Genomic DNA, 417,364 nt, shown 5'->3' with positions numbered 1-417,364 from the left:
TGTGGCCACAAAAGGTATTTAAGGAGGGTCTGTGTGGGAAGAAAAGATGGAGAACCACTGGCTTAGAGACTGTTTACCCCCCAAATGGATATTTTTGTCACCTTAATTTTTGAAATTTTTTGGACATATTTCTGATTATTATTTTTTTTATTTAAAAAGTTTTACAATACATTTTGACTTTAATCCCCCCTCCCCCACCCCTATCCCTCTCCCCCACTCCCTCCTCCCCCCCCGACTTCCCAGAGCTAAATACAGGGCATAAAATCAAAAAACAAACATAAACACCCCTATATTATCAACAATAAAGTATAAATTCTATCTCTCTCTAGCTCATATAAAATGAATACAAACAATATTAATATTACAAATAAAGTAGAGAAGAAAAAGAGGAAAACAAAAAAAAATCTTTACTCAAAATAAATTTTCTTAATCCCAGTCCTTATTCATATTAATTTCAAAAAAAAAGGGAAAAGAAAAAAAAACTTTCACCTGCTATTTGCATTCTCCCACCTTTCTCTAATTTCCAAACAAATTCTCAGTTACGCACCAAAAGCGCTTATCTCTGTTAATCTTAATAATCTCCAACCAAACTAAACTATAATCTAAAATAGTTTTTGCGTGTATCACGCCAAATGTCTCACAGTTCCAAATCATCCTTAAGTTCAAATAAAAGTTCAAATAAAAAGAGTATATATAAAAAAAAATTTTTAAGCAATCTCTAAGACAACTTGTTATTAATTAGGTGCTTACATACCCACTCTTAGTTCAACACACACTTTAAGTCCGTAACCCTAATATACTTTTCTAGCAAGCAAATAACATCAATCTTAAATTATATAAAATATTAAAAAAGAGAAAAAAAACTTTCTTTCTCCTCTATAATAATTTTACTCCATTGACATTCTAATCTAAAAATTTAACCAGCAATCTTAACGCCCCAAAACTTTTGGAGCACCTCTGTCATGACCCCCAAAACTTCTTTAGACCGCTCTCCTCCTACATCTTCATTGTAAGCACACTTTGAAGATTCCATAACTTTCCGCTGGTCTTGCTCTTGCTCTCGTCTCGCTCTTCTTAGGGCGGCACGCGTCATCTTCTGGCCTCCTGCAACAACCGATGAGACTGTAGCTTGATCCCCTCCACCACCATTGTCCTCTGTCTGTCTGTCTGCAACTTCTTGAAACTTTCCCACACCGTGTCCTTTTGCAGCTTCCAAAAATGATAGGGGGGTTGCTTTTAACACATTACTATAAAAATCACGTGCCTGAGCCACAGTAACCAAACGATGTCTTTTACCTTCGTGCGTTGTCACCAACCCAACTGGAATCTCCCATCTGAACTTAATATCACGTTTCTTAAGTTCCTGTACTAGAAATGCGAAATCTTTCCTTCTCCTTAGGATCTTCGGAGGAATCTCTTTTAAAACCAAAACTTCTTGCTCAGCCACTACCAAATTAGTATCATAAGCAGCTTGAATGACTTCATCTCTAATTACTCTCTTTGTAAAATAGACCACCACATCTCTGGGTAACTTCCTCTGTCTTGCAATCCATGAATTTACATGAAAAACTTTGTCCATATTTCCCTCAATTTCAGATGCTGACTGGCCCAGTACCCCTTCCAGAGCCTCAGAAATCAGCTGCTTTAAATCTTCTTTACCATTCTCCTTTAAACCCCTAATTCTAATAGCATTCTGCATCTGATTATACTGAACACGGCTCAATTCTTCATCCATTTTATCCCTTATATTTTCATTTTCTAATACCTTTGCTTCTAATATAGAGTTCTTTTGACTGAGATCCTCCACTTTTACATCCAGCTGTTGCACACATTCAGGTACGGATACAACCTTAGACAAGATGTCCACCCTCATTGCTCTCAGCTTCTCTTCCATCTTCTTCTCCAATTTCTCCATTTTCTCCTCCATTTTCTCCTCCAATTTCTCCTCCAGCTTTTTCAACTTTTCATCCATCATATCAGACATCAGTTGTGCGTGCTTTCCAAGAGCGTCTTGTAAATCCTTAAGCGTCAATACCGGAGGAGATGCAGGAGGAAGCAAAGCTTGCAGTGAGGTCTCTTGCACCAGGGAAGACCCCGCATTCCGAAGAGCTTTAGAAGTTTTAGCCGCCATCTTCCCCCACTTTCACTTATTACGCACTTTCACTTTAAAGCTATAAAATCCATTGAGCTAGAGAGTAAAAATAAAGAGTCCACTTCACCTTGACCTCCTGTACCGCTCTGCCTGCATCTTGATAATCAAAAGTATTTCCTTTTGGCAGGGGTGGTTGCTAACGCCTGGCTCTGCTCCAAGAATCCCAGAGCAGAGGCGCTGCGCAGCTCAGAGCACCCAGGCTTCGGGGGGGCTCATCCTTCAGCCGCCCAAGCTCTCAGCTCAGGCGGCCCCAGAGAGCTCAACCCCTACCTGGGGCCTCACCCCCTCCTCTTCTCCCGAGGAGGGGGCTTCAAATCCATCCAAACAGCTGATAGACGCTGTTTACGATGGAAAAACACAGCTGCGGAGCGGGCAGCCCGAAAACGGCTGTCTTTCGACGTCGCGTCGCCACCGGCCTGATTATTATTGAGAACTTTTGCTGCAGATGATTGGCAGAACTCCATAAATTGCCCACAAATCATTTAACGGAATATCCCTCTCTAATTATGAACAAAGGAAAACTCCAATTTGTTTTTGGGTTTTTTTTAGTCCAAAGCAATTAAATAATCATTAAACCTGCTTTTCCATGTTGAGAAAAAAAGAATATCACAACTTCATTATATTGCTTTGTATGTGAATCCCCAGGAGAATCTGCCAGTTCAAAAGCGTTAAGCTTTTCACCACGGCATTATTTCAAATCTATCATCTGTCAGCCAAACAATTGTCAATCAACAGCCGTACAACAAATTGAGCACAACCTTATCAGAGCTGGAAAGATTCCAATTCTCCAATTCTTTCAATGCTTAAAAACACACGTCAGTTCAGGTTTCAGGGGCAAAGAAAATCAATTGTAACCAAGACTCAAAGGCCCATTACATACCGCACTTGAAAAATTATTTTTTAAAGGAGAAGAATATTTGCAGGGGAATTCTCGTGGATGGGCTACAAGGTTGTGTGTATGCCATGATTACAAAGAGACGATATCCTGAGTGCAATATCCTAGCTATGAAATCGACTGTCCAGGAATCTGCAATGCTTCAGGCTTCCCTTGGAAAATAAAAACCTTGCTCTCAGACAAGCAATGTACATATTTAAAAATAAATAAATGTTTAAAAATAAATGTTTAATGTTTTTAGAGAAACGTTTTCTTTCTTTGAATGTTATTTAAAGAAAATACCAGCATCCATCATTGCTTTGCAAATAAAATAAGAATAAAAGAATAACAGAGCTGGAAGGGACCTTGGAGGTCTTCTAATCCAAGCAGGAGACCTTATACCGTTTTAAACAAATGGTTGTCTAATTTCTTTTTAAAAGCTTCTAGAGTTGGAGCATCCACAACTTCTGAAGGCAAGTCATCCCACTGATTCATTATGCTAACTGTCAGGAAATTTCTCCTAGATTGTTGTAAATTGTCAGGACCACATGGACAGGAACAGACAGGATTCACAGCAACAGTCTTTATTGTGTGCAGGCAGGAACAAAGGACAATGGAGCCCATCTGTAGCCCCCTTAAATACCTAACCAGGTCCATTCCCAAAACCAATCCCCACATCTGGAATTCCCGCCGAATGCTGACCAGCCAATCCGAGCCTTGACTGGCGCCACCTGTTGATTCTAGTGCCTTGCTGTGATTGTGTTCTGAACCAGCCCTTCTGGCCTTGTAGTAAGGCAAACCCCTTATCAGAAAGAAGAGACTGGAGAGCGTCCAAGGCTAAAAGGCATCTGCCAAGATTTAATTACGCAGTTAACAAAAACACTAGAGCTTGTCTTCTCAAGCGGAAAAGTTGCTTTCAGCAACCAGCCCCTCCCCAAACACTCCTTTTATAGAGAGCTCAGGGTGTGGTCTCCCTGTGCCTCCTCCCGAGGAGTCCCATAGCCTTTCTTTGTTTGTTCCTGCTCGACTGCCTCCTGCGTCGGGCGTCCTTGAACAGGGCCAGCTGTGGGTCATCATTCTCCGCACTCTCGGGCTCACGCAGCTGAGAAGAGGTCCCCGGCTGAGGACTCTGCAAAGCCTCCAAACCATCATCAGCCGGTTCGTCTCCCTCCTCCCCCTCATCTGAGTCCTCCGATACGTCGGAGCCGGCTGTCGGACCCACAGGCTGGCCCTGAGTCACAACACTATCCCGCACCGCAGGGCCCTTCCCCCGGGTCTGCCGATCCGGATGCGGTCGGGATGGGAACTGTTCGTGAAAAGCAGTCACCAACGCAGGGGCATGAACGGCGGTCGCGTCTTCCCATGTGAAGTCCTCCGGCCCGTACCCTTTCCACTCGATCAGGTACTGGAAGCGACCTTTCAGCCAGCGGGAATCCCTGATGCTGGCGACCTCGTACTCGGGGGTGCTGCCTCCATCACGAGTTCCTGATGGGGGAGGTTCCGCTTGGCAAAGTGGACAGGCCGGTTGTTCGGGGACCAACAAGGACCGATGGAAGACGGGGTGCACGTGCAGGGAACGTGGCAGAGTTAAACGATAGGCGACCGGATTGATGACGGCCTCGACTGGGAACGGTCCAAGGTAACGGTGGTCCAGCTTCCTCGCCGGCCGAGTGGATGGTAGGTTCCTGGTGGACAGCCAGACCCGATCCCCCACCGATAGTGGAGGCGTATCCCTTCTCGACCGATCGGCGAACCTCTTGTAGTCGGCCTTGGCCTTCTCCAGCTGCCGTCGCACCAACCGATGGATCGCCTGTAACTCCGCCATAAATTCGTTCGCTGCCGGCTCCGATGAGTCCACGGGAGAAAGGGGGAAAAACCGGGGGTGATAACCCACGTTGGCCAAGAACGGTGTCATCTGTGTGGAGGTGTGCTGCGAGTTGTTAAAGGCAAACTCGGCTATGGCCAAATAGTCCACCCAATTGTCCTGCTGCAGGTTAACGTAGCAGCGCAGATACTGCTCTAAGATGCCGATGACCTTCTCGGTACCCCCGTCGGTTTGTGGATGATGCGCGGACGAGAGGCAAACCTTAATGTCCAACGCCCGCATCAACTCCTGCCAGAAGCGGGCTGTAAACTGGGCCCCCCTATCGGAGACGACTCTATCGGGAAGGCCGTGCAGCCGGAACACCTGTTGGATGAACATGCGACTAGTGGCGCGAGCTGACGGTAAGCCGCGACAAGGGATGAAGTGCGCCATCTTGGTCAGCATGTCCACCACCACAAACACTGTCGTGAAGCCGGAGGATGGGGGTAGATCCGTCAGAAAGTCCATGGACACAGCCCCCCAGGGTCTCTTGGGTGTTGGCAAGGGCTGCAGTAAACCAGGCGGGGCCCCTGTCGCTGACTTGGCCTGCCTGCAAGGAATGCAGGAGGTGACATAAGACTGGACATCGTGTCGGACTCGGGGCCACCAGAAAGTACGGGAGACCAAGTTCAGAGTCTTGAACAGGCCAAAATGCCCCGCAGCCGGGTTATCATGACACTGGCTGAGGACGAGTCCCCTGAGTGGCCCTCCTGGAACATAGAGCCGGTCACGATAATACAGGAGTCCATCCGCGACCGACCAAGGCGAATCTGGCCCCACCTCTTCCTTCCGCTGAGCCACCCACGCCTCCTGCTGCTGCGCCTCCCGGATCCGAGCCCGTATATCCACCGGCTCCCGCACCGCAGCAAAAGACTCGACGGGGATCACTGTCCTGGGCGGAAGCTTGTCTTCCGCTCGGGTGTATTCGGGCTTTCTGGACAGAGCATCCGCTCTCTGGTTGTGCCCGCTTGGTATGTACCGCACCCGGAAGTCAAACCTCGCAAAGAAGAGGGACCACCGGATCTGGCGTTGATTCAAATTCCGAGCGGTCTGCAGGCTTTCCAGATTCTTGTGGTCCGTCCGGACCTCGATCTGATGCCGCGCCCCCTCCAGATGATGCCTCCAAGCCTCGAACGCCACCTTGATGGCCAGCAGCTCCTTCTCCCAGATGGTATAGTTGCGCTCCGAGGGGTTCAATTTCCGAGAGTGATACGCGCAAGGGAAAAGGGTACCGCTGGGCGTCGTCGCCTGGAGTAACACGGCCCCAATGGCAATGTCGGAGGCGTCCGCCTCCACGACAAACGGCCGTTGCGGGTCGGGATGTTTCAAGATGGGCTCCTTCATGAAGGCGTCCTTCAAAGCCTGGAACGCCTGTTGTTCGGGGGCGTTCCACTGGAACCGAGTCTTCTTCTGCAGGAGCCGGGTGAGGGGGGCTGTCAAGGCAGCAAAGCCAGGGATGAATGTCCGATAGTAGTTGGCAAATCCAAGGAGTCGCTGAACGTCCTTCACGCGACGTGGGGGTTGCCAACTCTGCAACGACTCGACTTTACTCGGCTCCATGGCGATGCCCTCAGGAGAAATGCGGTGACCCAGGAAATCGATGGTCACCTGGTAGAACTGGCACTTCTCCAACTTGGCAAACAGCCGATGTTCCCGGAGGCGCTGCAGGACCTGACGGAGATGCTGATGATGCGCTTCACGCGACGGGGAGTAAATCAGGATGTCGTCCAGGTAAATCACGACAAACTGGTCCAACAGATCCCGAAAGATATCGTTCATAAAATGCTGAAACACAGCGGGGGCGTTGGTCAAGCCAAACGGCATCACCGTGTACTCGAAATGTCCATAGCGAGTACCAAACGCCGTCTTCCACTCATCACCCGGCCGAACCCTGACGAGGTTGTAAGCTCCACGCAGGTCCAGTTTCGTGAAGATCTTAGCCTCCCGGAGTCGGTCCAAGAGCTCGGGGATGAGGGGCAGCGGGTAGCGGTTACGCACCGTGATGGCGTTGAGTTTCCGGTAGTCACAGCAAAGCCGTAACTCGCCCGACTTCTTTTTGACGAAGAGCACGGGCGCAGACACTGGCGAGGACGAGGGCCGGATGAAACCACGAGCCAAATTCTTTGTCAGGAAATCCCGCAATGCAGCCAACTCGGGCTCCGACATGGAGTACAAACGCCCCACTGGGAGAGGCGCATCAGGGACTAGGTCAATGGAGCAGTCGTAGGGCCTGTGCGGGGGTAATTGGTCCGCCTCTGACTCGCTGAACACGTCAGCAAAGTCGGACAGTTCGGGAGGCAAGGAAACCCCTGGGGAACCCTCCACCTGGCCGGCACAGATATGGCGGGTGTGGTCCATGCACTGCAAACTTGGGAAGGTGACCAAGTTCTGAGACCAATAGATCTGTGGATCATGCGCCCGGAGCCACGCCAGTCCCAAGACCACGGGGAAGTGCAGATCCGAAGTGACGTAGAACTGAATGGCCTCCACATGGGTAATGATGGCCATACACATGGGTTGCGTGGCGGCCGTAATAGGCCCGGACAGGAGCACTCGACCATCGATGGTCTCCACAAGCATGGGCGGATCCACTGGACACTGGGGAACAGCCCATTTGGCCACAAAGGCCGAATCCATAAAGTTAGTGGTAGCCCCAGAGTCAATTAAGGCATGGACCGGAATCCCCTCTGGCTTGCCAGGAAGGATCAGACGTGCCTCCAGAATCAAATGCCGTGGAGGTTCACAGGCACCGTCGGAACGGCGTCGCTCGGCGTGGTCGTTGTGGGTCGCCCGATCTTTCACACCGTCTAGATCGGGCTCGGGCCGTTTCCCGACAGCAAAGCAGGGGACTTTCTCGGGGCAGGCTTGGTCACTGACGCCCGCTGACGCTTCTTCGGGCAAGAAGCAGCCAAATGTCCAGGGTCCCCACAGTAAAAACACAACCCCCCCGATCGTCGTCTGTCCATTTCCGTCTCCGATAGACGGGACCTGGCGGCACCCAGCTCCATTGGCTCCTCCCTCTGGACTGGGGGCTCACGCACAACAGGAGCGGCAGGGGTCTGTGGGGTGGCACGGCGACTCTTTCGCTGCTGCAGCCGGGCATCAATCCGCAGACAAAGATGGATCAGCCCATTCAGGTCTGAGGGAATGTCCACGCGGGCCAGCTCATCCAACATCTCCTCCGACAAGCCATCCTGGAAGGCATCCACGAGCGCAGCCTCATTCCAGGCGGAATCCTGGCTAAGCAGCCGGAAATCGCTGATGTAGGCCTGTAGGGGGCGCTGACCCTGCCTCAAAGCTTTCAGGCATCGGGTGGCCGTCTGCGCCTTAATTGGGTCCTCATACATGAGGCGCATATAGTCACAAAACCCCCCAAAGTTATCCAACAAAGGGCTAGGCTGTGCCAACAGAGGCGTGCCCCAACGAGCTGCATCTCCCGACAGAAGGCTCAACACGAAACCCACCTTATCTCGGTCAGTGGGGAAATCAGCTGCTCTCACGCTGATAAAAAGCTGGCATTGTCCCAGGAAGGCAGGAAACAGTTCTGGATTGCCAGCAAATTTATCCGGCATAGCTATCTGACATTTCCTCCTGGGTGGGGGTGCAGCATGTACCTGGGCTTGTAGTTGCCCCACTTGAGCTGCCAGCAAAGTGAGTTGCTGGGTGAGCTGAGCATTCTCGGCAAGAAGCTGCTCCATCGTAGTTGTAAGGGGTGGGAGGCTGAAAGCAAACTGTTCTGAACCAGCCCTTCTGGCCTTGTAGTAAGGCAAACCCCTTATCAGAAAGAAGAGACTGGAGAGCGTCCAAGGCTAAAAGGCATCTGCCAAGATTTAATTACGCAGTTAACAAAAACACTAGAGCTTGTCTTCTCAAGCGGAAAAGTTGCTTTCAGCAACCAGCCCCTCCCCAAACACTCCTTTTATAGAGAGCTCAGGGCGTGGTCTCCCTGTGCCTCCTCCCGAGGAGTCCCATAGCCTTTCTTTGTTTGTTCCTGCTCGACTGCCTCCTGCGTCGGGCGTCCTTGAACAGGGCCAGCTGTGGGTCATCATCCTCCGCACTCTCGGGCTCACGCAGCTGAGAAGAGGTCCCCGGCTGAGGACTCTGCAAAGCCTCCAAACCATCATCAGCCAGTTCGTCTCCCTCCTCCCCCTCATCTGAGTCCTCCGATACGTCGGAGCCGGCTGTCGGACCCACAGGCTGGCCCTGAGTCACAACAGATTGACAGTCCCCAGCATACACAACATAGATTGCTTCTCCTCTTGATTAGTTTCCATCCGATATTTCTTGTGCTGCCTTCCGCTACTTTGGAGAATAGGCTGGCTACCTCAGTCTGCTTCTTTGTGGCAGCCCCCTTAGGTATCGGAACACTGCTAGGATGCTGCCCTTAGGATAAAAACTTTTGCTTATTCCAAAATGAGATATACCCAACTTTTCTTTTTCAAGGGAAGTAAACTTTCAGGAACGTGCAAGTCAGATTTTAATACAGCTTTAATTCTAATCCGATCAATTGTGTAAGACTCCAGCAATCAGTAGCAATAATCTTTTCTTTCTAGGAGTTGAAGGTAGGCTATCAGCATCTTCCCTCACCTCCTATTTAAGGTGAAGTCAGATGCAAAATTGAGAGCTTCTACTACTTAATGCTGTGATTTTGCTACTGAATACTCTTGACTTAATAGAAACCAAGAGAGTCAACAGCCATTTTAGCAGCTACTCTACTCACGAAGCCTGAGTTTCAATGTTCTGTTATCTGCAGGAGGGGAAAAAATGCTATCAAAAGTTTATAGAATCTTAGAAATCAAGAATGCAAAGGAAGAATTCTTGAAAGGATTCTTGAAGGTCATCTCACTGCAACAACCCACTATGGCAACAGCAGAACCAAGCTTCAAATAGGCGAAGTGTCTTTGTTGGTTCCATAGTGTACAAAGTAAAGAAGGCACTTTAAATTCCAGTTTCCATGGTAATGGGATTCAGTGTGGGAATGGACTGATGGAGGGTATACACCAAAGTATTTGGAAGGCATTAACTTGACTAAAATGACACAAATAAGGAAGGGGAGGTTATCTCAGAAAATATGTACCGTACATCAAACTAGTTCTAGAGATTCATTAGTCCAATGAACCCAGTAAGAAAAATGAAGAGGGGCCTTTACAGTAGGTGAGATTAAAGACTACAGAGATAACAGCAGTAAGAATGCAAAGCAATAAAACTCTCCTTTCTCTCCCTTCACTTTTTCCTAAATTAATTAATAGAAAAGAGGAAAGAAAGGGCTCAACTTAGGGAAAATTTGTTGTTCTGTCTACTATACTTCTGAATCACGATGTGATTGGCTTACCAGATCAAAGCCAGAAGCCATGTATGGTAAACAGGAAATCAAGGAGAGTTAAGCCAGCAAACTAACAAGCACTTGGTGAGCTTATATCTAGTATTCTGTGGCCTAGAGAAGGGTTCTCTAAACCAGAGGTCCCCAACCTTTTGGGAACCAGGGACCGGTTCCATGAAGAAAGGTTTTTCCATGAACCGGATGGGGTGTGGTTTTGTGTGCTGCCTGCATCCCACAGATGGGGCTTTGCTTGTTTGTGCAGATCAGTTGCTGGCATGCCACAGCCCGGTCCCAGTCACCAGACCGGGGGTTGGGGACCCCTGCTCTAAACCCTAGCAACTTTAAGACTTGTGGACTTCAACTCCCAGAATTCCCCATCCAGCATCCACAAGTCTTAAAGTTGCCACGTTTGGAGACCCCTGGGCTGTAGCAAGGCCCTGTTCATGAGGTGGTCTTTTCTTACAAGTAGCCTATTGTTCATGAGAGAGTTTGGCCGAGTTCAGAAACAGTTCTTCCAACCATGCTGGAAACATTATGAGAGCACTTCAGGCATTCTGGAACTCTCTTGAGCGAACAAGAACAAATTGTCTGAGCTTGAAACAACTCTTTGAGATTAAAACTAGAGCATATGAACCTCAGATGCTTCTGGAATGGCTAGAACACCACTAGTGTAATTCTGGTGAGGCTGGCAGTCCTCTTCTGAATTTAGACCAGGTCATTTTAGAATAGAAGAGAGATGGAAGGGACTTTGGAGGTCTTCTAGTCCAGCCCCCTGCTCAAGGAAGAGAACCTATACCATCTCAGACAAGTGACTGCCCGGTCTCTTCTTAAAAACCTCCAGTGATGCAATGCCCACAATTTCTGGAGGCAAGCTGTTCCACTGGTTAATTGTCCTCAGTGTTAGGAAGTTTCTCCTTAATTCCAGGTTGCTTCTCTCTTTGGTCAGTTTCCAACCATTGTTTCCTGTCCTTCCCTCTGGTGCTTTGGAGAATAATTTGACCCCCTCTTCCTTGTGGCAGCCCCTTAAATATTAGAATACTGCTATCATGTCTCCCCTATTTCTTCTTTTCTTTAGACTAGCCAAACCCAAGTCCTGCAGCCGTTCTTCGTATGTTTTAGTCTCCAGGCCTTGGATCATCTTAGTTGATGATTCAACTGATGATTCAAGTTGATGATTCAACATTCAAACTTCAAAAATGGTTTGCACACTGCTGAAATGTTGCCTAAAGCAGACATTCCTGTCTATCTTCGAGCTAGTATTCTGTATCATTTAAGTTCACAACATCTGGCGACTGATTGTGTCAGTGCTTCTGAAGTACAGAGCAGCTTTTTATGGCCCGAGGTAATTATTCTCTGGGAAATCCCTTAGGAACAGGAGAATCTGTTTCTGTTTTTTTAACATTCTGTTTACAATCTGCAACCTCCGGAGGTTCTAAGCATTTCCATAGCTGAGAGTGATCTAAAGAACTAGTAGGAGCTGAATCCCACCACTGGGCATAACTGTATGAGAAGAAAGGAAATAATGGGCTTAATTGCAAGGAAATAGTTTTTGGTTGGACATCAGGATGCCTGAGGAATGTTGGACTCTCCTTCGTTAGAGACAGTTAAACAGTGGACGGTCATCTCTTGGGAATGTTCTAGCAACAGGCTCTTGCACTGGGCACTGGGGAGGATGAAAAGATGTCCAAGGTCCCTTCCAACCCTTATATCCTATTATCTTCCGGTTAGTTGTGTTTTTTTAAACAAAACTGCAAAGGATAAAAGTATTACTGAACATATCCAGTTCCAGTCTTTCCATTCCCCCTGCCCTCTTGGCATGTAAGAACTCACATTTTGAACCCAGGATTCTTGCTTTTCAGCAAAATATAAAAGCTCAGTTCTTAAACAGGGATGGGGAAAAATCTCTGGAATACCTAAAAGGAGTTTCCAGATATACGCAAATATAAATTATGACAAAGCTGTATGTATAGAATAAAATACAGATAATCAGATACAGATTCCAACGTACAGATATGCAGCCAGGCTGCCAAGCCTTCGGGCCATTATCTGTTGGATGAACTACCTTCCATGCAGGACTGTACAGAAGCCTCTCACATTTCACTGCTTAATAGGAACAAATGTATATTCACACAGTTCACTGCTTTAAGAGCTCTTCACATTTTTGATTAATAGCCCATTATATTTTCAATTCCTAGACTTTTTATGAGGGAGAAAAATAAAAAGGTAGAAAGTCACTGCCTTATACTGTAGAAATATAGTGGATGAATTGTCGTCTGCAAAGAATCCAAGCTAGAAAAGAGCCCTTAATATTTAAGAAAGAGAGAATAATTTTACAGTGGAATAGGATTTACGAGTTTTTAACAGACCGGTCGTACTTTCCCTGCATATAAAGAGATAGCAAATAGCTACAAAAGCTTTTTCTCTATGGTCTAAATCTTTATATAATCTGCCCCCTATTTTTTTTTCTCTTCTCTACCACGTACAAGCCTTCTGAAGATCAGAATTTCCATCAAACTGGGCAGATTATTCAAATTCTCCCTTCAAGGTTGCAGACATATATCTCCATCCAGCCTTGGAAAAATTCAAAGTTACAGCTCCACTGAAAAAGTGACTTATGACCATTTTTTGCACTTAGGACCATTGCAGCATCCCTGTGGTCACATGATCAAAATTCAGATGCTTGGCAACTGTTTCATATTTATGACAGTTGCAATGTCCTGGAGTCATGTGATCAGTTTTTGTGACCTTCTGACAAGCAAAGTCGATGGGGAATCCTGATTCACTTAACAACTCTGGCAAGAAAAATCGTAAAATGGGGCTAAAACTCAGTTAACCAATGTTTCCCTTCGCAACATACATTTTTGGCTCAATTATGGACTTAACTTGACGACTACCTGTATATCAGGCATTCTGTGATGGGTATCATGTTGTCTCGGACAGCTATCATTACACAATCAATTCATTATGTAGGATTTAAACAAGCCAGACAAAAATCTAATATAAAACTGTAGCAAACAGATTACCACGTGTCATCTAGTGGAAAATGTAGGACCTATCAATACATAATCAATGTGTGCCTTCTTCAGTAGGCTTAAGCTTTTAGCTTAATTTATTTATTAATTTATTTATTTTATTTATTAATTTATTTATTTTAGATAAATGGCCTTCTTCCTGCTTTTACTTTTTTAAAATTTATCTACTGCACTGCTCCTCCATTAAAAACCAACATCCCTTTCAGCTACGCCCAAATTCCCATTGCTACCAAACCTAAAGCAACCACTTTCTGCACCAAGAAATTTGATATTTTGAGGGGAAGGTATATCAAGAGCCCTCTGATAAGATATCTGCCATTGCACAGTGGTAGCACACTTGAAAAACATTTTATTTATTTACTTTGGAAACTCACACAAGCTTCGGGCAGGGCTGGCCTTCAATGCATCTAAGGTAAGAGTAGAGGTTTTCCCTGCCCAGTCATGTCCGACTCTAGGGGTTGGTGCTCACCTCCATTTCCTAGCCGAGGGATCCAGCATTGTCTGAAGACATGTGGTCGTGTGGTCAGCATGACTATATGCCAAAGGTGCACCGAACTCTTGTTTCTTTCCCACCGAAGTGGTACCTATTTATCTACTTGTGTTTGCATGCTTTCAAACTGCTAGGTTGGCAGGAGCTGGGGCAAGGAACAAGAGCTTGTCCATCACACAGTACATGGTTCTCAAACTGCCAACCTTCCAGTTAACAAGCCCATCGACTCAACTGCTAGGCCACCATGCACCCTTGGCTCTGCATCTACCATCACAAAAAAGTAACAGCTACATCCAATTAGCCAGTGAGAGATGCTAAGGTTTCTCTCATGGGGTAGATCTTTTGTTAAGGCTCCATGGTGGGTGAGTAATTCACTGCAACCTTCTGACCAACCAACTCCCTTCTCATTTTTCATCCATTTTCAGTTCAAATCAGAAAATATCAAGGAGGAACACTCTGCCATCAACTCCAAGGTAAGAGCAGGCAACATTTTTGAGCCTATACTTTTTTAATAACCATTTGCCAGCCTCCAAGTGCTGCAAGGACTAGGGGGTTACTTCATGACACCACCAGCAGGCAGAGATGGCCTTTCTGTTCTCACCCAACTCTCACCCCCATTTCTTCTGATTTTTTTTTAAAAAGTCAACTGGACAAAAGCTTATTGGATTGACTTGGGCTTGTTTTCAATATGTACACGCTACAGAAATTGCCCTACCAAAATTTGACAGTTTGCCATTGAATTTCAACAGAGGGGGAAAGGTTTTGGAGCTTCAAGAAATGGGTCCGGGCAAATGATCCACAGGTTGATCACTGATGGCTTCTCCACAGCAACTGTAGTTCAGGGCTGATGGAAGAAAATCTAATTTTGCACAACACAGGTGTTTTTTTTCTCTCTCTCTGCTATATTCATCCTAGCCAAGGTACTTTGGAGAAATATAAAAGGCCACTTGAGTTGCTACTCCCATGTGTTCATGTTCAAGGATAAGAATTCAGCAGGTAGGAAATTATGTGCTGGTCAAGGAAAAGAGACAGCAGACAGTCCAAACTCACTTCAGATGTGCTTTTCCATCTAAGGCTGCAAGCAATTGAGTCTCCTGGTATCTGACAATTGGGCTGGAGGGCAGCTCACCTGGCTTTGAGTCACCTTCCAGAGGCTTGAGTAGGATTAAAACACTTCAAAACCAATCCCACAGAATGGAAATGGACCAAACTGTGACACTTCTACAAAAATCACAAAACTGCAGTCTCACTTGCTTTGGCCATGTCATGTGGGAGAAATTCACCGGAGAAAGCAATTATGCTAGGAAGAGTTTGCGGTGAAAGGAAACCAGGCTGCCAGAGGATGCGATGGCTGGAGACCATCAAAGCTGACACCAGGCAGAGTATAAATAAACTTTCAAGAAGCAGTGCAAGATCAGAAGACGTGAAGAAACCTGGCCCATAGAATCACCAAGAGTCAGACATAACTGAATGAATATCATGATCATGATCATGATCATCATCATCATCAGACTTCTGATGCTTCAGCTATGGAAGTCATCGACCATGGCCCACCTACTAAACAGATAAGGCTACCACATACAGATAGTCCTCGACTTACGATCAAGCCCCAAATTTCTGTTGCTAAGTCAGACAATGATTAAGTGAGTTTTGTTCCATTTTGCAACCTCTCTTGCCACAGTTGCTAAGGGAATCACTGCAGTTGTTAAGTTAGTGACACGGTTGTTAAGTGAATCCGACTTCCCCATTGACTTTGCTTGTCAGAAGGTCGCAAAAGGGGATCACGGGACCCAGGGACACTGCATAACAGTCATAAATACGAGTCAGTTGCCAGATGCCTGAATTTTGATCACATGACCATGGGGATGCTGCAACGGTCATAAGTGTGAAAAACAGCCGTAAGTCACCTTTTTGCAATGCTGTTGCGACTTTGAACAGTCACTAAATGAATTGTCACTATATCAAGGACTACCTGTATACAGGATTGCCCTGAGAAGTTTACACTTCAGAATGGGACTATCTAACAAAATGAAATTCAATAGTGAAAAAGTAAGGTTCTACACTTAGGCAGGAAAAATCAAATGCACAGGTATAGTATAGGTGGTACCTTGCTCAATAGTAGTAACTGTGAGAGGGATCTCGGAGTCCTAGTAGAGAATCACTTCAATACGAGCCAGCAGTGTGCTGCAGCTGCCAAAAAAGCCAACACAGTGCTAGGCTGCATTAACAGAGGGATAGAATCAAGATCAAGTGAAGTACTAATACCACTTTACAATGCCTTGGTAAGGCCACACCTGGAATGCTGCATCCAGTTTTGGTCACCACGATGTAAAAAAGATGTCGAGACTCTAGAAAGGGTACAGAGAAGAGCAACCAAGATGATTGGGGGACTGGAGGCTAAAACATATAGGGAACGGTTGCTGGAATTGGGTATGTCTAGTTTAATGAAGAGAAGGATGAGGGGGGACATGATAGCAGTGTTCCAACATCTCAGGGGCCGCCCCAAAGAAGAGGGACTCAAGCTATTCTCCAAAGCACCCAAAGGCAGGACAAGAAGCAACGGATGGAAACTAGTCAAGGAGAGAAGCAACCTAGAACTAAGAAGAAACTACCTGACAGTTAGAACAATTAACCAATGGAACAACCTGCCTCCAGAAGTGGTGAATGCTCCAACACTGAAAGTTTTTAAGAAGAGACTGGCCAGCCAGTTGTCTGAAATGGTATAGGGTTTCCTGCCTGAGCAGGGGGTTAGACTCAATGACCTCCAATATCCCTTCCAACTCATTATTATTATTATTATTATTATTATTATTATTATTATTATTATTATTATTATTATTATTATTATTAATATCCTACCCAGCTGAGAATTTTAAAAGAGTTACAAGATTAGGATGTTCATCGTTTCTTAAAAAGTATCTTGCCAATCTTCTGCCTTATGCTGAATCTATATGCCATCCTATCACATTTTTCTTTCCTTCTTTTCTAGATATTCATGCTCCCTTTTTCCCATCTTTTCCCATCTGCTTTGTCCTCTCATCCCCTTCAGTCCTTTACTTGAGTCTAGCTGCTCATCTAGTTCTAATTTCGTGCGTATTTGTTAAATTGTTGTAGCTGCAGGCTGTTATATCCATTAAGATTAAAAATTAAAAAGATAAACTTAAAAAAAATTAAAATATAATTAGAAACGGAGATTCTACCCCAGTCCCACACCTCCTATCATTTCCTCCTAATTTAGATGATTCTTTTGTGCAGCAAGTGCAACTGGAATTATATCTTGACATGGTTTCATTAAAATCAAATAAAAGGAAGTATGTATTTTTCTTTATCCGAACTTAAGTAGGGAAAAATGGTTTGCCAGATGTTTTTGGACACTGTTTCTAAGAGTTAACTGAATGGGTTTCAACTATTTACTTTGTAAAGAGCTCAAGAGAGCTAGAAAAGAGCTGTTTTCTTAGGAAAGGTAGGAAGAAGGTTGAGATAAGCTGTGGTGTCGAAAGGCAGACAGATTGATAACCATCAAGACAGATAGAGCTCTGAAAAATTGATTATGTGCCATCAGGATGGTGTGGATTCTAGAGAGGAAGTAGATATTCTTTTTCCATGACTATTTATCCCTAATGTGGTCCTTCAGACCTTCCAATCCTGAAGGGAGTGGGAGCATCAATTGAAGCACTCATGCTATATGTCCCTCCATATTTGTAATTAATCCCCACATTACATTGTGTCGTGCAGATCCCATTTTGGAGACCTGTGGTATGAACAGGTTACAGTAGGGGTCTTCAAACTTGGCCCTTTTATGACTCGTGGACTTCGACTCCCAGAATTCCTCAGCCAGCCTCAGCCAGCCTGCCTGGCTGAGGAATTCTGGGAGTCGAAGTCCACAAGTCATAAAAGGGCCAAGTTTGAAGACTCCTGGGTTACAGTATAAAGCCTGACTGCTAGACTACTAAGAGGGCAGCTGTTTCAGGTCCACACATCGTGACAAACCACAGATCTCAGGTACAAGTCACAAGAAGACTCTGACACGGAGGGACATGTGCTCATTAACTGACCTTCACAATTCGCATGTAAGGTAAACAGAGTCTAAGCGGGTGGCCCCTCAGTTCTTACTTCAAAACAGCATACGCTGAGTGTGAAACTGTCCAACCCACAACCCAGGGTCTGAATACATGGCTCACAGATTCACAAGGCAACACTCATACAAGGTCCAAAGTGCTCTTTCCCCTTTCATCGTATAATCCTGCAGCTCCTTTGTGGCTGCAGGCAGAACTGCAAAGTATACATTCCCTGAAAGTTCTAGCCACCTATTAATCTGCTTACAATTCAGAATTTGTCCTCACAAATATCTCCTTTGCCTTCAATCTCCTTCTCATTAAATGACAGGCTTTAATCTTGGCTCTGTCCTCCACCCCTGTCCCCGACCAGTCCAAATTTTTCCAGTGAGGATCAGAGTAACTATTTTATTTATTCTCATTCTTTTGCAACCCTTGGGCTCATTTGCATACTAAAGTGGTTATTAAGGTAGTGGTGGGGGGAAGATAAAAGTTGCACATGCAAATTTGACATTCAGATGCCAATACCCTTCCATAAATAAGGTCAACTATGATGAGGACACACGTTACATCTCCAATTATAAGGCTCTTAATGTCTAAATAATGCTAATATGAAACATCTGCCATCGGTGCAGAGCTGGGAAAGAAGAAGAGGGGGACCGCTCAAAAGTTCAACAGTTTGGTTCTGCCTTTGCCAAAACTTCCATATATACTGCTCAAAAAAAAAAAGGGAACACTTAAACAACACAATGTACTGTATTTAATAGTAGGATGTCTTATCTTGTGTTCCCTTTATTTTTTTGAGTAGTATAGTAGCAATATACATGCGCTTATAATTACATCAAACACTGTTTAGCTAGCTACTATTTGTCCACTGCATGACACAGAGTGCTGCCACGTGTTTCCTCCTGCTCTGAAAAAATAACAGAAATCAACATTAACAATGCGACATCTTTACTTCCATGAAGTTATGCATTAACGCATCTAGAGAGCTACATTAAAAAGTAAAGTAGGGGGGAAAGATGGGTGCTAACTGTGCTCTTAAGTCAGAAACAGGTGTGGATGAATTTGTTCCCCAAATCTCTGTTTTGCTAATATCAAATTAGTTTATAGCAATAGAATTTAAAATTGGATTGTCTCAACAGCATTTCTTCTTCTGAACTAAGCTTTGGGAATTGTGGCCCTTCCTTCCTTCCTTCCTTCCTTCCTTCCTTCCTTCCTTCCTTCCTTCCTTCCTTCCTTCCTTCCTTCCTTCCTTCCTTCCTTCCCATCCCCACCAATTATACCACAGCAAGAATGCACAATCTGTTTGCAGTAACCCCCCCAAAGTATAAAGAGGGAGGGAGCTCTTTCTCTAATTCCCATCTAAATGTCAGATGCTCATCCAAGAGACTCTTGCCTCTCCAAGCACAGCCAAATAAACAAATGACATGATACCACTTAAGCTTTAGTATTCCTTACATAGCTAGAAGTGTCATCTGCAAGGCAACCCAATGCTACCACAAAAAAAAACCCTGAGTATTATGCATCATCTTTTGGTGGGAGGAAAGCCTTTTTTTTTTCCTTCCTGACATTCCAGGGTCGACTATTTTCAGATCAACCAAATGTTGATCTACTGGTTGTAACAGGAACTGAATGACCGGTTTGTTGTCCAAGCCTGACATTGTGGGCTGAGAGTGTGTGACTGATCCCAAGTCGCTAAGCTGTATTTCATGGGTAAAGGTGGGACTAGAACTCAGTCTCCTGATTTCTAGCCTGGTGCTTTAACCTCTGGATCAAACTAGCTCTCAAACTGGCTCTATTACCCTTTAGCCACCAGCCACCAAAAGATTGCCCAATGTAAATTGCCTGAGGGGGGACACGATAGCAACGTTTCAATATCTCAGGGGTTGCCACAAAGAAGAGGGAGTCAAGCTATTCTCCAAAGCACCTGAAGGTAGGACAAAACAAGCCAAGGATGGAAATTAATCAAGGAGAGAAGCAACTTATGATTAAAGAGAAATTAATCCATGGAACAATTAATCAGTGGAACAACCTGCCTCCAGAAGTTGTGAATGCTCCAACACTGGAAGTTTTTAAGAAGAGACTGGACAGCCATTTGTCTGAAATGGTATAGGGTTTCCTGCCTGAGTAGGGGGTTGGACTAGAAGACCTCCAAGATCCCTTCCAACATTATTATTATTACTATTACTATTATTATTATTAACCACAGTACCTTGGCTCAAGCAGTACAAACCAAGTGAATTAAGTCATGGTTCAGCATAATAACTACGTTCATAATGTGTGTTAAAATGCAAGCATAAATTAGAACACTGGGGGGTCCTTGGTGCTCTCTGAGCTTGCTTTTTCTTGCAGATGTTGCATTACCTTAACTAGGTAACATGATCAGTGCTAGTAAGGAGTGCTGTTTCATTTTTATATTCTGCTGTCTTGCCTATCTGGGTCGGGGGTGGGGGTGGGGGTGGGGGGTGTATTATAGATTCTTTGGTTGGGCTGTTTATCAATGGCTCTGTGGCAGTTTCTTGATTGGGGTATTGCTTACTTGATTGTTGGTCTGAAGGTGATCTGGGAGTTAATCTATTAGAACACTGCCCTGGTAGTCAGTTTACAGAATAGAATAGAATAGAATAGAATAGAATAGAATAGAATAGAATAGAATAGAATAGAATAGAATAGAATAGAATAGAATAGAATAGAATAGAATAGAATAGAATAGAATAGAATAGAATAGAATAGAATATATGGAATGGAATATAAAATATGGAACGGAATAGAATAGAATAGAATAGAATAGAATAGAATAGAATAGAATAGAATAGAATAGAATAGAATAGAATAGAATAGAATAGAATAGAATAGAATAGAATAGAATAGAATAGAATAGAATAGAATCTGGAAGGGACTCTGGAGGTCTTCTAGTCCAGCCCCCTGCTCAAGCAGGATATAATATGTATATTATGTAAAATAGGAAAATGGGGTTCCACTAAGTGAACTCACAATTAGGGATGTTATTAACATACAGCCAATGCCTGAACTCAGCCATGATATCTTCTCTGGGAACGAACGTATGTTGGTACGTAGGAAACCTCTACTTGGAATTTCTGCTTCCATCACTTATGAATAAAATGAAAAGCAAAGAACAAACCTTGCAGCAGAAGAAGGCCAAGAGGCATTGTGGGAGTTGCAGATGCTTTTCTAGAGGTTGTCTGCTTATCTTTCCATCTGTACATTATCTGGCTTTGTAAACTATTGCAGAAATTCAGTTGATGAAGGTCATGCCAGGGTAATTAAGTCAAGAATTCCAATTCTGCTCTACAAAATCCACCAGGAGATTGTACATAGTAAGTATTGGGATTTGCAGAGATTTAACCTCTCATGCCTCCAAAGTTCTGACAACTGTGGCTGACCTCTACAAGAGATGGCCAAGCCATTCAGGATGCCAGTCCCATGAGCGTATTATAATTGGGGGCCTCTGTGGAGGATGTTGACCATTCACTAACAGAGTCTTTCTAGCTGTAGAGCTGACTTTAAACTGTACAATTTCTTTCATGTGAGCCTTCTTTCCTAGAAAGAGTCTTGACCAGGGGTCTTCAAACCTGGCCCTTTTATGACTTGTGGACTTCAACTTCCAGAATTCCTCAGCCAGTGTGCCTGGCTGAGGAATTCTGGGAGTTGAAGTCCACAAGTCATAAAAGAGCCAAGTTTGAGGACCCCTGGTCTTGACCAAATGGAACTTAAATCTAGGAGCAAAACCAAAATCTCTCATCTGCTTCTTAGTTTTACTGCAGCCAACTGTCCTTTTCTCAACAAGTTTCCAATATACAAAAAGCATCATTAATAGTATCTTTCATCTCTGCTTCTTTCACTCTTATTACATTTACCACAAGTAATAAAGGAGGTCAACTTTCATACAAACTGCATCAATTTAACCATATTTCCCTACCTACAATTAATACAGATTTTGTTTTGACAAATGCCTTACTTTTCCCTGCTAAGAACCATGGACCACCCACTTCCTTGACAATTGCTTTAACACAATTATTGTATTGACTTGATACGACATTAGTCCCACACCTAAGATGTTCTATTTTTTTAAATTTGTAATTAAATAACACGTCTCTTCTCGAGGACAGCTAATGATGGCTTGAATGCCATGAGCAGCTGATGAAGTGAACTTTCCTAAAATCTATTTCCTCATCTAACTCTGAACAAAATTTTTATTTCTTCCTCTTCAAGAGATTTATTTATTTATTTATTTTTGGGACTTATATGCCGCCCTATCTCCCGAAGGACTCAGGGCAGCTAACAACAATAAAAACAACAATACAAAAGTTAAAAGAAATTAAATAAACAGCCCCAATAAATAAGTTAAACTAAACAATTAAAAATTAAAAAAACATTTTAAAAAACCCTGTCGTCAGTCCAGGTCAGCCTGATGAAAAAGGAAAGTTTTAAGGCCGCGGCCATCCGGAGCTCAAGGGGGAGTTGGTTCCATAGGGCTGGCGCTCTCACAGAGAAGGCCTTCCCCCTTGGGGTCGCCAGCCAACATTGTCTAGCCGACGGCACCCTGAGCAGGCCCTCTCGGTGTGAGCGCACTGGGCGATGGGAAGTCGTTCCCAGCAGCAGACGGTCCTGCAAATATCCCGGGCCTAGGCCATGTAGATGTCTAACTTCTAATAAAAATAAAGCTACCATTCCAGTGAATTCAAAAATGGCTCATGTAAGAAGAGCTACACAACGGAAGGACTATAAGGGGATGAATGGAGGAACTGGGGTTCTTTTTCTTTTCTTTTTTTTTTTGCTATTGATAAACGTAATTGCAATATTTCTTTTCTTCGGCCCCTGTTTGTCTTTCAGGATTCAAAGAAAGTGCTTCCTTAACTTAAGAAACGTGCCCATTTTCTCCCTTTCTCTTCTCCAGCAAGTCCAAGGAGGAATTGCAGAATTATAAAATACAAAAGAGGAGTTTTCTTGGCTCGCCCTCAAAACTTTGATAGTAAGTTCTATCAAAATAGCCTTCCTGTAGTTCTGCCTTGTTGAGAGAGATGTTACCGTTCAGTGTGATGTAAAGAAATCACTTTGATGATTTAAGCAACATGAGAAGAACACCGGGGAAGCAAGAATCGCATTGTGTTCTGAGAAGTACATTATTCTCATAAAATTCCTAAGGGAATGGTGCTAGGTGATTTACAGTCTGCTCCAGCAGATTTACAGTCTGCTCCCTTTGATTCTTAAGTCAAATTGGGAAATGGGGACAATTGTTTTCTGAAATGCAATCCTCTTTAGAACTAGTGTGGGTTTCTTTTGATCCAGCACCACTGCACTCTGTACCAGCTACCGTTACTATTTTGGGGAAACTAGGAAGGAGCAAGTATGTATTGAATGAGATAATATCACATTACACAATGAACAGGAGATGGCTAGGTAAGAGCTACTGAGAGGGTCCAGGAGTGAAAATAATGATTGCAGGAGCTCAGTGGCTAAGAATCTCAGGAGAGTAAGATCACCCTCCAACTATGTCAATAATATATGTGCTAATATATCCTTAGGGGGCTTCAAGGAAATCTTGGGGTAGCTGGAAGCAAACATTTAGGTCTTAGAGCTTTCAAATTTCATAACAAACCCAGCAATAAATCTCCCGCCTCCAAAATCTCAGCCATGAATGCAGCCACTTGAACTGCAAAGGTTTCAAGGTCACAGCATAAGTAGCTTTTATTATAGTTGTGAAAGAGGTTGTGTATGTACAGACAATTGGTCTCCGGAACAGCATAGGAATCAAGGGATATACGAACATATATATTCATGTGTCTATGAAAACGACAGAGAGAGAATAGTTAAATCCAAGGGTTATTTCTCCCACATCTGAATCAATGAATCATTATTTTTTTCAACCTTGAAGGTTGATGTCAGTTCCATATTTACCTAAGAGTTCTGCCTGGCTTTAGATTCCACAGAAGTATTTTGAGGGTTTAAGAGACTAACTTTGAGGGTTTATGAGACTAAACATGTAATAGGCTCATAACAGATTCCAGATGCTTATTCTCTCTCTTAAACTCTCCTATAAAAAGCAGGTCAACATTTTGGCCCTCCACCTTCTTCAGTAAGGGCATAAAGGACCAACCACCTTCTCTGCAACGCTTTAATGCCAATTTAATTTTTTTAAAAAAAATCACATAAAAGCTATAGCCCACTGACCATAGTTAGGTGGTTTTGTTCATTTTTTTTGCTTAGCATGGCATATGACTTGCTCATTATTGCTTGCTCAAACAAGATAGGGAAAGCATGCAGAACATGTCGTCCAAAATTCTTTTCCAATATAGGAAATGTTTTGCTCTGCGTTGCAACAAGAACAGCGCTCACAAGCCTGTTGAGACAGCCAAGGCTTGATAGCTTTACAGAAAGTTAATAGAGTCAGAACCTTCCACCATCATCAGCCCTTCAAGGTAAGCAAGGTCAAGAAACAGGAGCAGAAAGGATTTCAGGAATGCTTTTCATTGTTATAGGAATGAATCTTGAAAGCCTTTTCTTTCTCTTTCTTTCTTTCTTTCTTTCTTTCTTTCTTTCTTTCTTTCTTTCTTTCTTTCTTTCTTTCTTTCTTTTTTCTTTCTCTTTCTTTCTCTTTTTCACTTTCTTTCTTTTTTTCTTTCTCTTTCTTTCCTCATTCTTTCCTCTCTCTTTTTCTTTCTCTTTCTTTCTTTCTTTCTTTCCTCTCTTTTTCTTTCTTTTTCTTTCTTTCTTTCTTTCTTTCTTTCTCTTTCTTTCTTTCTTTCTTTCTTTCTTTCTCTTTCTTTTTTCCTTTCTTTTTTCTTTCTTTCTCTTTTTCTTTTTTCTTTCTCTTTCTTTCCTCTCTTTCTTCTTTCTCTTTCTTTCTTTCTTTTTCCTTTCTCTTTCTTTCCTCTCTTTCTTTCTATCTTTCTATCCTCTCTCTTTTTCTTTCTCTTTCTTTCTTTCCTCTCTCTCTCTCTTTTTCTTTTTTTTCCTTCCTTCCTTCCTTCCTTCCTTCCTTCCTTCCTTCCTCCCTCCCTCCCTCTTTCTTTCTTTCTTTCTTTCTTTCTTTCTTTCTTTCTTTCTTTCTTTCTTTCTTTCTTTCTTTCTCTCCTTCCTTCTTTATATCCCGACTTTATTATTTTACAAAAAAAAAACAAAGCTTCAAACATGTCCAACCCACCTCCCTCCACCTATTTTCCCCACAACAACCACAGTGTGAGATGGGTTGGCCTGTGTGAGAGTGACTGGCCCAAAGTCAACCTAGCAGGCTTTTGTGGCTAAGGTGGGAACAGAATTCATCGTCTTCTGCTCTCTGGCCTTGTGCCTGAACCACCGGAGCAAACTGGCTCTCTCTCTTCTTATATGAAAAAAAAATCAAGGCAGAGTTATTTTGTGTTTCTTCCTCAAGCTTTTTAACTTTTTACTAGTCCTTTCTCATCTCTTTACAATTGGTTGCTCTCTTCCTAGATGGTTTCACAGATATGCTGTTCTACAAAAGGAGGATAACCGAGAAGGCTTTTTGGTGGAATGCCTCTGAATATAGTGCTCAGTTATGAGTTTCAGATTTGATTTTTTCATGAATTAATACACACATCTATTTTTACTAATGTATACTTTACTTTGAAGTTCTCACTGGCTTTTTCTGATTTAAAAAAAAGACTTTTGTTTGCAATTCAGAGGGAAGGCTACGTGTTGAAGAAGATCAGACCTATCAGAACCGTGAAGCCTTTAATTCTGTACCTTCCCAGGTCAATTCCTTCAATTTCCATAATCTTTAGGGATTAGTGTCCTCTATTTATCCCAGGTGACATTTCAGTCCCAAATCTCTCCATTTCATACTACTTAACTACTTCAAACATGATTTTAAAGGGACATTTAACAAGAGGCTTAACAAGGCTTGAAAAAAGGAAATTATGTTTCATATCAGGATAATCCAAGAAGAATTTCCTTCCCTTCTTTTACAGCAAAAATTCAAATCTGTTTTAAGTGAGAATGTGGAAGACTAAAAACTAAATTTAATGACTCGTTATGAGAAAAGAGAGTGTCGTTTGGGTTGGGCTTTTCTGGCGAAATTTACCTTCATGTTTTCCACTGTCACAGAAAATAAGCTTCTGTGCTTTTTAAACTGTATTTCTCCTAGACAACCCTTCAAACAGAGATTGCTTTCAAAGAGGTGAGGCATGCCAAGACCAAACCAACGTTATCTATCTATTTGTAAGATGTCCAATTCAGAAATAACTCCATTCAGTCAGTCAGATGTTTAGACTGGATTTGGTATTTTTAACTACCTATTGAGTCCTTCCTAAAGAACCGGGACAATCAGATATTGTTGTTTGGTGGTGTGAAAGGTACCATTGCAGGATGTAAGCTGGTCCAAATAAAGCTGCCTTTTGCAATTGATTGATGGTGATTTTTTTCAATGATAGCGGTGTTCAAGTGGTGCTCCAGACGTTTTGCAATTGCACCCAAGGCAGCTATGACTATTGGATACTATCTTTACTTTCTTCTGTCACAGTCATTCCAATTCTATTTTCAGACCTTTGTATTTTTTTTTATTTTTCTCCAGTCCTTTTTTCGTCTGTGTTGCTGTCTCCAGTTGTTATTGTTGTTGTTATCAAGTAGTGCAAGATTGGAAGATGTGGAGAGGCCCATAGAGTCACCAAGAGTCAGACATGACTGAATGGATAATATCATCGCCATCATCTGCATATTAGGGAGTATTGTGCTTCTCCCTTTCCCCAACAGCCAAGGATAACTTTGAATGGATTTTCAGACACTGTTTTTCAGCAGGGCTGGCTCAGGAATTCTGGGAGTTGAAGTCCACAAGTCATAAAAGAGCCAAGGTTGCCGACCCCTGACCTAAGCTACCACGCGCCCCTGTATATTTGCACAAGGATGAGAAAAATGCTTCTAACAATCCCAGTTAATGCAATCACTTACTCAGCTAGGACCCTAAAGCCTAGTGGGCTGTGAAGCCCACAATCGCCTCTAGCAACATTACTACCCCTTGATTTTGAAGAAGCTACACATCCCTCTTCCCAATCTAGGTTAATAAACCTTGCATCCCAACTGTTTGGACTGTTTACTTATTCACTACAGGAACCAGGCAGAAGGCATCAATAATAATAATAATAATAATAATAATAATAATAATAATAATAATAATAATAATAATAATAATAATAATAATGAGGAGGAGGAGGAGGAGGAGGAGGAGGAGGAGGAGGGGACCTTGGAGGTCATCTAGTCCAACCCCCTGCTCAGGCAGGAAACCCTATACCATTTCAGACAAGTGGCTGGCCAATCTCTTCTTAAAAACTTACAGTGTTGGGGCATTCACAGCTTCTGGAGGCAGGTTGTTCCACTGGTTAGTTGTTCTAATTGTCAAGAAGTTTCTCCTTAGTTCTAGGTTGCTTCTCTCCTTGGTTAGTTTCCATCCATTGCTTCTTGTCCTGCCTTCAGGCGCTTTGGAGAATAGCTTGACTCCCTCTTCTTTGTGGCAGCTCCTGAGGTACTGGAAGACTGCTATCATGTCACCCCTCACCCTTCTCTTCGTTAAACTAGACATACCCAATTCCAGCAACCGTTCCCTATATGTTTTAGCCTCCAGTCCCCCAATCATCTTTGTTGCTCTTCTCTGTACTCTTTCTAGAGTCTCGACATCTTTTTTACATCGTGGTGACCAAAACTTCACTTCATCAAACTCCTCCAGCACCGATGTCTCCATCTGGAGAGTGGAAGTCAAAAGGAATGGTCAAGAATTCACCTGCTACAGCAGCGATTCTTAACCCTTTAGATTTGGGGGGGGGGGTCTATGAACTTGAGCATCAGTTTAGTATACTGGTTAAAGCATCAGGCTATGAGGCCTGGGAGGCCATGAGTTCCAGTCTTGCCTTAGGCACGAAAGCTGTCTGGATGACTTTGGGCCAGTCCCTTTCTCTTCCCCCTTTTTTCTCTTCCAGTCGGAAAGAGGTAATGGCAAATCTTTACGAAACCCTGCCAAGAAAATTTGCAGGAGCAGCCTAGACAGGGACCATACATCAAAAGCTGAGTCGAAGGCACAAATAATGAAATTGGGTTGTTGTTGTTGTTGTTTTTTTTTTAAAAAAAGCACATGGTTTTGAGAAAGGACCCATACGTTTACCCCATCTGTGAAAAGGTCTCGTTGCACAGAAAAAGTAAAGAACCTCCGCTCTAGAGAAACTTAGCCAATTTGATAGGGTAGAACAGGGGTAGGCAACCTTGGCTCTTTTATGACTTGTGGACTTCAACTCCCAGCATAGCATAGCATAGCACAGCATAGCTGGCTGAGGAATTCTGGGAGTTGAAGTCCATGAGTCATAAAAGAGCCAAGGTTGCCTACCCCTGGGCTAGAAGATCAACCTTTGCGGCACCAAGGACCGGTTCCGTGGAGAGAAGTTTTTCCATGGACCAGAGGGTGAGTGGTTTCACATCCTGCCTGCATCCCACCAATGGGCCCTTGCTTGTTTGTGCAGCCCGGTTTCTGACATGCCACAGCCCGGTGCCGGTTGACGGACCGGGGTTTGGGGACCCCTGGGCTAAATGACTATTGCCTAGGCAGCACACCTAGGAAGAATATTGATCAGTTAGAAGGGATGGGGTGGTCTTCAGGCATTCGTGTCCTACAGAAAACCTTTTCCTTCTTCTGATCATCTCTACCAACAGCCTGTTGGAACAAATCTGGAATTTTGCAGGGATGTCATGGATGCTTTTCACCAAAGCATCCATTTCATAAAAAAGCAAACTGGCCAGTCTGATTTCCATTACGCCTCTTAAGGTTCCTATCTTTTCTTCTCTTCAGGATGTTACTGCCTTCCCTTTCTAGGCCAGAAATACTTTCCAGAGCAGCACTGAATTTAGTAATTCCTGCTTCCAAAGATACAGTAGTTTTGTACTTCAGCTTAGCCAGGGCTCACTCTACATGTGCTATAATTCCTTCTGGAGTACAGGACAAACAAGAAGACATACAGAGAGTCCTTGACTTACAACCATTCGTTTAGCAGCCATTCTAAGTTACCACAGCATTGGGGGAAAAATGGCTTCCAATGGGTCCTCACACAACTGTCACAGGGTCCCTGTGGTCACATCACGAAAATTTGGGCACTCGGCAATGAGCATGTATTTATGACAGGCGCAGTATCCTGGAGTCAGGCGATCTCAGTTTGTGACATTCCTAGCTGGCTTCCAACAAGGTAACTCAGTGGGGAAGGCCGGATTCACAGAATTGTGTGGTTCACTCAATAAGCAATGCAATTATCAGTCATGACAAAAACAGATCATAAAATCAAGTGGGACTCATTTAACAGCCACCTCGCTTAGCAACAGAAGTTCCAGTCTCCATGGTGGCTGCAAGTCAGGGTCTACCAATAGAAAACACCAAATGTAAAATATAGTAGCTTCCAAACCATGCCAGTTTTCAGCTCCCCTAATTCAACATTTCAGGAAATTCTGGAATGAGCAGTTAGGTTAAGCACTGTACAGAAGCTCTGGATAAATCAGAAAAATTAATAAAACTGGTTCTCAGATGTAAAATGTTCCACCACTCTTACAATGAGCTTTTTGTACTCTAAGTTTCTTAAATCAATGATTAGGCATAGACATACTTTTTCTCCGTCGTAATCATTATATAAAAACTAAGTCATCAAGGCCAGGGGTTACATTTCTTTGTTCCTTGCTTTTTAACAGCTTCTTTTTATTATTATTCCGCTCATCAAAAACAGAGTGCAATGCATTTAGCTAATGTAAAATACCCAGAAGGAAATATGCAGAAAATTCATTGTAAGATTTCCACAGATATGTAAAACATCACAGATATGTAAGCTGGCCATCTCCCAGCCACTTAGCTGTTTCTGCTGAGAATATATCAGATCGCTGCAGGTTTCTCACCAAGCATAACAGAAGCTATCGCAATCATCAAAACCGGTCCAAAACATACCCACTTCTCCTGCTTTCCTTCCCATAATGCAGAGTAAGAACAGTTGAGCTCTTTCTCAAACCCAATCTGTTTACCTGCAGTACACTAGAGCTGTATTAGTCTAAAATCTCTAGAGTTTGCTTGCAATCGTATCCACTGCCTTCAGAGGGTTTAAATACGGACATAGATGATCACCTCAAGTCACAGGAAAGTGCCTCCAGTTTGGGCTCCAATGCTGAATTGGGGAAAAAAAATCAGACAACCATTACATCGTAGGAGATTTTTTTTGTCTTCCCCTTTTTGGTTCCTTTGAGTCAGTCTTGATCAGGGGTCTTCAAACGTGGCCCTTTTATGACTTGTGGACTTCCAGAATTCCTCAGCCAGCATGCCTGATTGAAGTCCACAAGTCATAAAAGGGCCACGTTTGAAGACCCCCGGTCTTGATCCTGGTGACTGCCTGGATGAGTCCCTGACGTTTTCTTGCCAAGACTTCAAAAATGTTCAGCTGTTGCCTTCTTCCTAAGTTTGAGTGTGTGAGTGGCCCAAGGTCACCCAGCTGGCTTTGTGCCTACGGTGGAACTAGAACTCATTGGTCTCCTAGTTTCTTGTCTGATGCCTTCGCCACCAGTTCTAGCCAGCTTTTAGAAGATCACAAAATCACAAATCAATCCTGCTATTTGGATTGATTTAATGCCCTGATATGGTGGCCATATTTACAGTGGTCAACAGGTGGGAAATTACAAGAGGACAGCAAGTGCTAAGCTTGCTAAGCTTGTAAGCCACCCTGAGTCTTCGGAGAAGGGCGGGATATAAATGGAATTTAATTTTTTTTTAAAAGTGCCTTTCTGATCCCACTTGCAAGCTTCATGAAGAAACCTGCTTGCTTATCAAAGACTTAGAATTCTGGCCTAGGTAAACTGTTACTCTAACTCAATAGGGCTTTTCTTATTCAAGAAATAAGAACACATATTTCAACACACATTTCTTGCCAATTCCAGTAAACACAATGAGCTTTATTTCTGCATGATCATACAGAATCGGCACTGTTACCTCAATGATTTATTATTTGCTTTATAGCTTATACATGCCACGTGCTCCCATTTAATGGCTCAGTTTTTATCAAAGCGTTAGCCTAATTGAAAAATTAGGGATAATCAGTGGACAAGCTTGCATAAACACAATTATGCAATTTAGATGAAGAAATAGGACAGTTTAAATCTGGGGACTCAAAACAAAACTCTTCTCTTGCTTCTGATATATTACTGCCACAGGGACTGGACAAAAAGCGATTGTTAAAGATTACATTATCTATCATAACAACAAACACCAGCTGTTATTTAATGAATGTTAACATTACATAAAACCTCCTCCACTCTTTCTAACAAGTAACCATAGGAACCCTTCCTTTAAATAAATAAATCACTTAATTAAAAAGTAGATGACAAACTATTTCCAGTGAGCTGGCCACAACTAATTTGATCTATATACTCTTCGAAAATGTTAGCAACGATATTACTGCACTAGGTCATGAATATCCATGTTTTATTCAAACAAAGATGTGCAAAACAAATCAACAGTTATCCCTTTGCTGGTAGAGGCTATCATGTTCTATCTAATCAACTTCTCAAGGTGTTTACTTTTCAAGTATATAAACATATGTCAACAGGAGCAAGCTGTGTCTCCTTAGGAACACTGGCATCACTGAAATAGTCCTTCCATGTTCAGTACTTGATATCAGCTGTATCCCAAGAACTAAAGTAAGTGTAGTTTAATATTCATGGCCCACAAGTTACACTGATTATTGAAAGGCATCAAATAGGTTTCATCCTGTTGGGAGTCATCAGATATATGTAGCCACTACTAGACATTGAATATTCTATTCTATTCTATTCTATTCTATTCTATTCTATTCTATTCTATTCTATTCTATTCTATTCTATTCTATTCTATTCTATTCTATTCCATTCCATTCCATTCCATTCCATTCCATTCCATTCTATTCTCTATGTTATGCTACACTACACTATGTTACTCTTCCAATATTTCAGCTGATTTATAGGGTGCAACAGGAGATGCACTTTAATTTCCTGACAGTGAGGACAATTAACCACTGGAACAGTTTGCCTCCAGAAATCGTGGGCGCTCCATCCCTGGAGGTTTTTAAGAAGAGACTAGACAGTCACTTGTCTGAAATGGTATAGGGTCTCCTGCTTAAGCAGGGGGCTGGACTAGAAGACCTCCAAGGTCCCTTCCAGCTCTATTCTATTCTAAACTCCCTCTTTCTGAGACAGCTGTAGCCAAAAGAGCTGAAAGGGACCATTGCCAGGACCATTATAAATCATTGCCAGCATCACCCCCATTTTTACCATCACCCCTGCTCATTTCTCAGCTCCAATTTAAAAATAATGACAGACGGATGTTGTTCCCTTTTTGAAGCCAGTAAGCAGTCCCTTTTCCACATCAAGAAGTGAAAAGGAAAGTTATTTTCCTATACACTCTCAAAACTTTTCAGAGTTTTCCAGGCATACTTTGCAAAATTCCGTGCCAGAGAAGCACTATGCAAAATTCTGAGACAATGTGCTTTAAAAAAAATGAATCTGTTCAATCTCATCTCCCTCATCATTGATATTCTTACCACAATGGCAATTCTTGCATTATGTGCTAACTAAAAAGCTTGTTTAAAGGACACACACTGACCTTATACCTGTCCCCCTTATGTGTGGCATTTTAAGCAAGTACTCCAGCTCACTGTGCTATTCAAATTTGAAATGGATGGCATTTAAGCTCGCCAGAAACCAGGATCTGTAGCCTTCAAAACTCCTTGGTTATAAGTCTTAGAAAACCAGAAGGACACTTATTAGAAGTTGGACAAGAAACTAAGTCATAATGCTTGATTCAAGTTCAGCACACAAAGGGGAAATAATGCCGCATGCTCATTAACCAACCTTTTTAGCATAGCAAATTCTGCAAAGACAACTCGTTTCCTAAAAAGGGGGTTGTTTCCTAATGTAGATGGGCTAAATTTCACCACTGGTGCACCAATATGGACTACTAATATGCACTCTTTCCTTAATAGAATTCTTTATTGGCCAAATGTGGTTGGACGCACAAGGAATTTGTCTCCGGTCTATAAGCTCTCAGTGTACGTACAAATAAGTGATAATCATGATCATATACATGAAAATACATTCATCATAAATCATGAAATACAGCACTTCATCATAGATCACAAGATGCAACACTTAGTGATAGTCATAGAGTACTAGCTAAGCAAACAGCATATATCATACTAGGATATTTTAAAAGACCCATTATAAATTGTAAGATACAAGTAGCAAAGTTACAGTCATAAAAAGTTAAGGATAGGTAATAGGAAAGATGAGGAGTATCATAGTAATACAACTTTACTAGTATTTTGACAGTGTTGTAGGAATTAGTTGTTAAGCAGAATGACGGGGGAAAAAACTGTCCTCATGTCTAGTTGTTCTTAACATAAGACTGTTTAAGCTTAGACTGTAAATTTAAAGCACCATTGGCAGCACGTGTGCAGCAGTAGCTAAAAGGGACATCAAAATCCAAGCAACGAAGGGCTCTAGCCTGCAATTGTAGCCAGAATAGGTAAAGGTAAAAGGTAAAGGTTCCCCCGCACATGTGTGCTAGTCGTTTCCGACTCTAGGGGCTGGTGCTCATCTCCGTTTCAAAGCCGAAGAGCCAGCGCTTGTCCGAGGACGTCTCCGTGGTCATGTGGCCGGCATGACTAGATGCCAAAGGCGCACGGAACGCTGTTACCTTCCCACCGGAGTGGTCCCTATGTTTCTACTTGCATTTTTATGTGCTTTCGAACTGCTAGGTTGGCAGAAGCTGGGACGAGTAAGAGGCGCTCACTCTGTTACGCGGCACTCGGGATTCGACCAGAATAGCCAGAATATTACCTTGCAAAATGTTCAAAGAAGGGAGGAAAGGAAAACACTAATAGAACACCTTCTTATGAAGGGGCTACCTGCAGAGGATTAAGACCTTCTAAAAATACATGAGCTGCAGGACTTGGATTTAGCTGGTCTAAAGAAAAGAAGAAACGGGGGGGACATGCTAGCAGTATTCTAGTATTTGAGGGGCTGCCACAAAGAAGAGGGCATCCAACTATTCTCTGAAGCACCAGAGGGGACGACAAGAAACAAGGGTTGGAAACTGATCAAAGAGAGAAGCAACCTGGAATTAAGGAGAAACTTCCTGACAGTGAGGACAATTAACCAGTGGAATGGCTCCATCACTGGAGGTTTTTAAGAAGAGACTGGACAGTCACTAGTCTGAGATGGTATAGGATCTCCTGCTTGAGCAGGCGGCTGGACTAGAAGACCTCCAAGGTCCCTTCCAGCTCTATTCTATTTTATTCTAATGCAGTTCAGTGTCTATATTCTAATTCTATGCATATACATCTGGCTGAACCTCTGTTATATGCAGTGGAAACTACATCCACATAAACACACATAAAAGTGCTCTAAACAGATTGACGTGGGCCATAGAAATAATACTGTAGAGCTCACACTAAGTCGGATGGTTTCTTTAAAAAATAAAAATAAATCCTAGCTCTGAGGGTATTTTGCATCCTGCAGGGTCAGTGTGTTTCCTTGACAAGCAAAGCATTCCTTGGCCTTTGGGAAAGGACTCATACCCTGAATTCTTAAAGAAGTTCATCCTTTGAAGCTTTCGAGGATGGAGGTGGGCAGGTGAAAGAAATGAAGTGTTTTTAATGAACAAAAAATGAAGTCGAGCTAATCTAGGACTGAAAGCAGAGTGGTGTCCACGGAGGCCAATGCTTTAACCACTACTGCCATCTTCTGATAAATTTTAAAATAAAGCTAGATACAGCTGCCCAATTGCACAGGAAAGGGAAGGAAAGATGGATCTTTTTCCAACAGAGATCTGTCAACATGCCGGGAGAGCAGAGGCACCGAAGTCAGTGTATTTAGGTAATCCAACAAGAAGGGAATCAGAGGTGAAAACAATATAAGGATTTGCTGAATCACATCATGGCTCCAGATGTCCTAGCATTTTGTTTCTCTCAGCTAGATGTTTATTATTATTATTACTACTACTACTACTACTACTACTACTATTATTATTATTATTATTATTATTATTATTATTATTATTATTATTATTATTATTATTATTCAGTATGTTTCTCCAAACTGTCCTGTTATTGGTGGCCAGCATCTGGTCATTGCAGGTAAAACGGCCTCTGCAGAATGAACCACAATGACCAAGTTCAAATATCTTGATAAGCCATATGTCTGAACCTGATTGCTATAGCGCCTGCATGTGAAGTGAATGGTGGTTTCACGTGACAGGCTCAGCCATAACAAACAGAGAAGCATATCATGCCTCAGTGCAACATGGACTCTAAATTTCTATGCTATTCTTACTGTTCTGAAGGGGTTTTCCCCCTAACATTTCACCAAAATATGCTTTCTAAATCCTTCCTTCTGGGATGATAGAAAACAGGTATTGGTATTTTTTTTATGCCAGTCTATCCAGCTGTAATGGGGGGGGGGGATGATGCTGGGTGACACTTTTGAAAATGCATTGCATGTTGTAAGAATTTCTTGGCAAAATCTAGTTTTCATCTTCCTCCACTGTCAAACTGAATAGGTCAACATAGCAGGCTCATTTCTGAATACTGATATAAAATGACACAAGCATATAACCTAAATGCCAATTTACATTGAAAACTGACCTACCACAAGATTCATGATCTATAGTAAATATTGTACAATTGTTCTTATTAATCAGAATTAAAGATTTTAAATCAGGTAGTTCATAATTTCCATTATCTATACCAGGGGTGTCCAGCCATGACCTACAGACTTCAATTCCCAGAATTCTCCAGACAGGTCATAAAAGTTGCCAAAGTTGGACACCCCTGCTCTATACAGCAATAATACAATGTAATGGGTTCAGACTGGTAGCTGGCTATAAACGTAGCCCTGGTTTCATCAGTTGTCTATATTCACATGATATATTGAATATATTGTATTGTAGCTACAATCGAATCAAAAGGAAAACTAACTTATAAATCACCCAAAAATCTAAAATTTCTATGACGGGCTTCTCCCAGCCAGCTGAGTTGGAAACAGATATTCAGGGATGTAAGAGCTCTTGGCTAATAAATTTACTGTACAAAAGGTAAGAAAGCCATACATAAAACGTATCCCAAATGTAAAGCACATTTATAGTGAAATCAAGATTCAGTTCTTGCTTCTCTTTCTCCCATCTGCTTCTAGAAGCGAATCACTTTGGGGCAGGACAGATGGCTTCTACATGCCTTTTATTGTGTAGTGGGTTCTGGAGAGCAGGAAGGACGCCGAGACGATGAGTACAGCATGGCAGATCTTTATTAGGTGGAAGTGACTGTACTGGGGACTAGGGGTTACCTGCCCTCCTTTTATACCTGGCCAGGTGGGCAGCCGGCCAATCAGTTTGAACCTCTGTTTCCCGCCGAAACTGGGTTCCCGCCAAAACAGTTACAGTTCAACGCCCCCTGGTGGTGACTGCTATGTAAGTGTGTATGTGTTCTCTTCACCTGGATACATAACACCTTTTATTTGGGCAATGAACTTAGCTCATGCCAAGCTTTTTGTTTATGCCCTTCTAAGAAGTGGCTGTCAGAAAACAAGTCAAATGCCGTCCATTATGTGCAGCCCATCCTGAGCAATGACACTTTACAGGATTGAATGTTAGATCAGTACTTCAAACCTTAAAGAAGTATTAGTCAGGAACAATGAATCACACAACACTAATACAGATGCAAAACCCAAAACCTTTTGCTTTTTTGGGCTGTCAACTCTGATCGTATTATTCCCAGCCATGGGTAATTCACTATGCTTATTTTGATGAAACCTCAGTTGTTAAAGTATATTTCCAAGCACTATTAGCCATCCTGGTCAATACTAAGAGCTACTGAGAATTCTTCGTTCAACCATATTTGGAAATAACCATAGGGTTTAAGGGATATTGGAGTTCTTCTAGTCCAACCATCTGCTCAGGATAGACATCTTATACCATCCCAGTCAAAAGGTGTCCAGTCTGTTTTTGAAAACCTCCAGTGATGGAGCACCACAATCCCAGGAGGCAAGCTATCCCATTGATTAATTGCTCTGTCAGAAAATTTCTCCTTACTTCAAGGTTTTATCTCTCTTTGACAAGCTTCCACCCATTACTTCTTGTCCTGCTCTCTGTTGTCCTAGAGAATAAGTCAATCCCCTCTTCTTTGTGACAGGCCCTCAAGAGTGCCATAGATTTGTTGCTAAAACTATAGTTTAAAACCCACAATATCTCATTCTCTTCATACGGTACTTGAAATTTGAAGCAGTGCTTCCATTCTTCAAATTTAACTTTGTCTGCTAAATGAACCCAGGTCTTGTGTCTTATCTTCGCTGGCAACACTATTATAACATCCCATACAAGACTACATGCAATGGAATCTGGGTTATTGTTCAGCAGCAGCAACAGACCAAAGCATTCTACAGGGACAGCCAGTCTCTGCACAAAAGAACAAATAGCAGAACCCAAAAATCAGCAAAGGGAAACAGTTTGATTCTCAAGGGCAAGTCAAGAGACTTATAATTTCATTGCGCAACAGCTGAGCTAGAATTTATTCAAAGGTTTAACAATGTCATTGATTAATCCATGAAGGATGAAAGATAAGGCAGAAGTTTATGGAACAAGTCACAATCCCCTACATTAAAAACATTATATACATATTATATAAACCGCAACATCTGGATTCATACAATATGGTAAATAAAACCAAATAACCCACACTATAGCAAAATATGCTGCGTGACCCCAGCCGACATCAAATTATTCTTCTCTCATTGTGTGCATTAATCAGATCATACCAAAAGGCCATCTATCATACCAAAATGTGTTGTGCGTGTTTGATTGTTTCACAAATGGCAACTGTCTGCAGGCAATAATAATTGTCCGTGCCTTCTATATTTTACCAGTTACTAATCTCACTTTTTATTACTTTCTTCCCAAAAGCTGTAAAAAATGAGCACATATCCACCCTCTTAGAAAAGGGAGCCAATGTCTTCTCAAAATTGTAACCTCTGAAATTAGGAGTTTGTTGCTGCAATACAGGGAGCTCGACTTACAACAGTTTGTTTAATGACTATTCAAAGATGCAACGGTGCTCAAAAAAGTGACTTAAGACCATTTTTCACACGACTGGAGCAGCATCCTCCTGGTCACATGATCAAAATTCAGACACTTGGCAACAGGTATGTATTTAGGTTGCAGAGTCCCAGGGTCATGTGATCCCTTTTTGCAACCTTCTGACAAGCAAAGTCAATGGGGAAGCCAGATTCACTTAACAACCATGTTACTAATTTAACAACTGCAGTGATTCACTTAACAACTGTGGGGGGAAAAGGTTATAAAATGGGGCAAAACTCACTTAACATCTCCCTTGCTTGGCAATGGAGATTTTGGACTCATTACACTATTCAGATGACCCTGAGGGCACAGATAAACCTCTAAGTGGCATCAATGACTCTCAGAAAGAGTGCAAATGACTAGCTGACTGCAAGGAATATCATTCCTTCCATACCTCCACCATTCAGTCAGAACTGAAGAAGCTTCTTGAATGAGAAGCAAAACGTCTTCAAGAAAAAACAAAGCCCAGTTGCCTTTTGAAAAAGCACCTTTGGGACATCTTAAACTGGATATTGCACTTTGTCAACCCAATCCATTTGGAAGTGTAGAGTGAAGATCTTAAATGACAGGTCCAGCCATTTTTAAAATCTGCCACATTAGAACCGACTCTTACCCTGTATTCACACACCTAATAGCTCACAGTTAATTGAACTAAGCCAACTGTTTGAATTTGCAAAGCCAACAAGGTAGCCAAACACATTTCAGCCTAGATCATGTGTAAATAGCAATAGCACTTAGACTTATATACCACTTCACAGTGCTTTACAGCTCTCTCTGAGTGGTTTACAGAGTCAGCCTATTGTTCCCAAAGAATCTGGCTCCTCATTTTACTGACCTTGGAAGGATGGAAGGGTGAGTCAACCTCAAGCACGGTGAGACTCGAACTGCCAACCTCCAAGCAGCTGGCAGTCAGCAAAAGTAGCCAGCAGTACTGCACTCTAACCACTGTGCCACCAGGGCTCTTAACTTCACATGCGCATTTACGAGGCCAATAGACAATAAAGGGGTAACAATCCATCCGTTTTGATTCAAGCCACACACCGTGTACATTCTGCTCAACTGAAGGTTCCTGCTAGAGAGAACAAAGACAAACAAGAAAAAACACCGTGGCGAAGAGACCCGTCCAAAATCCAGAGAAAAAAGAAGAATCGCTTCGAGAGACATCCATGAGATCTGAGAAAACAAAACCAAGGAGACAAACTATTTAATGACTAGGAGCGTAAGATGGTTATGTAGCAGCTTTGCTTATTAAGTTCTTGTGCTCCCTGCAACCTCTCTAGCCCAGGGCTCAGCTTTTGTTAATCTACAGTATTCCTGAAGAAATGTTGTTGAGGGGAACTTTTACCATCCAGTAGTTCTCTCCTCCTGAGGAAATTCTACTTTTTAATCTCTTAAACAGGCATTCTTGAACTGTGGCCTTGTTCTGGACTGGGGTTTCTGACATTGGCTCTGCAGCAAGAGGCTTCAATCTTCCCTTTGCAACTGATAAGAGACTCCCCAAGCCTGGCATTTCCTTCTGGGGCATTTTCTCAAGCTTGTTTATGCAGCTTCCAGACTTTAATAATTGGGTTTAAACATAATCCAAAGCCAAAAGCAACAAAAACACACTGGCTACATTTGCCTGAATCTTGATATATATATTTTTTTCTCCAATTAACTTCATTTTCTGACTTCTAGCAACGCACCAAGCCATAAACCAATCTTGCATGCAGAGATCTCACAAGCCACTGAGCAAAAATGTGTTTGGCTAATTTGTGGTTCATTGTCTAGGCAGAAAACACTCTTTGGATTGTTGTAAGGTTCAAAGAAAAAAGTATCTGTGCATTGTTTTTTGATTTCTCTAGAGGATGAGCAAGATAAGGATTTAATTTCAAAGTAAACTTGACAGGGTTCCTGGGAATTCGGATGCAGAAATGTTTAGCCTACTTAAGTGAGCTAAACAAGACGTTACCAGTAAACTTCAGATGGGCTTTCATGACACCTCAAACAATGCAGCTTCTTCCTATTAGTTTGGATATTAGTTTGGCAAGCCTTCCAAAAAAAACCATCTTGTATATGGTCTGTTTCTCTTACTTCATGCATAGATCTTCTTATTCTTTACTTCCTCTTTTACCACTTCAGGTGTCGAGGGAGATACAAAGTCCTGGTTCTTGCTTTTCTGGTGGCCTCAACCATTGTTAATCGATGTTGCTGTAGCGTGTCTTTGATGTTGTCTCTCCATCTTCCTCTGGGTCTGCCTCATGTTCTTTGGCCTTCTCCTCTTTTGGTATAAGCCTTTTGTATATGCCACTTTATTTGCTTCTTTTTTGTATGTACCTTTGAGATTCTTTATCTCATGGTCCCATTTCTGATTTTATCTCTTCTGGTCATGCCAGCAGCTTTTCTCAAATATCTCATTTCATGCATAGAGAATACAGTAGAATAGGATAGGATAGGATAGGATAGGATAGGATAGGATAGGATAGGATAGGATAGGATAGGATAGGATAGGATAGGATAGGATAGGATAGGATAGGATAGGATAGGACAGGACCTTGGAGGTCTTCTAGTCCAGCCCCCTGCTCAAGCAAGAGAACCTATACCATCTCAGACAAGTGAATGTCTAGTCTCTTCTTAAAAATCTCCAATGATGGAGTGCCCATGATGTCTGGAGGGAAGCTGGTCCACTGGTTGATTGTCCTCACTGTCTGGAAATTTCTCCTTAATTCCAGGTTGCTTCTCTCTTTGATCACTTTCCAACCATTGTTTTTCATCCTTCCCTCTGGTGCTCTGGTGAACAACCTGGCCCCCTCTGCCTTGTTGGTTACCAGAGGCTTAGTCTTCCAAGCTTTCAGACGTGTGCTGGAGCCCATCCTCCGGGAACTTCTCTTTCACCAGAATGTGACGCACCAAAATGTGACACCAACACATTATGGTGAGAGAGAAATTCTCCAAAGATGGACTCCAAGCATGAGTCTGAATGCTCAGAAGACTAAACTGCTGGTCCCGGTGACTGACCCAGATTGGATCCTGCAACGTTATCCTGGAAAATATATATTTGCCTTCATTGGCGAGAGATACTTATGCTAATTGTAGTGAAGGAGATGTGGGAAGTAAAGACGCTTTCCACTGCATGACTGAAATACAGATAGATGACATGTAGGGAAATAAAGAGTGGAAAGAAAGAGAAGTATTTCATTGCGATAATGCAAAAGGCAGGCAGAAGCCCTCTTATCTCCAGGAAGGAAGAGGATGCTGAGAAGAATATAGGAGAACATCTGCCTGCCAGTGAGTATTGTCCCCAACTACAGCATGCCTTCTCCTACAAAATGGAATTAATAAAATTACCCTCCTGTTGTAACACCTCAGTGTGAATTCTGCATTAGCTCTAATTCAGGAAAGTTCACAAACCACCGTCATCCCCTGCAGACATCCGTTCCTCACAACAATCCCAGCCATTGTCCTTTTCAAGAAAGAAACCATTTAAAATACATGGGGAACGAATGTATCTTTGGATCCTCATAAAGATATTTGAGCCTCTCTGGAGCACAGAGCTGTGTTTAATATCAAGAACAAGCTCTTCTGGAATTCACTAGTGTCTGGAGTAAGTGGAGCTGAACGAAGTCTGGAAAATGAATTTCTCTCCCATTCATTTTCTTGTCTGTTCCATTTATACTATTAACAAGGCAGACATGATTTCAAACAGCAACAAGGAGTAACCAACAGGCTCTCTCTATTCCAGTCTTGTCACAGGGAGAGAGATTTCAGTGGAAGGAAGATTAATGAAGAGATGTGACGTGATAACATCAGCTGAACTCCTCTGAAGTTATGAATGCATGGGAAGTGGATCAACTCAACCAATTAGGTATGGCACTGCTTATCCGATTGAGGATCTCCTGTCCCTTTACTGCGGGTCAGATGGCCTGGATATCCTAGAACCAGCACAGATAACTCCGGAGGACATATCTGAAAATAGCTGAGTCCTGTGATTTCTGAATATTACAGAAGAAAGAGAGCTCAGGATGGCTAGTCCATGGACCAAGATGGCTGAGAGGCAAAGTAATTCTTTTATCATACATTGTGTTAGAAAGGATTTCAAAGAAAGAAAGAAAGAAAGAAAGAAAGAAAGAAAGAAAGAAAGAAAGAAAGAAGGAAGGAAGGAAGGAAGGAAGGAAGGAAGGAAGGAAGGAAGGAAGGAAAGAAAGAAAGAAAGAAAGAAAGAAAGAAAGAAAGAAAGAAAGAAAGAAAGAAAGAAAGAAAGAAAATCTTCCTTGCATTGGGACCGATCCCATGTGACCTCTTTTGACCTCTCCCATGTGGAGATCTTGGTTAATAAACAGAAACATAAATAAACAGATTATGCAGAGAGAAGCAAGTATTAGAAGAAATCTGCTGAAGTAAATTCTAGGAAACATCTGAGTTCGCACGACCACCTTAATCCAAAACTGATCCATATCTGCAAATAAGAAAAGAAGGTCTATACAGAAAGCAAGTGTTAATCAATCTATTAGAAAAGCACTTTGCACATCACATGATGCAACCATACTTGGGTATCCATATTCAATTATATGCATATTAATTAAATGTGTATGTTCTGGTCTTCTTTCTATCCAAAGAACTTCTTTCTTTTTGGAGAAGTGAAGCATGCTCATTGTCAAAGAGCCAGGATCATTTATTGAGTTTAAGCACAGAATTTAGTCAACTAATGGTCAATGTTAAATTGACACTAGATAAGGCTCAGTGGAATTCAAAGGAGGGGCTGGACTTGGGTCTCTTGTAGGAACACAAGGATTCTAAACTGATGATTCATTTAACTCCGCCTTCCATCTCTGCCTGTTCTCCTATACTCACAGTCTTTGTATGTGGAATAAAGTTTCACCTTGTTCACCTTCTCCAGTTTGTGATATTTTCCCAACTTTTGGCAACAGTGTAGAAGTAGAATGCTAATAGCTTTTTCTGACATATTCTTCCTTATTCTGGAATTTCCTAGTGGGCTCCCATGTAAGTATTAACCACATCTGGCCCTGCTTAGCTTTTTGAGATTAGCCAAGGACAGCTAGAAGTGGTCACCCTGTGTGACCAAGCTTTCAGGTGTAGTCTGCTAATGAAACCAATCATTGGGCAGATTGGCATAACATGCAAAATGTTAAGCTGCAGATTCACACAGCCAACTGAGCCAAAATCCAGGTTCATGTATCACCTACAGACATCCATGCTGCCTCTTTGCCACTTACCATTCTTTCACCAAGTTTTGGTTTTTCAACCTAAAACAACATCCATTTGGCATTTCCCAAATCCAGACAAGTCCTGACACAAGATGGTAGCTACCACAAATTTGTATAACATAGTTGAAAAAAAAAAGGACAAGGACAGCCAAACTGTAGTGCAGACCCATGCCCATTAAGCGAACTTTTTAGCTTAGCTAAAATATCATGCAAACAGTCTAGGTTTGGTTTGGTTTTTTTAATCACATTCAACCCCTGCATATCCCAGTTTTAGACCTGGTGTCTTTGATGACCTTAGCCTATCATCAGACACTGCTGCAGCCCTTGAAGACCTTCTCCAGAAAAACAGCTTTTTTTGGGAGGGGGGAGTGTAAGAGTCCTTGCTGGGGAAAAAATATCTCTCCTGTGCATGAGAAGAAAGAAGATTTTTTTGGGGGGGTCTTCTCACTCTGCCTGCCCAGTTCCCTCTGCAGCCTCTCTGCCTAATTCAAACTAGCCAGTAATGACATCTTTGTTAATGGCAAGGACATACCGGCCCAATCATTCAGCAAGCTCTGCATGCTACGATAAGCGAAGTTCTTGCTTGCCCAACCATCCACTGCCTGCCTTCAAACGCAGCTTCTAATTAATTTAACCCCGAGCCCAGAGCAGGCAGTGTTTCCTGCTGGCAATTAACAAGAAGAGAAAAACAGGCAATTGGGAGGGGGATCCCGGTTCCCTCCAGAGCCCAATGAATCTGCAACAGGGAGTATATCAGGAAGAACCAAAAGGGAAATGAACACCTCTGGTTTTAATCAAGTGCAGAGCCCGCTGCAATTAATAAAACGTGCCGGAGGAGCACACAACCTGTTGGCTGTCTCAGCAGCCAGGCATTTTAAGCCTGATCGAAGAATACCGGGAATTGGACGGGCAGGCAACAGGTGTGCCTGTGGGAAGAAAAGAGCCAACATTACACAAGTATTTATGAAGGCCATTTTCCCCTGTATTGTGATTATGATAACCAGGAGAGAGGAAGCAATGGAGACCGAAAAAATGGAGGGAATCCAACATGCCATCTGGCTTTACCCACCACACTACGCGATGGATCGTTTTAACCATGGCTGGTTGTTGCTCAAGAGTCACTCTAAGTCCTAACCATGACTTAGTAAGTGGTTGGGTTGACATATGCAAACTTGAGTTTTTTTGAGGGACCACCTCACTCTAATTACATCTACCTGTCCAGTAGGTCCAACAAAAGAGGCTGTTGCAGGTCCCATCAGCCTAGAAGCATTATCTGGTGGGATTCAGGAAGACAGACTTTTCTGCTATGCCATGCACCCATGGAACATCATCCCCTGGAGATCAGCTTGGCCCCAATCCTGCTGGCTTTTCACAAAGTCCTGAATTCATGGTTTTGCCTATGGTCTTGGGGACCTGGGTACATGGTGGAGCTGGTACAGTGGCTGCACTATTTGTTTTGATTAAAGGGATTATTTTGGTTATGAGTTTTATGAATTTAACTATGCTTTATGGGGGTGAGGGGGTTGTATTTTTTTTCTTATTTTAAGATAGTTGTACCATCCTATCCTCCTTCTTGTTGTCTTTGTTTTATTTGTTTCTAACTGCCCAGAGTCACATATGTGAGGTGGGTGGCTATGTCAAGTTAAATGACAAACATTGCAGAGGTCTTTGTAGTCAAACTGGGGAGGGGGTGCAAGGCATCTGGCTCAGCCTGTAATGTATGACCAAGATAGAAAGATGGAAGGATGGATGGATGGATGGATGGATGGATGGATGGATGGAAAGAAGGAAGGAAGGAAGGAAGGAAGGAAGGAAGTAGCAAAGAGTCAAAAGAATAGCCACTCTAAGTTCCATCTATTATTGAATGATCTACAGACATCCCCTGCAGATCATTCCCAAAGAAATGCAGCCATTGGTAGAAAAAAGAAATCTACATTTGTCTTCTCTAGCCAGAGCTGTTGGAAGCTATAGTCTGGAATTCCTGTGCTACGTATATTTGGCTTTATGGCTTGGTAGTGTGTTGTGTGACCCCAGATAATTGCTTGATCAATAAACCACAGTCAAACAAAATACTGCTTAATGTAATAAGTACACCAAGTCAAGAAGTTAATGAGCCTGTGGCTCACTTTGCACAACACATTAAATGAAATTGTAATTGGCTGTTTGGTGGCTCCTTATGTGGTATGATTCAGACACTTGGTGAGGTTAGAGATTTGGGGCATTCTGAGTGAACTCAGCCAGCTGGTTGATGCAGTGAATGGTAATTAAACAAACTATGGGTTGGTGCATAGCAAATATGCTAAACTTTAACCTGAATTAACAAAGCACAATTGTTGTGCCCATAACATCTTGTATCCAAGCAAATGAATCACATTAAGGCTTGATACAAGGGCCTGTTTCACAAAGTACGAAGTCAGTGGTTGAGTTCCCGCAAGATGTCAAATCTATTTTTAGGGCTAGTAAATCTGGGTTGCAAAAATCTGAACCAGCGCTAGAGATTTCTGTATCTCTTAACTGCCATCTTGTGATCAACTGAAACCTAGTTATGATAGTCCCACCCGGTTGTACAAACCTAGCTTAAATGTCTAAAGAGAAGCAGAGTGGAAACTCAGTTACATCTATGTATTTCAAGTAGAAAAGCCACACTAGTTTACTCTTCCAGGTTTGGTGTGAAATAATACCGAATTAGAATTTCAGAAACATTACGCAATTCTCTTCCCCATCTGAAGAGCCATCTACTCACTAAACATAGGCAGTATTCCCTAGGTCTTTCACTCAGCCCAATTATGGGCTCTAAAGAGGCTCAAATGCTCTCTGGTGTCCATGCACACACTGTTTCCTTTCCTTTGAGGACAATAGCTTATCAAAAAATTTCACCAAATGACAGTCTCAATTTTCCGTCTTTATCAGCACTGCTCATCAGCGGGTAATGTCTCCGAGTCAGGGCAGCCTGCTCTTGCAAGTGTTGCGTGTGGCATTTTTTGGAGGCAAAGGGAAGCAATAAGTGTTTTGTTGGTTTTTTTTTTACATATAGCAAGATGTATCATCAGCCTCACTCTAATGGCTCCTGTGAGAAACACCTTTTTTTTTCTTCCCCTTTTGCCGTTGTCGTTGCTGTTACTTCTGCTGCGGTTGGTTTTTAGAATGTGCAATCTTGGTGGAATAGAGTCACAAAGAGGCATAACCATGATAAGGCTTGCTTGGAATCCTGGTTCTGTAACATCCCAAATCAACTCTGCTTGCTTGAAGCACAAGAACCAGAGCTGAAATCTGCAAATAATCATCACAGGTTTGTCACAGGTTTGTTGTAAGGTTTGAACAAGCTAAAGAATGTCACCTTTTCCAAGCCACTTCTTTCCAGTTTAGCCCCAACGGCATCTTAAAGAGTTCTGGTTCCAAGAAAACTGATGTCAAACCTAATCCAGACAGGCAACTATAACCATCAATATAATACTAGATTTATTTTAAAGCTATAGAAACGGAATCTTGCATGTCCGAAAGCACTCCCCCCTTCCCCTGCATCTGAAAGTAATGCTAAGCCTAACACAAATAGGAGACACAGAGTCAATTTGATGCAATGGTGAAGACACCAGGCTAGAAACCAAGAATCCATGAGTTCAAATCCTGCCTTAGGCAAAAAACCAGCCAACCGTGGTCCAGCCATTCTCTCTCAGCCCTAGGAAAGAGGCAGTGGCAAACCAGTTTTGAAATTGTGGGGAGACAGCACCACCCCCACCCCCAGAGAAGGAAATATTTTGGGGAATAGTAAAAAAGCAGGATATTATGTTTCCCGAAAGGATCTTAAAGGCAGAAACCCCACCCACCCACCCCCAAGTCTCTCTGCCCCAAGCAGAAACCAGGTTTGTAGAAATGCAGATCTGATAATCCTTTCAGAAAGGCCGGAGCCAGGAAGCTTAGAGCTGATAGGATTAGAAAGACAAAGATCCCTAGAACCAACAACCCCTCACCCCAAAAATCCAACACAGGACATAGCCATCAGCCACAGCCACAGGGAAGCAGGACATGACCTTTCGGACATAATAGGATTAACGTCCACCATGATTAGAATGCCAGAAAGGCACACTGAACCTGAGGTCAAAGTTCATGCCACAGGAACAACTCCAAACACAAAAGCCCAAGAAGGTATCAAAACCCACCGCTCCCAGCTACATGTGGTCAGCTTTCCCAGAGCCACATTTCTGTCTGGCTCTGCTCTTCAATAAACTGCAACCTTCTTTCTAAAGCATTCTCCATTTTGGTTATTCCTGCCTTGGACTGGACCCTGATGAAGATTTTTCTTTCAACAAAATAATGCCAAGAAAATAGCAGGGACCTGTCCAGGCAGTCACCAGGAAACAACACTGATTTGAAGGCACCCACAAAAAAAAATATCACAAATAAGACTATTACCCAACCTTTGTTTCTATTAGGAGAGAAAACAAAACAATGCATGTATCTGACTGACATAGGCTCATTTTACCACAAGAACCTGCATCGCAAGAGGAACAGAACAGCACTAACTTTCTAAAAGAGAGCTAGGTTCGACAAACAAAATGGCCTCCACAACTTTGAAGCCAAGCATCCAGGTTAAATTCTTGGGTGAAGAAGTTTCAAAGATCCTGATCCCTACCAAAAAGGCCTTGTCCATCATTTCTGTCATATAAATGTTTGTTATGGTGGGTCAAAGAACCTATATGTTCAGGCTCTTCATTATGGTTTGTTTTCAGTCATGATGCTCTCAGCATTCTCTTTAGCTGGCTTGACTGAGACAAAATTACAGGAATTCTAGCAACTGAACTGTTTTCTGTTTAGAAACCAGTGCTTTTTTTATGTAAAAGAAAAAGGTGCCGGAACTCACACATGTCATACAACCCACCTTGCCTACCCTACAAGGTTCCATCCAAAAAAGGTGCCGGAACTTCGTTCTGAGTGTTCTATGAGAAAAAAAAGCCCTGTTAGAAACAATATATCCTATGGACATAGGATATAGAGACATTCTGATCTTCTTTCAACAGCCTTCCTGTGATTCCACAAGAAAGTTGGTCTTTTTTTTTACTGGCGATAGAGAAACTCATTAACAGTTTATATAAAGGTCTCTCGGATCTTTACCAGTCCAAGAACCAATGACTGCACCAGGTAAGTTTATTTATTTATTTATTTATTTATTTTATTATATTTATATACCGCCCTTTCCCGAAGGACTCAGGGCGGTTTACAGGGTGATTAAAACGAAAAATACAAAAGTTAAAAAGAATTAAAAAAAAATTATATCAATCCCTGAATAAATAAAAACCCCAGTTAAAATTAAAATTAAAATCCTCAGCCTGGGCCAGAGAGCTCGAAGAGCCAAGTCTTCAGGTCCCGGCGGAATGACCGGAGGTCGGGGGCGGTCCTAAGCTCCACTGGCAGCTGGTTCCAAAGGGCAGGTGCCCCCACTGAGAAGGCCCTACCCCTGGGTGTTATCCACCGGCAATCTCTTACTGGCGGCACCCTGAGAAGACCCTCCCTGTGGGAGCGCACTGGACGAAGGGAGCTTGATGCCGGCAGCAGGTGTTCCCTCAGATATCCCGGACCCAAGCCATTTAGGGCTTTATAGGTCATCACCAGCACGTTGAATCTCACCCGGAGGGCAACCGGGAGCCAATGCAACTCGCGGAGTAGAGGTGTTACATGGGAGTATCGGGGAACCCCCATCACAACTCGCGCGGCCGCATTCTGCACCAGCTGAAGTTCCCAGGCTTGTCAACCTGGACCAAGGGGATTGTTTTGCTTTTCTGATGTGACCTGTGTTTTCACAAAAGTAATTACGTCATGGAGCTCTTCCTCTCCTTTTCTACCTTTTAAAGAGAACTACTCCATCTTTGCCTGCCTCCTCCTCTTCCCTTTTTTCTGCTGATATGGGAGCCATTTAAGCCAGTTCTGCCTATCATCTTATCTCGTCTCTACTTCTAGAGTTCACGCTGAATCCTAGTGACAAACCTAGTCAGGTTAAACCTAAATCCATGGCTTCCCTAGAAAACAATATTTAGTATGAGGGATCTGAAGGGCATCCCTGGGGCCATCAGTTTCCTGCTTTGTCAGGGATGGACAATGTGAAATTTGAGCGGGCCACGAACAAGAAGTATATTTATTTATTTATTTTTATTTTATTTGGATTTATATACCGCCCTTTCCCGAAGGACTCAGGGCGGTTTACAGGGCATTTAAAAAACAGTCAATACAAACGTTAAAACAAATTAAAAGAGATTAAATAGACGATATATATCGGAGGTGGTGACGCTTTGAGAGCTGTATGCAACGAAATTTCATTTTGATGTATGCCGATTGGTGTACATTCAAAGTGACAATAAAGTTATCATTATCATTATCATTATCAAGTGTCTCAGACGGATAGCTGTCCAGTCTTTGCTTGAACACATCCGGTGAAGACGAGGAAATCCAGGAAATTCTTTGGATAATAAGTTCCATTGTTGAACTGTTCTTCCTATTACAGAATATTTCAAACATACATTCAGCATATGCCTTCCTGTAATTTAAATCCATTATTCGGTGTCATGCCCTTTGGGAAGATGAAGAACAATAACCTTAACCTTCTTTTGTGTGACATCCCTTCAGATGCTTAAGGAATATCATCACTTCTCCAGTCTTTTTGAGCTTAAAGGTGGCAGGGCTCTGTCTAGTTACAACTATATCATTTTTTTTAGCTCCATCTAGTTCACTGATTAATATTAAAGCAAAAAGGTGTATCTGAAATTGACCCTCATAAGGATTTTCTTACTGCCTATAAGTCTCTCCTAAGCAAAAAAAAAAACCTGAAAACAAGATTAAACATTTCAACTGCTTCTGAGATACTGCAATTGCTCTTTAGGAAATTGCAAAACGGAATATTTTTTAACAACTTCTAGAAATGTTCTTTTATAAGACCAGAGATATGTTTCTTGGATTTTTGCTGCCACAACTGTCAGTTGTAGTTACTACCTTATCATTGCTCTTAGTATTCTACTTTTTCTCCCAAGAAGCTTTTTAACTAAGCAAGTAGGCGGGGGAAAGAGGTAGAATTCAAATCGTGTTCAGTGTGACTCAGAATAAACCAAGATGGCCATATTTTGCCACATCACTGATTGGACATTTAGGTGAAGTAAAGTGTAACTCCCTCCTGCATGAAAGCCACTTCCAACATGAACATGTCACTTCCACCTAAGGATGGACATTCTCCCAATCTGTCTTGGCTATTTTTGTTGTTGTTAGCTGCGAAGTCGTGTCCGACCCATCGCGACCCTATGGACAACATTCCTCCAGGCCTTCCTGTCTTCTACCATCTTCTGGAGTCCATTTAAGCTCACGCCTACTGCTTCAGTGACTCCATCCAGCCACCTCATTCTCTGTCGTCCCCTTCTTCTATTGCCCTCGATCTTTCCCAGCATTAGGCTCTTCTCCAGTGAGTCCTTCCTTCTCATTAGGTGGCCAAAGTATTTGAGTTTTAGCTTCAGGATCTGGCCTTCTAAAGAGCAGTTAGGATTGATCTCCTCTAGGACTGACCGGTTTGATCGCCTTGCAGTCCAAGGGACTCGCAGGAGTCTTCTCCAGCACCATAGTTCAAAGGCCTCAATTCTTTGGCGCTCAGCCTTTCTTATGGTCCAACTTTCACTGCCATACATTGCAACTGGGAAGACCATAGCCTTGACTATACGCACTTTTGTTGACAGGGTGATGTCTCTGCTTTTTAGTGTGCTGTCTAGATTTGCCATGGCTTTCCTCCCCAGGAGCAAGCGTCTTTTAATTTCTTGGCTACAGTCCCCATCTGCAGTGATCTTGGAGCCCAGGAAAATAAAATCTGTCACTACCTCCATTTCTTCCCCATCTATTTGCCAAGAATTGAGAGGGCCAGATGCCATGATCTTGGTTTTCTTAATGTTAAGTTTCAACCCAAGTTTTGCACTCTCCTTCTTCACCCGCAACAAGAGGCTCTTTAGTTCTTCTTCACTTTCTGCCATTAGAGTGGTATCATCTGCGTATCTTAGGTTGTTGATATTTCTTCCGGCAATCTTAATTCCAACTTTTGATTCATCTAGCCCTGCCTTTCTCATGATGTGCTCTGCATATAAGTTAAATAGGCAGGGCGACAGTATACAGCCTTGCTGGACTCCTTTCCCAATTTTGAACCAATCAGTGGTTCCATGTCCAGTTCTCACTGTTGCTTCTTGACCCGCATATAGGTTTCTCAAGAGATAAATAAGATGGTCTGGTACTCCCATCTCTTTAAGAACTTGCCACAGTTTGTTATGATCTACACAATCAAAGGCTTTAGCATAGTCAATGAAGCAGAAGTAGATGTTTTTCTGGAACTCCCTAGCTTTTTCCATGATCCAGCGTATGTTGGCAATTTGATCTCTAGTTCCTCTGCCTCTTCGAAATCCTGCCTGTACTTCTGGTAGTTCTCGATCCACATACTGCTGAAGTCTAGCTTGTAGGATTTTAAGCATGACTTTACTAGCATGAGAAATGAGTGCAATGGTGCGATAGTTTGAACATTCTTTGGCACTGCCTTTCTTTGGAATTGGAATGTAAACTGATCTTTTCCAATCCTGTGGCCACTGTTGAGTTTTCCAAATTTGCTGGCAAATTGAGTGTAGCACTTTTACTGCACTGTCTTTTAAGATTTTGAATAGCTCAGCTGGAATACTGTCACCTCCACTAGCTTTGTTGTTGCTCAGCTTTTCTAAGGCCCACTTCACCTCACATTCTAGGATGTCTGGCTCGAGGTCAGTGACCACCTCATTGTGATTATCTGGGACATTAAGCTCATTCTTGTATAGTTCTTCTGTGTAATTTTGCCACCTCTTCTTAATCTCTTCTGCCTCTGTTAGGTCCCTGCCATTTTGGTCCTTTATCATGCCCATTTTTGCATGAAACGTTCCCTTCATCTCTCCAATTTTCTTGAAAAGATCTCTGGTCCTCCCTATTCTATTGTTTTCTTCTATTTCTTTGCACTGTTCATTTAAGAAGGCATTCTTATTTCTTCTAGCTATTCTCTGGAATTCTGCATTCAATTGGGCATATCTATGTTTTTCTCCCTTGCCTTTCGCTTCCCTCCTTTCCTCAGCTATTTGCAAAGCTTCCTCAGACAGCCATTTTGCTTTCTTGCATTTCTTTTTCTTTGGGATGGTTTTGGTTGCTACCTGTTGTACAATGTCGCGAACCTCTGTCCATAGTTCTTCAGGCACTCTGTCTATCAGATCTAATTCCTTAAATCTATTTGTCACCTCTACTGTATATTCAACAGGGATATGATTTAATTCATACCTGAGTGGCCTAGTGCTTTTCCCTACTTTCTTCAGTTTAAGCCTAAACTTTGCAAGGAGAAGCTCATGGTCTGAGCCACAGTCAGCTCCTGGTCTTGTTTTTACCGACTGTATAGAGCTTCTCCATCTTTGGCTGCAGAGCATATAGTCAATCTGATTTCTGTGTTGACCGTCTGGTGATGTCCATGTGTAGAGCCGTCTCTTGGGTTGTTGGAAAAGAGTGTTTGCTATGACCATCGTATTCTCTTGACAAAATTCTATCAGCCTGTGCCCTGCTTCATTTTGTACTCCAAGGCCAAACTTGCCTGTTATTCCAGTTATCTTTTGGCTTCCTACTTTAGCATTCCAATCCCCCATGATGATAAGGACATCATTTTTTGGTGTTACTTCTATAAGGTGCTGTAGGGCTTCATAGAACCGGTCAATTTCATCCTCTTCAGCACTGGTGGTTGGGGCATAGACCTGGACTACTGTGATATTGAATGGTTTGCCTTGGATTCGAACTGAGATCATTCTGTCATTTTGAGGATTGTATCCCAGTATTGATTTTCCTACTCTTTTATTGACTATGAAGGCTACTCCATTTCTTCTGAGGGATTCTTGCCCGCAGTAGTATACCTGATGGTCATCTGAATTAAATTCACCCATTCCTGTCCATTTTAGTTCGCTGATACCTAACATGTCGATGTTTAGTCTTGTCATCTCTTGTTTGACCACGTCCAGCTTTCCTTGATTCATGGATCTTACATTCCAGGTTCCTATGGAGAAAAACTCTTTACAGCATCGGACTTTCCTTTCACCACCAGACATATCCACAGCTGAGCGTCCTTTCGGCTTTGGCCCAGTCGCTTCATTCTTTCTGGCGCTACTAGTACTAGCCCTCTGCTCTTCCCCAGTAGCATATTGGACGCCTTCCGACCTGAGGGGCTCATCTTCCAGCGTCATATCGTTTTGCCTTTTGGTACTGTCCATAGGGTTTTCATGGCAAAGATACTGGAGTGGGTTGCCATTTCCTTCTCCAGTGGATCACGTTTTGTCAGAACTCTCAGCTATGACCTGTCCGTCTTGGGTGGCCCTGCACGGCATAGCTCATAGCTTCATTGAATTACGCAAGCCCCTTCGCCACGACAAGGCAGTAATCCATGAAGGGGGTCTTGGCTATAATCAACTGCAAATTTGATCCATTCAAATGTAAAACAATTAAAGTGTTTGTTTAATTAGCCGACTACCCACAAAAGTGCTCTCCCTCTTCTGTGAGCTGCCAGAGAAGATGCCAAGCAGGTGAATTACCTGGGCTGTTTAGGGATTCGTGGCAACACTCTGGCTGGCTGTAGAGTTTAAACCAAGCATGATATTTATTGACTTGTTCTGGCCACATCTAGAGCAGAAGGAGGACAATTTGCAAGCTAAACAGGGAGTCTTTCCTAAGTTCAGAGAATGACACCACCACCATCATTATCATCATCATCACCATCATCATCATGTTGTTGTGGCTGTTCCATCACTGGAGGTTTTCAAGGAAAGACTGGACACCCATCTGTCCCAAATGTTATGAGGATTCCTGCAATGAGCAGAGGATTGGACTAGAACACTTGCCTTCCAAGGCTATGATTTTATGGTTGCTTTCTGGAGCTTCCCAGAATCACCTATGGGCCATTTTTCTCTGATAGCCACTTAATATGGGTGTGACTCTCACACACAGGGACACAGAAGTAGAGGGGGGAAAACAAGGAGAAAAGGAAAGAGGGAGGAGGAGGAGGAGGAGGAGGAGGAGGAGGAGGAGGAGGAAAGCCTCAACCAAAATAAAGCACCCTGCAACCTTTTTATCGATAAAACGTGTTACCATAGGAACAACAAAGTCTGCTTTCGGACTTGAAAGCATGGAGCTGCAGTGACATCTGCAGGCAGTTTAGGAAAGGAGAAGGGCTTAAATAATGAATGCTTGGGTGGGAAAACAGAAAAACTCTTCAGCATCTCCCCATCTGTGGATTAGAAAAAAAGCACTTAGTGGAGTTCCCCCTCCCCATCAGAATTTGCATTTGGCCTTGGAAAAAGGAGGGGACATTGTTTTGCGATGTTGTGGCAGGTGTTACTTTGTGACAATAGCCCTCACCGACACATATACTTTTCTGTTCGCAAGGTTTTTTTTACGAAGCTTACCTCTGAAAGGAGACTAGCTGGAAACTTCTTATATATTTATACGTGTCGAGTCTTTTTGCCAGCCAAGTTATATTATTAGAGACTTTGCTATAGTTAGCTCCACCTCATTAGTCTACTTCAGTTAGGAAGGTCCTCCCAACCACCATCAGCCCAGCCTTCGAACTGTTCTTCCAGTCAGAATAGAGTCTCACCTGATCCTGCCTTAGGGAGTTAGACTTCTTGCTAACACTGAACTCCAAAGAATATGCTTTATGGTGCAGACATCAGGGGTCTTCAAACTTGGCCCTTTTATGACTTCTGGACTTCAAGTCCCAGAATTACTCGGCCAGACCCCTGATCTACTGTAGGTTCTCCTCATCTAAAGGTCAGATGATTCTGTGACACTAACTTTAGGCTGAGCTGTTGGGTAGAGTGAGGCAACTTCTGAAGGAGCAGCTTTGAGTGTCAGGGAAGAGATGCATATGCCTCTTTGATAGGTGGAGGGTCAGATTCAGAAGCTACTTCATTGTTAGAGGTATGTTATTTTTGTTCCTCACTAATTTCTGGAGAATCTTGATTGCAACTCCCTCAACCCAGTTAGTACAACAGCATACAACTTGCCAGCCCTATCAAATCATCATCATCGTGGTGGTGGTGGTGGTGGAAGGGACTTTGGAGGTCATCTAGTCCAACCCTCTGCTCAGGTAGGAAACCCTATACCGTTTCAGACAAATGGCTGTCAGTCTCTTCTTAAAAACTTCCAGGGATGGAGCATTCTCCACTTCTGGAGGCAGGTTGTTCCACTGATTAATTATTCTGTCAGAAAATCTCTCCTTAGTTCTAGGTTGCTTCTCTAATTAGGTCTTAATGCTATCACAGCTAACCTTTTTAACCCTTTTGATGGAAACCATGTTCTTTTCACAGTTGTGAATAAATTTAACAAAGATAAGACCTTAGTTACATAAACCTATCTATGCAGTTACTAGGAATGGAAAATGACTTGATGGCACCTAATCAAGGTTGTCCCTTAGCATAGATTCATTTTTTTCCTCCCCTCTCATGCCCTTTAGGCCTATCTTTTCTTTTTCTTTTCTTTTTTTTTGTAACACAATCCTTTTGTGTTTAAAAGCAATGCATTATCAAAGCAATCCTCCCCAGGTTGAGAAAACTATGAATGTGTGAATGGTGTGAATGAGAACATTGTTCTCCATCTGCTCTCACTGGCTCCCCTACAGCACCTTGTAATTATATGCAAAGCAAGGAAACTAATTAAAAATAGTCGAGAGGCACAGAAAAATGTGCATTGTGATGAAGAGTGCCAGAATCTGAGGGCAGTTACAGAGCAGAGTTTCCCACATTTATTTATTTATTTTAGGCTAGTAAACACATTTGGAATTATGGAGTACGTGTTGTGATCTGTTCAAAATATGGCTATAGGGATGGGAAAAGGAGGATAACCAGCTTCTTCCATCCCATTTTGTATTTTTTTTAAAGAGGCAGATGAGCATAACCTAAACAAAGTCATAGAGTAGTGTCACCCCATCTTTTGCATTTTAAAGGAAGATCACATACCCTCTGTGGTACCCAGAGGATTCCTGCAATGGTGACTATGCCAGTCGAGTGCTTGGCAGCATTCCAAATGCTCCTTCATTTTTCTAAAAAGTCTAAAATAAAACCAACCTTTGCAAAGGGACTAATGAGTAACAAGAAAGTAACCTCGCTGTATGGAAAAGACCCTTCTTGTAGTAGCAATTTTACCTTTCTACATTTAGCAGCGGTCTTTAATCTTAATATGAGGTCCAGTTTTAAGTTCTGTTGCTTGATTGTTCTTACCTATAGTTTAGTTAGCTCCAGTGGTGGGATTCAAATAGGTGAACAACCAGTTCTCTGCGTGGATGCCACTTCCAGAAGTCCATTCTGGGCCTGGGCAACAAAAAATTAGCTACCGGTTCTGCCGAAGTGGTGCGAACCGGCTGAATCCCACCACTGGTTAGCTCTGTATTCTTTTTTTATTTTATTTTATTTTATTTTATTGAATATACAGTTAAAAAAACACAGTGGACATGATACAACTCTGTATTCTTATGGAACAAGCCAGAATTAGATGTCCCGTGATACAGTTCGTTAATAGTTTTAACAATTTAACAAGCGCTTCTGATTTAGACTTTTAGTTTTGTTTTTCGCAAACATTTTTTTTTTTGCAGATCTGGTGTTGTTCTCATATAAATGAAATTATGGTGCAAGGGATTAAAAAATGTGTTAGCACACATTAATAGACAATGGAACTCTGCCCTTAGGTTGGGTTTTGGTGGGATTTTTGTTTTTTTGTTATTTTTTTTGGTAGCTAAAAAGTTTAATAAAAAGGAATCAGCAAATTTGAAGCTGAAAATTATTTTTTCCCATTCACTAGAGGGCTCTCTCTCCAGCAGGAAAAAAAAAATACTGCTTCAGAATATTTAAGGATGGGTAAGGAATTCTACAGGAAGAATTTGAAGGAGATCGTGCAGAAATTCATTTCAGTGAGACATCTTTAAAAAATGGCTAGCCTGAAGGGTTGTTCAGATTTGGCATCATTAGTATCTCCTTCCTTCGCCCCTTTTCTTACATAAAAGCAGATGCATTACAGCCTTTTAGAAATCCCTGGAATTATTTTGCTTATTTGGTTGGGGGAAAAAAAACCTACAACTACCAGATTCATGGCAAAATGTAATTGCTGAGCTCTGTTCTTTCTGCTCTGTACCTCTGATAGTGAAATAATGAATGTGAAATAAGTGAGAAGCTATAAAGCAATCCAAGATTGCAAATCAAAGCAAACACGCAAAAAGTAAGCTCCATTGTTTTATACGGAATTTGGGGTCATGCATGATAAGAATCTAGAAAATAAATTCTTTTTGTTGTTCTTCATACTCACATCCCTACCAGAAAACCAGGAATCAGAATTAAAGCTGATATCAGTGTCAACAAACATACCCCACGAAAAAAAACAACAAACCATAATATACAATCTCTAATGCCCAAGAAAAAAAACTCCACTCATTATTTAACCATGATTTACTGAATAAGGCACAACTTTCAGAGCTGGTGTGGAAGACAAAATCATTAACTATCAGTTACAATCCACAAAAGATGGTTAGACATACTAAGCCAAGCCAAACAACTGAATGTGAGATTAGGTCTTCAGAAATTATTAAAAAGTGGAAAGTAACTAGTCTATCTGAAAGGAAATTGGATTACTGCTAAAAAAAAAACACCAACCAAATCAGTGGATTTTTAAATGCAATCTTGTTAGTACTTCATAATTAATAGCAATAGCACTTAAGACTTATATAGTGCTTCATGGTGCTTTACAGCTGTCTCTAATTGGTTTATAAAAAGGTAAAGGTAAAGGTTCCCCACACGTGTGTGCTAGTCGTTTCCGACTCTAGGGGCCGGTGCTCATCTCCGTTTCAAAGCCGAAGAGCCAGCGCTCATCCGAGGATGTTTCCGTGGTCATGTGGCCGGCATGACTAGACGCCAAAGGCGCACGGAACGCTGTTACCTTCCCACCGTAGTGGGTCCTCATTTTACCAACCTCAGAAGGATGGAAGGCTGAGTCAAACTTGAGCCGGTCAGGATCGAACTCCTGGAGTGAGCAGTGAGCTAGCCTGCAATACTGCATTCTAACCACTGCACCACCATGTTATATACTACAAATAGGTATTTCCACAGAATTCATTTATTTTAAACAATGATATAGCCACCCACACTATATTGAATAAAGATGTCAGCCTTGTAAGGTAAACCAGGTCAGAAAAGAGACCTCACAAGAAATACTAAAACTCTATAGCAGACATGTCAAACACAAGGCCCGGGGGCTGGATCCGGCCCACGAAGTGGTTTCATGCGGCCCGCGAAGCCATCCTGGAAACAGTGAGGGAACGGCCCCCACTGCCTTGGCCCTGGCCCAGAGACCCTCCTCCTGCCAGAGACCCTCAGATCTGTCCCACTCCTGCCCAGGCCCCCATAGGCACCCTTGATGCGAATGACGTAGAGCTGGCCACGCCCACCCAGCAGGCCATATGCACTCTAGCCACGCCCACCCAATAGGCCACACCCACCCTGGCCATACCCACCCGGCCCCCTGAGGGCAACCGCAATGCTGATGCGGCCCTCAATGAAATTGAGTTTGACACCCCTGCTCTATAGTCTATAAAACCAAAATCTTGAAAACCTATCAGTATTTCTCTGCCTTTTATATCCAATAAAGCCAAGACTGATCAATCTTCAGTTTCTTCCTCACCCTCTCCCATCTTTCTGGACTAAGCCAATACATTTATAATGGCGGCCACATCATTTTTTGAAGACTATCTATGTGTTCTACTACATAAAGTTCTTTTCTGAGTTTACCTCAACTCTGGGTGATTTTGTTGACATCGCTGTTATCTTGCCATTCTTTTTCTGGACCTTTTTGTTTTGTTTTTACTTTTAGATATCCAATCATTAATGAGGCCCAAGCCTGCTTCATATCAAGCTCAGCCAAGATTGTCTTAATGCTGCTGCCATTTGCTTCAACTAAAAGTATCAATACATAAGGTAAAGGTAAAGGTTCCCCCGCACATGCGTGCTAGTTGTTTCCGACTCGAGGGGCCGGTGCTCATCTCCGTTTCAAAGCCAAAGAGCCAGCGCTCATCCGAGGATGTTTCCATGGTCATGTGGCCAGCATGACTAGACGCCAAAGGCGCACGGAACGCTGTTACCTTCCCACTGTAGTAGTCCCTATTTTTCTACTTGCATTTTTACGTGCTTTCGAACTGCTAGGTTGGCAGAAGCTGGGACGAGTAACAGGCGCTCACTGTTACGCGGCACTCGGGATTTGACCCGCCAAACTGCCAACCTTCTGATCAACAAGCTCAGCGTCCCAACCCACTGAGCCACCGCGTCCCATATCAATACATAGTGTGCTTATAAAATACAAGAAAGCAGATCCTTGCCTTCAGTAGTGAAGAAGCAGTAGAAAATGGGAGAAAGGGAAAGAGAGGTGGGTAATTGGGAGAAAGTGCCAATGTGATGAATTCTGAGTAAAAAGATGTTTATCATCTGGAGATTAATCAGAATGTCCACAATGTTCCTGGCCTACAACTTTTTGTTTCCGTCCCACTTGTACCAATGAAGCTATTTGAACTTTTTTGCAGCAGACCTTCTAAAAAGCTTGGTTTCCAGAAATCCTTCGCTCCTATTTGACCTTTTGGGTTCTCCCTTTCTGTAAAAAATTATCACCATCGAATTAGAGACATTCTGATTGTTTATAACCTCTTTAAAAAAGAAAGGAGGGGACCCTGCCTCCTCATATAAAAAAAAATCAGCAAATTGCAAGAAAATATACACCCCCAGAGCTGGCCTTGGCAAAATAATGACATGCATTTTGGCAAATTATGTCAGAGTCACGAGAAAACAGCAAATGGGATTTAATTTATGGCTGCTGCATTTTTACTGTCTGGGTAAAAGGTCCTTGTGAAGATGGCTGTTGGGTTCAGCAAATAATTGGCTTGTGTGGAGAGAGCAATACAACTTGGATAAGGGGCAGGTCTTCATTCTCAGATAGCAACCCTTGCAGTCTAACTAAGCTCTTCCTAACAGCCTTCAGACTGTAGGAAACTGGATTGAGAAAGTGGACATTCAACCAATGTGATCTCTTATCAGTTGACTCAAGCAGTCCAATTTATCATGAATGAAGGCAAATAGACATGTCTCAGGATAATGTTGAAGGATCCAACCTGGGTTGGTCACTGGGACCAGAAGTTTAGTCTTCCAAGCTTTTGGACTTGTGCTCAAGCCCCTCCTCAGGGAACTTCTCTCACCAGAATGTTTGAAAGCTTGAAAGACCAATCCTCTAGTCCCAGTGACCAACCCAGATTAGATGCAGTCCAACTTATCATCTCGTTCTACCAGAGCAGGGTTTCCCAAAATGTGACATGTAGTTCCCTTGGGGAAATGCAGACAGAATCCAGGGAAGGTGTGAAAAACCTTTAGTTGTACATTGTTACAATAAATCCATCTTTCCCAAAGTCCCATTGAATTGTTTCCATTGTTCACTTTGTTGTTTGGATTTTTAGGGGTGGTGTTTACATTAAGATTACCCCAAAGGAGGTGTGATGGGAAAAAAAGTTTAGGAATTAAACTAGAAGCCAATCCAAGATCAATTCAGTCAATCAATCAATGAATCCAGTCAATCTAATCCAAGGTCAATCCAAGATCAATCCCATCCAATATCAATAAGGAACTACAATTTTGTCTTCCTGTTCCTCTGTATGGAGACAAAGAGTTGAGATTTCCAAAGCTTCATGGACACAGTACAATGGTGTGAGGTCATCATGTTCCCAGAGTTCATAAAGGCACACTTCCCAGGAAAATGTTTGATGTTATCATGGAAATAAGATCACTTTGGTCTGATTTGGATGAATAATAATAAGAGCCACCGCTCCAGTGTTTCCCTCCATTAATATTTTCTAACATACAGTAGTTAGTACCCTATATTTCTTCTAGCAGGTTTCCACTGCTAATATATCCCTTGCATTCCAAGAAAAAATGGGAGAGAAAGAGTTACGTTTCACCTTGATCTTTAATAAGCAAGATGATTGGGAGGAGTTAAATACTTGTTCAATTCTTTTGCCAGCAATACTGAGACCTAAGAGCTGTAGTGGTGCAGTGGTTAGAATGCACTATTGCAGGCTAAATCTGCTGACCGCCAACTACCAGCAGTTCGGCCGTTCAAATCTCATTGGCTCAAGGTTGACTCAGCTTTCCATCCTTCCAAGGTCAGTAAAATAAGGACCCAGATTGCTGGGGGGGGGGGGGCAATAGGCTGCCTCTATAAACCGCTTAGAGAGGGATGTATAGCACTGTGAAGTGGTATATAAGTGCTGTTGCTATTCCTATTAAGGCATAAACTTCCCAGATTTAAGGCATAAACCTAAGGATCTCCAAAGGAGAGGTGAGTCATAAGAAAATTAAACATAGATTCAGAAACCGAATGAGGCCATCGCTAGATGGTCCTTCCTTCCACAACAAAACAAATGTCATTTGTGCTATGGAAAGAACGATGGAATTTCAGTGGGATTTTAAACTCTTTCATTTGACCTGTGATTCATTTCAACATTTAAAAGCCATCTAAAAAGGCTTGCCCCACCTCAAAGATGCATTGATGGTCCCAAGGGCCTGGGAAAGGGTTGTGTGCATGCATAATTAGTTCCCCATTAGCAAGCCTCGCTGACAGCAGATGTAGGCTTCCCTTCTGTCGACAATGACCCATCTGTTGTCTCTCTGGTGTCATTTCCACGTGCTCCTCTGGTTCTGTATTTAATAGCAACACATTTACAGCCATTTGAGGGGGAGTTAGGGACACATAATAGCACTTAAATTGGAGCTGCACTGCTTTGTTTCTCCCTTCACTGAAACTTCTGGTCGAGGGTCAAGAAAGATGGATGCCAGCTGAAATAGCTCCTCACCAGACCCATACGTTCGATCTGAATACTGAGCTTGTTGATCAGAAGGTCGGCAGTTTGGCGGGTCGAATCCCGAGTGCCGCGTAGCAGAGTGAGCGCCTGTTACTCGTCCCAGCTTCTGCCAACCTAGCAGTTCGAAAGCACGTAAAAATGCAAGTAGAAAAATAGGGACCACTACAGTGGGAAGGTAACAGCGTTCCGTGCGCCTTTGGCGTCTAGTCATGCCGGCCACATGACCACGGAGACGTCCTCGGACAAGCGCTGGCTCTTCGGCTTTGAAACGGAGATGAGCACCGGCCCCTAGAGTCGGAAACGACTAGCACACATGTGTGGGGGAACCTTTACCTTTTACCTTTAAAGATCAGGGAAATCTTCAACAAGACAGTGGCTTTATGAGGCAGAGACGCCAAAAGTTCAATTGTCTGCCCAAACTGAGGCATCATTTTATTTTTCCCCTTGCTCTTCTCTTTCCTTGGGATTTCCTTTCAGCAGAATGTTTCTGTACAGCTAATACACATTTAGCTTTTCTTTAATTCATTTGTTCAATAAATATTTGAACATACTTAAAACTCCTCTCCTGTAGGAACTTAAGGTGATAGACAGGGAGGGAGAGGAAAGAAGGAAGAATTTTTATTTTTCCCCCAACAACAAACCCGTTACATAGATTGGACATTCAGAGAATGACTGGTCCAAAAGTAATCAGGAATCTCTATGGCTTCCCTGTTCTCACAAACCTTGAAAACATCCCACTGCAGTGTTTCCCAACTGTGGCTATTTCCAGATTTACGGACTTCAACTGCCGGAATAATTATCAGTGGCCCTGCTGGCAATGGAATTCTTGGGAGTTGAAGTCCATAAACCCTGAAATGGCCACGGTTGCGAAACACTGCCCTATTTGTTATGACTTTCTGGTTCAGTTGTTATTATTATTTACCATACATTAAAACTATTTTTTTTCAGTTTTGCACATAATTCATTTTAATATTGAAAATTTCATTGTAATATTGGGAACTATACCATCTGTCTCCTTCAGTCTTCAAACGAATGAGATTGCCTTGAGAATTACTTTCTCAAATTTACTTTTACTGTTTCCATTTACTTGTAATGTATTACTTTGTTATGTTTGTCTGGTGTATACTTTTTGTCATTTTTCATTTGCTTGGCTATTCCCTTCCCCTTTATTTATTTTCCCTTCAGTTTGTATTTTAATGTTTGATGTTGAAATCTAATAACGATATTGTATAAAAAAAAGAGAGAATTGCTTTTTTTCAGAAAGGTTTGCAAACAGCTACTTAATGTCAAATGCCCACTTTCCCCCAATTCTTACCTTGCTAATGTACTGTATATGAAAATGTCTCCTTCTTTCTCTTGCTTTTCCTCAGAGTCCTGTTTTCACAGACACCTGGAATTAGTGGAAAATTTTTACTTCAGTCCTTTTCTATGATTGTTGCCATAAATCTCTCTATTCTTCATGACTTTGCCTGCACAGGTAGTCGCTGACTTAGAACCGTAACGGAGCCTAAAATTTCTGTGAAATTAGTTTTGCCCCATTTTACAACCTTTCTCTCCACAGTTGTTAAGTGAATCACTGCAGTAACTAAATTAGTGACACGGTTGTTCAGTGAATCTGGCTTCCCCATTGACTTTGCTTGTCAGAAGGTCGCAAAAGGGGTCAAATGACCCCGGGACACTGCAACTGTCATAAATATGCTTCAATGGTTGTAAGTATTTAAAAAAGGGTCATAAGTCACTTTTTTGTAGTGCTGTTGTAACTTTGAACAGTCACTAAACAAATGGTTGTATATTGAGGGTTCCCTGGTCTATCATTTCCATCACTTCCCTATTTTGTCTACGTTTGAGCCCAGGAAAGCCAGACTGTCTACTTTGCTGTAGTCAGTTCAACTCTGAAATTCACAAGGGTTCTGTATCTTCTTAACTTTTAATGTTAAGTTTTAATATTAAAATTAATATTAAGCTTTTAATATTAAACTTTAAATATTTTTTTTTAAAAAACATGAACATTTTCATGATGAAACCTTCTACATGTTTGTTGCTTTCAGCTAGCAGAGCAATGTTGACTAACCTATAATCACCCCATCCACAAGAACGCAAAGCAATGGTGCAAGACCAGGTATAAGACCAGTGTAGCAACTATGGGGTGTATCTTCTTTTTGTTTTGTTTTGTTTTTTTAATGTTATAATTAGATTCTATTCCACCTTTTAATATATAACTCAAGGCAGTGAATATGCCAACTACTCTTGTCTCCTATTCCACCCCATGCACACAACAATAACTTTGTAAGTTAGCTGGATTTCCTGCCTAGAATTCATAATCTCGTTTCTATTTTTTTAAAAAAAAGTTTTTTATTTATTTTTTCCCATACAAGTCAGTAGTATTTATTCAACAAATGTGTTGTCTGAGTTTATCATTCACTAATACAAATTTAATTCCTAAATAAATATTAGCATTAAGACCAGTGCAGCAACTACGGGGTGTAAGGCAAAGATCAGGCACTGGGATTGGCATGACAGGCGAAAGCGAAGGCTGTTGAATATATCACATTGGCATGTGAGTTCTGGCAAGAAAGCCAGCTGGGTGACTTGGAGCCAGTCCCTCTCTCTCTCTCTCTCTCTCTCTCTCTGCCCAACCCCAGTTGGATTTCATGAAAAACAAAGTTATTGTTGTTGTTGTGGGGAAAGTAGCAGGAGGAAGGAGTATCAGGTATGTTCACCACCTTGAGCTACTTATAAAGTAATAAAGGCAGGATGTCTATGGAGGTTTTCAGTCATCCAGCTCATGGTTGTCACAAAGGTGCTTTCTCAGGAGGCAACTTTCCATTCCCCACCTTCCAGTCAGAGGTGAGGAAGCTTCTTGGATAAGAAGCGAAACTTCTTCAAAGAAAAACAAGAAAGTCCAGTTTCCTCCTGAAAAAGCAACTCTGGGATAAATAAAGGCAGGGTAAAAAGAAATCTGTGGTACAAACCAGTTAGAGCAGGGGGGGGGTCTTCAAACTTGGCCTCTTTTATGACTTGTGGACTTCAACTCCCAGAATTCCTCAGCCAGCAGCTGAGGGATTCTGGGAGTTGAAGTCCACAAGTCATAAAAGGGGCCAAGGTTGAAGACCCCCCTGAGTTAGAGAAAGAATCAAAACAAAATTAAAATGGGGGAGGAGTGGGGGGGAAGGTCGTTGCTGTGAGGAACTTAAAACTAATTTTAAGTGAAGGCTGAAAAATTACAGTGTTGGAAGGGGGCCTTGGAGGCCCTCTAGTCCAACCCCTTCCACAAACAGGAGACCCTATACCAGTTCAGTCAAAAAAAAAAAAGTCAGGAATTATTGCAGAAATGCTTTTGAGGGAGGTGCAAAACTTTCCTTAGCGCCATAAAGGAAAAAAAAATACAGGAACAAAATTACCGAGCAAGCAACTATCCTCAGAAAGCGCCCCCCCTCCCCAACCCCCGGCCAGGATTAATAATAATAATAATAATAATAATAATAATAATAATAATAATAATAATAATAATAATAATTTTATTTATATACCGCCCTTCTCCCGAAGGACTCAGACCCTTTATTTATTTATTTATTTATTTGTTTATTTATTTATTTATTTGTTTGTTTGTTTATTTGTGGCGCCTGTCCCTTTAAAAATCAGACTCCTCACTTTCCCCCCCTCCCCTCTCAACTCGATACTTCTCACTCTCCCCCCTCCCCCGAAACCCCGCCCCAGGAATCCCTTTCTAGCCTCCGATTGGCGCGTCTTTAATTCCCCCCCTCCCGCCGCTGGCCTGGAGGCTAAGCTTGATTGGTGCGGCGGCAAGTGTGGTCACAAAGGCCTCCCTCTTCCGATTGGTCCCGGCGCCCCATAGAGCTTTGGGGAAAGTAGTTACTTTCAAACCTTTGATTGTATTTCTATCGGGGGGCGGGGGGAGGAGGAGAGGGGAGCGAGACGCCCCCGAGGGGCGGTGGTGGAAATCTACGGCGATCCGGAGATCCAGAGAGCCCCCACCAGGAGAGATCTAAGAGGTGAGAATTCATGAAATACATTTTTTTTCCGGCATTGTTCCTTTGGCTTTGAGATTTTTTTTTAAAAAAAAGGGGGGGGGGTCTTTAAAAAATAGAGATAAAAAGAATCCACCCGCCCACCCCTCCAGATTGGATACAAATCGCAAATACAGCGCCGTGGAAAGGAGGCAAGAGGATCGTCCGTTCCCCGCCCCAGCTTGCAATAAAATAAAACCCGTGTTGCTGGGGTTGTGTGAATCAAATCAACCAGGTTTTATTACAATCAGTCGAAAGGTGTGAATTGTTCCCTGCTCCGGTTTCTGGAAAAGCAGTGAGTCAAGGATGCTGGAAAGGATCAGAGAGATCTGGGGTGTGGGGGGGGCTTTATTTTTTAAAATTTATAAAATTTATCATTTATCATTTATTTTCTTCTCTTACAAGCCATTTGAAGATGAAATAAAGTGGCAAACCCTTGGAGTGCTGAGAATTAAAGCCCAATATTTTCCTCAAAGTTCCTTTATTTTGCATTGTGATCTCTCCTTGCAAAGCTGTCGGAGTTATTTCAAGTATGAGTTCCAGCTTTGGAGAGATCATTTCTTCTATTCTTTGTGAACCTCCTTTGTGGGGGGGGGGGGTTGGACTAGAAGACCTCCAAGGTCCCTTCCAGCCCTGTTATTCTATGTTCTATTATGCTATATTTTTGTTAGGGGATAAAGTGTGCTGTTATTTGTATGGATATTTAATGTTGTTTTATTAAGGCAAGCCTGGGGTTTGCCCTAGTAGTGAAGCCATCCCTTGTCATCTCCAGCAGAGTTTTTACTGTGAACTCTAAAGGCACATGGAAGGGTTGTGGAAAAACGCTTGCTGTACAGTACTGTGAATTACAACAGGGTGTCTGCTTTTTGAAAGGAACAGTCTGCTTGTGGAAGGTGAAACCAGGATACTTGTAAACCATCTGCAAAGCCTGAGCAGATGGTGACAGCATATAAATTTCATATGGTGGTATGAATAAGAGCATATTTGCTTTCGTTTGTCCTCATATACTTTTTGCAGATACCTAGTTTACAGTTTCAGTTTTTCCCCCTATTTATATCAGCTCAGGAAGACTCCATCAGTTATAAAACAAAACAAAACAAAATCTGATGTGTTTTTCTTTGCACCATATGCTTTATATACAAATATCTTGTTTTTAAGATTTTGCTAATATTATTGTTTACCCAACAGCTACCGCTTTAATTGTGTGGTTTGATAATTTAGTCAGCCACTGGCTTCCCAAGCAAGAGATGGCAAGCTCTTTGGAGATTCAAAGGCCCACAGATCAATCAGATCAGGAGGGGGAAAAAAAGATTACCTCATTCTGATCGAAGTATTCAGTATTTATAGTTGTAAAATAGCACTGTGGGATCATTTCTTTTACTGCGGGTAGATTTCACATACATATAGAGACTAAATGTTAGCCTATTTAACCGTGTTGTGATAACTAAATTACAACTACCTGCCTTCAGCATTGCACCAAGGCCTCACCTGCCACTTGCGAATTAGTACAGAATGTGCTTATATACCAAACTGGTTAACAGAGATAGACTCAGTCAATAGAGGAATGGATTATCTTAGATGACCTATATTTTTGTAGAATTAAGTCCTCACATTGCAAGAAGTCATAATGTGGTTAATTTTAGCCTAATGTGTTGGTTAAATCCAGCCAGAGTAGTTTGTGGTTTATATAGCTTAGCACAAAGTATGAATTCAATTAGTGATGGCTCAATCAAATGTGCATAAAACCATAATTGTGTGGATCCAGTCTCTCTGTATGAGGGAGGGATAAGGATGAATGCATGATAAGCCTTTGGGAATGAATATAATTCAAATGCGATAGTGAGAAAATTCAGCATAATCCTTAAATTCTTGCATTTTCCACACTACGTACCTCAGTGAAATTAAAGTATCCCACATACAGGTAGTCCTCGACTTATGACAATTGAGCCCAAAATTTCTGTTGCTAAGCGAGATGGTTGTTAAGAGAGTTTTGCCCGATTTTACAATTCTGTCTCATTTTATGACCTTCCTTGCCACAGTTTTTAAGTGAATCACTGCAATTGTAAAGTTAGTAACACAGTTGTTAAGTGAATCTGGCTTCTCCACTGGCTTTGCTTGTCAGAAGGTCGCAAAAGGTGACCCCCAGTCATAAATATGAGTCAGTTTACAAGCATCTGAATTTTGATCACATGACTGTGGGTCTGCTACGACTTTTTTTCCAGTGCCATTTTAACTTTGAATGGCCACTAAAGGAACTGTCGTTAGTCAAGGACTACCTGTACATTTTAAATACATCCTTTTTTTTTACAACCCCCCCCATAACATAATAATAAGAAGGAGGAGGAGGAGGAGGAGGAAGGGACCTTGGAGGTCATCTAGTCCAACCCCCTGCTCAGGCAGGAAACCCTATACCATTTCAGACAAAGAGTAATTATTTCTCTTTTCCGGAGACAGAAATAAAAAATGTATCCTTAAAAAAAACATTTTAAACTTTGCTGAAGTGAGCAGTATTTGAGGTACTTTGTTCCTAAGAGACTGCGCTTCTGTAAATAAATAAACCCTACCTCAAGAATATCTAAATTAATCCTGGAACCATGTGAATTTACCACAAGGCTGCAAATTGACAGTGAGGCGGTTAATTTTCATAGAATTTTAGTTCTGTGCGGGTTTTTTTGGTTTTTTTTTTTGAAACACAGCTTTACCTGCACAACTTGGGTTCTCACTCTTTCTTTCCTCCCTTTTTAAGAGTTGGAAATGACCACAGGTAGGACCTTTCTCCAGCTAAGGCCTTTTGCCTTTGGAGTCTTTTTAGAGGCCTGGGAACACAAAGGCCGATTAAATCAAAGTTTAAGCACCTGTGCAATTTAAAGGGGCAGAACTGATAAACCGCAGCATTCTGATATCACCTTTTACATACTATCCCTCTATAAACTAGTCATAGTGACAAACAGAACGGGAAGGAAAAAGGAAAAAAAATGGAGCTGGTAAGGGAGAAAATAGAAAGATGGCATCTCTTTATTTTATATCTTTAAATGAAATTGTGCAATGTATTTGTTGGAAATGGTTTTCAGAGAAGATGAGAGTTATAGTCTCGGCACATTTGTAAGCATCTGGCTTGATTAGCTAGTCTGAAGGAATTATGGGAGTTCTATATGTTAAGAATCAATGTAGGGTAGTCCTAGACCAGGGGTAGGCAACCTTGGCTCTTTTATGACTCGTGGACTTCAACTCCCAGAATTCCTGAGCCAGCCATGCTGAGGGAAAAGGGAGAGGTTTCCAAGCTGAGCCATGTTGGCTCAGGAATTCTGGGAGTTGAAGTCCACGAGTCATAAAAGAGTCAAGGTTGCCTACCCCTGCTCTAGTCATGTGATTTACATTCAGATGCTTGATGACAACAACAGCAAAACAATAACATTATTATTATTATTATTATTATTATTACTATTATTATTATTATTATTATTATTATTATTATTATTATTATTATTATTATTATTATTATTGGAAGGGACCTTGGAGGCAGGAAACCCTATACCATTTCAGACAGATGGCTGGTTCACCTTTATGACAAATGCAGTGCCCCGGGATCATGTGATTCCCCTTGCGTAATCTTTTGACAAGCAAAATCAATGGGGGAAGCTGGATTCATTTAACAACGGTGTCACTAACTCCAGTGATTCACTTAACAGCGGGGCAACAAAGGTTGCAAAATGGGGCAAAATCCACTGAACAAATGTCTCAGTAACAAATTTGTGGCTTGATTTTGGATCGTAAGTCACGGACTTTGTTTATATGTATTAATCAAGACCTTTTGACTAGCCTCAAGTCTGAATACAGCTAAAATACATGCTGGCTCTGGGCAATAGGCGTCAGGAGAAATTCAGCTTGGCCTCAAGTGATAACCTGGTTTGTTTAACCACTATGCTTGTTTCCCAAACACACCCGTTTACCTCCACCTACCAGAGGGAGTAGTGAGGCAAATCTTGGAAATTTGTGTCTATGGTTTGTTTAGCGTTTTCACCCAAACCAGGATACTGGCTTGCTGCTTTCCTAACAAACCACCCTCTGAAGCCTAACTCTTGCTTATCGTAATAGATGTTATGTTTAATAACATAATATGCGCAGCTTATTATTTCAGCCTTCCCTACTGCAATCCTGTAAGGTTGCTAGAATTGTTTCCTGCACACTATAAAGAGAGAAGAAGTCTTAGAATGCTATCTTATTTTTTGTAAAGGCAACTGCGAATTTGGTGGCTAAGATACACTCGAACAAGCTGGGTTGCAGCTAGCAGCTTCTTCTCTGCCAGTGCATTTTCTCTTGATCTTCTGAAAGCTCAAGTGGTAGCAATTTGCTGGTTCATCAGCATCTTAAGCAACAATCAAGAGATTGGAGCGAGTGAAACAGGACAGATGAGGTCAGGATAAATGCACGGATAGGCAGTTATTTAAAAAGTGTGGTGAAACAGGGTTGAGTTCTTTGCTTCATAATTCAATCTCTTTCCACACCAGGAAAAACTAAATTGAAACCACAGCTGTGTGTGCATTCTGCATACTTTGCTTTAGTTGCTTGAAAGTTCATACTGTACCTTCAGGGCAGTTACAGATAATTAATTTTTTTTGGGGGGAAAACCCTAATAAACTGACCCATGAAATCAATTTAAGTAGCTTTTTAAAGCACAGTGGCACATTTTTAAAAGGCTCAGGAAAACAAATCACGGTAGAGGCAACATTCCCCATTCCAGAAGAGGAGCCTTCCATACAGCCCCCTCCCCTAAACCAAATCTTGGCCTGATGGACAGTGTAGTCCAGCCTGGCAAAGAAGTGAACTTGACAATTACATGTAGAAAATGATATATAGGTAGTCCTTAGTTTGCAATCATTCATTTAGTGCCCATTCAAAGCTAGCACTGAAAATGATTTATGACCAGTTCTCACACCTAGGACAGTTGCAGCACCCCATGGGCATGTGATCAAAATTCAGGTGCTTGACTCCTGGCCTGTATTTGTGACAATTGCATTGTCCTGGGGCGGTGTGTGTGTGTGTGTGATGGGATCTTTATTTGCAACCTTCCCAGCAAGGTTCCAACAAGCAAAGTCAATGGGGAAAGCCAGATTCACTTCATCACTGCAGTGATTCTCTTAACAACTGTGGCCCAAAAGTCATAAAATAGGGCACAACTCAGTAATTATCTTCCTAGAAATGGAAACGTTGGGGCTGGGCTCCATGATGGTAGCAAGTGGATGATTGTCTCTAGTGCAGCATCTCCCCATCATAGAGACCAGTTGAAAGGGACCAAGATGGTAACAATCCTAGACAGGTCTATGTCAATTAGCCACAGCCAAATCGCCATGGCCAACTCACTACGCCAACTCACCATGGCCAACTCTACTGCCAACTCGCCATGGCCAATTCACTACTGCCAACTTACCATTGGCCAACTCACTACTGCTAGCTCACCAATGAACAACTCACCATTGGCCAACTCACTACTGCCAACTCGCCACATCCAAATTGCTGTGGTCAACTTGGTTGCTGCAGGACGAGAGTTACACTGATATCAAAAAAATAGTGGAATAGAATCATTGAAGAAAGGATGCAAAAGGAGGGACCAAATGAAATGTGAATGGCAAATTTTTTAAAAAAATGTTTTATTTATTTTGAGTGATTAAATAGAATTGTTAAATTGTCCCGCAGCTACTTGTCCCATGGCAAGTCGGCCATGGTGAGTTGTCTTGCAGCAAGTTAGCCATGGCGAGTTGTCTCCTTCCGATCCTAGACTGTCCTGAGTGTTTGGGTGTTTTACCAGCCACTGTTGACTGATTCAAGCTTGTTTTCTCCGCCTTGATGACTACAACCTTAAATTATTTAAAAGAGTAAAAGAAGTCTGGGGCTGCTGATTTATGCATTGCAGGTAAAATTATCTAAGCAATTGGAATGTGTTAGAATAAATTGTTTCTGTAGCCTGGAGAGACTAGGGCAGGGATAGGCAACCTTGGCTCTTTTATGACTTGTGGACTTCAGTACCCAGAATTCCTGAACCAGCCATGCTGACTCAGGAATTCTGGGAGTTGAAGTCCACGAGTCATAAAAGAGCCAAAGTTGCCTACCCCTGGACTGGGGGATCGCCAGACAGATCCATGGGGATATAACTGAGGCAAGTTACTGGGGCGGGGGGTGTCTTCAGTCGCTGTGGACATTACAGGGCAGCAACTACCGGTTGCCGAAGAATTGGCCTTTTTGCTGGCCACGAGTCTGGTTGGAAGGGCAGAAGTAAGTCTGTTGTATAGCATATTATCGAGAGTGGTAATTTAATTCAGCCCTTTGCAGATCGTCAGCACAATGACTGCCTTCCTTAAACTCTATTGCTTAACCATGTTCCTTGCTGGAATGGCTGCTGAGCAATATTTAGCCATTGCAAAATACATCTGGGCCCCTTGACGTATGTAGTTTTGCACTGTGACCACAACAAAGTGTCTTCCCATCAACTTGACATCCCCACAGCGGCTGTTAGTGCTGCTTCAGCTGATAAAGCCTGCTGAGGCACGTCTCCTACCAGCGCCAAGCAGTTCCCAGGCCTCAAGATCAGAAACTGACCACTGCAGTCTGTGGTTTAGAAAATGTCAGTGCTGACAAGTGAATTTGTCAGCTCTACATCAGGCTGCTTGCAAGGGAGGGGTGGGGGGCGGATACACCAACATGTTGTGTAGAGGTTTGCAACATTTGGAGTAAACCATCCAAAGCAGCTATTTCATGTCTACCATAATCTTATTAACCAGTGGATTAGATTGTGTTTTGGCATACAAATCTTGCTGGAAGTTTGAAAGGCCACTGTTAGGTTTTTTTTATCGTACACAATAATCTTAATCCCCTTTCAGTCAAACTCCTGCTGTCAGGATTCTTATATTCTTGGCTATTTTAGTCCACCAAGAAAAAGATTGAATATGTTTATGCTCAAAGCACACTCCCCCGCCAAGCTTCACTTTTATAAATGCAGTGCTGACAATAACATATTCGCCTAAAAGCTATCATTACTCCAAAATAACTCTTCTTCACAATAGCCCACTTCTTACCAGATTTCCATTGCTTTTTCTGTTCTATAGGTCCATTGCTGCAAGAATTAGACTTTCTAGGAAATATTAAAAGCATCCCGCAATGCAGCAAGATTTCAGCATAGTATCCCTCGGTTGGGAATCCACCAAATAATGAATTGCAAACTGGGGGGAAAAATGATGGAAAATTGTAGTGTCTCATTTTACAGACTAAGCAAGTGACAACCCCACAAATATTGGTAGACTGCTCTAAGGTCACCCCCTAGTGCCCTTCTCATTGTTAGATTAGACATACCTCTACCTCTACATATAAATTATATGAATACAATTTGGGTTTCAATTGAATCCAAAGTACTATGTGATGGCAGTGTGGTAGGGTGGCTTACTAGCTAAGTGGTGCAGATTTGAGTAAGAGCAGCTGCTTGTGAGATTGCTCATTTTCACATTTCAACCTCTCTTTTTCTGAAGCTTGTTTGTGTGGATCAACTGCACTTTTTATTCAAAGCAAGGGGCAAATGAAGTGTTTAACGTAGACAGCTTTAAAAACAGAGCTCTGAAGCTATGGTCCACTTATGGTTCCGTATCTGTGGCCCCATTCCCAAGTAGATGGCTTCAAGATGGTTACCAATTTGAACAGAAGACAATGGATCTCTTCTCTTCTCAATTCCTGGCAGTTGGGGGTTTAAAATAGATTGCTGATAAGGCAGACAGCCAGAGTAATCATTGATAACCTGATCCTCTTATGAATCGGTCCAGGCCCCCTTTTAAAATCAACTAGCATGATATCTGATCGCAGCAAATTTCATGAGCTGCTTGGGGTCAGCGCTGTTTGCGTATCCTTTTAAAATTGCCTCCAGTCCCTCTGAGCCTTCTGAAGAACTTAAATGGAAAGGCTTTATATTCTGTAACTTAACACCTCCTCCTCGTAGAAATCAGCCAGCCTTCGGCTGCCCTAGCTAAAATCCAGAGTTTCATAATTCATCTAAACATTTTTCCATAACCTGGGTAGGAGAGAGCAGCAGCTTGTGTTTAGATTAGATGACGTAACTAAGATGATTGGATTAGGAAGGGCTGCACGAAGTGGGAAGGTAAAGACAAGAACAGTCCTGTCTTGCCACAGTAGGTTTGCCTGCTTGTTCCAAAGGTGAATCTCTCAGCGCACAAGTGTACATGCACAAAAACGTTGGCAACAAGAGAGCTGATGTTGTCTAGGTTATGAGTGATACCTATCTGCATTCTTCCTGGATCCCCTCACCTTGCTCACCTTGACTCCAAGCTGCCTTGAGAAGGTCCCATTGCCTTCATCATCCAGGCATTTTGACCTGCATGTAGCAAACAAGGCAATAAAAACCACAAACTGGATTAATATCAGAAGTATTCCCCCTGTAGCTCAAAATAGTTGCATGGAAGAAGTATATTCTTATCACAGGATTTATAAGGCCATCCCAACTCAAACAATGTGACTCTGGGCCGTGTACAGCATTAAAAAAATAGCCACACACCCCCAAAAAACCCCACCTGCACCAAACTATATAACATGGAAAATACACAATATATAAATATAGAATATTGAATGGCAGTCATAAGTTGAGGACCAGTTGAGATGTTTTTCAGCTTTTTACTGTAGGACCAAGAGACAGTGATTCTCTCAAATTTAATCCAGAAAACCTCTATATCTAAGGGAGAACAAAACCATGGGTCACTCCACTACTAAACCAGCATCTCCAGAACCATACTCAGCCCACGATTTTTGGACTGAGAAAGAAGTGGTCCAAAGTCACCCAGCTGGTTTTTATGCCTTAGAACAGGGGGTCTTCAAACTTGGCCCTTTTATGACTTGTGGATTTTAACTCCCAGAATCCCGTGCCTGGCTGAGGGATTCTGGGAGTTGAAGTCCACAAGTCATAAAAGGGCCAAGTTTGAAGACCCCTCCCTTAGAGGGAGTAAAAGTCCCAGATGCCCAAATTCTAGTTCCTCGCATTTAACCACAACATCAAACTAGCAGTGTGTATTGAGGCAGAGAGCAACTCCTTGCAATTACTCCTTTGGGATTCGAACTTTGCTGTCATTCCTCTTAAGTGTTTTCCCAAAAATAAGACTGTTCCTTCAAGCTACATTTCATTCACGATAAACTGATGATGGATGATACGCAGCAAAATAATTTCCAGAAATTGGGACTGAATACTCTGTATGAGTAAATACCTTTAGCAAGGTTTTGTTGTCACATGTGTAAGAACCCAGGTGAGTCACTAGAAAGAGGCAGGTGAGAAGGCCAATAAAAGCTGGGTGTATGGAAGAAGTTTGGTTAACTTATGATCTGCTGCACATAGCTAGAGTAGAATAATAACTTTATTGTTACATTAATCAGCATACATTAAATTGAGATGTCATTGCATACAGCTCTCAGAGTATACACTATATAAAGGTAAAGGTTCCCCCGCACATGCGTGCTAGTCGTTTCCGACTCTAGGGGCCGGTGCTCATCTCCGTTTCATAGCTGAAGAGCCAGCGCTTGTCCGAGGACGTCTCCGTGGTCATGTGGCCGGCATGACTGGACGCCAAAGGCGCACGGAACGCTGTTACCTTCCCACCGTAGTGGTCCCTATTTTTCTACTTGCATTTTTTTTACGTGCTTTCGAACTGCTAGGTGGGCAGAAGCTGGGACGAGTAACAGGCGCTCACTCTGTTATGCGGCACTCGGGATTCGACCTGCCAAACTGCCGACCTTCCAATCGACAAGTTCAGCGTCCTAACCCACTGAGCCACCGCGTCCCTCATACACTATATAAAACATGACAAAAAATAATTATGCACATACCCATACACACACACATATATGACTCAGAGAAACGACAGCCTAGTTCAGATGCATACATATCTTGCAAACTGTATGTATGTATATAGTTTATATATCTATTCTGTCTTGCAAACGTGCATGCATGCAGACACCCATCACCCTGGTGCGCTTCCACTTTATTTATTTTGGCAAGCTGAGTTTTGCAAATCTGCATTTTTGCGAGTGTGATTGGCAGGCTACATTCAGCTTGATAAAACCACAAGCTTTCCTCTCTGTGCAGAAGAAAATGAAGCATCATTGATTTTATTATTATCTAGAAGAGCAGAGGTTCCTAGGAAGATGCTTTCTCCCCACCAAAGCATCTTAAAAAAGAAAGAAACACCGGCAAAATTCTTTATTTTCCTCCTTCGGGTATCTTCCCTGTTATAGTGTCATGCGTTGTGCCTATGAAGGAGGAGGTGGTGAGATGGTAAGACCACACTTGGAATATTGTGTCCAGTTGTGGTCACCATGATACAAAAAAATAAATAAAAAATCTTGAGATTCTAGAAAGAGGGCAATGGATGGATGAGGCTGTCGGCAGGCCCAGTGGAAGAGAGAATGAGGCTTTTGGAGGAGTTGGTGGCGGTAGCAGCAGCGTGCTCCAGGGGCGAAAAGAAGCAAGGCCTCTTAAAGGAAAAGGTGGAAGAGTCAGGATCAGAAAAAGGAAAGAAGGCGAGGTTGTCAGAATACAAGCAAATTTGAGGGCTAATCCACATGGAGCCCCATTTCCATCTGTCCTGTTTGCCATCGTTCACTCCCTAGAGACTAAAATGGACAATGTGAAATTTGAGCGGGCCCCGAACAAGAAGTATATATCGGAGGTGGTGACCCTTTGAGAGCTGTATGCAACGAAATTTCATTTTGATGTATGCCGATTGGTGTACATTCAAAGTGACAATAAAGTTATCATCATCATCAACAAAGGAGAGCAACAAAGATGATTATGGCACTGGAGACTAAACCGTACAATGAATGGTTGTGGGAATTGGGAAGATCTAGTCAAATGTAGAGAAGGTCTAGGGCTGATAGGATAGCAGCCTTCCAGTATTTGAGGGGATCTCACAAAGTAGAGGGGATTGATCTGTTCTCCAAAGCATCTGCGGGCAAGGCAAGAACTAATAGATGGAAGCTCACCAAAGAAAGATCCAACCTAGAATTAAGGAGAAATTTCCCGAGAGTGAAAACTAATTAATGGAACAGCTTTCCTCCAGAAGTTGTAGGTGCTCCATCACTGGAGGTTTTCAAGAAGAGATTGGACCGCCAGTTGCCTGGATTGGGATAGAGTCTCCTGTTTGAGCAAGAGATCGTTTAGAAGATCTCCAAAGTCTCTACCAGCTGTGTTATTCTTTATTCTGTATGGACTACAGTGATGTAACACTACCCAAGAAGAAGGAAACACATCCTAAGGAGGGAGGTGAGACAAGAGACTGCACAGCTTGGAGCTGGAAAGGAGACAGAGGAAGAGAATTAGGAAAGCCACCCTCCCATTGCAAGAGATGATAGAAAGGATCTGAATTGTGTCTTTTCAATGGGGGTCCTCTCCTATAGAATAAAAGGTAAAGGTTCCCCCGCACATGCATGCTAGTCGTTTCCAACTCTAGGGGCCGGTGCTCATCTCCGTTTCAAAGCCGAAGAGCCAGCGCTTGTCCGAGGACGTCTCCGTGGTCATGTGGCCGGCATGACTAGACGCCAAAGGCGCACGGAACGCTACTACCTTCCCACCGTAGTGGTCCCTATTTTTCTACTTGCATTTTTACGTGCTTTCAAACTGCTAGGTTGGCAGAAGCTGGGATGAGTAACAGGCGCTCACTCTGTTACGTGGCACTCGGGATTTGACCCACCAAACTGCTGACCTTCTGATGGACAAGCTCAGCGTCCTAACCCACTGAGCCACCGCGTCCCTTCCTATAGAATACCATGGCCTTAAAAACAAAAAACAACTAATGAAAAGTTGGATATCCCAGCAAGCCTTCAGCTGTTGCTTAAATAGAATAGTTGAGCACCAGAATGGTTGGCTTTTGATTGTATTAATATTATGCGCTATTTTGCTGTGTTTTATATTTTCCTACACTTCCTAAAATCTCTTGGGATTGAAGCAGTCAATACTTTTTATAAATAAATTCTGCATTTTATGTCTACTGTGAAATGAATTATTTATTTTACAAATAGTAAAAAAAAATATAAAATCTAAAGTAAAGACTTGAGCTCAGCATGCTTCTGCTCCCGCTGATGATAATGCCCATTTCTCTGCAAAGATTGTTGTCTCTACCAGCGAAACATGATTCTCTGTGTAGGCAGATTTTTAAATAGGGCAATTGAGGGAATGCTGAAGGTTTTTATTCTTTTTTTTTTAATTTACTTTTTGGCTTCTATAAAGTCTCCAGATTAAATGTCCTCTGCTTGAAACATTTTGCTGGATTTGAAAAATAGAAGTAATAGATGCCACGGCAGACATTCCTAGCCATCATTACGACCACAACTGGCCCCGAAATTTATGTTACTGAGTCAAAAATCTGTTCAATGAGTTTTGCCCCATTTTACGTCTTTTCTTGCCACATTTGTTAAGTGAATCGCTGCTGGTTCTTAAATTAGTAACACGGTTGTTAAGTGAATCTGGCTTCCCCATTGACTTTGCTTGTCAGAAGGTTGCAAAAGGGGATCACATGACCCTGGGACTCTGTGACCATCATAGATACATGCCAAGTATCCGGATTTTGATCACATGACCATGGAGATGCTACAATGGTGGTAAATGTGTGAAAAACGATCATAGGTCACTCTTTTTCGTAACTTCGAACGGTGACTAAAAAAAAAAGTCGTAAGACTAGGACTGCCTGTATTTGTGAAGTATTACAATTGCACGAACATGGAGTTATTCTTTTAATTAAATACAAATCAATTTACGAAAAATATTTGCTATTACAAGATTGTTCAAAGACTGGCACTATATGGAAATAAATGCAATGCGATCATCTCTAAACATCAAACCAGAAGAACAGTGCTGTAAAATGTTCATCGAGTGATTTCATACCTTCAAAGTGATTCACCTACGTAGTTTAGATCAGGTGTATCCAACCTTTTGGCTTGCCTGAGCCGTATTGAATGAAAGGAAGTTGTTTTGGGCCACGGGGAACAGAATAACCGGGTTGGGAGGGATCTTGGAGGTCATCTAGTCCAACCCCCTGCTCAGGCAAGAAACCCTATACTATTCCAGACAAGTGGTTGTCCAATCTTTTCTTTAAAACCTCCAGTGTTGGGAGCACCCACAACTTCTGGAGGCAAGATGTTCCATGGATTAATTGTTCTAATTGTCAGGAAGTTTCTCCTTAGTTCTAGGTTGCTTCTCTCCTTGGTTAGTTTCCACCCATTGCTTCTTGTCCTGCCTTCAGGCGCTTTGGAGAATAGCTTGACTCCCTCTTCTTTGGGGCAGCCCCTGAGATATTGGAACACTGCTATCCTGTCATCATAGTTAATGTATATAAATAACTTCCTTTATTTTCTATATTTTTTTATTATGACCTTGTGGGACCACATTACTGTCTGTCCAGGGCCACGGGCGGGTCGTGGGTTGGACCTGCCTGGTTTAATGGAAAGCCTTAAAACAACTTAGTGGACAATACAATATAACTCAGTATGAATGGATCCTCCAGGGCTGCAGAACTGCCTGAGCAAGAATAGCTTTAAGTAATTCATACCAGAAGCAAACTTTCAACAGAAGGGAGAGCTTCACTTCCTGGATCACTCTTCCACCTCAACAGTGCAGAAGACATTTGCTCAAAAATAAACCCTACCGAGTGTACGAATTACAAAATAAGAAGCACTGAGTGCATACAAACGCAAGGTTTAACATCAGCTATTAATTATCCTAACTCAAGTAGGGTAACACAACCTCCAATCGTGGAGTGCTCTAATCACCGAGGATCAGTCTGCAGTCTTGAAATGCTCTAACCACAGGCTCAATTTGCAGTTCTGGAGTACTCTTAATGGTGACGCCATGGTTCATTTGAGCTTTCTCTTGGGAAGAGAATAATGGGCAGCTTTTTAGAAGGTTTCCCCCCCCCCACCAAATCCAGTCTCTCGACCTTTTTTTGGCATTGCAAAACTGGAGTTTCCAACGTCCCTTAGAAGATGGCAGCCACCACAAATTTTGCTTTCTAAGATTGAAGCTCTCTCTTCTATATTTTTGTTATTTATTTTTAAAAATATAAAATTCCCCCCCCCCAAATAACACAAACAACCCACTGCCATTAAGAAAAATAAAAATGAGCCGACAGGGAGATGGTGAATGGAAAACCAGATGCTTTAACCAACGAGGAAATTTGGCCTGAAACTTAAAATTAAGACCTTGTGTTGTTGTTTTTTTGTTGTTTTGTTTTTCCAAAGTGTAATGGTTACTTGGCACAAACATATGAATGTAGCAATGTGGACATTTTTTTTTGTTTGTGGGTGAGAAGGGAAATGGAGATGGGATTAGGGAAACTGACAGAAAGGTGTGATTTGGCATCCAGGAGAAATGGAGAGCAAATACGCCAGCAGATAATCTAATTTTGATTTTTATTGTTGTCAGTCCAGCAAGAGGAATAATTGGGAAAGTCCTTGGAGCAAGATTTTTGTAAAGCACAACTTGAATCTTACCCTTTTATTCTATTCATCCACAATGAGATCAAGAACTCATCCGTTATTGCATTATGCACTCCTTCCTGTCAACTGACTACTAGAACTAGACATACCCAATTCCTACAACCGTTTTTCATATGTTTCAGTCTCCAGCTCCCTAATAATCTTTGTTGCCCTTCTCTGCATCCTTTCCAGAGTCTCAACATCTTTTTTTTATATTGTGGTGATGAAAATTGGATGCAGTATTCCAAGTGTGGTCTTAGTAAGGTTTTGTAAAGCGGTGCTAATACTTCACATGATCTTGATTCTGTCCCTCTATTAATGCAGCCTGGTGCCTACCTTAATGTCTATCTTAAGCAACTCTGGCCAGCTTACAGCAGTTATGTTTATACTACAATACTCTTTATCACCCACCTTTATTCTAACAACGTCTATATGACGTATAACCTGTTTTTAAACAGCTATGTATATACTAAGGGACGCGGTGGCTCAGTGGGTTAGGCCTCTGAGCTTGTCAATCAGAAGGTCGGCAGTTTGGCGTGTCGAATCCCGAGTGCCGCGTAGCAGAGTGAGCGCCTGTTACTCGTCCCAGCTTATGCCAACCTAGCAGCTTCAAAGCACGTAAAAATGCAAGTAGAAAAATAGGGACCACTACGGTGGGAAGGTAACAGCGTTCCGTGTGCCTTTGGCGTCTAGTCATGCCGGCCACATGACCACGGAGATGTCCTTGGACAAAGCGCTGGCTCTTTGGCTTTGAAACGGAGATTAGCACCGGCCCCTAGAGTTGGAAACAACTAGCACGCATGTGTGGGGGAACCTTTACCTTTACCTTTTTATGTATATACTAGGCTGAAAAATTACAACTAAGCACAAGGTCACCCTAATTTCATTCCGAGTCTTCCCAATGTTAAATCCCACTGTGTTTGGTTTTCTCAACCACAATTATTTGAAAATAACAATGTTCTTTGTTCCTCTTTGTACAGGTCGCACTCCAGGAGTCATGTCAGTCAGTGTCCATGAGAACCGTAAATCCAGGACCAGCACCGGCTCAATGAATATCTTGCTGTTCCACAAAGCCTCTCATTCAGACTGTGTCTTGTCTCACCTCAATACTATGAGAAAACATTGTATGTTCACTGATGTTACCCTCTCTGCGGGGAATAAATCCTTTGCGTGTCACCGAGCAGTGTTAGCTGCATCCAGTAGATATTTTGAAGCCATGTTCAGCAACGGCCTTCGCGAGAGCTTAGGGGACAAAGTGAATTTCCACGATAGCCTCCATCCAGAGGTGTTGGAGCTGCTGCTGGACTATGCTTACTCATCCAAGATCATCATCAATGAGGAGAATGCAGAGTCCCTCCTGGAAGCAGGAGACATGTTGCAGTTTCATGACGTCCGAGATGCAGCTGCTGAGTTCCTTGAGAAGAACCTTTGTCCTTCCAACTGCTTGGGGATGATGGTCCTGTCAGATGCTCACCAGTGCAAGAGGCTTTATGAGTTTTCTTGGAGGATGTGCCTGGTCAACTTTGAGACAATCCACAGGAGCGATGAATTTAACAATCTCTCCAAGGATACACTGTTGGACTTGATCTCCAGCGATGAGCTGGACATTGAGGATGAAGAGAAGGTCTTCAAGGCCGTTATCCATTGGGTGAAATATGACCTGGACAAAAGGAAGCCTCTTCTCCCAGAACTTCTAAAGAACGTGCGGTTGGCATTGCTGCCTTCAGAATGCCTCAAAGAAGCCATGAGTTACGAGGAGCTGATCACCACAGAGGAGGAGAACAAGGCAATCATGGGTGAGGCCCTTCGTTGCAAGAAGAAAATCCTGCAGAACGATGGGGTAGTCACCAGTCCTTGCGCCAAGCCCCGCAAAGCTGGGCACACTTTGCTTATCTTAGGGGGGCAGACATTCATGTGTGACAAAGTATACCAAGTCGACCACAAAGCAAAAGAGATCATCCCTAAATCAGACCTGCCAAGCCCACGGAAAGAGTTCAGCGCGTGTGCTATTGGCTGCAAAGTTTACATCACTGGAGGGAGAGGCTCAGAAAACGGAGTGTCTAAGGACGTCTGGGTCTATGATACAGTTAATGAAGAGTGGTCCAAAGCTGCCCCTATGCTGATCGCTCGGTTTGGACATGGTTCCGCCGAGCTCGAGAATTGCCTCTATGTGGTGGGTGGTCACACTGCAGTGGCGGGGGTCTTTCCTGCTTCTCCTTCGGTTTCGCTGAAGCAGGGGGAGAAGTATGACCCAGTTGCCAACAAATGGACCATGGTTGCTCCCCTCAGGGATGGCGTCAGCAATGCTGCCGTTGTGAGCGCGCGGCTCAAGCTCTACGTGTTTGGTGGAACCAGCATTCACCGGGATATGGTGTCCAAAGTCCAGTGCTATGATCCGACAGAGAACCGGTGGACTATCAAAGCCGAGTGTCCTCAACCCTGGCGTTACACGGCAGCTGCCGTCTTGGGTAGCCAGATTTTCATCATGGGGGGAGACACAGAATACACCGCAGCTTCCGCTTACCGTTTTAACTGTGAAACGGATCAGTGGACCCGGATTGGGGATATGACAGCTAAGCGGATGTCCTGTCATGCGCTGGCTTCAGGAAACAAGCTGTATGTGGTAGGGGGTTACTTTGGGACCCAGAGATGCAAAACATTGGACTGTTATGACCCCACTTCGGACACCTGGAACTGTATCACCACAGTGCCTTACTCCCTCATCCCCACAGCTTTTGTTAGCACATGGAAACACTTACCGGCCTGACAGTCAAGAGCACTGGTTACAGTTGAGCACAAAAGGTAAGATTTTTTTTTCAAGACTCGCCTGTCTTTTTTTTTTTTTGCAGGAAAGCCCTTTTAAGGTGGAAATATCTGCAGTTCACATGTATAGAAGATCTGAGAAAAGAATGTTGGGGGGGGAAAGTGAATTTGGATACTTATGTTTTGAACTTTGTTTAGTTTTTTTTTTTTTAAAAACCAACTGAATGGAAATGAGCGTTTACTGACTGGATGCCCTTCCTGACGCCTGTGCAGAGTTCGCAGCAGACAAACACTCATTGTGCCCAGAGAGAGAAATTCCGAATTCACATCCTCCTGATTGTGGGGCGAGAGCTCCACCTCCAGGCCACCACGCTACCACGCTCGTCCTCCCCCGTCTCCTTTACACTTGAGAAGTTAGAGAGGGTCTCTTTTGATCTTTTTGACCCACTCATTAACCATCTGAGGGCTACACTGTCTCTCATCTGACCATTCCCAAGGATCTGGGCCCAATCCCCCATGGTCAGTTCCCAACATACAGGCTCATTGCACCTATATGCAGCCTCAGCTGAAGGTACAAAAAGGCAATGGTGCTATGGGAAAAAGGCTTGTTTCTTTAGCTTAAAGAAACGTTTTAAAGAGCACCTTAAAAATTAATTGTACAGTAGTGGAGCCCAGCTTCTATCTTTATGGCTAGAGGTAGAACAGTTCTTCCAGTAATTGTGTGGCTAGATTTGCAAATTACACTCATCTACCCTGTAGTAGATTTGATTTTGGCTTTGCTTACTGTATGTGTCCAGATAGCTTTCTTTTGTCTGTCTACAAAGGACGGAGCTCTGTCTGAGCACATATGGAAACAAAAGCACTCTACCTCGCAGTGACACTGCCCTCTCTTCTCACTGGACTTATTCAGATATTCTTGGCTTCTAATAACTGTTTTTTTCCAAATTCTAGCTCAGCTCAGCCGTGACAGTTTTCCCCAGCTCCCAAATCCTGCTCCAGCAGCCCAGGCGCCTCTGAGCTGTCGTTCAACCCTTAATTACTTTTGCAATGCGTGGGAAAAGTCCATTTTCAAGCTCCGTTTAAGTTTTGCATTCGCGGTGGAAATAAAATTTATATGTCTGTCACGCAGGTGCATCTGAAGGCTGAAAGCCAGATACATCCGTAGCCAATGCTTTTGAGTATATTTTGAGACAGCGCTGGAGGATTTTTTAAAACTGAAATAAAGGCCGAGCCATTATTTATTTATTTTTCCCAACAGCCAGTTTTTCTCCCTGGGAAATCCCTTTAGACAATGCAGATATTGTTCTAGCATGCTCCAGCCTCTTGCAACTTTTTTTGGCTGGTGAGGTTTCTTTGTTCTTACATTTGTGATTCCCAGAGATCTCTTTCGTCTTGGCTCAGAGTAAGAAGGTCTTCTGAATAGCCAATGTCTTCATTTCGAAGCTGCTTTTGTTTGGGGTCCTCTACCCTGTTACAGGGCAAGATTTAAAAGATTTCTCCCCCCCCGCCCCCAGACATTGTGCTGAAGTTCTGAAAAAAGAATTCGGGAGAGTCAGAAAAATTAGGCAAAGGAAGAATTGGCAGTTCTTAATGTCAATCTGCTTATTAGCTAAGTTTTTAAAAAACTATTTCTTGACTTGCATTTCATGTCAAGTTGTAGCTGCTTAACCATGATCTGTTGCCTGAGACATAGTTGTCAATGTGCCTGGTTGAGGAATTCTGGGAGTTGAAGTCCACAAGCCGTGAAAGGGCCACGTTTGAAGACCCCTGGTCTAATGTTTGTGGCCCGCACGTGTCCCCTTCTGAGCCCAACTTGTGAAGGCCTTCAAGATTCAGCTACTCCTACAGTTTGCGTAACTTCCAGCTCTCAAACTTTGATTCAAATGAACACCACAGTGGCTGAGGGTGTTGCCATCTTAAACATTTCTGTTCTGAATCAAATCTGCCTTTAGCTAGCCGCAGAACAATAGAATGGGCTACAGCTTGAGGAGGTATCCAAACCTGCAATGACTGCAGCTGAATCTATGCCACAATCGTGTTTAATTCTGTGTACGTTCTTCTGCCCCACACTTTTTGCCCAGGACTTCCATTGCCTAATATTATGGGTGGAGGAAGATTGTAGGTTGCCCAACAGATAGATAAACAACAAGCCACTTTCCTATTCCTCAACAGAGAAAAGAGGCTGTGGGTCCTTCAGACTCCTGGCGTTTGCTGCTGAACTTTGAGACCTCAAGCTGTTGGGCGCCCCTTCTTTCATTCAGACTTTCTTCCTCTCTTGCCTTCTCTCTAGACCGCCTTCATACCTGATATGCAGCAGGAGTTGCTGAACTGTAATTCATGGTTGTATTGTGAGCAAACCACATTTAGCAATACACTAAGCCAAGATTAATCAAACCATGTTAGCGCTTAGTGAAATCACGCGAGCCCATCCTGCTCTTTTGTTCCTTTTTGCCCTGCCTCCCCATTTAATCCGTGTAGGCTTTCTCTAGGGACGACAGAAAGCTTGGAGGACAGGAGGTCTTCGGCCCGCAGAATCCAGAACCATCTCCTGCTAGCTTTCCCCCCTTTTTTCACTTTTTAAAAGTGGCTGACATGGTTCTGTGACTTTAGTTGCCACCTGCAAACAAATTGTGCTTGATGGAAATATTGGCACCTATAATTTAATATGGGCGGGGATCTGGGTGGCTACAGCAGATGAGCTGTTTCTGCTGAGCTGAAATTTGTCTCCAAAGCTTGATTATCAGGGCAAGCTAACGGGGAGTGGCTGTCGTTTAGAAACATGTTTTGGCAAGCTGAGCCTGGGTTGAAACCTTAATTTCCGAACCGAGTATCCTCGGTCAGCCATATATAACAAAGGCTGCTAAGATCAAGTAAAATGATCCACCCACGGTGTGGGTAGCAGAGTGGCTCACCCACCTCAAAGATTATCGGTATTATTCTATTTTGTCCCACTTTGGGCATGTTCCCACTATCTTCACATGATTTTGGAGGAATCGTCTATCTATCTCATGCTACCTTGACTAATTCAAAGCCTGAATTAACAGAAGATGGGTGGCATACTGCAACCAAGCTCCTCCCATTTTCTATAAATGGAGGACAGACACATCCTAAATTTGCTCCATAAGTAGGAGGGAGAATCTCAGGTATGCGTTCTTTCTCCTGTATAGTCATTTGATATTAAAGAAGGAAATCTCAGTAGCTTTGTAAGCTCTTAATGTGGTGACAGATCAGAAATATGAAGTTATTATTTGGGGTGAATGTCTTTGAGGAAGATGGTTGATTTTACATGCCTTTCCTTAGAACTTTCATCCATGCATCAAATATCTGCCTTATTTAGAACATCCATCCATTCATGGGTCACCACTGGTTATAATTAAATGCTCACCTCTACAAATACCCGGCTGTTAATTAGCTGTTTTTCTCTCTCCCCAGATGAAGCATTTGCTACATCAATATTACAATGGAAGCTACACCAGTAGCTGGAGACACCAGCTTTGCTTTCTGATTTGCTCACACACAATCCAGTCTATTGGTATGAGATCTTTGGATCTCAATTGGTTCCTAAAGCTTGGATGGATGGAAAGGCAGAGCACTCCTGTTGACTTTCTCCAAGGAAAAGAGAACAAAGCAGCGGGGGAAAAAAATCCTTCTATAAGGACCGTCTTGTCTGTTCCTTGCAGGTATCACTTTGGTCCCAGGTAGTATGAAGAAGTAGCCTTAAAAAGCCTTGATGATTTCCATTCAAGGACTTCATAAATTCCCTTCTCCAGGGGGGATGAAGCACAACCATATCAACAAGGGCTTGAATTGCACCAGATATTGTTGGTGACGTTGATTTATACTTGGATGTTACCAGGAACTCTAGTAGATGTTAATAAAACTATTTGTCTTGCATGAGTAGGACTTTTCTTTTTGGAGTGCACTGGATGAAAGTGTAATATTGCCTCTTTATGAAAAACGTATCCACCAAAGCAGCTGCTATTTCTGAAGTCCGTAAGACTCAGAATTGCTTTCATTTGGAGATGGACATATAATTGTAAAAAGGGACATCTGCTGAACTCAGGAAGCATAATTTTCAAAAGGCCACATTCCCACCGACAATCCCACCGTCTTTCCAAGTCTAGGTTGACACAACTAAGCAAAACTAAAGAAACCACATTACAGTTTAGAGGGCTGTGCAAATCCAATCAAATGTGGCTAATTCAGTAAACCATCAAATAAGCTTATCACAGTGCATGTTAATTCATTATATGATCCAGTGTCCTGTCTTGATTCAATGTGTAATCCAGTATCCTGACGTAATTCATTATGTGATCCAGTGTCCTATTTTGTCTCTCATGTGAGTCCCAATGCATAATGTAGTTGAGGTTCTTCAGGGAAGCCCGGGTTCAAATCCACACGGGACCATGGAATTCCCCTGGAAAAGTTTGAGCCGGTTCTTCTCTCTAAGCCCAACAGCAGTGTAGTGACGAAGGCATTGGACTAGGAATGAATGAGGACTCATGGATGTCCAGTAGGTGACTTTGAGCTGGTCACTCTTAGTCCAAACTATTTCACAGGGCTGTGGTGGGGGATATGGGAGGAAGGAGTAATACAGGCTGCAAGCAATAGCAACAGCTATTTTTCCTCTTCTCTCATGTTTATTTAGCGAGAAAAATCCATTCAGAAGCTTTTGGCAGAGAGATACAATAGCCCCCCATTAGTTGCTAAGAGATTCAACAAGAGGTGGGTGGCATAAAAAGAGCCTCTGTGATAGCTAAATAATAAGGGGGAGATTCAAGGAGATTTTGATTAATCCTTAAAAAAAGAATTCTGATCCGAAGTGGATTTTTCAAGCTGGAAACAAAGTGCATTCACTAGGCCGCCTCTTCAAGGTCAGATGTTTCCTCTTTCTCATGACCCAGGACTGTTTTCAGACAGCGCTTCCTATTCTTTCACAGGATGTCAAAAGTTCCACAAAAGTTTTGGATTTTCCTCCCTGTAAAAAAGGCAACGTGGTTTTCTACCTCAGTCGCAGAAAGCTTTTAAGTTCTTAAGAGGTTCTAGAGATGGGGGGTGGGGAGAGGACTTTTTGAATTTTTCAGATAGTTGCTATATATATATATATATATATATATGTATGTATGTATGTATGTACGTATGTATATATGTATATGTGTGTGTGTGTGTGTGTGTGTGTGTGTAGATCTTTGGTCATTCGGGTTTTTCCCCACGTAGAATTGGAGGTATCAGGGCAACGTTTTGACGAAATCTCATCCGTCATCCTCAGGCTGGTGGCTTCAGCTTTGTTCTTCTGGGAGAAGTGTGTGGTAGTGGCAGCAAAAGCAGCACAACTCACCAGTTCAGGTCTAAGGCTGGCAGCTGAGACCAGCCCATCCACTCAAAACACCCCCCACCCAATCAGAACACAGCCCATCCACTCAAAACACACCCCCACCCAATCAGAACACAGCCCATCCACTCAAAACACACCCCCACCCAATCAGAACACAGCTAACCCCCCACCCAATCAGAGCACACCTCCACCCATAGAACACACCCCCTCTGGCAGTTTAAAAAAGAAGAACAAACAGCCACTAACACACACTTCTCCCAGAAGAACGAAGCTGAAGCCACCAGCCTGAGGATGACGGATGAGATTTCGTCGAAACGTTGCCCTGATACCTCCAATTCTACGTGGGGAAAAACCCGAATGACCAAAGATCTACATATAAACACCCGTGAAAACCAAAAACTGAATCGAAAAATACAAATATAATTTTTTTTCAATCCAGCCTCTGCCCCTCATGTTGGATGCAACCTCCACCCCAGTTGGGATCCAGAGATTGTCAAGTTACACCTTTGGAGCACTGAACATACTTAATACTCCTCCCTCCCTCCCTCCTATTTACCACACAACAACTACCCTGTGAAAGTGTGTGACTGATCCAAAGTCACCCAGCCAGCTTCCATGCCTAGGGCAGGATTAGAACTCATACTCTCCTGGTAAAGTTTGGTGCCTTAGACCAGGGGTATCACAATATAATCTGAGTTGTGATTGGTGTGCTAGAATAAGATAACATAAGTAAAGTTGTGAAGCTGAGTCAGGCTGATGGTCTAAGGCAGAGGTCCTCAACCATGGCAAATTTAAGACTTGTGGACTTCAACTCCCAGAATTCCTCAGCCAGCACTGACTCAGCTTCACAACTTTACTTATGTTATCTTATTCTAGCACACCAATCACAACTCAGATTATATTGTGATACCATAATGATACATTTCTGAAGAGGTGTTGATGGTGATAGCCCAAGATTTGGAGATGGTCAAGTTACATCTCTGGATGTTACATTTGGTCATCAGCAGTATCTTCCAAATGTTCACCTTGGAATGCAATCCAGATATGGAAGCGATTCGAAATCTTAGGCAAAATGGTTTGACAAGATGGAAAAGTTAAAGATTGATAAAAGAAAGACGGCTCTGGAAAAGACAGTAACCTTCTCCCAGACCAAGATCGATCAATGGCTAAACAATGATGGGGATCTTTCTAAATATTGAGAGAAACTTCCTGGGGGGGGGGTTGGAGATGCAGTCAAGGTGTACAGTGAGAGGGACCAGATCATGCACATGGGTGACGTTGAGCTTTTCTATCTCCCCAGCATAGTTTTCACACAGTTTAGGGTCATGTTTTGGATCTGCATTAATTTAAAAAACTCTTTTAACTCAAAATGATGCCAATTTGCACTATTGGATTTTCAGCAGTCATGTTTTTAGAGCAGACTTATTTATTCCTGAGGAGATACGTAGGTTTGGGGGCATGGATTAAGTGAAAAAGACAGCTGCAACGTGGCCCAACTCTTTCAGATCTTCAGAACTGAGCAAGCGTTGTTGGAATCGAGGTCTTGCAAGGAACACAATTTACTGCAGTTTTGTATAGCACAAGCTCACAAAAGCTTCACTAGGGGAAAAAAGAAAGCATAAAATGGAGTGATGTCTTCTTTTCTTAAATTTGTTAAAACTTTATTCAAATTTCTTAAATTTGGCTTGAGATGACTTTTGCTAACGTTACAGAAATGAATTGTTTACTGCTGCATCCTTCCAGAATTCCCAGCTTTATGAGAAATTAAATTAGAATTAAAAAAGTAAAGTAAACCTATGGTTCTAGGATTTCTTTGAAGCCTCCTGTAGAAAAGGGGAGGGGGAGTAATGAAAGAACGGGCAGTGCAGAGAATAAATGATAAGGGTGGAAACACATTGATTCACACGATTCCGATTTAAAACTGCAAACGTCCCAAGGTCCGACTAGACAGGCTATAAAAGAATTATGTGGAAAAGTAGGGAACAGAATGGTGGTATTTTTCACGCTCGTTTTCTCCCTTTCAGTAATCTCCGTTTAAAGAAAAGCCAGGGATTGACGGCCTTGGGAAAGCAGTGGGAGACCACTGCTGTCTTGTGACTATTTCACACGCTGTTAAAAACAGCTTTCCTTGCTAGAGAGCTGGCAATGTGTTCATAAATCACTTTTCCATGGTTTGTGTTTCAGACATGTCCTGGGGCTTACCAGTCCCTTTTACAATGATGCCCCTTTATGTCTCCCACACACAAACCAGTCTGTTTTAGACCAAAGGATGTACGTCGTTCTCTGCAGACCTGAATAACCAATTAAAATAGTTCAACGTAGGAAAATATTTGTAGCTCAGGGTTGAAATGCGGGCTCCTTGGTGCTCTCTGAACTTGGTGGGTTTCTTGCAGACGTTACATTACTCAAATTATTTATTTATTTAATTGGATTTGTATACCGCCCTTTCCCGAAGGACTCAGGGCGGTTTACAGGGAATTAAAACAAGAAATACAAAAATAATAAAAGAAAAACAATTAAAAAAGGATATACGTCAGCAGTGCCGATGATGTTAGCTAGTTTAGGTTATGAAACATCCGCAAAGCAAACAGCTGAAGCAAGCATCAAAGGACCCCTAAAATATCCCATCCAGGTGCCTGAACTTTCTGGACCATTCCTTCAATGCCCTTGGGGAATTTTCTTTTATTTATTTATTTATTTATTTTTCCTTTTTTTTATTGAAAAGTTTTTCAATACATTTTATCTTTAACAAAACAACCCCCCCTCCCCACCCCCATCCCCCATCCCCAACCAAACCAAACCCTCCCCCCTCCCCTTCCCCCCTCCCCGACTTCCCAGAGCTAAACACAAGGTATAAAAGTAAAAAACAATCATAAACTACCATATGCTAACAACAATAAACTATTAGGTCTATCGCACTTTAAAATGACTACAAGCAATATAAATGTCACATCGATACTTATTCAAATGCTAAATGAAACTTTTTAGTCCCATATTTATTCTGGATGTAATCAATCCATTTTTGCCACTCCACAATATATCTCTGTTGCGAATGGTCTTTCAAGGAATTTTCTTTATTCTTTGTGGATAATACCGCTGGCTCTGTGCAATACGCAGATAGGCAGGAAACAGGATTGGTCCTAAGCGTTTTCTTCCCCCACTCCTGGCTAAAAGAGGCAATAACCAGACCTTACCCAGGCTTACCCAGTCCAATTGTAGGTTAGCGTCAAATGGTCCCATCCTGGGGAACATGATAGTGATAGAGAAGAGAATATTTGTAGCTCAGGGTTGCAATGAAAGGTCCTTGGTGCTCTCTGAGCTTGGTTGTTTTCGTGCAGATGTTTCATTAGCAATCTAGGTAACGTCATCAGTGCTAGTAGGGAGTGGGGTTGATTGCCAAACTTTTTGGCAATGAAGTTTGGTAATGAAATGGCTGCAAACAAACAACCAAGCTTAGAGAATACCAAGGACCACCCCACCCACCCCGAAAAAATGGTAAGAGAATGTGGTGGCCTCCGAGCTCTAGATGCTTTCAAATGGTATGAGCTGTCTGGATCCATTTCAACTGGGCTTTGGCGAGAATATGCTACTGAAATTGCTTTGGTAACCTTAGAGGATAAATCTGTGCCAGGAATTGGATGCTCTGCTCTTATATACCTCAGCAGCTTTTGACAGTATTGATTAGATAGATAGATAGATAGATAGATAGATAGATAGATAGATAGATAGATAGATAGATAGATAGATTACTGTATCATGAAGGGAGAAGCTTCAGCAACACATTCATAGAAGCAGAACAGAGCTAAAAGCTCAGTTAACCTAATTTGGGATTTACTTTCCTGAGGAATGTAGAATGAAAAATACAAACCCCATTATTGCCTGGCTGAGGAATTCTAGGAGTTGAAGTCCACAAGTCATAAAAGGGCCAAGTTTGAAGACCCCTGCTCTTGATGGTCATTATTGCAAAGAACATCTCAATATCATGGTACTAGATTTTTTAGGACTTCAGCCTTGCAGATCATATCAAGTGAATGTACTACATTTGAGGGACTGTCTCTTCTTAAGGAAAATGCATAGTAGATTCACATAATAGTGGCTGATCAAATGAATTAACCAAGCTTCTGACTTGTACAATATACTGCACCACAAATCAACCTGATTGGATCCAACATCTTAAACCAAACACACACACACACACACACACAAATCTAATCAAGAATAACATCAACCAAGATCAAGCGTACTGTACAAATGTAGTTGTCGAGTCTTTACTTGACATGGTTCACACCATCCCACATGCAAAAGTGCAAAGAGCACTTACTCCTGGCCCAACCACCTTATTGGGCATTTATCTGTGATTGTGCACCAACACATTCACCCAACCACCTCATTTCCCTGGTGTGTAAAATCCAGACTTTCCCAACCAGTTTAGAGGGCAGCAACTGAGATGATCAAGGCTATTACAAGGAATGGTTAAAGGAGCTATAAACGATTGGATTGCAGAATAGATTAAAGGGAGATGCACCGGCAGCTCATATATGTAAACATTTCCCCATTCTCAGTTGGAATTGATACGACAAGTAGCAATGAAACTTAAGATAGGAAATTCAAGTTCGACATTTAAGAAATTGCTTGACAATAAGCCCTGTTAAGCAGAGAAACTGTTCAGAACACTGGTGTACTCTCTTGGCTGGATGTTTTCAAGCAAGAGTTGGTAATTGCTTGTCCAGAACGAATTACTCTAGTGAGGACAGAAGGGCTGGTCACCAGGAGTGGAAAAGGACGATGACCTTCTACTCCAGGGGTCTTCAAACTTGGCCCTTTTATGACTTGTGGACTTCAACTCCCAGAATTCCTCAGCCAGCGGGCCTGGCTGAGGGATGCTGGGAGTTGAAGTCCACAAGTCATAAAAGGGCCAAGTTTGAAGACCCATGTTCTACTCACTCACTCTATAAGGTTGGGAAAGGCTGACCATTGGCTGTGCAAGGTAGATACTGTGACACAGATTATATTACCTGCATGCAAAAAAGCCAGAAAAATCCCCTACCTCTTCCTTATTCCATGCTAGAGATAGAGGGAGAAACATTCTAAGGGGAAAAGATCAACTCTATATTTGTAACCATTTTCCCTGAGAACACTGGGATATTTTCTCCTCAATGTTCTCTGATACAGATACAAAAGTATATATCACATGCTGCAGCTTTTACATAACTTTGTGTACAAAGTTATGGAACAGGTGAAAACATATTATGTAAGAAAATTTACTGTCCTTATAAATTTCCCAAGGATTAGCTGTAATTGTGTTAACTCTTAAAGCTAGAGAACATTTCTTTCCCCAGAGTGGTATTTTTTGTCTATTCAGTGCAGCAGGAAAAAAACAAAACATATTTACCATTTACCCTGTCACCACGCAAGGCTTCCTTTCACTGTTCTTCAACCTAGGAAATAAAACAGCTTATTCCTTTTTTTTTTCATCCGAGTTTCAATCTGAAAAGGAAGGGTGAGAACACAACACACAGAAAGACACAGATATACAGAGGCCAGCAAACAGAAACCCATCTGACTTAGAATCAAGATTTATTTAAAGGGGTAAGGAAATTTAACTTTACAAGAGGTTGTTTTTTTTGGTAGCAAGAAAGGTAGATAAATAAAAGATTATGAAAATCTGGGGTTGTTTTTTTTCCATTTTTGCAAATTACACCGTGGGAAATTAAAAAATTTACAATCGTAAACCTAACTTAATTTTTTTTTACATAATTACAAATGAATATATAACAATTTCTTTTTCTTTTCGACTCTCCATTGATGTACATTTCAATTTTTAAAGGTTTATCTTTTCCTTTTTCAAGATATATTTCAGTCGGAAACATGCAACAGGTACCTTCGCACACAAGCCTATGGGAAGAAGTGGGAGGAACTCAAGTGAGAGAAATGCATTGTCGTATAATTGTGATGCTAGTGCACACAATCCTTGCCAAAAAGAACTCATCACAGTAATCAACCATAATCTAGCCAAACAGGAAATGAACAAGATATAAAGAACTCATAATACCCACAGATTTCCTTGAAATACATAGATCAATTTCTATGGGGTTACACGCGGTCTCTCTTGTGACAAAAAAAAAGGAAGAATGGCAGCAGAGATTTTGGCTAAGAGCTTTTTGCATCAACTGGTGTCTCTTTTGCTCTCTCACCATCTCGTGTCTGTCTCCACTCGCACGGTGAGTTGCAGACAGGAATAATACAAGATTAAGCTAAATTAAATTCTCTTTGAAACTCAAGATGTAATTCCATTGCAGAAAGAAGTACACCTGTCAACTCAAAAGCATTTGGTACAGCAGAGACGTCCCTTGGCGGTTACGATGGAGACAACCATTTTGGAGAAGGAGAAAGTGGCTTTTGAAAACCTGCCATTCCTCTTTAGAGCACCAGTGAAAGTGGAATAAGCATTCACGCTGTGTGAACTGACTCCAGTTTTCAACCCATCTTCGTTTTTTTGCAAAGAGCCTTCCAATCAAGTCTTAGCATCTTAAGTTTGCTTTGGCCAAGAAATGCTGTATCATTAGAGGTTCTTCCCCACCCAGTGGTTGGTAGCATTTAATGCTGGTTTCATTCAAATAGCACATCAGTAATCAATTATATATTTACATGAGAAATACACAGAGACACACAAACACACATACAAACAAACATTCCTTAGGCTTCATAAGCCCAACTTAAAAATAAAGCAAAACAGACAATCCAACTATACATCTGTCATCTTAAAAATCCAGACTTCTTTCAAACAAACAGAAAGATTTTTTTTTTCAACACAAGCCCAGCTTGCAACTGAAAACAAATATCACATAACAATTGTGGTAATAAAAAATAAAAAAAAACCCAAGAAATAAAATTCTCTAGCTGCCTCTGGCTTTCTTTCTGGACAGCGTGAATTTATTTTAAGAGAACATCATATTCAGCCAGGTCCCCAGAGATCATCTGTATCTGTAAAGGCACACTCATTAAAGTTTTTTTTTTTTTAAAAAAGTCCTGGTTCTGCAAATTGGGTGGTGTGTGAAAATGGCTTCTGAGATGTTTCAAAGAGAGAACACAAGGGTGGAACAATAGTGCAAAACCTTCTTTGAAGGAGTGGGATAGCCAAAAATGGTTTCTTGTTTATTCAAGCTTTAAAGGTAAACAGATTCCTTGCTATTTGCTCAGCCTATTAGAATAATCTCTGGGGTTATAAAGATTTACAACACCAGGATGTTATTCCATACTCATCCCAAATCGCCAAGCTGAGCTGCCTATTGGTTCTTCCAATCTCTCCTTTCTCACCACGCCAATTTCTTGCAAGTCTGTCACTAATGCGAGGGGAGAAGGGGGGAGATTAAATTTAAATCCTGAGGCTGGATAGAACTCCCTACAAACTATGAGGGGCCAGATGATCCTAGAGGGTTAGACTTGGAGGAAAGAAAGGAAGGCCTGACAACTATGTCCTCAACTGCATCTACTCTTGGCGTGAACGAACGAACGCTCCATTTTCTCACATGCTTCCTGCTCGGACCAAAGCATCCACCTGCTTTTCTAAACAAAACTGAGTGGAAACGAGGCCTACAAGACAGACATTCCTCACTCTTGTAGACCTAGCAGATGAGGAAACCAATACTATCCGTTTGCAGGTAGGGACACAGGAGCAAAGGACTTTCCTACATTCCATGCCAAGGAGACCAAATTCAGATGACTTATTTTCTGAAACTGACTGATGACTATCCACATATGCAAAAAAAAACCCCACCAAAAACAAATATACATTTATGTGTGTTTGACAGCTGATAAAGGTCTGGCTACCCTTGGATAAGTCAAGAGGACACCATTTCCCTACCCATGGATTAAGACAAGTATTAAAGGAGCAATTGGAAGGAAGTTATGCAGCAAATAGTTTTGGGGTGTCTGTACATTTGCATACATTTTTCAACTCCTGGCCCCTCCACCTCAAAAATGGTGGTTTGTCCTCCCTCCCCCCAAAAGGTGATAGCATTGAGATGAGAACTCTACAAATTCTTAAAGCAACAAATCTATCCAAGTTGGAAAGTTACATTCAGGGGTATAGTGGTCTCTTTAATCCACGTGAAAGAAATTATACCAAACCAATATAAGTGTACTTCTCTATCACAACTCTTTCACCCTAATGACAGTCACCCAGTTCCTCAACATAGTTTCTAGCAAGACGAGACAAATGAAATTGGGAGAAAATGTGTACAGGAATTTGGGAGGAGAAGCCAAGGAAGCAGGAACAGAGAATTTGCTTTGAGTTTGTATCTTCTTCAGATTCTTCAACTGCATAGCCAACTCAATAGGTGTTGCTTCCTAGATAGACAAATCTTATACAGGGAGTTAGGATGTACCTCACAATTCCATGGAAATTCAGAGGGGTGGTGATTTAAGTATTCCCTTTTGTAGCTGTTCTGAGATGACTTTCTAATTTCCAACAATGGCCCATTTCACCTCTCTAATCTGAGGGAACACCTGCTGCCGGCATCAAGTTCCCTTCGTCCAGTGCGCTCACACAGGGAGGGTCTTCTCAGGGTGCTGGCGGTAAAAGATTGCCGGCGGATAACACCCAGGGGGAGGGCCTTCTCTGTGGGTGCGCCTGCCCTCTGGAACCAGCTGCCCGTGGAGCTCAGGACTGCCCCTGACCTGCGTTCATTCCGCCGGGACCTGAAGACTTGGCTCTTTGAGCTCTCTGGCCCAGGCTGAGAATTTTTAACTGGGGTTTTTATTTTCAGGGATAATTTAATCTTTTTAGTTGTCTTTTAACTTTTGTATTTTGTATTGGTGTGATTTTAAAATGCCCTGTAAACCGCCCTGAGTCCTTCGGGAAAGGGCGGTATATAAATCTAATAAAATAAAATTAAATTAAATTAATCTAGGGCCATGCGTTGGTTCCAATCCATTTTATATTTCTTTTTTTTTCTTTTCTTTTTTTTTTTGCTTCTTGGCAATGTGCTTCAACCGTTCCCCAGGAATCTTGCTCTAGGGGCCCTTCCAATTCAAAATCTTGATGCAGAATGCCAACTTTGCAGCCGAAGGCAAAACTCACGGATGCCGTATAGCCCTGATCCAATCCCTGAACAATTTTACTCAGGTGTCTACCAACCCCGTTAGGATACGTCTAAAGTTCCTTAGCTTTTCTGTACAGACATACAGCATATCCAAAGGATATGGAGCTACATTTATTTTTTTGTGTTTGTGTGTGTATATATCTATACGTTCGGTTAAGTAGGTAGAGAAGTGTGTATACATTACATCTATATAGACCAGTGTAGAAACACTGCGTAAAGAGTCACATCTTTTTTCTACAGAAGGTTTTTGATTTTGGGGGGGGTGGGGGTGGGGGTGGTTTCCGAAGAGAAGGTGAGTTTTGTTGCCCTTGTTCACAAATTCTCTGTTGTTCAAGATGAAAAGGAAAGGAAAGAATATCCGCCTAGGCAAGTCATGAGTTAGCATTGCACAGAGAATCAGAATTCTTCAGAGCCCATTCAGCCTAAACTGAGCCCGCCCAGTCTGGTCGCATCCACCGTTCTTCCATGTGGTCACTCTTCCTCCTCCTCCTCCTCCTCCTCCTCTTGTCCTTTTGGACATGTTTCCAGATGTGACATATTCAAGAAGATCCAGAAGTGGGAATGGGCAGTGGATTATAGAGGTGAAAGGTGGGGAAAGCCCAACGCAGTTCAGTGTCTAGAATAAAGAGTTGTCTGATTCTTCAGCCTCTCACCATAGAGCAGATCTGGAGATGGCCTGGCTGGAGACAAGGCATGGGATCAGCAAAAGATCTCTTCGCCTTCTGGTGCTCCTTCTGAAGAGTGAGCATCTAGGGGGGGGGGGGGAAAGAAGAAGAACTCAAAATAATGTCAACACACAGCAGAGACTGCTATACAGGTAGTCCTCGATTGACAACAGCTCCTTTAGTGACCATTCCAAGTTACAACGGCACTGGGAAAAGGGGCTTATGACCATTTTTCACACTTACGACCGTTGCAGCGTCTCCATGGTCACGCGATTTACATTCAAATGCTTGGCAACTGGCTTGTATTATGCCAGTTGCGGTGTCCCCGGGGTTATGTGATCCCCTTTTGCGACCTTCTGACAAGCCAAGTCAATGGGGAAGCCAGATTCACTGAACAGTTGTGTTACTAGCTTAACAACTGCAACGAGTCACTTAACAAGCGTGCCAAGGTAGGTCATCCAATGGAGCAAAATTCACTTAACAAATGTCTCACTTATCAAACATAAATTCTGGTCATAAGGCGAGGACTACCTATGTTTCCTGGCTTCCTGAACTGCATCCTAACACAAGCCTAATCAGAAAGTGAGAGTTCGAAGGGACACTGGCTCTGTGGAACAAAGCCACAGAGATTAGCCTTTCTGTAGACGAAGACCAAGCAGACTGATACATACAGGGCACAACATAAATCCCTAATTATCTATTTACATGTCACCGCCCTTATGGAGGTTGGCTGTTCATAAAGAGTCCCTACAGCTGAAGTAATCTTACCAAGATTTCACCCTATGCAATTCCCACCCAACTGGTTTTGCATATTGCCATAATCAGCAGCCTTTCCTTCTTTTTGATATAAGGAAAAAAATGCAAATGCACCAAGCAAAAAGCTTTCACTTCATGTTAGAACCCAAAGATCATTTTTCCTTTTAATTCATGCTTCTATCAGCACACTGATATCACCCTTCCAAGAATACTTTCCAAAGGAAAACCAACACAGAATGGCATTATCTCTACTACTATAAAATTTTACTCCTTCCAACGTGCAAGTTAGAGGACTATAGTTCAGGGAAGGGTAAGAATTCTTGTTTGTCTGGGACTACTCTGAGTAGGAGTTAGGCTAATCTTCCTCTATCTGGTATCATGTCCTGCATACCCATCACATTTAGCCAGCATTTTCCCACCAGCTCACTCAACCCCACCTTCTCACACCTTCTAACTTTTCCCTAACTCCGGTTTAATTCATTTCAAAACTATCCTGGAATTGGAATGCTCAATTACGGATCATTTACTTCTTCACATGTCTCCATCCCTTTATTAAAATGTTGAATCAGCATGCTAAGCTTGTAAGCATGCTAAGCTTGTAAGCCGCCCTGAGTCTTTGGAGAAGGGCGGGATATAAATGGAATTAAAATAAAAAAAATTGGTCTCTAACCCTGACCCAAAACTACTTTGTTCTCATTGGGATCACAATGCCTAAACATTGCTGCCCTTACAGTGCATTCCTGGGCACAAACTGTCAGGTGGGAAAGATTGAAAGAAATCAGGGCCACATGTTAAGTTCCAATTAGATTGGTCTATTGCTCATGTCTATGCATAGGAATCTAGTCAACTAATGGTCAGCACTGTGTTGGTATTAAATAAGGGTGAACAAAATTCAAGAGAGGTTGGATTTAGACCATTAGTGGGAACGCAGAGACTCTAGGCTGATTCCTCTTTTGACTCCACCCCCAAGTCTGCTATTCCTTCTCCTTCGCAAACAGAACAATCCACAAAAACAGCAAGTTTCAGTTGTATATGCTATCACAACAAAACAGCCTTTTTGATCTGTTTTTGTCAATGTGGGAGCCGTCTCAAATACTTATTCACTCCAACACAGCTAAGGGCCATTTAACTAAGGGTGGACTTGAATCTTTGTGTCAGTATTAGTTCAATCACTTCAGCTTTACAATTATACTGTCCCTCTTTCAGTTGAGGGAGGCCACAAGCTTATTCTTTCCAGACATCCCGACTGCCGTTGCCTACTGACTCTACTGATTCACAGACAAGGCTCAGATCTGGACCACTAGCAAGCAGTCTAGTGCAAGATGTTTTCATCCTTAGTTGTGCGGAATCTTTAGAAGCATCAAGCCCGCCTCGGCTTACCAGAAGTCTGTGAACGATCCCTTTTGCTCTTCTTCTTCTTCTCCTTCTTCTCCTTCGGCTTGGCTAAACCAAAGAGGCGGTTGGGTATCTGCCCAGGTCCTTCCGTTGGCTTGTTGGTTTGGCCCGATGTTGTAGTGCCAATCAAATGAAAAGAGCTCTTCTCTTTATTCGTCCTTGAGAGGCTGTTCCTTTTGGATGAGGCGGAAAGTTCTGTATCCAAGTGCCCTTTGGGCAGCGAGGAACACAATTGTCTAGAAGACAAGTCCTCTGTGGGAAGAAGGGAAGGGGTTCTGCTCATTTTGGTATGCTGATTGGGATTCTGGAAGACACAAGACAAAAGAAAAAATAGGTATGGTAATGGATTGTTCATGTTTGCATTTATCACGTGTTTAAATTCTCCAACGCCCTCAGTTCCCTGGCACTATAAAGCAGGTTAAAAATGCAATGTAAAATAAATCAAAATAAACCAATAAAAGTAGCAATAAGTAATAGTGGCCGTAGCTTAAACACCACAATAAAAACAATACCGGCACTGAATAATATTTACAAAGTCCTCATTCAGTTGGTCAGGATACTATCAGTGAAAAGATATGTTCCCCTGTAGATGTCCACTTACATAGTCCTGGCACTGTGGCTACTATATACACAAGGACAAAATCAGAGAACACCTCAACATATTTAGAATTTTTTAAAAAACGTGTCTTCCAGAACGGAATAGAAGTGACTTAAGAATTCATATCGGGGACAGTGTAATTAATGCACAAGAAAATCAGCAACGCAGCACATGCTTTTGTGGGGAAAAATAAATCATTGCTGATCTTCTGAAGAAGACACCTCCTCAAACAGGTTCAACTGAAGGGTCCACAAAGATCGTTTGAAAAGAAGGGATCTAGAACCCCCTGCATCTTCAGATCTTCCGGCAGCTTCCTTCGTTTGATGCCAGAAAATGTACAGGTACAAAAGAAGCAATGATTACCGGTTTGAGATCGGGTTCCATCTGTGGCTGAGATATTTGCTCCATTTCCTTCTTCAGTTGCTCCTTTTCTTTCTCCAGTTGCTTCTGGGCCGTCCGGAGACGTTCCAGATCAAGCTGATAGGCTGCTTTCTTCTGCTGCAGCTCCTCCCGCTCCTTCTCCAGACTGTGATGCCCTTTCTGGATCTGCTCTTCCCTCTGGCCTAGCTGAGATTCCCGCTCTGCTAGCTCTTTCTCTCTGGCCTCCCACGCCTTCTCTTTCTTCCTCCTTTCCTCCTGGTGCAAGCTCTGCTGCTTCTGCAGGTTGGCCAGCTCTTGCCGCTGTTTTTCCAGACTGCGTTGTTTTTCCTGCTCAATCAAGGAGTTGGGTCGGAATGAGATGCGGTTCAAGGTCCTCTCGGTGAGCAGCAGCTTCTGGTCTTCAATGTAGGTGTCTTGTTGCACAACAACAGCCTGTTTTGGTTTTGTTTTTTTTTAAAAAAAAAGGGAGATGAGGCTTTCTATTAGGCGGAGTAATTTTCTTCAAAGGTCCTATGCTTGCAGTGCAAAACTAGGGCTAAAATTCTTGCGAAGAACCCATGAGAGTCAATCACCATAAGAGAGGGATTGGCTTTGGAGAATTATCTGCAGAATGCCCAATTAAATAGAAAAATTAAATATCTTGCCAAATTGGATGTACCATGTTTCCCTGAAAATAAGACCAGGTTTTTTTCTTTTTCTTTTTTTTTGCCAGAGGTACCAGGTTTTATTTTCGGGGTAGGCCTTACCTCACCTCCGGCACCAACAACCCCACCCAGCCGGTCCACTTCTTCTGGGGCCAAAGTTCTGCAGCTGCATTCGGACCTGCATTTTGTAGTCAGGCTTTACCAGAAGACCTAAGCAGCCGAGTACCAAGCTATGGATTCAGTCCATAACTTGGTGCTCGACTGCTGAGATCTTGCAGAACCGAGCTACAGATTGAATCCAGAACTCAGTTCTCAGCTACAGTGGTCTTTTCAGAAATGCAGGCCTGACTGAGAAATGCAGGCCTAGCTGCAGAAGAGGCCTCAGAAGAAGTGGGCCGGCAAGGAGAGGCCTGGCTGCAAGGTAAGTGGGTGTGGGGCAGGTGGGGCAGCATCACACCCCCATCCCCACCTTGGCTTGATTTTTTAAGTGTGTGCCTCACCACAAAACTAGGGCTATTTTGGGGTATGGTCTATATTAGGCCCACCCCCAAAAATCAAGCTAGGTCTTATTTTTGGGGTAGGCCTTACTTTCAAGAAAACACGGTACTGAAAATCATTCCAAACCATACAAGTCAATAGTTCTGTTTCATATTATAACAGTTTCCTCCATCTGGGACCTACATCTTTGACCACTGGCGCTTGGTGGCACTAGGATTAGAATGCAGCATTGTAGGCTAACTCTGCCCATAGCCTGGTGTTTGATCCTGATCAGCTCAAGGTTGACTCAGCCTTCCATCCTTCTGAAGTTGATAAAATGAAGACCCAGATGGCCAGGGACAATATGCTGATACTGTAAACCGCCCAGAGAGTGCTATAAAGCTTTGACTGCTAGCCTTGTGTGAGGCTGCACGAAAGACAAGTTCTCAGCACCAAAGCTATCTTCCTTCCTTCCTCCCTCTACAGGAGCTCCTATATTTCATTAACCCTGCCTGGAAGAAGGGCTCTTCCCATGACGTTGACATAGCTCTTCATATGCATGGGAGTCTTTTAAAAGAAAGCCTGCGGAGTCCTGGAGGGATCCCACAATGAATGAGTTTTGTAAGTCTTCTAAAGACTTTTTGTTGGCATGCCAACCTGTATTAAAAGGGGCTGATACACACACACACACACACACACACACACACACACACACACACATCTATAGAGGCATCCACAACCCTGAATAATAAATAAGCATCTTGTTCTTTCCATTCCTTTAAACTGAAGGTTAAGGACCACCCTTAGCCTTTGAGTGGCATGGGAAGGACCTCATTCCAAAAAGAGCTTAGGTCTCCTTGAAGTTTCAATTAATTAATTAGAGTTAATTTATCTCCTTGTCTTTCATGAGTTTCCTGTCTGACTCATCCCAGATTACAATTCAGCAAAACCTTCTCAGGAGGGTTCTGGAGAAGGCATCCAGCCCTGAAGCTTCCAATGGGAGGCTCCTTCTTTAGATGTTGCCTCTCCTGCTGTTGTGTGTCTTATTCAGCTGAAATATTGGACTGGGTCAGCTTTATCACATCAGCAGAGACGTTATCCCTGCCTCTTTCTCAGCACTTACCTGCAGTAAGCCCAGCAAGCTGTGAAGGTGAGTTATGCTCTGGAGCACCTGCTGTAAAAAAAAAGAGAAGCAGAGAGAGAGATCCTGTCAACAGCCAAATAGTTTATTTGCTCCACTGGACTCCTGCCTTTTTAGGAATCCAAAAAGAAGAACTTAGCCAACAGCAGGCAGCCGGGAGGATGGACTGTGCTGATGGAGCATTAGTCCCTAAGTATTTTCCACGTTCATTCCCACATGATTACTTGGGAGTAGCCAGCAACCAGCAAATATTCCCACCAGACAGCACAATTCTGTGTACTTCACACTCAGGAAAATAAAATACCCTGAAAATGACGCATCAGGGAAAATGCAACTCTGCCATTTGTCTTGTTGTTGCAAATCTACACCTCTCATTTTGCATAGCTTGCTTTTTCAAGGCACAACATTGATTTTAGGTTGACATGTGGCATTTGGAGAAGCACAAAATTACATAAAAGCATAGTACTGTATTCCAAAGCAAGTTTCTTTTATTCAATCTAAACGTATAATTCTTGTATGACTACAGACTTTCTATCGGTTCTGAATTCATTAATACAATGAGTTGTGGCTGTTTTATAGTACATACTGTATTATTTTGAAAGTGTAGGTTAATACAATTAGATGTCATGGATCATTTAATTTAGGGGGTTCTTATTTTATGTTTTTATAATTGCACCTATCCATTGTGTATATTTCTACCTTTCCATAGACATGTGTATCCTGTTTCATATTACTGAGTTTTATTATGTACTGAACTTTGACTGCAATAAAGATTTCCATTCACTGTATCATTTTATGAATTCTTTTTTTAATTCTACGTCTGTACTGCACTTAGTTATGAATGTGTAATAAATAAAACTACTAATTCCATTATTTAAACAAAGTGGGGTTTTTTTTTATCAGCCACTGGGAAATATTACTTTCTACTAGCTTTGCATTAAACTTTCAGGAACAATTTCTGTGTTTCTTCAGAAATTCAAGGACTGGGGGGTTAGTATCATAAATCTTCAAATGTTGTGTATCTAATTCAATATTTTATGTGTTTTCTCTTCTCCCACCCAATCCCAGCAACCTACACATTCTCCAATGATTCCTATCTGGTGGTCTCTAAATGGGAGTACAACATCCATTACAATGGATATTGTAGTCCAACCAATCAGAGGATACCAAGATGGACCATGCTGGTTTAGTCCAAAGCTTGTCAAGAAGTAGAAGATAAATTAACCAAAGACCTCCTAATAATGAACAGAACAAGCAAATCACCAGGTCCCAGATTGGAAGATTTAAAAAAAATTAAAGGCGATCCCAACGGTGCTTTTTCAAGAGGCAACTGAACTTCCTTTGTTTTCCTTTGAAGATGTTTAGTTCTGAAGAAGCTTCTTGGATGAGAAGCAAACATCTTCAAGGAAAAACAAGGAAAGTCCAGTTGGCTCTTGAAAAAAGCACCTTTGGGATAACCGTGGCCTGGATGACAGAGAATCTCCATAGACATAAAGGGGGAGGTATTTCATTAGGCATAAGAAGGGGCTGACCCCATCTTCCAGCTGTTGTGTCAAGAGAAGAAAAAGGCCATCTTTGAACACAAACACTTACCTCATTGTTTCTTTTCAGCAAAAACATCAAGTTAGCGGTTCCTCCCTGGGAAGAGAGGATAGATACCCTCATTGAGAAAGAAACTAAGGACAGAGATCCAAACAAATCACACACAACAATTGTGGAAAGCTTGGGCTTCACCACCCAGCAACCCTGATCATTTTCTGAGGACACTCCGTCAATGTAACATTCGCGGCCGCAGACCAAAATTTTGTACGAAGCACCAAACAACGAAACATTTAACAAAAGCATAAAAGAAACACATTGCTCACCGCCTTCTCACGTGAAAATGATCTACCACAGACATGTCAAACACAAGGCCCGGGGGCCGGATCCGGCCCGCAAAGTGGTTTCATGTGGCCCGTGAAGCCATCCTGGAAACAGTGAGGGAACGGCCCCCACTGCCTTGGCCCTGGCCCAGAGACCCTCAGATCTGTCCCACTCCTGTCCAGGCCTCTATAGACACCCTTGATGCGAACGATGTAGAGCTGGCCATGCCCACCCAGTAGGCCATAGGCACTCTAGCCATGCCCACCCAGTAGGCCACGCCCACCCTGATGCTGATGCAGCCCTCAATGAAATTGAGTTTGACACCCCTGATCTACCAGAATTTAAGTTTTCTGACAGCAATCATGACGGAAGTGTATGTTGCTGCCTTTCATGAGGTTTTTTAAGGATTGATCAGCTAACAGGAAAAATGAACTGAACGTAACAGCTGGAGGGATTTACAAGGAAGGGTGTTGAACCCTTGTCTGTTCCATACCTTCTTCAGCACACTGTCAGATTCTGTCCTCCGTAAATCCTGCACTTCTTCTCCTTCATCCTTCTCCCCACCTAAAAAAAACAACAACACATGTCTCTTGTTCAGGCAAGAAACTGAAGATGGGGGACCCACATCACACCAAGCCATATAAACCATATTTATTAATTTCTTGTAGGGCACATTTGTATCGTGTTTCTCTAAAAACACAAAATAACAACATACGAAATATAAAATCTAAAATATTATAAGCATATGTCCAGATTACAGATATAGTGTTTGGCTTCATTTGTCACAGTCAGCAAATCAATACATTTTCCATTATAGACTCTCTGACGTTCTATGTTGGGTAATGGGCTCCAGAGTCATAACGGGTGTTTAGAGGGCACATCCAAATTTACCATAGCCAGTGCGAATTTGATTCAGTGTTGTCCATATTACATGGGGCTTGCCAAATCCAGGTGTTATTTCCAAAATACAAGGCAAACCTCCGACACTAGAGGGGGCAATTTTCTATTCAACGTTTTTCGCACATTTTGTACATAAGGAGCTGTGGTGGCGGAGCGGTTAGAACCCAGTATTGCAATTAACTCTGCCCACTGCCAGGAGTTCGATCCAGACCGGCTCAAGGTTGACTTAGCCTTCCATCCTTCTGAGGTCAGTAAAACGAGGACCCAGATTGTTGGGGGCAAGATGCTGATTCTGTAAACCGCTTAGAGAGGGCTGTGAAGCACTGCAAAGCGGCATATAAGTCTAAGTGCTATTGCTGTATAGGAGGACAACGATTATTTGCATCACACGTGTCCCCTGGGTGGTATCAGAGAACAGCCACTTCGAGGCAAAATATATGAAGCCTCCAAAGATACGGCAGGCAAGTTAATCCAAGCGATCTCCTGGCTACGTCATGCCACACCAGGCAATAAACCGTAATTTGTACATAAGGGCTGGGCGCGGACACATTGCTAAAGCCAAAACAAATGCAAGCTATGATTGTTCCAAGCGTGGACCGTGGGAGTGACTGTAACTAGGGCAGAAGTAGGTTTCCCTCGTTCAGGAACCCGGCTGCAAACGAAAAGGGCAAAGCTTAGCGCTTGGGGTGCAGGTAGGGAAGACTCACCTTTATAGACGTTCATTTGGTGGCTGTCAAATCCTCCAAAGGTCTCTGCCCTCCTGGGGAGGGAGATGGGCCCCACGCTCTCCTGGTCAGAGGCCGGACTGGTCACCTGCTGCCCGAAAGAATTTCCCAGGCCTCTGCTCACCAAACCTTGCAACTGCTCGACTGAAAGAAGAAACGGCAACATCACAAGGCCGGCCGTGTTCATCTGCTGCGACCTGCTTCTTTACTTCAAAATGAACATGCACAGGCAGTCCTCGACTTACGACCGCAACAGACCCCAGAATTTCATGTTGCTGAGCCAGACCTTTGTTAAGCGGGCTTTACCCCCCCCCTCCCCCATTTTACAACCTTTCTAGCCACGGTCGTTAAGGGAATCACTGCAGTTGTTAAAGTTGGTCACACGGTCGCTAAGCGAGTCTGGCTCCCCCCACTGACTTTGCTGGTCGGGCGGTCGCAAAAAGGGATCACGTGACCCCACCCTGGGACGCTGCCACTGTCATAAGTGCAAGTCAGTTGCCAAGCGCCTGAATTTTGATCACATAATCGGGGGGGGGGGGAATGCAGAAACAGTAGTTAAGTGTGAAAAAACGATCCTAAGTCCCTTTTCTTTCAGCGCCGCTGTAACTTGGAACGGTCCCTAAATGAACTGTTAAAGGTGAGGGCTACCTGTGTTTTATTTATTTGTTTAAATATTTCCTAACTCTTCATATTGCAACAACAACAACCCTGTTCTCAGCCTGTCGCAGTTTAGTTCCTTGAAATCCAACGATTTACTTTGTCCGGGATATTCCGATTTTTAGACTTTTTCAGAAAAAGCAAAGGGCAAATGTTGGGTCAGAGACCAGCTTACCTTCACTGATCAGATTCTTCATTATACTTTCTCCTTTCGGTGCTTCGTCGGTGTTCGCCCGGAACAGCATCCTGGCCCCCTGTCCTTCCTCGTGCCCGCTGCAGTCTGTCATATCTCTGAAAATCTTCTCTTTTTCCTCCAAGAGAGTGATAATCTGCTGGTCTTTTTGGTGGAGCTGTTCTGTGAGATGGAACGGGAAAGATCAGCGAGAGGGCTGGGATTTACCCAGAATGGAAAGTGACTTAAAGATGGTGGGGTTTGCAATCGCTAAGGTTGGAGCGCCACCTTGTGCCGAGACAGAGAACTGCTGGGGTTAGGAGACTAAAAATTCAAATGATGGCATCCGTTCGTTTTTTTACCTTTCAGTTCTCTGGCTTTGGTGTCCAGCACCCGCTTCTCCTCTTCTGATTCGCTAGGGATACCTTCATCTTCCTCTTTGTCCCTGTAGAAGAGTCAGGCAGATTGAAAAAAATTATGCTGGAGAAGTGTTCATCTTCCTGTCATATGTCTCTCTCTCTCTCTCTTTTTCCCGCAGGAAGCCATGTTTACTAGATCTTGTGGGGAAAATCAAAATGAACAACAGAAGGAAGTGAAGAAACATGGAAAGCTCTATTTCTTCTGCCATCTGGTGGACATCTAGATTTTTTCACACATCCTCCATGCTAGGTGGAAACGAAGGGACACCTGGACATCCAAGGCCATCAGACTGAGATATCTTCAACAAAAGTGTGTATAGTCAAGGCTATGGTCTTCCCAGTTGCAACGTATGGCTGTGAAAGTTGGACCATAAGAAAGGCTGAGCGCCAAAGAATTGAGGCCTTTGAACTGTGGTGCTGGAGAAGACTCCTGCGAGTTCCTTGGACTGCAAGGCAATCAAACCGGTCAGTCCTAGAGGAGATCAACCCTGACTGCTCTTTAGAAGGCCAGATCCTGAAGCTGAAACTCAAATACTTTGGCTACCTAATGAGAAGGAAGGACTTACTGGAGAAGAGCCTAATGCTGGGAAAGGTTGAGGGCAAGAGAAGAAGGGGACGACAGAGAATGAGGTGGCTGGATGGAGTCCCTGAAGCAGTAGACGTGAGCCTAAATGGACTCCAGAAGATGGTAGAGGACAGGAAGGCCTGGAGGAACATTGTCCATGGGGTCGCAGTGGGTCGGACACGACTTCGCAGCTAACAACAACAACATGTTCCACCAAATATTCTTTCATTGCAAACCCAAACAGTATCTCCCACTCCATCAACAATTACTGAGCTTCTTACATAGTGTTGATAGTGTCCTGGATAATTTGAATCCAGCTGTTGCGCTCCTCCTTCGTGCTGGCGTGCACTTCCACCATCTCAGGGTCTTTTCCTCCCATGCTGATCAGGAACAGGCCCTTCTCCTCGTGGGCAACTTCACGGACAATCAGCTTCTTCAACGAGATCACAGTGGATTTTTGATCCTTTTTAGGAGTTGAGGGAGAGGAAGCAAATGCGTTAGGTTGATTCGGTGCAAGAGGAATCTCTATGCCTACAACCACACCTACAACATGATCCATCCCTGTGCTGTAGTGATTCTGGAACAATGGTAAAGTGGACTTCTAATTTAACTTGTCTTATCAGTGACATCAACACATTATATCAAACTCATCAAGGAGAGAAGCAACCTAGAACAAAGGAGAAATTTCCTGACAGTTAGAACAATTAACCAATGGAATAACCTGCCTCCAGAAGTTGTAAGTGCTCCAGAATTGGAAGTTTTTAAGAAGAGACTGGATAACCATTTGTCTGAAATGGTATAGGGTTTCCTGCCTGAGCAGGGGGTTGGACTAGATGACCTTCAAGGTCCCTTCCAACCTCTGTTATTCTATTCTATTCTATTCTATTCTATTCTATTCTATTCTATTCTATTCTATTCTATTCTATTCTATTCTATTCTAGACATATGTTTATAACACTTTAGATTTTGTATTTTTATCTCTACTGTTTTTATTGAAATGTGAATTAGGATAATTATTATAATTATTTTTATAAATAAGTCAAGGGGATAATCATACCTAATACCCCTTCCTCCTCCTATTTCCCCCACAACCACAACCCTGTGAGGTGTGTTGGGCTGAGAGTGTGACTGGTCCAAAGTCGCCCAGCCAGCTTTCATGCCTAAGGCAGCACTAGAACTCATAACTTCCTGGTTTCTAGCTTGGTGCCTTAACCACTACACCACCTGAAGCCCAACTCCTCTTGAGGACTTTACCAATGTCCTCTTATTCTGCCACACTGATCACAACTCAATTAAAATTGTGAAATCAAAATGATAAACTTATAGAGAAGTGTTGATGGTGATTCCCCAAGATCTGGGGGGGGGCGTCAAATTACACACTTGGGAGTATTGTACTTGGTTCTCAGCCCTCTCATCCAAATGACTATCATGAAATGCAGTCCAGAAATTAAACCTTAGGATTTAAATCTTAGGAAGAATGGATTGAAAAGGTGAGGATGTTAAACCTGAAGATTTTTTATTTATTTATTTATTTTAGAAGAAGAATTGCCTGCAGTCTGCTCTGGAGAAGACATTACACTTAATTCTCCCAACCAAATCCAGAAAATGGATTTATTCAGGAACCCTATATTGTGCAAATGCAGCCAAAGTGGTGGTGGTTTTTTTTTGTTTTCAAATAAATAAATAAACCTTTATTGTCAAAGTACAACATGTGTACATTGAGATTAGCTGAGCCTCCCCCCCCCTGCTCTCTCCCCCCAACACACAGTGACAACAAACCCTCCATCCCACCACACTATGTGAACCAACTACACCACACACCGGCCTCCCAAGTCAACTCTGCATAAGATTACGTCCCATTTAAAAGCCTAACAGCCCACGGATAAAAGCTATTTTTCAGCCTGTTGGTACGGCTGGCTATATTCCTATATCTCCTACCAGATGGTAGGAGAGTAAAGAGATACCGTCCAGGGTGTGAGTCATCCCTGAGAATCTTCCTCACTCTTCCAAGGCAACGAGCCCTGGCGAGGTCATCCAGTGGTGTCAGGGGACAGCCCATAATGTCTTGTGCTGTGCTCACTACCCTCTGCAATACTTTCCTATCCGCGGCTGTCAGACCGGCATACCAAACCACAATACCATACGAGAGGACGCTCTCTATAGTAGACCGGTAAAAGAGGGTCATTAGCTTTTGTTCTACCCTGTTCTTCCGCAAGATCCTAAGAAAGGAAAAGGAATTGTGTAGAATTCCTTACCAGGGATGCAAATACGTATTTTTGATCCTTTTCCTGGAGGAATATCAGAACATCGGAGAGAAGGACAGCCAGGACCTCTGAGAAGAAAAAAACATCAAGACAATCAGGTTGGGGGAAAAAAAAAACAGCCAACCCAAAGCTGACATGTCTGCATTTACTAGTATCGCTCACAAGATCTCGTTTCATTTCCTGAAACAATTTCAAATCAAAGTTTTAAGATTCTGCAAACTGTACCCAGCAGTAGGTCGGATTTCGCAGAAGTCATCAGTTACGTGTCTGTTCTGTACCAGCCTGCTACCGGCCCTGCAGAAAAGGCAGGGACAACCCCTTTACAAACAGCAAGAGGCTGGAATTACGCCTGCCAAATTTATAGCTACAAAAACAAACAAGACACGAACCAAGAAACAGGAGCTTTAAGAAACATGAACTATCCAAGCGGTTGCCTTCAGCAAACCAGCCCTCCCACACATTCCCCTTATATAGAGTTCAGGGCGTGGCTTCTCTCTGCCTCCTTCCGAGGAGCCCCATTGCCTTCCTCTGTTTACTCCTAATTGACTGCCTCCTGCGTCGGGCGTCCTTGAACAGGGCCAGCTGTGGGTCATCTTCATCCACGCTGTCAGGCTCACACAGCTGGGTCTCCATGGTGACCAAGTGGCTCTGGTGACCAAGTGGCACCAATTTCGGCTGAGGGCTCTCATCAGCAAGATCTTCAACCCCCTCAGCAAAATCTTCAACACCCCCCTCCTCCTCTGAGTCGTCCGACCCAACTGCCGAACCCACAAGCTGACCTTGAATCACAACAGTGTCTCCCAATTTTCCCATTTAGGTTTAAACACCGTTCTTCTTTCACGTTCAAGCCAAAGAGGATTTTGCCTCAGAGAAATTCAGGACTTCCCCCAGCAGAAGTTTCCCCCAGCCATCCAGGCAGAGTGCAGTTAAATGACTTTGCCTCTGTGTGCAAAGTGCATCACTGCACACTTTTCCTTCCACCCCCCACAACCAAGATTTTATTGGAGATAGAAGGTTTCTCAAAAACTATGTCATAAGCATCATATCTGGCATCATATCTGGCCAGAAGAATTTGCAGCCACTTTCTACAACCAGGAGAGCAATCCAGCTTAGATGCTGGAGGAGATGTGGAAAGAACTTTACAGTAGTGGCAGGAGAGGATATTTGTAGCTCTGGGTTGAAATGAGGCCTTGGTGCTCTCTGAGCTAGGCTTGCAGACATTTCATTACCAAACTAGGAAATATGATCAGCGCTAAAAGGGAGTGAGGTTTGCAGGGAAGGAAGGAAGGAAGGAAGGAAGGAAGGAAGGAAGGAAGGAAGGAAGGAAGGAAGGAAGGAAGGAAGGAAGGAAGGAAGGAAGGAAGGAAGGAAGGAAGAGATTGTGAGGTCTTGGTGGTCTCTGAGTTTGGTAGTTTTCTTGCAGACATTTCATTACCAAACTAGGTAATATGATCAATGCTAGAAAGGTTTGCAGAGAGGAGGAGGAGGAGGAGGAGGAAGAAGAAGAGATTATGGGGTCCTTTGTGCTTTCTGGGCTTGGTTCTTTGCTTGCAGACATTTCATTACCAAACTAGGTAGCATCATCATGGCAAGGACCTTACGGTGCCTATTGTGTCCTTTCCAATGAATCAGGGCAAAGAAGTCCCCGTGGGATCGCTCTGAAAAGCATCCCTTACCTTTCAATCTCCCAGCTACATTTTTGAGAGAAACCGGTCCATCTCGGACAAACTTCCTGCGCCTCAGATCTTCTCTGGCAAACATCTGCCCGCTCTTCATCCTCATGATCGACTTGCTGTCCGTCCGGGTGTAGACCTCGTTAAGGCGCATCTTCTTCTCGTAATTGCTTACTTTGCTGTCGACTGCGGTTAAGACCTCCTTCACCAGGTTCAAGGAAAGCACCAAGTCTTGATGTTCAGGGTCATTTTCTTAAACGGAAGAAAAATTTCATTTGTTACCGTCTTTCCTTCCAAACACTTGACTTCTCCAAGCTTAGCCCTGTTTTTTTGTATCCTGTTCCTTTTTCTGACCAACAACTTGTCCACACCAACTGCTAACTTCTAGGTCTCCTCCCAAGAATTTACTTAAGGGCAGGGATCCAGTTAATGAAACTGACTAGCACCCACACCCATTAAGCTATTTCAGGAACAAACAGCAGCAAAATCCTCCACTCTTGATTTTTCAAACAGGTCCACAGGCGACCACTGTTTATTTTGTGTGAATCGGGTGTTCAATTAGCTTAATCCCGTTTTAAAAGGAAAACGCATTGATTTTGACAGAAGACCACATTCTGCACAATCCTCCTGCTGACATTTACACCACAATTTCTTTGGCCACCAAATTACTGATATACACGTACTGACAGAGTCACAGAGTCAGAAGGGACCTTGGAGGTCTTCTAGTCCAACCCCTTGCTCAAGCAGGAGACGCTATGCCATTCCAGACAGGTGGCTACCCAGTCTCTTCTTAAAAGCCTCCAGCCTCAACTTCTCAAGGCTTACTAACATATAAATAATTATATAAATGTTATACAAAAGTTACTTATTACATAAATAAACTACTTGATTACTAAAAGTTATCTTCTCTGATTTGCAACACTGAAGGCCAGCTGTCATTCTTCTATCCAGTGGTTGTATCTTAAGCAAACATCTGTCATAGGAGGAATTACAAAGCAGTCCTGTAAAATCCCAGTGGGTTTACTTTGCACGTGACCCTCAGCTCTGTGGCCGCGGTAGGCTGCACCTCTCTTTCTCTTGCACTTTGTGTGTGTGTGTGTGTGTGTGTGTGTCTGTGTGTGTGTGTAAGAAAGAGACCAAAATGGAATGCAATCTCACAAAAAAGGGCAAACGCTGCAGTTTTTCTATTTGTGAACTTCGACCAAACTCTTTGTCTCCCCAGCTAAGATTCATCCCACGGATCACTGGCTTTTCATTGAAAAACGGTTGACATCCCATTATGCTTTTATTTAGCCTTTCAAACCCACAACTGAGTAGTTAAATGAAACGGGAAGAAGGTCCATCTCAGCAAACGGAAGCTGAGCACAAAATCAAAGACAACAGTCTCACCGCAAGCAAAGGTAAAGAAGGGATGCTCAAACTTTTAAAACGTGAGCTATTAACAGGGCTCTCCAAAATTGGCAGACTTTTAAGACTCGGGGTCTTCAGCTCCCAGAATGCCTGGCTGAGGAACTCTGTGAGTTGAACTCCCCAAATCTTAAAAGCTGCCAGGTTTGGAGACCCCTGATCTACTACTACTACTACTACTACTACTACTACTAATAATAATAATAATAATAATAATAATAATAATAATAATAATAATAATAATAAAGTTGGAAGGGACCTTGGAGGTCATCTAGTCCAACCCCCTGCTCAGGCAGGAAACCAACTGTATATAATTATCATGAACCCGGTCAAATTCATGCCACTGTTCTGAGCATTCCAGATTAAAAGAAGAAGTAGAAAAAATCAGTGTCACCAAAGACATTGGCCTTTTAATTCTAGAAAGGGAAATCAATAGAGCAGAGGCCCCCAACCTTTTGGGCACCAGGGACCGGTTCCGTGGAAAGAGGTTTTTCCCCCGTGGACCAGAGTGTGTAGTTTTGTGTGCTGCCTGCATTCCATGGATGGGGCTTTGCTTGTTTGTGCGGACCGGTTGCTGGCATGCTGAGGCCCAGTACCGATCCACAGACCGGGGGTTGGGGACCCCTGACTTAAAGAAGAGATCCATTTGTTCTTTATGTGAAAAACAGATCCCTTCTGGCTCCTTCACCCCATTCTCCAAATTATAGTGTTCTAGATCAAGCTTGTCCATCATCTGAGCAAGCGCTCGTTAGATCCAGCTCCATGGGACCTCTGCAGTAGAGGATTACGGAGACGTCTGCAGGAAAACCTACCTTTGGTATATTGTAATATCCTCTGAAGAAGCACGGGGTATTTGGTGATCCTTTGCGTTACTAGCAAGATGCATTCGGGGATCCCCAAACGTCTCACCAGAGAGCTGCTCATTTTTTTCTAAAAGAAGGAGAGGAAACTGAAACACCGGATAGGATGTAGCATCTTCGGTTATTAGCTGACCTCAGCCTTCAAAATAGAATTCCACATTCACATTGGAGGCTTTGTATCGAGAATAGGTTTACGAAACATTGCAGGGCGAAAGATCTGTTAAAGAACGCTTAGTCGTTTCAGCTAGACCGGGGGGGTCTCCAAACTTGGCAACTTTCAAGACTTGTGGACTTCAACTCCCAGAATTCCTCAGCCGGCAAAGCTTAAAGTCTTAAAGCTGCCAAGTTTGAAGACCCCTGAGCTAGACAAATACAAGTAGCTCTCAAATTACAAGGGTTCATTTAAGTGACTATTCAAAAAGCCCAACGGCATTGAAAAAAGTGACTTTTGTCTGTTTTTCACCCTTACAATCATTGCAGCGTCCTCGTGGTCATGTGATCGGGATTGGCAACCGACTCATATTTATGACGGTCGCAGGGTCTTTGGGGGGGCGGGTGGTCACGTGATCCCCTTTTGCGGCCTTCCGTCAAGCAAAGTCAATGGGGGAAGCCAGACTGACTTAGCAACTGTGTGACCAATTTAACAACTGAAGCGATTCCCTTAACAACGGGGGGCCAGAAAGGTTGTAAAATGGGGCAAGACTCATTGAACAACTACCTTGCCTAGCATCAGAGAATTTGGGCTTAATTATTGTCACAAGCCAAGGACAAGCTGCATAAGTTCTTGAGATGTTCTTATGTTCTATCTTCCTTCACTGTTGGGCAAGCGAATGGCCAGGGCTGATGGAAATTACAAACCAACAGCATCCAGAACACTACATGACCCATGGTTGATGCAGGCAGAAAAGTCCCTAGATGAAGTAGGATTTTAGTTCAATAAAATCAGGTCAGCTAAGACCTGGTAGCTGTATTGCATAACACACAAAGCCTGGATAATGTTAATCTTCAGGTACAGTAGTGCCCTGTTAACCGCCCTGAGTCCTTCGGGAGAAGGGTGGTATACAAATTTAATAAACATCAAACATCAAACATCAAAATTGTGGAAACCTTTTGGGAAAAGTGTACAGTAGAAATGCCACCTTTGGTTAAGTTTCCACCCATTTTTCTTCTAATTTCTTTATAACTGTAGCCTTGTTCACTTAATAATACTATTTTACATTGCTTTCTGGGCAACCAGTCAACTCTTTGCACCATTACTTTGATTTTATTACGTTTTACGAGCTCACCAAATGAAAGAACACACAAAAAAAACCCCAACCGACTTGATAAGCGATCACATAACACACTGACAATGTCCTCTCAGCTTCAATACACGACATCAATAACCGAATCCTACTGTGATCTGATTGGTTCATTGCCCAAACAAGATGACACCTGATTGGCTGTCTAAACACTCATGCTCATTGGCTACAATCAGATCAAGGAAAGCTACCCGATATCAACCGATATCAAGTTGTGCTTCCTTTTTCTGGTTATTTGGCTATAACTTTTCACAGAATACAGTACAGATTTATTTATTTTTATTTTAATTCCATTTATATCCCGCCCTTCTCCAAAGACTCAGGGCGGCTTACAAGCTTAGCAAATAATTGAACAAACTTTGTTGCATTACATTCTTGATTAAATTATCTTTCCACTGATATATAACTTTACGGTACTACTCCAAAAAAAAAAAAGTGGTGTTCTTAGCCATCAAGCATCAAAAATGCACTTTTCCCAAAAGGTTTCCACAATTTTGGCCACTACCGTAGGCTTCATTCCTATCATTCTAGGGGGTCACACCCGCCACCCTCGCAAATCTTGATGCCCCTGCCAGCTTACTTTGATGAACGCCTGAAATCTTTTATCCTTGGAATGAAGGTCTTTGAAGTAATTGACTGCCTCATTGTGATGCCCACAGAACTTCCCGTACGTTTTCTTCATTCGCTCAGCATTCTCGCCGGAAAACTGCAAATTGCAAGAGATAAATCAGAGGGAGGAAATCAGTGGAATGAGGAAAATCTACCAAGCTTGCTTGAGCCATCACAGCCATCTTCTGGGAGAGGTGAAGCCATGGGCATCTGGGGAAAGAGGTTCTGGGATGCTTTCGCCAATGCAAAATGGATCTTTCGTATGGGGGCTGTTTAAATTCTTCGTGTGGTCTTCATTGAGCCCAAATAAGCTATCACAGACATGTCAAACACAAGGCCCGGGGGCCGAAGTGGTTTCATGCGGCCCGCGAAGCCATCCTGGAAACAGTGAGGGAACGGTCCCCACTGCCTTGGCCCTGGCCCAGAGACCCTCCTTCTGCCAGAGACCCCCAGATCTGTCCCACTCCTGCCCAGGCCCCCATAGGCACCCTTGATGCCAACGATGTAGAGCTGGCCATGCCCACCCAGTAGGCCATACGCACTCTAGCCACGCCCACCCAGTAGGCCACGCCCACCCTGGCCATACCCACCCGGCCCCCTGAGGGCAACCGCAATGCTGATGCGGCCCTCAATGAAATTGAGTTTGACACCCCTGAGCTATCAAGTTAAATTGGAATGTTTTCCCTGAATCTGTGCTGCTCCTCCAATCAAAGAAGACAATGGCCCTATGTTGCACCAACTTCCACTCGTGATTTTGTTTTTGCCCGTGTCATTAAAAATGATTTAAGGGTACAATGAAAATAAATAAATAAATAAAGATGTCTTCAATAGTGGTCGTTCTGTGTTAGGTTAAGAGGAAGGTTTTTTTTGTTTGTTTTTTTTAAAGATGCATTAGAATTTATTCCTTTTACAAACGTTCTTAACGAAAAGTTTAGTTTTAAAATGGATGTAAACAAGAAGGAAAAACAGAGATGGTTAAATTGATTGCTTTATTCAAAGAGGAGATTATATCTCATTACGTTTCTATTTGGAAATCGCTTCTAGATTTTGTGAGTGGGATGGGGGGAGAAAATGAAACATTTGACTTTGGTTTTGCTGATTAGATAGATTTGTTGCTATAGAAATGGCTAGTATGTACTAATGTGTAAACATAAAACATTGAGGCTGCAATGGTACCTTCTACTGTGCTAAAAAGAGTTGGAAATCAATGCTCCCCCCCTTTTTCCCCCTTGTACCTCACATTTTCTCTTCCCTTGTATTTTTCCTTCCTCTAATTTCCCATTATTTTTATTTTCCTTTGTGTTTTATATTTTTATAAAACTCATAACATCGGTAAACACGAATAGTGGTCATTCTGTGGAGATATCCCTGTTGTTTTCTTGGCAGAAATACAGAACTGCGTTGACATCAATAAAATTAGTCAGTTCTTTCTTCCTTGGGAATGAACGGAAGCCAAGGAATCTGTTGTAACGACATCTTTGTACAAGCCTTTTGGCCCCTTCATCATTACGAGAAGCACGAAAGGACCTCAGTTCTCCCATGAGTATTTCTCTAAAAATCTCCTTAGAAAAAGGAGTTCCAAAGCAAATTTTGTGAAGAAGGTGTAGTAGGGAAGAATGAAAACAGAATCAGGAACCGGTGTCATTTTTCAACTTGTTTCCCAAAGCACCAGAGGGCAAGACAAAGAGAAACGATAGATGGAAACTAATCAAGGAGAGTAGCAACCTGGAATTAAGGAGAAACTTCCTAACAGTCAGGACAATTAACCAGTGGAAGTAGCTTTGCCTTGAGAAGTTGTGGATGCTTCAACACTGGACGTTTTTAAGAAGAGACTGGACAGTCACTTGTCTGAAATGGTATAGGATCTCCTGCTTAAGCAGGGGGATGGACTAGAAGACCTCCAAGGTCCCTTCCAGCTCTATTCTAAATCTGAATTTGAAGGCAAGGCTTATCACAACTTACTTGATTGACTAGGATGTCGCCTATCCTCTTGATGACAAAGTTCTTCTCACTTCGGTCAGCCAGGGATTCCTTTTTCCTCTCCAGAATTCTCTGAAAGAACTGGCTGTGGATGTTCAGCAAGTTGTCCAGGCAAGGAAAGATCTTCTCCACCATCTGCTGCTCATATTGTAGTTCCTGCACCATGCCTCTGCTGTAGACATCACTCATGATCTTCAAGGTCCGGACATGGTGCATCTCTGTCTGCATCAGTTCTGGAAAGAAGGAGCATGGGAAGGGAGAATCAGAGAGATCCATAAGGCTCTGCCAATGCAAGGGAAAACACGGTTACGGCTTTCCTTGGCTTTGATTTAGAGGTCAATAAGGCTTCCATAGCTAGCTGCTTGAATGACTACTTATCTGTATCTACCTCATCAGATGCAACAACTCACTGGCAATATGAACCAGAGAGAATGTAAATAAGTGGGGAATGGCCGAGAGCGCTCAATCCGACTGTAGTGCACCGGAACAAACTATATAGCACAGGGGTGTCAAACTCAATTTCATTGAGGGCCGTATCAGCATTGCGGTTGCCCTCAGGGGGCCGGGTGGGTATGGCCAGGGTGGGCGTGGCCTACTGGGTGGGCATGGCTAGGGTGCGTGTGGCCTACTGGGTGGGCGTGGCCAGCTCTACATCCTTCGCATCAAGGGTGCCTATGGGGGCCCGGGCAGGAGTGGGACAGATCTGAGGGTCTCTGGCAGGAGGAGGGTCTCTGGGCCAGGGCCAAGGCAGCGGGGGCCATTCCCTCACTGTTTCCAGGATGGCTTCACGGGCCACATGGAACCACTTCGCGGGCCGGATCCGGCCCCCGGGCCTTGTGTTTGACATGTCTGATATAGCACATTATACAGTTCAAGAATGTCTCCTCAGAAATTTGAAGGCACTTGGGATGATCTCACTGCAGCCAATCAGAAGCAGTTAGATGGTTAGCTTCCTTAGACTTGGTTCATGAATAACTTTTTAAGCCCTAGATCTTGCATTGCATAAACCATGACTGGCTTCAAGCACACGTTGATACCAAATCAAACAAACCAAGCTACGGTGTGGCTAAAAATACAAACATGGCAAAGCAACCTGATTTGCCTCTGTATTTGCTGAACTTAAACCAGGAGATTGTGACTTGTCTGTCACTCACCATAAATGACGTCTTGCCGCTTCACAATGTCTTTCTTCTGCTGTTTGAGAAACTTGCTGTCCACCACTTGACTCCAAGACTGTGCTTCCATATGTTTCAAGTCTGTTTCAAAGTCTCCCATGAGTTGCCCTTCATTCATATCTGCCCCTGAAGAGAAGGAGAGGTGATCTGATTCTTGTGCCTAGGTTTAGCTTCTATACATGATACTTTAATACCAGTTAATGACCCTACACTTTGGTCGCTGTTGAACCTTTCGAGGATGATCAAAAGTCGAGAGCTTTGATGCCTCCTGGTCTCAAAATCTATCAATCCCATCAATGTCTCAAAATACTAGTCGGCAGATTATTTTGATTTCCTTCAGGCACGTAATATTTCTCTAGGATTTAGAAACAACCCAAAACGGGGTAGGATCTTCATTCTAGTAATGAGATCAGTGGAACAACCAGTGGAATTTAGCTACTGAGCTCAACAGAGGAAAGGAAATTCCATTCTACAGCTGTTGACCATAATATATTTTGATTATGGATATTACTTTGCACCTTGGGCAACAGTCCTCTGAAGTCTATAGCTTCAGTCCTGTTTCACACCCTCTTGACCGTGAAGGAATGTGGTTATCAATTGGAAAGAAAAAAAAAAGACTCACGCTTTATGCCTTAAGAAACATCACTCCCTTTGGGGTAATAATTTGCAGGAAAAAAGAGTCAAACTGAACAGAATGCAAACTTTTCCCCACATTGATTGCGTACAGAAAAATGTCTGCCTGCACAGAACTGGGAGCTTGTGAGAATGCTACAGTTTGCGAAGGCTACAATCGTCATGAAGTTATCACATGGCTTAGGTTTCATCCGTAGCAAACCTAGGAATCTCTTTTCCTACACCCAGAAGAATTTGGTCCATCCCCTGCAACCCCACCGCATTAACACAGCAGCGACAACACAACCTTTTCAAAAGTAACTTAGTAATGAATGCTGAGTAATTCCACAATTACTGTGCAAATCTCCCAGAGTGAGCCATTAATGTAATTGCGTTGTCATTAAGAGGTAATTTGTCTGCCTTTGTTTACTTGGGTAGATTAACAGAATATCGGAAGACGATTTTGATGAAGCTGGCACAGTCAAGCCCCGGAAGCAATTTATACAACTGTCTCAAGGACAGACCTCAAGAGGAATTGTTTCCTTGCCCTCCAAATGCTACATCCTGGACTTCAAAATATTTATCAGCTATGGTTGAATGTATGTTTTTGTTTTGCTACATGTTATTTGTTTGTTTTATTCTCTATGCTAAAACGATAAACTTATTAAAAAAAATATTTATCAGCTTCCAAAGTAGCCTATTCCAATACTTAAGCATTTCACTGGTCCCAGCCTGGCAGTTAAAATGAAAATTATTTAACATAAGATTCCCTCTATCTTATTAGTTTGCAATGCCCAAAGTATCCTTCTTGTAGGCTTACATGCTGCAGTCCGGTGATTAGGGGACTGGAGACTAAAACATATAAGGAACGGCTGCTGGAATTGGGTATGTGTAGCTTAATGAAGAAAAGGACGAGGGGGGACATGATAGCAGTGTTCCAATATCTCAGGGGCTGCCCCAAAGAAGAGGGACTCAGGCTATTCTCCAAAGCGCCTGAGGGCAGGACAAGAAGCAATGGATGGAAACTAACCAAGGAGAGAAGCAACCTAGAACTAAGGAGAAACTTCCTGACAGTCAGAACAATTAACCAGTGGAACAACCTGCCTCCAGAAGCTGTGAATGCTCCAACACTGGAAGTTTTTAAGAAGAGACTGGACAGCCATTTGTCTGAAATGGTATAGGGTTTCCTGCCCGAGCAGAGGGTTGGACTAGATGACCTCCAAGGTCCCTTCCAACTTTACTTTTATGATTATGATTTGCTCTGTAAGAAACTAGATCTAAACACTCTTTTATACACAGTGCAGAATGTAGCCAATGCATCAGTGTAGAGCAGTATTTGCTACCTGGGTTATTTCTGGGTATCTGGACTTCAGTTCCCAGAGTTCCAAACAAGAGCAAAGCTGGCTGGGAAAGTTGGAAGTCTATCCAGTTTGAAAACCCAATAGCAGCCCAAACCTATTGCAGCAACACAGAACAGCAGGAAAAGGAAATGGAGCATCTATATACAACACATGCCAACCAAATGGACACCCATGCAACTTCATCAAAAAGTTATTGACCACTCAACCCAATACGGCACAACCAGCACAGACCCTAAAAAGAATTACACTGCCATACATCAGGAATATCTCAGAAACTGCAAACAGCTGGCTACTACAGCATGGTAACAGGCAGCCCTTCCAACATTGCTGGATGTCAACTCTAAGCAGTTCCCAGCCAACATGCTCTTGGTGCAGGATGCTAAATGTTAAGAGTCAGGCCCTCCGTATCGTGTTGGAGAATTCGCAATTATTGGCTTGTCCCATATTTTAGTTATATAGAAAGAGTTCTACGGTAAAAAAATTTTTTCCAGTTAGCTCTCTTCATGTAGAGAATTTTTAGCATGTGTGAAAGCGTTCTTTTCTCTCCCAACATCCTTCAGCCTTTCTCCTGTTATTTCCCAACACGGTCACTTACCTTCGTCTGTTAATGACTCCATGGATTCATTTACCCGGCTGATTTTATTCAAGGAGTCCGTTGATTGGGAGAGAAATTTCCGCGTGTGAAGGATACTTTCGTCATTTCCGACACTGGCAGGACAAGAAACGGGGAAAACAAAAGTCACCTACTGAGAAGCAGGTGTGTCCACCCCAAGCCACATTCAACATCAAAAGGAGACACCATGTTATAATTGGGCAAATGGTATGATTACATAATTTGTGTCTGATGCATTAATGATATCTGACGCAACAATCTTCCTTCCTTCCTTCCTTCCTTCCTTCCTTCCTTCCTTCCTTCCTTCCTTCCTTCCTTCCTTCCTTTGTTCCTCCCTCCCTTTTTCTTTCTTTCTCTTTCTTTCTTTCTCTCTCCCTCTCCCTCCCCCCCTACTCTCTTTCTTTCTTTCTTTCTTATTTAGAAATTTAGACATTTTAAATTAAATCAATTGATACAGCCACCAATCTCACTAATGTGATTCTGGGCAGTTAACGAAGATGAAAAAGTGCAATGTAATGTAATTCTGTCAGAAGGTTTGGAAAAGCTTCTATTGAGCCTTGGTGGAGCAGTGGGCTAATGCCTCCTTAAGTAACACCAGCTGCCTGCAATTAGTGCAGGTTCGCATCCCACCAGGCTCAAGGTTGACTCAGCCTTCCATCCTTCCCAGGTAGGTAAAACGAGGACCCAGATTGTTGGGGGCAATTAAGCTGACTTTGTAATAATGCCGCTTGGGGGTGTGTGTGAAAGCCCTAATAAGCAGGCATATACATAGAATGAAGGCTACTGCTAAGCTTATAAGCCGCCCTGAGTCTTCGGAGAAGGGCGGGATGTAAATGGAATTAAAATAAATAAATAAATAAATATAAAGATACATAGTCATGTATGCGTACAGACACATACATGATGAACACTGCACCATTTGTACAATGAACAGCGGAAGGGGTCTTTTGTACACTGAGCAAGATCAATAACACCTCTTGCTCAAATCCTCTCATCCAAGATCTTTCAAGTGGAAAAGGTAAACCCTGAATCTGCAATCCTTCTTCCCACAGGCTTCACTTGTTCAATCTTCAGCATCAGCGATCACACACACGTGTTAAACGGAATTCCCCCACCACCCCCTACAAAAAAGCAAGCCCACAAACACACAAGTCCTTACCCAGCAATGTTCTGAATGGAAACGCTCTTCGAAAGAGACAGGTTCTGCTGGGATCGCCTACTATTGAACACTGAAGTTGTAATGTTCTCGTCAGGAGCAAGGATCGCTGATCTGGGTCTCTCTTTTGGCTGAGAAGCTGCAGGGAAAACAACCGACAGATACAGTGATCAGGTTCAGTTCAGGATCTGGACTATCGCCAATCAAAGCCGACGCCAGCCAGACCAGAGCACAACTTGAAAAGAAGTAGGGCAAGACTGGAAGAGGTGGAGAGACCTGGCCTATGGAATCACCAAAAGTCAAGACACGACTGAATGGATAACATCTTTATCATCATGATTTGGAGTTTGTTTGAAAAAGTCACAATTTGTTTTCTTAATTAAGAAACATGCCCCCTTTTCCCCAGTTGTTTTGAAACATCTGAATTTAACAGAGCATGTTTGTAAAGACTAGCTGAATACAGAACAAAATGGCAAGGATTGAGAAACTTGCACCAAGAAATTTTAAAAAATAGATACTCACTCTTATTTCTCATAATTACTGTGGGCAATGAAGAAGTATCATGAGGCTGCAGACCGCTTGGGTTTTTCTGGAGCTGAAGTAAAAAAAAAAGATTAGAATAACATTGTTATAATATAAATTCCATTCACACCTCATGCCAAGCCAAGGTTTCAGAGTGGTTTGGCTGGGTTATATAACAAATTTAAGATATCAACAACCATGGTTTATGAATCACAATGAGTGTTTCATGCCACAAACATCAAGATAAGGCCTATCAGACTTGTGTATAAAGAATTCAAAATGTACATCGAGTATTTTGTTTCCCAATCCCTCTTAGAAGAAAAATCCTTTGAAATAGTTGAGGGGTCAAAGAATTGAAGCCCTTCCACAATCGTACAACCTCCATACAGATAGGTAATTGCTTTAAGTGACCCTAGATTAAACTCTCCTTGCATTTAAAATATATCTATATATTTCTGCTATCTAAATGTTTCTACCCTTCAACATACTAGAAATTTCAGGTGGATGTTAAATGCATCTCCTAAGTGGACTCCAAAATACTACAGCTCTTCAAGAGTGTTTTGTTCTCCGGATATAGAATAGAACATCAGATCTACTGATGCTAGCAGTTACATAGACAGGCCTGAGCAAATCAAGTTTATGACAGATTTATTGCATATAAATCATAGTAAAGAAAAAGAATTCAAGTTGGGCAGTTGCGGTAACTGGTTGCAACAGAGGGAGCGAGTAAAAGAGCTCAGAGGAACAAATGAAATAAGTGAAAATAAATCTACGTATCTTCCTTCTCCACCACAATCACAATGAGCCACACAGCAGTTATGAAGTGGATTTGGATAGAATGATCACAATAGCAATAATAGGATTATTATTGCATCTTGAGATGGAATAAAAGGATTCCTGACACTAACCTTGAACTATTGGAAGTCCTAGCCACAGTGAAACAGAAGCTTGCTTGGGTTTTTTTTTTGCCTGCAACCAAGAAGGCTAGAAAAATATTTTAGAGAAAACAACAACACACTGCTGATATTTCAGAGCCCTAATGAGCCTGCATATGTGAAAACTGGAGGGTTTTTTTTCCCCCATTGCCAAGTTACAACCGCATATTTTCAGATATACACACAGATCCGTGCATGTGAATATACTGAAGAAAAAAAAACACCTAGAAGAATACTTACTTTCATTTTAACCTTGGCACAAGAAGCCACGCTCTCTTTGCAGCCTTTATGGACCATGGCACTACAATCTGGGGAAAACAAAGGGCACACCTTCAATGTGTAGCCAACGAGAAAGTCAGCCATCATGCAGAGCTCATATTCCCATTCAGTAAATCTCATCATTCATAAGTGCAACTTCCTCTGATGGAAAGTAGTGATAAAGACAGCTACTACGGCTTTCTTTCCCCCACCCCCGGACTTTCTTTGAGCCCACTTAAAATTTTCTTTACAATCTTTAATCTTGAAACCCACAGCATGAGTTATTAGTAAGTCCTGTAAGTTCTTGACCAGATTCCCACCGAGAATTTCTTTAGAAACAGGCGGTGGTCAGCTCCTGCATCCAGAATATAAGAGATAACAACAATGTGGAAATTCTGACAGATGTAGCAATGAAGATTAATGGAAATGGGTTCCAAATCCAACTGGATGCTCCTCAGATCTCTTCCTAGATAGTTTTTCCTAGGCACAAACCCAGGCAATCAACAGGGGTGATCTTTGTAGCTTTCTTTCATCCTTGGTGGTGCAGTGGCTGGTGGCACAATGGTCACAATGCAATATTGCAGGCTTAACTCTGCCCACAGCCTGGAGTTTGATCCTGATGGAGCTCAGGGTCGACTCAGCCTTCTATCCTTCCGAGCTTGGGAAAATGAAGACCCAGACTGTTGGGGGCAACAGAGAGTGCTGTAAAGCACTGTGGGGCAGTATATAAATCTAACTGCTATTGTTACCCCATAGAGAACACAAGAACTGGTCTGGTTTGAGTACTCCATTGTGCTGTTGTATTAAGCAACCTTTTTAGGATGCAGCCTCGTGTTTCTTCTCCAATGGCAGAAATGCAAAGACCGGGTTGAAATTTTTGGCCTCCTTTTTGGGGGAACGTGTGGGGTTATTTCATGGGAAAGGATTACGCTAAGCAATCCAGAATGCTCACAGAAGCAGCAATTTGCACTAGCCAGACAAAAAGGAGGATATTATCCAAGTATAGATAGGAATCATTTAGTCAGGTCATGTTATGTTTACACTATGCCCCTGAGAGAAAGGATTTCATTCAAAATGCACCAAACTTTTATGCAGGAAAATATGTCCCTGTCCTTTTTTGTGGCTGCCCTCTTTTTTGTAGCTATTGACATAGGTTGTCTGTCTGTCTGTCTGTCTGTCTCTCTCTCTCTCTCTCTTTCTCTCTCTCTCTCTCTCTCTCTCTCTATATATATATATATATATATATATATATATATATGTATGTATGTATATGTATATGTATATGTATATGTATATGTATATGTATATGTATATGTATATGTATATGTATATGTATATGTATATGTATATGTATATGTATATGTATGTATAACAAAAAATTAAAGGGAGACTTCTCCACATATTTGGGTCGACAGGGTGCATCAAAAAAATACATACATACATACATACATACATATATACATGTGTGTGTGTGTGCTATCTATCTATCTATCTGTAAAATCTATCTATCTATCTATCTATCTATCTATCTATCTATCTATCTATCTATCTATCTATCTATCTCCTATCTATCCATCATCTATATATCTAGCCAATGACTCTGGGCAATGCACAGTTAAAAAAATATTTCATTTATTTATCTAATTTACTGGCCTGCCATCTTACCACAGGGTAATTGTACTGTAATAATATATTACAATTAAAATGCTAAAACAGTTCAAAAGAATAAAAAAAACCAACAGAAACCTCCAAACTAAATACACTTAGCAGTTGAGATATTTAGCCAGATAGCAATACATCCAGGAAACTGGGCCCTTGACACATTCACCACCCCAGGCGTGGGAACACAGTCACATTTTTCAGGGCCTTATGAAAGACTAACTGGATTGGGGCCGTTCTAATCTCCTCCAAGGGAAACTGTTCCACAGAACAGGGGCCACCGTGGAAAAAGCCTGTCTTCTGTCTTCCTTGCCAGCCAACACACTTTGGCTGATGGGATCTGTAGTGTACTCATTCGAATCCTAACCATTAGCTGATCTCTTCAACTGAATCTTCCAAACTTTGCACCAATTCGTCCACAAGCATCTTAACCACCATTTCAACTTGTGACATTGCGTTGCTGTCCCACCTCATCAAGAGGGCCCTCCTCTCAAGAGGAAAGCAAACAGCGCTGGACTCTTCCTACAGTTGTGTGTTTGGGCAACAGGAAAACCTGTGATAAGCCGACCTTTAACACTCACTCTTGTTTTCCCTTAGTCAATACTAGTTAAGTGGAAAGTTCAGGTTCCCAAAGCAGGAATTTCTCCTTGAAGGCAAGATGATCTGGTTTCAGTTTTCTAAACCTGAAGTGGCACATATGGAGGGGAAATACTACATTGAGTCATTATCCAGAAACATAACTCACATATAGACACATCACTGCTTAAACAGAATATATATAGATTCTGTTTAAGGACTGAAAAGAAAAACTTCTGTAATAACCAAGAAAGGTCAGAATTCTTTAACAGAATTGTATAAGGGAACTTCCTCCATCCTTCCTACATACACTGATTTACCCCAGAGAAATATACTAACAACAACAACAACAACATTGATGATGATGATGACGACAAGTGTATTTTACTAGACCATGAATGGAAGTATGAAAACATTTACCCCAAATATTCACTTCACTTTATGGTAGTTTAGTATTGTTTTAATTATCACAAAAAATATATTCTGAAATAAATTGAATATTTTGTCTGGTTGTGCAAATCAATCTATTAAAGGATTAAAAGATTAAATTACCAAAGCAAAAGGGCTAAAAATGAACACTATGTTTCAGAAATTAAATTAACCAACCTACTTGGCCAGTAGGTAATAAGAAAATCAAAAGGAGAATGTTAATATAAATTTGGATGAAAACTGACAGATTAAATTAATAATAAATGTAATGTGATACTCATAAACCAATATGAGAAAATCAGACAGCAGGGCCCAGAAGCATTCCGGGAAGATTAAGATGGTGGCATCCATTTTGGTGTTGATTTCTGGTGCCTGCAATTATACTACAAAGACTTGGAAATATATTTAAGGTGCATAGCTAAATGTCTATGGAGATTCTCAATGATCCAGGTCATAGTTATCCTAACAATGCTTTTTTCACGAGGCAACTGGACTTTCTTGTTTTTCTTTGAAGACCTTTCACTTCTCATCCCAGAAGCTTCTTCAGCTCTGACTGGAGGGTGGGGAATGACAGGATTTATATTCTATGACCAGCTGTCTGCAAGGAATATAAATCCTTCCATTCCCCACCATCCAGTCAGAGCTTAAGAAGCTTCTTGGATGAGAAGTGAAATGTCTTCAAAGAAAAACAAGAAAATCCAGTTGCCTCCTGAAAAAGCACATTTGGGATAACCATGACCTGGATGACTGAGAATCTCCATAGACGTTTCTCTTCTCTTCTCTTCTCTTCTCTTCTCTTCTCTTCTCTTCTCTTCTCTTCTCTTCTCTTCTCTTCTCTTCTTTCTCTTCCTCTTCTCTTTTCCTATTCTTATTCCTATTCCTATACCATTCAAGTTCAAAGTGATCTGTCATTGTTCCAGATTCTCCTACCATTGTACTCTCTCTGTAGTATCAAAAGGGCAACAGTGGTGATAACTTTATACACCTAATTGTTATCAGAAATATCTTCTATTAGCTATTCATTCTGGTGTGCAAAGCAGAAAAAAAAGTCACTCACTTGCACAGACAAATGAATCCTTGTTGAAAGGCTTGAGACAGTGGTAACAACTGATGGGGCCCACAGTTGAGATGGCACTGAAGAGATGGCCATTTAGTATCTTGTTATCTTTGTCCTTTTCCTTGGCGTCTTTGTCCCGTTCCTTCAATTTCTCTTTCTCTTTCTCTTTTTCCTAAAAAAGAAGAAGTGGAAGGAGGACATCGATAACATAGAATTATCTATCTATCTATCTATCTATCTATCTATCTATCTATCTATCTATCTATCATCTTTCTATCTATCTATCTATCTATCTATCTATCTATCTATCTATCTATCTATCTAAAACAACGTTCCTTCACGTGCAAGGAAGAATGTATTCAAGGACAACATCATCAAGAAATGAGTTCCATATGCCAAAGACGCAGACAGTTATCCTCCACCTTAATGTTCCCCAAGTCAACAATGAGTCATTGGCTGCAGACACCTAGGGCATCCTGGTGACCTAGGCCATCAATATGTAGGAACATCATAAATTACCTTATCCTGAGTCAGAACTGTAGCTCGGAATTCTGTGGCAGCAGATATGTAGGGTTTCAGGCGGGAACTTTCCCAACCTTTGGTAAAAAACCTGCGAGTTCAAACCGTGTGTTCTATCACCAAACTTTGTGTACTTCGAGAAGAGATTATTTTACTCTGGTTTGAGAACTGAGCTCTACAACCCTGTGGGTTAAAACCTTTGAGGTTAAGAGCCAGGAAGAAGAAAGGCTACCTGGGTTTTCCTCCTGCCTACGCTTGAAACTATAGCATCTGAGACAAGGTAGCTCCCTCAATTCCTTTAAATAACCCTTTCAATCAAGAAAGTTAAAAACAACAACAACAACAATCTTCCTTAGTTTAAAAAAAGCTTTTAAAAAAAAGCTTCCTGCAAAGACAGTTTCCTAAGAAGAATGAAATAATGTGATAATACTGGTAGTCCTAGAGACTTAACGACCACCATGTCTCTTGCTAAGTGGGATAGTTGTTAAATGAATTTTGCCCCATTTTACCACCTTTCTCGCCACAGCTGATAAGTGAATCACTGCAGTTGTGAAGTTAGTTAACACGGTTGTTAACTGAATCAAGCTTTCCCCCATTGACTTGGCTTGTCAGAAGGTCGCAAAGGGGGATCACGTGACCCCGGGACACGGCAAACCGGCATAAGTATGAGTCAGTTGCCAAGCATCTGAATTCTGATCACGTGACCATGGGGCACGCTGCAACGGTCGTAAGTGTAGAAAATGATCGTAAGTCGCTTTATCCAGTGCCGTTGTACCTTTGAATGGTCACTAAAATGGCCAGGTTAAGAAGGAATTGCTAGTAAACTGATTCAAAATAAGTAGTTGCAACTTTCAATTGTGCAAACACTCCCTTGAAAAAAAGTTTATTACAGAATCACATACGTTAAGCATTGACGTTAAAAAAAACAAAGAAGCTGGTCACTGCAACCTCCTCCTCAGACAAGCTTTCCTTTAAAACGCCCCTACAGCTCAGCTGCAAGCCAGGTTGGCAGGTGGCCCTGGGAATCGCAATCCCCAGACAAAGTGAGAGGTGAAGAGTGTCCTAAAGATGGCCGAGGGAGGGCTGGGGGCTCTCCTTCAAACCCATCTCAGTCTGTGTTTTCCAAGTCATGATCTAGGGCAGGGGTGTCAAACTCAATTTCACTGAGGGCCGCATCAGCATTGCGGTTGCCATCAAGGGGCTGGGTGGGTGTGGCCAGGGTGGGCGTGGCCTACTGGGTGGGCATGGCCAGCTCTACATCATTTGCATCAAGGGTGCCTATGAGGGCCTGGGCAGGAGTGGGACAGATCTGAGGGTCTCTGGCAGGAGGAGGGTCTCTGGGCCAGGGCCAAGGCAGCGGGGGCCGTTCCCTCACTGTTTCCAGGGTGGCTTCGCGGGCCGCATGAAACCACTTTGCAGGCCGGATCCGGCCCCCGGGCCTTGTGTTTGACTTGTCTGATCTAGGGATTCCTAGAGTTCTTCAGGAGGTTCAAGGTGATCTTTCAACTTTGGACTAATGGATTCTCCATATTATTTTTATGTTTTTGGGCTGATCAAATTAGCCCTCCACTTTGTCAACAGTCAGAACAATTAATCGGTGGAACAACCTGCTTCCAGAAGTGGTTAATGCTCCAACACTGGAAGTTTTTAAGAAGAGATTGGACAACCATTTGTCTGGAATGGTATTGGGTTTCCTGCCTGAGCAGCGGGTTGGACTAGATGACCTCCAAGCTCCCTTCCAACTATTCTATTCTATTCTATTCTATTCTATTCTATTCTATTCTATTCTATTCTATTCTATTCTATTCCCATTCTCATTCCTATTCCAGTCTATTCTATTCTATTCCGGATCCCCCTCCTATTTGCATGGGGATTACAAAAATGATCAGTTACAGCAGTCACCTTCATAAAACAACTGCCTGCCGTAACCATCACCAACACCACTTCCTATATTCTTGGGGAGGGGGGAGTCCTTTAAGTCAGTCCCGGCTGTTTCCTTGCTTTCACAAGTGCTTTGTCCTTGCCTGCTTCTTCCTAGGACTGACCTAGGATGTCTAATTCCCACCCCAGCCCCACCCACCCCCAGCCCCAAAAAAGCTGAGAGCAGAACTCATGGTCTCCTGATTTCTAGCCTGTTGCCTTTATCCACTAAAACAAGCCGGCTTTCTACATTTTGTTTTGTTTTGTTTACTACATGGTGAAAACAGCAATCAGACAGTTAAAGTCAGGATGGTTGGAGATGGCACAAGTAGAAAGAAGATGGAGATGGCAGCTGATGCAATTCTGCTCACGAGGAAAGGCTCTTAGTCCCCTGGGTAATACATGCAAATACAAGTATGTATTTGGTATGTAGGATTGCACACACACACTCTCTCTCTCTTTCTCTCGGCCGAAGACAAAGGCTTTGCTTTCAGAGGCTGAGCACATAACTACAGCTTTGACTGTAGCCCCTCAGGGCAGTCTTATTTGTTTTTATGGTGTGCGTTCTAAAATGAAAAGGAAAAAAAAACCCACAACCCACTGGGTAGTCACCAGTGTTGTAACTGACCAGTCTACAGCTGCAATATTTCTTTGAAGTGCGCTTAGCACGAAAGAAACCTCATGAAATTTCATGGGCTTCATTTCAAGTCAACATAAGCATGGTTTGGGCTGCTTTAACATCTACTCTATTTTCACTCTTGCACACAATTTTTTCCCCCCTAGCATTCCCAAGTCTCTTGCCTCCAAAGCCATAGTTACTCAGAAGAACAACCCAAGCAGACAGCAAGTGAGGATAGCTGGTTGGTTGCAGCGAAGCTGAGAATGGCCGGAAATAACTTAGTGGGGCATGTTAGACTCTGGCACTGTTTCTTAGCTAGCAACCACCGAAACTCACCTCCCTACCAATTATGCGAGAGTCCTTGAACAGAGGCTTGGTTGAGTGAAGACCATCTTCTCTAGAAATGACTAAGGCCAGGGATAGGCAACCTTGGCTCTTTTATGACTCGTGGACTTCAACTCCCAGAATTCCTGAGCCAGCCAAGCTGGCTCAGGAATTCTGGGAGTTGAAGTCCATGAGTCATAAAAGAGCCAAGATAGCCTACCCCTGACATAGTCAAAGCACAGGTTTGATAGAGAATACTCAGTAATAGAGATATTCAAAGGACAAACAATTTATATCTCAAAAATAGAACTTGTTTCTCCCTCTTACAAGCTGTCTTTGATACTACGGGGAAGATCATTCCTCATAATCTTTGAGACTTTGAGAAACATTCACCTCAGTGTTACCCTTCCGAGAGAAAGTTATGCCCACAGACAGACCACTAAAATGGGAGAAACTCCATGGCCAAAGGTTGCCTTCCGTACAATGAAATTCAGCCCAGTAAAATCAACATAATATTGAGAGCAGCTCAATGCCCGTGTTTTTTTTATTGTCATTAGCAGTTTTTGACATGCAAATTGGGACCTAAAACTCATACAGCTTAGAGCAACATGTTTCATCTAGTGAGACTTTATGCACACTTGAGGAAACATTCAATGGCCCAATAGTTTCCTAATTATTATGCGCAGCTTGGTGACTAAAGCACAAAACGGAACGTCTTTTTAAAAAGAAAAAAGAAAAACGTCAGCCGTGAATTTAATTGCTTCATACTCAGTTCTATGTCACTGACCTGTTGACTAAGCTACAACTGGCAGGATTGACACATGTTGCTACGTCCTGAACCACGGCTGACATCACTGTCAATCCCTGGGTTCATACAACGTCTTAAACATTACAATTTAGTTATTTGCCTGCCTAACATAGAAAGCAGAGCTTGATTCCTTGGTTCCTTGGTCCCTCTATCAAGCTCCCCGTCTTCCCTAATATTATTTCTTTCTTTTATTATCTCTTTTATTTCTTTCATTTTTCTTAAAAACAATGAATAGGAAGTCAGAATGCCACAAGACAAAGCCCTAGGCTTAAGCACAGCACTTAGCAATAGCATGTAGACTTATATACCGCTTCACAATGCTTTACAGCCCTCTCTGAGCGATTTACAGAGTCAGCCTGTTGCCCCCAACAATCTGGGTTCTCATTTTACCGACCTCGGAAGGATGGAAGGCTGAGTCAACCTTGAGCCCTGTCAGGATCAAACTCCTGGCAGTGGGGAAGAGTTAGCTTGCAATACTGCATTCGAACCATTGCATCACCATGGCTCTTACAGCATGGCCTGTATTTCCAACTCTGGGACTCACAATGATCATATCATACTCAAGACAGCTTAGAAAATCACAACAAAAAATAACCACAATATAGGTAGCTGGAAAGTCCAAGAAAAAACAAAGTAAAAAAAAACCCTAATACTCGAATCATTCCATAACTCCTATTCAACAGAAGATCCAGTTTTTAAGTGATCATGGTTCAAGCTGGAAGCCATGTGAATATCAGGGGGAAACTGTTCCAGAGAGCAAGCAGAGAAGAACCACCAGATCCTGGGTGCCACCAGATAAAGAGTTCGATGGATGTGATCTGGAACCCCAGCATAAAAAAACAAAATGGTGGACATCTGACACTCATATGCCATCTGAGGTAATTTGTGATTGGCCCCTGATGACAAACAGACCATATTCTCAACAATCCAGGGGGGAAAAAATCAACTTTCCAGGCTTATCGACTTTCCCAGGTCCTGAGATGTTCTTCAGAAATACTGTTTAGGTTACACAGTATGTCCTCCAGTTTTTGCTTGTCCCCATTTCTTTTCTTTCAGTTCTTAAATTGGATTGGGCCTGTTCTTCTTGGGCATTTCTTTTCCGTAAAGTGGCATGAAAATATTTTTTACACACAATTCCTCTGAACCAAACATTTCTGCATATCACTTTACCCCAGAAATGTGCCACTGCAGGTAGCCTTCCCTTAAAATAGTGCAATTTTTGTGCCTCACGTTTGCTAAGGCGCGTATTTTAATGCACAATTTTTCTTCATGCGGTATTATTTTACCAACAGAGGAGAACACTTGTAGCTCAGGGTTGAAATGAGGTTGAAATGAAATGGTATTATTTCTTTAGTTGAACACATGTTTTGGAATGGTGCGCATTTGCACACAGTGAGAAGCACAAAAGGTTTTAAGACTGTCATCAAATGGGAAATGTATTCCATTTCTCTTCTGAGGTGAGGAATGAGAAAGTCTTCTTCAAAAATGGCCCCCCACTTATGAAACATGTGCTCCACCTGCTTTTCCCTTCCCTTTAAAACTTTTATATATTTTTAGCTTTTTTTTTTAACAGGGAGGTCTGGGGCCTGAGTGTGTCCCATCTCCAGGTTGTGTTAACAACCACTAGCTGTGACATTTTTCTCAGCTGCTGTGTATTTTAACTTGTTTTCCATTTATTTTAAGATTGCTCGCAACCCAGAATCATTTGCAGAGTTGGGCAGTCATAAACGGAATAAAGTAAGCAAAGCCATCTCTCACGGACGAAGCAGAAAAAACACGTGTCAGAATTTTCTTTTACTTTACTTCAAATATCTGCATTAGACTAGGATTCTAGTGTTTCTGTGATTTGACAAATACTTTCTATGCTCTTTGATTATTTTTACTGTTTTCAAAATGCTATCTCTGTCAACTGCTTAGATGACTTAAAAATCTAATAAATAAAAATGATAATCAATGCAGTTTAACAAGAAGACAAGGACCCAGATTGTTGGGGGCAATTAAGCTGACTTTGTAATAATGCCGCTTGGGGTGTGTGTGAAAGCCCTAATAAGCAAGCATATACATAGAATGAAGGCTACTGCTAAGCTTGTAAGCCGCCCTGAGTCTTCGGAGAAGGGCGGGATATAAATGGGATTAAAATTAATTAATTAATTAATTAATTAATTAATTAATATAAGGAGATGAGTGTGCTCTGAGAACAAGGCTGTGTGAATGCAAAGCATATTAAATCTATCGCTTCCTTTTGATGTCTAAATGCATAAAAATATTTGGCTGCTTCGTTTGACTCTTAACCCTCTCATCAAGAAAAACAGAGTTCACTCAACAAGTTATTTCTAGTTCTTTAGCCGTCCTCCTGTCCAGTGAAATGAATTTACAACTGACATTTTGAAGAAAAGGTCCTGTTTTGAAGAAAAACACCGTATAATTGTTTTGATTTGATTAGTTTGATTAGAAAGACAGAGAGCTACCCTATGCAGATTGAGTCAGAAAACAGGAAATGGTATTTTCACGGATGTGAAAAGTACAACTATAAAGGCTGAAAAAAAACCCCACAGTGCTACAATAATTTGGGTGAACCACATAAGAAATATACAGAAATTAATCTTCTCCACCCTGAGAAAGGTAGCAGAGCAGCAAGATGCCAAGCTAGAATGAAAAACAAGGATGGGAGCTAGTCTAGCCTAAACTTCTCACCAACATCTGAGCACCAACTGATACAATCCAGACTAATCAACCAGGCCTTTCCTGACCCCCACTGCGCTGTCCCCACTAATCCTCACTACCCAAGCCAAGGTAGAAGTTTACCTCCGAGTGGAACCGTCCAATCAGTTTCACTGTTATATGGGGCACGTCAGAAAATCGATGCCATTTGAGGGACATGCTGCCCAACGTCTGTGCAAGGGAATCTGCCCAACACCTATCCATCCATCACATTAGAGATAAAACAACCCCAAGCAACGATCCTGCTCAGCTGCTCAGTCTGCTGTCATAAAAGGAAGTCAGAAACAAGTTGAGCAAGAGGGAAGGCAGAGGGGAGGGGAGAAGGAAGATCTGCTTCTTCTGAGCTTCCTCAAAGAACACATTAACCCTTCAGGCACTGGAGAGTCAAAGCTGAAGCACTCTTGGGATATTGAAGTGACCCAAAAGAGTTAGGGACATTTGGGAAGCAACACAAGGGGATGCTGGACATCTCTCTCTCTCTCTCTCTCTCTCTCTCTCTCTCTCTCTCTCTCTCTCTCTCTCTCTCTCTCTCTCTCTCTCTCTCTCCCTCCCTCTCTCCCTCCCTCCCTCTCTCTCTCTCTCTCTCTCTCCCTCCCTCCCTCCCTCTCTCTCTCTCTCCCTCCCTCCCTCCCTCTCTCTCTCTCTCTCCCTCCCTCCCTCCCTCCCTCCCTCTCTCTCTCTCTCTCTCTCTCTCTCTCTCTCTCTCTCTGCTAGTTGGCATTTCCAAGAGTCAAATGTTAAAGCAGAAGAGATGGTTCACGCTTGTCTTCCAGGAGACACAGATTCATTTATAAGGCTTAAACAGCTGTGTTTTTAAGGTGGCAGAAGTTCTAACAGGGTTAGAAACTTCCTGTTTTGCTTCCTCTTTCAAGATTTTTTTTGCTATCTCTTTTAAACAAAAATGGGGGGGGAAGAGAAGACGAGGAAAGTTAAATACCCTTCCACACCTCTGAGATAAACTTGTATGCAACAGTTTTAAAGGTGAAAATCTCCTTTCCAGGTGAGAAAGGTAAACTCCATCCTAATCAAAAAATGCTGACAACAGAGAAGTTCTGGATCTAGAGCAGGATCCAGAAATAGGGAAGAGAGTGCCAGTCAAAAGTAGAAGCTGGTGGATGAAGTTCTCCCCAAACCATGATTGGGACAAGGCATATTGGGCTTAGTCACTCCAGTGCTCTTCCCTTGGAGATACCTTTGTCATTGAAATTTTCAATCTATCAGTCTTTATTAGTCACAGGCCAGCAAATAAAATCCTTAAAACAATAATAGTGGTAAAAAAATAAACATAAAAGACAGACAGAATAGTACATTGCAATTGACGGCAAACTAACAGTGGACAGTTTCCAGTTTGCCTAATTTTACATACAGCATAGCAGAATTTAGCCACATTCAGAGAAACTACTTCATACTGATCTGATAACAGTAGTTCCATGTAAAAAAAGGTCATATTTCCCAAATATTTTATTAGGCAAGGTGTTATACATCGAGTCCATGAGTCCTTACAGAAGATGCAGAATAGCAAGACATGAGCTATGCTTTCAACAGCTCCTTGTCCACAGGGGCACAAACTCAGCTCCTACAGTATTTTTGTATTGGCTCTTTGCAATTTTCAAAATCCTGGGTTGATGTTTTGGGAATTGAGCCTTAGCACATCTGGACACACCAGTATGTCGATCATCATCTCGAGGGCACTGCTGTCCAACAGCTAAATCCAGGAGTCTTCAAACTTGGCCCTTTTGTGACTTGGGGACTTCAACTTCCAGAATTCCTCTGCCAGCGTGCCTGGCTGAGGAATTCTGGGAGTTGAAGTCCACGAGTCATATAAGGGCTGAGTTTGAAGACTCCTGGCTAAATCCATCTCAAGGACATTGTTGTCCAATGGCTAAGCGATCTACATATCCTGTCATAGCTTAGCCACTCTAGTAATTGCGCATGCATAATTTAATTTTGTTCATCATTTTATTCATCACTTGCACATCTTTAAATTAATTATAAATTAATTATAAATATAAATTAATTTATATTTTGATACACATTTTATATGCTGATGTTTGTAAATTCTATGACTAATGCTGCATTCTGTTATGCCATATGAAATAATTAAATATGTAGATATTGTTTATGTCTATGTGTCTATATTATATTATACTATACATTATATTATGGGACCCGAGACAATTCATCTTTGCTCCAGGCAGTCCACGGAAGCCAAAAGGTGGATGGACATCCATAGCCTACATCTTTCTCTTCATCCTTGAAGTAGTTGAAAAGTCATGCCATCAGAGAAGAAGACTGAAAGAAGACTGTTTTAACTGCCCATCTAAAAGACTGTGCCCTGAAGATTATTTCTTCCGGTTTTCTCTCCAAAGAAATAATCTACCCAAATCAAGAAAAATGACAGCTGCCTAGGAACAGATGCTTTGAAATGGGGAAAATTGCTATTCCGGCTATTTGATCTATCCACAGACAGAGGAACTTCAAAACACTCATAAAATTTAAATGGGTGCCCACAAGCAGTGAGTTTCCCTTGCACAATTGTCAAGCTGTGTTGTAACCATACAAAAAGGAGGGAAAAAAGGGAGGGGGGGGCGGGGATAGTACATCAAAACAGATTTCTTCAAAAACTGGTGTGCCACAACGGCATGTAAATCCATCAAGTAAAGGAACCACCTGACTGGATTAAGGATTTGATGGAGTGGAATTTTACTGGGAGCTGCCCAGGGTTGTCTATATATAAATAACCAAAATAAAATGAATTTTCCCATTAAGAATTTGCCTTCCTCTTTAGAAATGAGAGATGAAGAGTAGCTCCAGTGATTGAATATTAGGAAAAAGGAGGAGAGTTCTGGCTAGGATGTGAAAGCCAGAACTGCATGAAGTTTTTTGGGTTGTTGTTGTTTTTTTTTTGCATTTTAATCTGTTTATCCAAAGAGTTTTTTGGATGATTTTCTTTTAAATATAAAGGCAGGCCTCTATAACGATGAATGAAAAATCACAATAAAAGTGTGCTACTTTTTTTTCCAGAAAAAGCATTTTTTTTTAAAAAAATAGCTTTTTAAAAATAAGTTGGAATGCTATCTAATCGCTACAAGGGAAAAGAAAGATCTTATGAACAAGATTCCAGTTCTAGCTGTACAGTTAGTTAGTTAGTTAGTTTATTGAATTTTTATACCGCCCTTCTCCCGAAGGACTCAGGGCGGTGAACAGGGCATTTGAATAAAAATACAAAAATACAAAAGTTAAAAAAGGATTAAATTATTGCCCAAGTTTAAAACAATCAGAATATACAAACATTAAAACCCTAACTCCCCCATCAGGCCAGGCCAGCTTGTTCGAATAAATGGGTCTTTAACCCGCGCCGGAAGGAGCGAAGATCTGGTGCCATCCGGAGCTCAACCGGCAGTTGATTCCACAAAGCCGGGGTGCCCACAGAGAAGGCCCTGTACAGTCATAGGGGAAGGGAATATCTACCTCTATCAGAGAAAAAATGCTGATATAATGCAATGTTTTCTGAACTTCTAAAACTTCTAAAACTTTCTTGCCAAACAGAATTTTCCCCGCCCATCCTCAGAAAAACAAGCTACATTCAGCTCACTCTTGACATTTCATTTTCTGAGTACAAATACGAGAAAAGTGGTATTTTCTGAGTATACAACATAAAAATTCAATCAATATTTATTTATTTAATTGATTGAAACATAAAAATTGAAGTTGGAGATTCTACAGAAAACACTTTATCCGTTGATCTTCACTAAAGCACTTTTCTGGCTGTAACTTGGCTGGGTTTTGATCAAGACACCTGCCTCTTCATACAACTTAGAACAGAGTGAAAGTGTACATTTGATGCCTTATTACGATGTATGCAATTTACCTCGCCCTTATCAGTCCCCTTGTGACCTAATTACCTCATTATGCAAATGTTGCAAATGGACCCAAATTATGGGATTGATACAAACGATGATTGAATAAAAAATGCCGACAGCCAAATCCCAAAAATGGGATTTCTTCTTAAACTGAAGAAAGTTGGGATAAGGAGCAGCTGAGTTTTATGCAAGAAGAATTGTGGACTCTCCCCCAAACAGCAGTTATTGCATGCTGAACTTTTGGGATAGTAAAGGCCTTTTATCCTTGGTTCCAGCTGTTAGATTTCAGGTTATGGGTAAAAAAAAGCAAAACTATTCCACCAAATTTGCTCATTCTGATATAATCTCAAAGGAAAGGTCCAGAGCTGAGGTATCAGTTTAAACATTAGTGCTACTCAAGATAAACAAAAATAGACTACACCGATAAGATTGGACTCAAATAACATGCTAAATCATAATATTGTTTGTTTTTCAAGTAGATGTTAACACAGTCAACAGCAATTTGCTTAATTAATCATGTTTATATAAACCAAGACTTAGAGAAACCAATCTATTGCTTTAAGAATTCCTTATGTGCATTTTTGTGCTGGCAATAGTGAATAGAATAGAATAGAATAGAATAGAATAGAATAGAATAGAATAGAATAGAATAGAGTAGAGTAGAGTAGAGTAGAGTAGAGTAGAGTAGAGTAGAGTAGAGTAGAGTAGAATAGAATAGAATAGAATAGAATAGAATAGAATAGAATAGAATAGAATAGAATAGAATAGAATATATGGAATGGAATGGAATGGAATGGAATGGAATGGAATAGAATAGAATAGAATAGAATAGAATAGAATAGAATAGAATAGAATAGAATAGAATAGAATAGAATAGAATAGAATAGAATAGAATAGAATAGAATAGAATAGAATTCAGAATAGAATAGAATAGAATAGAATAGAATAGAATAGAATAGAATAGAATAGAATAGAATAGAATAGAATAGAATAGAATAGAATAGAATAGAATAGAATAGAACCTTGGAGGTCTTCAAGTCCAGCCCCCTGCTCAAGCAGGAGAACCTATAGCACTTCAGACAAGTGACTGTCTAGTCTTTTCTTAAAAACATCCAGTGATGGAGTCGAGTGGTAGAACCTAAGCTTGCATTAGATCTTACAGCATGTTCTGAACTTGATATAAAAAAGACAGAATACAGGTAATAAAAAGACTTTCACGAGCAAAATATTATTTGCGTATGTTGCTCCAGGACACTACTTCAATATTGGCATTAGAAGATGACAGTTACCGACATTGCGGGGACTTCTAAACCTCACTTTGGGAGTATTTCAAAATGGTAATGGCCTAGAAAGTTTTCACTGGCTAAGGACCAAGAATTTTAATGGATTTATTTATCTTTTATGAACTTGGTTGGGAGTTGAGATTTTTTAGGTCTTTTTCTTTCTAAAACTAATAGCTGATGTATCAGTTTGCTATAATTTGCAGGGAATGATGGTCAGACTCTAGAACAAGAGATTCATCTAGGTTTCCATTTTATGCATGTCTAACATCAGACAATAATCCTTCTGTTTAAACCAGCCTGGCTTCTTTATTAGCAAAGCACAGACATGTTGCTTTCACTGACTGAAGTTTTAAGTAGGTAACATTTTTAAATCTCTTTATCTGATTCTTCTATGTGTGTAGGTTAATACTGTTGTAGCCATTCCGGATATTTTTGAGGGATAGCCTAGAGAGAACTAGAGTTAATTAATAGAAGATTTGAAAGTATAATCCAATATCCTTTAAAATTGTCTGAAAACAAAACAAAAAGAGAGAGCTATGATAGCCCAATTTTTTTTAACCACCTTTCCTATTTCTCAGTCATGTTTCATTAGTATAAAGTCATGACTGCAGTTGGAAGGAAAATTATTTTTTATCCTAGTTATTTTTACACAAGAATCTCTTCCTTTCCTGGACGGTCATCTTCTTACCCATGGGTTTAAACCAGGATGGGTTTGAGAATCACCAAGACAGGCATAATGACAACGTCCCTAAGCCTCAAAGCACCCGTCTGGAAAGTAACACACACACACACACACACACACACACACACACACACACACACACGAGTCTACTTACTTTGCTCTTCTTACTGCTGGACATTTTATTCCTGAGGTAGCTGAACGTACGACTGACTTTCGTTCCGCTTTTGCCTTCCAAATCTTTCCTGGAGGGACTTGGGGGTGGAAAACTGCTACTCTCCTCACTGATGCTAAAAGCCAAGAGATGAAACATTTCAGGCAATGCACAAGAACAGGGCGCTCACCTGTTTTAAGTGGGAGCCACAGCACTTTCATTTGAACCTTCCTTGGCTGCAGTTAAAGACATAGAGACAAGTTCAAAGAGTAAAGGCCAAATTTTGCTTCAAGCTAAATGTCCCCCCAAAAAGGTGGGTTCAGTCCTTGTATTCTCAAGAAACCCGCTATTGAGTTGAAATGTTGAGTGTACCATAGGAAGGAATTAATGCCTACAGAACAAACACACTTAATTTTAAGTACAATTAAGTCATGTCAAAGCCATTTTACCCAATTTTCAAAATATACTCTCTCACATGCCTCTTAAAAGACTGAAAGTGGCCCTTGATCAGTCAACCAACCAACCAATCAATCGATTCCTTTTGTGAACAGTTCCAATCTTGATTCCACAGCAATACTTCCTTTTCTACATTAAGAGCTTTTAGACCTTTATCAACCCGAAACCAGCAAATTTGATAAGTTAAGCTTTTTAACTATAATTCACAGATAAGCGGATTTAATTGTTCAATCAGTTGACAAACTGGGCCAAATCTTTTTTTTTTAACAGTAAAATCAACCTTAAAAAAAAAAAACACCATCGCCACCAATGGTCCTCTTTGTTTAAATTCTTGCTGAATTCAAGAAAAGAACAAACTATATTTAGAGTATGTCTAAGAGATTAATAAAAAAAAGTTCACCTTTGAGTCAAGGAACTGCTGAAGGATCGGGTACCTATGAAAATACACGGAGAAAGAATTACAGTTAAAAAAAACACCCCAAAATCAAAACATATATGTATGTAATTTTATTAAAACATACGTTCTAGTATGACAGGGTGGAGAAAATGTCACGAGTGGCAGATAGTGTTTAATTCTGAATTCATCCAACACACGTTAGCAGGAGAAGAGTTGATCTCTAAAAGGCCATACTCTTTATTAAGATTATAAATGAGCAAGTATATTATATATTATATTATTTTATTATATTTATTAAATTTTTATACTGCCCTTCTCCCGAAGGACTCAGGGCGGTGTACAGGGCAATAAATATAAAAACGATGTACAAAAGTTAAAAAACAATTAAATATTATGCCCGAATATAAACAATAATTAAAAACCATGTTAAAACCCCAACCCTTAACCCATCAAACCAGGCCGGATTGCTCGAATAAATAAGTTTTTAGATCCCGCCGGAAGGAGCGAAGGTCGGGGGCCATCCGGAGCTCGACCGGCAAGCGGTTCCACAGGTCTGGCGCGCCCACAGAGAACGCCCTCCCCCTAGGGGCCACCAAGTATGTTGATTTCGTCTCTTTTTATGAAGAAAGTTATTTTGAGAACCAGCTGATGGGACTAAAACCACATCTAGAGTCATACTTCGGAATCTTCCCAAGCTGGTGTTGCTCTGGTCATTTCTGTCAATCCGTGAAAAAAGAATACGTCTAAACATGATTCAAAATCTAAATACTTTCCTTCACATTTCTCAGCAAAAAATAGATGTGAGAAAGCTGTCAAATAGGAACAAGCATGCATTACCCCCTCTTGCTTGCTTGAATTAGCAGCTGGGAGATTTATGATAATCACTGGGGTAGGTCTGCAAGCTGAAGCCAGCAATGCTCAGGACTTAAGTGTGTAGGATCATACTTTCTAGTAAGAAATTCAGCCTAAAGGATTCATGTGGCCCTTTAAGCTGAATCTGAACAGAAGTTTCCTAGTGTAGATGTTCAAGTAACATATTTACATTGTGATGCACACAGAGAGACAATCCACAGTACTATCTGCCTCCCTTTGAAATTAATGTATAGTCTGTTCTATTTGCTTAAAAGGTCTAGGTTGATGTAAGTAGGTTCATGATGTACCATACAAATTGAAATTTCTGTCCTTCAAATTATACCATATTCGAACAATCTTCAAACAATCGCCCAATGGCAAATACCTCACTACTTCAAATCATCCCAAACTCCTCAAGGCAACCTTGACTATTCTTTGACCATAAACGACCATATATTACAGCAGCATTTTTTTAACTAACTATTTCTTCATGATCTGACATCAAAAAGGATAATAAGAAGGATATAGGATCTTGTTGCCACAAGATGAAGGCAATGTTTAAATGGTGATTTTGAAAGGATTGCTTTAGGAAAATCTCTCTCTGGGAAAAAACAATAACTTATGCCCATGGATTTGTTCTAACTATTTCAGGATTTAACCACCTATAATAATGAAAGCTTATCACTTGATTAAAATCTCCTTTCCAAATCTATTACCTAACAAAAGATACTACCCCCCCCCTAAAAAAAATCCCATTATTTTTTCCAAGACTATGTTGCAGAGGAGCGAGCCCCTTCTAATATTTCTGAATTTACACACTTCATAAAAGTGCTTTCTTTTTTTCTGAACACCTGTCCATGTGATATAATCTAAGTTAAGTTGGTCTATAGCAAAATTTAACATTTGTGAACCCAAGCATGTATGTAGAGTCACGTCAGTGTGGCGCCCAAGGGGGATTCCCTTGCGTGCAAATAAATAAATAAAAATATGATACAGCAAACCTGTGACAGCAGCACTGATTCCTACGCATTAGTTCTATACTACAACATTCGTTACTGACCCATGGGCCCAGTGAACAAAAGGAACCTTAGAGAAACTTGAAGGCCAAATTCGTCAACAGGAAAGTAAGCTGAAAAGTAATTTTTGCTAGAAACTGCAAGCATCAGTCAAGACAAACGAAGAAGACAAGCCACCCAGCCAAGACCTGGCCACTAGCATTTGCGTTCAACAAAGTCATGCGAGGTTCTGAGCTTCTCCACGGAGCAGTAAGCAACGGCAGCATCGTTTTGCCCAAACAAGATTACTTACTCTCCAAGTTCTCCTCCTCATCACTGGAAGAAGAGTCAATAGAAAAGACAGTTTTAGACTTAGGAATGAGCGGGGAGATGCTGAAGGAGAAGAAAACTCGTCTAGGTGGCTGAATCCGTCCCTGTGCTGAAAAGTGGGTTAATGGCAGAGGTTAGAGCATGCATCTTCGACACCAACAACAGACAATAACAAAGAAAAAAGGAAGAACGGCCACAGCAAGCCAAAGAAGAAAGCAAAAGGCGTATTTACAAAGCAAAGGCCTACAGCAGCAAAAGCAGGAAGGCTTTTTTTTAAAGGGGGGGGAGTGAAGCAAAAGAAAATGGGGGTGTCATTGTATGCAAAAACCACACATTGAATTGTGACAGTTTCCTACAAGGCCTCCATTATTACTACACTGTAAGTTGGAGATGTCTCTCTTTAGCAATCTAGTACTAGCCTAAAAACAGCTTCTGACCATATCGTAGCCCTTCTCATAAGTTCAAGTAGATACCCTAACACAGGATCCCTGACCCCCGGTCCATGGACCAGTACCGGGCCACGGCATGCCAGCAACTGGTCTGCACAAACAAGCAAAGCCCCATCTGTGGGATGCAGACAGCACACAAAACCACACTCCCTCAGGTCCATGGAAAAAAAATGTCTCCACGGAACTGGTTCCTGGTGCCCAAAAGGTTGGGGACCTCTACCCTAACAGGCCTATGTGTTGCTGAAAGAGAGTGTGCAAGAGGGACATCATCCATTCATCTCTATAAGAAAATGTTTCAACCTGAACTCCCATTGAGTGTTCCCCTTCCTCAAGAGGCCATTGCTGGACCCTACCATCCCAGATAATTTTCACACAGTCTCCAATCTCCCCTCTTTACTGTATATAAAGTTGAGAAGATGGTTGGGTTGCAGTTGGAGAGAATCCTGGAGGAAGTGGATTATTTGGGCCCTCTTCAGTTAAGACTGTAGATTAGGACAACTTTGACTGGACTTTCAGATGTCTTTTGGCCGACCTGGAATCAGGAAAGTGCCTTCCTTAAATTTCTCAGTGGATTTCTATTCAACTGACCACAATAATCTTCTCGGCTATGTAATGTAATTGGCTGACGGTACTTTCCCTCCTTTCTCTACAGCTAGTTCCAGCCAATATTGGTCAGGAAGGATAGGTTAAGCCAAAAGACCCTGATTTGTGGGACATCTTCAGGGCTTAACTTTCTTTCCTCTTCACTGTCTCCCTGGTGATCTGCACAGTGCCCACCTTCTCCTTTTTGAAGCATTCTTTAAAAGGCTGGATTGTCCCATAGATGTAAGGTTAGGTAAACGTACAGGCTTCGAGAGTTGAGAGGAATTTGAGGGTGGAGAGATGTTCCCTTAATGGATGCTATTTTATTCCTAGAGTTGTTTTGCATTTATGGATTTTTTTTCTTTAAAAAAAATTGAAAGTTGCTTACATCATTCTAGATCGTGACAATCTATAAATTTAGTCAACACTGTTATCAAGCTCTAGCAATTCTTGAAGTGCTGATCTCTCTATGTTCTTTTAGATGTGTCTTCCAACTTTTTTTCTCTATAGGGTTGCATATCTTAGAAGCACAATTCAGGTGTGAAAAAGTTGGTTGTCAAGCTGCTTGAAATCACAACACACTCCTGAAATCCAGTGGGGCTATATTTCACTTGGATGGAGTAGTCTGTCTTCTTCCCCCCCCCCCCCATTTTCTTATTTGCATTGACAAGATAATTAATGAAATCAACTTCCACGGAGAAAACATATTTGCCCTAAATCTGGTGCCAGTTTTCTCAATACAACCTTTCTCAATCCTGATGAGGTGTGCAACCTTCAAACTTATGGATTTACTTAAGTGCAACATATTTGGAGTCTGGGGTAGTTTGAGCAGCTGCAGCACAGAGAACTCGCCATGCCCATGGATCTAGTAGCCAAGAAAATACTACGATTTTGTTCTGTTGTTTGCCTTTTACAGAACTAATGTGAATATGGCCAATAGGCATGTCTTACATGCACCACATCTGCAAGGCAGGGACAAGCTAGGAACTGAAAAAGTTTCCCCCACTCAATGACAACACTGCCATCTTTTGTTCATTAAAAATAAGTAAGCAGAAAAATAAGATTTCTTAAATCTGTATTTTCAAGAACACTATTTCATTAATGTTGTGTTCCCTACAGCCTTGGGGGGGGGGGGGTTGAGGATAGGGGGAAGAGTACAGGCGGTTTCTAGCTGGCCAAATATTGTCTATTCCTTGTTGTGCTGTAAGCCTTACAGTTCGTAGAATGGGTGGGTTTTTGCTTCACTGTTATGTCCAAGAAGAACTGATCAAGAGACTGATTTGTCAAGGTGACTGAACAACATTTATGGGTCAAAGTGGGTTGTATCTGGGAAGACAATACTATTCCATGAAGAACAGTTGCAGGAATTGGGTAAGTCTAGTTTAATGAAAAGAAGGACTACAGTAGAGCAGGGGTGTCAAACTCAATTTCATTGAGGGCCGCATCAGCATTGCGGTTGCCTTCAGGGGGCCGGGTGGGTATGGCCAGGGTGGGCGTGGCCTACTGGGTGGGCGTGGCTAGAGTGCGTATGGCCTACTGGGTGGGCGTGGCCAGCTCCACATCGTTGGCATCAAGGGTGCCTATGGGGGCCTGGGCAGGAGTGGGACAGATCTGAGGGTCTCTGGCAGAAGGTGGGTCTCTGGGCCAGGGCCAAGGCAGGGGGGGCCGTTCCCTCACTGTTTCCAGGATGGCTTCACGGGCCACATGAAACCACTTCACGGGCCGGATCCGGCCCCCAGGCCTTGTGTTTGACATGTCTGGACTAGAGTGACATGACAGCAGTATTACAGTATTTGAGGGGCTGCCACAAAAAAGAGGGGGCTAACCTACTCTCCAAAGCACCAGAAGGCAGGACAAGAAGCAATGGAGGGAAACTAATCAAGGAGAGAAGCAACCTAGAACAAAGGAGGAATCTGCTGACAGTTGGAACAATTAATCAGTGGAATGATTTGCCTCCAGGCGTTGTGGATGCTCCGACACTGTAGGTTTTTAAGACGAGAGTGGACAACCATTTGTCTTAAATGGTACAGAGTTTGCTGCCTGAGCAGGGAGTTGAACTAGAAGACCTCTAAGGTCCCTTAAAACATGGTTATTCTTAAAGTCTCAAGGATAATTTTAGAATATTTTAAGTGTTGCAACAGAGACAAGTGCCAAAGCCAAATAATGATGAAACAGTTGCAAGAACAGAAACATTTGAGGGAATCTCTTGTGTACTGGAGCATGACCAAAAGGTCTGGGTAGAGGTCAGCAGCTTTTCTAAGACTTTAGAGCAATTTTGCTACAACCAACCAGAAGCCAAAAGGTTGAGTAGGAAGGAAGGAAGACAAGCCAAATCAATCTCAAGTCAGCAATCAATATGAAGTCTACAGAGGGGAAAGTTTCTCAGTAAGCTACATCAAGACAAGACTTGATTCTTACAACAGTATTTCTCAAACTCTGAAATAGCAGTAACTCACTTTTATATGTGTCACCAAGAGTGACATCTCCGTGGTCATGTGGCCGGCATGACTAGATGCCAAAGGCGCACGGAACGCTGTTACCTTCCCACCGGAGTGGTCCCTATTTTTCTACTTTCATTTTTATGTGCTTTCGAACTGCTAGATTGGCAGAAGCTGGGACGACTAACAGGCGCTCACTCTGCTACGCGGCACTCGGGATTCGACCCGCCAAACTGCCAACCTTCTGATCGACAAGCTCAGTGTCCTAACCCACTGAGCCACCGCGTCCCAAGGCATGGAATAGCCGAGGGTAATTAGGGGATAGGTATCAGCTGTAAAACCCCCTACAGCACTTTGAGTCTCTGATTAAGCCCAAGTTTCGTATTAAATTATCAAAATATTAAACTGCATCTCTCATCTGCACGACACCACTGTGCGACTCCATTTCTTTCCTTGCTAATAAATTGAGCTGCGGTAGCTGAAACCGGAGCTCCTTTTGGAAAAGAGTGTGAATTGAAGGAAACCATTTGCAAAGAGTTTTCCTATAATTAAGAGGAAATAATCCCTTTCTCAAAGAAAGCTGGTTTTCAAGGGAGAGATTCCCTTTCCCCTTTTTTTAGCCACTTTTGGGTGGGTGGGGGGTGGAAACAGAGAACGCCAACTGGTCCTTTGCTGCGTAAGTGAGCCCATCCTGTGTGCGGATATGCCCTTAATGAGGGCCTTCAGCAGGAGGAAGAAAATTGGTACATTCTGGTCAGAGAAAATGAAGTGGATGGACAAGTGTTTTGGTTACTATTGCTAAGGGAGAAGCAAAAGCGAGTCAACATCCTTATGAGTCACGAGTCTTGAGAAGCTAAGCCAGGTTTTTCAGAAAGGGTTTGCTTGTTCGAAGAGACTTTCTTGATGGCAAACTCCCAAACCAGAAAGGCTTCTCTCCAGGAGGAAAAACAAAAAACAAAAAACACCAATGCTTTTCTTATATATGCAAAATGCTTTGGGGTCTCCACCTTTATGGCAAAAATATAATGTGTATAAAATGACATGTGGACTAGGGAGTGACACGATAGCCGATATTCCACTGTTTGAGAGGCTGCAACAAAGAGGAGGGGGTTCTACTTATTTTCCAAAGCACCAGAAGGCAAAAAAAAGAAAAGAAAGAAAGAAAGGATGGATGGATGGAAACGAGAGAAGAAACCTAGAAATAAGGAGAAACTTCCTTACAGTGAGGACAATTAACCAGTGGAACGACTTGCCTCTAGAAGCTGTGGCTGCTCCATCACTGGAGACTTTTAAGAAGAAATTGGACAACCTTTTTCTGAAATGGTTGGACTAGGAGTCCACCAAGGTCCCTTCCAGATCTTATTCTGATTGGTCCTCACTGTGGCATTTATTTTTAAGGCAGTTTAAAAAAAAAGATTATACCAAAGAGTCCCAAATGTCATACAGGGTTCTTTTCCTCCATCATTATCACCTATCATAATCCAGGTAGTCCATGATTTAAAACAGTTCATCTAGTGACTCAAATGAATGTTAGCATCCATCCACACTTTGCAGGAAATATATACTGTATCTTACTATCTCTCTGCTGCAAATCACTGCTGCACCAATGAGGTTCCTAAACAAATTTCATCTTATGCTTTGCCATTCTGTGTTTCTCACATCTCTAAATCAGAATTTGAGACTATGTTCGGGAATTTTTTTATTCCTCCATTTATTTCCCCTAGGGAAAATGTACTGACCATTTTCCCCTGAAAAACTTTTTTTTTCTAGACGTTTTCCATACAGCCTGTATCTTGGCTGTGTTTTTCAAGTATCTGAAAATATGGTTTTTTTCCTGCAGTCCTTCGGTTCAGATGAATGGTGAACCTCTTGTAGGGATATTATATCTTAGTCTGAATGTTTTCTCTTTGAGATGTACAGATTATTTTTTACTGCTGCACTTTTACACCGATGGATGACCTTCTATGTTGGACAAATAAATAAATAAGGCATCTGACCTCATTGGTGATCCATTACAGCTGGGAAGGAATAGTTAAAATTTAGAAAAAATGTAAGGAAATGGCTCTGTGCAAAATCTTCCTACTTATTATATAAAATCTGGATTTCCAACTGGAACAGAACAAAAAACACAATCCTTAAAAGGCTAGAATAATGATGGGATACAGTCGTTCTGTTCCAGGCTCACTTGAGCCACACCACATAGCCACTGGCACAACCGATGAACAATGAAGCTGCAACTGAGACACAACTTTCACAACTGCAAGTCGGAACCCACTGACGTTCCCCCAGGGCACACAATCATCCTATAAAAACATGTCTGACTGTCGTTTCCGCTTTAAAAAAAAAGAGGCAGATGGAGAGATAGCTCCTTGTTCACCTCTTTTCAAAGCTCCAGATAGACGTAAAAGAATCAAGGAGGCATTTTCCAAGAAGAGAACATTAGTCACAGCGGGGTGCAGCTTGTTTTGCTATTTAGGACTGTCTCTAGCACCTTAGAAGGGACGCGGTGGCTCAGTGGGTTAGGACGCTGAACTTGTTGATTGGAAGGTCGGCAGTTTGGCGGGTCGAATCCCGAGTGCCGCGTAGCAGAGTGAGCGCCTGTTACTCGTCCCAGCTTCTGCCAACCTAGCAGCTCGAAAGCACGTAAAAATGCAAGTAGAAAAATAGGGACCACTCCGGTGGGAAGGTAACAGCATTCTGTGCGCCTTTGGCATCTAGTCATGCCGGCCACATGACCACGGAGACGTCCTCAGACAAGCGCTGGCTCTTCGGCTATGAAACGGAGATGAGCACCGGCCCCTAGAGTCGGGAACGACTAGCACGCATGTGCGGGGGAACCTTTACCTTTACCTTTACCTAGCACCTTAAGGATGGTTTCCACATTTTACTGAAGACCAGTTGCCTCTGCTAGGCCAAGAGTTCAGTTTATTTTTATTCTTTCCACGACTGAGGGGGGGGGCTCAGGATGGCTCAGCAGTTAAAAAAAACTGAGCTTGTCAGCTGGAAAGTTGACAGTTCAGGTTCGAGACCCGAGCAACGCGTGACGGGGTGAGCTCCTGCTTACTTGCTCTAGCTCCGGCCCACCTAGCAGTTTGAAAGCATGCAAATGCAAGTGGATAAATTGGTACCACTTTGGTGAGAAGGTAACAGCGTTCCTTGCGCCTTGCCATATAGTGATGCCGGCCACATGACCACAGAGGCATTTTCAGACAACGATGGCTTCCTCAGCTAAGAAACAGAGATGAGCACCTTCCCTAGAATCTGAAACAACTGGGCAGAGGAAACCTTTATCTTTATCTTCCTCCCACCCCCACCTCCCCACACACACTACTAATCTTATTTCTTGGAGAGGCATTGAAAAGGAATGACAGTTCAGTAGTATGCTTTGCATAAGTCTCAAGCTTAATCCAGGCTATTCTACATTTTTTAAAAATGCATGGGTTGGACTAATAGGGAAAAAAAAGAACTTGGGCATCTTTATTGGAGTAACTGGTGTTGGGCCGAGCAAAGCAAAATTTTCATACAGTGCAGGACCAGCCTCCTCTGCAAAATGTTTATCTCACAATGGCGCAAAGCTAGGCTGAAGGAAGAACTGAAGGTGTTCTTGATATAACTGAATGCTACATGCAAAGAAAAAATTAAAACCCACAAATACTCACTATTGTCTGATCCCACCTGGGCGATGGTCATCAGTGACATGGATTTCGTTAATGGAGGAGAAACAGGATTTGTGCAGAAGCCGAAGGAGCGGGGCTGTGATCTTTGGAGAATCTGTGAAATGTGGAATTGTTACACTAAATTCAGTCTTCTCAGATGGGTCAAACAGACAAATAGAGGAGAATATTTGTAGCTCAGGGATTAAATGAGCGGGTCCTTGGTGGTTTCTGAGCTTGGTTGTTTTCTTGTAGATGTTTCACGACCTGACTAGGTAACATCATCAGTGTTAGAAGGGAGAGTGAATGGGAAGGGAGGGAGGGAGGTAGAGGGAGAAGGAGGAGGAGGAGAAGGCAACATTCCTAGAACTGGAGTTCAAACTCTCCGGCTTCCTTGACAGCACAAAAATTGAAAACAAGAACAACATCTAAATCTTTTCTTAATCTAGCTCTGATGTGAAACCGTCTTGCCAACTAGTTCTACTACAGCACGCCTGGAGTGTTAAAGAGGAAGGTATATAGCTTGCTTAACATAAATGAACCATGGGGAAAAAAAATCTATACTAACCCCCTCCCAACTCAAATGGATGTAGAAGTTAAAGTCTTCTTTGAGTTGAACTCAACTTTTGGTAACCTCTTGGGAATGCTCATGTAGTTTCCTGGATGGTAGCAAAATGGCTTGCCATTGCCATTTTCTAGGATGTTTTGTGTGTGTGTGTGTGTGTGTGCATGCGCGCGCAGAGCTCCATTAAGAGTTCTATGTTTTTTCTAAATAAATTTTGTTGTTGTTTTTTTTTTACTTTTCAATCTAGCTTACAGCTTTAGAGTATCAATGACTTTCATGTAAGGTAGTTTGATCCTCAGATTTTCAAGATCAGCCGGTCAGTTTGATGCTGCCCTAGCTGGATGGTCCTAGAAGGGCTCAAATCCACTGCTAAGCTCTCCTACCATTGATCACAAGAGTGCAAGGTGACAATCAAGTTGAGGATCAACTTCTAGTAAAATTATGGAAAGAAAGAGTGCCTTCCGACAAGCAAACGGCTTTTGCCCACAACGGGCTTTGTAGACCGTGCAAATCAAGCTACGATGCCATATCCTTGGAATTACCTTGCTTCTTACCTGACTTCTCATTTCTCCTAGCTCCGATTCTTGTTCCTCTTCGGTGAGCGAGACCAGCGAGCCTCGTTCATCACTTGCTAAAGGACTCTGCCGAAGATCTTTGGTGTTCATAGATGCTACATCAAGACTTGACGATGGCTTAGTAGCAGTATTATCAGCCTCTCCAGAAAGTCCTTCTAAGCTGTAACTGAAGACAAATTACAGGAATTAGGTTTCTCCCAGTACTTGATGAATCAGTGTATAAAATCTTTGTTGGCTTAAGCAAGCTTGGCAGGAGATTTTCAAGTCATATTGTGCTGTATATTATTTTGCTGTAAGCTGATCTACCTGGTTTCCTTGGTTAGTTAGCATGTTAGCACATTTACTGCAGTTAGAATTAGAGACCCAATCCACCTGCAATAGCTCCTTTGCAACTTTCTGCATATATATATATATATATATATATATATATATATATATATATATATATATGTCAAATGTTAACTATTTAGATTACCTTGCTAGGCCCCAAACATGGGGCAAATCTTTATTTCCTGTTTTCAGCCTTATCTCAAAGGCCATCGAACAGGCTGTAGTCACACCGGACAGTTCATATATTTGTGTAAATTACTAACAAAGAATTAAGGGAGACTAAGATGCATTTCTGACTCTTTAGTCTTCATCAGTCAGTCATACCCTTCTGAGATTCGAACCTGGGCTGATTGCATATTAGGCAGTATTTTTACCTCTTGAGCCACAGGATCTCTCTCGCTCTCTGTTAGCTTTCTGCAAGGGGAGATATGAGTCAAATGTTAACTATTTAGATTACCTTGCTAGGCCCCAAACATGGGGCAAATCTTTATTTCCTGTTTTCAGCCTTATCTCAAAGGCCATCGAACAGGCTGTAGTCACACCGGACAGTTCATATATTTGTGTAAATTACTAACAAAGAATTAAGGGAGACTAAGATGCATTTCTGACTCTTTAGTCTTCATCAGTCAGTCATATATACACACACACACACACACACACACACACACACACACATACACACACACAAACGCACGCACGCACACAGACCCAAGGACTTTTCATAAAGAGTCCTACGTTGCACTGAGTATAAATTTGGTCTTTTTCTTCATGAGAAAGGTACTTTGTACAAAGAAGCAAAGGAAAGATCCAGAGGAGCTTTATTAGTACTTTTAGTATGAGTTAGCTATTTTTCAGGAAAGTGGTTTCTCATACAAGAATTGCTAAAAGTATTTCAGTTAATGCTGAACAGAGAAATACGTGTATTTTTTTTACCCTTCTCATTCAATTTAATGAAAGAGATTTTGCTTTAGTAATTCTTTCAGAAGGAAAGCATTTCAGAAACATTATACCAAGGCTATTATAAGACCACCCCAAGCAGTCCTTTTTCCTTGATCTTCCCTGACTTTTCGGCTTCAATTTAAAAATTCATTCTCCCTTGGGACCTTTTCAAGCAACAAAATTATCGTTGCCATCTTGCCCTTGTTGGGAAAAAGCTGCACATGGACATCGAGCATGTAAGAGGAACTTCTATGCTGCAATGTTTTTCTTCTGCTAGTTAGACAGCAGCCACAAAAAAATAAGGTGGTCAAAATACGCTTGGCCATAAAACCTTCATTGCTTCTATGTTGCCATTCCCTGCATATTTACCACACCTTCTGAGTTTCCATACATTGGGTTTTTCCTTTCTTGCAATAATTGTTTTCAGCTTCATATAGCACTTAGACTTATATACTGCTTCACAGAGCTTTGCAGCCCTCTCTAAGCGGTTTACAGAATCAGCATGTTGCCCCCAACAATCTGGGTCCTCATTTTACCAACCTCGGAAGGATGGAAGGCTGAGTCAACCTTGAGCAGCTCCTCATTTTACTGACCTCGGAAGGCTGAATCAACCTTGAGCCTGTGAGACTCGAACTGCCGAACTGCTGGCAGCCAGCAGTCAGCAGAAATAGCCTGCAGTGCTGAATTCTAACCACTGCACCACCACAGCTCTTCATAGAATGATGTATTATAGTTCCTTTTCCTGCTTTAATATTATTTTTTACATTAACTACTCAGGACATAATTCCACCTCCAGTGTTTCCCACGCCTAGCCCCCGACATTAAGTGGGACTTAGGTTTTGCTCAGTTTGTATACTTGATAGAATAGGAACATGCACATGCTTTGTTAAGCCTGTTTCTTTCTCAGCTTTCAGACTGATCCTAGTAAAACATATTACTAACAAAGAGATTACAGTGGAAGAAATGGAGTCAATCACTTGGTCATCTATGGTGAGCAAAAATGGCTTCCAGGTAACTAGGGATTTTTTTTCTCCATAAAGATGACCTTCCCATAGTGCACCGTGGTCTTGGCAAGTTGCCGGACAAGCCATCTTCATTCCAGACAGACCAAACCCAGCTCAGTATGGCATGAGGTTGTTTTCCTGCTCTGAAGAACTGACACCCATCTTCTTCGATTTGGTAACATAGAAGATTCTATTTAAGTTACAGCCAGAGACCTTGTAAAACTTAGCGTGTGACATTAAACAAGTCTCTCTTCTCCAGTTCAGGTAATAAGGAAAGGGTGGGATGTGGTGACCACAAAATACCAGGCAGCCAAATTCTGGAAACCACCAAGTAAAAAAAAAAAAAACTTAGTCCAAAGAAACTGAATCGAAACAGCACATCACCCAAGCTAGCAGATACACTGAAGATGCAACGAGGCAACAGACATCACACAAAAAGACGGCAATGATAGATGCAGAAGCTCCCTCGGGTGCTATGGCATACTCTACCTTCGACCATTAAAGTCAGCATCCATGGCATTGCACTGGACACCTGAGGGACACCAGCTCAAACTGGGAATAACAAAGGTAAGAGACAGCAAGAGGTCTGCCATTACTGGACTGATAAGAGGGGCAGATGTTTACCAACGTGGCTACCCTTGAAAGAACTATACCTCCTTTTCCCCCATAACCTTCTGCACATATGTTCCTACATAGTTCCTTTTTTAAAAATTACTACTATTTCACGATATAAAAGCTAGTCTGTCAGGAAGCCCTCTCTATTGGCTGAGCTGCTCAAAAGCTTGGCTGAGCTGCCCAGAAGATGCATCAATATTCAATTCCCCCCAAAAGGTTACATCCATAGAAATGTTGATCATTAGTGGAAAATTTTGTAAGAATTGGCAGCTCATTTGGCAGAGACTAAAACCTCATATTCTAGTGGACCAGAAGGTATGTGATTGAAATGAAGGCAAGGAAATTGCTAAAAGAGCTAAGAGGCACCAATAGGGAAAACTGGGAAAGAACAAATGAGAAAGAGTCCATGAGGGATGAGCAAAGTATGGAATTTGTGAATAGAAAAATCAAAAGAGAAAGAAAAGGGAAGAGGAGTAGAGTAGAGTAGAGTAGAGTAGAGTAGAGTAGAGTAGAGTAGAGTAGAATAAGGGATGGAGTGGAGTGGAGTGGAATGGAATGAAATAAAATATAGAATAGAATAGAATAGAATAGAATAGAATAGAATAGAATAGAATAGAATAGAATAGAATAGAATAGAATAGAATAGAATAGAACAGAACAGAATAGAATAGAATAGAATAGAATAGAATAGAATAGAATAGAATAGAATAGGACAGATTGTAGAATAGAATAGAATAGAATAGAATAGAATAGAATAGAATAGAATAGAATAGAATAGAATAGAATAGAATAGAATAATAGAATAGAATAATAGAATAGAATAGAATAGAATAGAATAGAATAGAATAGAATAGAATAGAATAGAATAGAATTTCAAATATGAATGTAGATCTTTACACATGACCAGCAAATGCAGTAATGACTAGGTTACATGAAAATTAAGAAGCCTCTAGGTGGCACTAGGAGAAGCGTTGTGTTGAAATACTGGATTAATCTTTCAGTAGTAGTGATTTTCTTTTTTATATTAAATACAATGTCAGGTTTTCAAAACTTGGTAGCCAACGGATGTGCTGAATTACAGCTCCCATCACCTCCAATTCACAAGACCTAAGGATGGGAATCGGGGTTGTATACGTTTGGAAGGTACATGACCGAGGTTGAGTTCCCCAATGTATACCAAACTGGTACTGCTTTTTTCCGCCGTATTTAAAAGCTCACCAACAGCTTAAATATGCAAAACAGACATTTCAGAGCAAAAAAAACCATAACTAATAACCAAGTTCTATCATTAGCTGCAGAAATATGTGGCTTTTTTGTTTTGTTTTGGTTTTTCTATTTTGTTTTGCAAAATCACCATTCAAGCATTGAATGTTCTATTAATTTTGGCAGGATTAGGCTCACTGAGGTTTTTGAAATATAAAAAGATGGTCTAAAGCTTTTTGTTTAAACATACACTGGAGGGTGGAGGGAGAGAAGGAAACAAAAGAACTAGGAACAACAACATATATTTTTTTTACTTCCAGGAAGGCTGTTTATTCCCCCCCTTCTTTTTGTTTACTTATTTTCTTGATGTTTGTTTGTTCTGTAAGGAAAATGTGTACATATTCCTGGAAAAAAAACCCAGCTACATCATGGATGTTAAGAATGTTGTTTATTGATTTCATTTCTTTCATGTCTGGGTATTATGAAGTATTCATTTACTGTTTTAATCTGAACTGGTTTGTTTTTATTAAACAAGACCAGTTTAATAAATAGAGATTTCTAGCAATTTCATTTGCAATGCAATGAACTTTCCAATCTATGAAGTGGTTTGGAAAGATGGGAAGAAACCTGGTATTTACATGGTTCCTAGGTTTTCCTCATAGCTTAAGAGTCAATGAGTTATTCCTGATAATAAAACACAGTTACTCTGACCAATGAAGAAGTATACTATGGTTTGCACTAACTGCTGAAATTAAACTAGCCCTTATCCATAATACTGTCTGTAGGGTAAATGCAAAGTATCATTGCTGATTTCTCTGGGAAAGGAAATGGAAATGGAAAAAGGAAAGGAAAGGAAAGGAAAGGAAAGGAAAGGAAAGGAAAGGAAAGGAAAGGAAAGGAAAGGAAAGGAAAGGAAAGGAAAGGAAAGGAAAGGAAAGGAAAGGAAAGGAGAGTTAAAGAGAGTGGGAGGTCTAGCAGAAGAATATTTAACTGTACCCCATCTCAGTGCATCCTACAGAGATGTAATATTCTCTCCATATTTCTTTGCCCGCTGAACATATGAGGGACCCAAAATAGTGAGATGGTACTTGGGCAGCTGTATAGTTTAATAAATCAATTCTACTACTTTGTATTAAAAGTATTGATCCATCCATTTCAAATAGTAAGCTATATTTGGGGCAAGCCTGCTCCTCCAGTACTCCACTGATCATCAGTGGAGCTTGTGGTTGAAGTGCTGGAGTTCCCTCTAAATGGGTCGCACCATTGTGCCCACAGCCTTCAGCAATCATAGCCCAGTCTCTGCCAGTTGGGGATTATGGAAGCTGAAAAGGCCAAACCATCCGGAGGAACCAGACTGAAGAAGGCTGAGCTGAATGGTGATTAACAAAAAAGCAGGAAGTTAGTCGCCACCGAAATGCAACATGGTTAGTCAGCCTCAGCGTATCTGTGCTGTACCTTCTTCTATGGGAGGGAACTTTCCTTACGACTTCCCCCAGCAGTCGCACTGAACTGAAAAATGAATCATGGACAATTATCAGAAACATCATCAACCGTTCAAAAATCTCCAGACAGAGACAGGAGGAGGTGGGGAGAATCCAAAGGGGAAATGGTGAAGGGCAGAAGGGGTGATAACAGGGAGTAGAGAAAAATGACATGGTGGCAGAAGGGTGGGGAAAACGTTGTTAAGACTGTGTGAAAAAACCGTCTCAGCCTGCAAGTTCATGGCGCCATCTATGGGGAAGAAGCGGGAACTGAATGATCCTTGGCCCAACGTAAACCTATTGGCACCCCAAGGTCATTGCCCACACTGCTTCCCAACCTTGCCCAGTCCAAAGTTGTGCAAAACGAATAACCGGTCCAGGTCCTAGTCCTCGACTTACGACTGCAATTGAGGCACAAATTTCTGCTGCTAAGCAAGACAGTTGTTAAGTGAGTTTTGCCCCATTCTCTGCACCACTCCACAACTGTGAATCACTGCAGCTGTGAAGTGAGTAACGCAGTTGTGAGGCGAATCTGGCTTCCCCCGTCAACTTTGCTTGTCAGAAGGTCGCGAAAGTTGATCACATGACCCCCCCAAGACGCTGCAACCGTCATAAATATGAGCCAGTGGCCAAGCGCCTGGATTTTGATCACCTGATCATGGGGATGCTGAAAAGGTCATCACTGTGAAAAACGGCCATAAGTCACATTGTACTGTGCCGTTGTAACTTTGAAGTCACTAAAAAAACTCTGTTGTAAGCCGAGGACTACCTCTCTTGATTCATTTCTTAAATTTATATTCCACCTTTTCATGCAGGAGCTCAATGTGAGATTCTCAGCGCTTCCTCTTATTTTGCTTCACCCCAACCATCCTGTCAGGTTAAACTGGACGCCCAAAGTCACTCAATGAGCTTCCATGATTAGACTCTGAGTCTAATCACAACAGTCTGCTGGCTTCCTGAGACAAAACAGGAGTATCAGTTTTGCAGATGTTATGGGCATCACCTGAACCAGGGCAGGGGCCTTCAAACCTGGCCCTTTTATGATTTTTTGGACTTCAACTCCCAGAATTCCTCAGCCAGATGTGCCTGGCTGAGGAATTCTGGGATTTGAAGTCCACAAGTCATAAAAGCGCCAAGTTTGAAGGCCCCTGACCTGAACTCTTAGGTGATTCCAGCAAGTGAAATAAAAATCAACTTATGGTGGACTACCATAGGGGGTGAGGAACGTGGATCTTCCCAAAGTCTGAAGGAACGTTTTGCCAGGATGCTATTTTGCAGCACGGAGGGAAGGTATCCCCCAGCTATTCCATTGTGAGGAATATTTGAAAAACAAACAAAACTGTCCACTTGCAGCCGAAGCCAATAATCCAAGGTAATCTTCAAAATTTCATCCTATTGGTAGCAATAAATAAATAAATAAAAAGTGCAAAGGCTGTTGTGCCAAAATCATAACCATGTTGCGGGAGATGCTCCTCTTTCTTCATCGTAAGTCATGAAGATAAGAACTTGGCTGAACTTTCTTGAAAGCCACATCGTCTCAAAGTATGATTTTTCACCTCTAGCTTGTCGGTCTTCCCCACTCCCCCACACATACTACAGGTGAGGTGAGTCACTGTGTACAATAACCTGAGTCATGGCAATTATTTAAACTCTTGTCACAGGGTATGCAACATGTAGGAAAATCCAAAACTCCTTCTAGGCTGTAGTAACACTGCTTTTCCCATAAAGAAAGAGAAAAAGGCAATTCTGCCTAGTATTTAAAGCAACCAGGCGAGAAAACTGGGAGAGTGTGAGTTCTAGTCCCGCCTTAGGCCTGAAAGCCGACTGGGTGACTTTGGGCCAATAACTCTATGCTTCAACCCAACTTTCCTCACAGGGTTGTAGTGGGGGGGGAAGGAAGATGAAGGAGTACTATGGGTATATTCATCACCTTGAGTTATTTGAGTTGCTTTGGATAGTGAGGTGGGTGGCATATAAATTTAATAAATAAATAAATACATGCATATATAAGATTCCTTCCAATCATTTAATTGGCGCTTTTAGATGGCTCATAGGCTTTTAGAATAAATGTTTCTACTTCTCATGTTGGTGTGAACAGTAAAGTACAAACAAAAAAGGCTCCCAGATTGCTTTTGAAGTGTAGAAAAAGCACATGCCCTCTTCTGGTAATAGCAAAGAAGAAAATAACAATAACAATACTTATTTGAAGCAGACGTATTCTGCTGTTTGGCCTTCAGACATAAATGGGGGAAAAGGGATGGAACGCCCTCTTTTAACTTGATTGTTCTTTTAAAAAATTGCAACTTTTTGCAATGCTAGCTTACTGGCAAAACAAAAGACCAGTCCTAATCCTTCAGTTTTCTCCAAGATCCTGACTTCCCAATCTTCAGAGTAGCCCAAAGATCTAGATCACGGGTGTCAAACTCGCCACGTCACGTGACATGTCGCGACCTATTGAGACTTTTTTCGCATGGCCAGAACTGGGGTGGGCATGGTCTCTGCATGATGCAACCGGCCCACAGGCCGGCAGTTTGACACCCCTGAACTAGAATGATTGGATGGTACTGCTTCGTTTCTTGGCCTTTGTTTTCTACCTTAATCAAACAGGAGCTTCCAGCTTAGGTGAGAAACCAACAGCTTAGGCCAGGGGTAGGCAACCTTGGCTCTTTTATGACTCGTGGACTTCAACTCCCAGAATTCCTGAGTCAACATAGCTGGCTCAGGAATTCTGGGAGCTGAAGTCCACGAGTCATAAAAGAGCCAAGGTTGCCTACCCCTGGCTTAGGCCATGTTTACTCAAAACTCCCACTTCCCTTGGCTATTGGATTGGGCAAATGGAAATGGAGCTCATGTTTATGAAGGTGAAAGCCAAGCAACCAGAACATACCAGATTGGCTGTGCTTAACCTCCAGGATTTCCCACTTGGATCTCATGTTTTGATTTTGTGGCTGAACTTGACGTCTTCTTCATACCTCTTTCCTTCCAGCATCTTGTAAGCCCCAGATTTCCTTAGCTGTGCATGATCAGCCCCTTCCAAGAAACCATTTGGCTTACCTTCTCTGGTTGACCTCAGCTTCGCCGTTGTTGCTGTTCTTCCCTGGGCCCCAGCTATGCCGGCGGAAAGGAGACAATGGCCTCAAATTGTTCCGCAGGCCAGAAGAAGGTGGGGACACCTCCATGACGCTATCCAGCAATTCGTCCAGTTCTCCAGAGACCACTGCCATGCCATCTTGACCTTCTCCATTCGCCCCCATGTTGAAGCAGCTGCCATCTGGGCTGTACCTCTCCTTGGACCCAAGGACGCCAGGGGTCCGAGGAACAGAAAAGTTACTGCCAAAGGAAGAGTTCCTTTCCAGCGAGATGGTATCGTCCACTGAAGAGGTTGAACTCCTGCCTGCTGATTGCTCCTCTTCAGGCTGCTTTGAGATTGCAATAATACAGGAATAATGGTAATGATAGCAGCAGTAGTAATAGTAATAAGAATTACCATCAATTTATTCCAGATATAAAGTAGGTTTCTTCCCAAGTAATCACCCCATTGTAACCATTAATGGGACAAAAAGGAAATTTATTAAATACATAGGACAGGGGTAGGCAACCTTGGCTCTTTTATGACTTGTGGACTTCAACTCCCAGAATTCCTGAGTCAACATGGCTGGTTCAGGAATTCTGGGTATTGAAGTCCACAAGTCATAAAAGAGCCAAGGTTGCCTACCCCTGACATAGGGTATGATCATGCTAATTATTTGTTGATAAGTGTATTTAAAATAACGGCTTTTATTCTGAATTTAATGCAAGCATTTCATCTTAAAGCTGATTTTGAAATTAGGGTCACTAGTCACTAGTCCATAAACTGTGATTCAATTCCTCCTACCTTGCTGAACCAAGGGTGGATTTTGTACAGCTGTCTGCAAAGTAGCTGTACACAAACAGTACACAACCCAAAGTCATTTATGTGCTAGTTTAATATAGAAGCCCAAGCTGAGCACCTCATTCCAGAAGATATGTGACAATTCCCCAAGGAAATAACAGCCATGGCAGCCAACTTTCCACAGTGAACGTATTTCTCATACTGTATAAAGAGTTGGTGGATGTTTTGTTTCTGCTTTCCATAAATAAGAATACTGTCCCTTGCCATCTTGGATTCTACAAGCTCCAGGTCTGAACTACTCTGTGGTTCAGTAAAGCTTACACCACCAGGAAACTGAACTCAGATCAATAAGGAAAGATGGGTGATCTCATCAGAGACAATTATTAAAAGGGGATTTACAAGTTCCCCGCCAATGACTTAAAAGTTTAAGTAAAGAAGAAGTGATGTCTGCACATCCTCCTTCCAAATCTTTAACTCTGCACAGAAATCCCCTAAAGTGTATTTGAATCCGAAAGCGATAACTTTGTGTGTGTGTGTGTGTGTATGTATGTATGTATGTATGTATGTATGTATGTATGTATGTGTGTGTGAGATGCAGCACAAGACTGATATCTCATTACATCACAAGGTGGTTGATGGATCACAAGCCCAACATTAACACTGTGGTATATTTTTTCAATCTTGGAGCTTTCCACGACATCCCAATGAAGAAGCAAGACAAACTTCCAGTACATGGAACACACTGAAGTGTGTGCTGGGTGGTGGGATTTAATTGTGTGGGTGCTGAACTACAGTTCCCAGCGGACTGAGCCTGTAAAGCCAATGGGGAGGATGTTGGGATCCAAAGTGCAGCAATGTGTAGAGGATCACTATTTCCTTATCCTGTCCGAGAGAGGACCTTGAGCTACAGTTTGGCCACGGTCAAGGCCAATGGTGGTCCAGTATGCCAAAGGGAGGCTACCTGAGACCTCCGTGTAAACCTCCTTGCTTCTTGATGTACTATAAAAACTGAGGCTTACTCTACGATGGCAACAGAAGATGATTTGGCTGAAAAAAAAACAATGGGATCTACCTTCTCACTTCTACTGGAACCAGTTTATTTAAATCTAGATCTAAGCAAAGTATCTATGGAGATTCTCAGCCATCCCAAAGCTGCTTTTTCAGCTTTGGCAAGTGGACTTCCTTGTTTTTTCTTTGAAGACATTTCTCTTCTCATCCAAGAAGCTTCTTCTGCTCTGATTGGATGGTGGGGAATGGAAGGATTTACCTGTGACCCTGAAGACACAGATAAACCTCCAAGTGGCTTCGGTGACTCTCTAAAAGAAGGCAAATGACCAGCTGTCTGCAAGGAATATAAACCCTTCCACTCCCCGCCATCCAGTCAGAGCTGAAGAAGCTTCTTGGATGAGAAGTGAAACGTCTTCAAGGAAAAAACAAGAAAGTCCAGTCGCCTCCAGAAAAGGCACCTTTGGGACTAGATTAAAGCAGGAATGACACCTTCATTTAAAAAAAAACAACAAATGAGGCAGTGTTCACTGGGCACACAAATTTAGTATTTTCCAAATGTCACTGCCTAAAGTTTGACATTTTTCTTTTTCTTTGCATACAATTAAACAGACGCTTTTCCCCCCCCCAAAATGTCTCCCAGATCAAGGGACAGGCATTTTTCTTGCAACTCTTAACAGCTTCCAGTTAAAAGAGCCTCCCAGCATCCTTCACTTTGTCCCATCTATGGGAATGTGGGGATGAGGGGAGGCTTGCTTTTTGTACAATGGCGAAAATCTTGAAATTCCCATGTGTCCACCAGCTGTGCGGCAAGCCCTGTCGCATTCTGGCTTCCTTACTCTTGGGATGAGGTCACTTGCAAAAAGGAGGAAGTTTTAGTTCTGTCTGCATTAGCCCTGCTCCGACGGGAACAGACCCTTGATGCATCTGTCATTGGTGACTCTTGTCTTGGTCAGTCAATCTTTAGCCCAGCGCCATGGCAGAACATCTCTGCATCCCAGAATGTTAATCAAGGAGACAATGCAAGAAAAACTGCTTTGCAAACGTTCTTCCATCTGGCTTCAATCGTTGAGCTCAAAATAATCAACTTCTCAACCTTTTCTTTTCTCAGGGCTAAGTTACCCAGATGTTACATAAAAGTGTTCCTCCGAACACAAGATCATGCCTGCATCAAAGCTTACTAGTAGAACTTCCTTCTTTTATTTGGGGATGGGGGTTCATAATTGCATAATAAAGGCAAGAACAATATTCCAAAAAAAAAAAACAAAGCCTAAAGTTTATAGGCAAAAATTCCCGTTCCTCTCAGAGCCTCACCCTTTTACTTAGGCACTCCCTAGATTTGTACACAAGGCTAAGGGAATTGGAAAACAGCTTTTCCCACCCCAGGACTTGCACCTAGGATAGCTTTTCTTCTAGCTATGATCAGAAAAGCAAGGGTGGCCCTTAGCTTGCCGGGATTCCCTTGACTTTTAAAGGATGCTGCTGACTCGGGATGATGCAACCAGCATTATCGACACATCCAGAAGTCGTGGTTTAAACAGAATGCTCAACGGTTGAAATATTCTCAGAAGAGGCAGCAAGGAAAGTGGCAGATTTATCAGGAGAGTCTGAAGCAGACTCTCAGGAAATGACTTCAGACTGCATGAGTCATTGAGATGGGCCCATGTCACAACAGAGGCCGGTGAGAAAAGAGAAAATTCTGGAGGAGGTTTCTGGGATGACCAATGGAACTTGCATTAAAGGCCCTGTAAGGGTGGAGCTTTTCTTTCTCTCTCCCAAGTTTGTGGGTTGAAGTAAAAGAGCTTTGGTAGAACTATTGGGCCAATTTTCATCTTACCTTTCTAAAGTCCACCTCATCCAGACCATCACTGGAAAGAGGAAATAGTTCAGAGTCACTTCCGGAGCCTCTCTTAAGGATGCCTTGTGAGGAAGACCCGTCTCCACTTAATCTGTCTTCTAGAAAATTCTCGCTTTCTGGAAGAAGACAAATTTAAAACACAGACATATGTATCGTAGAATCAGAGATTGCAAATCCAACCAGGCACTGTGGAGATACGAAGTACAATGTGGTCTACGGTGAACTTGAGGGCTTCTCAAGATGTTTGGTGAATCTCAGGGACATGACCCAATGACGCCAAGTGGACTGGTAACTGGACTCCAGAGCAGCATTTTTAATGTCCTCACCTGAAGATAGGAGTCCAATTTAGAGGACAAGGCACAAGTGATGTAACAGTGAAGCCTACCAACAGAGAGGAAAACCTGCGTGGAGGTCATCAAAGAGGCAAACTAGGCAACGATCTATCCCGACGAATAGATAGTTACCTGGACACTCCAGAACCAAGGAGCTTTGCCAGAGACATTTTTAATTCTTATGACTCCTTAATGTTTCCATCGCATTTTCTAGCTTTCGCAGCAATTCTCATATAATATATCCAGTCAGTAATATTTCCATCGATCCTGCAGCATATGTCAAATAATTTGCCAAAAAGCACAATGGAAATGCAGTATAAATGTCTACATCCAAGACATTTAAACTCCAAAAGGGGAGAGAGATTAATTCTTTGGGTGACCTGGATAAAGTGTGCAAAACTTTCCATAATCTCTTTCTTATTCTGCAGCTGTTTCTCTCTCTCTCTCTCTCTCTCTCTCTCTCTCTCTCTCTCTCTCTTCATTATTACTCTGTAGAAAAAAAAGAAAACGTGCCAGATATTATTAAGCAACTGCATTTTATTTTACATATTCAGTTTCTATAGCTGCCCATCTCAGCCAGCGGACTTTGGGCAGCTACATTATTTCGACCTCTAAGACATTCCAGCCAATAAGGTAAGTCTGTTCTGTTAGCCATGTTTATTTACTGATAAACACAGAATTATTTTAATCCAGTATTTCTTCCATTAGAGAAAGGTGTGCAAATAAGAACTCCGGTTCCAGTTTTGACCTCTGAATATCAACCTACAAAGGAAGACAGCTGAAAGATAGTGACTGAACTACTAGTAAATTTTTTCCACTGTTCTTCCCCTTTTTAGCCTGAGTATGTTGCTTAAGAGAAAGATTAAACCTGGCTATGAAAAGATTCTTACCTATTGCAGGTATTATAGTAGAGAAGCCTCAAATAATTTGCACCTGCAGGATCAACCTCCCTCCCCTTCCCCTTCCTTTCATTCCCAATTTAAATCCTACATCTGTCCATCTTCTCTCAATCTTTTTTTTTTGGGGGGGAGAACTTTTGAAATAATTTTCAGGTCTCAAGGAATCCCCTGCGTAAAAAAAAGAAACGCAAGGAATGTGGATCCTTCGCCATATGCTTAATCTCTAGCCTTCACAACCCAGGTTTTACACATTTTTTAAGAAGAGCAAAAACGGTAGCTGAATTGTAGCAGGTAAAAATTCCCACCTCTGTGGGTGCTAGAACACATGGCATGCAAAGTTCAAAAAAAAATGTTGTTGGGTTTTTTTTTAAAAAAAAATCTTAATCTTTTGTGGAACTCCTAGAAACTGTTCACAGAAAACAAGAGCCATCCTATGCATGTGACGAAGTGCTAAGCTGCAACTCATGAAAGCATATATGCCTTCTAATAAAATCTGTTAGTTAAGAAGAGTTCTCTCAGATGCCTAAAGTTTTGCACGCTTACTACCCATTTCTAAGATCAGGACAAGCAGATTTTTTTTTTAATCAAATCAAGAAGACTAATTCTTTTTTTCATCAAGACTTTGGCCTAAAAGATTTCAGGCAGCCTATTATGAAACTTGCAAGAATCAATTGTCTTGCAGGGTTTCTCAACCTTGGTAGCTTGAAGAATTTTGACTTCAACTCCTAGAATTCCCTAGCCAGAATGGTGGGAGTTGAAAGAAAGAAAGAAAGAAAGAAAGAAAGAAAGAAAGAAAGAAAGAAAGAAAGAAAGAAAGAAAGAAAGAAAGAAAGAAAGAAAGTAAGTGGAAGGAAGGAAGGAAGGAAGGAAGGAAGGAAGGAAGGAAGGAAGGAAGAAAGAAAGAGAAAGAAAGAAAGAAAGAAAGAAAGAAAGAAAGAAAGAAAGAAAGAAAGAAAGAAAGAGGAAGGAAGGAAGGAAGGAAGGAAGGAAGGAAGGAAGGAAGGAAGGAAGGAAGGAAGGAAGAAAGAAAGAGAAGAAAGAAAGAAAGAAAGAAAGAAAGAAAGAAAGAAAGAAAGAAAGCGGAAGGAAGGAAGGAAGGAAGGAAGGAAGGAAGGAAGGAAGGAAGAAAGAAAGAAAGAAAGAAAGAAAGAAAGAAAGAAAGAAAGAAAGAAAGAAAGAAAGATGCATGCAAAGGATAATTTCTCTATTTTAACAGGTGTGTCTTCTTTCCTCATACCTTCTCCATCCTCATCGGTCTATATTTCTTTTCCATAAGTTGAAGAAGGTGAGAGAATTTTAAAAAGAGAGCGGGGGGGGGGGAGAGAAAGAAAAGCCAGAAACCTCACTGATCCAGCTGGCAATTTAACAGAGCATATCCCACCGCATTCCAGTCTGAAGGGAAAGCCAGCTCTGTACCGAGGAGTGGGGGGGAGAATACTAACAAAACACTGAAATGGAAAAATCACAAAGGAAGTTCCAGATTCGCCACTGGGCAGCACTCACTCCAGAAAAAATTAATCAATTTCTGAGTTGCAAAGGCACAGCAAATTTGGCAAAGCATCTTCCATGTTTTTCCTCTCTTCTCTAATTACCTTAAAATTGGTAGACATCACACTGCTAATTTAAATTCCCCCAAAACAGCCCCCTCTACACACAGCCGCACACACAATTAGCTGCAGCTGATCTTGGCCTGGCTCAGACAGAACAATGTTTGTGGGTGTGGGAGTGGGTGTTTTGCTAAGAGGACAAGGTAGAGCAAATTGCTGGTGTATTTCTTCCTTTCCCTTCTTCTTTTTCTTTCCTTGTCATCTCAGGATAAGAAACTTGCCTTTCAACATTGAACAAATCCTACAATCAGATTAATAAGGGGAGCTGTGATTTCTTTTTAATTTCAGTCTAGTCAGCAAACTCTGGAGGGCACGATGACTCGATGGTTAAAGGCGCTGACCTTGTCAGTTGACATCCGGGGTTCAAGAACCAAGCACCACGCAACGGGGTGAGCTTCCACTACCTAGGACTTCAAAAGCATGCAAATGCAAGTAGATTAATAGGTACCCCTTCAGTGGGAAGGTAACAGCGTTCCGTGCGCCTCTGGCACATAGTCACATGATCACGGAAAATGTCTTTAGACAATCCTAGCTCCCTCGGCCAAGAAACCAAGATGAGCACCCTAGAATAGGACTCAATTGGACAGGGAAAACTTTACCTTTACGTAGCAAACTAGGATCAGGAAAATCCTAGAACTGATCTGGCTTCCTCTTAGCCTAGCACAGGGGTAGGCAACCTCAGCTCTTTTATGACTCATGGACTTCAGCTCCCAGAATTCCTGAGTCAACTCTGACTCAGGAATTCTGGGAGCTGAAGTCCACGAGTCATAAAGCGGCCTAGGCTCTTTTATGACTTGTGGACTTCAACTCCCAGAATTCCTGAGCCAGCCATGCTGAGGGGAAAGGGAGAGGTTTCCATGCTTAGCCATGCTGGCTCAGGAATTCTGGGAGTTGAAGTCCATGAGTCATAAGAGAGCCGAGGTTGCCTACCCTTGGCCTAGCATGTAAGAAGGTCCAAGCAATAGTAGTTCAAGTCATCTTTTCATACTTGAAGAACTGGAAGCCTAGGAAATAGACCCAGTTTGAGGGGAAGCGTTCCTGGCCTGAAGAATCAGTTACGATATCAAATGAAGGAAAAGTGAGACATAAAAAGACTCAAGGAGATAGGAAAAAAGTGAAATGCAATCGACAAGAAGAATATTAGGTGTCTAGCAATCTTGTAACAGCTGAGGGTTTTTCTGAGCTCTTGGAAACATTCCTTCTTCTTTCTAGGGAAGCATGATTTATTTTTCTGTTTACATGCGTTGTGTTCTTCGTGTGCTCACATTGTGCAATCCAAGATTATTTTCACCTTTCCTGATGGCCTGATAAATCTCCCAAGGCACAAATGGCCCTACAACAAAGCTGGAAAAATGACAAGTTCCCAGCAGAGATGCCATTAGCTTCCTGAAAAATCTGATTTATGGACTGACCTCTCCATAACCACTCCTTCCAAAGCTGAAGAAAGGAAACCATGGAGCTTTTTAAGGTACAAATATGGGGTCAGGGTGGAAATTGGACATGCAGCAGTAGAAAACATCTCCCTTGCTTTAACATTAAGCAGAATTAAGAAGTAAAATGACAGGATTCTACTCTACGCTGAAATATGGAAACATTTGATCCTACGTACAACGGAGGACTGGCTGGTGAAGATGATGGAACATGCAAAGATGGCCAAATTAATTTCTTTGAAGAACGGAAAAAAGAAGTATCTGCATTTATGGCTGACTGGAAACCGCTGATGGACTTTTTGCACGAGACTGAAAAGAAAAAAAATGCACTTACGATTTGTGGTTTTGATGATTAAATGATGGAACTTGCAAAGATGGCTAAAATAACTTCGGTGATCACAGAAAAAAAATAATATTTACATTTATGGCTTCAAACCCTTTACAGACTTTTTGCACGAAACTGAAAGAAAGTGCGCTGAATGATTTGTGGTTTTGATGATGAGGAGGGGGGAAAAAAGCTGGATAACAGAAAAGAACAGCTCTTTTCTTATAATTATAAACTAACAGATAACAGATATTAGATAATTATCTAGTTTTGGTCACCACATTACAAAAAAAGATGTAGAGGCTTTGGAAAAAAATTGCAAAGAAGAGCAACCAAGATGATTAAGGGCCTGGAAACGAAAACATATGAAGAACGGTTGCAGGAATTGGCTATGGCCAGTCTTGAGAAAAAGACTAGGGGACACATGATAATAGTATTTCAGTATTTGAGGGGTTGCCACAAAGAGGATGGGGTCAACTTATTTACCAAAGCATCAGAAGGCAAGACAAGAAGCAACGGATGGAAACTAATCAAGGAGAGAAGCAACCTGGGACTAAGGAGAAACTTCCGTACAGCGAGGACAATTAACCAGTGGAACAGCTGGCCTCCAGAAATTGTGGGCGTTCGATCACTGGAGGTTTTTAAGAAAAGACTGGAAAGTCACTTGTCTGAAATGGTCTAGAGCAGGGGCCGGCAATCTGAAACAGTGAAAGAGCCCCTCGGAACCTCACAAAAGGAAAAACTGGGAGCCGCAAAAAATGTGTGCGCATGCGCGTACATGCGCACATGCGCAGAACAGGGTTTGACTGAAGAGTGGAGCCAAGGCGAGATATGCACCTACCCTGCATATTTGAATTGATTGGGTGAACCTTTTTAGTCCCACTTTTTTTTTTTGGGGGGGGGGGGGACTTCACATGGCAGAGGACCGGGAGCCGCAGGAGATGGCTGAAAGAGCCACATGCGGCTCCGGAGCCGCGGGTTGCAGACCTGTGGTCTAGAGTCTCCTGCTTGAACAGGGGGTTGGACTAGAAAACCGCCGAGATCCCTTCCAGTTCTGTTTTGATTGATAGACTTTGTACCTGCGCTTATATATGGTGCAATAGAAATCAAAAGCATTTTTGCCTTTTTTCTTTCGTCTTTCTTTACTGCTTTTACTCTTTGCTAGTTTGTTAAGTTTTTATATTCTTTGAAAAACCTTAAATAAAAAAAAATTATACTACACAGCCAATAAATGTATTATCAAATTTATATTTAATTATATGATGCTTATATTATGTTTAAAGGAGAGGGAGAAAGAGATAAAATGACAGAACGGTAGAACAGCCAGGATTTTTCACACAAATGCAGAATCTGCTTTTTTTCCCCACATCAACTGAACGTTGATGCATTGGTTGCAACAGAAACTGACCAACCAAGCTTGTCACCTAAACCTTATATCATGGCTTGGAGTCACCCTGCCAACTTTCATTATCAGTATCATTATAAATCCACCTTTTGGGGCAAATCTTCACGAGGAACTTATTATAGCAAATATGAAACAAATTGCATATGTTTTTGCATATGTTTTCCCTTATAAGAAGTCAGCTGACAACGTATTAGGTTACAGAGCAGGCTAAGTTTTTTTTTCTTTTTAATGAAAAAAGCAATACCTAAATTTTGAGCATCATTTAGGAATTATACTCTCCTAGAGTAGATAGTGGAGGAGAAATAAGTAAATGGAGTCCCTGAAACCCCTTGTACTTAATTTAATGTACATTGATAGACATTAAGATCACAGTACCAGTGTTTTTAATATCTCCCTTACTGAAAACTAAAGATTATAGTCTGATAATGAGTTTGTATATAGAATAACAGACTTAGAAGGAACCTTGAAGGTCTAGACCAGGGGTAGGCAACCTTGGCTCTTTTATGACTTGTGGAGTTCATCTCCCAGAATTCCTGAGCTGGCTGGGAGCCAAGGTTGCCTACCCCTGGTCTAGTCCAACCCCTGCTCAAGCAGGAGACCCTGTACCATTTCAGACAAATGGTTGTCCAATCTCTTCTTAAAAACAACCCATGATCCTTGGCTTTGGGAAGCCACACAAAGTTTAGTACAACTAAACAGGTTGTCCCACTCTGGCTAGATTATCTTGCCAATTTAATTCTTTCTTATCTGATTTCTGCCTTTTCTAATATGAGGAAGTCACCACTAACACTCTATCATAGATCATCATCATCATCTCATTTTAAGGCCCATCTGTGTCAAATCCTGATGTTTTGAGCTACAAAGCTATTCTCCTACCTTCCTGACGAGCAAAACAGATCAATATTCATTTTCTTCCAGTCTCTCTCAATCTCACACATACACAAACCTATCAAAATGATGCTCACGATTCTCTTTGCTGTCCAAAGTAGCATCATACTTAATTCTCTGGCTGGGAAGGATGGAAAATAGACCCGTTATTCTGAAATAGGTGCCTTCCAGATGTGCTGGGATGCAAATCCCAGTATTTGGAGTTATCTGCCTGAAAAAAATCTGAGGAACTAAAGACCCAACACATGGAAAGTCAACTCTTTCAGCAATGACTGCCTAATAACACATGTATTTTGGTAAGAAAGGCACTGTACTGACTTCTTTCTTGATATTCTCAGTGTTCAAAGGTGAAACACCACCATGGGGGCATATAAAATAGAAGACAGGCAAGCTATGTCTTGTGCTCGGAAGCAACAGCCCTTTGTAAGATGCTTTTTTTTTCCAAAAGGCAACTGGACTTTGTCTTTATTTTTATTTTTGAAAACATTTCTCATCCAAGAAGCTGAGAACTGAATCAATCATCCAAGAACACAATCATCTGAGAACAGAAGAAGTTTCTTGGAGGAGAAGCAAAATGTTTTTAAAAGGGAAAAAAAAAACCCCGAAGAAAGTCCATTGCCTTGGAAAAAACACCTTTGGGATGGTCTTGGGATTTAAATTTCTTGAATCATCCCCTTCTTCAATTGTCTGGCAGTCAACACTCATCTTGGATTATAATCTCAATCCACCTTTAAAATGAAAATGAGGGAGGAAGTTTTGTTTCAACATTCGTAATATTCCCCGGGCTACAACACTTGGAAAAATAACTGAAAAAGCAAGATGGATCGCCCATCATTTTGAGCTTGGCAGGTTGCCACATCCTGAGTCACCGCTTATGTTCCTAGAGACGATGCCCCAACATCATCACTCCCACCCATGGTGATTTGCTCTCCTTGAGACATCACAGTAGTTTGACTCTCAACTTCAGAAGCCAGATTTATTTATTTTATTTATTTTAATCCCATTTATATCCCGCCCTTCTCCGAAGACTCAGGGCGGCTTACAATCTAAGCACAAATCAAATGTGCTCAGCAATAGCCTTCATTCTATGTATATGCCTGCTTATTAGGGCTTTCGCCCCCCACCCAAGCGGCATCATTACAAAGTCAGCTTATTGCCCCCAACAATGTGGGTCCTCATTTTACCTACCTCAGAACGTTGGAAGGATGAGTCAACCTTGAGCCTGGTGGGATGCGAACCTGCAATAATTGCAGGCAGCTGGTGTTACTTAAGGAGGCATTAGCCCACTGCTCCACCAAGGCTCTTTGAGGCACAAAATGTTTGCCAAAGGCTTCAGATCAAGGAGGCTTTTTTAAAAAAAAATTGGAATCAATGGCTTCTTCTCCCTTGAGAGGCTACAGACGTATCACATCCTTTCATCACACTTGCTCTGTCATCCATCGCAACGTCCAGTCCCATTGCTTTCGGGGTAGCCAGTCAACTGATTATATCAAGACTGCAGGGCTTTTAACTTCTTAAGGGGTTCCGAGGTCTGAAAGTCACCGAAGTCATTTGGGTTTTTGTTTTTTGTTTTTAATCATAAAGCTGAATAGAGCATTACTACGCAAAGCAACTTGCTTCTCTTTCCCAGTAATCTACATTCGAACCAATCAAAAAGCCATACAGAGGATGACTTCTTGCCTCGGCTGAATCGTAAGGGAACCTCTGGCGAACATCTGAAGAGTTTATTACACACGGGCCAATTCTGACAAATTCAAAATACAATTCAAACAAGCCCAACGTTCTTAGTCAGCTCAGCCTTCTCCCAAAGAAAGTCCAGATGTGCTGAGAACCAAGTTCCCAAATTCCTAGCCAGCCTTTGAAAATTAAGGCGAGGTGGAAGTCCAACTTACAACGCTGGAGAAGGCTGATTTGTCCCCTACAAGAGAGGGGTGTGTGGTGGCCTAGCGGTTAAGATGCTGGCCTTGTCGATCAAGTTGGCAGTTCGAGACCTGAGCTCTGTAGAAGGGGTGAGCACCCGTTACTTGCCTCAGCTCCTGCCCACCTAGCAGTTCGAAAGCATGCAAATGTGAGTGGATCAATAGGTGCCACTTTGCTGGGAACGTAACAGTGTTCTGTGTGCCTTTGGCCTATAGTCATGCTGGCCACGTGACCACGGAAGTATCTTCAGTCAACACTGGCTCCCTCAGCTAAGAAATGGAGATGAGCACCACCGCCTAGAGTCTGACACTATTAGACAGGAGAAACCTTTATCTTTATCTACAACTAGTCCTTGACTTATGATCATTCATGTAGTGACATTTCTAAAGTGATGGTGGCATCAAAAAAAGTGATTTTCCTTTAAGCCTCCCACCACCTTACCCTCCAAGGCTGCCCATTCTGCCTCAGTAGGCAGAAGATAAGCAACAGATTGGTGGAAAAACAGGAGGAGCAGAAGGGTGAAGAAGTGGTCACTAATAGCCATGGTACTATGAAGCTTTTAAAACATGAATTCTAATTGGCACAACCATATTTCTGTGGCAGCATTTTATAACTCAGCTTCCCCCTACTTGATACTGATAAGACATGGCGCAATGTCACAGGATGGATATGAGTTTGGGGGTTTGGGAGTCCATTTTTATTGGAGAACCTGGATTGTGCTCTTCAAGAAGTCTATCCAAAAGCTCCTTCAACCCAACTCAGATGTGGTCTACCTGCGTTCCTCAAACACAACACTGTTGTTTTTTGACATCCTGCACTGGACAGTGCTTGGTAACTGAGTCTACTGCAGCCAGCCAAAAAGATCCACATTGTGCAGCTCCCCCAAACTAAGGTTCAGGAACAACACAGCACTCCTCTATTTCCATCTGTCAAAGAAAACCTGTTTCTCTTACCTGCAGAGTTGCAAGGATGCTTCTGCTCCAACAGTAAAGAATCTGGAGAAGGTTCAACAGGACACCAGTTTCCACGGTTGATCTAAAGCAAAGGGAGAGAGGTGACAAATTAATGGGTATCTTTTGATGCAGCCCCCGTATTCTCTTTTTTCTGTTTTAGTTCTGCTTTTGTTGTTTTTAATGCTCTTGTAATAATTATTAAGGGACGCAGTGGCTCAGTGAGTTAGGACTCTGAGCTTGTTGATCAGAAGGTCGGCAGTTTGGCGGGTCAAATCCCGAGTGCCACGTAACAGAGTGAGCACCTGTTACTCGTCCCAGCTTCTGCCAACCTAGCAGTTCGAAAGCACGTAAAAATGCAAGTAGAAAAATAGGGACCACTACGGTGGGAAGGTAACAGTGTTCTGTGTGCCTTTGGCGTCTAGCCATGCCGGTCACATGGTTTTAGTCATGTTTTTATTTATTTTGCTGTTTTGTTGGACTGTTTTCAACTTACTGTGAGGTGGGTGGCCATATAAATTTAATTAATAAAATAAATTAATGAACCCTTATTTTGACCTGACCAGACTCCACAGACTCCTCAAATGAATCAAGTAAACAGAATTGGGTTTTGTTTTTGTTTTTTATTACTACTACTACTACTACTACTACTATTATTATTATTATTATTATTATTATTATTATTATTATTATTATTATTATTATTATTATATGGCATATTAATCTTGCGCTCCAAAAAGTAATGAGGAAGCTCAGGACAAACAGTATTTTTATTTCATTTCCTTTATGCTGAATTTAAAGCAGAGTCAATACAATTCCCCTTCACATATTATGTAGAGACCTAATGTTTGAGGAAGGAAGGAAGGAAGGAAGGAAGGAAGGAAGGAAGGAAGGAAGGAAGGAAGGAAGGAAGGAAGGAAGGAAGGAAGGAAGGAAGACGCAATGGGGAGAGGGAGGGGAGGAGAAGAAAGGAAAGGAGAGGAAAGAAGGAGGCATGGGGCAGGGAGGGAGGAACAGAGGGAACACTGAAGGATGGAATTAGACAACCAACAGCTGGATGGATGGATGGATGGAGTTGCACTGATGACGAATACACTATTGAGAGACCTGAAAGACCAGCTTAGGGACACATCATTACAGAGCACATCTATCTATGTGGTCACTAAGACTCTACAATGACTTGATGGTACAAAATCAAACCATGTATATGGATCCCTTCCAGTTCCTCCCCTCCATGTCACACTGCAAATCATAACATAGCACCAACCTCTGGAGAAGGCAGAGCTTCTCAAAGGCCAAATGCAGCTCCACTTGTTTGGAATGCAGGACCCTGAAGACTGTGCTATCATCTGCTGTTGTTTAACCTGCAAAGGGGTGGGGTGGGGGGGTTGCGAAAGAGTCCCTTTTGTCCAGCCACTGCTTGAGCACTCTGCTCCAGCCTATCCCGGGTCACCTCAGACCACACCTTCCTTCGACAACTCTGCCAAGAATCAAGTCCTTTGCGGGATTCAAACTTCCGAATACAGTTATAGCAAGTAATTTCACCAAAATGGGAGGGGAGCGAGAAACAGGTTATTTTTAACTTTTGTTTCCTTTTTAAACCCTGGGGTCCACATTTCCTTTAATCACGTTTTAATTTAGCTTCCAGCGTGCAAAGGAGATGCTTTTTTTCCTGTTTGTCAAAAGCTGTATCTGCATTGCACTCTGTCCCGCAATTCCCAGTCTTTGACTTCCAGCACAGCATGCTTCATCAATCTGGTGATGAACCTACGGGCTGTACTCAATACAATCTGCTAAACCTGCTTAATTTAACCTGGGCAAGCTTTAAACCAACCACAATGGCTGCATTCAAACACAACGCCAAGCCATGAACCGTGGTTTGGCAAACCGTAACAGCTGGCTTCATCTATTGCACTAAACATCCCACCAGGCTCAAGGTTGACTCAGCCTTCCATCCTTCCGAGGTAGGTAAAATGAGGACCCAGATTGTTGGGGGCAATTAAGCTGACTTTGTAATAATGCCGCTTGGGGGGGGGGGCGAAAGCCCTAATAATAAGCAGGCATATACATAGAATGAAGGCTACTGCTAAGCTTGTAAGCCGCCCTGAGTCTTCGGAGAATGGCGGGATATAAATGGAATTAAAATAAATAAATAAATAAAATAAACTGCATTATGATTTAATGCAACATATGAAGGGACAGTACACAACCAGGATAGTGGCAGTTACAGGTCCCATATGAAGAGATCCTAATAGGGAAATGAATAGGGGAAAATGAAAAAAATCATTTCCCCATCCAGTATTACTGTATGCACACATCTTGCTTCAGCATCCAGGTTTCCTCCATCATTCAGCAGTTAAAGCAGACCAGAAGAGTGAATAACAGAATAACAGAGTTGGAAGGGGCCATGGAGATCTACTAGTCCACCCCCTGCTCAAGCAGAAGATCCTATACCATTTCAGACAAGTGACTGTCCAGTCTCTTCTTAAAAGCCTCCAGTGATGGAGCGCCCACAACTTCTGAAGGCAAGCTGTTCCACTGGTTAATTATTCTCAACATTAGGAAATTTCTCCTTAGTTCTAGATTAGTTCTCTGCTTGATTAGTATCCATCCGTTGCTTCTTCTCCTGCTTTCAGGTGCCTTGGAGAATAGGTTGACCCTCTCTTCTTTGTGGTAGCCCCTTAGATATGGGAACACTGATGTCATGTCGCACCCTAATCCTTCTTTTCACTAAACTAGACATATCCAACTCCTGCAACTGTTCTTTATAAGATACTTTTAAGGCCACTTTTGTGAACTAACCACTTCTGCGTTGCAGGCACGCTGTCAGAATTGCTTTGCCACGACCATATTGGCTAGACTTCATGGAAGGGGGATATAAAACTTCTGGAAGGCATTGAGTCGGTGATGCCTAGTTGCAGCATTCAAATAAGAACACAGTCGTAGTTGGGCATCAGAGGACGTAAGTGAGAGAAAAGCGACCTCAGCTCTCTGACCTTCCTAAGGCAGAATTTATGAACCAAGAACTTCCCAGCCAAAAGGGTTCCCATGGGCAAACCAGAACAGCAAAAGGGCAAAATGGAGTTAGGATCCATGACTTAGGACAGGGGTCCCCAACAATCAATTGACCGGAATGATATAAAGTCTCCTGCCTTGAGAAGGGGGTTGGACTGGAGGACCTCCAAGATCCCTTCCAGCTGTACAATTCTACCTTCTATCTTCTACATATAATGCAATGGATGAACCAATCCTTGGGGTCTGCGTTGCTTCCTTTCATTAAATTCCATTAAAAACTTGCTATACTAGTTCAAAACGATCTAGGAAACTATGTATGACCTCTCCCCTCCCAGCCTCCATTTTAGATTGTGGAACGGTTCCCCATGTCTCTGAATTAATACGTCCAAGCCAGACTGTTTGAGCCATTCCATTGGCTGCTTTCTTTCAACTGCCGCTCTCTCCGCCAGGAAAGTAAAGCTCTTAAGAGTGACAAAACACGCTCAGATTGCCACCTTACTGTTTGGTGGAGCAGATACTAATTTTAGCTTGGAAAGCGTCCACGTGGGGAAAGGGGGAGAGTGGAAAAATGCCAGGGACCGTTAGCCAAAAAAGGTACCGCCTCCACACCCTATTTAAAGGCACAACTAACTCCAGATTTCAATGAGCAGGGGAAAAAAAATCAAACAAAAACACACTGATTGAAAACTTTGGGACCAGGAAAGAGAGCATATACCGGTATATAAAATCGGACTCAAAGGCCTGAAAGAATATGGACTTGCCAAGGTAATTAAGGCAATCACATTGAACTTAGCAAACCACCAGTAGCCTTGGTGGAGCAGTGGGCTAATGCCTCCTTAAGTAACACCAGCTGCCTGCAATTAGTGCAGGTTCGAGTCCTACCAGGCTCAAGGTTGACTCAGCCTTCCATCCTTCTGAGGTAGGTAAAATGAGGACCCAGATTGTTGGGGGCAATTAAGCTGACTTTGTAATAATGCCGCTTGGGGGTGTGTGTGTGTGAAAGCCCTAACAAGCAGGCATATACATAGAATGAAGGCTACTGCTAAGCTTGTAAGCCGCCCTGAGTCTTCAGAGAAGGGCGGGATATAAATGGAAATAAAATTAAAAAATTAAAAAAATTTTCATTTGGCTGAGCAGCATGGGTTACTGAGTCTTGATTTAGGGTTTCAGAAGAATGGAATAGGGAATGCAACTTCAAAAGTAGGTGAGAGAGGAGACAGTGGGTGTGTTATTAAAATAGGACATCTGTATTAAAATTCCAAGATGTTTTATTTGTGGGGGAAGATAGATATTCATAGGAAGTTGCAAAACTGGATATGCAAAAAATAAAAGGGGGGAGAAAAATCAAAGATGGATTTAGCCTTGCTCTTTACCATGAAACTCAATGGTGATGGATTCAGTGGGAGATAACAATGGAAGGCCAACATAAAGCAAAAGATGCCCTATTTTGGGTTTCCATGACACAAATTGAGGTGAGTAACGTAAGAAAGGCATTTCTTCTTGGTCTAGCTGTTGCAAGGGCAGAGCTGAGATTCCGCCCTAATACATTCTTGGGGGGAAAAAAGAAAAATCTGAAATAGAATGCATAGTACACAAAATATAAATATGGCTAAGCAACTTTCTGATTAAAACATTAGCCGAAACCAACCGCAAACTTAGCTAGCATGAGAAAACAATGCCAACTTATAAGAAGAATGCGCAAAGCGTAATATATGTACAGTCGGAACTATAAACTTATGGCATTTATCATCATCATTGTAAGCGTTTTAGTACCAGACCTCCTATGCCTAGGACTACTTACCCTTTCAATAAAAATATATTTTTTTAAAAAATAAAATAAGTTATTTTAGAGACATCCAAGTAATTTACCCATACCAATCTAGCAAATGCTTTCTCTTTGTCTACTGAAAATCCTGCACAGAAATCCTTGGGTATCAACAAAAAACCTACCTCTAACTAAGCATGGCTAGTCTTCTTCTCAGATATTACTCTGCTACTACTTTCTATTTCAAATCCTGTCCTTGGAAAGAGACCAATTCCTGATGAGAATCAAAGACTCCCTTTCACAAGAAAAAGGAATAAAGGGGAGAGACTCCCCAGGATCTGACCCTGACCACCCTGAAGGAGGGAGACACGTGTAGAGGCACCTCGGCCAGAGACACAAGCTATGCCATACCTTCAGCAGAACCACCTCTACAGACCTCTCTTCTTTGGAAATCTCACACAGGCTGTACCGTCTCTTGTGCCGCTCGTACATTTTGTCCAAGAAAAGAAAAAGCAGAGAAGAGCCAAGTCAACCATTCACTCCCTACAGAGGGTCAAGCAGTCCAGAAGCCTCTCCAGGGTGTCTTGGCCGAGGGTCCTTGTGCGTTGGGGTGGACCTTCTCTGAATCGCAGAGTCCAGCCAGCTCGCTTCGGAGAACACAGCCCAGCAGCCCCACAAAGCTGGCTGGTTAAAAAGTCTTCTTGGAACAGAGTGACTTGTATGGAAAGGAAGAACGGCACACGCAGGATGGAGAGCCAGGAGGAGACGGTTAGCCGTTGAAAAAGATATTTATTTTTTTTAAAAAAAAACCAAAACAGAACGGAGAGTCTTCTTTGAAGCTTCTCCTTACTGAACCTGGTCAAGTCTCCTTTTTTTTTAAGCGCAGAAGAGACTTTGCACCCAGAAAAAAAGAGAAGCCGGGGCAGAGACAGCCAAAGCCAGATGTTTCAAACGGACCAAGAAGGAAAAAGAAGAGAAGGGCAAAAAGGCTCTGCTCACAAGTTCTAATTCCAACTGAAGGGTGGCAACTCAAGTCAAAAAGAAAATGCTGCTGCTGAAGGATGAGGTGGAAGGGAAGACCATCCAGTAAAAGGAAACAAACAAACAAAATAATAATAATAATAATAATATTTTAAAAAATAACAACAAACAGCTGCCCCGATAGGGTTTCTAAGCTTCTTCTGGTCGTCTTTTCACCCAGCCTCCCAAGTTGGATCTTCGGATCGGTTTTGAAGAAAAGCTTAATGACAGAAACAGGCAGAAGGAGACAGACACTCCCTCCTGACCCAAGTTCGGACGTCACTGTTTTTGCTCACTGCCCCAGAATTCGGTGAGAGCTGAAAATTTAATTGCAATTGTGGGAATATGATTCATCTGTTTGGAGAGAGGTGGGAGGAGGGCAGGGCCAGCTTCTCCTCCTACGCCCCCCCCATTCATTTCTCTTCCAACCAACCGCACAGGAAAAGTGCAGCTCTCCAAAGGGGGTAGATGACTCTTGCGCTGATCCTGGGAAGGACCACATTTCTGAATCTCGAATATTGTCAATGCAAGGATTCGGGCCCAGAGCTGTCTGAAATCCAAGACAGTCCTCTGGCTCAGAGCTTCTCAAAACACAGACAGGAACAAGGGGGGCGGGGGGGAGGACATACTCAGGACTCATTCTGCTTTGAGCAGAGGGGGGGGAACCCAACAAAATGCTCGATTGACTTGTAAAAAAGAGGGGGGAATGTGATTCCCTTTTCTTTTTTTTTTGTCCTAAGCCAAAAGGGTGGGTTTTGGGGTTGTTGTTTTTTTTTTTGGAAGACCAGCCCCCTCCCCTTCCCATCTTTACCTTCACTTTGGCCAAAGCGCTCACTGCCTCTGCTTCTCAATGGCTTATTCACATCGACCCGAGGCTGGAGAAAAACACTGCCACACAGTTTCCTGTTTTCAAGATCATTCGAGTCTTTTTCAGCCTCCATTTCAGCCCAGGCTGCTCTCTGAACAGATGAAATCTTCCTGTAGTTCCTCTTCTCCACACCCCCCAATCCCCACTTTGCTTTAACCCTGATTCTTGGTTAAAGATGCAAAAAAAAAAAAAAAAACCCCACCCCCGCAGGAAAAACAAGCTTCGGGGAATGCTGCGATAAAATAGGGACACGGCGTCCCTTTTGACTCTGTTAAGTTATAGATCAGCAACCTTACAGCAAAGGTTCTAGGACTCACTGTTTCTTCTTCCCAAAGGTAAAGACGGAACAAGAGAGGTGACTCGCAGACCGCAATTTTGGGCAACTCAGAACCTGTTTCCATTCCTCCGTGAAAAGTTCCAACAGGCATTTCTGAGACCGGACCTAAACTGCCAATCATGCACTTCCTCAAACGCTGCAAAATCAGTAATTTTTCAAGACTGCACAAAGCATCTTTAGGTCACTGCCAAGGATTCATTTCTATTTCCGGGGGCTTCTTGCTATCCTGCTACTCTCACCCCATCTATTGCTTTAATGTCCCAAAGAACTGCCCGATTTGATCGCAGGGGCCGGAGGACAATTGCCTCCACCACTGCAACTGGCAGTACCCGCTTCTGCCAGATACGCTCACCAGGGTCCCCCAAACAGAGAAGAACCCAAGACCCCCTCGGACTGCCTTCCCCTCTGCTATTGACCCACAACCCCTTCTGTCTTCCCCGTGTGCGCAACATATGCGAAGCTCAGAGGGGTGGCTCAGAAAAACCTGCTCTATCTGCACAGGTGGGGGATGAGATGGCCATAGCGAGTTACAGGAGAGAAGACCTATCCCAGGGGTAGGCAACCTCGGCTCTTTTATGACTCGTGGACTTCAACTCCCAGAATTCCTGAGCCAGCTTGGCTGGCTCAGGAATTCTGGGAGTTGAAGTCCACGAGTCATAAAAGAGCCGAGGTTGCCTACCCCTGACCTATCCTATCTGACCCTGAGCAGCCTAACAAATACTTCAATCTCCCTTCGGCGATTGGTGCCATATGAGAATAAAGGACAAAAGGTGCAGTGGGGAAGTGGGGGCCACAAACATCCAGGTAAGGGGATCCAGGTAGTACAAGTCACGCATTTTTCTCCTTATGTACAAGGGTAGCCAGTGAGTCCTAGAGAAAGCAATTAGATGTACTCCATTAAGACTCTCTTATCATTGAAAAAATATCCCTTTCCCCACTCTTTTCCTTGCCTTGTGCTTCTCCGTAACATCTGCCCAGTTGCCATACACATCTCCATAGCATCTCCCAGGCCAGAGACCTGAAGAAAGTTTGGAATGGGGCGGGGAGGGAGTGTCTGAGTGTGACAATTGAGAAGACTTGTGTAAGGAATTCTTGCTGGGTTGGCTAGTTGTCAGGACCGTTATATATTAATAGTGTCGGGGTGCCAAGGAATGTGATTGGCAGATGCCTCTCTGTCCTACCTCTGTGCATCTGATCAGCCACTGTAGGAAGAAGACAAAGCCAGAAGCAATAGATCTTTGGCCTCATCCATTCCCTGAGCATTTCTGGTATTCTTACGGTGGAAAAGATGGTGGAGTTTGATTAAAGAGGGAAAGGAAACAGGCAGATGTTCCATAATCTGATTTGAATAGGGGGTAAACTATGGCTGGAGTGCCTTCCATCATGATAAAAAAATACCTTGCAAAGTTTCAAATGCACCATGACGTGGAAACATGTCAACATTTTCTACATGAACTGCAAGCCCCTTAAAACCTTATGACAAGATAAATATCTAAGTTACACTGGACTAATTCTAGCATACACACGCACACACAGAGAGGGAGAAAGGGAGAGAGACAGAGACTCTTAGAGGAGCAGTATGCGGCATTAGACATATTAGATGCAGAGAACATGATGTGCTAGTTATGGTTTATAAGTGCTGTAAAAAACAGATGCTCTCAGGGCTTTTCAACCTTTTCACCCATTGTACCACTTTTAGGATATGGCAACATCCGAGTACCACCAGTCGCCTAGCAAGGGGTCAAAAACTTGATGACCAAAAAAAAAAAAAAAGAGAGAGATGACGTACAGGTAGTCCTCGACTTACAACAGTTTGCTTAGTGACTGTTCAAAGTTACAATGGCACTGAAAAAAAGTGCCCCCCCAAGCCACAGCCAAGCAAGACACCTGCCTGTCCGCCCGGCGGCGCTCTTCCTCCTGTTTGAGGTTTTCATTGTTGTGAGCATTTCTGTTGAGGATTGGCAGTGGGGGTGGGGAGGGGACGGGTGTTTGGTTTTTATTCTCCCCCGTCTGCTGGGTGGTTGCAGCAGGTTTTGGTCACTTCACATGATCCTGGGATACTGTGACCATCATAAATATGAATCAGTTGCCAAGCATCTGAATGTAAATCACAAGACCCTGGAGATGCTGCAACATTCCAGCTGATTGGCGCTTCTTCTGGGCTCAGAAGCGGCAGGATCAGCGCCAAGCTCCAGCTGGAGCCTCGCGCTGATCCTGGCACTTCCACTGAGCCCTGACAACCCCGAAGAAGTGCTGATCCTGGCGCTTCTGCTGAGCCCTGACAACCCTGCAGCTCCAGCCATCTCTCACTCAGGCTTGTGCGGTGCTGCCACCGGTTCAGCTCATTCCCCTCCTCCGTTACACTTTTCTAGGATGGTCGCGTACCACCTGCCAGATGCCAATGTACCACAGGTGGTACCCGTACCACTGGTTGAAAAGCCCTGCTCTAGGCAGGCACCAAAAACAAAGCTGGATAATTGAGCTGAATAATTATTATTCGGAGCTGAATAATTTGGTCTGTAAGGGCTGGACCTACCAGAAAGCTTACTACGTGGGATCTTGCTAGAACACTACTAGGACTTCACATCTTAGCGCTGAAATGTAATCTGGAGTGCTCAAATTGACAAGACTTTCATCAATGACTGCACACCTTACCATAGTGTGCTTCTTTAAACTACAGTTTGTAGAACCCAAAGGAGCCTGGTTCACTCACAAAGCCAAGCCATAAATCATGGTTTTCCAATCATTGGATTCATGTTATAAAAAGTCTCCTCTGAAAGAAACTATCATTGCATTTGCACAGTTTGGGGGTGATTTGTGGAAGTGGTTTCTCATTGCATTATTCTGGACTTTTTTTTCTTTTTTTTTAGCTCTGCCTAGCCTACAGTCTTAAGATGTCATACTGGTCACCCATCTAAGTATTAAACTGGCTACAGCAAGCCAGGGAGATAACCTTGGAGAAAGAATTCAGAAGCTGTCAGGGAAGCACCAGATTAGGAAATACCAAGAAGCATGTGTTACAAAAAAGGATGTGGGAGAGGATTACAAAGAGACTGAAACTAGCCCACCCACTTCTTCCCCCTTTTCCCTTGGGTAAAGAAAGATGGAAGGGAAGACATGGACAGGCTTAAAAATTCTGCTATCACAGCCTAATTCAATTCTATCTCTCAAAGCCAGGGAAAGACCTTAATTGAAATCCTGAAGAACCTTTGCTGGGGTTAACGAATCAATAAGTTGACCTAGTATAAAGCAGTGATGGCGAACCTTTCAGACACCGAGTGCCCACAGAGAGGGCTCTGCGTGCCGCCACTGGCACGTGTGCCATAGCTTCGCCACCACTGGTATAAAGCAACAATCTGTGCTGAAGTGCCATTGAACTGACCAACACAGCTTTCGTAGTCAATAGGAAGCCCTAGTGGCATAGTGGTTAGAATGCAGTATTGCAGGCAAACTCTGCCCACAGCCTGGAGTTCGATCCTAAGCAGCTCAAGGTTGACTCAAGTCTTCCATCTTTCGCAGGTCAGCAAAATGAGGACCCAGATTGTTGGGGGCAAGATGCAGACTTTGTAAACCGCCCAGAGAGTGCTGTAAAGCACTGTGAAGCGGTATATAAGTCTAAGTGCTATTGCTATAGGAAGCCTACTAAATCCTCCCGTTGACTACAACCCAAACTCCTGGAGATCTAGAGGTGACTGCACTACGGTGTGCTTCTCAGGAGGTGACTGCAAAAGCATTGCACTTCCGAACATGGCATACATACAATGTATGTTTTCTCAGAAGCTACAAGCTGTACTGAATATGCATCAAGACCTTTTCCATCAGAATGGTCTGAGGTTTTGCCCACAGTGGGACATGCCAAATTCCAAGGAACCCAAGTTTCCAAACCATCTCAACAAATTCCACCTCAGTTCTCCTACCGTGCCTAAACACTCAAACCGAGGGACCCGGCGAGGTATGCATTTAAATCAGAACGTTCTTGGTTGAGTTCTGTACTTGCTCCCATTTTTTTTTCAGGGGTTCAGCTAAACTTCCTCCCCAGCCACAGCTGCCTGCTCAGCTTGTTCTAGGCAGGCCGCAATTTTCTCAGGCTGTAAACAGTTGTGGTGAGAAATAGCCAAATTGGTTACACTCACAATTCGATCTGGTCTGCTTAAGTTTTGTACGGAGTCTCTAATCCATCACACTTAGGCTGCCTTTCTCCAGTTTCAGACCAATTCTTTTGCAACTCTGGGGCAAGGAAGATAGGGCTCAGACCTTGTGTAGCTTGGAACATCCCCCCCCCCTTCCACTATTTTAAACTTACAGGGTTGCCATGACTGTAAGAGCTACCATCAAAAAAAAAAGTGTGTAAATTTCTCAAACCAAGCTATTACAAATCTGGGCATAACAAAATTCCTGGCAGATAAGAAAAAGTTTGGTGTGTCATAAAAAACACATTCAGGCAATAAGTTTGCTTATCATCCAAAGATTAAGAGCTTTCAATCTTCTGTTCAACTCTAGGAGACGTGAAGAGTCAAGACAAGAGCTATAAAGAAGAGTATTTGTAGCTCAGGACTGAAATGAGGGGTCCTTGATGCTCTCTGAGCTTGGTTGTTTTCGTACAGATGTTCCGTTACCCAAACTAGCTAACCCCATCGGTATTAAAAGAGATGCAACGTCAAGACAAACATTTTGTATCTCTTTTGAAAAAGCCCTACTTTATCAATTTGTGCCCATTTCCGGGAGCTTGCTCCATTACACCAAGCCATGATTTGTTTAACCACATGTGAAGAAGTGAAGAAACCACAGTATTATTTTGAGAAGACTCAAAATTGTTGGAGGACACTTGATGGAAGATTGAAGTTTTGGGGTGTTTTTTTTTTCTTTGTTGTTTTTTTTTTTCCCAGAGAAACCTGGTGATATGAAGGACTCCAAAGAACGACATGAACATCGCCTGCTGAAGAGATGCTTCCAAGCTGCCTTATTAAAAACATCTGGAAGAGCTGTGCGCTTTCCAGAGCTTTTGGTGATGTGAACCAGCTATTCATTTCCAAACCAAAGTCTGGGGCGGCAGATTTTTTAAAACAAGGCGCCCTCCCCCCCCCCTTATTTTTTCCAGCCAAACTGTGCCGTAGCTGTTCCATCTCAGCCCTCTTTTTCCCGGGCTTCTCCTTCCACTCGTTGACCTTTTTAACGACAAGGAAATCATAAGTCGCGCAGAAAACAGAGCGCCCCTTTGATATCTGTTTCATATTAGGCCAGCCACATTGTTATGAAAGCCTGAAAAATGATGCAATCTGGAGAAATACTGTGGCACTTTCATGGCTTGAGTTGTGCAGCTCAAGACAGCGAACAGATTCATGAAGAAAGGCAGGGCAGTTTGAAACTGGCTGAGCTTTTCAGTCATAATGAAATTTGAAATCAGGAGATATGCTCGGAGCTATTATTTCCCCCCCCTCCAGCGCTGGCCCAAAGTTAGAATCCTTTTTTTTTTTTTAAGTAAACAAGGTCCCATGATCAAGTCATGGTTTATTGACTAGGCCACAACCACCGGAGCAAACACAACACACAATGATACCATGAAGACCACCACATTTTGCATAACCTGTTGTGTGACCCTAGCTGTCTCTCTCTGATTTTGTACGTGGCACACCAGGCTGCAAACTACAAGTTGGTCCTTGACACGTGGCCGCCACTGAGTCCAGCATTTCTGTTGCTAAGTGAGACATGTCTTAAGTGAGCTTTGCCCCACTGTGCAAGCTTTATTGCCACAGTCGTTCAGCGGATCACTGCAGCTGATAAGTTAGTAACACGGTTGTCAAGTCAATCTGGCTTCCCCACTGACTTTGCTTGTCAGAAGGCGGCAAAAGGGGACCCCGGGACATTGCAACTGTCGTAAGTACATGCCAGTTGCCAAGCATCTGATTTTTGATCACGTGACCACAATGGTCGTAAATGTGAAAAATAGCCATAAGTCACTTTTTTCAGTGCTGCCGTAATTTTGAACAGTCACTAAACGGACAGTTGTAAATCAAAGATTACTTGTAGTTAATCTCATTTTAATCTAGTCTGTTGCATTTAGCCAACCCAAGCAAATCATCTACGGTGAAGCATTTGTTACCTGTTGGAAAATTAGATTATCTATTTTTTTAGTAAGCCAGAGCTGAGTGAACTATGGATAAGCATGTCTTTTTTTTTATTGAAAAGTTTTACAATACATTTTATCTTTAACAATCCTTTCCCCCCTCCCTCCACCCAACCCTCCCTAACCCTCCCCCCACCCCTTCCCCCCTCCCCCCTCCCCGACTTCCCAGAGCTAAATACAAGGTATAAAGATAAAAACAATCATAAACAACCATATGTTAACAACAATAAACTATTAAGTCTATCACACTCTAGCTCATGTAAAATGACTACAAGCAATACTAATATCACATCAATACTTATGCAAATGCTAAATGAAACTGTTGTGCTGGTGGGCATTCCAATCTCACAGATGGGGAACAGGAGGCTGGTAAAAGCTGGCCTAGGCAATAGCTAGTAGACAGAGCCATAATCAATACAATTCCCGTCTCTTCACGGTTTCCACTTCTCCATAAAGTCAGTGTTCAGAGGCAGACTTCTCTGTTAAGAACAATATTGCTACCGATGCAATCTAGATGCCATCTAGTGGCAGACACTATTCATTCACAGAACGAAGGAGAGTGGAGATCTTTCATTCAGAATGGAGCTGGAAGGGACCTTGGAGGTCATCTAGTCCAACTCTCTGCTCAAACAGGCGACCCTAATCCATTTCAGACAAGTGGCTGCCCAGTCTCTTCTTAAAAACCTCCAGTGATGAAGCACACAAAACTTCTCAAAGGCAAATCACTCCCCTGGTTAATTGTTCTCACTGTTAGGAAGTTTCTCCTTAAATTCCAGGTTGCTCCTCTCCTTGATTAGATTTCATCTATCGTTTCTCGTCTTGCTCTCTGGTGCTTTGGAAAATAAGTTGACTCCCCCTTCTTTACGGCAGCCCCTCCTATACTTGAATCATGTCACCCCCTAGTCCTTCCTTTTTCTAGACTGCTATACCTCAATCCTGCAACTGTTCTTCGTCTGTTTTGGTCTCCAGGCCTCTAATCATCTTAGTTGCTCTTCTTGCTAACTCAAGTCATTTTGTTCGACCCTTCCCAATCTTGACCGCCTCCAAGTAAATTGGCCAGATTACATTGCAAGAATTCTCTATAATGGCCATACAGTACTTGGCTGGGGAATTCTGGGTTCACACATCAGGAAGGAAACCAAGTCTCTAGAAGTGCATCTTGCCTGGTGAAGAATAGTGGAGGGCTCAGAAAGTTAGGCATCGGTTTGTACCATTTTGGTTGGCTCAAGCTATCTACCTGTACTTCCCTCCTTCCCCCTGAAGTCACAGGACTATAAGTGTTTGTTCTGTTCCTCGGGGGCTGTGTGTTCCTCGGCACTCCACAACTTTAAATGAAGAGATTAAACACAGTGCAGAAATTTCCCGGAAAAGGAATTTGCTGGAAAGAGTACTAAAGATATGTAAAAAGAACTAACTTATTGGAAGTTTGGACGATTTTGGACGATTCATAAAATATTTCATTCCTTTCTCCTCTTCTTGCCTATGCATTCATAATTTTTTATTCCAAGGGGTTTTTTTCCCCTATATAATTCCTGTTGTATTATCTGTTAATGGGGCGGGGGGGGGGGAAATAAAATAATAGTAGTAATAATCACTGGACTCCAGAAGATGGTAGAGGACAGGAAGGCCTGGAGGAACATTGTCCACAGGGTCGCGATGGGTCGGACACGACTTCGCAACTAACAACAACAACAATAATCACCAAAGAATAACAACGTGATTCTTTTCAATCTGAGCAGGCTAAAATGGAAGCTGAGCATTTAAAAATAAAGGCCTGTAAAAGTACCGAACAGCATTTTTTGCAGTCAAAGACTTTGCTTCATTGCTAATGGAAAAGGACAAAGGCGATCAAGACGCCAACCTCTTTGCCTTTTCAAACGAGAGAAAAAGAAGGTTTAAGGCAGGGGTAGGCAACCTCGGCTCTTTTATGACTCATGGACTTCAACTCCCAGAATTCCTGAGTCAGCATCAGGAATTCTGGGAGTTGAAGTCCATGAGTCATAAAAGAGCCGAGGTTGCCTACCCCTGGTTTAAGGGAAGGCCCAGGCTTCCCTGGACTCCATCCATCATTGGAATGGGGCTGCGATGAAAGCAAGGAAATTCTTCTGCATTACACAAAGCGCATCAGTGATGACAAAACTAACCGGCCTTTTTCAGTTCTGCTCGTTTGCAAGAAGCAACCGGATGGCAAAACTAAAGTCCAAAACTCCTCAAGGAGGAAATATTAAAGCGGTAGTAGCAGAATTTTTTTTTAAAAAAATTCTGCACTTTAGAAACCTGGTAGAAATAAAGACCAAACCAGCAGAACACAACTCAGCTCAATTAAAGGTTTGGTGGTGGTGGGGGGGTTGTTTTGTTTTTTAACGTCCTTTCTTTATTTTCTTGACCGTTCAGAACCCCGACGGACGGGCCCTATCACACACCACTTGTAAAACATGTCCTTAAAATCTTTTGCACGGTTAAAACACCTCCGAAGAATGACACGTCGGAGAGCTTGGAGCACGACCAAAAATTCAGCAACTCCATGTTGATACACACTGGTTTCAAACACAGGAAAAGGAGACATTTCAGATTCTGAAACTCTTCAGAGCCAAGGAAGTGTATGTAGCTCTTTCCCCAAATCGCCAACATGGACTAGCAGAAATTGCTCGTGACTTCAAGCTGGAAGTGTTGAGCCCTACCTGATCTTTCCTAATAGAAAATCCCAGAAGGTATAAATTGGAGACAGACTCAGTACGTTATACCCAGTGGTGGGATTCAAAGAGGTGAACAGCCGGTTCTCTGTTTGGATGCCGCTTCCGGAAGTCCATTCTGGGTCTGGGCCACAAAAAAATTAGCTACCGGTTCTGTTGAAGTGGTGCGAACTGGCGGAATCCCACCACTGCTTATACCGGCGTGTAGCCTGCCCAACATGGATTTTTGCCTCCAATTCCGCCAAAAGAGACAGTAGGGTCTTCAAAGACGTTGTGAGAAAGCTTTCCAGATCACCACCAGAAAACCTTACAATAAAAAATATTTGGAAGCTAGACCAGAATTAGAGGAAAATCCGTAGCGAACCATGAAAAAAAAATAAATCATTCCTTCTATTTAAGGACTGGTTAATTAGCTGGCCGGCAACTCGCTTCTCATCTCTACTTCTGTATGAAGCCAATTATTCAGGATCAATCGTGGATGTTTCTGAAACTGATACAAAACACCACCAAAGGAGTGCTCCAAAACATTAAATGAAAACATAATAACGAAGCCCATATGAGGATAGTGACATTATTGCCTGGTTTCCTAAGAGGATCAAGTTCTCTTAAAGCAGCATATTTTGGGCAGATGCTTTTTTTTTGCGGGGGGGGGGGGAATCCATCAAAAGTTCTAAGCAATTAAACTAGAGATAAATGACTGACAACCCAGAAGCTTGCTGAAGCCCCCAAAGCAATTTCACCTAGTCCCAAATTTTTTTTCTTCTTCAGACTTTTTCTAAGAAATTCATCCCCAGGCCTCCTTTTAAAGAAACCAATTTTATAAGCACAGCATCTGGTACAGACATAGTTTTCGACTGTTTTTATGGGCTTGTAATTTAACGTACATTAGTTCTATTACGTATTGCTTTGTAGGGCATTTATTGGCCTAAACCACTACTACTTTTTAAGATTCAGCAGTGTAGTATTTAATAAACGAACAAACAAATAAATCAGAGGGCACAAATCTATTGCATACTCTAAGGCTCGGTCCAGATAGGGCTCGCAACTTGGGCGTCCTCCTGGATTCACGGCTCAGTTTGGAAGATCACATAGGAGCCGTGACCAGGGGGGCTTTTGCCCAGGTTCACCTGGTGTGCCAGTTGCGGCCCTATCTGGACCGAGATGCTCTACGTACGGTCACTCAGGCGCTCGTGACCTCCCGTTTAGACTACTGCAACGCTCTCTACATGGGGCTGCCCTTGAGGACCACTCGGAGGCTTCAGCTGGTGCAAAATGCAGCCGCGCAAGTTGTGATGGGGGTTTCCCGTTACTCCCATGTAACACCTCTGCTCCGCGAGCTGCATTGGCTTCCAGTTGCCCTCCGGGTGAGATTCAAGGTGCTGGTGATGACCTATAAAGCCCTAAATGGCTTGGGTCCGGGATATCTGAGGGAACACCTGCTGCCGGCATCAAGTTCCCTTCGTCCTGTGCGCTCCCACAAGGAGGGTCTTCTCAGAGTACCACCGGTAAAAGAATGCCGGTGGATAACACCCAGGGGGAGGGCCTTCTCTGTGGGTGCGCCTGCCCTTTGGAACCAGCTGCCCATGGAGCTTAGGACTGCCTTCGATCATTTCACCGAGACCTGAAGACCTGGTTCTTCAAGCTTTCCGGCCCAGGCTGAGTTTTAATTTGGGGTTTTAATTGGGGTTTTATATTTTTTCAGGGATTTAATTTAATCTTTTTAAATTGTTCTTAATTTTTGTATTGATGTTTTATATACCCTGTAAACCGCCCTGAGTCCTATGGGAAAGGGCGGTATATTAATTCAATAAAATTCAAAAAAATTCAAAATTAAGGCCACCTTGCACAATTTCTTCTGTCTTCTAGATAGGTTGGGACAATCCTGATACGATAGGGCAACGTGCTGGTTGAGCAGTTTTAGAACTGTTCCAACAGAGCTAGAAAGAACCAGGTTGAGGAACATGGTTCCAAGACAACGTCACTTGGACCTTAAGGTATGTAAATGCACATGTGTGGACACGACAGGATTCCTCAGCCTCCCAACTGTGAGCCATTAAAGATTAAACTTTTCTTAGGGATTTGCTACCTTTAACATTAAAGTTGCTACCTTTAAATAAAGTGATTCACTTCAAGAAGACCCATCACATTCAGCGCCCCTTCACTAGAGGCCTTTAAGGAGAGACTGAGCAGCCATTTGTCCGAAATGGTGTAGGTATCCCGCTCAAGCAGGGGGGATTGGACTAGATCAGGGGTCGGCAACCTAAAAAAGGAAAAGAGCCACTGGGAACCGGTTCCATCACAAATTTAAAAAAGTGGGTGCCGCATGCGTGTGTCCATGCACGCGCATGTGCAAAAAACATTTTGCGCATGCGCAAAACTTTTTTTTGCACATGCGCGGACGCACGCGGTTGCCATTTTTTTTTAAAGTGAGATGGAACCGGTTCCCGGTTGCCCGACGGCGACGGCCCGTCTGCAAAGCTGCCGCTTTCGGCAGCTTTGCAGACGGGCCGCGGCAGCTTCCTCAAAGAGCGGCGCCGCTGCCCGTTCGCGCGGAGGTATGCGCGCACCTCTCCAAAGGTTTGGGGAGGTGCATGTGCACCTCCGCCCATTCGGGGAGGTGCACACGCACCTCTCCAAACGGGCGGTGCCACTCTCCATTTGGAGAGGTGCGCGCGCACCACTGCCCGTTCGAAGAGGTGCGCGCGCACCGGGCGGCTGGCAGCCGCAGGAGACGGCTCAAAGAGCCGCATGCGGCTCCGGAGCCACAGGTTGTCGACCCGTGGACTAGATGATCTCCAAGGTCTCTTCCAATTCTGTTATTCTATGCTCTAAAAGACTGTGAATGTTGGTTGACTAGAACTGCCCCCTCAGTAACGTTAGGCAAAGGCAAATGACACAGGACGGCTGCCAAACGGAAAGTCGTTGCTTCCTAATTTTTGCCCTCTTCTAATTGGGTTAGCAAAACATGCACTAAGGTAAACATTATTTAGAAGTAAGCTTACTATTAAACTTAACTCATTTTTTATTAGCCCTACAATCAGGGATCTATGATCACATAGCATTTCTGAGAATTTTAATTTTAATTGGGGTTTTTACTTTTGTTCAGGGATTGATTTAATCTTTTTAAATTGTTTTTAACTTTTGTATTCCTTGTTTTAAATACCCTGTAAACCGCCCTGAGTCCTTCGGGAAAGGGCGGTATATAAATCCAATAAAATAAATAAATTTCCTTTTTTTGGCATAATGAGAGATCTACTGAGCACGAGGCATGTCTTATTTTCAGATAAATTTGAATTCTGCTATCATGTGTATTTCTAGAAATATTAAGGGAAGCAGCAGCAGATGGCAGCACTGTCTTCAATTTCCTACTTAGACTTTCTTAAAAAAAAAACAACCCAAAAAAACCGCTTCCTGGCTGAAAACAGAGTCTACTCCATTACCAATGTCACTCTTTGTTTGCTTCAAAGGTAAACAGAAGAGGCTCTTTTCAAATAAAAGTCCTGCAAACTTCTCCCTTTAAAACCATGGTTTTCTTTGGACATGTTGAGCCTGCTTAATAAATTAACTCCTTAGGGGAATTCACACAGTACCATAAATTCAATGAGTGAGTTGGGTTGGTTTGTTTACTTACAATATTGGTAAATTGCCCAACCATCTGAAGACCTGGGCAGAGTACGACAAAGGAGAAGCAGCAGCAGCACCAGCAAACCCATATAGCTCCAAATAATAAATAAAGCATTGGCCATGAGAACAATTCACCAGTGGAAGGGCTTGCCTCCAGGAGTTGTGGGTACTCCCTCCCTGGAGGCTTTTAAGAGGAGAGAATGGGGCAGCCACTTGTCTGGAATGGTATAGGCGGGTCTCCTGCTTGAGAAGGGGGATGGACTGGAAGACCTCTAAGGTCCCTTCCAACTCTATTCTGCATCTATGCCAAAGGCACCCTGGAATAAGATGCATCCAACCGTTCTCAAAATAAGCAAGCAAGCAAGGATTGAGTGAACAGGCCTCCAGAGGAAGGGTATTCCAAAACAAGGAAGTTACTGCTGAGCAGATCTGTCACCTGACCCCGTGTACATTTCACGAAGGGAACCCTAGAAGCAGCAAGTAGGACTGAAACAGCCGTCCAAGTAAACGACGCTCTGAGCTTGATTCGAACTGAGATTCATAAAATGCGTTGAGGAGTCAAGTCAAGAATGCCAACCAATATTTTTGCTTTCAAACAGGAACATTATATATAGATAGCTAGGTCATCAAAAGTAGGCACTTCTAATGATCTTTCTCCAGCACTTCTTGTGGAGAGGAGATGACACCTGTCGCTTATGGGAATGTCAGCTGGCTTAAGCCTGAGTTAAGTTTACTCACTGGCTAGCCAGATTTCATCAGTTTGGGAATCAATTAATCACAGGTGGCCTTAAAGCTGGTGATCTTCTGTACTATTAAGTTTGGCATGGTAGCAATCTGCTTGCCATCTTCTCTACCATCTACAGCTTTCTAAGGTAAAGGTAAAAGTTCCCCCGCACATGCGTGCTAGTCGTTTCCGACTCTAGGGGCCAGTGCTCATCTCCGTTTCAAAGCCAAAGAGCCAGCGCTTTTCCGAGGACGTCTCCGTGGTCATGTGGCCGGCATGACTAGACGCCAAAGGCGCATGGAACGCTGTTACCTTCCCACCGTAGTGGTCCCTATTTTTCTACTTGCATTTTTATGTGCTTTCGAACTGCTAGGTTGGCAGAAGTTGGGACGAGTAAGAGGCTCTCACTCTGCTACATGGCACTCGGAATTCGACCCGCCAAACTGCCGACCTTCTGATCGACAAGCTCAGCGTCCTAACCCACTGAGCCACCACCTCCCTTTACAGCTTTCTAGTACTGTCCAAAAGTAGATCATATAGAATGCATGGCAGCAGTCAGCGGTGAATCACCATGGGCATAGTGAATCTCACTGTCTTTCACACAATGTGGAAAATTAACACACCAAGGTGAGAACTGACCAAGTGCATAAGCAGCTACTGGATCTTTCAATTGATTTGAAAGAGTCCTTCGGGAGAAGGGCGGTATACAAATTAAATTATTAAATTAAATTAAATTAAATTTGGTTAAGTTTTTACGTGTGCCGTATACTGATCCTCTATATTCCGCAATGTAAAAAGATACATTTTGATGTCCATTACCTCTAATTCTCTTTCAACGGGAGTAGGTTGTTTCTACAGATTTCACCAAAAAGCCAATTTTGATATTTTTCTTCCCTTTGGCTTGTAAAAGTGGCATTGATGCTATCATACCAGTAGTTGCTAACATATTAAAACTTAGGGTTCTCCAACAGTTTACCAAAAGGACTTTCGATCCAGAATTGGCCACGTAATGGTGACCTGTTCCTATTTTGCTGGGAAAGTAAAATAAATAAAAAATGTACAGATCAGAAGGCTTGGTGCACATGTAAAAAAAATGCTAAAAAAAATTGGATTGAAATACCTAAATTAATTCAGAAGATTTTAACGATTAATATACAGCTGAAGCCAGAGGTGTTTGCTTTGGGACTGATAAAAAGTTGGGGAGAAAAACTCATGGAGGTTTGTTTTTATATAGGATAAGAGCAGTAAGACTTTTATATGCACAAAAAGTGGGACATTACCCAGAATAGGAGAATGGATAATGAAGAGGATGGTGCTTGCTGACATTGTCAAACCGACAGCTTTGATCAGAGAAAAGACACTGGGTCAACTTTAATGCTGCCTGGAAACTCCTTTTGGACTTTTTTTGTGTGAGACAGGAAAAAACAAAAACAAAATATGCCATACAGGTTTGAGGATTAGAAAAAAAAAGCTGATAGAGGGGAAAAAACGAAAGTTTTGTTGCACCCTTAGAATAAGTCACTTGGCCCTTTTATGACTTGTGGACTTCAACTCCCAGAATTCCTAAGCCAGCGTGCCTGGCAGAGGAATTCTGGGAGTTGAAGTCCACAAGTCATAAAAGGGCCAAGTTTGAAGACTCCTGGAATAAGAGGTCCGATTAAATTTATACTTGTAACCGATGTAAAAGAGAATCAGAAGTCATTCCCTTGAAAGTTGTTTTTCCTTTTCTTTATTTTTTTTCTGCACTTTCAGCTTTCTGCTTTCTTTCTTTACTGCTTCTCTCTGCCTCATCTTAATTATTAGTTTCTCTTAGTTTTCGTAAAATTAGTAAAATTAGTAAAAATATCTTAACGAAAAAGAATAGAGCACGGAGGAGATGGATTGATTATATCCAGAACAAATATGGGTGTAAAAAGTTTCATTTAGCATCTGAATAAGTAGTGGATTTATATGATGTATAATTAGATAGTAGTCATTTTATTATTATTCTGACGATGGAGAGTTAAAGTGCGATAGAATTTAATGTCTTATTGTTGTTAGCCTATTTTAGATTATGTTTTGTTTGTATTTTTATACCCTGTATTCAGCTCTGGGAAGTTGGGGAGGGGGAGGGGAGGGGAGGGAGGGGTTGGGGAGAGGGGGGAGGAGGGTTTTTTTTTCTTTGTATTCAAAAATGTATTTTAAAACTTTTCAATAAAAAAAGTAAAAGAACAGAGCACCACAAGAGTTTCTGAAGACAGCTCTTCTCCTGATCTAATAGGCCCACTGCCAGATTCTCAGCAACCGTCAGGGTCTCAGCGCCAAAGGTAGGGAGGACGGGCACTCAAACTGCAGGGGCCAACAACGGAGGAGAGGAAGGGGTTAGGGAGGGAAAGGGTGGCTTTGAAAGAGGAAAGTAGTGACTAAACCTTCCCGGATGACAAGTGACAAGTCCCAGCTGTCTACATTCATCAACCCTGCGTGTCAGATAATCATCACTCTGGAAAACCAGAGAGACTCCGGGGTGCCAGGCATCAGATTAAAATCAGGAGGAGGAGAAACGTCTATCACTGCCCCTTTCTTACTGACATTATCTGGTACCGCTAAAAGAAAAGAAAAAACAAATTCACCCAGCAAGGATCGGGGACTCCCCTTTTCAACGGGGCAGATGCTCGGGGCCAAAGGCGAAAGAGATGGGCCAGATTCAAATACGATAGAAAATAGTCTAGGCAGAGAGCTAGTATAATAATGCCAGCTGTGTTGGATTTGCAGCTCCCAACTCCCCATCAAGTGGTACAGGCAGTCCTCGACATACGACCGCAGTTGACCCCCCATTTCTGGGGCGAAGCGAGATAGTTGTTACGTGAGTTTTGCCCCATTTTGTGCCCTTTCTTGCCACAATTCTTAAGTGAATCACTGCAGTTGTTAAGTTGGTAACACACTCGTTAAGGGAAGCTGGCTTTCCCCCCCCCCCCCCGCCTTGTTGACTTTGCTCGACCGAGGGTCGCAAAAGGGGATCGTGCGACACCGGGACACGGTAACTGTCGTCAGTACATGCCAGTTGCCAAGCCTCTGAATTTTGATCACGTGACCAGAGGGATGCTGCAATGGTGGTAAGTGGGAAAAATGGTCATGAGTCATTTTTTTTCAGTGCTGTTGTAACTTTGAACGGTCGCTAAATGAAGCGTAAGTTGAGGACTATCTGTATTCTGCTGATGGGGAGCTGAAAGGCCACATGTCTAAGAGCACTGGGCTATTGATTCAAGCAAACACGTCTCAGTTTAGCTTGCTCTGTAGCAGGGGATGGCTGAGGAATTCTGGGAGCTGAAGTCCACAAGTCATCATCTTTGAAGATCCCTGCTCTGCAGGATGGTTGTGAAGGTTGCCTTGATGGGAAGGGAAGGGCAGGGAAGGGAAAGGAAAGGAAGAGAAGGGAAGGAAAGGAAGAGAAGGGAAGGGCAGGGAAGGGAAGGGAAGGGAAGGGAAAAATAAATGGATATAAACAGGGGTGTCAAACTCAATTTCACTGAGGGCCGCATCAGCATTGCGGTTGCCCACAGGGGGCCGGGTGGGTATGGCCAGGGTGGGTGTGGCCTACTGTGTGGGCGTGGCTAGAGTGCGTATGGCCTACTGGGTGGGCGTGGCCAGCTCTACATCGTTCACATCAAGGGCGCCTATTTGGGACCTGGGCAGGAGTGGGACAGATCTGGGGGTCTCTGGCAGAAGGAGGGTCTCTGGGCCAGGGCCAAGGCAGTGGGGGCCGTTCCCTCACTCTTTCCAGGATGGCTTCACGGGCCACATGAAACCACTTCGTGGGCCGGATCTGGCCCCCGGGCCTTGTGTTTGACATGTCTGATATAAGATAACCTTTATTGTCACTTTTTTCTCTGAACGCAGGTATAGGCTCCCTTCCCCCCACCAAAGCCTTGGAAAGAAGGGCAAAATAAACATGAAATAACTGGAGGCAGCCCAGATCAAGAGCCTGGCTCTGAGTTACGGTGACATCTCTGCCGGAAAAGCCCTGATGTTAAACAGGCCTTTGAGCTCATTAAGCCTGCCTGTTTCCTATCTTCTGGGTGAGAACTGTCCCTCTCTGAAATGGCCGGGCCAATGGCACATGTTCCCTGATATGCTTGTAAGTGCAGGAAGGTCAAAAGGACAGTTCCTCTTAGCATCACTGGGGGATGCTTGCCTCCCTTTGCCTAAGTGACCTGCCTTTTTTGAACGGTCGGACCTGACGTGCAGTTTAAGAGCGTGCCAAATAACGGATCAGCAAACTGCCAAGCTCCTATGGAAACAGCTTCTGGGCCCTTTCAGCTTCCTTCTTGTAAAATGAATCTTTACAACTGGTCCCTTGGGAAGTCCGCCTCTTCTCTCTTTTTGTGAGCTACAGAGGTGGGCGATACATGAAAAGCTTCCCCAAAGTTCATTGCGCGATTTTTTTTTCTCCCTCCATTTACTTTACTTAAGGGGTTGTTACCTAAATATTTGTTTTGAAAGGATCTCACCCAGGAAATAGGCATCACTGTGCCTGGTAACAACAAAGCCCAGTAAGTTAGCTTTTGTTCCTGGATTGTGACTCTGGAATACTAAGAAAGAAAGAAACCAACCAGCCAGAATTTAATGAAAATGAGTTGAGGCTTTAGAGAGCGTGCATTGAGGGTGGAGGTCTCATGCACACATAGAGAGGAAGGAATCCCAAGGTCCATATAACATACAGGTGGTCCTTAACTTACAGCCATTCATTTAGGGACCACTGGAAGTTACAATGATACTTTTAAAAGTGATCTAATGACTAGTTTTCATACTTACGTCCCTAGCAGCCACGGTCACGAGATCAAAATTTGGATGCTTGGCAACTAGAATGTATTTTTGACAGTTGTACATACATGTGATCACCATTTGTGATCTTTCCATTTGGCTTCTGCCAGGCAAAGTCAACAGGAGAAGCCCAATTCGCTTAATGACCTCATGATTCACTTAATAGCTGCAGTAACTCGCTTAACAACTATGGCCATAAAGATCGTAAAATGGGGCAAAACTCAGTTTAGCTGCCTTGCTTTTATCAATGGAAATGTTGGGCTCAATTGTGGCCGCAAGTTGAAGTCCACCTGCAGAGCAGCTCCTTGTACCTTAAACCATCCCTCGGGCATTAGATATCATTCATTGGCAGCGACATTTTAGCCACAACAGGTTCTGGGTTTATCAAACTGAGGGGAGATCACTGGTGCTCCTCCACAGGTCACTCCACTGTTCAGTAGGCCCAAAAGGAGGAACCACTGTAGCAAGGCTGACATGAGATTCGAGACAGAATATCAGGAAGAAGTCATGATTGACCATCCAGTAGCTTCACTGAGCATTGAAATGTTGTAAGCTTTCTGGAGTCACCTATGAGTGAGTTGTAGAGGATGGATGGATGGATGGATGGATGGATGGATGGATGGATGGATGGATGGACGGATGGACGGACGAACAGATATGATAGATAGAAAGATAGATATCATGGATTGATGAGTGGATTGACAGACAAACAGACAGATGATAGATAGATATGATGGATGGATGGATGAATGAATGGAGGGATGGACAGAAACAGATAGAAGATAGATAGAAAGTTAGATATGACGGATGGATACATGGATGGACAGATGGATGCATGGAAAGACAGATAGATTTTAACCCAACATTGCTTGGGAAATCTCCTTTTTAAATCAGTGCTTTTTTGTTCCCTGTATTGCCCTTGCCTTTAATATGCAGCAACCTTATCCAAAAAGAATATGTATGTATGTATGTATGTATGTATGTATGTATGTATGTATGTATGTAAGGGATGTGGTGGCTCAGTGGGTTAGGATGGAGCTTGTCGTTCAGAAGGTCGGCAGTTTGGCGGGTCGAATCCCGAGTGCCGCATAACAGAGTGAGCGCCTGTTACTCGTCCCAGTTTCTGCCAACCTAGCAGTTCGAAAGCACGTAAAAATGCAAGTAGAAAAATAGGGACCACTCCGGTGGGAAGGTAACAGCGTTCCGTGCGCCTTTGGTGTCCAGTCATGCCGGCCACATGACCACGGAGACGTCCTCGGACAAGCGCTGGCTCTTCGGCTTTGAAACGGAGATGAGCACCGGCCCCTAGAGTGGGAAACGACTAGCATGCATGTGCGGGGGAACCTTTACCTTTTATGTATGTATGTATATGTAATCCTTCTGGATTACATAATGTGGTCATCTGTTTTGTTAACATCCAAGGCTTTCAAGCCCTTCTCCTCCCACCCGAGGCAACTGTCCATATTGATAAGTCAGCATTTGTTCTTTGAGGTCAATCCCACATTTCCCTCCCTGCATTTAAGGAGAAAGCTAACTGCCACTTGGAAGCGGAGCAGAACAAAACTTCACCTCTTGCAATGGAACAGATTCAGCGGCAGGGAACAGGACCTAATGAATTATCAAGCATGTCTCGGTTTTTCCAAATAGGTTTTGCATCTAGTAGCAATAATATCAAACACAAAGTTGGCCTATTTGATACAGTGTTACATTTCCTGCTCAAGAGATACTTAGTTCTACACTTATAACTTTCTATGGGGCAGCAGAATGTAGCTTTGATTTATTATCTAACTCTGAAGCAGTATTGCTAGGCCTAATGTCAAGAGCAGGAAATCAGGAGTCCAGGTAGTTCAAATGAATATATAGATTTAATCCAAGATTAAGCTCTCTACAAGACTCTGACCTACTAACAGTCAAAGCAAATTGGTGGCAGGTAAGAGTCAACAGAATTTAAGATGGGTAACAGTCAGATCTACTGTGAGTGCAAAGGAACTTGAGACTGCCGATGCCTTTGAACCCTCTCTTGGGCTCAGCCTGGTCTTCTCCTACATCTAGTCAATATAGACAGAATGAAACAGTCAGGATGGCAAAGCCTCCCTCTTGTGCGTGGCTAACACCACGGAGAGAGGCAGAACCATTGGTAGAACCCAATGTCCATCCAAGTCAAGACCACCCAAATCACACTGCAACAATCTTGTCTGAAAATATCCAAAGCATCAATGATCTAATACAGGGGTCCTCAACCTTGACAGCTTTAAGACTTGTGGACCTCAACTCCCAGAATTCTTCAGCCAGCAAAGCTGAAGTTGAAGTCCACAAGTCTAAAAGTTGCCAAAGTTGAGGACCCCTGATCTAACATATATGCTTGAGTTACATCTCAATGCATTCCTGTTATATCAGAATAGAATGCTGGATATAGCTACAGTCTATTTCATTAAAAAAAATACACACACATTATTTATTTGCTTATCCATCAATGCCACACATTAAGAACCAGGACAACATACTTTGCCACCCACATAACAAAATGTAAACTGAGATAATGTGAAAAGCCATAATTGCTGGGATTGAACAGGCCTAGGTTAACATCCTGTATATCTCAAAGAACCTTTCCCACCTTCTGCTGATGCAAGAGACCCTATACCATTCCAGACAAATGGCTGCCCAGTCTCTTCATAAATGCCTCAAATGGTTGTCCCGTCTATTTTCGAAAATGTTTAACTAAAGAATTAAAAATATCAGCTGCCCTAACACATTTCTTCCAGAGTAGCCTCTTCTATTGTTTGAAGGATCCTATCAGAGAAAAGATGATGGCAGATGTGCAGAAGATTAAACAATGCCTGAAACTTTGTTGAGCTATTCTAGGTACCATAATGTCATCTTTCCGGCATTATGCCCTGAGGGTTAAGAAGTTCTTCTGGACTTATGACATCATCCCTTCCTTAGAACATCTGGTACATCCTACAGTCCACTTAAACCTACTCCCAAGGCCAGCTACTCTGTCATTTGGATTTGCTTAAAATGCACCTCCTAATAATAGATGTGTACCTTGAGGATCCATTTCCAGAAGAAGGGACACACAACCATGGGAAGGATTCCCTCGGCTTAGATGGAGTTTAGGTGTTGAGTTTCTGAGCATCTTGGATTTATGCACATCTGTCCCCTGCAAAACAGCCCTTTCTTAGCTTTACTTAGAGGTCATTCCTTGCAAACAGAGAGAAGGACAATGCATTTCGTTGTTCAGAGGGTCCTTTTCATCCCTAATGGCCATTTTGCCCCCGAAGCTTAGGTTGCCCTTTCTTTGTTGGCTGAAAGCATCAATTGTGCCATGCAGAAGGCATCAAGGGCCTCAATGGAAGAAGGAAGGAAGGAAAATAAGAGGTGAATATGGGGAGTGAATTAACCAAAGGAAGAAGCAACTTTTTCCACATCCATAAATTGAATTTTGCTTTCATCTTTGAAGGACTACATTAACTTCTTCACTTCAGATTATTGCATGCCTGTTCCAGTCCAGAGCAGTGCCCAGAAGAAAGAAAGCAAGAGAGAAACTTTTCCTTGCTCAACAATCAAACAAATCTGAAGTGGCCAGATTTGTTCATCCAAAGATGCTATAAACCTGAACGATTCCAAAATGCTAATTGTCCCTTTTTCCTGTACGGTGTTCTATTTCTTTAGGACTTGCAAGTGTGTAAAGGCATGTCAGATCTCACATATTCATCATAACAACACTTGCAAATATGAAAGGGTGAAGTATATTTTATTTCCCAGCAGAACTGATAAGAACATATAAACATGGAGGCATGTGTGAGTGTGTGTGTGTTTATTTCTTTGTGGAACCCTTGGTGCTCTCTGAGCTTGTTTATTTGTTTGAAGAGGTTTCATTATCCCACTAAGTTACATCATCAGCGCTAGTGATCACTGCTAGCGCTGATGTGACCTAACTGGTGCTCCTGAACCATTTTCAGAGAATCCACAAATTACCAGCTGGTCTAAAACACTGCACCTCCCAATTCTAGGTTAAAGATGCAGGATCAAAAGAAATCCTGACCAATGGTAGGAGGTTCTGCAAATCTAGATCTGTTCTTCAATTGCAGGTTATCTATTGGAAAGATCAAGACTGTTTCAACCCCAGGTCTAAACTTTGAATCAAAGTAATCAATTCAGACGGACATGGTGGCTACGACGCTGAGCTTGTCGATCAGAAGGTCGGCAGTTTGGCAGGTCGAATCCCGAGTGCCGCGTAACAGAGTGAGTGCCTGTTACTCGTCCCAGCTTCTGCCAACCTAGCAGTTCGAAAGCACGTAAAAAATGCAAGTAGAAAAATAGGGACCACTACAGTGGGAAGGGAACAGCGTTCCGTGCGCCTTTGGCGTCTAGTCATGCCGGCCACATGACCATGGAGACATCCTCGGACAAGCGCTGGCTCTTCGGCTTTGAAACGGAGATGAGCACCGGCCCCTAGAGTCGGAAACGACTAGCAAGCACGTGCGGGGGAACTTTTACCTTTTACCTTTACCTTTAATCAATTCAGAGGATAGATAGATAGATAGATAGATAGATAGATAGATAGATAGATAGATAGATAGATAGATAGATAGATAGATAGACAGGCAGGCAAGCAGGCAGAGACAGACAGACAGACAGACAGAGAAGTAGGTAGATAGCTAGCTAGAGCTAGACAGACAGACAGACAGATAATATCCATTTGAGGGTTATAGTCCCATGTATCTCCAGCACATTTCTACGGTTTTTCAATGTAGTTATTGAAGTGCAATGTGCTTGTTGGTTTTTAAACTTCTCTCTCTTCCACACTTTGGAACAGGAAATTGTGGTCACTGGTTCTGTAGCAAACTTTCCATTTGCCTCGACATTCCTGATGCCATACTAGAAAAGATCAGTTTGAAAGGAATATTTGAAGGAGAACGGGGAAAAAAAGACTGGCCCACACAGTCACTTCCACCAGTCTCTCTCACACACCAAACCCCGAGAAGCATCTCCATCCTGATTCATTCTGACTAGACCAACTTGATGTGCAAGTGTTCACTGCCTCTTCCTTTTTGTCTGCAAGCAAAGAGACCAACTAGCCAATGAAAACCCTAGAGTACTTACTTGCTTGAAGTTGTCATTTGTGGGGGGGGGGGGGAAAGAGCTATTGCTAAGACCTAACGTAAAATCATATGTCAAAGTTTATTCATCTGGAACTTTCTGACAGGCAGCTTGGTCTTTCTGTTCAAAGCAAACACTCAAAGATTAGCCACCAAAATATCTATAAGAAATCAAGAGGCGTGCTGAGTGAGTCTACAACGCCTTTTAATTCTCTAATCTTCTAATAAAAAGGGAGGTGATTCAAGAATAATATACGTTTGATTATCAGAGGGCTGGTAACTAGACAACGGATATATTATCACAGAAGTTGACAGCATCTAGCATTCTAGTTGATATGGACTGATCCTCCAAAGCTGAGAAGTCCTTTGCTGGGAAAGCCCTAGTTGTAGACTAGATCTGACACAGAAAAACACATCCTGGAAGAAGGTAAGGGTAAATAATTCCATATTGTTACCAAAGAACCCAACATGAATGTATCCATTAAGTCACCAAGAATCAATCACAACTTAAAGTTTGTCATTTACACTGCAACAAGGTAAAAGTTATAAAGAAAGCTGTCTGTTTTATTTTTACCATCTCCTCCAAGAACCGGGGAATAGTCTGGTTTATTATGAATAGAATCTAAGTCACGTATTATGCTTAACTATGGCTTCCTGAAACATGCATCGACTACAATTGGCGGTATCCACACAATATGACGAATCAAGCCCAAACAAACCACGCTTTGGCTTTGCATGATGTGGGAACACCATCAGACCGCTACAGAAACAAAAAAGACAAGAGGATCATAAATGTGCACTCTAGCATTAAATTACAACTGGTGGTGTCCTCTCCTCTCTTCCCTCCTTGCCCACCCAAAGTTGTTGTGAATCATGATTTACATCAAAGAAGATACTCAATAAAACCATTTGCAGAAGGACTGAACTATGTTGCTCATAAGCTAGCAATTACAGCCTCACATTCAAGACTAAGAAAGCAAAGTGTCATTCAATTGCCTAATTAACTTTCAAGAGAAGCTAAGAATTGCTGTGTACCATTTTTGAGGAAAGCTGAACTGTTGGTTGGGAATGACAGCAATGCTGGTAGGAGAAGACCCAGATGTTGGTTAGGAGGCAGGAATCCAATCCATATAGAGAGGATATCAGGTTGATTTAAAAAAAAAACTGCTGTACTGCAGCTTCATAAGTGCTTGATATCACTATATTTGCATATTAGTCATAAAGCAAAACCAAAGAGAGCAAAAGAGCAAAATCAACATCTGCTTCTACAGCCAGCAGGAAACCTGATGGGCAGCCTCTTCTCCTTTATGCAAGCTTCCCCTCCTCCCCACCCTCAAGTAATTTTCTGACACACAACACGTAATCCAATTTATGGAAACCATTGCCACAAGATGCGATTACTGCGGTTGGTTTTTCTAAAAATTATCTTTGTTAAAAATACGTGAAAGACTGGTCGTGACTAATCACCACCACCTGCAGAGAGAACGCCAAGCCTCTCTGTAGGTAGACACTACTACTGCAGAAGCATTATTAGCCAGGGTCAAAAGCAAGAGCAGGCCAAGGATTATGGGACCTGAAATCCAGCACAGATGGAAGGCACCACACTCGACTCATAAACAGCTCACTTTTTTAGAGCAACGTGGACTTTTGAGTTAAGAGATTAGCCAGGCAATAATATGCATCCTCTAAGAAAAACACAAATTACAGAACTATCCTAACAGATCCAGCCAGGAGGGGAGAAGCTTGCTCTGCTTCTCCACACTATTGCAAAATCTCAGTTCCTTAAACCTTTCACTTTAAATATGATCAGTGCCTTCCCAGACCCTCCCGGCAATAGCTAGATCAATTACTTCCCCATTTGAAAATCAAAGGTAAAGGTAAAGGTTCTCCCGCACATGCGTGCTAGTCGTTTCCAACTCTAGGGGCTGGTGCTCATCTCCGTTTCAAAGCCGAAGAGCCAGCGCTTGTCTGAGGACATCTCTGTGGTCATGTGGCCGGCATGATTAGACGCCAAAGGCGCACGGAACGCTGTTACCTTCCCACCGTAGTGGTCCCTATTTTTCTACTTTACATGCTTTCGAACTGCTAGGTGGGCAGAAGCTGGGACGAGTAACAGGCACTCACTCTGTTGCGCGGCACTCGGGATTCGACCCGCCAAACTGCCGATCTTCTGATCGACAAGCTCAGCGTCCTAACCCACTGAGCAAAACACCCATCTGACCAATATGAGCTTTGCAGCATATACACCTAGGAAACTCATCTTCCCATCACTCTTGGATTGGCTTGGGGAATGGATATCCCCTGGGTATCCAGTACAATAAAAAGATAACACAGTTAACTATTATTACAATAGCAAAACCACAACACATAATCAATGGTAAATACTGTCCTTATCCAGATAAAATGGTTTGATTCAACAAGAGCTTATTCTTCAGAAAAACAGAGATGGTCAACCAAAAACCAATATTGACTTATATCTAAAAGATATTTTTTTCCAAGTTCGTTAGAGACTTATATTATTAGTGTTCAAAGAAGCACCTTAAAGATGGCAAGGAAACAAGCTGAAATCCTGCCTCTTTGGCAACATTAACCCATCTGCTTTTGTACTTGAAGATTTTATTAGTTTATCAGAATGAATAATACAGAGAAAATAAAAATAATGGAAAACAAGAAGGAAAGGGGGAAAGGAAAGAGTGTGGGGTAAAAAGTAAAAAAGGTCAGCGAAATAAGTCTTGACTTCCAACTCAACTTAGAACAGTAGACGACATAAATGATGATAGCTTATGAGGATTAATAGGTATAAACAGAAATGTATATTATTTCCCACAGCAAATAGAAAAAGAAGTAAAGATGGTTAAGTTGATTTCTCTATCCAAGGAATTTTAATTTTGTTTTCCTTTGGACATTGCTTCTGATTTTTGTGCACATGATGGAAAGAATGAAGCTTTGATTTTTTTTTAAATTTTTATTTATTTTATTTATTTTAATTCCATTTATATCCCACCCTTCTCCGAAGACTCAGGGCGGCTTACAAGCTTAGCAGTAGCCTTCATTCTATGTATATGTCTGCTTATTAGGGCTTTCACACACACCCCAAGCGGCATTATTACAAAGTCAGCTTAATTGCCCCCAACAATCTGGGTCCTCATTTTACCTACCTCGGAAGGATGGAAGGCTGAGTCAATCTTGAGCCTGGTGGGACTCGAACCTGCCCTAATTGCAGGCAGCTGGTGTTACTTAAGGAGGCATTAGCCCACTGCTCCACCAAGGCTTTTGGTTTTGCTGATTAATAGGTTTGTTGTTATAAAAATGACTAGTGTATATTATTGTGAAAAAGTAAAAAGTTGAGGTCCTTGTGTTAACAGTAACCCATCTGAAGAAATTGGGGGTGGCGGGGGGCAAAGTAATTTTCAAGAGTGCAAAATCATTTAGAAAATGTTTGCCTGGCCTTGCTTTCAAAGGAGTACAGTTCTCTCAAATTGTTCTCACATCTTATTGTGATGCAACGAGTCAAAAGAAGAGCATACTGGGTCATCTGGACAAAACCGTCTTTATTCTTGAAACATACCAAGACCAAACAGAGTTCTTAATGTGACTTGGGAAGCATCTGATGGACTTCAAGAAGGGGTGGTGGATGGGAAAAACTTCTCATCCAACATCAATGTAAAGAAGATCAAAGCCACCTGCTGCTGATGCTAAAAAATCCATAGAAGGAGACCAACTGGGAACTCTACTGTACGTATTTATTTAAAATATTTTCCATTCTGCCCTTTGGTTTGAAATTTCAAAGTCTTCTTATAATTAGTCACAAAACTCAACCAACTACCACCGACAGCAAAGTATCGAAGACACTTTAAACAGCAAGAAACGGTACAATTACAGGATGGTACCCATCCCATCAGCTGCTCCTCTGAAGACTCTTGCAATAAAATAATGAACATCAATTTGTCAATAAAAAACAGCATTAAAACAAGTCACAAAAAACCTTAAGCACCTAATCGTGTAAAAAGCTAAATGTAAGTTTCTTGTGTGCCTTAGTACTGGCTATGCTCTGTTCCACACTATTTTCTCCATACAGGCATTGATCAGCTTGCTTCCTTCGTTCCCTCCCTCCCTCCCTCCTTCTCATTTCAGATGTCTACAATGACACCACTACTACCTCACCACCTTCCAAATCAACAACTGTAGGAATTGTTATCTTTCAAAACATCTAAAGGAACAAGGGATCTAACTGTGGCCAATGCTCAAAGATCCTTGCTACCAGGTGCCCCAAATCCCAGCAAATGGACTCATGTCAATCCTGCTGCAGCAGACCCACCCAAGCCACTCAAGAGACACTGCAACAACAACAACACCCCAGACTTAACAATTGTCAATAAGAAACACACAAAAAAGACCAAAAAAAGAAGTCTGGATAGTGGTAGTGGCAACACCACTACTTGGAGACAGCGGAATAGGAGAGAAAGAACTGGAGAGGATAACAAAATGCTAAGACCTACAAATAGAAATAGAACGACTGTGGCAGAAGAAAGCAAAGGTAGCACCAATAATAATAGGCGCCTTGGGTGCAATCCCCAAAAAAACTGGAGCACCTCTTGAACACCATCGGCATTGACAAATTCACCATCAGTCAATTGCAAAAGGCAGGCTTACTGGGAACAGCTTCCATCCTGCGATGATACTTGTAAGACCATCAAATCACCACATCTGCCTACCCCAGGCCCTTGGAAAGGACTAATTCGGTAAACAGAAATGCCAAACCCAGTCTGAACATCATCTAGAGCATTATATCTTGACAACCCCATCAAACCTAAGTAAAATTGCAAGATAGTTACTGGTGGTGAAGGTATCTCCCAAACGACTTTGGCCTCTTTCATGGATATAACTACTACAAATTCTCAAGTGTTCATTATCAATCAATAATAACAACAACAATTTGCACGGATGCTTAGGAATGGTATTCAAGAGGCTTAGAACTGCCTTTCACCCTTTAAGCCAATGGGGGAACAACTTTCTCAAATGAAAAATGTTTATTTATTTATTCATTTATTTATCCAATTTAAAGATTGCCTATCTCACTCACAGAGCAGGTGGAAGCAATCCTTTGCTCAGTCATTGATGTTTCATTCAGATCTCGAAGTTGCCAAGTTCAGAGAGAGAGTCCTTCAATTAACACACACAAGAGAACTTTCTCAAGCAGTGACAACGCTCATCTACAACAGAAACACAGTCCTTCCTGCAAACTGATCGCCCAGAAATCCAAAACCATGAATTAACCAGCTCAAACTATCTTCCGGCCATCACGCTACTGAACGGAACTCCAGGCACAGAAAGAGAGGGTTCAGAAAGCCATAACTTTGGAAAATTAAAACCCAATGAGAAAATTTTAAAAAGAAAGATCTGCTTCCTCGTGATTAAAGACCAAAAATAAAAATAAAAATTGAAATAGAAGGAAATTAGCTTTGCGAGGGGTCATGTGCATTTTTGTTCCTCAATCAATAGCCAACGCTCAGTGATGGGAGACGGGGAAAATAAACGAAACCTCACCCTTGCTTCAGAAGTAATGCTCTCAGCTAGATCTGTCCGAAAATCCATTTCTTCTTCGGTTTTCATTTCCAGAGAATCTGCAAAAAAAAAAGAGAAAAAAATGTTTAGTGTGTCTTTTAATCATTTCTCCAGTTTTAACAACCTAGCTGGTCTCCCTTCCTTTTCTGGCTACCCACGTAGGTTTCGTTTTAGGTCATTCTGTGACTTCCCAATTCTTCCCAAGCAGGGAAGGAAAGGGTTGGCTGAGCTTCTTCCCTCACCACCACCCTTAAACCTGATGTTTCAGTTTTGCTCTAAGGAGTGTATATTTCAGGTAATTTCAAAACTTTGGTCACTTCCTTTTTTTACAGCCCAAGTTTTCTTGATTCAATAAGACGGATGACATCTCATCGTAGGACGATGGGCTCAAAATCTACTGCACTGATTTGTTTTCTAATTTTCACTGAAAATTGTTTCACAGGGAAACAAGAGACAAACCAGGTTTCTTGGAAAGCTGAATATCAGAACTTCTTTAAGAGATCAAAGGGGATACTAAGAGGTAGAAGGGGAAACGAAGCCACAGGAGAACCAGTTCATATTCGCAGATAAATGCATGCTATCTGACAAACTTTTGGGTGACAGAGTCAAAGGCACTCTCTATAACTAAACGCCCCACCAGAGATTTCTGCTCACAGAAAGCAAACACTTTCCTTTCTTAAGTCCTTTCCCCTGATACATTAATTTTCTATGTGTTGAGTAGCATGTCGGTAACAAGCATTAAAAATGCTTTGCAATTAATTGCTGCAATTCATACCCTGAGCCGCTGGCATTTCTGCTGCACGTGAATGCATAAGAAGAGCATTGACTGCAGAAAACGTAGTGAGAGAACTTACAACAGTTCATTTAATGACCAAAGTTACTGTGGCGCTGAAAAAAAGACACTGACGGCCGTTTTTCAGAGTTTTGCAGCATTCCCCAGGATCACCTGATTAAAATTCTGACACTTGGCAACTGACTCATATTTATGACGGTTACAGTATCCCGGGGTCACGTGATCCCCTTTTGCGACTTTCCAACAAGCAAAGTCAATGGGGAAGGCAGATTCACTATTTGTATAATAGGGCAAATTTCACCTAACTGTCTCATTTAGTAACAGAAATTTGTAAATTGAGGATTACCCGTAATTTTCTTACAGTCTCTGAAAAACAAAAGTGAAGAACATGCTTTGTGGGACTCCAGCTCATAACAGTGTGAACCAGTACAGCCAGCCAATCCCAGCATCTTCTAACGTAAGGAATGAGTATCGCATATCTTAGAAAACTGCTGCCAGTCAAGAATAAATTACACTGGACTACAAAGACCAATGGACACATCTGGTTTAGGACCACCTTCTTAGATTCATCCCTTGGAGATTAAAAAAAGCACTTCATCCCAATTCAATCAATCAATCATTCATTCAATCAGAATAGACCTGGAAGGGACTTTGGAGATCTTCTAGTCCAACCCCTGCTTAAGCAGGGGACCCTATACCATTTCAGACAAGTGGCTGTCCATTCTCTTCTTAAAAACCTCCAGTGATGAAGTACCCACAACTTCTGAAGGCAAGTCATTCCACTGGTTGATTGTCCTCACTGTTAGGATGTTCCTCCTTAATTCCAGGTTGCTTCTCTCCTTGATTAGTTTCCATCCATTGTTTCTTGTCTTGCCTTCAGGTGCTTTGGAAAATAAATTGACCCCCTCCTCCTTGGAAGGCAGCCTCTCCAATACTGGAATACTGCTGTCATGTCCCCATAAGTTCAATTGTAGAACTTATGTTTTTCGTGCTCAATGCTCAACCCCTTCCCAATTTTAAAAGAATTTCACATGGAAGTCCTCTTCCAGACCCAGTGGGCCTGGCTATTCCAAAGTGGCGTCTTCCAGATGTGTTGGAAATGCAATCCCTAGAATCCTTCAGCCAGTATTCTCTTGCTGGGCATTCTGGAAACAGCAGCTCCAACATATCTGGAGGGCACCAAGCTGGGTGGAGTTGGAGAAACCTGAAATCAAAAACATCAGGCTAGATGATCCTCTGGTCTGGCGGTGGTCATGGGTTTAGAATATCATTTCTGAGGAACCCAAAATACAGAGGTTTTTGTACAGAGGAAGAGTTTTTCTGGTTTCCACTTATCATGTTAGACTTCAGCAAACAGTAACTTCACCAGTCATTTGGTTAACACTGCTTTACTTAATATCTGTGAACCATCTTCTGCAAAGCACTCAAAAAAGCTTGTACCAACTTGCTAGATAAGCACAATCAGTTTAAATTTCAAACCAACATTTGGGAGTTTGGAACAAGTAGTGCCCTTCATTTCTACCTTGTACTTCTCTCGTGTAGCAAAAGGAGGATGGGATTTGCAAGGGAAACCCACAGCACAACATTTTTTGACAGCTTTCAACAGCACCAACAACAACAGTTGGGGAAAAAAGACCAGAAGAGAAGGGAATGGAGAATCGAGGGGCGTGGGGGGGTTAGGAATGGCTTATAAGCCTTTGTGTTTGTTGTGGTGCAAGAGCGGCTATGTCTCCTCAAAGTCACAGGGGAGAACAGCATGCCTTGGCAAGAAAGAACAAGCTCGGCTTGAGCTCAGAACAAACAACAGCGTGCTTGGCCAAAGAGCCGGACCGCAAGCAAATGAAAAAGTGGTGGTTCCGATTTGACATCACAGAGGGAGAGAAGGAGAGACGGACACAGTGAGCAATGCAAGCCAACCACTCACTTAATTCTCCATTTCACACCATTCTTTCTTGCCGAGTCACCTGGAGAATCTCCCCTGGTGAACAGACACGCAGAGTTTAGCAATATTTTTCTCGCTCCCACTTGGAGGTCTCCACATACACACACCTTTCTCAGCTGGCTCCCGGTGCTCCACGCAAGTTCTCTAGCTCCTTGAGGCCATTTCTACTAGCTAAGTACAGGTGGACAGAAACCCTCGCCTTTGCTGTGTTCTGGCATGGCGGAGACTCCAGTTTAATCCTGTTTCTCCAGTTGCTCAGGAGCTTTCTTAAAACTACGCAGTCTCAGCACCACGGCTGGTAGCAGGTGCAAAGCAGGAAGTGCGCCTTAATTACAGGTGCCCGTTTCCAGCCCCTCCCCTGCGCCTTTGGTTTTAGCTTCCCCACATATTCAGAGCAAAGCAGTTTTGATGCCAAAGCAGCTTCCAGCAAAGACCTTCACCTAGGATTAGGGGTCTTCAAACTTGGCCCTTTTATGACTTGTGGACTTCAACTCCCAGAAGTCCACAAGTCATAAAAGGGCCAAGTTTGAAGACCCCTGACCTAGGTAGACACGTTCCACTTTCAAGGCACCCTCACTCTACAAAATCCACGGCAAGATTTCTCCAACGGGCCCCCCTTTTTGACGACGCCCAGAAAAATCTAGACTGCGTTTTTAAAAACAATGGGTTTTTTTGTTTGTTTGTTTCTTAAAGTTGGCAGTTCATCTGTTCTGCAGCTGGGTATTTGCTCTTTCTTTCTGGATGCTACTTGCTTAGAATCAACAGCCAGAGTTTAAAGGGGGTGAGGGAATAAATTTAGGAGGCTGCCACTCCTAAGCCCGAAAGGAGAAATGAACCGCTCCAGGATCGCATGACAGACACCTCCCCATGAGATTGAAATATCACAAAAATAAAATGGAGCTTGCTGGATGCCAAATCCTGTCAAGCAGGGCCTAAGAGCAGCTGTTATTTATTTATTTTTTTCCCAAGGCTGTGTAGGGCGCTCCTTCCAGTTTTATTCCTGTGGAAAAAAAAATGATCTTGTATACGCCCGGCCTCTGCTAGTCTCCAAGCAGCAAACGCTCCCAGTTTTTCCTCTATTTGCAGTTCAGCCTGGGATGACAGGGCAGGCAATATTTATTTGTTTGTTTGTTTATTGGGGGGAATGGGAAGACAGAATCTTTCACATTGTGTTAAAAAAAATATATATAGAGAGAGAGAGAGTGCGCGCCCAACGTTGGTTCAATCTGTCATGTTCCTTCAGTTTTAACTTAGGGAGAAATTTGCTGGTACTAATTTGCAGCAATATTTGTTTGTTTGTTTGTTTGTTTATTGGGGGAAAGGGAAGACAGAATCTTTCACATTGTGTTAAAAAAAATAGAGAGAGAGAGAGAGAGAGAGTGCACGCCCAACGTTGGTTCAATCTGTCATGTTCCTTCAGTTTTAACTTAGGGAGAAATTTGCTGGTACTAATTTGCAGCGGATCAAACTCAAGGGGGGGGGGGAGAGGAAGAGGCCGCCACACCTGCGATTCCTCAGGGCAAGCTCCATAATAGCAGCAGGGAGAGATCAGCTGTTTTCTTTTTAACCAGCTGTCTGAACAGGTGGAGCCATGAAAGCTTGCATTAAACTATCATTAAGCATTGCCAACAATTATGCCTCTAGGTTTACAGCTCAGATGGAGGGGGGGGGAAGCCTTTCCTTCATTCCCTCACCACCTTCCTCGCTCTCACCTTAAAAAAAAAACTAATGAAAACAATATGCTCTAACAACTCCTGTTACAGAAGAGGCAAAATGGTTTTAAAGAAGGAGTCCAACCGGTCCGTCTTGATCCTTCAGGTCCTCGCTTGTCAACGTTGCTCTCGCTAATCAAACTCCTTCGTCCGGGCCTTTGTTTTCTCAAGTCGGAAATAAAGGCTGGAAGCCCAGCAAACACACACACACACACACACACACACACACACACACACACACACAGAGTGGGTACCCTATTCAGAAAGGATTTTTCATAAAGCAGAAATGGGGACTGTGTTTTTTTTTAAATAAGTTTAGCTTTCCTGTGGCTTCAAACTACATTTGGATCTGGGCCATCTTGAAAAGACGCTTTTAGAACTTGAGCAGCTGATAGGCAAAAGTTTAGCCCACAGCTCTGTGGTCTTCTCTGACCAAGCCAAGCCAGCATGAAACATGGAAACCTCGCAACAAATAGACACACCTGTTCTGGAAGGAAGCCTGCATTAATACAACACATCGTTCACTCTCCTTCTTAACAGATGCTTTGTAGGGCAGAACCATGTACCTTGATGACAATTTAAAGGGGAAAGAGTCAAAAGAAAAGGGTCAGGTAGGAAGCAGGTGTGTGCTTCAAGCAACTGACAGCCTGAAGTTTAGTTGTGCAAAAGGGGAAAGAGAAGTTGGGGCAACCAGGCTACCACCTACAGATTTCCCAAACAAAGAAATACAGATTTTGCGTGCTTTTCTCTTCCCCAAGTTTGCTAGTTGCGTCCTTCCAGCAAAGAGATCCTCACTTCCCTCACTTGTCATTCACAAATCACATCTCCCCCCCACTTCTGCTGACTTAACAGAAGAAAACTGAATCACACTTTTTTTTTCATTTTCTTACCTGCAATAGGTGAAGAGCTGGTTAGTTCCAGGGCTGCAGAGTTCATTTTGTTGTCAGGCTGTACATTTATCTCCTCTTTAACTTCATTAAGGAGACATCTAGTCTCCTCCGGGCTGGCTTCCACCAAGCAGGGGACTTCCACGGGATTTCCAGCGAGAGATTCCAAAGAGACATGTGCTTCTGCCGGCAATATCACTTGACCAGGCGTCAGGTCAACATTATACAACAGACAGCCAGGGTCCAGAGCAGAGTCTTTCATTCCAACTTTGTCCAACTGCTCAGTCCCGGGAAGAGGGCAGAGAGGCAAGGCAAGGGATTCTGGTTCAGCTTGGCTAGTCCTCCTATTCTCTTTCTCTGACTCTCCCAGCTCCGTAACATCCATCTCACTAACCAACAAGGGCATTTCGGGACCAGGATCACAGTCACAAAGGAGTTCTTCAGCAATTGGCTGAAGCAATATTCGGGAAGGGATATTTTCCACTTCCCCCTCCTCCTCCTCCTCCTCTGAAAGACCAATTTCCATGGCCAGTTCAAGAGCCGTCAGAGGAGCTTCCATCACATCCAATGTTCTGCCAGCTGGCGAGGCTGCTTGCCCACCTGGACCACGCTCAAGTCCCGGGTTCAGCATGACCTCAGGGGAAGGAGTATCCCTGTTGCAAAGAGGAGCACCCTTTGCCAAGCCAGGCTGTGGAGGAACATCCCCGACCGCCTCTACCTTTACTTGCTCCTCAGCTTCCAGACTGGAGGCTTCCTCCTTTAAGCCAGGCTGGGCATTGCTTCCATCCACCGGGTGCTCTCTACCCAGATCGTAGGAAGCCGGTTGCACAAGGATTCCCAGAGGGAAGCTCTCCAGCAAAGCCTTTTCCTTGCCAAGCAGTTCCTTCTCACTTTCAGGCAGCTGAGAAGAGTCGGGCTCCTTGTCTTTTTCCCAGCCATCCACCAGAGCAAGAGACGTGGCTGCCAGCTCACCTTGCACTGGGCTTCCCTGTTCAGCTGCTCTAGTCAGCAGCTTTGCTGCTGCTGCTGGCTCTGCTGGCTCTGCTGTTATTGCTGTTCCTACTTCCTGGTTTTGTTTGGAGTCTTGATTAAGAGCAGCAGAGGGTGTGCCCACTAAATGCTCCTGAATACACTGAGTGCCCTTACCATGCGAAGATAGGGCAAGGCTCTCCAATTGTGAAGAGGCTTCCTGGCCAACAGAGGCTGCTGTAGCATCGACCTTCTGCGTAACAATCATCCGAGCCTCCTGAATAGCTTTCTCCACAAGCAAGGCTGATGTCAGGGCTATGCTTTTCTGGAGGCTTTCGCCAGATTGATCCGGTTCCTCTTTGCTTCCTATCATCTCTGCCGGTCCACAAAGAGGCTTCTCGAGATCGGAGGGCGGCAGAAAAGAGTTGAGAACGTCCGGATGCAATTCAGGGCCATCGCCTGGATCTGTGTGCGCTAGAGAGGAACTGAACTCTTGGTCTTCGCCCAAATCCTGTTTCTCATCCTGGTGTGCAACAAGAGACCCCTGACCAACCGTGGCAGGATCGGCGTTTCCTTCGGTCTCTATTGGTGTCAGATCAATTACTTTTTGCTCACTCTGCTCTAGAGCTGAGGTCTCTGGGATTTCAGCTCCACCGCAGGCAGCCTGGGACTGCACGCATGTGGGGCTCTTCCTGGGCTCTTCCACACCGCCCTCTAGAGGAGCACTCCGCTCTTTGCTGCTCAAATCCAAAGCAGTGTTTTCAATAGACATATCTGCATCTCTCCGTTGCCCTCCATCATTCACTGCCATCACAGAAGGATGCTCCAGAGAAAATCCAGAGGTGTCTATAAAGTTTTGGGGTATTGCTCCAGGGTTTGGAGCAATGTTCTCCTTCTCCTTCTCCTCTGATTGTTTTGTAGCAGTGTTTTTTGGTCCTCTGTTGATGTGATTTTCTGTTTGGGTCTCTTTGCTACTTCCACTGTCAAGAGAACTAACATCTGCAGTAGCAACCACATCTACAGGACCTTCTGGCACTGGGGTTGGCTCATTCTTATCTTTGCAGGAGACAGTAGGGTCACCATCCCCAAAGAAGGAGGCAGCAGGAGTGGTTTGTGATGCAACAGATAATGGCAACGCTTCCATAACTGTTGTCCCATAAGGCTCCATGTCAATTTCCCCATTTTTCATATACGGTTGGGATGTCACGTTAACATCTATGGCCCCTGTGCAACTCTTGCATTCACCTTGTCCCATACTTACATTGCTGCCCTCACAGGAAGCTGGGGATGTATTTTCCGTTACTCTCGATTCAGCCAGCTGCACTTCCTGGAAGAGATTATGTCCTTCACACAAGCTCCCTTCTTCCAAAGTAGCACTGGAGGAGGTCATTCCAGCTTCCTTGGTGGTATTTCCCAAGGAGGTGAGGCCAGCAGCATCATAAAAAGTCCTCTTGCTCTCATTTTCTTCCAACGGTGCCCCAGAGTCTCCAACGGAAGAGAAACACTCCCCTTCCTCTTTGTGTGGCAATTGTTCACCCTGACAGGAAGTCCTTTGGTTCTGCATTTCCTCCAACCTCAACGTCTCTTGTGATGCGCCTAAAAGCTCTTCGCGTTGCTGGGAGCCGCCTTCCTCCCCAAGGCAGACAGAGGGTGAGATCTCCAGCAGATCAGAAGAACCTTTTGGAGTCGTTTCAACCATCAACACATCCAAACCAAGGTCTGCAGCAGCTTCAGGACCCTCAGGCACAGAACCCAAACCACGGTCCTCCCAGGTCTGCGCTGGACAGTGGTCTTCATTCACGTTCTAGAAGAGGACAACAGTTTTATTATTATTTTTTTAAAAGGGGGGGGAACAGTTGCAATGTACCTTTTTCTTTTGAAAATCCAAATATAAGACAAGATTAAGACGCTGTGTCTGGATTTATGTTTTAACCCCTCGTTAGTTACTCTCTTCTGCAGCACTGTTGGCTGGAGAGCCAATCTTGGTAGGAGGAAAAGGCCACCCACCCATCACCACGTTCCTTGCTGCTTTTGAGTTTCAGTCTGACACGGAGAAGAACAGAGGTGGAACTGCTCTGAAAATTGCCTCCTCCTGTTGGCTTACAGGAAGCTTTTCACTTTAGTTTAGCCTGAATCACCCTTTCCTCTGTTCCAGTTCCAAGCAAGTTTTGTTGCTTTCAGCTTCTGCCGTTCTTCCTACCTGAATTCTTCAGATAGATTCCACTAATAATTGACTAGACTTAGACCAGCCTTACCTGACTAGGTACTCTCCCAGTGGGTTGGGACAGCATCTCCCATGCTGGCAGGGAATTCTTAGCATTGCAAACTGGCTGCCTCTGGAAGGTACCAGGATGGTAAAAATCAGCCTTAGGTTAGTCACCTCAAAATTAGATGGGAATGGCTGGGTTTTTTTCCCCTAGCTTTCTTTTCTCTCTCTCTCTCTCTCTCTCTCTCTCTCTCTCTCTCTCTCTCTCTCTCTCTCTCTCTCTCTCTCTCTCTCTCTGTGTGTGTGTGTGTGTGTGTGTGTGTGTCTGTGTCTGTGTCTGTGTCTCTGTGTGTGTCTCCCTCTCTCTTTTTCTTCTCTCTCTTTTCTCTCCCTCTCTTTCTCTGTCTCTCATTTGTCTCTGTTTCTCTGTCTCTCCCTCTCTCTCTCTCTGTCTCTCATTTGTCCCTCTTTCTCTCTCCATGTTAATCCAGGAGGGGTCATTTTTTTTATTAGAAGTCTGATCTCTTGCATGCATTTTGAAATGAGGTCCAAGGTCGGATGACATTAGCCTGAAGGTCCTGTGCCTTTCTAAGGCCATTGGGTACCAATTTTGCTGGGCATGAGCAAAAGACCTCTTATCTACATGTTCAGAAAAGACAAAAACGAAGTCCTGATCCATCCAAACATCCTCAATCCCAACTGAGCTTCAAACAAAGGAAGCTGCTGAAGACTTCAGCACAACCAGAGGGAAAGACTTTGGCTGGGAGTCAGCCAGCAGCAGATCCAGACACAAACACTTGTGCTGGAACGCAAAGGGACTGGGGGAAGGGAGGAAGGGAAGGAAGGAGAGAGAATGAGGGGAAGAGGAGGAGGAGGAGAGAATATTGAGATCTTACTGCCATCCTCTCAATGAAGTCATTCTGGTTCCCTAAACTGAAAGAGACAGATCCCTCTTTCTCCAGGAAGCGAAGCAGTTGACCCTGACTGAACTAAAACTGAAATTAGATTAGATGTGAAACAAACCAGGTCTCTTGATAGAAGGCCATCTAAACATAGCTTTTTCGACTGGTGACACATGATGCATTCCCGCCAGCGCACTTGCTATCAGTTAATACCCAACTAAGACTTTTCAGGTGGAAGGCCATTGGCTCTGTTTCACTGCCGGTGCACAAGCAATGGGGCACCTAAGCAACAATTTAAAAATATAAGGTAAAGGTAAAGGTTCCCCCGCACATGCGTGCTAGTCGTTTCCGACTCTAGGGGCCGGTGCTCATCTCCGTTTCAAAGCCGAAGAGCCAGCGCTCGTCCGAGGACGTCTCCGTGGTCATGTGGCCGGCATGACTAGACGCCAAAGGCGCACGGAACGCTGTTACCTTCCCACCGGAGTGGTCCCTATTTTCCTACTTGCATTTTTACGTGCTTTCGAACTGCTAGGTTGGCAGAAGCTGGGACGAGTAACAGGCGCTCACTCTGCTACGCGGCACTCGGGATTCGACCCGCCAAACTGCCGACTTTCCGATCGACAAGTTCAGCGTCCTAACCCACTGAGCCACCACGTCCCTAAAAATATACTGAGATGGTATTCACACAGTGCACTGAACCCAGGTTAGTATAACACACAATTGCTGTGTTCGTGTAGCATGCTCTGTCCAAATGTACAACTCATGGCAGGGCTTAATATGATAACCTGGTTCACACAGCACATTAAGACTATAGCTAAGTTGCTACAAAACACTTAACTAAAGCTACCCAAACCACATTTTAACTTACAAGCTAAGCTCTGCTTTGTTCTTTGCAGCATTTGGTGAACTCCAGAAGGTCTCGAGGGAAGACTGTGACTATGCGGTAAAACATGAAGTACTGCTTAAGGGAGCTGATGAAATCTCTGCCCCAGGAGCCTTAGGCGGCCCATAAGTTATCCCTGGGCAAGCCACCCGCTCCACAAACATCTTCTTCTTCTAGAAGAAGAACCAAGATGAGAATCGGGGGGTGGGGTGTCAACCTATTCTCCAAAGCACCTGAAGGCAGGACAAGAAGCAACGGATAGAAACTAATCTAGGAGAGAAGCAACCTGGAACGAAGCAGGCATTTCTTGAGAGATCAATCAGTGGAACGATTTGCCTCCAGACGTTGTGGGGGGGGGGAGGTTTTCAATAAAGAGATTGGACAACCATTTGTCTGAAATGGTATAGGGTTTCCTGCCCGAGCAGGGAGCGGGTTGGAATAGATTCCAGATCCCTTCCAATTCTGTCATTCTGTCAGGTCTCCTAGCATAATTTCCTCCCTGAAGCAAAGCCTCCTATCCTTACCCTAGAATTCTGTGGGAATAAAACGGTTACCGGTGACATTCCAGTATTAGTTCTTTCATTTTTAGCTCTTTTGCTCCAGTAGTTAAACTAAGTTGCTTTCATTCACTATCACTTCTTTCACCCTTGGTCTCTGCAACACCATCTCTGTTTTCTAGTGATTTACACCCTAAGACCCTGTCCGGGGATCCCAGATGGCTATTCCTCCATTAACCTAGACCCGTGCTGATTATCACCTGCCTGCAATCACCTCCCCATTTGGGGGGGGGGGCTCACTTCCTGCGGTATACACATTTTGACTGTAAGCCCCCCCCCCAGGGCTTGTATTATTGTATTATTTACATGCATATCGTGCAACCACAAAAATAACAAGCAGGAATCATTAAACATTCCCAGATGGTTTTCCTAGCCTCATATTCCTCTCCCCATCTCATTAATCTGTTCATATGTGATCCATATACACAGCAATCAAGGATTCTCAATTGTGGCATCTGAGAGTGTTTAGGTCAGCTGTCAGAACCAGAATGTTATCTCAAAGCAACTTATTCTCAAGAGATTATAAAGAACAACACAATAAAACTGTCTTCTTATTACAATCAAAGCCAAACTTGTAATCCTATCAACTTTTTTAAAATAACAGCATGGTACTTATCAAGCGGCAAGACCATGACAAATCAGAATTATTCAAAATCAAGCTCGGTGAAACCAATGAGCTAAGACAGATCCTCTCCCTCACCGTACGCTGGAGATTCTGGATGTGCAGCTGGAGTTGAACGATATCTTTCTCCACGTTCAGTTTGTCTTCTTCCTTCATTTCAACTGTCAGAGTGTAAATGTTTAAGCTCTGGTGGTACTTGATGCAGGAGTCCCCAGAATGTACCGTACGTGACAAGGTGCTCCAGGACTCTGGTTCGTTGGCTTCTTCTCTGGAAAAGACATGGGCAACCAAACTCTCAACTTCATAAATTTTGAATTGGCTACAAAACGCTGCATCCTAGCAAGAGCCGATTATGAACAATTGATAAACCATTTGGGTTGCACTCTAGAAATTGAGAAATGATATCCAGCTGAAAGTATTTCAAATTATTTGACACAAGTAATCTATAACAGATGTGGGAAGAGTATGGAGCAGGAGTTACTAACAAACCTTTAAGTGAACCTCTGCAGAAGCAATCAAATTTCAGTTTATAGATCTAGTCTACAGAAGACAAAATATTTAGCTTCTGTCTGAGATGATGAAGATGGTGAGTAACTTCTCAACTCCTTCTTTCATCATGTTTTATGACCTTCCAGTCTAGCCTACAACATTCCGAAGTGGTCCCCCGTTCAAATACTGACCAGAGCAAAATTATTCTCACAGCCAAAACAATACATTTCCCACTTTCACCATAGCATCTTTGGAAGAGAACCAATTTTGAAATGGATACATGAGATGTGACACAATACACAACAGCCTTTGCTGAGATGAAAACCCCACAGCAAAGAAATACGCATACTTTGATGTCTCCACTGTTTTCCATCCCACATCCAAACATGAAATCTGAGAGATACAGTTCCCATTCCTGTTACTACCTAACCAGGTTCCCCACCCATGGCAAGACCCTCAGGATAATACTTATAAACACCGTTCTAGATTTAAGATTCCTACATGCAGGAATTTATATAAAATCACGGTCTCTGGAATCTCTATTTCTAACTGTGCCATTATTATCATAAACAAGGATGCTCTTCTCCGGGAATCTGGGTCAAAATGAAGTTGGCAATTAGCCTTCTGCTCTAAAACAGAGAACCAGGTTGCTCTAACTAGGAGCATCTGATAGATTCATTGCCTAAAGAAGCCAGCGACTTTCCTTTTAGTTACTCATTTCAGTAAAACCGAGATTACCTTGTTCTCGAAATGCATCAAATTGCAGTTAGTCCCCAAATCAAAGATATCAAGCAAAATGTCCTAGGTTAAATAGCCTTGCAAAATTACACGTTTTTTTTAAAAAAGAGAGAAAATGTAATTTAATTGGACAGGGAGAAAGAAGTATTTCCTTAAAGTTCTTTCGAACAGGAGCTGACACCTTGGTTGCACCCATAAAAAAAACGTAATTCAAAGTGTTGTTCAAGCTCTGGGGAAAAGGGATGAGGTAAGAGCCTTCACGTCTGAAATGGTATAGGGTTTCCTGCCTTGAGCAGGGGGTTGGACTAGATGACCTCCAAGGTCCCTTCCAACATCATCATCGTTATTATTGTTATTGGTATTGTTATTATAGCTCGTTAATACTTTCCCCAAATCAGAATGTATATATTTTTTTTTTCATCAAGGAGGATTGGATTTTTTTTAATAGCAGAAATGAGGGCTCTTGTGTAAAATAGGTAAAGGTTCCCCCACACATGCGTGCTAATCGTTTCCGACTCTAGGGGCCGGTGCTCATCTCCGTTTCAAAGCCGAAGAGCCAGCGCTTGTCCGAGGACGTCTCCGTGGTCATGTGGCCGGCATGACTAGATGCCAAAGGCGCACAGAACGCTGTTACCTTCCCACCGGAGTGGTCCCTATTTTTCTACTTGCATTTTTACGTGCTTTCGAACTGCTAGGTTGGCAGAAGCTGGGACGAGTAACAGGCGCTCACTCTGTTACGCGGCACTCGGGATTCGACCCGCCAAACTGCCGACCTTCTGATCGACAAGCTCAGCGTCCTAACCCACTGAACCACCGCATCCCTTTCTGTGTAATATATTAGTATCTAAGTTTGCCCCTAAAACCACTCCTCTCTCCAAGTAAGGAACAATGGTTAGGTGCCACCTTATGGTGTGCAGCAGGGGCTACATGCAGCCCAGAAGTTGTCTTAGAACTTTCTTAGGTCTACCAATGCTACGCTGAAGGGCAAAACACTTGCAAGCATTTAGAGCAGGGGTTCCCAAATGAGACGATATTCCAGGGGGTGCGAAAATCAGGGTTTTCAAAGGTTGTTTCCTTGTTACCTTCCGTGAGGAGGGGGCTCCGCGATATCCAAAGCAGAACATCCAGATTCAGTCACAGCTTTTTTCCATACAGCATTAACCTTGTGAACTCTCAAGCTTCCTCCTTCCGTTATGTATCCAAGATGGACAGTGATTAATATTTATATGTTACTTATATGTAAGGGTGTAGATCTGCACATATGCTCTATATAGTATGTTTTAAAAGTGTGTCATGTATGTGAACACTTTGAGAGGAAGCAACTAAATTTCATTTTTAACGTGTGCTGTTGCGCCCACAGGGGAAAAAATGACAATAAAGGTTATCTAAAAAAAATCTAATCTAAAATTTATAGTGTATATGCATAATTTGTTGCCGTTATTTTGAACTTTTGTAAGGGGTGCAAGTATATATCAGAAGCGTTTTAGGGGCGCAGGGCATAGAAAAGGTTGGGAGCCGCTGATTTAGAACAAGTGACTTAAAATATTGCTTGGCAGGTTGACTTACAGGTGGAAAAAAAGGCCATCAAGAAAGTTAGAATATTGCCTCTCCTAAGCAGGCAACTGAAAGCTGGACCATAAGAAAGGCTGAGCGCCAAAGAATTGAAGCCTTTGAATTATGGTGCTGGAGAAGCCTCCTGCGAGTTCCTTGGACTGCAAGGCGATCAAACCAGTCAGTCCTAGAGGAGATGAACCCTGACTGCTCTTTAGAAGGCCAGATCCTAAAGTTGAAACTCAAATACTTTGGCCACCTAATGAGAAGGAAGGACTCACTGGAGAAGAGCCTAATGCTGGGAAAGACTGAGGGCAAGAGAAGAAGGGGACGACAGAATGAGGTGGCTGGATGGAGTCACTGAAGCAGTAGGTGTGAGCTTAAATGGACTCCAGAAGATGGTGAAGGACAGGAAGGCCTGGAGGAACGTTGTCCATGGGGTCGCAGTGGGTCGGACCCGACTTCGCAACTAACAACAACAACAACAAAGCAGGCAATTAGCTCAGCATTGCTATATTGACCAGTTATATCGGCCCTGAGTTTCCAGTCCTAACTGGAGCAGTCTCTAGAAACAAGGGAGGAAATGACTCAAGCTAAACAGATCCTTTTTCTGGATGGGTGACTGCTTAGGAATCACCATAAGAGGCAAGAGAGAAACCCACAAAGCCAAAAGGCTGAACTGCTAATCAGAATCAATGGTCCTTACCTGTTCAGGATGTGATGCAGTTTCTGATAGCCCCTCTCCAAGGCTAAGCTCACCGGTGTGGCTCCTTCGCTGTTGGGAACGCTCACGGCCCTTCTGCCACCTGGTTGTTTCAACAGGAACCACGTCAGCCGCAGCAAGCCGAGTCTGGCTGCAAAATGCAACAACGTCTCTCGGGGAACATTTTCTGAGAAACCAAAGCAGAGAGAAGGTGGCGGCTTCAGCCTCCAGGTTGATATTCAGATCACGTCTGGAAACTTCCCACCAGACACTCTCTCATTAAGAGCATGAGAGTTGACACATCAGCCAGGGTTTACAGTGAGAAGAGCCCTGGACTTCCCCAGCTATGGGGACAACCAAGCTGAGACGACTGAATCAAACTCAGAGGGTACATGAAGGATCAGACCTGTGGCTCCTTATTTAATTCCCATTGTCATTCTTCATTTCCACCATCCTTTACAAAAGCGTAGCATCTATAGCCAGGTGATCTGTTCAATATCAAACAGTGCCCTCTGTCTGCCATTTACCTCCTTCTCAAAGCAATTAATTCTGCTTCTAACTTCATTCTGAAACTACTTCTCACTTCATCATGAAACCTGGCCTTCCTTGCTGGTTGGGATGGGAGGGAGGGAGGGGAGCAGGTCACACAGCACAAGAAACAAAGCTGCTTCTGTGATTTCAGCCATTGTGACTCGCCTATCCTCATCCTGAAGCCCTAGGGACTAGGAGCTGTCTCTTGCCATCCTAAAAATTGAAGATTGAGCTGTCTGCAGAAGCTCAACATTCTAGATCACAGAAGCCCTGTTAACAGTAGCGGGTTTTTTTTAAAAAAAAAAAAGAAAAGAAAAAGAAAATATAAAGCACCGGCATGTGACCGATTTGCAAGCTAAAGACATTTTGTTAATTTGTTCTTGGAAGACAAGTCCATTCTCGTTTTTTCTCGTTAGGTCCCGTTGGCCATTTTGAGCAGCATTTCGTCAAGAGTAATAAGAAAATAAGAAAGCATTTCTCATCCTTTCTTTACAGTTTTTATTTCATTCTCTCAATTCACGAGAGAGAGAGAGAGAGAGAGAGAGAGAGAGAGAGAGAGAGAGAGAGGGAGGGAGGGAGGGAGGGAGGGAGGGTGTTAACTTCTCTTCCCGGGCCTAAATCTGTCAACCCTATTTTATGTATAAAAATTAAAACCAGACAAAATTGGAGCAGAGACCTGGCAAGCTGAGTGACCACAGAGAGGAACAGCCTAGCTCCCCTCCTAGAAAATGTCTAAATGGCATCAACATGTTGGTGCCTACATACGCTCAGTTAGAAAGCAATGTTGCTATTGCTTTGAGTCACGTAACATTTATTCCTGCATAAACATAAGCTGCCCTTAAGAGTTAAAAGAGCTGCAGGACCTTGCAGTGCTAAATATGTCTGGATTAAATTCTGGCAAGAAGACACTGCAGCCTCACCCCGGTATCAGCTAAGAAGGACATATTGCTCATAGTTGGCCTTAAAGCAGTAATAGAGATGTTTGGAGAAAGGGCTGAATAATTGATCGACTGACTGATTTAATTGCATTTGTTTGTTTGTTTTTTAAAAAAATACGTTTTATTATTTTATTTTTTAACATAATCACCTTAATATTTGGTAAACGGTGTGTTGTCTGGGTTTAAATTTTTTTTAAAAAAACAATCAATAACAATTAGTTTCTATAATTCTATAGTCCACCTAATAGCTTTGCTTGATGTTCTCTTCTTCCAATAGTGTTCTCTTTTGCCAACCTTGAATTAATACAATTCTTACTATTTGGGTAAACAACTATTAAATGTAGACATTTTTCTAATATTTCTGCAAATAATTACATCAACATAAAGCTTCTTTTCTAAAGAAAAGAAGCTTAGAAAAGATTTAATTACATTTATATGCCTCTGCAATCAACAATGGGTCTTGATAGTGTCCATAATAATAATAATAATAATAATAATAATAATAATAATAATAATAATAATAATAATAATAATAACAACAACAGCAAAACAACAACAGCAAAACAACCAGAATGGATCTGAGTTGTGGATTCTCCACCTCAGGAGGCTTTTAAGAAGAGATTGGACAGCCATTTGTCTGAAATGATATGGAATGTCCTGCTTGAGTGGAGGGTTGGGCTAGATGACCTCCAAGGTCCTTTCCAACCCTGTTATTTTATGTTCTATGATCTAAAACGTCCAAAATCAATATATTACCGTATAAAATCATCAAACACATTAGTTCGATGCCAAGAGATGGCTAATTCTAAATTAAAAACACTCTAGGAAAGAAATTCCTAGGCAACAGTTGGCGTCACATCAATTAAACTCCTACACAACTTAAACTGCTCACTTTGGGAAAGGCCAACCTAATCTTACCTCCCTCTGCTTTTCACTGAGTACATGGCCAACACGAGTAATGATATTCCCCAAGGATATGTTTATTCAGAAAGACCAAGGACAAATTTAAATCCAAGGAAACTTGCACAAAACTGTAATTGCTATCAATAAAATATTATGGCAGTAATATCCAGTACAGCCCTTTTAGTCATTTGTCAATCTTAACCTTTCAATATTGATTACTCCTGTCATGGAAGTTGATACCTGGAGATAGCCAGATGCTAACAAACTTAGTTACCAAGAAAAAAAAAATGGAGGAAGAGTTACAAATGCTAAAAGAATGTGGGAAAGGATAAGGCTGCAAGTACAGAAGGTATATAACTGGTGAAATGTTAAAGTACGGACATGTTTATTTAAAGCATCATTTAACCCATGTGAAGACTGCATCCGTACCTGACAATTGGAAAAATGTCATTTCTGTTCTCCTCCACAAAAAGAAAGTTAGCAAGCTTGAATTGAAAAGGAGAGGATTAATTGTCTGAAGTTTGTTGGAAGATGTTCTGGGTCTAGGACAGGGATTGGCAATCCTGACTCTTTTATGACTCGTGGACTTCAACTTCCAAAATTTCTTCTGGGAACTGAAGTCCATGAGTCATAAAAGAGCCAAGGTTGCCTACCTCTGGTCTAGGGCAACTCACCGTGGCCAACGCGACATAGGACAACTCACCGCAGGACAATTCAATGCGAGATAACTGTAGTCTAGACTGTTCCTCTCTTTAATATTGTTAGTAATATCATTAGTAATATTATTAGCAATATTACTAATAATAATAGTTATCTATAATATTAAGAGTCTCTCTGTAAGAGATTGGACTTGTTCGAAATTGTATAGGGTCTCCTGTGTGAGCAGAAGGTTGGATGAGAAAACCTCCAAGGTCCCTTCCAGGTCTATTCTGATTGACCCCATGGTGAGTTGTCCCACATTGACTTGGCCATGGTGAGCTGTCCCGTTCTGAGGTGTTCCACCAAATTCTGATTGAAAAGGTGCAAGCGAAACACAATGAGCACAATTTGGGGAAGTGCAGCATAGCGTTGTGCCAGGCAGATCAGATTTTGCGAATGAATGTGAGAAAGTGGTTGACAGTGTGAGTAGATTTGCGTTTGGAATGTACTGCACAAATATGAAATTCCAAGTGGATGGTTGAATAGGATAAGAGTGGCATGTAGGCTAAGTAAACGATGCATGAGAATAAATGGAATGCTTAAAGAATGGGAGTAAAGAGGGCAAGATAAGGATAGGTGATGTCACCCTGGCCATTGAATGTACTTATGCATAACGTCACTTACCCCAAAAGTAAATAGCAAGGTTACTAATATCTGGAAAGGAAAAACAAATTATGGTCACACTGTGCAGCCAGCTGCACGTTGCAACCACAGAGAAACCAACTGGTCAAGGAATAACTAGCACCACGTGACCACAAGAACAATTGATAAGACTGAAATAAAGACACAGGGGGTAAAGAGAGAAAAGGAGCCGAGGTTCAAATTCTTAATATCTAAAATTAGCCCCCAGGGCTGCATTCTCCATTTCATTTCAATAGTGATGATGCTAACTTTATTGTCACTTTGAATGTACACCAATCGGCATACATCAAAATGAAATTTCGTTGCATACACCTCTCAAAGGGTCACCACCTCCGATATATACTCCTTGTTCGTGGCCCGCTCAAATTTCACATTGTCCATTTTAGTCTCTATGGAGGGAACGATGGCACACAGGACAGATGGAAATGGGGCTCCATGTGGATTAGCCCTCAAATTCGCTTGTATTCTGACAACCTCGCCTTCTTTCCTTTTTCTGATCCTGACTCTTCCACCTTTTCCTTAAAGAGGCCTTGCTTCTTTTCGCCCCTGGAGCACGCTGCCGCCGCCACCAACTCCTCCAAAAGCCTCTCTCTCTTCCTCTGGGCCTGCCGACAGCCTCATCCAGTTCCTTTGCTCCATAAGCTCCGGGTCCTCTCCTCCTCTGCCTCCTCTGGAAACAGCCCTGATTTGCAGTAGAATCCATCACTGGGCCAGCAGTGGCCTTTTCTAGGTATCTCCATGGATATTTTAGTAGCAATGAGGAACCAAAGGTGCTTTTTCAAAAGGCGACTGGACTTTTTTTGTTTTTCTTTGATTTGCTTCTCCTCCTAGAATTATAATATACATTAAATAATAATGATGATGACGACGACGATGACGATGATGGTGGTGGTGGTCGGGCATGGAACTGAAGAAGTGTCTTGGATGAGAAGTGAAACATCTTCAAGGAAAAACAAAGGAAGTCCTGTTGCCTTTTGAAAAAGCATCTTTAGGACAACCATCACCTGGATGACTGAGAATCTTCAGATGAAATTTAATTTAACATTTTTAATACCCAAAAGTTGGTGCTCTCTTCTCTTTTTTTCTCTCTCTTTTTCAGGAAGGAACTGTCCCAATAGTCATTTTGGTGAACTCACAGGATAAAAATGCTACAAATAACCTCTACCAAAACAAAACAACAACAGAATCTTTTCACTGTGATTTGTTTATGTGGCGTGGCATTGTTAAATGCAAATTGCTTAGAAAGCTAATCTGGGCAGACAAATAGGGTACTAATGGAATAAATCAGGTTTATGGAAAACAGACTCAACAGCCTGTACTTTGCAGGGAGAAATCAGTCCAGTCTGTTTAAAATATGACGTGGGGAACCGGCTCCTCAGTTTGATTATCACCGTAATAATCCAATCTGCAGCATGTACAAAGCATTACCAAAGCTTACCATTGAGATGGTGGTCTGTTCCCAACACGTTCCACTCAGTCGGCAGTTTCAGGTGACGAAACGCCAAAGTGACTTTCTCATCCAGAAAATCTAAGTCCCCTGCAGGTGGCCTGGAGCGATCCAGGAAACGTGTAAAGTTTAATGCTTGCTGGTTTCCAGCACACGATGCCAGGAACTGTGCCGCGTCGTAAGCTTCATCCTGGACAAACTGCAAGCTCTCCTCCGCCACCACCAGAAGTGGGTGGCCTTGCTTGCTGGCATAGAGAGAGACTTTCACTGTCTCACAACAGTCATGGCCTGTGAAACAAAATTGACTTAAATGAGACATTTCCATTCTACTTTTTTCCATGTCCTCCCATCTCTAGCTATAGCATCTTCATCAAGGGTGTAAGGCCACCAGGTTCATTTCATTTTCATGAAACTACATCAGTTAACTGTCGCTTCGCAGAGAAATGGGCAGCATTAAGAGAAAAATAGTACATTAAAGAAATAAATGCAATCAATGCACAGTTGTAGTGGGAACTCTTAATAAAGTGATATATTCAGGCTGGCATAAATAATTTCTACAAATTGATTTCAACTGGAATCAGCAATTCTAGGTTGACCTGGTGAAGAAGCTGGATACTGCACAAGATATTTTAATTTTGATATTTTTCTACGCTTATACTTCCCCCCCCCTTCTGTTCTTTTTTTGGGGAGGGAGAGTGAAATGTATCATCTCAAGCACAGGCTGTCTTTCTTTCAGAGCACCACAATCTAGCTAGAGTTGATAGTTGTAGGCTAAGGACTACTTGATTTTAGCTTTTTCCTAAGTCAGGGATTAGAGCATTCAAACCTGGTGGAGCTATCAAAACCAGACAAGATGGGAATGCCATCCTTTCAAACATTTTGATTAAAAAGGGAGGAGGCTGAAACATCAGGGTTGCACTGAAGGTAGTTCCCACAGCAAATCAAGCCAAACAAGGATTATACAGAGCATTTAAACTCAAATTCTCCTTCCTTCTGAAGGCTTCCTATTTTCAAAACCACCATTGTTTTATTGGTAGATCAATGCTTCGCCTCTCCTCCTTTCTTGTACCCCATTGCAGTCATCACCCTCCACACCCAAACTGGACATCTCATTCATTAATTACTGGAAAAGCTACTCTGCGAACTACTTCAGTCCCTTTTAGAAATGAACCAACATTCCTTCGCCCCCCCGCCCCGCCAGCCTCCTTCCTCTCTATTTTTAATTACATCAATGGACTCAAATGACGTTTTCTTCTCCAGAAACAGACTTGAACAATTCACAGCTGCTCGGTGGATAGTGGCAGCTGGGGAAAAATCCTTTTAGGGTAACATGGCAAAAAACCAATTCATTCACTATTGAAGAGGAAAACTGAAGCAGGAATTGGAGTCCTTAAGCTCTCAGAATGAGGATGGCAACGTCCTCCATAATTGGGGTTTCACAAGCAAAGGCAGGGCTTTTTTTGTCATAGAATGCTCAGAATGGAGTTCCGGCACCTTTTTTTGGATGGAACCTTGTAGGGTAGGCAAGGCGGGTTGTATGACATGTGTGAGTTCCAGCACCTTTTTCTTTTACAAAAAAAGCACTGAGCAAAGGGGTAGCTGGAATTAAGAATCCAAGTGGAAGGAGCAGAAAGGAACTATTTGTAGCTGCCCAACTTAATTCTGTTCAAAGATAAATGACTGTATGGTTATAAGACTAGGGTAACATCCAAATAGGAAAAGGGTGATAAAGATATTATTGCTGCCAACAACAACTCTTCAAGCAGTCTGAACTAAGATAAAGCTTTTCTCTCTCTTCCTCAGCCAACCATCCCATTGATTCAGACAATTTGTGCAAGTTGCAATATGGGGCACAAATTTTTTGTATTATTGAGTTAGCTACCCATACCACAGCCAACTCTGGTTGGCATACAAGGTTTAAAACAACAATCTGGGTCTTCATTTTACTGACCTCAGAAGGATGGAAGGTTGAGTCAACCTTGAGCTGGTTAGGATCGAACTCCTGGCAGTGAGCAGTGAGTTAGCCTGCAATACTGCACTCTAACCACTGCGCCATTATGGCAATAGTTCCTTTCTTGCTAAATATCATCAAATCCAATATAGACTGATGGTCATGTAACAGTTTGGTAATACAATTCTACTTTCTTGTCACAATTCCCAAAGAATCACTCAAACTGGCTGGCACTTCCATCTCCAAAATCGCAACAAACTTGAGAGTCGAAACAGCCACAGCCAAGCAAGGCACTGCCATTTTAGAGTTAAATTCTGTAACTGCCTGCTTTGATGGGTCTTTCCTAAGTTAATAGAACAGAACAGAACTGCAGAGTTGGAAGGGACCTTGGAGGTCTTCTAGTCCCACCCCTTGCTCAGGCAGGAAACACTACACCATTTCAGACAAATGGTTGTCCAATCTCTTCTTAAAAACTTAGCAAGAAAGTTTCTTTCTTTGAGCACCATCTGATCGTTTCCTAGGCAGTATCTCTTCCCCTTGACCCTCAGGATCATTCTCCCATAGCATTACAACTAGGAAATTGCAAAAAAATAAATAAATAAATAAGAGGATCAAGATATCCAGGTAGCTTCTTATTTTCTTGTTAATAAGAAAACTACCTGGGTATCTTGATGCTCTTAATGACATCTTTATGGATGTCCAGAAGTCCATCTAAAAAAAGATTCACAGAAAATGACTGGGTTCATGAGTTAAAGGGTAAAGAGGTTTCTTTGGGTCTGACTTAGCAGGACGCCAGCATTTATGGTTTGCGGGGAGTGACTTGTGACCTAGCCAACTGTAGTTTATTCAACAATCTAAGATCTTGGCCATGCATAAATCTCAGGTCAAAAAAGTCAAATAACCCAAAGGCCGAATTCTAAAATGCCAAACTTGCAGGACTGAGAATAGTCACGCTAGGGATGAATTTTGGAAAATGCAGTCCCCTCCCATCTGGAGAGCATAAGGATGAGAAACGATGGACAATAAGGAGAAGGAGCCAGAAACCTGAGATCTGAAGAAACAAGTCACCTAAAATGCTGGGCCAGGATACTGAGCTAACCAACATTCAAATGTTTCAGCTCTTAAAGAGATGAGACCAAGGTGGCAAGTAAGACTGAATCAGATCAAACATCCAGCTGCAGAGAGCAATGTGTTGGCTCTCTTTCAAGTTCTTTGATGTTTCTCTTCCATTGCCACTGACATGCTCTCCCCTGCCCTGCCCAGAATTAGATTTTGACTTTGTCAATTAATTCAAAAGCAAGAAAAGCTATCCCTCAAAGAACACGGCAAAGATCTAAATTGCTTCAGGACTTCCAGCACCCGTCCCATTAAACAGAGAAAGATCTGTGCTTTGCAGCGTCTGTTTCGTGTTGCTTCTAAGGCTGAACGACAGAAATTAAATTGCTAAAAGAGGCAATTCAGTATTATGGATTTGTAAAGGAAGAAGGCAGGAGAGTAACAAGATTAAACACACACACACACACACACACACACACACACTGCAGACAAAAGCTGGAGCCTAAAAGATAGGCTTCATCTGCCACCTAGGAGATAAATCATATGGTCCTGGATCAATAAAAGAAACAATATATAACAGAATTTGCAACTAATGTCAAAAGTCTGTGGTTCTTAACCTGTGGTTTGCAGACCCCTGGGGTGTGCAGTGTTGTGATTTAAATCTCGAGTTAAGTCTTGGTGGTCCGTGGCCACAAAAGGTATTTAAAGGGGGTCCATGGTGAAGAAAAGGTTGAGAACCACTGTCATAAAGACTATCTTAGCAGTATATGACTAAACAAAATATTCTAGACAGAGAAAATAAAAACCAACAATGCCTTGCACTACTTTTACACTGATAAACTAAAACCAATTTGGGATATTAAAAAAACAACTGCCTGTCCTCTCCCCTAGTGCAAAGTTCTTATGTATAATATATGAAAAATACACAAATAAAACCTTGCAATTTTTTTAGTAAGTCACCTGCATTCTCACAATCTTTTCTACAAAAATATTCAAATCTGCTATCACCGGGATTATAAACTGAAAAAGATAAACAAGCAAGTAATCGCAAGAGTCCTCTTCAAATGCATTCTTCAACATTTTGGAACACAAAACCACTGCTTCCTGCATATGTGTAAAAAAAAAGTCATGATAACGAAAGCTTCCTTGTACCAAGTCCTCCTCAATGAATCCCCATCAGGGGTATTTGTCTAGATTTCAGACCCAAATGTTTTTGAGTCTACCTGGAAACCTTGGAGCTTGGATTCAAAAATTTCTGCAATCAGCATGGAAAATTAATATTCTTTTCCTATCCTAGCCTGTTCTGTGTTTGCAAAGTTAAAAAGCAATATCCTTTGATCTTAATCAGTTCTCTTACAGCAGACATGTCAAACACAAGGCCCGGGGCCGCGAAGTGGTTTCATGTGGCCCGCGAAGCCATCCTGGAAAGAGTGAGGGAACGGCCCCCATTGCCTTGGCCCTGGCCCAGAGACCCTCAGATCTGTCCCACTCCTGCCCAGGACCCCATAGGCACCCTTGATGCCAACGATGTAGAGCTGGCCACGCCCACCCAGTAGGCCACGCCCACCCTGGCCATACCCACCCGGCCCCCTGAGGGCAACCGCAATGCTGATGCGGCCCTCAGTGAAATTGAGTTTGACACCCCTGTCTTACAGGGTGATTACCTAGTACAATGCATTTTCAGGAGGATGAGATCAGACAATAATGCAGTGGTCCCCAACCTTTTTCACACCAGGGACTGCTTTCAAGGAAAACATTTTTTTTCACGGACCAGGGAGGGAAAGGAGGAGCACGCAACCTGGATCCCACACACGTCATTTTTGCTCGCCTACTGCTCACCTCCAGTTGTGCAACTCAGTTCCTAAAAGGCCACAGATCAGTACCGGTCCCCAGGCCGAGGATTGGGGCCCCTACGTTAGTGATTACATAATTGTGAAAAGGCTACAGAACTATTATCTTCAATCAAACTGGTGCTGAAAGTCCATTCAAAATACATCACCATTTTTAATAATAATAATAATAATAATAATAATAATAATAATAATAATAATAATAATAATAGTAGTAGTAGTAGTAGTAGTAGTAGCAGCAGTAGTAGTAGTAGTAGTAAGGGTTGTGGACTGGACTGGAAAGTCCACAGACTAGAAGGAATGTCTAATCAATTCTATAGTACATCAAGAAATCTGAATAAATTTGCTATGGATTTACTCCTGGTAAATCCACCAAATTTTAGTCATGGTATATCATGGAATTCATTTGAATTAAACTGAAAAGCACATTTCACGAAGATGGGAAAAGTGACAACTGTCATTACGGGTGAGAATTTCTGTAATAAAAACGCATGTCTTGCCTGGAGTAATGTTTTTGTTCCAGAGAGTACCTGTTTTGACAACTGATGCACCATTTAAACAGCGGCAGAAGGAGATAGCTAAATTTGTGTGGCAGGGGAGTTAAATATAAGGTGTTGCAGGATGCAAAGGGAAGAGGAGGATTAATTTACCGGATCTGAAATTGTATTTTGCAGCTTGTTGTTTACTTTGGATGAAAGAGTGGGTGTTGCTGAGAAATAGAAGGCTTTTGGGGTTACAAGGACATGACCTGAGATTTGGGTGGCAGGGATATTTGTGGCACAAGTCAAGGTTAATATGGATTTTAAAAACCATTACGTTAGACCTGCCATGTTGAGAATATAAAACAAATACACCCAGGATGTACCTGATGTACCTGCCTACTATTTGGACTCTGGAAAGAGTGTGGAAAAGAGCAACAAAAATGATTAGAAACTGGACGCTAAAATATATAAAGAACAGTTGCAGGAATTGGTATGTCTAGTCTAGTGAAAAGAAGGACCAGGGGTGACATGATAGCAGTATTCCAATATCAAAGGAACTCTCGCAAAGAAGAGGGGGTCAAACTATTCTCCAAAGCACCTGAAGACAGGACAAGAAGCATCGAATGGAAACTAATCAAGGAGAGAAGCAACTTAGAACTAAGGATAAATTTCCTAACAGTGAGAACAATCAACCAGTGGAACGGCTTGCCTCCTGGGGTTGTGGGCGCTCCATCACTGGAGGCTTTTAAGAAGAGACTGAACAGCCACTTGTCTGGAATGGTATAGGGTTTCCTGCTTGAGCAGGGGGTTGGACTAGATGACCTCCAAGGTCCCTTCCAACTCTGTTATTTTGCATTCTATCCAGCTGTGGGCTATGCTGCCTCTTATCTGGCTACTGTTAGGCAGTGTCTCACATACCGTTATACTTGGCAGATCCCTGCAGTAAATGCAAACGTGTAGGCAAGAGACATAGAGGGGGCTTGCTGGAAATGATCATACCTTTAAGATGTCCAAGCATAAAGGTGACTGCACCTCTACCTGAGTTACTTGAAAAATTTGGTGTACTATGTTGTTAATTATATATTGGTTCCTAGCACATATCCTATTGAAATGACTTGCTACAAAGGCATATCCTGCGTTGGTCAAAAAAACCTGAGTTTCTTTCAGGCTTAACTTACGATCTGCTTGTTTCCTTCTCTCCCTTCAGTACATAAGCACTGCATTAAAGATCAGAAAGCTTTTCACCTGTCCCATTTCAAGAAAAAAACCTGAAATACTATATCAGTGATGGCCAACCTTTTAGAGACCGAGTGCCCAAACCACAACCCAAAACCCACTTATTTATCGCAAAGTGCCAGGGGCCGCATCAGCATTGTGGTGCCCTTAGTGGGGGCAGGGAGGTGCCTCTGAGTGCCGCCTCTGGCACGCAAAAACCAGGGGTGCAAAAATGGGCCAACCTGCTGCAAGGCGCAAATACGGCCGCCGTGGCACCACAGGGTGCAGACACAAGGCGCTGCAACACGCAAAAATGAGGCAGGGCGAGTGAGTATCACGCAGGCACTAGCCCTGCCCCATTTGCAGCACGTGCATGCTCACGGCCCCGTGCGTGCAGACACTCATGTAAAATGCTTCCCCCTCTTTTCTTCCAGTCCGCTAATCGACGATGGTTGGTGACTTCTGCTCTACCACCTCTACTCAAGTTTGCTAGTTTTGGGGTTTTTTTAAAAAATCCCATTTATATCCCGCCCTTCTCCGAAGACTCAGGGCGGCTTACAATCTAAGAAGCACAAATCAATGTGCTTAGCAATAGCCTTCATTCTATGTATATGCCTGCTTATTAGGGCTTTCGCGCCCCCCCCAAGCGGCATTTTTACAAAGTCAGCTTATTGCCCCCAACAATCTGGGTCCTCATTTTACCTACCTCGGAAGGGTGGAAGGCTGAGTCAACCTTGAGCCTGGTGGGACTCGAACCTGCACTAATTGCAGGCAGCTGGTGTTACTTAAGGAGCCATTAGCCCACTGCTCCACCAAGGCTGCTTCGCCTCCTTTGTGCTGGGCAGGGCTCCCTGATGGACCTGCTGCTGGCAGTGGCACATGTGCCAACAGAGGGCTCTGAGTGCCGCCTCTGGCACGCGTGCCATAGGTTTGTCACCACTGTACTATATGGTTTCAACATCTCGTTTGCCATGATCTTGTGCAGAACCTCAGGAGACAGTGGGCATTTTTCAGTTTGTTTTTTTTTAATCAGTCCTTCTATATTTTTTTTTCAAGTATTACTATTTACTGGAGTTGGGCAGGTAATCAATTTAAGTAGATTCTTATATGGCTCTGCGCATGTCACATCTGCTGAGATGCCATATTATTGATGCTTCAATGCATCGTAGCTGAGTCTGTGAACCCAAGTCCACCTCCATCCAGTTTAACCAGTGAGAAATGCTAGCGTCTCTTGGAGAGAAATCCAGCAATCAGACTTGACAGGAAAATAATAGAGAAGCCATTCCATTCGTGCTGATGTTTGGCCTCCCATCCAGCTGCACTCCATTCAAGTAGACTGTTTTTATCACCCAGCTGCTTGGAGACACAACACTGTTGTGACTAAACAAGAAATATTGGCGGATTCACTAGAGCATGACTTCACATCCTATCCAGCCAAGCGTGGCATCCAGCCTACTCAAGATCAACTCTTCTGAGGACTCAGATCTCAGATCAGACAGCAGAGTTTCAGCAACTATCCCAAGCTTCTCTAGGAACCCCAGTGTAGCATCACTTCTGTGAATGATCGAGGGTAACCATATTAATTGGACTCCTGGAAACATTACGATGTAATAAAGCGTGTCATATATAGAGGAGTATTCTGAGGTTCGCTGAAAAGCACAGAACAGCTCTAATATATTTCTTGTTACCTTCTGGGAGGAGGGGGCTCCGTGGTTTCCGAAGCAGAACATCCAGATTCAGTCTGAGGTTTGTTCCATACAATATCAACCATGTGAACACTAAAGCTTCCTCCTTCCGTTATGTATTCAAGATGGACAGCGATGAATATTTACATGCTACTTCTATGTAAGGGTGTAGGTCTATACATATGTTGTATACAGTATGTTTTAAATGAGTGTTATGTATGTGTGCACTTTGAGAGCAAGCAACTAAATTTTATTTTTAATGTGTGCCGTTGTGCCCACAGGAAAAAATGACAATAATCTAATCTAATCTAATCTATTTTATTTAAATTCTGAGGATATTAGTTAGGGAAGCACTAACATTTGTTCATGAAGATTTAGCTTGGAAACTCTTTTCCATTTGAACTGGCAATTAAAGACATCCTTAGATTATAGAAGAGAATATTTGTAGCTCAGGGTTGAACTGTAGGGTCCTTGTTGCTCTCTGAGCTTGGTGGGCAAACAGAGTTCATAAAAATTGACTCCTGGCAAGCAAGCAATTAATGAGGGAGGGAGGGAGGGAGGGAGGAAGGAAGGAAGGAATGAACTATTGCAATTGCCTGGACTTCCATGGTCTCACAGTAAAATTCCTTAGAAAAATTACTTAGTCTCCAAAATCATACAAGGATCTGAAAAGAGGATTGAGAATGTTATTGAGGGGGAGAGTACTTGGTATGTTTCCTAAGGAAGTGTCTTATTAAGCCAAGGCCATATGACTATTACCGTACTTTCAAGCAACTTGTTTACTCATTTGATGCCTACTACAAAGAGTATTTTATCAAAGGAGGAAAAAAACCCCACAATCTCTAGAAGACACATAAAAAGGTAATAGTTCTGGAGAATTATTTGAAATTAGCAAAACAATAGTAAAAATAATATACATGTGTGCATATCATTATTAGGCACAAAGGTGCAATAGCAACAGCACTTAAGACTTATATACCACTTCATAGTGCTTTACATAATAGCAATAGCACTTAGTATATACTGCTTCACAATGCTTTACAGCCCTCCCTAAGGGGTTTACAGAGTCAGCCTTTTGCTCCTAATAATCTGGGTCCTCATTTTAATGACCTCGGAAGGATGAAGGGCTGAGTCAACCTTGAGCCATAGGATTCAAACTCTTGGCCACGAGTTCAGTCAACCTGCCATACTGCATTCTAGCACTGTGCTACCACAGCAAAGTGAACATTCAAACCCAAAGTTGAGAATCTTTATTCAGAAAAAACTGTTGTGAGGTGCACTCTGAGTTTGGTGTTTTCTTGGAGGCATTTCATTACCAAATAAAATAATAAAATAAATAAAATAAAATAAAATAAAATAAAATAATAAAATAAAATAAAATAAAATAAAATAAAATAATAATAAAATTAAATTAAATTAAAATAAAATAATAAAATAAAATAAAATAAAATAAAATAAAATAAAATAAAATAAAATAAAATAAAAATAAAATTAAAATAAAATAAATAAAATAAAATAAAATAAAATAAAATAAAATAAAATAAAATAAAATAAAATAAAATAAAATAAAATTAAAATAAAATAAATAAAATAAAATAAAATAATATAAAATAAAATAAAATAAAATAAAATAAAATAAAATAAAATAAAATAATAAAATAAAATAAAATAAAATAAAAGAGCCTTGGTGGAGCAGTGGGCTAATGCCTCCTTAAGTAACACCAGCTGCCTGCAATTAGTGCAGGTTCGCATCCCACCAGGCTCAAGGTTGACTCAGCCTTCCATCCTTCCGAGGTAGGTAAAATGAGGACCCAGATTGTTGGGGGCAATTAAGCTGACTTTGTAATAATGCCGCTCGATGTGTGTCTGAAAGCCCTAATAAGCAGGCATATACATAGAATGAAGGCTACTGCTAAGCTTGTAAGCCGCCCTGAGTCTTCGGAGAAGGGCGGGATATAAATGGAATTAAAATAAATAAAATAAATAAATAAAATAAAATAATAAAATAAAATAAAATTAAAATAAAATAAAATAAAAATAAAATAAAATAAAATAAAATAAAATAAAATAAAATAAAATAAAATAAAATAAAATAAAATAAATAAAATAAAATAAAATAAATAAAATAATAAAATAAAATAAAATAAAATAAAATAATAAAATAATAAAATAATAAAATAAAATATAAAATAATAAAATAAAATAAAATATTAAAATAAAATAATAAGAAAAGAAAAGAAAAGAAACCCCTTAGGATGAATTTGCTCCTGATGTCTAATCTTAGCCTCTGGGGCCCTAACTGGAGCCTGGGAGAAGAGGGAGGCCATGGGCTACTAGAGACCTGATTAGACCATGAATGAAAAGGTATGTTACACACAGCACTTGAGCAGCTTTTACATTTATGTTTCCATTGTAGATTTTTGGCATCATCCAATCAAGACCATTTCTCCGACAGACCACAAGGGTCTTCATCTCCATTACTGCCCATCTCTCATTGGTTATTAATCCTGTAGCGCTCAAAAAAGGCTGAGTCACTTTCAATGGTTGTCACCGAAACCGCTTCAAGGCCCAACGTCAGCCCTTCATGACACAAGTCAATTATCGGGGCAAGAGACCAAAGCAGGCAGCAAGTCAACAGAACCCCGGGAGCGGGGGGGGGCGCAGTTACTGACCCAATTGGGTCCTTCAAACTCTCAGGACTTGGCAAAGGTCAAAGGAGAACAGAAGGGTCAAAAGACCCTTTTCTTCTTCTTGGGCTGTTGATTTTCATAGGGCGTTCGCTTTAAAAAACGAGCTGTTCCCCCCCTCCCTTGTTACTTTGAAAAGTGTAGGGACATAAGAACGTTTGTCTCATCATGAGTCAGTTCGCTGGTCTATCAACATCTGCATTGTTTTCCCAGACTGGAAATGGCTCTTTATTGTTTGAAAAGAGAGTCTTTCCCAGTTCCATCAGGAGGTGATGGGGCTGACCCCATGACACTCTGCAAAAATGACTGAATAAAATTTCCAGTGGACAATGGGTGGGGACGCCACTCCCTGCCTCTCCAATGAGTTGAAGCAGCAAAATTATCCAGAGCAAAGGAAATGACAACATTCAGCTCTTGGTAATGCAAACTTTGTGCAGAGCCTTAATTTCAGAAACATCTACCCAGTTCCTCTTGCTGTTTGCAAAACAAACCCTTACATTTATCCTTAATACGATCCATTAAAATGGACACATCAGATGTAAATGAAATAAATGCTAACAATTATGTTTCCTAAAGGCCTAGCAAAACATCAAGAATTGTCTGTTATTAGCAGTTAAGAGAGAATTAATTAGGCATGTTTCCAAAACAGACAGCACTCTGAAATGGGAGAAAGAATGAAAGAAAGAAAGAAAGAAAGAAAGAAAGAAAGAAAGAAAGAAAGAAAGAAAGAAAGAAAGAAAGAGGGAGGGAGGGAGGGAGGGAGGGAGGGAGGGAGGGAGGAAGGAAGGAAGGAAGGAAGGAAGGAAGGAAGGAAGGAAGGAAGGAAGGAAGGAAGGAAGGAAGGAAGGAAGGAAGGAAGGAAGCCATCACTTCATTAACACCAGCAATTCTTTTAAAGCCCTACAGTTTTTCTAGAATGGGCAAAGGGCACCATCTTCTCTGGATGCCATGCTGTTTTCCAAAACAGTTTCCTCACCGGTGATGTCCCACCCAATCTGTGGAGGCTCAGTGGTTCAGGATGCTTGCCATCAGCTTGTTGACAATGCAAGTTATTCGTTCAAGAAAAACTTGTTTGGTGTCATAAGGCCAACTCTGTTTTACTAATCTGGATTTTGGGTTAAAGGTTGTTGTGTGAACTCAGTTCCAGAAACTCGGTTCTCCATGGTGTAGGAGCTCATGTGGTTAGGATGCTAAGTTGGAGGTTAGCAAGCTTGGGTTTGAGACCCGAGTGCTGCCGTGGGGCGGGGTCGAGCTCCCGTCCCTCACTCCAGCTCCTGCTGGTGGCATGAAAGGAACCCCAAACTGGGCGTCCCCTGGGCCATGGTGACGTCACAGGCTAATCCTTTCAAACTGGAATTGCCTCTGATATGAGTGCACAGCTCTCCATGGTGTTCACTTCTACTTTCTATTCTCCCCTTTTTTCTGATAAAGAAGTCATTTGCTGGCAGTACATGTCCTCTACAATTCTCCCCAAATTATAGCCCAGTTCACTACCGAACCATACTTGCTCATACAATGCCCTGGCCACAATGCTGCTCCTAAGGGGAGAGTGCCAATTTTGTATTCACGCTTCACTCAAATGCACGGACCCCAATGCAGTAAGAGCTATAGGAAGGGATGGATAGGTTTTATGCTATCTATTTGTGCAAGCTTACCTGGAGCAATGGTTTCCAATCTCCCTGAATCAAGCTTCCTAGTGCTGGTGCAGTGCTGAAGGGCGGATCCAGTAAAAACGAGATAAAAAATTACATCGTCACTTTCAACGTGGTCATCTTCAGTAAGCAATATGGTGATTATGCAGTCACCCTAAGGGATCCAGAAATGAAAGGGAAAGACAAAGGTAGGGGCTTTTAATTTTAACTAGATTTTAACATCCATTGACAAAACAGGTGCATTTAGTAATAGGAGCCCTGGGTGCAATCCCAAAACATCTGGAGCCCTACTAACTTAACAGCTGCGGCGATTCACTTAACAACTGTGGCAAGAAGGGTCGTAAAACAGGGCAAAACTCACTTAACAAATGTCTTTGCTGAGCAACATAAAATTTTGGGCTCCATTGCGGTCGTAACCTGAGGACTACCTGTATTTCCCACCCACCCAATCAGCCTGTTAGGAACACAGCCTCATCTATGAATCCTTGTGCAAGGCATCCCGGTTTGAACAAATCCAGAATTTTTGCCGTCCAGGAAGAGTTTTCCCATTCGCAGCAGTAAGGTTGCCTTGAGCTCTGAAAGAGCCATTTAGTTCAAGCGTGTTTACTTTCCCTGGTTTATTATTACCCAAATAATGTCATCTGTTAGAGATCACTACCGGGCAAGGTGATTATTATAACCCCCTTCACTTAAAGCAGCTAACAAATGACGAGCTGGCCTTGCCAAGTCTCATTTGGAGAAAAAAAAGGCTCCCGAGATCAAAGCCAGTTTCTGGCCCAGACAAGCAAACAAAAGGATAAGTTAATTTCGTTCCTAGTTTGGACTGACTAACATTGACTTGGCTTAGTGCCCCGCTGCCAATGAAAACAGATCATTTTCCGCCATTCGACAGGCGCTAAAAACAGTCAGCTTTCCTTGCGAGTCACAAATCTTTCAGAAAAGGTGTGTCTGGAGAGGTGTGGAAGGATTTCTAAAAGGGGACTCTCTAAAGGCAGGATGCGGTGGCTCAGTGGGTTAGGACGCTGAGCTTGTCGATCAGAAGGTCGGCAGTTTGGCGGGTCGAATCCCGAGTGCCGCGTTAACAGAGTGAGCGCCTGTTACTCGTCCCAGCTTCTGCCAACCTAGCAGTTCGAAAGCACGTAAAAATGCAAGTAGAAAAATAGGAACCACTACGTTGGGAAGGTAACAGCATTCTGTGCACCTTTGGCATCTAGTCATGCCGGCCACATGACCACGGAGACGTCCTCGGACAAGCGCTGGCTCTTTGGCTTTGAAACGGAGATGAGCACCAGCCCCTAGAGTCGGAAACGACTAGCATGCATGTGCGGGGGAACCTTTACCTTTACCTTTAAAGGCAGGAAAATGGGGTTTCAAGAGGGTTTCTACTGGTTGAAAAAGCAGGTTTCTCTCCTCTACAACTTTGTAATTATTTACTAAGCTTCTTAAATGCCCATCTAACCTAACTGACTCTCACAGAATTCTGAAGTTTTGATTAAAGGAACAACCTGTCAGGTGCAAGGCGTCAGGAGCCAGGATAAAGTTCAGAAGGACCGTAAGTTTATCCCATGCTATTTATACACAAGAATCTGATCTACTAATGGTCAAGGTGAATAGGCGTCAGATAAGAGACAACAGACTTCAAAGGGGGCTGGACTTAGGTCTCTTACAGGGGCGTAGAGCAGGGGTCTTCAAACTTGGCAACTTTAAGACTTGTGGACTTCAACTTCCAGGATTCCCCAGCCAGCCCTGGCTGGCTGAGGAATCCTGGGAGTTGAAGTCCACAAGTCTTAAAGTTGCCAAGTTTGAAGATCCCTGGCATAGAGACTGATAATGGCTTTTACCCTGCCCTCTGGCTCAGCCTGGTCATCCCCTACGAAGTCCAGTATTAGGGAACCAATATGGAACTGATGTCAAAATGTCTTTCTGATATAAAGGTCCATCCACCCAATTTCACAGCCCATCACTAATTAAGTTCTCTTTGGTAGAAATATCATCAGGACATATCAAGGGAAGACACTGGGAGAAATGTTGGAAATCTATTATTATAGGGTATAACAACAGAGTCCTATAAGCCAGGGGTCCCCAACCCCCAGTCCGTGGAGCAGTACCAGGCCACAGCATGCTGGCAACCGGGCCATACAAAGCCCCATCCGCAGGATGCGGGCAGCACACAAACCCCGCCCCCTCCGGTCCGTGGAAAAACCTCTCTCCACGGAACCGGTCCCTGGTGCCCAAAAGGTTGGGGACCTCTGCTTTAAGCCAAACAGATTTTCCCCCTCTCTCATACCAAAGAGAACCAAGAAAGGACAATCCTTTTTTTTCCCTCCTCATGGCTTCCTCTCTCTCAGGGCTATGATAATGTTTATATAACTGCTCTTGCATTCATTATTCAAGGTTATCTCCATACTCCTTTCCTGGACAAGGTTATTTGCTCCATCTGTGTTCAAGAACATTGGTGAACAAAACATTTGCATATAAACTGGGCTGCAGAGCAATTTAGGACCTAGTTCTAATAATCTTAGTCTGGGACTTAATTAGCCATAATCAATCTGCCGAATTCACTAGAAGTCATGGAGTTGGCTAATAACTTGATGACATTAAAGGAGTCTGGACATAATCATGGAAGACAATTCTATCCAGGTTTATCTAATATTACTTCTAGATTCAGGGAAGCGTGTCTCCCAATTCAGGTTGCAAGGGAATAACAGCAGAGAGGGTTGTGTCTCCATCTGCAGGTGAGCACTTCAGAGCCGCCTGGTTGGCAGGACAGAATACTGGACTAAGATGGATTTTGGATTAATCCAACCAAACTCTTCTGATAGACTCCAAGTACCAGCAACTAGAATAGCCAATTTGGAAAGGATACTGAAGTAGGAGAAAAGCAGGAAGGGCTGAGTTAAACAAGACATCAGCCTTGAGTTATTACGTTTCCACAAATGGTCTAAGTCAGGGGTCCCCAACCTGCGGGATGCAGCCCCGTACCGGTCCATGGCCTCTTGGCCATGGGAATGACTGGTGAGTGCGCGCACTTCCACCCACACACGCTAGCGCCACTGCAAGGAGGCTAATGGCCCTGTTTGTGTATGCCTGCTGGTGCCAGCATCACCACAGGTGTGCACAGTTCTGTTTGCGCATGCACACATGTGTTAGTGCCACCACAGCCCGAGCGGCCCATTTGCACATGCACATGTGTGCACATGTAAATTTGCCTGCTCCTCTCTTTCCCTCCAGGCCTCCAACCGGGAAAGGTTGGGGACCTCTGGTCTAAGTCCAACTCCTCTTGAATTCCATTAACCTTTATCTGTCAGCAATTTAGTATTGAACTTTAGTTAGCAGATTCTTGTGTAGCGTTTTGAGTAATGAATCTTCTGAACTGCAGCTTAATGTATAGTCCTGATCCTTTGCCCCTGACACCAAGTCAACCAAAGAGAAGGAATTTGCTTATACAACTGACTCAAAATGTTTGGCCAGGTCAATATTTTGCTATGGGAACACCACACCAAACTATAGTAAGTCTGTCTGGGGGATTCTGGGAATTGGTCCACTTATCATAGAGTTGCTGAGGTTGGGAAACATGGGGTCTTTTGTATGGGAATCCAGAAGACCTTTTACTGAACCACGTGTCCTTCCTGATTACAATTAAGCCCAACATTTCTGTTGTTAAGTGAGACAACTGTTAAGAGATTTTTGCCCCCCTTCTACGATTTTTCTTGCCACAGTGCATCACTGCCGCTGTTAGGTTCTTCTGAACTGCAACTTAATGTATGGCCCTGATTTGCTGAGCCTGACAAAATAGGAGTTATAATTGGAAGTTCCTTCTGGATCAGAAGAAAGAGCAAAGTTTTCTTTCAATCTCATAGCTCTTCAGAGAAAGCCAATTGCCAGCAAGCAGGTTTGTGAGGCACGGATCATGCAAGGATCATGCAAGTGGAAAATGTTGTCGTTTGACACATGTTGTACCACTTAAAGAGAAATGTCAGTCTATTTCCAATCTCCAACTAATTTAAGGAAATCTACACGTCAACACAACGGCTTGGGCTGTTTTGCTTTAGACTGAAAGGCAAGCTTTTTCATTATTATTACTAAATGCAGAATGTCAAACAGAAAACAAATACTCAACACTTGCTCATAACACATTCATTCTGCCTGATAGCGTTGGATGATTAATATCAAACTGCGAAGTTACCGGGGACAGTTGGCAACCCTTCACCTCACAGCTGGTTATGAAACTGTATCACAGATGCTCAAGGACAATTTTCCAAGAAGGTGTACATAAAAACCTCTCTGACACCTTTCATCATGTTCTTTGACAAGCAGGCAATGGCCAGAGGCAACATTTATTCAGAGCGTGCGTCCAACTTCGTAGGAAGGGTTTGTGATATATTAAAATGGCCTGTTGTTTTTGATTCAAAAGTGCAATGAAGTCACACGGAACGTGACTTATATTGTTGAACTTTTGATAAAGCAAACCAGCTAAAAGTTATTTATTTTTTTTGAGTGGGGAACTTATTCTAAAACACCCAAAAGAATAGTTTTGGGGAGGGGGGAGAGCATCCATTGTCCTCTCATGGGGAAGACTTGGGACTTTCAAAGTCTTCTAAACCAGTCTTTCTCAACTTTGGCAACTTGAAGATGAGTGTACTTCAACTCCCAGAATTCCTCAGCCAACAAAGCTGGGGAAAACAGGGACAGGAGAAGAGGTTTTGGGGATCGGAATTAAAAGCTGAAGGGTGGGTTTAACAGAGGCCACTGGGTGGCACTCCATTGCTCTCATCCAAGGTTGAGAATGAGAAAAGTTCAGCAGAGATGAAAACTGAACTAGGTCCGGAATTCCCCTGAAAGAAGCGTGTAACAAGCTCCACGGTTCAATCCAGACGTTTTCTAGCCTTGAGCTGGCTGAGGAATTCTGGGAGTTGGAAGTCCACAGTCATAAAAGGGCCAGGTTTGAAGACCCCTGACATTGAACATAGAATCATATGACTGGAAGGGGCCTCAGAGGTCTTCCTAGTACAATTCCCTTCTCAAAGCAGCAGGCTTCTCCAGCAATGAAGCACCCACAACTCTAGCAAGCAAAGTATTCCATTGGTTAATTGTTCTCAATGTCAGGAAATTTCTCCTTATTTTTAGGTCAGATCTCTCTTTAACAAGCTTTGAGCCATTGTTTCTTGTCCTGCCCTCTGGTGCTTTTGGGAACAAGTCAACCCTCTCTTCTCTAAGACAGGCCCTTAAGCACTGGAGAACAGCTATTATGTCCCCCCTAATCCTTCTCTTTGATAGTCTAGACCAGGGGTAGGCAACCTCAGCTCTTTTATGACTCATGGACTTCAACTCCCAGAATTCCTGAGCCAGCCAAGCTCCATGAGTCCATGAGTCATAAAAGAGCCGAGGTTGCCTACCCCTGGTCTAGACATACCTAGCTCCCTCGATCTTATTCTCCAAGATAAGGAATTAGTGATTCAAACCTATAAGGCCCTTTTTTGTTCTCTCCTCATCCATTCACACAAATCCCTCTTGGCATTATCCTTGAATTTCCTGCACTGCCTCTTCGGCTTTCCAAATAATTTCATACAAAAAAGGATGACAGACGAGCAGCTAGATCTGCAGTTTACTTCTTATAGAATCACCTTCAGACATTTGCTGATGCAGTCCTAGTTGTAAAAATAGAGTCTTCCTTTGTCATCCAGGAAATATTTGCCTCCCACCTCTCCATTTGGTTACGTCTTGCCCCAAGATAAATAATGGATCAAAAGAAGCCCAGCTTATAAAGCATTCTTTTTTTATCGAATGAGATTAATAAAGGAAGGCCATGTCAAAAGAGAAGGAGTGGAGGTTCATTTCTTCAACATTCCAATCAAATGTATTCCAATCAAACACATCCAGATACTCAACGCTTAAGTTTGACCTTTTCTGTGGAGATCTTAAGTTTTCCTGTTGTTTGATTTATCTATTGATTTAAAAGATATACTGAACCATGACTCAAGACGATTATCATTCTTGGGCAAAGTACATCAAGAATGCCACCCCATATTGCAAATAAACCCCATACATTGTCAATAAAAAAAAAGAAACTCATAAGACAACATTTCAACAGCATATAGCTGGAGTTCACCAATCATATACTCGGTCTCTTAAAATGTGGGTCAACAAGGTTGGGGTCATCTGAATCATATTTGTGGGATGGAGATATGCACGCGAAAGAGACTTGTTCCAGAGCATAGGCAATGTAACAAAAAGGGCAGGGCTCCAGGTCCCATCAAATATCATTGCTTCAAGGAAGGTACCTGGAACATGCCCATTTTGTGAGAAGATGTAGGATGGGCAGAGATGATGTTTTTATTGTAGTAAATCACCAGGAATCTGTAGTTAAATCAACAGGTTCTAAATGTGATCTCTTAAGAGGTGAGGTTGTCAAAACCTCACAGAGATTTGGGTCTTTTGGAAAGCGAGGGGAAAAATTGTACAGGAACTTTAGCTCTGTGCTTGAGAAGGAAGTAGGGGAGGCAAAACAACTGATCAGAAACCAGAAAGTATCAGGTATGACAAAGGACTCAGAAAGAACCCTTCTTTTGACTGGGTTGTCCTTCAAAAGGGCCAGGGAAGGTTGTGAACAGGTTTTCGTGATTGTGTTCTTACATCCCACAATAATCAAGTACTATTTCTGGAAACATTGTGGTGCCTATTTCTTGACCCAGCCTGCCTTGAAGGGCCAACAAACCCTTATTTTCTGGTGCCCAGAAGATGATTAAGATAGTGGCTGAAAAGGCAATGAAGTTAAAGGTCTATCTGCATCAGGGTATCTAAGGAACGCTCTGAAGAAAGAGGAGAACAAGTTCCTGTTTGCAAAGACAGCAGTTCACTAATTTGCTCACCTACGTCCTGCTCACAAGCACTTGAGCTGAAGCACAAATTTTGCCAATGCCCTTCCATCCATTACACCACAGGTTCTTTTACACTTAAATATTTGAAAAGCAACATGGCGGCTGGGTTGGTCAATAATTCAATAACATAGAAATATCTTTAGTACAGATCTCAAACTATTACATTAAATGTTTCCTCTCTTTCCCCCTTGGTATTTACTGTCTCATATTTAAATTAATATGATTCTTATTATATCAATTAAATAAAAAATAATTCTTACATTGATCAATAATTTTTAGTTTATACATATCTAGTTGTTTTAACATTCAATCTTTTTAGACAATTAATGCCCTGATTAGTTTTTCCCATTTTTAAATTTCCCATTAATATTTAAATTTAACGTTTGATATTTATAATTTCCAAATTTTAAATAACCCCAATTCCCTTTATCACAATTCATCACAATTCATCACAAGATCTAATGTTCAGGATAGGTTTTAATTATTAAAATCATCCAACTGAGAGTATGTGATTCAGTGACTGATGCACCATAACTCCCCAAATGGAAAATGTAAATTGAAAAATGTGTTTACTCACATATAGTGGAGCTTGCTGTGGATTAAGTTTCATGACCCAAAACGCTAAGGAGAAAAATAAAAATAAAAAAAAATTAATCCAACAAATACAAAAGATTATTATTAATAATAAAAACAATTGACAGCTGAATAAAATACCCTAGTCTTCTCTTTGGCTTATCGTTTCAGCCATTGGGGCAAGAATTAAGGAAGCAATAGAGGGATTCCTTGACTAATTAAGACCAGAATTTTTATTGCTAAGCCAGGCAATTGTGAGTCGTACAAGACGTTACTTTTTTTTGACACCGTTGTTAAGCAAAACACCAGTTGTTTAGTGAATCATGAAGTCTTTAAGCAAATCTGGCTTTCCCCATTCACTTGGCTTTTCAAAAGCCATCTGGAAAAGTCGCAAATGGTGATCACATGACCCCAGGATACTGCAACTATCATAAACACATGCTGATAATTAAGTGGTTGGATGTTGATCACGTGACCATGATGAAGATGCTGCGACACCCATAAGCAGGGGTCTTCAAACTTGACCCTTTTATGACTTGTGGACTTCGACTCCCAGAATTACTCAGCCAGGCACTGGTTGAGGAATTCTGGGAGTTGAAGTCCACAAGTCATAAAAGGGCCAAGTTTGAAGACCCCTGGTCTATATACAAATGCTTGGAGCAGGGGTCTTCAAACTTGGCCGTTTTATGACTTGTGGACTTCAACTCCCAGAATTCCTCAGCCAGGCACGTGGGAGTTGAAGTCCACAAGTCATAAAAGGGCCAAGTTTGAAGACCCCTGCTCATAAATGTGAGGAGTCCCTAATAAGTCACTTTTCAAACAGTCAGTAAGCAAATGGCTGTAAAATGAAAGATTACTTGTAGTCTTAAACATCTAGAGAGAATTGTCCCGGATTCCTATTGCTAACAAATGTGTTTGACTTTTTGGTGGCGGAATGTTTACAAAACTCTTTTTTTTTTATAAAAGGAAAAGCAAATGAATCTTGACCATTTGTAAATGTTTCAAATGTAAATCTTGTTAATCAAAGGTAGAATTCCATCCAGGCAACACCAAAACAGTTTTGTTTTTGTTTTGTTTGGGTTTTTTTTTTGGGGGGGGGGGGAAGAAAGAGAAAAAGATGGCTGTTACAGAATGTTAATGATGTAGCTTTGTATACATTATCCTCAAATCTCAAAACGAGAAGTATCTGTAGACACGTGCGCTCCGAGTTACTCTGAGTTTGGCCAAGAGAACAAGGCCTACGCTCAACAAGACAGAGTTAAGTACATTTTTAACAAATGTGTTACACTGTGCATAGCTCTCTCTCAAAACATATGGCCTTGCTGGCGGTCTGTAGAGTTCAGAGAAGCCCTCAAGATTTGTCAAACGCACAGACGCTTTAAGATCCAAAAAGCATAACCATACTTGGTGTTCTCTTTACCTTGATGGCTCCAAGCTCAGGCAAGCCTGATTATTAACTGCCCTTTAAACATTTGCAAAAATCTGATAAAACGTCTCCTTGTATGGCCGTTGCAGAAGAGTGTCCTAACAATTGTTAGTGATACGGTTCTCGTGTTTCTTCTTCCCAGATAAACTCTGCAGACAATTTGCCCGGGTACTTTTAATAAAATAAATTCTCTGCTCTGGCAGCATCGTTCTTTTTTTTTTTTCTTCTCTCCCCTCCCAGCCCCCAACCCCACTTCCTCTGATGGTAGCAGGGGTAAGAGTAATAGCAAGAGGTGCAGTTTTATGGCTAGAAACACAGCCATCCTGGATGCAAAAGATTTTCATCTAAAAGATTGATCTAAAAAATAGATTCAAGATGATGCCTAAAATTGTTGATTTTCTAACTTAACGATGGTTGGAGATGGTGGGACTTGTGGTTTCATGTAGCTCTGGGGGGATAGTGGAATATTAGATTGGGCAAGTTAACAGTTAACAGAATAACAGAGTTGGAAGAGACCTTGGAGGTCATCTAGTCCAACCCCCTGCTCAGGCAGGAAACCCTATAGTACCATTTCAGACAAGTGGCTGCCCAGTCTCTTCTTAAAAACTTCCAGTGTTGGAGCATTCACAGCTTCTGGAGGCAAGGAGTTCCACTGGTTAATTGTTCTAACTGTTAGAAAAATTTTCCTTACTTCTAGGCTGCTTGTCTCTTTGATTAGTTTCCATCCATTGCTTCTTGATCTGCTTGTGCTGCTTTGAAGAACAGGTTGACCCCCTCTTCTTTGGGGAAGCCCCTTAGATCAGGGGTCTTCAAACTTGGCCCTTTTATGACTTGTGAACTTCAACTCCCAAAATTCCTCAGCCAGCGTGCCTGGCTGAGGAATTCTGGGAGTTGAAGTCCACAAGATATAAAAGGGCCAGGTTTGAAGACCCCTGCCTTAGATATTGAAACACTACTATCATTTCTTTTCATTAAACTAGACAGCACCCTTCAATTCTGAAGATGTTCAGATGTTCTTCCACCTCAATCCACATCAAACCTAAGAGTTAGGAGAAATCCATGGGAAGCAGCTGTTATTGAAATACTACTGAACTAGAAGGACCAACGGAGGAGGAGGGAGGAGGAGGAGGAGGAGGAGGAGGAGGGGAGAACTTAGTGTCCTAGGTTTATAATGGTTAGGCTCTGGATTTAGTCTTTTGCAATATATTGAGCTTCCTATGTTCCAGGGACAATTGAAATCCACAGCCAAAAGGTTTGGCAAAGATCCCAGTGTTTATACCCAATATGTATTTTTTTTACATTTTTATCCCACTGCTGGTCAAATCAAAGTCATTTAGGTCAACGTTCATTTTCCATCAGTAAAGACTACTCTTTCATATCCCTCATTTTTTCTTTATCTTTTCCATAAAATTTGTCTTTTGAGTGTCAAGTATATGAAATCAGGACCATGTGCTTCCTTCCTTCCTTCCTTCCTTCCTTCCTTCCTTCCTTCCTTCCTTCCTTCCTTCCTTCCTTCTTCTTTTTATTGACTTTCACTTTTTTACTAGAGTCTTTCCTCTATTTTGTTCTTCTCATTAGGGTAGTTTTAATTTTTCAATTAAAATTTAAGACACCTGCCTTATTTTTTTTTAGAGACTACCAGAAAGCTATGCTGGTTCCTTCCTGAATTCAATTAAGCTTTTCTTACATTTTGGAATTCCAGCTGAGCATCAATTATCTTGGTTTTAAATCATTTCCATGGATTGCAGAGAGCTACATACCTCTTGATCATTTCTGTACATCTCTTTTTCATCGGTTTATTGGTCCACGATAAGAACTTCGAAGGATTCCTCTCTTTTAAAATTCAACAAAATCACCCTCAGTATTTTTCTCAGCTCACCACTTCCCTAGATGTATTTTACATCTAGGAATGAATGTGGCCACCCATAATTATTTTATGGAGGAATCTTATGGTCTTCTAGATATAAAAGCAACATTTCTCCCAGTCCATTCTTCCTCCCCTGCTATAAATGACAGGATCTCACAGCTTCTCTCCTTTTCACCACTTTTAATTCTGTTCTTCTTCACAAGCACTCTTATCACCCCATTAATAAGTAACAAGGACTTCTGGCATTGGCTATATGCCAATTGCAGACCATGTTCTTTTTCAAACGTTGGTATGGATCTTTTTTCATACCCTCCTCCTTCTCATTTTTTGACTTAAAACAACCAACCGCTTCCCCAAGACTGTTCTTATTCCTTTAGCGCTTGTTAAAATATCATGATTCTTCCCAACCAGCTGCTCTCCCCAAGGGTTAGTTTGAAAGCTGTTTTGCCTACCTCCTTGGTCTGCTTTAGTTCAAGTGACATCCGTCCACCTTGTCAGAAGTTAGGTTGTCCCAAGTGGACTCAATAGGAAGCATGACCAGATGAACTAATTCTATTCTATGGTGGGGCTGCGTTAACAGAAAGTCTGAAAGTAAAAAAATCTCCAGCCAGCTCATTTATCACGTGGTAAGTTAGGGAGGATCCTGTCTGAAGAAGTTTTTTTTTCTGTTCCCATAATGCAGCTGTGGGCTATGCCGTCTCTTATCTGACCATTCCCTAGGCAGCATTCCCTCCTACTCTTCCAAGGTTGTTCTGACACTCCATTACAGTCCCAAATCATTCCCAGGTGTTAACAAATTTAAAACCCCGCCTTCTGGCACGACTGTCCCAGCCACACACAGTGAGTCTCATTGAATCTAGCTGGCTCAGTGTGTGGAACAGGTAGCATTTCTCATCTCAACTTGCTATTTGGTATTTAGCTTCCAGGATTGGCCATTGAATTCAGAATAGAGCTGGGAGGTCTTTTAGTTCAACCCCCTGTTCAAGCAGGAGACCCTATACCATTTCAGACAAGTGGTTGTCCAGTCTCTTCTTAAAAACCTCCAGTGTTGGAACACTCACAACTTCTGGAGGCAGGCAATTCCACCAATTAATTGTTCTCACTGTTAGGAAGTTTCTCCTTAATACTAGGTTGGTTCTCTCCTTGAGTAGTTTCCATCCGTTGTTTCTCATGTCCTTCCCTCTGGTGCTTTGGAAAATATGCTGACCCCATCTTCTTTGTGACAGCCCCTCAAATACTGGAATACTGCTATCATGTCACCCCAATCCTTCTTTTCTCTAAACTAAAAGGTAAAAGGTAAATGTAAAGGTTCCCCCGCACATGTGTGCTAGTCGTTTCCGACTCTAGGGGCCGGTGCTCATCTCCGTTTCAAAGCCGAAGAGCCAGCGCTTGTCCGAGGATGTCTCTGTGGTCATGTGGCCGGCGTGACTAGACGCCAAAGGCGCACGGAACGCTGTTACCTTCGCACCGTAGTGGTCCCTATTTTTCTACTTGCATTTTTTACGTGCTTTCGAACTGCTAGGTTGGCAGAAGCTGGGACAAGTAACAGGCACTCACTCTGCTACGCGGCACTCGGGATTCGACCCGCCAAACTGCCGACCTTCTGATCGACAAGCTCAGCGTCCTAACCCACTGAGCCACCGTGTCCCTTTCTCTAAACTAGCCATACCCAATTCCTGCAACTGTTCTTCATATGATTTAGTCTCCAGGCCTTTAATCATCTTAGCTGCTCTTCTCTGAACTTTTTCCCAAGTGCGGAGAAGTGCATTTATTTTATTTTTATTTATTTTATTTTAATTCCATTTATATCCCGCCCTTCTCCGAAGACTCAGGGCGGCTTACAAGCTTAGCAGTAGCCTTCATTCTATGTATATGCCTGCTTATTAGGGCTTTCACACACACCCCAAGCGGCATTATTACAAAGTCAGCTTAATTGCCCCCAACAATCTGGGTCCTCATTATCCAATGACCCTTGGACAATCATGAATATATGTTGCCTGACTCCATCAGAATGCTGGGTGGTTACAAAATAAAGCAATAAAATATAGACAATGAGAAAACATTGTCATTATCATTGTTATTACAGCATCTTTGAATTACAGAAGACAAGTGGTTCCCTCAACAGGCAGGCTCTGCACTATGAAGGATTTATAGATGATAATCAGTGCCTTGAACCGCACCTGGAAATCTACTGGCAACTACTGTAGCTTGTAGAGGGGTTACATGGATCCAGCATGGTGTGCTATAACTGCCCAGGCAACTGATTTCTGTACCAGTTGCAGCATCTGAGGGATCTTCAAAGGCGTCCCTTGTATAGTGTATGCAACATTCCCAATACAAGGGAATCAAAGCACATCTGAAGGACTTCCTGTGAAATTGTGGCATGAAGCCCTTCCTAATCACATTTGTCATGTGCTACAGGAATAGGAGCTGGAAGTCCTGAAAGACCTAGATGGTTCAAACACCCACAATCTCTCCATCTTGTCAGGGTTGACCTGAGCCCATTTCTCTCCGTTCAAACCTGTGTAGCCCCAGACAACGGGACAAGAGTTTGACATCACTTAGTCAGCCCAAACGTTGAGATGCATGATGCCTGACCTCAAGCCTAGAGATGCCCTCACCGAAGGACAACAATAAACAGGGCAAGAAAGTGCCGAGGCACCCCACATGTCAAGAATCTCTGACTTGATATCTTCGCTTTGCCAACACTGATGGGATCCAACTACTAGAGAAAGGAACAGAGCCACCAAAACACTTTACCCCCCACCTAATTCCCATAGACTGTTTAGAAGACTATCGTGGATCAGTGATCCATTGCTGCCTCCATAACACTAAAGCTCTCAAAACTGCTCTTATTTCAGGGATAAATGCGCCCTTTCCAAGTTGAGAGATGATAATCAGAGTCCTCTGAAAATTGTTTTCTTGTCCAAATGCAAGCCGAGCATTTTATTTAAATGCTTCTAATATGTACGAGTCTGCAGCCACATTCCTGATAGATGATTTGAGCAGACAAGCCAAATGGCAGATGTTGGACAAATTATTTTAAGTACAGTTATGTATGGAAATAGACTAGAATGTTATATAGTGCTTTTCGAAGCATCTAAGGTTGATGAGGCTTAGCAAGGAGGAACACAAAGCAACACGCTGCTCAGGTTTGCATGCCAACCAATTTAAGAACAGATCTATGCAAGAGAAGGTTGCACTGGAATAAATGCCAAAAAGGGGAAGGGTATATGAAGACGTATATAACACACAGTTGTGCAGGTATTCCTCCACTTACAACTAATTGCAATTAAGCCCAACATTTCTGTTGTTAAGTGAGACCTTTGTTAAGTGAGTTTTGCCCTATTTTATGACTTTTCTTGCCACAGTGATTAAGGGAATCACTGCAGTTGTTAAAGTTAATAACACAGTTGTGAAGTGAATCTGGCTTCCCCCATGGACTTTGCTGGTCAGAAGGTTGCAAAAAGTGATCACATGACCTTGGGACACTGCAACGGTCATAAATATGAGTCAGAATCAAAGAAAGAAGGGACTGAAGAACCATTTGTCTGAAATGGTATAGGGTTCTTGCCTGAGCAGGGGGTTGGACTAGATGACCTCCAAGGCCCCTTCCTGTTATAAGTCAAGGACTACCTGTACTCCAGATTCTAATTCTACGGGAGCACAGAATATAGTTCTATGCTCAGAATTCAGCTTCCAGTCCCTTTAGGGAAAACAAAGCAGTTCCTAAATCATTTGTTTGCAAAGATACCCTTGAAAAGTTTATGAGAGATACTGGAAAACATTCAAACCCAGTGAATTTGAGTAGGATTTACAGTGGTTTAGCGGATAATGAATATTTTTACGTAGGTATTTTTTTGTATTTTTACAACGTAATCCTGAGAATGCTTGCTAAAGGGCAGGGACCCAGGTTGAGCTACACCTCCTTATTCCTTCCCTTGTTGGCTGGTGTAACCCAACGACAGCTGGAAACTTAGCCATTCTCCACTCCTGCTGTTAGCTACCCAATCTTTCAAACAAATAAATAACAGTTGAAAACCTTTTTCCCCCCTCAGTAGTAAAAAAAACCCAGCAGTTTCCTGTTTAAATCGATCTAAACATGTCTCACCAGGTGGCAGCACCTGGCCAAATGTAGTTGGGCTCATCAGCATCATGACTGATTAGAAGATGGATGAAAATCTCTTAGAAGCACAAGAGGTTTTGTCTCGGAAAGTCAGGCAAAGTACACAAAAGCAAGCATGGGTAAACTATTTCTGTATGGTAGCCAAGAAAACGACATAGGCACGTTTGTGAAGTGCCCAAGCGTCAAATCACAGATTTTAAGGTTTGCATGGGTAGATGTCTAGGAGTGCAATAAACTCTCAGTTTAACAGATCTAAATTTATCAGACTTTGAAATACGTTCAGGACATTTCTCATTGGAACTTCATTTCCATCTGACAAGTTAGTGCCTGTCAAACCCCAGGGCCTGTCCCTTAAAATGTTTACTTCAGAAGTAAACTGATTCAAGGGGGTGTAAGTTTTCCTAGTCGGATAAATCAAAGTTTCATAAAATTGTCACACACACTGATTACAAAACCAAAAAAAAAAAAAGCTTTATTCACCACAAAGCACTGGTCAAGATGACGGATCAACCTGGAATGGCTATGATGAACCATTCCAAGCAGCTGGATAGGTTTTGGAGTTGGAAAACCCCTGGTTGATACAGGGAGAATTTCCTGGGCAAAATAAAACCAAATAAGGAATCCCTTTGTTCCTAACCAAGGTATTCAAGCAAACAGCAATGGTGGGGGCCAAGGGGAAGGGGAAGAAACACTATAGATGGATGGTAGGAAAAAGAGGAGGAAGTACCAGCTGAAATGTAAACAAAAAAGCAATTGTACTGCATCCTTGATGTTAAATAAGGATGTTTTCAAAGGGGAAAAGGAACATCACGAGGCACTGGGCAAGACACGGAAGCATTCTGACTCCCCATTCAAAAAACAAAATGGATCGAAAAGCTTTCTTCCCTTCACTGGCGGTCTTAAAAATTCCTAGTAGATAAGTCTTTCAGTGTGATGGACCACCAGTTACTGTTTTACTTCTGGAAAGCAGCACGCTGCTCGTACTAGGACAGGCAGAGGGAACTTTATTTCAGTCACTGACCAATGAAAAATGCAATCAATCAGCTCACAGGGGTTAGAATTCAAGATAATACAGGGTCACAAGAAGCAATGGGTTGATGCAATCAACAGCGGCTTGAGGCAGCTTCTGCTTCTTGCTCAACTTTAGATCCAGCCTTGGGAAGTACGAATGAACAATGGCAGAGAAACTAGACTATTGAACTAGGAAGACAGTTTTTAAATCTTGATTCAGGAAGTGACCTCAGGAGGTCTATGTCTTGGGGGGAGGGGGGGGAAAATATGTTGTCTGCAATTGCGGAAGGCACGCATATGTGAGCCACTTCTGAGCTGGTTAGATCTGCCACATGCCAGAGGATGCCACCCAGACATTTTCTTCCCCTTTCTCTTCTACCCACAAAGTAGACCTCTTTACAAACACAGGAGGAAAACATTAAAAACTCTCTCCCGTTCGATAAGCAACGTGTGCTTTTCTATTTTAAAGACATAGGCTGAACTTTCCAAAATCTGGGTGCTAGATGGATTTTTTAGTTTTCGTTTTAAATCCTCCCCTGATTTATTTCGGTTAGATTTTCAAAGTGTTTTTAATAGACAGATGAGATAAAGAGATTTGAAATCGATCAATAAATATGATGCCTCTGACAAAATTCGGAAGGCAGCAGGTGAATTCACCAACCGCAGCAAAGCTACCTAAAATAGCAGAACTACAACGAAGTAGATGTCAAGATTATGCACAGTAACCATTCATCTCAGATGAACCCTGGCCAATAGACACACATGTATCTGCAATAAAATGATAATATCAGCATAAACCCGTGGTCTGCCTGGGCCACCCAAATGAGCTTAGCCCCATCTGCGAGATGGAGGCAACACACAAAACCATGCACACACACCCCCATGCCGAAATACCTTTCTCCACAGAACTGGTCCCTGATGCTCAAAAGGTTGGGGGCTGCTGTCTTAAAGGATTGTAGCAAGGCAGACTTTCTCAATGGGACACCCCAAATGAGTTTTAAGATAAAAGCTCCCAGAATTTTGAGCAAGCAGGTCCAAAAGGACTGACGTCAGACAGAAAGGATCTCTAAAGCGCTTGTTGTTAGCTGAGAAGTTGTGTCCGACCCATTGCGACCCTATGGACAATGTTCCTCCAGGCCTTCCTGTCCTCTACCATCTTCTGGAGTCCATTTAGGCTCACGTCTCCTGCTTCAGTGACTCCATCCAGCCACCTCATTCTCTGTCGTCCCATTCTTCTCTTGCCCTCAACCTTTCCCAGCATTAGGCTCTTCTCCAGTGAGTCCTTCCTTCTCATCAGGTGGCCAAAGTATTTGAGTTTTAGCTTCAGGATCTGGCCTTCTAAAGAGCAGTCAGGGTTGATCTCCTCTAGGACTGACCGGTTTGATCGCCTTGCAGTCCAAGGGACTCGCAGGAGCCTTCTCCAGCACCAGAGTTCAAAGGCCTCAGTTCTTTGGCGCTCAGCCTTTCTTATGGTCCAGCTTTCACTGCCATACATTGCAACTGAAGCGCTACTAAGTTAAAAAAAAAACTAATTCCCAACATCCTATGCAGACACGGAAAACCATGCTACCTCAAATGAGGGTAGATCCGACTGATTGTAATTGTATTAATTGAAGTTTGTTTCTAATCTTACTATAATAACACTGTAAGCTTCTCGGGAACTCTGAAAATTATCACTCACATCTCTAAGAAATAAGGTACCTAGTGACATTTGCACTATGAGTTATACTACGCCTGACCAAGAGAACAAGGCTTTCACTTTATAAGACATAATTAAGTGCATTTTTTTAAAAAAGAAAAAAAGTTATATTGCATCTCTCTCTCTCTCTCTTAAAACATCCCAAATTTATGGCACTCCATGGAGTTCAGTGAAATCCTTCAAGAGGCTTTTAGATTAAAACAGCAGAACCATCGTCCATGGCGCTCTCCCGTCTCGATGGCGGTGCCTCAGATTTGACTTTAATTGCACTGATTGATTTTTGTTTTTAATTTTATTATGTCAATCCTCTAAGCTGCTAAGAGCAGCAACATGTAAATTCTAGCAATAAATAAACAAATGAAGTTATGGCAATCCAGCAATGAATTCTTCATCATTCAGAGGTTCTAGATAGGCTCATGTATAAAAACAGAGGAAAAGTATCTATGGAATGAGTTCAGTTCCTGGTGATTTCATTTATCTAGCCATAGTTTTCTTGGCAATAAACCAAAAAGTAGTAATCGTTGCTTTCTTCTCTGGGAAGGTGCTTCTCAATCAAACTTATATTCTTCCTTGGATTTCTGATAATCTCTCTTTCAAAATATTCACCAGGCCCAACCATGCTTAGCCTGTTCAAGAATTCTTCATTACTACTCCCTCAAAGAAACTAACTTGGGATTAACCTCCAATAAACTAAATTAGATGTTGGAGAGATATGAACACGCAGAAAAAGAGAGGAATTAAAAAACCACTGAGCTTTATGAAGCTTTGTTATTGCTGTTGTTTTTCTCCTACTGTGTTCTTTCAAATTTCTAGCAAGTTTTAATAGTCCACATTTTATGCAATATATTTCTGGAATGAACATTTCTCTGGCTTCAATCATCAAAGGATCAAAAGTCTCCCAGACCATGCCAGCTACATCAGAAGTGGCACACCTCTTTTGATGAAAAGATCCTTCCCCCACAAGGGAATGTGCCAGAAATATATGATGGTATATTAAAAATGTTTTCAAGAATCCAAGTATACCCATGTTAAAAAATCCAAATGTACTCACATTACATACTCAGATAATTGTATGTAAATGTTGCTTACCAAAACACCAAAACTCTTGACATTAATATTAAAAATTAAGTGCATCAAGCTTGAACTGATCACCTCCCCCAATTGCCTAACGTGAAAAGAGGAATTTCTAACGAATGGGAAGACCATCAGCCGCCAGCCATAAATAGCAACGCATGACAAGCGGGTGGAAATATTGTGGACTTTTATTTTTGCTGGAACACTGTCAAAATCCCTGCCACTTAATCATGCTGAAGACCAAGATATTGGGGGGGGAGAAGAGGGAAGGGATTATTTTTTAAAAAAACCGCACATCTCATCAGGATTCGAGGCCTGGAAAGCAAGTCATGCCATCAGCGAAAGACAGAGAAGGAAGAAAATAAACACACCCATCTTGGACAGCAGACAAGCCTTTCAGAACTGAAAAGCAGAAGCTAATTTAAATGAAAACTCTTCCTGAGTCAGCCTTGTCCACTTTTGATTGCAAAGGACACCCACGGAGCACCATAGTTCTTTTTCCAGCTGCATCCTGTCCCAGCCAAAGTAAGTTGCATCCTGCAATTCAGAAGGTCAGCCAGCAGCAGAAGCAGTGGCTGGGCGAGATTGGGGGGGTGGACAAGGGGAGGGAGGGAGGGAGAGAGAGAGAGAGAGAGAGAGAGAGAGATCAGCACCACCTCTTCCTTTCTGCTATTTTTATCAACGCCATAGAGGTTAAGAAGCACGCTGACCTGCGCGCATTTTGCTATTAAAAGAATACCGTAAGAAAGTAAGAGTTGATGTGTCTCCAAAATTATAACTTCAGGTCACCTGTGAAGAAGCTCTCCCATCCTCACCTCAAGAGAAGGATCCTCCTAAGATATCTCTCTTCTAAGAAACGTGGGTACCATCTCTAAAAGCAACATGAGAATTAGGTTCTTTTTACATGCGTGCAACAGTATACAGTAAAGGTTTAATGGACAGTATTTCTACTTCAGTGACTATATGTAGCTCATCAACCCAAACTTAATCTCTTGGTTTGTTCTCCTTCCCAATACAGAAATCTCTTCTTCCCCTCTCAATTGAAGAACATCAATTTAATTCTAGGAGTAGATTCATACAAGAGAGGGATTAGAATAACTGGGCAAGGTCAGGCTGGGGGTTTTAATTTATTATTATTATATTATTATTATTTGTATCTCGTCTTTATTATTTTTACAAATAACTCAAGGCACGGACATATCCAACCGGGCTTTCTCCTCCCATTTCCCCATAACGGAACCTGTGGAATGAGTTGGGCTGAGACAGAGAGACAGATCCAAGGTCAGCTAGCTGCCTTTCATGACTGGGGACTAGAATTTACAGTCTCCTGGAGGCTGGGCCAAGGTCAGCCAGCTGTCTTTCATAACTTAGGTGGGACTAGAATTCACAAGTCTCCAGAGTTATAGCCCGGTGCCTTAAACACTAGTCCAAACTGGCTTACAAATTTTCTAAATAAGTGTGCTGGACAAACGATAATCAAGAGATGGGGAGAAAATGGTCTCTTCCAGAATTATTGGTACATGTTTAAAACTGGGGGAAAGATTCTTCCTGCAACTACAAGTTCATTAATCCTCCCTCTCCCCTTTTTCTACCGTTCTCTTAGCAGCAAACCCAGCTATGGCAGTACCTTAACAAGACTGGAGGAGCTCAAAAAGAAATAAGCATGGTTAGATCTGGCAAGTAGTTGGATGGGAAGCTAAAACCTTGAGCTAGATTAGGATGGTAGATACAAATATCATGGAAGAAACTAATGGTAAATTGCTTCCATATATCCCCCCCCCCAAAAAAAAGAGCTACACTGATGTGTCCATAAAGCCGCCAAAACTCAAAGTTCATTCAGAAAATGGATCCTTTTATCTCGGAGGTAGAACCAGTAGCTGCCGGAATACACCAAACCGAGAGTTGTTTCCTTTTCCTAAGATTGCATGATCAAGGCAGTTCCCTGCCTTCTTTGCTTCTGGAAATCACTCTTTTCTTTAAAAAAAACAACACAAAAAAAACCTGATGGCCAAAAGTTTAGGAGCTACTCACCTTCTTCTCCCCACTTAAAATCAAAGAGCAACATTACTGAATTGAACAGGTGTATAAAAAGGACTAAGCTGCCATCATAATAATGGGACCTGGCTTTTCTCACCAGATCCTTCCTTATCTTTTCTCAAGAATGTACCACACAACCCTCCCTGTTTTGCAAGAACGATTAGTGAACATTGTTGTATGCAGAAGGCACACCTGTCCAACTGCCTTGAGTCACTGAGTCAAGAAAGAATCGAAAGATAATGTTCATCCAAATGGATAACTGTTAAAAAAAATGTCTGCCATTTTCCAAACTCAAACCTGTTTAATTTACCTTTAAATTCAAAAAGAAAGAACTCTACTGTAGCCAAAAGTGCTGGTTTATGAGCCCCAATCCAACAGTGTTCACAATACTGGTTTTTTTTTTTCCCACCACGAAGTTTTTGTCCTTGTGCCATCACTCTGCTGAACACCTAATTCCCACAGTACTGTCTTATGTCTGAGTATCTTTACCCATGTAATATTACACTTCTCACCTATCTTCTCTTATAGGTATCATTATTATTAGATCTAATGATTATTATGTTGTTGTTTTGCATGTACACTGAGAGATTATGCACCAAAGTCAAATTCCTTGTCTGATTCTATTCTATTCTATTCTATTCTATTCTATTCTATTCTATTCTATTCTATTCTATTCTATTCTATTCTAATTCTATTCTATTCTATTCTATTCTATTGCATTCCATTCCATTCCATTCCATTCCATTCTTCTGTAATTCTATTCTATTCTATTCTATTCTATTCTATTCTATTCTATTCTATTCTATTCTATTCTATTCTATTCTATTCTATTCTATTCTATTCTATTCTATTGCATTCCATTCCATTCCATTCCATTCCATTCTTCTGTAATTCTATTCTATTCTATTCTATTCTATTCTATTCTATTCTATTCTATTCTATTCTATTCTATTCTATTCTATTCTATTCTATTCTATTCTATTGGTGGAGCAGTGGGCTAATGCCTCCTTAAGTAACACCAGCTGCCTGCAATTAGTGCAGGTTCGCATCCCACCAGGCTCAAGGTTGACTCAGCCTTCCATCCTTCCGAGGTAGGTAAAATGAGGACCCAGATTGTTGGGGGCAATAAGCTGACTTTGTAATAATGCCGCTTGGGGTGTGTGTGAAAGCCCTAATAAGCAGGCATATACATAGAATGAAGGCTACTGCTAAGCTTGTAAGCCGCCCTGAGTCTTCGGAGAAGGGCGGGATATAAATGGAATTAAAATAAATAAAATAAATAAATATTCTATTCTATTCTATTCTATTCTATTCTATTCTATTCTATTCTATTCTATTCTATTCTATTCTGTTCTGTTCTGTTCTGTTCTGTTCTGTTCTGTTCTGTTCTACTCTACTCTACTCAGCTGAAGCAAAATCTGAAAGTAGAAAAGTTGTTCCAATTAGGGGCCACAACTGACCCAGACATTTTTTATTATTATTTTGAACAAGCATTGGCAAGGAGAGAGGCAGTTTGGGGTAGTGGTTAAAGCACCAGGCTAGAAGTCCGTGAGTTCTAATCCCACCTTAGGCACAGGCAGGAAGCCAGCTGGATGACTTTGAGTCATTCACGGAGCCTTAGGAAGCAGGTACTTCCGAAAATCTTGCCAAGAAAATTGCAGGGACTTGTTCAGGCAATTGCCAGGAGTCAACACTGACTCAAAGGCACACAAACACACACACACAAAAAAAACCCTGGCTTCAAGCAGGTTTTCTTGACTGTCTGAACATTTCCTGACTAGAGTAATGCAAAGTCATTAAAGGCATCAGCTTAGAACTTACACTTCTTGCCCCAGGCCATGCAAATAGGGCACCAAATCACTTTTTAAGCTATCAATTACCCAAATTCTTGCAGAATCATATCAAGAGAGCTTGGTCAACTGCTGGGTTCCTTAAAGCGGCCTTCCCCAATTTATAGATACCTTACATTGCAACTTTCATCATTCCTAACAAGCGATGACGTTGCCATAAGATAAAGTACTGCTCTGACTCAAACCAGAGTTTTAATACTCCACACATTTACTGGAGATTTATTGTAAACGTGTAAAATCATGCTTAGTGACATAATCATTCATAACTGAGTTTTGATGGCCTACGACCTTTCACCAACGGGGGCCAGAAGAAAGGACACATATACGATTTCCTGCCTTCTTGCCGTTCTTAGGTGAAAATTGAGAACAGACCTGAAAAGCAATCCAAGACACCTGCTTAAAACACCAGGTTTTCGAGGAAAAAGGAGCATGCAGATGTCCTGTCTAAGGAGGCAACTTTGCAATGAGGTTCATTAAGTGGGTACTAAGAAAAAAAATGGCATACGCCGTTCAGTTAATTAGGTACTACTGTGCACAAAAGCTTTTTTTTTATGAGACATACTTAATAAATATGGGAAAAAGCCCAGATTCTATAAAGATTTGGAGAAGCTTTTCACAGACTTTAGGGCTCGTGGGCCTACATGTTCACCTTTTGCAGAACCCTCTGACATTTGAGAAGATAGTGCTGGATACAGATGATCTTAAATAGCTGATTATCCTTTCCTAACCAGAAACCAGACCAAATCAAATTCCTCAATGTGTGTTTCTCTTATTACTTGCAGACTTCAAGGCATTTGCTACCTTATATGACAAACCCTCTGCACCTTTCCTTTAAAAACCAGTGCTCTAGATCCAGTGTTTTTTTTGTAAAAGAAAAAGGTGCCGGAACTCACACATGGCATACAACCTGCCTTGCCTACCTACAAGGTTCCATCCATAAAAGGTGCCGGAACTCCATTCTGAGCGTTCTATGACAAAAAAAGCCCAGTCTAGATCAAATTGTAAGCTAAATTATCTGAATCTCCATAATTACAGCCATAATAGGACTGGCCTGGTTGGAAATGAGCAGATTTTGTGAACCCAGTTACTGAAGATAGCAAATTCTTATTTAAAATTCAGCATTATGAGGGAATCCAGCCAATAGTCAATATTCTGAACAGGCTTTTTTTTGTAGCCATAATTAAGAGAATAGCATCAGAAAACAATGGCTAATTAAAATACAAAGAGCAAAAGAACATCAAAACAGCTACACATCAGCACAGATTTATAAGCTCTGCCAAAGTAGCCTTAAGGCTTGGCTTGGTGCTTTACCATATTCATCTCTCCTAGACTAAAGTTTTTGGCATTTTAAAGTAAAATTTCCTTTGAGATTCTCTCTCTCTCTCTCATATATATACTCACAGATCGACAGCAGATTATTTTTGATTAAGGGACACAATTAATTTGTTTCTACTTGGAAACCACTTTTGGACATTGTGCTTGAGGTGAAAAAAAAAGGAAACTCTGATTTTGGGTTTTGCTGATTAGGTAGGTTTGTTGTTATAGAAATGGCTAGCATATATATTATTATACGCAAGTAAAAAGTTGAGGTTTTATACCATTATTTTGCTGCACCAAATGAAATCGGAAGTCAGTGCTTTTTTTTTCCTCCTTCCCCCCCCCCCTCTACCCTACACTTTTCTCTCTTCCCCCTATTTCCTCCCTTATTTTCATTTTTCTTTGTATTTCTGTATTTTATATTTCGGTAAATACAAATTTTGAAATGGACGAATCTACAGCAAGTTTTTGTGGTAGAGAACACTCCTGTTCCAGCCAGCCACAACCTCTTCAAGGACACTGCTTTCCTGCCCACAACCTCCAGCCAGCACTGTGTTCTCGCTGAGTGTTTGTGGTCTTCATCAAGCTCATTTTTAGGAAATTTGGAGGAATGACACTCTAAGCTCCTCCAAGATGGATGGGTATCTTTCTTTGGTGCATGGATAGTTTTGTCCTGCCAGTGGTGCTCAAGAAAACTGATCTTGCTTTTTAGAAAATTATCAGTGCCTGCTTGGACGACGATTCAGATCTCATGCAAAAACAGCACCTCTCTGGCAGCCTGGTTTATTTATTTATTTTTTCAGATTTCTCCATAAGTCCTCAAAAAGAATGTCATTGCAGAAATGACGGCACCTTTTCTTAGGCATACAGAGAAGTCTGAGAAACATTGGGCCACTGTAATGAATTATACTTTGCAGGAAGAAGTCCAAAACATTTCTTCCTAATGCTTTTTGAAGCATGGGCTGCCTAATAATTTGATGCACTCTCAAGTTGCCTGCTATAAGCTTTCTCTCCTACTTGGAGCCCCTGCAATAGAGAGGAAGGAGGGATGAGTGACATTATCAGACAAAGCCATGATGCCAGCAGGTGAAAATATCATCAGAGTGTGTTCAATAGGTATTAATGTTTGGAGACCATCCAAGTTGGCTTCTGTTAAGGAATAAACACAGAATTACTTAACCCTGTATAGGGATCTCTTTGAAATCCCTTTGTTTTCTTTTCATTTCAAGTAGTAACAGGTTTAAATTACGCAGACAAGTTAACTTGTTGGAGAAAAAAAAGAATGAATTCACACAGCAAGGTTGTAAGCCATGGTTTGGATAGATGCCATTTAGCGAATAAATCAGGCCGATGACTGTAAGCCGTGGATTCGGTTCGTACGTCATGCTAAATCATATGCAATGGTTTGTAAGACACAATTGCCTGGCTTTATGCAACATGCTGAATAAATTTTTAAAAGCGTATCAAGTCTGAGCATGCTATACACCTAGTCCTCACCTTTGGGGCCCCAATTGAGCCCAACGCTTCTGCTGCTAAGCAAGACAGCTGTGAAGTGAGTTTTCGCCCCATTTTACGACCTTCCTTGCCACAGTTTTTAAGCGAATCACTGCCTTTGTTAAGCTTGTAACAGGGTTGTTAAGTGGATCTGGCTTCCCCATTGACTTTGCTTGTCGCAAAAGGGGATCCCGTGATCCCGGGACACTGCAACTGTCATACGTATGAGTCATTTGCCAAACCTCTGAATTTTGATCGTGTGATGTCAGGGATGCTGCAACGGTGGTAAGTGTGAAAAATGGGTCAAAAGTCGCTTTTCAGTGCCCTTGCAACTTCAAATGGTCACTCCATGAATTGTTATAAGTCAAGGACTCCCTATATTAATTCCCTTCTCCCCCACCCAATATAACTTACTGTATCTGCATGAAGCAGCATGCAGGCTTCAGCAAATTCTGCCAGATCCCAAGAATCGGGCCCCGAGAGTCACTGCAACTCAAGGATGAGTTCTGGGAAAAGAATAAAAGAAAAGAAAAAACTTGTTAATGATACGTAAGGAAAATGTGCTCAGGAAGTAGATTTGATCTCTACGAAGCAGTGAAAACTCTTGATCCGGCTGCCCCAATTCAGAACATAGCTAAGATTTCACACAAAGAGGTAAGTCTCTTCTCAACAGGCTAAATTATTTGCACGAATGGGATATTTTTAGGAAGGGGATGTTCTTTAGGACCTCCCATTGCCAGTTAGGAAGAGTTAGAATCCAGACAACCATTTAAGCAGCATAGGGAGAAGAATTAAATTTCCCTTAAGAGCAAAAAAATTAGTCAATTTAGCATCAGTGATGGCTTCATTGCAGAAGAAAAAGACCAGAATTGGTCTCATTTGGAACTGGGCCTTCCTTCCCTCCAGATGCTCAGGCTACCGTACAGAGATAAATAAAATCCTGCTTTATTGATTGAACAGAAGTAGGTTTGATCAAAGAGTGGCAGAAAACAAAACGGCGAGTCTCACATCTGACGAGAAAGCGAAACCCAGTCTCCCAACCGTCCCCAGTCCAAGTTCATCACTTTCCACAAATCGATGCCACGGTAACAGTTTGGATCTACTTTTAACATGGATTTGTGGGTCGTGAACGGAATCTTCGAACACAAATTGGATAGAGAATTTTTCATTCAGTAACAGTTAAGGTTCACATATTCTGGAAGCCGTGCAAATCTGTGCGTCAGGTGGAAAACACCAGGACTGGGATAATTTGAGAAGTCAGGCGTGGATTTAGCAATGTTAAGCAATCGTTAGCTAAAGCTACTGTTAACTAGCTATTGTTAACTAAGTTTTAGTTTTAACTCAAATGGATGACTCACTTGAGAAGAACAAGGTATAACATACCTGAGATTAAAAAAAAAGACTCTTCAATTCTGCAGTTCAATCCCTAAACTACGCCTTCACATTAGAGTTGCACCAACTCTTAAGAACTTCACCTCCATTAAGTTAATTGTGTAAGATGCAGACAAAATCCAGGACATTAGCACTAGCAATCTCTAACAAACAAAAATGCCCCAAGGGGGATTTATTAGGGAAAGCTTATAAGCTATTAGCAACTTGGCAGAGCTAGAAGCAGCAATTATTCCCATCTCTCTCACCAAGAAAGCAAATTCAGGTGACAATCAACATCTGCCTGCACACGGTGTTTGAAATTAACACAAAGTGGCACATCTACGCAACTGAAATTCTGTTCTCAGAGAACCGGAATTTTGTGTCCTGTTCTAAATTACGTAAAACTGTTGTGCCAACTGACCGTGGATATATTTATTTTGGCTTTAACAGTCCTGGCTGGAGTAGGCTAGGGACAAAGAGCAACTATGTGTGGAACTGAAGCCCAGGAAATATTACTCAACCTTTATTATAGTTATTTTGAATCCCACAACCTTTGCTTCTTATTAGCAGTTATTAGTAATATGTACTAATTGTACATATTGTACATAGAACGTAGTATGATATGCACTTATATCTAAGCACATGCCAGACAAAGCAACAACTTTACAATAAACCCAACATCAACAACAAATAGTATAATAATAACAATTTAAAACACTAGTCAACACTGGGTAACCGGTATCAGGTGAACAAAAAATTGGGGGGAATGAGAATTTTGGGGGGATTCGACTAGAATTCTTCCTATATTGGTCAAACTTAATGCCTTTGCCAACAATCCTCAGAACAAACCACAAAAAGGAGTTGTCACATGTAGCTCTGGAGTTTTCAGTTGCCTACATGTGGTCTTTGTGCAGACCATGATTTCCTTCATGGGAATTTCCTTCATGGAAGGAAACTTCCTTCATGGGAGGAAATTTCATCATTCAATTTCCTTCATGACAGTAAACTGAGCTTTTAAGAGAAATGCAATCAATATCCAACAGCACTTTTACTGGTCCTGTTGAATTTGAGCCTATCTCACCCAACCCATGCAAATTATAATTCAGTCCTTCAAACCAAGACAAAAATTTCAGAGAATAAAGGACATTTCCCCAGCTTTTATTTTAGTTCACAGAATCATACATTTCCCCATTCACATATTCCTAGGGATGTTTGGATTACAAGTCCCAAGATTCTATTGACCACGCTGGTGGAGATTCCTGGAAGTTGCATCAATATATAGAACATAGAATATAGAATAACAGAGTTGGAAGGGACCTTGGAGGTCTTCAACCTCTTGCTCCAGCAGGAGACCCTAAGACATTTCAGACAAGTGGCTGTCCAGTCTCTTCTTGAAAAGAGAAGTTGTGGATGCTTCCAGCAATGGGGCACCCACAACTTCTGAAGACAAGCCATTCCACTGTTTAACTGTTTTCACCTTAGTTCTAAGTTGCAATTTCCTTGATTAGTTTCCATCCATTGTTCCTTGTCTTGCCTTCTGGAAAATTAAGCTGACCCTCTCATCTTTGTGGCAGCCCCTCCAATATTGGAACGCTGCTATCATGTCTTCCCTAGTCCTTCTTTTCATTAGACTAAGACATACCGAATTCCTCCAACCATTCTTCTAACAAAAGTTTTAGTCTCTCCAGCCCCACTAATCATCCTTGTTGCTCTTCTTGGTACCTCGGTACTCTTATATCTGGGAAGACAACAGGTTGGGGGAAGGCTTCAATCTTGCCTCTTTTCATTATATGCACCTTTGGAAGACTTGACTACTGCTTCCATTCTTCGTAAGATTTAAAACCTCAATAACATACATCTGCAGGTGAAAAGCAAAAACATTTCTAATTTTTGCTTCAAAAAAACGAAGGGGGAAAACACCCTCCAGGCACCCAAGTGGAATGCTAAGTTCCAAGATCGTACTTTTTTTAAAAAAAAATTACTGTTAAGAAGAGGAGATTTATGAGCATTCCTGTGAGGGAAGAAGGTTATTTACTTACACAAAGGAAATATAAGATAGCCAAAGCTCTCCTTTTTTTTCAGGATAGTCCAGAAACAGGTAGATGAAAGAGCATGCAAACTGAAATACAGACATCCAACAGTGCAGAAGGAGAAACACCAGATTTTGATGTACCCACAAAGAAGTGTGCATGCACACACACACACATACATACAGTATGTGGTGTGGGGGCGTGCTCACATACACACACATGGTTTCCTTTCACAAGCTTTTCCTCTGCTACCTAAGCAACAGGCCTCTTGGGAAGTTCAGATGGAGACTAAGCAGCAGAAGCAGATTAAATCCTAAGCAACAAGGATCCTGCTTTTCATGTTAAGACCCTCACAATTAGAAGAAATGGTTAAAAAAAAAAGCAGAGAAAAGGATACAAAAAAATGCAAACGGGTGCAACGGTTAAAAAAGAGGCCCTTTAAAAACGAATATTTCACTTAACCGGATTTTTTCTTCTCTCCGCAGCCTTTACAAAGCAAACCTCTCTGCAACGAATGGGAGGGGGAGAAGCAGAGAGAACCAAGAAAGCTAAGCTAAAACTAAAAATTAATCTAAACTGAATGGTTTCACCAGAATCTCTTTTTTGGACAGAAACCCTTAGAAGAAGTGAAATCTTGTTTATTTTGAGTCTAATTGCATATCACTTCCTCTTTTACTGGTGGCTAATTTTCAATCAACACAACATCAAAGGAAGGAGGATTGAAAGGCTGTTTAAAATATTAGCATTTTGGTACAACTGAGATGGGGGAGGCCCAGGGTAATCTAATTTAAAACCCTATTTTTTTTAAAAAAGGCACAGTGTAAATGCAGGGAACTCTAATAATCCAGTCCGTAAATACAGAAGACTCAGTTCTCAAAACATTCACTCATACAATCTCTTGCACAAGAACCAAACAACAAGAAAGTTCTTAAAACATTCACTCATTCAATCTCTTGGCACAAGAACCAAACAACAAGAAGGGAACACAACCAGAATAGCCATAACCGGGTCAGAGTGAAACAAATATCCCAGCAAAAAGCAATTGTGGCTTATTGTGAATTGTGGCCCAAACAATTTTCTTTTAGTATAGACAGGGGAAGAGTTAAAAGCAGAGTTAGAACTACAGTCTCCCTTGAACAGTCGGGAGTCCAATCTTTATTAGGACCACTTTGTGAAGAAAAGACTTAATCCCTCTTTTTTTTCAGATTTTATCCATAATTCCATCTCTGCAAGCAACCACAGAGCTTAGAAAAGACTTTCCAATGGCCCCAGTGGAGATGTGTTTACTTAAGGCAAAGAGAAGCTCAAGGTATGGGCTTAATGGTAAAACCACACCTGAGGAGGTAAGAGGATTCTTTTTACCCAGCATGAAAAAAAAATTAAGAACTAAATCTTTAATGTAATATGTAACAGGACTCTCACTAAGCTAATGGACCCTTTAGGATGAATAAGGAAAAGGAGTACTCACCACAGGTAGACTTAACACGCTAGTGTTAAGAGGCACCCAGTGAGATTTGATATGCCTTGTGTGTGCCTGCTTAGCACACAAAGAGACTGTCTTAGTTCAAAGGTGAAATTTATATTTTTGTCATACTCTATTATGTGCTATTTTCACAACATATGTTGAAGGTACAGTGGTGCACTGTGAAAGGACGCTGCTGCTTCTCCGTCTTCGAAGATAACTTCTGGAAAGGTAAATTTAGGAACATTCAACACCGCATATACCATAAAGACAAAATGCCAATGCAGAATTTGCAGCAAACCAGTGTTTTGCTACAGAGATTGCCCTAAATTGTGCTTTCCTTTGCAAACTGGGGAGGGGGGGGCATCGCATGCCCAGAATCCATGCTGACATCAACTGCCTATCTCCCAAAATTAGACTCCTTCCACTCAAAGACAGCCAAGCATTTCTCATGAAAGTTTCAAGTCCTTCCAATATGAGGAGAGATAAATTGCTCGGGGGCAGGGGGGGAGAGAGACCATAAGGAATGTATCCTTGATTCTGCTCCTCTTGATTAAAAACAGTATTCCTTTATCCTGGAAACAAAAATAACAGACTTCAACTCTCCACAAAAGATGTCCAACTTTGGCTGTTGTATCCTACTCAATTCCTCAGTCAAAGGAAATGAAATGCAAGGAAATCAAGTTAATCAGCAGCAAGAAGGATCCTGCAAGTTAAGCTGCCTTCTGCAGCCCTTGTCCTTGTGCCAACTTTGGGCCATTTTCCTCCATTTTAAAGAGAAACTGGCAGGTGTTCTTTGATAAGAAGGAGATCTGCTAATAATAGATGAGTGTCCGCCAGGAATGGATGTTTAATTCCAGAAGAACAACCTGGAACATTCCAGATGTTGCTGAACATCAAGTCCCAGTTCTTCTCATCATTGGCCATGTCTCCCAGGATCTAGAACTCTACAAATGCTAGCAAAGCAGAGAGAACAGACCTTGGATGTCAGCAATGGGAATTTAAAGGTTCAAAGTGCTTCCTATATATCAACACAGTAAACCTTAACAGCCCAGTACAATAAATCTGGGAATTGTACCTTGTCTTGCCTTGAGGTGTTGATCTGAGACCAAAGAGAGAGACGTTTAAACCATTAAAAAGCCAGCAGATTTCCCCACCCCTTAACTAACGAAAGGCTAGAATTAGATTAACCAACCTACAGGCTTTAAGATATTATTTATGGAGAAGCCCTCTGGACCTGCTGCAGTTGTACTGTGCTTTTGCTTACATTGGCATCAATTTTCCGAAGCTTTTCTGGTCTATTTATTATTGCACTTGGCTGGGGGAAATCTGATTAAAGCTGTTTCGTGCATTCAAGGTATAATCATCCGAAGTGTTATTTTAATTATCATGAAGGTGCTTTTAAAAGAAGAGGTAGGTAGGACTTGCTTTGTACAAAACCTCTGAGAAGCAGAGGTCCGGTTAGGGCAGGGATAGGCAACCTTGGCTGTTTTATGACTCATGGACTTCAACTCCCAGAATTCCTGAGCCAGCATAGATGGCTCAGGAATTCTGGGAGTTGAAGTCCATGAGTCATAAAACAGCCAAGGTTGCCTACCCCTGGGTTAAGGCTTTGCAGGATACTTATTTGTTTGCCATGTTTATCTGCTTTCCAAATAATTATCATGTAACTGTCCCTAAGTCCACCATGTCAAAGTCTTGGATGACTTAAGTGTTACCATGCCAGGCTACTAAATACAGATTATCTGCTCATTGTTTTCGGCACGGGTTCTATGGTAACAGCACAACAGCTGATTAGGAAAAGACACGACTATTTGTTTAGTGATTTTATAAAACTCCCAAGTCTCAGTCCAGGACACCAAACCCAGGCATTCCTTATCTCGAAACACTTCAGCCTGCAATCAGATTAGCAATCTTTCCTTGCATCTTGTTTTTTTTTTTCAACAAAAAAAAAAACACAAACAAACCTGAGAACTTCATTTTACTGTCTCCAAAAATGTACAGCATTTCAAAGTTCCCTAAATGTTTTGAAAACGGAATGTCTCAGACTGCTGTCCTTTAAAAGAAAAACAGAAAAACTTCCAGAAAGTAAAACATCGCACCCGGCTGCCTAGATTTCAGCTGAAACAAAAGAGGCAAAGTCCCTTCCAGCCCCATTTCCTTATGCAGAGAACTTGGGGAGCTCAAATTTCAGTTTTTCTCTCTTATTTCTACCCTACCAATAGCCAAGAAGGAGAGAAAGGGGTGGAGGAAACCTTGCCGCAAAAGTCGGACAGGAACTCAAGCATTTGGAAACAAGAGTCAAAAGAATTCCAAATTCCAAAGAGGGCATTAGAACAATACAAGACATCGCAATACATAGATATCTGATGAGCTCATACTGTACAGAGTTACTAAGGGTCTTGGAAGCAGGAAGAAGTTGAGTTTTGCTCCATTGTGGTGGCCGCGCTTCGTTCGGTAAACCAATCTTCTCGTGCTTTGTACGGCATGAAATACTAGAACCCGGTTCACATGCTCAAGGTTGCCCGTTCAGTAGGGCAATGAAAGATCCATTTTGGTAGGCCGTCAGCACAGACCAACTTCTCAGGACATGGGGACCTCATCAGATAGGCCCCCAAGAAGAGTTGGGGTTCCACAGGTTCAGAAGAACAGAGCCAGATCTGGGGTAGCGTTGACTTTAGCTCCATGTTATCCCAAGCAAATGTTTCTTGGTTGTTCTCAAAATTGAGCGTCCAGTCAGAAATATCACCTGTGCTTCTAGACATGACACCCCTCGAAGAACTCCTTGAGCTCACTTTTTTTAAAAAAAGGATTTTAATCTTAAGAAATGAAATTGGTGACCTACAAAGTAAATCACTAATTTCTAAAATCGGATTCAACCTCAGCAAGTAAATGGAGGGTGGGGGAAGTTCGCCTTCTGGTCATTGAGTGTTTTGCGATTAGCTATGCTGACAAAGAGTCAGTTTAGTGCAGTGGTTAAGGCTAGAAAGTGGGAGAAAGTGAGTTCTAGCCATGCCTTAGGCACAAAGCCAGCTGGGGTGACCTTGGGCCAGTCACCCTCTCTCAGCCCTAGGAAGATAGCAATGGCAATCTGTTGAATTGGGCGTTGTCCAGAGTTGTTTGCTGAAATGGGCAACTAGAAACCAATCAATCAAATAAACCACTTCTGAAATCTTGCCGAGAGAAATGAGGGACTTGTTCAGTCTGTTGCCAGGAATCAACACTGACACAAAGGCCCACAAAAACAGGCCACATGGACAAGCCACACAACAAGGCCACCATTTTGTGAGCCTCTTACATCTTCAACCTTGCAAATCTGTCTGAAGACTCAAAATACTGACTATTGCTTTCCATGGGTCAAAAGATCACTGACAAATTTAAGAAAAATCAAACAAACAGAATATTAGCCTAAGAATTGAAAGGGTAAAATAAATGCTGTATGACGTTCTGGATTAAGAACCTCAAACATCACAGAAGCCTCTTTTCATTTTAAAAGAACATCACAGCCAGCCACAAAAATACAGTTCAGAAAACGAGGTCATGAAAAGAATTGAAGGAATGAGATTTTGTCACCCCCACTAATAGAAATAACACTCATAATCTTTTCCATAATCTACTCTTACTATCTTCCTCAACCACACATAAGCAAAATTTGGCAACATCTCAACATTAAAAAGCTTAAAAGTCAGAGTCAAATTCAGCATTGTGTGCTATTATTATAAATATAAATGATTTGTCCACCTGTTGCAGCTGTCAAACCTGTTTTGCAAAATTATCTGACAAAAAAAAAAGCAAACTCCACCACCATCAGCATAAGTCATGATTTGGCAACCAGTTAATTTTCTGATTTGGTATTTGCATATGAAAGCCAGAGAGAATAAATGCACATTCAACCTTTTCGCTTCTAAAGCTGGTGTTTTTGCTTTTACAGCAGTGCCAAGGTGTTGGCTCACAAACAGGAGAGTGGAGCATCAACAGAAGTTGAGATATTCTAATAACTCTTAATGGCAATCATAAAATTCAAATTATCACCACTTCCAAAGCCAACCTCTTACTAGTCCTCTGAACAGTAATGTTAACAATCTGCAAATATTACATGAGTTGGATCTCTGGACTCTTGACCGGTTCTTCAATTTATTGTTCTCTAAATATGCCAAGATACATATATATATAAAGGTAAAGGTTTCCCCGCACATGCATGCTACTCGTTTCCGACTCTAGGGGCCGGTGCTCATCTCCGTTTCAAAGCCGAAGAGCCAGCGCTTGTCTGAGGACGTCTCCGTGGTCATGTGGCCGGCATGACTAGACGCCAAAGGCGCACGGAACGCTGTAACCTTCCCACCGTAGTGGTCCCTATTTTTCTACTTGCATTTTTACGTGCTTTTGAACTGCTAGGTTGGCAGAAGCTGGGACGAGTAACAGGCGCTCACTCTGTTACGCGGCACTCGGGATTCGACCTGCCAAACTGCCGACCTTCTGATCAACAAGCTCAGCATCCTAACCCACTGAGCCACCACGTCCCTCACACACACACACACACACACACACACACACACATATGTTTGTGTGTGTGTGTGTGTGTGTGTGTGTATACATATACACAAGAGTTTGTGCAATTCTGAGGATGGAAACTTGCTAAAAGAGCGATCCAACCTAGAAGTAAGTAATTCTTTTTTTTATTGAAAAGTTTTACATTTTAAGCATAAACACCTTCCCTCCCCCTCCCCCAACTTCCCCCCTCCCCTCCCCCCAACTTCCCCTCCCTCCCCGAGCTGAATACAGGGTATTATTGCCTCTAACAAACTTGAGCTAAAATATGCTAACCAACTATAAATACACTTTAAATCCTATCACACTTTACTCTCCTGGCAGTGAACATATTTAATCAGTGGAATAGTTTGCCTCTGGAATTGTGGGGGCTCCATCCCTGGAGGTTTTAAAAACTAGACTGGCTGACCATTTGACTGGGATGGTATAAAGTCTCCAACCTTAAGCACGGGGTTGGACTAGAAGATCTCTTGAGCCATATGATTCCAAAAAATGATAACACTCAGAATTCTGGCAGGTTTTGAGGAGCACCACCAAGCTGGTGAAGGATAGCGAACCTACCCACAGACTAAAAACAGACTATATTTTTAATTAAAAATAAAAATAAATAAAATAAACAATCTGGACATGCTAGACCACAATTCTATACTACTACAAGAATGCCCTGGCAGCAAAAATCAAACACTTCAACAAGGGCGGGGCAGCTGCTGGAACAACAGCTGGGAAGAAAAAAAACATTGGAAACTCATCTTCATCAAGAGCCAAACTGTGGGGGTGATGAGAATGTTTTCCCACGGGATATCACTATTATGTTGTCAGCTACAAAATCGTATCAGTGAGCCAATGCCAAAAGGAGGAAGAGCAGAGATAAATAAATCAGATAAAGATTATTACCATTATTACCTGGGTAGAATAAGAACTCAATCCAGCCCAGGTAATTGTAAAATAAAAACGGTAGCAAGAGGGTTGTTTTAATAAGACTTCTATTAATTTTAATAAGACTTCTTTTCTTCTCTTCAGAAAAGGAATCCTGGGCGGATCCTGTCACTAATCATTCTCCTGCAAGATGAAGGATCACTCAAGGGGTAGGGAAGCATGGAAATGACCTTGATGAATCTCTTTGCAAACTTTTACAAGAACAAAATGTGCCGAAGCACACCTTGAGCTCAGGAAGAAGGGAAAGAATTTGTTAACACACTGAGACTGGCTGACTCCCAGAGATATATTAGAGAGGGAAGTATGGGAGAAAAGGAGGGACAGGTGAGGGCAGAGTTAAGCACGTCATCAGTTTAGAATCACTACATTCCCATAAGTGTTTCAAGTTCAACCTTCCTGAATTCCATTGACCCTTATCTGGCACCAATTTAGTATTGAACTTTGATTGCCCAGATTCTTGTGTATAGCTTGAATAAATCTACTGCCACCTTATGTATGGTCCTGATTCGTTGTGCCTGACGGGAAGGGAAAATACAACTTGCCTTGTCAGATTCTTTATTGCAGCCTGTCTCAATAAAGTAGAGTTCCAGTCTTCTTAGGAGTCTATTTCCTGATCTAGAATTATCCTGAAGGAGAGACGTGCGATGATAAAAGCAGGACATGGGTGAGAGACTCTTCAGTTGTCCTTTCATACAAGGGCCCCATTAAAGATGATTTCACAGCTGATATTTCCATGAAAAAAAAATTACCTCCAGAGGAAGGTCAAACTTCTATCATGGACCAAAGGCTATCAAAGAGCATGTTTCCTTTTGATTTTCCAGGAGCTCTTCTGATAAGTGGGATACCAAGTGGGAAAGACGCCAAATGAAGAAGAAGAAAAAAAAAATGTGGCTTTCACAGTGGTTGAAATGACTGTGTCCATCTGTTACTACTGCAACGTGAACCCTATCGGGTGGGTTTTAACAGAATAACAGTTGGAAGGGACCTTGGAGGTCTTCTAGTCCAACCTCCTACACAAGCAGGAGACCCTATACCATTTCAGACAAATGGCTGTCCAGTCTCTTCTTAAAAATCTCCAGTGATGGAGCAACTTCTGAAGGGAAGCTGTTCCACTGGTTGTTCTCACTGTCGGAAAGCCACATTTATGAATCTGCAGAAAGATGACCAACCAAAGAAGAGAGTTAAGGGAAAGGCCTAAATTAAGCTGATTCCAGGATGTGGTTTAACTTAACAGTAATTATTCCCATGAGTTGTTATACAAAAATTGAAAACGGTCATCTCATTCTCCTTGGGTCTGCTGTGATGCTTTTTAACTATTTCGTTACCCACGTTCTACTTCCTCCTACTAGGTTCATTCCCTTTCAAAGGTGCTTTTTCAAAAGGCAGCTGGACTGGTTTTATTTATTTATATTTTTATTTATTTATATTTAAATTTATATACCGCCCTATTCCCGTAGGACTCAGGGCGGTTTACAGGGAAAATTAAAAGTTAAAATACATCATATACAATTAAAAATGATTAAAACTAAGATTAAATTAATCCCTGAACTTAACTAAAACCCCATTAATTAAAAATTAAAACCCCTCAGTCTGGGCCAGACAACTCAAAAAACCAAGTTTTCAAGTCCCTACGAAATGAGCAAAGGTTGGGGGCGGTCTTAAGCTCCATGGGAAGCTGGTTCCAAAGGGCCGGCACGCCCACAGAGAACGCCCTTCCCCTGGGGATATCCCGTCGGCATTCCTTAACCAGCAGTACCCTAAGAAGGCCCTCCCTGTGGGAGCGCACAGGACGATGGGAAGTTGATGCTGGCAGCAGGTGTTCCCTGAGGAGGAGGAAGAAGAAGAAGTGGTTTCGCTTCTCATTCAAGAGGTTTCATCCATTCTGGTAGGACGGTGGGGGCAATAGAAGGATTAGTTCTGAGAGGATGGGGGAGGTTGGAACGATCATATTTCTTTGCAGTCATCTGGACATTAGCATTCTTCTTCCTCAAGGGGAAGAAGAAAAAAAAACTCCAGTTGCCTTTTCAAAAGGGCACCTTTGAAACAACTATGTGACCTGGATGACTGATAAGTTGGCAAGATATAAAAGTTGGCAAGATAAGCCAAAAGTGTCCAAGGAAAGATAAGGTGTAATAAGGAAAAGAGGGAGAAAAATCAATTTTCTGGGGAAAAAAAGAAAGAAAAAAGAGTAAGCATAAAAGGAGCTGGTTGATGTCACCTTCTTAACAGCTGGGTTTCACCACCATTATTTTCTTCAGGAAGAAAATCGGCCAAAGTCCAAAAAGGAGAAGTAAAAATGCAAAGTAGGATTTGTGCAACAGTGGGTACAGGACGAAGTACAAATGTTTCACCAGTCACCTAGATAAACCAAGATCTCTTTTGTCAAATACAACATAACAGGATAAAATGAAGAACCCTCCACTTCTGCCAGCAGACGTTAAATTCAGGATTCCACTTGTGGGAAACTCTGGTGGAGAAGAATGAAGAGCTTTCTTTGCAAACCCAAGCTTCTCTCTCGCATGCTGTTTCTGTTGTGACCCTATTTCCGAAGTCCAATTGAGTTAAGAACTTCCTACAGGTTTTAATCATAGTTTCACTCAGCATAGATAGAACCCTTAATCACGATTAAGGGGATGTAAGTTGGAAATAAAACGAAAAAAAAATACATTGCAGGCCTGTAGAATGTAAAACCACAAGATCAGGCAAAGTACTACAGAATCCAATTTGCTTTGATTTTTTTAGACACTCCAAGCTGTAGCATCTATCACCAAGTAAAAACAAAAATTCTGGCAAAGGTGAGAAAAGTGGGGATGGTCTATCATTCATTCATCCATCCATTCACTCAATTTTTCTCCTGCATTTCCTCCAAAGCCCAAATGGTTTACATACATCATCATCTTTACTCTTCCCAGCAACAATCTCATGAGATGAGTCCGCCTTTGGGATGGCAAGGCAACAATGAACTTTTGCCCCAGCACCTTAATCGTTAGACTTTTGCAGATTAGATGCAAAATACTACAAACTTTGCAGATTGAAGTCATTTACAATAATGCACGTCCTCCAGGTTGGGAAGACCCATAGAGACAGATCTATCTGTCTATATTATAGTAACTATAATCTATCTGTCTATATTATAGTAACTATAATATAGGCACTATATTATAGATTCTAGCTTAACTTTAAAGCTGAACTATAGTAGTTGCAGAGACTCTTGGTTAAAGGACATCATGCCATAACAGTATTTGCTTCATGTTTAAAAAGCAAGGGACAAGATACTAGTCCTCGAGAGAACACTAAAGACTTCACTTGAATGCTGCATTGGATTCAACTCTTATTTATTTATTTTTATTTTGATTTATATACCGCCCTTTTACCTATTCAAGAATGGTATAAAAGAACTGTAATTACTGTAATCAGGTTCCTTCTCATAGTCTAATGCAGGGGTCCCCAACCTCCGGTCTGTGGACCAGTAACAGGCTGCAGCATGCCAGCAACCAGTGCACACAAACAAGGAAAGCCCCATCCGCAGGATGCAGGCAGCACACAAAACCACGCATCCTTCAGTCCACGAAAAACCTCTCTCCACGGAAGCGGTCCCTGGTGCCCAAAAGGTTGGGGACCTCTGTTCTAATGAATAAAATCACACAAAACATTTAAGCATTGTGTGGTTTCCCTGTACATGTATTTCAAGTCATGTGAGTCACAAAGCATGATTAATGGTTGTATTCAAACAGCACTAATTGTGACTTATTCAATAGGCATGGTCAAGGAGAATGTAGTTTAATGCACTATTGTGATTTCTGGGTGAGCAGCGCCTTTAATTCCAGTCTCTTCCTTCCCAATAAATCTTATCAAAGTTGCTATTATTTTCACTGCAAACATCAAGAGAGAAATATCCGTCTGCTGAGTGAATAGCTGCCTTGATCATACTTACTAGGGAGGAAAACAAGATTAAAGTCACCTCCCCTTCACCTCCATCCGTACCAGCTGATCCTGCAACAAATGGTTATGAGGGAAAGCCAGCATATTTTGGGAGCTACAGTGTCAAGTTTGCTGTGAATCACTTTTTCTCTATTTGCATCAATGGACCGATACATAAAATATTAGACTCTCTACCTTGCACCAGGCTTAAGTCTAGGAAACCAATTTGAAAAAGACGAGGGGTGACATGATAGCGGTGTTCCAATATCTCAGGGCCTGCCACAAAGAAGAGGGAATCAAGCTATTGTCCAAAGCACCTGAAGGCAGGACAAGAAGCAATGGATGGAAACTAACCAAGGACAGAAGCAACCTAAAACTAAGGAGGAATTTTACTGACACTGAGAACAATTAATCAGGGGGCCGACTTGCCTCCAGAAATTGTGGGTGTTCCATCACTGGAAGTTTTCAAGAAGAGTTTGGACAACCACGGACTGAACTCACAAAGTAAATGCAATTGGTATCCCCTTTTCTGAAAATCTGCATGTGACCATCCTAACAACAAAGACGCAGGAGATAAGTGCATATAACCCCAGATCAGCCACAATTTTTCTAATTTGTATTTTTATTTCTTGCAGTTAAAACTCCTGCTGACTGAATGGCAGTTGAGAGATTTTCCCTGATTTAATCTTTTGATCACCTCTTAAAGATATGATAAAAAGCACAGTTTTCTGAGTGCAGGTAAACACTCCAATCTGTTCCCTTTAATCAGTTTTACAAAGAGACATTAATTTTGCTAATTATGGAAATAATTCCAAAAAATGGAACAGCAGGTTATCCCATTAACTCTATTTCACTGGGACAAAAAAAAAATCTTGTAATTATGTATAAAGAGGCATATCTAACAATACCAGCTAATCTGTCCTTCGGGCCTGGTTTAGAAGTTTCACTGCAATATTGTGAATCGTGACCGAGGGGATTTTTAAAGTCTCTCTGATGCAACAAAACCAGTGTAAAAGCTGAGTCACATCCATCAAAAGTAAAGGGGAGCATTTTGATTGGAGAATAGCATCCTAAATTTCTTTAAGACTTAACACAGTAATGCAACGTTTCAATGACTCAGTAATGCAACGTTTCAATGACTATTATTCAGGGCCTGACGTAGGCAGGTGGTCACACATTTTATCTAGCTTTTGCCTTGGGGCGTTTGTAATGTGATCTGAAGGTGGAAGACGTTATCATTATTCCTTTCACCCTGGTCAACCAAGTGATGCTGTTGAGATCACATCCAAGTACCTTGAGGCTGTCGGAGCCTGGATGGGGAGGAGCAGCCTTAACCTCAACTCTGACAAGGTAGATAATGGGTGTCTGGGTCTTCTAATGTCAGCGATTCTCCGAAGTAGCAATTCTCCATTCAGGCAGTGAGAACAATTAACCAGTGGAACGACTTGCCTCCAGAACTTGTGGGTGCTCCATCGCTGGAGGTTTTTAAGAAGAGACTGAACAGCCACTTGTCTGAAATGGTATAGGGTCTCCTGCCTGAACAGGAGGGTTGGACTAGAAGACCTCCAAGGTCCCTTCCAACTCTTGTTATTCTGTATTCTGTAAAAGCTGGTCTACAATTTGGGCATAATCCTGGACTTGAAGAGCAGATAGCAGGGACAAGAGTGTCTTCTCAAGGTTTCATCTAGTAAGCCAACTGTACCGTTGTCCAGAATTCCCTTCTCATTGTCACTTGTGCCCTGTACAGACTTTTGCAATGAATTGCTCTACATGGGTTTGCTCTAGCTGATCCCAAATACAGCAACGCAAGCAATTTTGAGGCTCACCTTGGTACACCTCTGTAATACCTGTGTTACCCAAGCTTCATGGCTACCACTGAGCTTCTGGACAAAATTCAAGATGTTTATCATCTATAAAGCCTACCATGACTCTCTGAGGGATTGTCTCTCCCATCATTTCTAACTGGTTCATAAGATCCAACAAAGCAGGCGTTCTTCATATCCTGATCTGATGGGATCTAGGAAATGTGCCTTCTCTGTACTCCTGCCAGCCCTCTTCTCCCTACGCTGACCCTGCAAGCCTTGAGATAATTTTTAAAAATATGTTTTCTCCCCAAGCTCTCAAATTCATTGGCAGAATGTCCATTTGGCACGTAATCTTTGCTCAGCTGGGACACCTTATGTTTCTTTCTATTGTAGTGTTTATTGTGTTTGCTTTTCAGGTGTTACATTGATTTTTAACTGCACACTGCCCAGAGGCTGGGTTGACTGGGTTGGTCTTATACATCTAAAATGTAAGAAAGTGTGCAGAGGTAAACAATTATTCCTACAGGGAACGTTGTGATTCTCTCAAGTGGGCTGTTCCAAGTGCTCTGAAGTGGTGCCGCTGGAAAATGTGGAACAGCGTGTTTTCTAGTTCAGCTCCTTCTGGAACACTCAGAACAACTTGTTCTGAGGTTGGAACAGTCCATTTTGCAAGGGGTGTGGGGTGTCAAAATCTTCCTTGGTACAAAGTTGGAAACTTTCCTAATTTGCTTCAGAAATTATTCAGCCTAGGGAGCAACAAACATCAATTGGATTCACATACTGATCCAACTTAGTATGTTCTGTGGATCCAGCCATTGCATAAGCCATCATTTATGGATTAGGCAAGAGGCAAAACCACTCAGCTGTCAATCTACAATGCAAGGCTTAGTAACATGAAGAAACAGCCAAAGTCTACAGCAGGGGTCTTCAAACTTGGCCCTTTTATGTCTTGTGGACTTTCAACTCCCAGAATTCCTCAGCCAGGCATGCTGGGTGAGGAACTCTGGGAGTTGAAGTCCACAAGTCATAAAAGGCCCAAGTTTGAAGACCCCTGGTCTACAGTATAAGTTAAGCTACAAGGGAGAGAATAGAAAGCTAATAGGCTTTACCAATATCTATTTACTAGGTGTTCCTCCTCCATTAAATCCGTAAAAATCTATTCAGATTCTCAATCATCCAGGTTGTGGTTGTCCCAAAGGTTCTTTTTCCAAAAGACGAGTGCACTTTCTTGGGTTTGTTTTTTTTCCTTTGAAAACATTTTGCTTCTCATGTAAGAAGCTTCTTCAGTTCACTTCAGAACTGAAGAAGCTTCGTGGATGAGAAGCGAAACATATTCAAGCAAAATAAAAACAACAAAGTCTAGTTTCCTTTTGGAAAAAGAACCTTTGGGTTAAATTTGGGAAGTTACTTTAAACAAGAAATTCAGACGCATAAACAGCACTAATCTTATTTTTGAAAGTTCAGCATAGCACACTGCATATTTTGATAAGCTGCCTCTGAAGATTCCAGTTGAACTTCCTTGACTGACTCATCTTTGGGTCACACATTAAAGCAAGTCAAGATATGGTTTGGTTGTTTGGGCTTAGAGTTATAAGCAGGACTGTCCTAAGAAGGGGTTTGCACATGATACCAACTCCAAATCATACAAATACATTATGGCTTATTTATATACGAGAGAGACCTTGAGTGAAGAAATGGGATCAGATGTCCACATTTGTGCTTACCATGACACATAGCATAAATGAAAGTCCTGTTGTGTTGTTCCCCAGGATTGGTGCTTTATCTCACTTGTCAGTGAGAGGTGGAGGAGAAACTCCCAGTAATTATGTCACATCTTTGGAATTTCCTAAGCTCTATAATAGAAATAAAGGCCTGGAACTCGAAGCAGTGACTTAGCTGAGATTCGCGTAAAGATGAGCTCATAGCCAATTTTCCTGTTTTCTTGCAGAAGACAGATAGAAGAACCATTCCCTTAATTGTGCAGTGGCCAAACCAATAAAAATAGGAGTTAGCCATTATAGATTCAGCCACGAAGGCCAATCTATCTCTCAAAAGAAATAAAGCTCCGTTTCCCCATTCATCTGCAAACCACATGAGTAGATTAAGTTTAACCGATAGAGTAGCATTCAACATATGTTCATGCATACACATATCCAAACAATGTCCACCTGTTGTTCCAGAATGACTATTGCAACAGATGCTCCAAAGTGCAAAAGAGATGATGGATGAGAAAACAAAGATGCCTTTACGAAAAAAGATTCCTCTCTGAACTCTTCTCTCATGCAGACTACAGGAACTTAAGATTTCTTAGCTTCCTCGGGCAATAGCAATAGCAATTAGACTTATATACTTCATAGTGCTTCACAGCATTCTCTAAGTGGTTTACAGAGTCAGCATATTGCCCCCAAACAATCTGCGCCTTCATTTTACTGACTTCGGAAGGATGGAAGATTAAGGCAACCTTGAACTGGTCAGGATTGAACACCTGGCAGTGGACAGAGTTAGCCTGCAATACTGCATTCTAACCATTGCGCCACCAAGGCTTAGGCAATGCATAATTTGAAAATAAGATTTTGTGGGTCTAGTAAAGGAGGCTCTGGAGTGTTACCCCCAATTATAGAAGTGGTCAATTGGTGGAAAACACTCATGTCCCACCTCACTGGTGTTTCTCAATGAGTAGTAATTATACATAGGAACCAAAGTTTAATATCACTGAGTCTCAGCCAAATTTCAAAATTCTGCAAGATCTCTGACAGAAACTACCCCTGCATGTCTGAAAGGAAAGGGAGAGCATAAGACATAAAAGAAGAAAAAGAACAGTGTAATGGAGAAGAAAAGAGAGAGCCAGAGAAAATGTATTTATTTGCTTGTTCTTTCATCAAATGTCTACATTGGCCATCTTACCTAAGTGATTCTCAGGTGGAGCAATGACTGTTTCCATCTATTTTGGCCCTAATGCTACTCACAAGGAATTACACACAAATTACTGAGCAAACGGGTTTTTTTTAAAAAAAAAAGCTGCTCAACGGAATATGAATATACTACATTGAGTTATGGCTGCTGGTACTTATGGGCACACTGAATACACTGGAGCTGGGCAACCAATAAATTTAAATACAAAATTATTACTAGTCAAGATTGGAATTCAATCTTGTATGGCAAGTTGAGTTGCGCATACAAGAATCAGCCAGAGAAACATCCTAGGGAAGGCAACCAACCACTTTCTAAAATATTGTCCCAACACAAAATGCCATCATCTCCTTCAAACTCTCCATTCCTCCATGCCGGAATGCTATTGAGTTACTCAACACAAGGATACGCCTGCTAATTTCAAACTGATGAAAACCGTCTTCCTGCCCGTTTCAAACTGATGAAAATTAAGGCCATCCACAGGTTGGTTAAATCTGCCGGTATCTCATTTCAGGCAGTTCAAAGCATGGTGGCTATGAAGAGGTCTGATCAAATTCCTCCCTTTCTCCATGCCTGAATGAAGGGCTTAGCCAAGAACAAGGAGAGAGCAGGGTGAATGATAGGATCTTTTGACCCAGTTTCTCAAGTTAACAACAAATATTCCAGAGGCCTGACTTCACTATGGGAAGATCTCCTTGACCAAAACAAAAAAAAACAAAAAAAAACCAACAATAAAACACCACTTCTTGCATACAAGGATTCTCCCTATCTAGTTTGAGAATAATGAATTTACAATTTTGCTTTTGTTGACACAACGCTTCATCAATTTCAGGAACTTGCTGGTGGGAAAGATGGCAGAGCCACTAGTTTTCAAAGAAAATTAGGAAATCCACAAAGAGAGAGAGATCTGTCTACCGCTTTAGGGTATGATTAAATTAAATACTTAAATTAAACCATCCATCTAGGAGAGGCATGTTAAGAAGTAAAGCAACTGACATGAAGAAAGAACCTTGACTCCAGACATTCCTGGTGGGTTTCTAGGAGAATTTTTACGGACACTGTTGGAGGATCCTGCTTCTCCCAATGTTATCCAACAAAGTTCTCCTTGGAAACCAGTAACAAAGAATGTCAAGTTTGTTTACAATCCCTAAAGCGAAGAATCTACAACACAGTTTTATCTTACTTTAATGTTTATCGAAATATGTTATGCTTAACAAAACATCCTTAAGATGCCCAAAAGAACTTTAATAACCTCCCAGGTCATTCAGCGCCATCAGAGAATGTAGGGAATGTCTCAGAAAATCATACACCACTCTCTGGAGTCCAGCCCAGAATGATCATTTAAAAGTGTTGCTATCCCTACTCCTGATGGATTCAAGGCTCTTAAAGGCATGAAGATCAGTTGTTCAGAAAGACCTTTTGAAGTCCTAGTTTATGCACTTCCAAACAAATGTCTAAGAGAGCCAGTTTTGGTCTAGTGGTTAAGGCAATGGGCTAGACATGAGTTCTAGTTCTGCCTTAGCCATGAAAGCCAGCTGGGTGGCCTTAGGCCAGTCAGTCTCTCTCAGCCCATCTCACAGGGTTATTGTGGTGGGGAAAACAGGAGAAGGAAGGTGTGTTGGATATGTTTGCAGCCTTGCCTTATTTTTGAAAATAATAAAAGTGGGAAAGGAAGGAAGGAAGGAAGGAAGGAAGGAAGGAAGGAAGGAAGGAAGGAAGGAAGGAAGGAAGGAAGGAAGGAAGGTTTCTAATAAAAAATATTGGGTAGTACTCTGAGAATTTTCTGAAGAAAGTGGGTCTAGAAGCTAAGGTGATGGACTTGAATTGGGTAGGCCCAAATTCAACCCTCCCCTTAACCACAGGGAGTGACTTTGGGGTTATCATTTTCTCTCCCAGCCCAACCTGCCTCTCTGGCTGTAGTGGAGATAAATGAGCACTCACTCTTATGGAACTATTTGGAGCGTTGGGAGAAAAGATAAGGCACAAATCCAGTACATGTACTGTATAGTCAACTATAGAGCGACAAAGTGGCAGAAAAGACAGGGCAGCTACAAAGGCCTGAAGACCTCTGGATCTTATCATCAGTCCTAAAATCTCATACGCGGCAGCGGAGCCAGTGCGCAAAATCCCCCACAGTTGCAAGGCTGCCCTTAAAAAAAAAAATTAATGAGTGCATAAATAAAAACCCAAGAGCAGCCTTCGCCAGCCCGCTTCCAAGTTATCCGTTCTGAATACGTCTGAAGAGCCCCAACTCGAGGCAGAAGGCTGGCCAAGAGCCCTGTAGACTTTTCCATGTGTCACTGCCAAGTGGGTCAGGCAGAGGAAACACCTCATTACCAGAACAGATGGCAGATGAGATGAATGGAGCATAACCAGAGAGAAAGGAGCCTGGCTCCCGCTTCCTTTTAAAACAGCTCATCTTTCCATATCTCTTTACAACCCATGAAGGAGGAGAGGTACCTGCCGCCAATGCTGATCAGACCAGTGAGCCAGCTAAGTCAAAAAATGAGCATCAAAAAGCCAGGCATTAAAATTAAACAAGTCTGCCACTGCACTAACATATTTGCATAGCAAAATAAGTAAATGCCGGAGGCTTTGAAATGTTGACTCAAAGGTGCTGGGCATTATTTCTTTACCCATAAAGAAGAATATTTGTAGCTCAGGGTTGAAATGAGGGGTCCTCGGTGCTCTCTGGACTGTTTTCTTGCAGATGTTTCATTCCCCAAATTAGGTAATATCATCAGTGCTAAGTCTAGTCAGAGAGCATCAAGAACCCCTCAAACTGTGCCTTTGTCAGACATGAACGCGGTCTACTAAATGGACACCTCATCATGAAAGAATCTTGAGACGAGAGAGACTAAAACCACAAACCAAGGAGATCTGACTGACCAAGATCACCAGAGAACGGGTTGGAATTCTCACATCTCGTTGCATCATAAAAGTGCGGCTTGACAAATGTCACTCGTCGTCACGATTTAACAGACTCATGGGGATTCAGCCAAGTTTGATTTATCCAGAAAGTCGTGGTTCAATATGGTTTAATATGGTTCCCTTGAAGAAAGCAACCTTTTCGAATATATGCACTGAAGGATGCTCCTTCTCTTCAGTGATGCTTCAAGCTGGTCATGGGAAGCTAGCAGAAAGCTTTAGAAGTCACCAGGAAGGGACCTTGAGATATGAGGCATAGAATGACAATGAACAATATTTATCCTGCGCAGGAAAAAAAGGATTTAATGGACACGCTCTGCAAAGGGACTGAATCACACTGTTAGCCAAGGAGGCCCAAACAAAGCTCAAGGTAAACAAAGTTAAGGGGTTCCAGGCCTTCCAAAGAAAACACATCTGGACATGGAAGAAAAGAGCAAAATCGAACAACTGCAAAGCTTCTTTGGAAGGCAAAACAGATGCTACCCTAGTGTTTGGCCACCGCTGTGGTTACTTCAACTCGTCTGACAGCAGCCAGTTTTCAAGCAGTTGCGGTTTGAGGATATGACCAAAGGTAGTTGGTTCAGCCAAGTCAGCGTGGCCAACAAATCAGGATCATGGGCAGTAGAGCAAGATACACAGAACAACATGGATCCCAAACAGGGACCTGCTGCAACCTTGCAAATGTTAGGGAGGGGGGGAGGGGAATTTTCACAAACAGCAGAAAAAGTTGAGTGTTCTTTCAATAAATCAGATATTCTTCATGAATTTAGCCAATATTTGACTGGTATTTATCAAATAATAGAAGAGCCATCATTTCACATGTGGCTGTTATCATCCCTAATTTTACAGACTGAGACTGAGAGACAGAAATTGATGGGAAAGTTCACCCCCATAATAATAGTAATATGTTCACAGTATGGCTAGTTTCCAAGCCATTTTGAATTCAGGTTCGTATTTCTTAACCTGTAAGCTGTACAGGTCATGCACGACAGAAAGGCAAAAATGGAATGGATACAGAGCCGTTGCTTTCCAGGTTAAAAGAGGGCAATGAAATCCAAAAAGTGTATGAATCAGCTGTTCCTAGCCACATGTACAGTATGTATGACGGTATGCATGTATACACACACCTATATATACACTTACAAACGTACACCAATCTCATATTTAAGCTAAATTGAAAAAACTCCTTTCCCATACTCGAGAGAAGTGTTTCTCAACCTTAGCAATTTCAAGATAGTTGGACTTGCGTGCAAGAGTTGAATGTAAGTTTCATTTACAACTGGTGTAAAAGAAGTCAGAAGTCATTCTTTCTTTCTTTTTTGGATTTCTATTGCTTTCTATATTTTCTTATTTTGTGGCACTTCTGCCTCTTTACTCTTTATTCTCTTTGATTCTCTGTCTCATTGGTTCTTGTTAGTTTTTATTTTCCTATTTTAAAATTTAATGAAGTTATTATTTAAAAAACCAGGACCCTAGACCAAGCAAGCTGATGCTATTTCCATGATGAGTGAATTCAACTCATCCACACAAATCTCTTGAAGTACAGTTAATAACCAAGAGGACATTCTCATCTTTAGGGTACCAGAATAGACTGGATGCTCCATAACAATATTCTAAATCAAGAAAAAATGATATTATTTTTCCATGATAAGTGAGCCCAACTAGCCCAGTCGGATGGTTTGGGCTACAATTCATAATCAACCAGAAGGGTATCCCCAATACTAGGGAGACACATAAGTTAAATGAATGCCACTGTCCCTCTCCCCAATTGGCTTCTTTTGTGTCACACTGCAGCCCATGTAGCACTGCAGATGCTGAACTCCCAGCATCTGCCAGTACTGGCACACTGACTGCAAGAAGTTGTGATTCACCACACGTGGAGTGCCACAAGTTGCCTACCGCCACCAACCCAACTTTTAACCGGAAGAAAGTCTCAACACTGAATCAGAGTCAAGTTGGACATTCCTTTTAATGGGCAAAAAAGCTCACTAATAAAAAAAGAAAGAAAAGTACCGTATACACAATTGCAACCGAGAGAGTTTGTTTGCAAGGCCATAGTCCAGGGCACTTTGTTCCAGAAACAAAACCTCCATAGCTCCCATTTGCCCATTTGTTCCTCCTCCTCAGAAAGTCAGTGGAAGGGCATTGATGTAAAACATGAATCAGACGAGCAGAGTGCAAAGGCTACCAGCACACAGCATGCCTTTGTATAGGCGGAAATGTCCTTCTGCAAGCAAGCGACAAAAGAACAACTTAAAAATACAGACTTAGCTTGCAGCCGCTCATACCTACTACAAACGATTGTTCAATCAAAAGAAGGCCAAAACAATGTCAGCTCTGTATGGGCTTTCTACCCAAGAAAAAGAGCACTGTTTCACTTTACTGCTCTGAGCTCTGTTTGAAAGCTGAATAAGTAACAAACTTAACTACTTGCCCACTTCTGCAAGCTACCAATCCAGAATACTGATCAGGCCAAGCTTGCCTGCTTTGGGGATTTGAAACTTGTTGAGCTTTGTTGAAGAAGCCCAATGGCCCACATAGAGTAATTGATGCATGAGGATTTGCTGCAGAAATCATAACTGGCCAAGTTTACCATCTGCAATGAGTCCATCACAACCCATAAATAGAAACATTTTTCCCCCTCCAAGGGGGTATAATAGCATCAAAGAAAATTAAAAGACACTGGAAGGAAGAATTTCAAATCTCTAGGCTGTCATTAAGAGTTACGGAAACATGTAATGATTGTTAAAGACAGTGCAACAAGCATCAACTACAGCACAATCTGTTCTTGTGGAGGGATAGGGCAATTTTAGTACTAGCCTAGGTGGCAGCATCTAGCTGACCTTGGCTGATCCTGAAAAGAATAAGCAGATCAGATCTGGTGAATTCTTGGGAAGATCACTGAGAAAACACCAGGGATGTAGACTAGACTTGAGAACTTGGAAAAGGTGTTCCAGAAGAAGGGGAACGGCATCCAAGAAAATACATGGATGTATTGATCTAGATCCAGCACGTGAATATGTAAGAAACCAGACCATTTGAACTGCCAATCAACAAGAGAACCAATCAGCTGCTCAGAATTTAAAATATCGTTTCAAACAACCAACCAATTGCACGACCAACAGACCACAGAAGACATTTATAAGTGCAGGAGAATAGGACAAGATAATCCTGCTGATGATGTTACCTAGTTTGGTAATGAAACGTTCAGAAACTATCTTGAAACCAGCTCTTGGAGAGCAAACCTCGGCCAAAATACAGGGACGTGTCCATGTAATCACCAATAGTTCAGCTCGATTGGAGGGCCTCCATCTTTGAACCTGGCATCAAAGCCAAGAGATGTCAAGGCACACAGTGGAGACTGCCTTCCCCTGTTCTGGATGACCACAACATGGATGGGCTCTACTGAACACCTCTGCTTGCTTTACGGCCATGTGATCCACTCAACAAGTCCAAGGATTCATTAACAACCACAGCAAAAAAACAAAAAACGAAATACAATGTCAAATTGGATGCAACTCATGTAACAAGCACCTTGCTTAGCAATGGAAATTCTGGCCCCATCTGCATTTGTAGGTCAAGGACCACCTGCCTTTGCTGAACTGTAAGTGACTGATGTTTATGTGGAATAGGTGGAATATAAATAGAAGTGGAAGTGGAAAAGGACAATGCTGAACATCTGGAGAACAGCAGCTCCTCAAACGGCATCTTCCCCAACCTGGAACCACATTTGGTCTGTTGGGTCTGCCTCGTCCAACGTTTTCTAGCCATAAGCCATCCTCAGATTCTGCAGGCTATAGCTTCAAAGCATCTGGGGAGCATCAGGCGGGGAAATCTTGGCTTAGAACAGGATTGGAAGGGACCTTGGAGGTCTTCTAGTCCAAACTGCAGGAGTCCTGATATAATTCCAGACAAATGGTTGTCCAGTCTCTTCTTGAAATCCTCCAGTGATGGAGCTCCCACAACTTCTGGAGGCAAGTCATTCCACTGACTAAATGTCCTCGCTGTCGGGAAATTTCTCCTTAAGTTCCAGGCTGGCTCTCCAATGACCTTCCTCTGTTTACACATTTCATTCCTAACACACTTATATTTTGATGTATCCTTGGAGCAGGAACAAAGGGGCTGCAGGTAGGAACCTGGACAGCAGCCCTCCGACATCTGAGTACGGATATGGGGATTTTCGCCACTTGTTAGACAGAAAGAAAAATTAAGTAAACGTCGCTTGGGTCAGCAAATTGAAAAAGGGTTTATAATTAGTTGAAGGGGGAACATTCTTCATTCCCAAGTATTAATTACCTCCCCTTTAATAACCGGCTCTGGTACGCTTCACAAAGACAAATCCCTTTTCCCTCCTTCTCCCCCCCCCCCCCCGCCCGCCTTTTTCTTTATACAAACCATGCATTACCAAGAGTTCCTGCTATTCACTCTGCTTCCTGTTTGGTAGCAAAAGACCGGTTTTATGTCTCCCTCCTCCCTATTAGGAGGGCTGTTCAGCCGACTCAGGCCAAGATCTGCTTGTGATGGAGGCGATAAAGATACTGGAGACAAATTCAGCAGGAAAAGTCAGACTCACCACCGGCAACGGAAAAACAATCCCGTTGACATCCAGCTAAGAAAGGCAGCCATTTATTTCTTTAAGATACAGTAAGAGGAGCCAGAAATGACTAAAACAAGAAGTGACAGAGGAAGTCTAACTAGACACCCTTAAATAACACAGCAACAGAACTGGAAGGTACCTTGGAGGTCATCTAGCCCAGCCCGCTGCTCAAGCAGGAGAACCTCCTACCTATACCGTTTCAGACAAGTGACTTTCTAGTCTCTTCTAAAAAAACCTCCAGTAATGGAGCACCCAGGCTCTAAAAGAAATTCTTCATGAGTACCAAGCACCCACAGCATCTGAAGGCAAGTGGGTTAATGGTTCACATTGTTGAGAAGGTGGGGGAGGGGGGGTATGTGTGTATGTGTGTGTTGCAGAGGGGGGAGAGATTATCCAACTTCTTATGCTAATCTTCAGACAAGCACAACCGCTGGCAAGTGAACTTTTCAGCCAGCTTCCAACTGCCTACATTACATACATGAGGTTGCACATCATGCTTCGTTCAACGAACCAGAATTGGCTGGTTCACAGGCTGCATTAAACAGCAGCTTGTTTTAAGCCATGCGGTGCCAAAAGTTATGCCCACATTTTTCCCCCTCTTCTACCGACAAACTAATGAAAAAGAAATTGCTTTGGGGGTTTCTGTAATTGAAGGAGAATTTGGGGTGAAATTCTCTTAATGGAAGGGTGGTGTTTTCAACACTTGTGTTAGTCACACGTTATTCTAGTTGAGTGCTGAGTGTGTCTGCCTGCCTTTTATTGTCTAATGCACTCTCCAAACATCCTTATTTTCATCCAATTCCAAGAGAGGTACAGTAGCCTGTTTCTGCAGCAGAAATAAAGACACACACCCCTTTATCAGCTGCAAAGTCTTTTTCCAAGCATGTTGGTTCCACGTGTTGAAGGAGCTCAAGACCAACCTGACTGTCCAGCAGACATTGGGGCATAGGTCCATGCGGTGACAGCCCTGTGGAGTCCCTGAGCCACACAATCCATGTATTCCTATATATTTCTGATACACATACAGTATTTATTATAGACAGGTAGTCTTTGACTTACCACCATTATTTTAGTGGCTGTTTGAAGCTACAGCAGCACTGAAAAATGTGGCTTGGTTTTCACACTTGCAAAATGATGATGATGATGTTGGAAGGGACCTTGGAGGCCTTCTAGTCCAACCCGCTGCTCAGGCAGAAAACCTTATACTATTTCAGACAGATGGCTGTCCAGTCTCTTCTTAAAAACTTCCAGTATTGGAGCATTCACAACTTCTGGAGGCAGGTTGTTCCACTGGTTAATTGTTCTAACTGTCAGGAAGTTTCTCCTTAGTTCTAGGTTGCTTCTCTCCATCCGTTGCTTCTTGTCCTGCCTTCAGGCGCTTTGGAGAACAGCTTGACTCCCTCTTTTGGGGGGCAACCCTTGAGATATTGGAAGACTGCTATCATGTCCCCCCTCATCCTTCTCTTCATTAAACTAGACATGCCCAATTCCAGCAACCGTTCCTTATATGTTTTAGCCTCCAGTCCCCTGATCATCTTCATTGTTCTTCTCTTTATTCTTTCTAGAGTCCCCACATCTTTTTTACATCGTGGTGACTAAAACTGGACACAGGGTTCCAAGTGTGACCTTACCAAGGCATGGTAAAGTGGTATTCTGCTGCATCTCCATGGTCCAATGTGATCAAAATTGGGACACTTGGCAACTGGTTCGTATTTATGACTGTTGCCGTATCCTGGGGTTATGTGATGACTTTTTGAGACCTTCTGACAAGCCAAGTCCATAGGGAAGCCAGTTTCATTTAACACCGTGTAACTCACAACAACTGCAGTGATTCACTTAACAAACGTGGCAACAAATGGGGCAAAGCTCACTTAGCAATTGTCTTGCTTAGCAAACGGAAATTTTGGACTCAATTGTAGTTGTAAGACAAGGACCGCCCGAATTATGTTTTCTGCTTGTATGGGCCATTATGAAGATTAAACTAAATATACTTAGTGGGCATCAAAGGGGATGGAGAAAAGAAGAGAGTCACTCCACACACACCTGGCAAAAAGCTTGTCTCTTTGGGAGGGAATTTAAAAGCTGCAAGGCCATCTGGAAATGTAATTTTTAAGGAAGAGAATTTCCTTTCCAGCAAAAAAAAAAAAAACCAGGCGGATGACAGATTGTGTGTTTGCTACTCAGCTTCATATTTAAGCCTAAAATTTCATTTCTATACATGGGAGAATACAGATATATTTTTACTGATAAATGTTGGAGCACTTCACAAAAGATTAGCAATGATTCCTAAATGCCTATATTTTAACAATTAATTTAATTTAATTTAATTTTAATTCCATTTATATCCCGCCCTTCTCCGAAGACTCAGGGCGGCTTACAAGCTTAGCAGTAGCCTTCATTCTATGGATATGCCTGCTTATTAGGGCTTTCATACACCCCCCAAGCGGCATTATTACAAAGTCAGCTTAATTGCCCCCAACAATCTGGGTCCTCATTTTACCTACCTGGGAAGGATGGAAGGCTGAGTCAACCTTGAGCCTGGTGGGACTCGAACCTGCACTAATTGCAGGCAGCTGGCGTTACTTAAGGAGGCATTAGCCCACTGCTCCACCAAGGCTCAACAATGAGAACAATAAAATGGCACACCCTTCAAAATACTACTGGACCCAAAAAAAGAACGTGTAAACTCTAGTTAAGGGGCTGCATATATGAAATACAAACTCAAGTCAATTCTGGTCCTTAAAACAATTTTTTTTTGCTAAATCTACAAAACGGATTAACCCATAAACTAGAATTCAAAACAATGCAGCCGACCGCCATGTTTCCTGAAGTTCTAGAAGGCTGGGTCAAAAATCCTTCCTTTAAAAGAAAGCTGTTTGGGAGGGCTGAACAGGCAAAATGGATGCAACTTCATTCTGGAGATGCAGAAGGAATATTGGCACATCATATCCAAGCCCGATTTTTTTTCATTGTTGGCTTACAGTGGTATGTAAAGCAGACAATTAGGGGTTGTTCAATAAAACATAATTAAATCAAACATGGCTTAAGAATGTGTGTGAATTCAGCCTCCTAGCTACCATTACATCCTTTCCTTGTTTGCATGCACCTTTATATGCAACCCTTGATTGTTTTCCCACTGCAGATCAAACAAGCAGATCCAAAGCAATCTTTTTGTTGCATATATAAAGTCAGATAAACGCAATCGGCTTCTAATCTGTCAGGTTCTTCATAGACTTAGGATAAAATCTAGCCTTGCTTGTAAAAGTAGACATCAGGGTGGCATCGAAGAAAAAGAAAGATATTAACCGCATTTTAATTAAATTAAGTTCCATTTATTATGCAACAGATTATAAAAGTTATGGAATCCCACAACCACGGCAAGACAACAGGAGCCAGTTTGGGTGTTAAACTGCAGACCCAGCGGATATTCAGCTCAGAAAGGCACAATGTTAAAATACCTTTATAAGAACATCTGAAAAACAACTGATAACCTACCGCTGAGATAAATAATAAGAAAAACAAGCATGTTTAAAGAAGACAAGAGATTACCTCACTTTTTGTAAACTTTGCTTAACAATTTCTTGCAAGAAGACCACAGAGAAGTGATAATTAGCAAGTGAAACCATATCATGTTTTTATGGGTAGAATTTTATGGGTAGGACAATTAACCTGTGGAACTACTTGCCTCCAGAAGTTGTGAACGCCCCAACACTGGAAGTTTTTAAGAAGAGACTGGACAGCCCTTTGTCTGAAATGGTATTGGGTTTCCTGCCTGAGCAGGGGGGGTTGGTCTAGATGACCTCCAAGGTACCTTCCAACATTATTTTTTGAAGGGTTAGGGAGGGGGGAGGGTCAGGCCCAGCAAATCGAGGGGAAGATCCCACCGGACCTGTCTCAGCCTAAGTTGGCCAATGGTCGCGGCAATATGAGGGCCAAGGAGAGTCTTGTAAACCAGGGGGATGGGACAGGGATACCGATCCCCACAGTAATTGGGAATGGCAGCAGATGGAGGAGCAGAGGGTCATATCGTATTCTGAGATCACGCCCACGCTATCTTCTTGCTGTGGCGCGCTCTGACCCTCTGGCTCCCGCTTGCTGCCCTGGGGAAGAGGGAGGTCTGACTCCTGAGCTCAGGCTGATCTATTTTAATGCCAGGTCTGTTGTGAATAAAGCTCCCCTCATCCATGACTTGATCGAGGAGGAAGGCGCAGACCTGGCATGCATCACGGAAACCTGGCTGGGCCCAGAAGGAGGGGTCCCTCTGACTGATTTATCCCCTCCAGGTTTCCGTGTGCTACATCAACCTCGAGCTCAGGGTAGGGGAGGTGGCGTGGCGATCGTTATCAGAGAGACCCTCCATCCGCGGGAGGCCACTGCCCCTCAGATAGACGGATGTGAATCCCTCCTCTTAAGGTGGGGTCCTGGTGGTCAGTTGGGCCTACTTCTGGTATACCTCTCTCCAAGCTGCACAGCAACGGTTCTACCCAAGCTACCTGACGCCATCTCAGGATTGGCGGTCGAATTTCCAAAGCTTATGGTACTGGGAGACTTTAATCTACCTTCCCTGGGCAGTGCATCAGAAGTGGCCCGAGAGTTCATGGCCTCCATGACGGCCATGGACCTTACTCAAATTACTCAGGACCCAACTCACGAGGGAGGAAACATGCCGGATCTAATTTTTGTCTCTGGGCAGTGGCTAAATGGGCTGGGTGGGGTTACTCCAACATCACAACCCCTTTCATGGACAGACCACTACCTCCTGCGGTTGGGCCTCCGTCACGTCACCCCCCGATGTCAGGAAGCGGAACCGACCAGGTGGTTCCGCCCCAGGCGCCTGATGGACCCAGATAAATTCCAGATGGCGCTTGGACCGATTCCCACCTCCCTCTCCCACAACCCGGTCGAGTCCTTAGTTAATGCCTGGCAACAGGCTGCTTCGGAGGCGCTCGACCGCGTTGTCCCTTTGCGGCCTCTGACCCGGCGCAAGTCCCGACTCGCTCCTTGGTTCTCCAAGGACCTGCGGGAGATGAAGCGCCAGAGAAGGGGCCTAGAGAGCATTTGGAGAGCCAGTCGGTCTGAGTCTGACCGAACACAGTTAAGATCCTTTTCTAGATCCTATCTTGTGGCAATGAGGGTGGCAAAGCGCGCCTACTTCTCCACCCTCATTGCGTCCGCAGATAATCGCCCGGCCGCCCTATTTAGAGTGGTCCGCTCCCTTTTAAGTCAAGAGACGGGAGAGGACCCCCTACATGGACGGGCTGAAGAATTTAGTAAATATCTGGTGGACAAAATTGCTCAGATTCGGGCTGGTCTGGACTCTGACTGGGCAGTATCTAACGAGAGGAAATCGATGAAGTTGGCCAAGTACATCTGGGAAGAGTTCGATCCTGTGACTCCGGATGAAGTGGACAAGATCATGGGGAAACTAAGTGCCGCCACATGTTTGTTGGACCCGTGTCCCTCCTGGCTAGTCTATGCTTCTCGGGAGGTTACACGAGGCTGGCTCCTAGCAGTTATCAATGCCTCACTGAGTGAAGGGTACTTCCCTGCTGCCTTGAAAGAGGCGGTGGTAAGGCCCCTCCTCAAGAAACCGGCACTGGACCCAGCTGTTTTAAACAACTTCCGTCCTGTCTCCAACCTTCGCTTCCTTGCGAAGGTCGTTGAGAGTGTGGTGGCGCGACAGCTCCCTTTGAACCTGGAGGAAGCTGAATATCTAGATCCGTACCAATCGGGTTTCAGACCGGGGCACAGCACGGAGACGGCATTGGTCGCGCTGGTGAATGATCTCTGGCGGGCCCGAGATAGAGGTTATTCTTCTGTCCTGGTCCTATTAGATCTATCAGCGGCTTTTGATACCATCGACCATGGTATCTTACTGCGTCGTCTTGAGGGGCTGGGAGTGGGAGGCACCGTTCTGCGTTGGTTCTCCTCCTACCTCTCGGACCGTTCGCAGACGGTGTTGGCAGGAGGGCAGAGGTCAAGCCCTAGGCCTCTTAATTGTGGAGTGCCTCAGGGTTCGGTGCTCTCGCCCCTCCTGTTCAACATCTATATGAAGCCGCTGGGAGAGATCATCCGTAGCTTCGGGGTGAAATATCATCAATATGCTGATGATACCCAGCTATTCATCTCCACCCCGAACCAACCCAGTGATGCCCTTGATGTGATGTCCCGTTGTCTGGAAGCGGTACAGATTTGGATGGGAGAAAACAGGCTTCGACTCAACCCGGCCAAGACTGAGTGGCTGTACATACCGTCATCTCGTTTAGTCCAAGAGGTTCCATCTCTGACTATAGGAGGAGAGATGTTACCTCCCATTGATAAAGCACGCAATCTGGGCGTCCTCCTAGATTCACGACTCAGTTTTGAAGATCACATTGGAACCGTGGCTAGGGGGGCATTTGCCCAGATTCGTCTTATATACCAATTGCGCCCCTTTTTGGACCGAGATGCCCTACGTACAGTCACCCACGCACTCGTTACCTCCCGTATTGATTACTGTAATGCTCTCTACATGGGGCTGCCCTTGAAGACCACCCGGAGGCTTCAGCTGGTGCAGAATGCAGCTGCACGGGTTGTGATGGGAGCTTCCCGATACTCCCATATTACACCCCTCCTGCGTGAGCTGCATTGGCTACCAGTTGCCCTCCGGGTGAGATTTAAGGTGCTGGTACTTACCTTTAAAGCCCTACATGGCTTAGGTCCGGGATACTTGCAGGACCATCTGCTGCCGGGAACAAATTCCCATCGTCCAGTACGCTCACACAGAGAAGGCCTCCTCAGGGTACCGTCAGCTAGGCAATGTCGGCTGGCGACCCCCAGGGGGAGGGCCTTCTCTGTGGGAGCACCAACCCTATGGAATCAGCTCCCCCCTGAGCTTCGGATAGCCCAAAACCTCCAATCCTTTCGCCGCGGCCTCAAAACACACCTGTTCCACCAAGCTGACCTAGACTGACAGGCATTTCAATTAATTTATATTTAGTATTTTTAATTCATTTTAAAATTCTCTAATTTTTATTGCACTGATGTTCTCAATTTTCATTTTATCTTGATTTATGTACTTATTATATGTTGTATTGTGAGCCGCCCTGAGTCCTTCAGGAGATAGGGCGGGATATAAATCCCATCAATAAATAAATAAATAAATAAATTATTATTATTATTATTATTATTATTATTATTATTATTATTATTATTATTATTATTATTATTTATTTTGGGCTAGACTGTATGAATCCTGCTACTGATTTAGGACCCCAGGTTTGGCACAAAACCCAGCTAACAGTTATTTTTATTTAACAAAACAAGGTTAAACAAACCATAGCCTCGCACGAGGTATAAACTAAGATTCTGAGATTGACACCTGGTAAGTTTTAACTGACACCCAACAGGTTTGAATAGAAATATCCCAGTCCAAATTCATCCTACAAAGTGCTGATTCCCCAACTGCAACTAATCCTCCTACGTTTGGAAACAGTCAACCTAAGTGAATGTTTGTATCCCATAATTTATATGTATGTATTTCATGTTTCTTAAAGCACTTACACACTACACACAAACACATCCAGTGGTTCCCAGGCTGCAGGTATTACAGTAGTATATTATATTATAGTTTATTCAACTTGACAGTCTTGCAAGTGCATTGAATCCAATAACGTGCAACAGTGGTTGCATTAATACTTCATTAAAATAACCTTGTTCAAAAGCAAAGTCTCAGCCTGTACAGGTTCTAGCATTCAGAAGCAAACTTTTTCTCTGCTCCATGACTATCTAGAACATTTGTTTTTGCAGGAAGAACAAGGTTTGTTCAGTACCGTAGCTCCCTAATTCGATACTCTAACTACCTTACTAAAGGAACGGTAGCTGCAGACAGAGCTTGTTTTTGGCCTAAAAGCAAAAGCCCCAATTAATCCTTATTTTTTTTACTTTCCACTTCCTCCAAAAGAGAACAGGTTTGGTGTAGTAGATAAGGCGACAGGCTAGAAACCAAAAGATTGTGAGCTCTAGACTTGCCTTAGGCCCAAAGCCAACTGAGTATTCTTGGACCGCCTGTTGTCTAGAAAGAAAGCAATCGCAAAGCATTTCTGGGAAGAGACGGAGGGAAGGAAGGAAGGAAGGAAGGAAGGAAGGAAGGAAGGAAGGAAGGAAGGAAGGAAGGAAGGAAGGAAGGAAGGCCCAGATTCTGCTTTAATGTCATAACCATCCTACAAAGATAAGGTCTAATTCTAATCCAGCAAAGTTCAGAGCTATACAGGTCTATGAAAGCCATTCTACCAGGTCTAAAGTTAGCATTCGAGGCAAACATCCTTGTCCATTAATGCCCCTGGTTTTAGCAATGCTTAATCACTTTTGGCCATGATTATCAAACATGATCACAAATAGTAGTTCCAGTGCTAACTTGCCACCCAGTCCTGCACATCCAAGATCCAGCTGTTTCATGGCCTTTAAATCCTGGGAACTTAAAATGATGGTGGCCATCCAGCTCTGATTGAAATGGCCCACTGCAGAAGAAGACAGATGTCAGCAATGATGTGCCTTAGCAGCTGCCAAATGTGCAAGTACAACAATAAAGGCTTCCTCAAGTCAACCTTTTGTGATTTCATGTTACCACTTATAGAATGGACGCATGCACAATACGTAGGCTGCTTGCAATCACTGTTCCGCCATCGGTTTATACCAAAGGAAAATAAACTTACAATAAAAGGGAGACCATGAAGAATGACTAATACTCAACAACATCTTCATGACTCAAAAATCTGAGAATTGCTGCTTCCTGCCAACATTACGAATTCAAAATTTCTGGGCCATTCTGATTGCACTACCAGTTAACTGCAGGATGGGCAATATTTTCCAGGTGTGCCCTTACAGATGTTATTATTCTATGAACTGCCAAAGCTCACTCAGTCTGTGATTTGCGGATAGCTATGCAATCCCAAGATGGAGGTGGTTGCTTTGAAAAGCTGGATATCTTGAAGGTTGAGGTGGAAGAAGAACATCGAGTTTCATTTTTTTCCAAAATAGTGTTTTAAATATATAAATACAGTGGCCAAAATCTCACAAAAACCGAGCAATCTTCGGATCGCTTGAAAGCGAGAGACACCTGGAATCTCAAACAATTTTTTGATCTCTTTAAATTTCAACCATTTAAAAATTATTTTGGTCCTCTCTCCACTGCATCAAATTATACGATTGCACCAGGAGGGAAAAAAAACCTTATCGTGGTTCTCGATTTCCATTTTATTAGTTTATCAAAATATACAATACATAAGTACAAGAAAACCTGAAAATAAGGGGAAAATAAAGGGAGAAAAGGGGAAGGGAGAAAAATGTAGGGTAGAGGGGAAAAAGAAAAAGAAATGTATTGACTTCCAACTCTTTTTGGTAAAACAAAACAAGGTAAATAACATGAAACCTCAACTTATTTACTTTTATATAATAGTATGCACTAACCATTTCTATAATTACAAATCTATCTAATCAGCAAAGCCAAAAATCAAAGTTTCTTTTTTTTCCCCTCCTCAAGCACAAAGTCCAAAAGCAGTTTCCAAGCAGAAACAAAACTGTGTTCTTTTCTTTGATCAAAGCTGTCAATTTAGCCATCTCCACTACGTCCATCAACTTTTGCATCCATTCATCCATCGTGGGAATCAAAGTGTCCTTCCATTTTTGTGCATAATGTAAACTTGCTGCCATCAACATATATAATCATTATAGTTCCAACTTTGTTTTCCACGTTCTTTATCCGTTAAGCTTCAAAGTAAAGTCTCTGGTTTTATCTTTATAGTCCCTTTAGGAATCTTCTGTATTAAGATGTGAATCCTACTCTAATATTTCTTTAAAATCTTTTAGCCATAAGGATATTTCTTCCAAACACTGAATACTGTGCAAGTAACTAACAAGTATGTGGAAACAGGGACGAAAGAAAGGAAAGAAAGGATGAAAAATATTGCAAGGGACTTGGAACAAGTTTAGTATACCTGTTTAAAATGACATCTAGAATAAATAAAAATGAAGTTCCAGAAAATAAATTATACATGTAAAACAGTTCGAAAACAAGTCCCGTATGTTCAAAAGGCTGCTATTTAAAACAAATGTGGCAAAGACTGAAAAATAATCTCAAACTTCCTCAATTGTATCAATTGTCACACCTCTCTTGGCTGTTGTGAACTTGAATTGGCCGTGTAACCATTTCCAGCATTAATAATATCCTAGATATGGGGATTCTATTTCCTTTGAAGTTTGATAATAAAACCTTAGACAATACCGGTCCTGGCAGCAGTCAAAACCATTCAAGGGTCAGCAATGTTGAGTTACAACGCTCTTCTGGAAATAAGCTTTTCTCATTTCCCTTCAGACTTTGTTGATTAAAAATGGATTGACACATAAGCACATAATAAAAATAAGTCAAGGCAAGCGTAGATAAAAGAGGTGTTAAGTTAAGAATGGAATGTTGCGATTCTTCAAATTCATAACTGACACATCAAAAAGCTATGAAAAAGGAATGTGCAAGCTTCCTCAAGTTCTCCAGAACTTCTTATTAAGTGGGACCAAAAAGCAAGTGAAGATTGAGGGGGGGCAGGGGGCGGAGAGCTGAACAAGTGGGCCGAATAATTCTACAACCAGGCTTAAGATGGAGAAAGCAATCTAAAAACACTAATAGCTGTTGCAGATTTGTAACTTTTGTATTAGAACTGTACACAGGGTAGAACGCAGCAAAACCGGCTCAATTAGGTAGACTTCTACTGATCGTAAGATCTTCAACTCATACTATCCTCATTGCCTCCTCACTGCTCAAAGTAACAAAAACACCATTATTTAAGTGAAGTTCAACAGTTGGTACAAACATGTACTCTACTGCAATTTAGAACTGAATAGAGGTAGAAGCGATCTTGGAGGTCTTCTAGTCCAGCCCGCTGCTCAAGCAGGAGGACCTCCTACCTATACCATTTCAGACAAGTGACTTTCTAGTCTCTTCTAAAAAACCTCCAGTAATGGAGCACCCAGGCTCTAAAAGAAATTCCTCATGAGTAGCAAGCAGGGTTAATTTAATGTTTGGAAGCATCATTGCTTCAGACAGGAAGGCGTTGCAGAGAGTGGTGTGGACGGCAGAAAAGATTATTGGCAGTTCCCTCTCATCCAGGACGTGACATACAAGCATTGCTTGAGCAAGGTCCACAAGATTGGCTGGGACACTACACATCCTCTTCATGACCTGTTTTCCTTGTTACCTTCTGGGAGGAGACTTAGTGCTGATCCATATAGGATCAACCTGGTGAACTCTCAAGCTTCCCCTTTCCACGATGTATTCAAAATGGACAGTGATTAATATTTATAGATATGTATGTATTTCATTTTAAATGTGGGCCAGTGTGCTCACAGTAAAAAAAAAAGACAATAAAGGTTATCTTATCTTATCTTAATCTTATCTGATGATCTTCTGAGAAGATTTGCAACACTCCCCTAGTTGAGAAGGTGGGATTTTCAGAGAAAGCCTACTTTACATTGTACCATGCAGTGGGTTTGTCGCAGACTTGTTTCATTTTGTATGCACATATGTCAAGTGTTAGGACTACAATTTCCAGTGTTCGCAAGCAGATCAACCAATTCCTGTGTTTTATTCTCTATTGGTTTAACATCTGGCATCTTTACTGTACTTTCAATAAAATGTCATCATCAGTCTGAGATAAGCATTGTAAGCCTTTCATAAATAAGCAAATTCAATAAGTCCCCTGTCAACTGCACAATTATCAGTTGCTGGCATAGTAAGGCAGTAGGATCAAGTCCTTATTACTGGGCACGTTGCCAACACACCACTTAAAATTGCATTCAAGTTACATTTAAGTCCTGGTGACTCCATGGTCATATCCATGTATGTAGTTTACTGAAAATAGTGCAGAAATAATTTGTCCCCAGTCTTGGGTATTCCAGATATTCTGCCACTCAGATTTGTCCAGTTATTAACCAAGGCCAACCTTGATTGACTTTCTAGCTCAGTCAATAATGTTGGGTGTTTGTTTTTTTAAAGGCTATACAGGGTCAGATTTAATTAATACAGTTGAATGGGGCTTTGCTAGAAAATGTAGTCTAGACAGACAAGCACAAATAAGTCCTGGAGGAAGCCTCTTTCATATTGTTATCTAGAAAAACCTGACAACCCAGTTCCGTTGTAAGGAAGAACATTGAGTTTTGCACACAAAACAAATTGTACTACCTTTCGACAGGTAATATCCATGCAAGTTACTAAAGCAGTTGCAGAAGCAGCAGAAAGAACATTGCTGAGAACCAACCATAGCCTGGGCCATAGACATATTGTCTCTGAAACCAACACCACAAGGAAGGAAAGAAAGTGAAAAGAAGGAAAGAAGGAAGCAGAAGGGTGGAGGATATGCAATGAACAGGGTTTGTAACAATTGAATTTGCCTGCTTACAGATTTGTAAATGCTTTAAAAGTTCCCCGTTCTGAAGAAATCTGCTAAATTGAAGTCACTGGGTACACTGAGATGTTCTTAAGGTACGTTTGGCAACACAGGAAATGGCTTTATAGTGAAGGCAGAATTTGGGCCCACCTACCTTGGAATTGTCACCTGGGATGGATGAAGGTCTCTAGGATTTTAATCTCATGTTCTCCTGAACTCTATTTGGACTAAATCTGTAACTTCCAGCATGCCAGGTGAGCTTCCTAAAATAGGCGTGCACTTTTTTTTTCTACTAAGGTAAAGGTAAAGGTTCCCCCGCACATGCGTGCTAGTCATTTCCAACTCTAAGGGCCGGTGCTCATCTCTGTTTCAAAGCCGAAGAGCCAGCGCTTGTCCGAGGACGTCTCCGTGGTCATGTGGCCCGCATGACTAGACGCCAAAGGCGCACGGAACGCTGTTACCTTCCCACCGCAGTGGTCCCTATTTTTCTACTTGCATTTTTACGTGCTTTCAAACTGCTAGGTTGGCAGAAGCTGGGACGAGTAACAGGTGCTCACTCTGTTACGGCGGCTTTGCCGACCTTCTGATCGACAAGCTCAGAACAGACACTGATCAGAACAGCTTTAGCAAAGGTGTTATCTGAACAAATCACAGTCCTGGGTCAAATTTAGCTGTTTGTCTAGCACAACTACCCCACACATTATGGCTCCAAAGGCTGCTTGTGAGTTGAACTTTCGCACCCATCCTAATTGCAATTCATCCCAACTCCCCCCAAAGCAGTTATTTCAGATTTTGAGAACTTTTTAAAAAACTACAATAATCAGTACTGCTCGTGTCTGTTTGACCTGCTAATTGCTTTATATTAATGCAACTAAAAGAAGATCCAATCTTCACCCTCCATCGGAAAACGAGAACCTTCCCAATCTTTCAGTGTTTGCAGAGATATCACTCCTTAAAACAACTGTTGTGCAAACATGAAGAAAGCTGGGGAAGAAACAGCCAGCTGTTTTGATTCAAGGACACAAAGATTTCAAGAAAACAGACCCTTGCTACCTTTGCCTTCCTGCCACTTTTCTTAACCTTTAATCACTATCTCAAAATCAGTTTAGCTGAGCTGAAGACAGGATAGATAAAATCCTGTAAAAACAAACACACCAGCAAAAGAGGAGGGAGAGATAACTCAATTTGGATTGCCCCTCCCTTTAAAAAAAATCATTCCCAGCCCAGCATAATATTAAACAGATCTTTGTGGTTTAATTTAAAAATGATTTTTTTAAAAAAAAATTATGGGCCCAATTTAATGATATTATCAGCTTGCTCACAAAGCACACTATGGCATAGAACAACTAACTACATTTTATTGAGTTGAGTCACAAAAAAAGTAAACCAACATAGTACTTGGGCATGGTAGCGGAATCAACCTATCGGCAACCTAGACATGAATCAATAATATAATTTACCGGTAGTTCCCATGACTAATTCTTGAGGAACTAGCAGATGACTTTACCTCTAGCAACTAAAAAGGAGAGAATAAGTAAGCATATTGTATTATTGCTACTTTCCTCAAGCAGAATTACTAGTTATCTTTCTTGTCCCTGAGTTGTATAAAGTCCTCTGAAGAACATATGAAGAATGGCTGCAGGAATGGATGTGTCAAGCCTAGTGGACTAGGGGTGACATGATAGCAGTGTTCCAATATCTCAGGGGCTGCCCCAAAGAAGAGGGGGTCAAGCTATTCTCCAAAGCACCTGAAGGCAGGACAAGAAGCAATGGATGGAAACTAACCAAGGAGAGAAGCAACCTGGAACTAAGGAAAAATTTCCTGACAGTTAAAACAATTAATTGAGGAAGGACTTGCCTCCAGAAATACTGGAGGCTTTTAAGAAGAGACTGGACTGTCTGGAATGTTATAGGGTCTTCTTCTCAAGCTGGGGGTTGGACTAAAGCTGGGGTAGGCAACCTTGGCTCTTTTTATGACTCGTGCACTTCAACTCCCAGAATTCCTGAGCCAGCCATGGCTCAGCTTGGAAACCTCTCCCTTTCCCCTTAGCATAGCTGGCTCAGGAATTCTGGGAGTTGAACTCCACGAGTCATAAAACAGCCAAGGTTGCCTAACCCGCCCCCTTCTAGAGAACCTTCAAGGTCCCTTCCAACTCTGTTATTCTGGGATAGGGATATCAGTGAGGATCAGTGTCCATACTTTTAATACTGGAAGGGACTATAAGGGTCATCTAGTCCAACTCTGTGCAAGAAAACCAATTAAATTATTCTCAAGAGGTAGCTGTCCAAACTGTTGTTAAAAACCTCCAGAAACGAAGGTTTTTTTCAGAGATGAAGATCCAAACTGAAGAGAGACAAACTTCCTGCATTACCAATTTCTCCTTATTTTTTTTTTTAAAAAGACATTTTTTTCCTGCCCCATTTTACAACCTTTCTTGCCACCGTTGTTAAGCGAATCACTACAATTGTTGTTAAGTGAACCTGGCTTCCCCATTGACTTTGCTTGTCAGAAGTTTGCAAAAAGGGATCACGTGACCCCTCAACACAGCAACCATCATAAAGATGAGTCGGTTGTCAAGGCTCTGAATTTTGTTCACATGAACGCAGGGATGCTGCCATGGTCGTAAGTGTGAAAAATGATCCTAAATCGCTTTCAGCAGCATGTAACTGAAAGTGACTTATGATCATTTTGAGGACTAACTTCTACTATAGAGCTATAGAAAGTAAGGGAGGAACATATTAAGTCAATAGACTCGCCCCAGTGTCTTCGTATCAAACTTTCTCTGAAAGACTTTTTAAAGATTTCATTAGAGTTATGTTGTTAATGTATGAACTTGGGATTTTTGAAGCAAAAAGTAACATATAAATGTTGATAATTCTAATATTACTTATAATTACTCTTCTGATTTCAGCTTCCACTTTCCCTGTTGGACAAGTCTTTGAAAGTTATCTTTGTAGTCTGGAAGGGATGTGAATTTTTGGAGAAATACAATATTCTGCTTCTCTAAATGTATGGAGATCTAGCATTTTTTTATTAAGTAAAAGGATACATTGGTATTGCATTTATAAACTGTGTAGTGGCTCAAAATGATTTTGTTTTCTTCCCCAAAGTAAATATACCAAAATGTTTCATTACGGAAAATAAACTCTCTAATAAATGTAAAGATTTTAACTGGAATGTTGCTAAACAGCTCGAATATAATAACTCAAGGGTACATGACTTAATAGGAGGGACGGAAAGACACCGCAATTCAATGGCACACTGGATGTTCACAATCTAGATTTGGTATCTAGATAGCATTGTAAGCATTCTGGTTCCACCTTGATTTGAACAAAGTTTATTATGTTATATTAAGAATTGCTGTTACGAAACATGGCGTTTCCAAAAATAGAAAGCTTTGTGCTAAAAAATGATAACAGCCCTTTGGGTATGAGTGGACCAGATTAATCTAGAGAGCTACATAAATCTTTACATAATACCATAATATTGCCCCTCCCCAAATCCCTAAAGCTTTTATTTCTATTATATTTTAAGTAAAATGTACATCTACACAATTTAAGCCACTACAAGGCACGTTTCTGTGGGTAGATTAGCTGTGAGCACCCTAGCAAAACCTAGCTCAACTTGACTCACTTGACTATGTGCCAGCAGTGTGCAGCAGCAGCCAAAAAACCTAATACAATCCTGAGCTGTATAAACAGAGGAATAGAATCAAGATCAGGCAAGGCATTAATACCGCTTTTATAAAATCCTTGTGAGACCACACCTGGAATACTGCAGCCAATTTTGGTCACCCTATCACAAAAAACATGTTGAGAGTTTGCAAAAAATTCAGAGAAGAGCAACTAAGATGATCAAAGGCCTGGAGACTAAAACATACAAAGAACGGCTGCAGGACTTGGGTTTGGCCAGTCTAAAGAAAAGAAGAAATAGGGGAGACACGATAGCAGTGTTCCAGTATCTGAGGGGCTACCACAAAGAAGGGGGGGGTGTCACGTTATTCACCAAAGCACCAGGACAAGAAACAATGGTTGGAAACTGCTCAAACAGAGAAGCAACCCTGGAATTAAGGAGAAGCTTCCTAACAGTGAGGACAATTAACCAGCTTGCCTCCAGGAATCGTGGGCTCTCCATCATTGGAGATTTTTAAGAAGAGACTAGACAGTCACTTGTCTGAGATGGTATAGGCCGGAGGCAGGACTAGAAGACCTCCAAGGTCCCTTATAGCTCTATTCTATTCTATTCTATTCTATTCTATTCTATTCTATTCTATTCTATTCTATTCTATTCTATTCTACTCTACTCTACTCTACTCTACTCTACTCTACTCTACTCTAATTCTATTCTATTCTATTCTATTCTATTCTATTCTATTCTATTCTATTCTATTCTATTCTATTCTATTCTATTCTATTCTATTCTATTCTATTCTATTCCTTCCATAGATACCTGTGGGCCACTTTCTTGGCAACAAGTGAGTTGTTACCGCCTTCTGGTAAGTTTCATCAACTGCCTATTCTACTCTAAAATCCTGGGATTTTCTGATGGGTTCTCATTAACGCACTAACAGATCCAATTTTGCTTAGTTGTTTCAACATCAGCCACAATGAGCTAGATGCTATTACTTGCTTTAATGCTAAAACTGTGCTATCTCCCATGTATCAACAAAATGGGCTACAGTTTGTCCTTGACTTACAACAGCTCATTTAGTAACCGTTCGAAGTTACAACGGCACTGAAAGAAGTGACGTATGACTGTTTTTCACACTTATGACCTTTGCCACATTCCCCATGCTCATGTGAACAAAATTCAAACCGACTCACATTTATGACGGTCACAGTGTCCCAGGGTGATGTGATCGCCTTTTGTGACCTTCGGACAAGCAAAGTCAATGGGGAAGCCGGATTCATTTTACAGCCCTGTTGCTAAATTACCAAGTGAAGGGATCCACTTAACAAATATGGCAAGAAAGATCGTAAAATGGGGCAAATAAAACAAATGTCTCAGCAACAAAAATTTGGGGCTCAATTGTGGTCGTAAGTCCAGGACTGCCTACCCTTAATTTTTCATTCCCTGCAAATAATGGTTGCTATCTGCTGCTCTACGGTTGATCTAAATAGCAATTTGTTCCTGCAAATTCATGGGATATAGCAGACATGTCAAACGCAAGGCCCGGGGGCCGGATCCGGCCCGCGAAGTGGTTTCATGTGGCCCCCGAAGCCATCCTGGAAACAGTGAGGGAACGGCCCCCGCTGCCTTGGCCCTGGCCCAGAGACCCTCCTCCTGCCAGAGACCCTCAGATCTGTCCCACTCCTGCCCAGGCCCCCATAGGCACCCTTGATGCGAAGGATGTAGAGCTGGCCACGCCCACCCAGTAGGCCATACGCACTCTAGCCACGCCCACCCAGTAGGCCACGCCCACCCAGGCCACACCCAACTGGCCCTTGAGGGCAACCGCAATGCTGATGCGGCCCTCAATGAAATTGAGTTTGACACCCCTGGGATATAGAGACCGGCAATAGCATCAGCAGCAGCACTTAGATTTATATACCACTTCATAGTGCTTGACAGGCCTCTCTAATTGGTTTACAGAGTCAGCATCTTGCCCCCAACCAATTTGGGTCCCCATCAATTTAGTTCTAATATCACTAAGGAGATTTTTCATTGTGACTTTTCTGAACAGTAGGGAGGGGGAATTTTGCAAACATAGAGGCCAAAGGGACATGATTTGCCCAATCAGTAATGGTCAGTTTCAGTTAGCTAAATTAGGGGACTGGAGGCTAAAACTTATAAAGAACGGTTGCTGGAATTGGGGATGTCTAGTCTAATGAAGAGAAGGACGAGGGGCGACATGAGGTTCCTCAGATAGTCGGGTGTGAGTCTCTCTTTATGAGATTTGGCTCTGGGGCGCAGTTGGGCTTGCTGCTCGTGTACATTTCGCCTAGTCGCGTAGCGGCAGCCCTGCCCGAGCTGCTCGATGTCCTCTCAGGGTTGGTGGTTGAGTTCCCCAAACTTATAGTTTTGGGAGACGTCAACCTACCATCCCTGGGAGGTTCATCTGAGCTTGCTCGGGAGTTCATGGCTTCCATGACGGCCATGGACCTGACGCAGGTAATTTCTGAGCCAACTCATGAGGGAGGCCACACCCTTGACCTGATTTTCTTATCTGGACGGTGGTTGGATGATCTTGGTGGGGGCTTTCCACTTACTATGCCCCTGTCATGGACCGATCATCACCTCCTGCGGCTGGTCTTCCATTTTGCCACCCCTCGCCGTGGAGGTACGGAGCCAACTAGATGGTACCGCCCCAGACGCCTAATGGATCCTGAGAGATTCCAAGCGGCGCTGGGGTCTCCACCTGCCTCCATTGCTCACAGCTCGGCGGATGCCTTAGTGGAAGCCTGGGAAAGGGCAGCCACTGAGGCACTCGACCGGGTTGTACCCTTGCGGCCCCTGACCCGGCGCAGATCCCAGCGAGCTCCATGGTTCTCCGCGGAGCTCCGGGAGATGAAGCGGCGGAAACGGGGCCTAGAGAGCTGCTGGAGGTCCAGCCGATCTGAACCCGACCGATTGCGGTTAAGAACCTATATTAGGTCTTATCTCGCTGCGATGAGGGAGGCGAGGTGTAATTACTTCTCTACCCTCATCGCGTCCGCAGACAATCGCCCGGCCGCCTTGTTTAGGGTGACTCGCTCCCTTCTTAATCAGGAGGTGAGGGAGGATCCCTTGCAGGGTCGTGCCGAGGAGTTTGGTCAACATCTGTTGGATAAAATCGCTCGGATTCGGACCGGTTTGGACTCCAGCTGGGCAGAGTCTGACGATCAGGACACGGGCGGTCTTGTCAATGTTATCTGGGAGGAGTTCGATTCTGTGACCCCTGATGAAGTGGACAGGATTATGGGGAAGCTGAGTTCCACCACATGCTTATTGGACCCGTGCCCTTCTTGGCTGGTTTACGCAGCTAGGGAGAGGACACGAGGCTGGCTCCAGGCGGTTATATCTGCTTCTTTGAGTGAGGGTTATTTCCCCACCGTCTTGAAGGAGGCGGTGGTGAGACCTCTCCTCAAGAAGCCTGCCTTGGACCCAGCTGTATTGAACAACTTCCGTCCAGTCTCCAACCTTCGCTTTCTTGCGAAGGTTGTTGAGAGTGTGGTGGCGCATCAGCTCCCTCTGGTCCTGGATGAAGCGGATTATCTGGACCCTTACCAATCGGGTTTCAGGCCCGGGCACAGCACGGAGACGGCATTGGTCGCTCTGGTGAATGATCTCTGGAGGGCTCGGGATAGGGGGTATTCCTCTGTCCTAGTCCTATTAGACCTCTCGGCGGCTTTTGATACCATCGACCATGGTATCCTGCTGCAGCGTCTCAGGGGATTGGGAGTGGGAGGCACGGTTTTTCAGTGGTTCTCCTCCTATCTCCTGGGACGCTCGCAGTCGGTGTTGGCAGGGGGGCAGAGGTCGACCCCTAGGACTCTCGCTTGTGGAGTTCCTCAGGGGTCGGTCCTCTCGCCTCTCCTGTTCAACATCTATATGAAGCCGCTGGGTGAGATCATTCGTGGTTTTGGAGTTGGGTATCATCAATATGCTGATGATACCCAACTTTTTATTTCGACCCCAAACCACCCCAGTGATGCCCTCGCTGTGATGTCCCGTTGCCTGGAGGCGGTTCGGGTCTGGATGGGGAGGAACAGACTTCAACTCAACCCTGACAAGACTGAGTGGCTGTACATTCCGGCTTCCCGAGACACCTGGGATGTTCCACCTCTTTCTATGGGGGGTGAGCTTTTACCCCCTGTGGATAGGGCTCGCAACTTGGGAGTCCTCCTAGATTCACGACTCACTTTGGAGGATCACATAGTGGCCGTGACTAGGGGGGCTTTTGCCCAGGTTCGCCTGGTGCGCCAGTTGCGGCCCTATCTGGATCGGGAGGCCTTGTGTACGGTCACTCATGCGCTCGTGACCTCTCGCCTAGACTACTGTAACGCTCTCTACATGGGACTTCCCTTGAAGACTACTCGGAGGCTCCAACTGGTACAGAATGCGGCCGCGAGAGTTGTCTTGGGAGTTTCCCGGTACTCCCATGTTACACCTTTGCTCCGTGAGCTGCATTGGTTGCCAGTTGTCTTCCGGGTAAGGTTCAAGGTTTTGGTTATGATCTTTAAGTCCCTACATGGCATGGGTCCGCGATACCTCGAGGACCACCTGCTGCCGGCGTCGACTCCCCTCCGCCCTGTGCGCGCCCACAGAGAGGGCCTCCTCAGGGTGCCTCCTGTCAAGGAATGTCGACTGGTGGCCCCCAGGGGGAGGGCCTTCTCTGTGGGTGCTCCGGCGTTATGGAATCAACTGCCGGTCGAGCTCCGGATGGCATCAGACCTCCGATCCTTCCGTCGCGGGTTGAAGACCCATTTATTTGAACTAGCGGGTCTGGCCTGATGGGGGTACTTGGGTTTTTTATTGGTTTGTTTTAGTATTCTGGTTTTAACTTGGGCATTAATTTAATTATTTTTTAATGTTTGTATTGGTGTTTATATTTATGCCCTGTGAACCGCCCTGAGTCCCTTGGGGAGAAGGGCGGTATAAAAATCTCAATAAATTAAATTAAATTAAATGATAGCAGTGCTCCCAATATCTCAGGGGCTGCCCCAAAGAAGAGGCAGTCAAGCTGTTCTCCAAAGCACCCGAAGGCAGGACAAGAAGCAACGGATAGAAACTAATCAAGGAGAGAAGCAACCTAGAACTAAGGAGGAATTTACTGACACTGAGGACAATTAATCAGGGGGCCGACTTGCCTTGAGAAGCAGCGAATCCTCCAAAACTGGAAGTTTTTAAGAGACTGGAATGCCATTTGTCTGAAATGGTATAGGGCAGTGATGGCGAACCTTTTAGAGACCAAGTGCTCAAGCTGCAACCCGGAACCCACTTATTTGTCGCAAAGTGCCAGGGCCGCATCAGCATTGTGGTGCCCTGGGGGGCGGGCAGAGAGGCGCCTCTGAATGCCACCTCTGGCATACAAAAGCCGGGGGTGGGGGCAAAAATGGGCCACCATGCTGCAAGGCGCAAAAATGGTTGTCGCGGGGTGCAGATACAAGGCGCTGCACCACGCAAGAATGGGGCAGGGCTAGTGAGTATCACGCAGGCACTAGCCCCACCCCATTTGCAGCGTGTGGGTGCTCGCGGCCCCCTGCGCGCATGCACGCATGTAAAATGCTTCCCCCTCCCTTTTCTTCCAGTCCACCAATCGACAATGGTTGGTGACCTCTGCTACACCACTTCTACTTGAGCTTGCTAGTGGCCTGCTTCGCCTCCTTTGTGCTGGGCGGGGCTCCTGCGGCGGTGGCAGCCTGATGGACCTGCTGCTGGCGGCGGCGCTACGTGTGCCAACAGAGAGGGCTCTGAGTGCCGCCTCTGGCATGTGTGCCATAGGTTCGCCACCACTGGTATAGGGTTTCCTGCCTGAGCAGGGGGTCAGACTAGAAGACCTGAAAAGGTCCCTTCCAACGTTGTTGTTATTTCAGAAGAATCTAACCACACACCCTAAGCAGGAATCATTGAATTATCTAGGTCAGATAAGCAAAAGTATTTATTTCTAATGCAGGCTTCCTGATGAGCAACAGAAATATTGCAAATCCACATCCTGGTTTCAAGTTCTTGGAATCACCTAGCAGCCACCCAAAGTTTTGCTTTCAGCCCAGGCTTCAATTACCGCTCCCGCCCCCAAACTTTGCTCCAAAATGAGAGGTGCTATTTACCCAGCCCGGCAGTTCAGTTCTGGCAGAAGACTAATAACCAGCTTGACAGGTTCCGACAGATTTGGAGGGCAGCCGAGGCAGCAGGAGTTGCCCTGATGACGGAACAGAGCTGGTCAGGTTTATAGCACTTCCTTCGTGAATTTTCTGGAAAAAGGCGAAGATTGTAGATTTTAAAAAGCCGCTCGGAAGCCAGTTAGTAACTTCCACTGACATTTTTTTTTCCTGAAGGAAGCCCGCCCAAGGCAGGGGTGTCAAACTGCCAGCCCGCGAGCCGGACGCATCATCCCAAAACTGCGCCCACCCCATTGCCGGCAACGGAGAAAAAGTTCAGATACGTTGCGCGACGTCACATGAGGTTGCGATTTTGAAATGTCTGCCCCAAGGGAAGCTGGAAGTTAAATTCTAAACTTTCTCTGCAGCTAAATAAAAAGTTGTGGTGTGTTATACTATCTAGGAATATAAAACAAAATATTTAATTCAAGGAGCAAAGTGGGGACTTTGAGCCACTCCATACAATGTTGGACGAAAAAACCCCAACATCTTTCATCCTTGGCTGTGCTGGTTGATGTATTGGGAGCTTGAATGGAACAATATCTGGAGGACCACAGGGTGCACACACAAACCATGATCTGTTGACAAGAGGGAGGGAGGGAAAGAGGGAGGGAAAGGAGTCTTACAGATAGTCCTCATTTAACAACTGTTCAAAGTTACAACGGACTTCCCCAGAGCTACTTAATGACCTGTTCTGAAGTTCTGACAGCTATACACACACACACACACAACCTGCAGTCCCATGACTGCATTTTGGGCGCCTGGCAACTGGCTTGCATTTACAAGATTTGCAACATCCTGCAGGAATAGACTTTCGTGAGAAGCTAAAGAACCAGCTAATACGGGTTGAACACAAGTTGTCCAACGTGCAAATTTATTTACTTACGTATCAGTCAAACTTAGGTAGCCGGGTCTTTTCAAATGAAAAGCCTGGCACCAAAAAGCAAAGTGCATGTTCAAGAAAAGTGTCTTGCAAAATCGTGGAGCGTTGACAATACACAAGAAGGCTCCCTCGGTGTCTCGTTCCAGTCCTGGGATTCTGTGAAAGTCTGTCCTGCAAAGGCTTTAAATTTAACCAAGTGCTCCAGTTCAGAAAAAGCTGAACGAAGTCTTAGGGTATGACGTATTCTGTGAAATCGGAGTAACTGAACCTTGATACTGAAAGATCAAAATCAGCATTTTGCTACATACAAGTTCCAATGGCTGAGTAGGATTCTCCATAAAAATCAAGTGGTTAAAAGCTGGCCTTTTTCTTTTATGGTCACAGAACTGAATACAGACCATCCTCGGCTTACACCACAGTTGAGCCCAAAATTTTGGCTGCTAAGCAAGGCAGCTGTTAAGTCAAGTTTTGTCGTGGTTGTTAAATGAATCGCTACAGCTGTGAAGTGGATCGTGCAATAGTTAAGCAAATCTGGCTTTCCCCCATTGATTTTGCTTGTTGGGAAGGTTGCAAAAGATGATCATATAACCCCGGGATCCTGCAACCGTCATAAATACATGCCAGTTGCCAAGCGCCCGAATTTTGATCATATCACCGTGGGGAGGCTACAACAGCCGTTAAGTCTGAGAACTGGTCATATGTCACATTTTTCAGGGCTGTTGCAACTTGGAACAGTCACTAAATGAATCGTTTTAGGTCAAGGACTACTTGTAACTGGTAATGTGGTCTCCACTTCACACCCAGTCACAAAGTCACCACTTTTCAATCACCTACAGCAGGGGTCTTCAAACTTGGCCCTTTTATGACTTGTGGACTTCAACTCCCAGAATTCCTCAGCCAGGCACAAGGAATTCTGGTAGTTGAAGTCCACAAGTCATAAAAGGGCCAAGTTTGAAGACCCCTGACCTACAGTAAGAGGGAAACAAAAGATGTACCACCTCTTGAAGAATATAAGAGAGATATTTGGCTTTAACTGTAACTGTCTTTCTTTGCGCAGAAACCAAAACCTGGGAGTTCAGTTTTAACAGATAACTCCTTACTATCTCTATCACAATTTTTAAATTATACCCTGGTTACAGAACTTTTCTAAAGTCACTAAACATCAGGCTTCCTGTCGATTATCCTGCAATTAGGAGAAGCTAAAAAGGCAAAAAGGAAGTGTGTAATGCAAACAAATTCAGCCAGCCACCCCCACCCCCACCCCGCCTCCCAGTTTGCCCCTGCTCAGCAATACGATCCAGCAAAGAGTCATTTTCATTTTGCTTCAATTGGATGAGTTAATGTTTAATTTTTAGCCCCGCTTTCATTAACAATCTTGGGCTGATACAAGGCTGAGTGACTCCAGAAAGCAAGTGTTTCAATAAGAGCTCTACAGCTTCGGAAGACCAAAAAAAAAAAGCATTTAGTTCACCTTCTCAGTTTCAAATATTGCTCCAGCCCCATGCTTCAAGAACACAGAAACTAAAAATAATGAAGGCGTTGACCGTCTTCGTGGATAGGAGGGCAAGCAGAATTTCTGAAGATTCTCCAATGTGAATGCTACATATCACAATCTTGACGTAGAACACAGAATAGCAGACTTGGAAGAGAGCTTTGGAGGTCGTTCTAGTCCAAGCCACTGCTCGAGCAGGAGGGCCTTATACCATTTCAGACGAATGACTGTCCAGTCTCTTTTGGAAAGCCTTCGGTGACGAAGCACCTACAATTCCTGAAGGCAAGCCATTCCATTGGTTGATTGCTCTCACCGTTAGGAAATTTCTCCTTGGTTCTAGGTTGCTTCTCTCTCTGGTTAGTGTCCATGCATTGTTTCTTGCCTTGCCTTATGGTGCTCTGGAAAACAGTTTGACCCCCATCCTTCTTGTTGTTGTTGTTGTTAGCTGCGAAGTCGAGTCCGACCCATCGCGACGCTATGGACAACGTTCCTCCAGGCCTTCCTGTCCTCTACCATCTTCTGGAGGGAATTTAAGCTCACGCCCACTGCTTCAGTGACTCCATCCAGTCACCTCATTCTCTGTTGTCCCCTTCTTCTGTTGCCCTCAACCTTTCCCAGCATTAGGCTCTTCTCCAGTGAGTCCTTCCTTCTCATTAGGTGGCCAAAGTATTTGAGTTTCAGCTTCAGGATCTGGCCTTCTAAAGAGCTGTCAGGGTTGATCTCCTCTAGGACTGACCGGTTTGATCGCCTTGCAGTCATCCTTGTAGAAGCCTCTATTTATTGACCTAACTGTAGGTTAAAATTGATCTGCTTAACACCATCCAAACTGTTCTATACAACTCTGGTATTTACCCACTGAAATACCAGAGGTTGAGGGACACTGAAATCCAAATTCATTTGCAGAGTTCTGAGTTTTCTTAACCCTGACTTTCAACTTCCCACAAAGTCAGTGGAACCCAGTGAGATGGATTCTTAAATGAATGCAGTGGCCATTTCATTTTTTCAGCAGTGCTTCAGTTGATAATGGGATAGTGTTTCCCCACAAGATTAAACTGCAGCGGAGAAGATATCAATCAAAAACCAAAAGGCCAAAACTCTAAATCCAACAAGAAAGTCCTGGATTTTAACAAGAGCAGCGAGCCGTTTCTAACGCCCAAATAAATATGAACCAGAGGCCCAAGCAGCTGAATTTTGATCACAAGACCATGGGGATGCTGCAAAGGTTGTAACTGTGAAACGGTCGTCAGTCACATTTTTCAGTGCCATTGTAACTTGGAATGGTCATTAAATGAACTTTTGTAAGGCGAGGACCATCCGTATCTATCATCCATAACTCCTTGCCTGAACTCATCACCCATGATACCGCTATCGAATCCAAGGGCTATATCCTAAAACAAGGGTCCCCAACCCCCGGTCCGTGGACTGCTACCAGGCTGTGGCATGCCAGCAACCAGGCCGTGCAAACAAGCAAAGCCCCATTCGCGGGATGCAGGCAGCACAAAAAAACCGCGCACTCTCCGGTCTATGGAAAAACCTTTCTCCATAGAACCGGTCTCTGGTGTCCAAAAGGTTGGGGACCTTTCTTTCTAAATTCCCATGGAGCATTTCTGCACTTGGAACCAACAGCATGATCAAATGAAACATTGCCAACAAACCATCACGTACTCTATAATCTTTCAGAGAACAGCTTGGCCCAGCGCAATTTTACTTCTAGAAGCTCTGACAACAGTCACTGCAGAGGCCAAAAGTCATTAGTCACCAGAGGCTTGCAAAGCTGGATGAAGGTAATGCAACGCAAAGCATCTGCGCGCCCAGCAGGTTGGGAAAGTGCTTAGGTGTGTAGCAGACACATTGCCATTGGGGAGGAAAGAAAATTATTATCATCGGGTTGTTATCTGCAGAATACCGGCCAAGAGCCACAGTGAAACTCAAGAGCACGCAAGGCGACAAATCTCCCGAGTTCAACTCTTGTGTCCTCAAACTTGTTAGTGAGGCAGGTTTTAGCAACCATCCCACTTCAACCACCCCGTGGTGTTCCACGTCCTAGGGCTGGATCAGTTTTAGTAAATTAAACAGCATTTCAAGGTCACAGTTAGGTTATTTTTAAAAATTGTATTTTAAAATACAATACAATTCTAACCACTGGTGGCGCAGTGGTTAGAATGCAGTATTGCAAGCTAATTCTGCTGACTGACGGCTGCCAGCAGTTCGATCCTTACCGGCTTCAAGGTTGACTCAGCCTTCCATCCTTCCGAGGTTGGTAAAATGAGGACCCAGATTGTTGGAGGTCAATAGGCTGACTCTGTAAACCCCTTAGAGAGGGCTCTGAAGCACTGTGAAGCGGTATATAAGTCTAAGTGCTATGGCTATTATTATTTTTTACAAATAACCCAAGGCGGTGAACATATCCAGCACACTTTCCACCTCCTATTTTCCCCACAACAACCCTGTGGGGTCAACTAGACTGAGCGGGAGTGACTGGCCCAAAGTCCCCCAGCTGGCTTTCATGGCTGAAGTGAGACTTGAACTCACAGTCTGTTACTTTCTAGCCTGGTGCCTTAATCACTGCACTAAAATGAAACTTCCTCACTCAATCTGTAATGGAAACATGAAGCAAACCCTCTAAGACAGGGGTGTCAAACTCAATTTCATTGAGGGCTGCATCAGCATTGCGGTTGCCCTCAGGGGGCCGGGTGGGTATGGCCAGGGTAGGCGTGGCCTACTGAGTGGGTGTGGCTAAAGTGGGTATGGCCTACTGGGTGGGTGTGGCCAGCTCTACATCATTTGCATCAAGGGTGCCTATGGGGACCTGGCCAGGAGTGGGACAGATCTGGGGGTCTCTGGCAGAAGGAGGGTCTCTGGGCCAGGGCCAAGGCAGCGGGGGCCGTTCCCTCACTGTTTCCAGGATGGCTTCGGGGGCCACATGAAACCTCTTCGCGGGCCGGATCCGGCCCCCGGGCCTTGTGTTTGACATGTCTGCTCTAAGACAAAAGTCTCTGTTCTGCAATTCTGCCCGCCCCCCCCCAATAAACAGAAAGTCCAATTGCAGGTTTAAATCTAACACTAGGACCCATTTAGCTACAGTGGGACCAACCCTGTTATTAGCGTCCATCACACCATTTCCTCTTATTTTTAAAAAATATTTTATTTCCAGTAGCTTGGGGGCTAGTTATGTAAATGATATCCTACTGTATAATAATGTCCATTTCCTTTAAAATGTTTTCAAGGTTTTATAACTATATAAAAAAAAGAAAAAAAAAGATCTGTTTTTTTATGTTTTATGTTTTGTTGTCAAAAAGGGATCCATCACCATCCACGATAAAGTTATATGTAGAATAACCAACAAATTGTGGCAATTGGGAAATCTGAAAGAAAACGTTAAAAAAAAATATATATGACAAGAGCCTCTGAGTTGTGAGAACAAATGATTTGGAAAAAGGGGCAGGAAAATGGATTTCAAAGTTTAGAGGCATTTTGACCTTGACTGAGCAAAATATCCTCCAATCAGTCAAGCAGATTCCACTTTAGCCCTGAAAGCTTGTGAAAATATTAACCAGGTAAAGGTGGTTGCTAAGCATTTCCTCTTTAAACCCTGAAAAGGTTTGGTGGCAGAGTTCCAAAGGGGAACGCTGCATAAGGTTTAAATGGAAAGTAACAAGATTTCCATAAAGAAACTATGTGCGGAATGAAAGGGCGTAAGATACGGAACATAAAATGTTGTGAACATTTCACAAAAGAAAATTATTAGCCAAGATTTTAAGTGCAGGGAAGAACAAAAGTTGATGAATTATAGAATATCAGCAACTGGGGTGGGGGGGGGAGGAAGGGGGTGGGCAAAGAAAAAAAATGAAAAGATATAAAGTTCTAGGATATTATTTGAAAGCACTAAAGATCGAAACTGTTAGAAGTAAAAGGTATGAATATAAAGTTGGTTTATCTGATCAAGCTAAAATGCATATTTGTTAGCTGGCATCCCTTATTGGATTATTGCTGATATCAGGACTGAAATGACAAAGTTTATGGATTTGTTTATAAATAAAAGATGGGATAAAAGCAGTGCTTTTTTGTAAAAGAAAAAGGTGCCGGAACTCACACATGTCATACAACCCACCTTGCCAACCCTACAAGGTTCCATCCAAAAAAGGTGCCGGAACTCCGTTCGGAGCGTTCTATGAGAAAAAAAGCCCTGGATAAATGATAAATAAAAGATGGGACTTTTGAGAGAGTGATAGGTTAATAAAATATTATTTGTATCTGTGATGAAAATGGGAAATCAATTCTTTATATATGTCTTTTCTTTTCCTTTATCAGATTTCCCTTTTGTCTTTCTTTTCTGCACCTTCTTTTTCTTGTTATCCTTGTAATTTTTTCAGCTTGCATTAGTTTTTACTGTTGTAATTAGAATTCTTAATAAAATTACTGTATTTTTTAAAAAAAGATTGCAGTGATTTGTTTGAATGTATGTGGGAAGTGCTATATCAAGGTTGTATGTATAGACTATTCAGAGGGGCCCTTGGCAAGCTCGGGTTAAGATTGTCCTGGATTTTGGCCAGGCATGTTTGTGTACTCAGCAATGGCAATTTGCACAACACGGCACATCGCATAAACTTAGATAATACAAGACAGTTGTCAAAACTGGTTTCAAGCAATTGAAAATAAATCTCCACACTTTCCATCATTCTGCAGGACCGCTAAAATCAGGGAAGGAATCAACAACTGCATTTAAAACCTCCATTTCCACAACCTATCAAGTTACAGTTTACATTTGCAAAAAAAAGAAGCCTAGACTGTTTATTCTCATATAAATAAATAGATTGGATTGCACACTTTTACTAAAAACTGGAGATGTATGGTTTTGTTTTTTTTAATAATGTTATTGAAGGAAAATTCTCCTTGCATTCCACGGTTTAGGCAGACACATGGACAGCTAGCTTTAAAAAGTCATGCAGAGTGATCAAATCAGATGTGAATTCTATAAATGCCCTAATTTCAAACTCTATGCGTGTGCTATTGATGTGCCGTGCTGAGAAATTCTTTCTGCTGGCACTGGGTCGGTACTTCCTTATCATTAACTTACTAAACAACATAAAGGTAAGGTCTTTGGCTTCTAAACCAATCCAAAGATTAATTCCACAGAAGGAATGCAGCTAAGTATTATTTAATAAAGCTAATGGACTCACAAGAGCTAAGGCTGAATTTCTAAGGCAGCTTTGCAAATAAGCTACCCAGAGGTCCTAGTTAAGGTTGCCAATGTTTTTGCTTGCCTACTCAACTGAAGCAAAGGGGCTGCCTCTTCACAAGGGCTGTGAATGATGAGGCATCTTTCTTCCAACAGGGTCATTCTATTACAAGGGTCTTCAAACTTGACCCTCTTATGACTTGTGGATTTCAACTCCCAGAATTGGAGGAGGCTGAGGAATTCTGGGAGTTGAAGTCCACAAGTCATAAAAGGACCAAGTTTGAAGACCCCTGTTCTATTACCTCTGCTATGTACAGAGGAGAAACAACGTTACCTGCTTCTCTTTTGTGCAAATACTCGCTCACCTTTCCAAAATTTTCTTCACTTGCATGAAGAATTCTACTCATTTATAGTTGGCTGGTTCTGAAAGATAAGATTGCTCCAAGGGATAGTTATGATTATGGAAGGGGTAGAATGCAATTCAGCCATGTCTGGTGGCTGAGGGAGGTTATCAGCTTGTTTGATTCATTCATTCAATTTTTCTGGCTGCCCTTCTCAAACATATGACTCTGGGCAGCTGACAGATTAGAAACAAGATAAAAACATCATAGAGAACAATAAAATACAGAAGCTGAGATAAAGACAACGACAAAGTGGTTCTAACTGAGAAAAGAACCTTACTCAGAGGACCAGAGAACATTAAGAGCTACATGGGACTGGGAAATTGGGAGATACCTCTAAAACAGTGGTCTTCAAACTTGGCCCTTTTATGACTTGTGGACTTCAACTCCCAGAATTCCTCAGCCAGACATGCTGGCTGAGGAATTCTGGGAGTTGAAGTCCACAAGTCATAAAAGGGCCAAGTTCGAAGACCCCTGCTCTAAAAGAAGGTTGTGCGCACATGATACATCACCCACAATCAAACTAACTATGGTTTATTCCATTTAACCATGTTTTTCCCAGTTCAGCCAACAATGTGGATCAGTGGGTCATAGCCGGAGCCTAACAAAGGTGCCAACTGCTCATTCACCTGCACATAATCCCTGGTTACCTTTTGCAATCAGGCCAACGCTTAAAGTTGAGGCAGATTTAACTGTTTCAACACAGTGCTCTGTATCAACACTGATTAAGATAAAAGACAGGTGCACCACCTTTCTTTTTTTTTCTTTTTATTTCCACAAGGGCAAGCAAACAACGGAGGAATCCGAGGACACAGCCTGCCCGATTTCCAGCAGAACGGAGCTGTAACCAGCTCGCCAGCAGACTGATGCAAAAAAGAAAAACTAACACACTGTGAAATCACGCTGCTTTTAAACTTACCCTAAATTGAGAAGACTCCCCCCCCCAAAAAAGAGGTCCACTTTCATGAAAGTGAAACCTGAAGCCCTTCTTCTAAATCCCTCACAAAGATTGCGTAGCCCTAGCGGAAATGGGTCAGGTACATGCAGGCAACAAACCTTCTAGGGAAGTTGGCTTCAAATCTGTGGCCACGGTTTCTATTTTGACTTCTCTGACCACCACCCTCTTCTGCAGATGCCTCCATGAACGATACTGCAGGCGTCACCAGCAGCCCCAGAAGACCAGTGTCCCATCTGCAGCTTAGGCAAAAGGAGTAGGTTTTACAACAACAGCAACAACAACAAAAACACATCCAAATATCAGCGACATCATTCCCAGCTTTCTATTTTTTCCAGTCTAAGGGAACATTGCAAAGCTTAAGCTAAGCTTCTTAGAACTCCAGTCTTGTTCATTTGCGGATGACTTTCTGGAAATTGAACGGAATAGGAGCAAAATCATTGGGGGTCCAGAGAGAGAAGCCGATAAAATAAAAAATTGGGTTTCAAAAGATTGAAACGTTAAAAGATTTTAAAGTATTTAAAAAGATAAAAAGAAGCGTTGGTGTAATGTTTAACTCAGGGGTCTTCAAACTCGGCCCTTTTATGACTCGTGGACTTCAACTCCCAGAATTCCTCAGCCAGGCATGCTGGCTGAGGAATTCTGGGAGTTGAAGTCCACGAGTCATAAAAGGGCCGAGTTTGAAGACCCCTGGTTTAACTTGTTGAATTGCTCTATTTTTTCTTATATATATATATATATGTTTTTAATATGTATATATGTATGGATGCATGCATGCATGCATGCATGTAAAAAGGGAGGAGAATTTACTGGGGTTTTTTTTCTTTTTTTAGTGTCCAGCTTTTTTAGTGTCCATTTTCTCTTTTTTTATACACCAATATTTTTTTTCATTGTTGTAAGTACTGGACGTATGGTTTTGGTTTTATGTTTTGTATTTTACCTTTTATGATAAAACAAAATAAATACTGTATAATATGAAAAAAGCTATAAAGAAGCATTGGGGTATGGGGGCAGATTCCCCATTCCACCCTTGTGGGGAAGGTATTTGGGCAGTGGCTCAGCCTGTTCACTTTTGCTCCATTCTGAGTCACAACCTCCCTCCCATTCACGTGATCAAGAGTATATATGGAGCCCACCCTGTGCCTCCCAGTGCACACATTTCACACAGAAGCAACCCTTGATTACTCGGAAAAATAAATAAATAGAGATGCCTCCAACTGTGCCCATGTAGCCACCAATGAATCATTAGCTCTCTAAAAGCCAAGTCCTCGCTCTTAAAGTATTTTAATAGGATTTAAATGCAATAAGGAAAATTGCTACACCCAAACATCTGCTCCTTACATAATGTCATCACCCAGAGCTTCTCATGACACCACACAGTCACATGTTGAATGTTTACTGTTATACAACTAAGAGACAAAAGGGAGCATTGAAACACTCCCATAGATATCTCCTCTAGGCGTAGATGGGCAGCAAACGAGTCTAATGAATAAATAAATATTATGAAATAATTAAATTCTCCTGCTCAGTAGTCCACCTGATGAACGTTTTCATCCAGACGATTTGTCGTTTGGTCTCAGTCCTAAATCCCTTCCAGATACATGAGGGAGCGGGAAAACTGATCATCCTAATCCTTTTCTCCAGACCTCCCCCCCCCCACAACCAAATAGCTTCCATTCACATAGTGCCCGTTTTGAAGTGGAAACACATGAAAGCTGAACTGGACTGCTCTAAAGTAGAGGTAGAAATCGGGAGATTTGCATCTCCGTGGAGGTAATCCAGAGTTAGCCAGGTTACTTGAGGGAATGCCTTTCTCCCAAGAGTTTCTACATGTCCAATCTCATCCAACGGACCGAAGATGCTGCAGATCCCACCAGCCAAAGGGTGTTGATTGGTAGGAACCAGAAGATGGGCCTTCTCTGCTATACTCCCTGCATTGGTGGAATGTTCTTCCCTCGGAGGTTAGAATGGCCCCAAACAGTGGTAGGATTCAAATATATGAAGAACCAGTTCTCTGTGTGGACGCCGCTTCCGGAAGTCCATTCTGGGCAACAAAAAAATTAGCTACTGGTTCTGCTGAACTGGTGCGAACCAGCTGAATCCCCACCACTGGCCCCAACCAGAACAACAGAGTTGGGAGGGACTTCCAGTCCAACCCCCTGCTCAAGCAGAAACCCTATGCCGTTTCAGACAAATGGTTGTCCAGTCTCTTTCTTAAGAACTTCCAGAGTTGGAGAACCCACAACGTCTGGAGGCAATTTGTTCCACTGGTTCATTGTTCTCTGTGTCAGCTGTCTACCCCAGGGGTCTGCAACCTTGACAACTTTAAGACTACGCTGGCTGAGGAATTCTGGGAGCTGAAGTCCACAAGTCTTAAAAGTTGTCAGGGTTGCAGACCCCTGGTCTACCCGACTTGCTCAGACTAAATAAGCTGCTTGGATGAGCTGCGAAAAGTCTTGAATTGACAAAAAGTCTAGTTGCCTTGACTCAATTTTCAGATGACTCTGCCTGGATCATTGAGAATCTTCATCAACATAACCTTGCAAAGTTTGGAAAGCAGATTCTGACAAGCGAAGACTCGGGGAAGTAACCGTTCTGCTTTTTCCTTTTCTTTTACCGTCCTTAGCAGGGCCTAATGAATGGGGGGGGGGAAAGGCTGTTGGCAGGAGAGGCATGCAAACTGCTCAATCGTCTCTCCCTTTCCACACCCAAAGGTAAAGGTAAAGGTAAAGGTTTCCGCGCACATGCGTGCTAGTCGTTTCCGACTCTAGGGGCCGGTGCTCATCTCCGTTTCAAAGCCGAAGAGCCAGCGCTTGTCCGAGGACGTCTCCGTGGTCATGTGGCCGGCATGACTGGACGCCAAAGGCGCACGGAACGCTGTTACCTTCCCACCGGAGTGGTCCCTATTTTTCTACTTGCATTTTTATGTGCTTTCGAACTGCTAGGTTGCCAGAAGCTGGGACGAGTAACAGGCGCTCACTCTGTTACGCGGCACTCGGGATTCAACCCGCCAAACTGCCGACCTTCTGATCGACAAGCTCAGCGTCCTAACCCACTGAGCCACCGCGTCCCTCCACACCCAAACTAGCCCCTTAATTTATGAAGCATTCTGGATGCAAACCCGGTTCCAGGTTCGGCCTTGTGTCACTTGTGCAAAAGCTGAGATCCCAAGCTCGACTGGAAGTTTTTCCAGTTACACAACATTTGGTTTCTAAAGTGTAACAAATTAAAAATCAGGGGAGGGACAAGAGGCTTAAAACAGCCAGCCATGCAATCACCCACACCCAGGCTTTGGAAACTAGGAACCTTTTTTCTGCTCACATTCTGTAAGAGGCAACCTAACGTTCGACATAAGCCTCAATCATAGACCTTGTTCGCTGAGCTTATGGGAGTTATAGTTAAAACATCTGGAAGCTATGGGTCTGCCTCCCCCCGCCCCCGTCTCTGTTTTGCATCGTAAAAGAGACCCACCCATCAGATTTCCTTGAATCAACACTCAATGGCTGGTTCACACATCAGATGATTGCGCAACTTTGATGCATTGTGGCAAACTCAGCCACTGGGATTTGTGAGCTACAGAGCACAGCAAGTTGTACAAACTCAGCCAGTGGTAGTTTATTCAACAGGCCATGATTCAATAAGCTGTTGTCTCCATGGCCCCACTCATACAAAAGCAGCATCTGAATAAAGAGCCCTTTCTAAAGTCGAAAAGCAGTAGAGTCTTAGGAAAAATAATCTTTATTGTAATCTATCCCAGTCTATCACAGAAGTGTCTAAATGCTGTATTCTTCTTGCACCAAAAGTTACACAATTTTTAAACAAAACAAAAAACAAAAAAAACCCCAAGCAAATTGAATGAGAGCCGAAAGTCAAATGGAAAAAAGGTCTGGGTATATACAGGAGTCTTTGATTTACAGGCATTCTTTTAGTGACTATTCAAACATATGGTGGTGCTAAAAATATTAATGTAAATATTATAATATAGTTGATAAGCCCTGCTGTGTCTTATTTGATAGACAGGATATGAGAAGCTAATTACTGATTAGCTTCTAATTACCCCAAGACAGGATTAGTAAGCAACAAGAGAGAATTCAAGATTCCCCCACCACTCCCTTTTCAGAAATGTTTCCTGGTATTGGTTAAAGCAACTTAGTCAATCTCTTCACTGCCGCTTCACTGCAGGAATACATGAGACATTTGCTTTTCTTAGTGTGATCAGATAACTGTGATCTGAACACTTAACCAAAAGTAGACTATTGTCTTCTCCAACCTAGTGTGTTCTTCTTGGGCTGCTAAACATATAAAGGGCCCCAACACTGGAGGCTTTTAAGAAGAGACTGGCCAGTCACTTGTCTGGAATGGCATAAGGCAGAGGTAGGCAACTTCAGCTCTTTTATGACTCATGGACTTCAACTCCCAGAATTCCTGAGTCAGCTGTGCTCACTATGCCGAGGTTGCCTACCCCTGGTATAGGGTCTCCTGCTTGAGCAGGGGGTTGGACTAGAAGACCTCTAAGGTCCCTTCCAACTATTCTATTCTATTCTATTCTATTCTATTCTATTCTATTCTATTCTATTCTATTCTATTCTATTCTATTCTATTCTTCTATTCTATTCTAATTCTAATTCTAATTCTATCTTTCATTCCTTCTATTCCATTCCATTCCATTCTATTCTTCATTCCTTTGTTCTGTTCTGTTCTGTTCTGTTCTATTCTATTCTATTCTATCCTATCCTATCCTATCCTATCCTATCCTATCCTATCCTATCCTATCCTATCCTATCGCTTTCAATACACACCCAGTTTCATAAAGCTGAATCCCTAATGCAGGTTTACATTTAACACAGAAACTTAGAATATTTCCTCTGTTATCATATATCTTCTAGTGTTACGTCTTGAGCTTTTATGTTTTTTTTTAAGCCTAATTTCTGGAACCAACTTTGCCAGCTGACATCTCGACATGTCTGTAGTTACCCGATACACTGCAAGGAATACAGAACAAAGAGGCCACGCCAACAGTTGGCATGCAGAGATGCCATCTTGGAAACTCTGACAGGGCAAATCCAAACGGGACAGGCTGCATGCACTGTCTGGTGAAACTCAACTCTATCAATGTTGGGTCGTTGCAAATCAGGGGTCTTCAAACTTGGCCCTTTTATGACTTGTGGACTTCAACTCCCAGAATTCCTCAGCCAGGCATTATCGTTCATCCTTGCGATAATGTATATGCTTGTTGAACTGGCCAGCTTGGATTATTGGACTATTAGATAAGTGGACTCAACTATCTCAGCCAGCAGATGCTAGAAGGAAGGGTTTTCAAGAGAAATAGCAACTCAACAACTTTTGTGAAGTTCTTAGGGTGGCTGGGAAGGTTGCAAAATGTAACCATGTGGCTTTGGGATGCTGCAACCCTCATAAATACATGCCGGTGATCAAGCACCTGAATCTTGATTACAGGACCGTGGCAGTTAAAATGTGAGGACCAGGCATTTATCACTTTTTTCAGCATGGTCATAACTTGGGTCATTAAACAAATAGTCATAAGTCGAGGACTATCTATGCCAGGGTTCTTCAAACTTGGCGCTTTTATGACTTGTGGACTTCAACTCTCAGAATGCTGGCTGAGAAATTCTGAGAGTTGAAGTCCACAAGTCATAAAAGGGCCCAGTTTGAAGATCCCTGATCTACGCCATTTCATCAGCAACTGCATTCAGATGACAGAAGGAGTCACCTTGCCTGCTATCATCTTAGATGAATAAACATCTTGAACATGTAAGCAAGATACCACTACAGTCACTAGTTACATTCTTGGTCTCTCTATTTACAGACCCCGTTCAAAGATATGACCCACAGATGCTGTGATTTTGTTTAACTATGTTTGTTAATAAGTCCCATGACTGAATACAGGTATGCTAAGTTATGGTTGCCCAACGGACTAGCGTAATGTATTAATTCAGTCATTGTGGGAGATAAAACTGCCTCTGATTGCGTGACACACAGTTTCTGGCTTCGGCCTGCACAAGCTTGTTTAGGTGCCAATCCCCGTGGTGGCATCCAAATTCTCCTGCACATGACTTTTCCTGCATACCTTCCTAACGATTAAGGGGAAACTAATGCAATTCCTTCTATGCTTTTCCCAAGCTTAGGTTTAATGCATGGCCTTCGACTCCTTCCCGCAGAACTCTGGGAGTTGAAGTCCGCACATCTGGAGAATGGAAAGACTGGGAAAGGGCTGCTGTGTGTCAGATTTCACAAAGGCCTGGGCAATAATCCAGAAGCTCAATGCTGCTTTTAGGAACTAGCTGACAGCAGAAGCTCCAGGGACCCGGCACACTAGATAAGTTCCTTTGCTGCAGACAAGAAGGAAGTCGTGTGCAAAATACTGTAAAATATAGATAGTCCGTGGCTTACGACGACACTGGAAAAGTGACTGCGCATACCCAAGTTCTAGTCCTCACACACGACCAGGAAGTTCTCCATCTAACCGACCTCAAAGGGTTGCAGGGGGAAATAACATAAAATAGGAACCTTCTGCTCCCCTGTGTGTTATCTTCATTTCACAGCCGGTATTTAAATGTAACAAGAGCGGAAATCAACAGAGCCTCAGTAACTGTCTTTGTTTACTGAATCCAACCAACTGCCCCATCAACAAAACAGAAACAAAAGGATTCATGTGTGTGGCAAACTGACAAAAAACATGACAAATCATTGAAGGAGGACAAAGAAAAAAAAAACCACCAGAGAGTAACGGTTGAAAATAAAAGCAGAAACAGCATCCAAAACTGCACAGCCCCGGACAAACTCTGAATTACCATGCTCGCAAAAACAAACTGTTTTTTTTTTAAAAAAAAAAAGCTTCCATGCAAGTATAGGAGTGAGACTGCAACAAAGCATTCCTGTCTTTGCACTGCTGACTTAATGAGACTCTCACCCTCTTATGCCCACACTATTCAGATACACAGATGAACATGGTTTCTGCCTTGAAAAAACTCCCCCTCCCAATCCTGTGTACAGTATGTATTTACAACCAATTTTTTCTCCTCCCACTCCTCCAAGCACCAACTTTAAGCTGAATCTGTACAGTAATGCTTGTGCTTTCTGCAGCTTGCACACTTTTAACAGAACAGAATTGGAAGGGACTTTGGAGGTCTTCTAGTCCAACCCCCTGCTCAAGCAGGAAATCTATACCGTTTCAGGCAAATGGCTGCCCAGTTAAAAAAATACACTCCAGTGTTGGCGCACCCACAACTTCTGAAGGCTGAAGTGGATTAATCCGTTCTCACTGTCAGGAAATTTCTCCTTAGTTCTAAGGTTGCTTCTCTCCTTGATTAATTTCCATCCATTGTTTCTTGTCCTGCCTTCAAGCACTTTGGAGCAGAGGTCCTCAACTTTGGCAACTTGAAGCTGGCTGAGGAATTCTGGGAGTTGAAGTCCGCAGGTCTTAAAGTTGCCAAGGTTGAGGACCCCTGCTTTGGAGAATAAGTTCATCCCCTCTTTTTTTGTGGCAGCCCCTCAGGGTATTGCGAACATTGCTATCATGTCATCCCCCTACCTAGTCCTTATTTTAAGACTTAAAAGTTATTAAGACTTTTAATAGGAGGCCCAAAGGCCACCCATTGGAGCCAACTACAATATACCAGCTGGCCTGATCTGCCATGCTAAACCAGGGCTGGGCCAACTATGGTGAGAATGCATCTTCAATCATCTGAAGAAATCACACAAAACCTGCTAGGCGGAAAACTTGGATGTAGCACAAAATGTGAACTCAGCCTTAAGGCCGTTATGCAACAAAGCTCCCTCTGGGTATGTCCTCACGCTGAACACTGTCCCCTTGCACAAACTGCCCTCCTGATTTTCAGGTCACATGTGTGTTTATCTTCTCAACTGCCCTATGGAAGAAGATGACTTCCTTTCCATTGTTAGGGGGACATCAGAGGCCTTCTTTGTAGCTACTCTACTGCAGATCACCCAGAACCCTCTTCACTGTTTGATGAACCACCAACTCAGCAAGAAAAGACTACCCTTCACTCAATGGGTAGGAAACCATCTTCACCCAAGGCCCTCTGGAGACTTTGGGATTGGTGTCCCCAAGCTCTTTCAGCCTTGCTGCTTGAGAACTCAAGAATTATAACCAGTGCTTTTTTTTTGTAAAAGAAAAAAGGTGCCGGAACTCACACATGTCCTACAACCCACCTTGCCTACCCTACAAGGTTCCATCCAAAAAAGGTGCCGGAACTCCGTTCTGAGCGTTCAATGAGAAAAAAAAGCCCTGATTATAACTCTAAAGCAGGAGAAAGTAAAGAGCAGTTAAAATGCCCAGGGGGGGGGGAAATAAGAACAAAAGAGACTCAGGTGAGGACATTTTAAAGGCCTCTTGTTTTAAGGGCAAGGTAAGATATTAGAAAGCCTCAACGTAACTTATCTGTTGTACTCCTCTACACACTCTAAAGCAGGGGTGGTCTCCAACCTTAGTAACTTTACGACTTGTGGACTCCCAGAATTCTTCAGCTGAGGAATTCTGGGAGTTGAAGCCCACAAGTCGTAAAAGTTGCCAAGGTTGGAGATTCCTGCTCTAAAGTGATCCTTGTAGAACAAAGTTTCCTGAATCCGCCCACAATTTAAAAGGCTACTTTTGAAGAGCGGAATGCACAACGCTTGCTGCCTGTTAAGTGGAAATGTGTGGGGCCCAGATGTTGCACAGCACAGACAGAAAAATAAAGCAGGAGAAAAAGTAAGGGAGGGGGGAGTAATCATTCTACAGGGCACCCTTGAAAAGGAGATAAATGCCAGACAGGACAGGTGGCAGGAAAGATTCACACAACTAAGCCACCTCCCCCCACCACCACCGCCAAGCAAATATTTAATCTCCCAGACAATTCTGTGTCTGCACAAATTCCACAGCTTTGCCACATGTGTGGCTCAGCATACAGTGGGAGTCCATGAGTAGTTAGAGTAAAGCGACTTCCCACCTCGCTTTGAGGGGCTGCATAATGCAAAAACGCTTTGGCGGAAAAGTCAAGTCAAGAACGGGTCACAACAGCACAATCCAAGCGACAGATGAAAAGCCAAAGAGCCTTTCCCCCCCCAACACACACACACACACACACACACACACACACACAAATGTCTTTGAAACTCTTGAGTCTTATGCCCTTCAGAGGTATGCCAACTTAAACACCTACAACTTCCAAAGAAAGTTTTCCCAAAGTTGCAAATCTCCAATACGAAGCCTAAGCAGTACAGAAGGGGGAGAGGGGGGGGGGGAATAAGTGCGAAAGCCAGCCCTTTGTCGCTTCGTGAAAGGAAAAAAAAAATTCTTCGGGTGGTGGTAGAGGAAGCCTGGAGCCCTTCCCCCTTTTTTCGGAAAGAAAGAAGTTTCCACCACCCCCCGACTTCCTCAGGGGCCTCCCCAGTTGCAAATACAGCCACGTTCAAAAAAAAGGGGGGGAGAGAGAGGGGGGGCAGGGAGCAATAGATCGGAACCCAGGACCTTTTCGCGAAGGGGGCGCGGGAGGACCAGGGCATCTCAAGTGCCTCCCACCAAAGCTTTCCTCCCCTGCCCCCACTCACCCACCCTTTAGGGGAACTTCGCTCTGACATTTAGGGGAGAGGGGTTCCCCCTCCCCTTCCTCCTTTCCTCTTCCGCCCGCCGTCTCTTCCCTCTTCCCCCCCCCAAAAAAAAAACCCAATCCCCCAGCCTGGGGACCTCGCTTTCCTTCCGCCGCCCCCCCAGCAAACGTTCCACGTTAAAAGGCGAAGAATCCAACTGGAAAGCAGCCATTTACACTCCAGGACTCAAGCGGGCCGCCTTGCCTTTGCAGACAGAAGCCCCCTCCCCTCCCTCTCTCTCTCTCTTTCTCTCTCTCTCTCCTTCCCCTGGACGCCCCCTCCCCCGCAGAAGTCAGACCCGCTTCCCCCACCAACCCACCCACACCCCCTTCCTTCGGCCAGCCGAACCGCCGCCGAGCCCCTTTGCCCGACCCTCGGGCTGCGGACCTGCACCAGCTGGCCCACCGTCCCATCGGCTGCCGCGCTCCTGGAAAGAGCCAGCCGACCTCCGCCGCCGCTCGCCCGCTCGCGCGCACAAAAGTTTCGGCCAGAGTTTCCAAACCACCCCCACCCTCCAAAAAGAAAGAAAGAAAGAAAGAAAGAAAGAAAGAGAGAGAGAGAGAGAGAGAGAGAGAGAGAGAGAGAGAGAGAGAGAGAGAGAGAGAGAGAGAGAGAGAGAGAGAGAGAGAAAGAAAGAAAGAAAGAAAGAAAGAAAGAAAGAAAGAAAGAAAGAAAGAAAGAAAGAAAGAAAGAAAGAAAGAAAGAAAGAAAGAAAGAAAGAAAAGAAGTTCAGCCCGGCCAGGCTGAAGGATGCTTTTTTTGGGGGGGGGGAAGAGAGCCTTACGAACCCCCTCCTCCTAAAAAAGGCTTCCCCCCAGCCCAGCCCACCATCAAAGGCGTGTCCGGGGCTCTGGGCGCACTCACCCGGCCGCCGGCTGCGGGACGGAGGGCAGAAGCCGGGCGAGGAGGCGCGCCTGGGGCATCCACGCGGAGCAGCGGTTGCGGGGCGGAATGGCTGCTCTCGGACTACGACTGCCGCCTCCTCCTCCTCCTCCTCCTTCTCCCGCCGCGACGAGCGAGCGAGCGAACAAACGAACGAACGAGCGAGCGAGCGAGCGGACGGGCTCCCCTCCAGCTCCGCCGTGCGCCTGCGCCGCGGGGGTGGGAGGGGGGCGCTCCGCGGAGCAGCTCGCGAAAGAAGCAGCGGGGGAAAAAAAAGGAAAAAGGAGGGGAGGAAAATGGGAGGGAGGAGGAGGAGGAGGAGGAGGGTTCCTCGCTTCTCACGCTCCTTTGGGGCGGAGGGGAGGGGGGGGCGACGGAAAAGGGGTCCACGGGCGTCCCCTGCCGGGGGGTTGGCGTTAACGCAAGCGGGAAAGGAAGCGCGGTCCCGGCGCGGTTGGGGTTAGACTGGGGGGGGGGGAGGAGGAAAGAGTCCGCAGCTGGTTCGCTTTGCACCTCAGAAGACCCCCCCCAAAAAAAACAACCGTATTAGTGGAATTTTTTTTTTACTTTTTTTTACCTTAAACCACTATGGGTCCTTGGTGCCCACTTCCGTTTGCTTCTTTTGTGTGTGTGTGTGTGTGTATATATATATATATATATATATATATATATATATATATATATATATATATATATATATATATATATATATATATATATATATACACACACACACACACATTATTTTTATACTTTACATACATATGTTAATTTTCCAAACAACGTGCAAACTGGGTTCATGATTCGTTAATACATACACAAATTTCACTCTTTGGTTCTTTTTTCCAACCATTTATAAAATAAATTCCAGCTTTCATAATAATAATAATAATAATAATAATAATAATAATAATAATAATAATAATAATAATAATAATAATAATAATAAGTTGGAAGGGACCTTGGAGGTCATCTAGTCCAACCCCCTGCTAAGGCAGGAAACCCTATACTATTTCAGACAGATGGCTGTCCAGTCTCTTCTTAAAAACTTCCAGTGTTGGAACATTCCCAACATTCTGGAGGCAGGTTGTTCCACTGGTTAATTGTTCTAACTGTCAGGAAGTTTCTCCTTAGTTCTAGGTTGCTTCTCTCCTTGACTAGTTTCCATCCGTTGCTTCTTTGTCTTTTAGTCTCATAGTTAGTCTGTCCATCTCTGCGCATTCCAATATCTTCTTTATTAGCCCTTCTTCTGATGGTACTTGATCATGTTTCCAGCATTGTGCATAGCTTATTCCTGCTGCGGTTATGATATGTAGAACAAAGGATGTATTTTGTTTATCAGTCTTTTCTGGTAGTATACCTAATAAAAATAATTCAGGATTAAATGCTACACGTTCTCCTAATACAGTCATGGCCGAAATTGTTGGCACCCCAGAAATTTTTCCAGAAAATCAAGTATTTCTCACAGAAAAGTATTGCAGGAACACATGTTTTGCTATACACAGGTTTATTCCCTTTGTGTGTATTGGAACACAACAAAAAAGGGAGGAAAAAAAGCAAATTGAACATAATATCAAACAAAACTCCAAAAATGGGCCGGACAAAATTATTGGCACCCTTAACTTAATATTTAGTTGCACACCCTTTGGAAAAAATAACTGAAATCAGTCGCTTCCTATAACCATCAATAAGCTTCTTACACCTCTCACCCAGAATTTTGGACCACTCTTCCTTTGCAAGCTGCTCCGGGTCTTTCTTATTGGAAGGGCGCCTTTTCCCAACAGCAATTTTAAGATCTCTCCACAGGTGTTCATTGGGATTCAGATCTGGACTCATTGCTGGCCACTTCAGAACTCTCCAGCGCTTTCTTGCCATCCATTTCTGGGTGCTTTTTGACGTATGTTTGGGGTCATTGGCCTGCTGGAAGACCCAAGAACTCGGATGCAAAACCAGCTTTCTGACACTGGGCTCTACAGTGCGACCCAAAATCTTTTGGTAATCCTCAGATTTCATGATGCCTTGCACACATTCAAGGCACCCAGTGCCAGAGGCAGCAAAACAACCCCAAAACATCATTGAACCCCCACCATATTTCACTGTAGGTACTGTGTTCTTTTCTTTGTAGGTCTCATTTCATTTTCGGTAAACAGTAGAATGATGTGCTTTACCAAAAAGCTCTATCTTGGTCTCATCTGTCCACAAGACGCTTTCCCAGAAGGATTTTGGCTTACTCAAGTACATTTTGGCAAACTGTAATCTTGCTTTTTTATGTCTCTGTGTCAGCAGTGGGGTCCTCAAGGGTCTCCTGCCATAGCGTTTCATGTCATTTAAATGTTGACGGATAGTTCGCACCGACACTGATGCTCCCTGAGCCTGCAGGACAGCTTGCATTTCTTTGGAACTTGTTTGGGGCTGCTTATCCACCATCCGGACTATCCTGCGTTGCAACCTTTCATCAATTTTTCTCTTCTGTCCACAACCAGGGAGATTCGCTACAGTGCCATGGGTTGCAAACTTCTTGATAATGTTGTGCACTGTGGACAAAGGCAAAGCTAGATCTCTGGAGATGGACTTGTAACCTTTAGATTGTTGATATTTGTCCACAATTTTGGTTCTCAAGTCCTCAGACAGTTCTCTTCTCCTCTTTCTGTTGTCCATGCTTAGTGTGGCACACACAGACACACAATGGAAAGACTAAGTGAACTTCTCTCCTTTTTATCTGCTTTCAGGTGTGATTTTTATATTGCCCACACCTGTTACTTGCCCCAGGTGAGTTTAAAGGAGCATCACATGCTTGATACGATCTTGTTTACCCACAATTTTGAAAGGGTGCCAATAATTTTGTCCGGCCCATTTTTGGAGTTTTGTTTGACATTATGTCCAATTTGCTTTTTTTCCTCCCTTTTTTGTTGTGTTCCAATACACACAAAGGGAATAAACCTGTGTATAGCAAAACATGTGTTCCTGCAATACTTTTCTGTGAGAAATACTTGATTTTCTGGAAAAATTTCTGGGGTGCCAACAATTTCGGCCATGACTGTATATTTTCTAGCCAAACATGTATTTTTCTCCAATAGGCTTTTACTTTATCACATGTCCACCGTTGGCTTCTTTTCTGCAGAGAAAAGAAACCGGCTCAAGAGAGCACCAAGGATCCCCCCCCCCATTTCAACCCCGAGCTACGAATATTCTCCTTCGTTAAACCTCTGGTGTGCCTTTTTTTTAAAAAAATGTATGTTTTTGTGGCACCTTGCCTGCTGTCATCTTAGGTGAGGAAACATCCTGAACCACTTGCAGCCACCCACAGAGTCACATTCGGGACACTCCGACCATCATAAACACGAGTTAGGTGCCAAGCGTCCAAATTTTGATCAAGTGACCCTGGTGGGGGGAGGATGCTTGCATTGGTCATGAAGTGTGGAAAACCGGGCGTAAGTCACTTTTTTCAGGGCCGTTGTAATTTCGAACGGTCACTAAATGAAACATCGTAATTCGAGGACCACCTGTATACATGGCGAGTATAGTAATTCTTTGTAACGGCAGCAATAAACTTGCCTCTGTGCCAGGCTAGATTCCTGTCAGAGCAACTGAATTCAACCCATGCTCCCCCCTACCCACCTACAATCACCTCTGCACATGACTTATGGCTCAGGAATGTGATCAAGAATCTTCAACTCACTTTTTTCTTTTTCTTGGCTGTTCCTGAAGAACGTTGCTCTTCTTTTTTTTTTTTTTAAGCTGAGGGAATTCCAGCCGGTGGAATTCAGAAACAAAAAAAAAAATCTCTCTTATTTTTTGCACGAGCTCTTAGTAAGTGTGGCTACTCGGAGCGCTCAGTTTTACGGTTATTAAAAGGGATGCCAATACGGGGAGTCCTCGATTTAACCACCATCTGTTTAGTGACCGTTCAAAGTTACAATGGCGCTGAGGGTGGGGGAAGAAATCCTCACGTTTATGACCATCTCAGCATTTGCCAGGTCATGTGATCAAAATTCAGCCACTGGGACGCTGAGCTTGTCGATCAGAAGGTCGGCAGTTTGGCGGGTCGAATCCTGAGTGCCGCGTAGCAGAGTGAGCGCCTGTTACTCGTCCCAGCTTCTGCCAACCTAGCAGTTTGAAAGCACGTAAAAATGCAAGTAGAAAAATAGGGACCGCTACGGTGGGAAGGTAACAGCGTTCCGTGCGCCTTTGGCGTCTAGTCATGCTGGCCACATGACCACGGAGACGTCCTCGGACAAGCGCTCGCTCTTCGGCTTTGAAACGGAGATGAGCACCGGCCCCTAGAGTTGGAAACGACTAGCACACATGTGCGGGGGAAACTTTACCTTTACTTTTTACATATACATATGACATCGCCAGGGCTCCTTGCCTTGGAAGAGTGAGGAAGATTCTCAGGGATGACTCACACCCTGGACGGTATCTCTTTACTCTCCTACCATCCGGTAGGAGATATCGGAATATAGCCAGCCGTACAAACAGGCTGAAAAATAGCTTTTATCCGTGGGCTGTTAAGGCTTTTAAATGGGACATAATCTCTGTGAATGTATGCAGAATTGACTTGGGAGGCCGGTGTGTGGTGTTCACATGGTGTGGTAGGATGGAGGGTTTGTTGTCACTGTGTGTTGGGGGGAGAGAGCATGCAGGGAGGCTCAGCTAATCTCAATGTACACATGTTGTACTTTGACAATAAAGGTTTATTATTATTATTATTATTATTATTATTATTATTATTATTATTATTATTATTATTATTATATTATTTGCATATGAATATATTATTTTTTTATCATCACAAGTGCTTAATATTTTATCAGCAACATACTGTCTGGGTTCCAACATTTAACTTACTAACACATGTTAAATTCCTTTCTCTCTACCTCATTTTTCTAGCCATTGATAAAAGGTATACTGAATTTCCTTCTCTTTCTTTTTCAATGTCAATCTATCCATTTCTGCACAATCTAATTTTTTTTTTAAATTAACTCTTCCTCCGTTGGTAAATCTTCATTTTTCAATGTTGAGTGAATACAATTCTCACTGCAGTTAAGACATGTAAAATTAGATATATACCCTCTTTCTCATAATTTCCTACCATTATGCCTAAACAAAAATGATTCTGGCTTAAAGTCTATATGTTCTTTTAGTCATTTTTTCTAACCATATGTGTATTCTTGACCAGAATCTTTTGGTTTTGGAGCCTGTGGCCACTGGCATGTTGCAGCATCCCGGGGTCATGTGACTCTCATTTCCAAGCTTCCCAGTCAATTTCTGACAAGCAAACTCAATGGGACAAGCCAGATTTGCTTAACAACCATATGATTCAGTTAACAACCGCAGTGATAACTTGACGACCGTAGCAAAAAAAAGGTCGTGAAATCAGATGTGACTCATTTAACAAACACCTTGCTTAACAACAGAAATTTTGGTTCCACTTGTAGTCTTGACAATTAATTGTAATCAGTGGTGGGATTCAAATAGGTGAACAACTGGTTCTCTGTGTGCATGCCACTTCTGGAAGTCCATTCTGGGCTTGGGCAACAAAAAATTAGCTACCAGTTCTGCCGAAGTGGTGCAAACTGGCTGAATCCCAACACTGCTTGTAATGGAGAATTATAAATTGCATTTAGAACACTTGTGCAGCCTGGTCTAGCAGGATAATAACAATTTCCACATCCTGGTCTTAAATGCATTTTATTTTTCAATACAGTGGCTCTTATTTCTCACCTACACTTCTGCTTGGTGTTTCTCCTGTAAATCTGACTTTTCTCTAGTATATCCAGTTGTTTTCCTAATCCATCTTAATTGTTTACAGCATCTGATTTCCCTGCCTGAATTAAAACCACAGATAGAGTCAGGATTTTCCTAAGCACCAAGTATTATTAGTAAGAAATTATCACAACTTATCTTAAAATATAGCTATCTCTGATCATTTCAATGAGCCATTCTTGACTTTTTAAAAATCTTCTCGGTTTATGAATAAACCTATTCTTTGTATATAATACTAACATATTCCTGCAGAAGGTTTGAATCATACAGCCGTTGTAAAGGAAAAAGCAAATATCCATTAGAATGCAGACATATGAAATTAATGGTTGGCTTTCCAATTCATCAAGGGAAAATATGTCTGATGCCCAAACAGCTAAAACAAAACAAAACAGGAAGTTGCTACATTTCCTACAAAGACTTAAGACACTACCATCTCCACACTATATAGCGTAGATACAGCCAAACCTCGCTTATCGGCTTGGTAGAACATGGGACAAACAATTCTCATATCCTAAACTTTAAAAAAAAATTGCCAATCCCTCTCTGAATATATTGGAAACCTGTTTGTTTCTGCAACAATAAAATTCTCAGCTTAAACACTGTTTTTTGTCATTTTTTTTTTTTTTTTTGCCAGGCTAACACAAAATATTTTAAAAAACGGGTCTTAGAAAAAAAATCCTGTCGACAAAGACACGTCCTAATCCAATCTTTCTCAACCTTGGTCGCCTGAAGATGGGTGGACTTCAACTCCCAGAAAGCTATGCTGTCTGGGGAATTCTGGGAGTTGAAGTCCACTCATCTTCAAATTGCCAAAGTTGAGGAACACTGTATAGTAATCTAATCCAGAGGTCCCCAACCTTTTGGGCACCAGGGACCGGTTCCATGGAGAGAGTTTTTTCTGCAGACTGGAGGGTGCGTGGTTTTGTGTGCTGCCTGCATCCAACGGATGGGGCTTTGCTTGTTTGTGCGAACCGATAGCTGGCACGCCAAGGCCCAGTACGAGTCCACAGACTGGGGATTAGGGACTCATGATCTAATCCTTAAAAATTGAATGCAGCCAGTTGTTCAGAAAATACATTATGCAAGATGGTGGACCTCGCCACCTAGTGGTGCTTTCTGAGAATTACTTTCTTCCCATCCAACGAAGAGATTTTTTAGAACCATCTTTTAAATATGAATTTTTAATTCATTTAACGTTGGTGGTGATGCACAAGCAATTTCCATACCTGAATATGCCATGTTGCCTAATTCTTTGAAGGGAGTTGCAGTGTTCCAACAAGTTATAAAGGTTTTTGTTTCTGCTAATTTCCAACCTTTTCAGCCTGTTTCCAGAAAAAAATTCCCACGTTGATTCACTTATAAGACCACTGCATTTAATGACTGCTGCATTCCCTTAACAAGTGCAGCATTCATTTAATGACCACCACAAAAAATGTTATCTTTAAATATTCCATTTAATAAATCTAGTCATCTAATCTTTTAACTCTTATTCAAAACATTTTATCCATTGTAGTTTTCTTAAAATCAATCACATTTAAATATCTAAAAGTTTCCATTCCAACTTTTTTATATTACTCATATAGAGAAATAAATTAAGAAAAGAGAAGAAAGGGGGAGTACTTATCCCTCTTAAAATAAAATTCATATCTAAAATCTTTCTATTTCTTTAACCATATTCCAATAGGTGTTTCTTTTTTATATATTCTGTCTGGTAGGGTCCAGGCAGAATATAGGTTTCTTAATTTTCACCCAGACAACACACTGTTTACCAAATATTAAGGTGACCATGTTAAAGAATTAATAAAATATATTATTTAAAAAATGTTATAAAATTGGGTCTGATCCCCTGAGTGTCTCAGTTTATGACTGTCATGACTTACAATAGAAATTCTAAAGTCCATTATGATCATAACTGAAGACTATTTGTACTGAGGGTTGATTTGCACAGGAAAACTACCAGAAATGCTTTATTTATATTTATCTGAGCTGCTGAGCAAGCTTTTTGTTTTAGGCATAATATTTCTCTACATGGACATTATTTATCATTTTTCTTGTATATCTTTGGTCCGGATGCAGACTCTCCATCTCAATTTTGTGATTTTAAGGATGTTTTTTTTTTCTTATGGCCATAGAGGAAAACCCCTTAGAGCTAAAATCCTTATAAAGCCTGTGGTCTGTTGCCTCTTCTACTCCATATTTATAGACTTCAAAGAATTAGCAAGTACTTTTCCTGCCTGAATGTAAGGAGGAAGACAGGAAAGGAAATAAGCTTAAAACAAAATGCAGAGGAAGTGGTCAAATCCTTATGGATTTCTTTTTTCCCCAAAGTCACCAAAATTAAACCATGAAGGTATGTATTTGGCTTTCAACTCTCCTATTTAAAGGCTTAGTAAGTTACCGGCTGCCATAAAAACAAAGGAAAAAAAGTGATACTAATGTAAAGCGACTTTAATCTTCTTAAATACAATCTTTTGTTAAAAATTTTGAAGACAGTAAAATAATAAATAAGGAAAAAGATGAAAAAGATAGAAAAAAGAAAATACAGAATTATGACTTACGCCCTTCTTTCAATTGAGTAGAAATTTTGTTTGTCAGTTACTAAATCTTTTTACTTACCTGAGTATCTTAATCTTTCCCCTCCCTCTTAACCCTTTTTAATCCCCCAATCCGTAAATCATGAATTCAACGAAAAGTTCTATGTAATGTTTCCAGTCTTTCAAAAAAAGCCTTTATCATTATTTCTCTGACCAAAAAGTCTGTAATTTCCACTTCCCATTTGAAAGATTCTGCTTTCAAACGCCAAGACCGAAGAACTGCTCTGAACAGGGGAAAAGGCCAAGATCCTTGGCTTTTCACGCCTGACTCAAATAGTCCTGGTTTATTGAATGAGCCACAATTTGCTGGGATCATAAACCCATTAAACTGAAAAGCAAATGAATCACATTACGGCTTAGCCAGCAGTTCTGACTCCAGACTACAGGTGTTCTGTTAACACAGGTAATCCTCGGCTTACAATAATTCATTTAGTGACCATTCAAAGTTACAACTGTACTGAAAAAAGTGAGTTGTGACAGAGGTTCACTTTACAGCTGTGTGACTAACTTAACAAGTGCAGTGATTCACTTAACAACTGTGGCAAGAAAGGTTGTAAAGTGGGGCAAAATTCACCTAACCACTGTCTTGTTTAGCAACAGAAATGTGGGCTCAATTGTGGTGGTAGGTTGAGGACTACCCTGTACTCATTTTCAAGTGCCTTAACCAGAGAAAGTGTCACCTTTGTAAGTTATGCTCAGAAATGCACATTTTTGCAAAGAAATCAGCATGCTACTTTCAGCTGTGGGAAAACGTGGGAAAGAAAAAGCATCCAGAAATTCTGCTTCATAATTTCTCTGACTTTCATTAAGCTGCCCTGTCATTAACATTAACAAGATTTGAATGCTTTGAACTTATTCACAAGCTAGAGCTGCTCTGAAACAGCCCTGCAGCTCCTGCATTTTTCTTTCTGCAATCCATCATGGTCCATTGGTAAAAAAAAAAAAAAAAAAAGCTGATGATCTTCTACAAGGGTGTCAAACTGCCGGCCCACGGGCTGGACGCATCACAAGGAAACGGTGCCCATCCCATTGCTAGCAAAGGGGAAAAAGTTCTGATACATTGTGCCATGTCACGTGACGTCGCGAGTTTGACATGTCTGATCTAGAAATACTAAGAAAACCAAATCAACTTTGAAAAGAAGGGGTGAAGTCATTAAGTCAAGCTCACTTTGGGGTGACAGTAGAATAGAATAGAATAGAATAGAATAGAATAGAATAGAATAGAATAGAATAGAATAGAATAGAACAGATCAGATTGTAGAATAGAATAGAATAGAATAGAATAGAATAGAATAGAATAGAATAGAATAGAATAGAATAGAATAGAATAGAATAGAATAGAATAGAATAGAATAGAATAGAATAGAATAGAATAGAATAGAATAGAATAGAATAGAATAGAATAGAATAGAATAGAATCTGGGACATTGGAGGTCTTCCAGTCCAGCCCCATCCTCGAGCAGGAGATCCTATACCATTTCAGACAAGTGACTGTCTTCTAGTCTCTTCTTAAAAATCTCCAACGATTTCTGAAGGCAAGTTGGTTAATTGCCCTCACTGTTAGGAACTCTCTCCTTAATTCCAGGTTGCTTCTCTCTTTGATCAGTTTCCAGCCATTGTTTCTCATCCTGCCCTCTGGGTGCTTTGGAGAATAATGTGACCCCCTCTTCTTTGTGGCAGCCCCTCAAATACTGGGAGACTGCTAGCATGTCTCCCCTATTTCTTCTTCTCTTTAGACTGGCCAAACCCAAGTCTTGCAGCCGTTCTTCATATGCTTTAGTCTCACTTCCCAGACACAACATGTTTCTCCAGTCGATTTCAAACAACAGCACCAAAGCTGTATGACGCATCCCCTTTCCAGGGTGCTTTTTGTGCAATCCAGTCTACAGACTCAGGATGAGGACGGATGAGATCTGACCAAGCTTAGGTTCCAAGTCCAGGATGGGCAGGTTTGCCATCTGCTCAGCCTGATGTTCTTTAAGTCAGGGGTCTGCAACCTTGACAACTTTAAGACTTGTGGACTTCAGCTCCCAGAATTCCTCAGCCAGCATAGATCCAAGCCAGTTAATGATATAGAATTATGGGAGTGATTGTATTGTCACTCTAAAATGTTTGGGAGACCCGGGCTATCTTCTCCTGGTAAACCTCCAATCTTATCCAGCAGAAACTCCCGTTAATACTCTTAGCCATATTTCATGTTGCTGTCTGTTTCACTCAGGACGTTTTAAGAATTTAAGTAGGGGGATCCCTTCCTTCATGTTCAGCCAGTCTGGAAATACATGGCAAAGCTTGCAATAACAAACCGCATGAACATTAATCAGCTACAAAAATATATCACCGGACAAAGAGCCCTCGGGGACTTTTGTCTATTACTGAAATCCAAAGTCAGCTTCCTTCCTCTGCCGAGTAACTCCTTTACTTTAGCTATTTTGTCTAGGATATAAATGATGTATGTTTAGGTTCTGTTTGTTTATCAGTGGCATTTGAAGGCACCGTTACTGTTTCCTCTTCCACTGAAACTTATGTTGATGTTGGCCTGAGTGATATTGGCCATGCCCTCGGTTTATAGCTGAGCTGGGTGCCTTCCAGGTATTATTATTATTATTATTATTATTATTATTATTATTATTATTATTATTATTATTATTATACTGGCACTAATGGTTGACAAGGGTTGCTGCCAGCATCCTAGGTATCAACCAGGTACAACATCATCATCATCATCATCATCATTATTATTATTATTATTATTATTATTATTATTAATCTTCATCTTCATTATCTGACACTGCTGGCTGGAGGCCAGTGAATAGGGTTCAGCTTCACATTCAAGACAAGTGAGTGCTATTTTTCTGAACATCACGTCCATCAGTTGTCACCTTCTTAGCTTGCTTCTACTTTCCATCCAGCCTTCTTCATGATGGTCAGAAATGAACTAAAACACCTGCCCTACCATTGTCTTTGACCATCCTCCCTAACATCAAAAGCATCAGCATAAACTCATGGCTTCAAAGCGTCCCACTACTCAACAGTTGCTCGTCTTTAAAAAAATCATTTTCTCACTGGTGGGACCTGGCGTGAGCTCCAGGTGGTTTGAAAGGGGAACGTACTTCCAAATGACTTTGAAGGCGAATCAAAGAATTGAGATGCTCGAGACAGCTTGTTAAAAATATATTTATATTTTAAGAAGTTCTCAGGGCTCAAAGAATCAAGAGTCGGTGGCAACTTTTAACAGGAGGGCTGACCATCTCAGAGACAAACAAAGACAGAGTCTCTTTCTGGATAAAAAGCTTTTTTGCAACAAAATACTCAACGCACTCCCAAAAAAGTGTTTAGTTATTTACAAGACAGTGTAGAAAAGGGATTTAAAATGCTGTTAGTAGAGGCTGTACAATATTCTGCTCAGATTTTTTTGGGGGGTGCGCGTGTAGAATCAACAGCAACATTCGGGTAAAGATTGCTATAGAAGCACTTTGAGAAAATATATTCAGTGATCATTAAATATATATGCACAATAGATGAATAAGCTTACTTTGATGTACAGATGCTGCTGGATTACAACTCCAATAATGCTTGACCACTGGTTGTACTAGCCAGGAAGGCCAGAATCTGAAGCCCAGCAATCAATGGAGGAACATAGATCGTCTACCCTAGTGTTTCTCAATCTTGGGCAACTTTGAAGATGTGTCGACTTCAACTCTCAGAATTCTCCCTTTCTAGCTGGGGAATTCTGGGAATTGAAGTTCAGATATCCCAAGGTTGAGAAACATCCGTCGATATCCTAACGGTTCCTTCCGAGTATTTCCTTCAGTGCTTACCAAGATAAATACAGCCAATTCACTTATTTCATAGCAGCAAATTTGGGTTTGCAATTCAAAACGCTTGGAATAGCTACAAGCAAGGCTAGCTTTTGGCTGAGTCAATCTAGTTTTTGTACACATCTGCATGAAGAACATCTACCCTTCACACTGATTGAATGTACAAAATATTGAAGGAGAAAGCATTGTTATGGCAAGGCCAATCTTCCCCGATTTTAGCATTGAAAATACCCCAGTACACACAGAGAGGGGGGGGGAATGACACACAGAATTGCAGTCATCAGTGGTTAAGTAGGCACGGCTAAATTAAGTTTTGTGCTCCTTTTTTTTCTTTTTGCAAACATGTATGTTATGTTCCTAATTATAGATATTTTTTTTTTGGCAGCCAACACATGAGCCGTTGCAGGGATGGATCTAAAAAAAGAAACATGTGAGATAGCTCTAAGCAAAATAGCTATTTTCATATTTCCGTGTCGTAAACAGCTAGTGCAAAACAATTGCATCTTTTTCTTCTTCTTTTTTAAAAAAGAAAGGAATCCAGTTTTCTCCCCCCTATATGAAAAACACAAAGCCTGGCATGGTCACTCGCATAAATAAAAGCTCCCACTCGGCTTAACCCATCGAGGTAAAGAAGAACAAATTCAAGCAGCTACAAGGGTAGACATAATCAACTTCATTTTAAAAAGAGGAACGGGCCTTTTGTTCTGAGAGCGTTCAGCAACTATTCAAAGGCCTGAGGTTTTCAAGGTCATCTTGCAGTAGCCTATCTAGGGAGCAAGTAGGCCTGGAGTCGTGTTTATTGAACAGCAGTTTATTTGTTAAGTTCCTCCATGGAACTTCTCCACCCGAGTCTGTTGGGAAGTTAATACGGGCAGCCTGGCCTACAAAAACACCAGGGGAGTTGAAGACCACCCAATTATTACCCTGTGATGGACCTCTGCCCCAGCAACTGTTCAGTGGTCCCAGATGCTCAAAAGGCAGCCGAAGCCAGGATTTCAGCTGTGTGCGAACCATGGTTTTAAGAGCAAGAAAGGACAGCGATGGAGCGCAGAGCGAAAACCTGAGAGTCATCAACAGAAGTGATGGCTTGCAATGGCTCAGTGATGGGAGATTATGAAAGCATGCAATGGCTCCTGAGGGTGGAGATGGGTTTTAGTCGAGCTGTGAAATAAGACTTGATTTTGCAGGAAAATATTATTTAAGATGACGCCAGAGGTCTTTGACTTGTCCCAAATCATCTGCCGATGAAGCTTCCTCTCTTGCTGCAATTAAAAAAGGGGACACGCACTGATGTGATGCCATCACATTAAGTTGCCACTGGGCTCCATTGGGGTTTCCTGAACAAACCATAGGTGGCTGGCTTACTGCCAAGCTAGGAATCAAGGAAGCCCAACAGGCACCACTTAAAAGGGCCTTGAGGAGATTCCTAGGGCTTCTCCATAAGTTGCCCAACTTTTAATTCTTAACAGGAGAAAAGGAAATAAATGTTAAATACGAGGGGAGTAGTCCCACTGACTGTATTCAGTTTGATATTAACATTTCATCTAGTCCCAACTCTTTTTGTCCCGACTCTGCCCGTTTTAAGGCATGGCTCCTAGCCTCAAAACTTGTCTTTGTCTGCCATAAGCAATGATTTACCCATCTCAGGGGTTAGGCTTCCAAATGGCAATAAACCATGGCTTGTTGAATAAACCACAATTGGCTGGGGTTAACAGAGCAGGCGGAGGCAAACCAACCAGGCCATTCCTCAGTGCAAAGGGCAAACCAGTCCACCGGGAGCCAGCTGCAAGATGTACCAGGATGACAGGGTGCCCAATCGCCTTAGATCAAAGGAAGACATCTGTTGTTCCTTTTTTTACTTTTTCTTACAGGAAGAGTCCTGTGATGAATTCATCCAGGCCTCAAAGGAGCCTTCAGGAAGCCAGCCCGGAGCCCCATGCATGAAGTGCCACTATTTCCACCCTGCTGGGATTTGCCAAATGTTTCTTCCCAGCTGCTTATTTAATAATTGGGTACCAATTTTATGCTCGTCCATATATATGTGTGTGTGTGTGTGTAAATTTTTTTGGCTTGCTAACAAAGAATAAAGGGAGACTGATATGATCATTTCAAACTTATTTGTTCTCATCAGTCAGCCTTACCCTTCTGAGATTCGAGCCTGGGCCGACTGCGTCTTAAGCAGTTGTTTTAACCCCTAGGCCACACGCTCTCTCTCTCGCTCTCTCTATTAGCTGAGAAGCAAGGAAGATATGTGTTAAATGTTTGTTAAGCATTCAGAATACACTTGCTTTACACAAATTTACACAAATATGAGCTGCCACTGCTGTGGCTACTGCCTGTAGATGGCCTTGGGCTAGGCTGAAACCCTGATACCTCCAATTCTACGTGGGGAAAAGCCCGAAATGACCAAAGAAGACATCTGAAGGATAGGAAAATATTAAGTCACAATGTCATTTTCCAAGTTGTAAAAATGTGGTCATCTCCAGAGTTAAAAAGCCGTCGAAAAAAGCCATCAGCTCAACTGAAAGGAAGCTTAGTAATGTCACATATAAAATACATTAATCCAGGGGTCTTCAAAGTTGGGCCTTTTATGACTTGTGGACTTCAACTCCCAGAATTCCTCAGCCAGGCACAAGGAATTCTGGGAGTTGAAGTCCACAAGTCATAAAAGGCCCAAGTTTGAAGACCTCTGCACTAATCTATGAAGGGAGGCTGTGCTCATGAGAATTCATACCTCACCCTAAGCCACGGTCTAGGCACTGGCCTTTGGTGTGCCAGATGTGCTTAGCCAGTTTAGAAGCAACAAAAAGGAATCATAGGAACCCGTATATACCCACCTCACAATTGCAAAATAGAACAGAACAAGAGCTGGAAGGGACCTTGGAGGTCTTCTAGTCCAGCCCCCCGCTCAAGCAGGAGAACCTATACCATTTCAGACAAGTGACATTTTCCCAAATCATTTCCCCAAAGTTGGCAGAGTTACTAAGATGAATGCCACTGCATAATGGGGGGGGGAAAGAAATTTCATGCCCTCCACTGTGCTTCTGTATTTTTTCCATTCAAACAAGCCGGGAGATTTTTGCATGAACTGGAACCTGTGATAAGATTCATACAGAGTCTCCAATATATGTTGTGTCTAATTCTTCACAAATGAATGAAAAGTCAGCCTGGCAAAAAATAAAAATAAATAAAAATGGAGGTCTTACTGGGTTCTTTGCCAGTACGACTGGCTGAAGACCTTGATCAGGTTCCCATGCTGTGGTAAGGCGCACTTTGCATAACCATCGTTTGTTAAATCAGCCACCAGAGGTGGGCAACACACAACCTGTCAAGCCAAACACCAAGCGAGCGAGTGATGTACAAACAACGAGGAGGATTTCAGATCTGCAATCTGATGCTGTAGTTCAATTTGGTCCTTGGAAGGGCAGCCAGAGAAGAAACCCCTCTCTGCCAGCAAATTCTACCTATTGGGAGCCTCGCCAGAACACCACTGGCTATCTTGGTGGCAAGCGTGCTTGGTTTTGGGTGCAGAAACTGTCACCGCTTGCAAGGACACGTGGCTTGGGAGAAATAAATAAAGCTGGAATGGGACATGCAGAAAGCCTTCTGCAGCAGAGCCGTTCAAGAAAAAGGAGAGCCAAGAAGAAGACCGGAACATCAGCAAAGAGGAAGGGAAAAGCATATCAAAGAAGACCCCCACCCAACTGTTTCCTTCAGCCCCGCCCCCCCATGTTCCCCCCTACATTAACCCTGAGTTAAAAAAACAAAAAGGATTAGAAAGTGCTACAGCCTCATTCCAGACCCAGACCACTAAGGTCTCATCCTGCGGGTGATCTCTGCAGTCTTTGCAAATTCATCACAGAGAGGGGGAGGGAGGGAGGGAGGGAGGGAGGGAGAAAAAAACAAAGCAGGACAGGAACCAGGACTGCAGGAATCTTTCCTAACCCGAAACATTCCAGGCTGGGTGGAAAATTCAACCTCCCTGCTCCCCCTTGACGTGCTCCGAGCTCAAAAGGGCGCCGCCTTAAACAGAAAGCTCTCGTCCTGAGCTAGCAAGAGGCTTCCGTCAAGTTGGGAAAGGCCTCGGAAAATGACTGTTGCCCACTCAAAACTCTTTTGCATTTGAATTGCTTTAGGTGCCCCTGGTGGGAAGTCTCCTAGGGCTCCCCGTAACTTCCAAAAACAGATCTTTCCCTGAGGTCCCCTACCCGGATCCCTCTCTAGCACACCCGGCCCAGCAGGATCCAGTCCACGTTCTGAGATTGCAAAAAAAAAAGAAAAGGGGGCAGTGTGAAAATAAGCAACACTTAATGAGACTCGGCTGCCGCCCTCTCCATCCATCTTTGAAACACTGATCTGGCAGCCTGGTAGAAACGGTGCTTGCCTTTTGTCTTGAGTCACAATTCAGAATTCTATTCCTTCTTAAGGAGCGCTTCTCCTGTAAACAGTCACTAGGTCCTTCGGGAGTCCTTTACGCAAACCGGTAGGTTCTCTTCTCAGTTCTCCTAAATCTTTGACCTCTTGCAAGACCTGGGTGGCTTGCCGGAGTTGCTCGGTTGCTTCGTTGAGTAGTTCCTTTGCATCCACTGAAGATCCTTTGTCCTTCTGGCCTTGCTCCAGCTCTTCATCCTGGACCTTCTGCAGGAGCTTTTCAGTTCGTTCCTTTTCGTGAGCAATCTTCTTCTCCATCCGCACCACGTGGAGTATAGGCGTCTTCTGGAAATCTGGCCGCGGAAGAGGCCTTTTTGGCAATTCTGAAAGCAAGCCCCCCAGAGACGAGCTGCGAGGCTTGGTTGCCGGAGAACCTCCCGCGGGCTCCACTATGTCAACCTGATCTTCAGAAGGCAGGGTCAACCTTGGCTCTTCCTTGGCTCCTTGTTCTGAGGAAGACTCGTCCTGCTCCTTCCCATTGGGGACAGCAGGTTCAGCTGTTCCGTTGTCATCAATGCCGTTGACGTCAAGGTCGGAGTCTCCATCAGGCTGCCGATCCCCTTCGGCAATGTCTACCTGTGCATTGTCCTCCTTAGAGCTCAAGCTGGCTCTGAAAACCTTAGGAGGAGGAGTCGGTGGCTTGATTGCTTCCTCGTTTAATCCAGGGGCGTCCTCGGCTTCCACTTCATGGAGTTCAGAACCTGGACAATCCCATCCCACCTTCATTTTGTCAGAAACAATCTTTGGAGGAGGTGCTGGAGGTTTGGTTTCCACCAAATCCTCTTCGGCTGGAGTCCCTTCGGAGTCCTCGCATTTCTCCTCTTCTGCATCGCTCACGTCTACAGAGTTCACCGTTTCGCTGGGTGCGGCGACTTCCTTAAGAGGTTTAGCTGGAGGCATCGGTGGCTTCCTGACCTGCGGATCTTCTGGGGTAAGATTGGCACTTAGGTTGTCCGTGGGAGGCATGGGCACTTTTGCGGGGGGCATGGGAGGTTTATGGGTCTCCTTTGGAAGGGGGGAGTCAGCAGTTTCACGGGTCACGGGGATGCTGTTTGGGGGTCCGCTGTCTGGTACCTCTAAATCAAGTCTCAGGATCCCATCTGACATTGAACTAGCCACCTAAGTAGGAAAGCAAATGAGAGATCTCAGAATCAGTGCTCAAGTCCATAATTGTTGAAGAATGAAAGCTACTGACCACACAACAAGAAATGACTTAAAACAGCTTCAAACATCCCACGTGTCCTGCAATTTCGGAGTGACTATCATGCATGGCTTTTTAAAAAAATAAAATAAAATATTACACTGTTGTCAGCACAAAAGATTCTCCTACCTTCACGGCAGCTCACTCAATGAGCCCCCCTGGAAGACTCATACATGGGATCGATGGAGCAGGAACCTATCTTTATCCTTTCCTTAGGCTACCATATGTAAGCTATGGGGAAACAAAAATCCAGACAACCATCAGATAGCAAGGTCTTGCTCTATGCTGCCTGCTGGTGGTCATCTGGAGTTTTGCAGTCCAAATATGACCGCATGCTCTTGGAAACAGTTTACCAGAATGTGGGGCTTTGTTCCATGTGATAAGACTTCTTGGGCCTACATCCTTTCTTCTGTTGAGCCCTAGCTGGATAGAATTCTTTGTTATTAGGCTGGAGAACGAGGCTGTTCCTAGACACACATCCCACAGTCACTTGATCATATTCTGGATGCTTGGCAACCAGTTCACCTTTAGGGCTGTTTGCAGCATCCCAAAGTCATGTGACTATGATCTGCAATGTTTGTTTTTTTTGCTAATTCCCATCATTTACTTTTGGATTCGAGTAAAAACGCCCATTGGGGAAAACGATTCTCTTGATAACCGTGGCGTCCACTTAACAACTGTTGTAAATAATGTTGGGGATGTACCCAATGAAATGAGCCTTGACTTACAACAATCTACTATTATAATTCCAGGCTCAATTCAGCCATAGGTCATCTATCTATCATCTATCAATATCTATCAATATGTCTCTGTGCCTGTGCCTGTGCCTCTGCCTGCCTGCCTGCCTGCCTATCTATCTATCTATCTATCTATCTATCTATCTATCTATCTATCTATCTATCTCAGTCAGTCTGTCTGTCTATCTATCTATCTATCTATCTATCTATCTATCTATCTATCTATCTATCTATCTATCTATCATCTACCTATCTGATAACACCAAAGCCTTCTCTTCCACTAAAAGTCTCCCCAAATATTAGGGACAAGAGGCTTGCTAAGAAGGCTAAGTCAAGGCTAAGAAGTTCATTCAGTTCCTCTGTTAGTGAGGAACCAGTTTGTAATGATCTTGTCTCAGCCTTCTGCTTCTTCTGGGTTTAATATTTAATCTTCTCTTCCCAGCCTACTGTTTGTTCTGCATTTTAATATTTAATCATGATTTCTTGAGGATGTTTAATAATTGTGCTTCTTTGAAACGTTGTTAAAAAGCAGCTAAGAAATACCACTGTGACTACAGAACAAATTATTTATACTAGAGGATGCAACCTCAATCGAAATAATTCATGGACATGTATAGATGGCATGTGTAATTATTTCAAATAATCATACCTGTCATAAATCCAATCTAGAATCAAAATGAGGACCCAGATTGTTGGGGGCAATTAAGCTGACTTTGTCATAATGCCACTTGGGGGGGGGGGCGAAAGCCCTAATAAGCAGGCATATACATAGAACGAAGGCTATTGCTAAGCACATTGATTTGTGCTTCTTAGATTGTAAGCCGCCCTGAGTCTTCGGAGAAGGGCGGGATATAAATGGGATTAAAATAAAAATAAAAATAAAATTAGCTGGGGGGGGTGAATATTGTGATGAGAAATAGCAAAACAGAAGAGCACAAAATATAGACCGGAACATTGCTGAATAAATGATAACAGTGTTCTGATTAAATAATATAAAAACCACATTGGTTGGTGGCAAGCCCAATTCTTACTTCTTTCAAATGGCTTCTGGTCGGTGGACGACGGCCCTTCGCTATCTTAGCTCTGCCTCGGGTTACGTGATCCAAAGTAAGACTCTCGTCAACTTTTACCTTTAAATGGGAGACAGAATAGAAAAAGAACAGTTGGAAGGGATCTAGCAAGTCTTCTAATCCAATCCCCTAACCCAGCAGAAGACCCTATTCCATTCCATACAAATGGTTGTCCAGTTTCTTCTTGAAAACTTCCACTCATGGGACAACCACAACTTCTGGAGGCAACCATTCCACTGATTGTTCTTGGGAAATTTAACCGTAATTGTAGACCGGATCTCTCTTTGATAGTCTTCCATTCGTTCCTTCTTGCCCTACCTTCAGGTATTTTGGAGAACAGGCTGACTCCTCTTCTCTGCGATAGCCCCTCGATTATTAGAAAACTGCTATCATGTCACTCTCGTTTTAGTTCACTCTCGTTTTAATCCCATAAATCAGAGGTCCCCAACCTTGGCTACTTTATGACTTGTGGACTTCAACTCCCAGAATTCCTCAGCCAATTGGGAATTGAAATCCACTAGTCATAAAGCGACGAAGGTTGGGGGCCTCTGCCATAAATGACTCAAAACAAGCATTTCACGGTTCAGCCTTCCAACCCAAAAAATGTACAAGAGGTTGAATCACTCCTTTAATCTGTACAACAAATCGTAGCATGTTTTTGGCTTCAGATAATGTGAAAACTTACCCACTGTGGTTTATTGCATAAAGCCAGATAACTGTGCTTTATTAACCAGTACAGGCCAGACATGACTTTTTATTTTGCCAATCCATAAACCTTGGTTTACAAGCCAATGTGGCTGTATTTTCACTACGGCAAGACTAAATCAAACAGACAATTTTGTAATCTTGAACTCAACTCTGTTGAGATTGCTGATTAACAAACTAATCCAGAGAGTACATACTACGCTTGGAGATATGTTGCAAAAGAAGGGTTATCATCCCAATGTTGTAAGATTTGGCTCAATCTCTGAACCATTAACCAACCAAACAAGCTGGATTCATACAACACGTTCATCCCCTGAGATACCTAACTGAGCTTTGGTATATTGTGTGCATGTGTCTGCTTGGATTTGTACTGGGCTCGCTAAGTGTGTGATGCAAATACTGTCAACATCAATGATACCATTAAGCATTTGTTTCCATGTGGTGCCATGATTCTCTGTCGTTGGATTCACAAAGCAACGTGCCATGTTCCTTTCTTGTATGTGATGGAAGCAAATGGATTCCGTATGAAGCAACTCCAATGTCAACAAAGAGCAGGGCCCGATAATAGAGCTGGAAGGGACCTTAGAGGTCTTCTAGTCCAGCCCCCTGCTCAAGCAGGAGAACCTATACCATCTCAGACAAGCGACTGTTCAGTTTCTTCTTAAAAATCTCCAGTGATGGAGCGCCCACGATTTCTGGAGGCAAGCTGTTCCACCAGTTGATTGTCCTCACTGTCAGGAAGTTTCTCCTTAATTCTAGGTTGCTTCTCTCTAGGTTCCAACCATTGTTTCCTGTCCTGCCCTCTGGCGCTTTGGAGAATAATTTGAACCTCTGTTCTTTGTGGCAGCCTCTCAAATAGTGGAACACTGCTATCGTGTCTCCCCTATTTCTTCTTTTCTTTAGACTAGCCAAAGCCAAGTCCCGCAGGTGTTCTTCGTACATTTTAGTTTCCTAAATAATCCTCTGGTGTAAACCTATGTAACCTTATAAGCTCGCAGAAGGCAAATATGGCCTGTAAGTTCCTTCTTACTCCTCTTTCAGGATCCCCTGCACAGAATTATTCCTTTTTTTAACGGAGTCCCCAAAACATTACTTGGTTTGCAAACATCCACACCATGAAATGTCTTCACCTAGGAGACAGTCATCTCAATGAAGGACGGGTCAAGTTCATAAGCACACATGCCATCAAGACGAACCATATGTCCAGACTTAACACAGGCAGGCCTCGACTTACAATAGTTCATTTAGTGACCGTTCGATGTTACAACAGACCTGGAAAAAAAAGACTTGCGGCCATTTTTCACACTTAAGACCATCGCAACCTCCCCGTGGGCCACCTGATCAAAATTCAAACACTTGGCCACTGGTTCATGTTTATGATGGTTGCAGTGTCCCCGGGGTGTGTGTGTGTGTGTGTCACATGACACACATACACACCCCCTTTTGCGACCATCTGACAAGCCAAGTCAACGGGGAAGCCATGTTCCCTTAACAAGCATGTTACTAACTTAACCGCTGCAGCGATTCAGCTAAGAATTGTGGCAAGAAAGATCGTCCAATGAGGCAAAGCTCCCTTAACAAATGTTTCTCCTGGCTCCATTGTGGTCGTAAATTGAGGACTACCTCAGGGTATCCTCAGCTCCAAAGTCCCTGGCTCTACCCTAATCCACTTAAGGCCACCAATATCACCCAATGACACGACTCTTCCAATGTCCCCTTCCTGGGTAAGACGAGACCATAAGCGGCTCAAATTCTGCCTTCCTCTTCTCTCCGGCCAAGATTTGCAAGGCAAATGCAATTAGTTTGCTGTTCCCAGCTGCTCTTCCCCCCACCCCCCCCACCAGCAAGTAAAATTTGGTGCACTGCCTGCAGAACTCAATGAGAAAGACAGCAACCTCTTCCTAACGCGACACTCGATGACAATCCAGTTCTTCTGGAAGGAGGCAGAAAAAAGCCACCCCCGCCTTGCAGCCGTTGTGAAAAAAAACGGGAGAGCGAGCAGATACCCGACTCGGATCCATCGGATGACACACTTGCCCTCTCAGCCGCAAAGAGAGACTCAGGGCGCTTCGCTCGGCCCTCCTTGGCTTTCAGTGGCGAGAGCTAAAAAGGACAAAAAGAAGACAAGAAAGGGAGGAAGAGGAAGGAAGCAGACTCTAGAAAGTTCATTCAGAGTTGATGTTCCTTCGCCAAAATCGTTGGTAGTCCAGGCCAGGAAGGATCAATCAAAGTCAAAGCTTCTCTAGCCAAAATAAACCATCTCCCTTGGATACCCTGGAAGGTGCAAAGCACAACTCCGCTCCTTAATGCAACTGCTGGCTTTTGACAGGAGGAGACTGAGCGCAATCTGGAGGCGAACCCTTCAGTAGATGGAATCGCTTCTCCTGTGGGGTTGGGGCTTGGATGTTCTAGGATTCCTGCATTTTGGGGAGGGGGATTAGGGAAACGCTTCTCGTGCAGTGTTTTGGTCTACAGGTAGTTCCTCGGCTTACGACCGCAACCGAGCCTCCAAGCCTCCGTCGCGAAGTGAGGCATTCGTTAGGGGAGTCCTGCCCCATTTTACCACCTTTCCTGCCACAGTTGGTTGAGCGAATCCCTGCCGTTGTTAGTCACGCAGTCGTTAAGTGAATCTAGATTTCCCCACTAACTTCGCTGATCGGAAGGTCGCCAAAGGGGAGATCACATGCCCATCGTAAATGCACGCCAGTTGCGTCTGAATTTTGATCACATGTCCACGGGAAGGCTGCAACGGTCGCCAGTGCGAAAAACGATCCTAAGTCGCTTTTTTTCCCCCAGGGCCGTCGTAACTTTGAACGGTCACTAAATGAATGGTGCTAAGTCGAGGGCTACCTCGAACCAACTCTCTGCCCTTGTTAAGCCTGTGAGAAGCCACAGTGGTGATTTTTAGCAGTCAGAGCGATCCTCTGGAAGGGGGTGAGGGGGTACATGTAGCGCTGCCTAGAACTTAAGAAGAGTTTATGAAGGAAAAAAACCAAGCAAAAGAAAAAAGATCTCCAGAGTCTGGACAGGATTATGCTGGAAAAGCCAGGAGTCTGCCAGACACACCTGTCTAGATGACCTACCAGATCTCTGTCACTTCCCCCATCCTTGGCAGTGTTCTTCCCTTTCCCCACTCTAATGCTCTTCAGATGCCTTGGATCTCAACCATCTAATCCAGAAGGTCTCATGGGCAACAAGATGGAGGAGACGGCTTTGAAAAACTCTCCCCTTTCCTATCCAGTCCTTCTGCAGCAGAAGCACAGCCTGGTTTGCAGCAAGTCAAGGCAGGAAGCCAGTTCCCTGAAAGCCAGGAAGTCTGAAAAGCCACCGAACCACAACTTCATTTCAGCACCCCTACACGCCTCGCCCGTGGCTCTCTTTCACAGTCACCATTTCTCTCTCTCTCTCTCTCTCTTTTTTAGCTCTCGTGTCTTTCAAGCTGATCTTCTTTGGCCTCTGTCTCTTTCCACCCATGGGTGAATAAATTAGGTCCTGGGGGCTCCAGTCTCCTCCTCAGCTTCTATATGGTCACCCAACCGTTAAGAGCAAGGGTCTTCCAACTTGGCCCTTTTATGACTTGTGGACTTCGACTCCCAGAATTCCTTGTGCCTGGCTGAGGAATTCTGGGAGTCCAAGTCCACAAATCATAAAAGGGTCAGGTTTGAAGACCCCTGCTTAAGAGCGTTGGAGCTGTCGATTTTCAAAAATTTGAATGAAAAAGAAAAAATCGGATGTTTTTTTTAGGGAAATATACCTGGTTTTGAAGAAACGTACCAGACGGTCCTTGGTGCTCTCTGAACATGGTTGTTTTCTTGGCAGACTTTTCAATACCCAACTAGATAACATCATCAGTGCTAGAGTACCATCACGTCTTTCTACAACTTTCTCCCTCCTCATGGGTCAATATATTTTACCCATCCTGGGCTTATATAATGTAGAGGGAATGGAACAACTTTCAGGAAACTTTGTTAATCTGAGAGGTTTTGTTGCTCCTCCAAGGAACTTTATCAGTCAGAGTAAAAACATACTGCAACTCGTTTTGGGGAGAAACTGTCTAATTTTTACTCTGACTGATGAAGTTGCTTGGAGGAGCAACGAAACATCTCAGATTAAGAAAATGTGGTCCAGTTGTCCTGATTCAACCTTTAGACACCTTTGGCATGGACGATTCGGTCTTCATGGACGTACAAAGTTAAGAAATGCCACTGACCTCATCAAATATCTTATTCTTTCCTCGGCCGATGCCATCATTGAATGCTTTCATCCACAATTCCTTTTCTTCTGTGGTCGGTGCCTGGAATTTGATATCTTGCACCTAAACAGAAAAAAACAAAACAGGAGGAGAGTTTGCCTGAAAGCCATTCAGATTTCACTACAAAAAATAATAATTCTTTGCAATACCAGTTGGTGCTATCCAGTTTCCCCCCAGGAAAAGTTCAGGGCTGGAGAACAGATCTGGAATAACCCAGATGCAGGATAATAGGCATGACTTGATGAAACAATTATCTGTCTTCCTATCTACCAGAAGATTTGAGAGTCACCTCTGATCAAAGCAAATGAAAACTAATATATATATAGTGTCTTTTTGCTGCTGTGAGCCGAGAAATACATAAGAACTGTGGGGTAAGCCTCAAATCAGGCTTAAAGTAGAAGAAAGAAAGAAAGAAAGAAAGAAAGAAAGAAAGAAAGAAAGAAAGAAAGAAAGAAAGAAAGAAAGAAAGAAAGAAAGAAAGAAAGAAAGAAAGAAAGACTTAAAGACTCCACAAACCTAAAATTATGAAAAAAAATAAAATCTTGACCATGCCTGCTTAGGTCATCACTCCATCCACTCTGGTTCTCAGCTGCAAAAGGTTGTCCAACCCAGACAAATAACCAGGATGGACATCTTAACGTTTATTTGCTGCCACAGGAGAGGTCTGCAATGAATAAGCTTGGGTTGGAGACACCTTCTCTGCCCAGGATAATGTCACAATTTGTAGGAAGCGTGTTTCTCCCCCCCCCCCCTTTTGCGGGTTTTAAGAAGTCTGAGGCTATTCTGTAATTATGTGAAACCATTTTTTGAAAATAGCAATAGTACTAGCACTTACGACTTATACACCGCTCCACAGTGCTTGACAGCCCTCTCTAAGCGGTTTACAGAGTCAGCCTATTTGTCCCCAACAATCTGGGTCTGCATTTTACCGACCTCGTAGGGATAGAAGGCCGAGTCAACCGTGAGCCGGCCAGGATTAAACTCCTGGCAGTGGACAGAGTTAGCCAGCAATACTGCATTCTAAGCACTGGGAAGGAAGGAAGGAAGGAAGGAAGGAAGGAAGGAAGGAAGGAAGGAAGGAAGGAAGGAAGGAAGGAAGGAAGGAAGGAAGGGCAATAGCACTTAGACTTATATACTGCTTCACACTGCTTTCCATACTCTCTAAGCAGTTTACAGAGTCAGCCTATTGCCCCCAACAATCTGGGTCCGCATTTTACTGACCTCGGAAGGATGGAAGGCCGAGTCAACCTTGAGCCCTGTCAGGATCGAACTGCCAAACTGCTGGCAGCCGGCAGTCAGCAGTACTGCATTCTAACCACTGCAGCACTTTAAGAGGGAAAACACCACTTTTTTTATTATGCTTGGCAAACCTAGGGTAACAGTGCCCTTGATCTTTGGAAACCGTGAAGGATATTGAGCTTTTTGGAAAGGTGCAAATATTGGTCTTTACATGGGGCTGCCCTTGAGAACCACTCGGAAGCTTCAGCTGGTACAGAGTGCAGCTGCACGAGTTCTTTTGGGGGTCTCCCGATACTCCCATATTACACCTCTGCTCCGTGAGCTGCACTGGCTTCCAGTTGCCTTCCGGGTGAAATTCAAGGTGCTGGTGATGACATACAAAGCCCTACATGGCGTGGGTCCGGATTACCTACGGGAGCACCTACTGCCGGCGTCAACGTCCCTCCGTCCTGTACATTCCCACAGAGAGGGCCTCCTCAGGGTACCACCGGTCAGAGAATGTCGGCTGGTGACCCCCAGGGGGAGAGCATTCTCGGTGGGTGCACCAATCCTTTGGAACCGCTTACCAGCTGAACTCCGTATGGCCCCCGACCTTCGCTCCTTCCAGCGTGATCTAAAAACTTATCTATTCGAACAAGCCGGCCTGGCCTGATGGATTTGGGTTTTAATATTATTTAACTAATGTATTCTTATTTTATTGCCCTGTACACCGCCCTGAGTCCTTCAGGAGAAGGGCGGTATATAAATCAAATAAATAAATAAATAAATAAATAAATAAATAAATAAATAAATAAATAAATAAATAAATAAATAAATAAATAGAACGTTTCTAAAACTGAGATTTGGAGACTACAAATCACTTTCTCCATCATGGCCCAATTTCCTCCACCCAGACGCTTGAAACAAAAAGTCATCTGCAGGGCCCTAAAGTACGGAAAGCTGCTGTAGGCCACCAGCCAAGTATGTTGACGAGATCATTGAAAGAAAGGGATGGAGTCAGTGGACATTTATAATTTAAACACATTGATACCCAGCTTTTCTGCTAAAAGGAAAATCAAAAGCAATTAACAGCTGTTAAAATCAATGTTTGGATTCCACGAATGAAGAAGAGAACAGAATGGGGTTTACTTTCTCATCCCTTCCTCTTAAGACTCTGTAGCTCATGTTTCCAGAAAAAGAAAAAAAAATTGCTCTTCGTGGTTGTGAGAATGGTGCGGGACGAGGAATGGGGTGTTTTAGGAGAAACAAACGGTATCCTCTCTCTCGGATTCAAGCCAATGACCCAAAGGCACAACCTCATCTGGAGAAGATCAAGGGCTATCATTAATCCAAGCAATGTAAAAAACACCTGATCTTGCAAAAATCACTCGTGGAATAAATGTTCCAGTACAGCAATTGCACTGGCACCAACTGATACTGTTGTAACCACCATCATTTTTGTCATCAACACAAGGGAATGAACCAAAGTACGTCAAGGAAAAATAGCTTGCAAGAATAGGAGGGAAGGGGAGGTGTGTGTGTGTGTGTGTGTGTGTGTGTGTGTGTGTGTGTGTGAGAGAGAGAGAGAGAGAGAGAGAGAGAGAGAGAGAGAGAACAAATCATGCTTCATGAAATAGGGCAGGGGTCTTCAAACCTGGCCCTTTTATGACTTGTGGACTTCAACTCCCAGAATTCTGGAAGTTGAAGTCCACAAGTCATAAAAGGGCCAGGTTTGAAGACCCCTGAAATAGGGAGAACAAATCAATGCCCAGGCTTAATACAGAAATGTAGTCCTCTGTCTTTTGCCCTCTCCCCTTTTATCTTCACAGCAAGGGAGGATCGCAACCTAACCTTAGTCAGCAATAGATGGGAAATAATCATGGATAGAACCAAACCTAGAACTAAGGAGAAATTTCCTGACTGTGAGAACAATTATTAACTAGTGGAACGGCTCGCCTTCAGAAGTTGTGGATGCTCCAACACTGGAGACTTTTAAAGAAGAGAGTGGAGAGCCATTTGCCTGAAATGTTACAGGGTTTCTTGGCTGAGCAGGGGATTGGACTAGAAGACCTCCAAGCTCCCTTCTAACTCCGTTATTCTATTATTTTGTTAAAAAAAAGAGAGAAATGGATAATTTCTGCCATCTACAGTATATCCCACCCATTTGCAACCAAATGGGTATCAATCCTTTTGCACCTTCTAGCCCTTTATTTATTCACTCGCTTTATATTCCTGCCTTTCTATCTGGAGCACAAGACAGCAGCATACATAATGCTGGGCTCAGGGCCCTTTTCAGCAATACAATGTTAAAAAGGTAAAGGTAAAGGTTCCCCCACACATGCGTGCTAGTCGATTCCGACTCTAGGGGCCGGTGCTCATCTCCGTTTCAAAGCCGAAGAGCCAGCGCTTGTCTGAGGATGTCTCCGTGGTCATGTGGCCGGCATGACTAGACGCCAAAGGCGCATGGAACGCTGTTACCTTCGCACCGTAGTGGTCCCTATTTTTCTACTTGCATTTTTTACGTGCTTTCGAACTGCTAGGTTGGCAGAAGCTGGGACGAGTAACAGGCGCTCACTCTGCTACGTGGCACTCAGGATTTGACCCGCCAAACTGCATGCCCACATGCGCTCAAGAGCTGGAACAAGTTATGCATCCTTGAATTTGTAGAAGGCAGAGCCAGGTACACCAATGATTACAGTGGAGTAAAGCAACTTCTTGTCTCTCACGATTTTTATTTTTGCTGCAGCTGCTGCAAGGGAGGAGTTAGCAAGCAGTCTTTTTGGAAAGAGAGAAGCCAAACTTGTTGGATGGCCATCTGCTCCCTCTGACTTCCCAAACAACTGACCTGGAATCGCCCTTATTAAAAAAAAAAGTCACTTACAATAGCGCCTCTACTGAAAACAAGGGGCAGGGGGATTTTTTTTTACAGTAATTTAAACTCTAAGCACAGTCCCAATTGATCAAACTTCCTTTTTGCCACAATAAGTTGCTGGCTGGAAAGCAGAGCAATGGAGGGGGAGGGGGGGGAAATGGGAGGGTCAGACTCTGTTTGGACAAAGGGGAAAAAAAACCAGAGAGAGGGAGAGAGAGATATCTTGGTTCCTTCCCAAGGAGGCATGGTTTCCCCATGAAGTCAGAGTCGTATATTCTCCCTCCATAATCAGGAATGAGTCTGCCTGAGTGATCAGGCTTTTGCCCTCGTTGTAGGCTTTAGATAGTTAAAGAGTTGTATCACCGGCTCATTCTGCGATGATTTTCCATGATTGGATTATCTGTTCTTGGCTGCCTGGTTGAACGCAGTTATACAATCCGGGTAAGAGGCTGCCAATGGCACAGTCCAGGAGATGAAAGAGAAGCAACTGAGATGTCCAAAGAAAAGAGCATTTCAGAAAAGGCCTTGCAAAGGTTCAAACTCTTATGTCTAGCCAAGATATGTCTTCCCCGGAGGCGGCCACATCTGAAGATGGATATGATCTTCCAGATATGACGTAGAGCTGTCTCTGAACGGAAGTTTGGAAGACATCGTTCCAGCCTCGTTTATTATAAGTGATCATAATAAGCACAAGACTGTTCCAGTCCCAGCGAGTGAAGATGAGAGCCCACATAATATTTAAGGACAAATCCTTATGAGTGAAGGTCTATCACAATTAGATGTATATACTGACCTTTGTAGAGAATGGCGCAAATTGAAAAGTAAAAATTAAAAAAAAAACCGAAGATCAAGCCTATACTGTAAAGCTAAAGGTGCTTTACTGTTGTCTGGGTTAGCCTTTTTCAATAAATATGTTGTGCCTTGGAAGCTTGGTAGAGAAGGACAGGCAGAGCCTTGGGGTGGAGTCAAGAGAGGAATTACCCTGGAGTCATTATGTTCTCACAAGTGATCTAAGTCCAAAAACCGTCTTGAATTCCGTTAACTTTTATTTAGTGCCAATTTAATGCTGATCATTAGTTGACTAAATTCTTGTGTATAGGTGTGAGCAATATATCAGTGTCAAGCCCCTGTGGGCTTGCCACTAACGGGAGGGGGGAGGAGGGGACAAGACCATCAGATGGAGGCGTCAGAAGGCAGCGGATGGGACCAGCAGTGACAGCCCTTTCCCTCCCCAGTGCTGGAAGGGGGACCCTGCAGAGCACGGCTACAAGGCTGTCCCGCCAAACAGCTGAGCGGCACGGAGGAGTGGCGGGGAGCTGAATGCTGAAAGCCTGCCTCGTTTCCTTCCCTTGCTGCCCTACCAGCGCACATGCCGGATGCTGGATAGGTGGGTGGGAGTTGGGGCTGGCCGGGAGGCGCCTATTTAGAGCGCTGGGAGGCGGCTGCTCCCAGCACTGACTTTGTTTGCTGTTTGTTGGAATCCCGCACGGCAGAGCGTTCCGGAAATAAACCAGCCACCTGTGAACTCGATGGCTTGTGTCTTGTTGGAGCCAGGGGTGTGGCAAGGACCTCTGACAATCAGCTTAATTGGAGCCTAACATGTGGTCCTGATTTTTCATGCCTGACACTTTGTGTAACTTCTGCAGAATTAAGCTGGTTGTAAACCTAAGTGCCCCATTCCCAAAGTTTAAATCTAGGCTCATCCAGTAATTTCTGCAACAGACAAAGAAAGAAACCACACTATTTTCATTCTGCAAAACTAGTAAGATTTTGGCCAGCCACACAGCAGATGGAGAAACAGAACCAACTTGTTATCTCCTAGGTCAGTGATGGCGAACCGTTGAGAGACTGAGTGCCCAAACTGCAACCCAAAATGGCAGACTGGGTAGGACTAAAAAGTTCAATCAATTCCAATTTTGCGAGATTTTTTTTCCCCACGAGAAGTTGAAATTGACTGATTGAACCTTTTTTTTTTTGGCACATGGCGGCGGAGGCCTAAAGCGAAAAGGTTTTTAAAAACCCAGCTGAAGGCCTAGGACTGGGGCAGCAGTGTGCGTGCCCACAGAGAGGGCTCTGCGTGCCACCTGTGGCACCCGTGCCATAGATTTGCCACCACGGTCCTAGGTGTTCCTTCAAAGTCCAATCGAATTCAAGCCATTCCACGCCTTCAAGTTATACCTCTCCCTACAAGTGGGATGCTAGTGAATATACTATCCGAGTGCAATTGTGTCAGAAATTGAGCCAGTTACTCCACAGAGCATCCCCACTGACAATGTTAAGTTGTCCCACAAAGTATCTTGTGGCCATGTCTAAAAGCCATAGCCTTCATTGCTTCAACCAAAAGCCAACAAAGGAAGTGACCAACACCTTCATGAAAGCATATACATATGGAAAGCATGGAAAGCACATGGTTTCTGGAATTCTTTCCTGTTCCAGCGGTGGCCAGAAAAGACATCTGTATTTTCTTCTGTCCAACCAAGCTTTCTCTTTGTGCTGGATCTGGGTGCACACGTAAGAAAGAAAAGGCAAGCTTGTGTACTCTTCACTCTGAGTCAAGAGGGAGAAGGGAGGAGTTCTTAGGAAGAGAGCCCTCCTTAGGGATACACTGGTGGATTGATTTTCAAGGAATGTTTTCCTCCACACTCCTAAGCCTCTCAGAATCAACCTCTGTATGGTGCCATCTCTTTCAACACCAAATTTGGTCCGTATCTGTTATGTTTTCAGAGAGCTATTCTGCTGAAGGATGCTGCCCCTTATATAATTGCCAACATTCCTTTGGAAATCGGAAAGAATAGATACAGGGAGGGGAGGGAAGGGAAGGGGAGGGAAGGGAAGGGAAGGGAGGAATTAGTTTCATATAGAACAGAAAAAGACTTTTTACCTTGCATCCTGGAGAATGGATTAAAATGAATCTGTTTTTCCTTTTCAGGAGGGCTCGCAAATCTTGGCATCTGTCATAATGGTCCAGTTCGAGACTCTCAACACATTTCTGTTCCTCCTGCAAGAGACAATATTACATATTTTTCCCCCCCTCTAACCGCAAAGTATGAAGTGTGACACACCACTGCAAGATAAGGACACTGACTCCAGATTAGGATGTTCGTGGTGCCCTTCAACTCAATCTCTGGAGTCACCCAGACTGCCCCTCCCCCCCCCAGAGTCACCCAAGTGTGAATTGGGTGACTATGTAAATTTGCTTAATTAATAAATAAATAAATGCACAAATAAAAGCTTTGCATCTGCTTCTCTCTCTCTGCAATGGTCAGCCAGCTGTAATGTACTTCATGAGCCATCCTGGTTGAGGCTGCTCAATGGTCTAAACGGGGTCAATGTGGGCCATCCCAAGTTTCCCCCCCCCACCCCCCGGTCTTGTACCACCTGCTGGGTAAAATATTCTCAACGGCACAATGAGAAGGTTGCAAAATCTCACAAGAGAAGCTGTTTGCAGAAAACAGAAGCCAAAAAAGGGGGGGCTTAAGGGGGGGGAGAAGGTATTTCTGGCTGGTTCTAACTGATGAAAAGCCCCCCCCCCCAATAAGAGGATATAAGAGTAATGCAGGCAAAATTTCATTGCACCTACAACAGCATCCCTTTGTTTGTTTGCGTTGGAGGTATCGGTGCAACTCAATTCCCTACGTGGAGATTCTTTGATTAAAATGAGGGGAAACTACGATTCTGAGGTAGGCCTGTCGTTGTCCTCTTCATTAGCCTTCCACAAATGTTGGTCTTTCTGGTAAGTGGCTTCCAGATATCATGGTCTTTGATAATTGGCAGAACTGAATCTTTCTGACGCTTCTCAAAGGTTGTCCAGCAAACCATCCAGTACAGGAACCTTACTCAGCAAAGTAACAAGGTATATGCCACCATGGACATAGATACTTTTACCGGTCTACTATAGAGAGCGTCCTCTCGTATGGTATTGTGGTTTGGTATGCAGGTCTGACAGCCGTGGACAGGAAAGTATTACAGAGGGTAGTGAGCACAGCACAAGACATTGTGGGCTGTCCCCTGAAACCACTGGATGACATCGCCAGGGCTCGTTGCCTTGGAAGAGTGAGGAAGATTCTCAGAAATGACTCACACCCTGGTCGGTATCTCTTTACTCTCCTACCATCCGGTAGGAGATATAGGAGTATAGCCAGCCGTACCAACAGGCTGAAAAATAGCTTTTATCCGTGGGCTGTTAGGCTTTTAAATGGGACATAATCTCTGTGAACTTATGCAGAATTGACTTGGGAGACTGGTGTGTGGTGTAGCTGGTTCACATGGTGTGGTAGGATGGAGGGTTTGTTGTCACTGTGTGTTGGGGGAAGAGAGCACGGGGGGAGGCTCAGCTAATCTCAATGTACACATGTTGTACTTTGACAATAAAGGATTATTATTATTATTATTATTATTATTATTATTATTATTATTATTATTATTATTATTATTATTATTATTATTATTATTTAGCCAAGAAAAGGCTCCTAGGCTGGCAAACCACCCTAACGTCTGGAAGCTGACAGCTTGGATCTACACTAACGATTCATTTACACACACACACAAGCTATCACATCCAAACCACAAAGCCACAGTTGTATTATAATCCAGTTTCAATGGATCCATATATTGGACATTGAACAGGCATATAGTAGGATTCATCTTATACAGTATTCGTGGGGGAGTAATTTTGCCAAATTTGGCACACACACAAAGCTTTGCGTTTCTCAGATCTAAGCAACTTCCAGCTACCTAAAAAAAATTAGTTAATAGTTTGGAATCTTCAGGGTGATGTTCCGGGCTATCACGCTGTGTGGCCTACGTGGGACTCCTGTTGGAGACAAGCAAGACACCTCATCTCGTTCAAAGAATGCCATTACATTTATTTTTCCTTCTTTAAAAAAGGCCACTTGAACTTGTTCTTACTGACTTACTGACTTGTTCTTACTTACTTAGTGAAGCAGTTTAGAATTCTGACCAACACATGAAATATAGCATATTTCAATCCTACATTTTCATCCGGCGCTCTTTTAATCATCCCAAGGAAATGATTTCCACTTTTTATTCAGCACCTTGCATAAAACAGGGAAGTGTTTCAGGTCACCCAAACAGCCAGCAGAGATACTGCGACAGAAGCTTTTAATGCTCTAAAACAGGGGTCTTCAAACTTGGCCCTTTTATGGCTTGTGGACTTCAACTCCCAGAATTCTTCAACCACCGTGTCCACAAGTCATAAAAGGGCCAAGTTTGAAGACCCCTGCTCTAAAATCTAGTTCCTCGCAAGTACAAAATGTAACACTTTCTTGGCTAAACCATAAATATAATTCACACATATGAGGACCCAGATTGTTGGGGGCAATTAAGCTGACTTTGTAATAATGCCGCTTGGGATGTGTGTGAAAGCCCTAACAAGCAGGCATATACATAGAATGAACGCTACTGCTAAGCTTGTAAGCCGCCCTGAGTCTTCGGAGAAGGGCGGGATATAAATGGAATAAAAATAAAAATAAATAAATCTATGGGTAAGATGGTAGTTGCTCAATCTCACATCCTAACACAGGGGAATAAACGCAGGACCAAGTATCCCAAAGGTGCTTTTTCACGAGGCAACTTGACTTCCTTGTTTTTCTTTGAAGATGTTTCGCTTCTCACCCAAGAAGCTCCTTCAGCTCTGAAGAAGCTTCTCGGAGAAGAAGCGAAAGCTCTTCAAAGACAAACAAGAAAGTCCAGTTGCCTCGTGAAAAAGCACCTTTGGGATAACTATGAGCGGGATGACTGAGAATCTCCATGGACGGACTAAGTATCCCAGGCTTAAAGAGCCATGAACATCTAAAACTATCAACTGAAATAATTAAGAGCAGCAGTAGAATGAAGTTCGCCGTCTTTCCAAATGGGCCCAACGATTAGATGAGAAAAGCAGGTTAATCCGAGAGGACTTTGTTTATTGCGCTTATTCAAAATGAACCCGTAGTGATCCTAAGCAAGGGAGAGAAAAGGTTGGAGGCAGATTTCTGATTCCGAGATGATGGGTTGGTTTCTTTCTGCTTGACATCTTTCATCGCTATTGCCATGGGTTGCTCAACAAGAAGAAAAGAGGAAGCACAAGGAAGGAAGGAAGAGGACTACTAAGAGAGTGTAAAAATAATCTTCAGATCGTAAATGTACAGTACACGCGTAGAGGAATGCTTAAAAATAGTGGCCATAAATTTAAACCCAATCCATTTCATCACAGTGGGCCAAAAAACTAACCAGCTGAATCGTCTCTCTGTTCAGTTGGCTGCTTCATGAAGAGTGGCAGCTTCCAAAGAATCCTGCTCGTCTTCTTCATTTTCAGCTTGCAAACTATTCTCTGATGGTCCTTCCAAATCAGCTTCCCCAAGCTTCATGGTTTGCCAAATCGGGCAACAGAGCCAGCCTTAAGGGTTATCCTTCACGGTTAGACCCCCTCATCTAGAAAAACAGTAGCCCGGATATACTACATGCCTTAGGAACCTCATGAAGGGAAAGGACAGATTCCCTGATCAGTCGTGACCGATTCTAGGAGGTGACGCTCATCTCCATTTTTCAGCCATGGGAACCAGCATTATCTGAAGGCATTTCCGTGGTCATGCGGCCGGCACAGTTGCATGATGTTTTGCCATTCCCAGCTGTGATCACTCTGCAAGGACTACCCGTATCTCTTTTATCTATCCAATGCTTTAGTAGATGGTCTCTGGACCCAAACTTTTAACATTAGAAGAAACATTCCCGGTAAGACAGAGAAGAAACCAAATTTAAACAACCAGGGAAGACCATTCCTGTGCTTGGAACAAGTCCGTGAGTTTGTTGAGGTTTTTCTCTCCCCTTGTCTTACCTCATCTTCATATACCAAGAGTTGGGTTTTACAGAGCCGGATGTAACGCTCTTTCCAAAGACTCAGAAGCCCTCCACTGCTCTTCTTGATCCAGCCAACTTTATCTCCTGAAGAGGGACACTTCGACTTCTCCAAATTTTCCTGTTTCAAACCCTAGAATCAAACCAGGAAAAAAGAAAGATATTACCAGGAATTCATAAACTGCTTTTGCAAAAGTCCCGAATTTCCAAACTTCAGGGATGAGGGAGAGTCCCTTAACTGTGGTTCAATAAGCAAAAGACAATTTTTACCCACCACACATGGCCCAAATGAAAAAAATAGCATTATGGTTTAAACCAGGGGTCTTCAAACGTGGCCCTTTTATGACTTGTGGACTTCAACTCACAAAATTCCTCAGCCAGGCAGGCTGGCAGAGGAATTCTGGGAGTTGAAGTCCACAAGTCATAAAAGGGCCACGTTTGAAGACCCCTGGTTTAAATAATAACGTGAATTCAGAGACGTTCTATTATTGTGATACGTTGCTAAAATATAAATAACACATCTGGGTAGCTCAAAGGACGCCCAAACTTAATACCGCGTCAAAGTACATGTGTCGAAGGTGAACAGGAAAATACTTGTTGGCACATGCCATGCAAACTACCCAAGACATTTCAGGGCTTGTGTCAAAGTATTACGGTGCCCTTTCCATCAGTTCTTTGTCCAGATTACCAACCAAACAAGTGAAAGGTTCAAGAACATTGATGATACAAGGAGGTCTTCCACCACATCCGAGGTCCATTTGGGGCAGGCTGTAAGGCTCACCCAATTGTGCCTTCCACAAAGGAATGCTTTCATGACTGAGCTGCAACATCTGTCATTTGCAACCACAATTTCACATTGCCCCGTGGTAGGGATGGCCCTGAATGTCTTTCTTATTGCATTGTGGAAGCTCTCTCTTTTTTTTTTACTAACTCTTCCCACCAGAGGCACCACCAACAGGGACATTAGGGCAGCCCACATTGGCTCTCTGTGCTTAGTGATCTGAAGCCTCCCCTTGAGCTTGAATGGAGGACAAGAAGCCAAGGAAGTGGGGTGGTAAATGCTGGAAAGATGATTGTACGTTGAAGTACAGGATGTTCATACATAAAGTCCCCGTGGCCAATTTATAATGAAATAAATGCAAGAATACTGCTCTGAAGCCAAGAGAACGTTTCTCGAGTTTTTCTTCTTCTTTGGAAACACAAAAAAAACCCAAAATTAAAAGGTTCCTTCCCATTAATATGAGTTATGAAAAAAAAAGGAATGAAAGCCTAATGTACAAGTTTAGCTTCTTGCCCTGGCAGAAATATAAGGCCTCTGGCTTAAGCTGGGTTTCTCCACCTAAATACATAGAATGAAGGCTATTGCTAAGCACATTGGTTTGTGCTTAAATTGTAAGCCGCCCTGAGTCTTCGGAGAAGGGCGGGATATAAATGGGATTTTTTTAAAAAAATAACTGCAGCCTGGCTGTCCACAAAGCAATACTTCCCCTCCTGGCTCAAGCCGATTGGGAAACATTCACCGACGTGCAACCCAGTTCTAAATCTGGTTTTAGACATTGTCACACAGTACCAGAGAGGTACAAGATCGTGCTTGCTTGCAAGACGTGAAAGGCAACAAACCTATTGCTGGAATCGTGGTTTGTTCCAACGTTTGCCAATGTTATTCCTGGACAGAGGAATACAGGTGGTCCTCAACTTACAACAGTTTGTTTAGTGACCGCTCGAAGTTACAACAGCACTGGAAAAAGTAACATGCCCATTTTTCACGCTTACGACCATTGCAGGATCCCCATGGTCACGTGATCAAAATTCAGACACTTGCCAACTGACTCGTATTTATGACGGCCACAGTGTCCCAGAGTGATGTGATCGCCTTTTGCGACCTTCTGACAAGTAAAGTCAATGGGGAATCCAGAGTCGCTTCACAATCACGTTGCTACCTTAACAACCGCAGGGATTCAAGAAAGGTCGTAAAATGGGGCAAAACTCACTCAACAAATGTCTCGCTTAGCCACAGAAATTTGGCGCTCAATTGTGGTCTTAATTCGAGGACTACCTCTATGCTATACTGAAACGCAAGTACAGTAGGTTCCCGTGAATACTTCTGGCCAGTGCTGTTACCCAGCACACTTCATTCACAGAATGCAACATAGAGAAGCAACTTTTAAGTCTTTCTTTTTAAAACCCTGAAATAAACTTCAGAGACCATTCTGAAGGACAGATCTTCAACCATATAGCCTGTCCTTGATGGTCTGCTGCTCTTGTTGATTTAAAAACAAACAAAAAAAAAACCTTCTGATCTTGGAATCGCCTGGATCTCCACCATTAGCAGGCTTGAGCACATCACTGCATCAGAATCCCCCGGGGCATTTCCAAAAAAATGTACACTTTATGCTCTGTGTGATTTCCTCCAAGCTTCCTAAGGGCAAGAGGCTTCCATTATCCAAGCCAAGCACCACTCAAGTTCTATTTTGCTACAAATAGAATAGAATAGAATAGAATAGAATAGAATAGAATAGAATAGAATAGAATAGAATAGAATAGAATAGAATAGAATAGAATAGAATAGAATAGAATAGAATAGAATAGGAGTTGAGAGGGACCTTGCAGGTCTTCTAGTCCTGCCCCCTGCTCAAGCAGGAGAACCTACACCATCTCAGACAGGTGATTGTCTAGTCTCTTCTTAAAAATCTCCAGTGATGGAGCACCCAGGATTTCTGGGGATAAGCTGTCCCACTGGTTGATTGTCCTCACTGTCAGGAAGTTTCTCCTAATTGATGCTAAAAGGAGAAATCGCTTTCTTTAGATACCAGGCCTTCCTGTCTTGATCAGATTCCCAAATTAGAACTTCCTGGAATAAGGGTTTACATTGTTTTGGATCCAAACTTTTTAAAAAATAGGCAAACCAACTGAGGGAAGGAAAGAAATAACAGTAATACTTAGTCTGTGCATTCAAAGATGCTGATGCATAGAGGGATATTGAAAGGGACATAATATGTTGGAAACAAAAGACCCATTTGGAATCAGATGGTTGCAAAGGATGTTTAACCAAGCTAAAGTACAATGAGTAAGTCCTTGCTATACTGCAGAGAACTGCCACCAATTGTTTGTCTTAGAACAAGGTGGACAACCTATATCCTTTGGGATGCAGGATCTACCAGCTAACATTAAGCACTATTCAACATTCTTCTCTGCCAGTAAATCTGTCCAGATCTGTGGAAAACTGCTGCTTCCTTCCTGGCCATTTACTGGATTAGAAGAGAGGGTGGGCAGGAAGGGTTAGATATGGATGAGCTTATGTTGAGGGAAAGATGGAGAAGACGATGCAATTTCTATTCTATTCTATTCTATTCTATTCTATTCTATTCTATTCTATTCTATTCTATTCTATTCTATTCTATTCTATTCTATTCTATTAATTTGAAATCAGTCTGATACGGTATAACCAAATTTCATGTTTTAGACTTTTGTCTACTGATAGCTTGCTTAGAGGCTCTAAAAGAAATCTACTTTATGATATCAGGAAGTTGTGTCTTTCCTGTAACCTTCAGATCTGTGTACAAATTTAGGCATACTGGGACTTCTAACAGAAGTCTTTTTGATGCAATTTTTAGAAACAGGATGGTTTTAACACTTATTCTTGCACTTGCAGCCTCAAGCTTTTGCAGCCTTCAGGACAGCCTGCAAATAACTTACACAAAATACTGTAGCTTCTAATATCTTGTATGCTTTGCTCCCAAATAATATTGTGTACAAGGGTGCTTGCGTGAAAGCATCACAATGAACTTTGTAGTAAAAATGCCCCTGATTTTTTCTTCATAAACAGGTATAGGTCAACGATAGATGCTTGCAACTGCTTTGAAAAGCAGTATTTCCAGTTGCTGGAATCTGCAAGCTTTGTTCATACTAATTCTTCTTTTTGTAGTTGTCTGAATGAAGCAGAAAGTCACGTACCTGGCCATGTTCTGACAGTAGATTCGCATGATGCCCTTTAGCAAATAGCAAGGTACACGTGCAGCCAAGTTACAGTAATTCAATTCTTTCTGGCACTACACTGGCTGGATGCAAGTCAAAATACCATGTCAAGATTATATATTAAGCCTTTCTTCCTTGTCTAAGTTTTCTTCCAAGGAGCAAATAAAATAAAATATATTTAGGTTGGTAAAACTGACAGCAACATTGACATTGTTGTACGTCAAGACATTCGAAAAACAACAACAACAACACAATCTAATACAGGTAATCTTCAAGTTACCACAATTGAGTCCAAAATTTATGTTGTTAAGTGAAACATTTGTTAAGTGACTTTAGCTTAAAGTGACTTTAAGTGAAACATTTGTTAAGTGACTTTAGCCCCATTTTACGATTTTTCTTGCCACGGTTGTTAAGTAAATCATTGCATTTGTTGAGTTAGTAACACAGTTGTTAAGTGAATCTGGCTTTCCCCCTTGACTCTGCTTGTCAGAAGGTCACAAAAGGGGATCCCAGGACACTGCAACCGTCATAAATATGAGTCAGTTGCCAAGGGTCTGAATTTTGATCTCGTGACCATTGGGGATGCTGCAACGGTCGTAAGTGTGAAAAACGGTCATAAGTCACTTTTTTCAGTGCTGTTGTAACTTTGAACGGTCACTAAAGTCGAGGACTACCGCATTGCGGGCTGGGGAATTCTGGGAGTTGAAGTCCACAGGTCTCAAAGTTGCCAAGGTTGGGGACCCCTGATCTATCCTGTCTATTTGTCAAAACCATAAATCACAAGTTTATTATTATTTTTTTCCATTTCTGTGCCAAAAGTCCCTAGGGGCCTTCCAGTCCACCAATAAATGCAGACAGTATTTTTTCTCTAACCAAAGAAGTTAAGTTTATCCAGATCAGCAAGATCTGTCCATTTGACCAAACGTTCCTCCATCGTGGGCAAAGCTGACTCTTTCCATCTCTTGAGCCAACAATGATTTCGCTGCAGTAAACCACCAATTGAAATAATGTAAAACTTTCTGGGCTTGGAATTTGAACGTTACCTGGAAATCCTCAGAGTGTGATCACGGGTCACTTGCAAACAGCTGTCACTGAGGTCCAGTGGCCAACTGCTTAAAATGTAATCACATGACTACAGGAGGGGCAGCTGTAGCTGTCAGAATTTTTTTAACGTGAGTCATAAGTACCCCTTCTGACCTCTGTCTGTAACACCAAATAGTCGGAAAGCAATCAGTCACTAAGTCAAGGACTACCCTGCAAATTACATAATAGCTTTGAAGGTTATATAAACCAGGTCAGAATGCAGGACAAATTCCTTCCCATTCCAACCCTTAAGTTAAAATAGAGGCTAGGGTTTGTTTGTATGGTTTCCATGACACCCATAGAGGTGAAGAAGAGGAAGCCAGTACTGAGAAAGGGAACAGCCATAGTTGTACATTAGCTTACGGCCACCCACAAGCTCAGGTTTTGTTATTGTTCTTTCAACAAAAAGGGTCTAAAAAAAAAAACCCTTTTCAGAGAAAACTTTGGGTATGAACAGTTAAGCTCCAAGTAGCTTAACTGTCTGCAGAATTACAGAATATAAATAAGAATTGTTATTATTTCCTATTTCTTCACACAGTTGGAAGACTATGCGGCAGTCAGAGTGAAGTTGTCACACCTCGTAAAAACAGCATTATGAAATAAGAAGCAAATTGTTTCGAGTAAAGAAAGGATGTCTAAAAAGGAAATAAAGAGGTGCAGGCTAGCCTCAAAGGTTTTAAAAATAAATTAAACCTATCCGTAAATGTGTATTCCTTCGGCAATTAAAAAAAATATTCCCAGATGCCAAAAGCAAACAATAACATAAGGACGAGAGCATCATTAACTTGTTCAGAAGCAGGTAACTGTCCAGTTATGCGGAAAAAAACATAAAACTGTATCAAACGATCCAGCAAGGTAACTTTTATATACCTTAAGTTCTCAAGGACGTAAGTTCAAAATACAGGAGCAGTTGCCAGCTTTTTACATTGTGTGTTAATTCATTTGGAAAAATCACCGCAATGTCGAAGTCACAACCTTAGCTAAAACTCCTGTGTTTTTTTTTTCCCAACAGAAAAGACAGGAAGGAAATAACTCTTTGGTTACTCCCTAGCTGTAGAAGGGTTGAAAGGAATAATTTGCATGAAATGACTGGATTTGCACAACAGGGTGAATCACAAAGTAGCCAGCCATGTTTTAGGCTAATGCATTGTGCAAATCCAGGCAGCAATGCTTAGCTTAGGGTTGCATGTTGGATTGAATTCAGAGACTTGGGTTAATTGAGCAAATTGTGGTTAGGGGAACCAGGAATAGGCCTACTGTGCTTAGCCTCCAGTTCAAGTTGGGGAAATCATTATCAGCTACCATAAGCCAATGCTGGGCTGTTCAGACAATGGAATGGAAATCTGCGATGTTGCCCAGCTGTAATTTTCTGGTTAACTCACCAGGGTTGAGAGATGCTCTCAATCGTCCTGGCCAATGATGAAAGAAGCCAGGAGTAACTTGTTTGTGGTATCTGAAGGAAAATAAATTCCCTGGCTTGCTTTTAAGAAACCTGCTTGCAGAGAAGTGCAGCTAAAATGATTAAAGGCCCGGAGACTAAAACTTATGAAAAAAACGGTTGCAGCAGTTGGGTATGTCTGGTCTAATGAAAAGAAGGACTGGGAGGGGGGACATGATAGCAATATGCTAGTATTTTGAGGAGCTGCCACAAAAAACAGGGGTCAACTAATTTTCCAAAGAACCTAAAGGCAAGATAAAAAACAATGGATGGAAACTAATCAAGGAGAGGAGCAACCTAGAATTAAGGAGAAAATTCCTAACAGTGAGAACAATTAACCAGTGGAACAGCTTGCTTCCAGAAGTTGTGGATGCTTCATCACTGGAGGTTTTTAAGAAGAGACTGGACAGCCACTTGTCTGAAATGGTATAGGGTCTCCTGCTTGAGCAGGGGGTTGGACTAGATGACCTCCAAGGTCCCTTTGAGCTCTATTCTGATTGATTGATAGATATGCCAGTTTAAATGTGTATCTTGACAGCTCCTCTAATAGCTACCTGTGGATTATGATTGCAGCTCAAGATTCACCTCCCTATTCTCAAGCAATGTCTGATCTCTTTAAGCATGAAGCTTAAGTATCTGCCTTTTTCCTCTCTGCAGCAGGCAGGCAGCTAGAGACAGATCAGCAGATTTACACCGTACCATTACCATATCCTTATAAAGCATTAAAAGGCTGTTTCCTCTTCTGAGAAGGCGGAACAGCTGAAAGGCCTGTGAAAAGCCATTTTTTTGTGTGTGGAACAGCCCCTGTGAGCAAGAAAAAAATGGCTTGCGGTGCCAGGTTAGAAGTACCCTGACAGAATGAATGCAAACAGGTTGTTGGTAGAAGGCAGACCCCCATTTGAACAGACAAGAGTTGTAAAGCAAAAAAAAAAAGAAAGAGAGAGACAAACGAATCATTTAAATTCTTTTAAGTCAAGGACACGAGTGGTTTGCTCAGGATGAGGGTCAATTCCGATTCAGAAGCACAAAAGATGCTGGACATTCTTTTGAAAAGAATGGTATATTATATTTGCAGGACAAGAGCTGACCGTTCTATAAAGTTCCCAGGCTAAAGATAAAAATAAAAAATAAAAAATGATGTGACCGAAACAGGTCTCTTTGGAGTTTTCCATCTGTAAGTTCTATTTTTGCAACCTCAGAGCAGCGAGACAGCAGTTACAAATCAGGAAACGGGAACAATAGGTGCCATGGGTTGCATTAAGTTGCAGTTGGTAAAGTTCCTGAATAAACGACAATCCACCAGGGTCCCCACGACATGTTAAGCCAGAAGCTCTCTGCTTGATAATCCTGGTCATTCCTGGCATCAGGCTGAGCCTTTTCCCACATTACTCACATCAGAGTAATAAGTCAATCAGCTTCCTAGGAAAAAGACCTCCTCACCTTCCTTTCAGCTGATTCTAGACCAGTCTTCATTCTAGAATTGCTTCTGGGAAGCAATTCCTCTCCGGCATACAAGAAGAAATACTTCCTTTAAAGATAGCAACACAGAGATTTTGCTTTTTGCAGAAATGCAAATTTAAATCAATGCATCTCCCCTCAACCCCCCCCCCTCACCTCCAAAGGCTTTTTAATGCAACTGGCAAGGGATGAACAGTGGCATCTTCTAAACCAAATGCTGAGCAAAAGGTTTTTCTGAGCTACAGCTCTCAACAGAGAAACAGGATGGGATCTGTAATCGAAAAAGCCCCTTTAGGGTGTTCTACCTCTGGTTTTTAGGCCCAGCCATTTAACTGTAAAAAAGGTAAAGGTTCCCCCACACATGCGTGCTAGTTGTTTCCAACTCTAGGGGCCAGTGCTCATTTCCGTTTCAAAGCCGAAGAGCCAGCGCTTGTCCGAGGACGTCTCCATGGTCATGTGGCCAGCATGACTAGACGCCAAAGGCGCATGGAATGCTGTTACCTTCCCACTGTAGTGGTCCCTATTTTTCTACTTGCATTTTTACGTGCTTTCAAACTGCTAGGTTGGCAGAAGCTGGGACGAGTACCGGTAACTCTGTTACGCGGCACTCGGGATTCGACCCGCCAAACTGCCGACCTTCTGATCAAGAAGCTCAGCATCCTAACCCACTGAGCCACTGCATCCCCCATTTAACTGTGGCAACCCCCTAACATCCACTGGCACCTGGAGCTCAGAGAGGGGACGCCAACGTTTTATTTTATTGGGCTACCTAAGCAGCTCACATCCTAGAGAAAAGGATACAGGAATGCTGTTAAGTACTGGATGGCAAATTGCGTGAATCCAAGGCTCCAGAACTTTCCCCCAAGTCCAGCACTTCATACATCTATTTCTTCTTTGGAAGGTTAGATGGGTAACTCAAGAGGTCACCTAGTCTAAGGTCCCCCTCCCAGTGCAGAAACAAAGCAAACAGAAAGGCTACATTTATGCAATATTCCAAAGGTGAGTTAGCTTGGCTCCCAGATAATGATAATAATTATTGTATTATTTTTTGCAAATTAGGATGCCGGATACATAGGATGCCGGATACATTGTACATAGTTTATGTACAAACCCAGGAAATGAGACTCAATGAATAAACCATGATTATTTTAAACACAGGTTTAACGTGCCTTCCGAACACAGCCAGGATAGCTGAAGGACGGAAACAGAATGCAAAAAGACAGGACTGAATGGGACAGAAACCGCTGGGAGGGAGGGAAGGCAGGCTGTGTGCCCAGCGGCCTGGAGGGCGCCCCAAGACACCATAGCTTTGCTCACTCCATCCCAAGAAGTGAGAAAGCCGGTCAGTCCCTTTGCTGCCCATCTAATCTGAACCGGTCAGTCCCTTTGCTGCCCATCAAATCTGAACGCCAGTCACTTTTCCTCACCTTACAAAAGGTGAAGAGCTACTTGCCGAACACTTAACCTGCCCAAAATACAGAGCCAGGTTTGAACCCCTAATACACACACACCCCAATACAGTTAACCAAGAGCCTTGGTGGAGCAGTGGGCTAATGCCTCCTTAAGTAACACCAGCTGCCTGCAATTAGTGCAGGTTCGAGTCCCACCAGGCTCAAGGTTGACTCAGCCTTCCATCCTTCCGAGGTAGGTAAAATGAGGACCCAGATTGTTGGGGGCAATTAAGCTGACTTTGTAATAATGCCACTTGGGGGGGGGGCGAAAGCCCTAATAAGCAGGCATATACATAGAATGAAGGCTACTGCTAAGCACATTGATTTGTGCTTCTTAGATTGTAAGCTGCCCTGAGTGTTGGGAGAAGGGCGGGATATAAATGGGATTAAAATAAAATAAAAATAAACCTCTCGAACTGTCTCATTGCTTTTTGCCAGGAACTTGGGACCATCAACATGGAAAGACTTTTCCATGTCTTTCCCGCCTTAATTCATCATCTTTTATCAACTTTGGGGACTATCAGACAACTAAATTTCCCCTCCCCAGCTCCCCCCCCTCCCGGTTTCCCAGGCTGATCTCCTCCCCCCCCCCAAAAAAAAACAAACCCTTCCAGCCTTTTTTTTTTCTTTTCCTTCTTCTGAATTCCCTCCGCTTCGTGTCAGGAAGGAGAAAAGGCCTTTTTCGCTTCCCCTCCCTCCCTCGTCTCTCCCCCCCACCCCCCCACCCCACCAGGCCTCCATCCTCCCTCTCCATCAACTCTTCCAAACACACACACACACACACACACACACCCAAGCATTTAATGAACCTTTCCTTCCGCCCCCCCCCCCCGCTTGAAACTCACCCAAGTTTAACTTTGGAGCAAAACAAAAAAAAAAAGTCCGGGTTTCAACAAAAACAAAACAAAAACAAAAAACGGGGTGTGGGGGGGGGGGAGAGAAACGGGGTGGGAGGGAAGGACGCTGGCTGCCGGATTTGGGATTGCCCCCCTCCTCTCCTCCAACAAGCCCAAACCGCGCACAGGACTGGAAACTTAACTTTTTGTTTTGTTTCCACCAACCAACCCTCCCCTCCCCCCCCCCCCCACCCAACAACTCTCAGCCCGGGACGCGGAGCCTTTTCAAGACTCACATCTTCCATGGTCGGGAGGTGGAAGGAGAGGCGAGCCCGTCTCTCTTTTCTTCTCTCCCCGTCTTCGGCGGAGGAATCCGGCAGGCGGGCGGGCGGCGGCTTGGCTGCCCCGACCCGGCACGCCGAAAACGAAAGGAAGCAGAAGAAGAAGAAGCAGCGCCGCTTCTCGCCCGCCCGCCCTGCCGGTTTCACGCGCCTCGGGGCGGCTCCATCTCCCTCCGCTCTCCCGGCCGAGCTGCCCACCGAGCCGGCGCCGGCAAAGCCAGGGCAGGGCAAGGCGAGGCGAAGCGAGGCGGAGCCGAGGGGAGGGGGGTGTAACTTTTGCAGGGCGAGGAGAGGGAAGGAGGGAGAGGGAGAAAGGGAGGGAGGGAGGGAAAGCGAAGGGAAGTCCTGGGTTCGAAACGCCGCCGCTTGGGCTCGCCGATCTTCTTGCAACTTGGCCAGAAGGCAAAAAGGAAGTTTCCGGGCGCCGCTGCGAGACGGGAAGGGGAGAAGAGCCTCCCGAGGGAGGGAGGGAGGGAGGGAGGGAGGGGGATGCTCGGGAAGGAAATAAGAGTGGGGTGTGTGTGTGTGTGTGTGTGTGTGTGTTTTGGGGGGGGTGAGGGAGTCCTTTGGTGCTTCTCTGAGCTTGCTTGTTTTCTTTGCAGACGTTTCGGGAGCCAAACTAGGCAACGGCATCCCTTCTAGTCTGAGATGGTGGAAATGTTGTTGTTTTTTTTAATTATTATTTTAATTCCATTTATATCCCGCCCTTCTCCGAAGACTCAGGGCAGCTTACAAGCTTAGCAGTAGCCTTCATTCTATGTATATGCCTGCTTATTAGGGCTTTCACACACACACCCCAAGCGGCATTATTACAAAGTCAGCTTAATTGCCCCCAACAATCTGGGTCCTCATTTTACCTACCTCGGAAGGATGGAAGGCTGAGTCAACCTTGAGCCTGGTAGGACTCGAACCTGCACTAATTGCAGGCAGCTGGTGTTACTTAAGGAGGCATTAGCCCACTGCTCCAGCCCACTGTTAAGTTGCGAAGTCGTGTCCGACCCATCGCAAACCCATGGACAACGTTCCTCCAGGCTTTCCTGTCCTCTACCGTCTTCTGGAGTCCATTTAAGCTCATGCCTACTGCTTATAATAATGGTAATAAGTTGGAAGGGACCTTGGAGGTCATCCTTCCGGCGCGATCTCAAAACATTCTTTTTTGAACAAGCTGGCCTGGTCTGACGGGATGGGGTTGGGTTTTTAAAACTAGTTTTAATTTTAATATGTATTGATTTTATGGGCATGATGTTTAATGGCTTTTTAATTTTTGTATTCAATTTTTATTGTGTATTGCCCTGTTCACCGCCCTGAGTCCTTCGGGAGAAGGGCGGTATAGAAATCAAATTATTAAATTAAATTAAATTATTAAAATCTAGTCCAACCCCCTGCTCAGGCAGGAAACCCTATACCATATCAGACAAATGGCTGTCGGCAGTCTCTTCTTAAAAACTTCCAGTGTTGGAGCATTCACCGCTTCTGGAGGCAGGTTGTTCCACTGCTTAATTGTTCTAACTGTCAGAAAGTTTCTCCTTAGTTCTTAGTTCTAGGTTGCTTCTGTCCTTCAGTGACTCCATCCAGCCACCTCATTCTCTGTCGTCCCCTTCTTCTCTTGCCCTCAACCTTTCCCAGCATTAGGCTCTTCTCCAGTGAGTCCTTCCTTCTCATTAGGAGTATTTGAGTTTCAAGGTGGAAATGTTATTGAAGGCCGAACCAGTGGGTGTCCTGGGGGCTTGTCTGAGCTTGCTGGTTTTCTTGCAGACGCTTCATTGGACCCAAACCAGGTAACGCTACCCAAACTAAGATGTCACCTAGTTTGGATAATGAAAGATCTGCATGCTCAGAGAAGCACCCAGGACACCCCCTCCTGTCAACCCTGCGCTACAAATCTTCTCCTTTATTAGTAAGGAGGTCATTTCCTCAGCGCTGGCTGCTGCCTCTTCGGCCTGCATCCAACTTAGCCTTCTGCAACGTGGCGCCCTTCGGATGAGCAACTCCTAGCTGCAGGAAGGTTTCTGGGAAATGAGAGTGAGCCCCAATGGTGAGCGCCGGGTTGCAGATGCTGCCTTCTCTAGGACTGATGCAAGAGAGGCTGGGGGCTTCAGAGACCACCTTGGCAGGTTTATTGCAAAAAACACAAATTTGGCCACCTTCAACCTCCCCCCCCCCCAAAATCTAATAAAATACCTGAGTGGGTTGGGATTAGTTACTTTCTGTGGTCTGAGCCAGCTATTATGCGACTGAGATCACTCAGCATTCTGGGCTCCAAGATTGCCTTGCCTTTGAACATGGCATGAACCCTACCAATAAGCCACGGCTTATAACTTTGTCCATGGCATGAACCAGGACAGTAAACCATGGTTAAGTTTAGGATTCAGAGAATCGCCGAGAGCCAGACACCACTGAATGGATAACATCACATTGCATCAATCCAGCCAATGTAGTTGGTAAATTATGATTTGACATAGCATGTAGTCGAGGCCCCTGCCAAGAGTTAGTAAACCACACTTAAGCAAAGGGCGATTTAGCTTTGCATGAAGTTGTCCAAAACTGAAGATTTGCATAGTTTCTGTCCATTAACACACTTAGTCAATTTCACCCATACAAGTTGGAGAAATTTGTTTATGGATACCTTGTTAATTTCTAGTATCAAACATGCCAGCTATGTTTATACTATTAAAAATATGCTTACATGCCAAGCAAGGCATGAAGCCAGCACTCATCCATTGTGTTTTCCAGCTGTGTTGTTTTAATGTTATGACGTTCTGAATACCATTGGGGAGAAGAAGCACACACCTGCCCACATACACAACCTTTGCCAAGAATGATGAGCCTATATCTGTTTCAAACCAGTTTGACAAGTTTTAGAAATAAAAATATATATTTAGGGGATGATATCCATAATATCACTGTCTCCAAGGCTGCAGATGTCCTGCTATGTTTACAGCAACTTTAATTCATGAATTAGTGCCCGGCTGCTGGTACAAAATCTCTTTCTATAGAGCAGGGGTGTCCAACCTTGGCAACTTTGAGACCTATGGACTTCAACTCCCAGAATTCCCCAGCTAGATACTTCTCAGCTGCCAGGATGTACTGCTCTCAGTTCATTCTCAAGCTGGTCAGAAGCTACACCAGCCTCAGGTTGATGCCGTCCATTGCTAATCCTGATCCTATTGTATTGCTTCTGTTTCCAATCACTGCATTCCAGACTTTTTTTTTTACAAATCCCATTTATACCCCGCCCTTCTCCGAAGACTCAGGGCGGCTTACAATTTAAAGCACAAATCAATGTGCTTAGCAATAGCCTTCATTCTATGCCTGCTTATTAGGGCTTTCGCCCCCCCCCCAGCGGCATTTTTACAAAGTCAGCTTATTGCCCCCCAACAATCTGGGTCCTCATTTTATCTACCTCGGAAGGATGGAAGGCTGAGTCAACCTTGAGCCTGGTGGGATGCGAACCTGCACTAATTGCAGGCAGCTGGTGTTACTTAAGGAGGCATTAGCCCACTGCGCCACCAAGGCTCTTTTTTCCAAGAGATGCCACAGCTCTTGGGTGGAGGCAAAATAAGGAGAAAAATATAATTTAAATATAATTTCCCGGCTTGGGTCCGGGATATCTGAGGGAACACCTGCTGCCGGCATCAAGTTCCCTTCGTCCAGTGCGCTCCCACAGGGAGGGTCTTCTCAGGGTGCCACCGGTAAGAGATTGCCGGCGGGTAACACCCAGGGATAGGGCCTTCTCAGTGGGGGCGCCTGCCCTTTGGAACCAGCTGCCAGTGGAGCTGAGGACTGCCCCCGACCTCCGTTCATTCCGCCGGGGCCTGAAGACCTGGCTCTTCGAGCTCTCTGGCCCAGGCTGAGGATTAATTTTATTTTAACTGGGGTTTTATTTAGGCAGGGACACATATAATTTTTTTTTAAATTTGTTTTTAACTTTTGTATTTTGGTTTTTTAATCACCCTGTAAACCGCCCTGAGTCCTTCGGGAAAGGGCGGTATATAAATGTAATAAAATAAATAAATAAATAAAATAATTTCTGCTGACAACCGCCTAAGCTAGTCTCACTCATGGTGTGACAAGCAAATAGGTATATTGTGGGTGCCACTGGTTCTGGTAGCAAGGCAGGAAACGGAAAAAAATACATTAGCCAGGCATATTTGTGCCATAGCTGTAAACAAACAGAAGTGCAGCCTTCAACCCAGAGGATGGAAATGTCACCGAGGGCCAAATCAGAGATCCTTGGTGCTCGCTGCTTGTTTTCTTGCAGGCTTTTCATTATACCCAAACTAGGTAACATTACCCAGATTAGTTTGGATAATGAAACATCTATCTGCAAGAAAACAAACAAGCTCGGAGAGCACCAAAGACCCCTCATTTCAACCCTGAGTTAGAAATATTTTTCTTTATTAGGGCCAAATCAATGCAGTCAAACGTTTATTTTTTCTTTTGCCTTATAAAATTGTAAACTCCCCACCCCTCGACTTTATGGAGCATCATCCCAGCGTAGTTTCCATTGGGGAAATGGTTGTATGACACAGCTTTGCATGACTTCCTTTTTCAATACAGGGACAGAGAAATAACACAGCTGCAGCAAACTCAGCAGTGATATTTCAGGACCTAGATGACATCAGCCAAGGAGACTCAAAAGCTCTGAGACCCCCTTTTGTTGGGAAACGGCCGTTGCCTTTTGGCCCTCTGGAACAGTCTCTGATGCCGTCAGCAATTTCAGTTAGAACCATTCTTCAGCAGACTTCCCAAGTTATTTGAAGCTTCAACCTCTGCCATTTTATATTTAGATTGAGCTTGTCGTCTGGCCCAGACCATATAATACTGTGTCACTGATGCACCACAATGTCTTGTATGGCATCCTGCTGCTGCATATTGTGTCTGACAAAGAGCAATTTTGAGCAAGCAAAAAAGAGAATGCAGAGTGATTTTTCATTTTCTAATATACCAGTAACCGGAGAGGAATCATCCTCTTGGCTTTTAAATTGGTGTGCGACGGCTGATGGAGAAGTTAGCGAATGTAGCAAACAAGGGAAGTGGCTCCTCCAGAAACGTGTGGCATATTGTAGAAAATTGCACGAATTAGGGAAGAATGGATGGTTGTACAACTGTGTTTCTTACAAGCCTGTTTCAAATGCCTCCCGCTGGGGCCTCATAGGGAACTGCTGGGAACATTCATTTTCTGTTGTTTTTTTTTAGACTCTAGTACACTTATTCTGCTATAGAGATAGTCCTCAACGTACGACCACAATGGAGCCCAAAATTTCTGTTGCTAAGCGAGACAGTTGTTAAGCGAGGTTTGCCTCATTTTACGACCTTTCTTGCCACGGTTGTGAAGTGAATCAGTGCAGTTATTAAGTTAGCAACACAGTTGTTAAGTGAATCCGGCTTCCCCATTGGCTTTGCTTGTCAGAAGGTCACAAAAGCTGATCACGTGACCCCAGGACACTGCAACTGTCATAAATACGAGTCAGTTGCCAAGCATCTGAATTTTGATCATGTGACCACTGCAATGGTCATAAGTGTGTCAATGGTCATAAGTCACTTTTTTCAGTGCCGTTGTAATTTTGAATGGTCACTAAATGAATGGCTGTCGGTCAAGGACTACCTGAAAATATATAATGTAAATATACTGTAAAAATAAATATATTCTTCACGAACAAGTTTGTTCTTCTTGGAGCTTGTTATTTCTTATCAAGGTATCAACATATCTAAATGGTTTTTGAAATGAAAAGGGAGGCTCAGCTAATCTCAATGTACACATAGTTGTACTTTGACAATAAAGGTTCATTTCATTTCAACATATCTCAACGGTTTTTGGACACAATACAAGAGCATCAAAATGGCATGAGATGCTAACACCCAAGCAACAGCCTGATGAGACACACAATTGTTTGCCCACCATAACAAATGAGGTTTTGTACAGTGGTACCTGGATACTTGAGTACTTCAAAACTCATCAAACTTCGGACCCGATGCCTTTTGACACGAAAATGTTGTCCCAGTATTTGGCATTTGTTTAGTACTCGATGCACTGCAATAGAAAGAGAGGGACGGCTGCTGAGAACGGACAGGAAGTCGGCCATTTTGGGAAAGTCACTGCAAAAGGAGGGGGACGGCCATACAGGGCGGACAGAAAGCTAGCCAAACTGGGAAAGTCATTGCAAATGGAGAGGGACAGCCATAGAGAGCAGATAGAAAGTCGGCCATTCTGGGATAGTCACTGCAAATGGAGGGGGACGGCCATAGGGGGTGGACAGGAAGTCAGCCATTCTGGGAAGATCTCTGACATAGGAAAAGGGGCAGACAGAAAGTTCTTCCCGGCGGAAACAAAGAGTCACGTGGTTTGTTTGGGACTCGTCCTTTTTAGTGCTCATTGCACCTCCTGGAACCAATTTGCGATGTGTTGGGAGGTATCGCTGTTTTTCTGTTTAGATAGAATACATAGAATACAAGCAGTCCTCGACATTCTGTTGCCAAGTGAAACATCTGCTGAGGGAACTCTGCTCCATTTTACGACCTTTCTTGCCACTGTCGTTAAGTGAATCGCTGCAGTTGTTAAGGCAATGGCATGGTGGTTAAGTGAATCTGGCTTCCCCATTGGCTTTGCTTGTCACAAGGTCACAAAAGGAGATCACATGCCCCCCCCCTCCCAGGACACTGCATCCGTCATAAATACGAGTCAGTTGCCAAGCTTCTGAATTTTGATCACGTGACCCTGGGGATGCTGCAATGGTCATAAGTGTGAAAAATGGTCATGAGTCACTTTTTTCAGTCCCATTGTAACTTTGAACGGTCACTAAATGAATTATTGTAAGTCGAGGACTACCTGTATTGAATATAGAATCCTTTATTGGCCAAGTGTGACTGGACACAGGGAATTTGTCTCCGGTGCATAAGCTCTCAGCATACATACAAATTACAAACACACGGTAAACATACAGTGTACATACAACATGTATGTACACTGTACCTACAAAACAGCTAAGGTGTAGGACAGAGATGGGTGACTTGTCTCAGGGATCAGGTGATCCTTGGGCTGGGATTTCTCTCTCCAAGCTGAGCCGGACTAGCAAAAAACTGATCATTTTTAATTCATTCACTTTACTCCTCCATGGATTCATTTCCTCTTCCTCTGTTAAGAATTACGGGTCAGCACTAATTCTGGGAAAGGCGCTCTGATGGGCCTGCTCAGGATTCTGCAACTCAGGCAGTCCTCGACTTAACAAACCCTTTGTTTAGTGACTGTTCCAAGTTACAACGGCACTGAAGAAAGTGACTTATGAACCAGCCCTTGCACTTACAACTGTGGCAGCATTCCCACGGTCATGTGATCAAACGTCAGGCGCTTGGCAACTGGCATGTATTTACCACGGTTGCAGTCTCCTGGGGTCTTGTGATCTTCCCTGCTCACTTCTGACAAGCAAAGACAATGGGGAAGGCTGGGTTCACATAATGACTGCAAGAATCACACAACATCTGCAGTGATTCTTAACTCGTAATTTTTTTTTACTTAGCAACCGCCTTGCTTAGCAATGGAAATTGTAGTCCCCATTGTGGCAGTAACTTGAGGACTACCTGTATCACAAGGAGAACGAGGGCATTTTTAAATTCACTATGCCAAAATTTGCATCTGTAGTTCTAGGTTAGTTACCTGTATGCAAACCTACATTTTCTCTTCTCCTCCATTCTGGAGTTTTGCATTTTCCATCCTGAGAGAGAAATGCGTACATATAAGCCTGGGGGAAGCTAATTGAGTGTGTTGCATACCATGACCCAGGATTCTGGGTTTATATTTTAATACTTTCCATTGTTGACATGCAGGATCTGTTCCAAAGCAAAAGACTTTTTTTTCCCCCTAGCTTGAATGTCTGGTGGGGGAGGGAAGCAGATCTGCCTTAGTCCTCCCCAATGGGAGGCATTCATTTGGTGTTAAAAGCTTTCTTCATATTTGCTGACGCACGATGAATGGAAGACATATAGATTTCTCTAACTGGCGATATGATCATTCTCCATTTCGCAGCTTATCTCCACGTTGGATAGAGGATCTCTTCCTCATTTCATCTCGGCGAGGAATTTCCCCCCCCCTCTTTCCCTCTTCCAATGTTACCTTGGCCAGCCAAAGTAGAGGTTCATCCAAGGTCTAAATTAGCTGTCTGCCACAGCTGCCTCAACCCCATCAAATTCTGCTGAAGACTATTGTACCATTACAATTTGCCTGCTTACAGATTACCTTTTATTGAAGAGCTCCTTGCTTCAATGCCAGCTCAGAGGGCTGGTAGCTATTAGCTGACAAATATACTGTATCTCCCATGGTTAACTAAAGAAAATGATTTGGCTCTCTTAACACTAGGTATTCCATGACTTACAGCCCCAGATGAGCCCCAAATTTCTATTGCTAAGCGAGAAAGTTGTTAAGTGACCTTTGTGGCGTTTTACGGCCTTTCTTGTCACTGGTGTTCAGTGAATCACCGCAGTTGTTAAGTCAGTAACGTGGTTCACAAACTACAGTGGCTAGCTTCCCATAACATGGGAAATAAAAACCAAAGACCAAGGTTTGGGACATGCACAGAGGGGAGTCCAACAAGCCAAGGGAAGGTCCACAACTATGTGACTGAAAGCTGGCACCTTTTTCATCTGCAACTGCCACCTGTCAGGTGCAAAGGATCAGGATCATACGTTAAGTTGCAGTTCAGAAGATTATTGCTCAAGTCTGTACATAAGAATCTAGTCCACTAAAACCTCAACTCTGAATCAGTGCCAAATAAGCATCAGTGGAATTTGAGCGGGATTCGACTTGGACTGCTGGTGGCAACATAACTACTCTAATCTAATGATGTGCTTGACTCCACCACCACCACCCCCAGGTCTGTTTGCTCTTCTACTACATCATCTTCTTTCATTCTCTCCTATGGACACCCCTGATCCAGGTTATCCCTTAGCTCTTTTCATGAGCCACGTCGGAAAGTAAATTCAGAGCAGGCAGACATGCACATTACATGATATTTTGGCGGTGGGCTCGCTGAGAAGAAACAAGCTGAGTTAGCCTGGTTAGCACTTGCCTTAATGGAATGGGTGGTAACAGCTTTATTCCACCCATGAACTTCACAGCTTTTGAGCCTCTGGGCAGCTAAATTTACCTCAGACAACTCTCTGTATCTGTGCTTCACAATGCTAATAGCCCAGACATTAATATGTGGTGAACCTCGCTCAACAAAGTGAACCAAGATATAGGCCGAAATTGTTACTCTCATTTCATTAGTTTCAACCCATCGGTTTCATCTTTCCTTCGCTGACATAACTGAAACATCACTCTTCTCAGAGATCTTTCTCAGGCTAGCTCTAATCTCGAAGCACAGACATTTTGATTTATGGAAGAAGGTAGCTAGAAAGTCAAAAATTTCTGTACTTATAAAAAGGCTTGCTTTTTTCAAGCAGAATGCGATCTTCACTCAAAAGACAAAAGATAACACTTTTAGTTTGTAATAATTATTGGACAAAGCACATACACCATAGTATGTTTATGAGAAGTATGTGTAATGTTGTGCATATAGTGTCATCGTCATCATCATCATTTTAGACATGGCTTATCCAGTACAGGGTGACGGCCTCTTCCGCAAGTTTCGAACCCGTGCGGTCCAGACCTTTCTTTTGCTAATTGGGCCTGCCATACTTGCTGACATTGCTCCATCTTGCTTTAGGTCTCTCTCGTGGGCGCTTTTTATCAAGTGGATAAAATGTAGCAAGAAACATAGCAAGAAGAACTGATGGCAGGTGAACCAAGGCAGTCATAAAATGGATCCCACTTGACTAAAAAAAACCCCAACATACAGTGTAGGATTCCACACATCATGCTACTTTACAGTATAGTTTGTGTGTACTCAGTTTAGCCAGTCCAGCCTTTGTGATTTATTAGATATTAGATAACATGTATTGTCATTATTATTTTTTACCGTGGGCACAACGGCACACATTAAAAATGAAATTTAGTTGCTCGCACTTAAAGTGTGCACATATATAACACACATTTTAACACACATACAACATATGTATAGACCTATACCCTTACATATAAGTAACATATTAATATTAATCACTGCCCATCTTGAATACATAACGGAAGGAGGAAACGTTAGAGTTCACAAGGTTTATACTGTATGGCACAAAACTCTGGCTGAATTTGGATGTTCTGCTTCGGATACCACGTAGCCTCCTCTCAGAAGGAAACAGGTCCTGAAGAGGATGTGTAGCGTTCCAGACAATCTTGCGGACCCTGCTCAAGCAACGCTTCTGTGCTATGTCCTGGATGGGAGGGAGGGAACTGCCAATTATCTTTTCAGCCATCCTCACCACTCTCTGCACTGCCTTCCTGATTTGAAAGCTATGATCCATCCCATCCCATGTTGTGCAAGTTCAGCAAATTCAACAAACCACGATTAAGCATTTTTGTGGTTTGCACAATGTGGGATATCCTAATGTTTCCATAACCTGTTACACTGAAAATATTTTTCCTCCAGGCACAACAGATTAGTATTAATCTGTGGCCTTCTATCTTTAGAAAACAGATGTGGCCATTTTAAAACCTAACGTATGACTAAGCAGATCTATCATAATGCAAAACACTCTTAACCGACAATTGAAATACTCATTAAGGCTACTGGGAGGGAACTTTTTACTTAGTTATTACTCCAAGTCAAGTAGAGGAAGTGAACCTGTTGCAACTTTCTCCTTCCAAACGTTCATCAAGGAGGAGGAAGGCAGTTTCAACATCTCGGCCATCCCTTTGGTGAGGGGAGGAGATGATGCAGAAGTGAAACACAGAACAGAAAGAAAAAAAAAGTAGATCATATGAGTCGGTCAGGAGAGAAAACAAAGTACTGGATATTTTAGACCGTCAACAATTCCAAATTCATCTCTGATTAAAATCGAGATCTGGCAGGAAATTCCCCATGGTGTGTGCATAGTCCCACGTTGATTTCAGTCTGGTATCTTCAAAGCAGAGTCTCACGAATGGTTATCATCAACTTTGAGAAAAAGAACAGGACATTTCTCTTAACTTTCTTTGCATTTGCCATACAAGACAAAAAGGCTAAACACACACACACACACACACACACACACACACACACACACACACAAAGAAAACCAGAACAGGCAATGATTAATGATTGTGTCACAATTGCATGAGCTTTGTGGTGACAAGACAGATGGGATGTTGGTCCAGCATCCAAAACTAGCACACTTGGTTTTACAAAATGCTGATTTGTAAGAGAAGGATTCTACTGCTCAGCCTTGCAGGATTGTTGTCCTAGTCTAAACTGGTGTTTCTCAAATTTGGCAGCTGTCAGATATGTGGACTTTAACTCCCAGAATTCCCCAGCACCATGTTGCATCAGGCACTTGCTTGCCAAAATCGATTCTATCTATCTGGTCCAATATCATGGGAAGATGTCATGGAGAACCCCACCCCAATGGGCCCAAAGTGATCCAGCTAGGCTTTCATGCCTAAAGTAGAACTAGAATTCACTGTCTCCTGGTTTCTAGCCTGGTGCCTTTACCACTAGACCAAACTGACTCACATCCTTCCTCGTTGCATTCTCCAAATCAATTAAAATTGCCCTAGTAAGACCACACCTCGAATACTGCAGCCAATTTTGGTCACCATGTCACAAAAAAGATGTTGAGAGTCTAGAAAAAATTCAGAGAAGAGCAGCTCAGATGATCAGGGGCCTGGAGACCAAAAGGTACAAAGAACAGCTGCAGGACTTGGGTTTGGCCAGTCTAGAGAAAAGAAGAAATAGGGGAGACATGATAGCAGTGTTCCAATATTTGAGGGGTTGCCACAAAGAAGAGGGGGTCAAATTGTTCTCCAAAGCACCAGAGGGAAGGACAAGAAACAATAGTTGGAAACTGATCAATGAGAGAAGCAACCTGGAATTGGAGAAACTTCCTGACAGTGACGACAATTAACCAGTGGAACAGCCTGCCTTCAGTAATTGTGGGTGCTCCATCACTAGAGGTTTTTAGAAAGAGACTGGACAATCACCTGTCTAAGATTGTGTAGGTTCTCCTGCTTGAGCAGGGGGCTGGACTAGAAGACCTCCAAGATCCCTACCAGCTCTATTCTATTCAAAATATTCCACTGTAGCTCTGGACTTTGTTGACTTACTATGGGTGCTTCATCTTGGTTGATGTGCTATTTCAACTTCCATTGCTTTGGTTCCTCTTGCTCCATTGTTCAAATTGTCTTCACTGCGCCAATCTACAAAGATTAGAAATAAATAAGTAAATAGATATATTGGGCCAACCTGGCAAAAGGGTCAACTCAGTAGCCAAGTTTAATATTTTGGGTGAATGCAGCCATGATGGGCAATCGTGATGGGTAATTATTCTATGTTCTACGATGTTGAGAAATGCTGGAGTAAAATATGTCTTAAGAGAGAGTTTCAGGGTCCGGTGAAGACTTTGTGGGGCACCCTGTAACTAAGGCAAACACATGGATTCTTTTATGATGCTGTCTGATCTTCATATAAACAGAGAATGTGAAGGAAGTGCAAATTTCTCTTTATCTGCATTGCAATCAAATTGCTGGAAAATTCCAAGCCAATTCCTCCACCATGCTGTTAATACTGAGATGTCACTCCCGTCAATAGGACATTTGGAAAATATTGTTTTGATAAACAGTGTAAACCTGGCAAACTTACAAATCTATTACCTCATCCTGAATTGTCAAGCATCCACACCCATTTCAATCCAAAAATCAGACAGCAATAAAGAGGCAACTTGGTGGAGCAGTGGGCTAATGCCTCCTTAAGTAACACCAGCTGCCTGCAATTAGTGCAGGTTCGAGTCCCACCAGGCTCAAGGTTGACTCAGCCTTCCATCCTTCCGAGGTAGGTAAAATGAGGACCCAGATTGTTGGGGGCAATTAAGCTGACTTTGTAATAATGCCGCTTGGGGTGTGTGTGAAAGCCCTAATAAGCAGGCATATACATAGAATGAAGGCTACTGCTAAGCTTGTAAGCCGCCCTGAGTCTTCGGAGAAGGGCGGGATATAAATGGAATTAAAATAAAAAATAAAACTTGGGGTCTGGTCTTCTCGCCTCTTTGAGTGAGGAGCCCCTCCAATCCTATCCGTTTCAAGACTGATGATTCATTTTCAAAGTTTCACTTTCACTCACATCTTTTTTAAGGTGAAGTTATTTTTCATCCTCTTTTACAAAAATCTACACACACGGCGATAAGATCTTTCCTTTTCAAAAGAACCGAATACATTTCCCCCCCCCCAAAAAAAAACCTGCATGTGCAAAATTCAAAATTCATTTACAGCTCTTTCCACAGATGTGATGTGTACCTGTTTAAAGGATGAGGTTCCCCACTGGGTGCAGGGGTCTGCACAGAATCCGCCCTGCTTGATCATGGTGATGTTTCTGAAAACAACATCCTATCCTAGTAAAGATGTAATGGGATTCATTGACCATAATCCCCATCCAGCATTGGCAATGTCACGCTGATAGATAAACTGTAGATATTGGTTCCAGAAAGCACTGTGTTGAAAGGGCTGATCAGTAAGAGCTGAAACCTCAGAACTGACAGCTTCAAAAAAGACTATTTATTCTAGAATCATCCCCATAAACCCCAATTATTCTTAATATTCTCTTCTTCCTTCCATAACGAGGGGAAAATTCTCTTTTGTCATGCTCATAATTTAAATTGACTTATGCTGCAATATTATTCTCAACCCCAATCTGATCCATTATATTCTCATTTTCCTTTCATTTGATCCACCACTTCAGCTTTGGCACAAGACTTGCAGACTAGTCTGCTATTGGGGTGGATGGAAACAGAAGGTATTTACAGGATGAAACCATGCTGTCTAACAGCAAACAAAAAAAAAACGAAATAAAAAATCTCTCTTACAAACTATAAGGAAGCCGGAAAGATAACGCTATCCCAGTCTTCATTACTTTAAGCAATCATCGTCTAAAATGTCTCTGGATGTAACTGTAAATATCTGCTCAATTTCCCTTCCTTTCCCATCTCATTCATCTACTTTCATATTAGCTCAACCTTCCCTAATCTAACAGGTCTTAAAGTTAAGCCTGCATCAACTTACAGATTCATGCCCTTCGCTATTCATTGGTTGGTTTACTGTGCAGTAGAATAAGTAAAAAATGGCCAGGGTCATCTATCCCACAGCATACATCGGGAATGTATGAAGCTCAAGTATGTTGATGACTTGAATTTTCTTTTATTTATTTCTGTATTTAATATGTATATAATTTATAGAGCTGCCCCTTTCACAGCAGAGACTCTAGGACAGGGGTCCCCAACCCCCACCCACCCTGTCCTTGGACTGGTACCGCTGCATGCCAGCAACGGGTCCGCACAAACAAATAAACCCCCATCCGCAGGATGCAGGCAGCCCGTAAAACCACGCATCCTCCGGTCTGCAGAAAAACCTCTCTCTGTGGAACTGGTCCCTGGTGCCCAAAAGTTTGGGGACCTCTGCTCTAGGGAACACGCATAGATTAAATCACCACAAAAACCTATGATAACCTGATTAAAATAACCATGTCCCAAAATTAAAGCCATCACAGCAGCAGAGCTGAATAACCTTCTGCCCCAAAGCTCTGGAGAACCCAGCCAAGGCTTCAGGGTCCTAAAAACCTTGCAGAGCTGAGGCCATTTGGATCTCCTTTAATGGGACCTTTTTTGACCAAGACGTTTTGAGAGCTCAAGGGATGTTCTCATTATTCTGGAAACTTGGGTTGCCCTGACAAGGTCCTGCTATGGTATGAATTTAAAAGCGGACCATGCCTTATCAATGTGTCTTGACTTTACTGCTGCTTTTCTCAACTCCCTTCAGAAAGTAGGTTGGGGATAAAGTAGGTTAGCCTTGCATTTACTGGTTTTCATGGGAAGGTTTTCATTTTCTTAGCGTGATCCATGCGGGGAAAGGCTTAGTTAAGAATCTACTCATGTCTTCCCATAAATTAACGCCAACCTGGAGTCTTCTCAGCACAAAGAGAACTGCAAAAGGTTTCAATATGGATATTGAAGAGTCAAGTTTGCAATGTTGGGTCGTGTCCCCATGGAGAATAAGAGCTGCTTCTTGGCTTAAGATGGGCTTATTGGCAGTGACGGCGGCGGGGGGGGGGAGGGAAAGTAGATTCAAATAGAGGGCATCCTAAATCCCAGGCGGAGAGGGGGAAATTTCCTGATTTATTTGCTGCTGTCACTGATGAGGAGCAAGAATGAGTGTTCTGAAGGACGTGATTTATGGGAACCCAAGGAAGATGCTGGTTCATTGTGGCATCCAAACTTTGGCCTTATTGTGATGTCTGGAACTGCCTGCGTGGTCTTTGTCCCTTGAATGTCACAAGAGAATGGTCTCATTGCTGCAAGTCTCTTACTCACTAGTTTTTCCTCAGGGGGCGGAAGCCTGCCGGCTTCCCAGATGCTCTTAATAATCTTTTTTTTTTCTTTGAGTGATGGTCGTTGCTTCCTGTTTTCTGAACTGCCTGGTTACAGCCTTGTAAATAAGATGAACACCCACTCCATTGATCATCCTGCATTCACGCTTTATCTGTCTCCATCTCTCTCTCTCTCTCTCTCTTTTTTTTTTGCTGTTATCGGTGTTATTGCCTCCTTTAGCTTCAGAGGTTTTGTAGCAAAACATAAAATCAATCAAGGAGAGATGTTGACAGGCTTTCAGCAGTTAACTGTCTGTTCACTGGGTGAACAGAGTGCTGGAATAGGCGCTAGGCGTTTGTTTGACCTCGCCTGCTAAGATTTTTGATTTTTTTCGACCGGGCAATGTTGGGGATTGTAGTTTAATGAACCCCATCATTTCATCCAAGAGTCACTTAGTTAAGTTGGGTGTCATGGTTCCGACAGATGAACCTCTTCAAACAACTTCAAGGCATTGTTTACATCGGATGTTTTTGCTTTGACGTCGGGTGGCTATAGAAACGGAATGAATGAATAAATAAATAAATATATTTTTTTTTCCCTTCAGGATATGAACAAACTTCAACCCAAGTTCTGAAATTGGATCAGCCCAGTCAGCTAAGGGTAAATTGCTGAGGGGAAAGTAGACAAAGGTCTTGCTGCAGATTAGGGCATTCAATTAGGAGCAGCAACACATTTAAAACTTAATTATTACTATTATTATTCCAATAAATGTCACCCCATCTTGGCTCTGGGCAATGGAAGCAGGTGGGTGGGAGTAAATAATAAACAAATGCGTTTGCGCCATAATTAATAATATGCAGATAAGGTAGCTGAATATTAAAAAAAACATTCACACTGATTTGTGGGCCAATTTCAAATAAAGAGGTGAAGTTCTCTCGCACGTCAAGAAACTTTGATATCTGTAAAGTACAGCCTGGGTTTCCACTTTAGGTTACATCATAAGATGGCTTTGTTTCGATTTAGCACATGGTGTGAATCCCGCTGGTTACGAATTATTCAAACTACCTGGCATACGAATTATTCAAACTACCTGGCATAAAACAAACCTTGTTTTATTTATTTATTTTATTTATTTATTTATTTATTTATTAATGGGATTTATATCCCGCCCTATCTCCCGAAGGACTCAGGGCGGCTAACAACAATAACATATAATAAGTACAGAAATTAAGATAAAAATAAAATTAAAATCATCTGTGCAATAAATAAAAATTAAAAATTAAAAATAAAATTAAAAATTGTAAATATAATTAAAATGCCTGTCAGTCCAGGTCAGCCAGGTGGAAAAGGAGTGTTTTGAGGCCGCGGCGAAAGGACTGGAGATTTTGGGCCATCCGAAGCTCAGGGGGGAGCTGGTTCCACAGGGCTGGCGCTCCCACAGAGAAGGCCCTCCCCCTGGGGGTCGCCAGCCGACATTGCCTAGCTGACGGTACCCTGAGGAGGCCTTTGGTTCAGGACCCCATTTGAGTCCAAAATTTCTGTCGCTAAGCGAGAGCACGGTTAAGTGAACTTCACCCCTTTTTGCAAGCTTGCTCGCCACCATTGTTAAATGAATTGCTGAAGTTGTGAAGTGAAGAACATGGTTGTTAAGTGGATCTGCCTTCCTCATTGACTTTGCTTGCAAAAGGGGATCACGCCACCCAGGACGCTGCAACCGTCATAAATATGAGCCAGTTGCCAAGCGTCTGAATTTTGATCAGGTGACTCTGGGGATGCCGCAAGGATTAGAGGTGTGAAAAACAGTCATAAGTCCCTTTTTTTCACTGTGGTTGTAACTTTGAATGAATGAATGAACAAACCTTTATTATCAAAGTACTAACTTTGAACAGTCACTGAACAAAGAGTTGTCAAGTTGAGAACTACCTGTATATAAACACAGTTTATGGATTTCTCTCTTAAAAAGAAATCCTATGATGGTAACACAAGTGGCCATACTTATTAATTGGGGGGGTGGGAATACCAATGATTTCAAGAGGAGGAAAAGCTTAATCAATCAATCAATCAATCAATCAATCAATCCATCCATCAATCTAACTTATATAGCTGCCCATCTCATAAAAAGTGACTGTGCTCTTCTGCATTCAGAATTCCTGGGTGGAGGGGGGGGGGTGAGAACCCAGGAGGGAGAGAAATTTTCCTTCTGTTTTTTTGTATTATTAAATACAGAGTTGTATTTAATAATGTGTATCAGTGAGATGGGCAGCATAGAAATTCGGTAAACAAACAAACATTTAACACGTTTTTAACATTATTGTTGTTTTGTGCATTTCCAATTTCTGAAGGGCTTTGGGCTTGCCAACAAAGAGTTAGAGAACTGTATGTGGCCACACCTTAGTTTCCCCTCCTTTTTTCATATATAAATTTAGAATATCAATTTGCATCTTATATAAGCAAGCAGAAACATGTACCATAAAGTTGAGCCAGGCTGAGTTAATTGAGTTAATTGTTAATTGAGTTAATTGTCCTGCATCCTCACACAAAGAGACATATTTCAGCACCTCTGGCTTTCTATTAATAATCTAATTATTGAAAAGGGAAGGGTAAACATAAGCAGAGAAAATGTCCTCTATACAGGATTTTACAGAAAAAGCCCCCCCCACTTCTATTACAATATATGACCACTAGAGGGCACCAAAGTATTTTCTTTGACTCTGGAATTGAGCTGTCAGTTAAGGGCATAGTAAATTGGATTAGGGTAGATCTTTTACTCCAGTCAAGACAGTTAACCTGAAGTGACAATAAATAATTTTAGTTTCTGGTATGACAAACAAATTTACTTTAGATAAACATGTTGATCAGTTAGAAATGCATGCTATTTTGTTACGAAGAAAGAGAATAATGTTTCTAACATAGATGATTAGATTAGTATTTCCAACAATATTTTTAATATTAAAGCGATGCTGCATCAAACCTCAGGGTACCCATTTATTTACTAGAATTGTGTTTCATCCCATTATTATACTTTGTAAGTAAGTCAAGGCAGTGAATGTATCTAATTACAACTTTCTCCTCTATTTTTCCCACAGCAACAACTCTGTGAGGTGAGTTGGGCTGAGAGTGAGCGACTGGCCGAAGGTCACCCGGCTGGCTTTCATGGCTAAGGTAGGTCTGGAACTCACAGTCTCCTAGTTTCTAGCTGGATGTCTTAAACACTAGCTGAACCGGCTTAATTAATTAAGGCCAGGGATTATGGCTTGTTCCTATCAAGTTTCGATTCCTGCAAATTGTTAGAAGCATTGTTCTGGTTTGGCAGGAACCTCAGGCCATTTGGGGTAAAGCAGGATGGAGAATGCCTAACCAGTATCTTAATGGGTTGTCTTAGCCAAATTGTTCCACCAGTCTGTCAAAATAAAACAAATTGCATCTTGGAAAGATTGGATCGAGGGTTAAGTGTATTGTGTGAAGAGCACGTAGAGCAGGGGTCTTCAAACTTGGCCCTTTTATTTCTTGTGGACTTCAACTCCCAGAATTCCTCCGCCAGGCACAGGGCCAAGTTTGAAGAGCACCGATGTAGAGACTGCAAACATACTTAGTCTGGTCTGTCTGAAGGTCATGGTTTTGGAAACAGAGGCAGTCACCTAAAATGGTCCTTTATCAGTACTTGATTGAAGGAGGTTGGCCTGGATGGATAACAGATGTTCCATGATCTGGAAACAATAGATCTTTCTGGTACTTTCCTCCTAGGAGGACGTTGACGATGATGATGGTGGCTCTCTTAAAGCCAATCATTTCAGCCTTTTTCCTGGGAGAAATCAAGCTTTCTCCTAGCCATCCTAGAAGATATTTTTCCCACTAAAGAAGACTAAGAGACGCATGCTTTCCTTAGCCTATCTGCAGAGGCTAGCTAGAAAAAAAAATCCAAGTTTGACTGGCAATTTAGCCTTTTCCAAGTAGTCCTGTGATCATTCTGCAACAGCTGGTTAAAAAGAAAAACCTGGGTAGTTTGCACACTCCTTCATGCATTCATGAAGGTATTCGTTCCTGTGTTTGTTTCATTAAATTTAGAGGCCACCCTATTCCCACGTTGACTCTGGGCAGCTGAGAAAGACGAACAGCAGTGTAGAACATACAGTCTAACATATACAAAAATACACAATCCACACAGCATTCCAAAACCTGGGAGGACAGCCAGGTTTACAAGGCATTCCGAAACACCATCCTTGCTGCAATAATAAGCTACCTGTAACATTGTCTCCACTGTTTACATAACCTCAGAAATCAACTCTTATCCAATATTCACTGGGTAGGGTAGAGGTGGTAGGCTGTATTCAGATAATCCTGCACTTTGCTAGAAGGGGGTGTGGAGGTCACAAAAAAAGAACAGGGACACTTTAACTCTCCACCCCGATCTATTCATTTAGCAAACAGCTCTTTTGTGACAATTGAAAAAGCATACCATAAGAGGTACCAACGGCTCTGTTCCTTCCATTCTTTCTTGTCATTCCTTCAACAATTACGATCTGTTTAAGAAACTATGCTTAAACCATTGTTGGGTGTTACGTGCAAATAAAACTATCGAAGAAGATTTGTCCTTCGGGATTTTATGAAAGCAGCAGTGTTTTGTTTTTGATGTTTTTAAAAAAGCAGGAGTAACAAATGAATAAAAATACTTATTTGCAGGAAAATAAAGCAGTGCACGTCGGCATCCAAACAGGCAGAGGAGCAAGGATTTAAGCCTCTTGATCCTTAAATAATTATTGACTAACTCGGGATAAAGTTTGTAGAATAATCACTTTGATTGGAAGAGAATTGTTTCTGCATGGAAATTGCCCAGTAGCTTTTGATTGCAAGACGGAAGGGAGAGCTGGAGACTGGGTGATGCTAATACATCCTTATCTCTTTGTTGTTCGGTTCCATTGAAGCCCTACTTACGATTTACATTTTTTAAGCCACGCAAGTCTCATTAAAAGATGCAATTTCCTGCATTCTTGATACCATCTCCTGGATTAGAACCAAACCAGACATGAAATAAAAAATAAAAACTCTCATCAAGCAGCTTGTGCCCTTGATATATGCATTTCCTGTATTCGGTGCTTTTAAGATTTTGTTTTATATCACAATTCAAATACTGAGCTTAACCTTTGGGAAGCAAAGAATCTTTGTCTCTTCAGTGACTGCAAGGATTTGCTGAGATCTGATTCTGAATTGCCAAATACTTTGACATCGAGGATATGTTTCTAAGGCAGAGATTCTGTGCCAATTGGAGAGTCAAAGGGGATGTGATGTGAGAAGGGGAAGGGGAAGGGGGCCTTGAAACGCTCAAAATGATGCCCATAATCATGTGATTATAGTCTTATTTACATGCGTCACATGCACAGAACATGGAAAATAGAACAGGATTCGATCACTCTGGGAAGAGTGCAAAGAAGAGCCACAAAGGTGATTAGAGAGGCTAAATCGTATGATGAATGTTTGTGGGAATACATATCTCTAGTCTAGCAAAAAGAAGAACCTAGGGTGACAGAAACCTTCCAACATTTGAGGGGCTGTCACAGAAACGAGGGGGTTGACCTATTCTCCAAAATGTTGGAGGACAGAACAAGAAGGAAGCTTCAGAGATAGAATCTTATCAATGAGAGTTCCAACCTATAGCTGAGGAGAATTTTTCAGACAATGAGAACATTGGGATGGCTTGCCTTCAGAAGTTGTAGGTGCTCCGCCACTAGAATTGACTAGAAGACTTGCAAGCTCTGTTCCAACTCTATTATTCTGCACTGGCAGAATAGGAGGCCTCTCAGAATGTATATTATCCAAAAAAGTGTTGTGATTCAGTTTCAGCCCGTGCTCCCAGCAGCTGAGTCCAATGAATCTGAGGAGGAGGAGCCTTTGGTGTCAGAGGGAGGCTCTGATGCACTGCAGGACTCTCAGCCTGGCCCCTCCAGTCATGTTCCACATGAGGCTCAGCTGTGTGAGTACGAGGTGTCGGACTCAGAAGAGTCACAGCTGAATCTGTTCAGAGACGCTAAAAGCAGAAGGCAATCCAGCAGAGCAGAGCAGAGAAAATCAATGAGGCAACTCAGTGAGAGGAGGAGAAGGCAGTGAGAAGCCACGCCTTAGGACTGATAATAAAAGGGGAAGGTGTGGGCGGGGCTGGTTGCTGAAGGCAACTGTTTGGAGACATTCTAAGGGAATCCTGGTGTGTTCTTGATACTTCTGTTTAACTCTTGTTTGTTGACTCTTGTTTGATATTTTGATTCATTTATTGAAGGAAATATTCTGTTGCTTTTTTGTTTGAACTGTAAATAAATTTGGGTTGGGTTTTTTCCCAGCCTATTGACTGTGAAAAGGAAAAAGGGGTTGTCCCTAACACATAAACAGGGCCGGTCGTAGGCTGGAACAGAACAAGAAGAAGACCTCAGACCTGGATGGATATCCTTGAAGATCTTCAAGGCAGCACGTGCAGTTCAATCTTTATCAAATGCTCTTTTGCTCTGGGCCATTGTAGCCCAATTTCAGCATGAAAGATCTCGCCACCTATCCATCTGGCTGGTTGGCAGGTTTCTTGGGATGGCTATAATGCAGGGGTCCCCAACTTTGGGCACTTTAAGACTTGTGGACTTCAACTCCCAGAATTGAAGCATGTCATAAAGTGCCCAAGGTTGGGGAACCCTGCTATAATGGACCTCAGCCTCCTTCCACTGAACTAGAGATTCCTTAGTCGCCTGGCCTTTGCCTTTTAGCCAGGTACCTCTGTTCAAACAACACAATTAGTGTGCAATTTGTTGTGCTCCTGGCTGATTGCAGACAAACTGTGTAGCTTTCAGACTGGCTTACCTGTCTAAAAACTCAAGACAACAATGCACAAACCCTGGAGAACCAATTCTGATAGGCTTACAGTTTGGCTGCCTGTTTGCCCTTTTCCATAGAGAAATGTCAGCGAAAAATGTTTCTGGAAGGAAACAAGGAGAGAGAGATCTTTCTTTTTTTCTTTTTTCTTTTTTTTGTCTGTGGAAGCAGCAATCAAGCCTTTTCAGAGTTCTAAATGAATGTGGTCAGTTACCCTGCTTCAAACAATAAGAGCATCGCCAAAACAAAGATGGAACATTTGCATATGTTAATGCAAAGTGGTCGGTGCAGTGACCATGGACGGAAATGGGCCTGCCGAAACTTCCCTTGGTGCCCATCAAGCTGCTTGCCATAGATGACTTTTTCTTTAATTAAGACACTCTAAAAAGAATTAAGTGGAAGCTGGCAGGCTTCAAAACAACAGACTTTAGCATTGGCTTCATTTCCCAAAATGCGCCTGAGATCCACATAAGTCTCATGGGGATGCTTGGGACATTAATATGGTGGGTGGCTACAGGCCAATGGTGTTGAAAGAAAAAGAGAAGAAGGAAGGAAGGAAGGAGAGGGAGGGAAAGAAGGAAGGAAGGAAAGAAGGGAGAAAGGAAGGAAGGAAGGAAGGGAGGGAGGGAGGGAGGGAGGGAGGGAGGGAGGAAGGAAGGAAGGAAGGAAGGAAGGAAGGAAGGAAGGAAGGAAGGAAGGAAGGAAGACAGATTTCAGTGAGATATCTTTAATGCTTGTCTGCAGTAAATACCAAATCTTGGAAATAAGATTGCAAAGTTACAGAACATTCACTGACCAAGAGGCAAAGCAGGTAGCCATATCCAGTCAAGCTTGTTGGGTTTCTGCAGTCCAAGTGAAGCTGGGTCTGTTTAGTAGACTTGCTTGGAGAACCACTTAAGGATCCTTGGGTTGTAGGATAGGCATAAAAATAAAAGGAAACAGGAGGATGGACTACAAAGCTGACAATCTTGCCAAGGGAACTGCATAGTTGAATCCATGGCAGAGGCACGCTGGCTGAGGAATTCTGGGAGCTGAAGTCCATAAGTCATAAAAGGGCCAAGTTTGAAGACCCCTGCCTTTGGATAACCCCATCAAGGGTTGATGTCGAAAGCGGACAAGACACAGCCGATGAGCGATCAGCCACATTGTGAGAAGGTTACATCTTATCCTAGCTGAGGGGAGTCCAACATTATTACTGAGAAATTAGTGACTTAAAGAAGAAATCCCTGGGAATCCTTTTGTCCTACTTAAAGAATAACGAGGTATGCAAATTAGACTTCCATCTCAGCTGCTGAGGTGGTTCTCCGAGGAATTCTCGGCGAGACAGCAGCCTTCTTGCAAAAGACCATGGTGGTGGGTGGAGGGGGACGGTTTTCTGTCCTACAACATGCTTTTGGATGTTCTGAATTTGCAAAAGATGTCCCGCTGCCCTCCTGGATGTTGCAATGTGATTGGAAAGAAATCAGGAAATGCCATATGCTTAGCCGTTGCCTTGGGGAAATATTTATTTCATGGTAGCACAGATATCCTCTCCTGCTGCTATTAAATCCTTGCTTGGCATCTGAGCATCAAGAAAACAAGTGGGCCTGCGGTAGAAACCCTGCGGAGTAGCAGATCTTTCACCCCCAGCAATATTGAGCTAGAACTCTCAGCGCACCTGCTTTCCTAGGTGATGGGAGAGCTGCTTGGAGGTATTTAGAGAACAATCCATGGTTTACTCTTGCTTAGATATACACTCAGAAATCTCTGGTTGAAATGTTGCAGGATAATAAGTGACCTTTGATAAGCCCCACATTCTCTTCTGAAGTATTTAGATAATAATCGGTAGCTACCCTAGAGGCCTAACATATGGATCAGTGGAATAATTCATATAAATTACAAGGTATGCCATAATAAATAAACCAGAAGTAGATACAGAAGCAAATTGAATGTTTTAGGCAGCTTCTCGGTGGACCTATTAATGTAAAGTATGCATGATTCTTTACAACAATTTAATAGAGTATCCAATTGATCTACTCTCGCTACGCATATTCTTCAACTTTATGCCTGGTCTCACTCATTACATTAAACATTAGCTGCGTCTCTGCAACTTGCTAAGTCCGGACCAAACCAGCTGAAATGTTCCCTACTATAAAGGGTGAATCTATTCAGAACCTGTTTAGATTCTCCAAGTAATCCTCATCAGATTCTTCCCATTTAATATTGCAGTAATACTGGCTTGTGTGACTGTATATCAACAAACGTTTTAAATAAAATAAGTAGAGGCCATACTGCGTGTTTTTGGATTAGGTTTATGCACCGTATGTGACGGTTGGATTACCTAGACAAGCCAAGGGGCATGATGGCTCAGCGGTTAAAGACATTAAGCTTTTCAGCCGGACAGCTGACAGCCCAAGTTCAAGACCCAAGCACTGTGTGCAGGGTGAGCGCCCGTTACTTGCCCCAGCTCCTCCCAACTAACACTTCAAAAGCAGGCAAATGTGAGTAGATAAAGAGGTACCACTTCGGCAGGAAGGTAACAGCATTCAGTGTGCCTTTGACATATAGTCATGTCGGCCACATGACCACTGAAGTGTCTTTGGACAACACTGTCTCCCTTGGCTGAGAAGTGGAGATGAGCACTGCCCCCTAGAGTTGGAAATGACTGGTCAAGGGAAACCTTTACATTTATATAAGCAAATCTTTTAGAGACCAAGTGCCCCAATACTGCCTCCGCCCTCCCCCCTCCCCCCGCCTGCCCGCAGGGCCACCCACCACCTCCGCGGGCTGCCGCAGCAGATCATCCAGGCAGCCCAGCAGCGCCATGACAGCCATGGCCTCCGCCTGCGCCCCGCAGCATCATTTGCGCACAATGGGGCGTGAGGGTGGAGTCTCGTCCCTGCTGCCCAGCTGCCATGACCTGGCTGCACTGCTCCTCCAGGAGGGGGCTGCTGGTGAGAAGGAGGTCATGGGAAAGGCACGGAGGGGGCGACGGCACGCGTGCCCACAGAGAGGGCTCTGAGTGCCTCCTCTGGCACACGTGCTATAGGTTCGCCACCCCTGATATAAGCCAATAAACTAAAATTAGCTTGATCTGCATAATTGTCAAAGCCATGAACCTTGGTTTATGGTGACCTGAAATAAGACATTTGATATTGTACTATCATCTTACCCACCCTGCACTTGACTTGTTTAACCAGGGTCGGGGGCTTACTTGGGACTCAACCTTTTGGTTGATAGAAACCAGAAGTTGAAACTAGGGGTCTGTTGTGGTGTGTCTCAGTTTAGCTATCTTTCCATGCTACGAACAGCATATGGCAGAGAGGGCCAAGGTAGTAACTGATATATAACCTCATAATCCCTTTTTTATGGTGCAGCATGTCTACAAAAACAGCCAACAGCTGGCTTCATGTAAGTTGCCAAGTTAATAGCAAGTAAATTACATTATAAGTTAAAGTGATGTGTGAATTGGGACATTTTATATGCAGGACTAAACTAAAATTGTTTGCCATATATATATTCCACGTAGGCATGCATAGGATTGCAGCTTTAATGTATTTTTTTTAATTTTTCTTCTTAATTGACTAGTATGGCCTTTTAATTTGATACAGACCACAAACATTCAGGCTAGTAGATAATGGTCACTATCACTCCAATGCTTGAATCAGGTTTAATATTTGGTTTTTAATTTCTTCCCAATCTTAGAATTGCATTAACTTTCTATTAAGTGTTAATCATTCTTCTGGATACCTCATTTTGTGGACAGAATGTAATTATGTCTAACAAAGACTAATAAGCTGTTTTCAAAATAAGGGCACATTCCCTTCCCCTTGTCCTCCCCTCAATGAAGGATAAACTAATGTTTAATTTAGAGCGGCTTAATTTATCGAGCCCAAGGTCCGGTATGGGTCAGCTAAACTCCATGAATTTTGTTAACATTCCAGCCTCTGTTTCACCAAAAGAACTGTGAGATCCAGCAATGCCATCTAGCTGAAAAGTCAACCTTATTTTGCTTTCTAATAGCAATCATTTGAATCTTAGGATGTGATCTACTCAAGAAGTAGAGAATGGATTTACTGTTCGAAGCGCTAGCCACCCATATCTCTCATGAATGAAGGCGAATATACGCATGTGTCTCAGGATAATCTTGCAGGATCCAGTCTGGGACATTCACCAGGACCAGATGGTTAGTCTTCTGAGCTTTTGGACTTGTGCTGGAACCCATCCTCAGGGAACATCTTTTTACCGGAATGTGGGCTTTGGGCTATTCTGGTGCCTGGTTGAGTCTGGCTTCTTATTGGTTGATTGGGGTGTTGATGGCCAGCTACTAAGTCATTGGCTGTTTTCTTGTGCTGCCAAGTTCTCAGCTCCCAAGTACTTGATACGTTGGTGGTAAATCAGCACTCTTGTTGACTGTTTCCCAGGCTTCAGTCACTGGCTATCTTTGTACCTGCTCAGCCAACAACTACAGATGAAGGTAAATATACGTGTCCCAGGTTAACATTGCCAATTTGGGTGGGTCACCGGGACCATAGGTTTAGTCTTCCAAGCTTTTGGACTTGTGCTGGAGCCCATCTTCAGAGAACTTCTCTCTAGTAGAGCATATTTACTCCTCAGAAAGCTACAGATAGTTCCTCATCAATGGGTAACTCTAGAGACAGGAGTAAATTCCACAGGATGGTATCTAACCCAGATAGTTCATGTATTCAAGATGGACAATGACTAATAGTTATATGTTACTTATATGTAAGGGTGTAGGTCTATACATTTAAGTGTGTGTTATGTATGTGTACACTTTAAGAGGAAGCAACTAAATTTCATTTTTAATGTGTGCCATTGTGCCCACAGTAAAAAATGATGGTAAAGGTTGGTCTGTCTGTCTGTCTGTCTGTCTGTCTGTCTGTCTGTCTTTCTATCTATCTATCTATCTATCTATCTATCTATCTATCTATCTATCTATCTATCTATCTATCTATTTCTATCTATCTATCTATCTATCTATCTATCTATCTATCTATCTATCTCTATCTATGTCTATCTCTCTATCTCTCTATCTCTCTATCTCTATCTCTCTATCTATCTCTATCTATCTATCTATCTATCTATCTATCTATCTATCTATCTATCTATCTATCTATCTATCTGCATATCTCCATCTCCATCTCTATCATCTCTATATCTATCTATCTATCTATCTATCTATCTATCTATCTATCTATCTATCTATCTTTTTATCTATCTATCTATCTATCATCTATCTATCTATCTATCTATCTATCTATCTATCTATCTATCTATCTATCTATCTATCTACTCAAGAACTTCCACTAGTCCTTTATCGTGTCGTCATGTGATACTAGCAGCCATTTCTGAATAGCGTTGAAGAGTGAAATGCCCTTTCAGGATGGTGTCCAAAGATCCCCTCTGTGAGGAGATGGGGAGAGATCTTTCCAGAATTAGGATTTGAGAGGCTGAGGAATCTCAGGCAGTCTTTGTACACTGTCAAAACAGAAGCCAGCTCAGTGGTTTTTCCACTGGATTGTTTCCATTCCCGTTTCCAGCCCACCTCACAGTTTCTCGAAGGGAGCAGAGGAAAGCTCATAAAGTTTTTAATGCTTTATTTATTTCATTCGCCAGTACTGTATATTACTGTAGGCACACAGCACGTATTTCTATTAGGAAGAGCAGACTGGCAGGTGTCCGGTATATTTCTCTTTCTCTCTCTAGAGGGAAATGTCTCCTAGGGCTGTTTTCTGTTGACAAAGCTAGCTTGCTTATTTATTTATTCAGATTAATGGAGGTCCAGTTGTGCACTGTCTGTTTCTTTATATCACTATTAAAAGGACAACAACAACAAAAAGAAAAAGAAACTTGGAAAGAAGGAGCTACCCTTTGCTTCAAATGTGTCTCAGCCATAAAGGGTGATAAGTAGAGCATTGTTTAGTGTGCTTCGAAAACATTGCCCCTTTGAGCTAAGTAACACACTGTGCTAAACCATCGTATGTCTTGCTGGGCATTGGGTTAAGTGTGTTATAAAAGTCCAGTCAGTTGTGGTTTAATCGATATACCATGTTGAAGCAAACCTTGGCTTGCTTGTGTCCTGATCAGTGCACGTTCAAGGACCTCATGGCTACAGAACAGAACACAATGAATGTTGCTAGTTTCTGGGCAAGATTCGTTTAAGTTGTACATATTTTATATTTTTAATTTTATACCCACATGGCATACCTTATTTTAATTTGTAATGCTTCAGTGGAGCAACCTGCCTCCAGAGGTTGGGAATGCTCCAACACTGGAAGTCTTTAAGAAGAGATTGGACTACTGTTTGTCTGAAATGGTATAGGGTTTCCTGCCTGAGCAGGGGGTTGGATTAGATGACCTCCAAGGTCCCTTCCATTCCATTCCATTCCATTCCATTCCATTCCATTCCATTCCATTCCATTCTATTCTATTCTATTCTATTCTATTCTATTCTATTCTATTCTATTCTATTCTATTCTATTCTTCCCATTCTCTCTTCTCTTCTCTTCTCTTCTCTTCTCTTCTCTTCTCTTCTCTTCTCTTCTCTTCTACCCTACCCTACCCTACCCTACCCTACCCTACCCTACCCTACCCTACCCTACATTCTATTCTATTCTATTCTATTCTATTCTATTCTATTCTATTCTATTCTATTCTATTCTATTCTATTCTATTCTATTCTATTCTATTCTATTCTATTCTATTCTATTCTACCAAATAAACGATAGGTTAAACCCATGGAATTCTAAGACTGGGTTTAGACTGAGATGTTCCCTTAGCAAATACTGGGGATTCCTGTATTTGTCTGGAAATCTATTTTTTGGTATTTTGAACTCCACCACTTCCTGGGGCCTGTTTGAACATCATGAGACATGATAGTAATGAATTTCCCCCACAGGGTTCACATATCTGAAAACCAATCATTGGATAAGATAACAAGATCTGCTTAGTGGCATTCCAGGAATATAATCTCTGGCTTTGACAAAACAAGATACATATATCGTCTTTTTTAATAAAACCAAATCTCGGTTTTAGAGGCTCAGAATTCCTCATAAGCAAAATTCAACCTCACCAGCTTGGTTATCATCTGGTTATAAGTGAATGGCAACTTCTAGAACTCCAGGGAGCATTTGAGCTAAGAATGCTGGGAATTGTGGCCCAAGACACCTGGCAAGCGAAAGACAAAGCTGCCATGGCTGAAATAACAGCATCTGCTATTGGCTGTTGACTGTCCTTCATGCTCATTTCCATCTCCACCAATAAGAGACAATCCTGAGTCCCCTCTCTTTGCCCCTTCATTGCAGAATGGAATGTATTCCTCTAGACCAGGGGTCAGCAACATGAAACAGTGAAAGAGCCACTCGGAACCGGTTCCCTCACAAAAGGAAAAACTGGGAGCCGCAAAAAATGTGTGCACATGTGCGTACATGCGCACATGCGCAGAACAGGATTTGACTGAAGAGGAGCCAAGGCGAGATATGCACCTACCCTGCATATTTGAATTGATTGGTTGAACTTTTTTAGTCCCACTTTTTTTTTGGACTGCACATAGCAGAGGACTGGGAGCCGCAGGAGACGGCTGAAAGAGCCACATGCGGCTCCGGAGCCGCGGGTTGCAGACCTGTGCTCTAGACTGTACAATAACATGATGTCCCATTAGGTGGCAGGACATGGCTGATCTTGGATCATCTCAGAAAGCAAACCAATACTTAGAAATCTCCTAGCAAGAAATAGGAAGAAAGCGCTGTTGAACTACATAGACAGTGCACCAAAGAAGTCACCAGGAGTCAAGCTTGTCTTGACATCAGCATTATCCCTTTCACATTAAAATGGTAGACTTTGCAAAGGCCTCATTGAAAAAAAAAGAGTTTGAGGGTCCCAACTGGCTTGAAGATGACCTGGCTGCCTTTTGTTGGAGTCAGAAAACATCCTAGGTTAAGATGTGATGGGCCAGTTTGTCATGCAATAAGCTATATGGTTCAATCAGTGTAGCATGAATATATTACAAAGTGCTGTATGAATCCAGACAGTTGAGGCAATCTAGAAAGCCAGATTCATCTAACTGTGCTTTAGTATGTTGCATGGACACAGTCAGTGGCTGTACTGCTTTGAACATCCAGAAGAAGGCTATGTTCATGCAACATGCAAGGGTATGTGTTTTTTAAATCATGATTTATGGGGGGGGGGAACCGTTAACTCTTTGTGTTTGTGCAACCCACAAAGCCACACACACAAAAGCAAATATAAAATCTTGGCAGCGTATGTGAATCAGCCCACAAGCAGGCATTTTTAAAAGGTTCAAGGGAAACGAGAAAGAAAGGAACGGAGGGAGGAAGTGCAGAAAGAAATGCAAGATATACTCTTGCAGATGTGAACTTGCTCGCTTCAGTTTAGTACGTTCCCCTACTTTTTTCCTCTAGTCTGGTACTTGAAGTGGCTTCTCCTTGCCCTTAATTGCTTGGCTCCCAGATAGCATTGGCCTGTTTGCCTCACAGGCCTACTTCTGGCTTTAAATGGAAACATTCATAAAGGTGACTGTGAGAAACATTCATTTCATAATTTTGCAGGCAGGGACTGGGCTGAATTCAATACAAGGGTGATTTGAAATAAGCCCCCTCGGGGCAGGGAGAAGTAGACAACATGGCTGTCATGACCTCAATATTAATTCCATCATACCTGGAAAAACCGGAAAGGAGATCCAGGAATAATACCTTCTTATGCCGTTAATAATTTTATATTTGAGCCTGTACTCTGCTCTTACTCCAAGACGTTCGGAGCAATCTAGAATGTTAACTTCTTGAGTTGCAGCACAGTCTTTTCAAGTGCAAAAGAGGGGAAAAAATATTCCAGGCTTTCAAGGATATCATAGTGAGATATTGGAGGGAAAAAAGTCCTTGGAAGAGTTGCTAAACACCCCGAGGAGTAACTGATAAGAGACAATTGGATTGACTCCTGACTTGATTTCGGTCAAAGTTGCTCTTCTTCTCAGCACGCACAATCACAACCAATTGTTAGCCCTTCTTTCCTTTCTCAGGAACAGACCCATTGTACGAGACATGCTTGGTGGTTCTTCCTTAAACCACGGATCAAGCTCGGCGCATCAACAAAGCAGCCCTTCTTCCTTTGACTGCATAATGATGTTTGCTGGTATTAAAACATCAGCTCAGCAATGGGTGGTTCCAATTATCCATCACTGGCAAAAAGCTCTGAGAATAATAGCTCTGTGACACAGTGCTAATATTTGCTGAGTAGAAGAACTGGATGCAAATGGCATAGAATTCCCCCTCCCGTACACACATCCCTTTCGAGAGTGAGAGACTTCTAATTCCAGAAAAGGAAGCATGGCTTTGCTGCTGAACAGAAGGCTCTGAATTTTTAAAGTTAAAAATAATAGAGTGATCACTCTTGTGCCCCGAATATGAAGATTTGAATATAAATATTTGATTATGAATATTTATTGTACACTGCTTCAAGTTCCCCTTTGAGGGAAATGGGCCGTTTAGAAATGTGAAACATAAATAATAAGATTAAGTTCAGAGAACACACCGAGCTGAAATATTGGAGGGTTAATTGCCTAGAACAGGGGTTCCCAACCCCCAGGTCCTTGGACCGGTACCGGGCCGCAGCATGCCAATAGCTGGTCCACACAAACAAGGAAAGCCTCATCCGTGGGATGCAGACAGCACACAAAACCACGCACTCTCCAGTCCATGGAAAAAAATCTCTCTCCATGGCACCAATCCCTGGTACCCAAAAGAATGTGTTTAAAGTGGAAGTGAAAAAAATGTGTTCTTTTTCAACATACTGGGGTTAAACAAACTGATTTAGATTATGATTATGTGTTTGCAACAAACCATGGGTAAGGAAATTGTGATTCAGAATGATGGTGTGCAAACATAGTCTCTCTCTCTCTCTCTCTCTCTCTCTCTCTTTCTCTCTCTCTCTCTCTCTCTCTCTCTCTCTCTCTCTCTCTCTCTATATATATATATATATATATATATATATATATATATATATATATATATATATATATATATATTTAAACAAAAGAAAGGACACTGGGATGAGGTGTTTTCCTGGTGAGGTGCTAAAAATGGGAGGAACTAAATCAACGTAGATATCACATATGTTGAAAGGACTGCAGAAGAAACATTTGTATTTATCCATGTTTATAACTGAACCATGGAATAATTTTTTTAAAAAAAAATATTTTATTTATTAATTTTAAATAACTGGAAGCATATGCACTCATTTGGTGTTTTTTCTTTTTTGCTTTTCTTTTGTTTCACAAAGATCCTTCATCACTTTTAAGAACACCTTCCCAGAAGAATTCATTTGCTTTGGCTTAGTGTGCTGTGTAAACCAGTGAACTGGGGTTTATTTAGTAATCCAAAGCAGAGAGAAGTTATAAAATCAGGCCCCAGAATCTACTCTGTAAAATTATTAAGGAATTACATCAATTAAATGTAAATTAAAAAGCTACATCTTTATCCCACTTGAAAAAAAATAGAACTTGGTTGGATTGTGAGCCATCTTTAAAACAAGAAAGAAAGAAAAAGTGCTTTTTTAAAATTTATTTTATTTTATTTTATTTTAATTTAAGGAGATGTTGATCCAAAGCCTAAATAGCACATCTTCAGCAGAACGGATCCTTTCACTATACATACCTGGATGGAGATATTCTGAGTTTCCCATGACACAGGAGCTGAGGTCAGTGGAGACATGGACATTGTTTATTAACCATTTATTTATTTTTGGTGGCCACCATCTTATGATGGGTTGGTTGATTCCACTTTGAAAGGCTTTTGGAAGCCGAAGTGAGCTCAACTTTTTGGTTAATATTAAATATTTATCTGTAGCAAACTCTAATCCACTCAAATAGGTGAGGGAAGCTTGTTCAGTCTACTTGGCGCCTCTGTTGATATGTAAACCAGCTCTTCCTCTTATTTCTTTCCAAGATAGGGAGTAGGTGTTTTGTCTAGTAACCTTGAATCTAAATTTCTTTAAAGATGATAAAAGGACAGTGGCCTTCTGCTACCCAAACGTTTGATCCAAAGGCCATCCAGTCATCTGAAGATAAGATGTTGAGAAGTGTATTGAAAATACCCCAAATCCAGCAATCCATCTAAGGACCTGGAATGGCCTTTCCAGACTGAAGTCTTCCAGGGGTTGAATTTCACTGACTCTCATGGAAGCAATGAGGCAATGCCATCAGCAAGCTTATCAATGGTAAACTTGAGGACAGCTTACTGATTAGCTAAATGTTCACACCCTCTTTAAAACTAAACAAGCAAGCTGGCTTTACACAGTAGATGTCAGATTAAAATATTAGTTGGTGGTT

The 417,364-nt window shown here is 42.6% G+C and overlaps 3 protein-coding genes and 2 long non-coding RNA genes across 6 annotated transcripts; 2 read left to right on the top strand and 3 right to left on the bottom strand.

Moving 5' to 3' along the window:
* Positions 1–56,216: 56,216 nt before the first annotated feature.
* Positions 56,217–73,304, bottom strand: LOC310645711. The gene is made up of 3 exons (XR_014493569.1): positions 73,167–73,304; positions 63,384–63,458; positions 56,217–56,239 (listed from the first exon to the last, which is right to left on the bottom strand). It is a non-coding gene; the product is annotated as an uncharacterized lncRNA (long non-coding RNA).
* On the top strand, positions 65,986–87,311 carry KLHL25 (kelch like family member 25). The gene is made up of 3 exons (XM_083371699.1): positions 65,986–66,081; positions 81,585–83,406; positions 86,800–87,311. The coding sequence occupies exon 2, from the start codon at positions 81,602–81,604 to the stop codon at positions 83,369–83,371; it is 1,770 nt and encodes a 589-aa protein (XP_083227825.1). The 5' UTR covers positions 65,986–66,081; positions 81,585–81,601; the 3' UTR covers positions 83,372–83,406; positions 86,800–87,311.
* Positions 87,312–94,260: 6,949 nt separating this feature from the next.
* Positions 94,261–337,772, bottom strand: AKAP13 (A-kinase anchoring protein 13). 2 transcript variants are annotated; one of them, XM_083371301.1, is made up of 38 exons: positions 337,642–337,772; positions 251,640–251,683; positions 244,188–244,338; positions 231,598–231,894; positions 226,450–226,633; positions 223,044–223,233; positions 216,830–219,599; positions 211,475–211,551; positions 175,859–175,940; positions 166,079–166,215; positions 162,420–162,784; positions 159,340–159,393; positions 156,556–156,618; positions 153,773–153,959; positions 152,660–152,771; positions 143,358–143,391; positions 142,505–142,637; positions 129,612–129,783; positions 125,873–125,940; positions 124,698–124,770; positions 124,179–124,314; positions 123,002–123,114; positions 120,413–120,559; positions 119,241–119,491; positions 117,250–117,375; positions 115,321–115,438; positions 113,105–113,353; positions 111,420–111,496; positions 109,446–109,627; positions 108,543–108,625; positions 108,184–108,363; positions 107,334–107,495; positions 106,220–106,290; positions 105,457–105,501; positions 103,846–103,896; positions 101,584–102,033; positions 100,608–100,926; positions 94,261–98,555 (listed from the first exon to the last, which is right to left on the bottom strand). In XM_083371301.1, the coding sequence occupies exons 2-38, from the start codon at positions 251,670–251,672 to the stop codon at positions 98,506–98,508; spliced, it is 7,992 nt and encodes a 2,663-aa protein (XP_083227427.1). In that variant the 5' UTR covers positions 251,673–251,683; positions 337,642–337,772; the 3' UTR covers positions 94,261–98,505. The 2 variants fall into 2 exon arrangements, with proteins under 2 accessions (XP_083227427.1, XP_083227428.1); XM_083371302.1 differs by lacking the exons at positions 223,044–223,233; positions 226,450–226,633; positions 231,598–231,894; ... (1 more) ...; positions 251,640–251,683; positions 337,642–337,772 and adding an exon at positions 220,051–221,126.
* An 11,413-nt stretch (positions 337,773–349,185) lies between these two features.
* LOC310645611 lies at positions 349,186–353,031 on the top strand. Its single transcript, XR_014493544.1, has 2 exons — positions 349,186–352,415; positions 352,545–353,031. It is a non-coding gene; the product is annotated as an uncharacterized lncRNA (long non-coding RNA).
* Positions 353,032–353,592: 561 nt separating this feature from the next.
* Positions 353,593–384,007, bottom strand: PLEKHO2 (pleckstrin homology domain containing O2). The gene is made up of 6 exons (XM_083371348.1): positions 383,716–384,007; positions 373,159–373,311; positions 369,205–369,321; positions 362,192–362,296; positions 357,238–357,336; positions 353,593–355,387 (listed from the first exon to the last, which is right to left on the bottom strand). Exons 1-6 carry the CDS (start codon positions 383,722–383,724, stop codon positions 354,260–354,262), a joined length of 1,611 nt encoding a protein of 536 aa, XP_083227474.1. The 5' UTR covers positions 383,725–384,007; the 3' UTR covers positions 353,593–354,259.
* Positions 384,008–417,364: the final 33,357 nt, after the last annotated feature.

Source organism: Vipera ursinii, assembly GCF_947247035.1.
Source record: "Vipera ursinii genome assembly, chromosome: 11".
NCBI lineage: Eukaryota > Metazoa > Chordata > Lepidosauria > Squamata > Viperidae > Vipera > Vipera ursinii.
Note: the sequence above shows the minus strand (reverse complement) of the source record. Positions and strands in the feature narration are given on the sequence as shown.

Bases quoted from the DNA above. Each gene is read 5' to 3' on its own strand.
- AKAP13 (XM_083371301.1), bottom strand. From the start codon at position 251,672: ATGAAACTTAATCCACAGCAAGCTCCACTATAT. The intron at 107,496-108,183 runs GTAAGCTGGTCT...TTCTTCTTTCAG, and splicing joins GAAGAATCTGATCAGTGAAG to TCGAGCAGTTGCAAGGTTTG. The intron at 100,927-101,583 runs GTAATCATTGCT...TGTGTCTTCCAG, and splicing joins TGGAACCCGATCTCAAACCG to AATCCCAATCAGCATACCAA.
- PLEKHO2 (XM_083371348.1), bottom strand. The intron at 362,297-369,204 runs GTAAAAAGTCTT...TTTTCTGTTTAG, and splicing joins TCCATTCTCCAGGATGCAAG to GTGCAAGATATCAAATTCCA. The intron at 355,388-357,237 runs GTAAGAATTGGG...TTTCCTACTTAG, and splicing joins CCAGAAGCCATTTGAAAGAA to GTGGCTAGTTCAATGTCAGA.
- KLHL25 (XM_083371699.1), top strand. From the start codon at position 81,602: ATGTCAGTCAGTGTCCATGAGAACCGTAAATCCAGGACCAGCACCGGC.